Source organism: Sus scrofa, chromosome 1 (genome assembly GCF_054392235.1).
Source record: "Sus scrofa isolate SSC_HxYL_T2T_F1_AM1 chromosome 1, Sscrofa_HxYL_maternal_Yorkshire_Landrace_v2.0, whole genome shotgun sequence".
In the NCBI taxonomy this organism is placed as follows: Eukaryota; Metazoa; Chordata; class Mammalia; order Artiodactyla; family Suidae; genus Sus; species Sus scrofa.
In genome coordinates, this window is record NC_139383.1 from 114,427,101 (window position 1) to 115,003,816 (window position 576,716).

At 39.0% G+C, this 576,716-nt stretch overlaps 1 protein-coding gene, 1 long non-coding RNA gene and 1 pseudogene across 9 annotated transcripts; 2 read left to right on the forward strand and 1 right to left on the reverse strand.

Moving 5' to 3' along the window:
• Positions 1–2,457: 2,457 nt before the first annotated feature.
• On the forward strand, positions 2,458–421,483 carry LOC146406306 (uncharacterized). Of its 5 annotated transcripts, XR_014809194.1 has the most exons (6): positions 2,468–2,648; positions 182,416–182,499; positions 258,702–258,825; positions 306,191–306,461; positions 330,426–330,781; positions 331,173–331,872. It is a non-coding gene; the product is annotated as an uncharacterized LOC146406306 (long non-coding RNA). The 5 variants fall into 5 exon arrangements; XR_014809196.1 differs by lacking the exons at positions 306,191–306,461; positions 330,426–330,781; positions 331,173–331,872 and adding exons at positions 102,609–102,722; positions 132,050–132,228 and having other exon boundaries at positions 2,476–2,648; positions 258,702–262,439; XR_014809195.1 differs by lacking the exons at positions 306,191–306,461; positions 330,426–330,781; positions 331,173–331,872 and adding an exon at positions 418,839–421,483 and having other exon boundaries at positions 2,491–2,648.
• On the reverse strand, positions 122,937–139,572 carry LOC146406307 (uncharacterized). Of its 4 annotated transcripts, XR_014809183.1 has the most exons (5): positions 138,492–139,052; positions 137,667–137,766; positions 127,150–127,724; positions 125,462–125,608; positions 122,937–124,390 (listed from the first exon to the last, which is right to left on the reverse strand). XR_014809183.1 is itself a non-coding variant. In XM_084966929.1 (2 exons), exon 2 carries the CDS (start codon positions 138,962–138,964, stop codon positions 138,596–138,598), a length of 369 nt encoding a protein of 122 aa, XP_084823055.1. In that variant the 5' UTR covers positions 138,965–139,193; positions 139,386–139,572; the 3' UTR covers positions 134,649–138,595. The 4 variants fall into 4 exon arrangements, 1 of the variants encoding a protein (XP_084823055.1); XR_014809185.1 differs by lacking the exons at positions 122,937–124,390; positions 125,462–125,608; positions 127,150–127,724 and adding an exon at positions 133,614–133,844; XR_014809182.1 differs by lacking the exons at positions 122,937–124,390; positions 125,462–125,608; positions 127,150–127,724 and adding an exon at positions 133,614–133,844 and having other exon boundaries at positions 137,667–139,052.
• A 140,769-nt stretch (positions 421,484–562,252) lies between the features above and the next one.
• Positions 562,253–564,837, forward strand: LOC100153564 (large ribosomal subunit protein uL23 pseudogene; annotated as a pseudogene).
• Positions 564,838–576,716: the final 11,879 nt, after the last annotated feature.

The window sequence follows — 576,716 nt, forward strand, 5'->3', positions numbered from 1 at the left end:
GAGAGCACAATTTTCCTGTAAGACTTGGCTCTGCTATGGTGACATTTGTCATGCTTTGCAATTTCGACAGTATTTTTACATGAGCTGGGTTTAATATAAATAATGAGGACTGAGTACTACCTCCCAAGTCTTGGAATGCAGCAATTCTGCCAGTACAAGGGGACTCAAGCACCTACCTGACTTAGGAAGAGTGAGTTGGTTGGCCCGAGAACGGCTTCCAGGATCCACTGACACTTGCACGAATCCATCCACGGCGACAGAGCTCTAGCTGACTGAGAAAAAGAGCTGTAGAGAGAGCAATATGGTGCACAAGAGTCTGGCATAAGGCAAAGTCTACGAGGAGATCAAGATTTTAAGCCACAGAGGCAAAAACTGCAGCTGCCGTCCCAAATCTTGCCTTAGTCATAGAGGCACAGATAAGTCCTTGGTTGGGCCCAGACCACTCTGGGTTGGCTCAACTTTCATGCCTGCCACAAACATCCACTGGAGCTTGAGGCATCAAAACGCTTTGCACCATATTCCAAAGCATTCCAGAATAAGAACTGGCTTATAAAATTTGGATTGACTATTTTCCACTACCTTCTATGAGTTCACAATCAGCTGTACCCCTTTTTCTTCCACTCATCATTTCCTGCCCTGCTTAGGCCCATTTTTCAAGTAAAATTTGGATTGAATATTTTCCACCACTTACTATGAGTTCATGATCAGCTGTACCCTTCTCTTTCCAGTCATCATCTGATACCCTCCCTAGGCTCATTTTTCTTTAAGTACCCCACAGATACTCTCAGGGCCATCCTACCAAGAGCCTTCCACCCTTTTCAAATCTGAAACTAGATCACTCCATGACTAAAATGCAAGTTCATTATTTTCCTGAAATTTTCATACCAAAAGACATATTGCATTTCGCGGTAGGATTTAGATCAGTGCTGTCCAAGAGAAATATAAGGCAAGGCATAGGTGCAATTCAAAATTTTCTAGGAAACAAAAAGTAAAAAGAAATAGATGAAATTAATGGATAATGTATTTTATGTAGCCCAATATATCCAATATATTATAATTTCAACATGTCATGTCATCAATATAAAAAATGTTAATGAGATATTTACATCTTTAAAATCTGGGCTAGGAGGTCCCATTGTGGCTCAGCGGTAAGGTAAGGAACCTGAGTAGGATCCATGAGGACGCAGGTTCGATCCCTGGCCTTGCTCAGTGGTTAAGATCCAACAGTGCTGTGAGCTGTGCCATAGGTTGCAGACACAGCTTGGATCTGGCATTGCTGTGGTGGAGGCCAGCAGCTATAGCTCATTTGACTCCTAGCCTGGGAACTTCCATATGCCCAGCGAGTGAGACCCTAAAAAGACAAAAATAAATAAATAAATAAAATAAAACCTGGGCTGTATCTTACACAACACCACAATTTGGATGAGTGACACTTCTTCAGCTGAGGTGGTGACGGGCTACTGCATCGGATGGTGCAGATTGAGATGCTATTACCTCACATTTCTGGGGAGACTGGGAATTGAGAGTATCATGGACGCTTTTCTTTTTCTTTTTAAGGCCGAACTCACGGCATGTGGACGTTCCCAGGCTAGGGTTCTAATGGGAGCTATAGCCGCCAGCCTACACCAGGCCACAGCAACGCCGGATCTGGGCTGCGTCTGTGACCTACACCACAGCTCACAGGAACCCAGGATCCTAAGCCCACTAAGCGTGGCCAAGGATCAAACCTACATCCTCATGGACACTAGTCAGATTCATTTCTGTTGAGCCATGATGGGAACTCAGATTAGTATGCACTCTTAAATTTAGTGAGGGTCTCTTAGTGTTGAGGGAGTGGATCACAAGGAGACAGTGATGGAGGGCCAGGGCAATAAAGTCAGGTTTGTCCTATGTTTCATTGGCTTCTAAACAATTCTCCACAAGATGTTTGCTGACGAAGTCTTTCTGAAATTGGGCCAGGCATTAGCCTTTGAGCCTCTGATTTCATCATATGTTACTTGGGCACAATCATACAATGACAGCATATAACGATAGTATCATCAAAGTCATCAGAATATCCAACTCCCTGGGTGGTCGTGATTAAAAAATGAGAAAGCACTAAGCAAAACAGTACACAAAGGTAGTTATTACGTGAAAAATTGATCCTTTCATATTAAAAAAATAGCTCTATTGAGGAATATTCAACATTCAAGAAACTGCACATATATAAAGTGCACAATTTGATAATCTGAACATATATATACACTCACCCATGGAATTCATCAAGAAACACACATGTCCGTTATCCCCAAAAGTTTCTCATGTCCCTCTGTTATTCCTCCTTCCGGCTCCTCTTTATTTATTTGGCTTCTCGAGCTGAGCCGAACTCGTGCTTCATCCACATTGTTCCCAGCATCAGCCCTTAGAGGCGGTAGCGCCGACCGCGTGACTGCCGACCCTCGAGCTTGACCTGCGCATGCGGTCTGCTGGCCTTCCGGGCGCTAGAAGCCCGCTCAAGGAACCAGCGGTGAGATAGTAATGTGAGGTTGAGACCGTCTGGACCGTATACACGGCTGAACCCTGCTCAGACCTCTCTAAAACCTTTTAAGATTCCGGCAAGCGGATACGGAGAATTACTCATCTTGCTGCGCGGGTTATAAGCCTCGAGGGTGAGTTCTCTTGCTTATGAAAGCTGTTGCCGGTGGGAAATCCTGAGTTGGCCATTGGCCACCTCTGTGTGCGGAGGGGTGGCCGAGATTGTTAGATGCTTGTAGACCATTGTGTGAGTACAGGGACTCCCCGGACGCCCACGCTGGTCCTGTGCGCTTGTTGGGGAGGCTGCATGGGGCGCTGCGGCAAAGGGGATGCGTGGGCGTGAGGGGGCTGGCCTCGCTGGGGGTAGGTCGCTGGCTACCCAGGCCCAGCACCAAGCAGAAAATGCAGCTAGAAAGTTGGAAGAAGAATTGAGGTTAGAGGTTAGAGCGACTTGGCATTGGCCCCCTATGTTGCTAGCTTTGCGGCTGGACAAGGTGGTGGAGCAGGATGTAAGCTGGAGAAGGGAGAATGCTGCTTTGCAAAGAAATTCCCACTGATGCCTGATATACAGATAGCTGACCTCAGAACGGATCGCAGCCGCCAGTGGGGTTGCTGGGCATCACTTAGAAGCCCTGGTAGATGCCACCACATTTGCTTCGTAGGTGATCAAATGGCAGTTTTACTTCATTTTCAATCTCAGTGCCTTGTATTTCCTTTCTTGCCTTAGTCCCCTGACTATAACCTTAAAAGCAATATTGAATAGAAATGGTGAAATCAGACATTTCCCCCAATTCTTGATTTTAGAAAGTATTCAGTCTTTTGCCATTAAGTATAATGTTAGCTGTAGACTTTTAAAAATGGATACCCTTTATGAGACTGTGGTTTCCCCTTCTATTCCTGGTTTGTGGAGAGTTTACACTGAGAAGGAATGTTGGAACTTGTCAACTATTGATGTTGAAACTGGGCACTATCAAATGGGTTTTAAACAAATTTTTGTGTTAACATGGTTACTTCTATTGATTGAATTTCAAATGTTATACCAGCCTGAATTCCTGGGATAAACCCCAATCTTTCATGATATATTTTGATGTATATTTAATTTTATATATTGTTGGATTTAATATGCCAAAATTTAGTTTGGAATTTTAGAATCTGTGTTCATGAAAAATATTGGTCTTTGGTAAGAATACTTAACATGAGGTCCTCTTAAAATTTTAAGTACACAATACAACATGTTAATTGTAGTCACAATATTGTACAGTGTATCTGTAGAATTTATTCATCTTGCATAACTGAAATTTTATAGCCATTAACAGCAACTCCCCATTTCCCTTTCCCTCTAGCCCCTGGCAACTACTATCCCACTCTTTTTCCATGAGTTTGACTATTTTATTTTATTTATTTTATTTTGTCTTTTTAGGGCCACACCTGCAGCATATGGAGGTTCCCAGGCTAGGGGTCTAATCAGAGCTGCAGCCGCTGGCCTACACCACAGCCACAGCAATGCTAGATCCAAGCTGTGAGCTGCATCTGGGACGTATACCACAGCTCATGCCAATGCCAGATCCTTAACCCACTGAGCAAGGCCAGGGATCGAACCTGAGTCCTTATGGATACTAGTCAGATTCGTTTCCACTGAGCCACAGCAGGAACTCTGAGTTTAACTATTTTAGATACCTCATGTAGTATTTGTCCTCCTGGAATTGGTTTACTTCCCTTAGCCTAATCCTAGAGGTTCATCCATCCTGTCACTTATGGCAGTATTTCTTTTCTTTTTTAAGTATGAATCATACTCCATTTTATGTATATACCATATTTTCTCGATCCATTCATCTGTTGATGGACATGTAGGTTGTTTCCAATGAACATGGGAATGAAGGTATCACTTTGAGACCCTGATTTCAATTCTTTTTTTTTTTTTTTTGTAATGGCTGCATCTGCAGCATATGGAAGTCCCCAGGATAGGGTTTGAATCAAAGCTGCAGCTGCAGACCTATGCCACAGCAACACAGGATCCTTAACCCACTGAGTGATGCCTGGGATCGAACCCACATCCTCACAGAGACATCAGGTCCTTAACCCACTAAGCCACAATGGGAACTCCCAATTCTTTTTGATGTATACCCTGAAGTGGGGTTGTTGGATCACATAATAGTTCTATTTTTAATTTTTTGAGGACCACCACACTTTTTTTTTAATAGTGGCTGCACTATTTTACATACCCACTAACAGTGTATAAGTCTCTTATTTTTCCACCTCCTTGATGAAATTTATCTCTTTTGATTTTTGATAATAGCAGTTTTAACAGATTTGAGGTGTTACCTCATTGTGGTTTTGATTTGTTTCCCCGATGATTAGTGCTATTGAATATCTTTTCATATACCTGTTTGCTGTTTGTATGTCCTCAGAAACATGTCTAATCAAGTTCTCTGTCCATTTTTAAATCAGGTTATTACTTTTTTGCTGTTGAGTTGTAGGAATTCCTTATATGTTGTAAATATTAGCCCCTTGTCAGATAAATGGTTTGCAGATATCTTCCCTCATTTCATAGGTTGTCCTTTCACTCTATTACTTCTTTTGCTTCACAGAACCTTTTTAGTTTGATGTAGTCTCACTTGTCTGTTCTTGCTTTTTTTGCTTGTGCTTTTGTCATGTCCAGTAAATCATTGCCAAGACCTATGTCAAGAAGCTTTTCTCTTATATTTTCTTTCAGGATTTTTACAGTTGCAGGTCTTATGTTTAAATCTTTGATCCATTTCTAGTTGATTTTTGTGTATGGTATAAGAAAGGGGTCCAATTTCATTCTTTGGTATGTGGATATTTAGATTTCCCAACAACATTTGTTGAAGAGACTGTTCTTTTTGTATTGTGTATTCTTGGCATCCTTGTTGAAGATCAGTTGACTATTTATGCATAGGTTTATTTCTGGGCTCTGTATTCTGTTCTGTTGGTCTATGTACCTGTTTTTATGACACTCCCATACTGTCATAAAAACAGTATTACTGCAGCTTTAAAATATATTTTGAAATCAGAAAGTATGATGCTTCCAAGCTTTATTCTTCTTTTTTAAGATTGCTTTGGTTATTTTGGGTCTTTTGTGGTTCCATATGACCATTAACTTTGGATGTCTTTCCATGTATTTGTGTGTTTTAAAATTTATTTCGCCAGTGTTTTGTAGTTTTCAGTGTGTAAATCTTTCACCTCTTTGGTTAAGTGTATTCCTAAGTATTTTATTCTTTTTGATGCTATTGTAAGTGGAATTGTTTTTTCAGTTTCTCTTTAAGATAGTTCATTTTTTTTAGTGTATAGAAACATAGCTGATTTTTGCATGTGGATTATATATCCTGTAATCTCACAGAATTCATTGATTAGTTTTGATAGTTTTTTTTGTGTGTATGTGTGTAGAGTTTTTAGGACTTTCTAACCATAAAATCATGTCATCTGCAAACCAAGATAATTTAACTTATTCCTTTCTGATTTGAATGCCTTTTATTTCTTTTTCTTGCCTAATTTTTCCGGATAGAACGTAATCCCAATACTATGTTGAATAAGTGGCAATAGTAGGCACTCTTGCTTATTTCTGGTCTTAGAGGAAAAGCTTTCAGTTTTTCATCATTGAGTTCGTTAACTGTAGGTTTTCAGCATATGGTCTTTATTATGTTGAGGTAAATTCCTTCTATAGCTAGTTTGTTGAGAGTTTTTATCACAAAAAGAAGTAAACTGCAATTTGGAGATATGACGTGATCTGTCCAGAGGCATAGAGTTTGTTAGTGATGGGATTGGGTCTCCAGATTTTCCATCTAAGTGCTTTTCCCATGAAGTTGTGTTACCCCTCTTTCTCATTCTCTAGGCCTCTTTTAATTCTGGTAAACACTGACATTCATAAATAGGAATTTTACAAAATATTCTAGATGCACTTGCGCCATAGTTCCACATAAGATTTAAAAATTTCTTTCTCCTCTTTATGCTTAAATGTGTATGTGCATGTGCTGGGATGAGGGATGGGGGAAACTGAAAAATCTAACCAGACTCAGTAGAAACCAAATTAGCTGTAACGAAATAAAATTGTGAACTGGCAGACACAGACATCCCAAGTCCATCTTTATCTTATTGCTGATAAAGCTGTGACTTTGAGAATTTAAGTGACTTAGTTTAGTTTGGGATTTGGGGATGCTAGATTTGGGATAAACTAAAATTTAGTCTGAGTACATTCCATTAAATACATAGTTTTTTCATAGTTTGGATCTGGTTCCAAGACAGTTAACATGGATGGTTATTACATATAGCGTGGTACAATTATATAAAAACTCCTATAGTTTCTTAAAGGAAATACTTTTGGAGAAGTTGAGAGCTGCATATAACTTTAAATATTCACAGTATTATTTACCTACACTATCTTTGCTCCTTTTACATTAAATGTATATCAGTAACATCAAAAACACAGTTTTTAAGTTTAAGCATTATGGTGATAGTGTCTATAGAAATAGTGCACATAAAAATATTTAGAATTAGATTTAGGCTTTAGGTGATTTCTTTGAGATCCTTTTTTAAAATAACTTTATAAATATCTTTACAACATCGAAATTATCTTGCAATAGATGTATGGATTTTACTATATCACAAACATATATTATATGAATGTGAAATTGAGTACTGTTAAATCGTATACAACCTGACTTTTAGAATGATTATGTGATTGAAATACCATGACTAATAATAATTTGTTTGCTAGTGGATCGATTTTTTTTTTTTTTTTTTTTGGAAAGTGAATTCATCATTTCCTTGACAATGTCTGATCCTTGGATCCTTGGGGGTAAATTTTCTGTATAGCACATGGGGATTTAGCTATGTGAGTCCCATTAGTGTGAAAAGGAGTTTTGTAGCTAAATCCATGAGCTGAGCAGTTGCTCTTTAATGTTATTTTAATATTTAATGGTTATTGCAGGGCTGTCAAGCTGGGACTGTTTCAATGAGAGATTTCCAGAACTTAGAAGACAGATTTTAAACATCTATTCAGAGCATATTGCAATATCCTTCGTTACAAGAGGAAGATTCTTTAGGGAGAGACAGTCCGATTCAAATGAGAGTTTCTCTTTAATTGTGGCAAATTTGAGACTGAGGTAATCGATTTCTTATTTTTATTAGAATTATCTGAAGGGTTCATTAAGTTGCTTTCATGGGGGTAAGTTAGATATTAATTTGATGCAGTTTTAATAGAGTATCAGATTGAGCCAGGAATAAAGGGGTTTTTTTGTTTTGTTTTTTGTTTATGAATACTCATTATTTTTGCCATCAGTTTATGATTTTTTTTTTTTTTACTTAATTGGCACTCTTGATTTACCTCAAAATTTCATGGGAAAAATTTACAGAGGTTTGTATGTGAAGTAACCTGCATGAAGAATCTGCATCTTTACCACAATTTAGATTATTTCATCATCTCGGGGATGCACTCTTCCCACTGGGCATCTCCCTAAGTGCCTAGTGGCTCCCAAGAGGTCAGCACATGCCTATTATTATTGAAGAATGAGAACATCTGGCCTTCAGTCCTTAAAGTATATACCCCACGTTGTTTTGATCAGTTCTAAGAAACATAAAACCTCTACCTGAGGTGGCTTGAGAAGTCATTCAAGGTCACCTGGTTCATTGGAAAGACTCAAATGAAAAATAAAAGAATAGCTGCATTTATCCATCCCTTATCCCTTCTTTGTCCTAAAAGTTCACGTTTTCCTTCTCTTCTTCCACTCACCTTGTAAATCTGTGCAAGTGTCTGTATTCTGAAAACAAGCGAACCAACCAACCTGTCCACCATGCATCTCTCCCCTCCAGCTTGTCCTTATGTCCCTCCTTCCACTTATCACCAGGCTTCTTGTGAGAGCCACCTACCTCCTCGATCCCCTCCTCTACTTCCTTCCAGCTCATTGTTCCCATCTCATCTGCCCACGTCTCCTCAGTATCTACCTGACTTGTCCACTCTTTGCTTCCTCACACCCTTAAATATCACCTTTTCACTCCTTCCCTCCCTTTTTCCTTTCCTCTTACTTCAAACTTTTACAGCTTAGTTTTTTTTCAGACTCCACTCTAAGTAGCTCACAAAGATCATGAAGTCCCAGTCCTAGTCCTCAAGGCTTAGGTTCTGATGAGAGAGTGACAGAAAAGCATCCTTCTGTCTTCTGCTTTGTGATATTACACCTTGGTCTCTGGAAACCATATTTCTCCCTTGCTGGATGACAGCCTTTTTAGGTTCCTTCATTAGGGGGCATGTGAGAGAGCCAGGAAAGCTAGGGTTGGGCAAGAGGGATTTCCTCTTGGCTCTTTGCTGACTGTTCCATCAGTGCCACAGCCCTTCACTGAGGCAACAGTGGGTCCAGTCTCCAGCTCCTTTTTGGCATTCTCAGAACCAGCTTCATGGGCCCTTTCAGGGGTACCAGCAGCAGCTGGGCAGTGCTCTGCTTGAGAGGTCTGGGTCCCAGCTCTAAGGGGCCTGTCCTTGAACTCCTGGGGTGTCGCCATCTCCAGACAGTGTTCCTTCTCAGGGGTGGGAGTCCCAGCTCCGTGGGGCTGAGCTTGCAGAAGGTCCAGACTGCATGGCAACTGCTCTGCCACTCAGTTCCTTCTGACCCAGGAGTTCCAGGAGACTCAGTGATCTGTGGCAGGTAGGGCCCTGAAAGGAACCTCAGGTAAACTCCAATAGAAGAATTACAGTGTAGATCTGGAAGCCTGATTCTTTTGGGGGAGTGGTTTGAGGGATGGACGGTTTATGGTTTTTCATTTTTGAATACCTTTATTGAAAGATAATTCATATACCACACAATTCACATTTTCAAGTGTTCAGTGATTTTTTTTTTTAGTACACTCACAGAGTTGTTCAACCATCACTACGATCTAATTTTGCAATCCTGAACACTCTTCTGCACATAACTATTTCTCCTGAAAAATAGCTCTTGGCTTGTTACTAAGCCCCTGACCTGCCCTCTACTTGTGTTTCTAGCCTCTACTGTGTTTCTGGTATTCCTTGCACTCAAAATATAGTAAATCTAATGCTCTCTTTTATGTCCTCATTGATTATCTATGGAGTTCCCACTGACTTGGATGCTCTCCTGTCTCTGTTCAATCCTGTGAATGCCTCGTCTTTGCTCATCACTAGGTCAGTTTTACCCTGCTCATTGTAGCCTTCTCCAACTCCCCCAGGCAGATTATTTTCTCCCTCCTCTGTGCTCTCAGAGTACTTCGTTCCTATCTCCTTTAGAGCAGGTACCATATCATAGTGTCATTTATCTGTCTAAGTACCTGTCTACAACATTGGCTAATGAAACTCCCCGGTGTCAAACATCCTGTCTTATTCATCTGAGTACCAGGTTTCACTCAACGATGTCTTGAAGTTACTATGTAGGAAAGCCAACATTTTGTGCAGAGCACTACAGATTATTTCTAGAAATTTTGAACATAAAGATACATGTTTTCATTTAAATGATAGCTTTTTATATCTGAAGTCTGCACTTTTTTTTTCTTTTTTTAATGGCTGTACCTGTTCCATATGGAAGTTCCTGGGCCAGGGATTGAATCTGAGCTGCAGCTGCAACCTACAGGACAGTGTGGCAATGCCAGATCCTTTAACCCACTGCACCAGAGGGGATAAAACCTGTGCCTCTGTGCAGTTGGAGTCTTAACCCACTGCACCGCAGTGGGAACTCTGAAGTCTGCCCTTTTTTGAGAGTAAAGTATTGTCTCCTGAAAGCTAGTTTTCATAATATTTTTTGGGAATGAATATTAAAATTCTTATAAAATATTTTATAATGCATGTATAGACATACAAATGTTCTCCATTAATCTCCTACAGTGACTACTACGATTTCAGTAAACCTGTTTTTAAAATAAATTTGCTTCACTATTACAAGAATTTTAGTCCCAGTAATGTAAGTTTATCTTACCTCTCAAAGAATGTATTTTCTGATTTATTTTTGCGGATATTTTTGTTGATGATATGAACCCTTTCACTTTTGTTATCATTTGTTTTTGCAGCAAAATTAAAGTTTTTCCTTGAACTCATTATTCTTGTGATTTGTTTTTTTAGAAAAGAAGCAAAGGAGTGTTTTTCATTTCTTTCTTGAATATGTCCATCCAAATGTGATTTCTCATTCCACCTTCATAAGATCTTTTTTTTTTCACCAAATGTAATCCCGCATATAATCTCAGATTCAGGCAAGAGGGTGGGCAGCCTTCTACCATGGACTCTGTATGATGGAGAAAAGTCTTTCATTCTCTCCCCTATTAATTTCTAGCAAAAGCCCGCTTTACTCTCTTGTTCCCCCATGGATGTATTTCTGTTTGATTTCAATTAAAAATGAAATGTCAGCACTTTGGGCTTCGTGGTGCTGCTTCATGGTGCACACAATCCCAGCTCATTAGGGAGAAGGCAGCATGTTTGGAGGAAACCCAGTTGGGATGGAAAAGTAGTTTTCTGTTTCACGTTTTTGTTAGAATATGAACTAGAATATATTCTATGAGGCCTTTATTTAAAGGAAGACTCTGTGGCTATGGCTTTCTCAATTCCCATAGCGTTCTCTAGCTTCAATTTATCCAAAGGTTGCCTCTGTTAGATCATGCATTTCTTATTCCCAAACTCAGTTTATCTAGAAGCAGTCTCACTCATTTCTTGTCTGTGAACACTGTACGGACTGTTGGAAAAAAAACACCTAAAGATTGGTGAAGTATTTATGGTTCTTAAAAAAAAAAAGTTGATTACATTAAAGGCAGTATTTTATGTAGGTTTGATGTTCCAAGAGAAAATTTCCATGCTTCCATTTTTGATGATCTGAGACTTGACGTATAAAAATTCCATTGCATGTGAAACACTGGGAGGGTTAGCATCATCCTGCTTCTCCTCTCTCAGGGAAATGGGCATATGCAGGTAGTTATGGACATGCATCCGTAGTGATGACAGCTTGACCAGGAGTGTAAAATGTATGATAATGTGATCACTTCTAAAAATTTCAACAAGAGATTTGTAATGTTTCCTGAAGTGCCAGCATCTGGAAAATGGAATGTTTTTCCACTTAAAAGCAAATAATATATTTTTCCAATTTTCTTTTTGTCAGAGAAAAATGATGAAGGAATGTGCCTTTTGACTGTCACATTTGGCAACACAGGGTATGTTGACTGGGAGAAACACAGGTTGTCTAGCCAAATTTCATTCGGAATCACACCCTCCCAACACTGAAATAACCTGGCAACAATTTCTGAATATTGACAAAAAGTTGGACAACAACAAAAATGACCCTTTCAGTGGTGCCAAAGATTAGCTAATCGATGTGATTACAGTGTGAAGGCTCAGAGAGGAGTGAACTTCCCAAGGTCACTCTTGCTATTAAAAAATCTGTTTTGCAGCTCTCCCTCATGGGGTTATAGACTTTTGCTCAAAATAAATGACTCTAGCTTGTTACATTCCATGGCTTCTGTTTCCCAAGTGTTTGCAGAGTGTACTGGTCTAAAGTCTGTGTTTTCTTTCAATGAACCCATCCAGAAAAATTTGGTCAACAAACATAGTAGGCTTTGAGTGTGGGTTAATGCCATAGTGTTCCTGGGATCACGGGCTTTATGATTCAGTAGAGGAAACAGACAGGTACACAGATACATGAAGGAAGGTGTCATAAATGTCCTGACAGTGGTTTATGTGGGATACAATGATGACATAAGAAGGGAGTGGTCAGATCTATCCAGGAGAGTAAGGAAAGGCTTCATAGAGGACATTGGAGCCACTGTTTTTAGGTGAGAATCACTCCTAAGCCCGGTTTCAGGACTTGGTGGTGATAGGTGACCTTGACTTTTCTTTCTTTTTTTAAAAAAATGAGGTATAATTGACATAGAACATTATGTAAGTTTGAGGTGTAAATGTGTTGATTTGCACCATTTATGTATTGCAGTGTGATTACCAATATATCATTAGCTAATGTTATTACATAATTTTCATCTCTTTTTTGTGTAGAGGACATTCAAGATCTATACTCTTAGCGAATTTGGAGTGTATAATATGGTATTGTTGACTGAAATCACCATGTTGTGCATTAGATCCCCAGAGTTTAATCATCTTCCCATGTATGTTTCTACCCTTTAACATCTCCCCAATTCCGCTTCCTAACCTCACCACTGGTAACCACCATTCTACTTTGTTTCTATGTATTTGCTTTTTTATACTCTACATATAAATGATATCATACAGTAGTTGTTTTTCTAACTTATCTCACTTAGCATAATGTCCTCAGGGACCATTCATGTTGTCTCGAATGGCAGGATTTTCTTCTTCTTCATGGCTGAATAATATTTGTGTGTGTGTGTGTGTGTGTGTGTGTGTGTGTGTGTGTGTGTGTGTATCTTTATCCAGTCATCCACTGATGGACACATAGGTTGATTCTGTGTCTTGGCTATTGTGAATGATACTGCTATGAATGTAGGAGTGCAGATAGTTCTGTTTTCATTTCTGGATATATATCAGAAATAGTATGGTAAATATCCTGGATAGTATGATAGTTCTTTTCATGCCCAGTGGATTCATAGGGAGCAATGGTGAAACTTCCCTTGGAGTTGGATGGCCTAAGAAGGGAGAGGCGCCACTTTCCTGGCACCTGATTTGGCCCCTAGTATCATAGCAACCTTCCAATTAAACTCTTGCTTTTCTTATTTTAACCTCCACATTTCAGACTGAATTTGTAAGACTCCAACTAATTTTTAAAAAGTTTAAAATGTTTTTTTAATTGAAGTAGCACCTGCTATTTTTAATAACCTTTTCCCACTAATATGGAGTTAACTTACTTTTAAATGTGGTGTGTACTGGGACTCCTCTCTTTCATTATTCTTTGAAAAGTCTTGGAAAAATTAAAATATTTGTTATTAGCTAAATGCAAAGTACTGATGGTCATTGAAAAACATGTTTTGGTGGCTTGGTTTTATGGGATAAGTATGATGCCTGAAGTAGATGTGTAAAATACTTATCTGGACCAGAATTAACCACAATTTCCCATCCTGAAACAAGCTAGAAAGCATTTAGGGAGTTCCTGTCGTGGCTCAGTGGTTAACGAATCCGACTAGGAACCATGAGGTTGTGGGTTCGATCCCTGGCCTTGCTCAGTGGGTTAAGGATCCGGCATTGTTGTGAGCTGTGATGTAGGTCGCAGATCTAAAAAAAAGCATTTAGATCAGGAGGTATCAAGAACCTTTTTTTTTTTTTTTTGTATGTATGCAGAATATCTGGTCAGTGACAACAATAATTATGGATGTGATGCTGACAAATGGACAACATCATCTAGTTCTGTGAAAAAATAGTGCATATGTACTAAAATGTCAGGTCGGAAGATAGCATAGGATAAGCCTTTAGAAAAATAGACACAACCCAACATATCTCAAAAAAAAAAAGAGGACAAGATAGTATGCTAAATATTTCTGTGTGTGTGTCTTTTTTTTTTTTTTTTTTTTTTTTTTTGCCTTTTCTTGAGCTGCTCCTGTGGCATATGGAGGTTCCCAGCTAGGGGTCTAATCAAAGCTGTAGCCACCAGCCTACGCCAAAGCCTCAGCAACGCGGGATCCGAGCCGCATCTGCAACCTACACCACAGCTCACAGCAATGCCAGATCCTTAACCCACTGAACAAGGCCAGGGATTGAACCCGCAACCTCATGGTTCCTAGTTGGATTTGTTAGCCACTGTGCCACAACAGGAACTCCTAAATATTTCTTCATAAATTTATAAGTTGGTAGTAAATAATTTTAAAATGCATATGCTTACCATGTAATATTATATGCAGCATAAAATCTGAGACTGTACTCTATTTTACATAATGAGCTTATAGAAAAAAAATTTTATGAGATAACCGTCTCAGTTTGGAAACACTTTTGTGATTTTACAACTATCTGGAAAATTCATGCCCAGGCCTGTTGATATATTTACTTCGTTGACAAGAGGGCTTGTGATCACTACCAGTGGAATCACACTGGACGTCAAGTGGAAACACAAAATTTATGACAATATTTATAGCTCTCTGGCAAAACATTAACAGTTAGCTTCCTGTATATACCAAATTAGAATATTTGGATAGTCATGATGGGTGAACATTAATTTCATCCATTAGGGAGGTCTGAGGGTAATAAGCCGTGTTGTAATAAGCCTGATAGTATAGTGGCGAAAAAATATAAATATAATACTAGAAAATATTTGAAAGCCTCTTTCTCAAATAAGACATAAGATACTACTGTGCTTGGGTGCTAATGTAAAATCAATGTAATTCATAAAAATGGCAAAGATAAGGAGGTTGCTGAATCATGAAACTTGGGTGAGTACACATATGTGTGCAGCTGCTGTGAAACTGGGCTCTTAGAACAATTGGACAAGGCCGTGGAGGTACAGGATTGTGCTTGACACCAGCTTTGAAAATACAAAGCTGTTCCTCATGGAAGTCCAGAGGAGGCCCAAAAAGGCATGAGAGTGAAATCAATCTAAAAACTTTTATGTAAAAGCACTCCCTTAAAGTCATAAACCACACACAATGGAAATATGAGACAGAAGTCACTATTCTGCTTGCCATCGTCTTGAACCACAGGGCTTTTATAAAACAAATGATTTCTAAGTGCTTAAGGTCAGAGTGGAAGAAAAGGCATTTTATCAAACTTGTTCAGGGGGAGAAAGAAAACCTCCAAGATCAATGTCATGTCCTTGGCTCATGTATCATTCTCGGGGAATTCTTTGGGGCCTTTCTAAGATTTCACTGAATGTTCACCACATCTGGGTAATTTAAACCATTTGAAACCCTCTGAAGATATTTGTATTTTCAGCTAAAGTAAAGCATTTTAAAAGTTTTTTTTTTAAATCATTATAATGTGTCATTAATTTAAAATATAAAGAGCTGGAAATAATGGACTAACATCCATGAAACTTTGCTTTGCCTAATAATGTGTTAGATAATTATAACATTTAATTACTTGAGAAGAGCAGCTTTAAAAGTTGTGTACTACTTGGGGGAATAAATGAATTAGCAAAATTTTATTGTGTTAACTATAATGGCACAAAGTTCTTATCACTATCATGAATAATAAGAATTTGTAGGCTGCATACTATCACAGTGGCACTGTGCTAAACACTGGGGATTCAAAAATATAGAGCCCTCCTGACCTTAATAATACTCTGAGAATAGCAGGCCCCTGACAGAAAAGTACTATGCCAAGTAATTATATGAATGTGTCAAAGTTCAGAGGAAGGGATGAGTGTTATAGGCTGATTTGTGCAAAGCATGGTGAAGTTCAGTCAACATACAGTATCATTCATTTACTCATTCTGTAAACAGCCCTTACTTGCCTACTGTGTGCACAAGTTCTGGCCAGGAACTTAGGGTGCTTCCATCTCTTCTCTTTTGGAGTTTATAGCCCCGTAGGAGATGTTATCAAATAATTCATAATAAATTGTGCAAAGGAAAGATGTCCAAGATTGTGAGACCATATAAATACAGAGCCGAACTAGCTGAGGGAGCAAGGAAGGCTTCCTGGAAGAGATGACATTGGATTTGTGATCTGCAGAGCAAGTGATGGTTAACAAGGCAAAGAACTGGGGAGAGGAGTGATCCAGGCAGGGCCATCAGTATATGCAAAGAAGATATATTTGTCCTATTTGTCCTATTTGAGAAGAGAAAAGAAGGCCAGAGTGGCCAGAGAACAGACAGGGAGAAGGCTGCAAGGTGGCACCAGAGTGGTGAGCAAAGTAAGGATATACCAAGCCTTGGTGGATATAGGAACACTGTCTGTCCTTATTTATTTATTTATTTATTTATTTTGGTCTTTTTGCCTTTTCTAGGGCCACTCCCGTGGCATATGGAGGTTCCCAGGCTAGGGGTCTAATCGGAGCTGTAGCTGCTGGCCTATACCAGAAACACAGCAATGTGGGATCTGAGCCATGTCTGTGACCTATATCACAGCTCACGGCAATGCCAGATCCTTAACCCACTGAGTGAGGCCAGGGATTGAACCCGCAACCTCATGGTTCCTAGTCGGATTCGTTAACCACTGTGCCACGACGGGAACTCCCTCTGTCCTTATTTTAAGAGCAATGGGAAGGGAGTTAAGTAAGACATAATCTTCTTAGACTGATATTAAGAACACTTTAGGAATTCCCATTGTGGCTAGCAGTAACGAATCCTACTAGTTTATGAGGACGTGGGTTCAATCCCTGGCCCCACTCAGTTGGTTAAGGATCCGGCGTTGCCATGAGCTATGGTGTAGGTTGCAGATGTGGCTCAGATCTGACATTGCTGCAGCTGTGGTGTAGGTTGGCAGCTACAGCTCTGATTTGACCCCTAACCTGGGAACTTCCATATGCTGCAGGTGCAGCCCTAAAAAAAAAAACAAAAGAAAAAAGAAAGTATTAGCCATGAGGATGAAGGAATGATGGTAGACATGCTAGCATGAATGCAGGTAGATCAGTTAGAAGATGGTACTGATAGTCCAGGGAAGAGATAAAGTACTGGATCAGGGGGAGGATAATGGAGATGAGGAGATGAGAACAGAGGCTCTGGACAAATGACAAAGCAGGTGAGGGAATCAATGCTGCCTGCTCCAAACACACAGCCATGCTTCTAATGTCCAGCTGAGCTCGAGAGCAAGAGGGAGGCTGATACAGCCTTGGCCTTCTGACTTCAGAGCACACGTGAGTGGCTTAGAGAATGATGTTTAGTGCCTGTCCTGGCAGTGGCAGTTCATTCCAGTAGCAGCAGTAGTTCCAATTTGCAGCTTTCCCAAAGCTCGTGTGAGCAGCCTCATTGCATCCTTTTAGAAACCAAGTACCAGCTGGCCAGCACACCTTCCTCAAGGGCATTTGTTTTAGTGCTTCAGCCTCCCTTCTCCGAGCTTCTAAACTTCAATAATCCTTTTATTCAATCTTATCCTTTTATTCCCCTAACCCTAGTGGTGGGTAAAAGTCTCCTGCACTTACTACCTCCATACTTTAGTGTTTTCTTTTTACCTCTTGCCTGGTTAACAGTTCTTTATTTTTTATTTATTTTTTTGTTCTTAGCAAGATATATACTTTATTTTATTTTATTTATTTATTTTATTTTCCCACTGTACAGCAAGGGGATCAAGTTATCCTTACATGTATACATTACAATTACATTTTTTCCCCCACCCTTTCTTCTGTTGCAACATGAGTATCTAGACAAAGTTCTCAATGCTATTCAGCAGGATCTCCTTGTAAATCTATTCTAGGTTGTGTCTGATAAGCCCAAGCTCCCGATCCCTCCCACTCCCTCCCCCTCCCATCAGGCAGCCACAAGTCTTTTCTCCAAGTCCATGATTTTCTTTTCTGAGGAGATGTTCATTTGTGCTGGATATTAGATTCCAGTTATAAGTGATATCATATGGTATTTGTCTTTGTCTTTCTGGCTCATTTCACTCAGTATGAGATTCTCTAGTTCCATCCATGTTGCTGCAAATGGCATTATGTCATTCTTTTTTATGGCTGAGTAGTATTCCATTGTGTATATATACCACCTCTTCCGAATCCAATCATCTGTCGATGGACATTTGGGTTGTTTCCATGTCCTGGCTATTGTGAATAGTGCTGCAATGAACATGCAGGTGCATGTGTCTCTTTTAAGGAGAGTTTTGTCTGGATATATGCCCAAGAGTGGGATTGCGGGGTCATATGGAAGTTCTATGTATAGATTTCTAAGGTATCTCCAAACTGTTCTCCATAGTGGCTGTACCAGTTTACATTCCCACCAACAGTGCAGGAGGGTTCCCTTTTCTCCACAGCCCCTCCAGCACTTGTTATTTGTGAATTTATTAATGATGGCCATTCTGACTGGTGTGAGGTGATATCTCATGGTAGTTTTGATTTGCATTTCTCTTATAATCAGCGATGTTGAGCATTTTTTCATGTGTTTGTTGGCCATCTGTATATCTTCTTTGGAGAAATGTCTATTCAGGTCTTTTGCCCATTTTTCCATTGATTGATTGGCTTTTTTGCTGTTGGGTTGTATAAGTTGTTTATATATTCTAGAGATTAAGCCCTTGTCGGTTGCATCATTTGAAGCAGTTCTTTAGATTCATCATATGCAGTTAAAATGACTGGTGTGGTGCAATTAAAATGACTGGTGTGGATTCTGTTTCCTGAATGGACTCTGACTAATACAGAGGGACTAGAGAGGATGGTTAAAAGGCAATAGCCAAGGAGGCAATGGTTAGGAAATTTCTGAGAACTGAAGAGCTGTGTAAGTCTTCCAACAGAAAATCACACTAAGTCTTAGGTAGGATAAATAAAAACAAATCCACTTTTGGGCTCAAGGATGCAGAGAAAATCTCAAAAGCTATCAGAGGGAAAGACAGCTTAGCTCCAAAGGATGTTGCTCTGATAGGAGACTTCTCATTAAGCAATGGATTCCAGAGACAAAGAAAAATATCTTTAAAGTAATGCTGGAGAGCAGTGCTCTGACTTGAGAGCTCTGTAGAAGGTTCTTTGGCTGGACTTGGATATGGGGTGTGGAGGGAAAAGAAATATCACAGATGCCCAGATTTGCAGCTTATTGATTAAACTCATTGTGCCATTTACTAAGAAGGGGAATATTGGAGAAAGATCATATTTGAATGGGAAGAGACCACAAATTTGCATATGTTAAGTTTTAGATTACCTTTGAGATACCTAAGAAACATGGAAGAGGAAGTTGCATACAAATGTTATTGACCTCATACGAGAAGTCCAGGCTGTGCTTGCACATTTGAAAGTCTTTGGCCTGTGGATGGGAACCAGAAGTTGGCTGGTATATTAATTATCTACTGCTGTATAAAAGAATTAATTCAAAACTTAGTGGCTTAAAACAACAATAAGTATTTATTTTCCTCACAGTGTCTGTGGATCAGAGTGGCTTAGCCAGATGGTTTGACTCGAGGGATCTCTTGTGGGGTTTGTAGTCAAGATGTTGACTGGAACTATAGTCAGCAGGTTCATCTGAAGGCTTGACTGAGCCTGAAGGATCAGCTTCTAAAGTGATTCACACAGGGTGGTGGCTGTTGGCAGGGGGCCTCAGTTCTTTTCCACATGGGACTCCCCTCAGGTTGCTTGGGTGTCTTCATTTGTGGTGCTTGGCTTGGTGGTCCAAAAGAGCAAGATGGAAACCATGAGGCCTTTTCCAGCCTAATCTAAGAGATCACTCACTGTCATTTCTGCCACATCCCACGTCTTATAAGCAAGTCACTAAATCGAATCCATAGTCAAAGGCATTGAGAGAGACTTCACTTTTTTTTTTTTTTTTTTTTACATGACTCCACCTTTTGTTTTTTTTTGTTTTTTGTTTTTTGTTTTTTTGTCTTTTTGCTATTTCTTTGGGCCGCTCCCGCGGCATATGGAGGTTCCCAGGCTAGGGGTCCAATCGGAGCTGTAGCCACCGGCCTACACCAGAGCCACAGCAACGCGGGATCCGAGCCGCGTCTGCAACCTACACCACAGCTCGCGGCAACGCCGGATCGTTAACCCACTGAGCAAGCGCAGGGATCGAACCCGCAACCTCATGGTTCCTAGTCGGATTCGTTAACCACTGCGCCACGACGGGAACTCCGACTCCACCTTTTGAAGTGTGCTTTATTGAAGAATTTGTGGGCATATTTTAAAACCAGCACACCTGGGGAGAGAATATGGTATGAGAAAAGGAAGAGTCTAACTTGTTCTGTAAAAGGAAAGATAGCAAATATTTAAGCCTTTGCAGCCCGTATCATGTTGGTCACAACTACTCAACTCTGCTCTTGTCCTGTGAAAGCAGCAAAAGCTAACATTAAAGTGATTGGGTGAGTCTGTGTTAAGCTCAATTCAGGTTAGGTTTGGCCTGTGGGTCATAGTTTGTCAACCCTTAGCCTAGAACATAGCCAGAAGAAAGAACTTCATGTAATGACTAAATTAAACAAAAGACAACCCCCCAAAAATCTTTCCTATCTCCTGACTCATGAAAGGGTTAAATCAGGTGTAGTAAGGGGGTTTAGGAGCTAATAAAAATATTGTGATACTCTAATTTATATGCAATTGTGTTTAATCTCCTTAATGGTCCTGTTAGTTATTATCTCTATATTTTGTTTTCTGTGTGTTTGTTTGTTGTTTTAGGCATGGACACTGAGAGTGGTATAGGAACTTATCCAAATTTCTAATAGCAGATTGGAATTTGAAACCAAATATGTCTGATTTAAGGTGTATGTTCTTTCCATAAAAAAAAAAAAGTCCCGCATAATGTGAAGAAATACTAGCAAACATGGCCAGAAAGATAGCTTGGGCCATATTTAAGGGAACTGGATGCCAGGAGGCTTGTACATTGGATGTGAGGGGGTGATGAGTTATTAATGGGTTTGAGCAGTGGGTTGTGAATTACATGATTGGAGCTGTATACTATGTTCAATAATCTGACAGTAGAGTATTGATTATTTTGTGTTAGGGAGGATCAAAGGAAGGGAGATTAAACAAAAGGCTTACTCAGTCGTCTAGACAGGAAATTCTTAGGATGTGAACTTGAAAGATGGTAATAAGAATGTAAAAGTGATACTGCACAAAAAAATCCAACTGTGCTTTGGAAATAGACTGTAAAAGGAAGAACCAAAATGACCCTGAAAATAGTGACTCGATTGATGAAAGGAAGTGATAACGGGGAGCTGTTTTATGCAGAAATTATGAGGTCTATTTTACACATTTGTGTTGAATTTGAGCGGCCAACAAGACATCCACGTAGAGGTGTATAAGAGAAAAAACACTTGAGAGGGATTATGGCTGGAGGTGTAGTTTTATAAATGTACTTGCTGGTAAAGTTCTTGAAGAGAAAGAGGCAGCCATAGACTAGAATATTGAAAAGCAACCAACTTTAGGGTTTTGATGGGGAGGAGGGAGAAAGAGCAGCAGTGCGGAAGGTTAGACAAAGACCAAAGCAGAGTACCCTCTAAGTAACCAGAAAGAATTTCAGGAGGGCAGGCCACATGCTGTGGAGGTTGGTGCCAGTGAGGCTAAAGAACTAGAAAGACTTCCTTTTGGCTATGAAGACATCATTTATGATTTCAGTTTTTACCAAGATTCTAAATTCACCCAACTTCTGGTTTCTACCTGTAAGATCAGCCTGTATAGCTGGAGTGGTAGTTCTCAACACTGTCTGCACAATATCCTAGGGTGTTTTTTAAAATGATGCCTTTCTCCCATCCCAAGACCTCTATGTTAATTAGTCTGGGGTGTGGCTTAGGCATGAGGATTTTAAAAAATCTCCCTAGGTGATTCTAACATGCAGCCAAGATTGAGAATCACTGCCTCAGAGAGAAGATACAAAACTATGGAGATAACTGTGAGAAATTCTTGGAGTGACACTAGCTGATTTGAAGTTGTTTGTATTTGGGGAGAGGTAACACTTTGATCTGAGACAGAAGGCAATTGAGCACTTCTGTTGGCAGATACAGTAGGAATGGAGCTTAGGGATTTTGAGTTTTATTCTTACTTCTCCCAACATTGCTCTGGGACAAGTCACGCCCAACCTTTTACCTGCAGTGACTAAGCTCTGATCCAGATGTCCTCAAAAAAACAAACAAACAAACAAAAACCCCAAAAAACAAAAAACCCAGAGCAGCTCAGAAGTCTTGAACTCGTGAGGTGCTGAGAAAGACAGGTAGGGGCCTACTAACCTCTTATTACTTCTCCATCTCTTTTGCTTTCCCTCTAAACCCCAGAGCTGAGGATTTACAGACTCTGGAGTGTCTTTTATTGTAGCTTCTCCCAGGAAGGGCAAACAGCAAAGTCCTCATCTACGCTGTTTTGTTGGGAGGGGAATGATTAAGTGTGGTTTTCTGGTGAATTTGTCTCGCTACCCTCTGTCCCATCCACCCACTCCTGCACTAATTATGCTGATGAGGGCTGAAGTCTGGCCTGATAAAATAACTGATGCCATGGCAGGAATGAGCTCCCAGCCCAAAGTAACACATAGTAGGAGTAGCACAACTATTTCAAAAGAAAAACAAACATTAGATTGCATATTCTGTCACAAACAGAACTGTTAGAAAGACATATAAATAATTTAAAACTAGCCTAATTAAAAAAAATAAAGGAAAACATTAACAATATGAAATAAGAACAAAACATATAATAATAAAGCTGAAATATTAGGTAAAAGAGTATGATGGTTGACATAAAGAACTTTAATGAGATAAATGGCAGAATAAATTCAGCTGAGAAATGAATTAGTAAATTGGAAGATCGAATTGAGGAAATTCCCAGAAGGAAGAAAGGATAAGGAATTACAAATTACGAGTAAGACTATACAAGTAAGAAGTAATAATGATAAGATCTGAACACTTGAGTCCCATAAAACAACTAGTAAAGGAGAGAAATTATTTGAAGAAATATCCTTCCCACAATTTAAAATAAATGATGAAAGGCTTCATGTTAAAAGAGCCCCACAGAGTGGTAAAGAAAACTTACACTTAAACCTATAGTAAAATAGTAAAGTGGTAAAGAAAACCTAACTTAAACATATTATAGCAAAATAGTAAACTGATAAAGAAAATCTACATTTAAACATATTATAGTAAAACATTATCAAAGAAAAAGAGAAAGTTCCAAAAAAGCAGATCATATTTAGAGGAACAAGATTTGACATCATATTAAAAAAAATAACAATGTAAGAAATAGTGTGGTTTTTAAAAAAATATTTAAGAAAAACAATTTAGAACCTGGAATTTTATATAAATTATATGAGGGCTGGATAAAATATTCTCTCAAGCACAAAACCTCAGATTTCCCAGTCAAAAATTCTCATTGAAAAGTTTTAGATGACATACTTAATGAAAAGACAAATTCAGGAGAAGCTGTAACAAATAAATATATGAAGTAGAAGTGATTTTATACTGTGGTAGCTTTTTGTGTTGTTGTCTTTAAAAAGTTACTAACATCAAAGAAAAGGAAATAGTATGTGCATAATAACCTGAACAGTATGGAAGTCTGCATAATATCAACATAATGAGGGTTGAGGGAAACGGAAGTATTTGTGTTCAAGATGTTTTATTAGGGGGTAAATATAGACACCCAATTAAAAAATAACTTATAGAATGAATTTTTTAAAAGACGTAGAAAAATTAGGTAGATAAAAATGTTAAAAACTTTATACTTAAGAGTAAATATAAAAGGATAAAAAGACAGATGTTGACAGATTGGAAAAAACAAACCCAGAATTATGCAGTTTCCAATAGACAAACTTCAGGCATTGTGATATAATAAGATTGAAGATAAAAAAAAAAAATTAAAAAAGGGGACAGGGCAAAGAGTATTACTCTAAGCCCTACTGACAACGAAAGGGTAATAAGGGAGTAATACCACAAACAACTCATACACATACCTTCAACAATTTAGATGAAATGGACAAATTCTTTAAAAAACACAAACTGTTATAACTTACCCAGTATGATTTAGATAATTTGAATAGCCCTATAATTATTAAATAAATTGAATCTATAATTAAAGTACTCCCAAAAAAGAGATCTTCAGAACCATATGGTTTTACTGGCGAGTTCTACCAAACATTAAAGGAAGGAGTAACACAAAACTCACACAATCTATTCAAAAAAAGGGGTGGGGCGGGGGAAAAAGGACACTTCTCAGCTCATTTTAAGAAGCTAATATTACCCTTATACCAAAACCAGAAAAAGACAGTTCAAACAAAGAAAATACAGACTAAATATCTCTCGTGAGTATAGATACCAAAATCCTTAGCGAGATATTAGCAAATGGAATTCAGCAATAAATAAAATAATTGTACACCATGATCAAGTGTTGTTTATTCCAAGGATGTAAGTCAGGTTTGATATTTGAAATGAGACAAGGATGCCCACTATCACATTATTCAACATTTTGTTGAAGATCCTAGCCAGTGAAATAAAATAGAGAGATGCTAAGAATTGGAAAAGAGAAAGTAAATTTTTAATTATTTGCAGTAATATGACTGCTAACATACAAAACAATTTAAAAATTATTAGAACTAATTGGAGAGTTTAGCAAGATGAAAATATAAAGTCAGTTGCATTTCTATAAACATGGCAAACAACTAGCAACTTAATTAAAGATGAGATGACATTTGTAATATGGTCAAAGAATATCTTGTATCTAGAAATGAATCTAACAAAACATGAGCATGACTTCTACAGGAAATTATAAATCCTCATTAAGAGGTATTAAAGCAAACAATCATAAATGAAGAGATATGTCATGCTTATCAGTAGGAAGAGCTATTATTGTAAAGATATATTCTCCAAATTGATCCTGTGAATTCAGTGTAAGTTCAATGAAATCTTAAAATAGACTTTCATGAAAATAAATCTTTCTAAAATTTATTTTCTGAAAGAATAAAAAGCCAAAGGTAGCTTTGCAACTCCTGAAGAAGGGTGGAGAGGAGATATGCTCTATCAGATATCAGGACTTATTGCAAAGTTTTAGTAATTAAGGTAGTGTGGGATCAGCAATGGTGTAAGCAAGTTAACCAACAGAATGGAATAGCTGTGCAGATACATCTAAGAAGGTATACAACTTGGAATTTGATAGAATTGGCAGGTGAGCTAAGTGTAGAAAGACAGTCCCATCCAACAAATGGACATGGAAAAAATAGTTACTTGTTTGCAAAAAGATACCTAATACAAAAATGGTTCCAAACGAGTTAAGAACTTAAACATTTAAAGCCTAAGAAAAAAAAAATTAATTGAGTATCTTTTATACCCAGGGATAAGACAGGATTTCTTCAAGAGTACTGAAAAGTTGACTATAAAAGGAAATACTAATACATTTGCATACATTAGAGTTTAAAACCTTGATTCATTAAATAAATCTTAGACATAATGAACAGTAAACAGTTACAGACTGGGCAAAAGTATTTGCAATACACACAAGTAAGGATTTAATAACAAGCATATGTAATTAAGGCTAAAATCAATACCAAACTTCAAAAAATTGATAGGAAAATGGGCAAAAGATAGGAGCAGTCACTTTACAGATGAAAAAACACTTGTTATCTGTTAAATGTATGAAGAGACACTCAATGTCATTCATCATCAGGGGAATGAAAATATCTAGATCTTAATTAGATAACTCTTTTTTTAATTTTTTATTTTTTGTCTTTTTGCCATTTCTTGGGCCACTCCTGTGGCATATGGAGATTCCCAGGTTAGGGGTTGAATCAGAGCTGTAGCCACCGGCCTACGCCAGAGCCACAGCAATGCAGGATCTGAGCCGTGTCTGCAACCAACACCACAGCTCATGGCAACACCGGATCATTAACCCACTGAGCAAGGCCGGGGATTGAACCCGCAACCTCATGGTTCTTAGTCGGATTCGTTAACCACTGAGCCATGATGGGAACTCCAGATCTTAATTAGATAACTCTTTATATTACTTTTATTGGCAAAAAAAGTAGAAAAATCTAACAGTACCAAGTGTTGGAGAGGATGTAAATCTGGAGGCTCACTTATTTTTCACTGGTGGGAGTGTGAATTGATTCAGCTACCTTAGAAAACAGTTTGGTATTTTTTTTCTTAAATATTTACATTCCTTAGGATCCAGTACTTATCCAAGAACAACTTTTGTACATGTGCAAACAAAAACACATAGTGTATTCTTCCAACGGCAGAAATCTGAAAATAATTCAAATGTCCATTAACAAGAGAGAGTAAAATGTACTGTTATATTCACAGAATGGAATATTTTAGTCAATATGAATAAACTATAGTAATGTACAACAGTATGGATGAATATTAGCAGTATATTAAAATGAAAATCTTGGTCCCCAAATATTTACAAAATAGTTATAAAGTCAAAACAATTAAAATTAAAAAATGTCTTAAGGAATGTGTATTGTTTTGAATTTTGTACCAGGTGCATGTATTATTTGTTCAAAAAAAGGCAAAAGTGAGCTGATATTGCTTTGTCTGGTAGATAATTGGATAGTAATGTAAAACATTTTGTTAGAACAGCATTTTGTCCTTTGAATCTTGGACATTGATGTAGTAGAGCATGTTAGTAGATAAAGGCAGGGGAGCCTGCAGAGAACAAAGGATTGGATAGATGCACACATAGACATATACACACACACACACACACACAATAATTGAAAAATAGGGCAAGTTCAAGGGTGTGAAAGGAAGAGACACAGTCAAGACTGAAGATATGGAAGAGATGGCCAGGTACAGAAATGGCAACAAAGTTTCTTCAAAGTCTTTGGAAAATCTGTAAGCTCAAGTTTAAAGATTTTTGTTCAGTGATTGATTAAGTAATTCTCTTGGGTCCTTGGGGAATTATTAGAATGATGATTTTACTGTAAGACTTTGAAATACTTACCAGTTGGTTAGTTTGGTATTAATTGTGTATATTTGAAGCATTTCAGAACTGAGATGAAATGATTTTAATATTAAATTTAATATTTTTAGTCAATTGAAAAATAATTAAATTTAAGAAAGGTTTTCTGAGTCTGTTTATTAGTTTTCTCTAATAATCTCCTGTAAGAAAATGAGTTTTGTTTTGTTTTGATTTGGGGTTGTCATTTCTTGCTTAGTTTTGATAGGTTCTGTAATGCGACCTCTACCAAAAGCATTTAAAGTGTGGTCTCACTTTTGGTAAGAAGTTATTACCATGCCTATAGGCATAATAATTATGTAGATTGAATAAGTTAATTGCACACTCAAAATAATGTCAACAGTTGTTCATGGGCCATCCACTTAGAGCAAAAATCATGGTCACACTAGAAGTAGAACATAATCTGTCTGTTCTATTCAGTGTTGCTCCATTCAAGAGTATGGAGTTTAGTTGAGCTGAAGCTGTCTTCCAGAAGAGATGAAGTAAAATATGAGGAGCTCAAAGGTGACTTGTGCTTCCTCCAAGTACACTCCAAAGCAGTGTGGATCCCCCTATTATAGCCATCACCTCTCATGTGAACCAGATACCTAGATGAGCCTGGATCTTGCTACCTAGGAAGTTTGGACAAGATGTGAAATAAAATAATTTCATTGTCTTGACTTTCTAGCAGCTCGGATTTGTCTTCTATTGAAACGTGCTCTGAAGAGAGAAAGAAAAAAATTCATGTCTAGAAAAATTTAGATTTAGGTAAGCGTAAATCATTTTTCCTCCTCCATGTGTCTGAACATCCTGCCTCTAACTGTGGAATGCAAACTTACCTCCCAGATAAAGATATTGCAGGCAGCAGACAGCAGGCAGGAGGTGGGGGACATTTGGCAGGAAGACTGGTTGGGGCATAGGAACTTGTATTGTGTCCTATAAAATGATATCATATGTGTTATACCATGGATGTCTGGACCTGTACTTGTTTAGCCTCCAGATGCCTACATCTAAACCAGAACTTTTTTGGGGGGGAATGAAGGGGCAGAAAGTGATCCATGTAGTCCTTTCTCAGCTTTCAGAATTAAATCTAATTAGCCAAAATAAGAATTCTATAAGCAGCTTAAAGCCAAATGGGAAATCCACAAACAGAGGAAAGCTAGATCAGATGAATATGAAAGATTAAAGAGAAACAGTGATGTCCTGTGGGATAAAAATGGCAAAACCAGAAGATTTTACACTTAAGCTGAAGGATGTAATAAGAATAAGAAAAGGATAAAGGCAAATATCCTTTAAGCAGATTCAAGTCAAGTAAAACACTCAATCAGAAGGTTGGCAAGGGAGTGCAAAGGCTGGTAGAAGAATGTTTTCATGCACAAGATGCATGTGAATATACAAACCCTGATCATTTTAGGGTAGAAAAAAATTGACCAAAGGAATCTCATCATCACTATCTTTTTGAGAATGTGTTGCCTACAGAGAATTTTTATCATGAAAATTAATGAAAGACCAATATAATGGCTATGTTTTAAAATGTTAGTTATGCAAATAGAAATTTATATACAAATAAAACATTTGCTTTAAACTGATGTTGACTAATTCTGTCATAGTTCACATTTCTCCTAAAGGCCTTCAGTGGATGGACATGGTGAATAAATAAATATACCTTAATAATGTCCCAGTATAGGAGAATGAGTAGCTTCATGTTCAGTATCATGTTTATAATCATCTCTCTTATCTCCATGTATGTGTGTGTTTTCAAATACATTATTTCATGTATCACACACACACATACACACACACATACACACGGGGGAGAGAAAGAAGATAGTAGGGCAAATCCTTAGTAATAGAAAAAATTGGTAATAAATTTATGCCATTCCGAAAGCTCAGGCTCATGATGTCCTGCAAAAAGTAAATAAGGCCATTAAATGCCTTTAAGAGATGATGGAAATAAAATCTAACTATAGTCTGGTTTGACTATAGATCACCAAATAGATCTGTAGTGATGCCTACACATAGGGTATAAGACCTGTCAGCCTACACCTGCCCTGTTTACCTGGAACTGCCAGCTGAGATGGATGGACACAGAACATCTTTTAAAAAGATACCATTTCCCTTCTCCTTGGGTCCTGTCCTAAATACTGGGATTCCCACTCCCTTTCCTCCTGCCTCAACCTTGCCAGGCCCCCTTCACCACACACATGCCTTCTCCCTATGCCAGGAACTGGTAGAGAGCAAGTCCAGAGTGGTTAAACAGACTGTGGTCAAAGAGAGGCATCAGCCCCCAGCAGGCACCCTTCCCTCCAGCCCATCTCCTCAGCTCTGCTGCCATTTTTTTCTCACCTACACCATTGCTGGGTCCTGTGTCAACCGGTGGATTGTCACTGTGTTTGGCTATTCTTCTGAGATGTGGGAGCATCTCCTTCTAGCGCTCTGTGCTCAGCTTTACTGTGTATATGCACCCACCATCTTTTCTACCCTACAAAGATCTAAGTGCAAAAAGAAAGAGGACGAGGGAGAACATATGCATGGCCATAGTCATCCTTGGAATCCATCAGGGCTCACAGTTGTAGAGCAGGAACTGATCCACCAGAAGAAGAACTACTTCTTAGGCCACAACTAGTGCTAGATTGGAATCAAGAAGCCACCTCTTCAACTGCTTCTCATCCCTAGGAAGCTGGAGACTAGACCTCCAAAGTGGTGGTGTAGAAATTCAGAAGTTCAGTGTTCTGGACTGTTTTTTTGCTCCCAGGTGTTTCCTCTTACAACTTCCCTGTCTGTGGCTGTGTGACCTTGGGCATGTTTCCTGGGATGAGTATATTTCTCCACCACACTGGCATTAGGCTTGGCCATTGATTTCTTTTAGCCAATGGAATATGAGTGGATGTGACACATATGTCCATCCAGGCAGAAGTTTTATGAGACACTGTCTGCTTTACCTCACTCTCTGTATCCTCCACCTTGTGAACAGCAGATCTGACAGTGGCTGTTCTTCACTTAGGTCCAGAAATGTAGGCATGTACAAGAGAGCTGCACATCTGCAGCCAGCCTGCAACAGACATGCAGTAGTCCTCCATTGTTGGCAACCGCTGAACATTTGGTATTATTACTGAGGTCGTTTTTGGTACTTTGAAAGTGGGTCCTGGTTGAAGCAAGACCTTTAAAAAAATTTGGGGGGGAATGGCATAAGTTTAGGAAACTGTTATTTCAAAACATATTGTATCGTAAGCAAGGGAAAAAGAAACACAACTTTGGGGAAGGCCTTTCATTTAATGATAACTTTCAAAATTTTTGGCACCTGAATCTTTTGTTCAAACGGAAACTGGTGAAAATAAGGGACAGATTCTGGCATGAGGAGAACTGACCCTTCTGCTCTCAGTTGTCCTTTAAAGAGTCAGATTCTAGGAGTTCCTGCTGTGGCATGGTGGGTTAATGATTCTGCTTGTTTCTATGTTATTGCCTTTTCAATCCCCGGCATGGCACAGAGGGTTAAGGATCTAGTGTTGCCCCGGCTATGGTGTAGGTGGCTTGCATTCAACCCCTGGTCTGGGAACTTCCATGTGCCACGGATGCATTTGGAAAAGTGGTGATGAGAGAGCTCCCGCTTTTCTCTGGACCTAGATGCTAGGAAATTAGGGTTCTGAAACTGAGGCAGATGACATCAGGGGTCGACAGTGCCGTGGGAGAGGGATCTTGCTTGACCGTTTTCAGTGACTTTGGAAGCACAGGCTGGAGCTTGGTTAAATGAGAGAATGCAAGAGCCACCTCCCCCATTTCAGTGCACTTTCCCTGACATATTGAAAGTGTTAAGGAACCTTGGAAGTGGGCAGAGGGTCTTTCATTAGGCAGATGGGGGTAATGAGTTGTTGAAATGCTGACATACAGGTATTTTGGCTGTTATGTTATCTATACCTACAAGTTGATGAAGTTGAAGGATGTGATAGGTTGAATTATTGGTCCCAACACTTTACCCCTCCCTTTACACTTTGTCAGGGTAACAAAGTGATCCTTCCCACAAAAGTGGTAGTGTATTTCCATGCCCTCTGAATGTGGACTTCATCCTGTGACTTGCTTTGGCCAGCGAGATATTAACATCTCTGGTATTGCAGGGGCTTGAAATGTGCTTGGTGGGGACTTGCCCCTTTGCATTTATGTCATTGCCCAAAGAAGGACACGCTCTAGCTGGCCTAGTGGATTAAGGAGGAGAATAAGAGGGATGTGAAGCCGACCCACCCCAGCTCACTGACTGAACAGGAAATAGATGCCACTGTGTATGCCACTGAAAACTTGAGGTTGTTTGTGGCACTAGTTGCCTGATATTGGGGGATACTTCTGTTATAATGTCAACATTCAGTGGCTGCTTTAGGGACAGGAGGATGGGATAGCAAGAGGAAAGTCTTCTTTTTTCTCAGCAGACCAAGGAGAATAAATCCTCATGGGGAGTAACAGGTGGTTGAGTGAAGCTGGGTGAAGATGGACCTTTCGCCAGGTTACCTGGAAGGAGAGAAGGGCAGGATTTCCCCAAGTGCTATACACCTCAGGGTGTAGAGCCTCCGTGGATGGTGGTTCTTCTCTGTAATTTTAACTTGTGGAACTCAAGTAAAATTGAACAAAAATGCAGACTTGAAGAAAAAATGAAAAAAGACTAATAAAAGGTAGACCAGAGTTTTCACTGTTTTACAGTGATAGCTTTAGGCTGGGGAACAAAAGTTTGCAGGCAGATTGTAACCTGGGAGAGAGGCCTCAAATCCCCCCCAACCCTTAAATCCCCACATTTCCATTGATCTGGTAACTCTTCCAGGTGCAAAAACTACTTGCTCCCTTGCTGGGGTGTTGCTCTTTAATTGTTCTCTTTGAGGCAGACTGGGCAATCATACTAACCACACTGGAAGTAGTTAGACTGTGTCAGCATTTGTGTGTGAATATATATACACACAACACACACACCCATTATATATACATTAGGAGTAGTGTATATATAGTGCATATATTATAATGTGTATCATATAATATACACATTATAAATATTAGGAGTAGTGAGAATAGGGGAGAAACACTTTCTTTATGGTGTAGCACTCTTCCATTTTCTTATTTCTGGAGAGAAAAGTCCCTGTTAGTCCCACAGGCTGATGGGCTTAATGTGAAGAACGCAGCAGGTGGATGGCATAGGAAGAAGACTTTTCTGCTCCCCGACCAAAGCTAGAGCAGCTGAAGCAAACAGAAGGAGAGACATAAAAGACAGTGACACTCCAGTGGGAGATCCAGGAAGCAAAAATAATTTGGACAATTTGTCAGTGGTTTGAAGGCTGATGCCATTGTTGTGGAAAAAGAAATGAGTGTATCCTTTATCTCTCTACATGAATTAGTCCTGATTAGTATTACACACAAAGATCCTGCCTGGTCATATTAGACCATGGCTGTTTAATGTTCGAAGAACATTAATTTTAAAAGTTTTTAATGATATATTTCTTTCAAAGTGAGATTCTTTGATTAAAAAAAATTACCTGATTGAGATTCCAAATTGCTTGAGCCAGAAAAGAGAACAGAAGATTTTGAGAGATAATCTCAAATTATCTGAGAGAGTGAGATATTTTTTTAAAGGTATATACAACAGAATGTGTACATTTAATTGTACCAGCTTAGAACTTTACTTAAAAAAGTATATATAATATATATTATTTGCTTTTTAGGGCCACACCCATGGCATGTGGAAGTTCCCAGGCTAGGAGTGGAATTGGAGCTACACCCACCGGCCTATACCACAGCCACAGCAACGTAGGATCTGAGCTGTGTCTTCGACCTACAGCACAGCTCAAGGCAATGCCAGATCCTTAACCCACTGAGTGAGGCCAGGGATCAACCCGCATCCTCATGGATCCTCGTCGGGTTCGTTAACTGCTGAGCCACAAGGGGAACTCCTACTCAAAATATTAATACACTTGTCTTTTAGAAATGCTTTCAAAGCTTTCAGCTCACCAATGCGAATATCCTCAATGATGGTCCATTTTTATTTTTAAGAGTGACTTTTATTTCTGAAAATAACTTTAAGTTATTTTGAGCCAAACTTTTGAGGAACCCAAAATAAAAGCTTTTAGACTGAATTTCCTCACACGTTTAACATGTTGGCTCAGATGAATCAGTGACCACTGTTAGGGAGATAAACTTCATATCTTGATATATTTGATGAAATTAAGCTCACTTTGTAATTAGAACTTCTGTCTGAATCAAAGGAGGTCAGTGACCACTCGTGCATCTTTTCACTTTTAAATGCAAAAAGTTTTGCCTTTTCTTTTCTGGGTTAAATAAAATACATGGTTACTCACATTATCTCTGAGAAGAAAGCTAGCAATTATAATAGAAGGTAGAAGGAGAGTCCATTGATCACATCTGGATTGGTAGATGAAGAGGCTGGCCCTCTGTGGGCTAGGAGACTTGAAAAGTTGACCTTGCAGTAGGCTTGCTCTAAATGATCAGTCTGAGGATCATTGTCCAAAGGAAACAGTAAATAAACATTTGGGTTGAGCAAGAAATCATATCCAAGGAGAGAATTTCAGTGTATCGGGTGGGATCAGGCAGGGGGAAACAGGCCACAGCAGACAGGCCAGGTGAGAGCGGGAAGAACCTGGGGAAGTAGGATTCTTCCTTTATAAGTGGTGGAGACCTCTAGCCTGGAGTTCAGAACTGGGCTCAGATCCAGAGGAAATCTGGCTTACTGGGTGCAGAAACCAAAATGAAAGGGTTGTGTAGATTGGGACAGAGGAGGGTTTGCCTCAAAGCCCAGGGCTCATCCTGGGTCTTTTTAGCTGAAGTACTTTCAGATTCATTCAGTGGACATTTTGGGTTTTGAGCTCTCGTAATATGTTCAACATTGTGTTAATTACTGGGGGTACAAAATTTAGTAAGAGCCAGCCTCAAAGTTAGTTTTAAGAAGAGACAGTTGAGTAATTACTAACTGGACAATAACAATTTAGCATTTTATTAGAGAGCAAAGTAGAGCAGGGAAATCTAACTCAGGCTGGGTATGGACACTGAGGGTGAGGAAAGAATTTCCTAAAGCGATGGTAGCTAACCTGAGTCCTGAAATACTGAATAGGTGTTATCCAGGAAAAGAAATTGGGAAGAGGCATCCTGGACAGAAGAAGTGGCCTGTGCCAGGAAAGGAAGGTGTGAGAATGTGGTGCACTCTGGGAATTAAATGCAAAGAGCTGAGTATTACTGGAGAGTGAAATGGCATGGGGAGTGATGCTGATGACCATCGTTATCAGGAATGGATGCTACTCCAAGGTGTCTGGAATTTTTCAGCGGTTGCAATGGCCAGATTTCAGATTCCCAGTATGTTTCTGTGATTACTTTTATGTGTCAACTTAACTAGGCCAAGGGGTGACCAGACATTTGGTCAGACATTATTCTGGGTGTGTCTGTGAGGGTGTTTCTGGATGAGCTTAACATTTGAATTAGTAGACTGTGTACAGCAGATCACCCTCCCTAATGTGTGTGTGTTGGGGAGGGGGGGGAAAGGCACATCCAATTGAAAAGTCAAAGAGAACAAAAAAGCTGAGTATAGGGAAACTCCTTCTCCCATCCTGCCCTGAGCTGGAACCTTGGTCTTTTCCTGCCTTTGGGCTGTAACTGGAAAATTGACTCTTCCTTGATCTTGACCCTCTCTGCTGGCTTTTGGGTTGGAACTTACATCATGGGCTCTCTCGGGTCTCCAGCTTGCCAGCCACAGATCTGGAACCTTCCCAGACTCAATAATGGTGTGAGCCAATTCCATATAACAAAGAAATATTTCCCTTTCTCCCTTCTTTCCTTCCTTCCTCTTTCTTTTCTATCAGTTCTGTTTCTCTGAGGTGTTCTAGTACGACCTCTCTGGCCAAGATTGGTGCAGCATGATAAAACTGAACTTTTAGGCATTGGACATAAGTGATTTTGACTGATAGAAGGTGGATAAGTCTGAGAATGATATTTGGTTTTCATTTTAGTAACTACTATATTAAGAATAATATAATCCTAAGCTAAGTCCCTGAAGATTTCCCTTCAAACAAAAGAAGTTAGTTGTGTTGGTTCAGTGTTTTGGTCATCTACCGTATCAATATTAACTTCAACTGAATATTTGCCAAGTTCCTATGCAATGGCTTCATTTACTTGTTGAGAGATTTCCAAAATTAAGAGTATATCCAAAACTTAGATGCTAGTTAGTGAAATATCAAAATTTCTGCGATGGTTTTGCTCTAGCTCCATTGTATTTCAACATTAGGTTTATTAAATAAACTTTAAGGTTACAATTTTGCCATATGGAAAGAGTTTATTTCAGCTTTTTTAGGTTGAGACAATTGGACTAGTGTTAATAAAATATTCCAAGTGCATTTTGTAATTGGTTGCTCTTTTACAAATTTTTTAGCAATACAATCAGGAGAAGCCAGTTTAAGTTTGAAGGAGATTTGCCAAGGTCATTTCCAAGTTTATGTGCTCTGGGGTTGGGAATTGAGACTGGATGCTTTATGGAGGAAATGCTTTGTCTCTATGACAGCATGGCTATTGTTTTGTATATTAAGAAGGCTTATGTGTTCTGATAACATTTTAATAACAAATCATTCTGAATATTTCTAAAAGGTTATTTTTACAAAGAAATTTCTAAATTATGTACTAAACTTGTTACTTTGCCAGCTTTTCAGTTTTATTTCATTAAAGAAATAAATGCAGGCAACAGCAGCAAATTACAGCAGCATAAAATCCCTTTGTAACACCACATTCTACAAAGTTGAATGGAGAATAAAATAGAATGGGATATACTAGATAAGGCATAGTAAATAGCAAGTATATTGAATATGTTGAAACTTGCTTGGAAAATTAAAGTGATTCCCAAATAGGAGTATTTTAATGTGCAGATTTTCTGAATAGTGAAAAAACAAAACAAACAAACAAAAAACAACCATGACAACACTGAAAGCACTCACAGCTAAAATATTTCCTAGAATCAGTTTAACTGATTTTTTAAAAAGCCCTCTCGGTGACACTTTGCCAAAGGAATGGGGTCTCTATTCCTCTTGTTACAGAATTTTTTTTAGTAGAGAGGCAGATCTGTTTGTTTCTTGCTGACCTCCTGTGGCCTCCTAATCACTCATGTCAACAGGAGGTAGGATTCTAGAGGACTCCCTCTGGACAAGCTGATGTAATGAGAGAAGTTTAAGTTATAATCAGGGTAATTACTTGAAAACGTAAATGATGTACAGAAGGCTCTCTACCTCATTTCATATGTTTAGTACGGAGGTCTCCTTTAATTTTATGGAAGACAGTGATGGTTCTAATAGAATTTCTCATCAGTAATTTTATTTGAGCTGACAATATCATATTGTTCTGATCATTAGAAAGAAACAAGGATGGGGTGGAGGGGGGATCAATTTTCAGTAGGTAGTCTTTTACCTGACTCTTTTATTTTCATCAAAGTTTTTTAATCATGCTCTTTGCCATATGTTCCTAAATCCTGAAGCTTTTGGTTATAGTGAAGATTGTGGGCTGTGGCACAGGAAACATTTTCCACACCATTGTGGTTGTGGTGGTGAAGGACTGAAAAGATCCAAGGTCGAAAGTGTTCCTTAGAACAATTTAGAACCCTTTATATTTTCAGCACCTCCAATCTCTCAGTTTTTCTGGAGCTTTTTGGTGCTAATTGGCTTACTTCTTGTTGATTTTCTCTCTAACATGCATCTGGTTTTTAACTTTCTCCTCTCTGCTAAGTCTATTGATAACCTACCTTCTGTTTTCATGATTCTAACATAATATTGACATCTCTTGGGATGCCATCAGAACTCTTCTTAGTTGATGCCTTCACACTGTTTTATTTATATTAAAAAAAAAAAAACCCTTCCCTATTATTTTACTGGAGTTTTTGGTTGAGCAGAAATAAATGTGAATGTTCAGTTCCCCCATGTTTAGAAATCCCTAAGAATTTTTTGTTTCAAGGCAGTCCTACAATTATTCCTTTTTTTTTCTTTTTTCTTTTTCTTTCTTTCTTTCTTTCTTTTGTATATTAGAATGCCTCCATACATCAGGACAGTAAGTACTGAAATGTGTTTTTCATTGAGATATAATGCAATTGCTACCACTCATTCACTAAAACAAACAAACAAACGATAAAAAAAAAAAAAAACTCTCAGTACAATAGGAATAGAGGGGAACTTTCTAAACTTGATGAAGACGGTCTACAAAAAACCAGAGGTCACACCACCCTCAGCAGTAAGAAAAGAAAAAGTATAATAATTGGGAAGGAATACATAAAACTGTCTTTGTTTACAGATGACATGATTGCTTATGTAAATCTACGAGAACCCTGAGAGAATTGACAGACACACACACACAGTATCCTGAAACTAGAAAATGATTATAGAGATTATAGCAAGGTTGCAGGATATAACATTAATTAAAAAAAAAAAAATCAAGGAATTCCTGTCATGGCTCAGTGGTTAATGAATCTGACTAATATCAATGAGGATGTGGTTTAGATCCCTGGCCTTGCTCCGTGGGTTAAGGATCTGGCATTGCTGTGAAGCTGTGGTATAAGTCACAGACTCAGCTCAGATCCCACATTGCTGTGGCTGTGGTGTAGGCTGGCGGCTACAGCTCCGATTCTACACCTAGCCTGGGAACCTCTATATGCCATAAAAAAACAAAAAGACACACACAGAGACAAAAATCAGTCACCAGCAATGAACAAGTAGAATTTGAATTAAAACCCAATGCCATTTACACTAGCAATCCTCCCTCGCCCCCTCCCAGATGAAATGCTTAGGTATGAATCTAACAGAATATGTATTTAAGATCTATATAAGGCAACTACAAAACTCTGATGACTGAAATTAAGAAGAACTAAATAAATGAAGAGATAGTCCATGTTAATGGATAGGAAGACTAAATATTGTCAAGATGTCATTTCTTCCCCAATTGATCTATAGACTCAATGCAGTACCATCCAAAATCCCAGCAAGTTAGTTTAACAAATTAATTCTAAATTTTATATGGAGAGGCAAAGGTCTCAGAATAGCCAACTCAATATTTCAAGGAGAGGGAGTTCCCACTGCAGCTCAGCAGAAACGAATCTGCCTAGTATCCTTGAGGACTCAGGTTCAATCCATGACCTCACTCAGTGGGTTAAGAATCCAACATTGCTGTGAGCTGTGTTATGGGTTACGGACGAGGCTCAGATCTGGTGGTGTTGTGGCTGTGGTGTAGGCCAGTGGCTACAGCTCCTATTCGACTCATAGCCTGGGAACCTTCATATGCCACGGGTGTGGCCCTAAAAAAAAAAGGCAAAAAAATATTTAAAGGAGAACAAAGTTGAAGGACTGATGTTATCTGACTTCAAGAATTATTGTAGAGGAGTTCCCATAGTGACTCAGTGGTTAGCGAATCCAACTAGGAACCATGAGGTTGTGGGTTCGATCCCTGGCCTTGCTCAGTGGTTAAGGATCCAGTGTTGCTGTGAGCTGTGGTGTAGGTTGCAGACGCGGCTTGGATCCTGCACTGCTGTGGTTCTGGTGTAGGCCGGCAGCTACAGCACTGATTAGACCCCTAGCCTGGGAACCTCCATATGCCGCAGGAGCAGCCCTAAAAATGGCAAAAAGCCAAAAAAAAAAAAAAAAAAAGAAGAATTACTGTAAAGCTACAGTAATCAAGACGGTGTAGTATTGATGAAGAATTAGACAAATAGATCAATAGAACAGAGTAGAGAGCCCAGATATAAATGCTCATAAACTTAGTGAACTGATTTTTGACAAAGAAGCAAAGGCAATACATGGAGCAAAGGATAGTCTCTTCAAATGGTGCTGAACAACAGAACATACACATGCAAAAAAACAATCTAGACACAAACCTTTAAAGTTTGTGAAGGGTATATGCCCTTTACAAAAGTTAACTCAAAATGTATCAAAGACCTAAATATAAAATGCAAAACTATGAAATTTTTAGACAGTTACATAGGAAAAAACCTAGACAACTTTGGGCATGATGATTCTTTTTTTAGATACAACAACAGAGGTATAAAAGAAATACTTGATCAACAAGCCATCATAAAAATGAAAAACTTTTGCTCCATGAAAGAATCTGTCAAGAGAATAAAAAGACAGGCCACAGATTGGGAGAAAATATGTGCTAAAGTCACATCTGATAGAGAGCTGTTGTCCAAAAGATATGAAGAACTCATCAAATTCACTAATAAGAAAACAAATGCCTGGTTAAAAAATGAGCTAATGACTTTAACAGCTCACCAAAGGAAGATATACATTTTAGCAAATAAGCAAATGAAAAGATATTCACATCATGTCATCAGGGAAACGCAAATGAAAACAATGAGATACCGCTACACACCTGTTAGAATGGCCAAAATCTGAAACACTGACACCACCAAATTCTGATGAGAATGTGGAACAACAGGAATGCTGGTGGGAATGCGAAAAGTATAGCAACATGGAAGACACTCTGGCAGTTTCTTACAAAGCCAAACATACACCATGTTATCCAACAATCTCACTCCTTGGTATTTACTCAAAGGGAGTTGAAAACTTGTGTCCATGTAATAAAAGGCTGCACATGGATGTTTACACCAACTTTATTCATAATTGCCAAAGCTTGGAAACAACCCAGATGTCCCTCTGTAGGTGAATGGATACATAAACTGTGGTACATCCAGATAATGGAATATTATTCAGCACTAAAAAGAAATGAACTATCAAACCATAATAAGACATGGAGGAACCCTAAATGCATTATTACTAAGTGAAAGAAGCCAGTCTGAAAAGGCTACATGCAGTATGATTCCAATTATAAGACATCCTAGAAAAGGCGAAACTAGAGACCATAAAAAGATCAGTTACTACTAAGGGTGAAGGTAAGAAGGAGGGATGAACGAGCAGAGCACAGAGGATTTTTAGTGCAGTGAAAATACTCTATGATATTATGATGATGGGTATATGTCATTATGAATTTGTCAAAACCCACAGAATGTACAATATCAAGATGGGACATTATGGACTTGGATTATGATGTGTCAATGTAGGTTCATCCTTGGGAACAGATACACTTTTTTTTTTTTTTGGTCATGTCCACAGCATGTGGAAGTTCCCAGACCAGGGATTAAAACCTGTGCCACAGCAGTGACCCAGGCCACTGCAGTGGAAATGCCAAATCCTTAACTGGTAGGGCACCAGAGAACTCCTTATTCTGGTTTTTGATAATGGGGGAGGTTATGTATGTTTGGAGTAGAGGGTGTATGAGAAATCTCTACCTTCTCAATTTTGTTGTGAACCCAAACTACTCTAAAAGAATAGTCTTTAAAAACAAAATGTCATTGCTCAGGAGTTCCTGTTGTGGCTCAGTGGTAATCAACCCGACTAGTATCCATGAGGATGCGGGTTCCATCCCTGGCCTCACCCAGTGGGTTAAGGATTCATCATTGCTCTGAGCTGTGGTGTAGGTCACAGATGCGGCTCGGATCCCATGTTGCTGTGGCTGTGGAAGCTACAGCTCTGATTTGACCCCTAGCCTGGGAACTTCTATATGCTGCAGGTGTGGCCCTGAAAATACAAACAAACAAACAAAAAAACCAAAAACAAATGCTGTTGCTTAGGCATGGTCAGCAGAAAATTGGGATAGACCCTCAGGAGGCTATTTGCATGATGTTTTGAGGACCCCAGTGAGAGAGATGTCATACAAAGCATAGAATGAGCTCAGGAGACAAAATCGGCCAATAACAAAGACTTAGATGTTGGAGTAGGGAGCTGCTGTGTAAGTTGCAGTCTATATTTTGAAAGTGTTTTCCAGCTCAGCCTTCTGTGGACTCTAGTGTGATTCTAACTGGGAGAAGAAGAGCTAGAAGCCAAAGGTGAAAGAGTCAAACTCTGCGAGATATTAGGATACCAGAAGTACTTCTTTGGGACTACCACCAGCCTGGGGCAGTAAGGAACCCGATATGTACCCCTAACGTGGCTACTAGACTAGTAACATAAATATAATGGTCTAGAAGTCTAGTCTTGAAACTTTGGGAGCACAGATCATGTATCCCTTGTTTGCTGCTGGGTCCCCAAGAATCTAGCACAGTACTGAAGCATTAATAAATACTCGTTGAATGACTGCTTGGCTGTTGGAACTAGTGGCCCAAAGGTTCCTACATCCACCCAATTCAAGTCACCCTGAGCAGTAGTAAGAGGGCTGAGAGAATAATAGAAATTCAAGAAGGAGAAGAAAAAAGAGGATTGAAGATATATTTGAAGAAATTATGTCTGAAGAATTTCCAAATCTAAAGAAAGCAGATATCAAGATACAGGAAGGAGAGGGCCCCAAACAAATTGAACGCAAACAGTCCCACACCAAGACATATTATAATAAAAATGGCAGAAGTTAAAGATACAGAGAGGAGTCTAAAGGCAGCAAGAGAAACACAAAGCATTAATTATAAGAGAACCTCCATAAGGCTATCACCTGATTTCTCTACAGAAAAACTACAGGCCAGAAGAGAGTGGCAAGATTTATTCAAAGTTCTAAAATGGAAAAATTTTCAGCCTAGAATACTCTACCAAGAAAGAACATCATTTAAAACAGAAGGAGAAATAAAGAATTACTCCAACGAACAAAAGCTAAAAGAGTACAGCAATACTAAGCCCATTCTAAAAGAAATATTGAAAGGGGTTCTCTAAATAAAAAGAAGTAAGAAATAGGAATCTAATATCCAGCACAAATGAACATCTCCTCAGAAAAGAAAATCATGGACTTGGAGAAGAGACTTGTGGCTGCCTGATGGGAGGGGGAGGGAGTGGGAGGGATCGGGAGCTTGGGCTTATCAGACACAACCTAGAATAGATTTACAAGGAGATCCTGCTGAATAGCATTGAGAACTATGTCTAGATACTCATGTTGCAACAGAAGAAAGGGTGGGGGAAAAACTGTAATTGTAATGTATACATGTAAGGATAACCTGACCCCCTTGCTGTACAGTGGGAAAAAAAAAAAAAAAAGAAATAGGATGGAAGAAATCACAATTGGAAAGCAATAACTTAAATAAGCCAGTATACAGATCTAAAAGGAAAAAAAAAAAATCCCTGCTGTGAAAGTGACAATAAATACAAGAAACAGCAAATGGACAAACATGAAGAGGTTAAAAAAAGGTCTTTAAAATCATGGAATGTGAGGAAGGAAAGTAAGAAAATCTAGACTTTTTTTTAAATAATGTGTTTGAACCTATATGACTATCAGGCTAAAGCAAGCAGATATAGGAAGGGGTTAACATACTTAAAAAACAGGGCAACCGCATGTCAAAACCAAACATTACATTCACAAAAACTAAAAGGTACACAAGCATAAAATAAATGGAAATCATCCAACCAAAAAAAGAAAGGAACAAAGGAGAAACATAGAATCAACTGGAAAACAAGGTTTAAAATGGCAATAAATACATATCTATCAATAATTACCCTAAATGTCAATGGACTGAATACTCCAATCATAGTGGAGATTGGCTAAAAAAAGCAAAAGCCTTCAATATGCTATTTATAAGAGACTCACCTTAGGGCAAAGGACACATATAGATTGAAAATGAGGGGATGGGAAAAGATATTTCATGCCAATGGAAAAGACAGAAAAGCAGGAATTGCAATACTCATATCAGCCAAAATAGACTTTAAAATGAAGGCCATAAAGAAGGACAAAGAAGGACACTATTTACTGATTAAAGGATCCATTCAAGAAGAGGATATTACAGTCCTCTGTAATATATGTCCCTAATATAGGAGCACTCAGATACCTACAACAAATACTAACAGACATAAAAGGAGATATTGATGGGAATACAATCATAGTAGAAGACTTTCACACCCCATTCACATCAATGGACAGATCCCTCTAGACAGAAATCGACAAGGCAAGAGATATCCTAAATGACATAGTAGAAAAGTTAGGCTTTGTTGACATTTTCAGGACATTACATCCAAAAGAATCAGAATATACATTCTTTTCAAGTGCACATGGAACATTCTCAAGGATTGACTACATACTGGGGCACAAAACTAACCTCAATGAATTTAAGAATATAGAAATTATTTCACATATCTTCTCTGACCACAGTGGCATGAAACTAGAAATCAACCACAGGAAAAGAAATGAGAAAAAACTGACTACATGGAGACTAAACAACATGCTACTAAAAAACCAACGGGTCAATGAGGAAATCAAAAAGGAAATTAAAAAATACCTTGAGACAAATGATAATGAAGACACAACCATTCGAAATCTATGGGATCCTGCAAAAGCAGTGCTTAGAAGGAAATTCATATCGATACATGCCTTCCTCAGAAAAGAAGAAAAATCTCAAATTGACAACTTAACCCACCCCTAAATGAATTAGAAAAAGAAGAACAGACAAAACCTAAGATCAGCAGAAGGAAGGAAATAATCAAGATCAGAGAAGAAATCAATTAAATAAGAGATTCAAAAAATAGTAGAAAAAATCAATACAACCAAGAACTAGTCCTTTGAAAAGGTAAACAAAATTGACAAACCTCTATCCAGACTGACCAAGAAGAGGAGGGAAAAAACCAAAATAAACAAAATAAGAAATGAAAAAGGAGAAATCTCAGTGGATACTGCAGAAATACAAAAAACCACTAGAGAATACTATGAACAACTATATGCCAGCAAATTTGACAACCTAGAAAAAATGGACAACTTTCAAGAGACTTACCGCCCACCAAGACTGAATCAAGAAGAAATAGAACAACTGAACAGATGGATGAAATTGAATATATAATTAAAAAAAAAAAAACACTCCCTACAAACAAAAGTCCAGGACCGGATGGCTTCACAGGTGAATTCTACCAAACATACAAAGAGGAACTTATACCCATCCTCCTTAAACTTTTACAAAAGGTTGAAGAAGAAGGAACACTCCCAAAGACATTCTATGAAGCCACCATCTCCCTAATACCAAAACCAAAGATATTACCAAAAAAGAAAATTATAGGCCAATATCTCTGATGAATGTAGATGCAAAAATTCTCAATAAAATTTTAGCCAACCAAATCCAACAACACATAAAAAAGATCATATACCATGACCAGGTGGAATTCATCACAGGTTCACAAGGATGGTTCAACATATGCAAATCAACCAGTGTCATAAACCACTTTAATAAAAGTCAAAAAACCTCCATAGATGCAGAAAAAAGCATTTGACAAAATCCAACATCATTCATGATAAAAACTCTTACCAAAGTGGTTATAGAGGGAACATACCTTAACATAATAAAAGCCATTTATGACAAACCCACAGCAAATATAAGCTGAAAGCCTTACTGCTAAAACCTGGAAGTGAGACAATTTATACCATTCAATAGCAAAAAAAAACCAACAACCCATTTGAAAAATGGGCAAAAGACCTGAATAGACATTTCTTTAAAGAAGATATACAGATGGCAAACAAGCACATGAAAAAATGCTCATCATAAATGATTATTAGAGAAATGCAAATCAAGACTACTATGAGGTACCATCTCACACCTGTCAGAATGGCCATCATTAATAAGTCCACAAATAACAAATGCTGGAGAAGGTTTGGAGAAAAGGGAACCCTTCTACACTGTTGGTAGGAATGTAAATTGGTACAACCACTATGGAAACAGAATGGAGGTACCTCAGAAAACTGTATGTAGAACTACCATATGACCCAGCAATCTCACTTTTGCGCATATATACAGACAAAACTTTCCTTGAAAAAGACACATGCACCCATATGTTCATTGCAGCACTATTAACAATAGCCAAGACATGGGAACAATCTAAATGTCCATCATCAGATGAATGGATTACAAATATGTGCTATATATACACACAATGGAATACTACTCAGCCATAAAAAAGAACAAAATAATGCCATTTGCAGCAACATGGATGGAACTAGAGACTCTCACACTAAGTGAAGTTAAGTCAGAAAGAGAAAGACAAATACCACATGATATCACGTATATCTGGACTCTAAATTCGGCACAAATAAACTCTTCCACAGAAAAGAAAATCATGGACTTGGAGAAGAGACTTGTGGTTGCTAAGGGGGAGGGAGGGAGTGAGATGGACTGGTAATCTGGGGTTAATAGATGCAAACTCTTGCCTTTGGAATGGATAAGCAATGAGATCCTCTGTATAGCACTGGAAACCATATCTAGTCACTTGTGATGGATCATGATGGAGGATAATGTGCGAAAAAGAATGTATGTATGTAAGTGTGGCTGGGTCACTTTGCTGTACAATAGAAAACTGACAGAACACTGTAAACCAAGTATAATGGGAAAACTAAAAATCATTTAAAAAAAAGAGGGATGACAAAAACACAGGATGAGATTCCCATTCTTGGAAAGTCCTATAGGGGGACAAGATGTATAATTATGTATTAAATCCAGGTGTGATAGTAAATGTTATGGTGTGGCCCAGGTAATATGGCGAAGGAAGATTTATGCATTTCTAGATTTTGTTAAGTGAAAATGGTAAGGGTGTATAAGAGGACTCAGAAATCTGCGGTGGTATTGAGATGGATGGAAATGGCAAGGGATAAAGCAAGACCAATTTTAAAGCTTGGATGGCTGGTTGCATAGTCAGTCAAGAACCTCAGGGCCAGATGTGAGTTCAAGGAACACAGTGGGAAAGGCATGGAATTTAGAATTAAAAGGAAGGGCTGGGTTTAATTCTGATCCAGCCGCTAAATGACTGTATGAGTGTTATTTTATTCGTGGGTCATGAAGACAAAATGAGAAGTAGGTGTGTGAATTGCTTGGCACAGAGTAAATACATGCTAATAAAACACAGAAGAAAAGTAGGAAATTGAGTTGGAAAGGTAGGCCAAGGGCATGTTCTTGGCAGCCGTGCATGCCAGGCTGAGGAATCTTAGACAGTGGGGAACTTGTTGGTAAGGTGAGAATTTATGAAGATTTCAGCCACAGTGGCATGTAAAATGGTTTGTGGGAGTAGCACTTAGAGGGAAGACTATTACTTAAGTGACTGTAATAAATTACCTGGGAAATTATGAAGACCTGAACTATTTTGGTGAAATGGAGATTGGAAAGAAGGGACAATTGGCCAGACACTGTAACAGGAATTAAGAAAACTTGACAGGAGTCAGGATTCTTCCTAGATTTGCTTTTGTGTTGGAGGCTGAGGCTGAGAGTTAGAACAGGCCAGGTTGGATTCCTGGGATGACAGCTGAAACCACAACAAGCATCTGTTGTGCAGCTACTATGTACCAGGCACATGCCCAAGCACCATTCATGCATGATCCCACTGCATCCTTACAACAGCCAGGAGGGGGTCACTATGATGGCACCCCTTTGCAGATGAGGACACGGAGTCTTATAGCCACCAAGGATGTCATCCTAAGTCATATCCTTAGTTAATGGCAAAGAAGAATTTAAATCCAGGCAGACTTGATTTGAAATCTATCTTCTTAACCATTATGTTACCTCTAAGAGCAAAACTCAAATAACTGCATTAGTAGTTATACTTGCATTTACTGACTAGTGATGATTGCTTTATCCTTTAAAGTCTGGGGGCTAAGGGTCACACTTCCACTATTTCCAGCATTCAGAATGATAAACGATATAGTTAAAACTACTATTAGGCGGCAGACAAAAACATCAATGTGTTAATGGGATGCAAGTACCATGTAATTCCCACAACATGCAGTGATGGGTAAACAGAGGCCTCCTAGCTTTTGTACCAAATTTCCGCTGTAACACATATATGGAGGTTTGCCATTAGCAAGAAATGACTCGGTTAAGCAGACTTCATCCAGTGACTTGGGTTTGTACTATGTGCCCAGACAGAAGGGTGAGGTCTCTCTGAAGTGGGTTTAGGGCAGCTTTGTTCAGGCCAGGCAGGGCCTGAACAAAGGAGAGAGCCTGTCCTGTTTTAGAAGCACACTTAGGACCTCTGCAAATGAGTTTGGGCCCAACGATGGTATTAGGGCCCACCAGCCAGAGTGATGAGAGGGGTACAGAATAAATGTCTCTATCCAGGATTTGCAGATACAAAACATACTAAGTGCCCTACTCCATCTAGAGCTCAAGCCTGGCTTCCTCTGTTGGAATCAGAGAGCCACTCGTTCTCCCTTGGGAAAGGAGGATCAACACAGTTGGAAGAGTTGATTTCTCCACCACCCCTCAGTAGGGCACAAGAATGTACCTAATGTATATATTGTGTCTATTCTTACAACAACACTGCCAGGAAGACATTTTGATGATTATCTCCAATGACTTCTTGGAAACATTGAAATTCAGAGAATTGAAGTAATTTGCCTAAGATGCAGAGAAAGCAGTTTTAGAGCTGGAATCCCAGCCTGGGTCTGTAGGTTTCCCCCACCCTACTGTGCCTTCCACTAACAGCTGCCCCACTTGGAACCGGGTACTGCTGGCTGCTTGGCCTGTATTAGCTCTAAACTTCGCAGTGATCCTGGAAAGCACTATGCTTCCCATTGTACAGACAAGGAAACATTTTCATTGAGGGATAAGCAATTTATTCAAGGATAAACTAATAAAATATGTGAAAAGAGCTTGAAAGGGAGTGTTTAATCCCAGGCCTTTGGATTTTCCACTTCTCAATGTTTTGGTTGTCCTTCATTGTCATTGTAACAGTGTTTTAGACATATTTACAGGATGCCTGATGGTACTTTACATGGACATGTGTGTGCATTTATTTATGTATACCACATTCAAACTATATTATCTTTTTTCTTTTTTGTCTTTTTAGGGCCACACCTGTGGCATATTGAAATTCCTAGGCTAGGGGTCAAATCAGAGCTGTAGCTGCTGGCCTACACCAAAGCCACAGCAAACTCAGGATTAGAGTTGTGTCTGCAACCTACACCACAGCTCATGGCAACACCGGATCCTTAACCTACTGAGCAAGGCCAGGGATCAAAACCTCATCCTCATGGATACTAGTCGGGTTTGTGACCACTAAGCCACAACAGGAACTCTCATTATGTGATTTTTTTAGTGGTTATTTGAGCAAAATATAGACTACTTATTTTGCACAAACTATTTACAAAGGATTATAGCCTTTCACTTGAATTTTATAAGCTTCATTGCTATAGAATTGTAATATTTGTTGGAGCCTTGGGAACGATATTGCTGTGTCCCCCTGACCCTGAGTGGAATGTGGTCAAACTAGTCCACACAACTGCCCTTTTCTGGGCAGATACAGGTAAAACTGTACTGCGGAGACATTGTTTATAAATTAAAATGCTGAAAGCAGGCTACTTTTATATAAGCTGGTGCTTTAGCAACATATCACCAAGGCAAAAACCAAATAACTAAAATAATCTTTGTAATAACTTAAACCCTCTGTATACCTGGGACTCAGTTTTAACACCCAGTTCATCTACTGTCCAAATTATGAAGTCCTAATAAATGGGCATATTTAGGTAAGTTCTAGCAGAGGTTCCTTATAGTCATTTTCCTTTATACTTCACATTTTTATGGCATCACGACCTTGCTCTAACCATAACTTTTGGATTCTCAGGACATTTCCTTTGAGCAAGTGAGAATTACCATTTATTGAAGCTTAACTGAAAATTAAATTAACTTTATATGAGGCAAAGTAACTCGTGCTAGATAATGTAGAATAAGCATAAGAAATCAGAGGTTTCTTGACATAGAAGGATAAAAATTTCTTCCTGGTATATTTTATTTTATATGGTATGTATGCTAAAACATCTTTATTAACCTCTAGAAAATACGTATTACATCAGGTAAAAAAATTGTCCTTACCAAGTGGTACATTCTAAAGAGAAAATGACAGAAAATATAATTTCTTGTGATAATTATCAGAAATTTTCTAGGAGATAATTCACTGATTGAAGCTATTATCTTTATAAAGTTATGGTTACAGAGAGAAAAACGTGTTGCCTTCCCCCCAAAGAATTCTTAATTGAAATGAAGATTCCTTTGGTTGCTTTCTGACGACTTACCTGTATTCATTTGCTAGTGGCAAAGACCAGGGTAACAAGCAAGGCTGGTGGTGGCCAGGACAGGCTGGAGATAAGCACTTAGATCCCAAAGGCAGGGCCAGCAGGTGGTCTGCAAGCATGCATGGGGTAAAGTATAATGAAAAATGACGGGACGTGAACACCCAGTCAGGCCTCTGCTTTTACGAGTCCCTCCCCACTTTTTTTTTTTGTTTGTTTGTTTTTGTTTTGCTTTGTTTTTCCTCTTTAGGGCTGCACCTGGACCATATGGAAATTCCCAGGCTAAGGGTCGAATTGGAGCTGCAGCTGCCAGCCTACACCACAGCCACAGCAACACCAGATCAAGCTGAATCTGCAACCTACACCACAGCTCACAGCAACACTGGATCCTTAACCCACTGAATAAGGCCAGGGATCGAACCTGCATCCTCATGGATACTAGTTGGGTTTGTTGCCACCAAGCCACAACAGGAACTCCCCAAAAGGTCCTTCTTGAGTCTTCAGCTGAGTACTGATTAATTTGTGCATGTGAGGGAATTAGGTGAGGCTGGGGAACAGAGCTACTGGATAAGAATAAAGAGAGCAATCCCGAGGACTCACACAGGGCTTGGTATAGTTCCTGTTCCTCCAAACTAGAGTGGACAACCTCATAATTCATGAAATATTGGGTCAGTTGCAAGACAGAACCAGCCTGAGACTAAATGCTGCTCTGCCCTCACTGAACAAAGTTTGAAAATAAGACCCCAAAGTATTCAATGTACTTTTCAAGTAACTTAACTATATCTGAAAAGGTTCAAGAATCTTTATAGGAATACGAAAAAGATCCATCACTCAACAAGATAAAAGGCACAGTAAGTGGCAGCTAGTAAAAATTACAAGGCACACAAACAGGCAAAAAACCCAAAAACCTGGAGTTCCTGTTGTGGCTCAGCAGTGAGAGAACCCAACTAGGAACCATGAGGTTGTGGGTTCAATCCCTGGCCTTGCTCAATGGGTTAAGGATCTGACATAGTTGTGAGCTGTGATGTAAGTCACAGACAGCAGCTTGGATTCTGCTTTTCTGTGGTTCTGGTGTAGGCCAATGGCTACAGCTCCAGTTGGACCACGCCTGGGAACCTCCATATGCTGCAGGTGCGGCCCTGAAAAGACAAAAAGACAAAAAGACAAAAACAAACAAAACAAACAAACAAAAAAAAAACGCAAAACCCAGAAACCCTAACAACAACCCATAATGAGGAGAAAAATCAAATGTTTTCAGTAAGAAACCACACAGATGATAGATAGCAGAAAGGAACTTCAAAAACACTTATTACAACTCTATCTCATATGTTTAAAGAGCTATAAGAGAAATTGAATATTAAATAGAAACATGGCAGATATAAAAAGGGTGGGGAAACATTGTGTGTAATATATGTTTAATTGGGGAAAGGAGACAAAATATTTTTGGAAGAAATTATGGCTGAAGAATTCTTAAGTTTGATGGAAACTATAAACTCTCAAATACAAGAAGCTCAACAAATCCCAAGCACAAAGAAATGACACCAAGTACAACATAATCAAATTGCTTAAAACTTGAAATAACAATAAATATTAAAAGCAATCCAAATAAAAACAAGTTATGTACAAAGAAAGATGGGAATTATGGTAGATTTCTCATCAGAAGCAATGCATGACAGTGAAGACAGTGGAACACATCTTTAATGAAGTAAAGGGAAAAAAAAAAAGACATGTCAACCTAGAATGCTAATAAACTGGGCCTTATCAAAATTAAGAACATATGCTGTTCAAAAGATACCATTAGAGAATCAAAAGACAAGCCACAGAATGGGAGAAAACATATATATATATATATATTTATTTTATTTTATTTTTTTTTTTTTTGTCTTTTCTAGGGCCGCTCCCGCCACATATGGAGGCTCCCAGGCTATGGGTCGAATCAGAGCTATAGCTGCCAACCTACGCCAGAGCCACAACAATGCAGGATCTGCGCCGCGTCTGCAACCTACACCACAGCTCACGGCAACGCCAGATCCTCAACCCACTGAGCAAGGCCAGGGATCGAACCTGCAACCTCATGGTTCCTAGTCGGATTCGTTAACCACTGCGCCACGACGGGAACTCCTGAAAATATTTTAAAATTTAGTGTCTGATGAAGGATTTGTATCTAAAATATACAATGTCAGATGTTATTGACAATAAAAAGTTCCCAGAGTGGCTTAGCGGTAAAGAGCCCGACTAGTATCCATGAGGACATGGGTTTGATCCCTAGTCTCGCTCAGTGGGTTAAGGATCCAGCGCTGCTGTGAGCTGTGCCATAGGTCACAGACATGGCTTGGATCTGGTGTTGCTGTGGCTGTGGTATAGGCTGGCAGCTGCAGCTTGGATTCGACCCCTAGCCTGGGAGCTTCCATATGCTGCAGGTGTGGCCCTAAAAAGACAAAAAAAAAAAAAAAAAAGTCTGACCAAACCAAATGTTGATGAAGGTTTGGAGCAACTGGAATTCTCATACACCACTGGGGGCTGTAAAATGGTGCACCCAGTTTGGAAAACCTGTTAGAAACTTCTTAAAAAGTTGGAGTTCCTGTCATGGCTCAGTGGTTAACAAATCCGACTAGGAACCATGAGGTTGCGGGTTCGATCCCTGGCCTAGCTCAGTGGGTTAAGGATCTGGCGTTGCCTTGAGCTGTGGTGTAGGTTGCAGACGCTGCTCGGATCCGCGGGGTGTAGGCTGGTGGCTACAATCCCGACTGGACCTCTAGCCTGGGAACTTCCATATGCCACAGGATCGGCCTCTAGAAGAGGCAAAAAGACAAAACAAAACAAAACCAGAAACTTCTTAAAAAGTTAAACACAAATCTACCACAAGATCCAGGCATTCTGCTCCTAGATATTTACCCAAGAGACGTGACAAAGTCTTGTAAACAAATGTCTATATCAGCTTTATTTGTAATAACCCCAAACCGGAAGCAGCTCACATGATCATCAAAAGATGAACTGTAAACAAATTGTGGTTTATACATATCATAGAAATCTACTTAGCAGTAAAAAGAAATGTGCTGCTGATGTATGCTACAACATGGATGAGTCTCCGAAGGAAACTGTTTCTCTCTTTTTGCATCCTATGTTAGCATCTGGCTTAGCGCTGGTAAATTCTGCTATAAATATTGTACTGGCAGTATGGGGGAGATTCTGTAGGGGAGATATCACTTCTTAGGAGGGACTCAGGGATAAGATAGGCAACTTACTTCTCCTACAGTTTGGATAGAAGGGGGAGGCTGACTAGCTGCAATGTCAGGGCAACAATCAGGGGCAAGACGATGGGATTTGGGATTTGCAGCAACAATGACGCCTCCAACTTGCATCAAGGCCCTTTAAGCCTCTCTCTTCCTACACACCAGAGGCAACCAAATTGCTTCTGGAGTTTTCAGGTCCCAGTGCCAGATACTGGGAGTGAGATTCAATGTTTTCCATTTTTAAGAAATCATAATTTTGAGTTTGCCGTGCTTTCAGAACAACTTAAGGTGAGGTAGAATGAAGAACACTAAGTAGATTTTGAAAAGGGTGCATTGTGAGTGTAGGCACTGGAGCCGAAGTATTCTAACAGATGCCAAGATCAAGAAGGAGAGAGAAAAAGAGGAGAATTTTTTTTTTAGTTAAAAAAAATTTTTTATTGAAGTGTAGTTGATTTACAGTGAGTGTTGTGTCAGTTTTAGGTGTACAGCAAAACAATTTAGCTATATATTTAGTAAGTGTGTATGTACAAAATAAAAAATAAAATATATACGTGTGTGTATATATTTTTGTTCAAATTCTTTTCCATTATAGATTATTACAAGATACTGAGTAGCCTTCCCTGTGCTATATAGTAGGTCCTTGTTGTTTAACTGTTTTATATATAGTAGCGTATATGTATTAATCTCAAACTCCTAATTGATCCCTCCCCACCAGAGGTGAAAATTTTGATTTGCATCTTGTAAAGAAAATAAAATTCTGGGAGGTCTCATTGTGGTTCAGCAGCTTATGAACCCTACTAGTATCCTTGAGGATGTGGGTTCGATCCCTGGGCTCGCTCAGTGGTTTAAGTATCTGGCATTTCCATGAGTTGTGGTGTAGCATGCAGACGTGGCTCGGATCCCACATTGCTGTGGCTGTGGCCGTGGCTGTGGCTGGCAGTTGTAGGTCCTATTTGACCCCTAGCTTGGGAACTTCCATATGCTACAGGTACAGCCCTAAAAACCTAAATAAATACATAAACAAATAAATGAGACAGAGAGACCAAAAAAAAAAAAAAAAAAATTAAAAAAAAAATAAGGAAAAGAAAATTCCAGCCTGAGAAAGTAGGCCAGAGGGCATACAAGCCTGGTGGAAAATCAGGATGGTCAAAGACGAGGAGGTCTGAAGATAAGAGAACTTGTTGGAATAATATAAAGGTTGCGTATGACACAGGCAAGAGACTAAATGCTTTCGTTCAGCCTTTCAGTTAATACAATATTCTGCTTAATGAAATAGAGGATTGGCCATGCTTTTCATTCATAGATTTCAAGTTAGAATATAATAAAACACATCTGTATCCGTCAGAATTCAGTGACCACAAAATGAACTGCTCCAGATATCATAAGTAGAATGGGAATGAGGTGCTTTGGGAAGGCTGGAGAAGAGATTCCAGGTTGACTAGTCTGCTAGTTTGGGAGGTAAATGGGAGGCACCTCAGCTTAAGTGCATTTACAGTTTATGATGCAAAGGGAACTCTAGAATTTTTTGCTGCCTCAGTTTGCCTAGGATTATCACATAGTAGGCAACCTGGGAATATTGAAAAAAAAAATCAATGAACATATGTGAAGGTCAGTATTCCGTAAAAGTACAGATGTGCTCGTTAATAGAAATTTCCTTCTTGAGTCTCCTGCGGGCCTTGCCTGATAACTCACACATTAGTAGGCAGCTCATTAATATTTATTGACTGCATTTATAAGAATGTAAATAAATCAGATATTTGCTGCCATGGTGATTTCAAATAAACTGCATCACTTTTTACCACTCTTTAAAAAAGATAATGGGTATTTCCCTTTGCAAGTTTGTGAAATGTGACCCATGATATGATGCTGTCGATATAATAATACTTCATGATAAAAGTGGAACTCCTTGTTTTGAAAATCCCAAAAGCGATGTCGAAGAAAGTGACTTTTTAAGTCATTGAATGTTGATGTCTGCTGGTTTAAGAAATGTGCCTGAACACATTTGATCTTTTTTAGGTTGGGTGGCTGCCTCAACACATAGCCAGAAATGGAGGCAAACACTTGGCTAATAACATCCTAACTCCCCTTAATGTTTTTGTTTACTCCAGCCTTGCATGACCAGCAGCAGGGTAATTGTGTTAAGTTTGGGTAAAATAGTTCTCATCACACAGACCCCCAGCAGGGCACAGGAAGTTAGTTTAACGAAACTGTATCTAGTTCGGAATAGAAATACATGCACGAAAATAAAAAGAGAGAAACTCTTTTTCACATTAAGGGCATTAAAAAGCCAAAGGGACTTGGCTGGTGGAGCAGTTCATATCAAGTGGATGTTACAACTTAAAATTCCTTATTATTTAGGAATTTTGAGAGGCCTCTACCATTAGATGAAGACTGTTCCCTTAGAAACAGATACATCTGTCTATCTGTCTGTCTATCTATCCGTTATCTATCTGCTTTGAGGATAGATATTTTGGATATATATAGATTATCTATCTATCTATATATATATATATATATATAGAGAGAGAGAGAGAGAGAGAGACATAGAAATAGAGATATATGGATGTATCTTTATACATACCTGAATCTCCAGCATATCTACAAATCAAATTTCAGCTTTTAAATATTTATTTTTGAAGTGATTATTTTGTAGCATCAGGAAATACACTTTAAATTCCATATAGAGGAGCATAATCTCTAAGTATCTAGACTAGTACAGTACAGTAGTACAGTCATTGAACTAGGAGTCAAAGGAAATTGTACCAAATGATGTATTCTGGCTTTTTCTCATTTCCCAGAGTGATTTCATCTCCTATTCTAAAAATAGGATAACATGGAGATGGCTTCACATTTTTCCACCTCCCACATATGTCCCAATCTTCTCCATCACTGAATTAAAAAAATCTACTTGCAAATGAATCATTAATTCTATAAGGAGTTTTCTTCTGTTTTCCTGCACAGGTAACATTTGTTTCACAAGTGTCAGAGTCACTTAGTATTTTGGGCTTGGCTTTTCTTATAATAAACCACATTGCTCATAAAGATGAGCAATACTTTCAGTTGTTTGTTCCAATTTGTCTTCCTTTTTTTAATCAGCACAATTTCATCTTTGCTTAGGTTTTCCACTTGTCAAGCTGGAACAATTAGGTATCCCTACAGGTATAGATTTCCGTACCCTGTTCTGATTATGTGTTTCCATTTAGCTTCTAAAGAAGACTCTAAACCTAACTTCTCTATGACTCTTTTAAAGTTTTTCACAAATTGGGATCAGACATGATGTCTGCTCAACTGACTTTCTAATAAAGGAATTTCTAAACACTATGTCCCCCTTTCACTCTAACCAGGAATCCTGGAGGGAGGCCGACCAATGTGCCAGCTTTCCCAGGCAACTTTGGGGCTTCCGTGTCACTCCTATCTTTCATAAAGGAAAGAGGCTATTTATTATCTGCGTGCTGTTTTCATTAGGAATACAGTGGGAACATCTTCATTAGAAACGGAGCGCGCGCTTGATGTGCTGTGTCGTGATAATGAGGGGAAGGGTGTGAACGGGAAGATAAGAGGAGCAAGTATTTAACTGGAAGCATTCCACCTGGCTTCTGCTTCATTTTATTTAATTGGATGAGGAACATTTTCTGCCTGTGAAAACAGCCAAATGTCCCAGATTGGGTGTCGAGAAGCCAGGCTCTGAGGACATCGTCAAGAGAGGTGTTTCGTGTCCCTCCTCCTCCTCTTCCTCCCTATGAGTGTCTTGGAATCTTCAACTTTGAAAAGAGGAAATGGACGATACATCAGTCATTTGGAAATGCCAGAAGGATGGAGTTGAGGGGGGAATGACCATCTTGAACAAAATCATGATAAATAGATAGACTCTCTTTTCAGGCCTTTTGAGGTTACTTTTTTTGTATTTGTCGTCCACTTTTAGCACCTCTATCTAGGCTTTTTGTCTGTGTTACTTATACATCTCTGTCCTTAATAAAGAGTTGACTCTCCTGTGTCCTGTCCCTCCAGATCTATGTTAATGTTGTGAATTAGCACGGTAGCCAGACTTAGCAACTAAAAATAACTGAATGCCCAGTTAAGTTTTCATATCAGGTATCCAACCAATAAAAATTTAGTTTATGTCCAATGCAGTAATAATTTGTTGTATATCCTTGATTCAGATTTAATAAAGGATGTCCTACATCTTATCTGACCATCTTATAAATTGATGGTTTGCAAATTTTCAAGCGTGCCTGAAGTTCAGCAGAGGTGAATTTGCGGGTGTTTTGGACGTTGGGGATGAGAGTTGCTGTGGAGGTAAGAGGGAGGTGGAGGGCGTGGCACACTGACTTTTCCTCTGCTAAAGAAGTTTTCTTTCTTTCTTTCTTTAGTGAATTTATTTATTTTTGGTCGCCCTGGTATATGGAGTTCTTGGGCAAGGGATGGGATCCAAGCCACAGTTACCACCTAGCTGCAGCTGCAGCAACGCTGGATCCTTAACCCACTGTGCCCCGCTGGAGATCAAACCTTCATCCCAGTGATCCCAAGACGCCGAGGATCCCATTGCGCCACAGTGGGAACTCTGAAGAATCTTTCTGTTCTCATCTGATTTGCATATTGGCATTGGGGATTTGATTTGATTTGATGTAAAGGTTTTGTTGCTAAGAAAAGAAGTGTGAAAACTTCTGGTTGCCCTGTCTGTCTTCAGATTGCTTCTCCAGATCCAATTTCTGTCTCTCTCCTCCCTGCTTTGGGTCCCTGGAAACTGATAGACATCCATGGGCTCTCTTGCCCTCTGGCTTCTGAAGACCTGAGAAGAGACCGAAGGCAGGAGAGTGAGGCTGGGGTATTTAGTCCCCTGGCTCTTTCCTTTCAAAACAGTTTAAGTAATTAAAAATTAAGCAATTAAAAATTTTGTGTCAAAAAGAAAGTCTATTAGCAGTGTATACAAAAACCCCAACTTACTATGGGTTACCCCAACTGTGGCCTATGCAAATAAATATTAATTTTTATCGCATATCAAGACTCTGAAGGCAAGTAGCTGCTGGTGGTATTTTAGTGGCTCAGTGGTGTCAAGCTGCAATCTCTGAGGTCTCCTTGATATTTCCCTCATAGTTACAAGATGGCTTCCAAAGTTCCAGACATCATATATATGTTCAAGACAGAAGAAGTGAGGAAGGGAAGAAAGCTTCAGTGTCTGACATTTTGTTAGGAAAGTGAAAAATTTCCCGAGACTTCTCAGAATCCATAGATTTTACTGTTTCATTGGCTAGTTCTTTGTTTTATGATCCCCTGGTTGCAAGGGATGCTGGGAATATAAATATTTAGCTTTCTCAGCCTTTAAAGAGTTCAGGGGAGAATGAAGTTGAGAATGGTGTTGGCTTAATCAACTAACAGCATCCAGGGGGAATTTACTTTTGATCAAAACTTACAGATTAACTAGCTTATAAAGAAGTGTTTAAAGGGTATTTTTTCATGATCCCTAATTTATACTATGTAGATGATCATGTCTATTAACTTAAGTCAGAATTTTAAAGGCAGGAGTTCCTGTCGTGTCTCAGTGGGTTAAGGACCCGACATTGTCTCTGTGAGGGTTCAGGTTCAGTCCCTGACCTCTTTCAGTTGGTTAAGGACCTGGCATTGCCACAAGCTCTGGCATAGGTTGCAGGTGCAGCTGGGATCTGGTGTTGCTGTGGCAGTGGTGTAGGGCTAAGCTATGGCTCCGATTCGACCCCTAGCCTGAGAATTTCCGTATGGCACTGGGGCAGCCATGAAAAGAGGAAAAAAAAAAAAAAAAGAATTTTAAAGGCAGAATAATCTCAGTGGATTAAGGCCCTGTCAAATTATATTGAAAATCCTTCCATACCCCCTTTATACCTCCATTTTTTCTCAGTTATATCTGTTTCCTGAATATACAGACAAAATCAGGGTAAAATGAACACAAAACTACGGGAGGTAACACTGATCTGGAAAAGAAGTGATTTATCTTTTTCTTTTTCTTTTTTTTCCACCAAACAGCTGTGTGTTGAGATCATTTCACCTTTCTGAACCTATTTTCCTTATCTGTAAAAAGAGGGTTATGCTGGACTAGATGTTCATTTTTTCAACAAATATTCATTGAACATCTACTATGAAACATACCCTGTTCCAGACTCCAGGGATTGGTGGGGTGGTGTTGATTCAGACAGAGTTCTTATCCTCATGGAGCTTATGTCCTATTGGACAGAGACCAACAATAAGAAAATGAAAAATCAATGAAAGATATCAAATTGTCATAGGAGCTCTGCAAAGAAACAAAATTTAGTGATGCATGAGTAAGTTTGCAGGCTCCTCCTTCAGATACTGTGGTCCAAAGGACTTCTCTGAGGAGGCAACCTTTAACTGAGATCTGAACCTCAAGAAACCAGTTCCTCAATATGGGATGCTATAGCTCCAGAAAGAGAGAGCTGTAAGTGCAAAGGCCTTAAGGGCAATCAAACGTTCCATGTTTAAGAAACAAACAAAAAGCAAGAGAGAGATTTAATTTAACCACCATTCTGTTTTTCATGGCTATTGTTCCTATTTTCTGCAAATGCACATTCTTACTAACCCATTCTAGTGTACATTATTACAACATCACTGTCCTGGGTTATTTGAGGATCTACTCTCTCTGCCACATGCTTAATGTTCCTGAGGATAAACTGTGTATGAAGATTGAGGATGTTCCCCTGGATGATCCCTGGTGGTGGGTCCAGTGCCACAGATGGGGTTACATGGAAAGGCCACAGCAGCTATCCCACCATCCACATCCACAGCTCAGTTACTATGTCATGGGTCTCTAATACTCCAGAGAAGATGAATCCTGTGCATTTACTGTCTTTGTAGAACTCGTCGACTTCTCTACACTGTGTAATGCTGCTTCTTTCTCTCCTAAGCTTAATATCTCATCCTTTTAATACCCTTGGATGTAATGATCTAGGGCATTAATTCCCTGACGCCTGTTTGTAAATTAGTACACAGTCCCTAGCAATGTTTGCACCAGTCTGTGGCAAAACAGGAAACTGAGGCCTGTTAAGTGATTTTTCACAAAGCAAAATTTATGCAACTTTAAAAAATTCTTTTTGGAGTTCCCGTCATGGCGCAGTGGTTAACGAATCTGACTAGGAACCATGAGGTTGCGGGTTCAATCCCTGGCCTTGCTCAGTGAGTTAAGGATCTGGCGTTGCCATGAGCTGTGGTGTAGGTTACAAACACGGCTAGAATCCCGCGTTGCTGTGGCTCTGGCATAGGCCGGCAGCTATAGCTCTGATTAGACCCCTAGCCTTGGAACCTCCATATGCCACGAGAGTGGCCCCAGAAAAGGCAAAAAGACAAAAAAAAAAAAAAAGACACAAAAAAAAATTCTTTTTTTTCCTCTGAGATTATGTCCTTCCTGCTTTTTCATATTTATATGAATTTTTTACTGCATTGATAAAATAGAACATTTGAGGGGAAAATAAACTATGTCTAACCTTCTACCAGAAGCCCACTTTTATCCCAATGGAATTTTACTGGGCCCTGAAATCCAAGGCCCTGGGCACCATGGTGTTGGTTAAAGCCCCTGCTTCGTATTTGTAGCACTGTGCACTCTGTCTCCTCTTGGGAACCCCATGACTGGTTCCCTATGATCTGAGTGTTGATGGGATGGAATTCAGGTGTGTGGAGGAAGAGCTGGTTTAGATGCTTCAATTCTGCTACCTGTTTGCAGAAAATGTATCACCATTTTAATACAAATGCTTATGTATTTTTGAGGGTTTGATTTACATGTCTTTGTTTTTGTCATCTTCTGAAATGTGTTTAATACTGAAATACTGTATAGCAGTAGCTCAGATGTATACTTCACTCTAAAAATATAACTTGTGAGACTCTTTTCCTGATTTTCTTGGCAGTATTATTTCATAAGATAGTGCCATGGGTGTTGTCTTAACAATGCTTGCTTGATAAATAAACGAAAAGGCATGTTATTTATTTATTTATTTTTTACCTCTGCCTTTCTTCTTCTGCCTCCTTATTCATCCATTTGGAGCCCTAATGGAATGGGATGAGCTTTGTGAGGGACTCACAAACATAAATTATCTAAGGGCAAGGTCTGAGAGGAGCAATAGGAACAAAGTGCAGGATGGAAGACCTAGGGCAAGTTACAGAGAAGATGGAACCGGAAATCCAATAAACGTCCCATTCCCACTGCCCATTACTGTGAAGGAGCTAGAATTCTGCCATCACCCAGATGGCTGGCAGTAGAGTTTGAAGTGCAGTTCAGAGATGTTGAGATTGTGGCTAGATCTGCTGCTGTACAGTTCTGTGACTACCACAGGCCAATTAAGTTTTCTGTGTTTATTTGTGAGCCAGGTATATCACATCATACCTATTGTTTCCTCTCTTCCTTTATTTCTTCCTCTGATGACCCTCAAAGAACTTTACCTCATACATGGTTTAAGAACTGGAGGTATAAAGATGGATGAAGTGGAGCTCACCATGAAAACAGGAGTAGGATAGTTCTAACAGTAGATAGATCACAGTACACCCTCTGAGCTCCATTAGAATGCTTGTCTCATGAGGTTCCTGAATGACAGCAAGGAAATTCTTGTGAGAGTATTTTTGAAAAGGCATGAAACTAGGGAGGAGGGGTTGGTGGTGGGACTCTAGGAACTGGATCCAGGCAGGAGATGGAGGCCTGAACACCAGCACACTTCCACTGCTGTTCCACTGATGGTGCTCCAGCAAAACCTGGTCCCTGGGAAGTCATTTCAGTATCCACAGTAGGCTTCTGAAATTTTCTGGTTTTGAGTTTCAATTTAAGTTGGCATAGAGAAATCTTAACTTTAGCACTTATGAGGATTTATTTTTTTGGTTAGAATCCAATCCAAAAGGCACAGTCAGATCAGCAGTGAATGTATTTTTGCATTGTCCCCAGGAAACTGTATTCTTCCTTTAATTTTCTAAGATGTGGAATGCAGTCATTTCATTCCCCTGTATTCATCTTCTCCATGTTGACTTTTGTATGAGCACATATTTAAGCAAATATGGTGGTTGGTGGCATAGAATTCTCTCCAAAAACTATTGCCATTCACAATTAAAGATAATACAGTCTGGTGTTGGTGGTACAGGTACACCTCAGAGATCTTGCCAGTTGGATTCCAGGCCACCACAAGAAAGTAGATATCACAATGAAGCAAGTCACACACATTTTTTGGTTTCCCAGTGCATATAAAAGTAATGTTTACACTATACTGGAGTCTGTTATGTGTGCGATAGAATTATGTCTAAAAACCAATGTACATACTTTAATTAAAAAATACTTTATTGCTAAACAATGCTAAGCATCCCCTGAGGTTTCAAATGAGTCATAATCTTTTTGCTGGTGGAGGATCTTGCCCTGATGTTGATGGCTGCTGACTGATTTGATGGTTGCTGAAGGTTGAGATGACTCTGGCACTTTCTTATAGTAAGGTAACAATGAGGGTTCCCAAATCAGTTGATTCTTCCTTTCGTGAATGATTTCTTTGTAGTATGTAATGATGTTTGAGAGCATTTTACCCACAGTAGAACTTCTTTCAAAATTAAAGTCAGTCTTCTCAAACCCCACTGCTGCTTTTCAGCTAAGGTTATATAATAGTCTAAATCCCTGTTGTTGTCTTTTCAACAGTCTTGACAGCATCCTTGCCAGGAGTAGATTCCATCTCCACAAACCACTTTGCTCACCCATAAGAAGCAACTAGTCATTCTTTGAGGTTTTATCATGAGATTACAGAAAATCAGTCACATCTTTAGGCTCCACTTCTAATTTTGGTTCTTTTGCTATTTCTGCCACATCTATAGTTACTTCCTCCATGGAAGTTTTGAACCCCTTAAAGTCATCCATGAGAGTTGGAATCAGGTTCTTCTGTTAGTGTTGATATTTTGACCTCTTCCCATGAATTGTGAATATTTTTAATGACATCTAGAATGGTGAATCCTTTGCAGAAGGTTTTCAATTCACTTCGCCCAGATCCATCATAGAAATATTATCTATGGCCACTATAGCCTTACAAAAGTTTTTTCTTAAATAATAAGACTTAAATTTGAAATTACTGCTTGAGCCATGGGCTGCAGAATGAATGTTGTGTTAGTCTCCTTGTCCGTCTCCATCAGAGTTCTTGGATGATCAGGTGCATTGTCAGCAGTAATGTTTTGAAAGGAATCTCTTTTTTTCTGAGCAGTAGGTCTCAGCGGTGGGCTTACAATATTCAGTAAACCATGTTGTAAAGCAATGTTCTGTCATCTAAGCTTTGTTGTTCCATCTGGAGAGCACAGGCGGAGGAGATTTAGCACAATTCTCGAAGGCCCTAGGGTTTTCAGAAGGGTAAATGATTATTGGCTTCAACTTAAAGTCAGCAGCTACCCTAACAAGAGGGTCAGCCTGTCCTTTCCAGCTTTGAAGTCAGATATATTGACTTCTCCTCCCCAGCTATGAAAATTCTAAATGGCATCTTCTTCCAACAGAAGGCTGTTTTGCCTACATTGAAAAATCTGTTGTTTAGTGTAGCCACCTTTATTATCCTAGCTTGATCTTCTGGATAACTTGCTGCAACTTTTTAATGAGCATTTGCTACTTCACTCTGCACCATAAAGTTATGAAGATGGCTTCTTTTCTCAAACCTCATGAACTAACCTCTGCTGGCTTCAGACTTTTCTTCTATAGCTTCCTCATGTCTTTCAGCCTTCATAGAACTGAAGAGAATTAGAGCCCTGCTCTGGATTAGGCTTTGGCTTAAGGGAAGGTTGTGGCTGGTTTGATCTTCTATTCAGACCATGAGAACTTTCTCCATACCAGCAATAAGATTATTTCGCTGTCTTATCCTTTGTGCATTCACGAGAGTAGAAATGTAATTTCCTTTGAGAACTTTTCCTGGAGTTCCCTCTGTGGCTTAGTGGAAAGGAACCCAACTAGTATCCATGAGGATGTGAGTTCAATCCCTGGCCTCACTCAGTGGGTAAGGTCCCGGCATTGCCGTGAGCTGTGATGTTGGTCACAGAGTCAGCTTGGATCTGGCATTGCTGTGGCTGTGGTGTAGGCTGGCAGCTGTAGCTCTGATTTGACCTCTAAACTGGGAACTTCCGTATGCCACATCTGCGGCCCTAAAAAGAGAGAGAAAAAGAACTTTTCCTTTGCATTCACAACTGGGGTAGTTGTTTGGTGCAGGAGACCAACCTTTCAGTTTGTCTTGGCTTTTGTCACTAAGCTCCATCGTTTCGAGCTTTTGATTTATTGTGAGAGATCTGTGACTCTTCCTTTCACTTGAATACTTGGAGGCCATTGTAGGGTTATTAATTCACCTTATTTCAATATTGTTGATTCTCAGGGAATAGGGAGACCCAATAAGAGGGAGAGAGATGGAAGAAGAGTTGGTTGGTGGAGCAGTCAGAACACACATTTATGAGTTAAGTTTGCTGTCTTATACAATTACCAAAACAATTACAACAGTAACATCAGAGATCACTGATCACAGATCACCATAACAGACATAATAATAATGAAAAAGTTGGAAATATTTAAATTACCAAAACGTGACACAGAGACATGAAATGAGCAAATGCTGTTGGAAAATGGTGCTGATAGACTTGCTCAATGCAAAATTGCCAAAACCCTTCAATATGTAAAAAATGAAGTATCTGCAAAGTGCAATCAAAAGAGATATTCCTGTTTTTCCTCCTGGACGCACACGTGGGCCTGAATCTTAGGCACTAGAAACGCTGGGTCGGGGGTCTTCAGGCAGAACTGACTTCCTGTTTCCACCAAGATAGGAAAGGAGTTTGAAAGTAGACAAGACATGGTTCTGATCCTATCTGTAGGCTACCTTTGAGGATTTTCTAACTCTGTTCAGTCATTGACACACCCAAGAACTTGCTGGGACACATCATGGACTAAGGGGGGAGGGATGCTACTCTGCCTTTCTCAGGGATCTTACCTGTTTTGGGTCCACCAGTGATCTTATCCATCACCCAACTTTTCAGACTTGCTCAGCCTCATTAGGGGGTCTGAGGTTATGTCTGGATAGGGAAGGAGCCAAGAAGCCTTGTGTAGAGTCTGGCTCTTTATCACATTTTCTATTTTAACCCAGGTGGGTCTTTGAACTCTCCAAGTTTCATATTCTCTAGTCATCAGCAGACATGTCTTGCATACTCCCGGGCATGTTGTAAAGATTGAAATGAGATAATCCTTGGGGCAACATGTCTGAAAAGTATATAAAACATTATACAAACCCTTCTATATAAATAGGGTGTTTAGTCACACAAGTTCATGGTTATATCTCATGATGCAGGTGTACACACAGGCACGAAGGTACTCACCACACGTATCCTGCCCTGTCTTGGTGCGCAGTGGTGACAAGCATGGAGAACATGTGTGCCAACGCTGTGCTCATAATGCAACAAGATGTTCCAAAGTCCTGGGCAGGAAGCTGAGTTCTTTGAATGCCTCATATCCCTTTCAGGATAGAAAATGGGGGAGATGCTTGGTCAACTACTGCACTGTTATCCTAGAGTGTTGCTTTGTGTTAACCCCAGAAGTTCTAGTCTGGTCTAGCTAAGGAAGGCATGGAGGTCAGAGCAGAGAGCAGAGGAGTTAACCTCTGTCTCCTGAACTTCTGCCCCTCTTTCCTGGGGCTTCCATCATCCCCAGCCTTCATGGGACCAGATAACCATGCTTTGAATACCCAGGCACCATACAGCGAAAGTGTTGGCTGCTACATCCCATACTGGCCCATGTGCTACCTATTACGTCGGTCCTCCAGAATGTCCTTATAATCCTCATAGGTCCCCAAAGTCTTTGCAGTCCAAACACCTGACCTTGAAGCATGAAGGACTCCATTTTGTTTTTCTTTCCTCCATCTACACCCCAGGCCTCAACCAGCAGAGCCACTTGTTAAAGTTAAAACTTCCAGTTTTGCACAGCAACCCCTCAGGAACTCATCCTTCTCCTTGCACACCCCTCTGCTAATTAATCACTATTTATCTTGCAGGTCTCAGCACAAGGCACAAGTACTTTGAGGAGCCTCCCCTGACTTATTTAAGCTGACACCAGTGTTCTTTTACACGTCCCTAACAACCTGGGCATAACTTGTATTTAATATGTATTGCTATATAAGTTCAAAGTATCTGATCAGGCCATTAGGGTCATCTTCTTGAAGGCAATGTCTGATTTGCATTTATGTCCCCCATGGTGTGACTGGCACCTGGGAGGCTTCTAATTGTTGAATGAATGCTGAATGAATGCATGTAAATTTTTGAGTGGCATGTTCATATCTGACTCATCTTCCATGTTTTCCCCTTTCCTTCCATTGCCCCTTCTAGAAGCCCTGTTATAATAAATGTTTCAGTAACAAATGAGGAGTGCCTTTGGCTGCTTTGGGTAACAGTGAGTAGCATCTTACTCTCATCTGCTTCCACATCTGCCGACCTTGGTAATCAGCTCTCTTTACTGGTAGCTACCCGCAAAGAGACACACTTAATTCCAGAAGTGGTGGCTGGTGCCGTGATCTGAGAGTTTGGGGCATATGGCTTTGTTTTCAGCCACATCAGGTACTGGCCTTAAGCAGTTGCTACCCCATCCATTACATGAGGGCGGAGGCCACTCCCTCCTTCCTCAAATGTGCTGTAATGATCAGTGAGGCAGCGTCTACAAAGCTAGCTCATAGGCCAGAAGAAGAGTCCTATTTGAAATATCAAGTGTTGTGGTAACATGGCTTTCATCTGTGTTATCCATTGGTCTGCACTCATCCAGGTAAGATGGGCACTTGGAAGAGTTGCAGGAGCAGTTAGATTTGAGAGAAGAGTCCAAGGCTGATTACTGATGCCATGCCATGGGTGTTCCCTCTGCTTCCATCTCTTCTGTCTTCAAAACCTTGGGATAACATAGCCTGTACCTACAATCAAAAGAATATGTGGAAAGTTAATGAATTCATTCTTGTAAAGTGGATGGGTCCTGGGATAAAAAGCTTTGGAAAGTCACGAGATACTATTTAAATCCTGGGTTTCTGTTTCCCTTCCTTTCTTTTGAGAGGATATTCACTGAGCTTATCACTTTCTCAGAATTTTTTTTTTTAATTACCCTTAACTCAAGTCTTTTGTGTATAGCTATATATGTCTATTGAACTGCTTTGTTTCCCTCCAGAGGGGTTACTGTTTGAAATTTCTCACTGTTATTTTTCTATTTGTTTGCTTATCAACCAATAGTCTAACAAACGGCTTTTGAACAATAGCCTCTTTTTTCTTTCTTTCTTTTTTTTTTAAGCGAGTCATTATTTTTATGTCACAGTCCTTTTGAAGTGTGTTTAATGTTTATTTATTAATTTATAAATGGCTCCCATCACACGTTGCACATGTGTGACTTATATTAATTAGAATAACAATAAAATGCAAAATGAATAGGCTGTTTTGATTTATGTGGTTATCCAAGTAAACTAGTATATAGTATTCAAGAATTGGGCTGTTTACAGCAGCTCAGAAAGGTAGACTGCAATGAGAACAGTCTACATTATCCTGTGTCTAGGAAGATTTTTAAAATTTTATTGGATAAATGTCATTCAGAGCTTATATTAATAAATATAATATAGAAATATAGAAATAGTATATAATTCTTCCTATGCAGTTTTTCCCCTTATAACTGAAGCATTCAAAGGCAAGGGCTGTCTATATGGCATCAAATGTACTCAGAAATTCAGAATTTTGAGAAATTTAAGCAATCAGAAATAGTTGAGTGCTTATCTTGTGCCTAGCATTGTGGATTAGCTTATATACTATAAATCCCTCCGATAACTGTTCCATCTAGACTCCAGTGTTTCAGTGGAAAGATGAGGATAATGGAACGGTGGTTCCTACCTATAAGCTTATAAGACAAGGAAAGGATTATTTTGCTTAAAATTGCCATGTGAAGGTCTTTGTTGATGAAAGCTAAATTTTACTTTATCCCTGTAGACACAGACTTGTTCTGCACTCATAAGGACAAGATTGCTATTTTTAAGGATAAAATTGTATCTCTAACCCTAAAAATGTATCAATGTAGTATTGATTATCTAAAGCAAATCTATCACTTGATAGAAAGGGAAACTGGAATCCTGAAATACCATGAAGGTAAGTGAGTACCCGAGGTCGCACAACTAGTTAGTAATACAACTAGGTCCTAAGTATCCTGGTTTCTGGTTATTAGTAATCAATCATAATAGGTTTCAGGTGGAAATGCCTGGCCAATAACTCATGCTTATGAGATGACTGAGTTAAACGGTAGAGAACAGAGACCAGGCACTGGATTAAGAGCCAAAACCTGATTCCATCATGCAATGTTGGAATCATGAAATGTAACTACCTCTTGGGTTTTCTCATCTTTCAAATTCAGGAATTTTACTAGTTCATCTCTGTCTTGCCTTATAGCTCTGGGATTCTCTGATTTTATGAATGAAATTGCACTAGCAAATTGACATCACAGGCATGTTTGTGAAAGAGCTTATCCATTAGCTTATCTGCTAATATATTTTTTTAAAATTCAGCAGTCATAAAACTTGATACAAGTCAAGCATTTAACGTCCCTCGAGCTGAGTTCTCCTTCCCAGAAGCGCACAGTATTTTGTTGTGGGATTTGGTTAGAGGTGCACATTAGAAGACGTATTCACTACTCTTAGGTGTTTCCATAAAACTAACCCAGTAATTGTTATGTGCAGGATAGTCTGCTAGGTGCTGACTGGGCTCCAAAGGTAGATCTAGTGCATCCACCCACCTTAATCAGATGCAATAACATTGACACTATTTTTATGGTTATTCCATCTTGAATCCTCTCACATCATCAAGCCAGGCTATTTTAGAAGGGGAAGGGACCTTCGTGCTTCGCCATTCCACACCATACATTTTACAGTTGAAGAAACTGAAGCCTTTTATCTGACAACTCAGCTTTACTCCTAGCAGAATGTATATCATAGTTATGATATACAAAGATATACACTTCACAGCAACAGTGTTAAAAAGAGAGATCGTCTTTTCCCTCCGTGGTCCACACAACTGTACTTCATCCTAGATGTGTGTCTTTGTATTCAGTGTCTTCTTTCGGAAAGCTTCTTATCTCCTCTAGCTGTCATTTTGATGAAAATTGTGGTTGATAGAGGAAAATATATAGAGGTCGCTAATCTGTTTTGTTAAAAGAAATCAAAGAAAATTGTTTTCTGAAGGTTTCATCAAATAATCTTCCATAAAAGCCATACCGTTTTAAAAAATTGGTGATCTCACATGCATTTTGGTTAGAAAGAGTTCCCTGTTTGGAATATTTAGTAAGGCGTGAATTATTTGGGGTATCCTTTTCCAGTGTGGTAGAGTCCCCAGTGTGCTCCTGCTACGTTCACATGTGTGAAGAAAATAGAGCCTCTGTACTTTCTCCAAAGAAAGCTGTTTTTTCTTAAGGACCCACACCTTTGTGGGGTCTCAGGAAATTTAGACTTGTTGGTTAAGTAGCTCAGTGTCTTCTGATTTTAACAGCCTCCTTTCAGTTCAGAGTTCAATGCCCCTTGTTTAAATAGTCTTGTGGTTGATCTCTCAGGAAAGAGAGCAGGACCTTCAGAGATCTGCCCCATTCGCTGTCTTTTCTGCAAGATGGCACCAGTACGAAGGTGTCTACTTGGGGGTAATGGAGGAGCTGACCCTTGCATCTCCTTGTTTTGGAGAGGCTGGACTTTGAGCACTTTGCTGGTTTGAGCAGGCGACCTTAGGCACTGAGTGGGCCCCTGATGCTGGATAGTGGTGGCCTCTGTCACTTGCCTCTGGTCTCTGCACACACTGCAGCCTCCGTGCTTTCATTCCAAGCATCTAGGCGGGCCCTCTAGCCCTCTCTGCACTGCCTCAGGACCTCTTCTTCATTCCTCTTCCCTCCACCACCACCATGTTGAACAAAGTGTCCAGCCAACGGTAATAATATTTCCAGGAGCCTGTAGTATCCACCAACCCCGTTGTTTTCAGGATTCTTTTTACCCACCTTCGTGTCTCTACAGCCCTCTCCCTAGTTCAGGGCTTGGCTTTGAGGCATGTAGGACATTTCTTTTACCTCTTCTTCTTGGCATTTGACTTTTGTTTGACTGTCCCTGAGTCATAGCCTTCTGCTTCTAATTTTATTCTCATGGCTCCATCCTTAAGTCCAGATCATATGTGGAGAAAGAAACCAGCACATTTACCAAGAAATACAATTTGCAAGGCATTTCCAAACCAATGCATCTGCTATTCTATTTTGTAGGCTGGCATAACGCCTCTTCTTCCTTCTCCTCCCTGTTGCATTTTTCCTCCCCCTCCATCTCCAGCATCTCTCCACTTCCTCCCTCCCCTTATCTTCCCCTTTCTGCCTCTCACTCTTTCTCCACTGCCCTGCCTTCCAGAGCCATTTACAAATCAGTTTATAATCTTTTATCTCAATTTCTCTGTCTTTTAAGTTGGGATCATAAAACTTAAATCCAGTTTTAATTTCTCTACAATCATAGAAGAAATAATTAGTTAGCAGTCATAGATTGCCATGAACATCATGGATAAAATTAACATACCAGCTTACCAATATTGCTTGAAGTATCAGACTTTGAAGAAGTTGGAGGGGCACCAGATGACCCTATTATGAAGAATGCACTTAGGGAGTTTCCATCGTGGCTCAGCGGTAACATATCTGACTAGTATCTATAAGAACTAAAGGGTTTAATCCCTGGGATCTCTCAATGGGTTAAGGATCCAGCGTTGCTGTGAGCTGTGGTGTAGGTCACAGACGTGGCTTGGATCTGGCATTGCTGTGACTATGGTATAGGCTGGCAGCTATAGTTCTGATTTGATCCCTAGCCTGGAAACTTCCATATGCTGCAGATGTAGCCCTAACAAAAAAAAAAAAAAAAAAGGGAATGTACCTAAAAGATGGAAAAGGTATCTGCTACTGACCTGTATTTCTAAGACCAAAAAAGGTGGAGACCAAAGGACCAGAGAGGATGCAAAATTCTCCTTATTCAGGGAATATAAACAAAATTATGTTCTTTATCTGAATGTAAGTTTTCCAGTTTGTGAGATCTTCTCTCAAATATATTTCAAAATGTTTTATAAATCTAAAACATGCACATAGAAATACACACACAGACTCTATAGCATCTGTATTATCTCACACTGAACACATCCATGTAATCAGCACTCCTATCGAGACATCGAAAGGCCACCTTCTGTCCCCTTCTAAGCATAACCACCCAAAGGTAACTAGTACCCTGATTGCTAAGATCAAATATTAGTTTTGCCTTTTTAAAAACTTGATATGGATAGAAACATTCAATATATATCCTTGTGTCTCTCTTCTTCCTTTAAAATCTCTCTCTCGACTATCAGTTACCTCTTAATTTTGTTTACTAATATAGTCTATGCTGGTTATAAAACTTCAAACATTAGTGAAATATATAATGTGAAAATGAAGTTTCCATATAATTGCCTTTATACTCACATAACTACTCATAAGCATTATTTCCAGACTCTTTTCTGTATGAATTTCAATTTTTTATTTTTACTGTTTCATCAAAAATGGTTAATCATACTGTGTTCCTACTATTCTCTAACTTGTTTTATTCACTTGCAGTATTTGGGATATCTTCACTATGTCTGTCTTCAGTGATAAATAACAACCTTGTTTTGTTTTACTGAATTTTATCATCTCATCCTAAATAGCCCATTCCAATGGTGGAAATTTTGTAATGAGTAGCAAGAGAGGCTAACAGCACAGTGGGCCATGGAACGAAAATTCTAGGGGCTACTAGGCTATCTGTCCATTTTCCCTTTGCTGACCTCTACATAGTAGTGTCTCTTCTTATGTGGAAAATTCCAATGTCTTTTTCTCTACTACATAGTATTTATGCACAGCAAATCTAGGGACGCATTTTAATCTTCACTGAGTGATTATCTTACATGTTATCATTTGTTTCATTTCTTAAATTAATTGATCTGGCTCACTTTCTTTGTCTCACTCTATTGGCTTTAGAAATTATCATTTCTAGCTACTGTGGAATGTCTCTGTCTCTTTTGGTAGTCAGACCTGTCAATAGAACCAAACTCGTGGTGAGTGCTTAGGGTCTGGGGTCAGAAAACCTAGGATTGAATCACAGCTCCCATACATCCTGGCTCTGTGACCTTGGGCAAGTGACTTAATATCTTTGTGCCTCAGTTTCCAGATTTGTAAAACAGGAATAGCACATAAGAGTAGTTGCCCTATAAGATGGTTGTCATGGAAAGGGCTTAAATAAAAGCTATTGTTATAGTCTATTGTTAACTTTTCATGGCTGTCTTTATAATTTGTGTGTGTGTGTGTCTTTTTAGGGCTGCACCTGCAGCATATGGAAGTTCCCAGGTCAGTGGTGGAATCAGAGCTGCAGCTGCCAGCCTATGCCACAGCCTCAGCCATGCGGGATCCAAGCTGCATCTATGACCTACACCACAGCTTATGGCAACGCTGGATCCTTAACCCAAGGCCAGGGATCCAACCTGCGTCTATGGATACTAGTCAGGTTCGTCGCTGCTGAACCACAGTGGGAACTCCTGTCTTTATAATTTCCAAATTCTCTTGCTGGTCAGGAAAAATAGTCTGTTAGTACACTGAGTAGAACTTGAGGCGACAGCGCAGTGCTAAATACAGGCTCTGAAATCAGGCTGCCCAGATTCTTCCTGAGTCTGCCCCTGTAGCCCAAGTTACTTAGTCTCCTGTAAAAACAGGTGATAGTTACTACATCTGTAAAAATGGCTAATAGTTATTCATCTGTAAACATTGGTAATAGTTACTCCATCAGAAGACTGTTGAGAAAATGGAAGGTTGTAATCCATATAAATCGTTTAGAACTGTGGCATTCAATATGGAAGCCACTTGCTGTATGCTGCCCCTGGGCACTTGAAATGTGACTAGTCCAAACTTTAAATTACACACTAGGTTTAGAAGGTTAGTAGGAAAAAATATGTAATGTATCTCATTTATAGGTTTTTGTTATTGATTTCATGTTGAAAAGAGAATGGTTTAGATAGACTATGTTAAGTAAAATGTGGTATTAAAATTAATTTTACTTTTTGCTGTGGACTGAACATTTGCATGTCCCCCCAAATTCACATGCTGAAGCCCTAACCTGTGGTGTGATGATATTTGAAAGTGGACCTTTAGGAGGTAATTAGGTGTAGGTGAGGTCTTGAGTGTGGAACCCTCATGATGGGATTAGCATCTTTAGAGGAGGGAGAAACCAAGCCTTCTCTCTCACCATCGTGTAAGGACGCAGTAAAAATGTCACCATCTGCAAACCAGGAAGAGGGTTCTCAGCAGACACCCAAACTGCTGGCACCTTGATCTTGGACTTCTAGACTCCAGAATTGTGAGAAATTAATGTCTGTTATTTAAACCACCCCATCTATGGTGTTTTGTTATGGCAGCCTAAGTAAAGATACTGGGTTGTTTTTGTTTTTGTTTTTTAAATATGTGGCTGCTAGTAAATTTTACTTTACTTGTGTGGCTCACATTGTGGCTTGCGTTATATTTCTTTTGGACAGCACCAAGCTAGCACACAGTAAACACTCAGAAATGTTCAGCTATTATTCTTAGGCACTTCTCACTTTCACGTAAGCAAAAGAATACTTGTTTTACACGCCTCTTTATGGTCCACTCATCACTTTGACCACATTAAAAAAAAAAAAAAAGTCATGTTATTATCAGTAAAAGCGAGGATTTTGTTTGGTTTGTGGGGAATTGTCCTGAATTTTGTTCAGTGATAGGAATGCTTTTGGTGTGATCAAATCAAGGTTTTTCTCCAACAGTGGACTGAGTAATGATTGCAGACTAATTACAGCATGCATATTGCACTTTGCTTTGCAGTAACAGCTTTCTACCAGCTGTTTCCTTTAGCAGTTGTTCATTTCAAGTAGGTACCAATGCTGCTGGAAGTGTGGGATGCAGAAAGCAATTTCAATCCTTTGCTTCAGATTGAAATCCGTATATTTTCTTGCATTTTTTTTCCCTTAAGGGCCTTTCAAAATCTACATAGCTCTGAGGCTAATTTCTTAGCACCCTTTCTGGTTCCTTTTTCAGAAAAAAAATCGTTTGAAGATTATACACAGAATGATACAAAATCTCAAGTTTAATTAAGCTTTAGCAAAAATATCCTTTAACCATTACATTTGTTTCTTGCTTTATTCCCTCATAGCCTGCAACTCTTCTGAAGTACACTTTCAAAGTAGAGATTCAATAGAGCCATTTGGAGTCGTCATTACTGTGGATTAAATAACTATTCCCATCTGGCTCATGAAATATATAATCTGTATTCTTCTCTGGATAATAAATACAGTAAGTAACTACTTACCAGCCCCTAGACCATCACTTTTGTCTGTCCTGGTGGGTTTTTCTTTATGCTCTATCAATAAGAACTTTTAATTAACTCTTTCCTTGCATAGACGCATGTCCTTGTGGACATGTGTGCCTGTTTTTAATAAAGACTTTATCCTGGTTCCGCTAACCCTGGTTTTAAATGCGTAATGGTGACTAGTAACAATGGCTGGGATTCACTGAGCACTTACTATGTGGTAGGCACAAAAGCTCAGGGACAATGCTGAATGATTTGTAAATGTCGTCTTATGCAGATCATTTCAAAAACCCCTTGAGGGGCATTCTTACCCCCTTCAAGTCCAGGAGATGGACTCGGAATCTCACAGCCTATAACTGGCTAAACAGGGATTCTCATCTAGATTATCAATCCCGTCGTCTTCATTTCTAAGTCAGGGGCTCTAGATGGGGCATACACCTTGGAGGCTGTTCTAAATAATACAATGGGGTGTGGGAATAACGTGGTAGAACTTTTACTTGGATATCTATTGTCTTATCTTTTTGAAATTTCAGTCTGTGGTACAATGCTCAAGACAAGAAAAAACATCAACACGTGTAGAAAATATCTGCAAAATTTTACGGGTATTGGAAATGCATGCTTAGAAATTTTCTTCTGATAGGTTTTTGCCACCCCAAAAAGTCCAAATTTTACCACTCAAATTAGTTGTAGGAACTAATGCTTATCATACTATCCTCACAAAAATCGTACATGAGATATATGGTAACAATGCATATGACCCAATATTCAAAACTTTTGTAGCTGATAGAAGAGTCTTTCATTAAAGGAAGCATCATTTGCCTTTGTCTTTATTATAACTCAAGCTCCACATTCAGGAATTGTTTTTCCCTTGGGGTTAAGATAATTTTCCTTCCCCTCTTTCCTAAGTGAATAGATGCCTCAGCCGCTTGACCACTGCAGCCTGTTCCTACTACCTATTCTCAGCTCACCTTGGGTCTCTGCTTGTTTTACTGCTGACATCTACTTCTTGGAACTCGGAGATAAATAATTACCCATAATACAATATTGCCGTAGGTTCCAACTAAGTAATGCCTTTCATTGCCTTGGGTTCTAATTATCCCCATGCAACTAACACAAAGTTGTTTTCTATACACCAACCTTTATTAAAGGTTGTTGGGTGAGTAGAAGAGTAATTAGGGGGAATTATAGTATAGAAAAAACTGAATTCTTTCTTCCTCTCTTTTTTTTTAGGGCCCTACCTGTGACATATGGAAGTTCCCAGGCTAGATGTTGAATCTGTGGCCTACACCCCAGCCACAGCCACAGCCACACTAGGTCTAAGCCCGGGATCAAACCCGCATCCTCATGGATGCTAGTCAGGTTTGTTTCTGCTGAGCCATAATGGGAACTCTAGAAAAAACTAAATTCTAAATTTAGATTCTAAGTATGACTATTTCTAGAAGCCAAGAGAAGAGGAAAAGCTTTGCCTCCTTGTCTTAAGAATCTCACTATTTTCACTTCATCCTCCTTGTTTTCCCCCTTCTCCTCCTCTGAGAGAGAGAGAAATTGATCTTTCTTAAATTCTTCATGACACAGCTTTCCATTCCTCTTTTTGAAAACCTTATCTTCAACACCCTGGCATGGTCTCACATCTTCCTGTAATCTGAGTAATGTATATATACAATAATTCACAGTAGCAAAAGTCCACATATTTGAGTCACTTGGTTAAGAACAGGGACTTGAACAGAACAGTGCAGAGTGGGACTTACATTCTAACTGTGATTCTTTAAGCATCTTCCCATTAGCAGGAGGCAAAAATCTGTGCCTACCCTTCTTCCTGTGTCATTTTGGTCTCCTATGGGGACCGCTTGGATCACACACACACACACACACACACACACTTCTTCAAAGGACAAGTGGTAATTCTCCAAGACGGTAGAACTCAAATCCATAGTAAGAGAAACCTTGTTTGAATACTGTGTTCTTCAAAGATTGTCCTTGCCACAATGTAGTTAGTATTTTGTATTACTTTGCAAAGCCACTGAAGTCTCATTTTCTCATCCTTCAGCTCTAAACCACAACCATTCTGTCAATTTCAATTTGATCAAATTAAATAATCACTTTTTAGATACCTAGTTTGATTCAGATACTGAGATACTGAGTACATAGGTCAGTAAAACAGTACTTATCCTCTAGAACCCAATGAACTAGAACAGGAAGATAGACACACACAGTTACTAAAACATACTGTGACAAATTGTGTGCTTATGTGCAAAAGGCTTTGAGAATATTGAAACGGAGCAAGGGATTTTTCTTAGGGGAAGAAGATATGATTTGTGGAGGAGAATAGTGGTGCTAGGCTTTAAAGAACAGGAAAGATGTCAGTGGGCAGGGGAGACAGCACAGAAAATGAAAATCAAAGGAAACTTGGTTCTTTCTCACACATCCTACACTTAAAATATATCCTAGTTTCTTTACCTTACAAGGCGCAATGATACTGTCATGTGACTATATGAATGGTACAATGGGGGGACAACATGCACTCTCCCTAATCTTTTCTTTAACATGTTTAACATAGTATAGAAAAGAAATACCCCTAAATTAAAAAAAAAAACCTCATTTTCTATCCACTTGTCCAAAATTGACCCGTTTCAAATATCACTCTTATTTATTTATTCATTCATTCACTTTTCAGACTGCACCTGCAGCATATGGAAGTTTCCGGGCTAGGAACTGAATAGGAGCTACAGCTGCCAGCCTACGCCACAGCCACAGCAATGTGGGATCTAAGCCATATCTGTGACCTACATCACAGCTCATGGCAACTTAACCCATGGAGTGAGGCCAGAGGTCAAACCCGCATCCTCATGGATGCTAGTCAGGTTCATTTCCACTGAGCTACAATGAGAACTCCCCAAATATCACTTTTAAATTGGATCTTCTTTCTTACAATCCTGTTTGATTACTATAACTATTTAGAAGTTTTCCCATTCCAGCTAGCCTAATAGTTATTTTTCTAGGTATATATCCAGTATCTCCCCACGAGAGGAAATTATATATAGATGTGCACACTCACATTCATATAGGCAAACAGTTCTCCCTAACGACAGGGTCTAGCATAGGGATTTGCATATGGTATATGTTCAGACAGGGTTTGTTGGCTACAGTAGAGCTCAATTCCCAGTTTGTGCAGACAGCCACATAGCATTGGAGGACTTGAGGCTGGTGTTGTGTTTAGCAGAAAATGCAAAGCAGAGAAGAGAGTGGCATAAAACAAGCAGAAATATTCCCAATATATGCTTATCATAAGCCTTCCCCTCTCAGGAGTTTTGTAGGAGTCATTTACTCACAAGTCTTTCATTTCATGCCAGTAAAGATGGAAACTGCTGCTTCCTCCTCCTCCCTAAGGATTTTGTCGTGGGTTTTAAGGGACTACCGGGAATAGGGCCAGGAGCTGGATCATAGGCCAGGAAACTAGCATTAGGCACTAATACATATTAGTTTTCTACGGCTGGCATAGCAAAGTACCACAGACCTGGTGGCTGAAGCAACAGAAACTTGCTTTCTCATGGTTCTGGAAGCTGTAGGTCTGAGATCAAGATGTCAGCAGGCTTGGTTTCTCCTGAGGCCTCTTTCCTTGGCTTTTAGATGGCCATCTTCTGCCTATGTCTTCACGTGGTGTTTCCTCTGTGTGCATCTGTGCCCTAATCTCTTCTTACAAGGACCCTATTCATACTGGATCAGGGCCCATTCCAATGGCCCCATTTAAGTTAATTATCTTTTTAAAGACTTTATGCCTAAATATAGGCACATTCTGGGGTCCTGGGGGTTAGGACCTCAACTTATGAATGTGTTGGGAGAGAGTGCTATGTTGAGGGACATAACTCAGCCCACAACGGAGAGGACCGGAGGCTGAAAGTGGAGCAGTGATTGGAGCAGAGGGTAGATTATTGCTACAGACACTCGATCAGGGCCAGTGCTGGGAACTCCTGAGGTTTGCTACAACAACTGGGTGCCAGCAGAAGAGGTCCAAGCAGATTTTCAGTGGTGAAACCCAGAGAAAGAAGGTTCCTAAACTCTTTTCAAGATTCTTTTTTGGAATAAATGCAAGTCAATCAAGGTATCACCAAAACTCACCTGCTGGAAAAACAGATGTGTGAGCCTGGTTGGAGTGGGTCCTTGCGACCTTGATAATTCATGCAGTAGAACATAGGGACTATGAAGATACACAAGGAGTTAAAGGCTTGGTAACCTAAGAAATGAACAAAAGCATCAATATCATAGGTGCTGAGAGAGGCAAAGATACTCACATAAAGAGAGAGCACCAGGGCTGGGGGGCTGGTCAGGCAGTTGGGAGGCAGAGTTGGGAGAGGGTCCCCAGCAGCAACAAGGTAGAGACTGCTTTTTATAGACCACACGTGACTGGTCTTGTGGGTGCCAGGTTGTTCCAAGGAGCTGGCAGGACTCAGACACTGATACCAAGGAATCCCATGGTCACATCATTCATTGTTTTCATGGACTTACATCTCCTTTTAAGGCCATGATATCTGCTTAATGAAACAATATTGAGTCCACAACAGTTTTGAGTTGGTAGAGATTATCAGGCAGGGTAGAATCATAACATTTTAGAAGTAGAAAGACTTACCTGTAGAATAGTGTTCCTCAAACTCAGACGTGTAGCAGAACCACCTGGAAAACTGGTAAAACACAGAATACTGATATTCAGCTCCAGAGTTTCTAATTCAGTAGGTCTGGGACAAAGCCTAAGAATTTGCATTTCTAACATGTTCCCAGGTAATGCTGCTGCTGCTGCTCCAGGGAGCACACTTTGAGAACCACTACTTAAACGCACGATTCTTAACTAGATGCATGTTAGAATCACCTGGGAAGCTTAAAAAGCAGCCCCATGCCCAGGCTTCATTCCAGACTAATTAAGCCTAAATGACTAGAGGCTGGGACTATGGTTTGAGAAGTCTTTAAAGCTCTCTAGATGACTCCCATACAGCCATGTTCAAGAAAAAGTTCTTAGAAAGCTTTCTTGGTCCATGTCTTGAGTTAGTGGGAAATGATTACATGCCACTTGTTGCCATCCCTTAGCTACATCACATTTTATAGATGAGGAAACTGATATGATTTTCCAATCATAACTTCTCTACCACGGGGGATAAGGATACCTTAACAGTCTGAAGTAACTGGACACATTGGAGCTAGAAGTTGTCCTAAGTTTGGTTGGGCTGGGATATTGATAATAGTGGAGTGGCCTCCCGCTTTTTTCAAGGGCAAAAATGAAATGGAATGAACTGACTTACACATTAGCTCAAACCACAATCAGACACCAGCATTGATTAATAGCATGTGACACAACCTCGAGTGTGGGAATTTTGCAAATATTTACTTCCTGTGTGAGCAGAGGTGGTGCCATAATGGCAGAAGGCATGTTGGCTCATGGAAAAATAGTAAGTGAAACTGCAAGATAAACATTCTGCTAGACAAAGACTATTTGGACATTGGCTAGTAGCATCTATTATGTAGAGAAACTACTACAAATTTTCCATGTAAAGTTGTTAACTGTCTGTGAGATGGAACCAGCTACCCATCACCCACATCATGGCAATGAGAAGTGGAGGAAAAGCCCATGACCATTTACCAGCATTAAACGGTCATGTAATATGCTCCACTGAGAGCAAAATCATGACCAATTTCAGGGACGAGGAAGTTATTTGCTGCCTGGCACTTAACTCTACAATCACAGTGCTACAAACCAAGAAATAAATATGGTTTAGTGATGTAGAGAGCAGTAAATAGCACATAAGGAGTGAGAATTGCTTTAATTTCCTCTGTGCTAAAAAGTCAGCAAATGTTCTTGAGCCCCTCGAAAGGGGCAGAGGATTTCGGAGACTGGCTTTGGCTGCTGGAGTTTTTCAGTCTGATTTTCCTTTACTGGTAGAAAAAGCCCCCAGAGGGAGGCCTTCATGGGAAGGTAACACAAACACTTAATAGAACTTGAGAACAGAATTTCTTTTTTGCCCAGTGTTGCACTCACTTTTAAAACTGTCAATTGATCTTCCCTTCCCTCCTGGCCCTTCCTCTGCAATTTTTTCAGGGCCACCCCTCACAAGAGCTGGTTTAGGTCCACCATGTTGGTCTCATTTCTCTTGCAGATGAATTGTATAGGTGTGGGAAAGTGGTGAAATGTCAGCTGGAGAAATGTGGAAGTGGGTTAGGAAAGAATACTTGATACAAAGGAGGCAAGCAGAAAGATGGGGTATTTTCTTCTCTGGATGTGGTAGTAGTCTCACAGTCATCATCTGGGACCTGTGAGGTGTGCTGCTCTGAGGAAAAAGGCACAGTGAAAGGAAGATGTTGAGCTAAGTTGTTGCCCGGGGAACTTCTTGTTATGTGAAATAATAAATGCCTTCTTGTTTAAGTCAGTAGAATCAGGGTTTCCTGTTCTTTGCAGTTGAAGGCACAGCAATGGATGCATTTGGTTCTTTGAGTATGTTTGTGGGAGTTAAGTTCTCCCTAATATTTGCCAAGATGGAAAGATATGGAAAAATCAATATATCATATAGTCATACTGCTTTATAATTCCTTATAGAAACTGCTCTTAATTTAAGAATAACTTCTCACATTTTACCTTTGTTTTCCTTTCCATTTAGCTTAATTTTAGCAATTATCTTGACAGATTTAAGGTAAAGAACTTCATTCATGTAGTAAAAGTTGATTGACAGTTTTAACGTGTCAGAGAGGTTAAGATGTGACTTGAGCATTAATAAGCTTTTAAGCTTTACATAGTACAGTAAAATACACATTTAGAAAAATGGATGCAAAACCATTAAATTCTCTCAAAATATTACCAAGAAAAATGGCCTCCAAAATCAATCTTAGTTGTCGTTAGCAAATTTATTTTTTAAATTTTTTTTTTTTTTTTTTTTTTTTGGCTTTTTTGTCTTTTCAGGACTGCACTCGTGGCACATGGAGGTTCCCAGGCTAGGGGTCTAATTGGAGCTGTTTCTGCCTGCCTACGCCAGAGCCACAGCAACGCCAGATCCGAGCTGGGTCTGCGGCCTACACCACAGCTCATGTTGACACCAGATCCTTAACCCACTGAGCAAGGCCAGGGATTGAACCTGAGACCTCATGGTTCCTTATCAGATTTGTTTCCTCTGCACCACAATAGGAACTCCTGAATTTTCTTTTTTATTCATCAACAAATAATTTTTAATAGTTTTTCTTCAATAAAATAATCTTTTAAACATTTGAGACGCTATTTATATATGATAAGATGCAAACATTGCAAGTGCACAGTTTGATAAGTTTTGAAGAATATACGTATTCATGTAACCACCAATCCAATCAGATCATCCTAGAGGGAGTTCCTGTTGTGGCTCAGTGGAAATGAATCCCACTAGTAGCCATGAGAATGCAGGTTCAATCCCTGGCCTCACTCAGTGGATTAAGGATCCGGTGTTGCCCTGAGCTGTGGTGTAGGTCACAGATGCAGCTCCGATCTGGCATTGCTGCAGCTCCAATTTGACCCCTAGCCAAAGCAAAAAAAAAAAAAAAAAAAAAATCGTCCCAGAAATTTCCCCTTTGCTCCTTTGAGGACAACACCTCTGCCCCCAACTACACAGTGAACAACTAGTATAATCTATGACTACAAATCAATTTTGCTAGTTCCATGACTTTATATAATTAGAGAGCACTATTTTATGTCTGATTTACTTCTCGCACCATAACATTACTGAGATTCTTCCATGGTGCTGAGTGTATCATTAGGTTGTTCCTTTTAATTGCTGACTAGTATTCCATTGTATGAATATGCCAGAGTTTACTTATCCATTTACCTTTGAAGGACAGTGTGGGCTGTTTCTAGTATTTGGTTATTGCAGAAGAACTGCTGTGGCATATAAAAGTTTTTATGGGCATATTTTTTCTAGGTCATGTGGTAAATCTATGTCTAACTTTGTAAGAAACTACTGTGCTGTTTTCTTTTTTTTTTTTTTTTTTTTGTCTTTTTGCTATTTCTTGGGCTGCTCCCGTGGCATATGGAGGTTCCCAGGCTAGGGGTCTAATCGGAGCTGTAGCCACCGGCCTACACCAGAGCCACAGCAATGCGGGATCCGAGCCGTGCCTGCAACCTACACCACAGCTCACGGCAACGCCGGATCGTTAACCCACTGAGCAAGGGCAGGGACCGAACCCGCAACCTCATGGTTCCTAGTCGGATTCGTTAACCACTGCACCACGACGGGAACTCCTGTGCTGTTTTCTAAAGAGATTGATGCTTGCCTTTAATTATCTTCAGCGGTGTGTGAGTTCTGACCAGCATGGTCAGCTTTTAACTTTCAGCTGTTCTTAAGAGTGTTATATGATACCTCATTGTGGTGTTAATTTGTATTTCATGGAATGATGCCCATCTTTTCATGTTTTTATTGGCCATGCATATATCATTTTTTGAAATCTTTGTTAAACTCGTTGCCTTTTTAAAATTAAATTGTTTTTCTTCTAATATTGAGTTGTAGCAATGCTTTATATATATATTGGATACAAGTTCTTTTTCAAATATATGCATTTTCTCCCAGTATGCTACTTACTTCTTAATCCATTCTCTTACTGACAGCTTTTGAAGAGCAAAAGGTATAAATTTTGATGAAGTCCAACTTAGAAATTAAAAAAATAATAATTGCTGCCTTTTTGCTTCTGCTACAAAGTCAGGAAGATTTTTTTTCCTAAAAGTTTTCTTTTAGAAATTTTCTCAGCTTGTATGTTTAGGTCTAAAATTAAATTAAAATTTGTGTGTGTGATGATGTAAGGGTCAGGGTTTATTTTTTTAAATATAAATATCCAATTGTTTCATCACCATTTATTGATGAGGTCATCATTTACCCATTGAATTATGTTGGTACCTTTGTCAAAAATCACCTGATCTATGCGGATCTATTTTTGGGCTTTCTATTCTGTTCCATTAATCTATGTGTCTGTGTTTGCTTTTACCCCCTGCCTTGATTAGAATATTTATAATAAATCTTGAAATCAGGTGGCTCAATTTTTCTAGTTTTGTTTTGGCTATTTTAGTTTCTATGAAATTCCATTTAAGTCTTAGGATCATCTTGTTAATTTAAAAAAAAAAATCCTTGCTGGACTTTTGATTGGGAATTCATTGAACCTATAAATCAGTATGAGAGAATCCATATTAATCTTCTAATTCATGATTATGGTATATTTCTCCATTTGTTCAAACTTTTACAAAGTTCTCTTATTAATATTTTTGTATTTCGCAGTGTATAGATTTACATACCTTTCATTAAATTTATTTGCAAGTGTTTTATGAGGTTTTGTTTGCCTGTTTGTTTTTACGGCTGTACCTGTGGCACATGGAGGCTCCCAGGCTAGGGGTTGAATCAGAGCCGCAGCTGCTGGCCTATGCCATAGCCATAGCAACTCGGGATCTGAGCTGTATCTGTGACCTACACCACAGTTCACAGCAATGCTGGATCCTTAACCCACCGAGTGAGGCCAGGGATTGAATCTGCCTCCTCAATGGATACTAGTTGGGCTCATAACCCACTGAGCCATGGCTAGAACTCCTGTTTTATGAGTTTTGATGCTATTATAAAAATACAGTTGTATTTTGCAATTGTATTTTTGCTTATATACAGAGATACAGTTGATTTTTATATTGACTTCGTGTTCTACAACTTTGCTACATTAACATTTTAATATAAAAATTTTTTAAAGGACAGAAAAATTGAAATAAAACTACATTACTCCCAAGTACTCACCGCATAGGTAATATAATTAACATTTTGCTGTATTTACTTTATCACATTTATATCCATCCATTTTTCATTCTTATTTTTTGATGTATTTCTAAATAAGTTGTACATTTAATATACTTCACTCTAAGCACTTCAGAATGTGTATCATTAACTGGAATTCAATTACTGTTTATATTTTCTTTGTTTTAAGTAAAATTTGCCTATAGTGAAATGTACAAATCTTAAGTGTACCATTTGATACCTTTTGACAAATGTGTAACACTGACGGTGTTGTATGTTCCTTCCAAGTCAATCCTGGCTCCTACAACCCTAAAGGCAACTGCTGTTTTGATTTTTCTTTTTTTTTTTAAGTGACAGATTAGTTTATTTTAGAACTTTATATAAATACAACCATGCAGCATGTACTCTTTGGGAGGAAGACTTCTTTCAATCAGCATGATGTTTTTGAGTGCTGTCCGTGTTGTTACATGCATATATATTTCTAAATTGCTGGTAGTATTTCATTATATGAACATAGCAGTTTGCTTATCCAGTCTCCTATTGATGGACACCATGCTATTTGTAGTTCTTGGTATTATGAGTAAAACCATAAGTATTTCTGTACATATCCTTTTATGAAATATACTTCAGTATCTCTTGAGTAAATACCTATGAGTAGAATTGCTGGAATAGGTATATTTTTTGTTATATGAGAAATAGGCCTGTTTCACAAAACAGTTTGAACACTCTCCTCTCCTACCAACAATGTGTGGAATTTGAGATTGTGCTGCATCCTTGTCAGCATTTGGTGTTGTCAGTCTCTAATTTTAGCCCTTCCAGTGGTGGTGAAGTCGTATCTCATTGAGGTTTTAATTTACATTTTCCTGGTGATTAATGCTGTTGATCTCCTTTTCATATGCTTCTTTTCTCTGTGAAGCATCTATTCAAGTTTTTGCTACTTGAGAAGAAAATTTGGGTTGTCATTTTGTTATTAATTGTATGAATTCTTTATAGACCCTGGGTACCAGTACATTGCCTGAGATATATTTTGCAAATACTTTATCCTAGTTTTTGGCTTGCCTATTATTTCCATAGTTATTTATTTGATAAGCTGATTTAAAATTTTTTGATATCTGATTTTTCAGGTTTTTTTCCTCTTATATATTTATTGTTGTGTTCAATCTAAAGAACCTTTGCCAGATCCCAAGTCACAAAAATATTCTCCTGTGTTTTCTTCCGGAGGCTTATAAGTTTAGATTTTAATATTTAGGTCTGTGTTGTATCTCTAAGTAATTTTTGCGTACAATTTGAGGTAGGGTTAGAGTTTCATTATTTTTTCTTATATAGATATACATTTATTTTCACATTATTTGTTGATAAATCTTCCATTTTCTCACTGGACTGCTTTGATGGTTTTGTCAAAAGTCATTTGTGTAATTGTGGTTCCATTCAGGACTCTATATTCTGTTTCATCTATTTATCTACTTTTATGCCCGTACTACACTTTTTTGATCACTGTTAATTTATAAGTCCTAAAGTTGAGTAGTTTAAGTACTCCAACTATATTTTAAAGAATGTTTTGTATTTCTAGGCCCTTAGCATTTCTGTATGAATTTTAGAGTCAGTTCATCAGTTTCTACAAAAAGGACTCATAAGACTATGCCTGAGATTGCTGTGACTGTTAGATCACTGTGGGGAGAATTGGCATCTGAAAACTAAATCTTCCTGTCCATGAATAGGGCATATCTCTCCATTTATTTAGGTTGCCTTAACTTTATCTCACTAATATTTCCCATTTTTCAGTGGAGAAATCTTGTTCATTTTTTGTGGAAACACTGATTTCTAAGTGGTTTTTGTTTGTTTGTTTTGTTTCTTCTTTCTTTTCTTTTTTTTTTTTTTTTCCTTTGGTCTTTTGTCTTTTTACAGCTGTACCCACATTACATGGAGGTTCCCAGCCTAGAAGTATAATGTGAGATGTAGCTGCCAGCCACAGCCACAGCCACAGCAATGCCAGATCTGAGCCACATCTGCAACCCACACCACAGCTCACAGCAATGCTGAGTAAGGCCAGGGATTGAACCTGCAACCTCATGGTTCCTAGTCGGATTCGTTTCCTCTGTGCCATGATGGGAACTCCTGTTTTGTTTGTTTTTGTTTTGCTTTTTAGGGCTGCACCCATGGCATATGGAAGTTTCCAGGCCAGGGGTCCAATTGGAGCTGCAGCTGCCGGCCTACACCAGAGCCACAGCAATGAGGGATCTGAGCCACATCTGGGACCTACACCACAGCTCATGGCAATGCTGGATCCTTAACCCACTGAATGAGGCCAGGGATCGAACCCACATCCTCATGGATACTTGCTGCGATTTTACCACTGAGCCACAACAGGAGCTCCCTATTTCTAAGTGTTTTATGTTTTTGATGCCATTGTAATGGGAAGATCTAAAGAGGGACTTATTTCAGGACATGGTCCTTACTCCTTGCTAATATTTCAACTGAATACCAAAGGGTATTACATGATGTTAAACATATTTTTCCACTCTGACTGGCAGGAAATGCAACTTCCCCATCATTACTCAACTGCTAGTGTGTCTGTTTCTCTCTTAGCCTCACTGCAGCTGCTCTCTGGTTGGCCTCAAGTAGTTTCATCCTGTGTCCTTAACCAAGGGCTTTTAGGGCAACATAGACTTCTGGACCTCTCACTGGGATCCATTATCGCCTGCCTTGTACATTCTGGTCACTCCAGCTGCTCCAAGCTCTGATCTCTGCCTCCTTACTTCAGTGGGACCACCAAACTTATTTATATCAAACATGTACCACAGATAGGAAGCTGCCCCTCAGTAGAGGGCTCAGTTATTGCAGAACTCCCCTTGTGAGTTGCTCTACTCTCAAGGATCACAGTCCTTTATTGCTTGTTTTCCAACATCTCAGGTATTTGTCTAGTTTTGTGGTGGTGGGAGAGCCAGACTAGTACCAGCTATTCAGGCACATCTTGAAATGAAAACTCGGAGTTCATATTTTTAACCTTTTGTTTCACATTTTAGGCAGTCTGATTTTTTTTTTTTAAAAAATATGCACCATTTTATTTTATTTTTCAATTTATTTTTATTTTTATTTTTTGTCTTTTGAGGGCTGCACCCACAGCATATTGGATTTCCCAGGCTAGGGGTCAAATCGGAGCTGTAGCAGCTGGCCTGCGACAGAGCCACAGCAATGCTGTGATCCTTAACCCACTGAGTGAGGCCAGTGATCATACCTGCGTCCTCATGGATGCTAGATTCGTTTCCTCTGAGTGACCATGAAAACTCCCACAGGGTGTTTGATTTTATGAACTCTTACCTGTTTATTTTTGGCAGAGTACAAATTGCATGCTAAAAGATAGCCCTTAGCATGCAATATTGTTATAGACTTTTAGAATTTTAAACTTAAAAGGAATTGTAGCAATCATTGATTCTAACTTTCTCCTGTAATGAAGGAAGAGACAGGTCCAGAGAGATTAGGTGATTTACTCAAGGTTGCACAGGTTGTTAGTGATTTAAAGCACCTGCTCATGGAGGCAGTAAGTACCATACAACTGGATCATGCTAATGAGTGGGAGCTGCTTTATCTTTGCACCATATATGAAAAATAAAAGGATTCCAACAGTAGGCATTTCCAAAGTATCAAGACTACAAAAGGAACACTTTGCCTGGCTAACCTGCTTCCAAGTTTTTAAAATCCCTTTAGTCACACCCTTTTATATAAAGCATCAAATTTGCTAATTAGAAGAGATTTAGATTTACTAATCAAAAGGTTTCTACTTGGAAAATTATAAGCAATAAAAATAAAGTTCCTGAAGAACTTTTGCTTTTGTCTACTCTCTTTCCTCCAAAAAGGATAAAGTACCATTATTTTGACGATTTCTGAATTTGACATAAACAGTCTATATTGGTATATAAAATTAGTATTTCCATTTTTATCCATCAGTGTTTAAATAAGCATAACAAGGAGGTAATACAAAATTTACTTTCTAAACCAATATATAGGTCCTCAAACAAAAACGAAGCAATAACAAAGAAATGGAGTTCCCATTGTGACTCAGCAGAAACGAATCAGACTAGTATCCATGAGGACTCAGGTTCAGTCCCTGGCCTCGCTCAGTGGGTTAAGGATCTGGCACTGCTGTGAGCTGTGGTGTAGGTTGCAGACGTGGCTTGGATCATGTGTTGCTGTGGCTGTGGCATAGGTCAGTGGCTACAACTCCAATTTGACCCCTAGCCTGGGAACCTCCTTATGCCACAGGTGTGGCCCTAAAAAGCAAGCAACAACAACAACAAACTATTATATAAATCTGTAACTTATTTATTTTCCAAGTCCTGTTTTGTTTGCTTTTTAAAAAATCAAACTGTGTTGTAGAAGATTTCTTTTTTCTTTTCTTTTTCTTTAAGACTGCGCCTGTGACATATGGAAGTTCCCAGGCTAGGGGTAGAATCAGAGCTGCAGCTGCTGGCCTACACCACAGGCATAGCAATGTAGGATCTGAGCCACATCTTTGACCTAACCACAGCTCACAGCAAACCGGATTCTTAACCCACTAAGGGAGGCCAGGAATCAAACCTGTGTCCTCATGGATACTAGTCAAATTTGTTACCACTGAGCCACAACAGGAATTCCTATAGAAGATTTCTTAATGTGTTATTGCTAAATATACCTTTATTGGAGTGATATGTACTATGTCATATAAGTGCCTTATAGCATAAGGCAAGAAAGAATGTGAATTTGAACAGTTTCTTAAAAGGCCACCTACATACCAACTGCCAATGTAATTTTAAAAGCTTTGAGATGTTAAGAACAACTGCAAGTCAGTGTCATTTAAAAAATACCCACTGTGTGCAGAGGACTAGATGTTCTTTTATTATTAAAGAATTTGATAAAGGAGAAAGAACATAGCAAAAATAACCAGTTACCAAGATCAATGAAAAATAAATTTTAGTCATTAGGATATATGTAGTCCTTTATGAAGAAGACAGCTTTACTGAAGGACATTTTCAAAAAAGAAGGAAAAGAACAAATATTTATAGATGGGGAAGCTCAGTCTTATACCAATTCCAGTTCCCTCACAATCAATTTTCAGGTATAATTCAAAATGGAATTTCAAAAAAATTTACGTCCCAAATTAAAATCAAATGACATTTCCAATAGTTGAAAGAAATAAAATTTGAAGAAAAAAATTACATTATCTTTGATAAACAGCTGCAGTTTTTTAATTCTGAAGAGTTTTTGCAAATCTTGAAGGAAAAAGATGAATAATTCATTAGAAAAAAATGACAAAGAACAAGTACTACAGGCAATTTTCAAAATGACTAATAAATGTATTATAAAAAATCTTCTATCTCATAATCCAAAATAGGCAAATTAAATAATAACACAATTAAAAATTTCAAATGCTAACATTGGTGAAAGTAAGAACAAACAACTGAATTTTGGCAGAGGTTTGGGGAAAGGAGTATTTTATTCTCTCTGTTTGGAGTGTAATTTGATTTGACAATATGACAATAAACTGGCTTATTCCCTTTAACTTGGCAACTCAACTTTGGGGATTTATGTTAAGGAAATAATCAGAGATCTCCTTAAAGATTTCAGTGCAAACATATTCACAACAAACTTATTTATACTAATGGGACTTCGAGAATTTTGAAGTAAGGTGTGATATATTTATATATGCAGTACAGTTAATATAATGGAATGCTAGATATCCTTTAAAATTATTTGGAAATATCTAATGAGATTAGAAAATGCTAGTTATAAAATGTTTTATTATTAATATTATCAAAAACTATAAATGCTAATGTGTACAAGGGCCAAAGAAATGCATCAGACTGATAATTGTGGCTATCTCGAAGGGGGTGTTTATGAATTTCTTCTTCCAAATCTTCTTCAGATATATATTAATTTTGTAATCATAATGTGGAATGAAAAGTGGAATGATAAAAATATGCATCTATAGTACAAATAAGGAGACCATGAAAAAATACTTTTCTAACTGTAACAATAGAAATAGATATTCTTAGAGGGATTCTGTGCAGGCAGAATCATTGAGTGTAGTGATTCTCCACTAAGGTATGATTTTTGTTCTCCAGGGGACATTTGTCAATGTCCAAAGACATTTTTGCTTAGGGATTGGGGATTGCTACTGGTGTCTAGTGGGTAGATGCCAGGGATGCTGCTGAATATTCCATAGTACCCAGGACAAAGGTTCCAGCCCAAGATTTCAATTATGCTGAGACTGAGAAACCCCGGCAGAAAGATCACAAGGCTATGCTTCTGATATCTGCCTCTCTCTTAAATCCATCATAGCTTCCTGATCTTGGGAAGATCCTGTGTAGTCTTGTGTCTCTGTTTTCTCATCCATAGAATGGGACTAACAGTATCCTTAAAGGATAAAAATGACTGAAAAGGAGGTTGTGAGACTGGTGGTGATAACAACTGTGTGAAAGTGTTTTGGAAGTAAATCCTTTTGAGAGTAAGGAGCAATTCCTAGCATTATTTATTTCTTTTTGCTTTGAAGCAGCCTTCCAGGGGTTGAGAGGATGGGTTGGGGCTAGGTGTTAACATAAGGTTTTGAGGACTGTGCTTATGACTGATTCAACTGTATTTCCTGTTGTATGCATTAAACACGAAAAAAAGAATTTCCAGCAGTCCATCACAATGATCATTAAATACAAAAAATTTCAAGCATAAATTGCCCTAGTCTTTTCATTGTCAACTTGTAGTGTTTTGAAATTACAGAAAGAATTTTTTCTACTTGGGTATAAGGATCTCAATTTTCTTAATCCTTTTTATTAAAAAAATTTTAAGTTCTCTTTGAAATGAAGTGGGAATTTGCTAGATTTTTTTAAAAGGATTTTTGCAATTAAGTTGTTTAGAAAATATGGAGCCAGAATTTTAGCTTATGATGCTTTGTGCATTCACTAATTCCACCTAATAAAATCTTTATTCTCCATTAAGAAAATTGTGGTAATAATATTTACCCTGTGGTCATCAGGATTAAACCTAATGATTTAAATTCTACTTGATTCAACACAAGTAGAATGTGTAGGACAGTACCCAACTTAGCCCGCTCTCAATGGCTTTTCCTTGCTTCTAGCATCGGTCTCTTATTTAACATAGCCCTTAGTGATCTTTTTTTACTCTTCTTTGCTTTGGGAGCCACTCTTTCCTTTCTATCAGTCCAATTCCTACTTATTCTGCAGTTATCACCTGGAGAGCACTCCTACAAGGAGATCTTCCCCATTCTCAAGATTAAGTTAGTCTCCTCCTATGAGTGACCATAGTATCCTATACCTCTCAAGACACATTATCTTTATAATTGATTATTTTTTCAATGCTTATCCTCCTTTCCTGACTATAAGCTATGATGAATAAAAAGGGAGAGTGAGGTCAAATATAATTTATTTGCTGCTGTACACTCAGTCTTTTGATCCATGGCTGGTGCATAATAAGTGCTTGTAAATTTTGAGTTGAATGGCGCCAAGAATGACTATAATCCTGAAAAAGTAATCACTGAAAGCTTGTTTCCTCTAATAAAATAGGATGTTCATTAGAACACAGCTTTGTGGCACCTGTAACAGTAGCAGCCTATGAATTGATATTAGAGAACATGTTGAAAATCGCTCAGACTGCCAGAGCAGGGTCTGTGGTCAGAGGGGAGTCAAAGCTGAGGATGGAGGAAGCAGGATGAACTACAGTGGGCCTCTGAGGGTCTCCCTTGGGGCTTACAGTCCCTAAGGCACTAACTTACCCACAGGCTTCCTGGCCACCTGATTTTATATCCCAGAATAATTCTGGGGCTGAGGCAGCACCCATTGTCAGGATATCTCATGAATCCATTTTCTATCATTTTGGGGACATAAGTAAATCTTTTGATACCATTAGAAAAATAGACATTGGAGGTGTATTTGTGTGGTTTCTTGAAACACAGGTTTGTTGGAGCAAAGTCACCTAAATGATTTTGATTAGGAATTAGTATTGAGTATCCAATTTATCAGGAAAGTTGGCTAAGTATCTTTTCCCCTTTCCAAATATTTACTCATATGATTTAAGGTTCTTCCTACCAGCTGTCATCAAAACTAAAAAATGAATTTTATTGTTGATATAGAGCACATCCTGATCTTGAACCACATGACACAGAGTTAACAAACCCTATACTACTGATGCTACATCCTTTCAGGTCTTCTCATTGAGAAACTTAATTTATAGTGTAGATGCACATTTTCGAAATTGACTACCTTTTCTTTAAACTTTTATTCCATTATTTATTTTTAGTTTTATTAAAAACTTGATGATATTATTAACTTAAATTACATTTTTATGTCTGAAAATAACTACAAGTTACACTACTACTTAAAGTATGTAATACTGGATTTCAATTTATAAAAGTGTTAAAAGTTACCTTTTTAAAATAAAGTAATTAATAAAATAAGTGAATAAGAAAAATATCAGAATAGGTGGTAGGCTGATAAAACAAGATTTTGAAGTTTAAACATAAATGATTCATATTTTAGAAATCTTGGACTACTCTGAAGTACTATATAATAGTTTGGGAAAATAATCATAAAATTTTTTAACGGAGTTTTTTTCTCTTGACTTATAAAAAAATGTAGATGGGCATTTGAAAGCTCAAGAGTATGTGTGCACCATTCAAAGAATCTGGAAGTCTTCAAATTCTTTTGTTTCAGTTTCTTTTATAGGCATGAGAGCTGTTCCAACTGTAAGATCTAAACCCCCAGAGCCCAGGGACTAAAGGGTATTGACTCTTCCCCAACAAAGCAGACACATTTAGAGACTACCCTAGGCTCCCATCTCATTTATTATTGTTACGGGTCAACTTGTTATATTAACAGTGTTAGAGACCTTTAAGACTTAATAAAACACTTAAACCCAGCCAGTACTGAGGGTTGTTCATGATAAAACCACAACCTTTGATAAAATGTGTTAAAGATTCAAGCTCCAGTGTCTTTACTCAAATCTTGACTCCACCCTTTATCAGCTCTGTAACCTGGGGCAAGGGACCTAACCTGTTATATTGGAAGATTCTCAGTCTCTAAGATAAGAGATAATACCTGTTATTATTAGCTTAAGTGAGATAAATATGTAGAGCATATGCAATCTTGGTTATTATCACTATTAATAACTGTTATGGGTTGAATTGTGTCCCTGCCTTCCCAAAAGGTATGTTGAAATCATAACCTCCAGTACCTCAGATATGACTCTTTTTTTGTCTTTTCATGTTTTACAGAAAGTATGCATAAAAATGTGCAAACTCAAAACATAAAATGAACTTCCTCTTGTGTTACTTTTTTAGTGACATTGATGGAAACATTCATAAGATATGACTTACTTGGAAATAGTGTCACTGTGGAGATAACCAAGATGAGGTCATGCTAGAATAGGGTGGGCCCTTACTCTAATATGACTCATGTCCTTATAAGAAGGAAGGTGTGGAGGCAAACACGGAGGGAAAAGGCCATCTGGCAGGAGAGGCAGGGATGGGAGTCATGGAGCTGCAAGCCAAGGGATGCCAAGGATTTCTGGGCACTACCAGAAGCAGTAAGAGGCAAGGAAGGATGCTGCCCAAAGGTTTAGCGGGTGAATGGCCCCAGTGACACCTTGATTTTGGATCTCAAGTTTCTAAAACTGTGGGAGAATACATTTATGTTATTTTAAGCCACTTGTTTTGTAGAACTTTATTGCAACAGTCCTAGGAAACTAATACAGTAATGCAAAACCTATAGATTTGATAGAATAGAAATTATACCCATAGAGATTCTTCCTCGTTTTCCTAAATCTCTATTTTTCTGTCAAAGCCCAACTTTCCTGAAACTTCCTTGGTTTACCACACATCTTTTTGTACTAATTCATTTTTCTCCTATATCCTTTCATGGTTTAAGGTAGTATGTTAAAGATGAAACATTGGCTTGGAAATAGGGTTTTAAAAAAAGCAATTAAATAAACAAACAATGAACAGGATAAAAATGAGAAATGATTATGTGAAAGGTAACAAAAATGAATTTCTTAAGCCTTAAGGGATAAGAAAAGTCTAGATGAGTGAATAAGATGAAGATAAATAGAAGTTGGACAGGAAAACCATGATTTAGATGAGTACACAAATGAAAGCTTCCTTGTCCAATTTCAGCAACCCTATGTTTAGAAAGGGAATTTTTATATCATAATTTCTACATGCTGAGTATAGTATAGAAACTCAGTTTCTTACTTGTTTTTCATGACAAGTTCCTAAATTTTGCTCACTTGTTCACTTAGGTCAGTTTTTGCAGGATAAATCTTAACCCTTTCACAAGTGAACACATAAGGGTAGAAAGGTTTTTGGTTTTGTTTTTGTTTTTTGTCTTTCTCCCTCAGAAAAGTAAATCTGGACAAGACTTCAAAGTCTTCTTATAAGGAGAAAAGACAAGTTGAATCTCTCAAGCAGATGATGATTTACGCTTGAACTTCCTGCTCCCTCTGAGTGCTGAAGTGTTCCTTATTCTTCCAAGTTCCCATGTGAGACTGAGGATTGGATTCCTTTGGTGTGTCCTTGGACCACTGAAGGATGTAGTTTTAAAAATATATGAGTTCTCGGAGTTCCTGTTGTGGCGCAGTGGAAATGAATCTGACTAGTAACTATGATGTTGCCTGTTCGGTAACTGGCCTCGCTCTGTGAGTTGAGGATATGGCTTTGCTGTGAGCTATGGTGTAGGTCGTAGATGCAACTCGGATCCAGTGTTGCTGTGGCTGTGGTGTGGGCCAGCAGCTGTGGCTCCAATTCAACCCCTGGCCTGGGAACTTCCATATGCCAAAGGTGCGGCCCTAAAAAACAAAAAAAAAGTGTGTGTGTGTGTGTGTGTGTGTGTGTGTGTGTGTGTGTGTGTGTATTCCAGAAATATGCTATCTAGCTAAACAAAATATGTAAGCTTAAATTTTATTTTTCTAGTCATATTGATAGTTAATGCAATGCTAGTACCCATTTACTGAAAACTATTTCTTTGCTTTCCTCCTTTGCTTTGTACCACTTTTTTTCTTCCTCTGCCCCTCCCTCCCCTCTTTATTTTTCAGATAACAATAGGAAAGGTAGGGGGAGTGGTTGGAGAGGCAAAGAGGCAGAGCTTACAAACAAAATAAATGAATGCAACTCTATTATTATCATTAAAGCAAGCACCACTGTGTTTAGGGTCATAGGAAAACATGCTCTAATCCCCTGAAATGTAAATATTTGGAAGAGTGTTACCTTTCATTGCTTATGATTGTAGTAAAAAAAGTCATCTCAGTAGCACAATAAGAAAACTTCCCCAAGACTTATTACTGTCTGAGAGATATCTTTTGAAAAAATCAAATACAGGGGTAGATTTAGGAATTTAAAAAATATGAGATATCCTTATATTGACATCTTAACACACAATTAGGTATAACATATAAGTTTTCCCTAATTTCTGAAATAGATGTGTTATTGAAAACTTTCTTATTTATTTAGCAGACATTTATATGGCACTTCCTATGTATCAGGAAATATTTTAAGGGTTTTACAACTATTTACTTATTTAATCCTTAAAGCAGTTCTAAGGGTTAGGCATTGTTTCCATTAATTCTATTTTAAGATAAGAAAACTGAAGAATAGCCAAAGATGGAACTTGAACCCAGGCAGTTGGATGCCATTCTCTATTCTCTTCTGTCATTTCACAAATCCCATTTTTGTTAACTCTTTTATCTGTGTTTTTTCAGAAGAAATCTCATGGTAAATTCGAAATACAAAAATCTATTTTGCCAAGTGAATTTTTATCTATCAAATCTATCTTATAGATGAAAACATCTTTTCCATAAACTTTTCCCTAAAATAAGATCTACATATAATTTCAAATCTTACCTTTGTAATAAACATAAAATATAAACATGCGGAAATTTCCCTTTTGAAGAAAAAAAGATTTTGGTAAAAGTGCATATTAGACTCCTTTCTACCATAAAAATTTATAGCCTTCTTTTGGAGTTCCCTTCGTGGCTCAGTGATTAACGAATCTGACTAGGAACCATGAGGTTGCGGGTTCGATCCCTGACCTTGCTCAGTGGGTTAAGGATCCAGCATTGCTGTGAGCTGTGGTGTAGGTTGCAGACGTGGCTTGGATCCCGCCTTGCTGTGGCTCTGGTGTAGTCCGGCGGCGGCTGCAGCTCCAATTAGACCCCTAGCCTGGGAACCTCTGTATGCTGCAGAAGCGACCCTAGAAATGGCAAAAAATAAAATTAAATAAACAAATAAATAAATAAATAAATAAATAAATAATCTATAGCCTTCTATCTGCCATGTGTGTTAGAATATTCTAAAATTTCTTTTACATTTCTATACTTCATTTGAATCAAGCAATATGTTAATAAGGAGTGCTGGCTCTTGATCCTGACTTTCTTTAAGAAAGGCAACCTTATCCACAGTTTTTTTTCCCCTGACCCTCCCTGATTACTTTCCAGTGGAGTAAGCGAGGTGTCATGGAAGATTTCCATTATGGTAACAGTGAGTGATGTCAAACACACCCACCAATGGTAGGCAAGCCACCAATGACTAGGTGAGTTTCCATTTATGACCTGATAAGGACAAGTACTATCCTGGGTACAGATGGAGCATGTTGCAACATATAAATGGAGACCTCAGTTGTGAATCCAAGACAATTTTGACAGGTTTGCAAGTATAAAATCTGAGTAGGTACACTTGCAGCCAGAGAACAGAGATGATGCACATGCAATCATAGCTGTGTCTGAAAAACCTTGTCTGGGGAATTTTAAGAAACCACCAGACTTTCCCTACTGTTTCCAGGTATTTTCTTTTCTGTGGAAAACACACAGATGTGTTTGTTGCTCTTAGGCAAAAAAAATGTGCACGTAATGAGGACGTGTGTGTTCCTTTTGTTTGATTCACACGCTATTGTAATGATTGGAAATCTAGTCAGAATTGCTAAGGATTTGTTTGTTGCTGAAAATCTTCTGTAATAAAAGGGAGAGCTGTCTCACGCAGAGCTGGAGGAATTGGTATTGTTCAGCCCAGCCCCAAGTCTTGAAAAGGTATTACCTGCCCTGTGTTTCCTACCCCCCACCTCAAACAGCACCCAACAACCAAGGACTCTTATCTCCACTCCACTCGAACTGTGGAGGTTGGATGACTCCAGTCACCTCAAAGACAATACAACATCTCAGAGAACAAGCTGTTTCTTTTAGTTGGAACATCAGCACAGCAGCAAACAATAAAATATAATAATAGCGAAGGCAATGCCATGAATGGATGACCTCACTCCCATTGTGATTTTTTTCCTTCAGGGCTTGTTGGGAGGATCCAAGAGCGGAGTTCCTGAGTGTCTGTGCAGTATTCCCTAGAAAGGTCCATGTCCTTTACCCTCTCCTCTTAACATGAGTGGATCAACATTGGGAGGAGAACAATGGAGTGACTGTATTGTCACCAACAATCACAAAGCTTCCCCTATAGATTTCAGAGGCATGAATTCCAACCACAGGAAGCCCTTAAATGTGAGGACTGAGGAACATTCATTGGATTTTTGAAAGAGCAGTTGCAGTTATGTATAAAGCAGTGACCAGCAGCACATCAAGCAAGCCAGTTCTTCAGAGATTTTAGCTGATGGCATGATACTTTTCCTCACTTCAGCAGTTCCCTACTAAGAAACTGGTTTCAGGAGTAGGTTTGGGTTGAGTAGTTGATTGAGTTGGGTGGTTAAGTTGATTGGGGAATGGGAGAGGATAGTTAGCTGCTGGAAAGATGGAACCAGACCAAGAATCAGGTAAACGTCTTCCCTTTCCCAAGGAGACTGGTTATTGGGGCAGTTGTGGCTGAGAAGTGGGAGATGATCATTCCTGATGAGCCCTGGGAACTCCAGCAACATGGACCTCTTGGATCATCCAGACTTTCCCACTCCAGCGCTTCCAATACAATGCTCAAGCTGATAATGACTTATACCTGAGGTGGCCCACAGCCAGGGTTTTATAGCTGGTCTCAGTATGCTCATTTAGGGGATTCCTGTGAATCCTCATCCAAGAAGCAGATACAGATATTTTTCAGGTCAGCGTTATCCTTTCTATCTGGGAAATCAGGCACCATCATCATGAGATGATGACGAGATGAGGTCTTAGCTATGAGATCCTGTTTCACAATGAATGACTGTGTGAATTGGTCTGAGTGTTGCAGATTGGTTTTCCCAGGAAGCAAGCATTGAGATGGAGATTAGCATGTAGGAATTTAAGAGTCTGCTTTTGTTATTAACACCTAGGAAAAGAAAGGTGACAAAGCAGGATGTGAAAGAGGTTGGATTGTGGTACAGTGTTAGTATAGGCTCCAGCTGATCCTATGGGGAGTTTAGAGGGTGGGAGGACTTTTCAGAGTTTCCCACATTGGAATAAGGGGCCAGACCTTCATACATACCTCCTCCCCCTGCATGTGTTCTGATCTGGGATGAGGTGAAAGCTTGGGCTAAGTGATTCTCTTCAGCAAACACTATATATATTGAGACATATATACATATGGATTGAGAGTTGAGAGTGTCTACTAGAAACACTCCCAGCACATGGGGAGTAAGTCCTTCATTTCTAAAAGGGTATCGGGGTGGAATATTACAGTGCCTACCATGCCCTGGTGTTTCTTGAAGTCCATTTCCATATGCAGTCCTTCCAGCAGCATATTCTGTAGAAATTTCTCAGATGGTATACATGCTTTATATCTGCACTAGTACAGTAGCCATTAGTTACATATGGTTATTAAGCACTTAAAATGTGTCTAGTGCTATTGAGAAATTAAAACTTTTAATTTTATTTCAAGTCATTTAATTTTTAAAATTTGCGTATAATCCACGTATCATAAAACTCACCCTTTCAAAGTGTATAATTCAAAGTCTTTTACTACATTCACAGAACTGTGCAGACATAACTGATACTGTCACAGCTTCCTAGGTTCCTGTCCCACTGTAACAAAGCATTGGAATGGCAGACTTTTACAAATTTATTAAAGTGGAAGTACATTTTCAGAGAGGGATTGAGAGAATTCACATGCACACAGGTTAAAAAAGAGAGCCTGATTGGTCTGCAATAGTCTTTATACTCTATGATGCCACCTGAGTGGAGACCCAATTTGATCTTTTCATTGGACTTGGGCAGGATACCGTATTTGCCTGGGGAACCAGTTCTAGGTGGTTGGGTGAGGAATGGGTGACATTCCTTCTCTAGCAGGGAGTGAGCAGCCTAGGCTGGTCAGGGTCGGGGAAGGCATTACAGTGAGACATGGCCAGAGGCTTTTGGGTTTAATCTCCCTGAAGGGGACTTGAAGCCTATAGCATAACCACCCTCTAACTCCAGAATATTTTTAGCACTTCAAAAGAACCCCACACTCATTGGCAGTCAATCCCCATTGCCCCTTCTCCTCAGCTCCTGGCAATTACTAATTTATTTTCTGTCTTATCCATTTAACTGACCTCATAGAATGAATTAGAAAGTTTTCTCTCCTTTAGTGTTTTTTTGAAGAGTCTGTGAAGGTTTGGTTTTAATTTTTTCTTTAACTATTTGATAGTATTCACCAGTGAAGACATTTGGGTCTGGGCTTTTCTTTGGGGAAAGGTTTCAGATTACTAATTCAAGCTCTTTACTTGTTTATATTTTCCTCTTCAGTCAGTTTCATCAGTGTGTGTCTTTCTAGGAATTTGTCTGTTTTCTAGATTACTACATTTTGTGACACACATTGTTCATATTATCCCCCTATAATTTCTTTCTTATTTTTGCAAAGTTGGTAGTAATGTCCTCTCTTTTCATCCTGAGTTTAGTAATTTGGACAGTCTCTCTTTTTTTCATGGCCAGTCTAGCAAACAACTAGTCAATTTTGGTGATCTTTTCAAAAAACCAAGAAATGGTTTATAAATTTTCTCTGTTGTTTTTTGATTCACTGTTTTATTTATTTCCTTTCCTTCTTCCTACTTGTTTTGACTTTAGGGTTTGCTCTCTTTTTTCCTTGTCTCTTAAGGAGGAATGCTAGGTAGTTAACTTGAGATCGTTCATCTTTTTTATATAGGCATTTCAGTGATAAGTTTATAGTGTTTTCTAAGTATTCTATTTCCTTGATGATCTTCTATATAGTTTTGCTTTTTCTGGTCTTTTTGTCTTTTAGGGCCACACCCACAGCATATGGAGGTTCCCAGGCTAGAGGTCCAATCAGAACTGTAGCTGCTGGCCTACACCAGAGCCACAGCAACACGGGATCCGAGCCGCATCTGCAACCTACACCACAGCTCATGGCAACACCGGATCCTTAACCCACTGAGCGAGGCCAGGGATCAAACATACATCCTCATCGATGTTAGTTGGGTTCACTAACCACTGAGCCATGACAGGAATTCTTATATAGTTTTTCTATCCATTATTGAAAGTGGGCTGTTGAAGCCTTAAACTATTGCTGAATTGTCTGTTTCTTCCTTCAGTTATGTCAGTTTTTACTTCATATATTTCAACCTTTCGTGTCCTTAAATCTAAATTGTGTGTCTTATAAATAGTGTATAGCTTGATAATTAAAAAAAAAAAAATCAGGAGTTCCTGTCGTGGTGCAGTGGTTAACGAATCTGACTAGGAACCATGAGGTTTCGGGTTCGATCCCTGCCCTTGCTCAGTGGGTTAAGGATCTGGCGTTGCCGTGAGCTGTAGTGTAGGTCAGGTCGCAGATGCAGCTGGGATCCTGCATTGCTATGGCTCTGGCGTAGGCTGGCGGCTACAGCTCCTATTAGACCCCTAGCCTGGAAACCTCCATATGCCGTGGGAGTGGCCCAAGAAATTGCAAAAAGACAAAAAAAACCAAAAACAAACAAACAAACAAACAAAAAAACAAATTGCCAATCTCTGCTTTTTGACTGGAGAGTTTAATCCATATATACTTAATATAAATATTCATAAGGTAGTCTTTGTGTCTGCCATTTGGCCTATCTTTCTATGTATTTTTTAAATTAATTTATTCCTTTATTACTGGCTTCTTTTATGCTAAATACATATTTTCTAGTGTACCATTTTAATTTCCTGTTTCTTTTACTATAATGAAAAAATTTGTTTTGGTTGCCTTTGGAGATTAAAATTAACATAACAATCTAGGTTGGATAAATAAATACCAATTTAATTTTAATTTAAATAATATACAAGACTATTAAATAGTAGTTAATTTCAATAGTATACAAAAACCTTAGTTAACTTCAATAGTATCCAAAAACTGCCTCTATAGAGCTTGTTCCCTTTATCATCCTTTGTGCTAATATCGTCGTAAATTTGCATTTTTATATATTACATGCCTATAAATGTAAGATTTAAAATTATTGCTATATACAGTTGTATTTTAAATCAGATAGGAGAAAAATAGAGTTACAAGCAAAAATATCTCAATACTGTTTTTTATATTTACATATTTAGTTACCTTTACTAATGGTCTTTATTTTTACATGTGGATATAAATTCCTGTGTATGGGTCATACTTTCTTCTTTCTTTAGCGGTCTCATAATTTTTTATTGAAAAGCAGACATTTAAAATAATGTGGCAACTCTGGAAATCATATTTACACCTACTCCAGGGTTTGCTATTTATTATTGTTGCCTTTTTTAAAGTGGTTTTCCTAAAATATTCTATAAGTCTGTATTTTCTTTCACTGTGGCCACCAGAAGTCTCTGCTTGATTAGATTAGTGGTCAGCTGATGGTACAAAGATTCCTTAAATGCCTGGAACCAATAATTTTCCCAGGCTTTATTGAGAGGCTCTATGTGAGTGTTGGTGTGTGCCTTCTAACGTTCTGGCAGGCAGTTTACACCTCTGCCTTAGCCTGTATGTCCTGCTTTGCACAGAGCCTAAAGATTAGCAAGAGGTGAGAGTTTAGGCTTTTTTAGGTCTTTCCTTGTTACTGCACAGCCCTGAACATGTGCACAACTTTGGACATTCATATAGCCTATAGATTCTCAAGAATATGTTAGAGCTTTGAAATTCATTCTTGTCATTTTATTTCCAGATTGTTACTATTTTGTGGGGGGGATCAACTTTTTGTTTGCCTCAGTTGTTAATGCAGCCTTAGGAAGGTGTACTATTAAACAGTTGCCACTAATTGTTTTCAACAAATATGCCTTGTTTCCACTGCTAAAGCTGTGAATCCCTGCATCTGGAACTTTTTATAGACAGAGACACTGAGGCAAGGCTAGTAAATGGTAAAACCAGGATATTAATTCTGTAAGACAGGGTCCATGGCTTAAGTTTGTGGCCAGTGTATTATATTCCTTCTCTTGATGCATCTTTCCCCTGGCTTTCATCCATGCTCTTCAGAGTTATAAGTGAGTAGGCTGAGTCAGGCCTGGAGAGGGCTAGCAACTCCTTTGAACAACAGTTTGCAGAAATAGAACATCTGGAGTGAGATTAGGGCAGAGTGGGGATGACCTCGTATTGAAAGAGAAAGGATCTCCTGGCCCTAAAAAGGGTGAGATCCAAGGTACTGGTGAAGGGATTAAATGTAGCAAGAAGGGACGAGACATTTGTTGAGTGCAAATGAAAATGTGTCTTATTCTTAAGGACCCAAGTTATATTCATTTTTTCAACTTACATACCCATCACCTCCATTCATAAAAAGAAGATTATCTGCTGAACAAAAATCTCCTGGATAAATTCACACAAGTGAGATTTCTGGGTCAATGTGCTTTTTTTTTTTTTTTTTTATGTCTTTTGGGGGCCACACCCATGGTTCATGGAGGTTCCCAGGCTATGCGTCAAATCAGAGCTGTAGTTGCCGGCCTACAACACAGCCACAGCAACACAGGATCAGAACTGCATCTGTGACCTACACCACAGCTCACAGCAACACTGGATCCTTAACCCACTGAGCGAGGCCAGGGATTGAACCCACAACCTCATGGTTACTAGTCAGGTTCGTTAACCACTACACCATGACAGGAACTCCTCAATGTGCATTTTTAATGTTGATCCATATTGCTAAATTGCCTTTTAGAAGTTTTTTTTTTTTTGATCAGTTTAAAATCCACCCCTAGCTGTGATGGAGACTACACTTTCCCTCATTCACACCTTGATCCTCCGTACTGAGTATCCTGAGTTTATCTTTGCCAATTTGAAAGCATATATTTGATTATTATGAGGTTGAATATCTTGCGCAGATCTTTTAACATTTGGTTATTTCTTCTTTTGTATATTACTTACGTATGTACCTGTTCATTTTTCTGTTGGAATATTTGTTATCTTTTTATAATTTTCAAGTTCTTCTTGTAGGGACATTAATCCTTTATCAGATATATTGAAAATAGTTTTTCCTACCAAAAATGGCTTTAAATCTTAGTTTAAGTAGGTGTTCCTTATTAGCCTAAAAGAGTTAATATTAATGTCATCTTTGTCTACAGACTCTAATGAGATGGGAAGAATGGAATTGGCTACCTTAGGAGCTAGTGAACTTCTTGTCATTGGGAATATTCAAATATAGGCTATTTTGCCACTTGGTCAGGATATTGTAAGAGGTGAGTCAAACATCATAAGGGTGGTTGGACTGGGTGACTTTTATGATCCCTTCCAACCCTAAGAGTATAGAAGTTTGTGAGACAAATATTAAACTTCATGATAGGTAAGCCACTGCACCAGTGATAATAAGTGAGTTGATTCCTATCATGAACACACACACCACACACCCGCACACACGCACACACCCACCCACCCTTGTGGAAGTGGGATAACTGGAGCTCAGTTGAGTGGCATAACCTGAGCTAAGACAGGGTATGCCTTCATGTGTGTCTTTATATATTTTATGTGTCTATATATATGTGAGGGAAGGAGATACCAAGGAGAAAAGTACATGAATGTGTAAATAATTACATTTCAGGGTGTTGCAACTTTTTTCAATGTATAGAGCATTCTAAGGTCAAAAGAAGGACAGACTTTTATTATCAAAGCAAAAAGGAAGCTAGATATATTTGGAAAAGGAAGAACAAAAGAAAGACAAACAAGACAATGAAACAAGCAAACAGTATTCTTTTGTCTTATATCTTTCTCCTGTCTTCCTTATATTTAATGTTCAAATCAGTGAGATAATTGTTCATTTATCCTTTGCCTAGTTTCAGAGAGGCAGCAGTTATAATCGAAATAGAATTATTAATAGGTATCATTTACAGAGTAGAAATTGATTGGCCCAAGTGTACACACACATACACACACATGCAAATGTTTTATTTTCATAACTCTATGAAATAGAGGCTTTAGTGAATCCCATTTTACAAATAAATAACTGATGCACAGAGATGTTAAGGTACTTGCCCAAAGTCACACAGCTGATAAGTAGCAGAGTCAAGATTCAAACTCAGGCAGCCAGGTTCTGGAATCCAGTATTCAGCCACCACTTGGTATTGCTTCTTGCAAAGCACAGTATGTATGTTAGGCTTTGAAGACCTGGCTTCAAATTCATGCTTCAGCATTTAAAAGCTCTATGACTTTGGAGGAATCATTTCTCCATCCTGAGCCTCAGATTCCTGATTTATAAAATGGCAGTGGTATCTTTCTCACAGGAAGGATGAAATGAGATCTTGTGGAGTCGGAAACATAGAAAACTTGCTCAATCACAGCTATTATTATTTACTTGCTTCAGACATAAACGCCATAGAAATATGAGTTGAGAAGTTTCCTAAAGACAGTTAAACCATGTCACAAAGCCAGGCCTTTTAGAAAAGTCAGGAAAAATACCAGGGTGGAAATGAAACCTCCCCCAACCCTTCAAGTGCTGTGAGGGTGATAAGACCACTTGCTACCAGAAGGTCCTGTTATCCTCCACACAGATCCTGAAAGCTCTGGTAGGATTGGGTAATCTTAGGTGATAAGAGAGATGTAAGGAATTACAACTCCTGATAAAGCACTGGGGCTTTGTTTGCCTTACTTTGAGGAGATATGGGTGACAAAGATAAGGGGCTGGCAAAAGCCCCAGGTGGGTTTACAATGACTCCTCTTGCCTGGGACAAGTGTGTGTGGGGGGGGGGGAGGTGACATTGGGGCTGGCCTGCTACTGTATTTGTTTTGCTTATCTCAGAGCTTGGTAGAGCCATCCAGGGCCAGGTTAGGTGGCTGGTGCTCTAGGAAGAGTGGAGTGAGAGCCTGGGGGCTTGTCTGTTAGCAGGACTCTCAGCCCAGAAGAAGTGCTCCTTGGTCTCAAAATGTCACGTCATGTCATCACGTGAAGACACATTCACAGAAGGAGGAATTATAGATAGGATCTTCTCCTAACACACAAGGACCAGATAGTCATGTGGAAGGTCAGGTGTGCCCTCAACTGACTGGACCTTAATGCAAGGTACATCAGACCAGCTAGGGTGCCCAGTGATATGCTGGGGAAACACTGAGGAGGGGTGGTTCCTTCTGACTGGGTGAGATTAGAGAAGGGGGACAGAGAAAGTCTTCTTGAAGAAAATGGCCTCTGAGCTGGTCCTGAATGAAGAATGCATGGGATGTTGATAGGAGAGGAGGGGTGATGAAATCTCCAGGTTAAAGGCGCAGTCGTCACACAAGTGTGGTGGCACTGAACTGTCAGATCCAGCCAGTAGCTCATGGAGAACTCTGGAGCAAGGAAACTTGTAATGTGACCTCACTTTCTGACTCCCTTTCTCCCCCTCTTCCCAAACTTCATACAACAGAAAACTAGCCCTGCATAGTAATATATGTCATACTTAAAAATGCAAATAAAACAGCTGAAGACTGAAAAAGTATTTTCTAAACATGAAGTTGATAAGAGGGAGAGGAAACAGGAATGTTAGCAGATACATACATTGGTACAACCTTCCTAAAGCAATTTGCCACTACCTAACAAAACATTTAATGCACATAGCCTTTGCCTTTGTATTGCCACATTTAAAACTCTGTCCTACAGAGAAGACATGTGTGTGAGAGTCTTACTCATTTATTAAACAAATATTTCCTGAGTCCCTGTATATGACAAAGTATGGGTGGCCTTACCAGGGATAGAGTGGTGAGAACAGCAGATGAAACCTTGCCCTCAGGCTGCTTACATGAACACGTAAGGAAATATAATTTCAGATGGTGAAAAGTGCTATAGGAAATAAATTAGGAAAAAGAATGACAGAGGGAGGTTCCCTCTGAGACGCTGACATTTGAACAAAAATCTAAATTTTGGAACATAGGACCATGAGCAGATCTAGGGAGACGGCATCTTAAGCAAAGAACATACTTAGTTTAACAGTGAGTATGTATACTAGCAAAGGAAACCAGTGAACAAAAGCAATGGAAACAATGTGATGTTCATTTTTTCAGATCTGGTTAGGAAATGGAATTGTGTGCAGTGGTTTAAGAGAGTAAGCGAATTCTCAGGTACTGATAGTAGAATGTTCTCTAAGATACAATAAAAACTTCTTAAAGTTCAGGCATTAAATACAGTAGAATCCCACTTGTGATAAATGAATGCATGTAGGAAATTTCTAGAAAGATATGTAAAAAGTGGGCTATAACAAGGATTTATAAGAAGCCACATGGATGTGAGTGTGAAGCTCTGAGAGAGAATGAAGAGAGACTTTAGGTTTTCATTTTATATGTTTTATATGAGTGAATGTTTACTATATAGGTGTACTACTTTGTAATTTTAAAATGTTTATTTTTAATAAAATTAAGTTTCAAAACTATCTACAAACAAGGAAAAAGTCAAGATAGTTCTGCTTTCTTACTTCAGTGCTGTGAGAATGTATTCATTACAATCCCTTCTGTGCTATTAGTCCTTTAAGAATTCACTTTCTTTCAGAAATTTTGTATCTTTCAGGAAAATCACTCAACACAGTTCTTGAGTTGTCAGAGTGAAGCCAAACGTGCCCCTTAGCTCCAAAACTGTTCTTCAGTCCTGGACCGGCTTCACTCAGTCACGCAGGGTCCGGGGTTATAAGGGACCCACATTTGGTCTAATGCTCTGTTGTCATCATCTTGAAATTTTTAATAATTTTTGAATGAGAGTCATTTTTTATTTTGCAGTGGGCCCTGCAGTTATGTAGTTGGGCTTGCTTACGGCACTGGGCCGTGATTAGAGACCTGAGGTTGGAACAAACCTGGCTTACTGTCCCTGAGCCAGTAGCACACATGAATAGCTGGAATCAGCAGGCCTGGGGAGTCAGCTGGAAAGATGAGCGGAGGGCCTCTTCCTCTACCCCCACTTGATAAAGTTGCATTGATGAGTTGTGGGCTTAAGGACATATCTTCTAATTTTTCAAGAAAAGCTGGAAATCCAGTTTTTAGTGTGAAAGTCCTAAGTTTTAAATGTTGCCAACTAATTCACAGGTAATTACTAAATAGAATACATCTGTCTACCAAATTTGTTTTCTAACTTTATAGATTTCAGCCTCTGTTCTCTTTCCTCAAAACACTGTCAGCAACAACTGTGAAGGGGGGATCTGTTGTCCAGGGCTTGCATTTTAACACATGAGCCAAACACAACATTTTTCCACTACAAAGGTATGGGACTGACCTAGGAAAAACTAGGGCAGTTGCTACAATTGCACATGGGTACCATGTTGACTTGTTCCGAAGGCCCAGATTCCACATGGGCCTTACAGGAAATTCAGCATCTTTCACTTTCTTATTATGTTATTTGTCTTTGTTTTGAATGTTTCAGCACTATTGTTACAGGGGAACCTGGAGAATTGTGTAATTGCTTCATATTTTCAGAATGCTTTTCATTCATGATGTGAAAAGCAAACAAACAACAACAAAAAATTCCGGCGTTTGTTTGGAAGGTTGTGTTTTTTGAGCAGTGCCATTAGAGAATTTCAGAAAATGAGAACCAGCCCTTGGACATTCTCCCATCACATCATGTACTTTGCAACTCCAAACACTCAGTCTTTTAGAATCAGAGGATTTGAAAAAGGGAACAAAATAATGCTAAAATGAAGAACTGTGTAGCACAAATAATTTGATATGTTTTCAATTCCTGAGATTTTAAAAAGAGCCCCTCTTTAAAACCATACCTTTAAATTGTCTCTGAATGGATTTCCCCTCCCAAATCCTCCCCGATTTGTTTCACATCAAATCTTTCCTGGATTTGTGATCATTTTAATTTTTTTCAGAATTAAAAAAAAAAAATGAGCTTTAGTATCTTAAGAATGAAGGTAATACTTTAAAGGGGCCAGCAAGATGCTCTTGGTCTGTGAACACCTCACAACTCAGTGGCAGATTATATGCATGTAGCTTGTATGTTTTCCATGTCCCTTTCCAGCTCCAGTGTACCCTGACTGCCTTTAGAGGGGGTCTCATAAAAATGGCCCCAGGCCCCAGTGGTTGGCAGTGTTGTTAAGGCATCCTTAGTCATCACGACCCACTCATTAAGTCCTCAGTGGTCACTATAAACTTTAACTCTTTATGATCAGCAGTTCAAGTCAGTTAGTTTCCAGTGATTACAGCGGGTACCAGGATGCTAAGTACTAGTGGTGAAAGGATTAAGAAAACCATCTAAGGAAATTAGCTGGAGGGTTGTTGAGTTTCCTTTGCATTTAAAGAGGAAATGTTAGAGGTGTGGGGACATTCTTTTCATTTGCTCCCACATTACTGTCTCATGGCTGGGAACAAGTTCAGTGGACAGGCTTACTGCATTTGTGCCAGACACTGAGATTTTCCCAGATGCTGTAAGTATATGAAAGAAGAATCTTGCTTTCCTCCCGTTTTCTAGGGTTACGTTTTACTGTTCGCAGTAAAAACGAGTGGTTAGCAGATCTATTTCTTTGCCTCCAGATCTGTTGATATCTCTCATTTTGTGCAAGCCAGATTGCTTATGAGTTACCATACCTGAAATATTTGTAGTCACCATCAACATAAGACTGCGATGACTTGATTGCAATAAACAACTTCTTTAGCTTCTTATCAGCATTGTATTAAGGCTCAGAGCTGCTAGACAAGAATGTGTACTATGATATTTTTCTTCTGTGCATATACATACACAAGTAATCATTTTAGAGGCAACACCATTATCTTGATTTTCCAGAACAAAATAACCTTGCATGCAAAAAGCCAAACAACTGAATACAACGTAAACCTAACTTTCCTGAAGCAATCTCAGCTCTTTACACATTTGTTATTCTGTTTGACATACACAATAAATCGTAATAGTTACCAAATTACTGTTCGGTTTCAAATGATGTGCACACATCTCAAATCTTAGTTAGCTGCTTGCTGGCCTGCTAAGGAATGTCATTGCATCCTCCAGGGTAATTCTATATCAATGACTTTTCTAAATAAATCTAGTTGCTGGTTTATATTAATGAACTGTCACAGTTCCTATTGTTTTCCCATGGCCTTGCAGCTGTATTCCTTCACAGGTGCTTGGCAAATTAAAATGATGCTGGTTTGGGGTTTCAGCTTGATACAAAATCACTCTTTCAGCAGATTGTTCGGAAGTTATTCATGCAAGAAACACATCTTTACTCTAGACACTCGGCTTTTCTGCTTATCCAATACCCATGCTTTTACTGACACTTTGCATTTCTGTTTTCCTCACCAAAGAAGTACAAAGAGATTGTCTTTCTTACTTAGAACGTTTCTATTAAAGAACTGCAAGCATTGGAAGCATTTTCTTTTAAAAGACATGTGTTCTTTTCAGTCCTAACACTGTGTTCACAGATCACAAACATCAATTACTGATGTTTGCAGATTATATATCTTTTTGGGTTGTTTTTGTTAACATCCATTACCCAAGGGATTAACAGGCAGGAAGAAAATTATTACATGCTAACTATCCAAAACCACATTAAATATTCCCTTTTGGATCTATAATAGCCTCTATTTAAAAATACTTTGCTCATGACTAACTCCTACCAGTGCAAAAGAGAATGTTGAACACGTAAATAGCTACTCAATTAAATTGTCCAGGCTTCTTTTATAGATGGGGCTTTCTCCTGCTGTACACCTCCCTAATCCTAGATTTTCTTTCATCATCCTGAATTCCTTTCTTGACCTCTTGGGGGCTACCACCAGTGCATCTGAGCCCTGACCACTGGAGTGCTCTGGGCTTTTCCTCCAGAAGCATGTGAGCTCTGACCATTGGAGTGCCCTGGGCTGTCCCTCCAGGGGCCCCAATGTTGCCAGTCTCTCAGGTGCTCAGCTCTGGATTTCCACACACCCACACATCCTCCAGGGGGATATATACCTAACCTTTCCTTATCCTTAATATAAAGCCTGCTGTTAAATTACTATATACTAAAAATTATCTACACATCTTGATCTTTTAACTCTCAGTGTCCATATTTGCTGCTTATTATGGTACAGATACAAATGTTAATACTTTGGGGATTAGGCAAAAACGCCTTTCCTTCCAGCCACCCTTGTGAACCAGCAGAGCCTGCTGATTGACTACCCAATATCCAGTATTCATCCTGTCCATCCTTCAGCTTAGAGGGGGAGAGGGACAGAGAAAATTATATTTCCCAACCTCCCCTGCAGATGTGATGATCAGGAGGCTGTAAATGGAAATGACTACACACAAGCCTGCCCCTAACATCACAAGGGATGGGCACAAGAGTACACATAGAGGTCTACCTACTAGGTCTCTAAATAGTTTAAAATGATAAACTGAGTTACTGAACTATTAAATAAAATAGCTCCCTTCCTGTTCCCTTGACCAGTGTACCTTAACATCTGGAAGACTTGGAATAGTTATATCACTCTTTCAGTATTTTGCTACCATTTCTATGTGGATAGCTCTGCAGTCTAGGATGGTTGCCTTCATCCTTCCTTGGCCCCATTTCAAATGAACACCCCTGCAGAAAGCACATGAGGAGATTCAGACTGTTAAAACCTCAGTCAGAAAGTTCCCATTGTGGCTCATTGGTAATGAGCCCAACTGGTATCCACGAGGATGTGGGTTTGATCCCCAGCCTAGCTCAGTGGGTTAAGGATCCGGTATTGCTGTGAGCTGTGGTATAGGTCACAGACGTGTTTAGGATCTGGCATTGCTGTGGCTGTGGTATAGGCTGGCAGCTGCAGTTCCAATTTGACCCCTAGCCTGGGAACTTCCATATGCCGTGGGTGTGGCCCTAAAAAAAGCTCAGTCATAACTAGAGCCCTGAGTGATACCAGGGACACGAAGTGATGCCCATAAGAGCTGGCCAGGCAGTTAGAAGCTAGGGAGGGTCAGCTGTGAGGAGGAGGAGGAGAAGGTTGAATACAACAGATAGCAGAGTAAGGAAAAATGAGAAAGGACAAAAGAAGGAAAGGAAAGAGAGAGGGAAGAAGAGAGGGAAGTGGAGGGGAGGAGGGGGACATAGGAGGGAGAGAGGAAGTCGGGCAGGGGAAGGGAAAGGAGAATCAGGATAGAGTTACAAAAAATCATCCCCATGGCCTCAGGTGCCATTTAACTTTCTCTCTTGCCTAACCCTTCTCCAGACATCAAACAGATCATATCAACATAACTGATCCCTGTTCTTCTCTGAAAGGTTATGATCAACAACAGCTTTATGAATGGTAATGATACACAGTTAAGTGAGAGCAATCCCTGATTGACCAGAATTCAGATAATAGTCACCTATTCATCCAATTATTTGGGCAAATGCAAAGGTCAACTTTTAATTCTAATAATAATATAATAGCTCATGGACTTGTTAGGAAGACTTTGAGGTTACCAGCACAAGTATGGTCTGCCTTTTTTAATTGGTCAAATGGAAATGTATCTCCCATCTACAATGTCTTTTATGACTTGGAGTAAACCTTTCCCATGGACTTAATTGCTGGGGCTCTTTCATCAAGCCTCTTGTTAATATTCCTTGTAATATTCCCACCTGTTCTGATGTCAGTCTGGCTCATCCATCACCCCTGCAGGGATATTGTCGCAAACAAGGCCACAGACTCATTCTGCATCGTGGCAAACACTCTAACGCAGCTGGAGATTTATGACCTACCTCTGATTCTATCATCTCAGGCCAGGCTGGTTGAGGCCTTTGACTCATTCACTGTACATCCTGATAGTGTAATTGTGTTTAAAAGTTCTGCTCTATCACTGGCAGAGTCTTAACTCCAAACAATGGAGGAGGGAACTGTTTTCCATGAGATCTGAAACAGGCTCATCTACTATGGAATGATTCTCCCAAGCAATTGGCACTCCAAGCAAACATGGAACAAATTTCAGGCACAGATGGAGTATTCACACACACACACACACACACACACACACACACACACACACACACACACCCCTCCATCCCTTTCTCTCTCTTTGTATCTCTTTCTTTCTGACTTTCTCTCAATGTGTGTGTCTCTCTTTTGTCTCTTCTCTCACTTTGCCCAGATTTTGAAATAAAGTGTATTTTTCCTTGCTTCTTTTGCACCACTTGAATTCTCAGATGGTATGAATTCATATTTCTAATTAAAATTCTATTATCTACCAAGTCATTGATGTCACTAAAAATGTTGGTGTTTCATTTAAGATTAATTCCTTAAAAATGAGCCCAGATAATTAATGTAATCTTCCTGCGAGTTAGACTTGGCTTCTCCCCAAAGTGCTGCAAATTCTTATGTTCTCAATGGAAAGAGATGGGCTGATCTTTCAGCAAGGGTGTGATATGGCTTTTTAGTGGCTTCTGTTTGATCTGTGGTTAGAAGAGGTCTAAGAATCAATTATACCTTGGAAAAATAGGTACTGAACTTGCTTACATTCTTTTTTTTTAATTGAAGTATAGTTGATTTACAGTGTTGTGTTAATTTCAGATAAACAGAAAAGTGATTCAATCATGTGTGTGTGTGTATGTATTCTTTTTCAGATTCTTTTCAATTATAGGTTATTATAAGATACTGACTATACTTCCCTGTGCTACATAGTAGGTCTTTGTTTATCTGTTTTATGTACAGTAGTGTGTATCTGTTAATCCCAAACTCCTAATTTATCCCTGCGCCTCTTTTCCCCTTTGGTAACCATAAGTGTATTTTCTATGTCTGTGAATTATACTCACACTCTTGAGTTTAAACAATTCAGTAGTCATTTCTTCACCAGTGTAGCCATGCAATACTTTACCTGCTTTGTATAGGACTGACATCCTTTGTGTGTGAGCAGGTAAGGTGGAGAATTGCCCACATATTAGGCTTTCCATATGCTTTGTTTTGATGTAGCACCTCAAGGAACAGGTTCCATCAGGGTGGATGTTCTGTTGGTTGTTGATTCGGTCTCAGCTTCCTTCAGTGACAGCCTGTCTCAACACTGTCAATACCTCTTCAGTGTTGACAATAAGCAGACATGATGGCAGGCTGTTCTTGTCTGCTCACTTAATGACTTCACTGATGACATGCAGGTGTGCACTGGTGTTGTACCTAGTCTTGAAGCTTTCGTGTTCTGGGTAGTAGGAAGGCTGGCTCCATTAGCTTCTAGTCTTATGAGAATATATAAAACTGATCTGGGCACTTGCCAGCTTGAGATGAGCAATGTATGGCTATAATGAATCCCTGACTCATAATTTTCAAGATAGCATTAAGGAAACATTAGGTCACTTCATCGAACAGACTGAAATGCATCAAGAACATGCTTTTGGTTAAAAGCATTTGAGGAAGTTATTCTACACCTGACACATTATAATTGTAACATTGTTCAGCCTTTAAAAGCAAGAAATCTGAAGATGATTCCAAACATTCAAGAATAAATTTGCTTCGCTCATCTTGTGATGAGTTTTACTCATCCTTCTAGAGCATGAGAGACAATAAAGTTGAGTGTTTATGCACATGAACTCTGCAGATATGCTGTGCTGATTTCAATCTAAGCTTTGAACAAGGTCCTTAAGGTCCCTGTGACTTAATTTCCTCATATGTACCACTGGAACAAATAATAGTACCTACCTTTTAGGGTTATAATTAAAATCAAACCATACCTGGCACATAGTAAATGCTCAATAGTGGTGAGCTGTTATTAATGGGGCTGAAAGCAAAGAGGTGAAATGATTTTTCTTTAGACTAGAGAAAGGGTCTGAGACAGACCTAGGAATTCAAAGCAGGTCTTGAGATCACCTTTCCACAGCTGCATCCAACAGATAATATTCCCCTGGACAGTGCCGGCTATCAGTGGTGATTGAGTGATTGATTTCTTTATATCCACTGCTTGTTTACGCCACTGCTCAACACTTTTAAAGACACCTTTTTCCTGAAGTTGTTTGTTCTTTTTCCTAATTGTCATCTTGGGTGTCTAGTGCTGACACTGCTGCTAAAGTCTTTCCCTGCTTGTGCAGACTATGCATCTGTCAACACGGAGCTTGATGTTGCTTCTGATGTATCAGTTATCAGTTGCTCCAGAATGGAAGTTGATGAAGGGCCACTCGTGAATACTTTAATCACTCAGTTTCCTTAATTGAGCCTACAGGACTATGCACATTTATATATAACTAGACTACTTAACTTAGCCAATCATCAAATATTTATCAGATATTTATTATATGCAGGCCAAAATAATGAGGGGAGGGCAGAGGGATGGCTAAAGAGAGAAACAGACATTTTTCAGGCCTTGAGTATGCTGGGCACAGTACTAGGCACTTGAAATGAATTATTTCATTCAGTTCTCATCCCATTTTACAAATGAAGAAATGGGGTCTGAGAGAGGTTGTGTTAGAAACAAACATAGGATGGCTGACTACAGAATTGACCAAGAACAACTTTAAGAATGGAAGATTAGGAGTTCCCGTCGTGGCTCAGTGGTTAACAAATCCGACTAGGAACCGTGAGGTTCCGGGTTCGATCCCTGCCCTTGCTCAGTGGGTTAACGATCCGGCGTTGCCGTGAGCTGTGGTGTAGGTTGCAGGCACGGCTCGGATCCCGCGTTGCTGTGGCTCTGGCGTAGGCCGGTGGCTACAGCTCTGATTAGACCCCTAGCCTGGGAACCTCCATATGCCGTGGGAGCGGCCCAAGAAATAGCAACAACAACAACAACAACAACAAAAGACAAAAGACTAAAAAAAAAAAAAAAAAATGATAAAAAGAATGGAAGATTAGTGGATAATCGTTTAGTTAGAAGATCAATAAGAAAACATTGGCTTTAAGTGACACATTTGATCAAATGGTCTGAACAGATAAATCCAGAATATTACATCCAAAAGGAACAGAATACACATTCTTCTCCAGTGCACATGGGACATTTTCCATGATAAATCATATTGTAGGTCACAAAACAATTCTTAATAAATTTAAGAGGATTGAAATCATATCAAACTTCTTTTTTGACCACAGTGGTATGAAACTAGTAATCTGAAATGAACAAAATTGGAAAATTCACAAACATGTGGAGATTAAATAACACGCTACTGCATAGGTCAAAGAAGAAATTAAAAGAGAAATGAAACATTACTTTGAGACATGGAATGGAAATATTACATACTAAAATTTATGGAGGTACAGCAAAGGTAGTTCTAAGAGGGAAGTTCATAGCAATGAATGCCTACCTCTAGAAATAAGAAAAGTCTCAAATTAACAATCTAACTTTATATACCTCAAGAAACTAGAAAGAAAAGAATGAACAAAGCCCAAAGTTAGTAGAAGAAAAGAAATAAGAATGATTTGAGCAAAAATAAATGAAATAGAGACTAAAAATCCAATAGAGAATATTAATAAAACTAAAGACTGATTCTTTGAAAAGATAAAGATAAATGAAATTGACAAACCTTTAGCAACACTCACCAAGAAAAAAAGAGAATACCCAAATAGATAAAATTTACAGTGGAAGAGGAGACACTACAATCAACACCACAGAAATGCAAAGGATCATAAGAGATTACTACAAACAATTATATATCAGCATAATGGACAAACTAGAGGAAATGGATGAATTTCTAGAAACATACAGTATACCAAGACTGTATCACGTTGAAATAGAAAATTTGAACAGAATGATTACTAGCAAGAAGATTGAATGAGTAATTTTTAAAAAACCTCACAATAAACAAAAGTTCAGCTCTATTGTGGCATAAAAATCCTAGAAGAAAACATAGTTGGTAAGCTACTTGAAGTACATCCTTGTGATGACATTTTAAAACCCAACAACAAAAGCAAAAGGCACAAAAGCAAAAATAAATGAGTGTGATTACAACAAACTAAAAATCTTCTGCACAGCAAAGGAAACCATCAACAAAATGAAAAGGAAACCTACTAAATAGGATAAAATATTTTCAAATCATGTATCTGATAAGGGACTAAGATTCAAAATATACAAAGAACTCATGTAACTCAATAGCAAAAAATTAATAATAATAAATTGGATTTAAAAAATGGGCAAAAGATCTAAACAGGCATATTTCCAAAGAAGACATAAAGATGGCCAACAGGCACAAAAAAAAAGATGCTCAACATCTCTAATCATCAGAGAAATGCAAATCAAAACCACCGTAAGATATAACCTCACATCTCTTAAATGGCTATTATCAAAAGGACAAGAAATAACAAGTGTTGACAAGGATGTGTATAAAAGGGAATCCTGGGCACTGCAGGTGATGGTGTAAAATGGTGCAGCCACCATGGAAAACAGTATGAAGGTTCATCAAAAAATTAAAAATAGAGCTGTAGAGCTACCATATGATCTAACAATTCCACTATTGGATATTTATCCAAAGAAAAAATACCAACTTGATATATGCACCCATATGTTCACTGCAGCATTATTTACAGTAGCCAAGATATGGAAGCAACCTAATTGCCCAATGATGGATGAATGGATAAAGAAATTATGGTATATAAATAATACAAAGGAATATTATTCAGCCATAAAAAGATTAAAATTTTGACATTTACTACAACATGGATGGACCTCAAGGGCATTGTGCTAGTAAGTAAAATAAGTCAGACAGAGAAAGACAAAAACCATGTGATCTCTGTAACATGTGAAATCTAAAAAAGAAGAAATGCTCCTAGATATAGAGAATAGATTGGTAATTCCCACAGGCAATGGGTAGGGAGTGAAAGAAATGGGTGAAGAGGGTCAAAAGTGAAAAGAAAAATGAAACCAACAAATACAGTGTATTACTGAACAGTAACAACAATGGCAAATCTCACTTATGGAAATTTATCTAGGATATTTTTCTTCAACAGATAATCAGAGAAGTGCACAAATACATATGTGTGCATGTGTGTGTGTGTATATTCACACGTGTGTACCCTTTACTGTGTAGTTGCAATACTGAAACATGAATGATTTAAATGTTTAAGTAATCATGGTAGGATTACACAGTGGTATACTGTAGAGGTATTTAAAAAGATATTTTATATATATAAATACATATATATAAACATATATACATGTAAATTCGCCAACTAGGAAAAATACGGAAGATATCTTTTTGAGTGGAATGAAAAGTCATGTTACAGAATAGGATGAATAGTATATTCTCATTTCCATCAAATTATAAATGTAAATACATCTTAATTCCTAAACTTGAATATGAATGAAATAGTCATATATGTATATATATGTCAGAATTATTGAAATATAGTTTACATATAAAATTAATCACTTTAAAGTTTCCAATTCAATGGTATCTAATATATTCAGAGTTTTGCAACCATTACCACTATTTAATTTTACAACACTTTCTGAATGACCCCAAAAGAAACCCTGTGCCCATTAACAGTTACTCCTCATTCCCTCTGCCCTTAGTCTCTGGCAAAGATTAATCTACTCCCTATCTTTTAGGCTTTGCCTATTCTGGACATTCCTTATAAATGGAATCATACACTGTAACCAACTTCTTTCACAGAGTGTATTGTTTTCAGGTTTTCTCTATACTGTATCATGGATCAGTATATCATTCCTTTTTATAGCTGAGTAAAATTCCATCATAGGGATTTACCGCATTTTGTTTACCCATTCATTAGTTGGACATTTGGGTTGTTTCCACTTGAGGCTATAGTGAATAATGCTGCTATAAAAATTCATGTACAACTTTTTGTGTGGACATATGTTTTCAGTTCCTTTGGGTATATATTTAGGAGTGTAATGGTTGAATGAAATGATAATTCCATGTTTAAGATTTTGAGAAATTTTCAAACTCTTTTATGAACTGGCTGCACCATTTTACATTTCCTACCAACATTGAATAAGAGTTCCAGTTTCTCCACATCCTTATACTTGTTATGTGTCTTTTTGATTATGGCTATCCTAGTGAGTGTCAAGTGGTTATATAAAAATATTTTATAATCAACACAAATCCAAGTCCAAGCCACTGGACTTCTGTTTTGGAATAAAATTCAGACTCTGTGATTCTTGGGGCCACAAGAGTGTCAAGAGGGAAAGGATCAGAGAATTAGGCTTAGGGTTGAGATGACCAGAAGAGAATGCTGAAGAAATGTTAGTGTGAACTGGACAGGAAAGGTCTCTCTCTTTTCTTTTCATCTTAGATCAAAATGCCCCAAATGGATTTTCTCTGTGATCAAACTGCTGAACTTAGATATTTAGTAAAAATACTTTCTTTTAACTGTTTTTATAGCAATTCATATTGAATGGAATGGTTTAAACAGATTCTGTAAAGTTTTAGTTGATTGGTTTTCATTTCATTCTGTTTTCATAGTAGTATTTCAAGGAATAGTCTGTGTAGAGTGCTAATAAACATAGGGTGGTTTAATTTTCTTATAAAATATCTAATATTGATAAAATATATTTCATTATTAGGAGTCAAATTTCTGTATTTCAGACATGTATTCATTCAGTTAGTACTGATTTTTTTTTTTTTTTTTTTGTCTTTTTGCCATTTCTAGGGCCGCTCCCGCGGCATATGGAGGTTCCCAGGCTAGAGGTCTAATCAGAACTGTAGCTGCTGGCCTTTGCCAGAGCCACAGCAACGCGGGATCCAAGCCGCGTCTGCAACCTAGGCCACAGCTCACAGCAATGCCGGATCCTTAACCCGCTGAGCAAGACCAGTGATGGAACCCGCAACCTCATGGTTCCTAGTCGAATTCATTAACCACTGAGCCACGACGGGAACTCCCTGACTTTTTTTTTTTTTTTTTTTTTTTTTTTCACCTTTTAAAAATGACTTGACTTTGCCAATTGTTTTGCCTTTTTTTTTTTTTTTAAGGTTTCTTTGCCAACTTTTCATATAGTGTGCTTCATTGCCTTTGTAGAATACTTACTTTTTTAAGTGTTTTTTCTGTTTGCTTTACATATTTTTTAGCAGTTTTTGGATTTTAAGTCAATTTATTTTTAATCCTTTTTATAATTTCACAGTTATTAACATATCAAAATTTTATGTATTACTATATGAATCATTATAGTAATCCAATCAAGGGGGCTTCAGTTCCTTTGAATAGATTTACCTTTTCAAGTCATATCTTCTTTCACGCTTTTAGTAAGTCAGTGCATCCCAACTGCTCCTTATTAAAGACCAGTTATTTTTTGTATTTTATAAAATTCAAGAATATGTAATGTTTATTGCAAATCACAAGATTTGGTAGGGTTTTTGTTTGTTTCTTTCTTTTGCTTTTTTTTTTTTTAGGGCCATACCTGTGGCATATGGAGGTTCCCAGGGTAGGGGTTGAATTGAAGTTACAGCTGCTGGCCCACACCACAGTCATAGCAATGCAGGATCAGAGCCATGTCTACAACCCACACCACAGCTCAGGGCAACACCAGATCTTTAACCCACTGAGTGAGGCCAGAGATTGAACCCAATTCCTCATGATACCAGTCAGGTTCTTATATCACTGAGCCACAACAGGATCTCCTTCCCCAGCTTACTTTTTAGTAAACATTTTTGGGGGAAACTGTTACTCGTGTATTCTTTAAGTTAGAATTGTCTGAACACTTGAGTGTCCTCTGTTAGTGCTGCTGTAATTTGAAAAGCACCATGTTATTCTTAGATTGTATCCCCTGCAAAAATGTCTCAGTTAGTGACTAGCCAAAGACAGTGTAAAAATAATAAAGGAGTAAATCAAAATTATTTTAATTTCTGATAAAGGAGTGTCCTCCAACATATGACTTTCTCATAGTGATAGACCTTAGGATCTGGTTAGAGCTTATAGTTAACATTAAACCGAAAGACTCTTAAGTGAGTATCCTTGGGAGTTTCCATTGTGGCATAGAGGAAACAACTCCAGCTAGTATCCATGAGGATGTGGGTTCAATCCCTTGCCTCACTCAGTGGGTTGGGGATGCAGCATTGTCATGAGCTCTGGTGTAGGTCAAAGATGTGGCTCTGATCCCGCCTTGCTGTGGCTGTGGTGTAGGGCAGCTATAGATCTGATTTGATCTCTACCCCTGATTTGATCTCTAGCCTGGGATCTTCCATATGCCATGACTGCAGCTCTCAAAAGCAAAAATAAAAAATAAAAATAAAATAAAGTGAGTCTCCTTATACTAGTAGACATTTACCATACAATGATGTAATGGGCGTATGATCTACTTTGGGAACTATGGTGGGCTCCTTACCAAACACCAGGTGTGAAACAAGGGCAGTGACTGCTCACCAAAGGTAATAAAAATAACAGTGGCATGAAGGGCTATGATTCTAGCACATGTTCTCTCCAAGGTGCAGATAAAGTGTCTAAATTCTGATGCAAGGAAGAGAAAATGAATCCATTTACCCCAGACACCTTTGTATGGATTGAATTTTGCTCCTCATCTCCCTCCCAATTCATATGTTGAAGTCCTACCCATTAGCATCTCAGAATGTGACCATATTTGGAGGTTGGGTCTTTAAAGAGGTGGTTAAATTTAAATGAGATCATCATGATGGTATCCTTGGAGAAAAGATTAGGCTTCAGACACATATGGAGAAAAGACTAAGTTAAGAGACAGGGAGAAGACAGCCATCTGCAAGCCAAGGAGAGAGGCCTTAGAAGAAGCCAACCCTGCATTACCCTCTGATCTCAGACTTCCCACCTCCAAATAAGTTTCTGTGCTTAAAGCTATACAGTCTTCATTTTGGGAGTCTTAGCAAATTGGTACAATCTTAATCTCAAATACTCAGTTTTATGATATTGAGTCTATATGTAATAGTTTTCAATTAATAATCATTTTAAGACACAAAGCAGTGTTGTGGAGATCTTTTCTTGACCAGTAGTTGTCAAAAGAGGCAAGTTTGTTCTTCATTGGCTAGGTGGAAGTTATGTCCTGTGCATCTGTGCAAGGTTCAAGGACAAGCAGCACTGTTTCTCCCATGCAGCATAGCAGGGTGTAGGCAGTGCAGTGCTGGGGTTACACGCACAGTTTCTGGATTTCAAGAGCATTGAGCTGACCAGGTGATTGTGAGGCTTGACTTCATTGGTATATGTCAAGTAGTGCCTGACATGTAATAAATGCTGTCTAAGCAGTAGCTCTTGTTCTTACTATTATGGAGTCAAAGAAATTGGAGATGAAAGTGACCTTCTCCTAGTTACTATTCGTGAGTCAGAGTAATAATAATAAACTGGGAAAAGAATACAAAGTAATAAAGTAAGTTCCATTGGGGATGTAAGAGCAATCACTAGCTCTCATGTGGTACCCACAACCATTTGCTACAACCTTGTCTCCTAATTTAGCACAACTTCCTTCAAATATCTGTTCTCCCCAAATTCTTTTAAACTTTTCCTAATTTCTCACCTTTGGTTTCCTCATGCATCTTTTTGGCTGTTTTTGTGCATTGTTTTGTTTCTTCTGAGCCTTGGATTCTTGAAAAATCATTCCCTGCGCAACAGGGAGTCTAGTGTGATTCTGTAGGTTATTAGGTTGCATGAGGATGGAGGGGGTAGCGTACCGAGAATAGAGAACTAAAACAAAGGGATGTTATATGCACACAGCTTGGAAAATGTACAAATTGAAGGTAAAAATTAAGCAGAAGAAAACGAACAAAAAAATCAGAGAGCCAAGAAAAGCTAAGACTTCCTCTTCTTCCTTTCTTTCCTCCTCTCCCTCTCTTTTAACCTGTTTCCTCTCCTTCTTCCCTCTCTCTGTTATACCTCCTCCATCCTTCTTTCATTTCTTTTTCTTTTTTTAGAGCAGTTTTAGGTTCAAGTAAAACTGAGAAGAAGGTACAGAGAGTTAGGGGAACATGCACAGCCTCTCCCATTATCAACATCCCCCACTAGAGTGGTAACATTTGTGACTGTCAGTGAGCACACATTGACACATCATAACCACTCCAGGTCTGTGTTTACATTAGAGTCCACTCTTGGTGTGCATCCTGTGAGTCTGGAAAAATCTATAATGACATGTATCCCCATTATGGTATTATACAGAGTAATTCCATTGCCCCCCAAACCATCTGTGTTCTATTCCTCCATCCCTGAAAACCACTCATCTTTTTCTTGTCTTCATAGTTTTGCCTTTTCCAGGATGTCATAGAGTTGGAATCATACAATAGTAGTCTTTTCAGATTGGCATCTTTCACATAATCATATGCACTTAAGTTTCCTCTATGTCCTTTCAAGGCCATGTCCTTTCATAGCTCATTTCTTATTAATGCTGAATAAAACTTCATTGTCTGGATGTACCAGAGATTACTTATCCATTCACCTACTCTTGGGCATCTTGGTTGCTTCCAAAGTTTGGCACTTATGAATAAAGCTTCTGTAAACATCCAGATACAGGTTTTTGTGTGGACGTAAGTTTTCAATTCCTGTGGATAAATACCAAGGAGCATAATTGCTAGATTATATGGTAAGAATATATATGATTTTGTTAGGATCCACCAGACTGTTTTCCAAATTGGCGGCACCATTTTGCATTCCCACTAACATTGTATGAGAATTGCTGTCTATGTCTTTGCCAGCATTTGCTATTGTTAATGTTTTCATATTTTGGCCATTCTAATAGATATGAAGTGGCATCTCATTCTTGGATTTACTTGTTCTTAGTGAACCTATGTAATATATATAGCTCCCAGTGATCACTTTTCCTCAAAATTATTCTTCTCTTCAAATCAACTATTAATACTTAATTAGAAAGTATTAATGAAGATTAGCATTAAACTCACCAATCTAATAGTTCCTGAAATTTGTCTTTTTTCTCCCCCTGCCTCCTTTTTTTGAAAGACAGGACAGTATTTCCTTGTATTGCCTAGGTATCTCTCTTCTTCTCCATTATTTTCCACAGCCATTTGCTATTGGCTTTGCAATCACATTTGCAAGTACTTTGGGCCTGGAGATCTGGGTACAGTCCACATGGCTAGTTGCAGTCATTGCTCAAAGCTCAGGTCCCCTTCTCTATTAATGATATTAATTTTGTCTTTTTCATGATGATTATGGTCCCATAATGAGCACATAAATAAAGCAAGAGTTAAATAGTGTTGCTTTCATTAAACTCTTTTACCCAGGAATACTGCTTAACCTATTTGCAACCACATGGCAGGAGAAAGAACGATAGACAGAATGGGTGCTGGAGGCCTATTTTGGTACTCCTGGTTCAATAATTTTAGTCCAAAGCAGATACTCAGAGGCCACAGCTCTTTCTAGTTCACCCAGCTATGTACATAAGCCTTAGAGCATGCCCTGTAATTAGTTCCACAACACTGATAGGGACCTGTTTGAGCTTTGGCTTCCTTTTTTTTTTTTTTTTTTTTTTTTTTTTTTTAACAGCCACACTTGCTGTCTATGGAAGTTCCCTGGCCCAGGGGTTGAATCAGAGCAGCAGGTATAGCCTGAGCCACAGGCACAGCAGCACTGTACCTGAGCTGAATCTTTGACCTATGCTGCAGCTTGCAGCAACACTGGATCCTTAACTTGCTGGGCAAGGCCAGGGATAGAACCTGCATCTTCATAGAGACAATATCCACAGAGACAAAATCAGGTCCTTAGCTAGTTTACTCACTGAAAATATATTCTTTCTTGTATTGCTTTCTGTCATGTGTCATCCCAGTTCACAGCAACCTGTGTGTTATTCTCTAGAGAAAATAAAACTAAATTTTTAAAAATTGGGCTCTGGCATTTAGGGCCTAAACATCTATTTATATAGATGTTATCTGTTACCATTTTTCTCCATTTCTCCAACACTCACAACCCCCACCCCCCACCAACATCCTGCGGTTTCTTCCTGGCCAGATACTTTTTTAAGAGTTTAAGTGGAAATCCAGTATCTTATCTGTATTACTTCTCTGGAAACTTATGCAAAGGAAATGCCTACATTTGGAGGTCACAGTTAATCTCTGATGGACACAATTCTCAGGAAGATTTACTAAATACTTCAGATGCACTTATAAAACTGGAGCTCAAAGAAAGATGGGAATGGGAGAATCAAAGTGGAAAGAAAAAAACCCCAAACCTCCAGATGAGAGGCTCCACCTGGTGTAGCATCACATTCATCTTGCAGAAATGAACGGTTTAATGGGTCCTGCATCTCAGGTCAGCAGGCTCTCGGGCTGATGGGGCTCTCGCTGTTTTAGGGTGGGCCAGCGCTCTAGAAACCTGCTAGGTTGAGTTCTAAAGGTCTCCTGAGTCATATTACAAATACATTCCTGGGGAATTTCATTGAGCTGCTTTTAAAGCAGTCGATGTGCACTGCAATAATGGTAAACTAGCTATTTTGACACATTGCAGAAGAATGTTTTTGAAACGAGAAACACTTCTAGTAAAAACAGACAAATGATTAAGGGACATTTCATTGTAGCTGAACTCCATGTTGATGTAGGTGTTTAAACAGTCAGTTCCCAGCTTGCTATTTAAATACCTATATACTGAATTAGTTATTCACCAGGGGGAGATGTTGAAGAGAAGCAAAAATGATACAATTAAGTTACAAAGATAGGAGATACAGTCCCAAATATCCCAACTGTCCTCTTTTTCTTCTTTAACGAGTGTCATTATATTTTGATGTGTTTAATAATACAGCAGAGGTTAAATGAAACATGAAAAAGGGATGTACATTAAAATTGAGATAACTCTTCCTTCAGTGAAGTGGAACCCAGCAGATGTAGCAGCACACTGTAATTGCTGCCTGTTTCCTGTCAGTCTGATTAAGTTGCATTGTCCCAGCTCCAAGTGTAAGAATCAGTGGCTTCCCATAGGGCACAGCATGGGATGACGGGCGGCAGCGGTGCCATAACCACACGCACCTCCTGCTTCTCCCGGTAATAGTGTAGACATACAATATACATTGATGACATATAAAATCAATAGGCTGTGGAGTGTATTAAGAGCACGCTCTAATCCGTCTTCCCAAAGTTACATCCCAGGAAAGCCAAATAAACAATAATACCCGGAAATCTGAGGCTCAGTGGACCAAGGTGCCAAAGACTGGGGTGCTCTGTCTTAAAGAAGCACAAAGATGCAGATTTAGTTGAAATTTGACCATTCCTGAGATCTGCCCACTGCTTTTCATTCTTCCTCCATCCCAACTTTGTACTATGGTTTCTGAATGAACCGGTCAATTGACAAATATTTGTTGGGCACTAAAGGAAGTCCCACATTGTGCTGGGACGGGAAGCGGAGGTACCAGAAAGTTTATGATCCATCTGGGGAGACAACACCAACATGACAGAACAATTAGAGAACTATTAGGAGATACACTGTGTGAGCCTGAGTTCAGGGAGGGGGCAGCCTAGTGTAACCTGGAGGAGTGGGAAGGGGGGTTTCATGTGAGTGGAGGCAGAAATAGGCCTTGGAGGATAAGTAGGGTCTAGATAAGGGGAGGGGAAGACAGGAGGCATGCTGGGCTGTGAAATCCTGGTGACCAGAATGCCCAGCTCTAGAGGAGCTCTGGAGACCTTGAACCGTTAAGTCTAACTGGCTGAATGATACAGAAATAAAGTCAAATAGAAATTTATTGTGTAGGTATCCCAATAAAGGCACCACCCTGCAGTGATCTCTCACCCTCTATAAAAGTAAATGTAATAACGATCGCTATTGGCAGAAGCTCTCACATTCATTTACTATCACCAAGGAAGTCTCTGATGTGCATTTTTCAATTTAATTTAACAAAAGCCACAGCCACAAAGGAAATAGTTGAAAAGTGAAAAGAACACTATGATTTGATTTGGATATTTGGTCCATATAAAGTGATTTGACTGATACTTTTTTCTGGCTGTGTCAGAGAGATGTGTGATGATCTCCGGTAAATATAGCCAAGCTCTGATATATGGCAAGCAAACCAAAGTATGCTATAGTATGTTGGCTGTAAACAGTTTGGGCTCTTCACCTGAAAGGGGATATAAAGACATTCCATTCTGGAACCTGCCCTCAATGTAAGGCCTGAGAGAGGAGATGAGAATTATAAAGAATTCTAATACCATGTAGATGGGGCTAAGAGGCCAGGGTCTAAGGAAATTCTCAAAGGTGAGAGAGAATTTATAGCTGCCATTAGTCAGTCAGTGCTTACCATTTCTTGTCTGCTGGTTAGACTTCAGTTTGCCTTCAAGTTCATGTCCTTGGGTAGTATGTTTCACTGGGGGGCCCTGCAGTCAATTCCTGGATGTCAACAGAGCTTTGACTTAATCATTTGCAATCTTGTATGAAAAGTTTAGACCTTGCAAACGAGAAAAAAAAAAAAAAAAAAAAAGGGAGATCAGTCAGTCAGTTGATGATTGGCATGTGTGTTTCCTTGAATTGACTTTGGAATAATGATGGTCCTTTACATGTTCAGAAAAGGAGTATGTCCTTTGAGTAGTTGTAGGCACCCTTGACTGATTGAGATTGAAGTAGCTGGATTCATTTGTACAGTAGCTTGGCTAGAAAGAAGCCAAACTGTTTTAGAATCTCTTAATGACTACAACCTGTTTCCCTGGTTCTCATTGTTTCCCCAGCTCATCCTCTTCCTGTGGGACTGGAAGAATTGCAGGGACCCTTCAAAATGTCATATTCCTCACTTTCAGGAGAATTCACCTGTGTTACAGATGCTATCCCACCAGCTTCCATGTGGCATTTGCTTTTTATTTTTCTATGACTCTGGGGGCTGGCCCAGCAGTTCTCTGTCTTCAGTATACTGCTCAGAAGTGGACTGATCTGATGGACATGGTCGGGGACATGGGTCAGCATCTCCTGTTATAAAGTCTTAACCCCTGGGATGTTCTCTGCTCCTTCCTATGTTATTCTCAGTGCATCCATTGAGGACCAATAGTTACCTCTTCCGCAAACACCACCATTCTGTAAAGCTTATTTAGATTTTTGGTTACCATCTTTATTCCTTGGCAACTTGACAGAAATCTTTGGTTGGGAATGGTGAATGAAAGGACAATACCATCAACTCTTTTTGAAATAGCTCTTTCCCTCACACAACAGCCATTAGTCCTTGGACCAAGATGGTATGACTCCACCCTTTTCTCTTGTAGGCTGTACTTTTCTAAGTGATACCTTGGTCCTTCTTAAAAATAGATGTAGGACATAACAACATACTCCACTGACCATACAAATCATACCTACTCTTTTTCATATAATGCTATCTTCTTAAATTAAATAAGGATAACATGTGTTAGAAGAGTCTCCTTATTTGGAAAGCAATTTACTTACTAAAGAGGAAAACCCAAAAGCACAAAAAAGGCCAATCATGTGGTTAGTCCTTTTGGTGTCCAGCCCTTGTCCCCAAAGCTATCTGGAAACCTACTGGGTTCACCTCATTAGCATAACAAGGATGCTTTTATTGTTCAGGAAATTCCAAAGGCTTTTGGAGCTCCCTGCAGGGAACCTGGGACAAAGATCAGATTAATTCCTTATTATACCACAGTTGATGTGGAGGATTTAACAAATTTAAGCCCTTTACTTAAGCAAGACAGTTTAGAGTATCTTTCCATCTTGGTGGAAAATACACAGAAATATTGGATAAGTATATAGCTAGTGAAATTCATAGTTAGTTAAATGATTATATCAAAAGGGTGTAATATAATGGATTAACCTGGAGGAATAAAAATTAAATTGGGCCACAGAAGACATGCCTGTCAAGTTTCCAGATGACAGAGAACTGTGAGAGATAGTTAATGCTTTAGAAAGCCAAACAAAAATGCAACACTTCACACATTAAAAACTATAAAGACATACATCTCTATTAGGGGACCATTGACAGAAACTGCCCACCTTGGCCAGGCATAATAATAGCTGCTTTCATGAGCTGTCTTCCACCAGGAGGCCCTGCTAAGGAACATGGTGCTGCCCTGAAGATTAACCAGGAGAATTGGGAGGGGCCAAAAAGAGGGAGGAGATGACCAACCTCCCAGAATCCTTATTGGAATCCATTTGGCTGAGAAATGCTCAAGCCATCAGGAAGGACTCTGAGTCAGACCAAATATGGCCCAAACAAGATGACTGGCCAGAGACAACCTGGAAACTAATCCCATTACCATAAAACCTGGGACTGCAAGCCCAACCACATGGTAAAGCAGATCTCCTGGGTTCCCTTATCCTACTGCTCTCCACCCAGGGCCTCCTCCCAATAAAATATTTTGCTTTGTCAGCACATGTGTCTCCTGGGACAATTCATTTCTGAGTGTTAGACAAGAGCCCATTCTCAGGCCCTGGAAGAGGTCCCCTTTCCTGCAACATCTCTGCAGTCACCAAAGACTTGGGCTCCTTCTATTTTTTTGTTCCACCATTTTTGCTATCCATTCTCAAGATTACTTCATGGTCCAAGATGACAGCTGGACATTCACATTCTAGACAAGAGGAAGAAGAAAAAAGGAAAAATGAGTATGCCTCCCACTACTTTAGTTTCCATTAAAAAGCCTTCCCGGAAGTTCCCACAAACTTTCACTTTTAATTCATATGCTTGAATTTAGTCACTTAGGTAAAAGAGAAGCTGGAAAACATAATTTTTTTTTTTTTATTTGCTAAGCACAGTGCTGTTTTACCTCTAAATCTAACCAACCAACCAAACAATAAACTTTGCCTTCTTAAAAGGCTGAACTAGAAGAAAAACTAACAAAGTAAAATTACCAGAATGAACGTCATCTTTATTTTCTATTAAAATGAGTTTTAAAATAATAACAAAGCTCAGTTTTAGGTATAGGTGAAAAAGTTTACTAATTAAAATAGCAGCATATTTAATCCAGTAATATAGTGAATGAATAATATTTGCCAGATGGGGATTCTTTGAAAAAGCAAAGATGGTTTAATATTGAAGTCCAGTTTGTCACTCCTCTGTTGAGAATTCACCTGAATTGACTTCTCTTTTGACTGAGGTCATCTTTGCTATTATTCTCATTCTTCAAAATGAAAAGCAGCGCTGCAAGTGAGTACACAGACAGTGCTGTGATAAACATCTTTGTACGTATTTGGGAACAGTTCCTAATTACAATTCTTGAAAATGGACTTGGTAGATCAACATGTGGTCACACGTTACATTTTGTTAAATATCACCATTTGTCCTCAAAAAGGCAGCGTCAATTCATAATTATTGGCAGTGCCTGGAAATGCCTATTTTTTCGTAAATTTGCCTACCACTGCCTCTTATCATGATTTAAAAAAACTTAATAATGAGATAATAAAAGAAAAATAGTACTTCATTGTAGTTTTAATGGTATTTCTTTATAAGTAAAATCATCATCTTTCAAATGCCTATCAATTATTTTTTTTCTTTTTTCATTATTGCATTTTTTTGTCCTGTTTCGTCTTTATCTTTCTGATTTGTGGGATTACTTTCAATATTAAAGATAATGGTTCCAGTTTGTTATTTACTATTGTTTTTAGTGTATTTTACTATAGTTTTAAAATTAAAAAAATTTGAAACATTATAGTTTTAAATTTTATTCCATTTTTTTCCTAATTTTTGGCTTCTGATGTTAGTGTTAGTGTTGTGTTATAAAAAAATCTTCCCTATAATCAGGTTAGGATATTTCTTCATATATTTTCCTTCTAGTATCCTTTCCTTCTCCTTTTTAAGATTAAAAAAATAGTTTGGAGTTCCCTGGTAGCCTGGTGGTTAAAGGATCTGGCATTGTCACTGCTACAGTGTGGGTTTAATCTCTGGCCCAGGAACTTCTGCATGTTCTGAGAGAGGCCAAAAAAAAATTAATTAATATTTAATCCATTTGAGTTTTGCCTTTGTGAATGGTATGAGATGGATACATGCTTTTCCCTTACCTTGATGCTTAGGTATTTTTCTAATATTTATAGAAATGCCATTTTTATAACATACTAAAGTTTCCTTTATACCCAGGAATAAATTTTATAATAAACTTGTAGGACACATAAGAAGGAAATTATAAAGCTTAGCTGAAAAGCAGTTTGTGAAAATGGAATAAATAGAGTTATAGCATATTTCTAAACTGGAAGGATAAGTATTGTAAAGATTCCTATTACTCCCAAAGTCACATATACATTTAATGCTACTCCAAACAGAAAGCTCAATAGAAAATTTTAGAACTTGACAAAATGATTTGAAATTTTGTCTGAAATATCTGAAATTGAAATTTAACCCAGGAGACTTGGAAAAGAAGCATTGTGAAGGGGAATTGATCTGTAGGATACTGAAATACATTATAAAGGTGGAATAAATAAAGTAGCAGGATATGAGCTCTCTAAAAGGAGACAGGTGTGTGTACAGAACACAAAGCCAAGAGATAGACTCTAGTAGGTAGTGATTGATAAAAGCATTTCACACCAGTGAGGAAAATACGTATTATTTTTAAAAAGGGGAGGGTAACTAAAATATTATAATCCAGTTATTTTGCCAAAAACATAGTTAGGTCTTTATACCATACTCATGGATAGCATAGAGTTAAGTGTAAAACATAAAACAACTAGAAATCATTGTAGGTAAATGTATATTTGGCTTTATAGAAGATATAGCCATTCTAAACATTCAGGTAAAGGAAAAAAAAATCACGCAAGAAAATTTTACATAATTTGCTTTGTGTAAAAAGTGAAAACTTCCAAACATCAAAACACTGTAAGCACAAACGCAAAGCAGATTACCAGCTGTGAGAAATATTCTTAATATATAAAGAGTAGTAATAAATAGATGCTTAACCAAACGAAAAATGGACAAAGCAATATAGGGAAAAGAAGACAGGTGACCAGTGAAGATGAAAATGTTTTCTTCACTTTTAATCAAAGGAATTCAGATTAATACAATAGGAAGATAACATGTTTTGCCTCGTTTTGAAAAGATTAAAAAAAAATAATGGCATTGTTGGCAAGGTGAAACAAGCACATGCATGCTTATGGTGAAAGTATAAATTATTTTAGGCTTCCTGGATGACAATACAGCAATATTTATCAAAAGCTTTAAATATATTCTCCCATTTATACCTAGTGGTTCTGTTTTTAGCAAATCATTTCAAAGAAATAATCAAATATATATGTGTATATATATGTATGTATAAATATAGAGAGAGTACCATATGAATTTTTATTGTATTATTTTAAAAATTTATTATGAAGTATTTAAAAAGATACAAAAAGCATTAGATTAATGCAGTGAACATCCATGTTCCCAACATCCATTCTTCTTCTGATGATAAATAAATAAATCATGTTCAACAGAGTTGAACCCCTTTATTTATATATTTGGCTATACCGCTGGCATGTGGAAGTTCCTGTGCCAGGGAATGAATCTGCACCATAGCACTGACAAAGCTGGATCCTTAACCTGCTAGGCCACCAGGGAACTCTGAGTGGAAATCCTTTATGGATCCTTCTCCCCATGCCTTCACCCTCCTTCACCTCCAGAGGTGGAGGTGATATCTATAACTTTGATGTGGCATTATTCAATTACCAACTTCCTATATGGCCAAGCTTGAGGGAATTAACTAAATTATAATATCTTGAAATGGTAAAATATTATGTATTAAAATAATGAATACAGATTTATTTTTATTATTATATGTATAATATATACACATTATTGGATATTGTAAAAAATAGTCTCATAATTAAACAAAACTATAAAATCACCCAGAATTCCATCAACCAGTGTAGCCATTATAACTTTTTGTTGTAATATATGTCATGCCATCTAATTTTTTAAAATATAGTTACATATTATTTAAAAATTAAATCATGCTATACACACAGCCTTATAATTTCCTTTTCCTCTTAGGAATCCTCCATGAAAGTTTTCCATTTTACAGGATATTCTTTTAAAAATAATTAAAAGCTGTGTGGCATTTCATTGTATAGATGAATATTTATTCTATGTTTTTGGATATTTTTGCATTTTTCCAATTTTTCCTTCTTAAAATAAAACTGCAGTAAGTTTCTTTGTTGCTAAGTGTTTGCTATACAATAGTTATTTATTAGGTAAATTCCTAGAAGTGGAATTTTTTGGTCTAAAATTCTAAACAAATACAGTCATTTTTTAGGTGAATATTTAGTAACATGATATATTATTAAGTAAAAAAGTAAGCTACAAAATAATATATCCAGTATGTTTACAAATGTTAAAAGATGTTATGCAAAGTAAAGATGCTAAAAGGAAATACAGTATATCAGAATGTTAACAAGGTAGCTCTGGGCAGATGGATAATGACTTATTTTTATTTGCTTCTTTATGCTTTTCTATGTTGTCTAGTTTTTCTACAGTAAGCATATATTATCTTATTGATCAGAAACAAAGTCATAGTTTTTAAAAATAATTGAATAAGTATTGAAAAATCACACAAGTACAAGATCTGAGGAATGAAACTTCACAGCTGTCCTTGTGAGAAAGACCCAGGGTTCATGGTGAACCACAAGCTCAAAGTCAACAAGATGTTAAAGCAGCTTAAGAGTAAAATGCCATATTACATTGTTTAGAACAGAGCAAAATAATAGTCCTTCCACAGTCTAAGTCTGTGGGACTACAAATGCCACACCGTATTCTGTAGAGATGATATGGTGTGTTCACATAAGTGGCACTAGGTTGTTAAAAGGGGTCGGAAACTGGTACAAATTAGTGGGCCCAGCCATCCAGAAAGGCACTAGGGGCTGATTATACTGTATATCAACACAAATCCACCATTGCTGGGAATGCTTGAAAACATTTTTTTTCCCCCATTAGGGTTCTAACCCCCTTCTTGGCAGCTTTCTCTTTTGAGAATGGAAGTAAGTAGAAGTCTGAACCACGGTGTTGATGGAAGAATGGTAAACTCGGGTTGAATCAAGGCCAGCATTTAACTCCAAAGGAACATCGTCTGAGGAAGAGGACATTTTGATGTTCAAGGGGATGATTAGAAAGAGGCAAGTGGCTGTGTCTTGACTGTAGCTGACATGCTATTTTTGGAATAGGCGTTGGGAAAGGGCTCAGTCTCTGACAAGAGCAGGTTAAGTTTTCAGAGAATGGCAGGAGTCCAGTCCTACAGACACTTCGGGACACAGGAAAGTCTACACTCCATAAAAACGCCATATCAGGGACCCATCCTGGTGTTATTGTCACAACTAGGATGGTAAGAAGTGTAAAATGCCTGACTTTCTTCTAAAGTAAAATTTTATCTTGTATCACCATGCTACCTAGTGTCAGAAAACTTAATTTGGTTTACTTTGTTTACTTGATCCCATCAGTATTTTTTTTTTTTTTTAACTTATTTTGGGTCTGTACTCAGACACTCTGGGATTCTGTTTCTCACCCATGTCCCATGTGAGGGCTGCCTGATTCTGTCCAGTCCTTTCTGGGAGATTCTTGCCCTATTAGCAGCCTCATGGTTGGCATTCACGTGTCAGACTCTGTGGTCCTTAATGCCCCCTGAATTCCTCACCCCTGGTTCTGTCTAGTGATGGATTACTCTGCTCTGACCGCCTACACAAAGTCAGACCTTTGGCCAAACCCTCCAGGAAGCACCTCATCCTAGCTGTCAGATCCTAGCTGGATCCTGATCTCCTCACCTCCTTGTCTACTCTGGGTGGACTTGTAAATCAGCAAGTCTTCTTTCACAGCAATAATAGTCCTATTGCTCTCTAATACATGTACAGTAAAATAGTATAGACATTGTGTGTTATACCTGGCAAAATCACAAAATCTGATTCTCTCCCTTGATTTAAGAAAATTCAGTAACATAATTGCACAGAAAGCTTGATTAAAATAAAATTTATTCATCAGTTTCTCTAGAAGTGATTTAAATTGTTTTAAAGCAAGAGGAAAGGTATATTGTAAAATTGGGATGTTCTTCTGGTATGGTTATCATGAAAAAGAAAATCCAGAAATGAAAAATGAAGCCACTTCAAAAGTGGCATGCAATAATTTTTTAAGGAGCAAATTATGGAACAGCTGGGCAAAGGAAAGTCCAAGTTTATGAACTTTTCAAATAAGCTAACTGAATTACTGGCAGAGGTGATTTGTGTCATATTAGAAGAGAGAGCTGACCAGGAGTGTATCTCAGAGAACAGTGACAGTTATTTTAATGGAGGGAGAAAGATCTGGCATTTAAAAAAAACAAAATTGATACTACAACTTATGAATTTCCCTGTGTTAAGTGGCATTTTTTGGCAATATTGGTGGGGGAGGGGAGGGGGGATTCTAAAATAGCACCTGCCCATAGTAGAGGCTTAACTAATAATATTTGTTGAATGAACACAGTGGGGTTGGTTAAAACTGCAAGTATCCCAAATGAAACTCACTCACAGAAAAGTCTTCACTTAAACATGTTAAACAAGATCAGTTAAACAAGATCTTTCTTTGAAAGGAAACTTTCAGTTGTTTTTGTTCACATAGGAGTTTCTCAGGTCATATTTGCAGGGCTGGTCTTCAGCTGGGATACACTCACTGGCCAAACCTGATGCTTATGATGCCTGGTATCTGTTCTGATTGGTTGATGTCTGGGCAGTACAGGCAGTTTATTCCTCCATTATGACTAGCATCTCTGTAATTGTATCAATCAAAAGAGGTCTTTGACTCAGAGGCACAGTGAATCAATGGGGGAAGGAATGGATGTTGAATTGATGGTATTGGAAACATTGCCTGATATTTAGGGGAAAACATCATATTCTCACCTCACAGCACAATAAATTACAGAAGCAATAAAGAATTAAATGTTAAAAAAACCCTCTATAAAACTTCTATAAAAATAGAAGTAGAAAAAAATTGGTGATCTGATTTTCTGCATAGGTACAGAAAACAAAGGAAACAATCAAGAAATGCTTGATACATTTATCTAAATAAAAATGTTAAATTTTGTACATCAAAAATTTGAACAAAATTAAAAGGCAAAGAGTAAAATGGAGGAAGAAACTATTTGCTACAATTACAAAAAAACTGATATAAAGGGTTTATATAAATAGATTATAAAAACATTAAGTACTCAATAGAATAATGGGCAAAGGACATTAGTAGGTAACTCACAAAAGAGAAAATGGCTAATGAACATCTGAAAAAAACTGTTTAATGACAGTAGTCCTAAATAAATAGAACTAAAACAACAAGACCTTTTTTTTAACCTATCAAATTAGAAAAGATTTTTTTGGCAATGATATGAATCATTACTAGGGACACTAGGAGAAAGCAGCATTCCTCAGATATTGCTGCTAAGACTGAAAATTGCTGCAACTCCTCCTAAAAATCAATTTGATCATATATTTTAAGAGCCTTAAAAAAGATTTATGTATATCTGGATCTAGTAGTTCTAATTATAGAAGTCTATCCTACAAAATAATCTTCAACTCAAAGATTTATGCACACAGATTTTCATTTTAGCATAATTTACAATAGCAAAAAGCAGAATCTACAAACATTCCACAAGAGAAGTATGTTATTCTGGTAAGATGCAAAATTAGCAGTCATTGAAAATGAAGTAAATTAGGAGTTTGGGATTAACATATACACACTAAAAATAGATAAACAACAAGGACCCACTGTATAATACAGGGAACTATACTCAATATCTGGTAATAACCTAAAAGGGAAAAGAATCCGAAAAAGAACATATATAACTGAACCACTTTGCTATACACCTGAAGCTAATACAGCATTGTAAATCAACTAAACTTCAGTAAAAATAATAAGAAGAACGAAAGAAAATCAGCCAAAAAAAGAAGTAACGAATGAATTTTAGTGGCATGAAGGAAAAATAAGTATAAAAAGTAGAATGCGAAATTTTAGACACATAGGTTCAAGCCTAGCTTAAAAAAATAAATAAAAAGGAAAGGTAAAAAGCCTGGAAGGAGAACACCAAAATATCAACAGTGGTTAACTCCTATTGGTGGGAATAAATTGCTTGCTTTCTCCTTTATAGCTGATTCTCTCATTTCATACATAAACTAAGTTGTCTCCAAAGAGCAGGTGTTACTTTCATAATTAGAAAAGAAACCATTATTTTAAAAGAAAAATCTCTAGAATTAATCTAGATTTTTACCTGGCAGAAAACATCAGAGGAAACCATATTGATGAATTGTTTTATACTATTTTTTTAAAGCAGAATTTCACAATCATATTCAAATACAAGCCCCAAAGTAATAACTTTTCTCTCCCTTTGGCAGAGCAGTAGTAAATAATAACTAGGCAAAAATTGGGTATAATTTAAAAAAAATGGTTGAAATATCTCTATTAAAAAATTGAAGAATAAATTCCCTTAGCAGTTCAAGGTTTAAGTAAGAATACAAACATTTTTGTCCTATGCCATCATTACTAACTGGCTTAAAAATTACATGGTGGCATTTTGTCTCAGCCTTCATTTCTTGCAGTTTCTGAAAGTACTGTTTGATCTCAAGATCAAGAAGATTTATGATGTGGAGGTACCTTGCTCTAAGCTTTTCATAATCATTCTCCTCCACCTTCTCAGACCTTCACAGCTTGCTTTTGTAGTCATCTGCCCTCTTCCCAGAGTCTTGGTACATTCAAACACCAGAACCCTTGCCTTTCCCCCAGAGGCAGCTCCAGGCAAAATTGAGCTCAAGTTGGTGGCACTTCCTTTTTCCAGTCCCACGTCTGGTGCGCTTTCCCACCCTCTCAAAATCTGCTCTCACATGCTTTAATCACATTAAGCTACACTAACACTTTTGAGCATCTACTATATACCAGGCATCGTGTTAAAAGCTTTCCCCCATAATATTTTATTTTATCTGCACAATAACCTTGCAAAGGTTAATTTGCCTCATTTTAGAGATGAGGATGCTGAAGCCCAGAGAGGTTAAGAAAGTTGCCTGTGGTCACACAGCTAGCCATAACTAGCACAGCTCAAACTCACAGCTAGAGTTGTCCGATTCAAGAGCCATGCTTATTCTCAGTTTTTATTCTCTTTGGACCCTTAGGACCCTTTCCAAGCCTTTTAAATTCAATCATACAGATAAATTGTCTATTTGCCAACTAAAATCCAATTGTTCTTAAATTGGAAGGAGTCTAAAGCTTTTCTCCTCAAATAACAGAAATTTCCTGAAGAATAAGGACACGACATGTGCCTAATTATTGCTAGTAAATCTATCAGTTGAAAAGAACATTAGCAAATGAATTTGGGCACCATTTGGTTGTTGGTTGTCCCAAATTGTCACACTATTTTTGTTTTGTTTTATTTAGGGCTGTACCCATGGCATATGGAGGTTATGATGTGGAGGTACCTTGCTCTAAGCTTTTCATAATCATTCTCCTCCACCTGCTCAGACCTTCACAGCTTGCTTTTATAGTTATCTGCCCTCTTCCCAGAGTCTTGGTACATTCAAACACTAGAACCCTTGCCTTTCCCAGGATAGGGGTCGAATCAGAGCTGTTGCTGCCTGTCTAGGCCAGAGCCACAGCAACGCTAAATCCAAGCCGAGTCTGTAACCTATACCACAGCTCATGGCAACGCCAGATCCTTAACCCAGCGAGCGAGGCCAGGGATCGAACCCGCAACCTCATGGTTCCCAGTCGGATTCGTTTCTGCTGTGCCACGATAGGAACTCCCTGTCACACCTTTCTTGAAGCCACTAATAGGAAATAAGAAAAATTCACTTGGACTTGTCTTTCTTAATATCATTTCCCCCCACTAATCTAAAGATCCTCCCAGAAAGTAATTAATTTCCCATTTTTCCTCTGTAACTAATCAAGATTAAAAACACTAATTCTCAAGTTCTTCTTTACCCCTTCCTTAGTCAATTCTAATTCTGCTCCTATCTAGTTATAAAAGCCCTCAGGCAATTTGCTTTGGGCTCTCTACAGGTTTCTGCTCTGTAAAAGGATTGGATTAAAACTCATACCCTTTTTCTCAAGTTGTGGAAACAATTCAATGAGATAATGCAAGTAAAGTTTTGGATAGATAGGTGCCTGGGGAAATATATTCCACCCCTATCTCTTCTTCGTAGGTTGGTATTTTATCTATCTAAAAGGCACAGAAACTAAAGGTTTTCTTGACCTTTTTTTTCTCCAGGGCACTAAATTCCTATTTCCTAACATTTTTCTAACAGACCTTATTTTCCCATCATGTACTTATTGCAACTTCTCCATTCCACATCATGTTAGAAACGGAACCTAACAGGGTTCGATAAAGCCAGTAACAAATTTCTTTTCCTTCTCCCTTTCCACTTAGCCCTCTCCCCCCAAAAAACCCTCCCCCCAAACAGCCCCCCCCCACCAAAAAAACTTCAAGAGTGACAGAGGAACAAGGCCCTCAAAGTTATCAATTAAATAATCTTCATCTTATGGTCAAAGAAAGAATGTTTCTTTGGGTTAAGAGAGTAGCTTAAAAATAAGGGGGAAAAAGGGTGTCTTTCCTTACTTCGTATTCATCAGCAGCATCCTTGGATTCCCTTTGTTTGCACAAGCGCAAGGTGCTGTGGGGCCCTTTAACACCTGCTTGGGTTCTTGTGAAAGCCTGTCTGATATCAAACATTCTGGATCACAGAGATGTTCATAGTGAATATGATACAATGAGCATGGGAAACGAAATATTTCCCATCCAGTAATATTTAATGTAAATGCTTTTAATAACTTGCTTATAAGGAATTCTTCTTGGTGGTTAAAACCAAGGAATTAGGGATCTAAGATACAACAACCAGAAAGAGAGTTGAAGCACTCCCTTCACGAGCTTCAGAAATATGAATTCTGTGTTCAGAAAACTTCCCACACTCTGGTTAATACATCCTCTGATTTAGAAAATGCCAGCAGCCCTGGCAGTTTCTGATGATGGATAATTTTTCCCCCCTTCAGGGCTCCAGACAGTTGGTGCTTAAGTGTCTACAATTTAAAGTTTTACATGTCTTCCTTGGGCTGTCATATGTTTACCTATCCCGTCCAGGACATCTCTCTAAATAATCTCTGAGTGGAGAATAACGATCCTTTCCTAGGAGATTTATCCGAGAAGGAACGTGCGCGGGGCCCTTCAAATTCCGAGGCTCAGATTTCGTTCCTGGCAGGTCAGATGGTGCGGTCTGTGGGCCCGAGGGATGCGCACAGCTGTCCCTACAAGAGGCACGGAGCACAGGTGCTCGGCCTCCCGCCGCTGAAGTCTCAGGGAAACTGCTGCACTGACATGTGAGTCGCAGGCAGTTTAACCTCGGATGCTCGACCCCTGAGGGCAAAAGAAAAAGTCTGAACCACCTACAGGGCTTCTGTCGCGATTAAAGCCCCTGTCCCTCTGCCGCCAGCCCTCCATCCACGCCGACATAGAGTCTTGGATTTGGATCTCGCTATACGAGCCTCCGCTGGCTACATCTCCATTATTTTCGCTGCGCGCGGTCCGGACCGGCTCGGCGGCGGAGGCCGAGCCTGTTTCGCTGGCCGGGGGGGCGTCCCTGTCCCCTGGCGGGCCACTGTAACTGCAGCCCTTTGGCCTGCGGTGGGCGTGCCCTCGTGCGCTCTTGCGGCGCCGCTATCTCTGTCGCCGACCGAGCGCCACGAGATCTTCCAACAAGTCGGGCTTGGAGCGCGCTCCTCGCGGTAGCCGCGCCGCCTCGGCGCGCCCGGCCGACCCTCCCGGAGCCAACCGCCCTGCGTTGTCGCCGCCGGCCTTGCCACGCGGTGCCTCCGCTCGGGCGCCAAGCGGCAGCTGCCTCGCCCGGCCTTATAGCTGATCATACTGCAGCGCGACACAGGGCCCCAAAAGGCGTCGTCTCCTCGGCTGCCCCGTGGTTTCTTTGCGGTTCAGCCTCCTTAACCTGGGGAGAAAGCCACATTTGATGGGATCTTTGATCAATCCTAGCGTTTCCTCCAGGTGTTTAGCTACCTCAGTTTTTCATTATTCTGCATTCCCTTTTGATTCAGTCATCTTTCCTCTTTTGGGTTGTGGGTTCTTCAAAGTTTAGACCTGGAATATTAAAACAACGTTATTTACAGTTTTATAATGGGGGCAAGGGCAAGCATGGGGAATTGGATGCTGAGTGGGTTTTTAATTTACAGACAAAAATCGTTTCACTGCCTGACTCAGGCTCTTAATTGTCCTCTCTGAACCTCAACTACTTCATCTATTAAAGTAAAATTTAAAACAGTTTTATCTCACCTGCCTTAAAGTAGAGGTTTGGTTAGATGACCTCATGAAGGGATCTTCCAGAGCTAGGATCTCTAAAAGATTTTGTGATCTGTAGTTTCAAAAGTTAAGATTAGAACTGTATCATTTCTTGAAAGTAGTGAGTGAAGAGCATTTTCTGTGCATCAAGTGTCAGAAGCAGGGGCTCTTTTTTCTCCCCCTCTCACCAGTTGGGGCAGGCTAGGGCTCTCTACACTCTGAATGTCACTGTCACAAACACACACTCCTGGAGTAGAGCTGGGGATTATTTAGTCCTTTAGGATTCTTTATACCATTGATTCTCTCCACTCATACTGATAATACAACAGTTAACTATATATTTAGAGTTTCTCCTCCTTGTCTCATGTTTTCAGAGAGAGAAGGGGGTGGGGAGAGAGGCTATTTCTCTTCTTTAAAATTAAAAAAAAAAAAATCAATCCCATTGATTAATGTAGAAAGTCAAAGACCCAAATCCCTTCCATTACTCTCCACTGTGATTAAAACTGAAGTGTTCTGAAAAATGTCATTTCAAATTGCAAGGAAGCAGAATCTCTCTTTCTCTCTGTCTCCCCTTCCCGATTTCTCTCTCTCTCTCTCTCTCTCTCTCTCTCTCTCTTTTTAAGGGAGACATAGAGATGTGCCCTTATGCTTTTTGATTCAGGAGTTTAAGAGGCCACAACTCAGAGCCAGCTGAGTTGACTGACCGCTGATTTTAGGTGTGCCCAAAGTGAGACAGTGCAGAGCCTTCCAGAAAAATCTAGAATATTACCTGTGTGTTTACATCGCTAAATTATTTCAGATATGTTGTTTTGACCCACCCTTTCCCTGGGATACAAGAGCCAACCTTCTCTGAGAGGGGGAGAAAAAGAAGGAAGATGTGTGAGCTCCCCCTGGTGCTCTTCTGTATTCAGGCGGATTGAAAAGAATTTCAGGGAAACAGGTCTACACGAGCAGAAGGGAAAATAAATTATCTGGATTATTTCTTTGTAAAAGGCCACTTCTGTGCTGCCAGGCAGGTTTCTGTTCAAGGTCTCTATGCTTGGATTCTTTATTTCACCTTGTCCATATAGACCTGGCTTTATTAGCTAATGTCACTTCTGTCAAGAGGTGGAGGAGAAATCTATGCCTTGTCAGAGAACATGCTGACAAAGCAAAATCTGAAGTGGGGATTTGCAGCTGCCCTGTGGCTGGGATTACTCCTGGAATCAAATTGGATTACTTTTTGTCTAGCATTGTTCTCATTGTTAGTCTACAGTTATTCATTTCACTGAATCATTTTCACACACTTCTCTTTGTGCAAGTAGGTATCACAAAGATACCCATGGGACTGGTACAAACCACATCGACCAGTAGGACCTTTAATTCTCAATCATATCTCCTATCCAGTAATATCCTATACTTTTAATGGCCTTTTTAAACACTCAGGGTCAGAGGTCTTGGTGGGGTCTGGTCCCCAGTCAAAGCTTTGGGGGAAGTTCCACACAGTCTAGTGGATGACTTCATCACAGTGGCTTTCAATAGTTTGTCAATATGTATTTAGTTAGTCCTGCATTTGGTCCACATTGTGGGGGGTATAAAAGATAGAGGAACATGGTCTGCTGAGACCTGGTCATATCAGCTAAGGGACAAACTCCAGGGTTTTTTTTTTTTTTATAATAGATGAGTCAGTATTGTCATGATTCTTTCAGCTCCTAGGAAAAGGCAGACAGAGCTTTGGGTGCATTTAGTTTTCTGTGTGTGATTCTGGCAGTGTGGGGATCTTGTAAAGCCAAAAATGGGTCTACAGATCCCAGCTTTTCTGATTGTCCTGGGGTTCTCTTTCACTTCGAGCTTAGTGAGCGAGCTCGGAAGCCACTCAGAGGTCCACAGCAAGCTTTAATTGGTCTAGTTCATGATCTCAAGTTCATTCTGCCTTCTGGTTTTATTTCTCCCAGCATACTATGTGCATTCCCCTTTAGCTCTTTCCTTGGGCAGTTCCTCCGACCTGGCTTACTTTCCTCTTCCACCTCAGGCATCCCGTGTCTGCCTTAAATTACATCTAGAATGAGGCTCCCCTCTTTCCTGACAGTTCTTACCTGCTCAGAGTGTTCCCTTTTCTTACTCCTTTAGCCGTTACTGTTTGCATCCCACAATGAGCTCTTCTTATACAGAGCCCCATACCCTGAATTACAAAATCTAGGTGTGTATGTTACCTCTGGCCCTGAATTGGCAGCTCCCTGGAGAAAGGGTAATAATGGCTTTTGTTTTTTCTGAACCTTTGCACAAGCAAAGTGTGCTTTCTATCTTTAAGGAGTGCTCTGGCAAATGAGAAAATTGAAATAATAATCCTGAGGGATTTTTTTTTAATCTCAAAAATTTTTTTAAATCCCGTGTCTCTTAAATGAAAAATTGTCAAATTAAGGAGCCATTTCCAGGATTTTAATTTATGTATTAGTTGTGCTTTGCTTTCACCCCAAAAGGATTTAGGGTGAGCTTAAAATATTAGGAAAACTAGACACGATTATTAATTCTGTCCCTGCAAGCTCTAAAATCACATAGTTCTAGATCCCAATTTAAACAACGGAGAGATTTTTTTTTTTAAAGGTAAAAGGCATGCTTTATAATATCTCTCATTATCATGTTAAGAAAAAAAATCACAGATAAAAAAAATTCCGGAAATATTTTTGCGTCTTCTTTGCATAGCGCGCGCGCACACACACACACACACACACACTCACACTAGAACTGTACTGGCAGTGAACATGGGTTGTTTAAAGTATAGCTATTCAACTGTCATATAAAGTGAAATCTATATTTTCTCTCCCTATATGACTATATATTTAACATCTCTATGCATATGTGTGTGCATACATATGTATATGTTATATACACACACTCCACATTATTATTTCGAAGGGGATTTTGCTCCTTCTGGCTACCAGCAATAACTAGTCAATATTTACACTCTTGAATATCGATGATGTCGTGCACACACAGGAAAGCTGTGGAAAACATCTCCATTTTCAAACAGAGTTTTAATTATTTGTAAAGACTTCAATTGTTCACTATCTAATGGCATGGATTGGTCCTCACAGTGTGAAGTACACTGTCCAGAACCCCCACCGTATTATAAATAGGCTTCTAAAGCCGGGTTGATTGATGTTTGGCATAAAACGCTATTCCTCTGAGCACATATATTCCTTCTGTTCACCATTTTCATAGAAAAATACCAGGACTGATTTTTTATTCAAATCTCCAATTTATGCAGGGTTTAAACTACTAAATACTTAAAGCCTTTTTCAGATCTTTTTTTCCCTTTTCTGTTAGGTAGGTAACTAAATCTTTTACTTCCACACAAATAAAAATTGGAGATTTAACAGATTCCTGTGGGGGAGAGGAAGAGTTTATTAATTATTTTGAGAATCAAATAATATGCTTCTTTGACACTAATGTTCCATCTTTCTCCACCCCAGGTATCCTAGGGGACAACTTTAAAGCCTTTATCAGGGTCTAGATTACTGCATTTATGGTTCCTTAGAAGAAGGAATTTAATGAATGGCATTCTGAGTTGAAGAGAGAATTTGAGATGTTTTAAGATTTAAGCAGTAACAGTAAAATGATTTTTTTTAAAGTATGTCCCAGGAATTGTAATATAAAATATTACCCCTCCCCCCAAAAAAGGGGGCACACAATAATGTACATTTTCATGAGTTTTAATAAATTGTTAATATCGATGAAATGTAAAATTTGCTTTCATGACCCTTACTTGCATTTGACAGAGTCCTACAGAAAATCTTAAGTACTCATTTAAAGCAGTTTACAAGATATTGTAGAGATTCCCAGCCATAAAGAATGATTAGTGATCTTCTTAAACATTTTTATATTGACAGTATTAAACCAAGTGCCTTATCCAGACTGAGCTGGTTTTGGCTAGTGTCTATTGGTGCCTTTATCAAGAGTGCCCTTTTACCTTGTAGGCTTTATATTAGAAACTCTTACCTAATGGATAGCAAAATAGTTAATATTTACCCAGTGCTTACTGCATACCAGACACTGTGCTAGACACAGTCTGTGCATTATTGCACTGGATTTTTATAGCTACTGTATAAAGGAAAATATGTTATTATCACCCTTTTGAGGATGAAAAAGTTGAGGCCTACAGAGTTTAATATGATTTTCCCAAAGTTTCCTGCTGTCTTAATTACTTTGGGCTGCTATAACAAAATACCATAGACTGGATGGCTTATAAACAACAGAAGTTTATTTCTCATAGTTCTGGACCCTGGGAAGTCCCAGATCAAGGCATCAGCAGATTCACTGTCTGATGAGAGCCTACATTCTGGTTCACAGACAGAACTTGCTGGCTGTAACCTCAGCTGGTGGAGGGGGCAAGGGAACTGTCTCAGCTGCTTTTATAAGGGCACTAATCCTATTCCTGAGGGCTCCACCCTCATGACCTAATCACCTTCCAAAGGCCCTTACCTCTCAATACCATCACTTTGGGGTTACTTTCAACATATGAACTTTGGGACATTCAGACCATAGCATCTGCCTAGTAAATCGTGAAGGTAAACATTTAACTGTAGCAGTCCAACCCTACTATTCCACTGTCTGTAGAGGACCAGTTAGTAAATCTCTTAGGCTTGGCAGGCCATACAGTCTTTGTCACTACGACCCAACTCTGCTCTTGTAGCACAAAAGCAGTCATAGATTATATGTAAATGAGTTACATGGCTCTGTTTCAATAAAGCTTTATTTGATAAAAACATTCATAGGCCAGATTGTCCTGTGGCTGTAATTTGCTGACTCCTGCCCTAAGCTGTTCTGCCTGCCTCCTCCGTGCAAAGAAAAACCACTAAGTGCAGCTCATTTTGGAACAGGCATACCTCCAAGCTAGGTGAATTTCCTAAGAAGGAAAGAACAGTGTAAACCAAAGGTGTTAGAAACTAACTTCCAACCCTGACACTTGACCTTAAACATTATTGTCGGAGATTTTGGAAGGCTCCACTTAAAGTATAATACATCTGTATCAGTGGGATCTTGAATTAACTCATGAGTCCTTATTATTATTACACAATGAATTAGAAATACTTAGAGCGAAGCTGGAGTCCATGTCTGCCCATATTTCTAGTGTTCTAAAAAAGCCCCTTCACTCCACCTACAAGACAATCCTGCTGTCTCCTCCAGGGATTGTTGGAGTCCAAAGTTACTCTTACTTCAGACCCTGTTTCTTGGTTCAGGCTGGGCTGGTCTGGTGGCTGGGTTGGTGACTCACTGGGTTTCTAGACCACTCAGGCCTGAAAATATGCACTGTACTTCCACGTCTTTAAACCAAATAGCCCAAGGACCAGGTCCCACCCACCTACTGGCCAGATACCTCTTTGGAATTCTGCGTGCACCTCTTCCTAGACCCTCCATTACTATCCTTGCCCATAACTGTGTGTTCAGAGTAGATACTATCTCTCCCGGCCAGTGCTGGAGCCATTGTTCCCCCATCAGATGCTGTATTCTGCAGGACAAATCGAGCTTCTTAGATACTGAACTCATCAGTTTTGGCCTCCCCACCCCAGTGGCCAGATGAAAGTCTAGTCCTGGATCCTTTCAGCTGGCCCCATCTAATGGCAATTTATTGATTCATATTTGCCCACAGGGCTGGGAAAACTACTCTATAGCTTTGCCTAAAATGAGACATTTTCTTTCTTTCATACCCAAAAGCTAAGTAATATAACCATAGAGTGTAGTTATTATAAGAAAGCTGCACAAGGATTTGGCCTCCCATTTCTCTGAAATAGCAAGATAATGGGAACACAGTCTTGGCCAGATTGTGCCAAATTAAAATGGTGGTGAATGATTAAGAAGAACTGAGATTAAACTTCAAATGTTATATGAATAACAGTGTTTTCTCTCTTCTTTCCATTCAAACATCTTTTTAAAAACAATTTCATCATAAATCTCAGTGATGATTTTTGTATTAAAGAACTAAGTGGAATTTTTAACTAGGAGGAAAATTCTCTGGTGTGGGACTTAATCCTTGAAATCAATCAGCAAGTCATTTAAAGTCCTTTAAATCATCACGAGATGAAAGGCCTCTTTGGATTTAAAGCCAAAGAAGTAATCCCTTGTCTTGTGTGTGACCTGAAAAGAATGATTGTAAGCAGTGATCCCTGCTCTTAAGTAGATTATAGTGTCATTGCCAAGATAAAATTAAGACATAAGAGACAATTAGAACGACTAAACAATATGGCACTCCTAGCCCATAAGTTTAGAGTAGAGGAAAATGACCGAGAACTGGAGTAAGTGCTTTGCAGAGAAGGTTGGCTTTAAGGTAGTTGATGTCAGGAAGTCACTGAGGGTTCTATGCAACAACTTGAATGTGAGTTCCTTGAGGTTAGAGGTGTCTTAATCTCTTTGGTAGCTGAAGTATTGATCACATATCATGGCACCCAACAGGTGCCTAAGAAAAGTTTATTTGGTATAAAAATGGAATTTAAGTGGTGCAAACTATGTGTTGGAGAGATTGGAATCAGGAAAAAGATGATAATCTCTTTGATAACTAGAGGTGTGCTACATTGTTTTTGCTAACCAGGACCTGTAATAGCTATCAGTACTGGGTATGCTGTCAAAACATTTTTAGTAAATTCAAAAAATTAGTCTTGGACATCAATTGCAAGCTTGTAAACCCTTTTAATCATTAAAAAAATGGAGCTTGAATTTCGTGCAAAGAAATGGATATATATATATATATATTTATATATATCAAACATATATAATATACATATATACATATATATATATTGTTTGTTTGTTTGTTTGCCAAAAAGAAGCATTTTCTTTTGGCTGCACCTGCAGCATGAGGAAGTTCCCAGGTCAGAGGTCAAACCTGTACCATAGCAGTGCCAATGCTGGATCCTTAAGCCACCAGGGAACTCCTAGATCCCCTTTCTTGAATGAAACCAAGAAATGATATTAAAGTTCAACTTTCAAGGGAAGTAGCATGGTAGAAAACTTATGGGCAAGGGAATTCAGACATGTCACAGCAATTTGGCCGCACCAGTTGTGGGTACATTATTAACTGGGGGACCTTTGGTAAGGTCATTGTTTTGTGCCTTAGTTCTATTACTTGAAAAATAGGGGGGATGATGTCTATCCAGATGGATTGCAGTAAGGATTAGCATTTATGAAACATGAGCACAGATTCTGGTCCAGGGGAGACCATTCATTGATGCTCCTTTCATTTTCCTTTCTTCTTCACAGAATTGAATTAAATGAAAGCCTCGTCAGGTGAAGCCAGGATGTTCTGTGGGTCCTGGGCTACAAAGACTGGAGCATCATTGGGTGATAAGCACCAGCTCCATAGATGCCCTCCATTGAGCATGTGCAGGTCAGAGCAGTAGTCCTGAGCACAAGGGGACAAGCTGTTGAGTGCCGACAAAAAAAGCTCTTGACACTGAGTTACCCTTGTGAAATATTCACTGTTACGGCTCACGAGGCAAAGGGAAAAGAGACAGTAGTCAAGAAAAAAAGTTGTCAATTTACATGCAATGGAAGGCAAAAGCACAGAAGAGATGTCTATTCTGGTCAATAACGTATCTAAGTGCTTCAGAGTTTTGTGAAATGGTTTCGTCGTATGTTCATTGATGGGTTAACTAGAAAAAAATGGGCCTTAATGAAAGCTTAAAATGAGCCAGGTGTGTTAGCTGTGTTCGTTTTCTTCTTCGCATAAGGAAGAGGAGTAGGTCTATTTAACTGAGGAGAAAAGTGTTGGGAAAAACTGGGGCGTGCTTTTATTTCTGCCATGGTGGAAGCAAGTTTACTCACGAATTGAAAGTGGAAGCATCTGTACTGTAAGTGGGGGTTTCTAGAGCCTAGGTATTACCACAAGAGCTTCCATTCTCTGGCTATCAGACTGTTCTTTTGGGCAACAGTAGATGTAACAGTAGGTAGAGGTGGCTACCCTACAGAGCCCCGCCTTTTCACTTCTGCTTCTCCCTTTCTTCTCTCTTCCCATCTCATCCCTGAGTGCATAGTGATCCTGAGTGAAAGGTTGTAACAGCTCCTAAGGTTCATGGGCATCTTATATGCTGGTTCGTCCTTGGCTGATGTGGCCTCATCCTGGAAACGGCCTCATGGGCTCCTCCTAGCCCACATGCCCTGATGCAGTGCACTGGGGCATCAGCTCTGTTGCACACTGGCCACGTGGGATCCATCTATCCATCTCCATGAATGCCTGTCTTCTAAAAACAAAGCCACTGAGTGATTTGCCCAGGCTTCATGGACTCGCAGATAATAGAGCTAGGATCAGAATATGGGTCTTTGGGCTCCAGGAGTTTTTTTCTCTAGACCTTTGATCATAGGTAGGGGAAGCAATTTCTCCATCCCTCTGTGCCCATCAGAATGGCACATGCTAACTAGGAGAAGACCGCATAGCTTGAAAAACCATATTTAAATCATTTTAAGTATCTACTGTTTTCATGATCAGACCACCAAAGGTAATGCTGTTCAGAATCTTCTCGGTTAGTGAGTAAGCGAAGGTGGGAATGTGGTGGGTGGTACTAGGGCCATATGGCACAGTGACTAGAGCTTTAGAGACACAAAGGAGAGTGAAGACTAGGAAATGTCCCTTGGGTTTGCCAGCTGGAAAGGCATGGTGATCTTCAAGGGCCTAGTTTTAATTCCGCAGTAAACATGGAAGCGGGGATTCAGGGATTAAGAAAAGAATGGATAAGGAGAGGGTGTTGGCAATGCATGAAACAAAGAAGTGAAAGTATGGAAAGAAACTGAAGTAGAACTTTTGGCAGGATCAGGGCTCTGTCTCCTGGCAGATGGGCCCAGCCTCTGTGTCCTCCAGCCCCAATTCCTCTGTCTCTCTTATTTAATGCAATATGTTACTTAGCCACTTATATTTAAAAGGTAGAGGCATTATACTTTCATGTATTAATACATTTAACGAATGAAAGATGCTTTTGCTGTCCCTGAGTTAATGGCATTTCTTGGCTTCTATTCTGAGGATACCCTCCTCCATCTCCCTTACTCTCTGCAACCCTTCCTCCTCCCCAGCCCCACCCTCCCACAGAACTAGACAGCTAGACAGTGAATCACCCAAAACAAAGGCTGAACATATTTGAAAATCCTCCGGTCTTAGTGTAAGTCAAAAAGATTTGGCTGCATACTTGCGGAGCAAGTTTTTCTGCCTTCAGAGACTAATCTAGTTCAGAGATTAGATTATGGATTGCCAAGGGCAGGGAAAAGCAGGGGGAGAAGGTGCCAGAGAAAGGGAGAGGAGGAGATGAAGAAACCACAGGCTCCACAGGGAAGGTAGGCTCTGTACCCCTCTCCAGTGAGGGAGATGAAGTCCTCTTAGCACCCTGTTGTCCTCATTGGCAACGGGTGAGGGCCATCTTGGACAGCCTTCAGCATGATGCTGCAGAGCCAGGATTGTTTATCCCCCTAAACTCTTCCTAGGCCTAGTCTAATTTATAATAACCCCAGATGGGGGGAGCTCAAGGTGGCGATAACAAGAAAAGGGACCCCCTCCTCCTCTGCAAGGTGCTGTTAGTTGGAGCTAGATTGAAATTTTCCACGAGACAAGTTAAACATGGAGGACGCTCTCCTGCTATGTATGTGCTGATGCATTTGTCTTCCCCACTCTACTGGCCTGGTCCTTGAGGGCAAAGGTCATCTCTTTTTTACCTTTGCATACTTGGCATCGGGGATAAAACTTGGCACAGAGCTTAATTCATGTTGATTGAGTGAATAAAGGAATGAATGTCTGATGGATAAATAAATAAAAATATCCAGAAGTAGAAATCAGAAGTTGCCAGAGAAGCAGAGGAGAGACTGAAGGCGTTTGAAGAGGAAAGGATGGTTGTTTGAATAGAGCTGAGAGGCAACTGGGAGAGGAAAGGTTGAAGGGTAAATCCAAGTTCTTTCAGAGCCTGCTTAAGAGGGCTGAGGCGATAAATGACAAATCTCTGAAATGTTGGAATTAAAAAATATTTTTCTTTAATGGCCATAGTTAACACTAAACTTATCTTCTTCGTGTTCCATTTCTGATCATAATGCATGTCCAGTAGAGTTAACCTGTAAGAAATCATTAAGATGGTGTGAGAATCAGTGAAAACATCAAGTAATATTAATATTTTCTCTTTCTGTATTTATATTTAGAAAAGCATGTTGCTGTTATTCTATTATGTTTTTTATGATTTGAAAACAGAATTCTGCTATAAGAGCATGTTCAAAGTGCTAGGCATAATTGTGTGCTTTTTTATTTTTATTGAATGAAAAATTCTTTAAATTCTATAGTACTTGACAATTTTTGAAGGTTTCACAAGGGTGATTTCATATAATCCTATAGAATCCCATTTTTCTCCCTATACCAATATTAATATTGCCCATCCTCCTTTCCCTGTCATCACTACTAACCACTAGTTTGTTTTCTATATCTGCGAGCATACTTTTTTTTTTTTTTTTTTGGCTTTTTAGGGCTGCACCTGTGGCGTATGGAGATTCCCAGGGTAGGGGTCAAATTGGAGCTACAGCTGCTGGCCAATGCCACAGGCACAGCAATGCCAGATCTGTGACCTATGCCAATGCCAGATCCTTAAGTCACTGAGCAAGGCCAGGGATCGAACCCACATCCTCATGGATACTAGTCAGGTTCATTACCACTGAGCCACAGTGGGAACTCCGAGTCCGCTTTTTTGTTTGTTTTATTCACTAGTTAGTTGCACCTTTTGTTTTTTTTTAAGAGCCTCACACTTAGCATATGGAAGTTCCCAGGCTAGGGGTCGAATCCAAGATGCAGCTGCTGGCCCATGCCACAGCCACAGCAATGTGAGATCTGAGCCACATCTGAAAACTGAACCAGAGCTCACAGCTATGCTGGGTCCTTAACCCACTGAGCCAGGCCAGGGATTGAACATACATCCTCAATTAAACTCATGCATACTAGTTGGGTTCATTTCTGCTGAGCCACAATGGGTACTCCTGGTTGCACATCTTTAGATTCCACATATACAATATTTGTCTTTCTGTCTGACTCATTTCACTTAGCATAATGCCCTCCAAGTCCATCCATGTTACTGCAAATGACAAAATTTCATTCCTTTTTATGGCCTAGTAGTATTCGTGTGTGTGTGTGTGTGTGTGTGTGTGTGTGTGTGTGTGTGCCACATCTTTTTTATCCATTCATCTGTTAATGGACATTTAGGTTGCTTCCATACTTTGGAAATTGTAAACAATGCTGCTGTCAACATTGGGGTGCATGTATCTTTTTGAATTAGTGTTTTGGGGTTTTGTTTTTTTTTTGGATATATATCCAGGAGTAGAATTGCTAGATCATATGGTAGTTCCATTTTTAGTTTTTTTGGAAGCCTCCATATGCTTTTCCACGGTGAATATACCAAATTTGCATTCCCATCAACAGTGTACCCTTTTCTCCACATCTTTGCCAACATTTGTTATTTGTGGTCTTTTGTATGATAGCCATTCTAACTGGTGTGAAGTAGTATCTCATTGTGGTTTTGGTCTGCATTTCCTTGATGATGTGATGTTGAGCATCTTCTCATGTGCCTGTTGGCCATCTGCATTCCTTCTTTGGAAAAATGTCTGTCCATTTCTTCAGCCCATCATTTAAATTGAGTTGTTTGGTTTCTTTCTTTTTTTTTTTTAATATTGATTTGTATGAGCTGTTTATGGGTGTTGGATATTAACTCCTTTTCAGTCATACCATTTGCAAATATCTTCTCCCATTCAGTAAGTTGTCTTTTTGTTTTGTTGATGGTTTCCTTTGCTGTGCAAACCTCTTCATTTTGTTTAGGTTCCCATTTGTTTATTTTTGCTTTTGTTTCCTTTGCTTTAGGAGTGGATCCAAAAAAATATTGATGTAATATATGTCAAAGAGTTTTCTTGCCTATGTTTTCCTCTAGGAGTTTTCTAGTATCCAGTCTTACATTTAAGTCTTTAATCCATTTTGGGGTTATTTTTGTAGGATGACGTTAGATAATGATCTATTTATATTCTTTTACATGTAGTTGTCCTGTTTTCTCAGCACCACTTACTGAAGAGACTATCTTTTCTCCATTGTATGTTCTTGTCTCTTTTGTCTTAGATAATTGACTTTAAATGTATGGATTTATTTCTGGGGTCTCTATTCTGTTCAACTGATCTATGTGTCTGTTTTAGTGCCAGTAACCATACTCTTTTGATGACTATGGCTTTGTAGTATAGTTCAAAGTCAGGGAGCCTGATTCCTCCAGCTCTGTTCCTTCTCAAGATTGTTTTGGCTATTTGGGATGTTTTATGTTTCCATCAAATTTTGAAATTATTTGTCCTAGTTCTGCAAAAAATGCCATTGATATTTTGAGAGAGATTATACTGAATCTGTAGATTGCCTTGGTAATATGGTCATTTTAACAATATTATTTTTTCCAATCCAAGAACATAGCATATCTTTCCATTTGTTTGTGTCATCTTAATTTCTCTCATTGATGTATTATAGTTGGCTTACCTCATGTCTTTTACCTCCTTAAGTTTGTTTATTCCTAGGTGTTTTATTCTTTGTAATGCAATGGTAAATGGGAATGTTTCCTTAATTTCTTTTTCTGATAGTTTGCTGTTAGTGTACAGATGTCATGATTCTATACATAGAAAATCCTAAAGACACCACCAGAAAACTACTAGATCTCATTAATTAATTTGGTAAATTTACAGCATACAAAATTAATATGCAGAAATCTGTTGTATTTCTATACACTAATAACTAATTGTGTTTTCTTAAACCATCAAGTGGTTTCACACTTACTCATTCACTAATTTTTTCACTCTGGTTCATTTATTCACTCATTTAGAGGCATGAATTAAGCCTCCATGGGGATGCTGTGTGGGTGCTGAAGAGCCAAAAAAAGGAGTTTGCAGCCTAGCAAGAGAGACAAAAACCTACATGCATATTTATGAGTTGATGTGCTATGTCAACGCTAAAGCCTGAGCAGAGGAGTTTTGACCCCTCCCTACCCTTTCCAGACACCTCTCAACCCAAGACGTTGGATAGACTGCCTCCTTTTTCATCTAAGCTGCTCTCTCCTGGACCCTTAATTAGAACTCCTTACTCTAGCAAGGAGTGGAGCACTGGAGCTCTGCTTGGCTTTTCCCAGTCTCACAGGAGCTTAGATATTGCCTCCTCCCCTGTCAAATGTAGCTAGACCTTGTGTTCTCCATTGGATTCTACCACAATACCACTGGGTTCCAAATGTTACCCAATCCATGTACAATTTTGCCATGGCTTTTGCCACTGACTTTGGACCAGCTGACTACTTCCCTTACTGAGGGCTGTTCTTGGCATTTGGGTCAGTTCTTCCTCTTCATCCTCATTGTAGCTCTCCCCTCCTTCATGCAACTTCTTGTTTGGAGGTCTGCTGGCAAGTTTCAGGTCAAAGTCTGCTTAAGACACTGCCTCCTACCTAGCTCTACCACAGCCCCTGCCCTGCCATGATGTTTGTGAATACCTCTTTTGATATGAGACTTCCTTTGGATGCCCTTCAGAAGGGAGGAAGAGTTCTTGCTTCTGCTAGGGCTGGTCCAGATCTTGGGCAGCCTTGACCTACTTGAGGCCATTAGCAGATTTCACCATGAAAACTAGAGGAAATCTAGTGGGATAAGATGTGACATTGACTGGTTCATTAAAGAAGCCAAAAGCTCTGTGCCCGCTTCAGGGAAATGTAAAACTGTGGAATAAATGACTTGATAGAATGAATATATATATATATATATATAGTGTTAGGGGACAAGATAGAAATGGAAATCAATGTTTCTCAATCTTTTATTTTAATCCCCAGATCATGTTAATAAATTTTTGACATATACTTTTTGGTGTGAGAAGATATTTCATTTGAAATATGACAAGGTTTAAAAAAATGTTCTTTACATAATATCACTCCTTAATTTAACCAAGCTTTTTGGATGACTTTGTTGTTAAACTGATTTGTCAATTTGCCTCACTCACCATGTTGTATTTCTCTGTGCAAGAATAACTGTTTAAAGTATATAAAGACACCACAAAAAAAGGGGGGGGGAACCCTTCAAACTTAAATTTCAGAGACAAGTGAGCTTTTTTGAAATCAGGATACTGCAATCTTAATTTCCAGTCTTCAAGTCTGTTAAAAAAAATAAGAATATAGATACTTTTTGGAGGAGGCAAAAATAACTTATTTATTGTAAACAGAATATCATCGAAAATTCAAATTTTTGTGCTGATGGAAAAAAGAATTGCACATCATCAGTTTGTCAAACGTCAACATCAGCTCAAACAAATCTGGGTTGACTTTTGAATAGGTTTCTGAAAGCTAGAAGAGCGGAAATTGCTAAATCCAAAGAGTGAAAGTGGAGGGGCCGGCAGAGATATATTCCCGGTTTGGGATAAATGGCATCTTGCTGCTACAACAGGCTTCACGCATTAGCCATTGGTCATTAGGTTGGTGACTTTCCTGATCCCCAGGATATGCTTGTGCTAGGAATAAATTTCTACGTTGAAGCATTTGACAAGCCTTAGTTCCTGATGTCTCACACTCAAGCCTTACTTTATAGTCACATCTGTTAGTTTAAAGCATTTTTAGTTTATTGAAGAAGGCTTCACAAAGAAAAAACAGATGATGAAAATCTCATCTGTCAAAACTGTTATTAAAACCAGTAACAGTGTGAAATTTTGTTTAAATTGAAAGCATCATTTATTTTTATCAAACATTTTATAAACAATCACATTTGAGAAAGATTTGGGGGACCTGGAGAGCCCTCAACAAAATGCAGCTCATTCTGTCTCTTTGTTGCTTGTGCAGCTCAGAGAGAGGGTGGGCCCGCTTCCCTTTAACTTGGGGAGGGACCAGAAGGGTGGAGATGTTACCAGGAGCCGGGCTCACCTGCCTCAGGGAAGGAGATTGGGTGGGAGAGAGGATGGGCTAAAGGAAGGCTGGAGATTGATGTTGGCGGTGGCTGACATGGAAGCCACCTTATTTGCCCTTTTCTGGTGGATTAAGGGGAGCGACATGGCCTGTGATTCAAAGTCCCCAAGAGGGCTTAAGAAAAGAAAGAAAAGGGGAAAAAACAAGGATATTCTTGGAAAGAAGGGGCAAGTCTTCCCTTCTTTTCTTCTGTGCAGACAGTTGATTTCATGCTCAAATCTGCTACTGATACCAAAGGAGGTTTCACAGCCAGAAGGAGTCAAGTCAGCCTTAAGAGGGGAACGAGATGCACATCAGGTCCATTTAGTTGAATCTTCATTCAATCCAGATGTCTGGCAATGTGGAGACAAAACATCCGACACTTCGCTATCGCCTAGACTCAACCTTGGAATATACAAAAGATCCAGTTTCACATTCTCAACTGTGTCCCCAGCTTCTTTGGCTGTTTGGTATTAGCAGCTTTGAAAAAGAAATCAAGTCTGAGGCAAAGAAGAACCATGTCAGTCTGAATGATTTGTTCAAGGGGTGACCTTTCTCTCTGCTTTCCAACGATACTAGACTTAATTTTCTCACACTTTGAGATCTCTTCCTGGGGGCCAGCAGAGTTTTCTGGGTGTGTGTGGGGGAGGCGGGGGGTGTGCAGGAATGGGGGCACACAGAGTGATGAGGGGCATTCCAGATCAGAGCTTCCCACACTCACTCTTTCCTAAAGCTGGCTATGCTAAGAATACATCTGTCCCCCCCCCCCCCGGGGGGTCTCCCCTTTCTCAAGCCCCTCTTCTTCCATTTGTGAAAGAAATCCTTGCCTCTTACTCATCAGTTATCTCACTAGAGAGTGCTGCTCCAGGGGGTAAAGACCCCCCAGCACTCCAAAGAAAGGCATGGCTGGGATCTTGGAAGCCATGAAAACCAAGAGCTCACTCTCTGTCCCAGCTGCCTGCTTTCCACAATTTCAAAGAGAAGAAGGCGAAAAATCCATGTTTACTTCCCCAAATAGCAATATTATGTTTTCTGGAAATGGACCTGATATTAAGTCTGTGTCATGTTTATGTTAGTGGGGTTTTTTTGTTGTTGTTTTTGTTGTTTTTGTTTTTTTGCTTTTTAGGGCTACACCCACGGCATAAGGAAGTTCCCAGGCTAGGGGTCGAAAAGGAGCTACAGCTTCTGGCCACAGCCACAGCCACAGCCACAGCAACGTGGAATCCGAGCCGCATCTGCAACCTACACTACAGCTCATGGCAGCAATGCCAGATGCTTGACCCACTGAGTGAGGCCAGGGATCAAACCTTCATCCCCATGGATACTAGTTGGATTTGTTTCCACTGCGCCTTAGTGGGAATTCCCGGTGTTTGTATTCCTTCAGAGTTGCAGGAAAAAAACATTTTCATGAACTTTTGTCTGATGATTCTATATTGTAAACCTCTGTTTTATTTTTAACATAAGCACAAATGTCTTGGTCATTAGTAACCTCTTTTCTGCTCATTTATTTATTTTCGTCATGTGCTTATCACAGGAATAGTTTGTAAGTTCCACTCTTAAGAAAATTACAACAGGATTAATGTGCCTTTTGTAAGCTCTGAACTTCCTGTGGCCCAATCCCCCCCCCCCTTTTTTTTTGTAAATTTAGTCTGAACCCTGTGTCATTCTAGCTGGAAATTATATTCATCCATCGAAATATAAACTAATGGGGAGAAAAACCCTATTCTTCTTAAAAGATGCATTTCCAATAAGAAGTTTATTTGTTGCATTCATAATTTTAAAATCAAAATGTTTGAGATTATATATATATATATATATATATATATATATATATAATTTGATCAATTTTGGATTGTTAACTGTCATGATAATTTGTTCAATCCAGCAAAAAATTTTAGTAATAATCTGTCATTTAAAAAAATTATTTTTTTTCTTTTTAGGGCCTTAGGGTGGCACCTGCAGCATATGGAGGTTCCCAGGCTAGGGGTCAAATCAGAGCTGTAGCTGTTGGCCCAGGCCACAGCCACAGCAACACCAGCTCTGAGCCTCATCTGCAACCTATTCCACAGCTCACGGCAACACCAGATCCTTAACCCCCTGAGCGAGGCCATGGATTGAACCTGTGTCCTCATGGATACCAGTGAGATTCATTTCCACTGAGCCATGAAGGGAACTCCATATCATTTATTTTTATTTCATGGAACAGAAACAAGTTAAACTTTTCAATGTATATACGTATTATTCTTGTTTCAGACAAGTATCATTCAATGATCAGTAAAAGACTTTCAAGCATAAAGTATACCTCATTAAAATAAAATTCCATGAAAAAACTGGAATGGAAATGTAAGATCAAGGTGAAAATGATATAAACTTCCTGTTAAAGAAGAGTTTGTTCATATGTTTTGTAAGTGCATGGTGGTGAATATCAAAGTAGGACATGTCTCATTTAGGGGCCTGATGGGGAGCGGATGGCAAGTGTCATCCAGGGAAGATGAGCTGAGTTTATTAAAACAGGTTACAGAGGTGAGGGCAGGGTTATGTGAAACCTAATTAGGGGGGGAAAGGAGAAGGAGCAGCAGAATTCTGAGGGTGTAAACTGAGGGAATGTCACCAGTTCCTGGAGAAAGTGACTTCATCTCAGAGAGAGCTACCCTACAGTAGCTGTGGTCCTGGGAAGGTGGAGCAGACCTGTGTTCTAGAAGGAAGGAAACCAGGAGAATAAATGCCTTGACCTGACTCTCTTCCTGTTGTCCACTCTTCTGCCAGTGCCTCCCATTGCTCAAATTCGATTTGTTAGAAGTGGTGACAGGCCTTAATCATTCATTGTTTATGATCTTAGGATGGTAACTCTAGGTGTTTTGTGCTAGTCCTTTATCAGATCAAGGAACTTCTTTTATATTGATAACTTTTGAGAGCCTTTGTCATGAATTTTGTGAAATACTTAACTGTATTTATTGAGATAATTGTGTTTTCACTTCTGTACTGTTAGTAATAATGTTGCTGGATTATTAACATTATTCTTGCATTCTTAAAATAAACTACACTTGGTCTTGAAGTATTAACCTTTTTGTGTATTGCTGATTCTGTTTGCTAATATTTTGTTAAGAATATTTGTGTCTACATTCATGAGGGAATTTTTTTTTTCCTTTAGCTTTCTTTCTTGTTCTAAATCTTGATTTGTTATCTAGATGATACTGGTCTCATAAATTGATTTGGGAAATATTCCTCCTCCTCTGTTTTCTAGAAGAGTTTGTGTAGGATTGTTGTAGGGGTTTTTTTTTTTTTTGTATTTTGGAGGGGGCAGATTTTAAATTTTAAATTATGAATTTAATTTCTTAATTGATATAGAAATTTTCAGTTTTTTTTTTTCTTGAGGGGTTACTAGCAACTTGTGTCTTTTAAGAATTTGTCTATTTCATCTAGGTTGTCAGATTTATTGGCATAAAGTAGTTAATATATTCCTTTATTATCCTTTTATTGTTCATCATATCTGTAGTAATGCTCCCTTTTTCATTTCTGGTATTGTTGATTTGTGTCTTGTCTTCCCCCCCCCCATATAAATCTGACTAGTAATTTCTCATTTTTGCTGATCTTTTTATGTTATAAATTTTTAGATTCATTGATTTTTTTCTCCTATTTATAAATTTTCTGTTTTATTAATTTCTACTCTTAGCTTTGTTATTGTCCTTCTAGTTTAATCTTACCTTCATCTAATGGAAGCTTAGATCACTGATTTGAAACTTTTTAAAATTTTAATATTAGCATTTAAATCTATGAATTTCCTCATTCACTATTTTAGTTGCCTCCCATCAACTTGAACATATTGTATTTTCATTTTCTTTCAGTTAAAAATAATTTTCAATATCTTTGTTGAAACTTTTTTTGAACTCTGGGTTATTTGGAAGTATGTTATTTGTCAAATTTTCAAAGATATAGTCAGATATCTTTCTGTTCCTGAGTTTAATTACATTATGTTAGCATACTCTGTATGGTTTCAATCCTTTTATTCTATTGAGACTTCTTTGTTCCCTAGAATATGATCCATCTTTGTGAATACTCCATGTGCACTTTAAAAGACTCTATTCTGCTGCTGTTGGGTGAGTGTTCTGTAACGTCACCTAAATCCCATCAGAAGATGGTCTTGCCCAAATCTTATGTCTTTATTGATGTCCTGTCAAGTTGTTCTATCAATGACAGAGAGAGAGAGAGATGGATTTATTTCTATAATTGTGGATTTGTTTCTCATTTCAGTTCTTTCAGTTTATGGTTCATGTGTTTCAAAAATTTATAATTAGGATCTGTATTAGTCAGGATTCTCCAAAGAATCAAAACCAAGAGGAGATGCCAGTAGGAGATTTATTACAAGAAATCAGTTCATGCAGTTATGGAGACTGAGAATCTCCTGTTCTGCTGTCTGCAAGCTGAAGACTCCAGAAAGTCAGTGGTATAGTTCAGTCCAAGACCAAACGCCTGAGAACCAGGGGAGCTTACAGTGTAAATCCTAGTTTGAGGATAGAAGATAAGATGTTCCAGCTCAACAGTGGAAAGGGGGAGAATTCCCCCTTTCTCCACCTTTTGTTTTATTCAGGCCTTCATAGATTACATGATGCCCAACCACATGGGTTAGGGTAATCTACTTTACTGAGATCCCCAACTCATGCTGATCTCATCCAGAGACACCCTTATACACTAGCCAAGTTGACATAAAATTAACCATCACAGAAGCATACACACTAGGACTATATCTTTTTGGTGAATTGTCCTCCTTGTTATTATTTATTATCCCTTTTTATCCATGGTTATATTACTGCTCTGAAGTCTGCTTTACCTGATGTAATATAGATATTCTGGCTTTCCTATGATTAGTATTTGCATGGTATATTTTTCCATCTTGTTACTTCTTTTAAAATTCACTAGATTTTTAAAAATTATAGTTGATTTACAATGTTCTATGACCCAGTTATACATATAGATATATACACACACACACATATATATATATATACATTCTTTTTCTCATATTATCTTCCATCATATTCCATCACAAGTGTTTGGATATAGTTCCCTGTGCCATATATACAGCAGGACCTCATTGCTTATCCACTCAAATGTGATTGTTTTACATCTACTAAACTCCCAGTCCATCCACTCCCCCGCACCCCTTGGCAACTACGAGTCTGTTTTCCATGTCCATGAGTTTGTTTCTTTTCTGTAGATAGGTTCATTTGTGCCATATGTTAGATTCCACATATAAGGGATATCATATGGTATTTGTTTTTCTCTTTCTGACTTACTTCACTTGGTATGAAAATCTCTGTTCCATCCATGTTGCTGCAAATGGTGTTATTTTGTTCTTTTTTATGGCTGAGGAGTATTCCATTGGGTATATGTACCACATCTTCTTAATCCATTTATCTATTGATGGACATTTAGGTTGTTTCCATGTCTTGGGTATTGTGAATAGTGCCGCAGCAAACACAGGGGTGCATCTGTGATTTTACACTTTGAGTTTCTTATAGATAGCATATCATTGTCTTGATTTTTCATTCATTTTAGCAATCTATGCATTTTAATTGGAGAGGTTAGGCCATTTGTTTTTAATGTGATTGTTGATATGATCAATCTAAAATCTACCATCTTGCTGTTGTTTCTGTTTTTTAATCTGCTTTTTTTTTTTCAAAATCATTTTTTTTTTCTGTATCTTTTGGGAGGGCATATTTTTTTAATGTTCTATTTTATTTCCACTTTTTTTTTTTTTGTCTTTTTGCCATTTCTTGGGCCACTCCCGCGGCATATGGAGGTTCCCAGGCTAGGGGTCAAATCGGAGCTGTAGCCACCAGCCTACACCAGAGCCACAGCAACGCGGGATCCGAGCCGGGTCCGCAACCTACACCACAGCTCACGGCAACGCCGGATCGTCAACCCACTGAGCAAGGGCAGGGACCGAACCCACAACCTCATGGTTCCTAGTCGGATTCGTTAACCACTGCGCCACGACGGGAACTCCTTTATTTCCACTTCTGGCTTATTAGCTATACCTAGTGGTTGCTCTAGGGTTTACAATATACATCTTTCACTCCAAATCCTATTACACTGCTTCACATATAATGGAACAGTCTTACAGCAGTATACTTCTGGCCCCCACCCTTTATCCTTTGTACAGTTGTTATCATGCATAATATTTCTTTGCATGCTATAATCCCCATACTGAGTTTTTTGTTTCTGATTTAAATAGTTATCTTAAAAAATATTTTTAAAATACAGAAAAAAATAGTTCTTTATATTTCCCTCCAAATTTATCATTTTAATTGTACGTCCTTCCTTTTAGTAAAGTCAGTTTCCTTTTGGTATCATTTACCTTCTGTCTGAAGAACTTCTTTTAATATTTTTGTAGTGATGGTCTTCTGGTAAAATATTCCCTCAGTTGTTGTTTTTCTTAAAAATCTTTATTTTTAAAAAAATTTTTTATTATAGTTAATTTACAATGTTCTGTTAAAGTCTTTATTTTAATATTATTTCTAAAATATATTCTCTGTGATAACCTTCTAAGTTGACAGTTTTTCCTTTCAGTGTATTAAACTGATTCTGATTTACATATTTTTGATACGAAATCTGCAAACAGTTCTTTTGTTCCTTTTTTCATTATGTGAATTTTTTTTCTGTCATTGCTGTTCAGAAGCTTCTCTTTTCCCAGTTTTTCAGTAATTTTATTGTGATATGTCTTGCCCCCCTTCCACTCCCTGCCCATCCTACTTGGACTTTTTGAACTTCTTAGAGCTGTGAGTGTATAGTTTTTACCAAATTTGGAAATATTTTTGCCACTTTAAATCTTTTTTTTTTTTTTTTTCTTTTTAGGGCCACACCTGTGGCATAATGGAGGTTCTCAGGCTAGGGGTTGAATTGCAGCTACAGCTGCTGTCCTACACCACAGCCACAGCAATGCAGGATCTGAGCTGTGTCTGTGACCTACACCACAGCTCACTGCAACACCGGATCCTTAACCCACTGAGTGAGGCCAGGGATCAAACCCGCATCCTCATGGATACTAGTCAGGTTTGTTTCCACTGAGCCACAATGTGAACTCCCTATTTTTGCCACTTAAAAAAAAAAAAATTCTCTGACATTTCATTGCACTTGCCTTTTGAAACTCCGATTACACTTATGTGAGAGATGAATATTTTCTCTCAGGTCAATAAGGTTCTTTTACTTTTTTCTTCCTCTGTACTTCCTGTAGAATAGTTTATATCATTAAGCTCAATGATTTTTTTTGTTTTAATGTCCCTTTCTGATAATTCCGTCATCTCTGTCATGTCTTTTTCTGGGTCTGTTTCTCTTAGGTAGTTTTTCTTCTGGTATGGACTTGTTTTCCATATAGTAATATTTGATTTGATTTATTTAAACTTCTGGGTACTGGATTTTGTTGTATTCATTTAAAGAAAGTTAGACTTGTTCTGACAGGTAGCTAAGCTTCTGGTAGATCAGTTGAACCCTTTCAAGCCTTTAAGTTTTTTGTTGTTGTTGTTTGTTTGTTTGCTTTATTTTAGAGCAAGTCTAGCTTAGCCTGTACTCTAAGACAAATTTAGGCTCATTTCTAAAGCCTGATCTTTTCTTGAGTCTCTACTGAAGTATATATTCAATCATATATTTCCACTTTAACGAATGAAAAGTATAATTAGTCCTGCCTCTGTGTGAACACTGAGAATTATTTTATCTTACAACTCTCTAGTAGTTGTTTATATCCCCAGAAGTTGTTCTTGCCCCAAATTGTGGAGTTTTATCATACAGATATTCAGCCAAAGACTCAAGAAGAAGATCTCAATTCAAATTTCTAGAACTCTCTCTTTATGTAGCTTTCAATTCTCTGATATCCTAACCTTGAAAATTTTAGCTACATCTGCAATTCTGAATTGTAATCTCTATCTCTTCAGCTCAGCAATGCTATGAAGTTCTTCTTGATTTTCCTTCCCTGGGCTTGAAGTTTGCAAATTACTTCCAGGCAGAATGCCAGTGCAAATTGAAGGACTCACCTTATTTTTTTTTCTCTCTTTCTATTTTTCAGAGATTACAGTCCTGTGTTGCCAATTATCTGATATCTAAGGACCATTATTTCATATTTTGTTCAGTTTTCTGGTTGTTTATGACAGGATGATAAATCTGGGCCCTGTTACTTTCTTATGGCTGGAAGTTAAAATCCCCATATCACCCTTGATTTCTTGTTTTTCTTACTTCCACATCCATGCTGCTTCTATTCCCTCCCAGGTCCTATTGCTGCAGCCTCTCTCACCAGTCACCTCCTTCTCATTGTCATGATCTTACTTCAGTCCACAGTTACCTGCCTCCTCAATAATCACAGAAGTCTTTTCCTTGTCTTCTTACTTCTGGACTCCATTCCCCAATCCAGCCATCAGTCGAGTTGCCATGATCTTCTTAAAACTCTTCTAATTGTGATTTTGAAATCTCCATTTGGCAGCAGAGTAATTAAACACTTTTTTTATTTTTATTTTTTTGTCTTTTTGCTTTTTCTAGGGCCGCTCCTGTGGCATATGGAGACCCCTAGGCTCTAGGGGTCTAATTGGAGCCGTAGCCACCGGCCTAAGCCAGAGCCACAGCAACACAGGATTGATCAAAGCCATATCTGCAACCTACACCACAGCTCATGACAACATCGAATCCTCAACCCACTGAACAAGGGCAGGGATCGAACCCTCAACCTCATGGTTCCTAGTCAGATTCGTTAACCACTGAGCCACGATGGGAACTCCCCAAACACTTTTTTATTTTTTATTTTTATTTTTTATTTTTTTCACCATTTGGAAGGTACCATCTACACACGGGCCCTTTTATTTTTTTTTTTTTGTTTTGTTTTTTTGTTTTGTTTTGTTTTTTTTTTTTTTATTTTCCCACTGTACAGCAAGGGGGTCAGGTCATCCTTAGATGTATACATTGCAGTTACAGTTTTTTCCCCCACCCTTTCTTCTGTTGCAACATGAGTATCTAGACATAGTTCTCAATGCTATTCAGCAGGATCTCCTTATAAAACTATTCTAGGTTGTGTCTGATAAGCCCAAGCTCCCGATCCCTCCCACTCCCTCCCCCTCCCATCAGGCAACCACAAGTCTCTTCTCCAAGTCCATGATTTTCTTTTCTGAGGAGATGTTCATTTGTGCTGGATATTAGATTCCAGTTATAAGTGATATCATATGGTATTTGTCTTTGTCTTTCTGGCTCATTTCACTCAGTATGAGAGTCTCTAGTTCCATCCATGTTGCTGCAAATGGCATTATGTCATCCATTTTTATGGCTGAGTAGTATTCCATTGTGTATATATACCAAATCTTCCGAATCCAATCATCTGTCGATGGACATTTGGCTTGTTTCCATGTCCTGGCTATTGTGAATAGGGCTGCAATGAACATGTGGGTGCATGTGTCTCTTTTAAGTAGAGCTTTGTCCGGATAGATGCCCAAGAGTGGGATTGCGGGGTCATATGGAAGTTCTATGTATAGATTTCTAAGGTATCTCCAGACTGTTCTCCATAGTGGCTGTACCAGTTTACATTCCCACCAGCAGTGCAGGAGGGTTCCCTTTTCTCCACAGCCCCTCCAGCACTTGTTATTTGTGGATTTATTAATGATGGCCATTCTGACTGGTGTGAGGTGGTATCTCATGGTAGTTTTGATTTGCATTTCTCTTATAATCAGCGATGTTGAGCATTTTTTCATGTGTTTGTTGGCCATCTGTATATCTTCCTTGGAGAAATGTCTATTCAGGTCTTTTGCCCATTTTTCCATTGGTTGATTGGTTTTTTTGCTGTTGAGTTGTATAAGTTGCTTGTATATTCTAGAGATTAAGCCCTTGTCAGTTGCATCATTTGAAACTATTTTCTCCCATTCTGTAAGTTGTCTTTTTGTTTTCTTTTGGGTTTCCTTTGCTGTGCAAAAGCTTTTCAGTTTGATGAGGTCCCATGGGTTTATTTTTGCTCTAATTTCTATTGCTTTGGGAGACTGACCTGAGAAAATATTCATGAGGTTGATGTCAGAGAGTGTTTTGCCTATGTTTTCTTCTAGGAGCCAAACTCTTTTTTAAAATGTTGGTATTAAAGAGCTTTATGCTCTTCTCTTCTGCTTTCATTGGCCGTTTCATCTATCATTACTTCCTTTCATTTTCTTTGTGTAACTTTCACTACTATGTTTTCTCTTCCCTACATACTAAAATTCATCCTGTCTTTGTGATCAAGACAAAATTGAATGTCTTTTGTGATGCCTCTTTGATCTCATTTTTTAAAGCATCCCCATCCTTCTCTGAATTCTGAGAGTAATTTGTCCATACTTCTCATGGCACTTTTTGACTTTGTGCACCTTTATCATAGTTCTTTACAAACAAATATTATGGACATCAAGTATTATGTACTGTGATTTTTTTCCTGTTTTATCTCTTTTAAGAAATAATGACAGTGAATTTCTTTGATTTGGTGCCTAATAAAGTGTTGATGAAGAAATTATTGCCTAGATTAACATCCTGAACTTTAAAAGTCCTCTTTCCTTCAGGTCAGCTGCCTTGACTCCAAAATCGGAGTCTGATGTTGACTAGTCAACAGAGATGAGATGGAAAACAATGCTTCTGTATCATGGGTTGATATCATGTCATTATTACCATTTGCTATCACATATCATGTATCATATCACTAATTTGCTGTATTAAAGACAGACACTTCTATTTTAAATTCATAGTTAGTGCTTCTCTTTTCCCTGCTTTTATTTATGTCCATATTTATGTTTGGAGATGTATGTGTTTCTCACTAGATTGTCAGTTCTACACAAATAAGACGTTTTATTTATAAGCCTACCTATACAAAGTGCAGTGCTTTATATATATAATTAGTGGCAATATAATATAATTATAAGAACTTCATTTTATGAGACATACACACTTTCTTACTTTGGTTTACTGAATGAGCATGGCCATCACATATGAACAATGTAATCTATATATGATTTTTAGATAGTGCTTGATATCCATGCATTATATACAAAAGCTGAATATAAAAATACTGAGATCTTATTGACCATTACCTGCTTCATGTTAGAAAATAATACCAGAATATTAGCTCTTATATGTGTAGCCTACATCTGATAGAGATGCTTTAATTTTTATGTCTCAAATTGAGGATTCAGTTCTCTAGAAAAATGCTATTTCTCTAAACCTCATTATCAAAACACTTTCTGCATACTTTGCCTAAAATTACCTTTTCTTCATTTTAATTATACAATTCCAAATCACTTTTCCTCATTAGTATTTGATAATTACAAGCAAAGAAGCAAATATAAGAACAAAAAATACGTGAGCAATGCAGTCATGCATTTTCTCCTTCTTTCTGTTGATAGCACTGACTTCATTGAGATGAAGTATATGTAATTTCAGTTCTCTGAATGACCACATTCATAATTCGAGTTCATTTCCATTTCAGGATGATTTCTTTCAAATTTGATTCACTATTCATAATTTTTCTTTAAGAATACATGTCTCTATTCCTTTAAACTGTTTTTTATCTTGGGAAGGGGGAGGAAATTAACATTCATTTCTGTATCTCCTTTTGACACAGCTTGTTTTTGGCACTTGACACATATTATCTCATTTGATTTTCTCCACAATCCTGAGAAGCTGGCTCATTTTATAGATGAAAAACTGATGGCTAGAAATGAACATGACCAAGATTGTTTAATTAGAAAATAGCAGAGCCAGAATTCAAATAAAACCATCCTTTTAAAATTATCATTTTTTTTAATTAAAAAAAAATTTTGGCCGCCCCACAGCATATGGAGTTCCCAGGCCACGAATCAGATCTGAGCCGAAGTTGCGACCTATGCCATAGCTGCAGCAATGTTCCTTTAACCCACTGTGCTGGGCTGCGGACCGAATCTGTGTCCCAGCACTGCAAAGATTCTGCTGATCCCATTACACCACAGCAGGAACTTCCATTATTTTTTAAAAAATGATACTGCATTATTTTCAAGAAGAGATTTTGCAAAAAAACAAACAAAAACAAACAAAAAAACACTCACAGGAAGCTGGAAAGTTGATAACTTAAAAAAAATTGATTTATCTGTAGTGTTTGTGAATATCGTGTGTTAAAATACTTATCAGAATATGACACTTGAACAGGCTAGAATTTTGTGATGTCTTCAGATTTGTTGGGGTATAAAGGTAGGCATCAAAGGGAAACATTCCAAAACCATATTGTGAAATTGCTTCGATGTGGGCTCTCATTTCTTTTTAAAGACAGTGATAAATTGATCTTAAAAGCCTACTGAGATTAAACCAGGTAGAAACCATCTGTGCATTTACTGTCACCCACAAGCGTCTTAGGTTCTGGGTGACAATAGTGCAGAACGTGATCACATTCATTTCCACTCCCAGCAATTTGGTTTCATCGAACATGCCACAGGTTTGCCCAGGAGTCTCACATAATTGGGTTGTAACTTGCCCCTTTTGGAATTATTAAAACTGCAAGCATCCCAATGAGAGACTATAAATTGTGTGTTATGACGATACTTATGGTTGTTGTTGTCTTAGTGACAATACTGTTACAAGAGTGAGACACTATATAGGAAGCACTGTAATCAGCTCCAGAAAATATACATTATGATTTTTTTTTTTTTTTTTTGCTTTTCAGGGCTGCTCTTAGAGCAAATGGAAGTTCCCACACTAGGGGTTGAGTCAGACCTGAAGCTACTGACCTACGCCACAGCCACAGCAACACCAGATCCAAGCCATGTCTGCGACCTATGCCACAGATCACAGCAATGCCAGCCAGATTCTTAACCCACTGAGTGGGGCCAGGGATCAAACCCGCATTTCATGGATACTAGTTGGGTTTGTTTCTGCTGAGCCACAACGGGAACTCCTAAATTATAATTTCAAATTAGTTATGTGAACTTGATCAAGTTACTTACCTGTTGATCCCTAGACCTGGCTTTTTCCTACATAAAATAATGAGGTTGAACAACAAAATCACCAAAGAAAGCTTTTTTTAAAAAAAGTAATAAATGAATGTAATGAAAAAATATATAAATGATACAAAAGGAAACACACAAAGAATAATTCTACCCTTCCAGTCTTCTAGCTCTTCTTTTATGCAGCTGCTATTAAGAGATTTTGAGCATATTGACATATTTTCTCTGCCTATACATCCAGGTGTATAGGCATATATGTGTGATATGCAACTTTTATTTTCTTTTTAACTCAAATGGGAATATACTGTCAAATTTTCTGAAATGGCATACATCTTAGAGATTTTTCTCTGTCACCATATGGCATATTTTTGTATGGATATGCCATAATTAATTAATCAGTTTTCTATTGATAAGACTTTTTTGTCACAATGAACATACTTGTGTATAAGATATTACAAGTATATATAGGCAAAGAGATACATAGCATGGACTTTTAGAAATAAAACCACTGGTCTAAATTAATTTAAAAATTATTTTAGGATAATGCACAACTGATTTTTTTAAAACATGGTAACCTCTTTTGAAAAAATGTATACAAATTTATAAAACTTCAAGCAATTAACAACAGTAAAAAGAAGAAAGCAAAAGTTACTGTAATTCACAAGCATTTAGAAATTACCATTTTTCACAAAAGTTACTGTAATTCACAAGCATTTAGAAATTACAGTAACAGACGTCTATTAATGCTGATGTAAAAAGAGAGCTGGATAAATAAAATTTCATTAAAAAGGACCATGACATATCTGCTAATTTTAAAAACATATTAGGTTTAATTTTTATTTGTATCTTAACTGAATAAAAATAAACTGAAGTAAAACTAAAGGGATCTCAAAATATGTTTCATTACAAGAGACATTAGTATATAAAAGTTCTCTCTAAAATTTCAAAGGAATATTCAAAAAATATTGAGGATGGAATCTACTCTTACACAGTATTCCACTTTGCCTCCTAAGAGGCACCCACCTCCAGAATTTATTAATTAAAAAAAATTTTGTTAAGGTCTATAAATTTTATAGTCTAGTTTTATAATAATCATTACCTCAATTTCTGTCATATTTTTGTATTTAATGGGTTTGGGACTCACTGTATATATTTTAGAATCATAGCTTTTCTATTTTTGACTTTTCTATTTTGATTTATTTCTTGATTACCTGGATTTAATTGACATTATTTTTTTTTTCAAGGAAGAGTCAAATGACTACTTCTTTTAGGTGCTTGAATGCTTGAGAACATGAGTGAGTTTTTATTGACAAGAGACAAAGTGGCCAAGTAGACTATTGTCGGGTCCCATTTTCACTCAGAATTTTCTGGTCATTACAGTCTTTTACAGTTAGAGAGATATAGTGGAAGTTGTCTGATTTCCCTTAACTTTTCACCTTGAAAATAGCTTGCTTTTGGCTTTTGCTATGTAGATGCCTAAAGATTTTTTTTTTCATATTAAAACTTAAAAGTTTAATCTGAGTAGGTCTTTTTTTTTTTTTTTTTTTTTTTTTTGGTCTTTTTTGGGCTATACCTGTAGCATATGGAGTTTTCCAGGCTAGGGGTCCAATCAGAGCTATAGCTGCTGGCGATAGCCACAGCAACACCAAATCTGAGCTGGGTCTGCGATCTTCACCACAGCTCACGGCAGCACCAGATCCTTAACCTACTGAGCGAGGCCAGGAATCGAACCTGCATCCTCATGAATACTAGTCAGATTCATTTCTGCTGAGCCACGACAGGAACTCCTGAGTAAATGTTGATGTAATTTTTCTTCCTTCACATTTTCTTGGAATATGACAGTATATTCAGAATCTTCAGGGTTACTTCTTCCTTCATGCCAAGGAAATTTTTCTTACGTTTTAATTTATAGTACTTTTCTCTTTCGTTTGTAAATACTTTGTAGTTCAACATTAATTATCTTATGTTGACTCATTTTTTTTTCTATTCTTCATATCTACTATCTTCTCTCTAATCCCTGTTTCATCTGCAGTTTGTTTTCAGTGTTTTCCTGCCAGCAATTTTATTTTCAGGCATGTAGATTTTTCTCTTGCTATTTCTAACATTTCCATTAAATCAGTAATGCTATCTTTTGGGTCTCGATTTATTTCCCCAACTCTGTACACTCCCTTTACTTTTCATTTTGTATGTTTTTCTATCTTTTCCCCCAGCTCTTGTTGCAATTAATTCATGTTATTATTAAATTTTCTTCCTTTGACTTTGTATTTTTCCACATGGAGTTTTAAATGTCTTTTACTATATTCAAACACCCCACTTCACTCTACTTACTAGAGATGGTGCCTGTCTTTCCATTACTGAAATTCTGCAGGGAGCCCTTGTTACCATGGGTTTTTGTTTCCACCATTTCCCCATCCTGCTTACCCAGCTTTTCAGTATGCTCCTCTCTAAACTAGGGAATATTCATGAGATTTTAAAAAAATTTTGTCTTTTGACCTTTTTCCACAGTTTGAGTTCTGAGCATTAGAAGAATGGTGATGAGTGATTATGGTACAAAGTTGTTACTCCTTTCCTCAGCTCTTTGTTGTGATACATTTTTTTTTAACTTGAAGGGTTCGTATTGCTCACTTGTTAGATAGGAATGGGAGGGATGCTTTAGTCTGGCCATGCTTTTTTATAAATGTTGGGAATTATCCTCCAAAGTGGTAGCACCAACACACATTGCAATGAAAGAGACTACGTAAAGGGGAACTACCAATCTTCCTAGTCTGTGCCAATTAGATATGTAACAACATTATTTTATTGTTTTAATGTAGAGTTTCTATGAGTAAGTTCGGGTGGAAATTCACTTTCTTATTGATTCCTAAGATGTCTTTATCTATTATGTGATATATCTTTGGCAAGCATTTCCCCAGTTTATCTTTTTTTTTTTTTCTTTTGGCTTTGATTATGATGTCTTTCGTTTGTATTAATTGCTAATTTTTGAAACTCTGGTGGCACAATCGATTAGCGCCTGGTACTTAGAATTGCTAATTTTTATGAGGGCCAATGATATATTTCCCCCATGTTCCTGAGTTTTGTGACTTGCTCAGAAAGGCATTCCTAAGGACTAGATTTTAAAAAATATTTTCTGGAACTGAAAAAATAGATATCTGGTCTCCTCTCCACACTTACCTCATAGGTGCGCGCACACACACATACACACACTACTAACCTTGGGTTCAAGGGCAAGAAACTTAGTATGTGTGTTTTAAAGAGCTTTCTCTGGCCAAGACACACTGGACCCTGACAGTCTCTACTGTGCCCTCCAAAAATGACATGCTGTGATTAGTGATGCTCCATAAATAGAAAAGTAATAGACATTTCGTGAGGGCAAAAACGTACTATAGTGGAGTTCCTACTGTGACACAGTGGGTTAAGCATCTGACTGCAGCTGCTTGGGTCACTTTGGAGGTGTGGGTTTGATCCCCTGCCCAGCGTGGTGGGATAAAGATCTGGTGTTGCTGCAGCTGTGACACAGGTCATAGCTGTGGCCCAAATTTGATCCCTGGAACATCCATATGCCAAGGGTGTGGCCAAAAAAATGTGCTATAGGCATTCATTTTGAAAAAAGTTATCCTTCCAGTTTAGGACTCCATACATATAGAGATTTATAAAGTCCAATTTCTTTCCACCGTTTAAAGAAGAATTGTTAAATCTAATGCTCTCCCTTGTCAGAGGACTTTGTTGAGACCAGACTATCAAAAAAAGATAATCACTCTTTTAACCAGAAGAACAAATACTCCATAATATTAATAAATATTTGAAGAAAAGCATGAAACAAGGATGGGTTATTGCTGGATTGGAAGCCAAGCAGATCAAAGGGACTGGAAAGGGAAGAAGGGGGAAATGAATATTTACTAGAGCCTTATTGTCACTGTTATCTCAGAAACACATTTTATCAAAGGAAGACGAAAAGCTTGGTAAAATTACTGCAGACATGTGCCATCCCATCTTCTGAAGTGGTTCTATTAGAATATCCTATCGTTCTCGAGGATGTTTCATAGACAGGATATTGTCTCTGTTCAAAATGATAAGATGAGGAACATGTAGCCAAGTGAAATTAGCCAAGTGGCAGAACATTCGCATATAAAATAATTTATAGTTCACCATAAATGTTGTGAAATCTGGGACATGTACAATGCTGAGTTATGAATTCAGCCCTTGTTAATGTTTCCTTTGCAATATGTGGTGGGAAACAGCTATTAAAAATACTAGCGTCACTATTTATTCAGAGATTCCACATCACCAGAATAAATTGCCTAAGAGGAAACATCTTGTTCATAATGATTTGGAATACAGAGCTTAAAGTCTCATGCCTTGAATGTTTAGCTTTATTATAAGGAAGCATTCATAATATATGTGTGATATTTGTTAGTGCTAAAGATATAGCTTAATGTTTCATGAAAGAGCTATTGTGCCCTTGATTTTACAATAAACAGTTAAAACTCCTGGAGTAGATTTGATACAAGTGGAATGTTTGCTTAGATTTAGCAAAGAGAAATACTGTAAATAATTCATGGGGTGTAATTTACTTGGTATTTCTGTGGCCTAGGAAGGCTATGGACCTCCTTTTTTTTTTTTTTCCCCCTGTAGCTTTGTCCTCTCCTTCAGGTAGCAATTCCTTATGGTTTGCAGTTTAACCTGGGGGTCTGTCAGAAAGAGAATTCAGAGCAACTGATGGAAATGGTTGGAAGTGAATACAGATCAGCTGATGGAAGTATATGTGATGGATCAGAGAGATCCATCAGTGCCTTCTTCTCTCCATGGTCTCAAAGGCCTTCTGAGGTACACCTGCCACCTCCTTTGAGAAGGACATGAAAAAGAAGAGAGATGGAAGGGCTGAACACAAATGGCACCCATTGGTTCTTGCTCTTCAGTGGCAAAGGGCTCTGCCTCTGACTTCCCCTCCAGCAAACCTGATGGAATTAGGTGAGAAGTTTAAAGCAAGACCCAAAAAAGGAAGTGAGCAATCTGGTTACTGAGGGCCATTATACCATGGTAGAGGATTAGTTGTATGTTACTAATTTGAACTGGGAGGATCAGGACCGTCTGGGGAGAGGGGCGCAGGGTGGTGTATCTACATTCCTTCCCTGGGCAATTACATATATGGCAAAATCAGGTTCCAAAGACTACCAGGGGCAGCTTTGAAGAGAAAATGGGGGAAAATGTGAGGGGAAAGTCCAACCATTTTCTTAGTGAGATTGAGGACTTGTAGAGCTTTATCTTTGCTTTGCTAAGGGCACCTTTTTCTCACCTACCAGCTGCCTTTTGAAAACAATTCTTGGCTGGTTTTCTTGCCTACTTCAAGCTATTAGGGATCCAAATATGCATTTTCCTTTTTAGTGATTATCAAACTCTAGTGAGGGTCTTAGTTATTTCCTTTCTTTGATTTTGTTATTGATACTTCTTTAGAACGAAGCAAGACAAATATTTTTAAATTAGCTAGAGATAACTGTCCACTACATACAATTTGAATCTACAGATGTTCTTCTTTCAAGTGTGAGTCGTGGTAAAGTAGACTTTTGAGAGGGCGATCACCAGGCTGAGTCCTCCCTCTTCACCTTCCACCACAAACAAACAGAGGGAATAATAGTCCCCAAGGCTGCAAGAAGGAAATAATCCTAAGTGATAAATCTTAAATTAGAGGAGAAACAATTGTTTAGAAAGATGTTCATAGCAAGTGCACTAAAACTTTAAAATAATGAGAATAGTGCATAAACCATTCCTTATCTGCCTTCACATGTCTGAAGTTGGAAAAGTTGTATTGAAAATTGTGTTTTCTCAATGAGCATCCTCTAGATAAGGTGCAGTTATTAAAAGTTCTGGAGCCAGGTGATGTGAATGCTAGTCTTGGCTCCAACACCAATTAGCTTGTGAAGTTGGCCCTTTCTCCTCTAGCTGCCTTATGTATAAGCTGATTCTAAAATCCTTTCCATGTTAATCTCTTGTTGAAGCTGAGGGTTCCCTGAGTCGCAATCTGAGATGTATCCAAGATGGGCTGGAGTTAAACTACCAGTTTGCAGTGCAAGAAAATTTGCTTCTTATAATGTGAACAAAGGAAATGTTCCCTTTCTCCAGATGTGAGCCCGTTGAGAATGAAGGATTCTGAGGAGGGAAGTCTAGGGAGCGGGATTTGATTTCAGAATAGAGCCTGGAAGAGGACTGTGGGTCCTTCATCTTCAACTAATATGCCATCTTTGACGCCACCAGGATTCCCTGGTAAGCTGAGGGAGCATAAAGACTCTGTAGGTTGCTTTGATGCACCTTGAAGGGCGTGTGGCTATTTCTTACCACCGAAGATTCCATTATAACATCAATATATGCATCATGATATTATCAGGTTGATATTATGTTGTGTATGTCATGTCATGTTATATCACACCAGAAGGGTTTCCTGGACCACATAATGACCCCTTGGTACTTTCACCCTGTGAGTTCCATTGCCTAGGAGAAATGGCCTTCCAATGTATTGACCACTTCAGCTTGGCCAAGCCACCCTACTCAGCCCCCCTCCTCCTGCAGACCGTAAGGGACAAACCCATGGAACTCCTCCTCCCAGACTTGACTTCCATTCACCAGAGCAAAATCAGCTAAAGGAACTGATAAGACCAAGACCATCTTCATTTAAGGGAATGAAAAGAAGAGGATATCTAAAATGAGAGAGCAAAGAATTCAACAAGTGAATCATTGTTTTATGCCAGGAACCAAAATACAGGCACTGACAGATTACAAACATCAAGAGTTCAAGAGTCCACCAGTTATCGTGAAACTCCTTAAGAATATACTTACAGAACGTTCCCTTGAAGCAAGTTATTTGCCCAGACAGGATCACCTGCAGCTCTGCTTTTGAAAATTTTCTTCCAGAAGCCAGAAATTTGGGTTCTGAACAGTTCAAAGGTTCACACACCTCTTTCTGAGTCAGTGCTTTATAAGACAACACTGTGATTTTCTTTGGAGTTTGTCCACTGGAGCACTGACCAGGATGGAACCAATTTAAGTTCATAAGACCTGACAGTTTCATAGCCAAAAGGTGGGCTAAAAGCAGTTCATCAAAGTTCAAATCATGATAAGAGATCCAGCACGAAATGGGAGGCTGGATTTGCCATAAAGTGAGGTATTATTTGGGGAAGGGTTGGCATGTTTATGATTCTTGAGGCTATGTGAGCTCAGTTTTTCCCCTTCAACATCTGCCACAGGTGCTGGGGAAACACTGCTTGTATTTTTGTATGAACATGGTGTAAATAATGTCCACTTTCAATAAACCTTTAAAACCAAAACAGCTGCCATTTGGGGCTTAAAAACAACTTGTGACTTCCCGTAAGTCTGAGCGACCTTATCACTCTCCACTTCAAAATGTTACCCTTCCACTACCCCCTCACTTTTGGTCCATAGTCCCGTAAAGTTCATAGCTCCTGACTCTGTTTTTCACAAATACATGGCAGTGGCTTTAAGAAATAAATAAACCCCTTGTCTTCACTTTTTGGAGGAGGTGCTGAACCTGGAACATGTACCACTGTCTAGAAAAGACACACTCTGCTTTGTGATTTAAAAAAAAAATCTTTTTAAAATTCTGAAACTCAAAGGGCCTTTTAAAAATGTGTGTGACTCTCTCTCTCTCTGTTCTCTGTGTTGTTATATGTTGTAAGTCACAACTGCTAGGACTTTATCTTCCAAATTCTTCTATGATTCCTGAAGATTTGACCGAGGACAGGAAGCTCTTCTTGTGTGCTCATAGCAGATTGGTGGCATCTAAGAGAATGATGGGTTTCTTCTTTCGCTTTTAATACAAATAATGTGGTTTACCTCTATTTAAAGATTTTATTTTTAAAGATAAGATGTGAAATGATGGAATAAAAAGAATACAGAACGCTTTTACATGTTACGTGACTTTTTGTGTGTATAGGGACTCAATAGCCTAATTCTCTTTTTTTAATAATTTTTTTTTCCATTGTATAGCATGGGGACCAAGTTACACTTACATGTATACATTTTTTTTCTCACCCTTTGTTCTGTTGCAGTATAAGTGTCTAGGCATAGTTCTCAATGCTGCTCAGCAGGATCTCCTTGTAAATCCATTCCAAGTTGTATCTGATTACCCCAAGCTCCTGAACCCCCACGCTTAATTCTTAATAGATGAAATAGTTGAATGCAAGTCTGTTTACTAGAACCCCTGGTTTACCTGGTCGACATCTCTGGTCCTGCTGATTGGGCTCTGTAGCTCTCACCTGGGGCAATTTTGCTCCCTCTTCCTCCCAGGGGACACTTGGCAATGTGGTTTGGTTGTTGCAGATTGGAGAGAGGGTGCGACTGGCATCTCAGGGAGAGTCAAGGGGAACTGCTAAATATCCTGCAGTGCACAGGACAGCGCTTCACAACAAAGAACTCGCTTGTTAAAATGTCAATGGTCAGGAGTTCTCCTTGTGGCTCAGCAGAAACAAATGCAACTAGTATCCATGAAGATGCAGGTTCAATCCCTGGCCCCGCTCAGTGGGTTAAAGAATCCAGTGTTGCCGAGAACTGTGATATAGGTAGCAGATGCAGCTCGGATGCAATTTTGTTATGACTGTGGTGTAGGCCAGCAGCTGCAGCTCCAGTTTGACCCCTGGCCTGGGAGCTTCCATATGTCAGGTCTGAAAAGTCCGCTTTTCCGTATAAGACTGAAAAAAAAAAAAAGTAGTTGGAAGTTCCCTGGTGTCTCAGCAGGTTGTCACTGCTGTGGCAAAAGTTCGATCCCTGACCTGGGAACATGCTGCAGGCACAGCCTCCCCCCAAAAAAAAATGTCAGTAGTGCTGAGGTTGAGAAAATCTGGGGAAAAAAAGTGTCAGGGCAATAAACACAGTATTAAGGGCCAAGAGTTAAAGAGGGTTTAAGAAATTCATTTGAAGGGGATGATCTTCAAATGCCAGGTGCTGGCCCATCACCATGCAAGAAAAAGAATGCTTCTTCAAGGCACCAGACTAGAGGCTGACGAAGTAGTAGACTAGGGTACTTGAGCCCAGTGAGTCTCCCAGAGATCCATGTTGTTTCTCCCACTCTCCCAGCAATCTCCAACAGGCAGAACCCAACACCTATGAAGATATTTATGTAATTTGCTGGGCATTTCCACTGCCCACTCCCTTGTGTTTTTGGTACTTGTAAGATTAGTTGTTCAGTGTATAAAAACACAGCTGACAGTAGCCATTTAAATAGTATGGAAGTATCTACAGTAAAACAATCTTTCCCCCCCTCTAAAATCAAGCCTGCACTTTGCTGATGTAACATCAGCTATAGATTCTGTAGAAACTGTAGATTCATGAGTGGAGTTTTACTTTCCACTCTTCCCCCAAATAATGTGTCACTCTGAAATTTTTTTTCTCTTGTGGTGAATGCTCTTGGAGTTTAACTCATTTGGATTGACCTTGTAATTTTCAAAATTGGCCATGTGATATTCTGCAGGATGAATGTACTGTTATTTAGCCAAACCATTCCTCTCATCTTTTGATCAACATTCCTATTGTTTTTAGCTTTTTGCTGCTGCAAACAGTGCTACGGTGAACACTTGTGTACATATAGCTTCAAGTACTAATAGAGTCGCCTCTGGGTATCTGTGGGGGATTGGCTGTAGGATCTTCTCAGGCACCAAAGTCTATGGGTGTTCAAGTCCCTTGTGTAAAATGGGGCATATAATTTGCATATAACTTACACCCTTCATATTATCTTAAGTAATCTCTAGGTTACTTATAATACCTAATGTAATGTAAATGCTATGTAAATAGTTGCCATCAACAAGAAATTCAAGTTTGGCTTTTTGGAACATTATGAAATTAAAAAAAAAAATTTCGTTTTCTGGTTGGTTGAATCCCTGAATACAGAACCCAACCACACAGAGGGTCGACAGTACCCTTTTTTACTTATTCATATTCCTATTTCTGTTGGATCCTAAATGAGATGGCTGCACAGAGGTATTACATTTTTAACTCTAAAAATTGGGAGTTCCTTTGTGGCTCAGCTATGTAAACGAATCGGACTAGTATCCATGAGGATGTGGGTTCAATCCCTGGCCTTGTTTGATGGGTTAAGGATCCGAGCTGCCATGTGTTGTGGTGTAGGTTGCAGACTTGGCTCAGATCTCAAGTTACTGTGGCTATGGTGTAGGCCAGCAGCTATAGCTCTGATTCAACCCCTAGCCTGGGAACTTCCATATGCCATGAATACAGCCCTAAAAAAGTAAAAAAAAAAAAAAAAATTACTGCTGTATTTCTTTCGATGTCGTGATAATGTGGCATCAATAGGATATGAGTGCCTATTTCCCCACAATTTTGCCAAAAAAGTTGTTAATAATATTTTAAATTATTTAATAACGTCTGATAATCTAACATATATATGCTAATGTATCTTGATATCATAAGATAATCACTATAGTTTCTAGTGTATATAGGCATCTATATGTGTATGTGTATATATTCATACATATACAATATCTTTAATTTGGACTTCATTTTTATGTATTATGTGACATAAAGGCCTAATTCTGGTTTTTTACATGGAAAACCACAAACTATTCTAATTTTTAAGTTGCCACAAACTACTGTATAGCCTATCATGTTCCTATCGATTTAAAAATGATCTCAATCACACACACTTCCATAATACCAGTGTTAAAACTGAACATTCAGTTTTATTATGTTGATTATTTTTACCTCTCCCAATACCACCACACTGTTTGACTCTTGTAGCTTTTTTTTTGTTTTGTTTTTTTTTTTTTTTTTGCTTTTTAGGGCTACGTTCATGGAATATGGAAGTTCCCAGGGTAGGGGTCCAGTTGGAGCTGCAGCTGCCAGCCTACACCACAGCCACAGCAACTCAGAATTCGAGCTGTGTCTTTGACCTCCACCACAGCTCACAGCAACGCCGGATCCTTAACCCACTGAGCCAGGGATGGAACCCTGAATCTTCATGGATCGTAGTCGGGTTTCTTAACCGATGAGCCATGAAGAGAACTCCATCTTGTAGCTTTTTTTTTTGCCCCCACTTTTTTAGGGCCGAACATGCAGCATATGGAGGTTCCCATGCCAGGGGTCAAATGAAAGCTGCAGCTGCAGCCCTACACCACAGCCACAGCAATGTGGGGATCCAAGACACAGCTGCGACCTCCACCACAGCTCATGGCAACACCAGATCCTTAACTCACTGAGCGAGGCCAGGGATTGAACCCACATCTTCATGGATATTAGTCAGGTTCCTTACTGATGAACCATGACAGGAACTCCAGCTAATCCCCTTTTTAGTCACATTTTTTATGGCCCTGAATAAAATCTTATAATTTTTTTCAATGTCTTACATATTTCATATTAGTTTTATTTTGTTTTATCAGTTCTTATTAGTTTTTTTTTTTTAATTTTATTGGTCTTTCAATGGAGTTTTTTGCAATTACATTTTCTTATTGGTTATTGTTGCTGTTGAAAACAGATTATTTTTGAATTTTGATGTTTTATCTAAAAATCTAATGAACTTTCTTGTTTTAATATTATTCCACTGGGTTTTTTAGATATGTTAGATTATCATATTGTCCAGAAATAATGAAATTTTATCTTTTCATTTCCATTATTTATATTGTTTATTGCTCTATTGTTTTCCTGGTGCCAAGTGCATAGTATTCTGTGATAGTAGTCATGGAAGGCATTTTTGTTTTATACTTTTTTCTGGTGTTCTTTTTGCAGCCGTACCTGCAACATATGGAAGTTCCAGGGACAGCAGTCGAATCAGAGCTGCAGCTGTGGCCTAAGGCACAGCCATAGCAACACTAGATCCAAGTCTAATCTGCAACCTACACCACAGCTTATGGCAATGCTGGATCATTAGCCCACTGAGCCAGGCCAGGGATCAAACTTGTATCCTCGCAGACAACATTTTTTCCTTAACTCGCTGAGCCACAATGGGAATTCTGTTTTATTCTTGAACAGCAGTGTGTGTCATGTTTACCATCAAGTATAATGATAACTATAGGTTTCTGATTGATGGCCTTCATCAAATTAAGGAGGTGTTTTTCTACATTTGGAAAAAAATATTGAACTTTAGTGTATAATTTATCAGCATAGATTAAGATACTAATTATTTACCTTTAATTTATTAATGTGCTATATTTCATTCTTATTTTCTTAATTTTGAATTACCCTCATGATCCTAGGATAAATCTTCCATGGTATACTTTGTTTTATATTTTAATACCTCACTAGATTCAATTTAGTAATATGCTATTTAGAATTTTTGCATTTATATTCATGAGTTAGACTGATGCAGTTTTCTTCCCTGATTTTGATATGGGAGTTTTGCTCACCTTGTGATATGCTTTGATTTTTTTTTTTTTTTTTGCTGTGAAATATATTAAATGATAGAAAATATTTATTTTTTGAAGTATCAGTAATATAGAACCAGAAAGGGATTGATCTTTGACTACATTTTTTATTTATTTTGTGATTATTAGTTTAGTTAGGTTTTTTTTAAACCTCTCTCGACTCAATTTTTTTTTTTGGCTGCACCTGCAGCATGCAGAAGTCCCCAGGCCGGGGATCAAACTTGCACCACAGCAGAAATCAGAGCCATAGCAGTGACAACACTGGATTCCCAAACCACTGAGCCACCAGGGAACTCCTTGACTCAATTTTGAGCATTCATACTGTTTTAGAAAATCATCTGTTTCATCTACGTTTTCAGGTATAATTGCATGAATCTTGTGCAGTGTTATCTTAAGGTTTTAAAATTTATTACACTTATAGCTAGGTCCCTCTTTATTTCTGCTGTTCTTTTTGTTTTCCTTTCATCCTGGTCATATTATTTGTTACTCACTCTTCAAGTAACAATTCCGTGCTTTTATTGACCAAGTAAACTAATTATTTTCTTTTCTATTTTATATTTCTATCTCTATTTATATACCCACATCTGGTTTTTATCCCCCCCTTTTTTTTGTGGGAAGGCTCAATTTGTTCTTTATTTAGCTTCTAAAATGAGTGCTTTAGTTCACTTAGTTTCAGTCCTTTCTTGCTTTCGTGAGATTTCAAAGGCCCCTAAATTTTGATGTGTGGCGCTTTCAGTATTATTACTTTATAAATAGTCTGTAATAAATCATGAATTTCTTTTTAATCTAAGACTAATTAGAAAACATTTAAAAATTTCCAGTGGATAGACTTTAATTTTTTGTTTTTTTGTTGTTAATGTTTAGTTTTATTGCATCATAGCTGTGGGATATGGTTTGTGTGATTTCTTTTACTGTTAAAAAATCTTCTGAGAGATTTTTTGTGGTTGAATATATCATCAGTGCATCAGTGTTAGAAATGTTCCATGGATATTTGAAAAGGATGTTTATTCTCCTTTGTTACAAAGTTTTCCATATATTTACTAAATTGAGCATGTTAATTGTGCTATTCAAATTCTCTTTTTGGTGTGATTTTTTTTTCTATCAGTTTTGAGACAGAAGTATCAAGTTTTCTATTACAGTATTAAATTTGTCAATTGCTTTTTGTGTTTCAAACAGATTTTTAAAAAATACAGTTTGATAGCTGAATGTCAGATGAACTCAATTTTTATTTTCTTTATGGATTTAGCTGTCTTTGTCTCATTTACTGCTTCTTGCCTTGACTAAAATGTTGCTACTCCTGCTTTGTAGTATTAGTATTTGCCTACTGTATCTTTGTCCATCCCTTTGTATTTGATCTCTTTGAATCATTTTGTTCTAGGCATATCTGAATTTCGCTTAAAGAAAAACCTAATCTGAAATTCTCTGTCTTTGAATTGGGAAATTTATCTGTTGCCATTTACTAGGAAAATGGAAACAGTTGGTCTCACTCTGACATCCTGGTTGGTGTCCTATTTTTATGTAAATTAGGTTTTACCCTTTCCTGGAGTGATTGAGCTTTCTTTACCATTATTTTGCTTGTTTGTTTGTTTGTTTGTTTACTGGTTTGAAGATTATTTATACGAACACCATCATCTAGAGGTTATGTTTACTTTTAATAATACACTTGAACGAGTTTCCTTTTATCGATTTCTGACATTAGTTAGTGCCTCTCACCTCCTCCTTAAACTAGATAGGACTGTGATCCTTGGCTTCTCGCTTCTTTTCTACTCAAGTGCCTCCTCTGTGTTGAGAGAAATATTGTTCCAGCCTTGTGTTTGGCTTTTTAAAAAATCTTGCCTCTGTTTTATAAGAATTATTTCTTGATAAATGGATGAAGCTTAAAAGCACCATGATAAATAATTCTTTTGATCTGGTTGAAAGTTTTGTGCTATCCTTAACTTAGTCATAAGTCTCTTGAGTCTCATGTCTTTTTCCTCCTTGGATTTGTTTTTAATTTTTCTGGAACGTACCCTTGAGTAAATTTTAAAAAGGCTTTTTGGGTGGTACATTTTCTGAGTCCTGGATTATCTATAACTGGCTTTACTGAGTATTAGGCTTAGGAATTGAAGCTCTCAATTTTTTTCATTCTAAACTTTCAAGATATTTCTCCACTGTGTTTTAGGATTTCAATTTTGATTATTTTTCGAGTGAAAGTATGAAAAGCAGTGCAAACATTTATTTAGTTGTCTAGCTACTGTATTTTAGGCACAATATTAGGCTACAGGAATTAGAGAAGGTAAAACTGATCTATAAATGAATGTCTGTGGAAGGAAGAGAGCTCATCAAGTAACTGAATTTGCTGAAAGTAGTTTCCTTTGCAGAGGAAACATTTAAACTGGATAGTGACATGAAAGCATACATTTACTAGAGAACTTATAATCTTTATTCTGTATTCTGGGTCCTATATTAAAATGTTAAATAGAGTTTGATTAGATAAATCTAGACTAGATTAGAATTGCATAGAATTAGAAGAAATAAATATATATTTCCCCCAATTATACATACAGTTATTCTTGTGTTAGTATCTAAATCGAATCCATTTCCCATTTCAGATTTCTTGGGACAGAGGTTGGCAAACTAAGGCTGGCCACATATTTTGTTGTAAATAAAGTTTTATTGCAGTGGCTGTGTTCATTCATCTCTGTGCTGTCCATGGTTACTTTCATAACACATATGTAGAGTTGAGTATTTACAAGAAAGATTGCATGGCTCCCAAAGTCTAAAATATTTACTCTCTGGCTTTTTACAGAAAATGTTTGCTGACTCTGCTCTAAGACGTTCATCAGCATGGATGACCTGGGCTCATGTTAAGTGTTCCTATAAGACAATGAAGGTAGGTCACAGAGCAGATCTTGACTTCCTTTGGGTGGTTAATGATATTGATAACAAGTTCAGAAACTCAATTCACCTGTGTTTTATATTGCAAAAATGGAAGCTCATCTTTCAAGCATGTACCATTGTTAATAATCACTTGCCCTTTAAATTATTTCCTTTTTTCAGTTTTGTTTTTTTCTCATGTTCTAGGAGTTGTGCAATTCAGCATTGCGATTTTCATTTCTTTGACTGTGTGATGTGAGGGAAGCTGGCATATTTGCTAATGTGCTGTTGTGTGGGCTCAGGCTGCTGATTGCTTTTGGCCTAGGTGCTGTGCAGAGCTCCAAGGTTTGGCTTTGTGAACGCTGCCTGGCAAAGCGGAAACATTTTGTGAAATTTCACAAATGTCACACACACCCTCACACACACACATTTTCAATTGCAAAATTCTCCCCCTTGGCACACAATTTTCCCCAGGTTTTTGATCTTCATAATAAATCTTTAACCATCTTTCGTCCTACAGGAGCACTTTAGTGGGTAGACTTGCTTTTGCTTTGATAAAACTTACCCTTAAAAGTCCTTGGCTTCCATGGTGTTCTTATTGTTTTCCCTTTCTCAAAAATTGAGTATGAACTTTTATTCCAAAGAGAAAGCAGCTTTATATCAAGCCCAACTGTTCCCTCAGACAAAGATCCCTGATTGAGTTCCCAGCAAAAACCATTTTCAAGATGGAACCCAGAGAAACTGACCTCTCAGCCTTGCCATCCTGAGCCCAGAGTGAGACACAAGGAGTTGAATTCAGAGAAAAACTGGACAAATTCTATTCTCTTTGTGCACGAATTAAAGCATCTGAGAAACTATAACGAGAGTGCCTAATTCCAATAAGAATACTTCCTGGTACGTTCTGGTACTTCCTTCACAGGTAGCTGAGAGCACTTTACAAACAAGTCACTGACTTTAGAAGGAGGGGAAGGCTTTTATTGTCGCTGGGTTACAGATGACATCCAACCATGGAGAGGTGACCTTTTCTTAAAGTCATTCAAGATGTCAGTGGGATGGAAATGATGTAAAATTGGGTTGCGATGATTGTTGTACAACTATAAATGTAATAAAATTCATTGAGTTAAAACAAAATAAAAAAATAAATAAAATTTAATTTACCCCCCCCCCCAAAAAAAAAGATGTCAGTGGGGGCCAAACAGGCTTTAATGTTGTGGTCTGCTGTATCTATTCTGAGCATTTTGCCGATTTTAGGATATGCCTCTGGTTTAAGAAAATTCTTCCAATTTGATGCTCCAAATTTGTATCTGTCTCTGGGCTTCAAGCTCTGCTTTATAGTTTCCTGGCACTCTATTATACTGTTATTACTCACAGTGACCCCTCACCCTCATCCCTCTTCTCAATCCCAGGGTCCTTGCACCTGTGAGCTGCCATCCTGGCAGCCTTGATTATGGCCTTCTTGGTTTAGACTTTTGGGGTAACAATAATCAGGGAACCCTCTGGATCCAGGGCATACAAGTGCAACCAGGGAAGATGGGACAGCCTTGGCCACACTGTTTAAAACACATAATATTTACTGGAAAGTATACAGTGCAGTTGAGAAACTAAAAAGAAAATGAGTGTCTTTATTTTGATAGTTTTCAATTTGGGCCCAGCTGTTTAGGGACAAGAAAAATAAAATATTCCATCCCATCTTTTAAACAGTACCTTTAGATAATGCTCAGTGTTCTGAGATAATTGCTCAGAATTTGTCATAGAAATGTTAGAGTTAAAAAGTACATGCTCCAGAGTCAGATCGTCTGGGTTTAAATGGAATTGAATACTACTCAGCCATAAAAAAGAACAAAATAATGCTATTTGCAGCAACGTGGATGGAATTAGAGACTCTCATACTAAATGAAGTAAGTCATAAAGAGAAAGCCAAATACACTATGATATCACTTTTATCTGGAATCTAATATATGGCACAAATGAACCTTTCCACAGAAAAGAAACTCATGGACTTGGAGAACAGACTTGTGGTTGCCAAGGGAGTGGGGAGAGAGTGGGATGGATTGGGAGTTTGGGGTTAATAGATGAAAACTATTGCATTCGGAGTGGATAAGCAATGAGATCCTGCTGTATAGCACAGGGAACTGTGTCTAGTCACTTATGATGGAACATGATGGAGGATAATGTGAGGAAAACAATGTATATATATATATATATATATATGTGTGTGTGTACTTTTCTGTACAGTAGAAATTGTCAGAACACTGTAAACCAACTATAATGGAAAAAAATAAAAATCATAAAACAAAATATAAACAAAATAAAAATAAATAGTGATTTTACCACTGAGTAGCTCTGTGACTTTGGACAAATTACGTAGCTGTTCTGCCTGAGTTTCCTCACGTGTAAACTAGAAAAAAGTATCTACTGCTCTGCTGTCCAATTCAGTAGCCACTAGCCGCACATGACTATTCAGGATAAAGTGTAATTAGGAGTTCCCATTGTGCCTCAGTGGTAACGATCCCAACTAGTATCCATGAGGACACGGGTTCAATTCCTGGCCTCACTCAGCATTGGATTAAGCACTGCCATGAGCCATGGTCTAGGATGTAGCATTGACATGAGCTGTAGTGTAGGACACAGATGAGGCTTGGATCCCGCATTGCTGTGGCTGTTGAATAGACCTTGGGAATTTCCATAGGGTCATGGGTGTGGTGCTAAAAAGACAAAAAAAAGTAATTAAAATTAAATGAGGGTAACAATTTATTTCTTCAGTTGCACTAGCCACATTTCAAGGGCTCAACAGAAGATATAGGGCTAGCGACTGCTGTGTTGGAGAAGAAAGATTAGAACATTTCTAACATAAGTTCTGTTAGACAGTGCTGGTCTATATCAAAGGGTTATGTAGAGGAGTTAAAGAGTTGATACATCTACAGTGTTTAGAACAATGTCTGGCATGGAGAAAAGTTTCAATATATTTATCATTATCATTATTTCTGTACTTCTTTCCTAACTCTTCTTCAAAATGGCAGCTCAGTTGGTCTACTGGGAAGAGTCAGGTTACACCACTTCCTGGTTACTCATTTTTGTACAAATGCTTTACTTCCTATAGCATCTTGTAAATTTTCATGGGGCAAGGATTTCTTCTTTTTTAAAGAGAGACACCATCATAGAATGGCTATGAGTGAGCACCATAGAGCCAGATAGCCTCTTTTGAATCACAGTTTCTGCCACAACTGTGTGACCTCAGGCAAATTATTTGCTCTTTCTCTGTCTCAATTTCTATGTATGTCAAATAAGAATAATATGTAATATAATGAAATCCCTCAAAGAGGAGTTCCTGTCATGGCTCAAAGGAAATAAATCTGACTAGCATCCATGAGGAAACAGGTTCAATCCCTGGCCTCCCTCAGTAGGATTAAGGATCTGGTGATTCCAAGAGCTGTGGTGTAAGTTGTAGATGCAGCTGAGATCTGGCATTGCTGTGGCTGTGGCTTAGGCCGACAACTACAGCTCCTATTCAGCCCCTAGCCTGGGAACCTCCATGTGCCGTGAGTGTCACCCTAAGAAGACAAAAAAAAAAATCCCTCAAAGGTTTTTGGGAGAATTAAATGAATTAACATAAGTACTTAAGAGTGGTACCTGGTGTTGTTAAGTTCTCATTAATATTATTATTTCTGCTCTAGCATCAACTCCTCTTCAAAAATGTCATTGGAGTCGACTGGGGAAGTGTTTGGCTCACTCATCCTAATGATGGGGAGAGGTTTTGGGGTCTCACAAGCTTTCCTGGTCTTTGGAGTGATGTCCCTTTGTCCCTCTACTGGCTTCTGGGAATGGAATTGGTGTTTGAGTTCAACTTTGGTTTGGTGTGTTTCAACCTAGTGAGGGATCCACAACTGTGCCTGGCTGAAATGATCTTTCCTTCGCTCTCAGTGATGCCATAGACCATTGTGTCTCTTCCATATCTTCCTTTTGGTTTCGCTTGGGTAGTCACTCTCAGCCTCCATTGCAAAATCTTCCTCCACTCTATCACAGATGGTCCCTAGGCATTCCACTCTCTCCACTAAGCTTTTAGACCTATTTGGAAGAGCTTCTGGGTATCATCCATGTTGGATCCACAGAGTCGATTTCACTATAGGTAGATCTGTAACAGGAAGCAGGGCAAAACCTCCTGCCCTTGGTACTCTCCTCAATTTACCTCAAATACTAGTCCCTTCCCCCAATGATTTCAGATGGAAATTATCCACGTTCCACCCTAGCAATTGGTCGCAGCTCATGTAGATCCTCTTAGGGGATGAGGTCATCCAGAGCAGGTCTCAGGAGAAATGAAATTTCTCATACAGACATTCTTTAAGACTGACAGCCATTCCAAAGTGTCTTGAGGAGTTTTACAATCCTTATCCCAACTCTGGGCCTGGATGTGCCTCGATGATGACTCCACTACCCATCACTTAGTCATGACTTGAGGTTGGAACCTGGCTTTGGGCATGTTTCTAGACATAGCAAATGACCTTATGCCCATGGATTCCATCCTTAACTGGTAACTGGGATCTTGAATTAGTGTGATGAAATGTCAGTGATAGAGGGCAGGAGATAAATGCATCAAATACTGTGAAAATAGAGTGAGTAGTTTTGGCCATTGAGTAGATGTGGGAAGCAAGGAAGAGAAGATGAAGATCTTCTACTTCAAGGTGTTAAACTTGGTGATTGGGAAAACTAGAAGTTTATCTGCTGTCTTCCCAGTTGCATCTGCTCAAGAAGCATGGAGCCCAGATATTAGCTCTGCATGAACCTTTGCTGATGGGGTACCAGTGGAATTAACTTGTTTTTGTAGGTTCTGAGAAGAAAAGTCCAAGGGCAGTCATACTTTAAAAGTGATGTTGATATTCATGAGGCTACATAGGATATATATACATGTAACTGGGTTGAAAAAATATAATACGCAGGTAATCATTTAGACATTCTATTTATAATATCAATAAATGAGGTTTTCAGATAAAGCCACAAGTAACTGAAATAAAGAATAGAAGCTATTCTCCTCAGGAATACTTATTTTTTCCCTCATGGCTTGATGACATGAGTGAGATACTGTGTCATCAGTTTAAGAGTCCAGTGTACATCTCAGAAAGGGGAAGTTGCCTTTCCCTTTCTTACATGAGAATCTGCATGGTTTCTAAGATTTGGGGCACTTCTGTGGGAGAGTAATATATCCCCAGGTGGATATGAATATTATTTGATGACACTTGAGGAATGATTTTCGGAGTGTTGTTTATCACTGCTCCGGTAATAGTAAATAACAATCCAAAAGCAAAAAAGCCTAACTATTAGATTTAAGAATAAGAAGTTAAGCCTCATAGAAAAGTGATCATTTTTAGTGGTTGTGGAGGAAATGTTGAAGTGACTAAAAGAACATATGGGGAACTACCAGCAGACCAATTCATGTGTTGCAGCTATTTAACTGAATTACAAATGCAAAATACATTCTTTTCCCAGTTTCATTCCATTTAAACCCAAATGGCTCTGTGAAATGGTGTCATACACCTGGTGAAAAGCTTTGCTTTTTAAAAATCTTATCACTTCACCAAAGCGCCTGGTGTTGAACCAACAACAACATTCTTTCTGTATTTTTAAAACAAGTTTAACCATTTTTCAGAATATTCATTTCTCTTTCCGTGAAAAAGCTAAGCATCAAAAGAAACTTATCCTCCCTTTTTTTCCCCTCATGGTTCTTTTGACATCAATCATGATGCTGGTCATTGTCAGGAAAGGAAATGAGGAGGGATTTTTTTTTTTTTTGCCTAAATCCAGGAAAAACAAGGAGTAAAACAACATTTTTGTTGTTTTTAAAAGTGGAAGACTGTGTTGTAAAACAGTAAGAAGCACTCTTCCGAACTGCTAAGAGGATGTAACCAAGAACGGAGGATCAAATCCCACAAATTAAAAACTTGGAATTATACTTGGGAGTGCACCACAAAGAAAAACAGAAATAACATTTAGATGAGGCAGAAAAAATTTGAGCCCTCTTATAAAAACATTAAAAATAATATTTGCTGTATTGGGGAACATAGGCTATATTTAGCTACAAAGAATTATATAAATTGGACATTGCAAACTGTTGGCCCTTGAGCCACATCTGGTATCCAGTTGTGCTTTGTTTGATTTACCCACCACTCCAAAAAATTCCTATTGGCTACCAACATGTAAACACTGGATCATTCACATAAAAAGTTAAAATTTTTTTTAGTTCTTTAGCAACAGAAGACTCTGGCAGCCTCAGGCCTGAGTTTCTGTAAGGTGTCAACTGGCAGGAACTGAGACCACCTGCCTCCTTTAAGTGGGGTGCATGTCCTCCAGCTGATCCAGTCTCCACTACCCCCTATTGCCTGCCTTATGATGGGTCTATTTCTCTAGTTTTGTTATCTGTCCAGTCTCAGTGGTCTTCTGAGCCTGCACCTCTGCTGGGAGTCGTACATTGATCTGCCATAACACAATTATGCATTACTGTGAAATGTAGGGCCAGGACTGTGAGATTTATATAAGCACTGGGGCTGGCATGCAGCCATATGCAGGGAGTTTGGGGTATGTTTCTCTGTGCCCTGCTCTGCTTTGCTGTACTTGATAGCTCTTGTCTGCTCTGACTTAAACATCAGTGGGATTGACTTTGGCTTCTTGTGACTGGTCAGTCCATTTAGGACAGAGGTAGTAATTTCAGAAATACTCTGGTTAATTGGTTGGCCTGATTTGTGGGACTGGGTCTGGAAAATACTAATCCACTCACCACTTTCCTTTGGGATGGCAAGGACCTTAATTTGCTCCTTGTTGAAAATGAGGATTCAGTGGGGAGGATAGAGCTAGTCATCACTGGTTTGTATTTAGATTTTCTTTGTTTTAGGCTGCAGTATGACAAGGTTTTCAATGGCTCAGTGGTTAACGAATCTGACTAGGAACCATGAGGTTGCAGGTTCAATCCCTGCCCTTGCTCAGTGGGTTAAGGATCCGGCGTTGCCATGAGCTGTGGTGTAGGTTGCAGACGCGACTCGGATCCCACGTTGCTATGGCTCTGGCGTAGGCCGGTGGCTACAGCTCCGATTTGACCCCTAGCCTGGGAACCTCCACATGCCGCAGGAGTGACCCTAGAAAAGGCAAAAAAACAAAAATAATTCAATCAATCAATCAATCAATATGGAAAAGCTAACAAATGCCAGAATGGGTTAATAAACTGTCACCTATGTTACAAACATCAGTGAAGACATTGTGGGACATAGAAAAGTTAATCTTCCCTATATGACTGTTAAAGTGTTTTCCAAATAAGAACCTTCCTCATAATGGTTCTGGCCTTCAGAATGATTGTGATTTAGTTGAGGAGCTGGGACGTAGGGGTTAATGAGCAGTTATAATACAGGGCATATAATATATGACAAACAGATATGATAGACAATAAGTGGAGTTCAGAGGAAAGAGTTTGTGTAGGGGAGAACTTATTAAAAAACTAGGTTGGCCTTAGTGTATATTCAAGAGCAATTCTGACTACAGATTTTGTCAGAAAAATCATCCAGAATGATCATTCAAGGGATTGGTTGTGGAGCAAAAAGACCCTCAGAGTGGAAAAACAATCAAGCTTCTTCAGTAAAGTTCAGAATGATTTAAACTCACTGATTCCTCCATCAAATGGAATTAATGTTTTGTTTTTTAAAAGAAGAGTTTCAGTTGTGGCTTAGTGGGTTAAGAACCTAACTGAGTGTCCATGTGGATATAGGCTCAGTCCCTGGCCTTGCTAAATATGTTAAGGATCTGGTGTTGCCACAAGCTGTAGAGTAGGTTGCAGATGCAGCTCAGAGCCTGCGTTGCTGTGGCTGTGGCTGTGGTGTAGGCCCCAGCTGCACTTCTGATTCAACCCCCTGACCTGGGAACTTCCATATGCTGCAGGTGTGGCAGTAAGAAAGAAAAACAAACAAACAAAAGAAAAGAAAAGCAGAAACAAACCAGCCAGTCATCAAACCGTCATTCAATTCCATTCCCTGCTTTGAAAATGAGAGGTTTTCAATTAGAGATGTAGGGGCTGCAGCCATCTTTCAACAGCCTCACTTTATAGCCAAGGACACTGGATCCCTTAGGTGTGTTGTCTGAGGTCACAGAGCTGGGAAGCTCTAGAAGGAAGTGCATAGGGGTCAGAGAATCTATCTCCCTGCTGGAGGTTCTTCCTCCTCCATAGCCCGGGAGTTGTCCTTTTTCAGTTTGGAACTAGAAGGGGGAGCAGTCTTGATCCTGAGGCTCTCCACCTGGGCTGCTTCTCCCCCAGGTGCCTGAGACAGCTCTCACAGCCTTGCTCGAGTGACTCAGGCATCAAGATTTGTGTAGATACAGAGCTACTCAAACCTATTGTTGATTTGCTATAAGTAGATTTTCCTCATGGTGAGTTACCTTCAGCAATTCATATTTTAAGTTCTTTTTGATAGAATTAAACAATCTAATCATTTGATGTCTCTATCCACAGTTTACTTCTGGACCCCATGCAGCCCTCAGGTGGCCTTTTAAGTGAAAGCACTTAATTACTTCTTACACCTAAGGGAATGTGAAATTACAAATACTGCTAGGTTACTAAAGCACGTGTTTGGTTCATAATTTGTCTCCTCTGCTCATTTCCATCATGCAACGGAATAGTTTAGAGGATGGAAACACGAAAGCAAGGGGATGCTGTTTATAACATCACTTGAGTCAACTTTTAAGTAAGATTTATTAATTTACTCTTAACATAGGAAATTTGGGGAGTTCCCACGTGGCACTGTGATTAAGGATTCGGTAATGCCACTGTAGCAGCTCAGGTCACTGCATGGTACGGATTCAGTACTTGGCTGGGGAACTTCCATATGCTTTTGGTGTGGCCAAAAAAGATAAAAAAAGGAAAATTGGAAAGTGATGAAATGCATTGTGGAGCTCACTTTTATAATGTGCTTGCTTGCTTTCTCTCTTTCTTTCTTCTGGTGTGGTTACATTACTTCTTTGAAGAATTATAAATTTCCAGGATGTAAAACACTCTAATACTAGATAAATATTACTGTGGAACTGCCCGTTGTTTATACTCTCATCCCTAGTCAATAATCTACATAACTAAGAGATGGCCAGTTAGTATTATGAATTCACTGGTACACAAGCAGAGAGTTTATTCATGTACTTTAACATCTTAAATATCACTCTTTCACATACAGCTTATTATACTTGGGACGAGTTTGTTATGAGTATTTGAGGGCACGTAAAGTTCAAGTTTATTTAAAAAAATGATTTTTGAATGGAGGGAATTCCAAAAGCTAGGAACTTAAAAAAAAAAACACAAAACCCAAAGTCAGAACTATTGCATTTTCATGACCTTTTCCTTCATGAGTAACTCAGAAAAATTGATTCAGACTTTCCAAAATAAATTTTTCTTTGGCTTGAGACTAAAGTATAATAATTTTTGGTTCAAAAAGAGCTGTTGGTGGACTTTTTGTTTGTTTGTTTGTTTTTTGACAATGTGAGAAAGGAAAGAAATCAGGGCCCCAAATAGACTATTAGTTTTTGACTTAATTAGGGAGCAGAGACTGTGGTGCCGTAATTACTGGAAATGATGTGTCCACATCATCCGTATTATTTAGCTCATGAATTTTTGACTTTCTCTTCCAAGAAAAGCAGTGATGTGTTTTCTGAACTGAAAAATCCCTATTGATGTCAGTAAGCCTACCATAGATCTATGATTTGTCTATAGGGAGGAAAGTGACATGGGTGAGTGAAATAGAATATACATATTTTTTTTCTTTTTATGGCGACACCTGCAGCATATGAAATTTCCTGGGCTAGGTGTCTAATTGGAGCTGCAGCTGCAGCCTACACTGAAGCTTGCAGCAGTGCTGGATTCTTAACCCCTTGAGCCAGGCCAGTGATGAAACCTGTATCCTTACAAAGACCATATCAGATTCTTAACCCACTGAGCCACAACAGGAACTCCTAGGATATATGTTTTAAATCATGAGCTGAAAGTCCATACAGAAGGTTTGGAAGGAAGCAGAAGGTCTGTGGAAGGTGGGGGGAGGTAGATGAAGAAAGGTGAGAACTTAGGAGGTCATGGCCACTCTGTCGAATCTCATATACACCACAATTCCAAAAGCAGGATGCAACTCCTGAGATTTCATGAACGAATGAGGGGGAAATGCAAGAGGAAACAGTTTTCTGGAAGCTCTGTGAAGAAGGGGGGAAAAGATTGGAAATGTTGCCAGCATTCTGTTCATGTTGTGTCACTTAGTGCAGTCTTGTCCCGCCAGCACACCAGTCTGGAGCAAAAGTCGGTGTCCCACAGAACAACAGACACTGGGGAGCTCTCTAACAAAAGCTCACCCCCCAAAGAAAAGGATGTCAGGGTGACTGAACACCAGCCCCAGGAAACAGGGATGCAGGGCCCACAGTGGCACCTCGCTGCCTCTGGATGAACTGCTGAAAGATGAACAACACTGCTGGGAGATGAGATCTGGGTTGCAGGCGGTGTCGGGAAGCCTCAGACAGGTCTCTGGCCCCCGGGGGCTGCCGCCCACAGAGGGATCAGTCCGCTCTTGCTACAGTCCTGGGGGGAGCAGGGTTGTGACTCAGACCCACAAGCAGATGGTGGGCCTCTGGTGTTCTGCTGGAGGCTGAGAAAAGCTAAAGCAATTCTTTAATTCTTCAACTTGGCACTATTTCATCAAAACTGCCCCCACCCCAATAATGGGCAACTGGAAAGGTGGTTTAGTCTCCACCAATTGTACAGTATGAGTTGTAAAAGGTTTGTCATTGTCCATTGCCTGGCTCCCTTCCTGCTCTTCCCTTGCATCAGTTTACATCCACATAGCCTGTTGAGAGCTTCCCATTGCTGAGGATCCTGCCAGACATTGAGAGGAGACAAGTAACACTGGGTCCTTGACCTTGAGAAACTCACCGCATAGTGTGGGGAACAAATAATTTTCCTATGAGTTATTAACTAGAGGGATGAGGAGCCCTCGACTCAGAAGAAGGGCCCTTAGCGCGTCCAGGCTGGTGGGAAGACGGTGACTCATGAAATTGGCATGTGATGAGGAGAGAGTGGTAGGTCTAGCTGTGGCTTAAAAAAAAAAAAAAATTACTTAACTCTTCATTTAACCAACATTTTAGACTCCTTCACATGCCCCTATTTTGACTTGATCAAAACTTTGGAGTTGGCACCAACAGTATGATTAATTCCTGTACCGAATTCACTGGAAATGACCCATTCCCATCAGATTTCTTATTGCCACCCAAGCCAGAAATCCAGAGACAACCTGACTCCTCCCTCTTTGTCTTTCACCCCACACCAGCTGGTGAGTGAGTTAGTCACCAAGCCCTGACTCTACTTTCAAATATCTTTGAATTTGACCCCTCACTTTGCTCTGTCTCTGTTTGCTCCACATTTTCTCTTGCTCTTATCTTTCCCCACTGACACTATTGTACCAGCCCCCCTGACACCCTCATCCCACTCTCACTTCTGTTAACTGCAGCCATGAAGATGATCTAGACATAAAAGTTTAGATCAGAAATCTTATGTTACTCCACTGCTCAGAATCTATCAATGGTTTCCTTTTGCAAATAGAATAAAATTCTGGCTCCTTAGCATGATCTAAAACATCCTATGTAAAATACTTGAACAGATTCAACCAAAGAAGACATACAGATAGCAAATAAGCACATACAAAGGAGCTCAACGATTTTAGTCATTGTGAAATGCCAACTAAAACCACAAGATACCACTACACAGCTATTAGAATAGTTAAAAGGATTCACTGTATCAGCATTGGTAAGGATGTGGCAGAAATGGAGCCCTCAAACACTGCTGATGGGAGTGTAAAATGGTACAACCCCTTTGAAAAAGGGTTTGGTAGTCTCTTAGGAAGTTGAACATACGTATACCCTATGCTCCAGCCATACCGTTTCTAGATATTACCTAAAAGAAATTAAAGTGTGTGTTCAGAAAAAGACATGAGTGTGTGTGTGTGTGTGTGTGTGTGTGTGTGTCCCCTAGCAACTCTATGCATAATAATCAGAAATTGAAAGCAACCCAAATGTTCATCAACAGTAACCAAATGGTGTATTTATCTGATGGAATACAGCAATAAAAAAGAATATGGATACCCACCATGATAATAGTTATGCCAAATGAAAAAAAAAACAGACCAAAAAGTGTATTAGTTTGCTGGAGTGTCCGTAGCAATGTACCAGACTGGGTGACTTAAACCACAGAAATCTCTTTTCTGACAGAGCTGGAGTTGAGAAAGCTGATATCAGGTTGTCAGCAGGGTTGGTTTCCTCTGAGCCTCTCTTCTCAGCTTGTTGTAGATGGCCATCTTCTCCCCCACTGCATCCTCCCTCAGTGTGTCTGTGCCCAGATGTCCTCTTCTTTAAAGGACACCAGTCATATTGGGTTGGGGTCCACCCAATGACCTCATTTTAATTTAATTCTCTTTAAAGACTCAATCTTTTTTTTTTTTTTTTTTGGTCTTTTGTCTTTTGTAGGGCCGCACCTGTGGCATATGGAGGTTCCCAGGCTGTAGCCACCAGCCACAGCCACAGCCACGCCAGATCCAAGCCATGTCTGCGACCTACACCACAGCTCATGGCAACGCCAGATTCTTAACCCACTGAGCAAGGCCAGGGATCAAACCCACAACCTCATGGTTCCTAGACGGATTCGTTTCCACTGCGCCATGACAGGAACTCCTAAAGACTCAATCTTTGAGACAGTTACATTCTGAGGTACTAGGGGTTAGAGCATTTGTAGAAACAAGATTCATCCAAGAAATCAAAGATGACACAAACAGATGGAAAGACATCTTGGATTGGAAGAGTTAATATTATCAAAATGACTATACTACCCAAGGCAATCAGCAGATTCAATGCAATTCCTATCAAATTACCAAGGACATTTTTCACAGAACTCAAGCAAAATATTTTGAAATTTGTTTGGAAGCACAAAAGACCCAGAATAGCCAAAGACATCCTGAAAAAGAAAAATGGAGCTGGAGGAATCAGATCCCTGACTTCATACTATATTACAAAGCAGCAGTCATCAAAACCATTATGGTACGGGCACAAAGACAGAAATATGGATTAGTGGAACAGGATAGAAAGCCCAGAATTAAACCCACGCACCTACAGCCAACTAATCTATGACAAAGGAGGCAAGAATATACAATGGAGAAAAGACAGCCTGTTCAATAAGTGGTGCTGGGAAAACTGGACAGCCACATGGAAAAGAATGAAATTAGAACACTCCCCAACACCATACACAAAAATAAACTCCAAATGGATTAAAGACCTAGATATAAGACCAGACACTATAAAACTCTTAGAGGAAAACAGAGGCCAGACACTCTGACATAAACGACAGCAACATCTTCTCAGATCCACCTCTTAGAGTAATGACAGTAAAAACAAAAACAAACAAATGGAACTTAATTAAACCTAAGTTTAGGAAACCCTAAACAAAATTAAAAGACAACCCACAGAATGGGAGAAAATCTTTGCAACTGACAAGGGATTAACTGACAAGGTATCAACTGACAAGGGATTAATCTCCAAAATTTATAAACACCTCCTACCGCTCAATACCAAACAAACAACCCCATCAAAAAAGAGCAGAAGATCTAAACAGACAGTCCTCCAAAGAAGACATACAGATGGCAAAAAAACACATGAAAAGATGTTCAACATCACTCATGATTAGAGAAATGCAAATCAAACCACTATGAGGTACCACCTTACACCAGCCAGAATGGCTGTCATCAAAAAGTCTACAAACACTAAGTGCTGGAGACGGTATGGAGAAAAAGGAACCCTATTACACTATTGGTGGGATTGTAAATTGGTGCAACCACTGTGGAAAACAGTGTATAGATTCCTCAGAGAACTAAAAATAGAACTACCATTTGACCCAGCAATCCTACTCCTGGGCATCTATCCAGGGAAAACCATGACTCATAAAGACACATGTGCTCCAGTATTCATTGCAGCACTATTTGCAACAGCCAAGACATGGAAACAACCTAAATGTCCATTGACAGAGGAATGGATCAAGAAGATGTAGTACATATACTCAATGGAATATTACTCAGCCATTAAAAGAAATGAAATACCGGCATTTTTAGCAACATGGATGGACCTAGAAATTATCATGCTAAGTGAAGTCAGTCAGACAATGAGACACCAACATCCAATGCTATCACTGACATGTGGAATCTGAAAAAAGGACACGATGAACTTCTTTGCAGAACAGATACTGACTCACAGACTTTGAAAAACTTACAGTTTCCAAAGGAAACAGTTTGGGGGTAGGGAGGATGCGCTGGGGGTGTGGGATGGAAATCCTATAAAATTGGATTGTGATGACCATTGTACAAGTATAAATGTAATAAACTCATTGAGTAATAAAAAAGATAAAAAAAATTTTTAAAACTTATTAAAAAAAAAAAAAAGAAAAAAGATTCATCCCACAACATGGTATGAATCAATTTATATAAAATTCTAGAAAATTCAAACCAATCTATAGCCATAGGAGGAGAGGGAGGCAGGAGGGAGGGATTCTTAGGAGGTACAGAAAAATTAGGGGCGGGGTGATCGATATTTTCCTTATCTGGTTTTAGTGGTGGCTTCATGGGTATATGCTTAGGTCAAGACTTCTTACATTATACACTTTAAATATGCAGAGTCTGCTGTTAAGTCACTGATACCTCAATAAAGCTCTTCTATTAAAAATGCTTTTTCTGATCTTGCCTTCCCATTTCTCTCCAGGCCTACGCTTAGCCATTCATTTTTAGGCACTCTGTGCCCTGGCTATACCCAATTCTTACAGGTGTTTGAATATTGCAAGCTTTCTTGTGGCACTAAGTCCTTGCAAATGCTGTTTTTTTCTGCTGGAATGCCCTCCTTCCTTCTCTGCTTAGTGATTAAACCTTGGCCATCCCTTTATGGATAGCGGTCATCTGTAGGTCGAGCTGACTGTCCATCTTTCCTAATTCTCTAGCTTTGTTATAGCACGTATTATACTGGATTGCAGCTGTTTATTTTTTTATTTGTATCCTATTAGGTTAAATTTTTTGAGGTTAAAGATCTTTGTCTTGATATAATTTCTAAATAAACATTTTATTTTGAAATAATTTAGATTTCTAGAAAAATTGCAAATGTGTAATACAAAGATTTCTCATATACCCTTCAATTTCCCTTTTTAAAGTTAACATTTTACATAAAGTTGTCAAAACTAAGTAGCCAGCATTGGTACATTAATGTTATCTTGTTGCTATCTTTTTATTCCCTGAACCTAGTTCCTAAAAATAAAAACAAGAAACCACAGCAAACATTTATAGTGCCTACTATGCGCCATGCATCTTGTTAATGTCTTTTTATATCCATATCATTTAATTTACGATAATCCAGAGGTAGTTGCTATTACTGTGGCTGGTTTAGCAGATAAAGAGTTTGATACTCAAACAGCGTACACCATTGGCTAGCTTAGCTCTTAACACTATTCTGTAGGTAACTAATAAGTGTTAGTTCATCACTGCCATTCTCCATTGGTTGAATTATTAGGAGTGATGTAAATGCAGAATTTACACAACCCCAAGTCTTAAGTCAATAGGACATTAGGTTATGGGAGGGCACTGGAGGAGAAGGATGAGGCCGTGGTCCTGCCTTGAGAGAATCAATGTCTCTGTCTGGCTTACTCATCCTGATATAGCAGCCAGAGCTACTGCAGTGAGGCACTTGCCCCATCCACCAAGGAGGCAGTTCTATTAGAGAAGACGGTGAGTTTGCCAAACCGTAAATGCCATCTCCAAGATGAAAATTTTTTAAAATTGAAGTATAGTTGATTTACAATATTGAAAAGTTTCAAGTGTACAGCATAGTGATTCAATTTTTTACCTCATTATATTCCATTGTAGGTTATTACAAATATTGAATATAATTTCCTGTGCTGTACAGTAAATCCTTGTTGCTTCTCTGTTTTATGTATAATAGTTTGTATCTTTTAATCCCATACTCCTCACCTACCCCTTTGGTAACCATATGTTTATTTTCTGTGTCTGTGAGTCTCTTTCTTTTTTGTAGATAGATTCATTTGTATTATTTTTTAGATACCACATGTGTTATCATTATAGTATTTGTCTTTATCTGACTTACTTCAGGAAGTATAATATTCTCTAGGTCTATCCATGTTGCTGCAGATGGCAATATTTCATCCTTTTTTTTTTTTGGAGTTCCCTGGCCAGGGATCAGATATGAGCTGCAGTTGTGACCTAAACTGCAGCTGTGGCAACACCAGATCCTTAACCCACTGTGCTGGGCCAGAGATTGAACCTGTGTCCCAGCACCCCCAACACACCACCAATCCCATTTTGCCACAGTGAGAACTCCTATTTGATTCGTTTTTATGGCTGATACTTACTTGAAAAAGCCCAGTGAAAGCTAATACAAAAGTCTTCTTGGGTAGTTTTAAATGTAATTATTTAGGATCTTTCACATGTATTATGTTTTACCTTATCTATTGTCCCAGGGTTCAGCCAACTAATGATAATATCCTTCCTTTAGATAAATGATGATAATAATAATATTACCTAATAGTTACCCCTTTGATTCTCACTCCCCCATCCCTGGTTATCTCTCTGGAATAATCTTTAAAACAATTTCTTCCGGATCATCAGGTGTAGCACAGATCTTTTTTTGATCATTCAAAGGAAGGTTTATAAAAGTCTAAATGCCACAGTCTACCAGATTATCGAGATGAATGGTAACCAGAAAGAAAAAAAAAATCCTTTGTAAAACACCTAAAAGAGTCTCCCTTTGGTCAACTCTGACAATGACCTAGATTCTTATATCTCCAGTGCAGACTCTTTCCTGAGCTCATGTACCTGACTGATAGTGGATGCCTCCACTTGGGTGTCTGATATCACCCCAGCAGTAATAGTAATCCTCTCATCTTCAAATCCATCTCCCAAATGGCACCATCATTCTACTTGGATGTTCAGGCTTCAACCTTAGGAATTATCCTTGGTTAATCTCTTCTTACGCCCTACATCAAACATGCATCAGTCCTGTGATCTGTATAGTCAGAATATACTCCAAACTTGCTTCCATCTCTGCTGCCACTCCAACAGTCAAAGCCCTGTAGCCTCTGTCTAGATTATTTTACCACCTTCTGTCTCCCTGCTCCCGCTAAGAGACTTGCCTACAGTTCATCCCTTGGAGTGGGTTCTAAAGTGTGTAAGTCTGACCATGTTATTCTGCCTGCATAAACCCTCCCAACTTCCTATCCATCAGCAATTTTCTCCACTTTCCCTCCAAATCATGGAGTAAAACCCATCTACTTCTATCCATCTAATAACAATCCTTATATGGACCACCATCCACTTGGGCTTGAGCCCAAATCACTTCATCCCAATATAAATTTCAGATGATCTAAGTTTGTATCTGTCCCAGGGCCTTTGCATGTGCTGGTCCTTCCCCCTCCAGATACTTGAGTAGCTGCCTCTTTTTCAATATGCTGGTCTCTGACAAATGTCTCCTCTTCTGAGAGGCCTTCTCATATGGTCTTAGCCAAAGCTGTGTCTCTGACCCTAGTCATTCTTTTGTCACGCTGTTCATCTTTGTAAAACTTATCACTTCCTGTACTTATTCACTTACTTGCCTACATGTTTATCATATATCTCATTCTCAATGCATAGAAACATCCCCAGGGCAGAGATATTATCTGTTTTGTTGTTGTTGTTGTTGTTGTTTGTTTGTTTGTTTGTTTTTGTCACTTTATCCCCAGCACTTCCAAAAGTTCCTAGCATATAGTGGGTGCTCAAAAAGTATTTATTGACTGCTATCAGACTTGGCACTTTACATGTATCTTCACTAATCCTATTATCGTCTTATAAGGGGGAAAACCAAAGTTTCAAGAAGTAATTGGCTCAAGGTGACAAGGCCGTTAAGTGAAAAAGAGAACTTAACACCCTACTACGTCAGCCTGAAACATGTGCTCTTAAATAACCGCACCATGCTTCCCACACCATGCTTCCCACCGACATACCTCGTGCATTCACACTTTTGCTCAGGCTGCTTTATTGCCTTAGAGTGCCTTTCCCTAGACCTTTCCCACCATCTCTGTTCTCCATGGAGTAGCTCAATGGAGAACTTTCTCCTTATCTCTTTCCTGATCCCGCCCACTTGAAGCATGATGTCTGAGTTTCTTATGACATCAGCCCCCTTTGACTTTGTCATATGGTTATTTGGTGCCCATCTTGCCTCCTCTTCCAGACTGAACAGCACTCAATTCTGGAGGCCATCTGTACTCAAAGCGCCCCTTAGTAAATGCTCACTAAATACTGACTGACATCCATTAAATCCACAAAACTTATTGACCATCTACTCTATTCCCACTTTTGTGAGCACTAGAGGTAGATGAAAAGAGGAGAATGGAATGTGTAAGTGATTAGCATCTCTCCTACTTTAAGCGTAAAGTAGCAGTTATTATTTTATTACCATTATTACATATTTTTAATTTTTTTTGACTTTTTAGGGCTACACCCACAGCATATGGAGGTTCCCAGGCTGATCAGAGCTACAGTTGCCAGCCTACGCCACAGCCACAGCAACACCAGATCCGAGCAGTGTCGGTGATCTACACCACTGTTCATAGCAACGCTGGATCCTTAACCTACTGAGTGAGGCCAGGGATCAAACCCACATCCTCATGGATACTAGTCTAATTTTCAGCCCACTGAGCCACAATGGGAACTCCCTCATGTATTTTTTATTTTTTTAATTTTTAATATAATGATTTTTATTTTTTTCCATTATAGCTGGTTTATGGTGTTCTGTCAATTTTCTACTCTACAGCATGGTGACCCAGTGACACTTACATGTATACATCTTTTTTCTCACATTATCATGTATTTTTTAAAGTACTGGTGGACCCAAGAGAAACTTCATTTACTATTGTGTGAGTTAATGGAAATTAACCATGTGGGCAGGTTAGACTGTGGTACTAAAAGCTGTTACATACAGAGGACTATTGAGCACAGAGGTCAGGGGGCACTGAGTAGGTGCTGGTGCCCAGAGCTTTGGAATCACAAAGCTCAGGTGGCTGGTTGTGCCAGATCCCCACCTTATTTTGCTGTTAATCAGCTTCTGGCATTCTTCCACTAATGATTTTCTTTAGAAAATGGGAAATGAATTGGACTCAAAAGCATAAATGACAGCCCAGATTGTCATTGCTTTTCGCAGCTCACGTAACATTCTACAATTCTATGTATTCTGAGTACAGTGAATTATTAGGCATCGGGTTCTTTCATCTCTTTTCCCAAAACCTGAATTTGTCTGGGTTCATTATTAAAATGTTCATTATGTCTAATTATGCCCTCACATTCTTCTAAATGCCACAGCTATAATGATAAAATGAAATAATAGATGTGGAAACAAACTCATGCCATCCCTCTGTTATGATGCCTCCTCTCTACCTCAGCAAATATTCCTTGCAGGACATTTGGAAATCCAAAATACTATATAGAAGGAAATAAAAATTAACCACTGTCCTAATAAAAAGCACTGGTGACATTTTGGTGTGTGTAGGATACAGCTTTGTACCTTTTGGATAGTTTGTACTTTATCTAGATGATAAATTGGTTTCTATTTTTTCTAAGTTGAATGTATATCTTATCTCTGCTATTAGACTGGAGCTCTTTGAAAGAAAGATCAATTTGCTACAGCAACTGGCATTGTATTTTAAGTTAATTTATACAGGTGGTTGAGATTGCTAATTACTACTGATTATCCATTCTCCCCTTCCTCCTTTGTTAAAGAATGCTCTTTGACAGTAGTAAGCCCAGTTTAAAAAAAAAAAAAAAGTAAAAATACTCTATTTCCCAGACTTCCTTGCAGATGGGGAGGCTATTAAAAAGTAAGTGGAAGTCATTGGAGAGAGCTTCTGGGAAAGTTCCTTAAAAAAAGGCATAACTCGGATGGCAGGCATCTATTTTTCATTTCCTCTTTTTATCTCATCTTGCCTGAGGTTTGAGTGTATTGGCTGGAGCTACAGCAGCTATTTTGGGACCATGAGAGAAGAGGCCAGAGGCCACGAAAATTGGAGGCCTTTCACCCTGATGTTCTGAACCATTTGCTGAACATCAAAAGTGTTGACCCAGACTTTTAGTTACATAACAGAAACATACCCTTGTGTGTTTAATGCAGCTGAACGTAATTGCAAACACACCATCATGCCATTTTATTTCAGAAAAGAATTTGAGGGGACCACCAATGTCTCTTTGTACATCATTGTATTTTCAAAAGCAGCAAGCACTGTGTGTCTTCCCAGTGGTAAGTGCTCTATAAATGTGTGTTGAATGAACTCTAAAGAGTTTATATTCAACCTCATCAATAGTCTCATCTTCCTCCAGGGCCTTACTCATGCCGTTTTCTTGAACCCAAGTGGTTACTTTTATTTTTTTTCTGAGAAGAAAAATGCAGTGGTTCAAATCTACAAAAGGCACTCATTCTGAGAAATGTCCAGCTAAGTTTTTATTTAGCTCAGGATAGTCTTGCTTTTCTAGTTTCTGCTGTTTTATTTCTCATAGTTTTATGTTTATAAAGTGCCCCACTGTAAAAATAATACTTGACAATTTTCAACATATTTAACTTATCATCATCTCATTAACTCCTTTGTTCTTATTTTACCCATACTCTGACAAGGGGTAAAAATAGTGTAAATGACTTAGGTTCTGAAAATAAGATCGAGATGAGAAAGAAGTCTTTGGCTTTCTGTTGCTAACTAGTTTCTGTTCTCAGGACATATCAAAGGTTTTATTTAGTGTGCCAACTCTGCTCAGATGGTGTCGAGTTGGCTGTCCAGAGCACCGTGTTAAGAAGGATTCTGCAGCCTTGTTAAGGCTCAGCCAGCAAAAGGGCAGTAATTGAATTAGCAGTGCCTATCACAAACATGAGGATAAACAGGGAGTTCCTTGTGGCAACCCATGTACCCAGCGTTTGCCACCTCACATCTATGGTCTGTAGCAAGATAGATATACTTACAAACTTAAACACACACATACACAGTTGAAAGGCATTCCATCCTTTAAGAGGATTTCTTCAATCCAGTCTTTTTCTATCAGTCTTCTTCTGCTCATTTAGATTTATTCAGTCTAATTTTTATATTCATGTAATGTGTTTGTACTGTATATATGGTATGTGTATGTGTGTGCATATGTATATGTGACACACATATATATAATATATATATTTATATATGTGTATATATTATATATGTGACATATATATGTATTATAATATATGTGTGTGTGTCTATTTTTCTGTGTCCCAATTTAGATGAGATTCCTTAGTGTAAATCATGCATCTATTCTGAATCTGTCTTTTATAGGATTACTATAATCATAACATGGACACAGTGTATGCTAAAGTAAAGTTTTGATGACAGTATACTTCTGAATTCACTGAATAATGATCAGTGTTGTATCATTTATATTTTATCCTGCCTAGGAGGGAGGAGATGGTAGATGGCATCTTAAGGCCCCTTTCACATATTCAGGTGTACAAATGCATAGGTGCAGGGTTGGCAAACTTTTCCTATAAAGAATACATGCTGTACAGTGGGAAAAAAAAAGTGTGTTGGGGGAAATAACAATAAAAAATAAATTCAAAAAAAAAAAGAGCCAGCTAGTAAATATTTTAGGCTTAGCAGGCTATGTAGTCTATCACACAATTACAAACTTCTATAGTTGTAGCTCAAAACTAGCAGGAGCAGCAGTAGACAATATGTAAATGAATGGGTGTGGCCATGTCCAATCACAAAGGGGAGTGGGGAAAGCAGATTTAACCCTTAAGTCTAGTTTGCTGACCCCCTGCCTTGGAAACAGTTCACTGCTGAGGGAATTAGAAAACTGGGGTGGTTCCCTACAGGTGGCTTGTGTGCACTTCAGTTATCTCTGCATATCATATAATTATCTGTGACATGATGGTGATGGTGCTGATGATAAGGGTGTCTATCTTCCAGGGATGTTGGGAAGATTAAATGACCTGATAGTGGTTGCATCTAGATAGTACCAAAGCTGGCTAAGAAATGGACATCTCAAATGATCATTTGAATGTTTTATCCCCGCCCACACTCCTACTGTATCCACCTGCAGGGGCAGGTGAGTGGACCATGTGAGGGGACCATGTGAGGCAGCAGACCTCACAGAGTTGGGAACTAATTAGAGCAAATGTCCCCATTAAGGAGCAAGCTCCTGCTCAGCCCCAGGGCATGGTTGTCAAATGAGACTAGGATCTTCTTATTGCCAGGTCCTCTGAGTTTCGAAGAGAAGATAGAAATCTACATTGTAAGTAAAATTCTCCACTTTGAAAACTTTTGCAAGCTCTTTAAAATTTTTAAAAATTATGGAAGTTTAAAAATGATGCAAGTGTAAGGACTGGGTCAAGAGGTGTCATTGTACAATCTTTGGTGCACTATTCCCAGGGTCTAGATACTAAGTAAACAGGACAGTTTAAGGATGTGGAAATGAGGTAGTTGATATCCAGCCAGGCCTCACTTATCCCATGTTAAAGCACTCAGCACTTCAATTAACCATCATAACAACTCTTTTCACTTACTCACTGGGTACTAAAGACTGTGACTCTGTTCCAGGCACTGTTGTACATACAGGGCATGTAGCAGGTAACAAGACAGAAAAAAATTTCCTGCCTTCGTGATGCTTTGATCCCATGAGATCAGTAGGTTCACAAGAATATAGGTGGAAGAAATAGTATTGAAGAATGGCATTTAGAGGAAGTGATTCCAGGACCAGAATCATTTATTCCCAAGGTTGCAAAGGGTGACAGAATTATCAGCGAACAGGAAGGGTTATAAACAAGGACTGCGTATTAACATCATAGAAGAGTCATTCATGGGTTCCCTGAAATTAAGTAGCAAGAAACTTGATGCATTTCCAGGACAGGAGTTTCAGTAAGACACCAGGAAGAACTTCCCAACAGCAGGGTTGTTACACAGATACAGCTGGCCAAAGTCGATCGAGAACTCTCTTTCCTGGAGAGTGTTAGGAACAGGATAGTTGAAATTCCTCCAAAGCATAGTGTCTCTCTTTGAGGCTGGGAGTTGGATTGGAGTCAGGGCCTCAGATCCTTGGTGCAAGATTTTTAAATTTCTCAATTTCTTGCTTAGGTCTAGAGAGTCATCGTGTTTAAAATTAAAAACAGTTTGTGCTTAGAAAGGTCTCTTCTTCCATAGATCAAGCTCCATGGATGAGCTCATGTAAGGAATGCATTTTTTAATTTTAGCACTTTCTATAAATGGGTTTTCTAAACCTTAAACTGAAGTTGTTACCGCAACGGGGAACATGGAGATAATTTTTCATTCTTTCATGCTATGCTGAATGTCAGCAGTAGAAGCTCCTAAAAATAATCATACCTTGTATTTATATAGCACCTTTCCTGGAGGTTCTCAAACTGCTTTGCAGACATCGTGTAATTAATCCCTGTAAAGCATCCTGGAGACAGTAGTGTAATATTAACTTAATATTTGTCTTGTATATAAAGGTGATGCATTCTACACTTACATATTATATTTATTTTGTGTTCTGTGAGCTCTATATCAGGCATAGAGTCTGCTGCCTGAAACTGCTTTCTGGTCATTGTGTTGCACGGGTTGACAAGAGGGAAATAAATGCAGTGTTTGGGACAGTAGGAGCACGTGAGAAAAGGGGAAGTCACACCAGTGTTGCTTGCAGTTAGTGAAAGTGCCATTTATTTCTAGAAAGCCATTACAGGAGTATGAGAAGGGGACGAGGGAAGGGAACATCCCAAAAAACAATCTGTATTGCTTACTCGAATGAGTACGTAAAGGAGAGAAGGTCTGGAACGAGATAGGCGATGCCATCAAGTGACTGTTGCCTCTGTGCCAAATCTCCCATTTCTCAGCCCTCTTCTCCCTGCCCACTGTACACACAACTTCCCCTTGACGCACTTTTATCTTCATCTTTCTCAGCTCGCCTCTTCTGCACATTCAGAAAAGGGTCTAACAGGGACCCATTTGCCATCAGCCATATACACCTTAGTATGAACTTAAGTCAGGAAAACCTCTGCCAAACTTTTTTTTTTTTTTTTTTTTTTAGGGTCACAGTTGCAGCATATGAAAGTTCCCAGGCTAGGGGTCCATTTGGAACTGCAGCTGCCGGCCTACACCACAGCCACAGCAATGCAGGATCTGAGCTTTGTCTGTGACCTACACCGAAGCTCATAGCAACGTTGGATCCTTAACCCACTGAGGGAGGCCAGGGACAAGGGATAGTCGGGTTTGTTAGCACTGCGCTACAATGGGAACTCCCTCTGTCAAACATTTTGACCCTTTACACGGCATCCCTAATTTTGCCATGTAAGGATTCAATGCGTTAATATGTGCCCCAGCTCTTAGAATAGTGCCAGGCCCATAGTCAGTGTTTTTGCAAGTAGTAGTATTAGTAGTAGTATTTGCAAAAATGTCAGGCCTGGCTGAGCAGCACTGACAGTAGACTGGGTCCCTGCAAACATGTGTACATCCTTCAAATCAGACTTCATGGGTAGCCTTCAGTTCCATCTCTGCATAAAACTGGTCCTGGCAGCAAATACAGCAAAGAAGCTGTCACCTCAGCCCCAGCAGGTGGCTGGAAAATTGACAGAGGAAAGAGGGAGGGAGGTCAAATCCCAGGAGCATCGCTGAGGTTGGGGGGGGGGTGCTGCATATGATGATAAATTGGACCGAGAGGAAAAAGGGGGAGGGAAACTCTGGAGAAGACCCCCAGGTCCCAGCTTGGAGGGGTGGGCAGTCAACTGCTGTGAAGCAGAGTGTGAAGGTTTGGAAGGGGAAAGTGTTTATGTAGGCTCCAGCTCGAGGCCGGCCCAGCAGGCTGCCTGCAGGGTTATAGCTGAACATTACCGCCATCATGGCACACTCTGCTCTGGAGGAGCCAACGGGAGGGGACAGCCAGGGACATTGCCGCCAGCCCAGAGGTTCTGGTGCCGCCCAGGAGTGTTTTCAAATTGGCAAGAGTGGTCTGGTGATTTTCCACCGGCCAGCTCAATCTTCCATGCTCATGGACCCAAAATTTAGCATCTGTGCTCGTTTCAAATTCCTCTTATTGGCTCTGATAAGCCCTTTCAGACCAACTGAAGACTTAGCACCAAATCCACTTTCAAGTGTGAACTAGGCCTTGAGTCATCCCAGCCTCAAAGCCTGAAGTGCACTGTCTGTTTTTAGCTGACTCTTCTTCAAGCACCTAACCTAGTCTTGGCTCACCCTCAAAAGAAGACATTCTTGAGCAAAGGGCCAAGGCTGTGGAATTCTGCCCTTGGCACTAAAGCCAAAGCTTTAAACGAGGCATTCTGCACAACCTTAGCTACATGAATTCTGCCACGCTGGAGCCACCTATACTTCAAGGCCACCCAAGAATACAATGGGTGAGGTCCTTTCACTGGATTAATTGAAAGAAACATGTTTTCTTTTAAAAATTTAATCAATTTTCCTAAAAGGAAAGCCACCTTGAACATTTTATTTAAAAATGGATATTTCAAAGACTTTTTGAAAATGGTAAGATTAGCCTATGACGTGATGGATACCAATGTTAGTGTCTATTATACTAATATGAGCGTCTATCCAAATTGCATGAAGCAAAGTTGAATGTTTAGTTTTCCTAAAAGAACAGAAAGTCTATCATTTTTCCTGGAAATGTTTGTTTCTTAGCTCAGTAATGGAAAAGAGAGGTCTGGCTCTATGTGGGATCGGTTGAAGTTTAATCATTTCAACCGTTTTCTGCCACCGTTAGAGTGAGAATTGCCTGAAGGTTCTATTAGTGTTGTGTTCTCTGGGTGCAAGTGACAGAAAGACAATTTAAATGAGCTTGAGAAAAAAAGGAAATTTGTTGGTTCTACTGGGAAGTTTAAGGACTGGGTATCCCTGAGCTTTTCTGGATTGGAGGATACAAACAGTGCATTTAAGGCTTAAGCTTTCTGGCTCCCTCTCTGAAATCTGTTTTTTTTCTGAGTTGGATTTTTCTTGGGCGATGTCTCTCCACATTTTGGCAGGATAGTTTCCAGCTACTGCAGGCCTCCATCGCTCTTAATGCTTAGTTATTAGGCTCAATCTAGTGTAGTAGCAGAGGAAATGAGGAATGGTCAGATGGAGACTGCAGTTTGATGTCCAAGGGCAAAGGCAAGGGATGGTAGGAGGAGATTTGACCAATCTGAGCCCTTTCCAGTGACTGATACCAAACTTTGATTCCATGATCCATCATTAAAACCATACCCTTATTGGAATCCTCCTACACTGTTGGAGGGAATGTGAATTGGTATAGCCATCATGGAAAACAGTATGGAGATACCTTAAAAAAACTAAAAACAGAACTACCATATGAGCCAGCAATTCCACTCCTGGGCATATACCCAGAGAAGATGAAAAATCTAATTCAAAAAGAAACATGCACTACAGTGTTCATAGCAGCACTATTTACAATAGCCAAGACCTGGATGCAACCCAAGTGCCCATCAACAGGTGATTGGTCTAAAATGTTTTATATATATGCACATATACCATCACACACACCACACACACACACACAATGGAATATGAATCATCCATAAAAATCAAACAACATTGAAGGACCTGGAGAATATCATCCTATGTGAAGTCAGAGATAAAAAAACAAATATTATATGATACCACTTATAGGTGGAATCAAAAAAAAAATACAAATGAATCTATCTACAAAACAGAAAAAGACTCACAGATACCGAAAACAAGTTACAGTTGCCAAAGGGGAAAGGGGGAGATGGATAAATTAGGACAATGGGATTAACAGATACAAACTACTGTACTTGAAATAGATAACCTATAATGGAAAATAATCTTTAAATATACACATATATATCTGAATCACTTTGCTGTACACCTGAAACAACACAGTATTATAAATCAACTGTATTTCAATTGAAAAAAAATCCCTATCAACACTCTTAACCCCTTTGCCCCTCTCCGTCTCTCTCTTATATCCATTTTAAACACAGATATCCTCATACTCTTGGATTATTGTCCATACCTGTGTTGTGAGGAGCACACACTTGTGCTTAAGGCATAAGAAACCACGGAGAGCAACAAAGTGGCGTATCCCAGGAGGAAACAAAGGTTCTGTTTCCATAAGGAGGGGTGGGCTGCTGGAATCCTAGAGCAGAAGAGGTCCACCTCAAAGGGAGAAGCTGAGCAGCGCATTAATACATTCCCCCCAGCACCTGCCCATTCAGAGGGCAGCCTGACCTTTGCATGTTAAACATGAGTCCCGGATGATCTTATCTTCTTCAAATGCTTTGGTTCTCCAGCAGGCTTAGGTTTAGCCCACGTTAATTGGGAAAATTGGTGGCTTTTTCTGGAGTCGCCATTCCAATAGTTCATTCCATTCTTGTATACATTTTCGTGTGAACTGGGAATATGATAGTAGATGCCTCTTCTAGACCATGGTCTCAATGTGAGAGAAACGACATCCTCTGTTACCTGCTAAGAGTTTGCTTTTGTTTTTGTTTTTTTTGCTGGGTGCATGGTCATACAAAATAAAGACTATTTTCAAGTCTTTTTGAGAGCTAGGTGTGACCATGTAAGTTTTGGTCTCTGGGCTATGAGCGGAACTTGGGTGGGCACCTCTGGATTATACTCTTAGGAAGAAGCATACGCTCTCTCTCTTCTTCCCCTATTCTGCCAGCTGGAATGTAGATACATTGATGCCCTATCTTGAGTGATTCAGATGAAGGCAAAGTCTTAATGGTGACCAGATAGCGGGAAAGAAGGAGCCTGGGGCCCCAATTCCATGTAGCCCCAGAGCAGCTATTGGTCCTGATGACCTTCCAGTGCAGAGCCATCTTTAACAGGAATAGGAGAGAGAAATAAAAGTGAAAGAAAAATAATCCTTTATCTTGCTCAAGCCACTGTTATTTTAGGTACCTGTTATATGTGCTAAGCCTGTATCCCAACTAAAACACTGAACCGAAGCTTTTATAGGAACACTTGGATCAAGCCATCCAGAAGGTACAATGGTGAGAACTGGGCTAACTAAGAGAAATAAGGTTATCTTAAATAATTACTGTCTTGACATTTGGAAGGGGAAACAGCTTAAAAATTTCAAAGTGAGAAAAATAATTAATTGAACAGCCTGAGAGCATGGCATTTATGATGCATTATGGAAATCAGAGACTTATGAAATTTTTGAGCTGGATGCAGTAGAAAAGTTCACCTGGTCCCATCACCTGGCCCAGTCACTTCATTTTAGAGCTGGGTTTCTCGATCTTCGCACTTTTTTTTTTTTTTTTTTTTTTTTTTTTGCTTTTTAGGGCCACGCCCATGGCATATGGAGGTTCCCAGGCTAGGGGTTGAATTGGCGCTGCAGCTGCCAGCCTACACCTCAGCCACAGCAACACAGAATCTGAGCCACGTCTGTGACATATACCACAGCTCACGGCAACAGCAACAGAAACAGCAACGCCAGATTCTTAACCCACTGAGCGAGGCCAGGGATCAAACTCATAGCCTCATGGTTCCTAGTCAGATTCATTTCCACTGTGCCACAATGGGAACTCCAATCTTGGCACTATTGATATTTTGGGCTGGATAATTCTTTGTTGTTGGGGGCTGTCCTCTGTATTATAAGGTGATTGGCAGCAAGATTAGCCTTATCCTCTGAAGGCCTGTAGTAAATATTCCCCTCACCCCCTACAATTAAGTCAAGCAAAAGCCAAATGTCCCCTGAGGGGTGGGGGTTGTCAAATTTGCTTCTGATTGAAAGCACGGTTTTAGAGATCAAGTTGTGACCCAGCCAGCTGGAGTTAGATTCCTTCCGTATTCTGCTCTGTTAGCAAGTTCGAAGTAGGCAGGTTGTTTATAATAATACTGACATAGAACTTGGGAAAACAGTAAAAGTACTTTAAAATAAGTAAAAATGAAATGATAGCAATAGCTGATATTTATGAAAGTGAAACTTCTTAGGCATCATCTTACTTAATCTTCACGAAAACTCTGGGATGCCCCCATTTTAGAATTGAGGAAACTGACCCTCATAGAGGCCAAGTAAACTTACACAAAGTCTCAGAAGCAGAGCTAGCGTTTGGACCTGGCTTCAGACTCACACACTTAGCACTTTCGTATAAAGGGAATAAATATTAAGCCAAGCATCTTGTCATTTCGAATCAGATTATCAAGTCACCAGAAATAAGCTGATATGTATATCTGGATAAATTCACGTTTTCCTTTATAAACGTATACATTTCTTTCATTTAATACAAAGGTATTCACTGCCAGCTTATCTATAATATATGGAAGGATAAAAAATAAAAAGGTAAAAAAATAGTTTACACTTATTACCAGTCCCTGATGTAAAGTTTACATGTATTAATTCTTTGAATTAATTCCTTGATTCCTGGCAATATTGGTTAGGTCTTTTATTATCATCACATCATAGATGAGGAAAATGGAGGCATCAGATGTTTAAGTAAATTGCTAAAAATCACAAAAACCAGTAAGCAGCAGAACAAGATTTCAAATCAAGGCATTTTTGACTCTTTAATTGTTTCCAAAGTCTGCCATAGCAAAGAACCTCAACTAGTCAGCTTAAGACAGAAAGAAATTTATTGTCTCCTTGTTCTGGAGGCCAGAAGTCAGAAATCAGGGTGTCAGCAGAGACACGTTCCCTCTGAAAACATATAGCCGTGTCCCCCTCCTTACCTCTTCCTAGCTCCTGGTGGCTTTTGGGCAATCCTTGGCACTCCTTGGCTTGCACCTGCTTGACTCTAGTCTCTGCCTTCATCACATGGCATTCTCCCAATGTGTTTTTATCCTACAAGACTGCCTTTTCATAAGAACACCAGTTATATTGGATTACAGGACCACCTAATTCCTCATCTTAACTGATTGCATCTGCAGTGACCCTATTGACAAATAAGGTCATATTGCAAGGTACTGGGGGTCAGGACTTATCTCTTTCAGGAGACACAATTCAATCCATAACAACTCTTACCCACCCTGCAATGGTGCCTTCATCTATGTGAGATGCCATCCTTGTCACTGGAAGCTCACAGGAACACAGGAAATAAGGCCTGTGCACACATAAGAGAACCATACAAACTGGAATCATCTGATCAGAGTCACAAAAGAGCCATGGAAATTCAGAGAAGACAAACATATTTAACTGAAGCTCTGGAAGGGGGCACAATGGGTATGCCTTTGCCAGAAGGGACTCCTAGACAGATGAGGGAGGTATAAGGCCAGACAGAACTGCATACAAAAAAAAAATGCACTTGGCTGGGAAATCTCTAGGGCTTTTTTCTAGAATAGGGAGATACCTAACAGTCCATTGAGTCAACAAGCCAAGATAGAAGGCGTCATAAAATCACAGCTTCAAAATCAGAATTGATGAGATCAGCTAGACTACCTTTCTCCTTTAAGAATGGCAATATTGCATAATTGGAGTCACTGAAGTCAAGAGAGATTAAGTGGCTTGCCCTTATTGGCATATCTGGTGAGTGATGGAGACTGGTGAGTTGGGATAGAATTTCTCTCTCTTCTTGAAGCTTTCTGGTTTTTGTTTGTTTCTATATTACAGAGCTAGAAAAACAGATTGGGGAGGTAACATGGGGTGTTAAATGCCAGGCTAAGAGTCACTAAACTGAGCCACAGAGTGATGAGTTTTCAACGTTGTGATGTCATCTCAAGAGGTTTGTGGGTAGACCCAGTGCTGGATGAGAATTGGGGCCAATGAGAAGAGAGAAGGGCTTGTGGTGATTTAGGATGTAGATCATGGGGACTTGAGCTATCATTGGCAGTGAAAAGAAGAAGGCAGAAGAAAGAGCATCTTCAGACCTAAAAGACAGAAACTCTTGAGTGTTTGGATGTAGGAGACAGAAGGCCAAGATGATTTCGAGATTAGGGGCCTCAGAGATAATGCAGTGCCATGAATAGAAATGGAAAACTCAGGGGACAGTAAGGCGTGATCAGCCCCCCTGTTTGCCTGGGATGGAGGGGTTCCTAGAAGCCAAGACTTTCATTCTGAAAGCAAGAAGTTCCCAGTCAAAAGTTCTGAGATGAGTTGGTCACTAGAGAGGAGAAAAGTGTTTTGCTTTTATTTTACTTTTATAAAAATAAAATAGTTCATATTTTATCTAAATACCATAGCAAATTAATTATTAAATTTAAATGACTAGTACATCTAGCATAAAGGCTAGTTAATACTAAGTTTAGACTCATAAAACCTAAAAGTAGGACAATAAGCTCAAAGATGTCTTTCAGTATTAAAATTCTATAACTCTATGAATATAGCCAAAATTACCTTACCCAGTCATATTTACTCTGTGGGAGAATGGTGAAAGTCACAAGGAAAGAATTCACTTTGGAGACCAGCATATTGGAAAGCTCTTGCCTTGTGTATCTCATGATCAGAAGTTGCTGTAAAACCACAGTGTTCCCCCCGCCACCTTTTCTTAGGCATAAAAAATTCTTGCAAGGCTTTTTTTTTTCCTTAAAAAACAAACCTGAAGTATAGTTGATTTACAATGTTTTGTTAGTTTCAGGTGTACAACAAAGTAATTCAGAATATATATTCTTTTTCAGAGTCTTTTCCATTTTAGGTTATTACGTGATATTGATTATAGTTTCCTGTGCTATACAATAGGTCCTTGTTGTTTTCCTATTTTCTATTTAGTAGCGTGTTATCTGCTAATCCCCAACTCCTAATTTATCCCTCCCCTTTCCCTTTTGGTAACTATAAATTTGTTTTCTGTGTCTGTGAGTCTATTTCGATTTGGTAAATAAGTTCATTCGGATCATTTTTCGACAACGCTTTTCCCTTCCTTGAGAGAAGATCCTTGATCTCTGTGAAGTTCACAAAGGTTTTGCCCGAGGGTATACTGATGGTGCTCTCAGGGTTTTTCTGCTAAATGGCTTGAGTCACCAGCTCCCTGTTCACATAGGGACCGCAAAGGTATGTTGGAAAAGCTCTTGATTTCCCAGGCTCTTCCTGAATCTTATTTTAGATAGTAAGAAGTAATTTTTCAGTGCAGTGCACATGAAATTAAGCATGCATCTGCTATTATTAATGGGACTTGTGCATCTCATTTCCCCCCCTACACAGTAACATATACACATGTGGGAGGCTGAAGCCGTGCTACAGTTGTTCTGTCAGAATTATGAAATCTGTAATCTGTCCCTTGAGATAAATGCACAATTCATTTTCTCATGGAAGGAAAACTGAGCCTTGGTCTCTGACATCTCAAAGGGCTTGCTCCAGAGAATCTCATTCTGGCGGTAAGTATTTGAGTAGTATGTTTTATTTCTTAAAAAATATATTTCCTTTTCATTGGAACATGCTGAAAAATACACACAGCCATTTCTTTTGCGATGTTGTGAATTCAGTGTTGACCAGATTCTGCACATCATTTCAGCACATGAGGAATGAGTATCCTCTATTTATAAATCGCCATGTTTTCGATGACAAGAAAAGCTCTGCCATGTTTCTTTAGTTAAGTGCTTTGGTGGTGGGGGGATGAATACCTATTCTCCTAGGGGTGTGACAGTTTTGGTCTTTGATCCCTGAATTTTTACTAGAAAAAAATTTTTTTGACTAAAAAAAAAAAATCTTAGGACTGGAAACTATTAGTGCCCAGTAAATATTTCTGCTGACCTCATCTGTTCTCACCCTATCTTGGTTGGTCTAGTTTGGGGCAGTTTACAGTTTTAGTGGAAAATCTGGATCAGTTATAGTAGACAAATGACATGGGATAAAGAAGAGAAGAGTTAAGAGATGGCAGCTCTTAAGAGCAAGAAGCCAGTGAAATTATCTGGCATGAAAGAACATCAGTGACTAGGCATGATGGTACCACCTGTGATTTAGAAAGGAGACTTGCTTATGTCCCATTGAGCACTTTGTGGGTTTCTCTTGGCAAAATTATTGATTGTGGCTGGAAGCCTACAGGTGAAAGCCATTACTTAAGCCATGAACTTCAGTAACCCTTCCAGTTTAATCATCTGGGCCGGCTTAGCTACCAGATCTTTCTGCTGGGAGCAGTTCCACCATCCAGAAGGCCAATGCTGTTATTAACGTTGCTCAGAGCAAAGTTCTTTTGTTTTGTCTTTTCCATGTTCCAAACTGACAATAAGTGTAACTGACATCGGCTTAGGAAATAGAAAAAAGATGTAGGACTGTAGAACCGAAAGATATTTCTTTCCAACCCAAACGAGCTCTAAAAGCTCTTAAGGTGTTCAGTTGTCACTATTTTTTGCTATAAAAGGAATTTTTTCCCCTATCTTTTCAGTTTCCTTATTTTTCCAAGAAGTTAAACTTGGAAACACACTCGAGCATGGAGTAAAAGCCGCCGAACAAGTCTCTCCAGCTGCTAGGGCTGCTTTTGCAGCCATTCAATTAAGTCTCTTCCAGCCTTGAAAAGCTGCCTAATTTGGGCTTGGGTGTATGTGCCCTCCCCCTATCTGGTATTTTCTCTGCCACTGTTAGCAGGCATGGGGATCATGGCACAGAGCTGTACCCTGGGTGTTCCACATAATATCTGGACTCTGCATGCGCAGAACCTTTATCTTCTGTGGCATAAACTACATCAGCACCTCTGCCAGGGATGAGTGAGCAAGAGCCAAGGCTAAGAGGGATCTAATCCACCTGTCACACTGTCCCTGCAACTCCTCCAGCTTGTTGACAACACCACAGTCATTTTGAAAAGCCCTTAATACAGAAAGCCATTTGTTTCTTCTAAATGTACATTTAGACATAGGAGAAAGTAACATCTATCTTCAAAAATCACCAAGCAGACTATCCTGTGTCTTCCTACCATGCAGGCAACAGCTGCAGGGAAAATAGAATATTTTAAATAAGTTAGCAAAACAACCATCCCCTGGGGAGTCATGCTCTGCCTTAAGTATGTGAAACAAAGCACCTTAAAGGCTTAGTTTTATATCCATCTAAGTTATTTAGTTCCCAAGGACACTGTTCTCCACATCGAGGATGTGTGCCTGTGTGTATTTTTTTTTCCCTCTGAGAACTTTCTTTATTGAAGGTTTGCACGATGGTTCAGCGGAAATTGTGCAGCATCTTTCCTCAAACGGAGCTGCATTAATGTGCCAATGCCCTTTATTTAATGCACTTTAAAATTCTGACGCGCCTTTTAAAAAGTATGAGTTGTGTTGGGAGAGTCTAATCAGCGTTCCGCATGAACGGAAACGTGCTATTTTTGTAAGGGGAGTGCTGGAGTCGGGTTTTAGCATAAGGGTGTCTCTCTAGTACAGATGTCCGAAGACATCGGTGCGTTTTGATGCCCAAATCAACCAGCTAGAAATGTGACTTCTGCCAAAATTAGTCAGAGGAACTTCAGCCAATCATCCTTTAAGCAGTTTGGGACTGAAGGCTCTTAAGATGGTGGGGGAATCTTTAGAATTCTGCAGAGACTCAGGTTGGAGGGGCAAACTTTCTTTGCACTCTGGAGCATGCATCTACCCCGCAAGATGGATGCGGTGTGCCTGTAATGACTTCATACAGTTTTTTTGTTTGTTTGTTTTTAGAAATCTCTTGGGATCCTGTCGTTTGGGTTTGCTGATCTAATCCATTTCCTTCCTCTCAATCATGCACTCACCCTTCTCTCTCCGGACGTCTCTCTTTGGCTCTTGCCCCAGTTCCAATCAGCGTATCCTTTTGAAAAATGTTTCATTAAGGTTGGAGTTCCAAGGACATCACTCTCCCTCTTTGAATAAAACGTGCCCTCTTGTTTGAATGCAAACTGCCTGTGCCCTGACTGTACAATCAAAACAACGGGAAATACACCCAGTGCACTCAGGCAAAATTGGTGTGTGAGTCTCTTGGAAATATCTAGTAACAGGTGCAGTTGGATAGGCTGGCAAAGCATTCTGGTTTCATAACAATTACTAATAAGAAAATAAACGTTAGGTATGCATTATTAAAACATTTTTGTGATTTTTTTTCTACTAAAAAAACTCCCAAGCCTATCCAGTAACCAATTCTGTAGCATTCAAAAGCATAATAAGGAAAAAACATCTGACTCCGGCTCTCTCAGTTTAAGCACTCTTTTTTTCTATTTTAGCGAAATTCACATGTAGATATTTATTCTTGTAGAAAGAAAATATATGCAATTTTTACCCAAATCTTAGAAAATCTGTGTTATCCATCAAGTCGATAGGAAATTCTTCTAAGTCCTTCTTTTGATGATTGTACAATCATATGTATTACTGCGCTCTGAATCCTTAGGAATGTCAATTGTAATAAACCAGTGGGCATGCATCAGTATTTCCCTTCTTCATAAAAGTAAATGTTTATACATTATTTGGAGGGTTTTTGTTTTCTGTGAATAAGGGTTCTAGACAATCTTAGGACTGGTTTGAATGCACTTTGATAAGAAAAGCTGCTTTGCAATTCTTGGAGATTTTGAAAGCATCTATTAGGAAATTCTCATTTTACATTTGCTTTCATGCAGTCAGAAACCTACCTATAAACATGGAAACTTGATCATTTAATGTTGTTTGCTGTCTTTGTGCTATTTTGTAAACAACTTGCAGAAAAAAGGAAATAGTTTCCTTTTAAAACCAAAAGAAGAGCATACTAGTAACTACCCCAGCCCCTGTGACTTTGGATTTCTGCATATGAATTTGGTGCTCAAGTTTTGCTGCATCCCAAACCAAAACATCAGGTTGTGTATAAAAGAGGGGATGGCTATATTATAGAGATCTTTTGTAAGTTGAAACCCATAGAATTGGGGGGATGAAGTGTAAACATTTGAAATATGGCAGGAGAGTGAGGTAGTAAGGAAGAAGCAGGAAAAGCATGAAAGCAGGGGGGCAAGGAAGAAATCGATACACTTGAGCAAAAATGTTTAAGAGCCTTAAATTCTAATGAACATATTGAGTGGACTGCACAGCAATGTGAAGATGTATTTGCCAGAATGGAGTTCTAATTTGACACACTCTACGGGATTTCTAGGGATTAAGGTTGAGAAAACTTGAAAACAACATGGGTCTAGATATTATCAATGCACTAAAATAGGAAAATGACTACAGGTGAGAGGAAACAATCAATTTGGATCGTACTTAGAAAGAGAGAGAGAGAGAGAAAGGGAGACGGAAGGAAGACCAAACAATGACTCCAGTTCTTTCTGTTCCTAAAAGCTCTCTCTCTCCCAAATGTTCACATGTGATTTAAATTCTGAGAAGCTAGGGCTGTGGTGAGCCAGCCATATTCAGCAGGGGTTGGGGAACAAACTCCCTTTAGGCCAGTCACCTGTTAGGTTTGGGATAAAACAGAAGTTGAAAAATTGCTTTCCTCTCAAAACATGTTAGCAGCTTTCAAAGCATCCAAGGACTGAAACTGTTGCAAAGTTGGATTGTATGTGTGTGTACATGTGTGAGAGTCTTTGTGTGTCTGTGTGTGTTTGTGTGTGTGTGAGAGAGAGAGAGACCAATGAAACAGGACTGGGAGAGAGAAGAGAGAGAAGAAAATTGTTAACATGAATGAAATTGAAAAAAGATTTCCCTTAGGAGCATCTATATTCACATATTAAAGAACATATGTGAAACTATATAAATGGAACACAAGTATTTCCAGCAATGTAATTAAGAACACACACATATTGCATATCCATGTGTATGTGCGTGTGTGTTTTTATTTTTTGTGTAAGAGTTTTTTGGAAAGAAAAAGGAAACAAGTGCTGTTTTACCAGTTACCTCATCATATTCACAACCACTGGCCCTCCAGTCTCCTGATTACACCAATTGGCCTTGTTTATTAGCTTTTCATTACCCCCACCACTTGACCTGCTTCTGTGCATAATAGGGTTAATCATAATGGAATGAAATCTTTTGATTTTATTAATTTCTTATATAGTATGTCTTCCAGATTTCTTACTCATGCTAGGACATCAGGGAATACTGTTGTTCTGATAAATTTTGCTCCCTCTGCTGGCTGTGTCTGAGGGAATGGTAAAACCACTGGCTCACTCATAAACAAGGACTGTTATTGTTTGGGGAAATACACCACACACACGCATCCTTAGAGAAACAGTGCTATTGAACTGAGAGTTAGTCCTGTACTCTTCTGGCTTTGACAACAGAAGCACCATCAATATGACATTTTCTACCCAGAATGCCATGGTCACTGAAGGAGTGAAAGGCTGGAGTAGGAGATTGGAGTTGTGGTGCAGCCAGGCTTAGATAAGTGTTTATTACTTCTTCTTTGCTTGCTGATATCTGTTAGTTCCTAAAGGGAGTGGGAAAGCTTCATCCTGTGAGTGTTCCCCAGCGTGAAAGCAATTTAGTACAAATAAATTTATCACATTTGGTTCCACAGAACTCATTGGGCATGAGACGGGGTCATGGAATTAGTTAAAAAGGTGTGTCCCCTTATTAGAATCCCTACATTCACACAAATACAAGGTCATTTATACAAAATATGTAAAGTTAAAACAATTTGAGTTAATTTTTCAAAAGGAGTTAGAAAATTTGAAAAAAAAATTTAGGGAGAATTTTGGAAATATTTAATATATAACTTTTTATTTCAAAAGACATTCTGTTGAGTAAGAAAACTGGTTCAATAGATACTTAAAGGTCTAAGGATATTTTATCTACAAATCTCAGACATTAGGAAAAATCAAGCAACTGTGGAGAGGTTTCAGTAAATGCTGAAGCTAACATAAAATGATAAAAGGTTAACCTAACATAAAATGTGTTTTTGTCTTGAAATTTAGGAAGAACTGCTTTTCTCTCTGAGGTACACAAAATGATTTCTTGCCCTTTGTGAAAAGATTAACAGAGTTAAATCTTAGCTTCAGACCTGGAACCAAAAATATCCTTATTTTTTTGTTGTTGTTAAGAAGAAGAAAGGGAGGAAAGAAGAGCATGGAAGAGAAACATACTGTCTAATGTATAAATCAATCTAAATCTTTAATCAAGTTTCTTAAGATACTTGATCATATGATATAAAATTTCACACACACACCCTCACTCAATGACTTTCTTAGGGAAAAAAAAAAGCCACAACCAAAAAAGATATAGAGAATAAAAGAAATTAACCTGTAAACAACTGAATAAATAGGAATTTATACATTATTTAATGTCAATCTGCTCCAAATTTTATGTTTGTTCTGTGTACCAGCATCCATGCCTGGCATTGGCATTTAATGAATTGTTTTGATATTGAAATACACTCTCTTGCCTTTCAAACTCATGCAGACTCTACTAGTCCTTCTAAAAGAAAACATCCTGTTTTGGTTGATGGGCTAACAACAACAACAACAACAACAAAAGTAAATTGTGGTAGCAATTAGGCTCCTCAGTGAGCATGCTCAGTGGGTCTCTCTTGGTTGCTAGGCAACCAGCTGAAGGTGTGTGGTAGGAGAGGGCCCCAAATGTAAAATCTTAAGCACCTTTGGCATGGGCTTCACCTAGTCTGGAAGCCCACGCTCATTTATTTAATTAATGGAGAGATATTTTTGGGTGACTGTGGTGGATTCTCTTTTCACATTGTTGGAGAGAAAGTTAGGGGTAAGGGAGGGGTACAGAGTGGGGGATCCAGCAGGATGGGCTCAAGAACCCTAGCGAATACTTCTCTCGAAAAAGCCCCGTGTTTGACTTGGGTTGCCGTTTTCGAGTGTGTGCGTGTGACAATTTCTTTTCCATTGCGGGAGTCACAGTTAGCTGACACCACTGCATTTGGGCTGCCTGGTACGGCCCAGGCATAATTCGAATCCCACATCACAAGAGCGTAACAGCCTACGTTGGACCTTTAAGTCTTTCCAATAAATCCGTTTTCACATCCTGGAGTTAGAGAACAGAAAATTCCCAGTTAAACCACATTGTTCAATGCAAAGTTGCAGCCCGTCTTCCAAAGCCTATTCGTACACCCCAGGGTTCTGCTGAAGAAGCACTTACAGGAGTTCAGAGACTGTTGCCGGGAAGTAAAAATGAATCAACTTTTAGAAACCACACAAAATGCTCCGTCTTTGGTGAGTAAGGTGCCATCTCCATCAGCACCTCTAAGTAAGCAACCCGACCAAACACCTGGTTCGGTCCACAGTGACAGCTCACTGTCTCTCCAGTGGTAACGATTTAGAGGCTTGATGCTAAACAAGATATATACATGATGTCAAATATTGGCTGCACACATCTAAGCCAATCACTTCTAACTAAATTAACCATGGCACTGCCTAATACGATCCACCTGCTTTCTTCCCTCCGTTGTTCCAGACCCTACCTGAACCCCCCTTTGATTAAATGTCAAAAGCTTGCCTTGTGCCTACAGATTTCACTGAAGGCGGATAACAGAAAGGTTCCTCCTGTGACTCCATAAAACTGAAATAAATTCCACTGGCATCTTGTAAATTTTTATTTTCTACAATGACTGCAGGCCCCATCTGCGGCCCAGCTGTTATTAGAACGGAAAGCGTTGGCCCTTCTGCATTACAAAACAGCATAGAACAGTAATTGCCAGTGGAAGAGATTAAGTGTAGACACTAAAAATGTTTACTCGCAATGAATATGCATAACGATGGGTAGGAAACAGCACTGGAAGATTAAAAAGAGAGAAGGGTTTGTTTACAAGGCTGGGAAAAAAAAAAGAGAGTGGAATGTCATTTGGCCCCGAGCCTGAAATAGGAACGAAAAACCTTTGGGCAAGGCATTAGGGAGAAAAACAGATGGTTTGTGAACCTTTTATTAGATAGAAAAATCATTAATCAAGCCCAGGCTGGAAATGGCAGGGTTTTTGGTAGTTCATATTTTAGTTTATTTTTTCTTAAAGTGACAGTATACTTTTTTTTTTTTTTTTGTCTTTTTGGGACAGTCATCTACAGATCTTATGTCAATAGGCACAGCTTTTGTACAGTATTCCACGTTAAAGCCAGCTTCACGTTAGGTTAGTGTGAGCCCTTATTTGTTATATGGAGAAAATTCCTCCAAAGGGTTTCACATTTCAGCACCTGTTTTGCCTGTATAGCAATTAGAAAAAATTGCAGCATGGAATATTTTTTTTTTCAGTCATGTTCCATTTCTTTGGTTTTGAAACTTGGGAAGAAAAACAGAGAAGAGGATAACTTTTGCAAATATGGCCTTGCTGACTAGGTTGATTTATAGCAGTTTAAACAAAATATATAGTAACAATAATTATAAATTGATTCATCTCCTGAGAGGGAATTCACACCATTTTATTGGAAAAAGCCATCAAGAGAGTTGGAAGGGTCTCATTTGAAACTGTACTTGCCATAAAACTAATCTGTGCCCTTTGGGCTTGAAGAGGTTGCATTTTACTTTTCTTTTTTCTTTTTTTTTTTTAATAATGGTAGTGAAAATCTCAGGGAAGGACATGTCATAGAGATTAACAAAATCCTGGAATTAATGGTGCAAAGCCCATCATCTGCTACTAGCCAGTCAACAAACCCTAGGAAGTACCTTGTGCCAGGGCATTATTGTTTAAAAGAAATGCATATAATATTCAAATGCTCTCATAAACATACATTGTGTGTTTACAAACCTATGCATATCTATGTACATGAACCTATATACACAAACACACACATGGATGTGTCTTTGTGTTCTAGGCTTGAAATATGATTGCTGTGTCAACTTCAGGAATGGGTTGGCCAGGTAGGGCGATATCAGAATAAAGGTGCTTATAGCCAGACCCATTATTAATCTTGATACCACAGTCCCAGGATTTTGCCATAGTCTGCTGTGTACTCAGAGCTGATAGATCATTTCTACTTTGGGAAGCTACTCTTCAGCTTAACTATAGAATGTACTTGTTCCTACTTCATGTATTTCGTACTTGATGGGGCTTCATCCAGATTGTCACGCAGAGCTAAGCATCATTGATGCAGGATTCCATGGATGTGCAGTGGGGCAGTTTCTTTTTAAGAAATTAGAAGGTACTTGAGAAGTATCTCATTCGTGGTTTTATTCTTCTAGTGGGAAATATTTTCTTGATAGCTTTATTCGCTAGTAAGTGTCAGCAGCTCATAGGGCAAATATTCTTTGGCAAAAAGTGCCCATTGATAAGCCATTGGTTTCCTTTCCTTATTTCCCATGAGAGGAATTGTGGAAGTCAGGGCCAGGAAACAACTTCTGCATCATCTAATTTTTCTTCTGATCATTACCTATCTTCTGTATTAAGGAAGTGAGACATGTTGAAATGGTCGCATGAAAAGAAGAATGAGGAGGAGTTCCCGTCGTGGCGCAGTGGTTAACGAATCCAACTAGGAACCACAAGGTTGCGGGTTCGGTCCCTGCCATTGCTCAGGGGGTTAAGGATCTGGCGTTGCTGTGAGCTGTGGTGTTGGTTGCAGACGCGGCTCGGATCCCGCGTTGCTGTGGCTCTGGCGTAGGCTGCTCCGATTAGACCCCTAGCCTGGGAACCTCCATATGCCGTGGGAGCGGCCCAAGAAATAGCAAAAAGACAAAAAAAAAAAAAAAAAAAAAAAAAAAAAAAAAAAAAAAAAAGAAAGAAAGAAAGAAAAGAAGAATGAGGAGGTTTTTATTCTACAGGTACCTGTTCTGATGTCATTACTGTCTGCCCGTGATGACCATTCTCCTGACAATCTGAGCTTCATTTCTTGCCTTTCCTTTTCCTCTAGTTTTCTTCATGAACCTATTTATCTTCATGCAGTTTGTTTGGCGTTAATGTCATTGTCAATAAAGAATGCCAATGAGGAGTGAGATCAGCAGTGACCTTCTGCACAGATTCTAAATCATCACCAGCTACCTCCGTGGCCTGGGCTGACTTACGATAGAAACAGAAGTTCAAAGGCATGGCTGACAGCCTCCTTTAAAAACACTTTTACAACACAGCCAACATCTTCTGTTTTCTGACATTCTTTTTCAAAAGAGATGCTTAAAGCAAAAAAAGGTTTCCTGCCATGAAAATGACATTAATATTTCGTAAATCAAGAATGAAGATAATGTTTTGGCTGCTGGAGAGACGTTTACCTTATGTCGTTTATCTAAATGCTTTTCGATTAAAACATGACACAATTTTTGGACTGGCTTTAACCGGAAAAAACAATTCCAAGAACTTTCATATTTCAGAGCCTAAAATTCTTTAGTATATTCCTCACCAGAATTCACTGTGGAGGATACAGCCTTTCAGCTCATTGAAAAAGACTTCCCAAATAATAAATCTTTTCCAACTATCATTTGTATGCACTAAATCAAGTAATTTACTAACAGTCAAAAGAGACCTTCAAATGAAAACCATATAAACATGTTTAACTTTTGAGGTAACTGCAGTATTTGCAAAGCTAAAATATCTTTTATATTGACCTATTAAAGAACTGATCTGTTCAAAGAACAAATATTTTGTATCAAAAGAGCCAAAAAAAAAAAAAAACCCAGCAAAAACCTTTATAGGTAATAAATCCTCTCAAATGAGCATCTCCTGGAGAAAGAATTAAAGTCACAAAAATGATCATGAATTTCAAAGCTTTTTACCTATTTGAAAAATATAGGAAGGAATGAGGTGTTGGAGGCTGTGCCATAGGGTAAATATATAATTTTATAGTATTATACACAAACACTGTTGATTTTTTTTTCTTACAAAGTTGCTTAAAACAAGCAGTTTATCTCTGACTCTTTGTCATATTTTATCTATAGTTAATGAAAACTCTTTTTCCTTTTAAAACCTTAAGAGTGTTACCAATTGATTTTGACACATTTAGATTTGGGAAAGGAAAACACACTTATAGAGCAGCTATTTCAAAGCATCGAGGAGAAAAACAGTTGCAAAAAAGAAAAAAAAAAGGCATAAAGATTCTGCCATAAACCATTCAACAGCCAACGGAAGACTACAATTAAGGCCAAGCTGATTCTCCAGGGAATGCTGAAGAACAATTTCTTTTCCGACTGTGTATACCACAGAAGAACTTCCCCCATAGTTCCTAAGGCCTGGACTAATAATTTCCTGCAGGAGATGAGTCCTGTCCAACTTGTGAGGGGCTGAAGCTGGCTGTGGCCAGCAGGATGAGAGAGAGGGCAGGATCTGGAAAAAGAATGCACAATGGCTGTCTCCAGAAGAGTAGCTAAGATCACCAGCCTTGCAGATGCTGTAGCACATCATTAATAACAATGATCAAAAGAAAGAGACTATCTTAACAGCTGTATTAAATTATTATGGAAATTGGCATTTTAAAATGAATTCGGGGTGAGACAATAACAAAAGAGCAGCTACTTCTGGGACGGGTCAGGTTGGAAGGCCAGATGATAATTCTTGAAGATAGAGCAGGTGTGATCAAGTAGATTTCTTCTTTCTTTCATTTTCTCTTCCATTTGTAGAATTTTCAGAAAGGTGGTCTTCCCCCATAGCACCTGAATGCAGTGAGCTGCTTTAACAAGATTGTGTCCTCTGAAAGGTAGTGGAACTATCTAGTACTATAAAAATAGGTAAATATCCTTATAAGATCTGGATGAAAGATTGCAACAGTTTATAACTTCCAATTTAACAGTAATTAACTATTACTAAACTCCAGTTTCAAAAGGAAAGGTTTTTTTGTTTGTTTTGTCTTTTCCCATGGAAGCAAAAGATTTTGAGACAATCTTACTTTGATGTAAATATGTTGTTTTAATTTAAAAAAAAAGTGAATTACATGTGAGGAGCTGCTCTAACCTTTAGTGGAAAAAAAGGTTAAGAAAAGTAATTCGGAGTTTTCAAGGTGTTTTCTATATCCTGGGTTCTTTTTCTAAATAATGATTAATGTATTAGTCCTTTTTTTTTTCAGGGCCGCACCCACAGCATATAGAGGTTCCCATATGGGTCCTAGGGGTCGAATCAGAGCTGCAGCTGCAGCCTACACCACAGCCACAGCAATGCCATATCTGCAGCCTACACCAATGCTCATGGCAAGGCCAGATCCTTAACCCACTGAGTGAGGCCAGGGATTGAACTGGTAACCTCATGGTTCCTAGTCAGATTCATTTCTATTGCAACGCAATGGGAACTCCCCATGAATCCTTTTTATATAGGTTGAAAAGGTCATGATAAAGCGATTTTACTGAAGTTATAAAGTTGTCAGAGTATCTGATGAAAAGATGAAAAAAAAGGTCAGACAATGAGGTAGATGTTTGTCCCTGCAAACCTGATATCCAGTTATGGCTGAATGTTTTTCTTGCTCTGTGCAAGTTTTTGTCCCTGGTATAGCTCTAAGCCGGATTTAATGACTACAAAGGTACTGTGAAAGGTCTTTTCCTCACAACTCTAGAATGGGGGACAAATGCTTCATAAGTGGTTACCATGTACCACAAGCAAAACAAAATCCTCCATGAAACACTTGAAACTTACCCCTCAAGCAAGGAGAACATAATGAGACATTAAACTTTTCTCTTGAAGTTAGTAGGACACCTGGGGTTTCTTATTCTTGATAGAGACTTGAAATGGACATCAGCTGACAGAAGGTAACGAATATTTCAAATCTGGGTGGCTTTGATTGTGTGATTATTTGGAGAGAAGAAGCCTTATCCAGTTCTATTTGGGCAATAGTTTTATCCATTTTGGTGACACCCATGTTCCATGACTCTCTTGAGCGCAATCTGCCAGTCATTGCTAGAGGTATTAGAAATATACTTTCTGGACTATTTAAGAGAAAACCTTCCTAGAAACTTCCTGAGAACCAGTTGCCATCATGGTGACTTCTGGCTATCACAGTATCATCTGCGGGACAGGAAGAGAGCCACCAGCACAGTGAATTTTAGAAGCCATCCTTAAATTGCCTACTGTTTTCTCTGCTCTTGATTGTCCCCCAATTCCTGCATATTTTAAACATACAAGCCAGTAAGGACCTACATAGCAGCAATGAGCTCAATAACCCTCCATTTTCATGGGTCTTTAAATTTTATTTTGCAAGTGTGCATGTGCAGAGTTTTGATATTAGCTCCTCATCAGGATTTTTTGGTTCTGGTTACATATTGCAAATTATCAGTAGATATACCTTTTGGGAAGTGTTTCAGATGTTGAGTCCTCTCACCAGCTAAATGCAAATCTGGGGTTGAGGCCCATTCCATTAAAATGCAGAAACATTTTAATAAAGTTTAATTGTCATCCTAATGTACAACCAAGTTTGAGAACTGTTGCCCTACATGGTCTCATGAAATAGAATGCATACACAACCTTAAAACATGGGAAGGTGACATTTTTTTTTAGTTCTGTCACTCACCAATAGACTATAGAACAATCATGTAGTAAATGGTATACCATTAGTCTGAAGGAATTCCTACACTTCTAGGAGTGCTCAGTTTATGCTTTGGGAATAATTTAAAGACCCAGTAATTTCAAGTTCCTGGAACAAGAGTATAGTTGTCAGGGTATAGATGAATATTTAACAGATATAGTGGAAATATCCAAAATGGCTTTGTATTATCCAAAGAGTTTTGCCCTGTTGAATCTGTTGGCTGTTTCTGCTCCAGTCTGAAGACTTAGCAGGTTCTTTCTGCACCTCAACATCATCGTCATCAACGGCACTTAGTCTCAGAGGAATGATTTGAGTCCAGAGAACCGATGGGGCTCCAAAATGAATAGCCACGTAGCCCTTTAAAAATACCATGTGCACCTTCAGGTCAACATGTCATTCATTCACATTCTGCAAGAGGCTGAATTTCCATTCCAAGAAAGACTTTTGAGTTTTTTAAAAATATGTTTTCAGAATGGAAAAAATGTGGAAAGATAAGGTCTTCTGGGGGAGGAGATCATCCCTGGGAATGACTTGGAATGAGTTTTCCTGATGAGTTATGGGAGCATGAACACATATCCTGTTTTCCTTCTCAATTCAGAGAGGTTTTCACAGAGACGCCTGTGTGCTCCAACTCATTCATTCTGTTTGCACGCCTTTTTCTAAGACATCTGAAAGGAAACATTGGCTCAAAGGTTCCATCCCAGGTGTGATGAGGATTTCTGGAAGGACAGCTCTTGTTGAATGTCATTATTGTCTGCATTTCATTTTTCCTTTCTAAGGAATTCCAAAATGAGCGATCCACTCTCCACCACCCCAGATGTTGTTGTAAACCAGAATTTTGGAACATTTGGACTAAAATTCAATCCCCTAAAGTTCAGCTGAGTCCCAGCTCTCCAACCAAACGCTGACAAAAATGTATTTGTGCAATGGTTCACATGACTTCCTCTGCGCTCTGTGTCCCTGGCTGCGTGACTCAGTCCCAGATGAGCTGACACACCGTACTGTAAATTTCATAACAACCAAACTCCAGGAGGCAAGAATCAAGGCCCTAGTTCGTGTTTTTTGAGAGACTGAATTTCTGGAAATATCCTTTAATGTTGATTTTTTTTATATATATATATAAGACCTTCAAGCAATGTTGTTTAAAGAAACACCTGGAAAGAAAGAAAAAAAAAAAAAAAACCCTAAAAAATTCAAGTCTGTTGAAAAGTTTCCTATATAGCATTGGCAGTCATTTCAGTAAGACTAGTATTTTGAAGAGCATGTCTTAGGGGATAAATGTTCATCATTATTATCTTGTCCATACTTAAGCAGACCATTTGGGGAAATGTCAATATTCATGATTTAAAAGCAGTCAAGAGACAGGCCAATATATAGTTAATAAAAAGTGTTTTCAAAGTTTACATGCAATCTCAAATGTTAGATTTTAACTTTACAAATCTCAGTTTTCCATTCCTCCTTCTGCTCACCATTCACCTGTGTTTGTCTAATAGAAACCAGTTACTACAGCTCTGGTTACACATCTGCTTCATGCATGTGCAATTACAAGCCGTTTTAGCAACTAGTAAAACTACAGGTGTCTGGGTTTTAATGTAACCATTTTAAAAGAGCAGTTCATGGGCCTCTGATTATTATTTTTTATAGCTGGCAGTGTTCCTACCATAGACTGCCAGCTTAAGGGTTAAACGTAGTTCTGTTGTTTTCTCATTCTGGTAGAATCTCTGAAATCATTTGTAAGTTAATTTCTTAAGCTTGGAATTAAACCTGGAATCCATTCTGCCAAATACAGTAATCATTGTATTATCGACAGGCTGCACTTCTGTTTCTATATATGTCTTAAGCAACAAATTATTAACTGGATTTTGAATGCTGGATGCTAAAGTCATTAAGTAGGTGTATCTGTTTGGGTTGCTTACTTCTCTACCATAAGAAAGACCACAATTACCATCCCATTATTACTTTGATAAATAATGTTAACACATGGTTTCATAACAACTGTAGAATGTCCATCAGTGCCCTATCAATCAGTAGTTCAGCTCTGTATAAATAAAAAATTGGAGATTTCATTTTTACCTTTCATCATCTGTGTACAACTGGAAGATGTAAGAGTTCCAAGAACTGTTGCAACAACTATTGAAATCCATTACTTCTGTTAAAATACTCCAAGAACACACTCAGCTACTCTTAGAAGAAAAAGATGGGTATGGAAAAATTTTAAGTGGAGAACACTGATTTACAGATTAATCTAATTAGACTAAAATTAGGATTTAAAATGAAAACAAAAATCCTGTCCAGGGCCACCAAACTCAGCACACATTGAAGGAGGGACAGTCAAAATCAATTACAAACATGACTTTGCCGCACAGTAATAGAGTCAGGTTGCACAGCTATATTTAAGGCTCTGGTGACATTTCTATTTCAAATATAAGCATCATTTTCTAGGGATTTATTGCTCACCCATAACAATTTTTAGACGGGATCATTTATGAAATTCTAGCACGTGGCTCCCAAACCAGATATTTTTATTTATGACTTTTAAATTAATAAACAGAGTTTAAAAGTTTTGGATGAATGAAGACAAATTAATAGTTTAATTGTGAAAGTTTTCTTTGTTAAATAAAGTTTGGCCACTTCACAGAAGCATTAGAGACTGTAGTTAATTTTTCAGTAATATATTTTCATTTGCCCTTTAACTATAACAGCATGGTGATGTTTCTGTGGCAGAGATGGAACCTAGGATTGATGACATCCCAAGTATTTTAATCCTCTATATGCTAATTAGTTACTCAAATTAGAGAAAGAAAAAATTTCTTATATTTTATGATAGCTTTAAAACACAATAAAAGAAGACAAACTTTCTAGAATATGTGAGAATTTGACTCTCGGATTATTTTGAATAATATTTTAAATGTGTTAAAGTACTTTAACATGTTTAAGTATTTTTTTTTAAATGAAATTCTTATTTAAATCCTCAGTAATGATTGTTGTCTTCTAGAAAAAGTCATCATTTTAAGGTACCTGAAAATCAGTTTCTAGCTTACCTTTCCCACATCAGCTTTCACTGCTTCTGTTTACAAATCCTGCTCCTTAGCTAATCTTGACTCTCAGCCATTTTCCAGACGCATCTGACCTACGTGCACTTTTACCTTTTCTCACAACCCATCTTTATTCAAATCCTTGTCATTCTCCCAGGCCCAGTTCAAATACCACCATCTCCAAAAATGTTTTACTCATCCTCTATACAAAAATAATTTCTTCTCCATGAACACTGAAAATATTTGCTTTGTCCATCAACATATGCATGGATGAAGAAGACACACACGTGTATATCTATCTACACACACACGTTGGAATATTACTTAGCCAAAAAAAGAATGAAATTTTGCCATTTACAACAATATGCATGGACCTGGAGGGTGTTATGCTTAGTGAACTAAATCAGACAGAGAAAGACAAATACTGTATGTTTTCACTTATATGTGGAATCTAAAAATAAAACAAATGAATGTAACAAATAGAAACTAACTCTTAGATACAGAGAACAAACTAGTGATTACCTATGAGGAGAAGGGGGTGGGGAGGGCAGCTAGGGGAAGGAGATTAAGAGGTACGAACTACTAGATATAAAATAAATAAGATACAAGGATGTTAAGTACAGCACAGGGAATATAACCAATATTTTATAATAATTTTAAATGGAGTATAAGCCATAAAAATATTGAATCACTATGTTGTACACCTGAAACTAATATACTATTGTAAATCAACTATACTTCAATTTAAAAATATTTGGTTTTTGCAGTCATTATATTTGTATATATTATTCCATGTCCTACATACTAAAGAGGGGCCCAGTGAAGGTTTGTAGATTATATAAATAGATGAATAAATAATTACTATGTTTGAACTTATGTTTTCTCTTAGGGTCAGGCAATAGATAACAGAGTATGATATAGAAATATATTGGAGTTCCCGTTGTAACTCGGTGGTTAACAAATCCAACTAGGAACCATGAGGTTGTGGGTTCAATCCCCGGCCTTGTTCACTGGGTTAAGGATCCAGCATTGCCGTGAGCTGTGGTGTAGGTTGCAGACGCGGCTCAGATCCTGTGTTGCTGTGGCTCTGGAGTAGGCCAGTGGCCACAGCTCAGATTAGACCCCTAGCCTGGGAGCCTCCATATGCTGTGGGTGCAGCCCCAGAAAAAAAAAAAAAGAAAAAAAAAGACATAGAAATATATTAATGTAGATACATATGTTAATACCATATTTTTAGGAAAACTTAGCTCATTCAAAAGTAAATAACACTTTGAAAAACTTAAAAAAGAAAAAGTAAAATGGAAGCAGATTTGATGTGTTGTAGTAGGTCAGTTTCTTCTTACTCATCAAGGCCAAATATACTAACCTTGTCTTTTTCATTGTGACATATCTGAAATGTCACACTTCTCTGCCCCCTGTCCTTCCTGCCCCATGTCAAGCCTGCACTGTCTCTTGACAGCAAAACATTTTCCTAACAGGTTTCTTTGATTTCAGCTTTATCTATCCTTCATGGGCTGTCAGAATGAACTTCCTGATATAATAACAAGAGTATGCCAATCCCCTGCTTAGAAATCTTTGATGACTCACAAAACAAATCTCTGATGGTGTACCCATGAAGTTCAAGTCCCTTAAGCTGTCATCCAGTGTTCTCAATCATCTGCTCTGTGTGCTTCCCAGCTCCACTTCCTCTCACCTCCCACCATGTGCCCTATGCTCAGCCTCATGATGAACTTCACCTCATCTTGAAAATCCCATTATGCATCCTTCCTATGGACTGGAACATCCTTCCGCCCATTTTGCCTATCAAATGCTTTCTATTGTTCTGGGCCCAGCTCCAGTGCTCCATTCTCTGCTAAGCCTTCTCAGGTCCTTCCAGTCAGAATACATTGCATTTCATTTTTTATTCACCTCTATTTCACTGTGCCAAAACCTATGATGAGTAGCTTACATTTTCATCCTCACCAGATTACACATATGCTTCTTGAAAACAGGAACCATGTTGCCATCATGTTTGTACCTCTTTCATCAACAGTGCTTTCTCTGCTTTTCACACAGTACTTGATTATCTTGTGATCAGCTCAATCACACCTTTTAGATGTATAATATACTTTAATGAGAATTGTATTCCTAGGATAAATAAATAACTTCAGAAAAGTCTGATTAACTGTCATAAGTTAATAATGCGTTTAGTTGCTGCAGCATTGAGCAGTTGGCAGATTTGAGTGTATTATGTCTGTGTCAGTTATTTTCCTGCATAAAATATATTGATTAATAAGAAAAAAAGAAAGTTTGATCTTTAACCTCTAAATTCTTTTTTTGGAATCTAGGGCAGTTTGCAACTGAATGATCTCCGTGTGGATAAGTATAGTAATAATGCCTTTAGTGTTGGTACTTTTATTTAAGTTTGGAAAGTCAGCTGGAGTATACACCTATGGAGTAAGTGATGACCTCATTCTCCATGGCAATAATCTACCTTTCAGAAAAGGTCAAACGAACCACTTTATTTATTTTTTATTAACCTTTTTATTTTGAAACAAGCTCCTTTTGTAAAGAACAAAAGTAGACTTGAGTTTAATGTTGCTGGTTGTCTGGACTATAAAAATGAAAGTGTAAGCCAAGCCACCAAATGAAAAGAAACAGGGGGTCTCTTTCATTTGGAAAATAAATTGTAAAACACTGCTCACACCAGGCATTTATTCATTTTTACATTTCATGCAATTTAAGATTTGCCATTGCAACTATAGTATTTAAAATACTTAATTTTTTTGTGTGTGCAAGTGAGGCTAAAGCTAAGATTCTGAACTATAGGATGAGTGGCTCTTTCTCAAGATGCAAGAGTCTCAAGCACTTTTACATGTAGAGAAACATGTGTTCTATAATTCCTTAAGAAGATATTCTAGCATATCTCATATATTTCTGCAAAGGGCAAATGAACAGTCTCTTGGCTGTAGATGGATTAGAACTCTCTGATAACCTTTGTGGTGAAGGTGGAAGATTATTTTAACCTGATAATCCTGAAAATTCTGCATTACTTGGCAATATGAAATCATGCTCAACTTACCTTATAGGTAAGAATACAAAATCCAGAGAATGAAAATAACTTCTATAGACAGGGGCCAATCTGGACAAAGAGGTGTCATTTTCTCAATGCCCAGTTTTTATCACTAGCTTGCTCTTCTCACCATTATAGCTTTGGGGGTTTTCCTCCTTGATAAACACTGTGTGATCTATCCCTTTAATTTATTTTGTTCCCTTCTGAGCTTGGCAGCAAGTTGGAGGTAAGCACAGCTGCATGACTGCTGAGCATGCTTCCAGATGCTTTCAGATGGAGACAGAAGCTCTTTTATCCTGTAAGCTCCAGCTGAATCAGGAGGCCAGAGGCCAGGACTACCTGTACACATTTTCTTTAACATCTCCAGCCAGCTTTGCTGCCAGAATCGTATGGTTCCACATGTCTTAATTCAAGAGAGACTTATTTAGCCAGGGATTCCTGGTGAAGTGCAGCATGTTGAAAGCATTCACAAAGCTCTATAAATGAGTCAACTAGACGTAATTGAAAAGAAGATGTTGCTTTGCATATTCCCTATACCAGTGCTGTCCAATAGAATTTACTGTAATGAAGGAAACATTCTATACTGGGGGTGTTCAATATGGTAGCTGTTAGCAACTTGTGGCTACTGAGCACTTGAAGTGTGGCTAGTGTGACTGAAGAACTTAATTTTAAATTAGATTTAATTTATTTTAAATACTCACGTGTGATTAGCAGCTGCCATATTGGACAGTGAAACTCTATAATTATATGTGGTTAAAATGTAGGAAGAAAATTCTATAAGTGGTTGATAGTTACTGCCAATTTTTTCTTATATTCAATAATTGACATATCTTCTTAGTGATAAATCAGTGTAATGGAGTGATTAATAAGATCCATGTGATAATGTGGCTAAATTACTCATTGAAACTACAGTGCTCCAGTGAGAAAATGAATCTGCTTGCAACATTTCTGTTATTATAGAGTCAAGGCATGGCTTAGAGAACTAAAGGATCTGGAGGCAGAGGACTTACATTTGAATTTGGTGTTACCATTTTCTGAGTGACCTTGGGCAATGAAAAATATTTAAATTATTTTTTTCTTTTTTATTGCCAGCTTGCTTCCATTTTCTTTTCCTTTCCTATCAGTTAGCTAATACCTCACCAATGCTGCATAAAAACACCCCACATTCAGTGGCTTAATATAACAATTCTTCTTCTCCATATACCTGGGTTTAGTACTACCGATAACTAGTAGATCAAAGCTAAATTCACTTGGTGTTGGCACCAAGCTGCGAGTTACTCCAGGTATGCTCCATGTATATTTCATACTCCTGGTCCCTGTGGACTTGCTTGGGTGTGTTGTTTTCATGGCTGTGGTAGAAGAGCAAGCAAATCACAGGAGTACACTTCAAAACTCTGTTCATTTCATGCCTGCTAATATCTCATTGCATAAATCAAGTCACATGACCAAGCCCAGCATCAGTGGAGCAGGAGATTTTACTCCTCTCATGGAAGTACAAAGAGAGTGTGAATAACTGGTAAACAATCACCTGATTGGTTGGCCACACTCTATAACCCTGTCTTCCCCAAATAGTGGACATCTACTACTTGATTAGCTCAGTATTCATTTGCAAAATGAGAACAGTAATAATAATTCCTGCCTCACAGAATTTTTTTAAGATTGCTTGAGATCTTAGAAAAAGAGCTGTTTAATAAGTAAAATATATCAAGTGAATAAAACTTTTTTTAAGGAATATCTCCCCACCCTAGTTACCACTTTACAAACAGAACTATTAAAAATACATTTCTCTATCCTATTCTGGACAAAGAAATCTAACTTAAATATAATCTTCCATATTCAATAAAATAACTTACCCACTGGCATTGAAGAAGACAATCAGTTAGTTTTGTGCTAGAGTAGATATTGTTGTTGACTCTTCTGTATCTCTTCTATACCTTCTCAGTATGAGGCATTACTATGGTTAGAGGAATTGACTCCTGTTGAAAGGATGGGCCAGACTGGTGTAAGGATAATACCACTCTTTTTGTTAGCCCTCTGTTTGGGAGTGTATGCGTAATATGGTTTTATCTAATGAGACCCAGCTAGAGGTTATCGAAGGTTTCTAAGGATGTTTTCCTACTTTTGAGGGAGTTATGGGAAATCATTCTCTTTCTCTCACTAAATGTGAATGAAGAAGCAAGTTGTTTTAGTTGTTGCTCAGAGGTATTCTTCAACTCTGGTCATAAAAGGCTGAGTTAAGAGAATGATAGAGAAAGAAAACTAGAGTCCTGATGGGACCTTGCCCCAAACATTCTCTACCTTTGAACTTTCATTTATTCATTCATTCATTTGTTCCTAACATGATCACATGAAGGTCAATGAAGTGCATAGTTCTCACTAGGCTTTAGGAAAGATCCAAAATGAATTTAATAACCAAACTTTAAGTAATTTTTGGTAAATTTGCTAATTAAAATTATGCTTTAACAAAATCCTATATTCTAAACACTTGGCTGCTACAGATAGAATTTTTTAAAAAGAGATAATCAGCACAATATAGCTAGGTACAAAAATGAGTACACATATCTATGAATCATAAAACAGAAATGCAAAGTATGAGCAGGGATGAAAATGCACCTCTGACATATTCCAACTCTAGAAGCAGGCAGTGGCAGCTTGGAGTGGGCTGCACCAAGGCAAATGGCAGACCTAGCCAACTTATAGCTGGAAGCCAGGAACTGAGGTAGACCCACCACCTCCTGAAATAAGGTTGAAAAAAGTTATTGTTGACTCGCTGCCTGAAGTCATAACTTTATAGGACTCTGTGGGCCCAATCAGACAAGCGGATGAAAAGATTGTCTCAAAAGAAGGAAATGAGCCAACCGTCTGATGATTGGATTTGTGATATCTCTCAAATCAAGATGGAACAGGAGAAAGGATACATTCTTATGTAAACTGAATGTTGACTGGGTGTTAATCTCAACAACTGCAGACTGGAAGGGAGAACCCAGGAAGATAGATAAAAAGAGGAAGGGAAATGAAAACAGAGAGAAAATAGAAAAATCCTGCAGAAAAAAATCCAAAAGAAGAGAAGTCTACTGCTAAACAAAATAATCAGTAAAATCAACAAATGGAATAGGAATTAATTTAATTGTATAGTCAGAAAAAGACTAAAATTAGAATATGTAGAATGTTTAAAGAGATAAATGAGTAGAGCTTCCATGCCTGCCCACTTGCATCTCTCACAAGCGTCCTATCTTAATAAATCTATTTCTTGCCTAGCCAAAAAAAAAGAGATAAATGAAAAGGTTATATTAATTAAAAAGAAAAAGATTATGAAACAAAGGCAGCCAGATTTAAAACAGGGACAGGTAAACGTGAAAAAAAAAATTGACATCAGAGAAATAGAAAATATAGCTATTGAAATAAAAGTGCAGCAAATTTGATAATATCTAGAAATGGACAGTTAGTCTCTTAGATGATAATGTTAAGTAATAACCCATGCCCCAACACCAAAACTTTAAGAAATAAATGTATCATGCCTTTCTTTATTTTGGAGTATAGGGAAGTGGAAAAAAACTGGTAAAAACTTTAAAAGGGAAGTAAAAGAAAGAAATATAGATTAGTAACACCTAGTTGCATGCATTCTAAATTAAGAGATGAATTATCTCTACTGGTATATTCTAGAAGACACAAACAAGTAGAGTTTACTTCAAGACTGTAAGAATAAATTAATTTCAGAAACTATATTAACGTAATTCAAATTAGCTGATGAACAAAGAAAAATGTGTGATTATACATTTATCCGTCAATGGACACTTAGGTTATTTCCATGTTTTGGTATTGTAAATAATACTGCAATGAACATGAGAGTGTAAAAGGTATCTTTTCCTTCAAATAAATATGCAGAAGTAAAATTGTTGGATTATATGGTGGTTCTATTTAAGTTTTTGAGGAACTTCCATGTTATTTTCCATTGCAGTTATACCAATTTATCTTCCCACCAAGAATTCCATTTTTTTCCACAACCTCACTAACACTTGTTATTTCTTGACTTTTTGATAATAGCCATTCTAACAGGTGTGAAGTGATATCTTATTGTGATTTTGATTTGCATTTCCCCAATGATTAGTTACATTGAGCACTTTTTTCATTTACCTGTTATCTGTGTGTGTTTTCTTTGGAAAGATGTCTAATCAAGTCCTATGCCCATTTTTTTATTGAATTAATTTTTTTCTATTGAGTTATATGAGCTCTGTAGATTTTTGATATTAAATCCATTGTTGTATACCCAACTCCGGTACAATATTTTATGCAACTATATCTCAATTTAAAAGAGTATAATTATCTTAATAGACACAAAACTCTATGCTCATTTATAATTAAAAAAATAAGAACAAAACACAAAACTCGGAGCAAATTAAAAATAGGAGGAAAACATTCAGACTTGAAAAATGAACTGTGAAAAACTTTGAGGAAACATCATACCTCTGTGAACTGTTAATTTGGAGCATGCCATCTTGGTCAGAAAAAAAGGCAAGAATGGATCCCCACTATCAATACTCTTCAGTATTTTACTTGCAGCCTTACCAATGCAATAAGACAAGAAAAAAAATATTTACACACTAGAAACAGACAGACCTATTCTTATTTTGGGTAATATAATGGTTCTACATAGAAAAATCAAGACACATTATTAGAACTTATAGGAGAATTCAGAAATGGTTATCGGATAAAAATCAGTAAGCAAAAAATTGAAAAGTATTTCTCTCCACATGAAATAACCAATTGAAAATGAGATGTTTCAAGTAGTAAAAAAAAAAAAAAAATTCTATAAGATACTTAGAAATTTAACAAAAAATGAGCAATAGCTTTGTGGAGAATTTTAAAAACATTATTGAAAGACAAGATATTCCTCTTTGGCTCAGTGGGTTAAGCACCAGACATAGTGTCTGTGAGGATGTGGATTCAGTCCCTGGCCTTGCTCAGTGGGTACTGTTGCAAGCTGTGCTGTAGTTTACAGATGTGGCTTAGATCTGGTGTTGATGTGGCTATGGTGTAGACAACAGCTGCAGCTCCAATTTGACCCCTAGCCCAGGAACTTTCATACGCCACAGGTGCGGCCTTAAAAAGAAAAAAAAAAAGGGAGGGAGAGAGATTAGGAAGGAAGGGAGGGAAGGAGGGAGGGAGGAAGGAAGGAAAGAGGAAGGAAGAGAGGAATTAAGACAAAAATGCCAGAAGAAAAAGATAAACCAAGATCCTGGAAAAGTTAAAATTGTAAAGACGTAAATTCCTATCTCCACAACTAAGGTATAAGTTAATGTCATTTCAGTAAAACAACCTTATCCTGTGACTCTAAAGCTATTTCTAAAACACAAATAACCAAGAAAAGTTAGTGTAATTGTGAAGAATAATAAAATTGTCAAATGAGCTGTTCTAACTCAACAAATAAGACTAAAATAATTAGCTTCCCATGAAATCGAATGCCTCCTCATACCATTGCTTCAAAACACAAATTCCAGGGGCATTAAACTTCCCAATATTAAGGAAAACCAATACTTTCAGGAAAAAAAGTAATATCTTTGCAATGAAGATATCTTCTTTAAATAAGATGTAAAAATACCAATCACAAAGGAAAAGATTTATGACTTTCACTATACTAAAATTTCAAATTATCATAAACAAATGAACAACAATAACAACAAAAGAGATTTAAAAACAAAACAACAACCAAAACACCCAAACAACCAAATACTGAAAGAATATATTTACAGCTCAGCACCTAACAAGGGACTACTAGCAAGGAAATACAAGGTCCCGACAAATCATTAAAAAGACAATCTAATATAAAACAGGCAAAAGATATAAATAATTAATTCGCAGAATAAGTACCCAAATGCCAGTATGTATATGTAAACATACTAATCTCACTAGGAATTACTGATGTAAAATTTAAACCAATTGGATCAGTAAAAAGATTTTGGTAAGTAAGTGCAGTAACATAAATGTTCAGAATGTGTTAAAACCACTTTTGAGAGAAATTTGTCAATATCTAGTAAAGTTGAAGAGAATGTCTGACCCATTTCTACATATGTATATCACAGAAACCCATACTTTTACAAAAGAAAACATACAAGAATATTAATGCAACATCACAATCTGCCACAGGAGATGAGTTTTAAAATTTGGTGTATTTCTACAAAAGAAGACTTTACCGCTCTTGCAATGAATGTACTTTTAATAATTAAATTTCAAAAATATTTTAAACAACAAAAGAAACAAGTGTAGTATAATATATACAATATGATACTATTTACATAAAGTTTGACATCATGTATAAAAAGGCTATGTACTATGAACAGTTATGCATGAAAATGATAAATACTAGATTGGGGATATTCGGGTTATTCAGATTCATATCAGTGATTCCCTCTGGGGAAGGAAATAGGAAAGTAGAATAGAGAAAGAGTACCTAGGCTTCAATATTTTAAAGATCATTTATAGTATCTTAAAAAATCAGAAATAAATGTACAAAAATGTTAAGATTTGACAAAGCCAGTAGGGGGAATGGATTCCTTTGGTTAATTCTCTGGATTTTTTCCTCTGATGTATTTCATGGAGAAGATGAAGAGAGGGTGAGAGGCAGACTTTCAAGATGGAGTAATGATTATGGCTCTATGAATGATGAAGAAAACACTGGAGTTCAAATACTAGTACAGACAACGAGGCTTCTGATAGAGTTGTTGCTCCACTTCCTGAAGTGAGCTTTTCAATATCCTCTCCCTGTCTGTTACCGCCGGCCACTTTCAGTTCAATATGCACTTATGGATTCAGACAAGTGGAGAGGAAGAAAACCAGTATTTCCGGCACATGCTCTTTATAGCAGAGTGTGTATGACTGGAATTCACTTGTCAAGATTACAAAAACAAAAGGATTTTCAGATATTTTGGGACTTTGGGACGTCATGGAGATCCGTGGTTCCCAACTGGTTCACAGAGGTAGTTAACAGGGTGGGCTTTTTTTTTTTTTTTTTTTTTTTTTTTTCCCAATATTTCCAATAGCCTAACAGAAATTGCCCAGTTATCCAAGCTGGGACTGCCAAGGCTATTAATGTTTCCTTTTCTTTAAATCATTGCATGAAATATATCAATGACTGTGGTTTTACTAGCTACCTCATACTGTTAGGGGGCTCTCATAGTCTCTTTTTAAAAAAATTATATTGGCTTATAGTTGACTTACAATGTTGTGTTAGTTTCAGGTGTACAGCAAAAGGAATGAGTTGTACATATACACATATCCATTCTTTTTCAGATTCTTTTCCCATGTAGGTTATTACAGAGTATTAAGTAGATTTCCTAGTGCTATATAGTAGGTCCTTGATTCTTATCTATTTTGTATGTAGTAGTGTGTATAGACTCATAGCATTATAGGAATGTTGGAGCATTTTAGAGAAAAATAATAGAAGAGTCTAGAAGCTTAAAGTAGGAAAGATTGGGAAATATATGTTTCATCAATGTCTCTGATAAAATAAAAAGAGATGTAGAGAGATTTCATGATTTATTCAGGCCCATTCATTCAGATATGGCAGAGGCACATGGCTGAAGCCTGGATCTTCTCAAAGTCAGTTCCGGCATTCTTTCCATTGATGACCATCTCCTCCCCAGTACTTCCCATTTTTAGGTTCAAGCTCTAACTCATTCAAACGCTGTGAAGCAGGCTGAGCCAATTTTGGAAGCAGAGGTAACATGTTGTAGCAAAAACACTGGATGTAAAGTCAGATATCTACTTTGAGTCCTGGAAATTCTAACTGGCTTGTAGCATTGTCCTCCTCTACCGTAGAATAGATTTGCACTAAAAAGCATCTGCCTGGGCAGGGATTAATTCTCAGCACCATCCTCCAGTGTCCAGATGGGATCCATATACCTTTTCTACCCATGAAATATCAGCAGAGCTGTATATGTCTCTTCTGAACCCGGGAGCTTTATGCATGAATGCTTACTCAACTTCCCGTCTCCCCATGTGCTTACTGGTTGCAGAAGCTTTAAAGACCACAGGCAGATGAAATCATAGATACAAGGAGGCTGGGTCTCTGAATCACTTCATCAATGACTCTCCACCTTTATGGGCAGCAAGATAATAAAGAATTAAAAAGTAAGATTTACTGTGTCAAGTTGTTAAAATTTTGTTGTTCGTTAGAACTGGTAGCATTTCTGTAACTAGTATACACGTTCTAAGCCTTTTAGTGTGTCATTTACTCTTCTGTGCTTCAGTTTCCTTAACCTGAAAAGAGGATGATAGTCTCTAGATTCATACAGGATTATTGTAGGTCTCCAATGAAAAATAAGAAGGCGGTGCTGTATAAATGGAGGTACATTGACGGCAGCTACTTAGATCTTCACAATTTAAATATCCTCCAGGCAATTAAGGGAAGCAAATAAGAATGACTTTGCAGCTGCCACCAAAATCAAGTCAACTTTAGCACTGAGCCACACCACTCTGCCTCTGTAATTCCTTAAGCTTTATGCCTGCTTCCCACTAGTGAAACCTCTTCGGTCAATCAATTAATCAGTCCGTCAACCAAATAATCCAAAGTTACTTGATAACTGCCATGCTTAGAGCATGCAGTTAAGCTGTTCCTGAGTTGTATGCATTTAATTCCAATGATTAATATTGACCTTGATGTCTATTTCCTGTTTATGAAGCAAAGGAGAGGCACACAAAAAATAAAATTAGCTGTAATTTTACTTCAGTGATGATCACACACAGGTGAATATTTTTCAAGCCTTTTGTTTTCTACATATATGGAAGATTTTAATAGAAAAATATGGAAACCGTAGTCTACATACAGCTTTGTAAATATGTTTTTTTTTTTCATTCAAAATATCATGGAAAAATTTTCCAAGTCAGTAAAGAACTAATCATTTTTAGCAGTTATGAGGATTTTGCTGTTTAGATATTTGATTATTTATTCAACCAATTCTTTATTGGCAAACATTTAGGTCACTTAATATTTTTCAATAGTATAGTAACATTACAGCATTATTTTTTTGTGCATATACAGATCTTTGGCATATTTTTTTGGTTATTTTCCCAGGAGAAAATCTTAACATTTGCAATTCTGAAACAAAATACAGGCACCTTTTTAACGTTTTTCATTCAGAGTGCCCAATTACTCCAGAAACATTTTTATCCTTCTGTTTTTCAGTAAGGCTAAGTCTTGACATTTCTGTTTAAAAATCCTTTGTATATTAAAAAATGAAAAGACAGTTAGTGTCCTGGGCAGTGGTATTTTCCTGTTAGGATTCTTCACTTTCCTGCCAGTGTCTGCTCCTCCTTTAAGAACTGAGGCCTCGTGCTGCTTTCTTGTTGCTGATAGATGCCCAGAAGCCTGTGCACACAGACCCTTCTCCATACTCCATCAGAACTACTCTTTGGCTCCTATTTATTTCTCTCTCTCTCTTTTTGCCATCAAAGCTGTGATGCCTATGGTGAAGGTTTATCTCATCTAATATTTAGAGGGACATCCTTTAGTTTAGGTAATTCACACAAAATGAATGTCAGATAGCTGACTTAAAGGATGAACTTTCCCAACGCACTATAACCCTGGTAAAGGATCATTTCATAAGAGATTCTTCTTGGTGAAAGACTTCTCTTAGCTTTGAATTCCAAGTGCTAGCTATTCTTACTTTTAAGCATTTTGAAACTTATATTCATGCCATTGATTGTCTTCCAAGCTACAAAAAAAAAAAAAAAAGAGAGAGAGAGAAAAGAAAAGGAGGAAAATAAGGAAAGAAGGAAGGAAGGAAGGAAAATCCTACCAGTTTCCTCTCTGAGTGGCTACTTATTCTGTCTTATAGGTTAGGACAGCCCTAATCAATAAATACTGCATTGATCACTTGAAGCAATTTTTGTGGTGTAGAGCTTATGATCAAGATTATCATTAATATTGAGCTCCCATTCCATATGTGACAGTTATTTCTGTTCCATCAAAACAAAGAAAATACGATCTAGCACTCATGAATTTTATAATTCAAATGGAACAATACAGATAATAAATGCAGAAAGTGGTATAGGAAATAGGTTAAGTATATTCAAAATTAACATACATAAAACATCTCAACTGCCATATTTTACTGAACTGCATATCAGCTGTTTCTTGTTGTGAAAATGCACTCTAGTGCAATTTACTGAGTTGTGTCATGCTTGCTACCTGTAAAGTAAGAATGAATTAAAGATTTCTTGGTATTTATTTTCATCAGTCTCTAGGTAAATATAATTAAATAAGAATATAGAACAGGACAGTCATCTTATTTACATTCTGAATATAAATGTGATCCTAAGTAGAATGTCAGACAAACTGATATGACTCGGCAGAAAAATTTAAACAGCTCTGTTCTTTCCCCAGCTTTATTGATATATAATTAACATATAACATTGTGTAGGTTTAAGGTGTATAAAGGGATGATTTGATACATACATATATTGCAAAGTGATTATCACAATAAGGTTTATTAACACATCCATCACCTCACATAATTACCTTCTTCTGTGATGAGAACATTTATGATTTTCTCTTTTAGCAGCTTTCAATTATACAAAAATATTGTTAACTATAGTAACAATTCTGTGCATTAGATCCCCAGAGCTTATTTATCTTATAACCGGAAATTTGTACCCTTTGACTAACATCTCCTCATTTTCCTGCACCCACCAGCCCCTGACAACCAGGAGTCTACTCTCTTTTCCTATGAGTTTAGCTTTTTTAGATTCCACAAATACATGAGATAGTACAGTATTTGTCTTTCTCTGTCATTGTTCACTTAGCATAATGCCGTCAAGTTTCATCCATGTCACAAATAGTAGAATTTTTTTTTATTTGTCTTTTTTTGTATTTTCTAGGGCCACATTCACAGCATATGGAGGTTCCCAGGCTAGGGATCAAATCAGAGCTGTAGCCGCTGGCCTACACCACAGCCACAGCAACGTGGGATCCGAGCTGCATCTGTGACCTACACCACAGCTCACAGCAACGCCAGATCCTTAACCCACTGAGCAAGGCCAGGGATTGAACCCGAAACCTCATGTTTCCTAGTCGGATTTGTTAACCACTGAGCCACGACGGGAACTCCCAGATTTTCTTCTTTTTAATGGATGAGTAATATTCCACTTTGTATGTACATGTATGTATGCATGTATTTTTCTGTCTTGCATTTTCTTTATCCATTCATCTGTCAGTGGTTGCTTATGTCTTTTTTTCTATCTCTTTGCTGTTGTGAGAGCTTAGAAAAAAGTGAGGAGTGTAGTAGAGAAAACATCTGTCACCTTAGAGAATACCTAAATTGTCATGAACAGACTGTTGATAGAATTATGGACATCAGGGCCCTGTTGGTGAGGGCTTAGAAGGAAATGAGGAACATGTTACTGGAAATTGGAGGAAAGGGAATTCTTGTTACACAGTGGCAGAAAGCTTAGGAGAATTGTGTGCTACAGTTATGTGGAAAGTGGAACCTGTAAATGATTAATCTAGATATTTAGCTGAAATTTTCAAGCAAAGTGTTAAAGTTTAAGTCTGGTTTCTTCTTGATACTGATAGCAAAATATGAGAAGAAAGAGATAAATTGAGGGAAGACTGATAAACAAAAAAGCAACCATGACTTGATGAATTGAGAAATGTTCAGCCTACCCAGTTTGCAAAAGATGCTAAAATTATTGGATGCACTAGAGAAAAAAAATTGAGGTGTGACTGGAAAACCTTCTGCTAAAATTAGAAAAGGTCAGAGTATTCATTCACACAAGAGGTTCTTCAGAAAGATTAAGTATCAGTCATCTCAGCAGAAACCAAAATAGAGATGAAATTATATAGGACAGGCCTGTGGGAAAGCTTCTTGTCTAACTGAATGACATACACATGAGACCCACAAAGTTCTTGATGATTTTATATCAATAGAAACAATGTTGGCTTGAACTGAAAAGAGAAGATAGAATGCAAAGTGAAAAAAGGCCATTGAATCCCCAGACTTCTGTAGGCAGGAAATGGGTTGATAGAACCACTCAGATACAAAATGTGCTATTTTTCATGTAAACTCAAGGCTTCTCTATGATTTTCCTACTTCAGTCAGATTAATTTTGATCACTCAAGGTGTGCTACTCCTGAACTTAAAAAGTGATTACTTATCATAACTTCTCACACATGTTCCTATGTCATTTACCACACCGGAAATAAACTTCCCTCTCTTCTCTTTCTTATTCTCTAAGTCACACCCAGTAAATCCTTTCTTGAGGTAGTAATAGTGCTCTTTAAATTTTTAAAATTCTTGTCACTCTAAGGAAATATAACCCTGAGGCCAGGAATAATACCTTACTTATTTTTTTAACAGAACTTGATTGAAGTGCAATTTATGTACCATAAAATGTCAAATGTACCTCAATAAATTTTTACTTATAACTATGTCCTAGATAAAGATAAAGAACATTTCTCTCAGCTCCAGAGTTTTCTTGTGCCCTGAAAGGCAACCATTATTTTGATTCCTATCCCATATAATTGATTTGTTCTTAAATTTCATGAAAACGAGTACAATAGGTACTCTTTTGTGTCTGCCTTCTTTTGCTGAATCAGCCATAGTTGAGCCTCTCATCTGACCTCCCATACAAGTATTACATTGCTGTCTCATTACTGTTGTGTGTTCCTTCTTTGTCTCCTGAGGACTTTCTAAACTTGTTATTCCTGTAATTCCTATAAAACCAGGAAAAAAAAGCTTTGAAATTTAGAGAGTAAATTGAATCAATAGCCTAGAGCTCTGGTGATAGACTCCAGGGAATACTTTTTTTTTTTTTTTTTAATTGGAAGGCATGAATTTTCTAAAAACAGTTTCTCTGTCTGAAGACATATCTATATGTGTAATATGTGGCACCTTGAATATATAGGAGTTAACTTATTGCCTTTGATTACCAGCGTGCAACATGGGCTCTGGGCTGAATTTTTCTTGGATTTTAATATTCTGTCTGTAAGTCATATCCTGGGAGATCACAAGAGAGTAAAAAGGGACTGGTCTGGCACAGATTATATGATGTTTTTAATAGCCCCCCCACACACACACAAAACCAGTGGGAGAAAATAGCATAAGGACAAGAAAGCACCGTATATCTCAATTTAAAAAGAAAAATAAATTATGGGCTCATCTTCTACCTGTGACCTACTTTCCATGTGGTATGTCTTTGGGTTTTCTTTGTGATAGTACATTGGACAAAGTTCTTCCAGGATTCTGCAGTTAGGAACGTAGCAGATGGCAAAGAATAAAGGCTCAGGGTAGACAATGGTCTCCTCTATGTAATAAGAATTTTAACTTAGAAATAAGTATGCTATTCAGCTTGATTGTTCCACTTATTAAAGAGAATTTAGACATTTAAAAAAATCCTCATGAGTATTCTTATGGAATCCAAATACCCTCTTCTTGGCCTGAGAAATAGAATCTTGTAAAGTAGAGAGGACTAAGAACAATATCCTAGAAAAGTAGAAATTATTTCTTCTGGCAATTTGTATGCATGTAGCTCTCCATTATTCATGAGCTGCTTCTTTAGTTTTGAATGATCAGTATCTTCACTGTTCTTTCTTCTCCCTTATGTTTCCACCATGTTGGCATTTCACTGCTCATTAATAATTGTGGGCAGAAAAAAGGGAATACATTAATTGATGATTGCATCAATCAGTACGTAATTTTCCACTGCTATAAATGTCCTGGTGGCATTTTTAAAAAGGTATATACTAACGGCTAAACTATCAATGGGAGGTGGGATGGGTTTGTGATTATTCTTCCCCATCAGCAGAACGTGTGATGGTCCTCTGGCTTTCATGAGGCGAAATAAATACTCTGAATGAATAGGATGGAGATCATACATCTTTGAAATTTCTATTTTGAAAAGAGACAAGAGAAACAATTTTAGTAGAGCAAAGACAGATTTGAGAGTAGCTCCAGCACTAACACTGTGCACACACAGAGGTGGATAATGGGGTGTAATGGCAGGATTGAATTAGACAAGGCACCACCTCACCAAAATATTTGTCATGAAATATTCTATTCTATTCTATCATAACCCAAGATGCCTTCTCATGCGATTATTCTATTAGCCTAGCATGTGGACCAATAGAACAGTCAGTAGGTTCAGACTCCCCAGTTCACCTTGTCCATTTAAACGGATGATTTGGGATGAACTGGCTAGCTTGATTTAAGAACATTCCCACACATTCCTTGAGCAGTATGTGCCTATTATGTGTAGGTTACAGTTTATGCTAGAAACATAAAAATGTATAAAATACCTGGAAGGGCAGATTAGAGTAAAATACATATAATAAAGACTAAGAGAGTGAAAAAACAAACCAAGTGCCAAGAGAAAGGCACAGCCATCACGCACTGGTGGCACTCTAAAGGAAGGGAGAGGTCCTTGGGTACTGGAGCGTTCAACAAAGACCATTGGAGGAAGGGAGAGAACTTGAGTTAGACTTGAAAGGAAGACTAATGGGAAAGAGGAGGGAGCATTGGCAGGCACATAGTCCAGATGTGGGAAGGGGCATGGCACTTGGGGGAGGGAAAGGGAGTAGAGTAGAGCAGAGAGTTCACAGGGGTGACAAGTTGGGTGTAGTAAGAGGCCAGCGGGTCTTGAACACCTACATACTGGGTTTAGCTCAACAGACAGTGAATATCTTTTAAGAGCGTTTACAGTTGATTCTAGTTTGGGAGTCTTTTTTTCTTTCTGCTTCAAAATCAGCCAAAAATATCCTTTAGGTCAAAGAATGAGGCTAGTGGTTATGAAAAACGAGTCGAACGACTTGCTGCGACTGTTTCCTATACTAGAGCTTAAAACAGATTCTCCAGCATTATCTGTCAATCTATCAAGCCCTAAGGTAGAGCCAGGAGTCACAACTTTGGTCTTTCACTTCCAGAGCTCAAGCTTAACCACTGCCTTGTACCAAAAAGCTATGCCAGCTATAGCAGTTTGAGTAGAAGGAACTATCCAGAGGGGATTACATTATGGGACAAATTGCATTTCATCTTCTTCATTATTACTAATAACCATGGCGATTGTCTTGCTACCTTCCTTGTGGGCTTTATAGTCTTCAACACACTTTCAAGTACGTGATATCTCTTGATTCCCACAACAGCTCTGTTAAATAGGCAAGAATTTTAAATTATAAAGTTATTTCTGGGCTCCCAATTATCTGTGCAATTAATCCTGGTTGCATATGCAGTACTCTCATTTGTATTGTCGTAAAAATTATAATGAACAGTTTGCCCTTCTTTTTTTCCAAAATAGTTTAAAATTCAGGACAGGTTGTTGAAACTCTTTCCAAAAGAGTAGGCTTATTTTAGCATTGCATTTTTCTCAGATTCAGAACCTCCATTCTGCATCAAAATAAAAGCTTGGATGCCACAAAAAATCATTTAGAACAAGGCAATACATCTTTAACACTCCTTAATTACAACTGGATAAGGTGACGCACTTGGAAATCCTTGGAGAGTAGGCAGGTGATCTGCTACATGTGTTTATTTATCTAAAACAATTTAGCAATTTACAACCATATCAACTCTGGTTTGCCTGTCATGGGGCATTTTCCAGAACTCTTTGATTTGGTTGGTCTACATCATATTTTCTTTCCCATCAACTTATCCTCCAACCCGTACACTTTTGTTGTTCTTGCTACTGAGCCAGAAGTTGCCCTTACCCCTTGAGTAAATTAAAGATACTGCTGTAAAATACACCTTTAAAATCCCAGTCTGCCACAGACTAACTTGATTGGTGTGAAACTTGGACCTGCTCTTATTAAACACTGTTAAATATGCTCTTCATTTTCAAGACAAATATGAACAGAAACACAACCAAACATGTACTGTATTAAAATCATTGATTCACAATATTTAAATTTTCAGCTAGCCTCCAATTAGCAGGCTTTCCAATATTTGAACAGAAGACCATTTTAATGTAATTACAAACACATTTTAGGCATCTAAATTTTTTGCATAATTAGTTCCCTATTAAACTATTTATGTAGCCCTTTTTCCATCAGAAACAGAGAAAGCAGAACAATTTTATTCCTTACTGTTACAATAATTAACTATGCAAGTAGAACAGCATATTAATAGAGTATAATTTGTTTACATTTAAAAGAAAATTGTGTTAGATTAGCATAGCAAAAGACTATTTCCATATCCAGGCAGTAATATGCAGGCCTAATAGCAATTTACAGTGTAGTTAAAGAATATTATTAATAAAGTAATACAGTGTAATTCTGTTTGCCCCACCATATTTCACAATGTCCTTAATTACAGCTAATTCCATCGAGACTAATTTGGGTGTTTATTAAGCAGTAGACACAGGAATCTTAAATACAACCTTTGCTAGTAATGAATTTGGAAGTTACCATAGAACTTGTTCTTATAAACCATAGGTACAAGATGAGTATTTATATTTTCTCCCTGGGGTGAATCTATAAACATACATGTATATAATTGATATCTGAAAACAAGCTTTTCTGGAGCCAATGTTTTGTTAACTACTCAATGAAAGGTTTATTATAAATAAATATAGTTAAGGTGAGATGGGATAGAGAATAGCAATTAGGTAACAATTTAGATTGGTGATTCTTTTAGGTGAAAATTTTCACTTATTAATGGCTTGATTTTTTTTCAACTGAACCAATGATGGAAGTGAGTATACTATGCAGTATATTAGTGTTTTTCCCTTATGGGAAGTTAATAATGACTACATTTCACCAGTCACTGTGCTTAATGCTATCTGTCTGTCTGTCTGTCTGTCTATCTATCTATCTATCTATCTATCTATCTATCTATCCATCTTTCTATCTACACACATTACCTTCAGTCCTTAAGGTAACCCTGTAAGGTTGTTAATATTTTATCCATTTTCCAGATGAGGAAACTGAGTCTCAGAGAGCCTAAGGGGTTTACTAGAAATTATGAAACAGTCAACAAAGAGTCTACCCAAGACTTAATATAACTTCAAAGTTCACACTTCGCAGATGTCATGCTCTTTCCTTTTTAGGACATATATCTTTGATCTTTCAAGAGTGGGTTGAAAAAAATTCCCTAAGCTTTGTTGCTCTTTTGGTAGCACTTTAATATATATCCCCAGTTTTGAATTAGATTGTATAGATATCAGAGTGGATAACAACAAGACTAACAACTGTATAAAATTCAATACAGGCCAAAGTATGATAAAGCTCAGATTTCTCCTTTAACATCTATTTATTGATACTTTTTTCTTTATTTTTTTCTCCCTTTATTTCTTTTTTGCTTTCTTTTTAAAGAAAACACGGGTGATGAATGTGGATAAAATTGCTCTGGCAATAATTTCAAGGGCTGTAGTTCCAGGCTTGCTTTTGCCTCTTTTTGACTGACTTGAGATTCAGACTTGGTCTTTGAAAAGTAGAGGCCTAGCACTGATAAGAGTTGAAAATTCTTTGGTATTTAAAAGGCACAGAACAGTAAATACTCAATTTTCAGGTTTCTAGTGGATGTGCTTGTGATTTACTTCTTTGCTCAGATTTTGCTTGTCTGATGATTGAGTACATTCTGTAAACTAGAACCGTGCTCCCTCCTTATGCATCCCTTAAAGTGATATTAAACGGTGGTTTGCATTTCTTTAGTGGGTGCACTAATTAAAGGGCCAAAGAACAGGACATAGACCAGGTGGTGAGAAGAAGCTTCCTTGGGATGATGTCACTAACTTGAGGTCAGAAGACCTAGGCCCTGGCTCTGCCAGTTACTAGCTAGGTGAAATGCACAAGTCACAGTCTCTAAGGGCTGTGGCTGTGCTGTCTGATGGAACTTTCTGCAGTGTTGAAAATGCTCCTTATCTGTGCTATTCAATATGATAGTCACTACCCACACATGGCTGTTGAGCACTTGAAATGGGGAAAGTGAGACCAAGAAACAAAATTTAAATTTTGTTTTATTTTCATTTGTTTAAACTTCATAGCACGTGTGGTTAATAGTTAACTTTTGGAGAGTGCAGTCTTAGCGCATCAATCACCATGCTCATAAAGTAATGGTAAAAACAACCTCTCTGATGTTTCAGAGTATAGCTGTGGACCTAATAAAATAAATAAATAAATATATATATATATGGTTATCTATAAACTTTAAAGCATCTTGCAAAAATAGGCATTTAGTAATAATCATAACAACAACAACAATAATAGTATTAATAGTGGTCACTGCTTGGACATAACTCACCAAGTAGAAAATGTCAAGTTCCCAAGCATGAACTTTATCATTATCTCCTGCTTTTCTCTTTTCCATATTTGTGTTGATCTGTGATTCCTCATTTCCTAGGGGTATATGACAGTCATTGTAAGCTTAATTATGTCTACTGTGGGGAGACCAAAGTAGATAAAAAGACAGGGAGTCCAGAGAATTAGATTCTAATGTAACTCTACCATTGAGCGACTGTGTAATTCTGGCTTCTACTAAAACCCCAAGAGACACTCTTCTATAGGCTTTGACCAAAGAAGTTCTCATGATAGTTTATAGGCTCATAAAATATTAGTGAGAAAAGAGACCTCAGAGATCATCTTGACCAGTCTCTTTCTTCTTCTGGGTGAACACACTGAAGCCTAGAGCTGGTAATGGACTTGGCCAAGCCTGCTCGACTAGTTGGTTTAAGAACCAGGCTTAGGGTACAGGTCTTTGTCCCCTCATGCTGGGACTCCATGGTGCCACTGTATGATAACTCAAGGGTAGGGTGCGGGGGAGTCACTCTTTAATGCCATTGAAGATAGATAGCAAGTTGGTGATCATGTATCCCCACAGGACTTAATCACAATTCTATAAGAGGTGTATAAACCCCACTGTAATTAGCTTAGCACCCCATGGTAGATCATTGACAGAGAATGCATTCCATTAACCAGCTGTGCAACCCAACTTCCACATTTATAAAAGAGTGGGGTTGGCTGAGTGGACCTCCAAGGTCCCATCCTGCTCTCAAAGTCTGTAATCCTAAGTTTCATGCACTGAATTTTTAAAAATTGTAAATAAATTTGTGTTTTGTTTATGACAGTAGTTCCTACAGGTATTTGAAGTGCAAAATGGTACATATATTTGTGCGTCATATTATTTTGTCTACAGATATTATTAGGTGTATGTATAGATCTTCAGGATCCTCGTGGTTACTCCTCAGCTCTAGAAGGGGCTGAAATCCTCTGGTCAGTTAGTATTGCTGGCCTGGGGAGGCCTCTTCTGGAACTAAGATGTGCTCAGTCAATACTTTATGTTTTTGGGTGACCTAGCACAGTTTTGTCTTTTTCTGCCAAGTAGGTTGTTAGGGCTCCCTGTCATCATTTTATATTTTTAATTAAAATGTTTTGAATAAGCACATCATGTTCAGTACAGTATTCAATTACAAAAGGGTATGCAATGAAAAGATACTGTCCCAGATACTGCTGTTAACAATAGGATCACCAACCCTCACATTTGTCCAGGACTGAGGGGTTTTCTGAAATATAGGACTTTCGGAAAAGTCCCAAGAAAGTCCCACTAAAACTGGGAAAGTCCCAAGAAAACCGAAACAAGCTCTTCACCCCAGTAGGTTTCTTGGTATGTCAAATTTCTGATGCCCTCACACTCACCTTTGAAGTTCCCACTGACATGGAATTCCAGTGGGCATGAAGCAATACATTTTTAACATTTTTCTGCAGGGGACATCTTGAAGTCAATAAAATTCACCACTCAAAAGATGAACATCTAAAAGTTTTCACCTATTTCTTATTCTATAAGTTTTAGAGGAAAAAGGATGGGGTAGAAAACCAGACCAACTTATTCAAGGGAAACAATGAAAGTGACAACCTCCACTGTGCAGCTAGTGACCTTTGAAACACTGGGAAGATTTGGTTCACAACAGAATACATTATTACTTTTTGGTGACACTGGCCATCTAAAGCAAAGTCATTTGAGTTTTCTCATTTGTGAAAAGTCTTGATAAGAGACCAAAATTGACTTCTGCTTCCAGTCATGGTGAGGAAAGGAATAAAGTCAAGACCTTGAGTAGACAGGTTTTATGTTTGGAAATAATGGTAATGTTTTCCACTTCTGAAGGGTGAATAATGTACATTCATTAAGATTTCCCCCCAAATGATTTTTCTCTCTACTTTTTTCTGAATGCATAGTTTATGAATGTATAAACCATTATGAAATATAATGCCTTTCAAAATCTACCTCTTTTTATGGAAACTCCATAAAATTTTATTTTTCCTTCTTATTGAATTTTATATTTCCATCTTGTTCAATTCGGGATACGTTTATAGAGTAGTTATTATGTCTAAGGCACAATTCAGAGTGCTGCAGAGAATACCAAAGGTAAGTAAGAGATTCACTGCCCCTCAAGGAGCTTAAACTTGGTGGAATGAGATAAATACCCAAGTAGCTATAGGAATAGGCAACATAAAATAATTGTCACAAAGAAAGTTTACTAGAGAAGGGCTATAACATCTAATTGATGAATAAGAATGGTTTTATCAGATGCAAATGTGTGAAATGGGTCTTGATCAGTAAAATTCGACAGTTGTAATCATTAAACTTCAAGTGTAGGAAACTCTGATGAGTAGCACTGAACTGGAGTATTTGGTGTATAGGCAGGCTCCAAAATACATTGGAGCTGCAGTGTACAGACACATGAAAGCTGTGATGGAGAGTCAGCAATCCAATTCCGTAGGCAGCGGGAAGTTACTGCAGATTTCAGAGTAGGGCCATGATACTGTCAGATGTGCATTTTTAGGTCACTCTGGCACTGGTTTAGGACATGAATTGAAAAGAAAACAGAAGAGAGATGTGAGACAAGGAGACTGGATGAGAAGTGACAAGAGCCTTAACAAAGGACTAAACACAATTAAGGGAACGGTGGTTAAAAATCTTCATGACTTGGAGGGAATGAGCGACAAGAAGTCAGAGGTGACTGGGAGGTTGAGTCTTGATAAGAGGAAGTCGGTTGGTATCAGAAAGCTTATGTGGGTGGCCAAAGAGTTGAATCCCCTTAAGAATTATTTCCATTTTTATTGCTTAATGTTGATATTTTCTTTCACACTTTTTCTATATAATATTATTTCATTTTCATTTTTAAAGAGTTTTCTTGTCCTTTAATTTAAAAAACTTAACGATTTTATCGCAACTCCTTCTCTTGGTACTTTGCTGTACCAACACTGGTTATATAGAAAGCTAGGCAGAGTCAACATTTGCACTGTACTAGGTTGTACTGATTTGTGGGCTGGCGCTCATTCAGTATTTTTTTTACTCTCTGTAAAATGTTAAATAGCTTATCAGAATGTCAGTAAGGGAGCTGGGGGGGGTGCAGTGGGGACAGCAGTCATGCACTGTAATATTACAAAAGTGACATTGTACTTCTTACTTCATTTCAACAGAAAGAACAGTTATCTAATGGTGCTTTGGACTGGGTTAGCATCAGTCTTGGCACTGGGTTATTTACTGGGCTGTTGGTGCTGTGGACCTGGGGGAATCAGACCCTTTAGTTCAAGTCAAAATGTGGAGGCTTTCCAAGACACTTGGGAGGAGAAATAGATGCATTTCTCTCCCTCTCTTAGACTGAAATATTCATTCAGTTTGGTAGTGAAAGTGTAGTCCCAAATAAAGGCAGGGGCTCTTCCCCAACTGTAGCTATTAAGCTACAATCTTATCAGTCACAGTGGTGAGTGGGAGACCCACCAGCTCTCATCCTGAGTTAATCAAATTAGAAGGCATTTGCCATTCTTTCCCCAGCTAGCAGGAAATTAAGTTTCACTGAACCATTTGGGTCACACCCTTTGTATCTAAGAATGACCTCCCTGTAAGATAAATTTACAGTATTCACCTGCTCTGGGGCTTTACCTTTTGATTACTTTTTTCATAGAGTGAACATGTTTAAAGCAACAGTGTTAATATTGTGCATGGCTATTCCACTTTCAGGATAAGCATCCGTGCGGTCACGTGGTAACCCTGGCAGTCGCCCCTAACATCAGAGGAGAATCAATAATAATAATAATATGAATGTCCAAGAACAATCAGTTTGATTTTTTTCAAGTGGGTATGGCTTTAACTATAAAATAATATCCAGCTCTTACAGCCATTAAGTAGTAATGGCAGCCTGATCCTAAATGGAAACAACAAGATTAATCGGCCTCCAGAATGATTGGTTTCTACAAATGTGTTTTTCTCATTCACTTTTTCTTTTCTTTTCACCAGTGACTTTCCAGCTGTTTCTCAGGTCTGGCAAAGTTCTTGCCTGTTTTTTCTTTTTACATAGTTGAGTATCTGGGACTCACATCTCCCGGTAGCATACTCCTAAAACAAGTCAGACACTCTTGGTATGTGCTCTGACACTCAACACATGAAGAAAAGCATCTTACAGTTTCCATGTGCTACAAACTTGGAGCAATTTATTCTCAAGTTCTGCTATCGCTACCTTGATACAGGATTTGAATCGGGGGAAATCAAATATTGATTGAAGAACCAGCAAAATCATATGACGGGCTCTTTCCAAGTTGATATTTTCCATCTCACACCTGGGCTCCACATGATTTTCATGGCCATTTGATAGCATTTGGAAAATTGCTCCCTTCCCTTCCAAAAAAAAAAAAAAAACTTACTAGAAGAGAAACTCAGTGGCTTTTTCTACCGTTCATCCCTTTGTTTCTTCTTTTGTTGATTCTGTAAGAAGCTATGAATGCTTTGTTTTCATTGTAGAAATAAAATTCGGAATATGATGATGGAGTTCCCTTTGTAGCACAGCGGGTTTAGAATCCGACTGTAGCAGGTCACTGCAGAGGTGCAGGTTCGATTCCCAGCCCAGCACAGTGGGTTAAAGGATCTGGCGTTGCTGCAGCTGGGGCTCGGTTTCAATCCCTGGCCTGGGAATTTCTGTATGCCACGGGTGTAACCATAAAAAGAAAAAAAAAAATCAGAATATGATGAAATGATCTCTGCATTATATTACTGTACCTGTCTGAGGCTTTTCGGGTTATGAATCGCCCAAATTTGACTATTACAATCAATTCTAAAAATATTCACATTGACCATTTCCCTGTTTGTTTCCCATACTCCTGATTTCTTGAAAAAGAAGCAATCATTATAATGCAGGACCCAGACAAACATGAGAAGTTCCTAAGCTTACGGGACCCTACTACCCTGAGGGTTGTTGGGAAGTCTGTACTTTCATTATTTATTTATTTATTTAATACATTTTTTCACTCTTCCGTCCAAAGTTGCCTAGTCAAATATAATCTTTGTGCTTACAAATAAATTCAAACAGCTTGCTACTGTTTGTCACAATTTTCATTTGGGCCCTTAGAATCTTGCTTTCTTTTTGTAAAAGCCACATTTTACATTCATAACCCATTGCATGTTGCTCATTTAACCCTGTTCCCACGCTCCACTCCAAATGCATTACGGACTGACCCCGCATGTCAGCACTATAGCATTGTACAGTAAATAGAGTGTTTTGCTTCATAAATCAAGCATAGAACTTATAGCCAACTTCAGCATAAAAAAGTCACTGAAATAATATGGCCCAGCTGCTGGAGATAGACATTGTATTCATAAAGCTAGCCTTAAATTACTGACATTTAAATCCCAATTTGACAAAGCTAAGACTATTTTGGGGGATTCTGAGTAAGCCTCATGAAATTCCAAATTTCTCTTTTGTTGTTTTGAAGATTTGTTTTTAAAAGGAAAGAAGGTTAGATCTCTCTTCAGTATCTTTGATGGTATCAGAAAGGTGCACTTAACGTGATCAGTTCACCTAATTATGTAAGTCACTTTGCAAATCATCTATTTTTTCTTCAGGAACTTGCTCACTAGGGCTTAGCACTCATGTTGATTGTGTCCATCAGCAGTAACATGCAAAGGTGATTTGGAAAACTCAGGTTTGGATTCCTCTCCCATTTAAATCAGATCGAATTGCTAACGTCTCATTGAAGGCGTCCAAAGGTAGAAACTAATTTTATTTCAATCAGCAACTTGAATTTCTCTGTTGGGGGGGGGTCTAAAAGCCCCACAATTGGCAGGACTTCCTGCTTTCCCTGTTCTCTGTTCATCTCTCTCTCTCTATAGGTAGCAATTTTAGCATTCAAAATTTAAAAATATGCCAAAACCCAAAAAATCACATATTGACATCACTTTCTCCAACAACATGCTTTGAAGATCACCTATAATGGGTACTGCCTTGTCCATGATGAATTGTCAGCATAGTGAATTGTTAGTTTAGGCCATAATCTTTCTAGCCAACACCGTTTACTGAAATAAATTAAAATCATTTTATTTTCCCATTATATTTCACTCTCCCCACCTCACCAAAATCTTTTTTTTAAAGAACAAAAGTAAATGCTTCTGACAAATGTAATTACAATAGCACAAGAATTAACGAGAGATTGGAAAAGCTAATGTCTGTATTATATCTTTCATGCAAGCAGCTTAAAACCTGTTACCACTTCATTAAAAGCATTTATCTGCTAACTCTAAAATGAGTGAGACTAGGTTTTTTTGGTTTTTTTTTTTTAATTTTAATGTCCTTACTACAGGTACTTTCTTTGTTCACCCAAGATAGAAAAGTCCGACTGAATTGTGTTCTGGCATAAATTGCCTTCTGGAATTCAACTCCTTCTTTTTGGAAAGTAACAGTATCTTCAAATTAACCTCAGTTAACACGAATGGACTAAAAAAATTGTTCAAAAATTTATGTAGTTCAAAAATTGTCAGATTTGTTGAAATGAATAATGTGTTTGGATTTTTGGAAGACCTTTACAAATTTTGAACCTCCTGCAGTTCCATTTGGTGTAAAGAATTATACTATAAACAAGGGGCTCCATCTGTACTTTTGAAATAACTATTCAGTTTTCCATTTCAGACAAATTGACACGACAAACTGAAAAGCAGAAGTTCATGTTCAAAGAAGTTCAAGAGTAAACATTTAGTCAATTCATCTGCTTGGACTGAGAGAGCTTCAGTGCACGGGGTTCAGGATCCGGAAGGTAGGTTCTAGATTGGTGGGGACGATTCTCTGTACTCTTTTTCCAGCTGCCCCAGGTCACATGCAAAATGTGAGTGTATTCATAGGGCCCTCACTATTTCTGGGCCCTACGTTTATGAATGAGGGAAATAATTATTTTAAAATTTCATTTACTACCTTTAGTTTTTTCAGGTCCTTTCCATCACTTGGTCTCTGTATTTGGCAAAGCAGATAAGAAATTGCATTTCTAGGAAAAGGAAGACGATGATAATGGCTGTTGGAAACTTCTCTGATAGGGCTCAGCAAGGCAAATTCTAAAAGGCTGTTCTAGGTGTATTACTGTTCAATTCAGCTCGACAGGAAATTACAGATCACCAAGACACGGGTTTTGAGATAGTTGCTGTGTGATCTGCTTATAGCAGGAGCTGTCATTTTTAAACCAAAATTTCAGATATATATATAAATTGGGGTGCAAGGGGCAATAAATCCAGCTTCACCCAGAACAGTTGGTACATGTCATCCTCTGGATCTCAAATTCAGGTTTCCCCAGCACTTTCTATCTGGGAACTCTTGTTCAAGGATTCAGGGATTCCCGGCCTGGTCTCTGTCTTCCTCACTGTGCCTGAGGGTAACATGTGCCCCAGGAAGATGTGCAGGTCTCCCTGTATCTGCGTGAAAACTTGTGCAGCACCACGCAAGCCCACTGGCACTTGCCTTTTCAATAACTTATTATTGAAATTATTATTTCTTCTCTGCTTTTCTTTCCATACTGTCTCCTGCGTTTGGCTTCATGTAAACCTCCCATTCTCAGTGCAACCTGGGCCTGCAGTGCTGCCCAGTGGGCAGTGGTCTCCTTTGACATCCTGTAGCACACAGGATCTTTATCATTCATTTGCAACACATCATGCATAGCCTGGCATTGTTAGCTATCTTGTCATCTTTATATTTTTCCCTCCCACGAGATCATACATTCGCTGAGAAATTGTGATGCCTCTTTGTACCCTCTGGCCTTAGTATCTGGTAGACTTTCAATGACAGCTGGCTGATAAGTGATGCAGCATTATATGGATGTATGTGACAGTAGAGGGGTTTGACACGATGCACTCCCATGGCAGTTAATCTATGCAGACTTGTGCTGGATCAAAATCATCAGGTTTAGATAAGACCATTTCAGCTACTGACTGATGCAGCGTTACTTTTTCAGGTGAAAAGACAACTAAATTTAAACATCTCTGTAGTGTGGAATGCACAGAAAGCAACTTGAATTCTGATAAAGGTTGTGTATTACAGACATTAAATTCCTCAGGTCTTTTTTCACAGGGAACATTACAGTGTGACCACAGAATATGCTTTTTAGGTCATCGTTTTAATAATCTCTTTAACAGTTGGCTTATCTCCACTCAATATCCCAAAACTTACAGCAAGGAAACTCAGGATGAGGTCAAGGGAAGGGAATTGGCATTCATTGAATCCATAGGTTTGGGCATTTAATTCTCCATGATAACCTTACAAAGCAGATGGAATTATCTTTATTGTTTTCATGGGAAACCAGAAATTCAGATTTTAATTAATTGTTCAAGATCACACAGAGACAACTCAAGCCTCTCTGTTTTAGGTCTCTTGACCCATTCCAGCACTGCCTCAATAAGAAAGCATCAGCTCTTCTGATTATGGGTCACCTCATTAAAACTCCTCATTATTTCCAATTGGAACATTGCAGCACCTTTTTTTTCCATGTGTGGTTCTGTGCCACTTCTACAGATTTGGGACGGTGGAGGGATTCTGCTTCAAGCAAATCTGGTTTGTTTCATCTTGTAGGATGAGTCCTTAAAGCAAGAGCCCTTACAGTTTTCTCCAGTTATGGTTTTCAGCTATATGGTTGTTCACATTTAAATTAATTAAATAAAAGTGAAAAATGTAGCCTCCTCCTGAAGAAGCTAAGAGGTTTCCTGGTTCTGTTAGAGGGACCCTGAGGTCTGAAGAAGTGGAACAGTTATACAAGCATCTTGGGAAGGTCAGGATGATCCCCAATAAAGAGCTGGCATGAAGAACTTCGGCAGGCACAGCTGGGTTGAAGATCCAGTTTTGTGGATAATTTATATTGGACCTATCAGTGTCTGTTCATCAGACCTCTTATCCATCTATAGCTCTGGACCTTCAGTTTGACTGGTGATCAAGCTCATGGTTTCTGGTTGGTTTGACAATGTTTTGCTTTCTTAGGTCCCCTGATAGTTGACTCTTCTTCACTTCCCTCTTTTCTCCTTTTTAGGAAACTTGCATAGCCATTTTGTTTATGTTCTAAGTTGCCTTTCATTTTTTTAATTGTCCACACTCTCAATGTCTACTCAACTCTACTAGACTTGCTGTGGTTGTTTCTAAACATGGCTGCCATAACCCCTCCCCTCCCTATAGGCACATGCCACACCTCTCCCTACAAGGTAAGGGAGAGTTCCCCCCATCTTGTATCTGGGCTGGCCTTGTGACTTGCTTTGACTGGTAGAATGTGGAAGAAGTGATACTGTATTAGATCCAAGTTCAGGCTTAAGATCTTTCTTTTTCTTTCTCGGAGGCCAATCCATGTAAAAAGTCACACTACCCTGAAATTACCATGTTGTTAAGAAAGCCTAGACCTTGTGGGAAGGGGAGGGAGATACTCAACCAGCCCCTTGCTGTTTCAGCCACCCTAGCTGAGGCAGGAGATGGATGGGTAAAGGAGTCATCTTGAATCTTCTAGTCCCAGCAAATACCATGTGAAGGAGAACAACTACACAGCTTAGTCCAGCCTAGACTACAAAATTAGGAGACATGATTTTGTGATGTTGTTTTAAGCCACTGAATGTTGGAGTGTTGTATTAGACAGCAATGAATAATTAGAACACTTGCTTAAAACTTGTATCCATAATCCACTGTGATATTTTAGAGCCGTGTGATCTAATATGGTATCAGCCAAATATGGTTGCTATATTTAAATTAATTAAAACTGAAGAAAGGAAAAACGCAGTGTCTCAGCTTCACTAGCCACGCGTATGAGGTGCCCCAGAGCCACTGTTTTGGATAGCACATATAGGTCATTTCCATCATTACAGAAAGTTCTGTTGGATCCTAATCATCCTCACATTTTCTGGAGCCTTATGTTACTTATTTGTCAAGAAATGTCAATCCCAGAAAATTGGCTCACTGGAACACAAGGGTTTTGCAGATGCATAGAAGTACAGTAGAAAGAGCTGAATTGGCTCAGGTACAGAGGGTTGGGACTATGTGGGGCCAAGCAGATGGCAAGTCAGGATGGCCTCCCCTCATCCCCTAGGCAATGGGGAGCCATTAAACGTTTTGAGAAGAGAAGGGAAATGACCAAAAAATTCTTTGGAAGGTGAATATCATGCAAAATGAGTTCAACTAGGGTTTGCACTGAATGGGCCTCTCTCAATCTTGTTAGTCATTTGTTTCCCCAGAAACCACTGATTTTCAACTCTTGTCTATTTCTTCAATTATAATTTTTACTTATCTTCCTGGGCTTAGGGCAGGAATAGAATCAAGCCCATTTTCTGCTAATGGAGTAAAATTTAGCTTTGATTTTGTAATTTATTGTACCTTGACCTAAAAGAATTGTCAAAAAAAAAAAAAAACCAAAAAAAACCTACAACAGTAATCTTAATAGAGTTGAAAACATAAACTTCTAAAATATCACTGATAAAGGTACATTATTTACATCCATCTTTTCCAATTATGCCAGTAAAAATGCAAATGTATTTTCTTCTCAGATCTTCTTAAAAATTTTTGCTCTGTGCTTCAGGTATTGTTTTTAACATGAAGTAGAAATTCCTATCTGGTCGAAACAGAATCACCAACCCTGTGTTCCAAAACATATCAAAGTATATCATAAAATACTTATATTGATATATATTAGTTATAACTGTAGGCAAAATTGCATTTGATAAATTCTCTTTTTGTAGAATGATGACAAATATGGGTAACAAAACAAATAGAGTATCTCAATGAAAACGTAATAAAATTCTAACAACTTAAACAGTAAACTTAGTTCAATATAAGTTTATAAGTTAAAAAAAAAAGAGAGTGAGGCAAGAGAGCTGTGAAGCTGTAAGAGTCTGTACTTGGAAATGTTCAGATCTAGATCGTGGTTTTGGACTGGCCATCGATGAGTTTTGTGGCCTTGGACAGGTAGATCACCTATAACATCGGTCTTTAGAGGGGTCCTCGGGTCCCTTCAGTTTTAATGCTTCTTGATCTCGCTCTTCTTTATGAGCTCTTCTGGCTTGAGCTATTGAACAAAGGCTTATTTTGACTCAAGATGTTATGGAAGTACAACCCCCCCCCACACACACACCATAACTCTATTCCTCCTGTTAGGTCCTGATTCCTTACTCCGAAAATAAAACAAAAAGATGAAGACTTAGTAGTGTGAAGAACCATCCTATGCTGAAATTTGCCTCATTGTGGTTGTTTCAGGGTGGTTAAAAGGAAAGAAAAGTAGGAAATGTCTTAAGAGAAGTTTTCCTGTCTCTGCCCACCCACTACTCCCCAATCCTTGTCATGATTTTAAAGTGCTAGAGGCTAAATTGTGTTTTTTTTTTTCAGATCCTCATGAGTACTCATGATTGCATGCACCGTATTTTGTGTAGAGCATCTGCAGAGAATTCGTTCTCACACAGCTAAGTTTTTGTTCTCAGACACCTTTGTAGAAATAGTCATATGGATGATTCTCTCTTCTATCAAGCTGCCTTTGGAACTTAACATACATTTATTCCTCTCCCCTCTTTCCTTCCATCCATCAGTTCGTTGGACATACATGAATTATGTACCTATTCTGTTCATGGCACGGCGAGATGGCTACTGATGAGAAGAGGACCAGAAAGTGTCCTTTCTCCAAGGGTCTTGGCTCAAGAGTGGAGAGTACCTTGTCCAGGACTGAAAGGAGCGCAGGAACAGCCCTTTAGAGGCCATCTCTCAGCTCAATGAAGTAATGCCGAGTGAACAGGGCAGTGACGAGAGGCAATTAGTTCTCTGCTTGACCCCTTTTGCCTCATTGTACTTTGTCCTTATTTTCATGAGCATTAGCATCCCTTTTTTTCTGCTTTTGCCTCTTTTCTCTTTATCCTGCTTCATTTATGGTTCTTAGAGAAACAGCCACCCTTTGATATTCTCAGATGAAGGTCTATATTCATTAGTATGTACAGTGCATGGTGTAAGAAATCTTTATTGAAAATAGTATGCACATAGATCTACAGAAGTGAGTAAATATGATGTATTAGAAAATCTTTTGAAGTACTTTTTAAGTCACAGTGATCTCAAATAACCAGGGCAGATATTTGAATGTAGGAATCTCTTTTCTAGGAAATTAAGTTAAACATTGTAACTATTAATAGATAAAATTTACTGAGCACTTACTACATGGCAACTATTGTTAAAAGCCTCACAGTCACTATCTTACTCAACCTTCTCTGGGAGGTAGGTGTGATTACCATTCACAAGTTTTAATGGGGGAAATTGGTACTTAGTATTATCCCCAAGTTCATACAGCTAAAAGGAGGCTGAACCAGGACTCAAAGGTAGGCAATGTGGTCCCAGCATTCTCTCTTAGCCATCCTGTTTCCTTGGTCTATGATTTAAAACAAAAAACAAAAAACAAAGTCTAAAAACCAAAAAAACTTCTCTGTCTTCTCTCTATACTCACAGGAGGTGGTGTTAATGCTCAAATTCTTCAAGGGACAAGCCCAGTAACTATGTCTATGACCAAGAGAATGGTCATGTCTGGAAGCACAGGATATTTTCCTTCTGACTAAATGATGATGGGACACATCTTCATGGGTGATGAGACCCTGCCTCCAGTGGAGGCTCCACCACCCATAAGCTCTGTGACTCTCTCTGAGCTAATGGACCAGAAGGCTTCTTTCATTTCTCCTCTTTCCATCAGTCCATGCAGCTCATTCCTCTATCTTCAGCTTCCTCTTTGAAAAAGTTGTGACTTTAATATCTACAGACTCTTCATTCTCTCAGACTCTTCCACTCTACAGTGACTCTTAAGCTCCTTTTGGCAGGAGCAGCCTCTCCTGAGATCTGCCACAGCACTTAGTGTTGGATAATTGGATTGAACAAAATGATCTCAAGGCGGCTGTTATCTTTCTTTTTATCCCTCAATAACCCCTTGGAAGCATATCTCTCCCTCAAATGAAGAAATCATTTCAGTGCTAAACAACAATAGTTAATTGATCTCCATTGAGAGGTAGAGAACAAATCAAGAAAGTAAGAAAAAGAAAGCGTGGTCAGGAAAGTGCCAGGAAGGGAGCCAGGTCCAAGCAACCAGGTAGCCCTTGAGGCTGGTTAGAAGTTGGCATGGCGTGGGCAGCTGGGGGCAAGAAGAGTGTCATCCTAGAAATGGACACATTGGGGACAGAGGTCTATTTTTTATTTAAAAACATTTACTTACCATGGCTTATATGTCAGTCACTGAGCTACAAGGATAAACAAGACATGTCCACTTTGCTGAGGACTTATATCTGGTAGGACAGAGAGCAGCCTAACAAATAAGTTCAGTAGTGCTAAAGAGTGTACAAATTACCATTAGGACTCAAAATGAGTGATTGCTTTTATGGAGTAGGTCAGGAAATCCTTCAGCGAGGAGGTGTCACCTAGATATGGGCCAGGAGGACATTCTGAGTAGAAATGAAAGCAGGAAGCAGCCAAGGCACAGATATTCTAAAGCAGGGACTGCAGCATTGGTTTTGGCTAGGGAATAGTGTGCCATTGCAGTTCAGGTCACAAAGATTGGGCCGGAGGGATTGATGGACAGAGCTTTTTGTGAAGGGCCTCCTTTAGTTTCAACCAGAGCTGAGGCAGAGCCCTGGAGCTTCACCTGGCAATCCAGAGGCTAGCAGGGTGGGAAGAAAAGGAAAACTCTGCCCAAGTGACCGAGATGCTCTCTAGTCACGTCAAAGTGTGTTGCTTTTTTTTTTTCAGTAATTTCAATTTTTAATTTTAGTAGCAACAAATATCTATGGAGCATTTACTGTGTGTCTAACACTGGGCTTAGCTCTGCACATACTGGAAGGGTTGTGTTTAAACCAACTGTATGATCAGAAGCTGAGGAGGATTCAAAGGAGACATTACTTTTTAAACTCAAGAACCTGAAAATCAATATGAGAAGATAAGAAAACATGTAAGAAATAACTAGAGTTAAGGACCCGAAGTTGTCTCTGTGAGGATGTGAGTTCTATCCCTGGCCTTGCTCAATGGGTTAAGTTTCTGGCATTGCAGCAAGCTGTGGTATAGGTTGCAGATGCAGTTTGGATCTGGTTTTGCCATGGCTGTGTAATCCCTAGCCTGGAAACTTCCATAAGGTGCAGGTGCAGACGTATAAAGAAAGAAAGAAAAAAAGAACTTGTTTCCTCTGCAAGAAAAAGTCTTTGCAACTTAACATCCTCTTACTCTTTAAAATACTCGGCAGCTCCTTGCTCTAGGGGGCCTGAGGCAACATGGAGATTTGCTTATGAACACATTGCAGAGACTGGAGCTAAATACTCTTTGGTTTCATGCTATTAGGTTTACTCATCTCTGTAAGCCAGAGGGTTCAAAGATGACTGAAGTCTAGAAACTGACAGGACGTAAATAGTTAACAGTCAAACCTTGGGCCCACTTTGAACCTGCTAGGCAGCCAGTAAATTAAACGCAGCAGCAAGAAAACAGAGCCACTTCTGCTCACCCATGGAAACCGTCAAGCTGCCACAATTTGCACAAGGTGCAAGTAACAGATCAGCCTTTCCGAGGACGCTGCGCACACTGCACATTGCCGCTGTCTCACCTCGGTCACAGAGCCTCTGCCTCACAGCTGGGCTGAAGGAATTAGCTTGCACACCAGAATATTAATGTCAGCATCTTTTATCACATGGGCTGGGGATTTGCAACCATTTGAAAAAAAAAAAAAAAAACCCACCAACTCTGCTTGTGATTATCTGTGATTTAGAGAAAGGGGCAAAGTTATTAAAAAAAAAAAACCACCACCGTCTGTCATCAAATGCGTTGATGACAGTCTCTGTGTAAGAAAATGTTAAGTCGAAATATTTGGAAGACTTTCTCATTTCTAAGCAGTCGTGACAATGGAAAAGCAAAACATAAAAGCAAAAAACTCCAAAAGGTGCTGTAGAATAAGAATGAAAGGAATGCTTCCCCACTTCTTCCCATCCCTCCAAACCCACCTTGCTATGAATTGCATAATCTAGGCACAGAAATAGCATAAAATGCTTTTGGATTGTGTGCTGCTATTTCATATCTCTTGCCCAGCTTGTTAGGATCAGATAATAGTTTAAACAGGAAGACTGAGGGAAAGGTGGGGGGCTCAGGGATAGGAGTAAAGTGGAGGTGTTAGAACCCCTTCCTTATCAAGGAGATGGAGCCATGCCAGTAGCTAGGCAAGGACTCAGGGCAGCAGAAACCAATGAAATACAATAGAGAGAAGCTGACTTTGGCATTTTGTTTGTTTTATTTATTTTTTTAATTTTATCAAGGTATAGTTAATTTACAAAGCTGTAATAATTTCTGCTGTCCAACAGAGTGACCCAGTCCTATATATACACATACCCATTCTCTCTGATTCTTTGCGCACATAGATTATCACAGAACACCAGGTCGAGTTCTCTGTGCTGTCCCTGACTTTGGCATTGAGACAAGACCATCAAGCTCAAAACATCTCAGGCTTTTAGAACAGGGACTCGCAAGAACCCAGCCTCAGGTCTGGCAAGTTCATTCCTTTTTTCGTCACCAAACCCCAAAGTCAAAGCCATTTCAATTCTCCAAGCTTGGCAGGTCCTATCAGGGGCTGCCTCAAAATCGAGATTGCCTTATCAACCTGTTAATCGCTCTATCAAAAACCTATCAAGGGTTCTCTCTGTCCTTTAGCAGTAATCATTCTAAGACAGCATGATATTCGCATCAAACACTCAGTGGCAGTAAAATTCCATCCCAATAAAACCCACTCTGACACAACTTTTATACAATTATATATTTTTTAAAAAGGTCACGAAATTCCAATACATCTCATATGAATAATTTTCTTATCAAGATCTTAATCTAGAGAAATCATTTTCTTAAATGTTTCAAAGATGCAATATTTGGTGCTTATCATGGTATGTTTTAATTGCATCCTGTCACAACACCTGCTTTGTCTTTTTAGGAATCTTTTTAGGCTCCTTCCTAATTCATTCTCTTTTTTTTTTTTTTTTGTCTTTTTGCCATTTCTAGGGCTGCTCCTGAGGCATATGGAGGTTCCCAGGCTAGGGGTCAAATAGGAGCTATAGCTGTCGGCCTACGGCAGAGCCGAAGTAATGGGGGATCCGAGCCGTGTCTGCAACCTACACTACAGCTCACGGCAACGCCGGATCCTTAACCCACTGAACAAGGCCAGGGATTGAACCCGAAACCTCATGGTTCCTAGTCAGATTCGTTAACCACTGAGCCACTGTGGGAACTCTGATTATCCTTGTTTTTATCTCTTGAATACTCCCAGGCTTGTGCTCATAGAGACATAATTTTTTTTAAAGGAGAGGTGAATTAATGAATTCTCTTAGAAAACAGCTGTTCCATTAATGGTTATGTAGCAGTGTATAGAATAGTATAAAATTTGAACATTTATAATAAATTTAAAATAAATCTGTTTATAAAATAAAGAGCTTAAAAGTTGAAGTTCAATTCTGGATTTTCCATTTATCAGCTGAATTACCTTGAGAAGATCACTTACATCTTCTCTGCCTTGGTTTCCTCATCTGTACAATAGGGATAATGACAATTACCTCCAAAGTAGGTCATGAGGATCAACTGAGACAATAGACATAAGATACTTGATATGGTCTGTTCCACAGAGGGAGTCCCCAGTAAGTGCCAGTCCCTGCCACTTGGACTTCAAGAAATAATGGTTGATAAGGATTAAATTAAGGATCTCTTCTGACCAGAGTTTCATATTTATTTATGATATCTTCTGGATGAAGACAAGATTGGTAGAAAAATAGTGCCTCACTAACATGTAGATGTAGATATGTTTAGTCAATTAATACCATTTGTAGTAATTTTTCTTGTCAGAAGAGGATTCTTTTACAGAAGAAGCCAGAGGGAATGATTGGAGCTTATTATGGTTTGGTTGAAAATGTTCCTTTCATCCTACTCAAAACTGCAGGCAAGTACGAACTCTGGCACAAACTCTGGAAGTTCCAGACCGGTGGAGTCATCTGGGGACAGTAGATGTTCTGAAAGTCTAGATGATAGGAGATGTCTGCTCCTATTTCCAGGGACGATAACAATATTTCTGAAAGACTGCCATGAGCTCTCATTTGCAAAATCTCATCAATTTGGGACTTTATCGTTGGCATGAAAGTAGACTCCTCACCCCTCTGCTGACATACCAAGCAGAGGAACAGCAGGCACCCAAGAAAGGTGGCATATTTACCATCATAACAAAACACAGGATTTTTAAGGAAGGGGAGTGGCATATATTTTTCATAAAACAACATACTTGCAGTGCTAGCACAGGCAAGGGTTCTTCAGGCTGAACCTCAATTTCCTTTCATTATTGCCTTAATCCCCTCTGGGGAGCACACGGTTAAGCCCATTCCAATTACCGTAGGATTTTGAAACCTAAGAGCAAGAAAGCAAATGAGTAGAAAGGCATATAAAGAAAGCGTCTATAGGCTGGTCTTTCTTCTTTTATCTTTATACAGTATCTCTCCCACCCAAACATCTAAATTATTTGGAATTCAGTGAAGGATGGGCAACAAAGTTTAATGAGTCCTCTTGTGAATTTCAGAAGTGCATAGTGCTTTACTGTATTGAATCTCAGGGTTTCTGTTATCCCCTGCTTTGGTCCATAATCAGCCAAAGAGAAATTATTGATACTAGCGCTAAGGAAGTTCCTGTAAAATACAGCTTCTTAAATACATGTTGAATCCTAGCAATGTGATTGACAAAACACCGTGAAAGATGTAAAACTAACAAGCCTTGATGTTTGTAAGAATGTACTTTTAAAAATAGAGTGCCTTAAATTTGGCATGTATTTCTTTCTTTTCTTTTTTTTCTTTTTTTTTTGTCTTTTTGCCTTTTTCTAGGGCTGCTCCCACGGCATATGGAGGGTCCCAGGCTAGGGATTCAATCGGAGCTGCAGCCGCTGGCCTACACCAGAGCCCCAGAGACCCGGGATCCAAGCTGTGTCTGCGACCTACACCACAGCTCATAGGCAACGCCAGATCCTTAACTCACTTAGCAAGGCCAGGAATCGAACCTGCAACCTCATGGTTCCTAGTCGGATGCGTTAATCACTGAGCTACTATGGGAACTCCAAATTTGGTATATATTTCATGAACAAACACCTACAACCGGAAAGACAAATGGCCTTTCCACTCTCACATCTTGTTGTTCCCAGTAAAGTTTCTATAATGTGTTCCTTGTGCAAAGATCTTAGACTATTTTCAGGAGCAAATTTTACACCAACCAAGGGCTTTATTATATCATGTTTCTTACCTCTTTTGTTCCTTTTCATTTTTTAATAGACATTAACCCTGTCTCCCTTCATGCATGTATGCTTATCCTCTCAACTAGATGATTAACTCTTCAGAGGGTCACAGAGAATGTCTGAACTCCTACTGACCTTCGTCTAGGGCCATGGATTGCTCTGCCAGCACTTCATCAAATAGATTTTGTTTCCTGTCTTCTCCACATACATTGCAAACACCTATGTTTTCACTCCTCATTTCTGGAGCCAGATGGAATATCGTCTCTGATGTGGGAAGAAGGGATTTCTGAGAGCAGTAGAGGGAGCTGTCCTCTCCTGTCCCCACCTGGCCTCCAGTACCACCCACCCAATATGACACAATGCAACATCACAATAACCTTAAGGAAAAGTGAAAGCTATGATAAAGACAAGATATGTGAACACAAAACATGGTGATAGACAAAATGAGCAACACAAACTGAATTTTTCAACAAATTTCTGTTGTTTCATGAAAGTGCAAAAATTGCTAACTTTTTATCAGAAGATAGAAACTACAAATAAAGAAAAATTCTTTATACCATCTTGTGGTGAATCCACCACTAGCAACATTGGACTGTGTTTCCTGGCCCACTCCCAGCAATTTTCACCATGCATGGCTCTGTTGGGGTATATTATTATAGTTAACAGTAAGAATTTTTTCAAAAAAATTTGCTGGTAAAAAGGGCCTCTCCTTCTCATTTCTTGATTGAACAGGCAGTGAATAATCTGTGGGAGTATTATTTCAATGTGAGGTGACCATACTGTAGCAAGAAGAATTTTATTTAAAAAATTTTTTTTCTTTTGTCTTTTTAGGGCTGCACCCGCAGCATATGGAAGTTCTCAGGCTAAGGATCAAATCGGAGCTGCAGCTGCCTGTGTATGCCACATCACAGCAATGTGGGATCTGAGCTGCTTCTGTGACCTACACCACAGCTCATGGAATGCCAGATCCTTAACCCACTGAGCAAGGCCAGGGATTGAACCTGCATCCTCATGGATACTAGTTAGCTTCTTTACCACTGAGCCACGATGGGAGCTCCCAGAATTTTAAAAGTTTTTTTCTCTTAATGAATGATTGGGTCTCACTGAATTCGCCAGCTAGAGCCGAGTGTGAGGTTTGCTTGCTCCTTAAACTTTCTTGTTTATTATTTAATACAGTTCATAGAATTATAGAGTCAGAAGTGAATTCAAAAAGTCTAGTAGAGGCTTCCAGTCTCAGGGAAATAACTCTGAAACAGTGTCAAGCAAGGTTGCTGATTGAGTCCATGTGGACTAAAATGGGCAAGAACAGAATATCCAGTCCAGGCCATCTCATAGATCATCTGTTCTTCCTTTATCTCTGCGCATTTCCACCTATTTTAGAAGGAAATTCATTCATTTAACTTGGCATGCATTCCTCTTTACCAAGCTTTTACGAATGTTTCAATTCATTTGTCTTCCAGATAAAAGAGGTTTATCCCCTTTATAAACCATAGGACCTATTAGATGCCTTCCTGCTACCTATCCCTTAAATATAAATGCTGTGTTTATCTTGTCAGTGTATAGTTTTTGTGTTTTTTTCCTGATCCTTCAATGACTTAGTTAAGAAGATACTGATCTTAAAATCTTTCCTAAAAATCTGTATTAGGGAGTTCCTGTTGTGGCTAAGCAGGTTAGGAACCTGATTAGTGTCCATGAGGATTCAGATTTGATCCCTGGCCTTGCTTAGTGGGTCAAGGATCTGATGTTGCGGTGACCTGTGGCATAGGCCAGCAGCTGAGCACCATTCGACCCCTAGACTGGAAACTTCTATATGCTGCAGGTGCAGCAAAAAAAAGAAAAAAATTTAATAAAAGTGATGCCATCAAATTGAGGAAAGCATGGCAGATGAAAAAAATATATATATAATCAGCAAGTGTCCCACCATGTTAGTACAATCCCTCAATCTCTGCCGTTATTTTAGGGTATTTCTCTTCGGTCTTTTTACCAATAAAAATGTTGTTGTCCAGAGGTTTTTTGTTTGTTTGTTTGTTTGTTTTGTTTTTTTGCTCTTTCTCAGTCAATAGGATAGCCAAAGCATTTCTCAAGTATTTAGAGAGACTTCATAATAATTACTTTTGCAGTCATATTTCACTGAATGTATCTGCCATTCTTCTGTTTCAGGAAATTTTGGGGGTTGTTTCTGTATTTTGATTGCAAGTAATGCTGCAATGCATACATTTGTTTGTGTACTTAAGATTATTTCCTTAGAGTCAATTTAGCTTCCTTAGGCTAAAATTTATAAATACTTGAGGATTTTAACATGCATTGCCAAATTCTTTGTAAAAGATTTTCACTAATTCAGAGTACCATCAGCAATGTTTGAAAGTGTTTATTTCCTTTGATCTTCACCTTCAGTGGGAATTATATACTTTAAAAAATACGAATTTAATAGAAGAATGCATCATTTAAAAATAGATTATTTCTAGTGTAAAGGAATATTTTTCTTTATGTTTTTTCTTCTTTATAAATAATCTATTCTCTTTGTCTGTCCATTTATCTATTGACTACTCATAGTGGGCTTTTAAAAAAAATTGTTTCCAATTTCTAAAAGGTACCTAAATGCACACATTCAGTATTTTATAACAAAGTATCTGTTTTTTCCATCTTCTCTTCTACCATTTCCTCCAATCTTAGTTTAACTTACTTCAAATGACTCACTCTAATGGTCGAGACAGCACATTACATTTTTCTCGTCTTTTTTTTTTTTTTTTGGTTGCCCCACGGCCTATGGAGTTTCCAGGCCAGGGATCAGATCCAAGCTACAGTTATGACCTAAGCCACAGCTTCAGCAATGCTGGATCCTTAACCCACTGTGCCTGGCTGGGGATCAAACCTCGTCCCAGCAATGCCAAGATGCCATCAATCCACTTGCACCACAGCAGGAACTCCTCTTGTCTCTTTTTTGAGGAGCTGTACCTCTTGCATGATTTCACCTTGCTGATTTGTTCTCATGTAGAGATTTGGGGGATGGCATCATTCTTCACAGGCTGGGACTGCTGTGGACTATCTGTGGTTCTCCTTTTCAGGACAGCACCTGCTCAAGTCTAGGATAACCTCTAATTATTTTACCATGCGCTGCCAATCTCATGTGACCCACCAGATTTGTTACTGATCCCATTTATTAATGGAAAGACCTTAAAGGCTGCAGTGAATTTAAAAAAAAAAAACAAAAAAAAACCTTTGTAATTTAGCAGGTTTTCTCTTCAATCCATGACACATCACACTGACCAGGGAGACAAGACTATAATAGGAAGGGCCTGATGACGGTGGATGTGACTTTATTTTTCTGGCCACAGACTTTTCATTCCCAAGGTAGAACACTCATGTCTGTTTGCTAAACTCAGGAAAGAAATAATGAGAAACAGGTGACGGCCTTGAAAGCATCATGGACTCAGTTCCCTGAGCAATTGACTGCTCTCCAAGATGATGCCCTGAGCATGTGCAAAGGAAATTTAAAAGAGTATAAATGCGGCAAACTGATCCAAGTCATGTCTAGAGTGAAAGATGTATCACGTTGGGACACAGCAGAGCCATTAGGGTGGGCAGCAGAACAGGATCTGTGATTTCAAGAACTACAAACCGTATCGATGTGAGAGGCTGCCAACCTCTTAAGACAGGATTATATTACTCTTCTCTCTCCTGTGGTCCCTCTTTTTGGTCTCCTAAGAGACAGTCACTAATTTCTTTTATTTGCTTTAAAAATATTAGAGGCAGTAGAGCTGAGGGCAGGGTGTGGGCTTTGTGATAAACAGGTCTGTCTTTGTATTCGTGGGCAAGCCATTTAGTTTCTTTGAGATTCAATATCCTCAGTGGTAAAGTGGAAACACTGGGAATCTACCTGTCCAGGTTGTTGTGAGCTTTAAAGGTAATGTCTTAAAATGTCTGACTCCAGTCTCAGCAAATGGAGGGCTCCAATCGATGGTATTCTGGTTGCTGATGCTGTTTTTATTAACGTACAGGGTTAGCTCTTGCGATGTGACCTTGCTGTGCATCGTAAATTACCATGTGGAGAACAGAACTTGAATTCGAGTGTGTTGAAACTGTTAATTCATATTGCAGTGTTTGAGATGGAGAGTGGAAAAATATGTACATCATTCCCATACCAGTGCTGCTTTCATTTGGAAAAAATATTTTCTATTTATTTATATTTTCATGATGCTTTTGCACGATATTTTGTGTTGTCTATATTGGAAAGGAGAGAGAGGAATTTACAGTATTGCTGATTAGCTATTTTGGGGGGAGATTCATGAAGGCACAGTGATGGCTTCATTAACTTTTGGACCCTCTTGGAAATCATGACAGCACTCTCAAGAATTATTTTTATCACCCCAAACATAATACACAGGATTGCTTAGCTACAGGAGACATCTATTTATACATCGATAAACTAGATCTTACCAAAAGATTAAAATCTTACTTATTAAATTAGAAAGTAGATTTGGAAAAGTACTTAAATCCATGATCAAATCTCCCTCCCTGTTACTTGGGGTAATTAAAAAAAAAATATGCAGCAGGAAAATGATAGGAAGGAAAAGACATGGATCAACTATTTCTGCTCCCATAGAAAGAGAATCTTCAGAAGTCTCCTGCCATCACCTCCAAAGATATAAAGCACTGACAAGCAGTTCTAGTCAACAATGACTGAAAATAGGTTGGCAATCATAAATTAAAATTAAGGACTTTAAATATGATATAAAAGCATTTAATCTTGATGATTTATGCTGGTTCTCAGAGGCAATTATTTACTAACGCTTATGTTTATTGCTCTTTTGACTTTTTTAATTACAGTAAACCCCAAATTCAATTATACACTCTAGTATATATTTCAAGCAATGGTACTGTAAATAAAAGGAGAACCAATTAATAATGTGCTTAGTCTAGCAAAGCTAAATCAAAGATAATACAAAACATGGGGCAACTTGATTAAGGTTTGAAAGCTGTGGAAAAGATCCCATCTGGTTAAGTTGGAAAATCTGAAGATTGGAATGATGATTCCTTTTTTCTTTAAAAAAAAAAAAATATATATATATATATATATATACATATATATATATATATGAGCACTTTAATAAGTGACTTCTAACAGGTTATATAAATTTAATTTTCCAAGTTTAGAGGCAATTAAAATATATATGTATTTGAAAGACACAACTCTCTTATTGATAATCAGGGATGTGGTTTTAGGCCAAAACTACAGTTTTGTGGGTTTATCTTTTTTATCATCTCCCACTGGTGTATGCTTTTGAATGATATAGGCTGAACCAGCTGTGTTTTGGGTTCCTTAAACATCTCACACTATTCCTCAAATGTTTGGGGTTTGACAAAACCCCAAACGCATTTGGCCAAGCACGTTTTCCCTTGATTTTTAAACACATGTGGGTTTTATGGGAAATTTAATCCATGTGTTTTTGATTCCTTTACACTTAACTCATCAAAACGTTGTTGTGTAAGGTCTCTTTGATGTCCAAGAAGCTTTTGGAGGTTTTTTTTTTTTGTTGTTTCTTTTTTTTAATGGGACACTTTAATGCTTTTTTCTTAGAAACAGGAAGTTACATGATGCCAAGAAAAAATAAATGCCCACACCAGGATGGTGATATTTGATTGAACATTTTAAAACCCTGGGGTTCAACTTGATTCAGAATTTTACTGAAATAAGTCTCCTGGTCATTAATTTCTCATTAAATTTGTTGCTTCTTTGTGGTTTTGAAACAATAAAACGTTATCTTTTTCTTCAGGAGCAAATACAAAGGTGGTAGAAAATCACAAAGAGTTTTAAAATTAATGGTTATATCTTATAAATGAGGTTGGCATTTTAACACAGACATATAGAGACCAAAAGAAGCACTTTCAATTGAAGATAAATTATGTCCTTTTCCATATGCCACAAAGGAGTCTGGAGAAAGGGTACTTGATGGGAAGTTATAATGAAAGGGGAAACTCACTCAAAACATTTCGAGAAACACGTGCATGGGTTTTTATTTTTTTTAAATGTGCATTTTGTGTTTAAATGTGTCACAAAGAAATTAGGAAAATGTCATACATGCACATATGAATGAGAGGTTACATGATGAGAAATATATCAACAGATTGGATTTTAGAGTCTGCAAAGTAAGGATAAGTGATAGCACTTACCTCCTATAATGGCTGCAAAGTTTAAATCAGGCTGTCCAGGCTCCTTGCAGGAGCTCAGCAGGAGCTAATTTTATTGTTTAGCGTCAGACAAGATCTGGGTTTGACCTCCAGCTCTAGCAGTTTACTGGGACCTTGATCCAGGCCCTCTTTCCCTCAACTTCCATGTCACTATCTTTCAGGAATCATCTCAGAACTTCTGGGGAGGAGTATGTAAACGTCACATTACATGATTGTCCCAGCTAGGCATAGACACATGAAATGTCATCTGTTTGGCAGATGAAGGAGTCATGTAGCCAAAGTCACAAAAGTGTGTGTAACAGACCAAGGATTTGAACTCACTTCCTTCGACTAAATAGTTCACGTTCTTTCTACTGCTTTTTAAGAAGACAGTTAATGAAGGTCGAAAATAGAAACAGGGAACGAGGAGGAAATGTTGATGGTTTTGTCAAGATTGTCAGGGGCTAATACTTTAACAGAACAACTGGTTTTACACTTGATCCTTCAGCCTCATGGGCACTGAACCTCTATACAATCAAAAATGCACATCTAACTTAGAATCAGCCCTCTGTATCCACAGGCCCTCCACATCCTGGGGTCTTCTATATCCTTGAATTCAGCCATCTGGGAGGTGATCATTAGCACTGTAGTACTGAAAAAGAAAAACAAACAAACAAAAAAAAAAAACCATGTAATTAGACCCCTGGAGTTCAAACAGGTTGTTCAAGGGTCAACTGTACTTCTTTCTTTGAGAATTTTCCATCTACAATGTAGAAGTCTTTCCAGAATCATGAAGTTAGTCGTACTAGGCAAAGAAAAGGGTTGTGTCTAGGAGATGATGTTCTGATGACATGATCTCTTTTTTCCCAGTTCTGAGGTGAGGCAAGCCCATGAAACTTTCCTCTCTGCTCTCTTTGTTCTTTCCTTAAAGCCCGCCTTTGAGATTAGACAGCAGAATGTAACACTGGGGGCAGAACAGATAGACAGACCTTACTACTGGGGCGATCTTATACTCTCTCTAACAGCACTGTGATTTTGAGGGATTCTGTCTCATATGAAATCATTAGCTCACTCCATTCATGTCATCAGTATCATCAGAATTAACCTACCAGTTAAAATGGCCAAAGTTTTATCTTATGATACCTCAAGGTTAGTACCAATCATCAGTGCCATTTCATTAATCCAGAAGATTGAAATGGTGGTGGTCGCAGACAAATGCCTTGTGAAACTATGTATATCATTAGCTACCCGATAGGAAAACTAAACAAAGCCGGAAATACCACAATTTCACATCTCAAGAATGAGGACCAATTTAAAATCAGTCAGATCTGAAACTAATAATGGAAGTTATTTTGCACTCTACTTTGAGAAGTATCTGTTGGGCAAAGTGTAAGGGCCTGTATTGTATTTTACTTTGTTGCTTATACTTTGCACAAATTAGCAACTAAAATATTATCCTTATTTTAATTGTAGGTTCCATGAACTATAATGTGGAAAAATGACTTATAATAAATTACTGATGGGCAGTAATAGATGGCAGTTTTTCAGCCCAGTTCTTACTCTGTTAGCATTATTTTCCATCTACATATTTATTTAAATAATAATGATAATAACTAACATTTATTGAGTCCATTCCATATACCACACACTATTCTTGGTACTTTGTAGAAATGAACACATTAAACTTACACATGTAGACATCATTATTATTCCCATTTTACAGATGAACAAACTGGAGTACACAGATTAAGAAACTTGCCCAACGTTATTCAGCTAGTAAGTGACAAAGTCTGGGCTGCCAGACTTTTATTTAAAATATACGTTATCTGAAAAGACCACTCATTCTATGACTTTAGTGTCATAACCATAGCTTTTCTCTTTCAAAAGTGTTGGCCCTTTGAGGACAAATGCTGCTCTCTGATGGGATGTCTGGGGTAGTGTCTGATTCATTCTGTGTCCTCAAAGGGCTAAGCCAATACCTTCCCCATTGTTGTTACTTGCCATCACCAAATCTTACTTTAATATCTACATTCAGAACATCTGGCCATACAGAGTGTTTTGTCTCCCACCACAGGAATGTGACACCCACAGTTTTTTTTTAATAGGTCTCTGAGTGTGTCAAAACACCTGGCCAATATAGGCCATCTGAGAAAGGGAACAAGGAAGTCTGGTGTCTGGGGAACTGTGGAACATACATCCCAGAAATGAAGGGAAGAACTGAGTCCAGTGTCCTAGATTTTCTGGAGCTGTACCTTCTCATGATAATTCCCTTCACGCCTCCACCCAAAGGAACCCAGGATGTAAGCCCTCTCCCAAAAATCTTACCACGGAAAACCAAGCTTTAAATGTGCTGAAAGCAGGGGAAGAGACAGAAAACGAAGGCAACAGGAAGATTAGATGACTGACATGCTTCATGACACAGAAAGTTGTTAGAATTTATAGACATTAAACGGAAGTTGATTTTCACTATACTTTGTATTTCGAAATAATTAGATTTACAGAGATGATGGAAAGATAGTATAGAGAATTCCTATGTTCCACCCAGTTTCCCTTAATGCTAAAATGGTAACATAACTATTGGTACCTTTGTCAAAACTAAGATATGAACATTGCTACAGTATTCTGAACGAAACTCGAGACTTTAATTGGATTTCACCAGATTTTTCACTAACACTCTTTTCTTTTCCCTGGTCTGATATGGGAGACCACACTGCAGATAGTCATGTTGTCTTCTAAAACCCGCTCCAATCTTTGACAGTTTCTCTATCTTTCCTTATTTTTCATTAACAGCTAACTTTTAAAAGGAAAGACAGTTCACTCTAAGCATCAAACCATTGTGTGTGTCTGTGTGTCTGTGTGTCTGTGTACAGAATGGTCAGGGGACACCTGAACATAGAGACCTAAATTTTAAAAATGAGAAGAATCAAGGGACAAAAAGAACTTAGAAATGAGGATTCCAGGTAGCAGGAGGCCCTGAGGAAGGAAGCAGGGAGAAGTTTGCTGCATCGGAGGAAGCTAGCCTGGTTGGAGCGGAGGGCCCTGATCCTACATGGCTTGGAGGCCATGCTCGAAGATGCAGTGTCTTTCCTGGAAGAATTCCCTTGTGCCTTTCACAACGTAAAACATAATTCTCCAAAACCCAGCTCTAAGTGGAATTAAGCTATGACTACTCATATCCAGACATTTCTCTGACTTTCAGAACCAATCTATGCTCATCCTTGAGAGAGCAGTCAGGTACCTTACTGTCACCTGAGATAGTTCAGCAACACCTACTTTTTCACAGGAAGCTCGGGCAGAACAAGCAAAAAGAGTTATCAATATTTCTAACTACCTAGATGCTTAATGATCCATTGGTTCTTGGATCTTTTTCCTCCCTCTGGAAACTATTACCTGAGCTTAATCTACCCTCACCCCCACTGCTCTGTCAGTCAAATCTGTGCAAGTTGCCAAATATGACAACATTGAAATGAATGATACAATTATTTTAATGGTCTGAGGGAAAGATTGTATCTCTTATGAGAAGATAGGCAAAAAAGCATACATCTCAGACTGTTTATTTTCTTTCCAGCTTCCCTTCCTTGAAGTGGTTTTTGCCATCTCTTGATTTTCTGCTCTTGAGCTATATTGTTCATGATCTAAACACCTCTCTAGTCACTGAATATCAGCCTTATGGCTGATATACAGGAAGAGTGGCTTGTGAACCCTTTGTGTTTCTTCTTCTGCAAAAAGCTGTCATATATATAAAATTGAGAGTTTCAAAAGCAATAAGTAAAACTTCAGCCACCTCTCTCAATAGAGCTCTTCAAATCTCTGTCATCCACAAAAATAAAGGGTATAAATTGAAATTGATTTTTATAAAACCTTCATAAAAATAAATCTAAACATTTGGAAACATCTGTTGGATGGCTCAGGAATTTTATTTTTATTATTTCTGAATGAGCCCAGCTTTTGAAGAGCTGGGACCGATTAAATTTGGTAATGTACAAAATCAATCAGATGTATGGATATACACAGCAGGAAGAGACCATCATAACCTTGGTCCTCTGTTGGGTTGTATTTAACATCAAGCTCTAACGGTGGAGCACAGTAGGTGCAAGCATGGGCTTTGGATCTATGTAATTATGGTTTTAAATTCTGGGTCTTTCCCTCATTGGCTTTGTGACTTTGGACAAGTTACCGAAACGTCTCCAAATTTCAGTTTATGGATTTTTAAAAATAGAGATAATAGAGAGTTCCCTTCTGGCTCAGCAAGTTAAGGATCTGGCATTGTCACTGCATCAGCTTGGGTTGCTGCTGTGGTGTGGGTTTGATCCTCAGCTGGGGAAATTCCCCATGCTGTAGACATGGCCAAAAATAATAAATAAATAAAATTAAATTGAAATGGAGATACTATTTCTGCTATCTAGAATGACTGGAAGATTAAAGGAGGTCATTTATATGAAGGGCTTAACAATACTTTACTCATTTTAAATAATTGATAATAAAAGTTAACTCAATATAATTATTATTGTTAAGAAGATCAAACATGTAATACCCTTCTTATGTGCAATGCCATATCCCCACTGTAGGGACTCAGAAAATAATTCAGCATGGTTTCTTTTTGGAGAACTAGGACCTATTCACATTGAAGGCTAACTATCAATAGCAAGTCTAGGAAGAAAAATAAAAGGAACTTAGAAAGTAAAGTATATGATTAACTGTCAAAGACTGACACAGCCAACAAGGAAAGCTCTGAAAGTGAAGATGGGCAGGATTCAAACAGGCTAAGTGGAGTATTCTGTTATTGTGTGTAGAGATTACACAGTAGCGAATCAAATATTAAAGATCGCATCAATAGAAAATTTAGTCATTGTTGAATAAATAGTGCTATAGTTAGTAAACCTAAGATACTGATGCAAAAATAATACAGTGACGGTTAACAACAGTTAACCTGATTAATTAATGTCAACTAAATGTAATGGATTCATTAAAGCCCTTACATAAATCAGAACTTTTCTTTTCACGAGAAATTCTTGTAATGTTTTTGTTCGACTCTGATTGCAGCTTTCACTCCGCAGCCACTCTGATCTTGTTGAGCCTTCGAGATAAGGCCAGCTGCATCCGAAATGAGCATGTATCAGTATTCTAACACCTTTAGGTCTATCACCCCTACAAAACCCTTGTCACTTTAGTTTAATTGCAAATTCCCCGGAGAGCCTCCTCTAATGACCCATTTACATTAAAGCTTTTAAATTAGATTTCAATCTTAATTTCACTTGAAATGTTACCCTGGAGTAATCATTCCATTATAAATCATTTTATTTGATTTTATGGAATTGCTCAATTACAAGAGAAGTATTGAAATAAAGTGCTGCTATCCTGAGCAAAGCAGAGAGACAAAAGCAGAGCCTGTTTGACTTTGGGAAAATGTTATCAGTCAGGGCAAAACTTAGTCATTTATAAGCCACACAATGTCTTAACAGTACTGAACTGTAGTATATTTTGAACCAAAGATAATGGGAGCACTGTGACAGTTTGAATGGTTATTAAGGCTGTAAACTTGGGAAGGAAGCATGGGAGAATGCCAAGACCAAGACCAAGTCTGTTCCAGATCTAGGCAGGATGCTTCTTTCCCTTCTGGAGAAATTGTGGACCCTAAGCGGCCACCTGTAATGGCTGAGTGGCATTTCAGAAATTACCTTCTTTAACTCTGTATTCCATATATACATGTGTGTGCTATTGGGTCTCCCTCAGTTGACAACTCTTCTCACCCTGTGTTATGTCTTATTTAGGCTTCACTCTGTACCTGGCAGTGTTGCTATATGCTCAAGGTGGAAATTTTCAAACAATGACTTTTTCACTAACTAAAGGGTGGGTCAAGATGCTTTTTGTTGTTGTTGTTATTGAAAAATAAACTACATTACATTCTTTGGTTAACAAATTTGCGGAGGAAAGAAAGATAGACAGGACTAAGTCTTAGAAGGGGTTGAACATATAAGTAGTCCAACCTACAAAGTTTACAAAAGGGAGCCCTGAAGCTTACTTAAAATTAAGCAACCTGCTTCCTTTGGGCCCAGTTACCAGTCTAGTTACTCTGGCAGAGCAGAAACTACTAAGAACTTCAACTGTTTCCTCGCTATAATGTCAATATTTTACTCTCTGAACGTACAACCTTCTTTTTAAAAAATCAGAAAGGATCAATTTACTTTCTTTCTTGAAAAGTGCGATGATGATTATGAACACCACCTGACTATGTGTTAGTCAGTGTCATAGGATGTGGATTCCATCACTTGTAATTGTTTTGATTTTTCTGTGTCATTTTTTATAAATGTGTTGCATGTACTCAAAATATATACCTTTATTTGTTGGGGGCAGGCCTCTCTACTTTCATTTATTTATTCATTCGGAATCTATTTAGCGCCTCTTCTAGGCTGTGGGGATGGAAGCCTGGACAAGAAAATGTCCACGACATCTGTCTATTCGCTTGTTAATTGTTATTAAAATTCCTACAGTCTTACTCATTTCTGCTCTGGTTGTGAACTCAGTTTCTGAGAGACTGGTGTTGAAATATCCACTATAATTGTGGACAGAACATATTCTGCTTAGAATTCTGTCAATTTTTGCTTTAATTCTCTAGGCTACTGTTTTTAAGTGATGATATGCATATGCTGTAGCTCCTGGGTAAACTGTCGCTTTTATTTTTAGGAGTGCCCCTCTCTTGGTGCCGTTTGACCACACCTATTTTGTCTAATATGAATATTTTTAGAGTAGTTTTCTTTTGACTTTTGTTAAATATATTGTGAAAAAATACCTTGTGGTGCTATTTTCTTGCAAAAATATTTCTTTTAAACCACATACAACCAACTCTAATTTGTGTGTTTTCGTATTTTAATTCAAACTTGTAAACACAGCAGTTCATCAACCTTGTGTTTTTCCCTGGTAACTGCCCTCCTTACACACTCATTTTTTGTTTTCTAATCTGTGTTTAGTTTTCTTTAGGCCTTGTGCACAACCGTTGTCATGAGGGTTCCCTTTTTTTTTTTTTTTGCTATTTAATGTTAGATGTCATTTTTACTACTTCTAAATGTGTTCGTTTGTTTTGTGGGCCCATACTTTCTGGTAGCTTCTTAATAGCAGTCATATAAGGAATAAGCTAAGCTATTGGATACTTTATATATTTGAAAACATCTTTATTTGACTTCATGTAGGATTGATTGGTTGGGTATAGAAATCCTTTACCCTCTGAATTTTGAGTGCTTCACTGTTGTCTAGCTTCTTGTGTTGTTCCTAAAACTCTAAGGCCATCTGATTCATTCTTTGGATTCAACTATGTCTTTTTACCTTTTTAAGAAGTTATTAGGATTGTGAAATGTCTTTGCTTTCATGTCATTGTCTTTTTATTCTACCTCTAGGACTTTATATTTTATTCATTTTACTGCTAGTTTATGGTTTTGCCACACTGTTTTTAATTTTCATAGCTCTCTCATACTCTCTGTTCCTTTTTTCCCCAGAGTACTTTTTTTTTTAATTGAATGAAAGATTCTCTGATTCTATAGTGCTTTACAACTTTCAAAAGTTTCATACAATGATTTCATATAATCCTATAACCATCCTTTTTTTCCCTCCCACCCCATGTTCCCCTTCCCCCTCCTCCCCCCCATTCCTTTTTGGAAATGTAGCATCCTATTCTTGTTTCTTGTGTGTACTGTCTTCCTTTATCATGTCAAATATATTAATAATAGATTTTTGGTGTTTTCTTCTGCTTCCTCCATTGTGTTTCTCCAAGTTCTTCTTTCCTGTTTGTTTCTCATGCTGTAGACTGTCTTCACATTTCTGATGACCTTTGACTCTCATTTCATATTTAATTGCTGGTCTTCATTATAGTGTGTGATTGGAGGGTAGAAGAGCTTTTTGATTGGGAGATAACCAAATGGCAGTATGTATGTATTTTTTCCACTCTGAAAGCTTCTCAGAAAAGGAATCCTCCAGCCTCCCTCCTGGTAAGCAAAGCTCTGGGAGAATGTAGGAGGGATGGTCTGGGGAGGCCCTTACCTTTCAGTTTAGTGAATGACTCACTGCCCTCTGCCAAGCCTTGGGTTTCCAAGTCTCAAGTTTTCCAATTTAGTTCCCCTGCCCCCAGAGAAATGAATATATCCCTAATGTGACAAAGGATCACTGTCCAGGTGAGGGGGAAGGTGAAAGAGGTGGTTGACTATACAAATTTTTAACCAATTCCTCTATTTTTAGCCCTGATCTTATTCCCCTTCTACCATATTCCACCAGGTCAGGTGTTTATATTCCCAAGTTTGTACCTGACAAATGAGCTTGCTTTGGATGACATAACACTCCTGAATTTATGTTGTCATTTTCTTCCTCTCTGCTGAGTCAGTTATCCCTGTCCTATCTTCTAACATTTGTTGACACATTCTGTTCTGTTGAATCTTCTGTTCAGTTTGTCTTTAAGGCTTATAGCATTTTATCCCTTTATTTTGATGGAATTTGGGGAAGGAATGACACTACATGCACATGTTCATAATACCATATTCATGCTATGTTTAACCAGAAGTCCCTTGGCTAATGTTTTAACAATTTATTTTTATTGTTGCCAGAGTCTTAGCCAGAATTTCTATGTCTCTGAGTTGAGGAGGATGTGTGATGTATATGTGTGTTGGAGCAGGAGGAAGTGAAGGTTAGGATCAATCCAGTTTGTTGTATTTACTCCCTTATCTTTCTCATTAAACCCTTCACAGTAGATATTATAATCTGTGTTTTACAGATAGGGAAACTGAGACTCGGGGTTAATAAGTTCGTAACTCAAGACAAAACCATGCTAAGTTGCAGAGCCAATATCTTAACTTCAAGGCAAATGCACAATATAAGCTCTATTTATGGTCAGTGATTAATGATTTAAGAAGACAATAAGTGTGCTAATAACAATAAATCAGTTTCACCCACCAGTGGTCTGATTTGTGAAATGTCACTGTTTATATAGTTTACTTATATCACCTTTCTACCATTCATTATTTGGGGTCCCAGCCTGATTATACTGAGATTGTCATAACAATAGATTTTGTCTTTTTAAATATCGACACCCTCATACATTCTAGAGGGCAGTTTTTAATGAGGAGACAATTAAATAGGATCTAATTGGTTTACTGTGGTTTGGTTCCATAATCAATCTATGTAATTAACAATAGGATGTATCTGATGGAGTAATATGACAGTTTGATAAAAAAGCATGGGTCAGACTAGTTCAGGGAATCACTTTTAGCCCATACTTCTTTGTGTAGACATCCAGGAACCTTCAGATACTCACATTTACAGAAAGTCTTACATACTCTCCACTTTCCTCATCTCTCTCACCCTACCCTCTTCCTCCCGTCCCCTTACCTTTTCTTTATTGTTCTTCTTTCTTCTTTCTTTCCTTTTTTTCTTGCCTAGTCCTCAAAAATTGTGTCCAGATTAGGCAAGGAGAGGCAAATCATTCAGAAACATTTAGGTCATTATAACAACTTTACCATAAGCACTGTACCCAGACAGCAAACACATTTTTTCTGAGTAAATCAATCAGTGAATAAGTAATTGTATGTTCATCAGTGTCTTCTGTGATACGTGAAGGAAGCTTTATAGGTTCTGGGGAAACGTGAACAATCTACAAGGCAGCTTATTTTGTTTCATTCTTTCCTTGTTTCTCAAACAAGTCACAATTCTTAAAGATTATTTAAAGACCCAGGCTATAAATATATACATTAATTAAAAATAAATGAGTAAAAATGCTGTGTTTTGAATTGGTCAGGGCATCAGGTACTATGAATATGTGATCTGAGAAGGTGCTTAGAGAGGATGGTTGGGCTATGGGAAACTGACACAGGAATTAAACACTGAAATACTTAGACAAAGGAGGTATATTTAACGTGCATAGAGTGTACCTGTAAGGCTTCTGCTCCCAATTCACTCTGTGTGTGTGTGTGTGTGTGTGTGTGTGTGTGGTCGTCATTGTGTTGGGGGTCGCTTCACACCACCAAGTGATTCTCCAAGGCTGGGTGAGTGTCCTCCAGTTCAACTCAGTTCTGAAGCTATCTCCTTGGAGAAAGCATCAGATCCCACAAGTTTAGGGCTCAGTTGCATAAGACCACCTTCCACTTCAGATACCAATCTCAAGTCCATGTTGTTACCTGTGCTTCTGCTACAATGGCTAAATCAGAGATTCTCATGACTGCCTCCTTGTGTTCCATTAGTTTTCTAGAGCTGTTTACAGGACTCAGTAAGCCAGTTTACTTACTAGTTTACCAGTTTATTACAAAGAGTACTAAAGAACACCATGCATCGATAGTTAGATGAAGAGACATACAGGACAAGGTTCTAAACAAAGAAGCTTCTGTCCCTCTGGAGTTTGGGGCCTGGCATGGTGGCATGTGGAAATTCTGGATCCCCAACCTGGAAACTATTTGAACCTCCTCCTTTGTAGTTTCTTTATGGAGCTTTGTTGCATAGATGCGATTGACCAATTCACTGGCCATTGACTATTGATTCACTCTCCAGCCCCTCTCACCTCTCTAGAAACTAGGAGAGGGACGGAAAGTTTCCACTCTCTCTTCAAGGCTGGTTCCCCCTGGCAACCAGTGCCTACCCTTAGGTGCTTTCCAAAAGCCACCTCATTAACATAAACCCAGTTGTGGTGGAAGGGGCTTGCTTGAATAAAAAGACAGCATTTCACTTTTATGGCTCTATAGCTTCAGGAACTGAGGACAAGGGACCAAATATGACAAAAGATGTTCCCATTGTTCCTATCGCTTAGGAAGTTCCAAGGCTTTTTAAAGCTCTGTGACTGAAATGGGATAAATCATGATATCATAGCCTGGTCCTGCTGAATGTTGGCCCATAGGAATATAACCTAAGTGTTGCCAGATCTGCTTTTCCAAAATAAACCAGAAATTCAGATTTTAAAAATAAATTCTGAATTTTTTAAGGTTGGAAAACTTATCATTTGGACTGTTGAGTTGCAAATAACAGACACTTCTTAGCTAGTTCAAAAAACAAAAGGAGTTTATTAAATAGTATTTATTCACACAGGCTCCAGGAGACCAGAGAATCATTGTTCTGGTGTGAATGTTTGTGTCCCTCCAAAATTCAGATGTTGCAATCTTAACCCCTGAGGTGATGCTATTAGAAGGTAGGAACTTTGGGAGGTAATTAGGTCCCAAGGGCAGAACCCTCATGATGAGATTACTGCCTTCATAAAAGAGGTCCTGGAGAGCTTCCACTGTATGAGGGCACAGGGGGAAGTTGGTGGCCTGCAGCCGGAAGAGCATCTTCACCAGAACCTGATCATTCTAGTACTCTGTTCTGGAACTTCTGGTCTCCAGAACTGTGAAAAATAAATTTGTGTTGCTCATAAGCCACTTAGTCTGGGATATGTTGTTATAGCAGCTAAAACAAACTAAGACAATCAGTCTTAGAGATTATATAGCACCCAAATGTGCTGCAGGGCTAGCCGCAGGGCTAGCCTAATAAAGACACTGCCACAGTTCATCAATGGGCATTGACACCAAAACCCATGCCTCAATGCTGATTACTCTGCAGGAACTTCTGCCACTCCCGTCATCACCCTAATCAGACAGGACTGCTCACAGTGCTTATTTCTTTGCTTTTTTATTTTACATTTTTTTAAAGTTAATTTTTATTTCATATTTGAGTATAGTTGATCTACAATGTCATGTTAGCTTTAGCACATAGTTTTGTGTATAGCAAAGTGATTCAGATTTATCTGTATACACACACACACACACACATGTGTACATACATATATATCTGTATATATATGTATATCTGATTTTTCAGATTCTTTTCCATATAGATGATTACAGAATATTGAGTAGAGTTCACTGTGCTACACGGTAGGTCCTTGTTGGTTATCTCTTTTATACATGGTAGCATGTATATGTTAATCCCAGACTCCTCATTTATCCATCCCCTCCATCTTTTCATTTTGGTAACCATAAGTTTGTTTTCTAAATCTTTGAGTCTGCTTCCATTTTGAAAGTTAGTTAATTTGTCACTTTTTTAAAGACTCTATATATAAGTGATATCATATGATATTTATCTTTCTTTGTCTGACTTCACATAGTATAATAATCTCTAGGTCTATCTATCTATGTTGCTGCAAATGGCATTATTTCATTCTTTTCTGTGGCCGAGTAATAATCCATTGATATGTACCACATCTTTATCCATTCTTCCTTCAGTTCACTTAGGTTGCTTACATGTCTTGGCTATTATAAAAAATGCTATAATGAACATTGGGGTGCATATATCTTTTCAAATTATGGTTTTCTCTGGATATATGACTGGAAGTGGGATTGCTGGATCATATGGTAGTTCTGTTTTTAGTTGTTTACTGTTCACCATAGTAGTTGTACCAGTTTACCCACCAACAGTGTAGGAGGGTTCTCTTTTCTCCATACCCTCTCTAGAATTTTATTTATTTATTTATTTATTTAATATTTTTTTTTAATTTGTCTTTTTAGGGCCACACCCACGGCATATGGAAATTCCCAGGCTAGGGGGCGAATTGGAGGTGTAGCCACCAGCCTCGCCACAGCCACAGCAACGCCAGGCCCAAGCTGTATCTGCAACCTATACCACAGCTCATGGCAATGCCAGATCCTTAACCCACTGAGTGAGGCCGGGGATCAAACCTGCGTCTTCATGGATACTAGTCAGTTTTGTTTCCACTGAGCTATGACGGGGAACTCCTCTAGCATTTATTATTTGTAGACTTTTCGAAGATGGCCATTCTAACTGGTGTGAGATGATACCTCATTGTAGTTTTGATTTGTATTTCTCCCCTAGAGTAATGAAAATTTTAAAAAGTAAACAAATGGGCCCTAATTAAACTTAAAAGGTTTTGCACAGCAAAGGAAATCATAAGCAAATGAAAGACAACCCACAAAATGGGAGGAAATATTTGCAAATGAAGTGACCAACAAAGGATTAATCTCTAAAATATGCAAATAGCTCATGCAGTTCAGATGGGATTAAGATGGCTGAATAGAAGGACTGGAGCTCAACTTCTCTCCTAAAAACAACAAAATTCACAACTAAAGGCTGAGCAATCTTCAATAAAAAGACAAAACCAAAAGCAAAACACAACCCAATAAAAAAACAGACAGATCTAAATAGACATTTCTCCAAAGAAGATATACCAATGGCAGGGTTCTCACTGGGGGACAGTGGATTAAGAATCTGACTACCAGGCCACTGCGAAAGTTTGGGTTCAATCCCCAGCCTAATGCAATGAATTAAAGGATCTGGCATTATGGCAGCTGCAGCTCAGATTCAGTCCATATGCCATGGATGTGGCCGTAAAAATTTTTTTAAAAAATGACATGCTCATGGCTAAAAAGCACATGAGAAGATGCTCAATATTGCAGTGCTTGTTTCTCAAGTCAAATCTTACTCTAGTGTATCTGATTGGGAGAAACCATATTCTTGCTTCATGGTGGCCTGGGCAAAGAATTATAGCCTGGAGAAGTAAGGACTTATAAGGCAGAAAATAAAACAAAAGAAGAGGAATAGCCAAAGGAAATAGGCGACCAAAAAGCATGATAAATTTCTACTAAAATAACCAATTTAGATTTTGAAAGATTAATGCCATGCTGGCCATCAAAACATGACTGTGTGTGAATCTGCCTGTCAGTCTCTGGTTTGTAGCCTCTGGTCCAGCAGGACATTTCACTTTTTATATAAAAATAGAGCACTACTGATACCACATGGAAAAATAATTGAGACAGCCAGCCTATCCTTCAGAACCATGACAGAAAATAAGCTCCCACAGCTCTGTGCTTACTCTGTGCTTACCCTGTTAGCTAGAGTCATTTCTAATCTACTCAGATCTGCCAGCAGCATCACATACAACATCATGCCTTTTCATGTATGTGTTACATAGTCGTATAACAAAACTTCCTGGAAGATGAATGAGATAATAACTTTCTGCCTAACTAAAATTTCTAAAAAATGTTGCCTATGGCTTAGAAAAGTTTTACTTGAGCAGAAAGCAAAGATGGAATTAATAAACTCTGAGAATATATTCAAAACATCCCTCTTATACTTAATGGCATATCCTGTCCCTTTTTTTCCATCTTCCCTGGACTCTTAACAGTAGAGTTTTGAGCCATAACCTTGTTCCATAGAAATCTCGAATACTCTTCTAGAAAGCAAGTCCTTTTTAGAGATCCTCTTTGAAGTTATTGCCCAGTAAATATACGTCATCTCCATAATTATATCTTCCACACTATAAAATTAGTACCATTAACATGTAGCCATCTTGTACTTATTTGCATTATATTACTGAAACATCTTTGAGACTATAATTTAACTGTTTTAGTATGGTATGTTGGGCATTCCATCTTGTGCTTGAATTAGTCTTATGTCTACTCAGGAGGAAATTTCGGGTTTTCTCTCTTTTAGAATTGAGGCCTTCCTCTGTGTTTCAGACATTACTGTCATGTTTAGCAAGTAAATGGGTGTTGAAAGGAGAACATCATGTCATCATAAAGGTGAAGTTCCTTGGCCTTAAGACAAGAAAACTGTTCATAACCTCTGAATAGTTCGAACAGTATATTGCTTTTGAGGGTCCTTTGAGTTTGATTTTTCTCTAGCTCTGGTCTTTTATTCTATCCAAAATTCAAAATTCTGGAGTTCCCATCATGGCTCAGTGGAAATGAATCAGACTAGTACCATGAGGACACAGGTTCGATCCCTGGCCTCACTCTGTGGGTTAAGGATCCCGCATTGCCGTGAGCTGTGGTATAGGTTGCAAATGAGGCTCAGATCCCAAGTTGCTGTGGCTGTGATGTAGGCAGGCAGCTGCAGGTCCAATTTGACCCCTAGCCTGGGAACTTCCATAAGCCAAGGGTGGGGCACTAAAAATTAAAAAAAAAAAAAAAAAAATCAAAATTCCATTGGGAAAAAGGATAATCACTAAATAATTGTGAATTATTGTGGCTACAGCCATCATTATTAGATTAGAGCAAGACATTTCTTCAACTTTCATGGCATAACTCTTCTGGTCTGATTTTTTATTTTTTTACCCATTAATTCATTATTAGTTAAAAGTTCTAAAGTATGACTCTTAATTGTGATGTCTTCTTCTTGATGAGAAACTAAGTTCATCCTGTCACACTCCTTTCCCCAAATTGGATGTCTGGTTATATACAACACAGGCTTATACAAAAAATTGTAGCTATTACTTGAGAGATCCAAGCTTGCAGTGTCAATGTTTTCTGACCGTGGGCTAGGAGAAAAACGGATCACAAGAAATAAGAATATGCTTGAGTTGCCATCGTGGCTCAGCGGAAATGAACCTGACTAGTATCCATGAGGACGTGGGTTTGATCCATGGCCTCACTCAGTGGGTTAAGGATCTGGCATTGCCATGAACTGTGGTGTAGGTCACAGACACGACTTGGATCTGGCATTACTGTGGCTATGGCGTAGGCCGGCAGCTGTAGCTCCAATTTGACCCCTAGACTGGAACTTCTGTGTGCCCAGGGTGTGGCCCTAAAAAAATTTTTTTTTTATTTAAAAATAAGAAATAAGGGTATAGAAGCTATGGAGCTACATGTGGGTTGGCCAGTTTTCACAAGGTCATTGAGTTGACAACCACAAGTCTCCCAATGTCATGACATAGTAGAAGTCATATCTATTGTGTCAAGAACACATGACTAGAGAAAGAACAGTTAGCTGATATTTAATTTTCCCCCCATATCCACCTTTTCTTCCTTTATGAAGTAGAATTCTTTGGGCATCTCAGCCTCTTTGCAGTTAGGTACTGCAAAAGATTGAAATCATTGGATGTGGAGTTCCCATTGTGGCTCAGTGGAAACAAATCCATGAGGATTCAGGTTCAATTCCTGGCCTTGCTCTGTGGGTTAAGGATCCAGCATTGCTGTGAGCTGTGGGGTAGGTCACAGACACGGCTCGGATCCCACGTTGCTGTGGCTATGGCATAGGCCAGCATCTATAGCTCCAATTAGATCCCTAGCTTGGGAATCTCCATATGCCATGGGCGTGGCCCTAAAAAGACAAAAAAAAAAAAAAAAGAAAGAAAGAAAGAAAAAAAGAAAAGAAAAAGCATTGGATGTGAGTACTAGAGAGCTGTATAACTTCTGGTCAAGTTGACTTAAGGGATCAACTTGCTTTCTTTTTCCTCTTGCTATGGACAAGAGGAGTCATAACCAGCTAGCTTTACCTGTACAGATATGGAGATAAAGAGAGTAAAGCAATAAGATAGATGTAGTTTAGTTGCTTGGGTGACTTTGTGGAGCAGATCTGCCCATCCTGGTCCTGGACCACCTATTTCTTTACTCCTCGATGACACAGAAATCAATGTCTACCTTTTTTATACTTCCAAAGTTTTCTGTCATGTTTGAATTAGTTACAGGAACATAATCTATACCCTAGTTAATACAATATGGAATTTAACAAAAATTCTTTGTTTACTTTCCACTATTTCTTCAATTACTAAAAGACTAAATACTGCAGTGGAGAGATTATGACATGCTAAAAGTTAGACCTGGGTTAAATCCAAGTCCTGCAGTTTCTTGAGCTACATGCTTTTATTCAGTGTCTTTAAGTCTCAATTCCCTTATCTTTGAGTCAGGCATTTTAATATCTATCTTAAAGGGCTGCTAGGAGTTCAACAATGTCTTTAAAATTTCTGCCACATAGTGGATATATAATATATTGCAACCATTATGCTTGTATTGTCAAATGGAATTGCTACTAAAATGTGATAATATATTGGTTATATTTTATTAAAAGAGTCCTTATTATTTAAAGACATATATCAGAATATTTACAGATGAAATAAAAAAAAGTACCTAAGGAATCATCATAACTGATTTCTCAGCCTTCATTCTGTATCTCAGCCAGGCTTACCAATTCTTTTAGTCTCTAGATTTAGCTTCCTAAAGTTTTGGCTTTAAACCTTATTTTTGTCTTTTTAGGGACATACCCGCGGCATATGGAGGTTCCCAGGCTAAGGGTCGAATTGGAGCTGTAGATGCTGGCCTACACCATAGCCACAGCAACGTGGGATCTGAGCCATGTCTGCAACCTACACCACAGCTCACTACAACACTGGATCCTTAAGCTATTGGGTTTGTTACCGCTGAGCCACAGTGAGAACTCCTTGGTTTTTAACTTTTTAATTGCTTTGTTTATTTTCTTATTACTGAGTATTGAGTGTTCTTATAGATTCCAGAAAAATAGCTATTATCTGAAATGAGATTTGCAAATATTTTCTCTTGATATGTGGCTTGTCTTTTTATTCTCTTAATGTTATGATTAAAAGACAAGTGTTCTTAATTTCTATGAGGTTCAATTTTTCATTTTTTTTGCTTTTATTTTTGTATTTTTGACATGTTTGTCTAAGAAAGTTATACTTAACCTAGGTCACAAATATTTCTTCTATATTTTCTTCTAGCAGTTTTGCATTTTCAGGTTTTATATTTATTTCTATGATCCATTTTGAATTCAATTTTACATACATGTACATATTCAATCATTATAACATCATTTTTTGAAAAACTGTTCTTTCCTTATTGAATTGTCTTTGCACCTTTGTCAAAAATTAATTGACAGCAAACATGTGGGTTTATTTCTGGACTCTTTATTCTATTCCATTGATTCACTTGTGTATAGTTGTGCCAGTTTCACCCTTTTTTGAAAATAGTAGCTTTATAAAAAGCGTTGAGATAAGGTGGTGTAAATCCTTGCACTTTGTTCTTCTGTAAAGTTGTTTTGGCTATTCTCTTTTGCTTGACATTTGGATTATAGAATTGGCTTTAAAGTTTCTACAAAGAAGTCTGCTGTGAATTTGATTTGGATTACATTAAATTTATATATCGATTTGGGAAGAAATGAAATTGTAACACTATTGAGTTTTCAGATCTATAGCAATGATATCTCTATCTATTTAAATTTCCCTAATTTCTTTCTAATTGTTTGATGGTTTTGTTGTGACTCTTACCCAATATTTGTCAGGTTTACCCCTAAGTATTTCAAGGTTTTTGACCCCTAAGTATTTTAAGGTTTTTGATGCTATTGTAAATTTTATTTTTAAAATTTTAATTTCTGATTTTTCATTGCTCTTATATAGAAACTCAGTTTATTTTGTATGTGTATCTTGTAGTCTGTAACCTTGCTAGACTCATGTATTGCTTCTAGTAGCCTTCTTACATGTTTCATAGAAATTTCTGTAGGAATTATCACATCAGCTGTGAATAAAGAGAGTTTGGGGGAGTTCCCATTGTGGTGCCATGGAAACGAATCTGACTAGTATCCATGAGAAAGCAGGTTCTATCCCTGGCCTCACTCAGTGTGTGGGGATCCGGCATTGTGGTGAGCTGTGGTGTGTACGTCACAGATTCAGCTCAGATCTGGTGTTGCTGTGACTGTGATGTAGGCCAGCATCTAACAGCTCCAATTCAACCCCTTGCCTAGGAAACTCCATAAGCTGCAGGTGTGACCCTATAAAGCAAAAAAAAAAAAAAAAGCTATAAAAAAAGAGAGAAAGAGATTCTGAGTTTTACTTCTTCCTTTGCAATCTGGCTTCCTCTTATTATCTTTTTCTTTTTTCTTTATTTGTTTGGCTGGACTCACGGCATGCAGAAGATGTCAGTCTAGGGATTGAACTCACACCACTGCAGTGGCAATGGTGGATCCTTATCTCACTAGTTCACCAGAAAACTCCTTCTTCTTTCTTTCTTTCTTTTTTTTTTAGGGCCAAGAAAATTCACTACTATTGCTAGTTTGCTAAGAGTTTTGATGAGGAATGGCTATTGGATTTTGTTAAATGCTACCAAGAAACATTAAAGAAGTACTGAAAAAAAGAAGAAGCATTTTTTTTTTCTTGTAGGAAAACTCAGTCTCAAAAATATGCTAATTTTCATGAATTAATCTGTATATTCACCTCAGTCTCAATTATTACGAGTAGGATTTATTTTAGAACAAAATATGATAAACTGAAATTTACATGAAAAAAATGAATTGGCAAGAATAAGCAGGAAAATTTTGAGGAAAAAAATAGTAATTAAGAAGACTAAGAAAAAAAAAGGAAGACTAAATTTACCAGTTATCAGTGCAATGATACAGTGATCAAGTACAATGATTACAACAGTATGGTACTGGCACTCGAATAGCAGCTAGGCTCCCTTGTGGAGAAAGACACATATAAACTGCTAATGGGAGTTTAAATGTCTACAACTTTCATGGAGAGCAATACAGCAATTTCAATCAAAATTTTAAAAGCAATGCCCTCTGATCCAGCAACTCTACTTCTAGATATTTATTCTATAGACATACCTGCACAGGTATCAAATAATTAATAATCAGTAATATTCACTATAGGACTTCTCTTGTGGCATAGGGTTAAAGATCTGCCGTTGTCACTGCAACAGCTTGGGTCACTGCTGTGGTGCGGGTTTGATCCCTGGCCCAGGAACTTCCACATGCCATGGGTATGGCCCCCCCGAGAAAGAATATTTGCTATAGTATTTTATAATAGGAATTGACTAGAAGCATTGTGAACTTCAGTGATAGGGAGACATATTAAAAGATACACTGAGGCACGTTAAAATTTTTAAGAGTTTATTTGAGCCAGAGTCACTTTGCATGGGACAGTGCCAAACCAGAAGTGGTTAGGAGTACTCTACCCACAGCAACTCTGGGGGGTGATTTTTGTAGAAAAAAGAGGAAAGTGAAGTAAGGAAATTATTTATTGGCTATACTTTAAGACCTAGTTGGCCATTTGTGACTGGTCATCTGTAAGTTTCAATTTCAATACCTTGAGGCATTTACCGGCTTTGACTTTTGTTTACTTTTGTAGGCCTCAACTGGCATTAGAAGTACCTCAGTCTGATGACCTTCTTGTTTAACTTAACACAGGTTGATTAAATTTTGGTAAATCCAGGCAGTGGAATCCTAGGCACCTTAAAAACAATGAGTCTATTTCATATGTATAAGCCAAGAAACATAGCTATTCCATAAAGCTAAGAAACATTGTCAAGAGGCATAAGACACTATGTATAGTATGCTAGCATTTGCAAAAAAGAAAAAAGAAAAAAGCATATGCATGCATATATACCTATACATTGAAGATAATCCCCCAAAAGAGTCCAGAAGAAAATAGGGAATAGCTAGCTGTTAGCTCTGGTGAGGGGATCTGGGTGTCTGAAGGGTTTCAGCCAGAGATTAATATATCACAGAACATCTGTTGGCTTCTCTTGAATTTTGTGTCATGTGCATGCATTATCTAAGTAAAAAAAGAAAAAGAAAAGAATTTCAATTAAAATAAGCTCACAAGTAATGTTCACATTAGGCTAAAATTATACTGTTCCTCCTGTATTGCATATTCCAGAATATCAGTATGAACTGCCTTGATATTTTATTGATTTGTTTTTAGTATAAATAATCATCTCGAGCTCTATCTGGAATGTAAAATTTAACTTTCTCTTTCCAAAGGGCATTCAAGCCCCTTATGCTTTTCCATTAACTCCATGAACCTCATCAAAAAGGTTCTTAGCAGTGGGTTGTGAAAACCAGCACTTTGCCTAGTTTTCCTGAGGACAGGCCTCTACGACCTGAGCCCTTATAATCCCATCATCATTCAATGGAAAGATTCTTTTTAAAATATATATATATTAAATGTGTATATACTGCAATGTAAGTATAAATGCAATTAAAATCTCAAAGTATTCTTAGAGTCTTTTCAGGCTTCATCCGCAGAGTAATCCAGTGGGATGCTGTTCTCTGTTTGGAGTGGGGATAAGTGTGGCTCTCAGAGGAAAATGTCCCTGGAGCTGAAACACAAAACCAAAGCAGAGCCCTGTTTGGGGGGACATGGTGAAGCCGCCCCTCTCAGAACTGGAGGGAGATTGGTTTCCACAGCGGCCAAGTGTAAACAGAATTCTTTGCTCCCCTGAGAGCAGCCCCCAAAAGGAAGTAATTCATGGAAAAGGTAATTACCAATTAAATAGTAAACGTGCTACTTGGCCTGTAAGAAGAATTAAAACATATTTACACTTCAAAAAGAAGCAATTAGTGATAGTTGATTCACTAAGGAAAGTGCCAGACCAGGACAGAGGAAAGTGTGTAAATAGATAAAGACAGAGAGATTTATTATTAAATTAAAGTCCCTTAATTACCACAAATGTTAAATATGCAGTTTTCTGACATTTAAATGATGCTTTTCACCAAAATGAAAATGAATTGTCCACCTCAGAGTCCTACTTCCTAGGCAGGATGTAAATGTCAGTCCTAAATTAAAGTTAACTGGTTTCTGCTATACATTAAAAAAAATTAATTAGAATCAATAAATCATTTCTTAAAAATCTGAAGTTACAGTGTTTTAGTTCAAACACTCAGCCAATTCTCTAGTAGGAAGGAAATGGTCAAAGAGCCTCTCAGGTTTGGGTATGAGGGAGACCTCTGCCTCCAAGGCCCGTCCATGAACCAAGGGCAGGTGGGGTGACAGGAGCAGATTTGAAGCCAAAGGCAGTCCCTTTTTAACCTCCCCCCTCTTCCTTGGCCCTTCGGTGCCCCCAAGTGATTAAAGGGTTATTCTCTGAATTAGAAGCACATTTCCATTTAGAATATAACATGGTTACATTTGTGAATCTCTACTGTGTACCAAGAACTTAACCTATATTTCCTTATTTCAACCTCCTAAGAGACCTCCATAGTTTTCTGATCATTATTGTGTCCAGCCCAGATAGAATGGCTGAGTTTTCCAAGTCAAGAGGCTTAGAAAGAGCTGGGATTCAAACCAGCTACTTTAATCTACTCAATCACAGCTTTGGAGAATATTCTTATCGATTTTAGCATGTTCCTGTCTGTGTTGTCTCTAGACTTTTATCCCAGAATTGCTGGAAGCAAGTCACTATTCTTAAAAATATTTCTCTTCTGCTTAAAATCAACAAAATTTGTTTCTCTTATTTGTTATTTAGCATCCTGAAAGCATTGTTCAGGTCCTCCATTTCCTACTTCAGTTGTACCACGTCTTCACTGAACTACGGAAAAACTTAAAACAACTTCATCATGTTTATTGAGTGCCAGGCACTGTCCTAAGCATTACAAGATCATAAACTTATTAACATTAACATGAGTCTTTCCAACTGTTCTCCTCCTGAAAGTGTACAGGGATCAAATCCTTTGAAAACACTAAACTAGGAGTTCCCTTTGTGGCTCAGCCGTTAACCAACCATACTAGGCTCCATGAGGATGTGGGTTCAATCCCTGGCCTCAATCAGTGGGTTAAGGATCCGGCATTGGCATGAGCTGTGGGGTAGGTTGCAGATGCAGCTCAGATCCCAAGTTGCTTGTGGCTGTGGTGTAAGCCGGCAACTTCAGCTCAAATTCAACCCCTAGCCCAGGAACTTCCATGTGCCACTGGTGTGGTACTAAAAAACAAACAAACAAAAAAAAAAACAAAAAGAAAAGAAAAGAAAATACTAGACTAATCCTTGTTTACTAGGTTTCTTTTTCTGCAGGACTTCTCAGAGCCTTTATTTGCCAGTGTGCCCTGGAAGCTTAAAAAAAAGAGATAATATGTATATTAATTTAAAAATGTATATGATGTAGAAGCACTTTTTCCTTTCATTGAGGATTCTCTTGTGTGAATAATGTCTAATTAAACATAATAGGGAATACTGCAAAAACAACAGAAGCTATGAAGAGAGAAATAATTTGAGAAAGTTTGAGAAAGGCAGTGGAATTTTAAATAGGCTTGGGGAAAGGGCAAAAGGCAGAAGGCAGTGGGGAAGGAGCTGGATTCTGAGAAGGCAGATCAGTAAAGTTGAAATTTTTAAAAAATGTTTGCTTCAAATTACTGTCACATGCAATATGTAGCAAAAATTCCCCCAAAAGAAATGTTACAGAGTATTCTTAAATCCTAGCATATTGCTATCTCAATATGCTTCATTTTTAATACAATATTTCAATAAACAGAAATACGGGGTGACTCTAAGTTACAGATTAGAGTCCAGTGTAGAAATGTTCTTGCCTCCTGGATTTACACCAAGGAGATCTACCAGGTGCTGGTCAACTACAGATGCAAACTAGCAAATCTTATCTTACTCGTCGTGCATCCACAATGGAAATACTTCAGGAGCTATTCTGATCTGTCTACCTCAAGAAAGAGATAAAAAGCTGGAGAAGACTGAAAAGATGGTAATTAGAATTGTCAAAAGCATAGAGCAATATTAGGCATGAATTTTTAAAAAAAAACAGAGGGGAAAGAAAGTTAAAAGAAGGCCAAAATTTATGTAACAATATCATAAAGTATTGGTTATATGCAGGGCTTGTACTAAAATAAAATCTTCAAGATATAGGTTGTGGAACGTCAGTTTTCACATTAAATCCTGGAATAGGAAATTTCTTCTCTTGGGTCATTTCTTGAAGCTTTAAGAAATTATTTTGGGGAAAATAAAAAGAAATTCTTACTTAGCAAGCCAATCTATACGTTAAAAACCCATTTTTGTAAAGGATTTGTCAGACTGGTTCCATGGTATTAATAGGGCTCAAATTAAAAAAAGATTCCATGACTCATCCATTTGGCATTCTTTTTCAGTGACTTTGATATGCTGCAGAGCAGCATGGTTGTACAAGAATATACAGTATTTTGCAAACTTCTCTGGTCATGCAGTGTTGTTCTGAGGCAACATCATTTTGTATAAATGTTAATTCAAGGAATACATTTTTGGTAAATCTTCTTAGAAATGAAAAATACAGAATAGCTCAAAGGGGAATATAGTGAAGTTTTAATAGATCATTAACCTCTGAGTCTGATCACCTAAAGGAAAACTATCTTTTGATTTTCAGTTAGCTTCTAATTGTTCCCAATGGAGTAAAAATTAGGTAGATATATAGATCTTTCTCTATATTACTGAAATCTAAGTGGAAAATATCTTTTAAATTCAGAGGTTGCCCGTTATTTTTCCTAAGATCACACAGCTTGAAAATGGAAAAGCCAGAACCTAATTCCAGATCTTCTGATTGCACATTTTGTTTTCTTTCCACTACAATCATTCTTCCTAAGACTGTATAGCATGGATAGCTAGCTATACAGTAATATATAGCATTTAGGCTAATTTGGAACTTGTCCTGAAATTGTGTTTATTGCAATCCATTGGTGGATGTAAGAGAAACTCAAATCTTCCTGTGGTCAGTTTAGTTACCCCTTAAGTCTTGCCTTATACATAATACAGAATTTCACTGTAGAATTTGAACAAAGATTATTACTGGAGTGTTTGTTAGTACACTGATACATTCATGGCAGGAAACAAAGATCTGCCTCCTTTTACTGGGTTAAAAAAAAAAGCAAATGACTTTCATAAAGCAAATTTTTTTCCTTTTAACTTTTAAAAACCCATGTGCACTTTAAAGGAAATTTAATCCACATGTTTTTAAATCATTTGCACTTAATTCATCAAATGTTTGCTAAGAGCTATTTGATTTCCTAGAAGCCTTGGGACACTTGTTTATAGGATTGTAAAGCCCTTCTTTCTTTATGAAGTCTCATAAGATTCTTCACAGAATTAAGCCATAAATGACTCAAATTCAAGATCCCTAATCTTGGGTTTCCCAGGTAGCATCCCCCAGATGGTCCTTTAAAGGGTGATCTTTCCTTGGCTTCTATACCATCAGGCAATATCATAAAAGTTTAATTCTATCTCTACTGTTAGACTTGTTGTCTGCTGTGGACCCAGACAATCTCTGTTAAAGCTAGGCTTCCTTGCCTTTGCACAATTAACCTAAAATATCTTGTTCTTGGAATGGATTCCCCGTTTCTTCAACGTTTTTTCTAGTTTTATTTCCAAAGTCTCTGAAAAAAGCTACCCATGTCCTTAGCCCATGTTATTGGCCTCTTCTGCATTAATTCCTTCTAAAACTTTCATTCTTGCTTCCAAGCCTACAATAACACAGCATAAAAGGAGGGAAGAAAAAGAAAATCATGAGATTTTGCTGCTTGAGACAAAAATGACAAGTGGATTTTTTTGTTAGAGAATTGAAAGTTCAAGTCTTTCATAATGGAAGGTCGAGATCGATAGATATCTGGGATATAGCAGTATTAATAATTGTATTAAAAATGGCTCAGACTTTGAGTTGCTGGCATCGTACGCTAAGGACTAGTAAGTGTCCTTTCTGTACCATTCTTATAATGCCTTTTGCCAAAATTCTTTAGACAACTCATCAAGGTTACAATAATCACTAGTCAGTGTTAGCATTAATTAATATCATCGTTAATTAAAACTAATATTTATTTGCTATGTGCCAGAAACTGTAGAATCTCATAGTTACCCTATGCTATAGATGGTGTTATCATGTCTGTGTATTTACTGGTGCCAGAAATTTCTCCAGAATGCCCAGAGTTGGTCTCTTGCATAAAAATATCTTATATTCATTAAGGAACAAAAGATTTTTGGTAAGATAGTGGTTGCAAACCTAGAAGCTATTTCTCCAGGGTAATAACTTCAAATAATTTTAAAGAAACTCTTTCTTTAAAATTATTAGAAGGGTCCAACTTGGAGCAATATTGACAGATTTCTCAAGATATTTGTTGGGGATCAAGAAAATTTACAATAAGAAGGCAGAAAACAGGCTGGAAGTAGAACTTTTGTTCTAAGAAAAACAAAGATAAAGTAGCTTGAATAAACAACATGTTCTCCAATTAGCTTTCGGCATACTATTGGTCATCCATTCATCCATTATTTGTGGTCAGTTCAACCCCTCCCAATTCCTCCTCCTTTCCCCCAATTCATTCTAGTACATGGAGGAAAATGAGGTCATCCTTCTTCAGCTAATTTCCCAGTTTGTTGTGAGTGAGGGTATGCAAACAGAAGGGAGGAGATGAATGGTAGAGGCAATATAGGAGGATCTTTTGAAGTTTGGGGAAGGCAAGTTATTAAGAGATGAAAAATAGGTTGAGAAAACTAAATTTGGTGGGAAGATCAGAGATGTCTAATCAGAAGTAAGAATTTGATGGAGTTCCCTGTGATGCAATGGGTTAAGGACCCATTGTTGTCACTGATGTGTCTTGGCTTACTGTTGTGGTGTGGGTTTGATCCCCGGCCTGGCATGCTGTGGGCATGGCCAAAAAAATGAATAAGAATTTGATGTTCAGGTAGCATTTAGTGTGAATCGTCTCCCTACCTCTACATGAGATACTGATTAAAAACATTTTATCCAATACATTATGGAATTGGCACTCCAAAGCACACTCCTGAGCTGAGTTCTGATTCAAGTCAGGTGCAGGGTAAGACAGAGCTTGCTCAGACTGGGCCTTATACACAAGAATTACAAATTTATTCAATGTACTTACACTGTACATGGCCTGAGCTGGTTACTAGGGATACGTGTGAGTAAGATATTGTTTCTGTCCCCGAGAAATTGACAGTCATAAATAGATAAATTGAAACAGCATGTGAAGAGTCTTAAAGTAAGTAAATGTGGACTGCCTGAGAATATCAGTGGAGGATGCCATTTCCTCAGAAACAGATAGAGGCAGGAAATGTGAGCTTTGATGGCAGGAAGTTGAGAGAGACCCTGGATTTCCATATTGGAAGACTCTCTGGAAACTAAGAGGTTAGTGATGCATTTGGAGGCCTGGGAGAGTGATGCTCTAAAAGCTTCCTCTTAGACAACACACTAGGGAGAGATATGAAAATTGCCATCAGCCCAAAAAGAAGGCCAGCCGATGTGCAGCACAAACCTGCACTCTTTTCTGATGTTTTTTAGCAGCCTTTAGAAACCACAGAGTAGATTTTCAAAATGATGGCCCTCCCCTTGTTGGTTAAAAAGTGAACTTCATAGGAGTTCTCATCGTGGCGCAGTGGTTAACAAATCCGACTAGGAACCATGAGGTTGAGGGTTCGATCCCTGGTCTTGCTCAGTGGGTTAACGATCCGGCATTGCCGTGAACTGTGGTGTAGGTTGAAGACATGGCTCGGATCCTGCGTTGCTGTGGCTTTGGTGTAGGCCGGCAGCTACAGCTCTGATTAGACCCCCTAGCCTGGTAACCTCCATATGCCTGGGGAAGCGGCCCTAGAGAACACAGAAAAAAAAAAAAGCTGTCTTCATAGAGGGGCATTTTTCATATGCCAAGAAAAAAATGTGTAGATGGATTAGGCCATGGATTTCAGGTAGGAAAGGTTGGTTTATTTTCCTTGTGTTTTCTCATGGAAGTGACCACAGGAATTTTAAGTGAAAGTTAGCTCCCTTAAGGAAGAGTTCTGAAAGCTCACTTGTCTCATCCTTGGTCTATAACCCAACAAATAAAGTCACATGATTCAACATTGACCAGAAACAAAATATCTCCTTTTTGTTTTTTCTTTTTTTTTTTTTTTTTTTTTGCTTTTAGGGCCACACCTGTGGCATATGGAAGATCACAGGCTAGGGGTCGAATTGGAGCTGCAGCTGCCAACCTAAGCCACAGCCACAGCAACAGAGGATCTGAGTTGCATCTGCTGCCTACTCCACAGCTCATGACAGCGCTGGATCCTTAACCCACTGGGCGAGGCCAGGGATCGAACCCACATCCTCATGGATACTAGTGGGGTTTGCAACCTCTGAGCCACAATGGGAACTCCAAAGTATCTACTCTTAGGGTTCACAGTCTGGGTGCTGCAAAATACAGATCAGACATCCAGGGAGGATCCACTTCCTGGATTGTAGAGGTCTGTCTTCTCATTGTGTCCTCACATGGCAGAGAGAAGCAAGCTGTCTTGGGACTCTTATAAGATCACTAATCCCATTCATGAGGGCTCTAGCATCATGACTTCATCTACTTCTAGTCACCTTTGCAAGGTGACTTGCAAAGGCTCCACCTTAGAGTCCTTGTCTAAGGTTGTTCCTTTTGTCTTTTGCCAATGACCCCGTCCAGCAATTTTAATGAGTATTTATTTTTAATATATATCAAGCATTGATTATTAGATGGAGAGAAAGTGTTGAGCCTAAATCGCAGACATTTTGGCTGTGAAACAAACTTCCTCTCTCTCATCACTGTCAATCCCTTTGCTATCCGCATTATCTATGAACAGTGGCCTTTAAAAAAATTAGGCATTCTCTTCTAACATGTATAGTCAAATATAAACTACTGCCCAGAATATTTTACTTTGTAGTACACACAAAATGTATACAAAATTCTTATAATTATAGGCTTTGCCTTCTAGAATTAAGATTTTGCAAATTATCAAAAGGTTGTAGGGAATATTCCTCCAAAGATCAGCTCATACTAAGGCTGTGTTAAAACATCTACTATTAATCAGAGCTTAGAAAGCATCTCTGTCAGTCTGTCATATGGATCTTCACCCAGCAGAGTAACCCCCTTAAGTGAGCAACCAGATTTTTTTTTTTTTTTTTTTTTGGCTGATATATGATGGTCACAAGTTTAAATCTCAATGAAATTCAAATTTAGAGCTTTCTCATAATGGGGAAAAAAATAAAGAGGATATGTAGTCTCCTCAAGGCCATGAGAGTAAATCTGTAATAAGAATTTAGTAAGTCAGGAGGTCCCTGTGGTGCAACAGGATCGTCAGTGTCTTGGGAGTGCTGGGACACAGGTTCGATCCCTGGCTGGGTGGATCCAGCATTGCTATGGCGTAGTTTGTGGCTGCAGCTTGGACTTGATGGCCTGGGAGTTCCATATGCTTCAGGGCGGCCAAAAAACAAAAACAAAATCAAGAAGCTGGTAAGTCATTGATAAATTCAGCAAAAGCTTATCTGCGCTGTCTGGGTTCAAGGTCTCATGCTGAACACAATGGAATATAGAAAACAGTACACAATGTAAAGGGCAGGGAAACTAAGACAAAGAAAATCACAACATAATGTAAGGGGCCCAGGGAAGAAATGCCTATGGAAATTCAGAGGTCTATTTTCTCGTATGAACATAGCCAGCTTCTTGGAGAAGGGTAGCATAATGACCTGAGCCTTGAAGGCCTGGGAGGGTTTCATAGAGAAATAGGAGAGACACGGTTTTTGGCCTGGATGGAGATGCAAGGCCCTGAATATGCGTTTCTGAAAATTCCTCTAGCAGATATGTTTTCTTGGTTTATTACTTCAAAAAAAAAAAAAGAGAGAGAGAGAAAGGATAAAGGGTAGTTTTGAAGTCAGGATTTCTCCACATTGCTATTTCTCACTTCATATCTTTAAAGTTCAAGTACCCTTTGAAGACATTGCTCTAAAGCTTTTATAAACTAATCTGAGGACATTTGTACCTAATTTATCCAAAGATGATAGGTCCTTGTACTGCACACATGGTCTGCATATTCTCGATTGCTCAAGCCATTCGGATGATTATTTTTATTGGTTTTATGATGGTGATAAAAAGAAAGTGTGTTGCATTTGTGAAGACTTTTTATACATTATTTATACCTAGGATATCTGGCTGCCTGCTCCTAAATAATAAAAATGAATGGGGTTTATCTAAATTTGTGGCATAACCTTGTCTGTCATCATGAGTGCTAGGGCAAAAGGATTAGGGAAAAAGATTTTGAAAATCAGAGTTTCTGTTAGTGTCTCTTAATGGACTGACAATGTAAACCTAACTGATCACAGCTTTAACTGTTCATAATTTCTATATACTAGGTTAGCCTTGTGGGATGCTACTAATCAAATTAAAACTAATTCAAAACAATCTTCAATGTGATTGAATATTTTGTCTCTCTTTCAGGCTTGGGGAGTCAGGCAATGTTGTGTTGAGGACAGGCTAGCTACGTGCCTGTACATTTTAAACAGTTTTCAAAGATTCTTTTTCATGGAGTTGTCCTGCCTAGTGGCTTTCTGAGATTGAATTGAACAACAACAACAAAAAAGACTTTAAAATTGTTTAAATTAGGGGAAAATGATGATGCAATTATGTTTCCAGTTCAAATGTATGAATCTGCCAAACTCTTCACATCATTTCTGTGTGGTGGCCTCATTCATTACCAACACAGAGTCGGGTAAGTGTTACAGATCTAATGTCAGCTCTACCCCAAGGTCATCTGTTGCTACATTACCCCCACGTAATGGTATTAGGAGGTGGAGCCTTTGCAAGGTGACTAGAAGTAGATGAAGTCATGATGCTAGAGCCCTCATGAATGGGATTAGTGATTTTATAAGAGTCCCAATGTTAGGATTTTAATTCCACTACCATTCCTTGGACATTTCTTGTTTATTATAGGCATACCTTGTTTTATTGGCCCCATTTCATTGTGCTTCAAAGATACTGTGTTTTTTTGTTTGTTTGTTTGTTTATAAATTGAAGGTTTGTGGCAACGTTGCATGAGCAAATCTGTTGGTGACATTTTTCCAAGAGCAATTGCTCACTTCATGTCCCTGTGTCACATTTTGGTAATTCTCACAATGTTTCAAACTTTTTCATTATTATATTTTTTGTGGTGATCTTTGATCAGTGATCTTTGATGTTCCTACTAAGGATTGGATGATGATTAGCATTTTTTAGCAATAAAGTATTTTTTAAATAAACATTGTGCTTTTAGAGGCAATACTATTGCACAGTTAGTAGACTATAGTATAGTGTAAATGTAACTTTTATATGCATGGGGAAGCAAAAAATTTGTGTGATTTGCTTTATTGCAGTGGTCTGGAAACAAACCTGCAATATCTCTAAGGTCTGCCTCTATCTTTGTTAAAGAAAGTAATATACCTCTTGTTTGACATGTTTAAAGAAATCTAAGAGTCAATTATCAGTGGAGTACAGTGGAGGAGCTTATAGGGAGTGACCTTGGTGCACCCAAGTGAGAAGGTCAAAGCGGAGGAGCAGAGGTTCAGATGGAAAGATGTCCCAGTAGAGGTACAAACAGAAAGCTGTGTCAAGCATTAAGCAAGGCCTGCAGTCCATCCCTGGCTTTGCCATATCACTTTGTTGATATTTCTTCACGGAAAGATTCTCTTTCCATACGTAATTCTTGACATCTAAAGATCAAGGAAAGAAAAGGAGTTAAGATAAAGTTAGTGGGAAGAAATTATGAACGATTTGAGTTGGCAAGCGCCTTAGTAGTTGTATGGGGTCAGCAAACTTTTTTTGCAAAGGGACAGATGGTAAGAACTTCTGGCTTTTCAGGCCCTATGATGCCTATTATAATTACTCAACTCATTTTAGTGCAAAAGCAGCCGTAGACAATACGTAAATGAATGGGTGTAGCTGTGTTCCAATGAAACTTTATTTATGGCACAGAAATTTGAATTTCTTATAATTTTCACATGTCACAACATATTCTTCTTTTGATCTTTTGTCAATGACTTAGAAATGTAGAAGCCATTTTTTTTCAGCTCATGTAGAAGCAAGCAGGAGGCTGGATTTGCCCACAGACTGTAGTTTGTCAATGCCTGGTCTCATCCAGCCTCCTTGTGTTAACAAATACAGAATGGAGGCCGAGGGGGGAATGACCTGCTTGGGGTCACACAGCAAATGTCACAGCCCCTTTCTTCTCCTGACCAGACTTGTTCTCATTTCAATTTGAGAAAGAGTGAAAGAAAAGTATCATTCATAGAGCATAGCGCTAGATGTTGGATTGTTGAAAATATAAAATGTTGGGTTGGAGAACATAATTGTATATTCTGGGATGTATTTGTGATTGTGGACATTCCAGAGACCAGTTGGGCATTGATCTGATGGGGTAAATATTCACATCGGTGAAAATACCCACCACTCACTAGAAACCGAAGACAGCAACTTTGAGACCACACAAACCTTTTAGCAGAAAAAGAAAGATTGTTTAAAAAATGATGCCAAGAACATACAAAATACAATTCTACTCCTAAGAAAATGCCTAGATTTTTTCCACCTGAAAAAAAGAGTTTTATGTAATTTCCTCTAACTTTATGTAAATCTCTTTAAATATTAACTTCTACCTAAGTGTGTGTTGTTAAACATCTTCTCTTGAACACTTTAGAGAACACTGTTGTCATTCATTGCTTTAAATGGGATAGTTCTCTATTTTTTATTTATTTATTTATTTATTTTGCTTTTTAGGGCCGTACCTGAGGCACATGGAAGTTTCCCAGGCTAGGAGTCGAATCGAAGCTGAAGCTGCCAGCCTACACCACAGCCATAGCAATGCCAGATCTGAGCTGCATCTTCAACCTATACCACAGCTCATGGCAACACTGGATCCTTAACCCAGTGAGCGAGGCCAGGGATTGAACCCACATCCTCATGGATACTGGTCAGGTTTGTTACCACTGAGCCACAATGGGAACTTCCTAATCTTTTCATTTTTTTTTTTTTTTTAAGGCTGCACCTGCAGCATATGAAAGTTCCAGGTTCCACAGCTGTCAGCAATGCTGGATCCTAACCTACTGAGTGAGGCCAGGGATCAAACCTACATCCTCATCAGACACTATGTCAGGTTCTTAACCTACTGAGCCACAAGGGGAACTCTTTAGAGAAATTAGAGATAAAAGACTGCCCCCAAAGTATGTGGTTAGATAGTACTTTGGCAACTGACATTGGATTAAAGATTCTATTAAAGAGTCCTTCCATATTCAAATATTTCTGAACAGAACAGAGGCTGCTCTCCAAAGCACCAGAAGTTACACATCTTACTGTGGTAGTGTGTTTGAATGCAGTCCTTCCGGCCAAGGGCATTTAGTGCTCGTACCATTCTACAGATGAAGAAACTGAAGTTCAAGCAGGTGAAGGAGACCCACAGCTAATTAGTGCAAGGCTTGGAAAGGGATTCAAGCAAAGAAGACTTTTAACTCCTACACAGGGCACAAGAAGTTAATGTTGTAGCTCCCTGATGGCACTGAATTTCATTAATTTGGTGTTAATATTTCCAGTGAGAAACATCGTAATGAAGTGTTTATTCAATGAGAGGAGGAGGAGGGTGGGGCTTCCATGTTTTATCCACCACACCAAAAGAATCAAATTTATTCTCCTTAATGACTTGCGGGTCATCCTGCACTTCTGGGGTATACAGATGTCTCTGTGTAAGAAAATCCAATTCAACATGTAAACTATTACGTTTAGAATGGATAAATTGTACAGCACAGGGGACTATATCCAATCTCTTGTGATAGAACAGGATGGAAGGCGATATGAGAAAAAAATGTATGTATATGTATGACCAGGTCACCTTGCTGTAACAGCAGACATTGACACCTCATTGTAAATCAACTGAACTTTAATAAAAGGTAAAACTTCAATTTAAAAAATCCAATTCGGGAGTTCCCATCATGGTGCAGTGGAAACGAATCTGACCAGGAACCATGAGGTTGTAGGTTTAATCCCTGGCCTTGCTCAATGGGTTACAGCCGTGAGCTGTAGTGTAGGTTGAAGACGAGGCTCAGATCTGGTGCTGCTGTGGCTGTGGCGTAGGCCAGTGGATACATCTCCAATTAAACCCCTAGCCTGGGAACCTCCATATGCCACAGTGCAGCCCTAAAAAGACAAAAAAAAAAAAAAAAAAAAAAATCCAAAGAAATCAAAATGTTTCATTTCAGAAGTAATGATTGACACCGCAAGGGGATTCTTAACAAAAGACTTACGTTCTGTTTCCTCTGAATAGTGAGTTCCTTAAGTGAATTTGAAATACGATTTCATCCATGAAAAGATTTGATGGACACAAATTCCAAATAGATCCATTCATTGATTGTTAGGAGATAAACTACATACATATTTCTGAGGGCTGAATGAAACCAAACTGACAGACCAAAGAGTGATAAGGAAGAAATGAGAGAATTTGAGACTTCTTTGAAGGTAATACTTTCTTCCTCTGGGCAGGGATACACTCTTTATGTAGCTAAAGTACGGAAACCAACCTTAGCTGGAACAAATGGGAAATCCAAGTCTCTGATTTTTGGAAACAGCCACTTCATATATTGGTGAAATTTGCTTTTTTGACATCTCTACCCAGTTCTTTGTACTGCTCTAGGGAACAACCAAAAGCAGACTGCCCCTCTTTCTTAAATTGCTCTGATAATTACATGAAGATAACTTAGACTCTTCAAAAAAGGTCATTTTTACTTCCTTTGTTTCTCATAAAACACACATTCCAAACTCCCCTCTTTCTTACATTGGTCCTCTTCTGGATAATTCTATTCTGTCACTGTCTGTCTCATATCTAGGGAACCAGCACTGAAAAAATATAGATTAAGTGTGTTCCGCAGAGCACAGAGCATGATATGGACACTAGTTGCATTAATATAGCCCAAGGAAAGAATTTTTTGAGTATTTTTTAATTTTTAATTTTTAAATTTTTTCTTTTTTATGGCCACCCCTGCAGCATATGGGAGTTCCTGGGCCAGAGGTCCAATCGGAGCTATAGCTGTGACCTATGCCACAGCCACTGCAATACCAAATCCAAGCCACATCTGTGACCTATGCTACACTTGTAGCAAGGCGGGATGCTTAACCCACTGAGCAAGGCCAGGGATAGAACCCGCATCCTTACAGAGACAACATCAGATTCTTAGCCCACTAAGCCGCAATAGGAACTCCAGTTTTTCAAGTCTTTTTTTTTTTTTTTTTTCCCCTAGGGCTGCTCCCGCAGCATATGGAGGTTCCCAGGCTAGGGGTCGAATCGGAGCTGTAGCCACCGGCCTATGCCACAGCCACAGCAATGCCAGATCTAAGCCGTGTCTTTGACCTACACCACAGCTCACGGCAACGCCAGATCCCCAACCCACTGAGCAAGGCCAGGGATCGAACCCTCAACCTCATGGTTCCTAGTCAGATTCGTTAACCACTGCACCACATCAGGAACTCCCCAGTTTTTCAAGTCTTAAACCTCCGCTTTCTTCAAAGATGTCACTGACTTATACTTTGACAGTATTCAACCAACGTTTTAATCCTCTGTTCACATCTGCCAGTACTGTTTTCAATGAGTGACTGTTATGAAACATTTAATTTTAAACCATTTTCTTTTACATTTGGTATTAATTCAAAAGAAAACAGGGGTCACAATAAATCAACTCTGTGAATGTTTACATGTACATTACAACAGAGCTATTCGTGTTTCCCATACATGGACCCTTAATTCATTGAAGGAAACTAACTCGGGGGCACTTACCCGTGGAAAAACCTTGGACTAAAGCAGATACCAGTGGATTGTTTCATTGTTGTTAACTGAAGTGGAAACTCTGGTGACGAGAGACTTCTGTTGACATGAAACGGGTCTGTACAAAATGTGATTTCAAGATGGGTTTTTGGTGGAAACCTGCTGTTTCCATGCCACTGGCTTATTACTCACATTTAAAAACACGCTCCATGCAAGTCAAGACATCCGCATGCTCAATCACTTAAAAATTATTATGGCTGTGTTTTCATTAAAATGTTTCAGTAACCATGGGAAGCTCATGAAATTCAAAACATAAAAAATATCTGGGTGATAAACATGTATCCAAAATTTTGATTAGTCAAGATGACCTGGTCTTCCATGACAAAAGACTTAAAGAAAAAAAAAGTGAAATGATTTTGACTTCGATTCAGTAAAAAGAGGGTATGTGTATGCAGGGGGGGGTGGGAATCAGAGTTCAATCCATTTCTGTTTAAATCACCCCAGTCTCGTTGTTCAACTCTATCTTCTGCAGACAGAAGATGTGATACCAGCTGATACCTGTAGGTCATCACAGGCATGAGCTGTCCATGAAAACTAGAATTCTATGACCCTGCTTTCCTTACCTCCTCTGGTACCACTGCCCCTGTACCTGGCCTACCTTTATAATCCAACATGAGCCCCTAACTTTCGGATCAAGGAAGGATGACATAAACGCATGGCTCTGATATGGGCCCATGGCGGATGTGGGTCTCTAGGCTGCTAATATACAGAATCAATCTAAGGATTTCCCATTCTCATTAAGTCTCACTCAGAGAACCCATCCTTCTTCCACCTTTGTTCTCCTTGAGCAGAGACTTCCAAGGAGTCTTGACGCCTCCTGGACAAATGCATTCCTGTCAGCTCTGATCCAGGGGCTGAAAGTCTAGATACACCTGGAGTAAGAGGTGAAATATAGAGAAACCATGGACAACCAGGGAATGCAAGCAACATAAAGGAGTCTTAATGAATCCTCAATATCCTTCATTATATCATTTAATTTTTCAACAGCTGGGTATTTTATTGTTCCTGAGTTTGCTAAGGAAAGCAAGTAGTTGGAAAGGGGAGTTCTAATTCTATTCAAGAAGTCTTTTCTATGCTTTATGTGGAGTAAAAAAACATTAAAACATGGCTCGTTCTTGCAGAACAGTAGCCTGTCAAATGCAAACATGCTGGATGTCAGTGTACCTTATTGAGCAGGAGATGATGTCGGTTAATCTTTTTTTTTTTTTTTTTTTTTCCCAAAGAATTAAAGTCAGTCATCTTTTGCAATTGTCTTTCTCAGCCTCTCTCTCTCCCTCCCCCTCCTCCCTCCCTCCTTCCTTTCTTCTTTTCTTTCTTTTCCTATTTACAGGAGAATTTTCTCCCACTCAGGAACATTTGGGAGAAGTTAAGCCAATTCAGGGATGACATTTCATGAAAATTACACCTAGTAAGACAAAACATATTTTGTCCCTCTTTTGGATGCTGGAATTAGAACCAAGGAAATAAACACAGGTGGGAGGTGTCACTCATGCAGCAGAAATCACTGTGCTCCAACAACTACCTCCATATACTACAGTTCTGATTTTCTGCCTGGAGGAAGCCTTGGTCACTCATCTCTTTTGTTTTGCTGTGGGCGGCATCGTCATCCTTGTAACAATAGCTGACAGCTACCGAGTGCTCACATTATTATACTAAATACATGATACACATTATCTTTTTTAATTTCTAGCAACCCTAGGAAGTAAAAACGTTCCAAATGTACATTGTAGTGATGGGGACATTGTGGCTTAGAATGGTTAAAGGGCCTGTCCCAGAGTCACCATTGCAAACTAGTCAATAAGGATTTTAAACCAGGTCTGCCGGCCCTAGATCCAGAGTTTGTAATCACTGCGCTTTAGTGCCTCAGTAAATAGTAGGAGGAAGGTTTTCTCTTCCACGTCTGTTATAAATAAGCTTTTGTCTACAAGTTCATTATTGCTACCTGTAAGAAAGTGAGATGCATAATAACATGAATAAATTAGCTCAAGCGCATTTGACTCCAAATGAGAAGATACAAAGCATTGTTGATAAACCTCAGCTAACTACCTTACTGCCACATTTCCTGAGTAGTAAGAAGGAAGTTACAGCCTCTCTTAAATCTCTGGATGTGCAGGATGATAATTTCTCAATAAACTAAATCCTGCTACTATCGGAAGATTTGAAAATTTCTAACGATTATTACCAATGCCTCTAAACAACATGGATTGGGGAGAGCCAATCAGAAGCTTCGTCTGGGTTATGCTTGAATTTTATTTCCAAAAGGTAACTTAGCAGAAATGGAGTAACTGTTTATTATTTTCTGTCATTTTTATATCATTTTTTTGCCATGCATATTGTGCAGTAATTGCAGGAAATTAAATTTGAATCTTGTGACACAAGCATGTTGTGAATATCATAAAAAACACATATGTTCATAAATGGTAAAAAAAAAAAGAAAGGTGATAAACATTACACTTAGAAAACTTTCATAATCTTTCAGAACAATGGTAAAGGGAATATTTTAGGGTTCTTTGTTCAGACGGAATTCTTTTGCTTCTTTTGGGAGGTAAAGTTTTGTTTGGTGGACATATTTGTATTTTTGCTGTTTTCTCCAGGACCTTTCAAACGGTATCCTGCGAGCAGGAGGACATTTGAAATCTTACACAAGGAATTGACTTGGAAAGAATTACCAGGCACATCCATACAGAACCTGCAGATGAAGCCATTTTCCATTTGCCATGTAGAAATAAAAATAGGCAGGAAATCATGACTTTTTGAGCTTCTGCTTTTGTTATTTATCCTCTCTTTTGTGGCACCTGCTCCTGCTTTCCTTATTGCCTCTTCCTGGATAAGGTTAATTCCTATCTGATCCTTTTAGTGAAGCCCAGTGTTTACACCCTACTGTCTGGTTTGACCGAGAGTCAGCATCATCAGTTGATATGATGGAAGAGACAGTGTTCAGCTTCTCAGTGCTGGTCTGGCCACTGTCATCAATACCATCTCACATCCAGCTTTCATTATTTGATTTCTCTAGGTCCGCAAGTGGTTTCTTGGATTTGGAACATTGCTCTATCCATTTTCTCATGCTAATGGCAGACAATGAAGTCATCCTAACACATTTGCAAACTTATAAATTATTACCTTTTACCCAATTAATGCCACCCTGAGTTGGCAAGTTTTGTAAGTTCCCAACTCTCTACTGGCCAAAATCCTTTATCAACCCTCCAAACAATTTGTATGGCCTAGCTCATTTCCAAACTTTCCAGATTACTTCAGTTTATAATAGTTCCTCTCTTTGAAGTATTTACTGACTGAGTTATTCATTTCATTTTAACTGTTAAGCATCAGTTACTAGAATCTTTTACTAAAATGTCAAATATTTGTGACTAGAAATTAGGTCTTAATTATCCTCCAGATCCTGCAGGATGCTTCAATAATATCTTTATCTTCATCCCAAACCAAACACTATATTTGCCTCCCCAAACCAGTCCTTTTCTTTCCTTATTACTGTGGCCAGTGCTACTGTTGTTCCAAGTACCCAGACTCAAATCTTACAAAGTAAGTCTTGATTTCTCTCTCTCTCCATCACACCTCATAGCAAATCAATTGCAAAGTACTGTGCATTTGGCAATTTTAAGTTGTTTTTTATTTGATTTATTTGCTGGCCTCTAGAATCCCTTTGTTAAGGAATATCTTACAGGAAAGTCCAGTATATAATAAAAATAACTACGATTAGAAGAAACTGAATTGCCTTGAGCCTACAACTGCAGCCCTTGAAAGAACTCCCAGAATCTCTGAGGCTGGGCACTATTGAAGGGCTCTCTGTCAGAGTTGATCTCTAAATTGTCAAAAAACAGCATGGTATGGTAGGGGGAAAAAAACCTGGCATACATCAGAAGATCGGAACTGAGCCTTGACTTTCTTATCTCTAAAATAAGGTATCTTCCCTGTTTTACACACAGTTATCATAAGGATCAAATAAGATTCCACACATGGAAGCACATGGTAAATGGTCAGAGGGCAGGCAGATGTAGGGAATCATCACTTCTTTCCTTATCTTCAGGACCCTGTCCGCCTTCTCATTCTACCCACCATCTGGTCAACCACTGCTTCCGCATTTATCTTCCTAAAGCACATCCCTTCCACATCATTTCTTTCCTTTTAGGAGTAATTATAGCATTATTTATTATAGTGAAAACATCTAAACTTTTTTATATTAAAAAATATAGTTGATTTACAATGTTGTGCCAACTTCTGCACAGCAAAGTGACCCAGTCATATATGTGTGTGTGTGTGTGTGTGTGTGTGTGTGTGTGTGTGTGTGTGAACATTCCCTTTCTTATATTATCTTCAGTCATGGTCTAGCCCAAGAGACTGGATATATAGTTCTCTGTGCTATATATAGTAGGACCTCATTGCTTATCCATTCTAAATGTAATAGTTTGCACCTACTAACCCCAAACTCCCAGTCCATCCTACTCCCTCTCTCCTCCCCCTTGGCAACCACAAGTTTATTCTCTATGTCTGTGAGTCTGTTTCTGTTTTGGTGATAGGTTCATTTGTACCATATTTTAGATTCTATAGTGGTACATTTTAACATACACGAAACTGGAATAGGTAAATGAACCCATGTGTTTATGATCCAGCTTCAACAATGATCAATATTTTGCCTATCTTGTTTCTATGAAAAAATTTTAAAACTATCAAGTGTCTGAAAAAAAGGGGAGCAATTGAATAAACTTGGGTACGTTTATTTAGAGTGCTGTGAAGCTTTTAAAACAATACAGAATCATGTTATAAAATAATTCAGGATATATGGTTTTATCACAACTATGAAAGTTCAAAAACTAATGTCCAATCTGTTGTAGAAGAAAAAGACAGGCAGGAAGTACAGTAAAATGTTAACTAGTTTCCCTTTAGTGTTTCGTATCATTTCTTGACTCTGAAATGTCTGATAATCACCAGTGGCTGCTAAACGAAGAACAAGTGTCTCAGTTCAGCACTGAAGCCCTTTTACAATGAAGTCAAACCTTCTAGTGTTAGTGGCCGTTGTTCATCCACATAAACCTGATGCTTTAGCAAAATCCCCCACTCACTCCTTTCTAAATGCACCCCTTCTTTCCTGTCTCTCAACTTGTGTTGTAACTGTTCCCTTTGGCACCACCCCTGAAATGCAATCTATGATTCAAGTCCCACGCTCAGAACCTCATACCTAATGAAGCCATTTCTGATCCCAGTCCCTGCTTCTCTCTCTTCGAGACTCCCATCAGGAAACAAGAAAAATCCTTATGAATTCCTAAAAGGCAGAGAAATGCATTTTTAAGTCACTGTAGAGAGTAATAAGAATTTATGGGAGTTTCCCCAGCATTGTGTCTGTGAGGATGTGGGTTCAATCCCTGGCCTTGCTCCGTGGGTTAAGGATCTGGCGTTGCTGTAGGTTGCTGTGTAGGTTGCAGATGTGGTTTGAATCCCATGTTGCCATGACTGTGGCGCAGGCCTCAGTTGCAGCTCCAGTTTGATCCCTAGACCAGGAACTTCCATACTGACTTTTTACAGGTGTGGCTGTAAAAAGACAAAAATAAGAATTTATGAAATTTTCTCACAAGACTTTAATAAATTAAAGCAAACTGAAATATGTTTGTGAAATCCCTTTCTCTCGTTCTCTTTTTAAATATAGGCAGAACCTTTTACTTAAAGATAATTTTTCTCAGTTTATAATCCTCTCCTTTCTGCTGAAAGACTAAAATGCAAGTCAGGATGCTGTTTTGGCAAATGAGGACTGCCATGCTGAGCTCAGTAAGATCCTCTTTTCTGAAAACGTTGACTTCCTAAACATGAGAGTATTGGTATCTTCACACCAAAATATTTCATTTATTTAAAAGCACTGTTTACTTATCAATAGAGAATTTAGAATTTAAAACAAAAAGCCTGATGAATTGGAGAATATATTGGATAGAAAAGAAAATTTGTCACTTTAAGGTATAAAAGAGAAAGGGAATAGCTACCACGTAGGGGTTTTTATCTTTGTTTGATGTGGTAACTAAAAGAATTTGCAGAAAACTAGTGATGAGACAGCAGAGCTCAAGTAGGCTTTAAAAAAAATCTCATTCATTTAACTACTTGATAGAGATCTTAAGTGATTTATTTAATAAATAGACAATGCTTATTTTAAATGATCAAAGCTTTTTGTAGATAATTATCTGCTTATGTTAAAAGTAGTTTTCCTTTTAAACACTTTAAACCTTTTCTTGTTACCATCCTGTAGACTGCATACTTTTTTTTTTAATGAAGACAGAATTAACTGAGTGAAAATAAACTTAAGTCTGCTATCATTTGTGTGATTTCTTTTATCAATTAGAGGGTTTTGAACCAATAATGTTTTACTCCAGTATACATGGAAACATGATATTACTTGGAAACTCATCCACAACTTTATCTTTTCCTCTGTCAATTAAACAAAGAAAATGCTGATATTGTTACACCACTGCCATTCACTTGGGTAACCCTGGAGAGGCAGTGGTGGATTGGAATGTCCAAGCCATTAATTTGGAGATGCACTAAGAACCAGAATGCTCTGTTATCTCATAGGAAGCCAATTATGGGTGATGCTGGCGAAAAAAGAAAATTGAAATATAATTATAGGACTTCTGCTTCTGGCCAAGGTGAAGAGATGGAGTAACAGGGACCAGATTTGCCTTCATGCCTAAAACTAAAAAAAAAAAAAAAAAAAAAAGAAAAGAAAAAGAAAAAAAAATATTGACAAGATAGACAAAACAATGGTTTTCAAGACATTGGCCAAAAAGCTATCAAAGAATGTTTAAAACAAATTAAGCCAGCTATAAAATTGCCCAACCTTGAGAGAATTCCTAGGTTTCAAGGGCACTCAGGGGAACCCAAGCAGAACCTAGCAGAATCCCTGAGTTAAGAGGCAGAGCTGGGAGACAGACAAGATCAGGAGAGCGGGATTTACTTCACTGTGTGCCTGAAATTAATGCAATTGTGTAAGTCAACTATATTCCAAAAACATTTTTTAAAAAGAGAGATGAAGAATAGATGTTCAAATCCAAAAAAAATGGTTAAATAACAGCATCAGACAAAAAGTACTAGGATGCCAAGTGCATGGTGTACACTGTGTCTCTCAAACTGAAACCTTGAGCATCCACAATTTCTTTTAGAATTTTATTTAATTATTCCAGTACTTGAATTTACATTTATGTTTACCAATGCATTTCTTCTAGATGAAGGTCAACGGATAGCATGGCTCACCTTGTAATGCAGGTTTCATAAAAACCCAGAGAGAGAAACCATTGGAAGAATTGAGTCATGAAAATGAACCCTAGTATGGCCACAAAAACTCAAAAAGATTGAACCAACCATAGCAGGATTCCATCTTTCACTGAGCCGTAAGCATATGAGGGGGAATTTTTCCATTTCTGACTCCGTAGATTGGGTTAGGTACCCATTTAATGCAGATTTTCCTAACACCATCATCTTTAACCTTATTTCTAAGTGAACAAGTCAGCCTTACAGGGAGATCAAGTGACACTCCATTAAAGTGGATGGCTGAGGATTGCTCATCATCAGAGTTTTGTTTAAATATGAGACTTGATTATCCTCAATTATCAAATAAAGCCATGACATGACAAGTTCCAGTTTAGTTGTACATAGTTAAATAGGCATTCTCTGTATTAATATTACCAAAGTTAAAACACAAAAGCTGGTTTAAATTAAAACTGTCTTCATTTTCCCCCCATGATTAAAACCCACATCAGAGGTTTAGTTTCAGCAAAACAACATAATACATCACATTTAAATTCATGTTGTCAAATTGAACTTTATTGACTATGTGGTTTTGGTGATATAGTTTCATTAATGCTAAAAACACAGGGATAAATGTGCTAATGCACATAGAGGGCTTGGTACAGTCCCTGGCACATTAAAAGCATTCAATAAAGATTAACAATTATTATTTTGTGGAAATTTATAGCAAGTTTTATTTTAGTACATGTTTATGTTACATTATTGTTATATCTCATTTAGGATAGCACTGAGGTCCACAATTTTTCTTTAAAAGGTCTGTAAACAGTACTCAAGTGTAATAAACACTAGGTTAGAAAGTAACTGCCAGAAGTTCATTAGTGACCAGGGGGCCTTCCTGGAAGACATCAAAAAGCTGCCTCATTATTATGACAAAAACTTAAAATAGAGGCACAGAAAAACAAAGTGCCTCATTTCAGCCCATTCATCAGAGCAATAGAAGAGCCACTTACGTTTTTTAGTTCCCGTCTCTAGAACTATGTGTTCTTTCTTCCTCTCTTGTCACTAAACCCTAAAAAGAAATAGTACTTATGATTCTTTTGTCTTTACATACTGTTTTTGAAAGCAAATAACAGTTGATTTTTAATTAGCAAACAGTACTTACTGTATTTTTATATAACAATTTTTTCAGTTTGCTTTGAAAATTGGCAATTACAATGACATTGAATAGAGGTTAGAAGACACATTAATTACTGGAGTAACCTACATATTTACACAATTGCCAGTCTTGATGAAGCATCAAACTCTTATTTGACATATGTATTAATCTCAACTGTGAACATGAAGACCACATTTCTATGGAAATATTGACAATAACTTGCAATCTCCTTGCCAAAAAAACCACATTTTAAAAAAATAAGATGTGTATCATACCTGTTTAAAAGCTACATAGACTCCACAGTATAAAGGAAATCTATATATGTGCATAAAATAAAATCTGTGAAGTACAATCATAGTGACTGGAGCTTTCCATTTAAAAATCATAACACAGTAAAGACTGGCTACAAAACCTGGAAAGATTTGCCTCCCAACAACAAGGAAGTAATTTGAAACAAAATAGGTACAAAAGCAGTGGTTCCTGAATCTTTCCTTTCTGAGCTATATGGCAATATATCGGAGAGTGCCTTCCATGTACAGGTGAATTAATTGAGAGTGAGACTTTTAAAAGACATAGATATGAGTGTGTGTTTACATACATATGTCTATATGTACATATATACACAAATATATGTGTATATGTATCTAACGTGTGCACATATATGTGTATGTATATCTTTATGTGTATGTATATGGTATATATATAGTATTGATATAGGTAGATAGATAAATAGATGATAGATAGACAATGGCAAATCTGGTCTTCCTTTAGGAGCTAAAAAATCTACTCGGAGCAATGAGATTGATACATGAAGCAAAAGTGAAAAAATTCAAAAGGAGATACAAATTATACAAATTATAGCTCCATTGCCTCTAAGCCCCCCAGCCTTCTGGGTCATGCCACCCTTTCATATCCCAACACCACTGAGAGTTCTAAAGAATAGAAGGGAGGTACTCCACGTTCCTGAATTCCTTATCCCTGGTCTTGATCCTTCCTTCATCTGCTGTCTTCTCTGTACCAACCACCACCCGACCCCAACCCAACGAGTCATTCCCAGGGTATCAAATGCTACTTGTCCTCAGGTCTCTCCCACTCTCTTACTCTGTCTGTCTTTCCCACTCTCCCCTTCTTTCACTGTGCTAATACCATTCTCTGCACAGCCTCTCTGCAGCCAAGGAAACACACATCTTCTCCCTTAACTACATAAGAACTCCCTTCCCTGTTACCTAGGTATCCATCCCAGAGGAGCTTACCACTCAGTCCTGACCGTGGCTATGATTTTGTGGATTATCCTCCTGAAATCAGCTCCCCTCCCACCACTTTTGAAGTTCTCTTTCAGAACTTCCCAAACTTCCATCTCTTGGAACATGACTGGGGAATAGGGGGAGGCAGACAATCCTTATTATTTCATTATGAAGAACAACTGTCTGAATAATGAAACCTGTCTCAACTGCTCTCAGTCCATGTAAAACCCTGTGTCCCAACTTTGTCTAACCGTTCATTAAAGTGTTTTCCCAGAAGCATCTAGCTCAGAGAGTCCTGCTACTCTCTAACAGCACAGAGATAGCATCTTTTTCTAATAGTATATAAGTAAAGGTTAGTATTGTAATAGACTATAGGAGCTGTATACAGCATTTTGTATATTTTGTTGCTAGTGTACAAAAGTCTGAACATAGAGTTGGAGTGAGGCGGGAAAAATGATTGGATGGTTAGGGAGGATTCAGATGGTAGGGAACCTTGAAGACTAGAGAGAAATGTTTTGTTTGGGTGTGAATTCTTTGACTCATGGAATATTCATCATTGTATTGATTAATCTCTGAAATTTGGGGATTTTTCGAGTTATCTTTTTATGTTTGATTCCTAGCTTAATTCCACTGTGGTCAGAGAACATACTTTGTTGTCAGCATTATGAAATTTATTGAAATTTGTTTTTATTGCCCAGCATTTGGTAAATTTTAGTGAATACTACATGTATACTGAAAAAAACATATATTCTGCAATCATTTATTTTATTGTTCTACATATGCCTAATAGGCCGAATTTGTTAATTTTATGGTTTACATCTTCTGTTTGCTTACCCATTATCTAATCTGCTTGTTTTGTGTTATCTAAAAAGATAAGTTAAAACCTCTCACTATATTTATAGATTAGTTTATTTCTATTTTAAGATTCATTACAATTGCAGGGATATAAAAAAATGTGAAAAAAACCCATGTGACTTGGAATCAGTGAAATATGGGAAAATGCTACACATCTGGACACACATATGAATAGTGTGTAAATTTTGAACCCCATAGGATAATAAAAGAATTTGAGCATATTCTGGGCAAAGGCTGGAGTAGAAGGATGGCAGAATGTCTAGGGTTGAGTTTAGATTATTTTAAAGGGGTAGGTAAGTATGTAAGCATACCACAGAAAGGAACCTCGGGTTTCTTTTAACTCCCTTTTGAGACATGAGCAAATCCCAACCAGCTTATTCACTGCTCCCTCCACAGAAGGTCTCACTTTTAACCCCTTCTCTAGGGAAAGGAATCTTGACCTGGGGTTCCATGGACACCCTAAAATTGGTGAGTTTTAGGGGGCCCTCTCAATTACCTCAAAAGCATGTACAAAATTGTGTGTTCATATAAATATGGCATTTATTAGGAGAAGTCCCATCCTTTCACCAGATTATCAGAATTCTCTGTCATCCAAAAGTAAGTAAGGACCACTGCTCTGGAGCCAATGAAACTTTTCACACGGAATACACTCAAACTAGACAGGAGGACAGGGGAGGGCACAAAAAGGCCCAAAGCCCCAAGAACCAATCCATCTTCCCTGGACCAGCCCCACCTTACCTCCTCAGTAGCCAGTCTAACTCTTCTAGAAGTCTTTATATAACTGTTTATATAATGGTTGAGGAATATCAACAACCCCATCTGTCCTACAGTGAAGCATTAACTTCCTACCGTTAAAAAAATGAATAATGCCATTTGCAGCAATATGGATGGAACCAGAGACTCTCATACTAAGTGAAGTCAGTCAGAAAGAGAAAGACAAATACCATATGATATCACATACCTGGAACCTAATACACGGCACAAATGAACCTTTCCACAGAAAAGAAAATCATGGACATGAAAACAGACAGTCGTTGCCAAGGGGGAAGGGGGAGGGAATGGGATGAATTGGGAATTTGGAGTTAACAGATGCGAGCTATTGCCTTTGGAATGGATAAGCAATGAAATCCTGCTGTATTGCACTGGGAACTATATCTAGTCACTTATGATGGAGCATGATAATGTGAGAAAAAAGAATGTATATGTGTATGTGTAATTGGGTCACCTCGCTGTGCAGTAGAAAATTAACAGAACACTGTAAACCAGCTATAATGGAAAAAATAAGAATCATAAAATTTTAAGAAGAATATTATGAGTAATATATATTTACATGTCTGCTGTCTCATTGGCTCTTTACCAAATCTATCTCCCCTCGACTCCCCTGATTCTTTCCTGAGGACAAGGTGAGTTACATAGGATATAGAGTCATAACTCAAAAAAGAAGCTTCCCCTCTTTGCAGGGGCTTCCGACTGAGCACGGTCCCCATGCACTGTGATGTAGCATTCCCCACACCAGGTGCTCTGCAGCTTCTGGACCGAATAAGAGTCCTATGAGTCAAGAGTGTTTTTCAATCCTGGATACATTTCTGCTATGGCAACAGTCCTAAAGACATGGCTTAAGGCTTATCCCAGGCTGTGACCTCATACTTTTTTTCACGTTTTATTTATAAACATTTCAGGATGACAGTTGACAACAGGGTTGTGCACAGAAGGAAGACTGATGTACAAGGAAACTGAGAAACAGGAAAGTTTAATTCAAGTTCAGTGGCCTTTTCCAGGTGTATGTCTGCTGGACTTCGGGCATTAAAAAGCTGGATTAGTTGACTCTTTTCCCCAAAGAAATTGAGGAAAACAAATGTACTGAAATATCTACAAGATTTAGTAGAAGTCGGGGGAAAAAAACCACTTTCCTTGGTAGGGTCATATAGAAATCCTATCTAAAATATCCCCAGTTTAAAGGTACTTTTTAACCCAACAAATGTGGAAATATTATACAGCTTTTTCAATATAGGTAAGAGGAAGTCCGCAGTAGTGATTTCAGGGAATGATTTCTTAGGTTTTAAAAACAGATACAAGGAAGAAACAGTCTCCCCTACCCTACCATCCATTTCTTGGTGGTGGTGGGTAAAGATGAGATGCAAGGAGCTGTAGCATTCATCATGTGATGATGAGGAGAACTAACTAACATACAGCTGGCAGAGCAGAAGGAAGAAAGGACCTTGATCCTTATGACACACTGAATGATTAAATAAACTCACCCTTAAACTTCTCTCCTTCTGATATTATCATCATGGGAAATTACAGGGTTTTTAAAAAGTTGTTTGGGATAAGATCAAATGTATGCATGCTTGAAAAAAAAGTTTCCAATTTTTAAAAATTGAAGTATTGTTAACTTACAGCATATTAGTTTCAAGTGTACAACATAGTAATTCAATATTTTTGTAGACTACACTCCATACAAAGTTACTGATAAAATATTGACTATGTTCCCTGTGCTGTGTATTATATCCTTATAACTTATTTATCTTATGCCTAGTAGGTTGTACCTTCTTAATCTTCTTCACCTATTTTTCCCCTCTCCCTACCACTTCCCCTCAGGAAACCAATAATTAGTCCTCTGTATCTATGTCTATTTCTGTTTCATTATATTTATACTCTTGTTTTTTTTTTTTAGATTCTACACATAAGTGAAAACATAAGTATCTGTCTTTCTACATCTGACTTACTTCATTAAACAGAATACTCTCCAGATCCATTTATGTTGTCTCGAATGGTAAAATTTCATTCTTTTTTATGGCTGAGTAATATCACACCTTCCTTATACATATCTGTTGATGGAGTCTTAGATTGCTTCCATATCTTGGCTACTGTGAATAATGCTGCTATGAACATTGGGGTACATGTATCTTTTAGAATTAGCTTCTTGTTTTCTTCAGCTGTATACCCAGGAGCTGTACTGCTAGATCATATGGTAGTTACATTTTTAGTTTTTTGAGGAAGGACCCGCCATACTGTTTTGCATAGTTGCTGCACCAATTTACATTCCCACCAACAGTGCACAAAAGTTCTCTTTTCTTCACAGCCTTGCCAACACTTGTTATTTCTTGTCTTTTTGATGATAGCCATTTTGCCAGGTGTGAGGTGATACCTTATTGTGGTTTTGATTTGATCAGGGCATTTCCCTGATGATTAGCAATGTTGAGGTAATGTCTTTTCCTGTGTCTGTTGGCCATCAGCATGTCTTCCTTTGAAAAATGTCTTTTTGGATCCTGTCCCATTTTTTAAAATGGTTGTTTGATTTTTTGACATTGAGTTGGATGAGTTCTTTATTTATCTTGATTATTAACTTCTAATCAGATAAATCTTTTGCAAATACCTTCTCCCATTCAGTAGGTTGCCTTTTTGTTTTGTGGTGGTTCCATTAGGTGTGCAAACTTCTTATCCCGTCTCTGTGAATGCACCACTACCCACTTAGGTGCCTGAACCTGAAAGTGGGGCATCTTGCCTAACTACTCTTTTCCCTTTATATCCTCCATTTAATCAGTTTCCAATACATCATACTTCTATCTCATTTGATATTTTTTTTACTCCATTCCTAACACATCATTTTATTCATTCATTCTTTCTTCTGAATTCCTAAAAGTCTCCTAACAGGTTTCCCCGGCTGATCATCTCAGCCCCCTTACAACCAACCTTCCACATTTCTTTTGGCCGACTTGTATGGATACAGGTCTTATCATGTCACTTTCTTCTTGAAATCCAAAACTGAGCATGTGATCTGGATTCTCACTCGGCATCTAAGGCACCATATACCCATCCAGTTAATTTCTCCTTTCTCTTCTTGTGCCATCTTTAATTACTAACAGCTGCCAAAGTACCATGTCATGTCACATCTCCTTCCTTTATTTATTTATTTTTATTAAAGTATAGTTGAGAAGTTCCCATAGCGGCACAGCAGAAACAAATCTGACTAGGAGCCATGAGGTTGTGGGTTCAAACCCTGGCCTCACTCAGTGGGTTAAGGATCCAGCGTTGCCATGAGCTGTGGTGGAGGTCACCAATGAGGCTCAGATCTGGCATTGCTGTGGCTCTGGTGTAGGCCGGTGGCTACAGCTCCAATTCAACCCCTAGCCTGGGAACTTCCATATGCCGTGGGTACAGCCCTAAAAAAAAAAAAAAAAAAAAAAAAGACAAAAATAAATAAAGTATAGTCGATTTACAGTGTTTCTTCAGTCTCTGTTGTATAGCAAGGTGACCCAATTACACACAGGTCCCTGTGCTGTACAGTAGAACCCCATTGCCCATCTGTTCCAAATGTAACAGTTTGTATCCACCAACCCCAAACTCCCCATCCATCCCACTCCTTCTCCCCTCCCCCTGGCAACCATAAGTCTGCTCTCCGTATCCATGATCTGTTTGTTTTGTAGATAGGATCATTCGTGACATATTTTAGATTCCACATATAAGTGATATCGTATGGCATTTGTCTTTCTCTTTCTGACTTATTTTACTTAGTATGAAAATCTCTAGTTCCACCCATGTTGCTGCAAATGGCATTATTTGTCCTTTTTAATGGCTGAGTAGTATTCCATCGAATATATGTACCACATCCTCTTAATCCATTCATCTATTGATGGACATTTAGGTTGTTTCCCCATCTTGGCTATTGTGAATTGTGCTGCAATGAACATAGGAGTGCATATATCTTTTTGCATGAATGTTTTGAATGAATTACGAAAGACATTCTTCACAGAGCTAGAACAGAATATTTTAAAATTTATGTAAAAGCACAGAAGACCTCAAATAGCCAAAGCAATATTAAAAAAGAAAAATAGGAGTTCCCATCATGGCTCAGCAGTTAATGGACCTGACTAGCATCCATGAGGATGCAGGTTTGATCCCTGGTCTCACTCAGTGGGTTAAGGATTTGGCATTGCAATGAGTTGTGGTGTAGGTCACAGACACAGCTTGGATCCTGAGTTGCTGTGGCTCTGGCATAGGTTGGCAGCTACAGCTGCTATTGGACCCCTAGCCTGGGAACCTCCATATGCCATGGGCACAGCCCTAAAAAGACAAAAAGACAAAGAAAAAGGGGAAAAAAAAAGTAAAACAGAGATGGAGGAATCAGGCTCCCTGACTTCAGACACTACTACAAAGCTACACTTATCAAAACAATATAGTACTGGCACAAAAACAGAAATATAGATTAATGGAACAGGATAGAAAGCCCAGAAATAAACATGACTAATCTATGACAAAGGAGGCAAGAACGTACAGTGGAAGAAAGATAGTCTCAATAAGTAGTTCTGGGAAACTGGAAAGCTACATGTAGAAGAATGAAAGTGGAACACTATCTAACACCATACACAAAAATAAACTCAAAAAGGATTAAAGACCTAAATATAAGGCCAGATACTATAAAACTCAGAGGAAAACATAGCAGAATGCTCTTCAACATAAATCACAGAAACATCTTGTTAGATCCACCTCCTAGAATAAGATCAATAAAAACAGAAATAAACCAATGGGACCTAATCAAACTCAAAAGCTCTTTCACAGCAAAGGAAACCATTAAAAAAATGAAAATACAACCCATAGAATGGGAGAAAATCTTTGCAAGCAATGCAGCAGACAAGGGCCTAGTCACCAAAATATATAAACAACTCATACAACTCAACAACAACAACAAAAACGACCTAATTGAAAAATGGGCAGAAGACCTAAATAGACATTTCTCCAAAAATAGATATGGATGGCCAATAGGCACATGAAAAAAGTGGTCAACATCAGTAATTATTAGAGAAATGCAAATCAAAACTACAATGAGGTACTGCCTCACTCTAGTCAGAGTGGCCATCATTAACAAGTCAACAAGTAACAAATGCTGGAGGATGTGGAGAAAAGGGTACCCTCCTTAACTGTTGGTAAGAATGTGAATTGATACAACCACTATGGAAAACAATATGGAGATACCTCAGAAAACAAAATCTAGAACTACCCGGTGATCCAGCAATCCCACTCCTGGGCTTGTGTCTGAACAAAGCATTCATTCAAAAAGATACATGCACCCATATGTTCATCACATATCTCCTTCTTTTGAACAATCTTCTCTCTAGAATGCCCCCACCCTCGCTCCTTTTTCTAATTGTTTGGAAAGTCAATTTGGATATTACCTCTTCCAGAATGCATTTTGCCCCTGACCTTCATCTGTGCCACCACTGCACTTATCTCCATCACTGTCTTTTCCCCTACTAGATTGTGAGCAGAGATTATGTGTTATTGTCTGGCATATACTAATAAGAACACTTTCACAAGGACAGCACTTAAAACATGAAAATAATTGCTGCATAGCTGCTTATTATATATTTGATTTAACTTACTGAGTTATTTAATTCTTGTATCTACCTTATCAGGTAAGCTCCTATATGATTATTACATTCATTGTATATATGGGAAAATGGAGGTACAGAATGATGAGGAAATTTCCCCAAGTAACACAGTCGCTAAGGGACAGAGCAAGGATCTCAACTTAGGCTGTCTGACTTCAAAGACCATGTTGATGGGTGGCTTCTCTGTTCGCTTGATAAATGTCTGCTTCATGAAAGTCAGGATGGGATGGGGAGTTTGGGAAGATGCTCCTGACACTTCCAGCCCATGTGCACCTGAAGGAGGCAGGATGGTTGGGCTGGTGTAGGGGTTCCCTTCTCACTTATAGCTTTCTTCTCATGAACCCTTTGATTACAGAGTGTGGGGGGTGTCTTCCTCTATTCCCTAATCCTTTGAATGCTGAGTATTTCCTTTTTTAGGAAATAATGTAGTCTCTTTAAAAGCATAATAATAATAATGGTGGTGATTATAGATAATATTTATTGAGTATTTTTTAAAAGTTTTACCACTTCTGGGAGTTCCTGTTGTGGCGCAGTGGAAACGAATCTGACTAGTATCCATGAGGATGCAAGTTCGATCCCTGGCCTTCCTCAGTGGGTTGGGGATCTGGCATTGCTGTGAGCTATGGTGTTAAGTCACAGGCATGGCTCGGATCCTGTGTGGCTGTGGCTGTGGCATAGGCCAGTAGCTGTAGCCCTGATTTGATCCCTAGCCTGGCAACTTCTATATGCCATGGATGCAGCCCTAAAAAAGAAAAAAAAAATAGTTTTGCCACTTTTAGTAGAATAAAGACTATATCTCCTTGCACAGACATTTTAAACAAGAAAACATGGTGCACGCATTCATATCAAATAGGTGACTACCCCCACTCCTTGCATGCAAGCTGCCCTGTTTAGGATTTTAAGCATTCTTCTGCTACAATCCAGACAGAGAGGTTGATTTGGTCTTTCTCTGAATAGCCCAAGTCTACCATCCATGAAAACCTCTACCTAACCCTCCCTCCTACCAATACCCCCATCCCACACCCACCACAGCTATGATGCAATGGAAAGGGAACCAGCCTAGGAGTTGGAAGACCTTGGTCATCATTTTATAGCTGTGTTACCTTATAGAAATCATTTAATCTTGCTGAGCCACAGGTTCCACATCTTTTAAATGAGAGTGACAATTACTTCTGCTTCACAAGGTCACCTCCTCTAGGGTATCTGACCCCATCATCTTGGGAAAGAACTAATCTTCCCTTCATTTCAGTACTTATCTACCTTATTCAAACTGTGTGTAATAGTTGATTTTTCTACACCATCTACTAGATTGTTAATGTCTCAAGAGCAGGGACTGGGTCATAGCTGTCTTTTGGTCCCCATCCCTAGGGCACCTCTTGGGCTGAATTTCCACAACTACCCCCACCTTTCTCTTCAGTTTTCATTTGTAGTTTCCTTTCATCCTCAAAGCTATCCATGACATCCTTTAGGATCTAAAATCACTTGAGGAAAACTGACAGGGTAACACAATAAGGATCTCATCAAACTTAGATGGAAGACCAACAAAATATTTCCAGTCATGATATTCAATCTTTACGCTATCCAAAAATAATAAAAAGGCCAAACCTCATCTAATGCTAATGAATATAGAAGGACTTCTGCTGATGATCTGGCCAGTATATCTATGATATCATAAATGATGTTTTAATTTCTAAAGCAGAACTTGGACAGGGGAAAACTGTGATTGATTTTCAGTGGAATGGCTCTGGATGGGAGACTCAATGGAGATATGTTATTGAGAAGTGTCCAAGCCTTTAGAATTTGTGGGTGATAGCTGATTCCTTAGATACTACTCTTTCCCTCCCCTTCCTAATCTCATGGTCTGTTATGGCTTAGGTATCCTAGTTTGGGCTGAATATTGTTTGGAATGTCAAAACAAGCATGCATATTTTAATGATTAAGGTTATCCCTCTCTAAGGATATTGCTCATCTGGATATTGTCACCTCAGAGTGTGAGGAAATGGAGTTTGGAGTGTGTGCACTTCCTGTCATCAGAGAAGAGGAGAGAGAGAAGACAGTCTAAGTGTGAGGAAGAGGAATCACTCCTGCAGATGCGCCCTTTGACTCCCATTTCTTGTTCCCTGCCAACCCTTTGGAGATTATTTTCAGGGAGCTCTCCCCCTTCCTGTGAGGCCAGAGACTTTTCTGGTTATAAGACTGTTGTGTGTGACATGTTTAGGCAAGCATGCAGCAAAACCACAGAGAAACAAGGGATTAAAGAAATAAAGCTGGACAAACTCAAAAAACGCCTTCTGAAGATCTCCCCAGCTTGAGGTAAACATCCCCACCTCCCCTCCTCCCACTTCAGTTTCATGGTTTACTCTGTGTTCTACTTGTGGCTGTTCCTTCTACTCCAGAGAAGGGAAAGTAAGTTGTCTTATCTTTAAGAGCGGCTTCTCCAAATAGCAAGACTCTCTGAGTTCAGGACTGAAGGAGAGAAAGTGCCCTTTCCTGGGGGAGATGACCTCAAAAGGCAAGAAAGCAGTGGCCTCAGTCATTTGAGGGTGGGTGACCTTTCCCATTGGTCATGTTGAGAATAACCGTTCTTCAAAGCTGTACCCTGTGATCTTTTGATCTGGACACCAGCTCAGCCTAAGTCAGAGCATGGATAGTTCTGTTCCTTTTACCAGACATATCTGATTTAGAGGAAGATTTTTTTCCCCAGGATTATCGTCTTCCTCTTACCTACAATGAACAATATCGGAATCAGACTTCCATCGGCCAAGTTCCAAGCGCCATCTTGACAAGGAAGAGGCCCATAAGTCCTCACAAATGATTCTCAGCCTTGGCATATGCAGCAGCCTCATCCAGATTCCAGCAAAGAGGAATTGGCAGGGCATGAATAAGGGCAGAAGGTAATTGAGGAGCTGGGGCTGGTTTTAAGGCAGGACAGAGCCCAGCACCACGAGCTGAGCTGGAAGGAATTTGCTGTCTGTGCCAGATGTCATAAAGAGCTGCTGAGCTGGTTGAGCTCTCTAGTGCTCAGGAGCAAATCAATCAGATGAACTGCAACTGCAGCTCTGCTACAGACCATGAGCTAATGTGGGCTCCACCCCAGCAAGCCAGCGCTGCGGGCACTGGAGCCGGCACTGGGAGATGGGGAGAGCCGACGCAGCTACTGCCTAGTGCCAGAAGGGAGAGACAAAAAGGGCTCCAGAGTGAATGCAGCCTTCAACAGCTGTGTTTCCATTCTCATCACTGCTGGGCGAGTTGGGGGTGCTAATTGTGGAGCTGGAGAGCTGTTAAAATCAGACCCGATATGTTAAAGGAGAGTCGTGATGATACTTAGACCAGTGTCTGCAGTTGAACAGGCACAAAAGCATTATGTCGGGAGACGAAATAAAGCAAAAGAGACCATGGGAAAATGAAGGAAGCTGGTTGGTTGATCCCTCTTCTGTTACCTCAGCAACTTGTCCACACTCTTGTTAATAGCCTTTATCGCATGGTGATAAGGTAATTTAAAAAAAGAATCTCTCCTGTTTATTGAGCTATTACTATGTGCACGCACTGTTATAGGAATTTGAAATATTTCATTTCATTTAATCCAGACTCAAAGGGATTAAGTGTCTTTCCCGAAGATGTGTGTGTGTGTATGCACATTGATGGCTATCAGGTTTCAAATCCCAGTCTCCCTGACTTTATGTCATATATGTCTCCCTGACTTTAAGCCATTATGCCATATAACCTCACATTTCCAAGGCAGATACTTTATAAGAATTTGTAAATTAATAAATTGTGGCACTTATGGTCAAGAAAATAAAATGAACCAAAGTCACCCAGTTTGGAAATTAAAAACAAGAATATTCCCCAGGAACCAAAGAAAGGGACATACATTGACCATATGGTCACAGATTGAAGTTTTCCGTTTTCTCTCCCTATAATAGCCCTGCCAGACAGCTAATAAGAAAAACATATTGCAGAAAGAATCTACTCTTATCACATGATACAGATTTCTAGTAGCAGTAGAGTTTGCTGAAAACAAATAATAATCTGGCAATAGGTAAGTTCAGCTCCTCTTATCCTGGGGTTGGGGAGAAATATACCAAGGGATTCATGAGTTTGCCCTTTAAGGACTATTTAAAGATGCTATTTGAAAAGGAGGGGGGCATGAGACAGCGACTGTCTTCTTAGACAGCCCTTGAGTTCATCAGAAGCCACATGCCTCCATGTCAGGCTGTTCACTTGATGGAGTCATTTGAGATCATTCTGGAAAGATTTATGATCATTCCTACCATCTATAAAAGGGTAGACAGGTGCCACTACTACATTTTATATGACAAAACTTCCAACAAGGGGGAGTTCCTATTGTGGCTTATCAGGCTAAGAACTCAACTAGTATCCATGAGGAAGTGGCTTCAATCCCTGGCCTAACTCAGTGGGTTGGGGATCCGGCATTGCTGCAAGCTGTGGTGTAAGTCAAAGATGCAGCTCAGATCCAGTGTTGCTGTGGCTGTGGTGTAGGCCTGCAGCTGCAGCTCCAATTCGACCCCTAGCCTGAGAACTTCCATATGCCATAGGTTTGGCCCTAAAAAGCAAAAACAAACAAGCAAGCAATCTTCCAACAAGGAAATATTCAAGCTAGCCTAGGGAAAGGATGTCAATTTTGAACACAAACAATGAGAAGAATCTTTCATGACAACAGAAAAACTCCAGGCCTCATACAATGCTTTTGCCCCTCTGCTTTCTTTAATTTAAATCAAGGTAAAAAGATGGAAAACATAGCTCCTGAGAATGGGGTAGAATCCACAGTGCCTTTTAACAGAGCTGTCTAACAAGAAGTCAGTTCAGATCTTTCAGCCTCTTTGGCATTCCTCACCAAAGGAAGAACAGAACAGGCAGCTGGTTTTGTTCAATTCTGTTGGCTCTATGTGCTAACTCTTCTGCTGAGAAATTAGCAGGCATCGTACAAATTTCCTTCCTCTACTGCTCTTTCTCCCATGGGTGTTTTCTTCTTTGAAAGAGTGCATTCTAAGTACTTGTGTAGCATTTAGCAAGTCATTTAAAAAATATTTCTCAGGTATCCAAGTTTGTGTATAATTTACTTGCAAAAAGTAAATCTGAACCTATTGAAAGTTACCTTTTAAAATAGCACTCTCTTGCAAAAATTTAGTTAACATATGACCCAGCAATTCCACTCCTAAGTTCATACCCAAGAGAAGTGGAAACATATGTTCACACAAAAATTTGTATGCTGAATAGATGGAACAGTCATAGTAGCATTATTCATAATAGCTCCAAAGTGGAAACAACCTGAATATCCATTAACAGATGAATGGATAAACACAATAGATATGTCCACACAATATACTTTTATTTAGTACTGATACATATGCTACAACATGAATGAACTTTGAAAACATTATGCCAAGCCGAACACAGAAGGCCATATATTATATGATTTCACTTATATGAAATATTCAGAATTGGCAAATCTGTAGAGATAGAAAATAGATTAGTGGTTGCCTAGGACTGGAAGAGATGGGGAGTGATTGATAAAGGGCCCAGGGTTTCTTTTTGGGGTGATAAATACAATATGTTCTGGAATTGGATAGCAGTGTGGTGATGTTTGCACAACCTGTGAATATGTTAAAAAACCACTGAATTGTTCACTTCAAAAGAGTAAATTTTATGGTATGTGAGTAATAATCTCAAGTTTTAAATAGTTCAGAAAAAAAGAAAAAAATGTCACTTACATCATAGAGAAATGTGTATACCTTACTGCCTGCAAACCACAGTGAGGCACAGCCCCTAACCATGGGACTTGTGTCCTCCAACCTCGTTGCTCAATGAGACAGCAGAGCACTGAGGTTCAGAACATAATCTCTGAAGCCAGTATGCCTGGGTTCAAACTCTGTAACTGTCCCCTGCTGGCTGTGTGAGCAAGGTACTTAATTTCCTTGCAGGTCAGCTTTCTTGCATGCAAAATGGAGATTCTAATAATAGCAGCCTCTTAGAATTACAATAATTAAGTTAGCTAATATGTGAATAGTGCAGTTTTATCTGTCCTCATCCTCCTCCTCTGAATCATCTCAAGTATCACAGTGGAAACAATGTAGTGATCTTTTTTTATGGGTTACTTGCAACCTAAATTATACAATTAGCATTTATTTCTTAATCACACACCATTAACAATATATATTCAATTTTATTTGTGAACTACATAATAAATTGAATAATTAAACTATAAATAGATGATCAAGTTAATTTTATTTATGAAGCACGTAACCTGGATACGAATTATGTGAATGCAAGCTGAGTACATCCACCCTCCCTCCTTTCCACCTGTTTTATATGCCCCAGCATCCAGCCCAGCAGCGGTGGACGTCAGCACCTCATATGCACTGGCTTACTGTTTCCCCAGGGTCTGGGTTATTTGTTAGTCTGTCCTAAGGCTACCATTACGGTGTGATATGTACTCCCACCAGAGACAGGAAAGGCTGCCATTCTTTTTAATTTTTTTTTTTCTATTTTTATGACCACACCTGCAACTTATGAAAGTGCCCAGGCGAGGGGTTGAATTGGAGCTACAGCTGCCAGGCATAGTCACAGCCACCAGCCACAGCCACAGCCACTCCAGATCCAAGCCCCATCTGTGACCTACACCACAGCTTACCGCAACACCTGATCCTTAACCCACTGAGCGAGGCCAGGGATCGAACCTGTCCTCATGGACACTAGTTGGGTTTGTTACTACTGAGCCACAAGGGGAACTCTCAAGATTGCCATTCTGACTGTGGAACAATTATAGGAATTTATACTATCCTTGGAGCCACATTTTGTAAATTCCGTTTCAATTCTGACCTCAAGGTGCTAAAGCTCATGTTTAAATATTGTTCTGGGTTCAAAAACTACTTAATTGTGCCTAAGGCTGTGGTTCATGAAGCTGGCTAAAATACTTATGATTTGGGGTTTTAGGGTTCGTTTCTGTCACCAAGGCCAAGAGCTGGGACAACCATGTGATATGGAGAATCACAACCCCTCTATCAGGGAAAAGTCAGAAGCTCCCCCGAGAGACCAAGAAATGCCTCACGTGCGCGTGCGCACACAGAAGTGCCTAATTGGTTGCAATCCCAGAAGCTAAACTACGGTACAACTGCTGCTACTTGAGTCTCCTGATGGGCTTTAAAGCCCAAGACAGCAGCTAAAGGAATGGTGCGTACTCCCTCAGAGACAAACTCCCGAGTTTAAATTGCATTACGCTGAAACTTCGGTGGTGTCAACTCTTTTTTTTTTATCTTGGGGCGTTGTACTTGTTGGGTCTGCCTCTTCTTGTGCTTTGTATTATCAAAGTCATGTCCCGCCACTCTTTCCTGTTTATTATAATACATGGGGTCTGATGTGCTTGGGAAATACAGTGACTGGGTATCTTCAACACCGTGATGAGTCCTAAAGACTGATAGTTATTGGGGTCTTCCCCTGGCACCTCTCTGCCTGACGTGTCCCAATCTAAGAGCAGAAATCTGTTGATAAAGGACTTAAACCCAAGACTGCAAGGTGTACTCAGTGAGAATTCTTTTCCCCAATTATTTTGGGATGCCTTGGAGGTACTCTTGCTTCATGTCCAAGTCTCCTTGGATTCTCTATAGAGGAAAATAGCCACAGTGCAGAGGGAATGGCTGAGGTGTGTGTGATTGTGGGTGTGTGGGAAGTACTGGGTTTAAGAAGGCTGTGCCAATGCGGAGGTAGTCCTAGGATGTGTTCTGTGATGTGTATGGAAAACTCATTAAGAGAAGATGAAGGAGGAGTTCCTGTTGTGGCTCGGTGGAAACTAATCCAACTAGTATCCATGAGGATGTGGGTTTGATCCCTGGCCTTGCTCAGTGGATTAAGGATCTGGCATTGCCGTAAGCTGTGATGTAGGTCCCAGACAGGTCTCAGATCCTGCGTCGCTGTGGCTGTGTTGTAGGCCAGCAGCTGTAGTTCCAATTTGACCCTTAGCCTGGGAACTTCCATGCCACTGGTGCAGCCCTAAAAAGCAAAAAAAAAAAAAAAAAGTGGAGAGAGATGATGAAGGGATTTCTCTCTCCACTACTGTGCTTTTTCAGCTTTGTGGTCCTAACGAAGGGTCAGACACCTTGTAGGGAGAGAGGAAGTTGAACTAGAGAACACATTGTTTTTCTAAAGCCCTTGACCTGGATGAGTTGGGATGGGATTACGTCCCAGGTTTTCCCCAGCTTCCTGTTACTCCTTAGGAAAGTGTCCCTACTTCCGGTGTGTGATGGCTTTGGTAAAAGTCCTACTGTCTCATTCAAGTCTGTAATAAAGTTCTGGAGGGGAAAAACATGGCGTTTATGTTTCTCTCTTTGCTCTCATGTCAGGCCAGGAGGACTGGAGCACCAGTACTGCTCAGGAAAACATCCTTTTGCCTCATTACCGAGAGGATATTAGTAGGCCAGCCTTCTTCTCTTTGTTTATTTTCAGGGTAGTGATAAAAGCACAGGAAAAACATAAGGGAAAATAAGTAAATTTTACTAATATTTCAATACATCTGCAAAGGGCAAACAGTTTAGAGTTTCTCCTGCCGCATCTGAAGTTGAAAACTCTCACCACAGCGGGAAGCACAGCTATTTTGACTTGGCAAAGCAAACCAAACAGCATGCACCTGCAACTGTACGTCTCTGACGTGAATAGCTGTGGCCAGAGGGTCAGTCTGTTCTCAGTTTTTCATCCAGAAACCACATTCTGCAAGTGGAGAGAAAACCACTATTGGATTAAAGGAAATCCTTGCCATAGAGACTAAGCACACAACTTTAATTAACTCATCATTTTCTAATTAGCATCCCCAGAGCCCTCTGTCTGGGCAGCTTATGAGGCAGAATGTGCCATCAAATTGTTCCAAACAGTTTCATGAAATAAAGTTTTGTTTTTATAATCATTTGTTTTAGAAAGTTTGGAAAAACATGGAAAACATTTTGAAAGGAGTGAATTATCCAAAACTTATTCATAAAAATCCCTTAATCTTTAGTGTATTTCTTTTCAGTCTTTGTATATGCTTTAAATTTTGCATTTTTAAAGAGTGGAGACTATCATCTATAGAAGTGTCTTTCTGGCTTTTACATAAAAGATATCCCTCTTGCTCAACATTTAACTTCAAATAATTTTTCTACTTTATTGCTGTCTGTCCATTTTAATTATGTTTTGAAATATAGAAATATGATTTTTATTTGATCTTTTCCTTGGTAATTACTTCTGCTGATTATAGGTACTTTTTTTTTTATTTTCCCACTGTACAGCAAGGGGGTCAGGTTATCCTTACATGTATACATTACAATTACATTTTTTCCCCCACCCTTTCTTCTGTTGCAACATGAGTATCTAGACATAGTTCTCAATGCTATTCAGCAGGATCTCCTTGTAAATCTATTCTAAGTTGTGTCTGATAAGCCCAAGCTCCCGATCCCTCCCACTCCCTCCCCCTCCCATCAGGCAGACACAAGTCTCTTCTCCAAGTCCATGATTTTCTTTTCTGAGGAGATGTTCATTTGTGCTGGATATTAGATTCCAGTTATAAGTGATATCATATGGTATTTGCCTTTGTCTTTCTGGCTCATTTCACTCAGTATGAGATTCTCTAGTTCCATCCATGTTGCTGCAAATGGCATGATGTCATCCTTTTTTATGGCTGAGTAGTATTCCATTGTGTATATATACCACCTCTTCCGAATCCAATCATCTGTCGATGGACATTTGGATTGTTTCCATGTCCTGGCTATTGTGAATAGTGCTGCAATGAACATGCGGGTGCATGTGTCTCTTTTAAGTAGAGCTTTGTCCGGATAGATGCCCAAGAGTGGGATTGCGGGGTCATATGGAAGTTCTATGTATAGATTTCTAAGGTATCTCCAAACTGTTCTCCATAGTGGCTGTACCCGTTTACATTCCCACCAACAGTGCAGGAGGGTTCCCTTTTCTCCACAGCCCCTCCAGCACTTGTTATTTGTGGATTTATTAATGATGGCCATTCTGACTGGTGTGAGGTGGTATCTCATGGTAGGTTTGATTTGCATTTCTCTTATAATCAGTGATGTTGAGCATTTTTTTCATGTGTTTGTTGGCCATCTGTATATCTTCTTTGGAGAAATGTCTATTCAGGTCTTTTGCCCATTTTTCCATTGATTGATTGTTTTTTTTGCTGTTGGGTTGTATAAGTTGCTTATATATTCTAGAGATTAAGCTCTTGTCAGTTGCATCATTTGAAACTATTTTCTCCCATTCTGTAAGTTGTCTTTTTGTTTTCTTTTTGGTTTCCTTTGCTGTGCAAAAGCTTTTCAGTTTGATGAGGTCCCATGGGTTTATTTTTGCTCTAATATCTATTGCTTTGGGAGACTGACCTGAGAAAATATTCATGATGTTGATGTCAGAGAGTGTTTTGCCTATGTTTTCTTCTAGGAGTTTGATGGTGTCCTGTCTTATATTTAAGTCTTTCAGCCATTTTGAGTTTATTTTTGTGCATGGTGTGAGGGTGTGTTCTAGTTTCATTGCTTTGCATGCAGCTGTCCAGGTTTCCCAGCAATGCTTGCTGAATAGACTTTCTTTTTCCCATTTGATGTTCTTGCCTCCCTTGTCAAAGATTAATTGACCATAGGTGTCAGGGTTTATTTCCGGGTTCTCTATTCTGTTCCATTGGTCTGTCTGTCTGTTTTGATACCAGTACCACACACTGTTTTGATGACTGTGGCTTTGTAGTATTTCTTGAAGTCTGGGAGAGTTATGCCTCCTGCTTGGTTTTTGTTTCTCAGGATTGCTTTGGCGATTCTGGGTCTTTTGTGGTTCCATATAAATGTTTGGATTGTTTGTTCTAGTTCTGTGAAAAATGTCCTGGGTAATTTGATAGGGATTGCATTGAATGTGTAGATTGCTTTGGGTAGTATGGCCATTTTTACAATATTGATTTTCCCAATCCAGGAACATGGAATATCTTTCCATTTCTTTACATCTTCTTTGATTTCTTTGATTAAAGTTTTATAGTTCTCGGCATATAGGTCCTTTACCTCCTTGGTCAGGTGTATTCCGAGGTATTTGATTTTGTGAGGTGCAATTTTAAAAGGTATTGTGTTTTTGTATTCCTTTTCTAATATTTCATTGCTGGTATACAGAAATGCAACTGACTTCTGAATGTTAATCTTATATCCTGCTAATTTATTAATCAGTTCAAGTGGTTTTGGGGTTGAGTCCTTAGGGTTTTCTATGTATAGTATCATGTCATCTGCATACAGTGACAGTTTTATCTCTTCTCTTCCTATATGGATGCCTTTTATTTCTTTGGTTTGTCTAATTGCTGTGGCTAGGCCTTCCAAAACGATGTTGAAGAGCAGTGGTGAGAGTGGGCATCCCTGTCTTGTTCCAGATTTGAGTGAGAAGGCTTTCAGTTTTTCCCCATTGAGGATTATATTTGCTGTGGGTTTATCATAAATGGCTTTGATTATATTCAGGAATGTTCCCTCTATACCCACTTTGGCGAGGGTCTTGATCATGAATGGATGTTGGACTTTGTCAGATGCTTTTTCTGCGTCTATTGAGATGATCATATGATTTTTGACTTTTATTAATGTGGTGTATGATGCTGATTGATTTGCATATGTTGAACTATCCTTGTGAACCTGGGATGAACCCAACCTGGTCATGGTGTATAGTTTTTTTGGTATGTTGTTGGATTTGGTTGGCTAAGATTTTGTTGAGAATTTTTGCATCTATATTCATCAATGATATTGGGCGATAGTTTTCTTTTTTGGTGGTATCTCTGTCTGGTTTTGGAATGATGGTGATGGTGGCATCATAGAATGTCTTTGGGAGTATTCCTTCTTCTTCGACCTTTTGAAAGAGTTTAAGGAGGATGGGCACCAATTCCTCTTTATATGTTTGATAGAATTCACCTGTGAAGCCATCTGGTCCTGGACTTTTATTTGTAGGGAGTGATTTTATGACCTCTTCAATGATTATAGGTACTTCTTACCCTCTAGAGATTTTATAAATATCCATCTCTATTTCATTTCATATTTTCTATGGTTTGACATTTTTCTTATCTCTATTCTTTTTGGAATTTATTTTAATGAATGCTAGGCAATGTAAATAAAGCAGATCTCACATAACCAACCCTATAAATATCTAACCAGATTCCACATTACTTGCCAGGTTAATATATCCTTTCTCCCCTGGATGCTCCCATGGTCCTTTATGAATCTGGTGCTCTATCAAGGTTTTATTACTCAATTTCTACTTTGTTTCATTAGTGTACTTGGAAATTTTTCTCTTAAATATATCATAATTTTTCTCTTAAATATATCATAATTTTATGATATATTTCAGCCTCTATTAGAATAAGTTTTCGTCTTTGTCAAAAGATTCTTGACTGCTACTGCTGTTCATGTTCCAGATGAACTTTAGATTTTTTAAAATTCCCCACATTCCTGATGCCATTTTAATTATGACTGCATTCCCCTTAAGAATTTCATATGACTAAATTCATAGTCAAAGAACATGGTGGGCCACAGCACATATTCATTTTTTCATTAACATTGTCACCTTGCGTTGCTTACTGTTTTTAAATGCATATATACGTGACTACATTCTCATCTTAAAAAAATGAGATGAAAGGGGAAAACTTTTCCTGCCAGTAAATTCCTCTCTGGAAGGTTATTTGGGTCAATTTAAAAATTTTACTATGATTAAAAAATGATGCCAAAATAAATCTGTGAAGATATCTTTGTGCTTATTTGCAAGTATTTCTCTGGGATAAACTCCTAGAATATGGGTGAAAGGGTAGTCATAATTTTAATTTTGATAGTTCCTGCCAAATTGTCCTTGAATAAGGCTGCACCAATTTACACTCTTATTAACAGTGAATAAAAAATTCTGTTTTCTCACACTGGATGTTATGGAAATTTAAAATATTTGCCAATCTGGTGAAAAATACAATCTCAATGTTTTAATTTGTATTTTCTTAATTACTAGTGAAGCGGAACATATTTTCTGATGTATGTGACCATTTGCACTTATTTTTATTTGAATTGCCTCTTCAAATTCATTTCTTAATTTTAAATTGGGCTTATTTATCTCTTCATACATTGCATATATTAAGTCTTCATCTGTCACATATTTTGCAGATATTTTCTCTTAATCTGTCCCTTGTCTTTTAATATTGTTTTTCTATCTTTCCTTGTAAAAAAGTTATTCATTTTCATGTGGTAAGATCTGTCATAATTTTTATTTTCGTCTTTTGATTTTTCTCCAATTTTCTATTTCATAATTTTATGGATTAAAAATGCTTAAACTTTCAAATTATGTAGAATCTGACTTTTATATGTGGTGTGAGAGAAAAATCTAAGTTTGTTTTTTCTTTCTAAGTATCAAGTTGTCCCAGTTCCAGTAAATGAATAGTCTATCTCCTTCAGGAAGTATTTCCATTACCATATGCTATAAATCTTGAGTGTGTGTGTAACACACACATATTCTTGGACTTTTTTTGTCCAGGATTTGTTGGTCCGTTCCTATGTTAATGTGCCATTGTACTAATTAGTCTATTAATAATTAAAAGAATTGGAGTTCCTGTCATGGTACAACAGAAACGAATCCGACTAGGAACCATTAGGTTGGGGGCTTGATCCCTGGCCTTGCTCAGTGGGTTGAGGATCCAGTGTTGCGGTGAGCTGTGGTGTAGGTCGCAGATGTGGCTCGGATCCCATGTTGCTGTGGCCCTGGTGTAGGTTGGCAGCTATAGCTCTGATTAGACCCCTAGCCTGGGAACCTCCATATGCCACAGGTGTGGCCCTAAAAAGACAAAAATAATAATAACAGTAAAAGAATTACTTATCTATAATAAAATTTAAAGCTTTAAAGTAACATGTTGTATAATATTTTAATAAGTTTTAGGGAATGTCTCAACTTATTTTTAAAATGTTTCACAGCCAATATTTTGTGTTTTCTTTCCCAAATCAGATTGTGGAGCTCCTTTAAAACTGTTTTTGGGGAATTTTGATTGGGATTGTTTCGTACTTTTACGTTGATTTGGGGAAAATTGTAATACCCTGTTTTCCAGTAAAGGAACATACTATGTCTGTTTATTCACTTAGGTCATCTTGAAGTTCCCTTAGTAAAATTTTATATTTCTCTTTATATACCTCTTGCATACTTTTTGTTACAACTTATTTCTAGATACTAAGTTCTTTTGAGGTAATGAATTGTATTTTGTTTTCCCATTGTGTTTTAAAATTGCTTGTTGCTCATGCATAGATACTTAAAATGAACCTTTCATTGAATTCGGGGTGGGTTTTCTTATGGGGTGGGTTTTCTTATGGGGTGGGATTTGAATAGTTTTACAGTTGATTCTTTCTGAATTTTTGATAGACCATCATATACTTGAATATAATGACAATTTAATTTCTTTCATTCCTTATTTTTATTTTCTTATTGCATTGGCTAATTTGCTAGTATAGTATTAATTTATAGCAGTAATAGTAAGCATCTGGCTTTAATGTAGATGCTTTAATGAGGATTCTTGAAAAAAAGATGATGTTTTCTTTAGATTTCTGATAATTGTATTATTTTGGGAGTAGGTTTAGCTCTTACAATAGAAAGACCCAAAATAATAATGGTTCATATTAAGTTGGATGTAAGCAGTGCAGAGTGGTAGAGTGACTTATTTCTGCCATCATCAAGGTCTCAGTATCATTCTAGATTGCTGCCCTGTCCTTCAAAATGCACAGTTGTATCTCTTGCCCTAACATGTTCCAGCTACTACTATCACATCTGTATTCCAGCTACCATGAAGGAAGAAAAGCAGAAGTAGGGAAGAACTCTCTTTTTGGAGGGTCACAGGCCAGAGGTGGCACTCATTACTTAAATTCACATCTTATTGACCAAATCCTGATTTCATTGGTAACACCTTTGGGCAAGAGAGGCTAAGAACTGTGATTTTCTGCTGGACAACAAATAAGACTTTTACCCCATGCCAGCTAAAAGTTCTCCCCCCATGGGAGAAGGGGAGGATAGAGTTTGGGGAAACTAACAGCTGCTATCACACTGTATTTATTCATTTAAAGGAATTTTTTTCTTCTATTCTTATTCCACTGTGACTTATTACTGGAAATGAGTGTTTAATATTTATGAAATACATTTTTTAGCATCTCCTAAGATTAACCTAACTTTCTCCCTCAAACCTTGTCAATATTGAGTTATAGGAAGAGAAACCATGTCTTGAATATTCTTTGTATTTTTGGATATGACACTTTGGGTGGGAGATTATTATATCATATATTCTTTGGAAGATATGTTGAATTTGAGATTCTTCTTTCCTTTTTAGTATCATTTTTCTATGGTAGGCATCTATTTAAATAAAAATTATTAGCCATTTATTATCAGTGATTTAAAATTTGGTAGAAAAACCTAAAACTGCTTATTTTCAAGGCAAGAATTTTGTCAAACATTTGCATTTTTTCTCTCTCCATTTATTGGATTATTTAGCATTTCCACATCATTTTATAAAGTTAAATATACCATTATTTTCCATAATTACCTTATTTTATTATCTTATTTAAAGATAGCAATCTTTGCTTAGATTGAGTAGTCACCACACATTGTATGTGTTTGAACATTTTACATTTAATCTTTTATCCACCGGGGATATGTTTTGTTACGCGGGCAACCTGAATTCTAGTTTTAACTTTCTTCTAAATGACTACCTATCTGTTCTAATAATATTTATTGATTAATCCATCTGTCTCAACCGAATTGAAATTCCTCTTTTAATTTATACTGATTTCTTGTATTTACACATTAATTTATTTACCATCTATCTAATCCGTTCCATTGCTCAATCTATTCTAGGACTAAGGATATACTATTAAACACTATTAAATTTTATAGTTTTATAATTTGCTTTGTATTCTGAAAGGGCAGATGTTTTACTCTTTAAAAATTTCCTGGCTATAATAACAGATTTATTTTCTCAGATGAACTTTAGGTTGTTTAGTTAAAACATTTCAAGAGATCTTGATTAGAACTGCATGAAATTAATCATTCATTTGTAGAAAAACTATATAATGTTTATAATAGTGGCTTCTCCAATCCAAGAATATAGTATATCTCTCCATCTCTTTAGGCCTATGTTAGGTAGCTCAATAAAGTTTTGTATTTTTCCTAATACAAGACCTGCATTTTTTTTTTTTTTTTTTTTTTTTGTCTTTTTGTCTTTTGTTGTTGTTGTTGTTGCTATTTCTTGGGCCGCTCCTGCGGCATATGGAGGTTCCCAGGCTAGGGGTTGAATCGGAGCTGTAGCCACTGGCCTACACCAGAGCCACAGCAACGCGGGATCCGAGCCGCGTCTGCAACCTACACCACAGCTCACAGCAACGCCGGATCATTAACCCACTGAGCAAGGGCAGGGACCGAACCTGCAACCTCATGGTTCCTAGTCGGATTCATTAACCACTGCGCCACGACAGGAACTCCTGCATTTTTTAAAATTTAATTTTAGGATATATGTATATTTAAAGTAAATAGACTACTGTCTTCACTATATTTATTCTGGATATTTAGCATTTCTTATATTAAAACTATTGATTTTTATATATTTTATGACCAGCTACCATACTAAGAGATCTTACTAGTTTTTATAGTTTTCCTCTGGAAATGGCCAGGCATGCAGCAGCAATTTTTTTAACGTCTCATATTAGTTTTTTATCCTTCTATTTCCTGTAATAAGCCAGAGTTCTTTGGTTTCCAGATTCTGTTATTTTAAGCAGAAAAAGTTACTCGTAGGATCAAAGAGAAGGCTGGAGATGAGGCCAGGACTACAGTGAGGTGAGTAAGGTAGTCTTCTCAGATGACAAGTTTAAGAAGATATCAAGAATCTCAGTAATCAAGAAATAATATTTTAATGCAGTTAAATTTAAATATTTATGATGAACAGAATACCAAAAATTTAAATAAAGATAAACTCAGTTTGGAGAACCAGGCTCTGAAAAAGCCAGGAATCAGACAGATGTGGAGGTCACAGTGGCAGCTCCCAGTGACACTTTATATGTGCCGCCAGTAAGATGGGTACACTTTGAAAAAGAAAGTGATTATCACCTTTGACTAAGGGGAACTTGTATTGACTGTCCAAGATGCCACACGATGGAAAGGTAATTCTCTAAAATGAAGTAGGGTACGGTTGCCAAAAACAGCAATTGTCTACTGCATTATAGTCTCAGGGTGCTCTTATCTTACCTTGACCCCTATCTTCAGCTCAAACTGCAGTTCTTCACATGATAGGGTCAGACCTCCCGGGAGGTCACATGCCAATGTCCTCATCCTCCTTTACTTCCTGTTATACTGTTTACTCAAAGCTGTGACCTTTTGGAGTTCCCTGGTGGCCTAGTGGTTAAGGATCTGGTGTTGTCACTGTTGTGACTCAGGTACTGCTGTGGTGTGGGTTCAGTCTCTGGCCTCTGACCTTCTGTATGCTGAGTGTGGCCAAAAATAAAAGGTACAGCCTTTACATGGATATAGTAGCAAAGATGTTGAAGAAATTGTGGTAACTTCAAAGAGTAATGTCCATTGAAAAGTGAATGGCGGCCTAGGTTCTGTTTTGAATCAACCCTGGATGTCTGTCCTCGGAACAGGACCGCACTGTCAGGCCAGAATCTCTTCTTTCCTGAGTAGGTTATTCTGATTCAGGAGGAAAAGTATGTTTGCCCATCTGTTGTTTCCCAGGCCAATTGATAGACCTTATTAGGTTGATTAGAATTTTTCCTAAAAGAATTGACAGCTTTTTTTTTTTTTTGCCTGCTTTCCAGGCCTGCACCTGTGGCACATGAAAGTTCCCAGGCTAGGGGTTGAATCAGAGTTACAGCCACTGGCCTACATCACAACCACAGCAATTTGGGATCCGAGCCGTGTCTGCGACCCACACCATAGCTCACAGCAACGCTGAATCCCAGAGCCACTGAGCAAGGCCAGGGATTGAGCCCATATCCTCATGGATACTAATCAGATTCATTTCCACTGTTCTACAAAGGGAGCTCCCAGACAGCTTAACCTTAACTTTTATTCATGTAATTATCTTCCTAGGCATTTTAATGAGAATTTAAATTAACTACAGGTAGTACAATTATTAATAAGGTAGATTTTACACCTAACATTTTTCTATTTGTTTTCTCTGTGTTTTATGTCTTTTTTCTTGATCTATTCCTGCATTACTGCTTTCTTCTGGGTTGAATAAACATTTTTTGCTGTACCAGGCTAATCACCTTATTTTTTTCTATATGTTTTTAACTTACTTTCTTAGTAGGGATTACAATTAATAGCTTAACAACAACATAGTTTGGATTAATATATTATTTCAGTACTATATAAAACTTTGCTCAGGACTCAACTGTGAATCCCATTAGGGATCCCTGGTTTCTGATGCTTTGCTTTTTGTCTTGCTTCTTTCAAGATAATTCTCTCTTTGTCTTTTGATTGTGAGTTGTCTAGATGTGAATCTCTTTGGCTGTACCCTGCTTCAAGTTTGTTCAGTTTCTTGAACATGTGGATTAATGTGTTTCTTCAAACTAGAAATTTTAGACCACTAATTCTTCAAATACTATTTTTCTCCTTTTTTCTTTTCTTTCTTGTCCTTCTAGGACTCCCACTATGTGTGTATTGATATGCTTAATGATGTCTCATAGGTCTCTGACACTTGTTCATTTTTATTTTTTTCTTTCTGTTCCTTAGGCTAAGTAATCTCAAATGATTTATCTTTAAAATTTCCAATTCTTTCTTCTACCACATTAGTTCAAGCTCATGTAGTGAATTTTTTGCTTCAGTTATTTTGCTTTTCAACTCCACAATTTCTATTTGGTTCTTTTAAACAGTTTCTATCTCATTGTTCATTTTCTCTATTTGGTGAAACATCATCCTTATATTTTCTTTCTTTTCTTTAGATATGATCTCCTTTAGTTCTTTGAACATATTTATAATACCTGATTTAAATTCTTTGTCTAATATTTTCTACATCTGAGCTTCCTTAGGGACAGTTTCTATTGACTATAATTTCTCCTGAGTTAGGGCCACACTTTCCTATTTCTTTGTGTGTCTTGAAAATTTTTTTTTGTTGGAAAATGGACACTTTAAATAATTTAAAGTGGACATTCTGAAAATTACACATACACACACACACTCACACATACAATTCTTCCTCACCCCAGGGTCTTTTGTTGCAACTCTTCTGTTTTTTATTGACTTACCTGGATTAGTTCTGTAAAGTTTATATTCTTTGTTTATGGCATGGAATTCTCTGCTTGATTAATTTAATGGTCATCTAATTATTGAACAGAAATTTCCTTAAGTATCTTCAACCAGGAATTCTCCCAACCTTATCCTTGGTTTGTTTGTTGGGATATACCTTCAATGCTCTGGCAGTTTAAAACTCTGCCTTAGCCTTCACTTGCTGCTTGCACAGAGCCTCAAGGTTAGCTCAGCAGAGGTTAGAATCCTCTCAGGTCTTTCCTGGGCATACACATAGATAGCCCTGCACATGTGTGTAGCCTTTCTAGAGTCTCAAGAATATCTTGGAACTTTTCAGAGTCCTATAGAAACATCTTCCCCATATTTCTTTTCTGCCTCTTATTTGTCCCAGCTGTTATGCTGTCTGAGGCAGTGGCTTATTTTTGATGACCTGGAGATAGATGTTCTTAACTGAGGGAGATTGGAATTAGGTTCAATAAAGACAAGCCCTGAGAGTGGGTTTCTTCCAGGGAGTTTCTAGACAGGCCAAGAAGTGACATTTATCTGGGGATGAGCTTTGGGGAAGCTCCAAATCTGTTCTGCCCCACTTCAGTGACTGTTAAGCTGATGGCTTTTACAGCTGTAACAGTGAGGCTGGTCATTTTCAAGGCTACCATGGGTCTGGGGAGGAGATGGGAGTAGGGCAAGTTAAAACATCACAAAATTAATTTTGTGCTAAGCAGAGTAAGGTCCCTCCTCTATATGTCCATGCTGTAATCCCTAGATCCTCTGAACATGTTGTCTTACATGGTAGAAGGGATTTGCAGATGTGATTAAGATTATGGACCTAAGTTAGATAACCTAGAATAATTTAGGAAATTATTAATTAGATAAGTCCTTAAAAGTGGAGGACTTGTCCCACCTGTGTCAGAGGGCGATATGACTTTGGAATAAAGGTCAGAGATATGCAGTGTGGCAGGTTTTAAAGATGTAATAGGGGCCAAGAGCTGAGGAAAGGTGGGCTGGAAAAAGGCAAAGAAACATATTCTCCATAGAGCCTTCGAAAGGAATGCAGCCTTGTCAGCACATGGATTTTAGACCAGCAAGACCTATGTCAGACTTGTAACCTGCAAAAATAAAATGGTAAATTTTTGTAGCTTTAAGCCACTGAGTTTACGGTAATTTTTTTTACTGTTAATACAGTAACACTACAGTAAAAGTAATACACTGTTGTTGCTGAGATTCAACCATTTAGAAAATTAATGCTCCTCAATATCACAAGCATTTGGTTAATAACCAGATTGCTAAAGAAGTTGATTTTGACATATTTTCCCAGTGTTCTCATTGCCTTTATGGTAGAGTGGATTTTCAGATGTCCTTACTCTGTCATTCTGGAAGAGCTTTCCCCCACTTCCTTTTGGCATCTGGTATTGCAAATGAAAATCAGATTTTTGTTGTGCTGTGGATAATCTGCTTTTTTTTTTCTCTTGGGAAGATTTTTAAATTTTTCTCTTCATTTTTCTGAATTCACTACATTGTGACTAGGTTTGGAAGTTTTGTTTGCTTTTAAATCATTCTGCTAAACATTTGGTAGGGACTTTCAATGTAGGAACTCATATATTTCTTAAATTTGGAGAAATTATCTGTTTATATTTGCTTAATAAATCAGTTCCTTTTCATTCTTGCTATCTCTCTTTCTAGATTTACTAGATAAATGTTAAAAGTTTCTGGCTATATTATGCAGGTTTTTAAATGGTATTTAAAAATTTTTTTCTCTGGCATTGTTGTGGCTGTGGCGTGGGCCAGCAGCTACAGGTCCGGTTTGACCCCTAGCCTGGGAACCTCCATATGCCTCAGGTGTGGCCCTAAAAAATAAATAAATAAATAATTTTTTTCTCTAGTACTATGTTTAGAGAAGTCTTTATTTCAGTTTTCTAACTCTCGAATTCTTTAGCAGCACACCTTATCTTATTTTGTTGATAAATTGAGTTTACATTTTAACAATCAACTTTTTACTTCTCGTAGTACCTAGACGATTCTTGTAGATACAATACTTTTTAATGTCCTTCTGAGGAAAATATATATATATTTATTTTTATTAAATTCCTGCACTGATTATTTTATTAACTCTGTTTCCTCCAGTGTAAGTTCTTGTATGTGTTGTGTTTAGTGCATCTTTCTTTGTGTTACCTTTCTGAAGTGTTTGGTGATTCTTAGATGTATGCTTATCTTTGCAGTTTGATTTTCAGAAGACTGAAAATGCAGTCTATTTGGGAATAGGCTAGGACTCTGTACTACTACCTGTTTAAAAGTGAGATCAGGATAGTCAGGAAGCCTGACTTAGGGGAAGATGGATGTTGTAAGTCTTCCTGGGTTTAGCCAATCACATTGGGGCACAGGCCACATTCACTGATCTTGCCTTGGACAGACTTTCCTCTTGCTGCTGCATCTAAACGGTGCTAAGGGGTAAGGCGGCAGAAGACAGTTGTATTTCACTTATGCTTCCTGATACACTATTATTTGCTAGATAATGGTTTAAAGCTCTTAAATCTTCTATACAAATTATAATTGCTACCAATATAAAGTTACCCTGTTATTCCTATTTTGTGACTTTTCTACTTTGCCTTATATTGCCATTTCTTCACCATTGCTTGAAATATCTCAACCTTCCTTTAACTTTCAAAGTTTCACTCTCCTTTCAGTATAAATGTTTTAAACTGTGCTCTTATCTTCTGTAGACATCTTGTGTATAATTTTACTAGTAGTTAATTGTAGAGTTTTAAAAAGTATTTATTTATATATGCTCCCAAGCTTTATTAGGCATCTGTCTATACTGTAATCACAACTCTGAAATGTTTGATTTTCAAGTCCATAGCAGACTATGAATAATAACTAGCAATCAACATATGAGAAGTATAAAGAGAAGAATATGCAGGATATAGCAGCAAAAAGCCATGGCTAGATATCCTTAAGGGCCTCATGTTTTTAAAATACTGCTGTATAGTACAGGGAACTATACATAGTCACTTGTGATGGAACATGATGAAGGGTAATGTGAGAAAAAGAATGTGTGTGTGTGTGTGTGTGTGTGTGTGTGAGAGAGAGAGAGAGAAGAGAGAGAGACTGGATCATTTTGCTGTGCAGCAGAAATTGACAGAACAATGTAAATCAGCTATAATAGAAAAAATGAAAATCTAAAAAAAAAGAAGAAAAAGAGGATGAAAGAAACAAGTAGAGTTAATGAAGCTTTAGGAACCCACAAGTAAAATAAAATAAAATAAAATAAAATAAAATAAAATAAAATAAAATAAAATAAAATAAAATAAAATAAAATAAAATAAAATAAAATAAAAAAAAATAAAATAAAAATACAACTAAAGTTTATATAACTATCTTATATATCAAGAGTAATCTATACAGTACGTTAACTGTCAAGGAATTACGTATACTTCACAGAAAGTTTGCTTCCAAAATAAATTAAATTTCAAAGAAATGGTTGAGAAATTAACTGTAAGATTTAGTTATCTAAGGCTTTCGTTATGTGGCAATGCCTTCGATGTCCTAATTATACCATATAAATTACCTGTTTATGTATCAGTATTAGGTTCATGTGTACAGATATTATTTTGAACTGACTTGATTCTGCCTCTGTTATATATTTCTAAACTCCATATTTTGCATCTAAAAAAGTGGGAGAGGATGTTAATATCTAATAGGGTACTAATATGGATTATGGTGAAAATTAAATGAAATAATCCATGTAAAGACATTTGGCACAGGGCCTGGCATCCACTACCCCCACCACTTACTAGGTATGTGACCTTGGGAAAGTTCCTTAACCTCTCAATGCCTCAGATTTGTCATCCCTAATATGGGGATTATAGTAGTTCTTACCACATAGATTTAATATAAAGAGCTTAGAGCAGATCCTGGTACATCTGAAGTTCTCAAAGTGGGCTATTATTAGTATTTGAATACAGTAAGGGCTGCAACATGCACAATGAGGCAGCAGCCATCAGAGAACAGCATCTTCTTTGCATATAGATCAAGGAAGCAACAGCTATGATGTGGTCCAAAGAGTAGAGATGGGCTTGGTCTGAAGAACGGGGTCCAAGTCCAGGTCCACTGCTTGGCTATGAGACCTTGGCTATGGAACCTGTATTTTCAGTTCCTATTTTTTGTACCATAGGGAAAAAATACCTAATTTTTATTTTTGATAGGATAATTCTAAGAGTTGTGATGTATAAAAATGTTCTGTAATATCCAAAATTTAATATAATATCAATTACTATTGATAATAGTAGTATCAATACCATTTGGTGGGAATTGTTTTTGACCACATCGCACCTCCTATTCTATTAACTTACCTAGTTCCATCAACATTCAGAAAAAGATTATGTATCCTTGCTAACCCAACTCCCTCTTCCTTCCTCACTTCTTAAATATATGTGTCATTAGCAAATCTTAGTTCGGTTAGCACAAGGAGTAGAAATGAAACAATATTTATGAGTAACAAACAAATTTCTAACTCTCCGATTTTTTGGCAGAACAACTCCAGACCAGCCACAATAGCTGTCATGGTGATTTATGATGTTCTTCAACAAGCTGACAACCACTGGAGAAAAAATTCTATGCAGGAAAAATTCCTTATATTTATTCAACCTAGTTTAATACCTGATGAACCATGTTATAAGAACAGTTATTAAAATAGCCTTAAGGAGCACATCTCTACATTTTCCCAGCACATACGATCCATCATAGAAACACTCATGGAGAATGTAATGTAACTGGTGGTCTTGCTGTGAACTTGACTGGTTTACAAAAGAAACCTTCATTGGAGGCCTGGCAATAAAAACAAGGGGCTTTTGATACTAGCTGTTAGTTGCCTTCCATCATTTCTTCCTCACCGTAAACCTTCATCACAGGTAACATTACTGTCATGTTAGATGTGATTATAAATAAGAAGGGAAGATCAATCCAGAACAAAAAAGCATGATTACCTGCAAAGCCACTTAACTTGGAAATAGAGGTGAAGAAGGAACACAGTCCATCCTAAGTAGGTTGCCTCTGCTTCTTGTCTTCCTGAAACCATGTCTGACCACTACAGGCCATCATAGTCTCCTACTTCTTCTGTACAATTCATATGCTGCCCATTATATTGATTTATTTGATATGGCTCTTTAAGGCCATACGATTTTCGAATCTTTTCAACTGCATAGTGTCCTCAATCTTTCCCCCTTCCATTGACTTTTCCACTCGGCTTATAAACATATGACCATCTCTTCAAATCACAAACCAACCAAGCCAGACAAGAGCATTCTCTTACTTTTCCAGCTACTTTTATTGATTCCTTATCTGGCTGAGTTTCCCACTTCTTAAAAGAGTAGATAACCCTCATTGGCAGTACTTGGCACTCTCTATTTCCTTCCCCTTTCTCTTGCTTCTGTTCAGTGTTGTCTCTTTCCTCTGTTCAGACTCTCTAACTATACCTTTTCAGGCTCCTCTACTGGCTTCTCCCTGTCTTCTTACACATTGATATTCCATAGGCTTGGCTATTCTTTAACATTTCCTGGATTTCTTCATTTATTCAGATATCTGGAATATGCCAATAGGTCGCCAATGCACATTTTGTTTTTTAAAAATATTTAAATATCATTGATTTACAATGTTCTGTCAATTTCTGCTGTACAGCAAAGTGACCCAGTCATACATATATATATGTTCTTCCAATGCACATTTCTTTTTTTTTCTTTTTTGTCTTTTTGCTATTTCTTGGGCCACTCCTGCGGCATATGGAGGTTCCCAGGCTAGGGGTCGAATCGGAGCTGTAGCCACTGGCCTACACCAGAGCCACAGCAACGCGGGATCCGAGCCGCGTCTACGACCTACACCACAGCTCACGGCAACGCCGGATTGTTAACCCACTGAGCAAGGGCAGGGATCGAACCCGCAACCTCATGGTTCCTAGTCGGATTCGTTAACCACTGCGCCACAACTGGAACTCCCCAGTGCACATTTCTAATGACACATCTTCCTGAAGTCCAGAATCCTGTTTCTGATTGCTTTTGTAAACCTCAAATGCAAACATATCAACAACAGAATTTATTTTCTCCCCAAAACATTTCCTTTATTCACTCTCTTCCTTAGGGAAACTCTTGGAATTATATTTAATCCCTTCCTTTCTCTCTCCCCTTCACTTCTGTAGCCCTGTTGATTCTACTTCTATTTCTTGACCATATCCAGTTATTTCCATTCCATTTCCTATGACCTCATTACTGTTCTCACTGCCTTTCCCCTGAATTACCAGAACCTTCTTCATAAAGTCTCTTGCTTTCATCTTCACTTCCCTCTGATGTAATCCTCACCCAGCCTGCATATATATCATCAGGGTAAACTTTAAAGACAAAGTTACCCTGAAGGGGAAAAAAAAATCCCTTATTATATCATTCTCCTGTTAAAAATTCTTGATTTCAAGGCAAAGTCTCAACTCTTTGGGCAAAGTAAAGGCAGTTTTCAATCTGACTCTCATTTGCCTTCCCAACCTAATCTGTGTTATTACGCCCATATGACCTTTGGTTCCTGTTTGTGCCTTTTCTTGCCTATATGCTTCTGCACGTTTTCTCTCCCTGGGGTGTACTCCTCTCATTGTTCTACCCGGAAATCTCCAGATTCTCCTTCCAAACTGCATTAGAGCATTATTCCCTCTGGGAAAACGTCCCTCACCCACAGTGATGTGAGGCACTGTTCTCCTAACCACTTACACATGTCTTCATTAAAGCCTTTATGACAATGCACTATAACTAATTATTATTCCTGTGTCTGTTTTCCTTGCTCAGCTGTGAACCTCCTGAGGCTAGGATTTTCTTATTCATCTTTACATCCCACTGCCTAGCATGGATTCTGACACACAGAAGGAACTCGATAAATGTTTATGGAATAAACAAAAGACAAAATAAATGAAACCCCTTCCTTTCTGAAAGTATGGTACATGAAGCAATCATCTGCTCTTATGGTATCCATAAAGCACAAGATACTAATGAGTAGACTGACTCTCTGGTTCATTTTATTATAATCCTTTTGCCACTTCTGCTAGGGAAGCCTTGCTCCAGGGCAAGTGTGAGGGTTCTGTATTTTTAGCTTCTAATGACCTCAGATCTGTTCCGTATGCTCCCCAGTTCCAAGCTTGGGTGTGTTAGCTATGGAGACTGGCCATGCATACACACTTTCAAGGAATTACCTCAGAAGGAAGCATTTGAACAGCAATTATCAGTAGGGAGTGGGAACATTAAACATGTTACTTTTGGGAAAATGTAGGATTTGTCATTATGGCATGCCTCTTTGAACTGTGCTGCCATTTGGGTGGTGTAACTGTGTCTTGGAAAACTTTGGTTCTTTTGGGACTTGTTCTGTAGATGATCATTGGATCAAACAACAGGTTCTTAAGCTGAAGGACAGGTCCATTGTGTTAAGCCCAACCAATTTTACTATCCATCTGCATTCCTGACTCATACAGATGACCTCACAGTGCCTATGGCTTTCTTTAACACTCATATCTTTGCTCTGATGAGTCAAAGCTCACACACACGAATTCCACATTTTGGGGACTTAGCCAAAGGATGATATCTTTGTAGATAATGAAGAACTTGATTTATGCCATTACCTCTTAGTGGCTAACATTTGCAACGAAACTTGGATTAAATTGGCCATTTCAGCATCTAGATAAATATAGTGTGCTGTGGTTTCATATATGGTGCTATAGTCTTGCTTCTAGAACTATGCATTAAGTTCCTTGATTAAAGAAGCCATGTAGTCAGATACTTCTGTGTCTTCCATATGGTTGAGTATATAGTAACTTCTTGACACTATATATATACACATACATAATTTTAATTTATGTTTTATATATATATATATATAATTATAGAATCTTAAAATGATGAAGCTAATGAAAATGCAGTTTGCTTCTCTCAAAATTTCACACAAGTAGTTTACCAAATGTCTGAAATAATAGCTAAAATAAAGAGACCATTTTCAGAGAGAGGATTAAGATGGCGGAATAGAAGGACTGGAGCTCAACTTCTCTCCTAAAAACAACAAAATTCACAACTAAAGGCTGAGCAATCTCCACTCAAATGGACCAGAAACCTTAAAAAAAGATACCCTACTTGGGGAGTTCCCGTCATGGCACAGTGGTTAATGAATCTGACTAGGAACCATGAGGTTGTGGGTGTGATCCCTGGCCTTGCTCAGAGGGTTAATGATCTGGCATTGCCGTGAGCTGTGGTGTAGGTCACAGACACAGCTCAGATCCCGCGTTGCTGTGGCTGTGGCATAGGCTGGCAGCTAAAGCTCCGATTTGACCCCTAGCCTGGGAACCTCTTTATATACCGCAGGAGCAGCCCAAGAAATGGCAAAAAAAAAAAAAAAAAAAAAAAAAAAATACCCTACTCCAGAAGAAAAAGAGGAGGCCAATCAAGAGGTAGGAGGGGTGATTTTGTGATATAAACAACCCCATACCTCTGGGGTGGGAAGCTCCACAGACTGAAAACTAACTGGTTCACAGAGACTCACCTATAGGAGTGAGAGTTCTGAGCCCCACATAAAACCCTCACATGCAGGGATCTGGCACTGGGAGAAAGAGACCCTGGAGCACCTGGCATTGAAGGCCAATGGGGCTTGTGCGCAGGAGCTCCACAGGACTGGGGGAAACGGAGACCACATTCTTAAAAGGTGCACATGGACTTTCATGTGCACTGGGTCCCAGGGCAGAGCAAGATCTCCATAGGAATCCAGGTCAAACCTGACTGCAGTTCTTGGAGGACATCCTGGGAAAACAGGGGTGAATGTGGCTTGTTGTGAGGGACGGACATTGAAAGCAAAACTCTTGGGAATATTCAGTGGCATGCCGTGCTCTGGAGGTGACCATTTTGGGAAAATCTGGCCCCACCCATCAGTCAGTGCTGAGAAGCCCCAGGGAAAACAACAATCCAGCCCCACCCCTCAGTAAACAGGCTACCTAAAGACCCCTCAGGCACACAGCTGCCTCTAATCCCATCCAGAGACTAAGCCCCACCCACCAGAGGGATTAGAATTGGCTCCACCTACCAGTGGGCAGGCATCAGCCCCTCCCATCAGGAAGCCTACAGCAAGCCCCCATACAAACTTCAGCCACAAGGGGGGCAGACACTAGAAGTAAGAGAGTCTACAAATCTGTAAAAGGGTCACCACACCAAAACCTATAAAAATGAAAAGACAGAGAACTATAACTCAGATGAGGGAGAAAGGAAAAACCCCAGAAAATTATCTAAGTGATGAGGAGATTCTCAGCATCCAGGAAAAAGATTTTAGATTGTTGATGCTAAATATATGCAAGACATTGGAAATAAACTGGAGGCAAAGATGGATAACTTACAGGAAACGCTGAGCAAAGAGATACAAGATATAAAACTTAAACAAGAAGAGATGCAACATACAATAACTGAAATAAAAAATTCACTAGAAGTAGCTAACAGCAGAATACAAGAGGCAGAAGAACAAATAAGTGAGGTGGAGGACAGATTAATGGAAATTACGGATGCAGAACAGACAAGAGAAAAAAGATTGAAAACAAATGAAGTGAGTCTCAGAGAACTCTGGGACAATGTTAAACGCACCAACATCTGTATTATAGGGGTGCCAGAAGGAGAAGAGAGAAGGGGACAGAAAAAATATTCCAAGAGATAATAGCCAAAAACTTCCCTAACACAGGAAAGGAACCACTCACTCAAATCCAGGAAGCACAACGAGTACCATATAAAATAAATCCAAGGAGGAATACCCCGAGACACATAATAATCAAACTGACCAAAATTAAAGACAAAGAGAAAATCTTGAAAGCAGTTATGGAAAATAAACAAGTAACATACAAGGGAACCCCAATAAGGTTATCAGCAGATTTTTTTAGCAGAAACTCTGCAGGCCAGAAGGGAGTGGCATGATGTACTTAACGTGATAAAAGGAAAAAAACCTCCAACCAAGATTACTCTACCCAGCAAGGGTCTCATTCAGATTTGAAGGAGAAATCAAAACCTTCACAGATAAGCAAAAGTTAAGAGAATTCAGCAACACTAAACCAGCCTTACAACAAATACTAAAGGAACTTCTCTAGGCAGAAAAGAAAAGGCCGCAATCAGAAACAAAATTCCACAAATGACAAGGCTCACCAGTAAAGGTATATATACAGTAAAGATATGAAATTATCCATGCACAGTTTTACCACCAAAATCAGAAATCATGAGAAGGGGTGGGTACAAATGCAGGACACTGGAGATGAACTTGCAATTAAGAGACCAACAACTGAAAACAATCTCATATACATATAGACTTATATCAAAACTTCAGAATAACTGCAAACCAAAAATCTACAATTGATACACAAACAAGGAATCTCTGGAGAAGAAATATATCTCATAGTAAATAAGTGCATAATCCACCATGAAGGGGGTCATGTGACATCATTCTTGGGATGCTGAAGTCTTCTTAGATCTGATTGTGATTTCCTCTCCATCAAAGAATTTATGATAATTATAATTAAATAATGCAACTGTACAATTAAATAATACAGTTCTACAATTGTATTATTAATAACCATTTCTCTCCATGGAAAAATGTAAGGTCTATAATGTCTTGTTTCTCACATCACCTAGAATGGTGTAATGCCTATATTGAAGAATCAATAAGATGTAACAAATGGTGAGGACATATTTATATAGTTACACTGTTTTTTAACCAATTTATGCATTTTATATTTTACTTATTTTCAGAGGGTGTATTATTTTTGTTATTCTTACCAGTTAAGTTATTCTTTTTGTTATGCTATATAAAATATTTAATGGTATATAAGGCTTTCTTCTTTATAAATTTTAGTTGCATAATATACACAATTTTAATACAATGCTAATTTTTAGAGAAAAATTGAAATGTAATAGATAATACCAAATAGTAAAGATGAAAGCCATACAAAATAAAGTATAGAATAAATTTCCTATTTGTCTCAGCATATTTTCCATTCCACTTCTCCAGAGGGAGTCACTTAATCTGTTTCTTAAGATCCATGATATAATAATCTGTGTGAATGTAATTGTGTTTAAATATGTGTATTTTATTCTGTAAAAAAAATAAAAATAAAATTTCAAAAAAATAAAAGCATATTACTAAGGAGAACAAAAACATAAAAAAGAGACCATTTTCATTAAAAAATTATTATAATTACTAAAAGTCTTCCTCCAAAGTATTTAAATTGTTGTTCTGATTTAATGGGTGTCTCACTTTTAAATTCAGTGATTGCATGTGTAATTCTGCATAGTGCAATGATGCAAAGAAATCTAAAGATGAGATGAGGTGAACTCTATCCAGTGTAGTCTAATTGAAGTTGATCTTTATCTGATTTGGCTTCTCTTGGGGCTACTTGGAAATGGCAGTACCAGAGGCATTCACCAGTGTCCCAGCAGATGTTAAGAAGAGAGACTTTCTGTTGAGTTTAAAATAAAGATTGTGCCTCTGGAGTGCAATGGCAACCAATTATAAGATGAACATTTGGTCTGTGAGTTGATGGTATTAATGCCACATATCACGCTTGACTGATTAAACACCTTCCCTCTGCCCTGAATTAACCAATTTATTGTTCTAAGAGGCAATGTTGTAAAAAGCTGCTGTCTGTATAAACCTGTGGACCCACCACCCTCATTGATGTATAATATAGAATTTGTTACAGGAGGGTTTTGTAAAAATAGCTTATAGAAATATCCACATACCATAAAATTAACCCTTTTAAAGTATATAAATTACTGGTTTTTAGTATATTTACTTTGTCATGCAATTATCATCACCATCTAATTTCAAAACATCTTTGGCACCCCATGCCCATTAGCAGTCCTGGAAACCTTTTACTGTACTTTCCATTCCCATGATTTGTCTAGTCTGAGTATTTCATATGAATGTAATTGAATCATTCAATGTGTAGCCTTTTGTGATAGACTTCTTTCACTCAGCATAATGTTTCCATGGTTTATTCATGTTGCAGCATGTTTTGGTACTTTCTTCCTTTTCATTTCTAAGTAGTATTACATTATAAGGATACACAGTATTTTGTTGATCCACTCATCAATTAATGAGCATTAGGGTGGTTCCAATTTGGGGCTATTATACATAATGCTACTGTGAACATATAAGTACATTGTTTGTGTGGACATAGGTTTTCAGTTCTCTTGGGTATATACCTAGGAATGGAATTGCTGGGTCGTGTGGTAACTCTATGTTTAATGTTTTAAGAAACTGTCAAGTTATTTTCCAGAGTAGCTATACCATTTTACATTTCCACTAGCAGTATATGAAGGTGCCAATTCTCTACATCCTCACAAACATTTATTATCTGTATTTTTACCTTTTTTATTTTTTTTTTTTTTTGGTCTTTTTGTCTTTGTTGTTGTTGTTGCTATTTCTTGGGCCGCTCCCGCGGCATATGGAGGTTCCCAGGCTAGGGGTCGAATCGGAGCTGCAGCCACTGGCCTACGCCAGAGCCACAGCAACGCGGGATCCGAGCCGCGTCTGCAACCTACACCACAGCTCACGGCAATGCCGGATCGTCAACCCACTGAGCAAGGGCAGGGACCGAACCCGCAACCTCATGGTTCCTAGTCGGATTCGTTAACCACTGCGCCTCAACAGGAACTCCCTATTATCTGTATTTTTAATTTTAGATATTCTACTAGGTTTGAAGTGGTATCTCTTGTGGTTTTTTGATGTACACTCCCATAATCACATGCCTAATGATGTTGAGCACTTTTTCATGTGCTTACTGGCCATTGCATATCTTCTTCAACTCCTTGGCCCCTTATTTATTTATTTATTTATTTTGGTCTCTTTGTCTTTTTAGGGCCACACCCACGGCACATGGAGGTTCCCAGGCTAGGGGTCTATCTCATAGGAGCTGTAGCTGCCGGCCTATGCCACAGCCACAGCAACACCATATCCAAGCTGTGTCTGCAGTCTACATCACAGCTCACAGCAATGCCAGATCCCTTAACCCACTGGGCGAGGCCAGGGATCGAACCCGCAACCCCATGGTTCCTAGTCAGATTCATTTCTACTGTGCCACAACGGGAACTCCCCTTGCCCCCCACCCCTTTTTTTCTTTTTCTGCATTACAGTTCACTCTTTTTTTTTTTTAATAATTATTTCCCCAATACAATTTTTTTTTCCTACTGTACAGCATGGTGACCTAGTTACACATACATGTACACATTCTATTTTTGCACATTGTCATGCTCCATCATAAGTGACTAGACATAGTTCCCAGTGCTACAGAGCATGATCTCATTGCTAATCCATTCCAAAGGCAATAGTTTGTATCTATTAACCCCAAGCTCCCCAACCACCCCACTCCCTCCCCCTCCCTTTTTAAAATTAGGTTTCCTTTTTATTGTTGAATGGTGAGATTTGTTTATATATTCTGGACACAAATCCTTCATAAGTCACATGATCTGCAAGTGTTTTCCCCCATTCTGTGGGCTATCTTTTTACTTTCATGATGGTGCCTTTTTTTTTTTTTTTTTTTTGTCTTTTGTCTTTGTTGTTGTTGTTGTTATTGTTGCTATTTCTTGGGCCGCTCCCGCGGCATATGGAGGTTCCCAGGCTAGGGGTCCAATCGGAGCTGTAGCCACCGGCCTACGCCAGAGCCACAGCAACGCGGGATCCGAGCCGCGTCTGCAACCTACACCACAGCTCACGGCAACGCCGGATCGTTAACCCACTGAGCAAGGGCAGGGACCGAACCCGCAACCTCATGGTTCCTAGTCGGATTCGTTAACCACTGCGCCATGACGGGAACTCCATGATGGTGCCTTTTAAAGCACAATTTAAAAAAATTTTTTTGACAAAGTTCAATTTGCCTATTTTGTTCTTTTTTTCAACCTACATTTTTGGTGTCATATCTAAGAAATGATTACTAATGCAAAGTCAGAAAGGATTGCTTCTGTATTTTCTTCTGAGAGTTTTATAGTTGTCACACTTACATTTAGGTAGAAGGTTTATTTGTAGTTAATTTTTGTAGATAGTGTGCAATAGGGTTAAGAGGATCTTGTTAAGCACTCTCCTCTGATGTTTATCAGTTTAAAATGTGAACTCAGAAACCTGTACGTTTCCTTGAAGCTCACATTATAAAAAAGCAACTTCTGTGGCAAACTTGATGATTATTTATTGAGTGGAATTCTGTTCAAGATGATGGAGGGCCAAAATTGTGCTAAAGGAAGCATATAAGATTCTTGGCAGGACTATAGATCAATTTTAAGAACTTTTATAAAAGTTCAAATATGATTTTAAATTCTCAAAGCTGGACGGAGAACTTGGAGACAATTGCCACCAATGTTTTCCCATTTTTAATTTGGTTCAAACCAATTATTTAATCTTGTGTATATTTTTTGAAGATTTATTCCATATGGGTTTGATTAATTTACACAGAAGCCTTCAAAAATTCCGTCTAAACAGAGTGAGTTTCTTCTAAAGCTCTCTTAAAAACAGCAAAATCAAGTTAATAACTCCAGGTTCGAAGCTGAAATCTTTCCACTTCAGTATAAGAGCCATCAGCTCTGAATGTGTCTGGATACAAAAACCTATTTTCCCACTTTGAGGAAATCCTTTTTTAGAGATTCTTTCTTGAAGGAATATTTGTTATAACATATTTGGGCTTAGGACTAAAACCTTTGGTTTGTGAGTTGAAGCTTTCCTTTGCACTTAACCACCAACAGAATGTAAGATGAAAAGAATCTCACATCTAGTTGTTATCCTGAGGTGCTGCAAAAGAGAAACCACTGAGAATAAGAGCATTTCTATCATGGCACATCACATTTGCTGTTTGCTGCCATTATTTTCTCATTCACAGAGGACAACTAATTGAGATTCTACTTGTAGATCACAATGCCTGGCACCTCATAGATCCTCAATAAATGTTGACTCTTCTTTAAAGACTCTTAAAGCCTGGAAAGAAGGTCTCAAAATGACTTTCATTTGTAGTCCTTTGGAAAACCAGGTATGGAGAAGAAAACCTGTGAATAAAGGAGAATTTGCCAATGTTATTTCACGAGCTAGGAGTGAATATTCTCTCAGCATTAATAAGCACTTTTAAACCAATAAGAACACAAGTGAGGACTTTCTTCCTAACCAGAATAGAGGGCTAGGGATTATAGGGTAATAGATTAGACAGTTTATATCCCAGGCAATATTGTTGTCACCACCGATTCTAATGAGCATTTTCTAATTTATGTCTTTAATGTATTTATTATGAGAAAGCTTCCAAATATATTACGTAAGTAGTTTGCCCCAGGACTGGAAATTCATGAAACCTAGTTTTCAGACTTAGCCCATTCACTAAATATTTGGTTGGCTGGTTATTACCTTATTATTTTTAAAAGATTTGACAGAGTGGAGCTTGCTAATAAAATATAGTGCAGTGTCAAAAATTATGCCATATCTTCTCTATAAGTATTTTGAAAATCAGACCAGCAATAAATTATGAGACAATTATGCAAAAAAACATGGTGTTTTTACTGTATGTTTACCTCAGAACCACAGAAATTGCTCACCATCATTGCTGTCGGTAACTAGGCAAGGCAATTTAACAGCAGATAGACAAGACTCATGACAGATATTTTCTGGAGCTGATAAATAGAAGCAAACAACAAATAGAATGGGATTTAAGGGAGTTGAGAAATTTTTTCTAGTTCTTATACTGATGTATTTGGAATATGAAAAGGGACTCAAAACCTTAGCAACTCAATCTTAATCTGATGAGACTTCTTTCAATTATGAGTTCAAAAGATAGTCATTAACTACTCACTGTCTGAGGGACACCAAGGAGAAAGAAGATAACATCTCTAAACTGAGGAGACAACTGTTTTGGAGCGAAAAATATATAGGAATAGTTTAAATACAAGTCTCCAAAAAATACCTACTAATATATTTCCTTACATGAAATTGTTAGAAAATGATTCCAAGTATTACTTATTTATCTCAGATGTCTTGTGAGGTCAAATTATATTAGACTGAACTTCCAATGTACTTCATAAAGGATGTCCTTGACCCCTGATCCTTGTGTTTCCAAGGATCCTCAGGAAATGCATTCAGTGTTCTGGTTTTGGTTTGTTTGTTTTATTGAAGTACAGTTGATTTACAATGGTATTAGTTTCTGGTATGCAGCAAAGTGATTCTAATATATATATATATATAAAGAATATATATTCTTTCACATTCTTCTTTATTACAGTATATTGAATATAGTTCCCTGTGGTCAGTGTTCTCTTTATTGCTGTTTTGATTTTTAAAAGTTCATTCATTCATTCATGAACAAAGTAATTAATTAATTTTGGCCTGGTACATTTCCCTTTAAACCAAACCATTGGAATGCAATAATATATGCATCAATACATAACCCCAAACATAGGTTATTCACAGTTTCCAAACACTATGCAAGGACTTCGGCAGTACAGTAAGACTGGTGTCGACATTGTGGTATGGACCCTCCCTCCACTGTAACGTAAAGTGGAGAAGAGATGCTTCTGTGTCCAGCCTGAGGCCTTTCTGTGCCTATTGGACACCGAATGTTTAGAAAAGAAATACAAGGTTCCCAAGACTAACAACTGACTTTTAAAAAAGAAACTTTTCACAAAGGATTATGATTTATATAGATGCAGTTCCGCCCACAGAACAATCCAACCAACCAAACCCAACTCTTACTGAGCGAATTCAAAATGGCACTGTTTAACTCATGGCATTCCTCTCTTTCAACCAAGGAGCCAGCTTTCAGGGCTATAGAAGAAAGATGAAGCCTTTCAAGTTTATGCCTGCCTTTCTGGACAGTCATGTGATGACTTTCATTGCTTTATTGTAGCCTTTGATTCCATTATCCAGGAGAAATGAACTTAGAGGAGGTAGAGGGGGAAAGTGTGACATGCCAGAAGTTACCCCAGAAATATCCTCAGCAGGCTTCCTGGGTCTTGCTTCACTGCTCAAGTCCATTACCATCACGATCATCAGTGTCATGACCATCATGATCTTTATCATCTCTGTGTTCAGTAGCCGCAGCAGCAGCTCTCACTGACCATTGATGGAGTGCCTGCTGTGTGCTGGGCCCTGTGAAAGGCTGTTGAGGCCGTGATGATCAGCTGCTGGCAGATGGGCAGTGAAGAGAATCCTTTCCATCCCTTTGTATTTGTCTTTGATGGTTACGAATTAGGCACATTATTGCTGTACAGTTAGAAAAACAAGCATGTGATCTACCTCACCATCATTCTTAGCTACTGCAGATCATACAGTCTGAGGGCTGGAAGGGATCTTAGAGATGGTGGGATCCACTTCACAAATAAGGGCATGAAGGTCCATACAAATTGTGACTTGACTGAAGTCAGAAAAATTCATTCATGGGAGAGTAGGGACTAGATCCTAGAACTTCTGCTTTCAAGTCCAGTAGACTTCCCAGTAGACCACCCTGCCTCTCCTCTTGAGTGATTTCCCAGGGTACTAAGAAATATCATTAGAATATATCAGGTAGTAAAATAATGGTACTCCTGCTGAAGTAGTAAATACAGAATATTTCTGAAGTTTTGCTGGTTGATGTAATTTTCTGGGATTCCAATTTGTGTTCATGATTTACATTTTGAAGTCTCAAATTTTATTAGTAAAATATCATATACTTAATCATTAACTAGTATCTAGTCTCATGATTGAAAACAGTAATGGCGTTAGATACTAAAACGGCAGGATGGTCTTTCCAGTAGCTTCATGATAGGGCCCCGTTGAATGCAGAGTATTCTAACATAATTTGTAATATATTATGGCAGTACCTGTACCTCCTTCATAATTTTCTTGTCAATCATAGAACATTGAATTTGAGGATTTTTTTGCAGGCACTCCCAGTTTTGGTATAGGTTCTTAGGACTTGAGCAAACAGACTAGCTTTAAATCTTTATGAGCATGCATGATCTATAACCCAGTAGAAAGAATATGGGTTTTAGAGTCCAAAGATTTGAGCTCATTTGCAAATTATTCAACCTCTTTGAACTGTGGTATCCCCAGACCAAGTGGTGATAATGATAGTTTCTGTACATTATATCTAGAATGAGTACATGTAAAGTGCCTGAGGCATAAAGCCTCTCATTAGGTGATAGCTAATTCTAGAGAACACTTTCTATAGACCAAAAGCTCTTGTGTATGATTTCACTTATTCCATAGATCCATTGCAAGGAAACTCAGATGAAGAGAATTTGGGTCACTTGCCCAGTACCTCCCATAGGGCAAGATCATAAAAGAGGTAGGACTGAATTAAAATTGGCCTCTCAAATCTTAGGTAAATGTACTAATTTTGAAAAACCATAATGGCCAAGGGGAAGGGTTGGGAAGGGCAGGTAGTGAAAGCCTGTGGGCCTTCAACTTTGCAAAGATTCAGTACCCATTCTCTCCTTTTCTTTTGTGATTCTAAGACAGAATACTTTGGAAATCTCAGTGTTCATCCAGCATGCATCAGCCTTTCCATATGACTCTGTATTTCTGAGCAGACTGTAAACGATTCATTCCAAACTCAAACCATGCACTCTGAGAGGAATTCAATTGATTATCAGGGGACAGGGGTGGTATTCCTGCTAACATCCCCTATCCTCCATCTCCCTGCCCGCTTTCTGGCTGTCAGCATGTTTGTCTTTTTGCATAAGGCATCTAAGAGCTGACGAGTTGGCAAGATAATCAATAGAAAAGCGAGCAGATGATTATCACGGGCACAGAGGCAAAGGTTATCACTATGTGTTTTAACTTCTGCTTAAATTTCATGGGACCTGCTCAAGGAATGGTGAGTATGAAATAACTTGCTAGAAAATTCAAAACTAATTAATCCATTGCCATATTCCATTAAAATACATTTAAACAAGGCACCTACTCCCTTTTGTAAAAATCATGCATCCAATTCTAACAAGCTGTTTTTCCCCTTTTGCTATGTGAAAAAAATTATTTTCTACAATGCTGGAAATTAAATTTGCTATGTGTACAAAGAAAAAAAAAAAGGCAACAAAGGCCCATGGCACTAAAAACTCATTAAGATTTTTTTTTTTTTTTTTGGTGGCAGTGCACAAAATCATATAAAATAATGTGGGAAATCTAAATATTCTTAAATAACCAAAAACTCAGTGAGTTGGGATAAACTCTTTCAGTACCAGAGTGATGTTTCTTTCAGAAATCCTCTGTAGAATTCCCATCCTGGCTTATCAGTAATGAACATGACTAGTATCCATGAGGACATGGGTTAAGAAAGAAATAATCTCTAAAGGTTATATTTAGAACCAGGTTGGCTGGCTTGTATGTAGCATATATCAGATAAGCTGTTGAGTTGTTCAGTCATAAATAAAAAGCTGTGTTAGCTCTCCTGTAAGACTTCAGAACATTCACAATATTGTCCTAAACAGTTAAATATCACGAAAAAGTTTTCAAGAGGAGTGGTGCATATCCCATCTTTCTCTGACTGCAAAAAAAAAAAAAAAAAAGACCTCTTTCTTCCTTTGGTGGCTCCAACTCAAGTGACAGAAAGTGACCATCTTGCTAAGGATCAGTTTGATTTGGGGGACAGGGGGTGGTGTTGGAGGTCTAAGTCCGGAATCCAGAGCAGAAAGGTTGCTTTGGAGACTAAAGTGGGCATTCGTTTTTCCACCCCTGCAGAATCTATCCTTTGCCTTCTGGTCACAGTGCCCCCCACACCCCAGCTTCCTCTTTGGGGACTTCCCCTCTCTTATTGCCTGTGGTCCTGATGAAGCCATCCAATAAGATGTCCTGCCCTCCTCAGGACATGATACCAGCCAGGATAGTAGGCCCTCTTTGAATTTTTTTTTTTTTTTAAATGACTAAAATTGATTCATCCCAGTGCTGGCATGCTGAAAAAAAACTGTCATTTAGTTCCTATCACTTAGGTCCCTAGAACAACTCTTACCTTTCCAAGGTCTATTTTCTCCAGATAGCTTTCTGATTTTAGGAATTATCCTAAAGGTAGTTACTGGAAGGATATCTTATCCTTCTGAATTCCTTTCATTGAAGGTAGTAATGGTTGTCTTTTGCTCTTAGTGAAGAATGCCCCAAATTATGCTGCTTTGGTGTGTGGATTATTTTGACCTGTAGGCACTTAAAAAACAGTAAAGGTGGGGCAGGCTTTCTCTGAACGCCCTCTGTCTTCTTGGCAGTCAGATCCTCCAGAACGAACTCCATTGTCATAATCCTCCCTGGGAATGGATTCAATGAAGGAAGCGTGATTCTTATCCTCCAGAGGAGACAAGAAGTAGACAGCACACCCAGACAAACTGTTGCAAACCATCACACTTCCCATCTCTCCTTCTGAGGGCCCTTTCATTTTTTCTAAAAAATCATTTAGGAATTTCCATTGTGGCTCAATGGGTTAAGAACCCAGCATAGTGTCCATGAAGGTACAGGTTCAATCTCTGGCCTCACTCAGTGGGTTAAGGATCTGATGTTGCCACTAGCTGTGGTGTAGGTCATAGATGTAGCTTGGATCCAGTGTTGCTGTGGCTGTGACATGGCCTACAGCTGCAGCTCTGATTTGACCTCTAGCCTGGGAACTTCCATATGCTGCAGCTGTGCCCTTATTAAAAAAAATCATTTACTCTCCATTAAGAGGCCCACATCCTCCCTTCCTTTTCCTAATTGAGATAATAGTTAAATCTGAATTCTAAGCCACCTCTAAAAGTCATCTCATTTTCTCCTGTGTCTCCCATGTTATTAACACATGTTAATAAACTTTTGTTTGTTTTTCTCTTATTGATCTGTCTTTGATCACCAGGGTCTCAGCTAAGATTTCAGAAGGGTAGAGGGAAAATTATTTTTCTTCCTTTACACTAGCAACAAAGAATCCCAACCAGGGCAGATATTCTTAAGGAGATGTAGACATTGTGGGCCATTGGGAACCTAGGAATAAACTCTACCCAGAAAGGGGTGTCAAGTTAAAGAAAACATACCGCTTAAGAGTTATGAGTTTAAGTTTTATTCAGAATCTTACTAAGGACTATAGCCTGGGAGACAGTTCTAAGAAACTGCTCCAAAGAGGTAGAGGAGGAACCAGTATACATATGAATTTTGGGGTTTGACATACAGACAAGTATACATATTGGTGAAAGATTTCTACTATTTACAAAGGACAGACATCTCAAATTAATGCTTTTGGTGCTGTTCTATGTATAGGAAAATTGAAAAACCTGAATTATTGAAATTCTTCCTGAGATATGCATCTAACTTTCTAGGGACCCATTCATCCAAAGCACAGAGTCCCTTATCCTGGTTTACATCCTGAATTCCCCTCAGCAGGCCCTGTTGGGGGCGACTGCAGTGGGTTGCAACTTAACTCTCATATAATGAGATGATGAGTGGTCCTCTTTGTTTTGTCATTGTTATTGCTCACGGGGGCATGAGGTACACAGTGGTGAGGCTGAAGACAGCCAAATACAACTTTCAGTCTGGCACAGACTGGTCTACTTTTGATAAAGGTAAAGTGACCCTAAAAACCTAGGCTTCTGCATTCATAGACTTCAGTGCCCTCTGTAAATCTGTCTTCTCATTGGAAAAACTGTGAGACCATTTACAAAGTCTGCAGGGGGAAATCTATGTACATACGCTCTCTCAGAGTCCTTAAGAGCCCCAGATAAAATGAGGTTCTGTCCTTCTTCAGAATCTTCCCAAGTGTGAGAGTCGAGAAGCAGGAGAGGAAAAAAGGCTGCATCTCCCCATCTCCTAGGTCCTCCCAATGTCATCTGATCTGTATCTGCAGTAAATCTCAGAAACCCTCTTAGCTCTCCTGTAACCAGGGAAGTGATCCATCTAAAACCTTATGGTAGTGTGGATCAGTGGTTCCCAGACTTAAGATTTCACATGCCATTAAAAAAACCTGACTTGGGGTTGCTACTTTTTTGTTATACCAAATAAAGATATAAAGTAGAAAAATGACCAAATATTATCATCATTGTTACACAAAAGAAAAGTAAACTTAAAGACCAAAAGCAGTCAGTGCATATATTTATACACACACACAAAATCACTTAAGTGACCTTTAGGAAAAACCTGGTTTAATTGTCCTTATTTTCCTCAGTTTGTTGTGTGTGAAAGACAGGCCTTGGTTAAAGAAATGCTACTAGTTCTACCTCCGAAAAGCACCCTAGAAGAAGAAGTCAGACACCTTACCAGGAGTCAAGAGTATGCACAGGTCTGGATTTCTGCTTTCCAGGCTCACCTTTTTGGAGGCTGACCACAGCTATGCTCCCTTGTGCAAGGGCTGAGAACAGTTTTGTTTATGTCAGCATGTAAACATGCTGGGCTGATTAGGGGCTTAACTGACTTTCCATACCCAAGGGCAAACTAGGAGCACATGACATGATGCGTGGGGCCTGGCTGGAGAGCCTTGGGACCTCACTCAGGGTTCCCTCCCATTCCTAGCCTCCTTCTGAACCCTGGTCTCCAGTTTCTCCTTTATGTCTGAATTCCACCTTTTTGCTTAGTGTGTTCAGTTAGGTGCCAGTTCATTGGCTCCATCCCCAGAGACCATGGCCCTCCCTACTGTATACTTCTAGCTAAGTTGGCCCCATCCTTGACCTCAAGCTAAGCTCCAGGAACCTCTTCCTAAGTACAGTATCCCCAGGTACGCATTTTCCAGGAGGAATTTGGGACAACTAACTTGATCCCTTCACAGCATGACAGACCACAAGTTCAGTGTGACCATGTTACCACCAACAACAGGCACTAATGCATACCCCAGTGTAAATCAGCAGACCTTGAAATAATCCATAAAGCCTCTGAATTCTTTCCTTAGAGGGATCAGGAGAGTGAGAGACTGCTATCCAAGTACTGGAGACATAAATAGGAGATCATGCAAGGGAGAAAAGGACACACCAGCACCCTTACCTGCAAGAGTAATGGTGGACACATGCTAGTTGCAAACTGCTTGTAGGTCAATTCAGAGAATCATGTGCAAGTAGAAGAGAAGGGTCAGTGATAGCAGAAACTAGTCTGTGTATCTCATGGAAAACCAATCCTTTTATCATCATTTGTTCAGGTTCATGGGTTGCCAGTGTTAAATGTTAAAGTAATTAGAATTAAATAGTCCATATTATCTTAAACATGTGCTATGATCTCTATCAGCCATCTTAGGGTAAATTATTCTGTAGTAATAAATTATCCCCAAATCTTTGTGGCTGACAACAGCAGCCATTTAATTCTGCTCACATTACAGGTTTATGTAGGTTGACTGGGGCTCTGCTCCACATGTGTTCACTCTGAGACCCAAGCTGATGGAGCAGCCCCTCTCTGGGATGTTGCTGGGCCAGTATACATCCCAGGGGCTTTAAGAGCACATGATGGCTCTTAAAGCCCATGGTGAGAATTGACATGTGACACATTGAGTCACATTTTACCGGCCAAGTCAAGTGGCCAAGCTTAATGTCAATGGGGTGTGAAAGCAGGATACTTCCATAGGGAAGGTCAATGAATGTTTTAAGTAATAATATAGTATACCCCATGAATACTTCATTTTATCTTTCTCATTGAATATCTCCTAAGAAGTACAAGTACCAACAGCCTTAAGAGTCCTGTGACTCTGGAATTCCAAATATCACATTATCTAGACCTTAGTTTTCACAACTCCTTAAGCTTTCTGTTTAAGTAAAGTGCCAGTCCTTCCGTGCTCCTGCCTTCTGCAGGGGAGCCTGCTGACAAAATGGCAGACAAGCTCCCGTGTCTGTCAGAGTTTAGAGTTGATAATGCAAGCACAGCATTTCACCACAACCCTGGTGGCTGAGTTGCAAAATTATTTATGGCTTTCCCATTTATGGCATACTGCTCAGTTTCCCATGAGTTGCTCGGAAAGATTCCTGATAGCTACTATGAGCCATTGAAACCTATGAGACTTCATTTATTATGGCATAATATACACATTACCTCACTTGTGTTAGACCATATGGAGAGCTCTCTGTTGAATTTGGCATAGTTACTGGGGTGAAACGGGAACGGATTCTGTTCCTCGTCCTCTTCAATTATGCTGTATGTTGGATCAGGCAGCCAACTTCAACAGATCATCTGGGCATAGCAGTCAGTCCTCAGGACAGCCTCGCTCCCGTCACCTGTGCCAGTGAGGAATCGTACGCATGATACTCAAGAGTATCTCAGTGGCATGAAGAGCATAATCTCAAGAGTGGATCCATAGGGCTCCCTGCTAATGTAAAGCTTGTGTTTGAAAGTTGAGGGAGAAGCAGGGCACCCATTTGTCACTCGTTGTGGGATAGCATTTGGAAGGAGAGGCAAGAAGCTCAAGAGAACCTGAAAAGCATGGCTGGTCCCAAGCTCCACTGAGCAACCAGCCACAACTCCTTAACCAAAGAAAGGTCCACCCAGGGGGAAAGCCAGAGCCCACAGTATGCTCTGCAAGTTTGCCCTTTGTTTAAAAAAGGGAGCAAATGAACACTTGGATGTGGGTGTAAGGAGAGGGAATGTTAATCCCATAATGCAGCTATGGGGGGAGGGGAGGAGAGGGGCCAGTATACAGGCATTTCCACGGACCTTTGGTAATTCTGGGGCTGATTTAAATGACACAGCAGAGACTTGGTGTGTTCTCTGGTACATGTGTTGGGGGAAGGTGTTTTTCCTCCTTCATGGTAGTGGGAAACACTCTTTAGGAATGCAGGCATTTTTATTAACGATTACAATGAATTCTACTAAAAAACAAGCAAGCACATTAAAATTAATCTGAAAATTTACATGATCACCTGAGAAAATAAACCTAATAATTTTCTCCTTTTACAATTACAAGTATAAGAATTGTTCTACAATTTCCGTCTTTCTATTGCCATTACATCTAAGGTGTGAATCTCTTGGTCTGTCTTTCTCACACACATGTACAAACACAGACCTAAAAACTGAAGTAAGAGACTTGATTATGCTCAAATCCATCCTCATATTTCTTTTTTCCACTTGGCTTCTTCTGTTTCTCATCTTTATCAAAATGGAACATTAATAATCGAAGAGTTCCTGTTGCAAGAAATTATCACTAATCATGAGCTGTGGGTGAAACCGACTCTTCCCGTCCAAAGGACAAGCTCTAACTTTGCTTATCGTTAACTGTTTAAAATAAAATCAAAAGGCTAGCTCCCACCTTCCTACCTAGCCCCCCCCCCAAAAGTCTAATTAGTGTTCGTCTATTGGAGAGGAAGCTGAGCACGCTGCTCCACCACTGCCAAATGAAATTAAGGCCCAATTATTGATAAATGAAGAGTGGTTTGTGCTGGAGCCTGGCCTGGAGTTGCGGAAATACATCTGTCATTTGGCCTGTACAGGAGTCATTCATGTGTGACATAGCATCCTGTGCGTTTATCATGCATCTGTAGATTTTTGTTTTAATTCAGTTAGCTGTCTAACTAGATTCGGTGCTAGATGCCCCGAATGGAGTCAGGATTTGGACTGACAGATGCAATCCTAGTCTGAAATGGTGTGTGACAGGACTAGCTATCCTGCATATTAATTATTATTGAAACCATTATAGGCAGCACTTTTACACTAATGGTCGATTCCGTTATCTGTTTTGTGGCTTCTCTGGTTAACAATTGCCCAGTTGCTCCAGGGCAGGTAGGAGACACGCTGGATCAATGGACCATTGTTGTTAAGTGCACTTACTATTACCATGAAAATTAGAATGGAAGTGCTTGAAAGGCGAGAATGAAAATGCCCCTGTCTTACCATTATGCAAATTACACATTCTATAAATGAGATAAGTGGGGGAGAAACACTTTTCATAAATCTTAACTAGGTAAAAGAGTTTATTAAATCCATTGTCAAAAACAAATTGAAAACAAACATTTGTTAAATTGATAAAAAAAAAAAAAAGAGGAAGAAAAAGAATGTCTGCAGGGCTATTCCCAGCCTAGCTCTGCACACAAAGCTTAGTCTGGTAGCATGCTAAGGTTTAATTTAAAGTTCCTATAGTTTTATCATTTGGTTGTATAAAACATTGAAAACAACCGTCACCTTCAAAAAGAAGCCACTAATGCATTTTTTTCCCCAAATTTCTGAGTACATATTGTATTAGGAGGATTTTATGGGACCAATTCCAAGGGCCACCAACTAGCCTCAACTACCATTGTTTTCCTTCATTTATTTATGTGTTTTACTTTTATCCTGGTCACTCGCCCACCTCTCTAGCCCTTCTTATTTAAATCATCAAATGAACACCAGGAAGCCCTGCAAAAAACATTCCAGTCACAGAGGGCTGACCGAAGTAAATGTGGCTGAAATGTACAGTTTTCTTGTCATTTGCTTATCAACCTCACGTGATAGGAATTGTGTGGTTGCAGACTTGGGTGAGTTCTGTTTCAGGCACAGCTCAAATTGCATATTTCCATTCCTTAAAGAATTTATAAAGTTGCTGAGGACTTTGATAAAGCAAAATACAAAATGGAAATACAATGAAATGTAATGTTTTGTATTAAATAGAAAATTAATGGTAGAGTTAAAAGTCATAATGATGAATTTGCATCTTTTCAAAAGATTTGTAAGACATTTCATATTGGTTTTTCGGGTCCAAAGAAGCTTCTACTTTCCTAAACAATTAAAAATTTGCATCTTAGAATAAGTGCTTTTTCATCACCTGATGTTTGAAAATGAGGTGCTTAAAAAGAACCTGGCTTCAATTTTAAAGTTCAATAGCTTGATTATGATATTGGGTTACAAGATTTTTGGTGTTAAAGAACATTTTGAATAAAAGAGCAAATTAGAAAGCAAAAATATATCTTAGTATAAATAGATCTTAAAATATTAATAGTCATAATATTTGAGAAATATAAGTAAACTTTGATTTTACAGTTTGGAAGCTATTATCATTTTTTGTGTGATTAGCTACTCCAATTTACAATGTTTGCCTCACTGCTTTATTTCTTTCAATAGGTTTTTTTTTTAATAAGACTCCAAAAACTTAATTATGGCTTATGCAAATATCATTTGAGGGAAAAGAGGGTAATATTAAATCTTTAAAAGCATTGTTAGGTTAAATGCTAGGAAAGTCATCGTAGGTATTAACTGGCATTCAGTGGAAAAAATGAAATGACAGTAGGGAGACCTCTTGGAGAGTTTCCCATTCCTTTCTTTTTTTTATTTTTTATTTTATTTTACTTTATTATTTATTTATTTATTTTATTTTTTTTTGTCTTTTTTAGGGCTGCACCTGCAGCATGTGAAAGTTCCCAGGCTAGAGGTCAAATCCGTGCTGTAGCCACCGGCCTATGCCACAGCCACAGCAGTTCCTTAACCCACTGAATAAGGCCAGGGATTGAACCTGCATCCTCATGAATACTAGTCAGGTTCATTACCACTGAGCCATGGCGGTAATGCCTCCTTCCTTTCTTAAAGCCATCTACTTGGATCGATTTTTCCCAACTCCTTATCAAAGGTGAAGGTTTTAGAAAGCTAAAGGGACAAAAAAAAAAAAAGAATTTTTGTTTCTGAATTATGTAGAGATTGACAGCCAAACCATAAGATGCCAAACCTGCTAAAGTTGAATATGTGAAGTGTGGTAGCTACTTTCTTTAAAGGCATGAGGCAAAGCCTCTTTTTAATTTCTTTATTGAATCACCTGATGTTTTCCTATATTGATTGGGATCTCCAATAATGTCTAAAACCTACAAAGAAAATTCACAGGTGAATTGGAGGAACAATCACATTTAACTGAGCTGGTCAAATTAAAATTTTTACCTAAGAGGACATGGAGTTGGAAATCAGCCACATATTTTTCAAGCACCCCTAGCCTGCTGAGCACTGGGCTTAAACAGTGAAGAATGCTTAATATCAGGAAGCTGCCAAATAATGAAAATAATGTTTGGGAAGTATGGGAGTGAGATGACAGGAAGGAAAAGAGGACAGTGGTCAGGATGGGAACAGACAGAAGGGGACAGATTGAGTTACTTGGCTCTGGGCCAGTGTTTCCCCAGCTCTCTGACTTTGGACCATTCTGTCTATGAACATTCACAGGGCTGCTGCCTAAAGAGATGAGAAAGTGTGAGGGAGGAAAAATTTGTCCTCTACCTTGTTAGATTTAGTAAGTGAGGACCTGTGAATTAAACTAACAAAACACTGATTAACAGGAGGAAAAGCACACAAATTTTTAATTAATATTTATGTGCATGAGAGTTCCCCAAAAAGAAATGAAACTAAAGAAGCAATTAGACTCAAGGGCTTATATAGCTTCTTAGTAACAAAAAGAATTTGGGCTTCTAAGGACAGTAAGCTGTGGAGAAGTGACTAGGAAATATCTGGGGGAACTAATGAAAGGTAAAATGTATTTTAGTAGGGTCTGTTTATGCGAACCCATCTTACTGTTGACTCCCTGTCTTCAATGAGAAATCTTCCTTCTATCTTTGGTTGGAGTAGGGGCACCTTCCTCACAAGAAAGTTTATTCTTTCTTTTTAGGCAGATAAGGGAAAGGCAGAGAATTCTTCCTGGATCCATTGATTCTTAGTTGCCTCCAGCTCAAAATAATCCTTGTGCCAAAGTGGCTTATTTTGAGGTGGTGTATTCTGGTCCCTTCAAAAGTACTAGAGCGTTTTAAAACATAATTATAAATATCTAAATTTAATGGGCTTTTACACCAAGATTGTCTTCCCTCCTTTTCTGGCTTTTAAAACAACCTGTCTCTCATGAAAGGGTGTTTGTAATCGGTGGCATATATTTTCCTTTAATGTCTTTACTTGGCAAAATGAAACCTGGGTGACTCAACATCATTCCTTCAAATTTTTTTTATTTGCTTTTTTTTTTTTAATTTCAGTGGTCCATGATTCCTCAGACACTTGGAAACACTGCCTACAACTCTTTCTGCAGAGGAAGTAGTAGCAATAGCCATCCTTTATTGAGTCCCAGCTATGCCTTGGTGCTGATCAGGAGATACACATATATTCTCGCAAACACTGACATGGATGCTGGGAATTAGACAGTATTGTTTTGATTTAATAAATGAGGAGAGTAAGGCTAACAGAAGTTAAGTTGCTTGCCCCAAGTGACATAACTATAGAGTGACCTTATCACCTTTCATTTAAACAGGACACTGTCAGAGTGAAAGGAGGGAATAGTCACAGCTACACCAGGACATCAAGTATAAATATATAATCAGGGTATTTCCAGAAAAACCTCGCACCCTTCAGCTACTCTATAGATCAGGATTTCAGTCAACTAGCATCTAAAACCTAGGCATGCTCTTGTCACTGTAGGCTGCTCTTGTCACTTTAGGCTGCTTCTGAAAGTTTTACAAAAATAAAGATATCAATGGGGGTGGGGGGGCGGTGGGGGCAGGAACACTGAATTCACCAAACTGTATGACAACCAGGGTAGACAAAATAATCCTTTTTTTTTTTTTTTCCAGCACTCTATTTAGGATTACTTGTATCACAGGATATCTGTTTGCAGTGGTGGTTTGACAAATAGTTCAAGAATGAGAAGGCAATTCCATAGAGGACATCAGCCTATAGAGAACGATGTTAGTGCCTAATCTTAAGAGAGACATCAGTTTTCCACATGTAGAAGTTAGATTAATGTAGTGGTTTGTGGGACTCTAATTTCCTCTAATGATGCTCATGGGACAACAACAGGAATAGATCCCTCGGTTGTCATTACTGCAGCCCAGCAAGGCAACCCCAGAAATGGTTCTGGGTCTGATTGAGCCTAACCCTGGAAGGGAAGTAGAAGTTTGGTGATTATTTACCTTGAAATGAGAGCCGGCTCATGTGCAGTAGTTAATGCCGGGTACTTAACAACTTTCCCTCTGTAATCAGGAAAAATGCAGGTGAAACCTTCGTGTCTCGAATAGATGAAGTTGATTGTGGGAAGACAGCTCGACTACACTCCATCCAAATGAGGCACCATCTCTCTCTCTCCCTCCCGTTGTAATGAATGAACACAGTTCAACTTCGAGATCCACTCCTGGTTCTCTCACCTGCACTGTGACCTGTAACTTTTTAATGTTTGGAGACAGGCTCTTCCCTTGCCAGAAAGTACTTTCTGTTTTGAAAGAATATGTAAAATAAGAATATGTAAAATAGCACCAGGTGAAGAACGACTTTTTCACCCAGTCTTGAAACCATCACAAAGAGACAAATTTTGCTGCTTTCACTTAGTGTGTGAATTTTTTTTTTTTTCCACACAGCTCTATTCATTGCCAGAAACAATGGGGCCAGTGTTGGCCAGCAAAGAATGGTGCTATTCATGCTCCCCCGTACCCTGCACAGTGCCTACACTTGTTAGTCTTGGCTGCCCTGTGCTGCTGGCTGCTGGCAAGAAAGTGGGTCTATGTTGTTGGATGGAGCAGGGCAGATCAGAGGACGAACGCTGGCAGCCAGATTCCCAGATAACCCCAGCTCCTCCAGCAAACTTTTGTTGACATAAGCCATTGCTTGAAGGGGTGTCTGGAATTCTAAGAATTCAGGCCAGGTGTGCAGGCAGGTGCACGTGCCCTCATTGGAGTCATCCCTATCCTCCTGCGACAATCAGACTCAACTTCATTAGAGGTTAAATGCCTGGTTGAGGAATAAGACACTTGATTTGAATTCTGGATCCAGAGCCGGCTGTCGGTAGGAACTTGGGCGAGTCTCAACCTCTCCAAAGCTCCATGTCCTCATGTGCAGAAAGAGTACATCAATGCCACCTACCTCATGAGGTGCCATGCCATTCAGTGATGTAACATGATGCCCCAATTAGCATGGAATGCATGGAGCTCCTATGATCCTTAACCAAAGACTGACATAGTGATGATCATCATGAATGACAGCCTGGTTTAGGGCAAGCTTTCTCGGAGTGGAGGGTTAACTGCTATGAAATTGTGAGCAACATCATTGTGGGGTTGGGTCAGTTGAAGGAGGGAGAGAGAGGACGGGCTTCAGAACTCTGTTCATAGTACCGGAGTGTAGAATGTTTGGCACAGGGAAGAAAATGTGCTCTGGCCGAGGCCACTCCATTTCTGTCAAGGACAGATGAGAAGACACGTTTGCTTTCCCATGGTGTTATCCTGGAAGAAGGGGTCCGTTAATGTATGCCAGAGATGGTCTCGCCATCCTTGCTCGGTATCGTTCCAGCCCAAAGTGAATGCAGCACACAACCTGCACTCTATGCTTGACTTTCTTAAGTGAGATAAGGTTTTAGAGTGCTAGTTCAGCTTCGGTGGGGGAGCAAACTGCCAAATGCAGGCAACCTGGGGAAAACTTAAGAAACTGGTAGATTCTGCTTAACCATCTCTAGCATCAGCCCAGTGCAGAGCCCAGCAGACTGCTGGAATCAAAAATGTGTTATTAAGATGAGCGTAGCAAAGGGGCGGCCATTCCAAATCAAGGAGATGGATGTAGGGCTGGAAACAGACAGTCTTTCAAGTTCCTTCCAACCCAAGATGTTGTGATTTTTAAAGTTTTCCTCTCCATAAACATTTTTTAGCTACTTTGTACCTTCTGTGAAGTTGCCACCATGAAAGCTGGGCACATTTGGCACTGATTTGCTTGGCATGGCTTATACAGCTGTACACTTGTTACAGTATTAGCGCTTTGGATTCTGTTAATGTACTACATGAAGCATAAAGAGTACTAATCACAAGGGCAATTTTCTATGTTACGTGCATTACAGAGAAAAGATAATGTATCCTCCGTGATTTTAGACACCTCAACCGGTCGTTCTGTGAAGCAGACCTCACTTGGTGTAATCCCATAATTAGAAGACATTATTGTGGTTCATAAATGGAATTAATTAAAGTTTTAATTAAATTTTCCAAAGATAATTTAATAAAAGTAGGATTGATTAGAAAATTATCAATGAATTTACAGATTCATTTAAGACATTTATCTCTGTCACTTTTAAATTTCATTGAGATCTGTTCAAAGTTACAGTAGGTCTGTCCACAGTAACATTTAAATAGTCACTGCATTGTTTTGAGAGGCCAGTCATTTCAAAGATGTGTCTTGATGTCTTTCATTGAGTAGTGAACTTTATCAATCAACACTTATTGAATGATCCTGGAACAAATGCACAAGAAAAAGAGATCTATCCAATGTTCATTCTGACACCAGAATGTTTGTTTCAAGTACATATTTCTTGAAAACATAAACAAGGATTTTGGAGCAAATGTGTGACTGAGGCAAATTTACTGATGGCCTATCTGAGTGTCAGTCATAGAACTAACACAGAGCAGTTCTAAGTTCTAGCAGAAGATAGACAATGTAGGTCTAAAATCTGTAATAGTAATAGTAGTAGTAGTAGTAGTAATAATAATAATTAGTAAAAGCACTGGGCCAGAAAGCAGATCTAGTCTACATGCTGGATCTGATACTTATAAAACATGGTTAACAGTATTTAATTTAGAACCACTTTAACTGCAACAGCAAAACATGCAGCTTTCAGAGTTTTCTTGTGCAACTGGTTAAGGATCTAGCATTGTCACTGCAGTGGCTTCAGTTACTGCTATGGCATGGGTTCAGTCCCTGGCCCTGGGAAGTTCCACATGCCACTGGCTTAGCCAAAACAAACAAACAAACAAGAAACATGCAGTTTCATAGTGTTTGAAGATTTCCACTTCAACAATGTATATGGTGTCAAAGAGGGCCTGGAAGTAACGCATTCATTCACTTATTCATTCATTCATTCACTCACTCAACAAATACAGTGATACAGTCAGCAAATCCACCACCTCTACCCTAAAGTCAATCTGGAATCCAGACACCTCTCACCACCTCTGAAGTTACTGTTCACCATCCCTTATGAACTTACTTAAGCCACCATCCTTTATTTGCCTAAAAAATTTCATCAATTTCCTAATTCAGGCACCCTTTTTCCACTCCTGTTATAACAGAGTAATCAGTAGTGGTCTTCTGAAGCCAGATCATTCAAAACCTTCTGGGGCATCAAACCTCACTCCTAACAAAACTCTAAGTCCTTCCCATGTTGTCCTACCTGGCTTATCCCCTCCCCCATTGCCCACCCCTCCCCTCTCACCGACTTCTGACACACAGTGTCTGCATCACTGGAGGGGGCTGTGCTCTGCTCCTGACTTGCTCCCTCATCTTGCTCAGGCCTCTGATTAAGGCCTCCAAGCTGAGGGACCTTCCCTGCCCTGCTTCTCTCATTCCATCACTCTCCATCTCTTCACTGGGCTTAATTTTGCTCCAGAGTGTTTACTGTCACTGGTATGTATTCATCACAAAAACGTTTTCCTGGTTGTTCATTTTCAGTCTCCCTCCTTGGAAAGATGGACAGGAGACAGACAATTTTGGTAGAGAACCATGAGGGTTACAATAGGAGAGGTTGATGGGGTGGTGGGACTAGAAATGAGAATTGACTGTTTTTCTTACTGTTCAGGTGGAGGCCTAAAGAATGGGTAAAAATAAGCCAGACAAAGAGTTCTAGGAAGGGGCAACAGTGTGGGTGTTCCATTTAGTTAGTGAATTTAGGTCTAGTCATGTCTTTTTGTCCTTGTATTTTTAATTCTTGGGAATGTGACATCTGCCAACAGTTTGGATTAGATAGTCTGAAGAAGTTCTTGCTAAAAACTACCCTAAAAAGGTGAACAAAATATTTATAGATGTGTTTCTAAATACACAGCTGAGTCCTTCAAGAAGTAAGAAGAGTGAGAGAATCCTCAGCCCAAACAAGATGTTCTAAAGAAGTGAGCATGACATCACTGTCACCCCAGAGTGGGACAGGTCTCAGGGAAGCCCGAGATGAGACCCCAGCCCACAGTTAGGAAACATAGAAGGAGATAATCCATAATGATTGGTAGCACACACATAAAATAAAAGGATTGGAACCCAGAGAACTTCAAGTAATAGATTATTAGAAAAGAAGACTCTGAAAAATGTTTAAAATGATTAAGGAAAGAAATAAATCAGAATAGCATAAAACAGTATGAGAAGAAGTGGGAAGCTTTGAAAATAAATTGAGTTTCTAATACTGAAACAGACGTATTGAAGTGAAAAACATACCAGAGAGTTTAGCCAAGGGATTCTAACAGTTCAATAAAGATTTTTCCCGAAGTGTATCTCAGAGAGATTAGGACAAGTAAAATATTTCAAAAAGGAGGGAAAGAGTGCTCTAAAGAGAGTGACAGAAGAAGAGAATAAAATTGGACAGAGGAAACATGTAAGCGATGAGGCCAGGAATCCTCCAGATTTGATGAAAGACATGAAACTTCAGGTTTAGGAGGCCCAAGCAGGATTAAGCAATACCTGGACACATCTTATAAAAATGCCAAAGACCAACAGAAACTCTTAAGACTAACAAAGAGAGAAAAGATAGATCACCTCCAACAGGACAACTACACTAGCTATTAACCTTCTCAGTAACAACAGGAGAATAAGGAGACAGTTGAATACCGTCTTCAAAGCACCGAGGGGAATCACCATCAACCTGTAGATTTTTGTATCCAACTATACTATCACTTATGAATAAGAGTGAAGCAGGTTATCAGGTAAAAACTGAGTGCTTGCCACTATTAGACCCATGCTAGAAGCACAGAATAAAGATATGGCTCAGGAAAAAGGGATTTAAACTCCACAGGAAGGAGATGCAAGATCATGAGCAAAGACATATGTGAGTTTATATAAGCAACAAATGATTATATAAAACATCCATGATAATAAAGATGAATGATTTGGTGGGATATGAAAATAAGGCCAAACAAAATATTGGTTAAAATAGCATGTGCAGTGGGAGGAGTGATCAGAGTTAATGTATTCTAAGGCTCTTGCCACATGAGAGCAGAATAAAAACATCCATTAACCTTAGGCCCTATTAGGTCAGGACTCATGTTAAAAATTTGAGAAAAATAACTGAAATAATTGAAACAGGCATCTTCCAAACCAGTAGAGGAAAACATGAGAATAAAGGAAACTTCATCACTCTGAAAGAGGTTGGAAAAGGAGTAAAAGAGAATCCTAGAAAAAGTTTGTAAGAAAGCAGGAAATAAGATGAAAAAAATGATAATCTATGACAAAGGAGGCAAGAATATACAATGGAGAAAAGACAGCCTGTTCAATAAGTGGTGCTGGGAAAACTGGACAGCCACATGTAAAAGAATGAAATTGGAATACTCCCTAACACCACACACAAAAATAAACTCAAAATGGATTAAAGACCTAGATATAAGACCAGACACTATAAAACTCTTAGAGAAAAATAGAGGCCAGACACTCCCCAACATAAACAATAGCAACATCTTCTCAGATCCACCTCTTAGAGTAATGACGGTAAAAACAAAAATAAACAAGTGGAACTTAATTAAACTTAAAAGTTTCTGCACAGCAAAGGAACCCCTAAACAAAACAAAAAGACAACCCACAGAATGGGGGAAAGTCTTTGCAAATGAATCGACTGACAAGGGATTAATCTCCAAAATTTATAAACACCTCCTACCGCTCAATACCAAAAAAATGACCAACCCCATTAAAAAATGGGCAGCAGATCTAAACAGACAATTCTCCAATGAAGACATACAGATGGCCAAAAAACACATGAAAAGATATTCAACATCACTCATTATTAGAGAAATGCAAATCAAAACCACTCTGAGGTACAACCTTACACCAGCCAGAATGGCCGTCATCAAAAAGTCTACAAACACTAAGTGCTGGAGACGGTATGGAGAAAAAGGAACCCTCTTACACTGTTGGTAGGATTGTAAATTGGTGCAACCGCTGTGGAAAACAGTATGGAGATTCCTTAGAAAACTAAAAATAGAATTACCATTTGATCCAGCAATCCCACTCCTAGGCATCTATCCAGAGAAAACCATGACTGGCAAAGACACATGTACTCTGATGTTCATTGTGCAATAGCAAGACATGGAAACAACCTAAATGTCCATCGAGAGAGGAGTGGATCAAGAAGATGTGGTACATATACACAATGGAATGTTACTCAGCCATTAAAAAGAATGAAATACTGGCATTTTTAGCAACATGGATGGACCTAGAAATTATCATGATAAGTGAAGTCAGTCAGACAGTGAGACACCAACATCCAATGCTATCACTTACATGTGGAATCTGAAAAAAGGACAGACTGAACTTCTTTGCAAAACAGATACTGACTCACAGACTTTGAAAAACTTATGGTTTCCAAAGGAGAGAGGTTGGGGGGCGAGGGGATGTGCTGGGGATATGGGATGGAAATCCTATAAAACTGGATTGTGATGATCATTGTACAAGTATAAATGCAATAAATTCATTGAGTAATAAAAAATAAAAAAGATGGAAAAAGTTGAAATATACGTGTAATTACAATAAACCTAAATTCACTAAAATGATACCAGTCATGGCAGCAAAAAATATACTTCATCTGGAAATCAGAGGGATAGCTGGATTTGACAGTCCTCTAATGTGTGGATTACATGGTCCTGAGAGCTGCAACATTCTGATTATATATAATAAAGATATAGATAAAACATATACACATATATCTAAACAGATATAGATAGTATATATATTATATTTCATGAATATATCACATATTCATATCTACCTATATCTATGTCTGTCTATGGAACCATTTTCCACTGTGGGAAATCATTATGGCCTAAGGATCTGGATCTCCAGAAGGGCAAATTAGCTCAGTGTTAATCTGATTCAGCAATAGGAAGAGGGTGCTCAGTGCAGAAATATGAGGTTCGAGGCGATGGCCAGCATTTTAGGGTTGCCAGGTTTTTTTTTTTAAATAATGATTTTTATTTTTTCCATTATAGCTTGTTTACAGTGTTCTGTCAATTTTCTACTGCCCAGCAAGGTGATCCAGTTACACATACATGTATACATTCTTTTTTCTCACATTATCATGCTCCATCATAAGCTGCTAGATATAGTTCCCAATGCTATACAGCAGGACCTCATTGCTTACCCATTCCAAAAAAACAGGGGGGGCTGCCAGTTTTAAGAGCCATAAGGATAGGGAGATGCAGCAATATCAAAGCAGCAAAAATCAATGAATAAACAATCAGACAAAGCAGTAAATAAGTGCCTGTAGAAGAGGCAGGAGTTTCAACTTCAGAAGATCCCTGGGTAAGAAAAAGCCTACATCGTGCCCTATATCTCTCCAATCTGGAGATGTCTTGGAAATGCTTTAAAATCTGTTCCCCCAGGTTTGTTTTTCTTCTCCATCACACCTCACTCGGAACACAGACAGTGATGTCCTGTCACTTTGATGCCTCTCTCCACTCAAATGGCAGAAACCAACCAGGTGAGTTGTCATAACTTAGATGAGGCTGGGATAAAAATACACCTTGGAGAGCCTGCTTCCTGATGACAGACTGAGAGGAGCTCTTTTTGATTTGAGTGATTTGGAGCTTAAATTCAGTGCCAATCCGTATGAATGTCTCAGGACTCTGGGTTAGGAAAGAGATGATACCTGGAGTATAAGGTCCTTTGTTTTCTCTTAGTATTGTCTTTGACTGAGGGATGGATGACCCTGTCCAGTATCCTGATTTAAAATTGTAAATGAAAGCCAACAGCTGGGGTTTTTTTTAAACTCAGTTTTCATTTCTGGGTTTACCTTTGAAAAGCAGCTCAACTGTTGCAGAGTTAAGCGTCTTAATTATACTGTCCGAGAAAGCTATTCCATGCATTCAATTTAAATCATTTTGTTTTAGGAGAAGCTGAAAGTCCTTCCCTGCAGTTTAACAATACCTAAGTCTTAGATCTTGGTCTTCATTTGGAGTAAATTGTATGAACTGGTTTGTAGAGTGGGTCTCCCAAAGAGGAGTTACAGCCAGCGATGGAGCCTTGCCATGGCACCAACCAGCAGAACCTCAAGCTGCCTCTGGGGCTACAGAGGAATCATGCCGAAGTGAGCACGTGCTGTGCTCAGGGTCCCTGTGATCCTCAGCAAAGTGGAGGGGAGGGCTTTTCTTCACCTCTTGTGGTATCTTTTGGTTTCAATGACCTTGAGTTCCTCATAGTTTTTGGCTATTCCTGGCTGACATTTGTTCTCTTCTGATTGGGTGATACCCTTGCCTGATCTTGTAAATGTCTTGAAAATCACCTCCTGGTTTTCAGGATATCATGCTTGTCTTTGATTTTTGGCAAAGCAGTTATTTCAGTATTACGTATGACCTCCCTTCACCCAAGACCAGGGAGTGAATCTATGAGACTGATTTTAAAATAGATTTAAGTGATTTGAAATCATTTCTTCCTGCAATTATAAAACTTTTACTTTTGTTTTAACTGAAGCTCAATGCATTGTTCTGACCTCATCTTTACCTTAGAACAAATAATTTTCCTGGAGAACCTCAGTCTCTCCTGAGGATAATCTTGCTCAACATTTCACCAGATATGTACAGACATGTCTGAATTCCAGTATAGGTTCAAGTGAAGATGTCAGAACACTAATAAAAAATATTGACATGTTCCCACCCCCGCTGTATTCCAGGCACTTGTCATTTCATGTATAACCACCACACAACATGACACAATGCTCAGACTCAAATTCAGAGCCAAGAACCCAGAAGCCCAAGCACTAACTTGTAGACAATCTCTCCTTCCTGGACAAGGTTCTCAAAGGATAGGGAGGCAGGAGGATATTAGGATCATATCTTTCATGTTTGCTGAAAATATGCTGTGAGATATGAACACATCTACTCATGGAACTCTTCCAGAAGCTTGGGAGACTGTGTGACTCTTGGGGACACTGGACTATCAAGAAGGGACAAGATGGAGTTCAGAGTTGGGACACTAAAGTGTGGTGGCTTTGGGCTTGCTTAGGGTGTAGGATTTAAGGGAGAAAAGAAGTTGAATCCATTTCACCCAGCACTCATGTTTTTCTGTATTCCCTCTGCTTTAATCTTGTCCATCTTTATTCTTACGTAGCTCCTAGGGTTACTCTATTGAAGAACAAAGCTTATCATGTTATTTTCCTGCTTAAATTTTTAAAAAAATAACTTCTTATTGGACTAACATAAAATAAACCATTGTGTTTATTTATGTATTTATTTATTTGCTTTTTAGGGCTGCACCTGTGGCACATGGAGGTTCCCAGGCTAGAGGTCGATTTGGAGCTACAGCTGCTGGCCTACACCACAGCCACAGCAACACCAGATTCAAGCTGCATCTGCGACCCATACCATAGCCACAGCAACCCCAGATCTGAGCCATGTCTGCGACCCACACCACAGCTCATGGCAATGCCAGATCATTAACCCACTGAATGAGGCCAGGGATCGAACCCGCCACCTCATGGCTGCTAGTCGAATATGTTTCCGCTGAGCCAGGACAGGAACTCCAAAATAAACCATTTTAAAGTGAACAGTTCAGTGACATTCAGCACATTCACATTGTTGTGTGACCATCACCTCCTCCTAGCTCCAAACGTTTTCATTATCCTAAAAGGAAACCCCATACAGACTAAACAGTCACTCTACTCTGCCCCTAAAATCCACTCATTGGCTCTCTGCCACCATAGATTTACATATTCTGGTTATTTTATATAAGTGGAACCATGTAGTGTGGGCCCTTTTGTGTCTGGCTTCTTTCACTCAGCGTCCTGTTGAAGAGTTTGTCCACGTCAGAGCATGTGTGAGCTCTCCATTCCTTGTTACGGTAGAATAACATGCCAGTGTATGAATACGACACATTTTGTTTAGCCAACTCATATGTTTTATAAAAACTAAACCTCTTTACATTTTCCAAATCCTTGATCTTAACTTTTTTTGTCGTGGTGGTTAATGCTTGTTTTTGAGCCTTTCATCTCTTGATGGACGTTTGGGTTGCTTCCCCCCTTTTGGCTATCATGTGCCCTCTGCCTTTAGACACTCTGCTCTTGCCCATTCTAATTTGGAGTTAACTCAATGAGAAAAACCGTAGAGGATCCTGGAAGGTGATGATGCTGTCTGTGAACAGAGCTCAAGTTCTAACAGAAGTTTTAGTGCTTTTCAATTAGTTCCCAGGCTGATACCTTTCTATAAAAGCCAAGCTAAAGACAGAAAGTTCAGGAATGACTTCTGTGTGCTCTGTTCTTCTGTATTTCTGTGCTACCCCACAACAGTTCTGAGAGGTGGAGTGGATGTTACCACTCTTTACATCTTTCCTCCAGAGGGAGGCATGAGGATGGTCAGTTAAACTGGGTCTGATTGGGGACATGCTACACTGTCATATTATTTACGTGTGTGTGTGTGTGTATGTATGTATCATACATATATATTCCTTCTTCCATACATATACATATATGTATCATGTATATGTCATTCACATATATATATACATACATGCTTATATGTATTTTAAAACTGACTATATATATCTATACACACTTTTTATTCTGCAGACTTTCAAGCACATGTAAAAATAGAAAGGCTACTTTAATTGGCTCCCACACATCCATCACCTAGCTTCAACAGTTAACATCTGCTGTTCTTATTTTATCTATTCTATCATCCCTTTTTAAATTGTTTATTTGTTTTTAATTTGTTCTTATTTATTTGTTGCCGCAATATTTTAAAGCTAATTCTAGACATAATATCATTTCACTCAGACTTATTTTAGTAGGCATATCTACCTTTTTTAATACAACTGCAGATATATACAACTACAATATTATGAGATTTACCCCCCCAAAAAAAACCCAACAATTCCTCAATATCATCAATTTGTGTTCAGTTTTTCCTGATTGTCTCAAATATGCCTTTCTTATGGTTGTTTTGTTCAATTCGGAATCCAAACAAGATTCTTTGAAGATTGCATGTGGTTAATATGCCCTTGCATCTCTTTTGATATGTAATTATTCCCCCCCCCTGGTGTGTTTATTATAGAAATTGAGAGTTGAGTCTTTTGTCTTGAAGAATTACTGGAGTTGACTGATTCTGTCTTTGTGGTGTCATTTAATATGTTCCTCCATCCCCCATAAATCAATAGTTAGAGCTGGATTCTTGATTAGATTGTGTCAGTTTGGAGGCAGGAGTGGAAAAGAGTGGGAATAATGTATTTATCCCATTTTCCTTAATATTAAGATTGATCAATGGTTCAGTGGTAGGCCAAGAAACAGTCCCCTAAAAGATGTCTATGTCTTAATCCCTAGAACCTATGAATGTTATCAAATGTGGTACCCAAAAAGAGGAGTGTTCTTTGTCGACGTGTCTGAGTTAAGGATCTTGAGACAAGGAGATTATTCTGGATTTTCTTGCTGAGATACCAGTGCATTCACATGTGCTTTCTTAAGAGAGAAGCCGAGGTTATGTTTTACATGCATATAGAAGAGGAGGAGGCAGCATGACTAAGGAGGCAGAAGTTAGAGTGATATGGCTACAAGCCAAGGGATTCTGGCAGCCATCAGAAAATAGAAGAGGCAAGGAACAAATTCTTCCCCTAAAGCCTCAGAGGGAACACAGCCCTGCCACACCTGGATTTCCACCCAGTGAAACTGATTTTGGACTTCTGACCACCATAGCAATGAGAGAATATGTTCCTCTTGTCTTAAGCCACTGAGTTTGTGGTAATTTATTACAACAGCCGTAGGAAACTAATACAGATGTGATCTGCCTGATCCATCCATTATAAAGCTCTCCTTCAACTTTCCAATAATAACCGTAGCTGCCAGTGATTACCGTTGCCTAGATCTATATTTTATTAGGGAGGAAAAATAGTGATTTTCTAATTCTGTCATTTTTTTTCTCCATTTAGTACACATTTTTTTAATATATATATATAAAGAACTGTTTTCTGGAGCTCCTGTTGCAGCTAAGTGAGTTAAGAACCCAGTATGGTGTCCGTGAGGATGCGGGTTCATTCCCTGGCCTCACTCAGTGGGTTGGGGATCCAGGATTGCCGTGAGCTGTGACTGCAGGTTGCAGATGCAGCTTGGACCCCACGTTGTCGTGGCTGTGGCATAGGCCAGCAGCTGCAGCTCCAATTCGACCCCTAGCCTGGGAACTTTCACATGCCACAGTTGTGGCTCTTAAAAATAAGCAAACAAACAAACAAACAAACAAACTGTTTTCCTCAACTATTTGATTGGCCTAAGTTCTACATCAAATAGGAAAAGACAGAGATGCTTGAGATGTTTGCTTAATTTATATACTTTTAGAAAAATGAATTGGAACCCCAGCAACCTCCAAGGTAATTAATGAATTTTTTATTTTTGAACTATCATTATGAACTCATAGGTTTTCATATATCTGATAAGTTTCAACTCACTGTAGTCATTATGATTTATGACCTTCAAATTGTACCATCTTTAAATCCCGGGGAGTTCCTCCAAGCTTGATCTGCTTTTTAAAAGCCAAATAACCCCAACAATGGAGTAAAGACAGGGCACTCCAGTGATGAAACACTGACCTCCATCCTGATCTCCTTTGTGTGAGTCATACAAACACACACAAAATTTTTTTTCAAAGCACTGGTAACAGTAAAGAATTAATAAGTCTCACACCTTCCCATTTCTTGACACAGTAACTCTTAATGCTCATTTCCCAGTGGAATCACCTGGGCAGCTTTTTAAACATGCTCTTGCCTGGTCTTGGCCCCCAGAGGCGAGGATTCCCTCCCCTGGGGTGGGGCACTGATATGCCTTAAAACTTCCCCAGGTAATTCTAATGTAGAATCAGGAATGAGAACCACTGTCTAACCTTACTTCTTAGGTGGGGTTTATTAAAAAACAAGCCCTGGTCTCCTGCCTTGGAGAACTGCTAATGTTGATGACACATGGAGTGAGATTGTAAGACTACCATCATGGCTTTTTCATGCCTCCTGATCCCAGGAAGAGTCTGTCATTAACATTACTAGAGCTGAATTAAAAAGCAAAACTATCTTCCTATCCTAATGAATGCCACTGTTGGATATTTTAAGTCCACATTCAGCCTTTCCTTCTTGATTTCACCTTCCTTCTCCAAGGACTTGACCACCTTATGACATCTGTGTCCAGTGAAATCTCCTTCAGTAAATGGTACACCAGGCTTGTGCCTTATTCATCATTGTAGTCTTACTTTGCCAATCAGAGAGCAGAGGTTGAAACACAATCGACATTTAGTAAAGTTTGGTTTATTACATGATAATTACCAGGATAATTTTGATTTCTCTTCTGCATATCCCTCCTGCCCTGAAATCTTGTTGGATTTTATTGGATAAAAGAAAAATTCTTGACATTTCTAGGCTCTTTGTCTGTGGAAGGTGTAATTACTCATTTTGCTTCCATTTGGGCACTAAAGCACTCTGGGTAAAAGATTCCAAATTTTACAAAGACATAAAATTTAATATGCATCTCAACTTTTTCAAGTTTCTCTTTTTGAATATATCTAGTGATAATAAAGGTAAACAGGTGTTTGAAAACATACTGTCATGAAGTACCAACCTGGCAGAAAACCTGTAGCATTTATAATGAGAACACAATCCAGTTGAATTTGTAATTAGCACTTTTGAAATGTGCTCATTATTATTGTTATTATTAGCCACAAAACTATGCAGCTTTGGCTCGCACCCATTGGAATTTTAGGGTGTGAATCTAGCCAAAAGCAGCCAGTATAGAACCCAATAAAAGAAATATGTTGCAGATTTTTATGGAAGTAATTTTAAATTAAATATCCAAGCAGGACTGTCAATTATGTAGACATTGTCTGGGTCAAAGACAATGTTCACTTTTGAAAAGACAGATCTTTATGAGAAATATCCTAATGATTTGAGAAAAATGAACACACTCATAAATAGGATGCATTTGAGAAATAATCCTGAAAAAAAGGAATAGTCATGGTTGAATAGACATATCCCAGTGGAGCAAAAAGAGTTTCCAAATTCAAAGACCTGACTTCATTGAGCTTCCAGAGAAAGCTACTCCTAACACTTTCCAGAGCTTGAAGGAGTTCCTGAATGAGCCATTCCTGATGACTCAAGTAGGAAAAGTGACTGGAAACAAGCTTGCAGTTCACGCCATTAGCAAACATTTATTGGGCCACCACAATGTACTGCATTAGGTACTATTGGAGAACTAAGAAAGTGTAGTAAATTGGACACACATAAATAGGAGGGGATCTTGGGCCAATCATCAGTGAGTCAAAGCAATAATCATGGGCCTGATACCAACTGCTAAGGGAGATGTTGAGAAAAAGCAATCGGGTAAGGGCAGATTAATCAGGAAGAAAAGATTTCTGGAGAAGATTCATTTTGATAGAGTCTTTAAATGATGCCTTGGCCTGATTGATGGAAATGTTAGGGAAAACCCTTTCAATAAGAGAATTGACATGAGTTAAGGTTTGGATTTCGTGTCATGTGAGCCTTATGGAGGGATGCCCCCAACCAAATTGATTTGTATAGAACAGAAGAACTTAGCTTGATGCATAGCTGGGTGCTATGCTTGGTGCATATGTTTATATGTGCTCAGTAAGAATAGATATTCAAAAAAGTTCTTAAAGGGGCTCAATGAATATTTGAGAAATCAGTGACTTTGACTTTCCTATTTTTCCAGAAAAGTATATAAATAATATAGTAAAGGGAGTTCCCGTGGTGGTTCAGCTGTAGTATGACTAGCATCCATGAGGCCTCCCTCATTGGGTTAAGGGTCTGGCATTGCTGCGGCTGTGGTGCAGGCAGGTGGCTACAGCTCCGATTTGACCCCTAGCCTGGGAACTTCCATATGCCATGGGTGCGGCCCTAAAAAACCTAAATAAATAAATAAATAAATAAATATGCTGAGATACTCAACACTTAACAATAATTTAGTCTAACTCTAGACAATTTGCTCTTCCATGAACCTTGTATCAGCCCAACTCTGCCCATTTTTATTACTTGTATGACTGTCTTTGATTGTATGATTCTTGGTTTGGACAGAGAAGCATGAATGGAATGTGTATTAAGATTACATGTATGATCACAATCCAAGCTATTGAGAGCACAATGATATTTTCAAAAAAAAAAAACAAAATGTACATTTCTGAAGGCTGCCTTGCCTTTCAGGTCATCTCTTGCCTCAATCTCAGGGATGGGCTGGTTGCTGTATTTCTGCAGAGTGATCCTGCCCCTCATCCCAACCCAACCCACTATATTTTTTTTTTCAATTAACAGTTATTGATCTTCTCTTTACCAAATGCATTCCTAGAAAAAGAAAAAGACCATGGACGTCTCAAGGATCTCAGTTTTAAGAGATGAGCCGCTAGAGCAGAGGCAATTACAGAATGGTGTGATGATTTTTGTGAATGGATGTCTAGAGCAGCTTGCTCCCCAAAGGTTCTGATTTCATAGGTCTGGTTTGGCAGGCCACTGATGTTTAAGTCCCACACCAGGGAATTCTAATGTGCACTCAGGGTGGAGAATCACTGGTTCTTAGCATCTCTTGGCAACTTGTTAAAATGCAAACTCTTAGACCTACTGAATGAGAAACACTGGTGGAGAGGGGAAAAGGGCAGTGGTATATTTTAAGAAGCTTTGCAGATGACTCTGATGCATACTTAGGTAGAGATCTATTGAGCCAGAGAAATAGAGATTGCTTCTGTGTCTAGATATTGGGGGAGTCTCCCAGACACCCTCTCTGACCCCCTTTCTTCCACCAAACCTCTCTCTTCTTCTTTACAACTCCAACAGTCTCTTTTGCATTTACTCTGTTAACTAGCTTCTTGTTTTTCTTCTCATTTTTTTCCCATACCTTATTCATGTTCAGGGTCCTGAGGAGGCCAACCTAACTCAATGTGTGAACTCAGTCGTATCACAGGAATTATGTAGAATTTTTTATTATTTATTTATTTGTTCATTTATTTTGCTTTTTAGGGCCGCACCCATGGCATATGGAGGCTCCCATGCTAGGGGTCATGTTGGAGCTGTAGCTGCCAGCCTACGCCACAGCCATAGCAACGTGGGGTCTGAGCCATGTCTTTGAACCTACACCACAGCTCACGGTAATGCCAGATCCTTAACCCAATGAGCAAGGCCAGAGATCAAACCTGTGTCCTCATGGATGCTAGTCAGATTCCTTAACCACTGAGCCATGATGGGAACTCCTAGAATTTTTTTTAAAAGGCATATGGTATAGTTCTTGAAGCCTTTGAGGAATCAGAAGTCATAAACCTAAACATTGTAACAGACAATATGTTCCTCATATAGGTACTTCATGCTTCAAGAGATCAAGGGAGTAATGGGATTTATGTGGGAAACATAGGCAGAGCAATCCCAGAAAGCTTCATGGAGCAAGGCAAACTTGAACTGAGCCTTGACACATGAATAGAATTTGGACCACTGGAAGGACAGAGCAGATATTAAGAGCAAAGCAGCTCTTTATGAGTACTAATGAGAACATTAGCCTAACAGAAGGGGCAGATGCAGAGCTGAGAGGCACATCAGCCTTCTCTGGCCCCTAAGCACCCCAAAATGTCTGGATCTCATTGACATTCCCAAATACAAGTTAAAAAGGCAGACTTTTATTCCTTATTGCACATCTGAATTCAGGCAAATTGGTTAGCTGGACTGGCTACTTTAGCTTGTATGAGGTAGCCTGTCATAGCAGAAATAAGAGGGGTTGAGAGTTCCCTGGTGGCTAGTGATTAAGGATTTGGCATTGTCACTACTGTGGCTACTGTGGGGCAGGTTCAATCCCTGGCCATGGGTGTAGCCAAAAAAAAAAAAAAAAAAAAAAATAGGAGAGGTTTGGAATCAAGCTGAGCTGGCTTAGAACCATCTTCTAGATGTGGGACTTAACCTCTCTGAGCTTTAGTTTCCTCTTCTATACAGTAGGGATAATGCATTTTCAAGCTTTCAAACATTTAAGTGAACTCACAAATGTAAGATAATCAGCCCTGTAGCTGGGTAGTCCTGGGGGATGCGTGTATGTAGATCCTCCCTGGATCTAAATAGAATCAGTCATTGGAATGGATAAGAAGGGAAGCAGTAGTGGTTAAGAATGAAAGCTGTGAATTGAGAGGGAGGGGCCCCACCACTAAAACATTGTGCCACCTTGACCATGTAATGTAACTTCATGAAACATTAATACCGTCTTTGTCATAATCTGGAATGATGATGTGACATACTTCCTAGAATTATGGAGAAGATTTAACAAATGCAATGGCTAGCACAGTGCCTAGGAGGTAGGAAAGCCTCAATGACCGTTAGCACTTATCAAGGAGGGAAAGACCATCGGCTCATGGGTCAGGGTGTCGGTGCCTCCTGATGGTCTTGAACTGGGTGTGTGCCCCTCTTCGAAGACATGACACAGGTCAGGGAGCAGGTCCTCTCCTTCCCCTCTGCTTTCTTAGCCTCCTTAAGCCCCCCACCATCAGAGCTCCCAGTGGTAGCTCTGCAGTCATTTTTTCAGAAGAGCAATCCATTTGTGAATCAATTTGAGATCTGCTGCTCAGGGTACACAGTGGCTAGCCTAGAAATATCTTTTTCAGGAAAATTAATACTCGTAAAGTGTCCATACCTACCTCCTATGATACTCAGACACATGGAAAACGAGCAGAAATAAAAAGACAAATGTTCTCATCTCCAGGGTGTCCACTCCCTCCATCCACACCCCAAACTCCTAATAGCTCAGATCCCTGTTTCCATCAGATCAGAATAGGGAAAAAATCAGGGGAGTTTCCATCGTGGCTCAATGGAAACGAATCTAATTAGTATCAATGTGGACGCAGGGTCCATCCCTGGCTTTGCTCATGGGGTTAAGGATCTGGCGTTGCTGTGAGCTGTGGTGTAGGTCACAGATGTGGCTCAGATCTGGTGTCGCTGAGGCCAGTGGCTACAGTTCTGATTCTACCCCTAGCCTGGGAACCATTGTATGCCATGGGCGTGGGTTCGGCCCTAAAGAAAAAAAATCTAATCCCGGGTAACATTTTCCAGCTGATTTACAAATCCCTTAAAAGTGCCAGATTTAGCCCTGCCATTGTTTCTTGTACACCATAAAAATAAATGCCTTGAGAAGCCTTTGGGGTCCTGGCTCTGCTGAAGCACTTCATTTCCGTATTTTTTTTTTTTTTTTTTTTTTTTTTTTGCTTCTCATTTTACCTCTTATTACTTCACATGAAGCTGCAGCTCTTGGGACAACCGTAAACCCCTGTTATTGATCTTGTACTTACATGGTTGGCAGCGTTTTATGCAAGAGGAATAAATGATATAGTTGTTTCTATCCATTAAACTATACTGTTATCCAGGGATTGAAAAACTGCCCTGAACATGACCATTATTTTTGGAGGTTCTGTAATGTTTAAATCTAATTGCCTAGTAATGCTTGTATTTACTGTGCGGTGGCAAAGTATAGCTAGCGTCATGTTTGCACCTTATAAAACATAAGGATATTTAGCAAGTTTAATTCTCTGTTGTCTTCTTTCTCCCAGCTTTTCCCTTTTCCCCATGCTCTACCCCACCGCATTTAGATACATGGCTTCTAGAGACTGCCCAAGTGCTATCATTTTTTTTCTAAATGAATGCATCCCTGGCGATCAGTAACTTCCTACCTAGTAAGATGTGGGGCGTCCCAGGCTTCGGCCAAGTGGGACGGAGAGCTGGGGTCTCGGAGGCACACAGGACTTTGCATGATTAGTAGAGCTCTGAGAGCCGGCGAAACGTGCCTTGTGAGCTAACGCTCCAGCCTTGGAGGATGCTTAATTATAGTCAAGGGACGCTGTTTCTTTCTCAGCAGCAGCTGCCACCATCCACATGCGTGCACACACGTGTTCACCCACGTGCAGGCACGCAAGCACAAGCACACCCTCACGCGTCACCATACCTGAATTCTTTCCGGAAGTCCATTTGTTTCTCCCATCCACGTCCCTTAGAGGCCCCTAAGAGTGGTAACTGCCAACCCTGGCCTTTCCATCTTCAGCTCCCAAACAAGCCTATTTTGGCCTCGCTGTCATTTTTAAAGTCATTGGGCAAGAAAGCCTTGAAACTTTTAAGTTAAGACCAAATATAACCAAATGATTCAAATAAAATAACAGAACTTGTGAAACATGAGGCCAGGAGTTGTCTCAACATTTTACTGAAGTATAATAGAGGCTGAGATTGTTAAGTGTTTTTCTGTTTCTCTTTGAAAGTGTCAGGAATTTGCACTTAAGACTTTCAATGTGCTTCTATTACTGACCACAAAGGCAAGGGATTTCTAGCCTTTGTGCTAGTTCTGATGGTGACAATTTAAAATCCAAAGGCTTGATTCCTCCCTTCTATAGATCTTGACATTTTTAAGTCTATAAAGGAGGAAGGAAACAGAATAATGTCTCCTTGTGTTCCTACAAACAAGGTTTACCAGAGGATTTAGCTTGGTGTTAGGAGGAAGGAGGTTTAGACCTCATTGCATTTTAGAGCTTCCTAAGAGTGCTGTCTTGTGCCTGACTTTCCTTATCTGAGGTTCAGGGTGTTCTGCTCAGCTGGCTCTCTAGGCCCTGGGAGGCTCTTTGCTTCTGCCCATCTACACAGTCACTCTCTGTGACTCGATTCTCCTTCTTGCTGCTCTACCTCCAAGTTAGTAGAAAGCAGATTGGGAGTTTGCCTCCTCATGTTTCTCATGAGCTGGTTTGGAAGAACAGTACATGGTCATGGATCAGAACTCAGAACCTGGAATCAGCTGCTTAGGTTCAAAACATGATTGTTTACAGAATGTTTTCTTGTAGACAAGTCACTTAACTATCTCTTAGTTTTCCCCCCTAAAAGTTAAGGATATTGATAAGAACTACCTCAAGGGCTGGTGTGTGAATTAGCTGAATTAACACATTAACATGGGTGAAAGATATGGGCAGCACTGCTTTTGTTTTCTGAAATCCTTTTAGACCAACTTGGGCTCACCAGTTTGGTCTTGATGTGTGTTATCTCCACTTGGCCATCCATATTTATTTTGGTGACTGCCTTTATTCCTAAGCCTTGACTTCATTGCACTGAAACAATCAACTGGTTGATTGAATGATGATGCTGGCAAGCATGAAAACAGTGGAACCTTCCCCTTAGAGTTAGGGAATGTGGGGTCCAGCTAAGCCGACACTTGCTTGAATTCTTTCTCATTCATTTTCTCATTTGAATGCAGGCTTGTTTTTCTAAGTTTCCTCTCTTCACTCTTCTGTTTTCTTTTTCTCTCCTTCATACAACCTCACCAGCAAGTTGTTCTTTGTTTTTGTTCTTTTTTAAGTTTTATTGACGTCTAGTTGATTTACAAAGTTGTGATAATTTCTGCTGTACAACAAAGTGATTCAGTCATGCATATGCACATATCCATTCTCTTTGTCTCTCTACATGGGAAAAGAGTCCTCAAGGTGTTTTTACTACAATGTTCCATCACAGGAGGACAGACCCCAGAACACATTTTTTCTCTGGATTCCCCCTTTTGGCTTTCAAGAGAGTCTCTGCACGTTTTCCAGGATAATTTACCCACCCCGGTAGAGATCCCCATGGGACCAAGAAGAAAGGATCCAAGGAGAGGAGAGAGGGCAGAAAATTCTACCTCAGGATCATTCCCAAAGCTTCCTCCTCCTCCCCCTACTTCTAACTGGCTTATTGTTCCCAGTGAAGACTGTGGAATGGGATGGTGTGGGATGCCCCATTTAAAATCTGTAAGCCCTTCAAGATGAGAGCTGTTTTTCTGGAAAGAAAGAAAGAAAAGAAAAGAAAAGAAAAGAAAAGAGCAAGTTGTTTTCTGACAGTGAAAGTAACAGAGAGAGAGGGTAAGTTTCGGGGTGTGGGGGTAGAGCCATTGTCGTCTCCTAAGGTTGCATTTCAGGACTGGTAAATTCTCAAATTCAGCACTGCGTTATGACGTAGATCAACTGTTATTTTTTCTCATCTCAGAGGAAACCTGAAGGAATCTCATTCCTTTACTTGTATTAAATTATCTGCCAATGTTGTTCTTTCCTTTCATTGAAGCATTTGGCCTGAGCTGCAGAAACAGCAAAATCTCTTTAAAACTATTGTTTCTTTGGATGTTCGGTTTACCTTTTGATTCCACAACAAACTAACTTAATAAATGAAGGGTGAGTAGAATTGTTACTATAGCAACCCCCATAGTAACATCCAAATGCCAGGCACACTCATCCTTCCAGCCCTCTGGAGGCATTCTCCTAGCCCGACCCATGTTTCAGGTGCCACTTCCCAGGCTACAGCTCCAATGGCTTGAAATTTCAGGATGTTAAATTGAGTCCATTTTATTTCCATCCAAAAGAGTGCATCGACTCACACAATACCAAGAATTCTCATCCACTTAGATCCTTTGGATAAAAGTCAGAAGAGAATTTTCTCTGAGTGTGACAGTATGTCTGAACTGCTTGTGTTTGAGTTGCTCTTCCCATTTTAGGTGGGTCCTTAAAAACAGCAACAACAATAATCCCAGTCAAGGCATGAAGTGTTCTTTGTTGATTTCACTGGTCTTACATAACTTACACGGGGGCAGGACTAGGAGAGGAAACATCTTCAGAATGCAGCATTGTGGGAACACACATGTTTTTAATCTCCTCTTTTCCAGAAGATAGCCAGAAGGGATCCCCAAGAGGTCACTTGGAGAAGCCTTTTGCCACCTGGTAGGGTTATAAATTGATTCTCTGATTAAGATTGCCATCATTAGGTTGAATGAATGAGAAGCTATAGAAAAATTCAATGGGAGGCAAAAACGGATTTTGCATATCATGTCATATCTTTATATAATAGGTATTCATGCATACATGTAAATATGTATATCGCTTGTTTGTGCATATTTAGCATAAATTTATAAACCAGCTGCTGAATATCAAATAGCGGATCTGTTTTATCCTGTTTCTTAGTTCATTGTATCTTGAATATTAATACTGACACCCTAAAGGCAGAAACTACAACTGGAAAGCAGTTGTGTTAAATTCAGAACCAGTGGGGCCATAATGGGATGCAGCCTAGAGAACTCAGGTCAGAGAACGTCCCAAGGAGAAAGCTCCCATAGATAAAGAGAAGAAGCAGAGAAATAAACAAGCAATTCATTAAAAAAAGAAGAAGAAGAAGAAGAAGATGATTACCAAACATGGGGGAAAATGTTCAATCGCACTGTTAAGCAGAGAAGTACAAATATAAATTAGCATACCAGGATGTGGACTGGGGGCTTCGACTTATGCTCTGGAATCATCACCAGGCCCCCAGCCAAAAACAGCAGCTGTAAAGTACTTGACCACAGAAAGAGCACCCGGACCCCAGCCCCACATTGCTGCTGTATAAGCAGAAGACAGGAAGGGGGCAGGAGAGAAGAGGAGTTGAAGCTGGGAGTGGTCAGTCAGCAGGCCAGAGTTATACATCAGAGATTTCTCCCTCTCTTCCCTGGGCCAGGGAGGGGGTGCCTTGCCTCCCACAGTTCTACTCAACCTGAATAGCAGCAACGCTTTCCAGAGACCTGTTGAGGTCATCGGTGCTAACAAATAGCAGACTGGTATTTTCTTCCCTGGCTGAAACTCTGCTTTGGGAGCAGGCAGTCACAAGATAAGGTGACAGAAGCAGCCTGTACTTCCACCAACTGGTATCCCCAAGGGAGCACAAATTTCCTGTGGGTTACCCAGGCACCAGAGACTATAGCAAGCATTGAAGTACTTATTGGCTCAGGATGCTTGTCTAGTGGGTAAGGCCATCCAGTGGTGGGAACTAAGAAGAGAGAGAGATAGAGCCAGATCTCCCTTGGAAAGAAGTGTGCAGAGGGAGATCCTAAAAGGCCTTTCAGAGAATCCCACAAATCCAAAGAGACTTTGCAACCACCCCTTGGAAGAGCCAACCCCTGGATGCCTACCACATAGAGGTATCAATATCTGGTTAGTCTAAGTCAGAAAAGTAGTCATGCCCCAAAAGAGAATATTACCATTGTGTGCATATGAGTAAGAAGATAATGATCCTTTTCTCTCACACTCCTCTTCTCTAATAAGGTCGTTTCATAGATGTACCTACCCTGAATGGAGATTGCTCAATAAACCAGTCATCTAATGATGTGATATTGTTTACCTGATGAGTTAACTTTAAATACGTAGGTTGTTGAGGGTGCAACGAAGGAAGACAAATGTGCTAATGTGAGTGTACACTGGTTTATCTCTAAAGGGCATTTTGTCAGTTACGCATTGAAAAAGCTTTAAAACCGGGCAGGCTGTTTGACCTAATGATTCTACTCCTAGGAATTTACATTAATCCATAATCAGAAATGTGTGCAAATATATACAAACAAAACATGTTTATTGTGACATTATTTACAAAAGTAAATGAAAGAAAACTTCACTTGTGAGTTGGAATGGCTAACCAAGTTATGGCATATCCATATAATAAAACATATGCAACTATTAAAATTGAGCCTTTAAGATCACTTAATGATATCACACAATGTGCATAATAAAATGTTTAGTAAAAAACAAATAGCAAAACATCATCCATTACATAAGACATAGGAGGGAAGAGCAAAAATATCTCTAATAGCAGAAGACATGAATATATAGCTGGAAAGTCCAAAAGACCCAGTGGAAAACGCACCACAAGTAATAAGGGAATTTAGTAAAAGTAGCAGATAGGAAAGAAATGAATATAAACAGCCTTGATACTTATGAACCAGTAGTAAGAAGATACATGCTGGATATGTTTAAAATAATAGTAATGATAAACTTTAGTATATTTTGAAAACAAATTGGGCAAAAACTGTACATAGAAAATGAAAAACACTCCTAAAGGGTGCAAAAGATGATTCGAAGACATGGAAAAACATATCAGTTTCTTGGATAGACAGGGGTCAGTTCTTTCTTAGTAAATTTGTAAATTTAATTTAAAATTAATTTGATTTAAAAATGAATCTAATTTTAAAAATACCATTTGGGAAGAAAAATAAGCCAAAGTGGTCAGGAAATCCTTGCGAAAGAAGAGCAATGAGAATGGCGATACTAAAATATATTCTGAAGCCTGTAATTAATAAACAATTATATAGGCACACAGATAGCTAGATCAATGACTAGAAAAATCCAGAAATAAACCTAATTGCATATGGAAATTTGATACACAATAAAGATGGCATTTCAAATTGGTGGCAAAAGATGGACTTTTAAATAAGTGGTGTTGGGATAAGTGGATAGCCATATGGAAAAAGATAAAATTGGATCCATTTCTCACATTGTACACCAGGATAAATTCCAAAGGCTCAGAGATCTAAATGTGAAATGAATGAAGCTATACATATTTGAAGAGAAGATGGGTATTTTCCTCCAATAACTAGGATGAAGAAAAGTGTCTGAACCATTTAACAACGTCCAGAAACATTAAGGAAAAATCTAACTAAATTTTATGGTATTTTGAAAAAGATGTTTTCATGTAAAAAAATGCTTGAAGCAACATAAAAATAATGACAAATGGGGGAAAAAATGGCAACTTTTATCGCAAAGGGTTAACGACAAATATATAAAGAGCGTCTAAAAATAGAGAAGAAAAAGCCTATAACTTGGTAGCTAAATGGACGAGGGAAATGAACAGACTGTTCCCTAAAAAAAGAAAGGCAAATGGCTCTTAACCATATGAAAATATGTGCAGCCTTGCTCCTAATAAGAGAAATGCAAATTATAATGCCCTGAGATACCATTTCTCACATATCAGGTTGGCGACAATCCAAAAGTTGCGGAAGCTCCTCCGGAAATGGTCAAGACCAAGACCACCGGAAATGGAGGCCTGGAGAATTGGTCTGGCTGGGCACTTGAGGCCCTTCTGCACAGTAAAAGGACTCCTGCTGCATCTACTTCTCCCCCTGGTTTCCTCTGGGGTGAAGTCACTCGCTGCTCAAGTGGAGACTGGGGCAGACTGGACTGGGGAATGAAAGCACACAGGTAGAGGAAGCAGGACACAGAGACAGAGTATTGTATTTCTGTACTTAGAAATATAAGCACTGGCTGTATCATAACGTATTAAAATGTTAAATAGACCTAATTCAACCGATACTTATGGAATGCCATTCCCTATGCCAAGCTTTGTTCTAGGCACTGAGGATTCATCAGTGAGCAAAACAGCCCCAAATCCTCATCCTCCTGGTGCTTACCTTCTAGGCTTCTTTATCACCTTTTAGTCATCATTTTGCTCCCAAGCCTGGGATACACTTGAGAATTCAATCCTAATTACCCACAGTGCTGCCTTGAGAATTACAGTCACCTCTTTGACAGTATAATTTCATATCTGTGACAAAATGCCAAACTTGAGTTTCAATGCTCTCGTACGTACAGATGGCACAGGAGTTCCCGCTGTGGTGCAGTGGAATTGCCCCGTCTCTGCAGCACTGGGATGCAGGTTCAATCCTTGGGCCCAGCACAGTGGGTTAAGGATCTGGTGTTACCACTGCAACATTGGTCATAACTGCAGCTTGGAGGATCTGATCCCTGGCCTGGGAACTCCATATGCCATGGGGCAGCCAAAAAGAAAGATGGCACAATAGCGAATGATTTTTTTTGGCTCCTCCCTTGTAATTCTATTATCACACCAATCATTTGCCACATTCATTTTGTAAACTTGTCAGTTTTCATTTATACAGGTGCAAAAAACAACATTCTCATAGGCATAGGGTTGTGTGCAGTTTTTGGTATTTGCTTGTTTTTTGTTTTGTTTTGTTCTGTTTTAACATTGCCTGCATTTGCAAAGGGTCAAGCTGATTGTTTCACAACCTGTTTACACAAACTCCCATACTGGGATGCAGCATGCCAAGTCATATTCAAGTTCAGATGCTCACAAAGCCTCCTGGAAACTTAGCATAGTGTTTATAAGAGGAAATAGTGACCCAAAGTCTATGGAACCACACTATAAGTGTCCTCAGCACTGTCCTCTGGTTCCTCATTAGGGGCCTTTTTTGTAAACGAGATTGCCTTGTAACTGTCTTCTTTACTTCCAGAAGTAATCCCCTTCTGATGAGGAAAATTCCTTTCTTCACATCTAGTGATAAGACAAAAGCTTTTATTGCTTTTGTCCCTTAGTCACTTGTTGTTGGTGCAAAGTGCTGCTATTCTAGCATCACTCAGGCCTCAACTCTGAGAGGACACCGAGGGGGCCTTCTCAGTAGTCAACAGAACTGACCATGGTTATACCCACTGCCGGGGGGAGGGTCATTGATGCCTTCTATGCCAGTGTGCTACCAAGTGTGCAGTCTCTCTCACAAACAGCATCCCATGTAATTCCTCCCTGGAGCAGAGCCTCCATGAGGCCCATGACTGGAAAACCCAGTGCTCTTTGGTGTCTCCATCTGAGGCATCCCTTGCATTTCCTATGGACCCGGTTGTTCTTGCCTCTGTTTCAAATCCTCAAAACTCTGTCTTCCCTTCCCTAACATTGTGCTACTCAAGGCCTAAGGGGGGTGGAATGAGAGGATGAAGTAGTGAGAGGGACGTTTTCACTTCCTCTACGGGAGTGGGAGTAAGAACAACTCAAACATTTGGAAATACAACACTGGCTTCTTAGACTCAAAATGAGAGTAAGGGAAGGAAATGCTTGTGCTAGTTGCTGTTTCTTCTTAATACATCATTCTATCTATTACAAGTAATGCTAATGTTAGGAATTGCTTATTTTAACTTGGTATAATATTTCCATGCTTGAGCTTTTAGATGGAAGTCCAATTTATTATAATTCTTTCATGAAGGGGAAAAGGTCTACAGAGCAGATTTGAAGCAGATTAGGGGCAGAGGCTACAGTGTATATTTCTTTGGTCCTATTCATGACATTAGAATAGTAATAAGTAGAGCTAACGTGTGACAGATGCATTTAGAAAGGCCCCAATCCTCTATATCATAGATATGAGCTATTGGACAGAGGGGTCTACAAAGCACCCTCCCATTGTAAATTTCTGTGATGCAGTCCAGAAAAGTGACACATTCATGGCATTTTTGAAAAATCATTTCACATAAAATAGAGAATTGGGTATTCAGATGAATAATAAATAATTTCATAAGTGATCTTTCCTCATTTATATCTTCTGTGAGCTTAAATTTCACTATCTATCCTGTCCTTTTAATATGGGACTCATCACAAACTGTTAAAATGATAGGCTAGGCAAAGAATGTCTCTGAATCTGAGTGGAAATTAATCACAATTACTCTGATTATTGAATCACCCAGATGGCCTAATTTTATGTTTCTAAATATTTCACCTGAACTCTGAGCCTCAGCATCTTCATCTGAGAGATGGGATTAATATCTACTTTCCAGGGTAGTGGTGATGATGAATCAGGTATTATACATGAAATTGCATGTTGCCTTACAAAGTGAGATATAAATATAAAGCATGACTATGAATGTTATTCTCCCTTCTTTAATTTTTATCCAAATTCAAGTCACTGCCTCCAAGGCCCACATAAAGTTCAGGCTTCTACTGGAAGCTTTCCACCACCACTCCAGCCAACAGCTGTCTCCTCCTCTGCATCTATCCACATGGGTTGCATACAAATATCTGGTTCTCAGATGTTTGGTTATTTCTTTATTGTGCTTTGTGCATACATTTATTCTTAAAATTAAGTCTGGAAGAAGGAAACTGTCTTCTGTAGTGTAATACTCCACACACAATAGGTCATTAGTGCTTATTGAATGGATGGATGAGGAGATGGATGGATTAATATGTCATCCTTGTTCTGTTCACCCAGGTGACTTTCAATGACTAGAAACAACCCAGATGTTAGAGCCTGATAGCTCCTTTTTCTTTTCTATTCAGGTCAGGTCTCCAGCCTATGTCACGGGAACTCCTCCACACTGTCTCTTGATAACTTCTAAGGATTCCCAAGGAGAGGCTTATGTTCTCATGGGTCCATCTTTGCACAGCCTGCCTCCAAACTAGCTCCCTCAACCCCAGTGGTCAGCATCCTCTTTCTTCACTGCTTTTTTCCAGGCTGAGCACTGCCGCAGTTCTGCCATTCTGTCCCAACACACCTAACATGCCCTAGGCAGATCTTTATAATGTTAGATCTTTACCAAAGCTTTCAAGATAGGAATGGGTCGTATTGCCACAGCACAGGATAGGAAACAATTGACAGTTGACTATTAATCATCACTACTCTTGAAGGTCCCTCAGCCATCGTTTCACCTTGACTTTGATTCTGGCTGTCTTTCCTTCTCTGGCTCCTCACCAGCTTCTTACCAAGTTGCTCAGCCCTCTCTAACCAGTGAGACACTAGTGACCAATTCCCAAATGCCAGTTAATTTTTTTAGGTGGTGCAGTTTAACTCTTTTCTATCTTATCCATCATTTACATAAAAAGGGGTCCATCAGAATATCTTCCTCAAAGCGCTATCTCCTCTCAGATTAATAATTCCACTTCTCCTCTAGGCAAAAATAATGGCAAGTCAGTGTTTCATTTTAAACAGTAAATATTTCCTGGAGTTCCCATCATGGCACAGTGGAAACAAATCCAACTAGGAACCATGAGGTTGTGGGTTCAATCCCTGGCCTTGCTCAGTGGGTTAAGGATCCAGTGTTGCCATGAGCTGTGGTGTAGATTGCAGATGTGGCTCGGACCTGGTGTTGCTATGGCTGTGGCATAGACTGGCAGCTACAGCTCCAGTTAGACTCATAGCCTGGAAACCTCCATATGCCACAGGTGTGTAGTCCTAAAAAGACAAAAAGACACACACACAAAAAAAATAGTAAATATTTCCTGAATTTGTCATGTTAAAATTTCTTTCACTTGAGATTTCTAGAATGATGCAAGATACTTCGTTCCCTCAGTAGCCTTCTCTCTGGTTACCAGACTCCCAAAGAACCATTTATTCCATCCATCTCCAGAAGACATTACTAAAAATTAACTTCACCTCTTCTCAGAATGCCGAGTCTTAAAGGATGTTAGTGACATCATGAGTTTTCGTCTGTCTGAAACATATTCTGTAACTTATTAATACATGCCAGATACTTGAGTGCAGTTTTTTCTTCACATCATAAACATTGGTTATAAGAAAAGCTTGTCTGATCACCAAACTTTGAGCTCACCAGCCAGCCTCCATCTGGTTAAAAAAAAGGGGGGGGGGGGTTTATTTAGCTTTAGGGCTTTAGGGCAAGCTCAAGTTTTTTAAGTCTTAAACTACGCATTTCTTTCCATTTGCTGCTTTCTTAATGGCCCATTTCCTGCTTTGTCTTCTGAATAAAGTTTTGTCTTGTAACTAATCCCTTAACACCCTTCCCTAACACTGAATATCCTATCTGCCTATGTCTAGTTACACTGTTCCACCCAGCTTATACAATGCCTCCCACCTGGGCTATCCTGGCTCCACAAACAAATTGTATGATTATTTACTGGAAGAATCATATCTTATGTTTACTGCAAATTCACTTTTGTGCCTAGCACAGTGCTAGGCACAGAGAAGTTACCCAATAAATTGTTTAACATCTAAACAAAAGAATTGCTGAAAGAATTTTTTAGCTTTAGAGAATGAAATGTAGAAACTGAAAGAAGAATATCAAGCAGAGAAGTTATAAACCTGGTTGTTAGTCAATGAATATTGAGCCCCACTGATGTACAGTTGCCTATTAGGAGTTGGGGAAAGTACACATGCAAGAGAAAATATGGTGCTGCTCTCATGAAGGTTGAGATGGCTATTTTCCTTTTGCTTCATTGGAAAGGCATTGGATTTATTGTACATTTATAAGACATGGTCCATGAAACAGCCATACATTTAAACTCAGGTAACATTATGGTAAACAATGGAGAAAAGGAATTAGCATCCATTAAAACATCTAGCAATTACTAATCCTTTCCAAGCTAAAAACAGCTTGTCTTCACAAAGTCATTTGAATCGAGTCCAATTGTGAGACAAAAACATTTTACAATGCAGACATTTTGGGGAGACAATTGTCCATGCCTTTTAAAAAGGTGTATTTTTAAAGCAAAGACAGTTGAGTGCTGAACTTTCTCTGGAGGTCAGCTCTCCAGTAGCGTATGTGATGATTTCATTACTATCCTGCCACAGCTTCTTTTAAGAGATGGAAATGAGAAGTTTTGGGTTTCTTTTCTTAAATTTTCATCACCTCTGTTAGGGACGAAAATATGGTTTCCCCTTTCAAATGATTATTTAAAAATGTAAAAGTCAAGCAAACCATGAGCTTTCTACCAGATTGTCGATACTAATGGTCATGAGAATTGGAGGCAGGATGGTGACCCTAGCACATGCTGTCTTTTTGGAAACATTTGTAAGGGTGGCCTGGAACCTGTGAGGTGAGAGATAATTTAAGAAGTAATCTTATATGGCAAGAAAGCCAGCTTGAAAACTCTCTGGAAAAATAAGCAAAATCAAAGGCCATTGCTATAAAATTTCCAAAGTGGAATGTTGTGAAATCATAGAGAAAATCTCTAATAGAAGGGTAACATGAAGCATCAAATCTTATCCAACTATTTCACAATTAATCACAGCTATGTTAGGTGTCACTGGGGCTATATGCTCTAAATATGTCATTAAGTCTTTGCTCTGTGAAATGATGGCAGATAATTTATTTATTTCATATGTCATGGAGCAAACCATCATACCAGTCTTTCTTTTTAAATCTTTTTTTAAAATTCTCCATTTTACTTTATTTTATTTTTAGGCCACACCTGTGGTATATGGAAGTTTCCAGGCTAGAGGTCGAATCAGAGCTGCAGCCCAAGCCACAGCCACGCCAGATCAGAGCCGCATCTGCGATCTACGCAGCTTGTGGCAATGCCAGATCCTTAACCCAATGAGCGAGGCCAGGGATTGAACCTGCATCCTTATGGATACTAGTCAGGTTCTTAACCTGCTGAGCCACAACAGGAACTCCCATACCAGTCTTTCTAAGAGTCTTTTCCTGTTGTCTTCCCATCAGCTAAAATCTAGATGACACAGACATTGCCAGGGTTTTCTGGACAACAACAGAATCAAGTTTTTTTCTACATAGTTTTTCCTCCCAGAAAACACCTCACTTAGGTTTAACCCATCAGGGCTAATCTAACTATACTAAGAAGGGAACAATAACAGAAGTATCTCATTTGCTAACTTCTGCCCTCATTTGGTTCATTTTGAATACTTTATTAAAAATAAAATGTATTATCACCTCTTCATTTATCTTCCATATCCAGAAGGTTTGTCTGAAAGATTGATCTAATTCCGGACACTAAGGGAATATCACTTTGTTGGCCGATCCAGAGGGTCTTTCTGATGTCCTAACCCTGTGGTTTTAACTAGAGGTACATTTTCCAATACAGACTTTCCAAATGCAATTTCCTATCAGTGTGCGCAGAGAAACAATGCTGACAGTATTTCTACTCATCTTTTACTTTACGGAAAGGTGATTATGTAGCACATGACTAAGTTTAACCAAAGGGATGGGGAATCCAGTGGGGTAGAGGCCTTGGCCATGAGCATTCAGGAAGCTGGAGCAGCGCCACCTGAAGGAGTCAGGAGGCCAGTGGCCGGATGTGCACGGATCCCTGGGGGGGTGGGGGTGGGAGAAGCCAGAGCAGCTTAAATGGTCAAAGAATTAAATGTAAAGTGAGCTGCAAGGGTCAGATCTGGATTGAAGCCCAAATTCTGAGTCTCCGCATCCGTCCGGGGATAAACTTGGCTCCTAATCAGGGCTGACAATTAGGCCGTACAGTTAATATTTTTACAGCTGTTTTATTAATAACACATACAGTGCATCCAGCCAGGATTTGTTGGAGACACCTCAGGAAAACGAATGATGTAAATAACAGATGGATGTAGAATATTCCTACAAACAGGCATAAAGATATTCCCTTCTTGTTTAAAAAGAATTTAAATAGACAGATTGTAGATAAACAGGCAGACAGAAAGGGGGAGAGAGAGAGGATTTATGGTATTTGAGGTAGTGGCTGTATGCATTCTCATAGTAGAGACCATGGACATAAACACAGAAGCTTTCTATAGGGAAGGAGAGACTCGAAGGCTTGGCTTCCAGAAAAAATAAATTCCACAGTACAGGAGGCTGAGCATGGCAGCATGGGGGCTATTGGAAGCAGGTGTGCTATGTGGTTCCTCTAATACCTCCTCTGATATGCGTCTCAGGTCCAGAGACCACTCATGTGGCTTGCCTGGCCATACCCCAGCCTAGCCTCAATACACAGGGTGGCCCAGGGCCTCTGTCCTCCCCTCTTTCTACATCTGTCAATCTCCTATCTGAAGACCCCATGCCTGCTCACCCATTTTGCCTCTGAACTGGGAGCCGTGATATTTCCATCTGAAAAGAGAAATAAAAAATTCAGGATCTTCATGTCTTTTGTTTTCACTCCTACTATTTTTTTTTGTACTGCTTTTTCATGTGCCTGCTGCACTGTGCTCCTACCATACTTTGCAACCAGATGGCTCAGGAATGAAGAACAAAGGCCACTAAAAAGTGGGCGGGGAGAAAAGGAGAAAGAAGCAGAGAGCTGAAAGTCAAGGCGAAACCAGAGATCGGAGCAAAGCTCAAATGCTTTAATCACTGATGACTTTTTGTTGAATTATGAGCCTAGAACAGATATTCTTCTTGGTGATCCTGTGCATGGGGGAGTGTATGTCTGTGTGTGTGTGTCAGTGTCTGTGTCACACACTTATACATCCCTGGTCCTTTATTTCACTGATAGGGAATCAAAGCCAGAATCCTATTTTCTTTGGTCCATCTCCATGTTTCCTGACTCAAATCAAATGAGGTGTGAGACACCTTTACCCAGAGGGAGATTGCTGAGCATTGATGTGGGCACAGGGAGTGAATCCTGGCACCTGGAGGGAGAGTTGTGGTGAGTTCAAAGGGCTCAGGAGCTGTGAGACCTGCCATTTCACAGCCTGGTGACTTTAGGCAAGTCACTTCCCTTCTCTCACTCTTAGTTTCCTTCTCAGGAAATACCGTCCTTGAAGGGATGTTGTGAGTGTTAAATGTGCTAATATAGGTGAAACACCTTGAAAATTAGAATTCTAAGCACCCAATGAAAAGATTGTGGTTATCCTGGAGTATTGCAACTTCTCCCAAAGCTAAAAGTGGTAAGAGTGTCTTCAGTGCTTTTCTGTGACCTTCTGCACTCTTGAGTTTTACACTGCACTTAGATCCCTACCTAAGCTGCCTACCTCTCCAGATTATGCCCTACACTATCAAGCTTTCCCTTGACCCCCTCAGTGGAACTTAATGTTTGTGTACATTGGAATGTTGTTAGATTATAGGGTGACCCAATTGTGACTTAGGCTATTAATTACTTTGTATGTGAGCCACAGAAATATTTCATTTTTAATCAGGAATTTCTGTAGATACAGTGCTTCAAAGCAAAAGGAATGACTATCTAATGGTAAAATTTAATGCAGGTTGAGGAAACTCAATAGCTTTAGGAGGGAAACATTTGTTATTCTCCTAGTATGAGCTACACACAAAATCCTATTCTGCATCCTTGTAAGGCCAGGCCAGCATCTATGATTTGTGGGAATATCAATTAGGAAAGAAGGAAGACTTCATGTGGGATTTATAAGTACTTCTGCTAAAGCCTTACATATCCCTTTCTACCCTCCAGATAAGCTAAAGTTTTCTTCTCACTATAGTATGTATAGTTATACTCCTCTTTCCAGACCCAGACAGGGTGAGGATGCTTGTGAAAACGTGTGACTTCATATTTTTTCATTTCATATGAAATTGTATCTACGGCTTTTGCTTCTCTGATATCATGGGAGACAGTGAGGGGAATTCAGGTTCCAGATGAGCAAAATGAAATATAAAGCGAATGACTGACTCCCTCATCTTCCAAGGCCAAGGAGGTATTGGGAGTGCACAACGCACCTTTCCTAGTCAAGAAGATGGGGGTTTCATCCTTCACATGGGAATCCAGGCAGAGTCCTGTATCATGGGCCACCCATCTGTATCATGGGTTGAGTGGCTAACTCATGGCTCAGAATCTCACATGTTTGGCAAAAAATTGTAAGAAAAATTAGGGAGGGCTTGCAAGTCAGCGACCTTCCTGCCAACGTATGTTTTGAACCTCTCCAGGATTGCTTAATTTCCTTAGTCCTTATAAAACAGCATCATGATTAGCTAACACATAGGGTTGTGGGGAGGGTTCAATATAATGACACATGGAAAGCAATGAACATGGTGCCTGGAAGCTTAGTTAAGTGTTAAAAAAAAATGCTATATTTTGTATTATCATGATGGGCTATGTGAGCATGCCCCTTCCATCTTCTAGAATCATAAAATATTAGAGCCAATGGAAACTTAAAGGAGTGGTTTTTAAACCTTTTGACCAGAATCTCTAAAGAGGAATTCATTTTTCTGTAGAACCCAAGACCAAAAATAAGTATTCCTTGCCATGGAATTATTTGAACATTTTTCAAAAATTGCTAAAAACAGGGGTTTGTTTGTGATTGCTTCTATTGTTTACATCTTTATATTGTTTCATTTTTAAATTTAATAAGTATATTGTAGGGGAGCAAAACAATTTCAATATGCATATATATTGAAACAGACATTTCATGAAATAAGATGTACTTTTACTGCTTTGCCATGCATTCTGATATTTTCCTTTTGGTTTGATTCCATTTTTTTATTTTTTAAATGTTGGTTGTGAAGTTCTCCTGTGGCACAGTGGGTTAAGGATCCAGCATTGTCACTGCAGCAGCTTGGGTCACTGTTGTGACGTGTGTTCAATCCCTGGCCCAGGAACTTCTATATCCCACAGGCACAGCCAAAAATAAAAATAAAAATAATTAAAAAATAAATGTTGGTCATGACCCAGTAAATTGTTTTAATATCCCACTAATGGGTCATTAGTAATGGTTTGAAAACACTAATATAGACACAGCACTTCTTTTTACATGTAATGAAGTAAGGCTTGCTGTGGCTTGATGTTCAGTAGCTGTTGTATGACAAAGGCAGTACTGAGCCCTGAACTCGGGCTCTGAGTTCTCAACCCCAAGAGACTTACAGTCACTGAGAGGTGCTAGGCTGCAGACCCTTGCCTTGCTGTTTTATGTCCTAAAATATCTAGACCAAAGGTTCTCCATGATTCGTTGCCACTCAGAACAGCCAAACAGACGTGTGCGGGTCATTCTGAACATACTTGAAAATTTCCCAAATCTTAAGAAAGATCTGTTTTCCGCACTGCACTGGCAACACAGTTGGAAAGTTACTTGAATGTTTTTCAAAAATTGTTTATAGATTTGAAAACTGTTTGGGGTTTGTGATTGCTTCTGTTGTTTGCCTCTTTGTATCATCTCGTTTCTCAAAATTTAATAAACACTTTGCAGAGGAGCAAAATAATTGGTCACACACTTGTGGGTTCCCAGATTTGTTTTACATGTGTATGCAATACAGTGTAACTCAAAACATGTTCAAGCCCAGTGCATCAAATTATCTCTGATGCTGTGGTTGAGACCAAAGCAGAAACATGGCCCCAGACCACATCACTCACGCACGGGGCCTTTTGACCAGAATTGCTTGAGGGCCACATTCTGGCCCTAGTGACGTATGTGGCACATCACGGCCCACAGCTGGAAGCAGCTGTGACAGGCTTGCACAGAGGGCTGAGGACTCAATCTAGGTCCGTCAGTGCTGGGGGCTTCGCCTGGTTTGGAAGCAGCAGCCACTGAAGGATGCCAGTGGTGGCAGTGGCATCTTCTGCCCAGTTCCCGTCACCTGGCCAAACCCCTGCCCCACAAGGGGCTGGTAAGCAGGCTCTGTCTTGGGTCCATTGTAAAGCAGGTAAAGACTGCATTGTCTCTTTTCCTGCTCTATCTCTTAGCTCCAGGACCTTCTCCCCCCCCCCCACCCCCCGTGAAACATACAAGCCCATGATTCACTGAAAGGGTGCTAAAGGCCTTGTGGCTTTTCTTTTGTCCCCAGTCCTTTGCTAGTCTTTCTCCCTATAGAGATCATTGATCTCTTTTTTAACCTTAGATCATCCACTTGTTGGTTGTCTAGAATGTTGAAGTTCATGGGCCAATTTCAAGACCACCTTCGACTTGCATTCCATCCCATTTCATCACCTAAAAAGGCCTGGTTAACTTGCAGCGTTTACTTTTCTGTAACCTTCCCATGAAGAAGAAATAGGTTGAGAAGTTTTGGTGAAAATGCCAACAGATCTTTAAGTTGCAACAATCTGGTTCTTCAAGAAATGAAGGAAAATAAGCAGCCAAACCATAGGATCAGTGTCGGCAACCCATCTGGGTCCTTTTAGCCCCAAATTTGGATGCCTCTGAAATCTGCCACAAGAACTAATCACATATTCATTCATTAAATCATTCGTTTACCTATGCATTTATTTATCCAACATCTCATTTAATAATGAAGTTTAGGTCTTCACTGCAGTGAAGTACACTTCACAGTGCATTAAGATCCAGGTTTATACTGATGGAGTGGATTGGAATACGAAAGTTCCACCCCACATGGGGACATGTATATAGCTTTGCCACAGAGTGAAGGTCCAGAAGTCCTTGTCCTGTGGCTCACAGTGTCATATTAGTTGTTCCTAGTGAACCATAGCAGCAGATAGTTTCTCCATCTCATATTATAGTGGAAGGTTTGGTACCAGTGGCTATAAGCCCAGTGTTGCTGTTCCCCTAAACGTCTCTAGAACAGCTTTAAAATGAAGAAAGCAGTCATTATTATAATCATAGTACCTAGAATGTTCCACTTCAGCCCAGATTAGACATTCAGACCTGAGACTTTTAGCCGTGGAAATATTGCCAAATTGGTTTAAGTTTATTTGCTTAGAATCTCTACCTGTTGATTATCTTAATTCATAGCCAAAGCTGTGTATGATGAGACACCCTGCAAAAGGTCTGGCCAACACATGTCCCTTGCATATAACTCTCAACTCCTCTCTCACTCCTCACCTGCTGCATGGTGATTATGTCCTGGTCTCTGGCTCCAGACCCAGGCTTCTATAGTCTGTCCTCTGATACTGGGATAACACTCTGCAAAGTGTTTTTTCTCTTTGTTTCCAATTAGATTCAGCCAATAAGAGACAGTAGAGGAATAGAGGAGAAGGGACTTCTGATATATGTTCTTTGAACAGCTTTGTCCCAGTAATGGCACCCGACACCAGTTCCTTTCAGCACTCTCAGGACCAGCTCCATCACCCCCCTCATGGTTTTCCTCATGGACCCCAACTGTACAGTACTGTACCAGGAGAGTCTTCAAGATGGGGTTGTGGGATGGAGGGGACTGTTCTGGTTCTATGCCTGGATTTGAATGCAGTGCTGGCATCTACTAAAAGGAATAAAATGTGTCTATTTCATGGCAAGCAGCCGCCTCTCAATTGATTGTGTCTAGTTGTGATGAAGTTCCTATTAAGCCAGTGTCTTAGGGGACCCAATGATTGCTGAACCTGGCCTGCATGGTAGCAAAGTGAGAGGCAGTGATAACAACTGACAACAGTTTTAAGGACTATGAGGTGAATGAATTGAATGAATTGGGGGAGTAATAGGAGGACAATAACAAGTTCAGGCCTTTAAACTCTCAGTTCAAATGATAGTGAGAAAGCTCAAGGACTTTTCCTATGGTAGCTCCCCCACACCAAAAAAAAAAAACCATAGGGCTGACCTCATTGAAAATCAGACTCAGAATTTAGTTGAGATGATTGCAAAATTACCCAGACTCACCAAATATCATATGTGAAAGTCAGGGCATTGATTGGGGAAAACGGGGACCCTAACACTTGACAGGTGACTTCTGAGTCAACTGAATCAAAGGTGAGAATCTTGAACCCCCAAAAATCTTAAATCTTGAATCATCTGAGCCTCCCTTACCAGTGAGAGTAGCTCATCCTCCTGGGTTTGAGAAAAACAGCTTCCCTTTGCTTGAAGACGCTGGAATAATCTTACTTGAGGCAGCTGTCTTGCAAGAGATTGTCTTTTCTCCTCAAGACTTACCCTAACTACCATTCACTGTCCCCAGATCTGTAACTAAGATCATATCTCAGCAAGTTCCACAGGGACAAATACAATGTCTGATCAGGGAGGAGATGGCTTATACTAAAAAAAAAAAAAAAAAAAAAAAAAAAAGTACGCTCTTATTCATTTATAATGACAGAAAGCTAGCATATGTGTGGGAATGATGTCTAAGAGTGTTAGATCAAAGATGATAAATATGACATTGGATTGAGCTGAATTTATTGATATGAATGCACTTAACAGAGACTCTGAATTTATCGTAATTGCCCACTTTCTTCTTAGCTCTCATCCACCCTCCAACCTCCTCAACTACCACTTCCATCTAGTCCTGTCCCTCAGCTCACCAACAGCAATTCCTCTTCTTCTTGCTTCACCTCCTGAATTTCACCATTTCTTTTTTTTTTTTTTTCTCATTTCTCTTTTCCTCTTTCCTTTCCCTCTCCTTCTGTTCTCAAGACAAGAAATGGTAAAAATAGTGTTACTGGAGTTCCTGTTGTGGCTCAGCGGGTTAACAACCTGACATAGTTAAGAACTCACATCGGGAAGATGCAGGATCTATCCCTGGCCTTGCTTAGTGGGTTAAGTATCCACCGGTGTTGCCCTGAGCTGTGGTGTAGGCCTCAGCTTCAGCTCCGATTCAACCCCTAGCCTGGGAACTTCCATGTGCTGTAGGTGTGGCCATAAAAAGAAACAGAAAGTATAGTGATGATAGTGATAGGCCTATATCAAGGGAAAGGAAATTCACATATTTAGAAGGACATTTAGAAATGAGAGTCCGTTTCAGCAAGTTCCAAGTGTATAAGTGTATTCATGTAGCTGAAACACCCCCTTCAGATTTTTCACCACAGTTTCTATTCACTTTCTTTTTTTCTTTTTTCTTTTTTTTGCGTTTTCTATTTTTTTTTAATTTTTATTTTCCCACTGTACAGCAAGGGGATCAAGTTATCCTTACATGTATACATTACATTTTTTCCCCACCCTTTGTTCTGTTGCAACATAAGTATCTAGACATAGTTCTCAATGCTACTCAGCAGGATCTCCTTGTAAATCTATTCTAAGTTGTGTCTGATAAGCCCAAGCTCCGGATCCCTCCCACTCCCTTCCCCTCCCATCAGGCAGCCACAAGTCTCTTCTCCAAGTTCATGATTTTCTTTTCTGAGGAGATGTTCATTTGTGCTGGATATTAGATTCCAGTTATAAGTGATATCATATGGTATTTGCCTTTGTCTTTCTGGCTCATGTCACTCAGGATGAGATTCTCTAGTTCCATCCATGTTGCTGCAAATGGCATTATGTCATTCTTTTTTATGGCTGAGTAGTATTCCATTGTGTATATATACCACCTCTTCCGAATCCAATCATCTGTTGATGGACATTTGGGTTGTTTCCATGTCCTGGCTATTGTGTCTATTCACTTTCTTATTCTCATCCCCAGTTAGGGTCTTAAGTATCAGGTCTTTTACAGATGGGTCAGCTAAAGCCTAGAAATGTTCAGTCATCCTCCCTCTGCTTTTTCTGTTGTCCTCTGTGGTTTTTCTCTTCTATTTACCATTAAAAATTATAATGTTTTATTTCCATTAAGGATTTGATTTTTGTTTGCTTTTCTTTAATGATCTAGAACAGAGTCACAATTTTATAGCAGAATTTTAGGGGCAAATGCATTCCAAGTAGCAAGTATCCAACTTCCAAGAGAATTTGAAATAGATCCCCTTTTTTCAGTGGAGCATTTGCATGGATCATCCTTCAAATAATAGTAATAAAGGAAATCAGTACTTAGATTAAATGGTTAAGATCACAGATTTGGGGGCCAGAACACCTGGGTTCAGATCTCAGCTCTGACATTTCCTAGCTGTGAGACTTTAGGCAAAATGTAAAGAATCTCTCTAGGCCTTGGTTTCTTCATTGGTAAAATAATACCTATTACAGGGTGATGTGATAAGAATTAATTGAACTAATGGATATAAAGGAAGGACAGGACTTGGCACATAGTAAGCTATAAAGGGGTAAGTTTTATTATTAACAGCATTTTGAGAGCATTGTTTTTAATCCTGACTTTGTTGGTAGGAAGTTAAAACTTACAGCCATCAACTGACATGCTTTAGCAGCATGGCTGGTAAATGAAAAAGCTGAGATTTGAAACCACATCCATTAGATTCTAAAGTTCATGTCCTGTCTATTAAGCCTTGTGGCTTTCCTTTTAATAATCAAACATACAGAAGTAGGTGTACCACATAATGGAACCCACAGATTAAATAACTTCCCATATATAAGAGTTTTCATTCACATAGTGGCTTTTTTTTTTTTAATTTGCAAGGTATTTTAAATTGCTAAATAGTATAAATTAAGTTAATCAGTTTGGGACAAAATAATTGTTTTATTGATTATTTGGAGCAAAAGGAAGAGAAAATGGGGGGGCAAATCCCCTTTATTTTAGGATAATCCTTAAAAATGGGCCACAAAACTTCCTCAAGGAATCACATGATTTTTTACTTCTAGGCTCAGAACTAGTCTCTTGTTGATGCTCTAGTCTCTACCTCATCTCATGTTACTCTATGGAAAGAGGAAAAAAAAATCATCCCTCCTAATTTATAACTTATTATACAAAAAAGAAACCTCTGAATGTTATAAATTTTTAATTTTTTTTCATTTAGCTGATTCTCTTGCTGAGAAAAGTGACTGCCAAAGAACTGTGCCTAGTATGAGCAATAAACATCAACAGTATCTGCTGCATTAATAATTTAAACATAAATAGTCAAACAAAATGATCTGGCAGGTCCCACAGGTGAATCACGCCGAGTTTTAAAGATGCTGGTATGTTTAAACCAGGCAGCTTTTAAATGAAAATTTTATCCCAACTGTGGTCAGAAAATGTGTTCAGAAGATCCTTGATTCAACATCCATTATACTCCTGCCCTGATCTTACTCTCTGCACCAGGATACATCCCTACCCAAGACCTTGTGGTATGTCTTATCCATAAGATCAAGTTCAAGGCTCTCACCTAAGTGGCTATATCCTATCTATCCTGAACCAGTGTTCAGAATGGACTTCTGACTGGTTGGACATCCACCATTCTGACTTGTTGGTGTCTGTACCTTTTTTATTAGTTATTTAAAATGCCATTGCATTAGTTTTCTATTGCTGTGGCTAAAAGTTGCCACAGGTTGAGTGATTTGACACAACGTAATTTATGATCTTACAGTTCCATAGGTTAGAAATCCAACACAGGTCTCCTTGGACTAAAATCAAGGTTTTGACAGAGGTATACTATGTTTTAGCGTAATCAGGAGTAGGATTAGAGTAATCAGTAATCAGGAGTAATCTATTTCTTTGCCTTTTTCCTTTTCTAGAAGTGCCCACAATCCTTGGCTTGTGACATCATTCCTTCCTCTTCAAAGCCAACAATAATGGATTGAGTCCTTATATCACTTTACAATTCCGATTATGCCTCCCTCTTCTACTTGTAAGTACCTTTGTGAATACAATGGGTCCACCCAGATAATCCAGGAATACCTCCCCTATTTTAAGGGCTAGCAACATTAATTCCATCTACGATCTTACTTCCCTTTTGCCATATATCCTAACACATTCACAGATAGGAAAGATTGGGATACAGACATCATTAGGGACCATTATTCTGCCTGCCACAACTGTTCATGCAGTTATCCCTGCATATTCTCTACTGCTCATCCAAACATGCCCTTTGCTGAAATCAAGCTAAGCTCCCCATTGATTCACAAGGTCAATGCATTCTGCCATCTCCATGCCTTTCCCTAACTGCTTCTTCCTTCTAGCTCCACCCTTTCCTTTTCTCTTAAATTCGGCCTATCTTTGCAGCTCCAGCTTAAGTTTTGCCCCCCACACAGCACTTTTCCCATTTCAGACTCATCTTGTATTTATTTTATCCCCTCTTTTCTGATCTGCCATTAGAATTTGATTATGTGGACATATACAGAATTGTCAATGGTTTTCTTATGTACAAAAAGAGAAATTGTATACCATTTGTCTTAATACTCACTCACAATTTGTCATTTAATTGTTCCTGCATTATTTTATTTATATTTGTTTTCTCTTCACATTTGAACTATAATCTCTTTGAAATTAGAACTATGTCTCATACTTCTTTGGAATAATTCCCTCTCAGTTTTCACTTGCTCAAAAGATAGTGGGTCATTCAGTGTTCATGTAACTGGGCAGTGCTATACCTGATATGGTTGGTTATTTCATTGCAAGCAACAGAATTACAATCTGGCCAGTTTAAGGAAAAACATTAATTTATTAGAAAGATAGTGAATTCAAAAATCACACAATGTAAAAAGCAGACAAGCATCGGGAAGTAGAGAGTGAAAATGACTTTAGAAATGCCTGCAGTATTGGCTATAAGTCAGTGCCTGGAAGTTTGGTTTGGTGACAAAATCCCAGGAGAAGTATTATCCTGGCTTAGGCCATGTCTTTACTTTGTGAATGGGAAATGGAGCTAACAAAGATACTTTGATTGGTAGCCCCCAGGACCACATAAAATGTGGGGAGAGCAGTTTCTCAAAAGACAGGATGCTCATACCAAAGAGATACTGTCTGGGCAAAGTGACCAAGGCACACGAAACTTTGTTATTAGCTGGCATTGTCAATAAAAACAAGTAGAAACAATATAAAATGTATGCAATAAAACACAAGTATCAGTGACTTTTAATGGGTTATAGTCTGTATTAAAAACTTCACCTCTATTCTCTAAGTAAGCAACTAACTACCCTTAATATTGTAAAAAAGTAAATCTTTTTATAGAAGTAACATCAACAGCTACTATTTATTGAGCGTATGTTATAAACCAGGTACTGTACCTAAATGTACATGCATTTTCTCATTGAATCTTTATGACAACTCCTGGAGTTGAGTACAGTTATTGTTTTCTTTTGATGATGAAGGAAGTGAGGCACAGAGAAGTTATGCAAGCACTCCATGTCTTGTATATGTTAACTGTAAAGGAAGAGCAGTAATGGGGTGAGGCAGAAGAGATGCAAGGGGAGAGGTACACCTATGTCATTTGAACATCAGTGACATTTGAGAAAACCAGGTTTAAGGAAGACAACTTTAAGTGGTTATTCATTTAACTATGCACTGTGCTGGAGGCCAATAGGGAACAGAGGGAAGAGCACCAAATGTCTAGTGGGTATAGACTGATACTTGAGGAAATGATTGCAGTGCAATGTGAGAAGCCCTACGCTAGAGCTCCCTGTATTATGTAGAAAGAACTCAGAGAGACCCGTGACCTAAGGAATGAGAGAAAAAGGGAGATTAAGGGACTTTTTCCAAGAGGAGGTGAGTCTTGAAGAAGACATGGTCATAGTCAAGAAATGCATGTAGCTGAGAGGGAGTCTAGTGTATCTAGTATAATGAGGTATGATGGAAGCATATGAGTCATGGAGGGAATTAGAATGAGAATGACAGATTAGACTGAAAACCTGTCAAAGTCAGTCTTTAAAGGTTTTGAATGCCATACCAGGACATCTGTTTCTTAAACTAGAAGCAATGGAGAGATTCTGAATATGTTTAAAGCCTGTGTGTTAATGACAAGATCAGAGGACACTCTGAATACTGGACTAGAGTTGAGGTGACCTCCATCTTTCTGATTTAGGTAGCGGGGCAGATGTGGTACCATTTACCCCAGGATTGTATTTTAGGAGGAAGAATGGGTTTGAAAGGAAATGAAATGAGTTGGGTTTGAGGACCTCTTCATGTCAACATCCAACAAAAACTTGAAAAGGTAGGGCAGAGCTCAGGAGGCATCAGTATATGGGGAGCAAGAACACACAATGATGGAGAAGGTTGGAGATGGAATAGTGGACGAGACTACACAAAGCAAATATGCAAAGTGAGAAGAGAGAAAAACCATAAACTCAGGAGGAGGCACCAAGACTGAAAGATAGGAAGAGGAAGATAAGCTGGGCAAGACAACTCAGAAGGAACTAAAGGGTTAAGACAAATGTTAAAAAAAAAATTGTGATAAATCAAGAAAAGTAGGAAGTGTTAAGAACACAAGTTGCTGCATACCCTTCAACCCAGAGGAGAACTGAATCTTTTCCATAGGATCTGGCTGTTAGGAAGTTACTGGTGATCCTACTGGTTTAGTTGGTGTTGCATGGTAGAGTCAAAGTCCAGTAGTTGAGTGTAAAGGGCAGTTGAAGAATTAGAGGCAATGGGAGAATATTGTTGAGAATGAAGGAGAGAGATAAGTAGTGGTGGATTGAAGGTTAGGAATTGTGTTTCTAGGGACAAAGAAAGAAATGGGGATGAGGGGTTGGAATGAGGTTGAAAAAGGGGAATTGGCATCCCAGTTGGAACTTGTGGTCCAGAAGAGGTGGCACAGCTCTTTCCCAGAGACAGAGATACTCTAATTCTCTTAAGGCTCTTTTTCTTCCCTCGTCTCCTTAACTTCTCTGACCTTTTCAAATTCAGTCCTATTATGGGGATCATTACTAATATGCACACAAAGCACCTGGCCCTGTGCTGGTTACATAACAGAAGCTCAGATAACCTACTGTCCCTCTCTCCTCATGCCTCTTGGGACTGGACCACTCTTCCTTCCTATTTTCCCTTTGCTTGTGAAGGAGATGAAATGCCCCAGGACCAAAGTGCCAAGATTGACAGCTCAAGTAGCTGTGGCACATTCATTGTAGGAAGGCTGTAAGAAATAGTTGACTTAAGCTCCTAAATTCCATTTTAATGACAATGGACTTCCTATCGGAAACATCCTCTCCCTAGACTTCACAGAGTTGGCCTGTGAGGATATTCAGATTCTTTCTTCCACCCTCCTACTTTTTCGGGTCAGAAGTGAACAGAGTTTGGGTAGGTCATATAGTCCCAGACAGAAAATGCTAATGTGAGTAGCAGGTCAGCCTCTAATGAAATAAACAAGGAACATAATTCTGATTGTGTCTGTTGCATTTGCCTTGCTCCAATCCCAAGTGATGGTCACAGTGGCAGAATATAGGACGCTAATAAGAAACCAGAAAACAAAGATGTGTAGAAGTAACATAAGTCATCAAAACCACAGTTTCCCAAGGAATACTGGTCCAGTGAGATACCCTGTGAAAAGAGGATCCCTCAGTCCAATAAATTTAGGAAACACTATGTATAATACTAACAACACATTTGGGCAATAAAGAAAGTAATTTGTAAAAGCCATGCATTTTGACAAGTTATTTGATCATGGACTCTGTTTTTAAAGCCACAGTTTTAAAGCCAGATTTTTAGAGCCACATTGGATAGAACAGCTATAGAAAAAGATTTGATCATGTTAATGGTAGTCATTCAAAAAATTCTTTAAAATTAATTTTAGAGTTGATATTCCAACCTAGTTTGGTACATACCATCTCAAACAATCCAGAATCAAGAATGTCTATAAATGGGCTTGTTTTTGGTGGCTCTGAATGGATCACATTTTTATAGCATTGCAAATGTATCTTTTTAAACCTATTTCTGGGAGATAGTCTTTGGTGGGTATTCCATTTGGTTCGCTATCCAATATTCACAAATTGCCATCTTTTTCTGTTTTACTTTATCCTAAATATATTCCATAGTATGTTTTCATAATTAATATGCAAATAGATGTATAGTTTGTAATTAATTTCTACTGGGCACAGTGAAAAACTTGAAAACCTCAGCGTGGAGGCATCTTTTTTGGTAGAAGTTCAATGAAATCCCCAAATGTCTTTGTTTTTGCAATCCATAATTTGCAGATTATTAATACAATAAATCCTTGTTGTCTGCAAGAGTTGGCATCATACCCACAAACTCCTGTGCAGAAAGCCCACAAACTGAAAATCTAAATGGAAAGAAAAAAAAACCATGTGGTTTCTGTGTATGCTCATTACCTGCTTCTGAAACCATAATATCTCGGCCTTTTATAGATCTTATAACAGGCTCTGCAGGAAGCAGCTGCAGTCATTAGCCATAGGACAGACTAAACACACAATCTGTGTGGAAGGAGGCCTGAATCCGCTTGGTCTTTTGGACCCCCAATTTTAGGCACAGGGAAGAGCACCATCAACAGTCCATTTTGTACATGTATTTAAAATCAAACAGAGGGTAACATATTTTATAACTTAAAGGGGTTTGAGAAATCAGAGTCCAAACCCTCCTTCTGCCTTCTGTGGTGCAACGTTTGGATGGATTAAGGGGGTTGCCCATGATCCCATGTCTAGTAGGTAGGAGACACAGCTAGGAGGATTCAGAACCAGTTCTGGCTTCTGTGCCTGTGTTCTTTCTATTCCCCTCCAGTGGCTCTTTCAGAGACCCTGGGAGAGGGACACAGCAGAATTTGGTGGCATCTACCCACACATTTGGTACCACTGAGCTTCCTCAAATTAGACATGGAACTATAACCCCCAAGACTCCCAACCCAGCACGCCTCTCATTACACCCTGCTGAGGAAGACACTAGAATGGAGACACCCCTTCCCAAATCCCAAGTTCAAATTCCCCACAGTAGGGCCTTCATTTTGAAATCACCCAGCTTGTCACAAATTCAGCTAGACTAGTGGGGGTTAAAGCACTGACAAAACCAGCCACTCCGCAACAGAAGTCATAGTTGCTTCAGGAGCTAGGGTTCACCTTTCTGAGAGCTCTTTGGTGCCAACCCAGAACCAATATCCCAGCGTTGCTGGAGGGGATGATGGCGCCCTGCATTTCTGAGAAGATTTAAAACCGAGATCCTAACTGCTCATCATCATTAAAAATCTCCAGGCAGTTTTCATAAGAGCAAGGGGGTGGTTGCCTGAGGTTTTGGCTGACAGTCAACCCAACTAATTACATTCTGTCTACTGTGTCCTCCCGCAGTTTCAATTGGATGTGTTATTATTATTTTTTTTAACTTCCTGTCCTAATCTGAATGTAGGGTTGCTATGTGTTCTTAAGCAGATGCTGCTGTTCTTCCTGGTAAGAGAGGCTTTTCAGATTTGGTTTTTTTTTTTTTTTTTTTTGGTATAGAAACTTTTTGAGACTTTAAGTAAAAGACATCTTCTAAATGATCCTAAGATCCTGGTACTGAATAAATTTTCAAGGCAGTGTCGGCAGGTAATGAGCTATTTATATTGTTATTTTCTCTCACCAAGCATTGACATGAGCAGACATGCTTAACCCCAAAGTGATAATGTCCTACTTATAGACAGGCAGCATCACAGCCCTTAGCTTTCCTGTCTCTTCCCCTTCCTTACAAACTCTCCTGTGGCTCTTCCTTATTGATGAATTTCATGGACAATCACACATTTTGTGGCACAGTTGTAATGAGAAAATGTTAAGCTAGTCTTATCTACCTGTCTGTCTCTCTGCCCAGCTATCTAGGTATCTGTCCATTTTGCCTGAAGTCAGATAAAGAAGAGAGGGAAAAAAATTGTTGAAATCTTGACCTTTTTTTCGCAGACTCTTCTGTGAACTCTAGCAGGTGTAGTCATTTCATCAGTGGAGTAGGAGTTGTTTGGTGGGAGGTCAGAAACCAGGAGACAGGACTTTTATTCCTTCTCTCCCACCCACATTGGCTTCCAGTTCCATGACCTCAACCACAGCTCTCTCTTCTCTGAACCATACGCCTGCCAGCACTAAAGAGTTGAAGAGGGTGCCAATGGTGGGTCTTCCAGGACTCTGAGAACATATAATTTTATATACCTTCCTCCACGTTGGAGAGGTAGGAAATATGGGCTTGTACATAAAACATTTATAACTAACTTTACTGATGGCATTTCTGTATTGATTAAAAAAAAACAAAAAAACAAAATAAAAACAAAACAAACAAACAAAAAACAGGAGTTCCTGTTGTGGCTCAGCGGGTTATGAAACTGACTAGTATCCATGAGGATGTGGGTTCGATCCCTGGCCTCACTCAGTGGGTTAAGGATCTGGTGTTGCCATGAGCTGTGGTGTGGGTCACAGATGCAGCTTGGATTCTGTGTTGTAGTGGCTGTGGTGTAGGCTGGCAGCTGCAGCTCTGATTCGACCCTGAGCCTGGGAACTTCCATATGCCATGGGTGCAGCCCTAAAAAGAAAAACTCAAATATTTTAGTTAAGCAGATTAAAAATTACTGGCTACTGTGATAATCTATGTGGGAAAAGAATTCAAGAGAATGGATATGTGTATATGTATAACTGGGTCACTTTGTTGTACAGCAGAAATCATCACAGCCTTGTAAATTAACGATACTTCAATAAAACTTAAAAAAATATATAATGGCTAACATTTTGAGAGCCTTACTCTATGCCAGGCACAGATCTAGGCTCTTTACTTGTATTAACTCATTTGATCCTTACTTGTTAGTCCCACTTTAGAGAAGAAATAGAGACACAAAAGGGTGGTTTACCCAAATGAGGAAGAGAGAGAGCCAGGATTCATAACCAGGCAGTCCAATTTGAAGTCCATGATCTTCCCAACTCTGCATTGCTGCCTCCCTTGGGGACAGGCACTTTATAAACTCCGAGTCACCTCAAACATTTATTCATGTCCATTGGAGTAAAAAATGTTGTCCCTTAACACCTTCATCCTCAAATAAGGATTTAAAAGAAGAAAATAAGATTGTCCTATGCAGTTCAACTATAATCTACATATGAAGAATCAAAGCAAAAGTATTCAAGCTCATTTTTAAAAAATAGAAGACTTCTGAACTTGTTCTCTCTGGCTCTGCATGAATATGCTTTTTTAAAAATCCTTTTCTTTTTTCTTTCTTTTTTTTCTTTTTTGATTTTTAGGACCACATGAGCAGCATATGGAAGTTCCAAGGCTAGGGGTAGAATTGGACCTGCAGCTGCCAGCCTATGCCACAGTCACGGCAATACTAGATCCAAGCCTCGTCTGCAACCTTTACCACACCTCGTGGCAACGCCGGATCCTTAACCCACTGTGCGAGGCCGGGGATCCAACCCACATCCTCATGGATACTAGTCAGGCTCGTTTCCACTGAGCCACAATGGGAACTCCCTAAAAATCCTTTTTTTACTTCTCAGCATGGACTTGGTTAAGACTCGAGTCTCCTTTGTTTCACAGCTCCCCCACATTGTCTCTATTTTCCGGAAGGGATGCCAAAAAATAATAAACAATATAAAGGATAACTTAACTTTAAAAAAAAATGAGTCATTTGAAAGGGGTTTGGTTGTCCTTGAGTCAAATGTTGCCAGTGCCTATGGGTACTCAAACCAGAAAGGAGGATCTTCTGGACAAAACTCTACTCAAAAAAAAAAAAAAAAAAAGAAAGAAAAAGTTGTATTGAAGTATAGTTGATTTACAATGTTGTGATAATTTCTGAGGTACAACATAGAGCTTCAGCTACACATATACACGCATCCATTCTTTTTCAGATGCTTTTCTCATAAAGACCATCATAGACTATTGGGTAGAGTTCCCTGAGCTGTAAAACAGGTCCATATTGGCCAGTCATTGCACATACCAGAGTGGGCATATGCCAATCCCAAATCCCCAATCCATCCCTTCCTTCACCTGTCCCCTTAGGTAAGCAAAACTCAACTTTGTTGCTATGGTGGCATGTGTGTCCCTCTGAAGAGAATGGATGTCTTGAGTAGCTTGGCTTGAGCAACCTATCTTTAAACCATTGAGTTACATCCCTTTGTACTGACTTCAAGCCCATTAAGCTTCTCTCTGTTGACTATTTGGCCTGTCATGGCAGTGCCTACAGGGGGATAAGATGCAGCCAGCTAACATGAGTATCCCTTTACAGCTTGAGGTCAACCAATTATTGGCTTTTTTTTTTTTTTTTTTTTTTTTTGCTTTTTAGGGTAGCATATGGAAGTTCCCAAGATAGGGGTCAAATCAGAGCTGCAGCTGCTGGCCTACAACACAGCCATAACAATGCTAGATCCAAGCCGCATCTGCAATCTACCCCACAGCTCATGGTAATGCTGGATCCTTAACCCACTGTGCAAGGCCAGGGATCAAACTCACATCCTCATGGATATTGGTTTCTGCTGAGCCACAGCAGGAACTCCCCAGTTATTGGCCTTCTGATTAAATGTAGCCTCAGGAGCTGTGCTCAGGTGAGCCTATCCTTGGAACCACCCCTTCACTGTGACTGAAAAGCTCATCTCCTAATTCTGAAAGCAAAGGACCACACCCAATCCCACAGCGAGTCCATGATGGAAAAGGTACCTCTGGTCTCTCCCCATCACATGTCTCTGTATCTTGGACCCTGCACATATATTCCTTTAAACTTCCTCATCTGTAGTATGAGGTACTGTATGATCCCAGTAGAAAGTCTCAACAGATGTGTCTCTCAATCCCGGTTTGACACCTTTGGTACAATAAGCTGCCGTTGTTTTCGACAAGGGATGAACATAGCAAGACATATTTACTCCCACAGGTACTTGTTGATGTTGACATTCACATGTGTGCTTCCATTTGCAAGACAAAAAGAAGTATCAAATATGAAATAGTAAAACTAGAAGTGTGGAGTTCGTATTTATCAGAATATGATAAATGTCAGGATAACAAGCCTCTCAAGGGAACAAACAGTTTCCTGGAGCATTCCTGCCTGCCAGGCCGTGTGTGAGGCACAGAGCAAAAGCTCTCATGCCTCCTCTTTGGCTGAACATCGCTAGTGATTTAAAATTCAGACGTCGTGACACCCGTGACAAAGGGATCTTGAGAAAGACGTCCTCAGTGCCTCTGAGATATTTCCAGCTCGTTGTAAAGAAGAAAATGAAGAGGAACCAATTAAGATCAAACTTTCTACATCTCAGCAACTGTGGGAAGTATGTACAGAATTGTGATTGGAGAAAAAACAAAAAACCCCAGCTTGAGTTGGGTTACGTATTATATGAGAAGGGTGTTTTGAAGTCATTGACATTTCAAGAGTTAGCAGAAATAATTAGTCTGGATGTTAGCTCTATTTAATTCAGTCTCAGCACAGATCAGAAATTAAAATGTTAACCAACTAGCTTGATGGCCTGTTTTGAGTTAGGCAGTAAGTGTTTAAGTGAAGTCTTAGTATCCAGTGTGGTGCTGATGGGTTGGTGGGATACAACAGTGGTCCCCGCCTGTAGATTCTTACAGTCTAGTAAGACTGATTGATAGAAAGAAACAGCTCAAAAATTCCATCTCCACATCCAGTGTGAGGTCACATCAGTGATTCTCAATCAGGGGCAATATTGCCTCCCAGGGGACATTTGGCAATTTCTGGAGACAGTTCTGGTTGTTTCAGCCAAGGGTGTGCTACTGGCATCTAGTGGGTAGAGGCCAGGGTTGCTGCTAAACATCCTACAAGACAGCCCCCACAACAAAAAATTGTCCGGCCTCAAATAACAGTAGAGGCCACACATGCGTACTCTACACTGTTGCAGCATGGTTTCGTACTAGAGAGAGTAGGGAAAGTTCCCAGGAAGGGAGACCTGAGATGGGGCTACAACTCCGGGAGGACAAAAACTCTCAGAGGACTTGCATGGGCCAGGAAGCCCTCCCCGCACCCCATTTCACCCCTAGAATTCTTAGCCGCTGCCTAACTCACTACGCTCAGCAGTGAGCTCAACTTCCTCTTCACTCTATGCTATGAGCACATGTCCAGGTTTAACTAACATTTAATTAAGCACATGTGATGTACCAGGACCTTCCAAATACTTTACAGGTTTTGAATCATCCAGTCTTTGTAACAGTTTTGTAAAATAGGTCCTACTGTCATCCCCATTGTAAAGATGAGAAAACTGAGGCACAGAAGGCTGAGTCATTTTTTTCCTATGTTACACAACTGGTAGATGGTCAAGCTGGATTTAAGCCCACGTGGTGTAATTTCAAATCACTATGCCATACTGTATCTCTGTTGGCTGACTTCTAATTTTTTTTTTTTTTTTTGGTCTTTTTGCTATTTCTTTGGGCCGCTCCCGCGGCATATGGAGGTTCCCAGGCTAGGGGTCGAATCAGAGCTGTAGCCATTGGCTTACGCCAAAGCCACAGCAACGCGGGATCCGAGCCACGTCTGCAACCTACACCACAGCTCACGGCAACACCGGATCGTTAACCCACTGAGCAAGGGCAGGGACTGAACCCGCAACCTCATGGTTCCTAGTCGGATTCGTTAACCACTGCGCCACGATGGGAACTCCTCTGTTGGCTGACTTCTATAAGGTAGTAGTGATCAGGGTTTTTTGCAGTTTTCTTTCACAATAAAGTGTGTGCTCACAGAAACCACCTAGAGAGATACCCCCAAAGGCAGAAAGTGCATCTAGAAAATCCTGAGAGTGGATTTTCCTCCCCAAGGTATCTCCTCATCGTCCATGTAATTCCAAGGGAAAATAGCATGTGTGTGTGTGTGTGGGGGGGGTTCTTTCCCCTTTATTCCTTTGTGTGTGTGTGTGTGTGTGTGTGTGTGTGTGTGTGTTTGCCTTTTCTAGGGCCACTTCCCGCAGCATATGGAGGTTCCCAGGCTAGGGGTCGAATTGGAGCTATAGTCACCGGCCTATGCCAGAGCCACAGCAATGTGGGATCCAAGCCGTGTCTGCAACCTACACCACAGCTCACGGCAACGCCGGATCCTTAACCCACTGAACAAGGCCAGGGATTGAACCTGCAACCTCATGGTTCCTAGTCGGATTCGTTAACCACTGCACCACGACAGGAACTCCTCCCCTTTATTCTTGAGAAAAACCCTTGATCAGAAAAAACAGACCATTAACTTTCAAGCTCAAGATCATAGAGCTTGAAATACTGTTGATAGAATGAAGTTCCGATTGTTAAAATAAATTACATATCACCTTACAATGAATTGTATTTAAATAGTTACATTCATGTGTACTGATAGGGAATGATATCCATGTTCTCTTGTTCATTAAAAGCAAAAGAACATTGTATACCAGTGCATATAACATAATCCTGGTTTTGTTGAAGTAAAATTAGGCTGTCATATGTGTAGAAATAAGTCCAAAAGAATCCATACCTGTCCATTACCAGTGATGGTAGAATTTTAGCCTTAGAATGTGGAATTAAAAGAAGTGTAACAAATAAAAAGTAAAAAATTTCTCTGCCAGACCCCCATGGAAAATGTACGGAGATGTCATCATCCAGGGGCAGAGGTCATGTCCTCAGAGATCCCACTCAAGGTCAGTCCATGGCAGAACTGGGGATGCAGAAAAGTGTGTCTTGTGGAAGCTCAGCTTTCTTTTTTATGCCCTCTTTTACTACTGAAGATGCTTCTTCCACTCAACACGAACTGCTCCACATCAAATTGCATCAAAAAGGAAGAGGGAATACATCAATTCCATCCTGCTTCCATCTTCTCAAAGGAAAATCACCCTTTTTTACGTTTTGGTTTATTTAAATTAATGGATATCCCCCTTCCAGGAATGTTTTCAGTTTTAAACTTTATCTCTCGTTGTAGCATGGGGGGATTTCAAACACAGCTACTAGATAAAAGAGGTACTTCAAAAGAACATCCAAATCTTTGCTATATTATCCCTTTTTACCCAGATAGATTCAATAAAAAAGAAAACATTTTCTTTGAACACCTAACATCAAACAGTACTCAGGGTACTATAGGGAACATAGAAGTATAATACTCTAGTACCTGCTATCAAGCAATTTTAAAAATTAGTTGGAGCACAAATACATAAATAAGCTACTTTAAGTGCTACAGTAAAGTTGAGAAGTACTGGAAGAGGTCAGAGGAGGGAGGATTTACACCTACTTCAAGTCAGTGTCAGCTTCATGAAAAAGGAGACATTTTTGAAATGGACTTTGAGGGAGCGTATAATTGTAGCCAGTGAGAATAAGCAGGTGACACCAGATGAACAGGGGGAGCAGCATGAATAAAGCCTCTGAAGCAGGGTAGCATGGGGCATATTCAGGGAAAAATCCAGAGAAAAGGATGGCTGGGACATAGGGATTGTATGAGGAGTAGGAGATCAGTTGGAGAAGGACCGAAAGTATGTTTTTTTATTTGGTTTTAACCAGGGAGATGAAGAAATACCTACATAAAATATTACTGGGTACACATATAAGACATTTGCTTCAAAAAAAAGAGAAGAGTATATTATCTGCAAAACCTCCCTCTATAAAGGAAGGAAGGAGGAAGGAAGGGAGGGAGGGAGGAAGGAAAAAGATAGTTGAAGGGAGAGAGGAAGGAAGGGAGAGAAGGGAGTGGAGGGGAATCCCTAGCTGCTGAAACACAAAGGGAATTGAAAAGGAGAGTGTTGAATTTAGCAACCTTAAAGTTTGATGTAAACTTAGGAATTAACATAAAATATAGACACAGACTGGTAATACTTCTGAGGCATCAAGCAGAAGAAAATTCAAAACCTCTCTGGAAAGACACACCATTTAACCAAGCCACAGATAAATCCCTGCTGAAGAATAGCTCACAATTTGAAACTATAAAAATAAATAATTCTATATAAGGGTAAGTCAAAAGGCTGAAGAAACAGTGGAACTAGAACCCAAAGAACATCAGGTAACAAAAATTTTAGAGAGAGTATAAAATAATTAAATAATTGAAGATTAAAAAATAAGAAGAAGAAAAAAAAAAAAAAAAGCCTGTACCGGCCCCCACTCCTCCTTATGTGAGGTAAATAGGAAATGCTGATAAAGAGTCAAATGAAAGTTCTAGCAATAAATATTTTAATCATTGAAATTATAAACCAAATGACTCAAACATCAGATTAGATACTGCTAAAGAGAGAGTTAATGAACTGAAGATAAAGCAGGGACCATTTTCTGGAATATAATCACAGAGAGATAAATAAAAAATATGATAGAGGAACTATAAGACTTGGAGGAAGCATACATTTATGATGAGTTCTAGAAGAAGAGACTGAGTAAATGGCAGAATGCAATATTTGAGGAGAAAATGGATGAGAATTCTCTTGTGTAAATGGTAGATACAAATTCTAAGGTTCAAGATGCATGGAGATGTCATGTCCTAGTTGCCTCTCTCCTGACTCTGGCATGAACCAGAATGAAGCATGAAGGTGTATTCTGTAAATTTGACCATCGTGTAAAGAAAAGATCAGAATAGGAAATAATGGTTTCTGAGGATGAACTGGCTTCTGCAGGATACTCACTTTGTGAGCCAGATCCAGTCCCTTCTCTCCTCCACCCTCCTGCATTTGGGCTTTTGTCTGTGTTATGCCACTAGACCTTGCCTTTAGAAATGTGTTAATTCAAGCCCTCTCTACATTCTGACCTAAGTAACAAATAATCCGAAACTTTAATATCAACTGAGACCACATGAGACTTTTACAAATGGGAAGAAAATTTAACACACCTGTGTTTCCCCCATTTTGCCAGATCACACAATGCAAGAAACTTTTTTTTTAAGTTCAGATTAAGTAAAGGACACCTTCCGATTGACCTGTCTGAGATGGTTTCTGGGTATCCCCTGTTCACCTTCTCTTCTTCCCTTTGCCACTTCTAAAGTACGTTCTAAATATCTTCATGTCACAAATTATGGTTTGAGTGCAGGTCTTGGCTCTGAACTCTTAGTTAGCACTGAATTCTTAGTTCAGTGTCCTTCCTGAGCCTAGGAAATTTCCTGACCTAATAACAATAGTGACTGGTGTTGAATGCCTGCTGTAAACCAGACGCTGAGCTGGGTGTCTTGAACATACACTCTGACTTAATATTTAAATCTTCACTTTTGGAGTTCCCGTCGTGGCGCAGTGGTTAACGAATCTGACTAGGAACCATGAGGTTGCGGGTTTGATCCCTGGCCTTGCTCAGTGGGTTAACGATCCGGCGTTGCCGTGAGCTGTGGTGTAGGTTGCAGACACGGCTCGGATCCTGCGTTGCTGTGGCTCTGGTGTAGGCTGGTGGCTACAGCTCCGATTGGACCCCTAGCCTGGGAACCTCCATATGCCGCGGGAGCGGCCCAAGAAATAGCAAAAAGACAAAAAAAAAAAAAAAAAAAATCTTCACTTTTATGGCAGCTGTCATTTACAATTGTTATTTCCATTTATGGTTGAGGCCATCAAGATTCCCTGCCCAGAGTCACATGATTAGAAGGAGGAAGGAGTCCTTGTGACTGTGAAACCCAGAATCTTAACAGCTAGTAATCTCCAGCCTCACTGGTCTTTTGCTATCTCCTGTCTCAAATGGGGCCTCTTCATTTCTCTAAAATTCAATGATGTGGTTGTGAGCATGTGTCTGCCTGCGTGTGACATTGAAATTCCAATGAAGACAATAAGGAATGTGCATCTATCTCTATGGAAAAGAAACCAAGGGTATGCCCCATCTTACTTGGAGATAATGTCTGATCACTTATAACCAAACATGGTTTTTAAAATTAAAACATTGACTATTGTATTTTGTAGGTTTTATAATCATATTTTGACAAATGATCAAAATATTTGTATCTAGAAAGAAAAGTCAATCATACTGATTAATAACATTTACCAATTCAATCAGTTTGAAATCTTGCTCTAGGAAATTAAGATTTTAGCCCCTAAAGAGCTTTCAACTCAGAGATATTGGACCTTCCTGGAAGGAAAGGACTTTGAAAGCATGTACTCAGCAATTTGCAGTCTGAATCCTGTACAAAGCAAGGTTGTTTAATCACCTGTCAATCCCCAAATCACCTTCATTGTTTTCTTCCTCTCTTGTTTTCCTTCCTTCTTTCTCTCTCTTGTCTTTGATACCTGTATAAATCCTACCTATTAGATTGTTGCAATGTGAAGTCTAATTTTTATCCTCTTTCTCATGAATTCATCCCTCAGTTAATTCAGTCTGTGGGGTAAGTTAACTCCTTCTTCCGAATCTTTGCAGCCTTTGCCACGGTGTCCTTTCTTTTACTGCCTGTTTTGTTAATGTGAGTCATACCAAAGTAGAGGCCAAGTCTTAGTCTCTATCACCGTTATAAACCTACTCTCTTTAAACATAGTCTGTTTCATATATAAATATAAATGATATCTACATGTGTATGTATATGATCAGTATAGATATATGATCCATGCGGATGTAAATGCATTATCTTAGTATCCATTTGGGTACAAGAAACAGAAATCCACTGTACCTAATTTGGAGTTCCCGTCATGGCGCAGCGGAAATGAATCCAACTGGGAACCATGAGGTTGTGGGTTTGATCCCTGGCCTTGCTCAGTGGGTTAAGGATCCGGCATTGCCATGAGCTGTGGTATAGGTGGCAGATGCGGCTCAGATCTGGTGTTGCTGTAGCTCTGGCATAGGCCAGTAGCTACAGCTCCAATTCGACCCCTAGCCTGGGAATCTCCATATGCCACGGGTGCGGCCCTAAAAAGATAAAAAGACCAAAAAAAAAAAGGAAAAAAGAAAAAGAAAAAAGAAATCCATCGTACCTAATTTGAAACCAGAGGGATTTATTATAACAATATAGAAATAGCGCATAGAACCTCACTGCAGGAAGTACAGCCAGTCTTCAGAAGACTGAACTGAGACCTGGAAAAGCATCAGGAGCCAAAGCAACTACTTTCTCAGTCTCTCATTTTTCTCTGGGGCCACATGATCTACCATCTGCTCCCCTCTCCTGCTTTTCTCAGCAGACGGCCTCTTTGCACACCAAGTTTTCATGGGCCAGGGAGCACCATGACCTCTAGTCTCTTGTCTCTTAGTTTAAATTCTTAAGAGAGTGAATATGAATAGCCCAGGTCATGGGTCAGGTGTCAAGCTCTGGTCCCATCCACTGCAGCCAAAGAGAAGTAAAAATCCTATGACAAAACAAGGAGGGGCCCTGTCCTTCAGCTGTTCAGGAGGCTGGCACAGGAGCATGGCTAATAAAAGGAATATATATACACATGTTTTTTCTTTGATTATATACTGAGTGTGTGTGTGTGTGTGTGTGTGTGTAATGAGCAAGTGAGCAAGTTAATACTTCGAAGATTTGCTTATTAACTTCATGCAGAAAAAAAAATGAAAAATGAGTTTTTTCCGAGGGAAAAATAAAAGCAAGGAAAAGTTGTTGGAGGCTTGTAAGGACAGAGAGATGAAAATAGGATATAAAATTCAATAGAAAAGTGCTCTTTTTGAGCATGTTATTTAAGAAAGACTATTCTGACATCTCTACGCAGGGTGGGCAGAATCTGGAAACAACAGTGGGCAAAAAGCCCATTAAGAGTTGGGATTTTTATAATCTTCTTCTCATAATAGAGAACCAGACCCCAAAGGTTGAAAGAGTGTGGGCTAAGTGTCCCTCGCTCAGCCGACAGCATTTTGTTGATATTTAAAGATTAAAGGCAGAAGCAGTTAGTCTGCTGTGTAATATTTACTGATTTGAGCAGCTCTACTATACAGACATCTTACACATAAATTTAACTATTATTATTGTGTTGCCCTTTTCCAAGAAAGGGTAAAGTAGATTTGTAGGAGCACTTAACACATGTAAATCCCCCACCTCTTTAAACCAAAGCACATTTTATTAAAGAGCTACATAAATTTTACAAGGATTCTGTCCTTTCGAGATCATAGGACTATTTTTTTCTTGCAACACAATTAAAGTGATGCTTCTTTGTAAGTCGGTCCTGTGAACTCTCATCGAAATTACTGCACCAAGTGCATTGTTGCACTGAGGCTATGACTGTGAGTGAAAGTTTCAGACTTGGGTGTTGTAAGAGCTCTATTAGCAAAAAGCTGTTTCTTTGGCTACCGCAACCTTCTTTGAACTTTATTTACTCATTTACTATGCTTTACCCACTTTTCCTAAGACTGGCCTTAAAAATGATTTAAAGCATGACTTCTGTCCAATAGGTAATAGTCTCTAAAATAGCTTAGTGCATGCAAGAGGATGCTCAAATTGATAGTGGTAGAATCTCAAATGCTCTATTTTACCAGTGATAAGGGACAATGCAGGCAATTAGCCTGATTTTTATCTATCTTCTGACCAACAGATTTCCCCAACTCAGTTCTAAAAGAAGCAAAGGTTGGATTTCATTTTGAAAGTGGCTTGTGCCAAATGAATTTTAAGTTTTTGATCAGTTTGAATTATTAAAAATGTAGTTCATCCAAAAGGTTAATGGACTATTATTTTGAGCAAATACATATATGTGTGTGTGTATGTGTATATATATGTGTGTATATATATATATATAGTCAGATCATATAATGTGCCCATAAATGCTACTGGAAAAGGAACAAGAGATTTAATAGTCTCATCTAATCAGGCATTATGCAAAAAGTTGATTTTCGTTTAGCAAAGTCAAGTTTGGAATTCAACTATTTCTAGACTCAATGATTTCAACATATGCTATGCATATCTAGATGTCTCCCAGGAGACTAGAAAATATGAGGTCATGAGCTTCGAAATACACTTCCTAAATGATATTTCATAACAGAATTTTTGTCGGGTGGACAGTATTCCATCATACAGCTCTGCTGTAATTTATCACTATGATTTATCTAGCTAATCCCTGATTGTTAGACAATTTATATTTCTAATCTTTCCTCATGATAAATCACTCTGTAGTGAACATCCTTGTAGATAAATAATATCCTTTAAATTTGTCTCCCTGGCTCAGGCTTCCCTCTGCTTGAATCAGTCTAATCTACTCCTGACTTAGGCACGCTATTCTGGAAACATTTTATTGAAAACAGGATAGTCAGATATTCTGGCTGTCCCCAGAGCTGCCACAATCTAGTTTTTATCTTCTGTTTCTTTGTGATCCCCTAGGCTCTGCTACTTGAAGTTTGGTGACAACTACTAGTTGATTTCCAAGTTAGCATCAAACCATTTCCCCATAGGGAGAGAGAATAAGAGTCCACCAAAATTCTTCCTGGGAAATTCTGGAACTAGGACCAAGGAACTGTTGTTTCTCCAGATGACTGAGGTAGTAACAAGTAAACCTTGGAAGCTTATGCTGCCATGTGAACCTGGAAAAGGAGAAGATTGGCAGAGGGAGAAGAGTAAGCAGAGGTAGAGACAGTCAGAAAGAGAGATAGACACTGATAGGTATTCTGAGTTGAGAAGAAAGGGAAAGAGGAATCGGAGCATCATTCCCCTGGAGGGGAACAATGGAGGGGAGGTGTAAGAGGGAGATATAAACCTTGGAGAGTGGTTCAACTAGTTAATCAGTTCTGCTCATCTCTTGGTTGCCCAGACAGATCAAGCTCAAAGAGCTGGAGAGGGGAGTGGATCACCCAAGTAACTACATGGTACACCACTGTTTAACTCTATTAGAATATTCTTAGGGAAATTTTGCCATTACTAGAATATCTCCAGCAGTATTCCAACAACACTAGAAATGTAGCAAGTTGGAACCATTTGCATTTCTAAAAATCTTCTCAGGGACCCTCCTACAAGGGGAGGGAAGGCATTCTTTGACAAGCTGCTTAGAGTGACAGAAGACACACCCTTTCCCCAAAGGATATGCTTGAGGCTCAACAGATGGTCCTAAAATACCCTTGAAACAATATTGGATCATCTCAAAATCAGGGTTCTTGTGTTGAGTGAAGTATAGGTGTTTGCAGCCAAAGCTGAATTTGAGAATGAAGATCTTCGATGCTACCGCTTACCTCTTTATTCTCTGCCCTTCTCTTCATAAAGCTTCTTAAGCTTTTTCTTTTCTGAACAAATTCAGAGAATGCCAATTTGAACGAGTGCAAAGTTAAAAGCCTGCCCAGAGCATCCTTATTCTAGAAGGGCACCACTGCACATCTGGTCCTGCATGACCATGACCTTCTCTGTATATTTTCTTAGGCTCTTCCTTCCCTTCTCTGTGTGATGCCTTTTTTTTTTTTATTATTCAAAAACTATCTGAAATTCTGTCTAGTTTAGCCAACAGTAGTTCCATCTAAGCTACCACCTTACTGACCTTGAATCCTCTGCCAAAGGGTTAGTGAGAGTTAGAAGCTCAACAAATCTGTACCATAATGTTTCCCCTGCAAATGCTAGTTGGCACACAGGCATCCATGCTGCTAGCTGCTAGCTGTCAGCAGAAAGCAAGTCTATCTCCTAAGGGCTCCCAAGAAGCCGCATGCCCACAGGACACCTTATTTTTTCTGAAAGACCCTGGCCAGAAAGTTTAAACAAGAAGTCTACATTGTCATAATTAGGTGCTATTCTTCTTATTTAAATCAACTTCTGACTGGCCCTTCAGTTTTGACAAAAATCTGTTCTACATTTTAGCAAATGCAGAACAGGAAAAAGAAATATAATCCCCAAGCCCAGTCTCTAACAGGCAGCAGGTGGAGGCCAGTTGAATGGCAGGCGTCCCTCCTAACTTGGGGCTGGGACAGCACTGCCAACTTCTCAACATTTTCGTGAAGGAAGTGAAAAGAAGAAAATGTATTTGGCAGTTTTAATCAGATAATTACTTTTTTTTTTTCAAAAAAAAAAAAAGGTATGTTGAATATAATTTCCAGGTTTTTTCCATCTGTTTAAACTTAAGTAGAAACACGTCAATCCTGCACTGACCATGCTACGTGATGAATATGCTCTTGAAATGAATGCTTTCAGATGGTTTCTTTTTATGAAACGTGCACAAAGATGTGTACTGTGGTGGTGGAGTCGGCCTTGGAAGACATCTGGCCACAACATGTGCCTCATTAAGTTACACCTGTAAGTGCGGGGTCATTTTTTATACCAGTAATATTAATAATAAAGGGTTCATTGAATAGGATTATTAATGGTGCCAGGTGGAGGATGTGGTATTACTTACGGCCTGGTAGGGGATTGGTTAATGTCTTCTCCCGCCAACGTTTCTGGTTTCATGTTTATAGACAGAATGCTCCAGATGATGGCTGGCAACGTAGCCATTGAGAAAATGAATTCCCCTTCTTTCCCATCAGCAAGAAAATTTACAACAGTTGGTGGAGAATTTGAATGAATCCATTTGCTAATTTTGAACTCATAATCTTGCTGAAGAGCAAGTAAGGTATTTACCAATTAATTCAAGAAATTAAAAAGTCAATCTCCAAGTTTTACTTTCTCTAACTTGACGCAAGATTAAAACTTTTCAGTTCTAGCCACCTCCTATCCCTTCTTATTTCAACAGACGTTCATCTCTGTGTTTTCCCTTTGTGGTCACAAACTGGAAATTGGGGGGAAAAAAAAAAACAAGAAGAAATCTAAACCCTTTCCTTCCTTCTGTGGAATGTTTGCTTTTGCTGTTTTACAATGCAAGACTTGTAACAGAGGGAAATAGATGCTTGAGGTAGGGTACTTTTTAATGTGCATTATTACAGGTGTTAGCAAGTCTGGTAAATTCAGAGTATTGTTTGATTTGGCAGCCAGATCTCAAGACTTAGAGCACGAACTCATGTTTTAGCTTCAGATTACATGCAACTAGGATAAGATTTTAAATTTAACAAGGCAATTGTTGAATGTTAATTGAATTGCATTTGAGTAATAAAACTCAGTTGATGACTAAGAGCCTACTCACAAAAGCCATAATGGAAAAATTGTCTTTTGAATATCTTTAGCCATTCATAAACTCGTATATACATCAGTTTGTCCACCAACAATAAACTAATGAAAATAGCTAAAAATCTATTTGTGTCACACTTGAGAATTTAGAAGTGATTTTTCACATACATTATATGAACAGCCCCGAAAATAAGTGGTGGTGTTATCTTCATTTTGCAGAGAAGAGAACTGAAGTTTAGAGGGTGATATTCTCTTGATACACAGCTAGCAAGTAGCCTCTTCAAAACTGAAGCCCACCCCCACCGAATCTAAACTTTTATGTTTTTTCCACTCCACCATCTGTTTCCCCTTTCCCAGCCAATTAATTCCCTGTCAGAAAACCCTACAATCCAGGAATGATTTCCCTACTTCCTCATTTTAGTATAGACTTTTGCATAATCTGGATGACTCTCATTGAGTTGATGGGGAAGGAAGACACACAGAAAGAATACATACTGTAGGATTCCACTTCTGTGACGTTCACGTCAGTCAAAACTAATCTCAGGTGACAGAGGTCAGAGCAGTGGTTACCTCTGGGAGGAGGGTATTGACTGAGAGCACCAAGAAGCTCTCAGGGGTGAGGAAATATTCCCTGTCTTGATCTAAGTGGTGATGGCCCCGGTATAAACACCTGAGAGTTTAGCTGAACACTTACAGTTTGTGAAATTTACTCTAACTACATCATACATCAATTAAGCATTAATTGTAAAATAAGAAGTTATTGCTTTGCCCAGCAAATATTTACTTAATGTCCCTGAAAGATCTCCTTATTTTCCCTTTTGGGTGAAAGAATCACATCCCTTTCCAAATCCTCCAGGCTTTTTCATACCCCTATTATCTATTCTAATGCTCCATCCTTTATGACAATATTTTATAATTGTCTAAATCCATGGTTGTCTCTCTCTCAAAGGGCTCATGTGTTCCCACTATCCAGCATGGTACCTAGCAGGAGAAACTTATTCAAAACAATTGCTTGTCTAAAGAAAAAAACAATGAATAAATGAATGAATGAGCCAAATGGCTTTTCACATTATTGTTTTATAATTCAGGCTTAAGATACGTGTTTCAGTACGGGATCCTGTCAGACCAGGAAACCATCCCATAGATAGGGCTTTCCAAGAAGTCCTAGATTGCCTTTTCTAGAAAACAGTGTAATTTTCTAGAAAGCACCATCACCACCAACAATAATCTGGAAACACAACATAGGCGCCAGTGAGGCCACTCACTTCTGTTGTGGGATCTGATCATCTCCTTTCTAAAGCCCTGCTATTGCCATGGCTCCCAGGCTAATACCAAAGAGAAGCCGTCAGCCCAAATCCTCTCTGCCTTCCTGCCTCAGTTTTGGCCCTTTGACCAATTCTTCCCCAGATTCCTTTGCTGTGGAAATTTTACTCACACCCTGGCCACAATTAAACAAAATCAAATGCTGGCACATGTCACTCCAGCTTTATTTTCGTCAGTCTCACCTGTCAGCCTTTCCTGTTCATCTGATTTCCAAGCTCAGGATGAACAAATGTCACCATTTCACCAATTCTGAGTGATGGACTCCCCTTCAGAAGGTTTGTGATGCCTGTTCTGGTTTTTGTTTGTTAGGTTTGTGACTCTCCTTATAGAAGGACTGGCCTTTAACTTAACTCTGAAGAATGCAGCTTGTTCTGGGTACCTGGTTCCTTCTCCTTTCCCCATCTGTTTCACTCTTTCTTTTCTAGACTGGGTCAAAAGGACTCCAAATGTGCCAAAGCCCACATCCTTGGGTGGGTAAGGCTTTGATAACAGAATAGACTGTGATTTTTTTTTTTTTTTTTTTATCCTCTTACCCTAAGCCTACTCTGTTGTCTTATGTACTGTTGTCATCTCTACAGCCTACTCTCCATTTGGGGTGAAAATTCTCTAGATTATACTTCTTTTGAAGGTCTGGCATGAGGGTTCTGTTGCTGTTTTTGAAGCCTCTAAGCAACCTTAAACAAGTACTGGCATTCACCTGTTTAACAAATGTGTAAGTCATTATTAGCCAAGGCCATGTTGTCTGTGAAGCCACATTTTGGTTTTATTTTGATTCTTCTCTGTGAAGTTTCTTAGATTGTACAGTTATTCAGAATTTAAGGGAGGGGAGTTGTGCTCTTTATTCTCAGAACAGGAATATCAAGCAGAGTGCTTGAAAATACCCTAGATGATCTTAGAAGTGATGGGATTTGCTTTGGTTCCCTCATTCATGCTCCTTATCTGGGTACTTGCAATGAAAATAAAGAAGGAGAAAAAAAAAGTAAGAGGTGAATTAGGCAGAAAAAGGAAAATATATTCCAAATATAAATGTCACAATTTTGTATGGTGCTAGTTGCTGAATCTGTAGAAAGCAAATTTTTAGTTGCTTCCTTCTCACTGTAAGCAAAATCCTCAGTATCTGCCCCATGCTCCTGGGCTATGTCATCTTTTGATAACTGAGGACACATGTTTCATGCCATGATCAAACGCAGGATTTGAGTCTGAGGAGACTGCATTCAAGTTCTGACAGCTTCCTACTGACGAACACTGGGTCTCGTCTCTAAATCTCAGTTTCCTTATCAGTGAAATTGGGGTAATAATACAGGCCACCACAAAGTGTTTAAAGTGTTAATTGAGATGTTATATAAGAAAAAAATAAAAGTCCCTCCAAATGGAAAAACGTTGCACATATGCTCAAATATCAACTGTGATTTTCCTACCTCTTGCTGGTTACTTAGCGTGCACTGAGAATTTTCCCTGGACTGGTCAGTCTCATGAGATGATGATTTCAAACCAGGACATAACTCTTATCTGGTCAGTGTGTTTGAATATGTATGTTGGTGGTGGGGATATGGGGAATGTAAGCAGCGGAACTCAATGGGTTATCCTGCTCTAGGACCAAGGGGTTTTCTCGCCAATAATTAGGCGTAGGTTCATTTTCCAGACACGGAGACAATTGAAATATTAAGTCACTTTATGTGATTTTTTAAAAATTAATGGCAGGCAATTCTTAAAATAATACTTTGATGGATTAACAGCCAATGAATGAGATCTGGTTGATTAAATTTCCCATATAATTCGCATTTGATAATTATGAGAATAAGGACGTAGGTACATCACCTTTAGCGTATTATTAAATCTAAAACATGTGAAACATTGTGTGAGAGAAGAGGCCATTCCTTCTCTGTACCCTGCTCTGTACCCCTCTGTTCCTGGCTTGAAATGAGATGTGGCTGGATCATTAGGGTGACTGCAAACTGTCTTTCAGCACACCTCCTACCTTAAAGATAGAGATTCAAGAGCCTGCAAAATGTCAAACCAGGAAATTGAATCCAGCTAGAAGCCATCCTATTGTCAAAGCAACACTTTCCTATCGCATGTGAAAGCCTCCAGGAGCCCAAGCCAGTGACACAGATACCCCATCCTACCAGTGTCTGCTCTTCCATTCCTTTTGAATCCACCAGAAGCAGCAAGGAGGTCATTGGACTTGCCGGTGGCTAGTGCCCAAGCCCAGCAGGGTGAGTATGAGAGGACGAGATGGTGCCAGAAGAAAGTAGGGTCTTTTAGACACTTGAGGGCAAGCGTTGGTGGAGACTCCACCATCAGAGGGGACCTCTGGGGCCTGACTTGCTTCTTCCCTTTGGAAAGCATAGAGTGAAGAGGAACGGGGAGGAGAAAGGAGAAAATCAAGTGGTGTTTGGAATAAAGGAATATTGGGGGCTAATGCAAAGATAATTTGTAGGAACAGAGAATACTTCCTTCTTTTGGCTCCATGTTCCAAAAGTCAGGGGGTGGAAGAAAAGGGAAGGAACATTTATCATGTGCCAATTCTACACCAGACATTCTGCTCACACTTTTAACTTTACCTCATTTAAACTTCCTAGGAATCGCAATAGGTTTTTTAAATCCCCCTCATTCGGTGTGAAGCCAGGGTCCATAGTGATTACTTTACCTAAGGTCACTCATGAGGTGGCTAGGTTAGACCAGGTGTGTCTTCCTACAGAACACTCTCCCACGTTGCCTCTCAGTGTCTAGGACTTTGTGCTATTTCTGCAGGTCTAGAAATAGGGCTAATGACATATGCTATGACATGTTCTTCCGTAGGATTTTCAGGGACTGAAAAAGGGCAAACAAAACATTCATAAATGCAAATTATGTCAATAAACCAAATATATTTTTGTGAAAATGCATTAAAATTCTAAATGACAATAATTTTCTGAACAATGATTTGAAACTAACAACTGAGGCTTCAGTTACCTAAAACACAGCTAGTATAAATTAAAGCCCCAAGTCTGGCTGAATTCTAACAGCTTCATGATAGCCCTGAGATTTATAAATCAAGTGACCAAGTTCCAGAGACTTCTTCAGGATCAAAATAGACTTATCCCCAGTGCTTAACACGTAACACATGTCTTGAGATAGGATCTGGCTTGGGGTTTACCAGATTATAATCACCCTGGGTTCACCCTAGAGGTGGTTTTTGGATTAAACTACCTTAACATAGAAGAAATTCACCTCTCCTCCTTGACAGGTCTCAACTTCACCTAATATCACCTCCAGGTTTAAACTGGGCCTCCCAAAGGGAGTAGATATCCATATAATGAGAAGGTTGGATTCAAAGGGTATTTGGGAAGAAAAGCAGGGAATGGCTGCTGAGGTGGCAAAGAGTGAAAATCCTGGAAAGATATTTCATGTTCCCATGGAACAAGGAATTCTGCCCACTGACTTCCCCCTACTGGGTGTGCAATACCTTATATGAGCATGTTGTGTGGAGGAAAGCTCCTAAGAAGCTGTAGGGGCTGAAACCTGTAAACCAGGCCCTGAGATTCTCTTTCCTGAGATTGTTCACCCTGGAGAGATAGGACAGACTCCTACAAAGTTACAAAAAATAGAATCTGCCTCTGCAGAAGTGTGAAGGGTGATTAAGTGAGATGATACAGGTAAAGGTACTTGTCTTTTTTTTTTTTTTTTGGCTATGCCTGTGGCATATGGAAGTTCATGTTCTGGGAATGGAACCTGCCCTACAGCAGTAACCTGAACTGCTGCAGTGACAATGCTGGATCCTTAACCTGCTGAGCCACATGGGAACTCCTAAAGATACTTGTCTTTAACAGTCAATACATAGTGGCCATTGTAGTGGTGATAACGTTGATAATAACAGTGATGATGGTGATGATGATGATAATGGTAGCTTGCAAAGCAATCCCGCATAGTATGTTATCTTATTGCATTGGGGTAGCATCCTATGAAGTAGAGGGCAGGAGCCCACACCAGAACCCTAGGTCCTCTGACTCCTGGGCCATCATTTTTCCACTCCTCTTGGCTGCCTCCCAAGGAGCTTTTAAGGAGGTGGGAAAAAGAGAAGGAGTGGAATGAGAAATCAGAGCACAAATAGTGATTCTGCGGAGGATATACTGTGGTTCCATTCACCACATTCCTCAAATGGGGTGAAAAGTCCCCTTTGTTGGAGAAAACAGAACCCAGAGATTAACCAGTACCACCTCCTTCCCCCTCCAGGGAAAATGGAGAAGAGTCTCTTGGAGATTTATGTCTTTTCTAGATCTGCAAGTCAGCAGGGGTACTCCATCCCCCTACTAATTTTCAGGAGCAAAATAATACTTTTGTCCCTTAAAAAGAGAAAGAAACAAACAACAAATAGATTTTTTTTTTTTAATCCTCAATTTCTGCTTTTAGGTTAGTCCTGGAATGCATTCATCTCTTTCACCTGATGTGGCTCACTTTCATTCTTCCATTTTAACATCTTAGGGGAAAAAAACACCCCAAATAACCAATAACAGTTTACAGCTTTGACACAGAGCACTAAAGTTGTTTTTCTATGAATATAGATTATTACATTTTTTTACAAAGCAAGTAAACAGATGCATAAAAATGCATTATTTCAGGAGCACAAGAAAACCTGCAATAAGTATAGTGGTTTTAATTTGTTTTTATGATTACTTGTAATTAATTAGCATCAAAAGTAAATTATCAACATCCGAAATTGTATCATCAGATGTGAGCAGGGTATTCCATGAATGATTGACTGGTTCATCTTTATACCAAGGTAGGAAAAAGAATGATCTTTTATTTTCCTTTTTTTTTTTTTTTTTCCAGCTATTCTTAAAGGAAAGTGCCAAAAACCAGTGGCAAGGCAGAGGAAGACATTCACAAACGACTGATAGGAAGGCCCAGTTTGTTGCATGACAAATGGTGTCAAAGGGTGAAAATGATGTGCATTAGCAGTCATGGCATTCTATCAGGTTAAACCAAGGATGAAAGTTTCCTTTAAAAAAAATGAAATGAAATAACAATGGACCAGCTCTGCTAAACTGGAGAAGGTCTGCTTGCATCCTTGGAACCATCACTCTTCAACCATAAAAAGAGAGAGATTATTGACAGGTGTTGATATTTTTGAAACCAACTCCTGCTGCTTGTCACCATCTTTTTTTCCCTCTGAAGATTGGTGATGGAATTGTTTGCTGTAGTTTGGTCCATTTAAAACTAACCAGTAGGTTCAAGGGAGCTGTCCCCCTGACCTCTCCCCACTTCCTTTGGCATTTACTACACAGCTTGCCCTGCCATGAACTGTCCTTTGCTGAAGAAGTGCCAGCAAGAAAGAAAAAAAAATGAGTATTTAATAAGCAGACTCATTTTTTTATCTGCAAGGAATATGTGCAAGGATTTAGAAGACTCACACACATCTATTTTATTAACAAGAACGTACTTGAACTGAGACCTCAATCTGCACAATACAAATACAATTCAGCCACAGAAGGAAAGGGAGGGGAGTAAATAAGATTAAAAACCCACGGTCTCCTTTCTTGCTCAGCGTCTCTTCTGAGTTAGGCCCCCTCACAATGGGATTATGGAGCTTCCAACAAAGTAAAATAAAATAAATAGATTCACTTCTAAACAGGTTTCATTCCGGAGCAGGACCTCCAAAGAGACCCAATTTTTTGTGTTTTTGGTAAGCTATCTGAAATGAAACCCTATGTCTCTAGGTTTTCAAATCATCCATTGGGAGGAATAGAAAGTGTTATGTGTCAACAGGGATTTGGGAATAGATTGCATTTCTGTTGACTTCAATATTGATGAAGGAATGTAAAGTAAATTGCCTCCCAATCAAGACATAGTCAAGGAAGAATTGACCTCAGCCACCCTTGTGATTATTCCGTCCTCTTCCTTTAGGGAATCAACTCCAGGTAACCATGGGGCTACCAGTGAACCTGGCTGGTTACTAAGGAACCATGTCAGAGTTAACTGTCCCCAAAGTGAAAGTGTCAAATCAAAGCAAGGGTGTCTGCCTTGCAGTTATTGTGCTGGAAAAATCTCTGCTAAATCACACCAAAGTAATAAATAATGGCCAAAGTGCAGGCAACATCAACTGCATTTTTGCTTAAATGTTTAAATTAAAGGTTTGTCACAAGCCTTGAATTGCTGTTGACCCTCCCATCCACCATTGCTAGAAGTGAAAGTCAGGGAAAACTGGGGAACCCGTAGGATTCCTAGCTAGAATATTCCCACACTGAGATTTTTCAGCCTGTGTTACCAACAGTGAATACCCAGTCCCAGTCCCCAGGTATGCTGTCTGGAATATTTGTCTTTGGAAGGTCACCCTTCCCCAGATATAGTGCTCAGGGGCAGACAATGAGATGATGTTATTTTTTTCACTGATAAGAAGAAAATAAGACTCTTCATGGCAGAACCAAGGAGGAAAAACAGTTCCTTGATTTCTCCAGCAAGTGGATCCCCATGTTCCTGGCAGCACTCGCTGAAGTCCCCAACCTGGGAAAAGCCCCTGGTTTTGTTGTTGCTGCTGTTTTGTTTTTTGTTTTTTCCGAAGTTCCCAGGCTAGGGGTCAAATCAGAGCTGCAACTGCCAGCCTATAGCACAGCCGCAGCAATGTGAGATCCGATCCACATCTGTGACCTACACCACAGCGCACGGCAATGCCGGATCCTTAACCCACTGAGTTAAGGCCAGGGATCAAACCTGCATCCTCATGCATACCAGTCAGGTTCTTAACCTGCTGAGCAAAAATGGGAACTCCCCTCATTTTTTTTTTTGTTGTTGTTGTTTTTATCATTTCTAATTTGTAATTTGGGTTCCTAATTAGAGCATACCTTGGCATTCTAGTAGAAAATGTTCTCCTGTAGATCCAGTGGGGCCATTTAGCTCATTGGCTACTGGATGACCACCTCTGTTTAGTTTTGGTGTTTTATTATTCCTTTTTGTGTGAATATGTGTATAGGAGAAGGAGGGTGAGGCTGGATGTGAAGCACTCAAGTCTTGAATTCCTAGACCCACTTGAATATCAGATCCCAAAGATGGGTCACATTTACTCGCTACAAGGCAATGTCTAATTACTACTTCAAGGTCTTTGTGATACTTCAGTAGTGGATACATTTGGATGAGGACTAAGACAAATTATTCCAAAGTTGTTTTATAGTGAACAGAATTAGAATAAGTTTCCAGAAAGCTTGCAGGGACTTCCCTGGAGAAGATTATTAAAAAGACAAAATTTGTATTTATTACATGCACTGCTTTACTGTGCTTTTCTCCCTAGATGCCCTGTTCCCTAGTGAAACCCCATCTGAGGTAGAGGATCCAAGCTTTTTCCTGAGCAAACCCCTCAGAACTGTAACTTTTTAAATACCCTTCCTCTGTAAATTGGCTCTGTCCCGGCACTAGACTCTCTGGATTCTGCACCCAGATTTCCAGGTTACCTAATGTTTTTATTAGAGGAAGTTAATGCAATAACAGGTAATTTTGTATCATGGAATTTCCCTTCTGGTTTGATAGATATATATTCTAGCAGGATCTCTCTAAGTATATTTTAATTAAAAAGAGTGATCCTCAAGGATTTTGATTGCAAAGTAATGGAGATATTTGGGGGTAGATGAAATCTTTTGGTTCCTTCTAAACCACCCTGGGACAAGGTAATGACTACATACTCTGACTCTACAAAGTCTTGCCCTAAAGGTTTATGTTCTATTAATATAAGACGCACGATTTCCCCAATAATTGCTTTTATCTGCCACTTGATATTTGCCATAGAGGCACAGTCTCAAGAATAGCCTAGAGCAACTATCTTGTTTAAAACCAACATTGCTTTAAATCTACACATTTAAGAGCACAAAAGTACACAAGTCCTATTTCACCCATTTCCGATTTATGAAGTTCCCTGGGGACACTTTCACCATAAAGATCTTTGCAAAACAAGTATACAAGCTTCCTTTTCTTATTTTGAAAGAAATGATTGGTACCCAAGGTTTTTCTCCAAATTCCTTTTAATTAACATTTTACAATCCTTTTTAAAAGCTCCCTTTTATGAAATGCCTTTCAAAGTCATACTTTTCCCTCTTAATATTCTGAAACAATGAATCTCAAAACAAGTATCTGAATACTTCCCCCCCACCTCCGCTCTTCAAGATTCATGCTTCAGTTGGCAATTTCTTTACCTTGATGCTTTGTCCTTTCTTTACCCTTTTGTTCCTCTGATGACTTTTTCTGAAACACATCGTTGAAAACCTTTCCCATTTCTCTAAACAATGTTTTTTCCTTAATGTAAAGCTGTAGCTGGTAGAGGTTCTCAACTGGCTTATCAATTCCATTCTTTGGAGAATTCTGGAGACAGAGAGGGGATAGTGATAGAGCTTAGGGTTTCACGGGAGAAATCCACCAAAGAACATTTTTAAAAGAGAAAGGGCCTATATTAATATTTGTGGCACTGAAAATAACTACTTTGAAATTAATGTCCCTCAGTACTAGACACACAGAAGTTCAAAGAATATTTATGGTTTTTTCCAATGCCAATACTTATGGACTTTGGCTTTGATTAAGGTCATAGATGCTTTCCTTGACAAAATCCTAATGTAGTATCTAGCAAACAAACAATTTTACAAACTATTGTCAAAGGATGTAAATGGATTCCAAAAGGCTCAAGCTCTGAATTGCAACCTGAGGTGATGGTAGGAGAACTGAGAGTCACAAGTGTGGTTTCCTAGAAGCAGTATCAGCCAATTGCTAGAGGCAAGCTGACTGGTCTGCCTAGCATGAGAGATTTTAAATATTGCACATAGAGCAGCATGGTATCTGCGAAGAATAAGAACCTTCTTCATGAGCCTAAAGAAATACCACTGGTATTAACATTCAGATTAATTATTTACTCATGGTACAGTTCCTTTAGTTATTTCAGATTTAGGTCGAGACTTTATTGATATATTTCCATGCTTTTTATTGTATGTGCCTCATTTTGTTTTTCTATGTTTTACAGAGTAAACTTTTAGTTTCTTTTGCTTTATTCACTTCACCATTAATGATCACTCTGTCTCATCTAGAATTAATGGCACTATCCATCCATATGTCCGTGGTAGGAAAACTGGACTCATTCTGGCTTAAAATTAATTGACTATATCTTGTAGTGTTTTTTCATCAAACTTCCTATTTGCTCTTCATTTAGCAACAGTGAATATGAGTAATCTACTAGGTACCACATACCATCTATAAATTCTGCCAGTTGACACCTTCCTGATTTGATTATTCTGTCTTCAGGGCCTACAGTGTGATACCATCAAAATTCTTCTTTGCCAGTTTAGCCACATTAAATTCCACCCTCATTAGTGGTAGAAGCCAATCTGCTCCACAGTCAGCAGATTCTTTATCAACTCTCACCTTCATGAGAAAACTGGTGAATCATGATCGTCTAGACCTGTCCTACACAAGTGGTATTAGGTAATTGGCATCCTATAGATCCATTCAGTTTTAAATCTCAAAGATAGGTAATTGCATTTTTTTTTCAATTCTCAGGATTCTATGGAACTTAAGACTCCATAAAAAAGTTTTTTTCTTGGGTGAGGAGAGATAAAGAACTAAAGGCAAATATTCTAATTTGATAATTTTCCTTGTGAGCTTTCACACTATTTGTTCATAAGAGATCTGTGTTTTGGGAGACTTTGCTCTCACTGAGGTTTTTAGGTGCCAGATTTGTTGTAGTTGTGATGGTGGTCATGTTATTGTTCACTGACTGGACGATGTAACTTGCAGGTGTGAGGGTGAGCTGGTCTCGGTGATTTTACTTAATGTCAGTAGAATGGTGATTAAGTCACCTGAATCACAGACTCTGGGTTTATTATTCCCTATCCTAACTGACCCCTTCAAAGGAGACATTTCTATGGTTGGTGAAAATACAGAGGAAAGAACACAGGTTTTATGTTTAAGGTATATAGAGATTCAAATTAAGATTCAGTTCCAACTACCTCATATATAAAAGCAGATCCTCGAACTTGTATTTTTGGGTTAAACAGGGTTAGTTGCATACTTGAAATTCCAGGGTAGGTTTCATTGTCACTATTGTGATTTCTCCTTCTTTATAATTCCATGAATAAGAAGTCTGAGAATTCATCAGAAAGCTAATCTGGACTTGGAATTGCTTGAGCCCAGGAATTTCGACTCAGCAGTGTTAGAGGGACAGAGGGATTTTCTGACACATATTCATCCTGAGATCTAAAAAGGAGAGTTTAATTTTCATAGGCTTCATTTCTAAGGCAGCCCAGTGGGTCACATTATGTGATAATCACAGTTCAATACAGTTCAATTATAGCCCATCAAATTCATTGTTTCATATATGTGTCTCCTACTATGTGCCGGATACCGTTTTGGCCATTGACAGCCATGTCTAGGACCAACTTCACTTTCACTTGAAATGAAAATTTTTTCTGTAAGGTGTTACTGTTTAGTCTTATTTATCATCTTTTCTCTATTTACTACTCCCAAGGGTGAAGATGTGAAGATTACAAATAATAATTTCCCCACTGATTTTGCATTCTTTTAGTCTGTTTAAAAGACTGGGATGGAGAAACAGATTTAGAGGACTGAAGCAGAGGAAAGAGCTCTCTGGACAAGTAATGGCATGAATGGACATGAATGATTCAAAACACTCAAGTCTGGCTACCTTCTGGGAGAAGTTTTTAGATAAGATAGTAGATTGAAATGTACCTTATCTAGGCAATCTGCAAGACTCAGGTTACTTTTCTCTTGGTTAGTAAAGCCAAGAAAACTGATCAAGAGAACTTCTCAAAGGAAGTAATACTTTTTAACAGATACACGTTTCACCAAAAGGGTCTGGGACTATCTATTGAGTTATCCTGTAGTTGCAGAATTGGGTATCACTTTTGCTCAAAACATGGCCCAGAGTGAGCAAATTTTCTAGCCTTATAGGCCTGCAGTTTTAGAAAGCATTAGGGACATGACATGAGTTACAGAAAGAGGAGGAAAATTTAACCCAGAACTTTAAAAAATCCTTCCTTAAGTGGTATATCCCAACCTTGCACAATGATTCATTTCAAATTAACTTGCTAATAAAGAAACATTCTCTATTTTGGCCAAATTTTGACCCAACAATTAGCTGGATATCCTGTCTAGACTTGACTCTAGCTTCCACCCAAAAAAAGTCTGCCTAGAGCCTCCTGATCTAATATTTTGCCTGTTGAACAGAAAAACTTTAAACATAACTGCAGTTCTGTTGACTATTACTCGTGAAATAGAGTTAATCAAGAAAATGACAGGGATCCATTAAAACATCCTGCTGTCTAGTCATTCTTTGATTCAGTTAAAAGCAATTTTTGGACAATGATGTATATGAAAGGGTCTAGAAATATACAGGTGACCCATAATTTTGGAAATTAGACATGCAGGCAAAGATTCACATTATGAATTTGTAGGTTTTAAAGTACATTAGCTGAAGTCAAAGAGAAGCAATTTCTTCTGGAAGAACTAGAGATGGCTTTGTAAAGATCACTTCCCATTGTGAGCATAGGCTGAGGAGTTACCCCAGGAAGCTGGGACATGGGGATGTGGCATTCTTGCCGTGCACACAGGACTCTGCCTGTGGCCTGGCAGAGAGCACTGCCTACTTGAAGGAAAGAACAAGGAAACCATGCAACCCCAAGGTTTTTACATTGGCTGTTCTCTCTGGGTGACTCTCTCTGATGCACACAGAGGTAAGCTGATTCCCTCCTGGAGCTGTAGACTATGTGACAAAGAGGAGAGATGCAAAAGTCTACCTTTTCCTTTGGGAGCAACAAAGTCAAAAGCCAACAGACTCTTTATGGGAATTTTCCATCTAAAAATCAGAGAGCAAGAATCCAGGTACCTGAACCTGAAATCAGATAAAAGCATAAAGGCTTGAAATTGTGGTATAAGGCAGAAGGGATAAATTCCCTGAATTACTACCGTGGAGACAGGTGGCATAGTTTGTGAGTGGCATGGGAGGTGTCACAGAGCCAGCCTGATGGGGACAGGTGCCAAAGAGGGGGTCAACTTGATGAAGGGAAAAAATGAAGGAAGAGAATGCTAGGCAGAGAGACCACTTCTGCAAAGACTCCAGAGGATGGGAGGCCATGGAGTGATGAGACAACAGCAAGACTTCTAGAGTAGCGGGGATGCAGAGTACATGGGTGATGAGGGTTCTGTGCTCTGGAACAAAGATGCAAAGGGAGAGGAAGACCAGCTCTTGAGGACAGTGCTCATAACACTGCTTAGTAGCTCTCCTCTAATTACCAGGATAACAATTTCATCTTCAAGGGGTATATTGGTGTGCTTATGTGCTTCCTTTGATTAAATGATTGAATCTGTTCAACAAATCATTTTCTCTTTTTGTGTTGGTTGTCACAAAGCTCTGGGCTCTGTTGTAGGCTGACCACAACTTGGTTCACCACGTTTTATTCCTAGGATCTTGTGTTATTGCCCTTGACCTGATGTGATTCCAAAGCATCCTTTGTCCTGTTGTTCCTGATCCTTTTATTTTTAGTCACTCCCTAACCTAATCATAAATAAGCATTCTGGAAGTTACTATCTACTTTTATTTATTTATTTTTTTTAGGTCACTACTATACCTCAGAGAAGTTCAACTACCGCAGAGTAAATTGGGCCTTCGTGGCCTCACAAGGCACCATCTGGCTTATAAAATAGCACTATGTGCCCTCTGGATTATTTTCCTTTAGGACATTCCTCCTTATCGGCTGCCTGGCTGTTAACCTAAGGATAATTTTCATACTTTCCATTCTAATCATTTTATGCTGGGGTTGTTTGGTTTAGTTTGTTTATGAAGAAAAAAAAATACCTCTTCTGAAATATACACAGGTTTAGTCTAGCAATAAAAAAAACAAAAACAAAAAAACTTTCTCTGACGTCAAGGGCAGGAACAAGTGGACACTTCACAGCTAAGGGAAGATGGGAGCAATTCTGAGAACAATTTAGCACCTTTTAATTGGAGACCCATTGTGGCAGCAAAGAGAAGACTTGAAACAGAAGCAAAAATCAAAGACAAAAGAGCTGCTCTTTTTGGTGGTTGTTTCCTATTCTTGTTTTTAATTCTCTCCTCTCCTGAAAGAAGTGATGAGCATGAAGCTAAAGATTTAGGCATAATGAATGGTAAGGCTGAGAAAAGGGGGAGCTGAGGTTGTGGACTCTACTGTATCAAAATAAGAATTCATCCCTGGAAAGTCACCTTTAAAATTATATTAAGAGTTTTTAAAAACAAAACAAAACAAAACAAAAAGAATTCTTCAAGTTAAGGACAGAGATTGAAAAGGTCTTCACAGAGTTCCCACTGAGGTTCAGCAGTAATGAACATGACTGGTATCCATGAGGATGCGGGTTCAATCCCTGGCCTTGCTCAGTGGGTTAAGGATCTGGGGTTGCCATGAGCTGTGGTGTAGGTCACAGACAAGGCTCAGATCCTGCATTGCTGTGGCTGTGGTGTAGCCCAGCAGCTGCAGCTCTGATTCAACCCCTGGCCTGGGAGCTTTCATGTGCCACAAATGCAACCCTTAAAAAGCAAAAAATAAATAAAATAAAATAAAGTAAAAGGTCTTCACTAGTGATATTCAACCCTGTGTTTTCATAAGGCTCTCTCATAATTCTGAACATACTCCCCCACCCCAACACCCAGTCAATGGTCCGTCTGATGAAAATGTTATTGCCCTCGATTCACTCACCGCCTTTGGTGGCCTCGGTTAGTTCTCTTTCTCACTCTGATGGGAAGAATCCCAAGCACTCCATCCTCTGTCTCATCACCACCCACCAGGCCTTAAGACAGTCCAGAGTCCCAAACATCGTGACAGGGGAGGGAAAAAAAAATATCCTGTCCAGATTGGCTGGCTCCCTGGCCTGGGCTCATTCTGGCAGCTCTTGGCTTAGATACCCTGTCTTCCAAACACAATCTGTTTTCTAGATTCCTGGGAAATTTCAAGTCCAAGAGAGGGTTTGGTCTTAACTTCACCAAACTCAGTTGCCTCTGCATTCCACTCCATTGAGGTGCAGTCAGACCCGTTTACTGGGACTCATCTTTTGGCCCATATGACTAAGCTGTGTTCTTGGCTCCAGAAGAATTCCTGCTCTTTCCTGGGTTGGTGATTTTTTTCTTTCTTTCCTGACTTTGCTCTGCCTATGGGTTAAGCATGACTCCATTTCTATTCTACTGTAGAGGATTTTGGAAATGGAAAACTACAGAGGATTGGCCGTATTTAAAGAAGACAAGGCTTAGAGTTCCAATTGTGGCTCAGCAGGTTAAGAACCCAACATAGTCTCCATAAGAATGTGGGTTTGATTCCTGGCCTTGCTCGGTGTGTTAAGGATCCAATGTTGCAGATGTGGTGCAAGCTACGGTATAAGCTGCAGATGTGGCTATAATGCAGTTTGCTGTGGCTGTGGTTTAGGATGGCAGCTGCAGCTCCAATTCAACCCATAGCCCAGGCACTTCCATATGCTGCAGGTGCAGCTGTAAAAAAATAACATAATAAAATAAAGAAGATAGGGCTTTTAATAAGACAAAGTCAGAAGCTCCAGAATATGGGCCAAAACCTTACCTTTTCAGACCCCACGAGAACACCAGATTCCGTCCAGCAGGGATCCTGCAACTGGCCTCGTGCCAGAGAGTGCTTTAAAAAATGCAAAATGGTTTTCAAAGCACTTTGAAAATGTTTTATCTAAATGAGTAGTGTTGCCCCTTTCTGTGTATGTTTTCATCCTGTGTGAAGTCCCTGACATCTTAATTCTGTAGTTCTAAAAAGTAACACACAATTCTTTTCTTTCTCAGTGTATTTAAGTACATGTTTAATATCTCCTTGGATCATCCTAGGAACATAATTTTCTGGTTCTTCTGTAAAACAAGGATGCCCTCAAAGGATGTTAGAGCCCATCTGTCCCCCACTCCAAATAGCCCGGGATGCTGGTCTTTCTTAATGCTTCTGTTGCCTCTCTCACTAGCAGCTCTGGCCATTCTCAAGGTAAGGGCAGCTCCATTTTTAGTCTTTAAAACTGGTTTTCCCTACAAGTCAAGCTCTTTCCTCTTCCCCCAACCTCCATCATTTTCAGAATGTTGAGAAAGACTGAGGTTTCCAGAAATAAGACCTTCAAACAAGTGGAGACTTCTAGTATTATTGTTCTGAATTCCAAAAATGACATTAGAGCAATGTTCTAAAGTAACATAGTAAAAAAGTGATGACAGTTTGATTCAAACCCAGGTCAGTTGGACCCCAACTGCCCTGGTCTTAGCCACTTGCTTAGAAGCCTAGATCAAAATTATAAATTTTGGGGAGTTCCTGTTGTGGCTCAGTGGTAAGGGACCCAGCTAGCATCCATGAGGATGCAGGTTCAATCGCTGGCCCTGAAATGTGGATTAAGGATCTGGCATTGTTTTTAGCTTCAGTGTAGGTCATAGACATGGCTCAGATCTGGTGTTGCTGTGGCTGTAGCGTAGGACAGCAGCTGTAGTGCCAGCTCAACCCCTCGTCTGGGAACTTCCATATGCTGCAGGTCTGCCCTTAAAAAAAAAAAAAAAAAGAATTTCATTTTAAAAAAAAATGCATTTTTTAAATAAAATATATTTTAAAATCTTTAAGTATACTTTATATTTCCATGAATTTTTTAAAAATTTTTGGAGAAATTATTAATGATTAATCTTGAAGAAAGAAACCACCAGCTTTTAATCAGTTTCATTAATGACTTAATAAAAAACCACTGATCTAAGTGGACTTTTTGGAACTCTAGTCCAGGGAGAGAAAATTGGATTCATTTCCCCTATGTGGCCAGTCTGATCTGTGGAGTGAGAGTGGTTGGGAATTCTGTGTTAAGAAAGATTCTGAAGTATTGCTGTATCAGAGGGAAAAAACCATGCACTCGAAATATCTGCTGTGATGTGATTTCATTTGTGTAATGATCTGAACAATGTATTTTTAAAAATCATGAGAGGGAAATTTGAACACTGAACTTTTGATGATATTAAGGAATTATTAATGCCTTAGATGAGATAATGGTGTCATGATTATGTTTCTGTGATTGTTTCAGAAATACATTCTAAAATATTTACTGTTGAAATGCTATCGTGTAGGTGATTTGTTTCCAAAAGGGGGGGCTGGAATATGGTGCCGCAAAAGGAAGTAGGTGGAGGAATAGAGAAAACCAGGTTAGCCCTGAGATGACCATTGTTGAGGAATATACAAAATTAATTTTTAAAAGGTAAATCAGAAGAGGTTTTTTTTTCTCATTTTTAAAGTTTTATTGAAGAATAGTTGATTTACAATGTTGTGATAATTTCTGCCATACAACAAAGTGATTCAGTTATACAGGGGCACACATCCATCTCTTTCAGATTCTTTTGCTACATAGATTTTCATAGAATATTAGGCAGAGTTCTCTGTGCTATATAGCAAGTCCCCACTGGCCAATCTTTCCGTATATCTCAGTGTGCATGTGCCAATCCCAAACCCCCCATCCATCCTTCTCTCCTCCCATCTGTCCCCTTTGGTAACCATAAGTTTGTTTTCAAAGTCTGTGAGTCTGCTTCTGTTCTGCAAATAAAAGAAATACGCACCATGGATATAGTAAGTAGGGTAGAGTTGGAGGCCAGGCAGAGTTTGGGAGGTGAGTGCTGAGAGCCAGCTCTGTGCTAATCTCATCATAGTGCAGACGAGGAATCAGGTTCAAAGGGGACAGTGATTTGCTAAAATCACATTGCTAGATACCTAAGGAGTTTAGTTAGTGTCCAGGTCCTTAAGTCTAACAGCCTCTTCACTACACCCACCCACACTCCATGAGTGTAATGGCTCAGTGCCAGAGCATAAAACATATTAAAATAGTCTTCATGCCCCCTCTGGGCCCAAGGCGTCCTAAAGCATTGTGTGAATAATTCAGTGTCAACTAATCAGAAAGGGCTTTTAAGAGCTCTTTAGTTTAATTGTATTTTAATGGTAGTTTTATGAATTGTAGTTTATGAGATGGCTACAGATTCATATACAATTGTTAAAAACAAGACAGAGAGATCCTACGTACTTTTGCTCAGTTTCTTTCAGTGGTAACCCCTTACACAGCTAGAGTAGAAAGCCACACCCAGAAAATCAGCATTGATTCAATCCACCCATCTTATTTGAATTTCTCTAGTTTTATATGCACTACTGTGTGTGTGTTTAGCCCTGTGCCATTTTATTACGTGTAGATTCCTGTAATCACCACCTTAGTCAAGACACACAAGAGTTTCATTACCACAAAGATCTTTACAGAGGAGTGTTTTAATACTTCACTTCCAATGAACATGAGATACATAATCAAATAAATTATTACGAATGCAACAATATTTTACTTTCTACTTGGATAGGGACTGAAGAGTCAGGAGAATAAGGCTAACCAAATATGGAATCTGAGCAGAAGAAGATAAAAGAAAAGTGGTCCAGGTACATAAATGGATCCCGTTTTAAAAAGAAGGAATATTTTTGAAACTGTTTTATAAAGCTGCATATAATAATCCCCAATTTTCACACACTCAAATAACCAGATTTGGGATTTTTTTTTCTTCTTTAGTAAATGATGTAACTTCTCTCAGATGGAGTTTTTCATCCGTAAAATGTGGATAATTATACCTATTTATGGGGCAGCTTGTGAAGATGCAATAACATATAAGAAAGTACTTTGAATATGGTAAAATACCACTACTACTAAAAGTATTGCAATGGTGTCACTATGAGAACACAAATGATAAATAATTAGGCTGACATCAAGAACTTATTGTTGTTGGCCATGGCGTGTAGAAGATCGATGTGGAATCTCTTTTCCCAAAACAGGGATTGAACCCAGGCCACAGCAGTGAAAGTGTTGAGTCCTAACCACTAGGCCCCTGGGAAACACCCAGGAACTTATTTTTGAAGAGAATCTTCCTAAATATACCATATGGTTAATATTAGTTTATCCATTCTACCATATATCCTACTCCTGTAGACCTCTAACACAATCAGTGATACTCTTTGTGATAATTCAGGGAAGCTAAAATATTCTCAAGCATCTGTATCCCACCCATGGAAGAGCTCACTGAATGTGTGCACAGTTTGGGAGACAGAAAGGGATTTAATCCAATTAATACCTCAACATACCAAGTGACTTTCGAATCCGCATTGACATTTTATTCTATTCTAAGTCTTTGACAAAATCTCTTGGATATTATAGTAATTGTTAGTTTTCACTTTAATATTTGATTAACGAGGACACCAGAGTCCTTGAGAAATTAGTACCCCAGAGAGGTAACCACATGGCAATGTAGGGAAGGATTGAGATCATGAGCCAAAAGCTATGAGCCCAGAACAAGTTCTGCTACTAAAGGTAACGCTTTACTTCTTAGGGTCTTATGAGGAATCGAAGGGGTTAACCCATCAAATCCCTTTGATGTTTATTTTACATTTCTATGTTTCTAGGCTCTTCTTGGTTGATATTGCATGCATTCATCAGCTCTCAGGAAAGTGGAAACACTAAACCAAGCCCACTCCTTGTGCATGAAGGTCCACATTTAAGGCAATTCATTATTTATAAGAATTATTTTTATTTCTACCAGATAATGAAGTCTCAGTTTTTAAAAACAACTATTATGGGATCTTCTTTTCAAATACTCCCCCTTCATCCCTACCACCTCCCCAAACAGAAGCCACCCTGGAAGGAGCAGATCTTAGTGAAATTTTTGGAAACACTGGCCTTGCCTGATAGGCTCTATTTAAACACCACTTCTAGCATTAAATGCCAAATCCTCAGTTCTATGCACTGCTTCATTAGTTATTAATGAGGCAACATATTTGTTCAAAATTTATGACTGTTGATTTGCTCCCATCACTGTATGAAATATTAACATTAGCATTTGTACTTGCAACCATTTGCAGACATTAGATTGTGTATTTGCATATTCATGAACACTCATAAATGTTTAAGGAGACAGCACAGAAAGCATGGGAGCTGTCAGACAGCCAGTAAAAAGGCATATTTACAGCGTTAATAAGTATTTGAGTTTATAGGCCAAAACGATGAGTAACAAATTAAGTGAATTTCTGGTTTGCCTATTGCAGAGAAGTAGGGATTTGGGCATTTTTTTGAAAGCTTTGTAAACTTAAAATTCATTTCATAGATGCAGAATAAATGCTTATTGTTTCAACACAGAATGTATGGCCTCGCTGCTGAGAAATTCCGAAGAGTGTTAGGCTTTTAGAGATTTCATTTCACCTTTGCTGATTCATAGTTTCTCTGCCTTGGGCTTCCCTTCTATTGAAATAATGTGGAAGGCAAATGTGTCGTATACTGAGCTGTAATTATTTCTTAGTTCCTTTAAGGAACTTGAACAAACAGAATATGTACATTGACATCAGCCAGCGTACTTGACTTGTGAATAAAACATGACAATGTTTATCAACCTATAAAAACTTTGACTGGAAGTTCCTGTCATGGCTCAGCAGTTTAAGAACCCAACTAGTATCTATGAGAATGCAGGTTCAATCCCTGGCCTCATTCAATGGATTAAGGATCCAGCATTGCTATGAGCTGTGGTGTAGTTCACAGACACAGCTTGGATCCCTCATCGCTGAGGCTGTGGTGTAGGCCAGCAACTGGAGTTCTGATTCAACCCCTAGCCCATGAACTTCCATATGCTGCAGGGGCAGCACTGAAAAAAAAATTGGCGCCTGAAATTGAATGGGTGTCTGGAGCATTAATGAACAAGAAGGAGAGGCATAAAGCATCCAACTAACAAACAACTGACTTAAAATAATGCACATATACAAACCCATTCTTTTGCAGGAAACTTCACATCTTGCATAATGAAAAACCTACGACTTACTGAAGTTGTGTGGGTCAATGATGGGGAAAATATTAAATTGGATCCCTACCTCACACCATCCAAAAAAATCAATTCCAGACATATTAAAATAGCTGCAACAATTATAGTCTATTCTGCACGATTTCCACCAAGAAAGAAAAAATGATGGTGCGTTTACAATGGTAGAGACTGAAAAATTGAATATACTCCTGACAGATCACTTATCAGTCATTTGTGAGAACTGAATCCTTCAATTATGAACACTGATCTTGGGAGACTTTACACTGACTAGCTTCTGGCTTCATACTCTTTGCTATTTCTCCTTTATCACCCACATCCTTACAGTGTCAGGTGCCACAGGATAAATGTGGGCAGTAGGAAGACCTTGGGAACCAGTCCACCCCCAGGACCTCCAGTGATTATGAAACTAAACCCAGAAGTTCCCGTGAACCACAGACACTAAACCCCTCTAAATACAACTAAGCTCTCTACCTTAGCTGAATCTGAAAATGCTCACAGACACGTCAGTACCTCCTGATTCAGGGGAAGTGTGCTTAAGGGGAAACAGTCATGGTCTTAATCAATTGCTATTGAGAGCTTATATTTTAATATTTTAAATAATTCAGACTTGTTAATTTAGTTTAAAAGTGTGACCACATGAGCACATTGCTGGTGTCTAAAAGAGGGCTATGCAAGTGAGGGTCCCTTTGCTTCCTTACCTTGGCTTTATGGTAAATCCCCTCTGGTTCTCTCCACCCCTACAACAAAGAGTACTCAGCACACAGCTTTGTGTTAGCACTTCATTCTTGTGTTTCCTAGAGCTGCTGTAACAAATTATCCTAAACCAGGTGGCTTGAAATGACAGAAGTTTATCCTCTCATAGTTTGGAGACTAGAAGTTTTTAACCAAGGCATCAATGGGGCCTCACTCTCTTTGATCCCTCCCCATGGGAAGCACTGCTGGGAAATTATAAAGTGAGGGAAAGAGAGAAGTCATGGTAGCCCCTCTCCTTCCCAACTTCAGTACAAGTTCCCAACAGCAGCTTCATCTCCTTCTAGAATCTAGCTCCACAGCTCAGCCTCCTGGGTCAAGGTTGGGTTAGATGATCCCAGTCCCTGGGCTCTGGTAATATGACCTCACCCTTTGTCCTCCAATCTAGGGATAGTAGGGGTTTCTCATTGCAACTCATCTCTGCCTTCCTCCCCAGCGCTTTGGCTCCTTCATCACTCCTGTAACCAGATAACTAACTAGCCATTTATCTGTGTTAAAAATCTATTAGTTCTATATACTGAGATTAGTGTTTGCTGTCCTGGTTGAAGCATGACTGATACAACCATCTAAGAATGCTAAGAGAGGAAATAAATTTTCCACCAGTGTAAATTAGTTACCTTAAAAAAAATGTCAGTCAGTATATTAGCTTAAACTAATACATGCATAATATCTATCTTTATATCTATATTTATAAAAAGGGGGGGAGGTCCAATGAAGAAATAATGGCTTATTTAACTTTTGAGAACTCAATAGTTCCGAATAGTGATTTCATAAATTTAACAATTACAATTTATGAAGAAAGGACTTAGTTGATGCTCTCATCACATGGGAGTCTTTCTTGGTGGCTGATGGGGACTTCGTGGGTCAATCCAGCATCAACGCCACCCTTCCTTGCAACAAATGACCATGAGGCTGGATGCTGCAGCTGAAGTTGGTCAGAATTATTCTGAGATCAAAGCTCAGGGCTTAAAGTCTCAAATTCTTCTCTTCATGTATCAGCAAAATATGCCAATATTTGAGGAATATCACTTCCCATGGACTGTTTAGTGTCATATCCCTCTGTCTGGCTTTCACCCCTCAATAAAGTAGTATTCTAGTAATCTCAGGTTTGCAGGGTCAACCTGGGCAGAACCATGTGGAAGGCTTGTCATTAAAACAGTTGGCTTCTCTACTGTGACCTCATTAGGATTTTTCTAGAACCTTCCTTTCTTTCCTTTTTTTCATACTGCCATGGCCTTGAGATTTTCCATGTGGGAGGAAGGATCTCATTATGCTTTATTGTTAATTTGATTTGATGCCTCCTTTCCCTATTTTCATGCTTTCTTTGTTTCTAGGAGGAAAAAAGAAAAAGACAAAAAAGAAAAAAAAAAAAAAGGAAAGGGGGTGAAAAAGGAAAATTCCAAATACCTGTGTAGGGGAGATGTTTTGCAACAAGGGTTTCCCACCATCCCTGGAGTCACCTTTCATCGGAAACAGCCCAGCCCCTTCCATAAAAGAATCCAGCCCTCCCAACCTGAAATGCTAATAACTTTGGCATTTAGAAGACACAGTATAGTGTAGACATTCATCTCTCAGACCAGGATTCATCATTCCTGACACCAGATGGTATTCAAGACGTGGGGTTTCCCTCCTTGCTCCTTTAGTACTATTCCCTCTTGCGAACAAAAGCTTTTTACATGGTGAGTAATTTGTAAAGCATAATTCGGACTCATAAATGGATATTTATTTTTACGTAAATCTTGGCAAACTGAGGCAGTTACTTTACAGAGGTGATTAAAATTTAAAAGGCAGCATTGTGAGTAGAAGATAATAAAAGGTTGTTATTTACAATGGCCCTATTTACAATAAAATGCTAAATTTATTTTAATAAAAAACAATTTTTTATTTATGGACAGTCATTTATAGACAAGCAATAAAAACTTCCATTTCTGCTTACTGGATTTTTCTGTATGGCATATAAATCAAATCCTTCACTCAACACTGCATTCATATTTGGAGCTTGCTGTGTTTTATCTGAGTAGTCAAGTCTGTTGTTTCTTAAATCTGTTTTCTTTATAATAAATGACTTTATTGATTTGGTCTGAGCTCAGGTCCAAATATAGGAGAATAACACTAATGGTCCAAGAAAGAGAGGGAAATGAGAGAGCATTTTATCAGCATGTTTCAGAGTCACAGGTAAAAACCATGGTGGTTAGCAATTTCTTTGTACAGTAACCACTTACAAAGACTTTATAAATAGAAGGCTGTTAATAGCACAGTCCAAATCACCATGTTTTCTTCAGGCTCTGACTTTGGGTGACTTTTTAATTTTTTAGCAAATTTTTTTACTTGATTATTTTTAATAACTTTAACTGATGACAAAGGGAAAATTTTCCTGTGGGAAAAAATATTGGTTGATTTTAAGTTTTCCAAAGTTCTGCCTTATTCTATCATAGAAAAAGACCTATCCTAGTTTTAGTCCCAAACACGGTATTGTTAAAATATGTTTAATAGGTTAGAAAAAAAAAAAAACCTATTGTACCAGTGAGAAAGCTAACTTATGCTGAGATAGTATGCCTGTTGTTTTATTTATTCAATGAAGAATTATTGAGCACATACTATGTGCTAGGCTCTACATTAAGTACTAGAGTTAGAGTAAGTTGTCAGGAAGTTGGCCAGTCCCTGGGAAAGAGCCAAGAGCAAATGCCAAGTCCAAAGGCATCCACTGCAACAATGACTAGGTAATGTCCAAGATGGTTTGTGTCTGCAGATAAAAGGAATGAGTGGGAATAATCAAGACACTAAGAAGCAACATCTCTCTCAGAGGAAAAGGGTAGAAGCCAAGGAACTTAGATGCACTTGACCAGTACTCTTAACAACTCCTGATTATCATCACCTGGTTGGACCTTAAAGGTAATTATGACAACTGAATGAGAATCTTGTGGACACTTAGAGATGAACTTGGGATGCCTGACTCTTGTCTCATGCTCTCTTCAGCATTAAAATGTCACAGTCTAGAGTTCCCTTGTGGTGCAGTAAGTTAAGAATCTGTCATTATCACTGCAGCAGCCTGGGTTTCTACTGTGGTGCAGATTTTGTCCCTGGCCCAGGAATTTCCATAAGCTGCAGGGATAGCCAAAAAAAAAAAAAGTTATAAGCTATGAAATGTTGAAATCAAATGGGAAATGTTACAACTAAATAATGAATCCATTATTTACCTAAATTTATCTGTTTTCCTGGCTGAACAATGACGCTAGAATTTAGATCTATTCTTATTTTCAATACTGTAAATTCCAGTATTATAAATACATGCTTGATATGGGAGCAAAAACGGGGTTTTCTTCTGATAGTATTCCATGAGTCCAAACTGTATTAGACTGTGGCCCCAATGACTCACACCTCCCAGTCGTCAGCCTGTATGATCCCCTCCCACAAGAGACTCTTGGCTTGGCCAACGGGATATTAGCAAACACATTGTCTCTAAGAGATGAAGAAGTGCTTGCTCATTAGGGCTTCTCCTCTTGGAATGTTCACTATTATAATCCAGCTGCCACGTAAAGAAGTCTGAAGTAGCTATGGAGAGAGAGAGAGAGAGAGGAAGAAGTTCCAATCTTCAAGCTACCCTCACCAACATCCCAGGCGTATAAATGGAGCTTTCTAGGTTATCCCAACCCCAGATGCCATGGATTGCAATCATATAAGAGATCCTGTGTGAGACCAACCGAAGAACCACCCTGCTGAGCCCCAGCCACTCCACAAAGTCCTAAGGAAAGTTGTTATTTGAAGCCACCATGTTTTGGAATCATCCATTACACAGTAGGGGTTGCCTGAAACATCAAGGGACTGTGAATAAATGTTAAAAAAAATAAAAAGAAAGAAAAGAAGAAAGGAAGAAAGGAAGGGAGGGAGGAAGTAAGAGGAAGAGTAAGAGGAGGAAAAAACAAAATTTAGTTCTATACACCTAAAAGTTTATACTGAATAAACAAGTTAGCAAGACCTGCTGAGAACTTTTTCTAATCTTACCCATTTCCTTGATTTATATATAACTTTTAAAATTAATTATATTGTCACTGTCTAGTATATATCTTCACAAATAGCAAATTTCAAAGTCAGCCTCCCAGTGGAAAATTCACCCATGCAGATGATCAGTTGTGAAAATCTGTGTGCAACTTTGTGAACGAGCATCATATTTAGAATCAACAGCAAGGCTTTTGGAAGCAACTGTTCCATCTCAAGGCCCATATTAGCTGAAAATTGCTCTGGAGGAGCTATAAGCTGACATCTGCAAAGAATTTGCAGCCACCACTGTTATCTAACACCTGCCTCTCCAATTAAGAACACTGACCTTTTCAAAGTTTTAAGGAAGGGTGGTTTTTAAGTTTGTTTCTCTTCCGTTATTTTAAAATCAATCTTTTTATCATCCTTGGACATTCAACCCTAAATCACACAGTACACCCTCCATTTAATCACATTGAGATAAATCCAGCAGTCAACGAAGGGTTGTCAGAAACAGCTTACAACGAAAGTCCTGGGGGTAACGTGATGGAGGCCGGAAAAGCAGGTATTGGAGAGTTGTGGTCCTCTGTTTGTCAGTAATTCCTCCACAGTTTCTCTGCTTAACAGAGAACTGGGAACGCTTCATCCCTGAATTTCTCAGGGGATTCTGGGAGCTTGAAGAAGCTAAATTTTCCTACCTGCAGCTTGAAGATTAAGGACTTAGAGGCTTCTTGAGAGGCTGCTCCTCCCAGGTTATTAACAGACTGAGGACAGAAGCCCCTGTTGCCCTGAATGGGAGAAAACAGGGCCATTTTGAGGTCATGCTGATCCATGGACGGCAGCTGCCCATCATGACATAGTGGAATATTAACAGGAAATAAACCCGGGGGCTTGGGAAGAATTTGAAAGGAAAGAAGAGTGAATTGTGAATTCTTCAGTCTGGTTAGGGAAAAACCTCTTTAGAAAAATATTAGCTCATTAGAAGAACTACTTTCAAATAAAATCTGAGTGAACCAAGCTCTCCAGAGAATGTCCATTTTGAAAACTTGACCTTCCCATTAACTATTCTTTTTATAAGCTGTATGAGTTTCCCATTGCTGCTGTAACAAATGACTTCAAAGTTCATGGCCTAAAACAACATGAGTTTACTATCTTGCAGCCCCAAAGTCAGAGTGAGAAATGAGTTTTATAGGCTAAAGTCAAACAGGCAGGACTGGTTTATTCCAGAGACTACAGGAGAGAATCTGTTCCTTGATTCTTTTCACAGGCTGTTGATATGCTGCAGTTTGTGGCCACATCACTCCCTCTCTGCTTCTGTCATTACCTTATTTTGTTGCCTGACTCTGGCTCCTCCCATGTCCCTTTTATAAGAATCCCTATACATATATGTGTATGTATATGACTAGGTCACTTTGTTGTACAGCAGAAACTATCACAACCTTGTAAATTAAATGCACGTCAATAAAACTTAAAAACTATATATATATTTTTAACAGAATCCCTATGATTACCTTGAGACCACCCAAATAATACAGAAACATCTTCCCATCTCAAGACCCTTAATCACATCTGCCAAATCCCTTAGCTCTGTTAGATAACATTCACAAATGTCTGGAAGGAGGATGTGGCCATTTTTGGAGGACTATTTTATGACATATGTCAACTCCTCCTTTTCAGCCTTTGCTGTTTCTAAATCTGTCTGATGAAATAATTCTCCTCTCCTGCCTCATAAATTAAAAAACTATACTAAAAAAACATGGAGTCTTTTTTGCTGTCCCAGCATTGAATCTGGGATGTTAAGTGTCCTGGGTCATTACTGTGAACTGAAAACTGAATTTTCACTGTGGAGGATTAAAGATGCAGTCGGGGCAAGGCTGAGCCCAGCCCAGGACAGGAAAACTTCTAATGCTTGGTTCCAATTCCAGGACTCATGCAGAAGAGGGTGGCCTAAGGTGGGTAGCTGCTTAGTGCTGGCCTCCAGTGAGAAGGAAGACTTGAGCCCCAGAAAGCAGGAGCCAGTTTGCCAGGGAGGCAAAGATGCAGACCCCTCTCTTATATCTTCCCAGCTCCACCAGACTTCCTGGGAAAGACTGCACCAATGCGAATCACAGGACATTAAGCAGGGCTTTAAAAGTCATGGGCTCGGGAGTTCCTGTTGTGGCTCAGTGGTTAAAGAACCCGAATAGTATTCATGAGGATGCAGGTTCAACCCCTGGCCTTGCTCACTGGGTTAGGGATCCAGTGTTGCCTCAAGCTGTGGTGTAGGTCGCAGATGTGGATTGGATCCCGCATTGCTGTGGCTGTGGGTAGGCTGGCAGCTAAATCTCCAGTTTGACCCCTGGTCCCTCTAGCCTGGGGAAATTCCATATACCTCATGTGCTGCTGTGAAAAGGGAAAAAAAAAAAAAAAGAGCTTTAAAAAAGTCATGCACTTGGGTCCCTCCCTCTGCTGATGAAACCCAGTCCTGGAGAACCGAACCGAAGAGACTTACTCAGGGGCTCTTAACAAGACAGGGGCAGAGCCAGTATTCGAATCCAGTTTTCCGCCTTGCCTTCTACTCTCCATCTCGGTACCTCATATAGGAAAAATGCCCGAGTCCCTCAGCCCAGACCCACAGACTCAGAGTTCTCATATTTTGCCATCCATTATGAAAGGGGAAACTTTCAGATTTCTCACTCCCCCTTTCTTTGACGTATAAGCCATGGTCCTCCTAAAACTCTGCCCTTCTCAGAGCATGTGTGCAAGAATCAGGTTTGACTAGTGTCCCCTGACTTTAGACTTGTGAGGCTGGGCACTCCACTGTCCCCTGTTTCTCCCCCATTGTAGCTGCCGCTCAAGGAAACAGGGAGAACCTCACCTCTGATCATCAAACATGTGGGTTTCAGCAGACAAGCCTGCCTTGGTCAGTGTGATACACTCTTCCTAGACCAAGTTTCATGCAGTAACAGTATGATCAGGAATCCAGGCTTTTCCTACTAAATCTTGGCCGACTTTTGGTGGCTGAAGCCCTGGAGTGGCCAACATTCAGCTCTCCCACCAAGAGTGATGATGATCCATCCCATGGAGGGAGGAGAGGACGTGGGGTTCATGTTCAAATTGATAAGGAACTCATCTCCTCAGCCTGGTGCACCCCAGCATACCTGTATTCTGAAACTTTGTCATTCTTTTATATAATCCAAATATCGATTTATTGGGCACCTTTTGTACTGCATGCTTTAATCCCAGGAGCTTTTGTGACTTGAATGTTTTTGAAGGACTCTGTGGAGAATGGGAGAGGGTCTGCATGCCTCTCAGGAAAGCAGCCTGCCTCACCCTCCTGAACCCCATATGGATTCTGAGAGTGGTTTTGTTTAGGCCTGGCTCTGAGGGCAGAGACACCAGTCTTCCACACCCCTGGCAGTGACAGTGGAGAGGGATGTTAACTTTGAACTTCACTATCCCAACTCAGAGACAGAGCTGCCCAGAAGGCTATACTTGGAGGCAGCTGGGCAAAGCAGCAGGTGTTTAAGGAAGCAAAGAGGCAAAAGCATATTGTTAGGAAAAAATTGTCCCCAAGCCCTGAATTGGCCTTTTATCACTGTCACTCTGGCTTATAAACCCCTGTAACGTGTGGCTTTCAGGAAGGGGGAGCTAAGTTTGGTGCCTGATGCCCTGCCAAGAGCTTTATAATGCATAGAATAAAAAAGACGAAATATTTCTCCAGCCACACGGCTTTCCCTCCCTACTCCACTCCCTTCCCTGGGGGAGAAGCATAAACACAGACAGCAGAATGATGCGCCTTTATTATTTCTTGAGTTCTTTCTCTGCAGATGACCTATAGAAGTGATTTAACATAGATCTGCTGGAGTTCTCGCACTTTCTGTGTGCTCCTCCGGCCAAGGCTAGTTGATTTCTTTGGGGTGTTATAACTATGACCTGCTCCATTAAGTAGCAAACAAAGTCCAGCTGGATATATCAAGCTCAGCTGGACTCTTTGCTTTCACACAACCTACTTGATTAGGAGAATCGCTGTGCCCTTGTCACAGGCGCCTGGTGCAGTCTTGCAAAGATTGGGCTGCCATTGATTTCTGCATAATATGGATTCACACTGCCTTTCCACAACAGCGTGGCTCTCACACCCTACAATAACCTAGCAAGGATTGTCTTTTTTTTTTTCCGTCTTCTTCCGTAGCTATAGACATATGCTGGGGTTTAGTTCTAAAAACGTGTCACTCCTGGAGGTAATGTGTGGCTTATTACCCAGCACTTTACGATGCATTAATTGCAGCTTGATTTAGACATTTCCCATTTGGTGACTTAGTTGCAATCGTACAAACATGTCATGCTCTAAATCAATAACATGGGAGTGCTAAGAGAGCCAAACAATTGTAAGTGCCTCGTTCTTCTCAGGGGAAGGTCCAGGGCAGTTGTTACTGGAACATGATGCTATTTGTTTATTGGGAAGTGGTGTTTATCTGGCTCCTTTTCTGAGAGTGGTTATTCACCCCGGACCTGCCCTCACCCTTCATGTTTGTGCCTCTTTCTCTATTAAAAAAAAAAAAAATCACGAAATTTAAAAGTGAGTAAGCTACAGAGATTTTAGTAACCATTCTAATACATTTTGCAGAGTATGCAAATCACAAGGACAAAATATGGGATTTGCTGGCCAGATCTTACTTTATTAACTGATTATTTAAATTTATGGTGGTTTTTTTTTTTCAAATCACTAAGGAAGAACAATTCGGAGCCATGTCATCATGTTTATTTCAGCATTATGCCTACAGCGATTACAGTATATATAATGAAAATGGGAAAATAGCATAAACATCCAACAATGGGGATGTAATAAATAGATTACAGTTCATGCATCCTGTGCAATAATATTCAGTCACTAAAAATTATGTAGACCTATATTTGATTAGGTGTTTATAATACTTTTTGGTGAAAGAAAAATTACAGAACAGATTTTGAGTGTAATACATGTTTTGCCTTAAAACAAAAAACAAAAACCAGGAGTTCCCATTGTGGCTCAGCAGAAACAAAATCCAACTAGTATCTATGAGGACGCGGGTCCAATCCCTGGCCTGGCTCAGTGGGTTAAGGATCTGGCATTGCTGTGAGCTGTGGTGTAGGTCACAGACGCAGCTCAGATCCTGATGTACTGTAGTTGTAGTGTAGTCTGGCAGCTGTAGCGCTGATTCGACCCCTAGCCCAGGAACCTCCATGTGCCATGGGTTCAGCCCTAAGAAGCAAAAAAATAAAAAAAGAACACTTCAAATAAGAATATATGTGCATATTTGCTGGGACTATATAATAATGACAGAAAGCATTTGAGAAATCAATATTCCCATATATTATTAGATGTTATCCTGGAGTTGAATCTGACCCTATCAGATTTCAACAAAGTTTTGTTTAATGAATGAAAAATGCCTTATGATTGAGAAACTAAGAATTTGCCTTGAATTGGTGGGAGAGTATCAAGGCACACACCCCGAGCATGATGATGACACTGAGCAGGAGGACTCCCTGGTGGCTCAGCGGGTTTCGATTCTGGGATTGTCACTACTATGGGGCAGGTTTGATCCCTGGTCTGGGAACTTCCGCATGCAGCATGTGTGGCCACAAAAGAAAAAAGAAAAAAAAAGACTGAGAAGTTCGTTTGGGATTGTTTATCCAAAGTGTAGGTAGTATTGCTCTGATCAAGTTGTATTCACTGCCCTTCTTCTCTTGAGGAAGAGAAGACTAGACATAGAACTTTGTTGTTATTGTTAGTTATTTTCTCGCGTCCTTTTTGCATTTGAAGACACCATATAATTAGCAGTTTAATAATTCTATAACACCATTTAATAACAGTCTTTGTTCTACGTGGAGAGGTACTGAAATATATGATCAAAGCTTCATAGTCTACAACAAATTCAGGTATTCTGAAAAGTACAGCTCATTTTAGACACTTAAAAACAATCCTAACAATGTTTAGGCCATAGCACTAATAAAGTCATCAAAACAATAGATGGATGCAGAGTTCCCTTTGTGGTGCAGTGGAAACGAATCCAACTAGTATCCATGAGGATGCAAGTTCGATCCCTGGCCTCACTCAGTGGGTTAAAGATCCGGCATTATTGTCTGTGATGTAGGTCTCAGATGTGGCTCAGATCCCGCGTTGCTGTGGCTGTGGTATAGACTGGCAGCTGCAGCTCCAATTCAACCCCTAGCCTGGAAACTTCCATATGCCACAGGTTTGGCCCTAAAAAAGCAGAAACAAAACAAACAAACAATAGAAGGGTGACTCTTGCTTCCTCTTCCCTTCCTTCATCCCCATTTTGGGAGGTCTAAGTAAAAGACACATTGGTATCAGAGAGAGACAGATAGGCAGAGACAGGGAAACAGAAACAGAGAGGAAGGGAAAGAAGGAAGGAAAGAAGATTGAAAAGAAGGAAGGGAGGGAGGATAGGAGGCAGAGATGGAGGGAGAGGAAAGAAGAAGGGAGGGAAGGAATTGAAACAAAAATACAGTAAGAAATCAGGTGATTCTATGCAACTGGATAATCAAATGCTACTCACCAGTATTATCCTGCACTGATGTGTTGCTCATTATCTACAGAACACTGTCTAAATATCTATCTCCCTCCTAAACTTCTTCTAGAAGAAGCGGTTGACATGCTGGATTTAAAAAGCCGAAAGTGATTAACTGATTGGCAATGGGTAGCCTGAATAAGATGGAAATGAGCCAGTTGAGAGCAATTCTAGGAAGCAAACTAGGTAAATCAAAGAAGAGGTACTGAGTGTGGACCAGTGGGAAAATAAGGCAAAGTTATGTGGGACAATGAACAAGCCCAGAGTGAGGATTGTGAGCTTGATGGAGTGTTTTAAGAAGTAAAATAATGGCATCAAAGGTGATCTCTTTAGAGGTATTGAGAATTGACTGTCCTTAGGGAAAGCATCCACAAATTCAGGAAAACGCTGGTATAGGACTTCGGCTGGACATGTGATGAGTAGTGGGCACAAAGGAGAAAGGACTAGATCATTTCAAATAGAAAAGAATAGATATTTAACTACTTACATTGAATCTCAAGGAAAATTTACATTACAAAAATATATATATATAGAAACATTAACTGAACCATTTCAAAACCTGAAGCACCCTGAACACGTAGTTCAACCAATTTTCTCTCTTCAATGTTAAGTTCTTGTTTGGTGTTTCATAGAAAGACACTGGGCATCTTGTGGAAAACGTTGGTTGAGGGATGCCATGTTTTACATCATCCCCTCTCTGAAACCCAATGAAATGAAGTCCTGTCTGAAGATGTAGTAATCCACAGGTGCCACTTCTCCTTGCCAAGTGTCTGTTCTCCCTTAGAGCCTCACATTTTTGCTGTGAGTTCTGCACTTCAGGTCCTGACTGATGGCTACAGGGTTCATGGGTCTTGATATAAACCCTTGTGCCTTCCCACATTTGAGCGAAGAAGTCCTGAAATAAACACAAAATTCTGAGGTGAAAGAATAACTGGGAAATTTAATAAAGAAGAAATGGCATGTTCCATTTGAGAATGAAATTGCTTTACCAGAATAAAATTCAATAAGATCTGAAGCCCAGTGCCTTCAATGCTACCAGGGTCCCCAGCTTCCTTCGAGATGAAGAAATCTGCCTTGCTTTCTGTGCTGGAGTTTAAATAGAGTGCTGTTCATTAAAAAGCAAAACAAAACAACCCCAAAAGACCAACTACCTGTTACAAGACTCAAAATCATTGATATTTAAAAAAAAAAACACTTTAAAAGAAATGTTTCTTCAGTGCTTTTTTCTATGTTAAACTTTGTTAAATTTATTTTTCACATCACACACCTGAATGCTTTTCGTTGAGCAAATATTCCAACCATTCTTTAGATTCTCTGGTTTGCCGCTGAATCAATATTTTCTTGAAATGAAAATATAATTTGAATTCTCCAGAGGTCAAAAGTATTTTGAAGAAAAATACCTGTTGTAATTGCAGCCCACCAGTTCGATGCCAAAATCAATGGTAGCAACTTTTCACCAGGGCGGATTCCATTTAGCACGAAGTTGCCCTCTGTCTTCCTTCTTTCCATGAATAGATTAGGCTCATTCAATCCAAGTTCAGAGCCAGCTGCTGGGCAAAGAGCAGTAATACTTTACACTAGGCTTTTATAGTTTCCCGTGCTCTCATTTATTTATTAAAATAATTCTATGGCTACCTCAAAGGTAAGAAACATGCCTTAGCTCTTTAAGATCATCGTAGCATAGCACATAGGAAACATTCAATATTTACTGACTTAGTGGAATAAATATTACTGTCCTCACTTCATAGGTGAGGATACTTAGATCTAGAGAAAATAAGGAATGTGTCCAAGAATCATCTAGTTCTTCTGATTCCAAATCTCAGTCTTTTTTTCTAGAACATGTTGGTCCAAGATTTGCCATCCTAACGATTTTGCTGGCTAAGATGAGATGCTAAGATTCACATTCGATTTTATAGAAGTGAGTAATATGATAAACTCTAATCAGTCTTTTTGACGGAGGTGAGGCAATATTCATGAAAAATGCAAGAATAGGCCATCTCCACAGATCCAGTCTCCACTTGTCCAGCCCACACATCATGCATGATTTAAGAGTTCACTTGAATTGATTAGTGAGGTAAGATGGCTCCACAAATTCTGACAAGTATTTTCCTTTAAAAGATGATGGCCATACTAGCATTGGGCTTCTGACCTCTAGGGTACCACTTCTCAGCTCCACTGGAATAATAAACCCATTTATTGGTTGGATTTCATGAAGCTCCAAGTCTATCACTAAATATGCCGCATAGTCATTTTAGAGATTGTTTCAAAACGTTCTGCAATATCTATAAAGTCTTCCCAACTTGGTTAACAAAAAGAAAAAAATATTAGACTCTAGGGCAGGGTTTCTTTCCTTTTGGGGGGGGGGGGCCTTTTAGCGCCACATGTGGAGATTCCCAGGCTAGGGGTCGAATCGGAGCTACAGCTGCCGGCCTACACCACAGCCACAACAATATGGGCTCTGAGCCATGTCTTCGACCTACACCACAGCTCATGGCAACACTGGATCCTGAACCCACTGGGCAAGGCCAGGGATCGAACTCGCCACCTCATGGTTCCTAGTCAGATTTGTTTCTGCTGCGCCACGACGGGAACTCCTAGGGCAGGGTTTCTTAAAGAGTGGTGCCTAGACCAACATTATTACCTGAGAACTTGTTCAAAACACGGATTCTGTGGCCACACTCAGTCCTACCAAATCAGAGACTAGGAAGTGGAACTCAAAAATCTGTATTTTCTCTGACAAGCCCTCTGGGGATCTAATGGTGATACTGATCTCCACTCAAATTTGAGAGCAACTGTACTGAAATATGGACTACAACTTTTTTGGATCCTAAGCTAGGAAAAAATTAATAATGAAAATAATTAAATTTACAAAGCTCTCCCTTAATTAATGAAGACAACCCAAATGGAGAAAGAGTTGGAGAAAAAAATGAGTAATTTTGTTCTGAGAGGATATTTCCAGGTCCCCCCGTTCCCCCCCACCACCAAGAGGCTGAATTTCAGGGCTTACTTTGTAGTTAAAGATTTCTTTGGGGTCCTGATAAAATGTCTCCTTAAAGAATTCCTTTGAGATTCATCATCTTGTAGGTAGTGTGGTGCTGATAGTATCTTAAGCAACAATCTGTATTACTAATGTCAGGTGAATTTTGTTTTACAAAGGTCGTCCCTGTTAAAATGTGAAACACCATTTTTCAACATCTAGCACTTGATTTTGAGTCATTTTTTGGCAAAAAAAAATGACTCTTTTGGAAATGGCTGTAATTTGATGGAGCTTTTGTTACTGGATTAATTTCTAACGGGCAAATTATAAATGTAAATAAATTAGAATAGATCACTTTACTATTCAGGAAAAATTCCTTACATTCAAACAGTAACTTTATAATGTCAAAATAACCAGTAGGTATTAATCAGTATCTGGGCTATGTAAATATTTGCTTGTTTCCATAGTGATTGGCAAGCCCAGATACAGAAAAAAAATCCACACATGTTATCACTTCCTAATAATATGATCATAAAAACACAACTCAGACCAGACTGAGAAGAGAATAAACACCATTAATTAAAAGATTTATAAAATAGAAGAGGAGGTGACAAACAAAGTATTGAGTGCAAAAATGCACAAAGGAGGTAAAATATACCTTTTTAAAAAAATTTTCCAAAAGAAACTTGAGCAACCCTTAATTATCTTCCAAAATGCTATTTAGAATTTTCCAAAAATAAAACATCTGACAACTGCTCAAAGCACACCGCACCCCCACCCACAAAACATACACTTTTAAAGTGGATATACAGCCATGGCTGTGAAGTGTGTTTGAAAAAAAAGTGAGACTGTTGGCATTTCACTTGAAATCAACTGAGAAGTTCTTTACTAAAGAAGTGAGAAGCTTAAAGCTGTTTTCCCAGGCTTTAGGGGAGTACGGCATATTACGGAGGAGGCGCATTCGGTCAAAGAGTAAATGAGTAGTGTGGTTCACACATTGCACGAGAAATCCACACAGCAACCACAGTTGTCTTAAATAATCAGTCCCATTAACGGGTCTTTGGTTATGAAATTTCTTCACAAAGCAGCCACCAGAACAAAGGCTGTTTTTAGAAACACTTTGTTCTTCTGATATCTGCTAGGATAATGCAGCACCTTTTTTTTTTTTTTTTTTTTTTTTTACCCCCTGAGTGATTTCTAAAAATAAAAACAAACACAAAAAGCACAAACACACCCTCAAGTAGCAAGAGACGAAATGAACATACCACAGAAGGTTATTTCAATAGGTGCTTAGTTAAATAGACACTCAAGGGGGAAATGCAGGCACAAGATCCTAAGTGGAGAAAAATCCAAAACTGAAGACTATGCTGCATGATCTTTTTCCAAGCACATGGTAAGACCAAATTTAAAGCATCATAATAAAGAGAGAAACTAAAAAAGTTACATAATTATGGGATGCTAACCCATGCTATATATAATATATATGCAAATATACAAATTAAAATTTTAAATATCATTAAAACAAATTATATAAATTATAAAAGAAAATTTCCACTCTGAGTGGCAGTTAAGAATCCCTAAAAAAACCCCACAATACCTGGATCTCTGACAGATTTGACTCTGTAAAGCAATATACACTCTTTTAAAAATTGAAGAATAGTTGATTTGCAATGTTGCATTCACAATATGAATTTTTGTACAGAAAATTTGATATGCAAAGTTAATATAACCAGCAAACTGGAAGAAAACATACACAAATACTACAGTAGACAAATTTTTGACATCCCTAATATATAAAGAATTCCTGTACAAAATTACAATAATTTAGTTGCTGCTGTGCATAAATAATTGATAAGACCCTTTGGAAAAAAATTCTATTTTTAGAGGATGAATATGGAAAAATTTGACAGCTTTTTCTTAAAAACAAAAGAAATCCATTTTGGCATCTCTCTTCTGACAGATCATGTGATGGTTTGGTGGGGTAAAATCGTCTGTGTGAATCCTCACATTTTGAATAACACCAGTAATAAATATTGCAACTAGTTAAAAAAAAATCCTGTAAATCAATAAGGTAAAGGTAAATAACAGGACAAAAACAGATAAAAGAATGTGCAGGAATGAGATAAAGCCAATAAACATAGGAAAATATGATCATTTCACTAGTATTTAGTGACTTTATCATTAGAGGAATACTATTTCACCCATTGGATTGAAAAAAATTTTAAAGATTAAAAATATCTAGTGTTGTCAACTATGGGCAACTCATTTATTATTGATACAAATGGACAACATTTTTAGCAAATTTTTGCATCATCTTCACAGTTTGAAATGCCTTTGGCTTTTGATGCAGCCATTCAACTTCTGGGAATCTATGTTTCAAAAATATGACATACTTGCTCAAAGGTCCATGTACAAAGATGTACACTGTGGAATTTTGTAGTGATAGATAACTGAAAACAATCTACCTGCCCATTAAGGAAGGAATAGCTGGAGTTCCCATCGTGGCACAGTGGAAATAAATCCGACCAGGAACCATGAGGTTGTGGGTTCAATCCCTGGCCTTGCTCAGTGGGTTAAGGATCGATCCAGCATTGCCCTGAGCTCTGGTGTAGGTTGCAGACACGGCTCAGATCTGGTGTTGTTCTAGCTGTGGTGTAGGCCGGCAGCTATAGCTCCAATTAGACCCTTAGCCTGAGAACATCCACATGCCACCCTAAAAAAAAAAAAAAGAAAAGAAAAAGAATGGAATAGCTTAAGAAATGGCTTATGTAGAATATAGACGATAAACAACCATTTTTAAAAGCACTGAGATAATATTAACTATGAAGTAAAGCAAACTATTACAGGAATTACTCCTTAAGAGGACAATGAGAGAAAGGAATGGGGGGAGCAGAGGAAGAAAGACTTTTGAGTTTTACTTTAATTTGTGATCAGTTTTTGAAAAGAACTAAACTATGATAGAATATACATAACATACAATTTCCCATTTTATCCATTTTAAGTGTACGGTTCAGTGGCATTAAATACATTCACATGGCACAAGAACCTTCATCATCATCATCTGCATCACTTTTTTCACCTTCCCAGACTGAAACTTTGCACCCATTACATGGTAATTCCGAATTTCCCTCTCCCCCCGGCCCCTGGAAACCACCATTCTACTCGCAATGGAGTTGACTACTCCTGGTACCTTGACAGAGTTCTGGATATGCCGTCCCCTAATAGGGCACCTGTTTCAAGCTGAAGGATCGTGAGTTGCAGAAGGGTTTCCTGACTGTCCCGTGAAGCACATCAGAAGACCGTCGTGTGAGAGGTGCCTTCCCCATAACCCAGAGGAAAAGAACTTCATCATCTCAAAAGACACAGGCACAGCAAGAGGAATCTGAACAAACAGGCCTTGCTGTTTCTCCACTTTACTACATTTAATTCATACCTGTCACCATATCCTCTCACATTTTCCCTGACTCCCCACTCTTCATCAAATTCAGCATAAAAACACTCAGGGTTAACTACTTGTTTGGGTCTTCATTTCCTTATGAAGGCTCCTATGTCACACAAAACTTACTTTCAGTAAGTATGTATGCTTTTCTTTTGTCCATCTGTCTTTTGTGTAAGGCCTCCATCTGAGAAAGCAAAAGATAGAAGAAAAAGATAATTTCCCTCTCCAACATTCCTTTTTCAATGGAATTGTGAAATATTTGTCCTGTTGTAACTGACTTATTTCACCTAGCATAAGATCTGCAAGGTTCATCTATGTTGAGTATGTGTCAAATTTTTCTTCCTTTTTAAGGCTGGATAATATTCCATTGTATATATTTTGCAATCATTTTAAACCATAAACATGAATCGCCTCCATAATATATAACAGTGGATGGTCAAATAACACTTAAAACTGTGCCTCCAAGGGTACACTTGTACCAATCCTTGTGTCAAAAATAGTTCTAAGCCCCACGCACCTACAGCCAACTAATCTGTGACAAAGGAGGCAAGAATATACAATGGAGAAAAGACAGCCTGTTCAATAAGTGGTGCTGGGAAAACTGGACAGCCACATGGAAAAGGATGAAATTAGAACACTCCCTAACACCGTACACAAAAATAAACTCAAAATGGATTAAAGACCTAGGTATAAGACCAGACACTATAAAAATCTTAGAGGAAAACATAGGCCAAACACTCTCTGACATAAACGACAGCAACATCTTCTCAGATCCACCTCTTAGAGTATTGACAATAAAAACAAAAATAAACAAATGGGACCTAATCAAAGTTAAGACTTTCTGCACAGCAAAGGAAACCCTAAACAAAACGAAAAGACAACCCACAATATGGGAGAAAATCTTTGCAAGTGAATCAACTGACAAGGGATTAATCTCCAAAATTTATAAACACCTTCTGTAGCTCCATACCAAAAAAACAAACAACCCCATCAAAAAAATGGGCAGAAGATCTAAACAGACAGTTTTCCAAAGAAGACATGCAGATGGCCAAAAAGCACATGAAAAGATGTTCAACATCACTCATTATTAGAGAAATGCAAATCAAAACCACTCTGAGGTACCACCTTACACCAACCAGAATGGCCATCATCCAATAGTCTACAAACAAGAAGTGCTGGAGAGGGTGTGGAGAAAAAGGAACCCTGTTAAAAACTGTTGGTGGGATTGTAAATTGGTACAACCCCTGTGGAAAACAGGATGGAGATTCCTCAGAAAACTAAAAATAGAACTACCATTTGATCCAGCAATCCCACTCCTGGGCATCTACCCAGAGAAAACCACGACTCTCAAAGACACATGTACTCCGATGTTCATTGCAGCACTATTTGCAATAGCCAAGACATGGAAACAACCTAAATGTCCATCGAGAGAGGAGTGGATCAAGAAGATGTGGTACATATACACAATGGAATATTACTCAGTCATTAAAATGAACGAAATACCAGCATTTTTAGCAACATGGATGGACCTAGAAATTATCGTACTAAGTGAAGTCAGCCATACAATGAGACAACAACATCCAATGCTTTCACTGTCATGTGGAATTTGAACAAAGGACAGACTGACCTTCTTTGTAGAACAGATGCTGACTCACAGACATTGAAAAACTTATGGTCTCCCGAGGAGACAGTTTGGGGGGTGGGGGGATATGCTTGTGTTATGGGATGGAAATTCTGTGAAATTGGATTGTTATGATCATTATGTAACTACAGATGTGATAAATTCATTTGAGTAATAAAAAAAAGTTCTAAGCAACAACAATAACACATTAAGGAAATTAAATATTGATTGAATATGTACTTCTTAAATATTGATTGAGTGTATACTTCTACAGTCTGAAAACATTTTCTTGCTTGTTTTCACTTACCTGAGCTTAGAGATAACTATAGAACCAGGTGAAACTTGAGAGAAAAGAAAGAAGACAGAGAGAGAGAGGGAGGGAGGGAGAGAGAGAGAAGAGAGAAAGAGAATGAAAGGCAGAAATACAGAAAGAGACAAAGAAAAAGAGGGAAGGAGTGGGAGGGGGGATGGAAGGAAAGAAGAAACAAAGAAAAAAGAAAGAAAGTGGAATTCCCTTATGGCTTAGCAGGTTAAGGATCTACTGTTATCACTGCTGTGGTGTGGGTTTGATCCCTGGCCTGGGAGCTTTTATGTGCTGTGGGCATAGCAAAAAATTTAAAAAGAGAAACAGAATCTCTTTTTTTTTGTATTTTCTAGGGTTGCACCAGCGGCGTATGGAGGTTCCCAGGCGAGGGGTCCAATGAGAGCTATAGCCACCAGCCTACACCAGGGCCACAGCAACGTGGGATCCGAGCCACATCTGCGACCTACACTACAGCTCATGGCAACGCCGGATCCATAACCCACTGAGCAAGGCCAGGGATTGAACCCGCAACCTCGTGGTTCCTAGTCAGACTCGTTAACCACTGAGCCACACGGGAACTCCAAAGAGAAACAATATCTTTTTATTGAATGTTTAGCAGGTATTGTTCTAAGGATGTGAGAAATGTACCTTGCATTTTTAAATTCATTTAATTTTCCCAGAAAACCTGCGTGGTGGATCTTATTATTGTCCCCTATTTACCAAGGTTCTATAACTTTCCCCAGGTAATGCAGTTCTAACACTTAAACATCTGCCCTCCAGCTACAGAGCCCACACAGTTAGTCCCCAGCACCCCTGAGTATCCTGTTTAGGAAAATACCACATCTGTTTACCAAGAGGCTTGGGAGGTGGAGTTTCCAGAAGGTTTTTATTAATTTTATGCTTCCTGTCAATTCAATTGCAGATCCTAATTCATGAAATGACCATCAGGGGAGATACCCAGAGAAAGAACTCTGTCAAACAAGCCTGGAGGAAAAATGCAGTGTAGAAGTGAACATGGTCAAAGTCAAAATCTTGATGATCACGAGATGGTGAGATTTGTTTCTCTTTTTGCTTTTAAAATGCTTGTGGATTGACAAGTGAAGGGACACTGAGGTTCAAAACTGCCTTTGCTTCCCAGAGATACACATTCCAGAAACATCTAGAGGAGGAGATTGAATTAACCAAGTAACTGACCTGCTTGCCTCAAATTAATTTTTCTGTCGTGTAATTATAGATATGGACCATATGGCAGGCCCCACAAATATACTTTTAATGCATACATTTAAACAAACAATGAGGTGTCCCTGATCTGATCTTCTCCACATAAAAGTTGAACACCACAGAACATTTGGCAAACCCTGTGGAGACGAAAAAACAAAATACCTGGATAAATGGGCTGAGAAATACTGATAAAAGAAAAACCTCCCTTACAACTCATTCTATGCCATCAATTTCTTTTTTTTTCTCTCTTTCTTTTTTTTTTGTTGTTGTGTGAAGCTATATTTTATTCATTTTCATTGCTGTGCATTTAAGAATATAACAGAGATAGGAGTTCCCGTGGTGATGCAGTGGTTAATGAATCCGACTAGGAACCATGAGGTTGTGGGTTCGATCCCTGGCTTCGCTCAGTGGGTTAAGGATCCGGCGTTGCCATGAGCTGTGGTGTAGGTCGCAGACACAGCTCAGATCCCGTGTTGCTGTGGCTCTGATGTAGGCTGGCGGCTACAGCTCTGATTGGACCCCTAGCCTGGGAACCTCCATATGCTGCAGAAGCAGCCCTAGAAAAAGCAAAAAGCAAAAAAAGAAAAAAAAAAAAAGAATACAACAGAGATATTTATTATATTCAAAAAATATGTGGACATTTGCATTGTTTTCAATTTTTGACTTTATAGGGAATGTTCATAAGCTTTCTCATAGCTATATCCTGATGCCCAGAAGTACATAGTTCTGTTGAGTGTATGTACCTAACAGTATAATTAGAGGATCACAGTATTTGCATGTTTTCATTTTTACTTGATAATATCCACTGAAAGATAATATCCTTTCTAAAGAGGTTATATAGATTTATATTCCCACCAGCCATATATTTCTCTTACTCCATATCTTTCTTGATACTTGGTATTGTCGCAATTTGGAGTTTTCCTCACCTGATGAGCATATGGCCATAGTTTCCCATGAACACCCTCATGGAGCTCATCATCAGGCAAGAAAGATGGACATGATGCTGACTAACACATGAATATATATGGTCGCAAGTTGTGATCAGTTCTAGGAAAGCGAAGTGTGCTATGAGAGATAATGAGAGGAGGGATTCGATTTAAACTGAAGGCTCCAGGGATGCTCCCTGAAAAAGTGACATTTATATCCAGACTTGTAGGATGGGTAGATGAGCTGGGTGAACAGTGGAGAGAAGAAGGGAAGAGCATTTGGGGGAAAGGAGACAGCTTTGACAAAGGCCTTGAGATCAGAAAGGGGTTGAAGACTTAGAGACCTGGGGAGGGGCTTTGCCCAGTACAAAGTGGGCAGGAAAGTGGTGCAAGGCATCAAGAGTCATGGTTCTATAGTCCAGGCAAGGAATTGTCTGTGTTCTTTGTGCAAAGGGAGGTCAGCCCAGAGATTTGAGAGATCTAATTTGCAATTTTAAGAGAACTGTCACAGGCTGCTGTCTGGAGCAGCGATGAGAATGGGACAAGAATAAAAGAAGGAAAAGAAGGCCTTTGCAGGGGGCCCGTGAAAGAGACAATAACTTGGACTAAGGTACTAGCCATGAAGGTGAAGGTCAAGGCAGATCTGAGAGATATTTCTGAGGTGGAAATGCTCATGTGCTTCCTATCACGTCCTTATGATACGTGTCTACTTCATCCAGATGCTTTAGTGGAGTTCTGTTTGTTTACTACCAAAAGAATCTGGACTAATGATCAGTTCATGCCTTTTCAGTCAACCGCACCTGGAACTGTGCTGTCCCTACCTCTGGGAATGCCAGTATTCCTTTCAAGGTGGAAAATTTCCCTGTAAGAGAGAATTAACTTACTCGGAATGGGTCACCCCTCTATTAAATCCCGATCGCACTGTCTACACACCTCTGTTTATCACATATTTTTGATTCTGTCTACCTGGCCCCTTGCACAATACCTGGCACATAACTTTCCTCAATAAAATTTGAACCAAGCAAAAAGACAGGGAGATAGGAAGAGAAGGAAGGGGAAAGAAGAAAAGAATGGAGGAAGGCAGAAGAAAATTGGCTTCTCTCGGTCACTCCCGTTTTGGTTGGCGCCAAAGGGGTTAGCAGAAAGAAGCAGGAAATCTGTCTTAACCTGGCTGGCTTCTCCTTGAGGTTCCTCTCCCCTGTCGGAAGCCCAGCTGCTTCTCAGATGTGGACGTGGGTGGAGCAGTGTCTTCACATATCAGTGAGATCCCTCTCACTCCCACTGCACAATGCCATGCCCTCCCTGGTCTGCCCAGAAGTCATTGGCTCCAAAGGAAGCAGGCATGTCCGGTTGACCCTGCTACTTTGCAAGGACAGTCTGCCCTCAGCACGAGAGGGTTTAGCAAGGCATCCATTTGCCACCCCACCCCCCACCCCAGGGCCACTCATCAGAGGCACTGAGTGGCATGGGGTTCTCAACACCAAGTGTCATTTACCAAGCAAGCCCCACTCTGGGGGAACCTGGAGCCTCAGCAGCGGGTAGCATGTACACTCCCTCCCTCCAGAGACCGCGTCCATGCATTTAGGACAAAGATAGGCTGGAAATGATTCTAACTCACCTGGTTGCATTGACATAAATGGACCCTTCAAATACAACCACAGGTAGGCTCCAACATAAACCAGCCAAGCCATTTTCATTATGTGTCGATAATAACGCATAATAGCATTCAGCTATTTGGCACCACAAAGATCAAATATTTGGACCACTGACTGGATTTTTCTTCTTTTTGATTGGATTGATGTTCTATAGTCAGAGTTATTATATATTTTCTCTTCCAAAAGCCAGAGGAAACAAAGGTAGATGGTTGCTCCTGGAAGGGTTGGGAGTGAAGGGCCACTCCATCCCACTGGAAAAAATTTTCAAACTTACTATAATATATTTTATATTGTAAGTTTATCATTTATTTGAGCTTTCGGGGAATTCTGGAAGGAGTGTATCCTCCCTGCTCTGTCTCCCTTCATAATTAAAGGTCACACGAATCCATGTTGCATATACTACAGGAAAGCTCGTGCTTTAAGCCAAAGCTAACTCCTTAGCTTCAGCTTTCAAGGTTATAGCTCTCCATTTCTCCTGATCTGGGGAACAGAACCAAATGATGATGCTCTAATACAGAACAAGAACATAGCTGATAGTTTTCAAAGAAAAAAAATTATTTAGGGGGTTCCCATCATGGCTCAAAGGAAACGAACCTGAGTAGTATCCATGAGGATGTGGGTTCTATCCCTGGCCTCACTCAGTGGGTTAAGGATCCAGCGTTGCTATGAGCTGTGGTGTAGGCTGGCTGCTCTGATTCAACCCCTAGCCTGGGAACTTCCATATGCCACCAGTGTGACCCTAAAAATAAAAATTAAAAATTAAAAAGTTATTCAAACAAATGAATTCTAGAGTCAAAGAATTCACTTTTTCCCCCTAAGAGTTAGAACAAAATTAAAGGAGAAATGGTCAGGAAGATAAAATTCGACATCAAAAACATTCTTAATGGAACCGTATAGTTTGGGTATTTTGTAGAAAGCTGAGAGAGAAAGCCACAGATCTCTCTCTCTCTCTATCTCCCAATCTCTCTCTTTCTCTCTCTCTCATCTTGCCCTCTAAAATGGAAAATAATGATTTGGGCTCATGACAAAAATACACAGAGGCAACTCCATAAACATTTAAAAAAATAATTGAACAAGAGACAAAAAATATTGATGTTTCTTGGGACTTGTACAACTTGTTTTTGCCGAAAATTTATTTTTCTCACTTTTCTATTACATCAGAGGCGTGGGGCCTAGGAAGGGCAGAGGATGACAGATCAAAAAGTTACTGGAGGGAGCAGCGGCCCAAGTCATGGAAGGGGCAGTGCAGGTCCTGCTTGGAGGAGTCACTGTAGAATGGGCTGTGAAGGAATGAGTTCTAATCCCAGCTCCACCACTGATTTTTAAAACTTGGGGTTTCCATCCTTTAATCTGCACAGTAGAAGTGAAAATCACCCACTCCAGTTATTTCACACAGATGTTAGAGGATAAAAGGCAGCAATAGGTGAGAACATACTTTAAACAACCAGGTAAAGACACCTGTGTGAGATATACCTTTAGAGCCTTCTGGAAGGTTCTTTCTTGAAGCACTAGCTCTTTTATCCAGACAAAACTTTAAAAATCTAGCACCACTTAATGCTACATTCACAATAAATCTAAATTCATCCAGAGAGGGAAGTATATGGATAGGGTAGTAAAAATTGCTGATACCTTGCTCAGCAAAGAAGTTATTTATTCAAAGTAAATGACTCACTGAAGAGGAAAGGAAGGAGCCAGGAGGAGAGAGGAGATATCAGGCAGTGAATACAACCCTCCTGGGCTCTCTTCCCACCTTTCTCCCTAACAGGTAATCTAATAGGAAGATGGCATCACCAAGAAGAATGTAAAAAGGGGGAAGGGATGGTTCAGGGACCAGAAAAGCTTGAGAAATCCAAAGGGAGATATTACCGCAGGGATCATGGTAATGGGCAAGGAATCACCAAGAAAAGTGAAGCAGAAACCTGGGTTTTGGAGGGTAAAGTTGGACTGTAGGCAAGAGAACACAGTGGCCATAACAAGGTTTTGGAGTCCAGGAGCTGCTGCTTACATCTTCCCTCAACTTCATCTTGACTGTGTAACTCTAGCTCAGCCTTGGCCTCTTGGAACTTCGGGAGTGGTAATGTCACATCTGTCATGGGGCTGCAGTGAGGGGTGCATTGGGAGATCCTCTCATGTTCCTGGCCCTCAAGTGGTAGTTGTTTTCAGGAGAGGCCCACAGGATCGGAAATTGTTAAGTATCCATGAATTTTTCACTGATAGGTGGAAGAGAGCCTCTTGCTTAAAATGTGTGTTTCAAAAATAGCTGGATCAATTTCATACAAAAGTGTAATAATAAAAGTATAACTGTTAGGCAAGGGTCAGTTTGGGGAGCAAGTCCAAGTAAAATTGGTATTTGGTAAAATCAGTATTTGGCAAACTGAATTATATTCTACCATCAAAAAAAATCCTGGCAAACTGAATTATATTCTACCATCAAAAAAATCCTGGGGGAAATAGTTTGACTTTTTCTAGTCATTGAAATAAACTTTACCCCAAAACGTATAGGGCTGCCAGCAAGAAATTCGAAAAGTTTATACTCAACATAGAAACACTGAAATTCATGTGCATAGATGAAGCACCTGTGAAAAAGGAAAAGAAAAAAAAAAGACGGGGTTTGGAGGGAATGTTACAACAATTCAAATCAAAAGAGAAGGCTCAGAGGTCCTGCTCCCAACTTATCATATGCTGTGACAGTTCGGGCTTTGATCTTTGCACATTTTGCTTCTGACTCCAGGTTTGAATCACTCAGGGAAGCACCTGGCTTTGATTTTAGCTGCTTCATTAAAAAGATTATCATCCAAATGTTGGCCTGAGTTTGCCCACAGAGCCAGAAATGTCAAAAGTGGCTCTGGGATCCATGCAATATCTCCTTGATGAACCTTGATAGACCATGAACCATGCCAATAGGACAGCTTCCCGAAACATCACTCAACAACATTAGATGGGCATTTACTATATAGCACGGACAGCTCCAAACCTGGAAGTTGGTGCTCCAAAGGCAGCTGGAAATGCTTAAAACAAGATTCATGTGTAGGACCATTTATGAATCTCTCTGAAATAAATCTACTTCAAACAAATAGTTGCACACACGGACACACACACACACACCATGCAAACATAATTGGAGATTCATCTTTCTAAGATCACCAATGAGAAATGAATATAAAGTCTTTTTTTTTAAAACAACTTTTTATTTTTAAAACAACTTTTTATTTATTTATTTATTTATTTATTTATTTATTTATTTATTTTTGCCATTTCTTGTGCCGCTCCTGTGGCATATGGAGGTTCCCAGGTTAGGGGTCCAACCGGAGCTGTAGCTGCCAGCCTGTGCCAAAGCCACAGCAACGCTGGATCCAAGCCGCATCTGTGACCTACACCACAGCTCACAGCAACACTGAGCAAGGCCAGGGACCGAACCTGCAACCTCATGTTTCCTAGGATTGGTTAACCACTGCACCACGATGGGAACTCCAGAGAAATGAGTATAAAGTCTTAAAATTCAGCTGCCACACTATCCAATCCAATGGAATCCTGACTCCCTACCCTTTCTTAAAATAGTGAGGTCTATCTGTTTTCCATTCTAATTTCAGCTTCGGTATATATACAGATGCTTTTCCACATCAGTAAGAAATTGTATTCTTATGCACCACAGAGAGCATGAAAATTTCATGTTTTAGAGCCCTTGATTTTGAACAATGTCCTTGATCTGATGAAGCAATGAAGTAAATCGCTTCAGTAAGATGCTTGATCAAATTGTCAGGCTACATTTAATTAAATAAAAACTCTTAAGTCTCTGATCCTTCACGAATAGAGACTAGATACCAAATGCAAATAATGACGGTTGAGTCGGCCTCCATGGCATCTCGCTACCTGACCCACCTGGGAGCTCGCCCCTTCCATCACTCAAAGCTGGTCTTATGGGCAACTGACAGAACTCAGAAGGGCTCCATTCTTGAGACTTAATACTCTGCAGTTGCTGCCCTGAATTTCTTAATTTTATCTTTGAATAGGTGTTTTGTAGGTGAAGTCCCAAAGGGCAAGATGGGGAGGGGAACAAGGGGGGGAGTGGAAAAGCCAAGCAGAGTTCCATCTTTTGTAGCCCCTGCATTGGCCCCACCTCCTGAGGTACCCAGCCCCACTGGTCCCACTCTCCCCATCCCCTGTGAGGTAGGACTATGGCTGACTCTGTTCACTTCTGTACACATCATGTCCAGGGGGGTAGGGAGGTCAGGGTTGGGCAAGACAGGCTTGTAGCACAATCTCTGGGCAACTCAGCAGAGATGCTGTTTCCCACCCAGATACTTGGTGGTCCCCTGTAACTGGAGATCATCATCTGCCATGGGTTGGGACAGTGAGCCTGTGGGAAAGGGCATTGCTTAGCTTATCTTCCCAACCTGGCTGGGAGCCAGCAGTTGTCAGGCTGGAGTGGGCTCAGTTTCCCTGAGTTGCAGGGAATCTTCCAGGTGCCTTGGAGAAAAAGTTATAATAAATCAAATTCCTTACTTGTGTTTTTCCTATTCAGCGATGACACTGGTGGATATTCTTGAAATTCCATGCCTTCCTCTCAGCCACTTCCCTCTTCCACTAAGTTCACCCAACTAATAAAGGAAGGAGCCAGGATCTAAACCTAGGCACTTGATTCAAAAGTCATAATCTCTGCCATTATACTATGTCAATGGTTTTTAAACATTTAAGAAGCATAATCCAGAATAAATGTGGATGTCTTATAAAAATGGATGGTTGGATCCCACCCTAGAGTTTCAGATCCATTAGGTATGGGATTCTGCATTTCTTTTTGTTTGTTTTCTGTTTTTAGGGCCACAGCTTCAGCATATGGAAGTTCCCAGGCTAAGGGTTGATTCAGAGCTTCAGCCTACACAGCTGCCTACACCACAGCCACAGCGACACCAGATCCAAGACGAGTCTGCGACCTGTACCACAACTTGAGGCAAAGCTGGATCCTTAACCCACTTAACGAGGCCAGGGGTTGAACCCTTGTCCTCAAGGATACTAGGCAGGTTCTTAACCCGCTGAGTCACAACAGGAACATCAAGATTCTGCATTTCTTACAAGTCCCCAGGTTATGCTGATGCTGCTGGTCCAGGTCCACACACTTTGAGGGCCTCTGACTATGAAGTAGTTTAAAGTTTGATGTTAAGTGAACTCCAGAAAGAAACTTCATCTTCCCAGTGCTCTTTCTCACACAAAGGAAGGATACTTCTCCTCCTAACCTTCCTTGAGTGAAAGAAAGATACCTACCTGCAAATAATTTTCTTGAGATCTGCAAGCATGTTTCCGAGCTAGTTTTAAATCTCACCTAAGGCTGCCTTTCCCAGGTGATGAGGAGCAAAAGTGTCCTATAGGCAGTGACTTTGGGACAATTGCTCCTTTCATGGGCAGCCAGATTTGCTCCATGCTGCCAAGGCTAGGTGTTTTTGTTTTTACTTTATTTTTTATTTTTCTTATTAAATCATAGTTGATTTACAATGCTGTGTCAATTTCAGCATAGTGACCCAGTCATACATAATCATTCTTTTTCTCATATTATCTTCCATCATGTTCTATCCCAAGAGATTGGCTATAACTCCCTGTGCTGGACCTCATTGCTTAACCATTCTAAATGTAATAGTTTATATTTACTAACCCAAGATTCCCAGTCCATCCCACTCCCTCCTCCTCCCCCTTGGCAACCACAAATCTGTTCTCCATGTCTGTGAGTCAATTATTTCTTTTTTGTAGATAGATTTATTTGTGCCCTATTTTAGATTCCACATATAAGTGGTATCAATTTGTATTTGTCTTTCTCCTTCTGAACTAATTCACTTACTATGAGAATCTCTAGTTGCATCCATGTTGCTGCAGATGTCATTGTTTCATTATTTTTATGGCTGAGTAGTATTCCCTTGTATATATGGACCACATCTTAATCCATTCATCTGATGATGGACATTTAGGTTGTTTCCATGTCCTGGCTATTGTGAATACTGTTGCAATGAATATAGGGGTGCATTGTATCTTTTTGACATCTTATAAAAGTATCACTTGCCTTTTCAGCTCACGGGATGTATGTGAAGGTGTAGAAACCAACCTGCGTACTTATTATCCAAGAACTCCAGTGAAAACATCACCTGCTCTCACAAGGTAAGATCACTATTGACTTTGAAATCCTTTGAGACCAGAGAAGTTGTTGAACAATATTAGTCAGCTTAGAGTTTCCAGTTACACAGAATAATGGGAATTGCCATTTGCTCTTCTAGAAGCTTTCTCACTTTTGCTCTGGTTAGTGCAATAAATTCTTTGTTTTGTGTGTTCATTGTAAAAATAATTTTTAAAATTTACAGGTGGTTTGGAAAAGAAGGGGTAGGTGATCCATAATGTCAACGCTCTAACAAAACTGACATTGGTATTGTGGTTTATTTCCTTCTAATTTTATTTCTATTCATGTTATGTAACATGGCCATAATTTGTAATTATGTTATCAATAACTCTCCTTTCGCTTACTGTTATAAAGTATAATAATCCATGTAATTACTTAGACTTCAAACACAGAAGAATCTATAACCATCCACAGCATTTCCTCCAGAAACTGTTATGATATAATCAACACTTATATTTAAGATAGACTCAACCTTTCTCTTAGATTCCAGGGACTCTTCTGTTTATTAATTTTTGCTCTGCAGTATTTATTTGGGTGGTTTCAGTGCTTAACCCAAGAGGAGGGGGACTTCTCAAGCCCTACTTAGATATCTCCAAGTTCACAGATCAAAACCTTTGGTTGGACACCTGCTTATTCCCTGGGTTTCACATTTCACTCCTTCATTTCTATTACTGTCTCAATAGAACTGGATGGCAAAGTAATTGTTTGTTATTATCTTCATTATGAATGCTTCTTTCATTAATTTAAGGAAAGAAGCACATTTTCCCACCAGAATTCTTTCACATTCATATTCATCTATCCAAGCCCTACCTATTCTGCTGTCCACACAGATGTGGTCTACGTCCCACCCCATTCAGACCAGATTGCAACCTTTCATGGGGCACAAACATGTCTTGTTCATTCTATATACTCTGTTGTCCCCATGGAGCCTGGACAACCCCTGGGCTCAGTGCCTTTAGTCCTCTAATATCTGCCTTGTGCTCCAGAAATTGTGCAGTAAACCCCCAAACAGGACTGAACTGAGGCATGATCAGGGCACAGAGTGCTGGCAATAATCACTGCTCCATTTTTTTAGGTCTTCAGTTAGAAATTTAATTTTTTAGGTTTTAAAAATGAAATATTGAGTAGAAAAAAATAGATTTTAATGATCCAGTTAATCAAGGATAACTTTAACATAGAATAATCACCAGGAGAGTGCCTTTCAACCTATTCTTTTAGAAAAAGACAGTGTAAATAAACACTCAGGTACACACACACACACACACACACACACACACACACACATTTACAGTACAGTTCCAGGTAAAGGGAATTGTGTAATGACTAGGGTCAACAGTAAAATTTCATGAAGAAATTGAGAAACTAGTTAGTAATCTGGAATGCCTCCCGCCTCCGACTCTGATCTCTCTCTCACTCTATACACACATCCCCTACACGCACACAAATATACACAATCTGCACATAAATACACACAACACATACCTACGTTTTTTGATCTGGCAAAAATTAGGAAGTCTTTAGTATGTTTATATCATCATTTAATAGGAAAACATCAAGTTTCGGTACTTAAGAATTTGTGGAGAATAGTTGGGGCAAATGAACTTTGTAAAAGGCAGTCCTTGTCCTTCAAACTGAGTTTACATACTGCAATAGTAAGTTGAGCTATTAAGCCATTATTCAATATTTTAACCTCTGACCAAACTCAGATTTTCCTTACTATGATTTTAAATTATCACCACACTTGATTCAATGCTACATTTTTTACTATGAAGACATAACCCTTTAGCTTTACCTCCTGCCATTTCTGGTGGGGGGCGGGGAGCAAAACAGCCTTATAGAAAACAAAGACAGACAAATTCCTCCTTCAGATATTCACCCATAAGTCCCTCTAATTTCATGTAGACATGCACACATTTTTCTGAGCAAAGAATTTGGCCGAGACCAACCAAATGCTAATTTAACGATCTTGTCAGATTTAACAAATTATGTGTAACTCGGTGCATATGCTCATCAAGTTTTTACATATGAAGAGCATATTTACCCTAGTCAATATTCATATCTTTGAAAAAAAAGTCATTTTTTTCTTTTTTTCCCCTTTTTTTATGTTTTGGTGCTTTGCCACAAGCCCAAGTGAATCTGCTTATTTATTCTAAGAGGACAGTCCTCATTTGGCCATTGGAAAACAATAAAGATTCGCCATCTCCTTACGATGTTTCCTCAATCATACCTGAACTTGGAGCAACGACCTTGATTGGGTAGCTCTGCATTACAATCTATAACACCCAGAAAATACATATGGGTTGCATGAATTTGAAATCTCATCTGACATCTGAGTAATGTTAATCTTGTTTATATGACAACCTCATTATGGTGCATAATTGCTCAGCAATCTCCTAGCAAATACTGGGTTAAAAACGCCTGGAAGATGCTTGTTCTTCTCGTTATTAATTAGCACGTGTCCACTTCGCCAGATCCAGTGCCCAAACTTCATTTGTTATGTTCAGCCAAATGCATGAATAGCTTTGGAGTAATTATTTTCCAACATCATCTAATACCTCTCTGCACATCAATTAAAAATCCTCTTAACAAGGAGCTGCATTTTGTTTGAGATCAAATGCCTGGTCCAAAGCTATATCAATCATGTAGAGCTAATTAGTGGGTCCGCTTTATATCATTTGTTTTACTTTATTATTTCATTGTACACTTCCTAATGAAACCAATTGAACAATTTTAAAATCTTTGTTCAATTAATTGAAGGCTTAAAGGCCAGCTATCTAGTCAGGCTTTCTTCACTTTAAAAAGAAATACATGCAAGGGTGAAGGGGGGAACCCCAAGACGTATTATTATAACTATTTACTTTCTGAAGTGCCTGCTCCATAGATACTAGTTTTAAAAGGCTGATCACCACTTTTATACTGCTGGCAAATCATTCCTTGTTGACCATACCTTTACAGCTTTTCTCTACGTGGCCAACCATTGCAGAAGGATGAGTTGAAACAATAATAGGAGATGTAGGGCAGTTAATCTTGAAGACTTCACAAGGAGGCTCTCTAAATTACTGTGTATTTCTGTCAGCATTTTATAAACTGGGTGACCAGCTTTCTTCCTTGTGCAAAAAAAGAAAAAAAAAAAATGCTGAGCTGTGAAGACTGTTTCGTAGCCCTCCTTTGAGGTCTGGATAGAGCTGTGGACTCCAAACAAATATGAATGGATTAAATGCATACTAACTACCCAAAGTGGGAAACTATAATGAGAGGAAGGACAAATTCCACCTCTTTAGAATTTCCGCTTGCTCAGCAGTAGCAGGTCTCTGGCCAGGCAGCACCCAGGGTCAGGGGAGAAGGCTGCCTCATTTGCCCCAAATGTACGGCGTCCAGCCTGTGCCCACAGCCTCACCCACCATCCCTTCTGCAATTCATTTTGATTTGTGAAGATGTCCGCAGTTCACCAAATCCTGGTGCAAAGTTGTTTCCCCAGTTACAAAACATATCACCGATGAATGCGAAATTAAGAGAGTTAATGTTGGTAAAAGTAAAACTAATTTTCTCCAGGGCTAGCTCCTCTTAAAGGACCCCTTCCTCACAAACCTGAATCCATTTTAACTAAATAAAACTGACAAATCAGCAGATGTCAGGGCCTTCAACAAATGGGCTGTGGTTCTCTCTTTGGTCTGTGCCATAAGGGGAAAAATCAAGACCAAATTTTCTGAGTAGTTAGGCTGGATTTAAAAAAAATGCTGTAGAGCTGTGCCAGTTTATAAACTTATGGCATGTATTTACACATTTATTACTTTGAAAATAAACTGATGGGAGGAATTCTACCCAAGGATGAGAATTTTTTTAAAGCTCTTACAAGGTTTGAAAATCCTCTGGAATCACTGGGGGGTGGAGATTAAAGGACTTGGGAATCCCCTAATTTACTTGTTCCTCACCCAGACGTCTGTTCTTTATAATGATTAAGTTACTAACCTTTATTTGTCAGTAATAATTGAATTTTACACCAAAGTGAATTATCGTAACGAATGAACTGCTCGGCCGCAATCTTAAATAGCCTTCTTTGCAAATTATCTCCCATGATTTATATTAATCCTATAGGGAAAGCAGAGAAAAAAATTGTATGAGGATGCATGGTTTGGATTTAGTGTAAATGGATAAAGGTATATGATAGCTTCTCATGGTTCTGCCAATGAATTTAATACAGTGTCCTCCTGGCTCCAGTATTCATTTCAAAATCTGGGCAGAAGGTTTGAAAGTGGGGGTGGGGGGTAGAGAGAGAGAAAGAGAGGGAGGGAGGGATTGAGAGAAAGAGATTTTACTTAGGTCACATTACTTTCATTACCCAGAAAAAATCTGACCTAGAGGGTTAAGCGCCTGTATAAAACACCCTTTTTCAACTTACCCAGGGACTTATTTAGTTGTATGAATTTCCTTTTTCCTGCTGATATGAACTCAAACTCAGTTTATGTTTCTTTCCTCCAAGAAGCCTTCCCTGAACGCTTGTCCTAGTGACTTTTCTGCCTAATTTCTGCCCATCCCATTTAATGCTTTTCTCACATTCCAGCAACTCCCAGTATCTCCCCTGATCATTCTAGCCCAGGGTGCCCCAAACTTCTGTGATAACAGAAATCATCTGGGGAAGAGAGGTTTCCAGCCTCTTCTCTAGAGATCCTGAATTAATAAATTTGGAGTGGGGCCCAGGAATCTGTATGTTTAACAAGCAACCTAGGCAATTTACAACATCAAGAAAAGCTCTAAAAGCACCTGGGAAAGGGCATGGATCATGTCTTCTGAAAGTCTAAGCAATTATAGCATTTACCACACATTTTTGCCCACAATTTTTATTGCTGTGTAATCATCTATAATTATTTCATGTATGTCTTCTCTGGGGGGTTATAAATATCTTGAATGTAGAACATACTTTATTTTGAATACTTCTATTGCATCAGATCCTCCTAGAAAACCAAGAATAACATGTAGGTTCTCGATAAGAAATAATTGGGTATAATTTAAGTGAACATATCGTCACTTAGAAATACTGCAAGAGACCCAGCAGAGAAGGTGAGTGGCCAGGGAGAACTTGATGAAAAAGGTAAGGAAGTTTGTCATATTGTCCTCATAAATACCAGTATAAGATTTACTCACTTTTTTTTTTCAGAAAAGATATGTTTTCTGCCTTCTGAAGGTAAGAAAGTTTGTCTTATTGTCCTCATAAATACCAGTATAACATTTACTTCATTTTTTTCTGATGAAGTAGTGTCTATAGAAATGTTAGAAAACATGGAAAACACATTCTTGTTTTTAAAGGCGGGGGAGGTGGGAGAAAAGAGTGAAGGTGATCAAAAGGTACACACTTCCAACTACAAAATAAAAGTCCTGGGATGAAATATTTTTTAAAAAAACTTTCATGGCAACCACCAAGAAATTAATGTTGTTCTAATTAATATTTAATTAGTATTTATTAACTAATATTTCTGTGTTTATTTCTACAAATTGTCATTTGCTTCATAAGAAAGTCCCATGTAGAGCTGGTGAATCTGACCTTTGCCCATGATGGGGACAGTCAGGGAAGTTCATCTCATTTGTGTCTTTGGAGCTTACATAGTTAGATCCCATAAGCCTGGTCCTAGAGACAAGTACTTGAAAGCAAGCAAGCAAACAAACACACAAAAAACAAACCCAGAAAAATAGATTGTGGCTAAAACCAAAATGAGTGAGAGTATCAAATCCCAAACAACTGAATCCCGCTGCTTGAGAAGACAGCAATGGCCAACCAATAAAATGGTATAAAATGCAGAAACATGGGAATTGAGGTGTTAGTTTATACATTAATCTAAGGATAGGGAAGAGGATTTAAAACCTAAGAGGAAAAAATCAGAATAGAAACTTGAAACTACCGGAAATTAGAAGGCTTTCAAAAGTGTCTATAGTCTTGAGTATCTTAATATAAATAAGTAAAAGTAAAAATTCTAGTCACAGAAATATGGATAATAAATTGAACTTTGGGGCACTTATTTAGATGTTTGATATTGAATAAATCCAGCCACATATGAAAGTGAGATTCTATCCTTAGGCCTGCCTTCTTAATATTACAGTTTAACAAATTTTCCAAGAGGAATGTTATTTCTTCAATATTATGATCACTTTCTACTCAAAGCTCATAGTGTCTTCATGGTTAGTACACACAGAGACAATGTCAAGGTATTTGATTTGTGTCCGTGTTTATTTTTAAAATACATTTAGGCCTAGCTCAGATATGAGAACTCTCTCCAAACTTGAGAGTCATGGAAAAAAAGCATAGATTCATCTACACTGTCTTCCTGAATATTAGAGAGTATTTTGAAAGCTAAATATGCATATAAAAAAAGTTCCATCTATGAGGAAAAAAAGTGGAGATCAACAAAAGAAAGAAAAACATAGCTAAATATTCTGTCAAGTATTTGTATTGTTGAAAGATAATTGTTTTCTTCTCTTCATCTTCAACATTCATTGACAAATTTAAATGTTGAAGGAAGTGTTTCCCAGAGTTATTCTTTTTCAGAATATCAATGACTGTTTTTGCTTCTTTGTCTGTCTTTCAAATCAACTTCCTGTTTTGCTGAAGAAGAGTGTATCCGTTTAATCTATTGACATTAGATTAAATTTATCTGTGAAATTCTCAATTTTCCTATTAAAGAAAAAGTGAGTCTAAAATGAAGTCTTCCTTTATATCTTCGTTTGGAGTATTTGTAAAAGCTATTTTTTTTGAGGTTTGCTTTATAGCATGATTATAACATTTTTGCAGTTTTTCTATTGACTCTTGGTTTCTCCAGGTTTATAATCATATCATTTACAAAAAGAGGTAGTGTTTATCTCTTGTAACACTAGTTCTTTTGTGTTTGGAGCTTTTTTGTATAATTACATATCAACTAATACCTCTGATATATTATTAGATAATAATGATTATAATGGGCATCCTTTACTTGTTCCAAGATTTAGCAGAAAATCTTTTGGTGTTTCTCTAGTAATTAAGAAGCTAGCTCTATCATCTCTCTTTAACAAGTAACCACCCTTTCCTCTATTTTGAGTATGTTTTATTGTGAATGGGTGCTAAATTATTAAAATATTTTTCCTATATCTATGAAGATAGCTATGAATTTTCTTCCTAGCACTATAAATATGATGGATTATAATAATCGATATTTAAAATATGTTGAACCTTTTTGCAAACAAAGTCATTTAGTCATGGCATATTATTGTTTTAATGTGCTCCTGGATTCAGATTACTATTATTTCATATACTTTTTCCATTGGTATTCATAAAAGAGATTGTTGTATGGTTTACATTTTGGGTTATAATCTCAGGGTGATCCTGGGTATTCCTCCTTGAATCTCCTAAAGTTTTGATGTATTAAAGTTGTTAATGAGTCATTGCACACATGTTAATAACTTCTATCTTCATTGCAACTTTAGCTTTATCTTGAAACTTATTGGTCACTTTAACTGCATTTTAACCTAATTTCTACCTTGTCAGGGAACAAGACTGCAATCCCTGCTTCAATATATCTTTGCCTATCTTTTTTTATTTTACCCTTTCTGAATCTCTTGACTTTAGGTATGTTTTTGTATACAGCATATGGTCAATTTTTTTTTTCTTGGTCAGTGTCTTTTAGCTTATTTTGTTCATCTAAATCATGTTTACAAATAAAATCTTTGAGAACTGTTCATGGAACTAATATTCCTTGAAATCTTTCTTCCATATTTATAACAATTTATCTGTAGCCTTTATGTTAGGAAGTTGTTTTAGCAGGTATAAAGTCATTGACTCCTTTTTTCCCTTTAGTCTCTAAATGAAAATATGTTACTTCATTTCATCTACTGTAAACCATCATAATCAAAAAGCCTAATGAATATGTGATTTTTTTTCCCTTACTAAGTTACATTTTATTTATATTTGTCTTGTTGTGGTTACTGGAATGGTGGTTCCTAGATATCCAAATGATTTTTTTTAAGGTCCACCAACTGATTTTACCAGCATATATCTTGGTGTTAACTGTACCAAGTTGATGCCCTCTGAAGTATACTGTTCCCTTTTAATAAACAATTTTGAGACTTCTTTTTTTTCAGGAATATTTTCTCAAATTATAATTTTTAGGATTTCTTCTGTCCCATTTTTTTCCTGCTATCCTCTCTCTCTCTCTCTCTCTCTCTCTCTCTCTCTCTCTCTCAAAATAACTTTGTATAGAATTGTGGTGGTATTTAATTTTAAAGAAAATGTCAAAACCTTATTTTTTCAAGTGGTAGTCATTGTGACATAGGGTGAGTGAATCACAGGGTGAGAAATTTATGTGGTGAAAGGAGAGGAAGGGAACATAGTACTAATCTTGGTTTAGAGAAAAAATACTTCATCCAAAGTTGTGAAAGGATTTGAGTTCTAGCTCTGCCTTATCTTCGCTGGGCCTGGGTTATCTCATCAGTAAAGGGTGGTTGTGAGAACCAGATAGATATTGAATTTGAAAGAGTTTTAAGAGTATTAAAAACTGTAGAGGACCACACAACTCTAAATACAAATAAGAAAGTGAAAAGCATCCCCCACCACAGGAGTTGGCCTGAGAGGAAAAGTGTTTCCTGCAGAGGAGCAGAGGCTAGCACACAATTTGACTTCTGCTTCTGCTTTTCCTTTCACCCATTCACAATCCTACCTTCTGCCTCTCCTGAGCTCAGAGAGTTCATGCAGAAAACCACAGGCTTGAATCTTTCCTAGCCTCAACAGACTGAGAACATCTGTTCAAAAATGGCAATTATGAATGCAACCTTTGCATCCAGTTTACTTACCAACCGTTTATCTCAGAAATTTAACATGAGAAGGTGCCCTGGAAAATCATCAAAAATCCCAGTTTTTTCCTTTGGATAGAATTACAAAAAGATCTTTCTTCAACAGTACTGAGCAAAACAAGGAGTGAACAAAAATATTCTAGGATCCCATTGAGGCTTTATACAAACATATATTGATACTGTGAGTACCAAACAAAGTGATTTTGAAACACAAATATTATGCTCTCAACAAAGGATGACTGTTTATATCATGACACATGAAGGAGTAACCATTGTATTTTTCTAAAAATCATCTGAGAAGGTAATTCCACCCCTTCTTCATGAGTTTCATTCATTATTTACACTTTCATATTAGACTGCTCTGATATTCTTCTATCATTGGAATATTCATATTCAGAGTTGCTTCTTGTCCATTTCCCTTAGAGACATATCCTCAGTGAAAAGTGGAGACTAGTTGATTGGCGGTATTTTAGCATCTAAGCCCCAAAACTCTGATCTCTGGTCCCTGTCAAATGCAATAGTGTGAAGTACTTGGTGTTTCTATTTTATGTCCTATGATATGCGTAATACAACATGGGGACCGGGTCTCAATGAAAGTTCTTCTCTTTATCATTATCAGTAATAATTGTTATTAGAAATAAGTTATTACATGGGGATAAAAAAGGGAAAGAAACTTTCACTCTGGGCCACTAGAGAAAGCTTTATAGGAAAGATGGTGATTGAAGGCAGACTTTACAACAAAATGATTAGAATGCAAAGTATGTGTTGATTGAGAGTACAGTATTCACAGAAAAGTGAATTTGCAAAACATTTGCAAACTATTAAAAACATTTTAAAGTTAGTTCTGTTTGACAATAGAAGAATAATCATCTACTAAAATTCTGAGTAATGTAAAGAAACTTAGAAATTTTCCTGGACATTTTTAAAATATTTCATTGTATTGTACTGTATTTATACTCAGTTAAGTCTTTGTTTCAGAGAGTTCAGTTCATTATACTTCTCACTTCATGGCATTGCAATTATTATGCAAGTCATTTCTTTTGTTTTATTTATTTATTTACTTATTTTTTAAATCTTTTTTTGTTGTCTTTTTACTTTTATTTTATTTTATTTTTTGGTTTTTTTAGGGCCGCTCCTGCCACATATGGAGGTTCCCAGGCTAGGGGTCTAATCAGAGTTGTGGCTGCCGGCCTACGCCAGAGCCACATCAACACCAGATCCAAGCCTCTTCGACCTACACCACAGCTCACAGCAACACCAGATCCTTAACCCACTGAGCGAGGCCAGGGATCGAACCTACAACCTCATGGTTCCTAGTTGGATTCGTTTCCACTGTGCCACGATGGGAACTCCTTTACTTCTTTTTATTCCCCTTTTATATTCCCATTCTCCAAACTGCTCTGTGATGGTCACCAGAAAATCTCTCTGTCTTGACATGACAAAATGTTTCAGTGAATATCTTCATACATGGGCCCTTATTTGAGAATTTCTTTGGGATTAAGAGCCAGGAGTGGAGGTGATATGTCTTCATCATTTGACTAAATACTAGAAACTTGCTCTTCAAAGTGGCCGGATCAGTCTGTATCCCATCAGCACTGCATAAAGGGTCCCTGTATCCCACGTCTCTATTTAGTGTCCATTTTATGTTTCAGGGGCTTTGTTTGTTTGTTTGTTTTCTTTTTAAGGCTAAATCTGCAGCATATGGAAGCTCCCCAGCTAGGGGTTGAATCTGAGCTGCAGCTGCCAGCCTACACCACGGCCACAGCAATACTAGATCTGAGTCTCATCTGCAACCTGTGTCACAGGTCACAGCAATGCCAGATCCTTAACCCACTGAGCAAGGCCAGGGATCAAACCCACATCCTCATGGATACTAGTCAGGTTCTTAACCTGCTGTGTCACAGTGGGTACTCCCCATTGTATGTTTTTGTGTTAGTTCCATTTTCCAAACTACTATTACTCTGTTTGGTTTCCTTGCCTATTCTTATTGCTTTTCAGCAACTCTCTGTAGAATCTAAATATTTGTTTCTTATCTGGTTTAGATATTACAACTATCTTCTCCCAGCCTATCATCAGTCTGTTAACTTTTCATGGTGTTAAAAGGAAATCCTTAATATTGAATGTATTTATTTATGGGGGAGGGGTTGGTTTATGTTTTGTTTTCAAAAACCTTTCCTTATTCATCTATTCATTCAACAAATTTATTGAGTGCTCTCTATTTGTCAGGTACTGTTTTAGTAGCTGGCAATACATCAATGAATAAACAAACAAAAAGTACTGCCTTTCTGCAACTTACATTCTAACTGGGAAGACATATCCTAATCAATAAACGTAATAAACAGGTATATTGTATAGTTTGTTGGGAGGCAGTAGACCTATGGAGAAAAACATGGGGCAGGGTAATGGAGATCAGGACGTCAGTGTGCAGAACTAAATTTTTAAATGGAATAGTCTGGGCAAGTGTTATTGATTTAAAGATATAAATTTCCTTCTAAATGTTGTTTTAAACTTAGACTTCCTTACCAGCTGCACTGGTGGGCGAGATTCCTCTTGGGTCCCTTGGAGTAAGGTCCTAAGATCCAAAAGGCACACCAAAGAGCTTTTGTTCATGCTTGGATGTCTAATTTGTTGACTAAAAAGGGGGATTAAAAGGAGGAACATCTTACGCCACCATGTTGCTGATGTCACTGAGCCTAAATTTAGACTTCCTTTAAGGCCTACATCATGGTCTGTTTTTGTAAATGTTCCATGTGTACTCAGGAAAAAATGTGTTTGTTCAATTTCTTACAGATATATTTATACATATACACATAGAGTACATATATACACACACATACATATACATAGTACATACAAATACATACACACACACACACACACACACACACACACACATATACATAGACATGTTTCTAGATCCCCACAGATACCAAAATCCATGGATGCTCAAGTTCCTCATATAAAATGGCGTAGTATTTGCATATGACCTATGCACATCTTCCCACACACTTTAAATCATCTTCAAATAAATACTGTAAATACAAGGTAAATGCTATATAAATATACAAATTCAGATTTTGCTTTTTGGAACTTTTTGGAAAATTTTTCCCAAAATATCTTTGATCCATGTTTGGTTGAATCCACAGAATCTGTGGATATGGAGGGCTGGCTGTACATATACATATTTATATCTCTATCTAATGAAAACTTTATTCATTTTTTTATTGTTTATTTCCCTCTTGCCTGCTTGATCTTAGTTTCTAAGAAACATCTGAAAGAGCCTCCAACTATAATGTTTGCCTTACCTCTTTTCCCTTTCATTTTATAAATTAAAAGCCCAGATAGGATTCACTGAGTTAAAACGTTGATTCAATTTCATCTTCAAGTACTAGCTCAAATTGCAGAAGACTTTTTATTACATAAGTTTATAGAAATGGACTAGCTACTGTTAACAATGAAAAGCAGAATAAGTTTAAAATATCATTCTAATATTGAATATGTCCTCAACAAATGACCTCAGTAGATTTAAAAACTACAACTATATTTGAAGTCATGGGACTATACAGTCTTAAATTACCTTGAACAGATTAAAGTGGAAATGGGATGCAGTACATTTTGTAACATAAATCTGTTGTATAAATAGGATGAAGAGAAAAGTCTCAATATCTGCCACTGCTAATTCAAATTATAACAGGAAAAATTATTAAAAGTTAAATAACAATGTACTAAAGCTTCTTAATTGGTATATCACTAAAGAATATACAGATTGAATTTATTGTTTCCTTGCAATGTGTTTCAAAACTGTATCACTTTCTTTTCCTCCTTGGAACATTTCCTGACTGAACAATCATATTGCTCTTTCCCTTTTCTGAGCTTCTATTGCCCTTACCTAAAATCAACATCACCTAAAATAATGCTTAACTCTTTCCTCTTTGACTGCATTTAACAGAATTTTTTTTAAGATTGGTGGCCATCTTTTATTAAAATGAAATCCTGAGAGTTCACATTGTGGTGCAGCAGAAACGAATCCATGAGGATGCGGGTTCAATCGCCATCCTCGCTCAGTGGGTTAAGGATCTGGTGTTGCCATAAGCTGTGGTGTAAGTCACAGACATGGCTCAGATCCCACGTTGCTGTAGCTGTGGTGTAGACCAGCAGCTGTAACTCCAATTTGACCCCTAGCCTGGGAACCTCCATATGCCACACTTGCAGCCCTTAAAAAAAATTATATTATGTATGACATAACATGTAAAATAGATGAAAGTAATAAATATGGTCCTCAAAACATTTAAATCTACATTGGTTTGGGGAGATACATTCTTGTTTGTGACCTTAAAGTGCCTTGGTCCAACTATTTAAATTTGCAAATGAGAAAAAAAAGATCATTTCACTTGTATATATTTCGAACAGCACTATCTCTCATTAACAGAATTATTTTGAATTCTCACTCTACACAGAACACTATGCTAGACACGAATGACACAGACCTTAGACAGAGATGGGAGGGGATCATGGAGGACTGATGCAAAGATGACTGGAGTTCCCGTCATGTTTCAGTGGTTAACGAATCCAACTAGAAACCATGAGATTGTGGGTTCGATCCCTGGCCTTGCTCAGTGGGTTAAGGATCTCGTGTTGCTGTGAGCTGTGGTGTAGGTTGCAGACGCGGCTTGGATCCCGTGTTGCTGTGGCTCTGGCGTAGGCCGGTGGCTACAGCTCTGATTCGACCCCTAGCCTGGGAACCTCCACGTGCTGCAGGAGCAGCCTAAGAAATGGCAAAAAGACAAAAAAAAAAAAAAAAAAAAAAAAAAAAAGATGGCTGAGCCATGGTCCCTATCCTCACTAGGAACTCAGAAACTAGTGATGGCACAGAAAGATAATGTCACCTATTTGGGTGTAAAGAACAAGGGGGAGGAGGTAGCCTAGGGCTACTTAGAGAATCCTGGAGTGTGACCTGAGAATCCAAGCAGTTACTTAAGTGATAGTGAATGGAGGGTAGCATTTCAGTCTCATCCCAGTTGCTCAGGTAGTAATAGACAGTGCCACCTGGATCTGGGCATTTGCAGGTGGCATGAATCATAAGAAAAAACACAAGAAGAGACTAAATGCACTGTCTTCCTGGAGAGGGAGGGGCATGCCTTATAGGCTGCCCTACACTATCTATACTAAGTACTTAATAGACTCTCTTAGAAATTTGAAAACACATAAGCAGGTCTGTAGGTCTGGGATAAAGCCCAGGCATCTGCTGGTTAAAAAGCCCTGAAATTCTGAATAGAAACCAGTTGCATGTTGTGTGTTTCAGAACCACAGGTGCCAGGAGCTTTGGAGTTAGACATACATGAGTTGAGTTGGGATCTGCCACTTATTAGCTGTGTGACCTTTGGCAAGTTACTAACTTTTCTAAGCTTCTGTTTCATCATCTATACAATGAGACTAATTATACTCATCTCAATATTTGTTATGAAGATTAAATGAGAAAATACACATAAAACATATAACACAGTGCCTGGCACATAGTAAGAGGGCAGTAAATAATCGCTATTGATGATATGTCCCACAGGACAGACCTGCATGGTGCCACAATTATGAAACTGAATGAGATAAAGTTTCTCCAAGACATCTTTCTCCGTTCCTGTTGCCCTCTGGCAAGGATCAGGTCAGGGCAAGCTGCTATGGTTATATCAGGGAAGGGACCAGACTCATGGTCTAGTCTGGCTGGCAAAGTTAGATTTGATGGAAAAGATAAAAAGAATAATGCAAGAAGTAGCTTTTAGACTAGGGCAGTCCAACAGAACTTTCTGCAATGATGCAAGTGATCTGTACTGCCATGTCTACTGAACACTTGTCAAGAGGCGAGTGCAACCAGAGAATTGACTCTTAATATGGTTTAAGCTTCATTAATTTTACTCAAAATTAAATAGTCACATGTATCCAGTGGCTACCATATTGGACACCATATTCCAGAGGAAGCTGTGTTTATCAAAGAACTTCTATGAGGGCCTGGCTCTAGAGAATGTGATTGAATGAAGAGTCATGACTGGAATGTTTTAATGAGGCCTCCACAGCACAAATGAAGGATGTAAGTTTACATTACCAAAGGAAATAATCCAGAATACCAAAATTAATCTGGGGACTTAAACTTGAAGTATAGTTAGCCCACCTGTATAGATCAATGCCCTAAAGTCTCAGAAGACGAATTGGGCCTAGGTCAAAACCATCTTCTCTCTGGAGTCTTATACAGTTCTCCCAGGTAGAGCTGGCTTTTCCCACCTGTTGGTTGCCACGATCACTGTTCAGAAACTACAGCTGTCCTATTGCACAGCACCTGAGTAAACAATTTCCTTGTCTGCATCCAGTAAGTTCCTTGAGGATTGGACCTATGTCCTATTTGTACTTGTGTCTGCAGAGACACAAATGGTATAGATAACTAATCAATATTTGTGAAAGAAAAAGAAAATAAAGGAAAGAGGGAAGTGTTGATAGAAAGAAGAAGGAAGGAGGGAGGGAAGGCAAGAGGAAAGGAAGGTATCAGAAGGATTAATAATGTTACTCTGGTATTATAGACAGAATCTCCAGATTGTGTTTATTCCTCTCCACCACATTGGAACTTCCTGTTAAAGATTCTAAAAGGAAACACTCTTTGGACATGACCACAGTGTTCCTGTTTCAAGTGATGAAGTGTCATTTGACCACAGCATTTTCTTTTCCCCAGGAGCTCAGAAATTCACCTCTAAGGACAGAGGAAACATATGGTTAGATGATCAGGAAAGCTGTTATTTTACAGGCTAAATACACCTGAAGACAAAGGAGATAAGGGTGAACTGGCCAGTGAACAATTGAAGTGATGTGTCTCTGAGATCAAAGCTAGATACACACATGAAAATTACAGGGTCCAAAGCCTGGAGGACAAAGTGAGGCTAGTGAACATGCCTAATGGTGGTAAGACTGAATTGGGGGGGATAGAGAGGTATAATGAGAGGTTCCAGCTATGGAACCATTCTGAGTGTGCCTAAAAAATATGCTACTGCAACGGAAATGGTATAAAAGATCTTTGGAGCTAACAATTTCACGGGAAAAAAAAATGAGATTTTAGAGGACTTTAGATGGATTACTTAAACATACATTGAGGATGCCTGTTATGATGATTTGCAGAAATTTTAAAATCACAAGTCAGAAAAATCATGATTTGGGGCATAGAGTGTCATGGACACCACTGATGAGAGAGACAAGTTGTAGAGTAGCAGGTAGCCTGGAAGGATGCCATAAGTATCCAAATAGATGGAGATTTTCTACAAGGGTGGGGAGAGTGGCCAAGAGGTTCAAGGAGCATGCAGCTGTCCCCCCTCCCTTCTCCTGCCTGGGTCAATTGGGCTGTGGGGAATGGACCCAACTTTGTTCTATTGAGCCCCATGAGACTCTGTGGCCCCAGAGAAAGCCAAACTCAGTTAAGACAAGAAGTCTAGTGAGTATTCTTGGAAGACATCTACTCAGAGGAGGAAAGCCCCAGTTAAGGCTAAAATTAAGAATGGGAAAGTTTGGAGTTCCCGTAATGGCTCAGCAGAAATGAATCCAACTAGTACCCATGAGGATGCGGGTTCAATCCCTGGCCTGGCTCAGTGGGTTAAGGATCCAGCATTGCCATGAGCTGTGGTGTAGGTCACAGATGCAGCTCAGATCCTTTGTGGCTGTGGCTGTGGTGTAGACTGGAAGCTGCCACTCCAATTCGACCCTTAGCCTGGGAATTTCCATAAGCTGAGGATACAGCCCTAAAAAAAAAAACAAAAATGGGAGAGAAGGGTTCAGGGGACCAGTAGGAGAGGATGTGGTAAAGTGGAGTCAGAAGCGGGAGGAGATGTGGCAGGACTGATGCGTTGGTTATGGTCCTTGGGCAGCCTTGAATCCGAGTTCAGTTTGAACTTCTGTCATCAGCAATCGGCCATCTTCCACTCAAATGTCACTTCCTCTGAAGCTTTCCTTGCTGTGTCATAGAGGAGGTTTCCTCTCCTGGCTTTTCTCTGGCATCTTGTCTTACCTTGATTATAGTAGTCATTCCACTGTTTTTACATAAACCACTTGAGGACAGATACTGTCTTTTGTTCGCTTTTATTTCCCCAGTGCACTTTTTCCAGAGCATTTCTAGTTTCCTATCCCAGTGCCAAAAGCAATGCAGGCCTCATGACATTTGAATACAAATGGTACTCTCAGCATACATGTTGTGATGAGCCTGTGTTAGCTTCTTCTCACAATCCTTTCCAGGCTGGAGCCTCTAGAGTGGGGTCATCATTACTTTTCCTTTTTAAATATAACATTTCTTAGATGTTAATATGTGGTGCAGTGGGTTCCACAGCTGTGGCGTAGGTGACTCAGATTGATCCCTGGCCCCAGAACTTCTATATGCTGTGGGTTTGGCTGAAAAAAGAAAAAAATATATAAAATAAAATAAAAATAAGAGTCCATTGAGCTATTACTTATAACATCTCCCATCTTGGTCTGAAAAGATGCCTACATTGTAAATACACTGGGTGTGGCTTCATTGCTCACTGATTCAACTCTTCTGAGTAGACTCCATTGTTTTCAGCCATTTGAGTGGCTCAGTACAAAGCAATGGATCAGTCAGTGGCATGGCCCGTCCAACCCAGACAGCTCAACATCTGAGTCATGATGAATAGCCTGACAGGTCATTATGGTCATTGCCCAGCACATGACCTTCTAATGGACAAGTCATTGCACCACATGGCCGAGACATCTGCCTTCAAAACCTGGGATAGAGAAGAAGAACACTGGCACAGGTCACTGTCGAGATGAAACCTTTTCTCTTCAGCCTGTCACATTATTTGTCATTTCCATATGGGCCACTGACAGCTGTCAGTCAAGCAAGACTTACCCTGCCACTGGCAAATCTCAAGGCATACAAAAAAAGAGACTAACGCAAGTCTGTCTTAATTAGGTGATAATTAAACATTCCAGCCAGAAACTTCCAATCAATCTGACAGAACACACCCGTTCAAAACAAGGTTTTTATTGCAATATTCCAACTGACTGATAAGGTGTTACCTATCTGGGAATTAAAAAAAAAAAAAAAAAAAAAAAACTTTCAAGTCCTCATCAAGTCTTTGGCAGATTTGAGATGAGGTCAAAGCAGGAAGATACCCACAGGGAATTGGGAAACTGAGGCATCCCTGAGGAGTTGAGTTCCTCTTTCCCCGAGAGGGAAATCAGGCTACAGTGAGCTTTGTGAGCAGAGTTCAAGGTGAGAAAAGAAGCCAGAAAGTCTCCTTGTAGAGAGAGTGGTGTGCCGACTCAGAGAGGAAGATTACAATAGGACCATTGCTTCCACTTGGCTTCCTTAAAGGTGAGGAGAGGTACACAGGCTAATTGCTCCTGTACCCATGAGCCTCACCTTCACAAGCACTCACTGGTGAAGTTACCATTCTCATGCTCACAGAGCATCACCTGTGTAATTGTCCAGAACCCTCCCCGCCCCACCCCCACCATGGCAGCTCAGAGCTTCTCCCACTAAGGCTTCCAAAGAGCTCACTTCTGTTTCTTCAAACGCAAGTCAAGGTAAAGGTGGTGCTTCTATTAAGGAACTTTAAAATATTATTAAACTCAGAATTTCCTATCTGGCACATTAAAAAGAGAAATAATGCTTATAAAACCAGTATTAGATTAGTTCCCTGCTTAACTGATATAATTAAATATTGAATTGACTCAGAGTCTGAATATTACTTTCTGGTGGGACCGGTGCCACCAAATATCTGAAAGTCTTTTGTTGGTTCCCTGCTGCAATGGATAAAATTAAGGTGCCACTCCCCAGGCTTCATTTGACCTCAAATTATTCTGATGCTGAAACTGTCTTTTTTTCAGGTTATGTGTGATGTGAGACTTGATCAGACCATCACTTAACATTCATGGCAGCCTGGATGGGGCTGAATGGGGACAGTGTGGCACTTCTGAAAGAAATTCCTAAGTTCTATTTCTGTCTTGTGGCAGTCGCTAATCCACACACACACATACCCAGGGCAGAGTGGGGACATTATCAGAAATGTTGATGTCAGGAGTTCCCGTCATGGCACAGTGGAAACAAATCCGACTAGGAACCATGAGGTGCAGGTTCGATCCCTGGCCTCGCTCAGTAAGTTAAGGACCCGGTGTTGCCGTGAACTGTAGGTCACAGATGCGGCTCAGATCTGGTGTTGCTTTGGCTCTGTTGTAGGCCAGCAGCAACAGCTCAGGTTAGACTCCTAGCCTGGGAACCTCCATATGCCGCGGGTGCGGCCCTATAAAGAAAAAAAGAAAAAAGTATTGATGTCATTACTTAGAAGTCTTATCACAAGAGGAACTTAGACATTTTCTCTTTTCCACTGAACTCTAAAATTAACAAGACAAAATTATAAAGAGGAAAACTAGAGTTTCTGATGGGCTGGGGGCTGAAGATATCCAGAGAAGAGACCCATTAGACTAAAAGTTGCCCACATTAAGAATGTCTATATATGAGGAGTTCCTGTTGTGGCTCATCAGTGATAAACTCAACTAGATCAGCTCCGGTTGGAACCCTAGCCTCTCTCTGTAGGTTAAAGGATTTGGTGTTGCGGTGATCTGTGTGTAGGTCCCGAAGCAGCTCTGATTCTGTGTTGCTGTGGCGTAGGCTGGCAGCTGCAGCTCTGATTCAACCCCTAGCCTGGAAACTTGCTGCTAGGTGCAGCCCAAAATAAATAAATAAATAAAAATAAATGTGAATATGTGAATGACTGGGTCACTTTGCTGTACAGCAGAAATTGTACAACATTATAAATCAACTATACTTTAGTTTTTAAAAAAAAATACAAAAAAAGAAAAGAAAAAATAAGAAAAGTTGCCCACATGATTCAAATGGGGCAGTTTCCATAGAAATTTAACAGTCTCTGCCAGTATTATGAAATGTTGCCTACTTCTCCTCCTCCCTCTTAATATTCAGTTTTCCACTTTCTTCTCCTTTGTTTCCTCTGAGATAAAAGCCTAATGTCCAATTCTTTTATTTTTTCCATTCTCAGACAAAAGCAACCACAACATTTTCAACCAACTTCAAAAGCTTTTATGTCACCGTTAGGAGCTGGTGTGTTTTTTTCTGTTCATGTGATTGAAATTACATCGTGAAAGCTGAGAAAACTTGCTCTGAATTTTTTAAGAGGTTCAGCATGTCCACCCAGAAAACTCATCCATGCAGAACAGAAATGTGTGCCTTACAGCTTCTGTCTTCTAAGAAGAGAGTTTATTGCTGACTGAAGGAAAGGCTGTGATTGCCAGGGTATTTTCCTTCTCCAAGGACACCAAGAGGTTTCTACTTTTGAATATAGCATCTTGTGCCCCAAATAAAATTTTTCTACCCCAAAGACCTTTTCCTTTGGGGGCTTTCCTGATGTCCCCTCCTCCCACACCAATTAATGTGTGATTCTGAAGTTCTCGGTGTTCCTGTATTTCAAAGACCTCACCAAAGAACAATTGATCTGACTGTGTGAAGAGGTTCGGGGGTCCGAGTACACACAGCTTAAGTATTTGCCAAAGAGACCCACAAATGGCCTCCGCTTTCTGTTTCAAATAATTGCTCATCCATAGGGGAAGTGACATACATCACCATAGCCCTGAAACATGTTTTTGAGGTTCTGTGTTTGTACTGGTCATTTGCCTCTTGGATCTTAGGTCCATTTTCCATCCTTCCCCTGTTTTCCTCTATGGAGAGCTGATGTCTAATTTACATTTCCCAGGCTCCTTTGCTCATTGGTTTCCATTAAGTTTAGGTCAGTGGGCAGCACTGATGGGAACTGAAGAATGGGAGAAGTCCATGTCATCAGGAGATACCTCCAGGAGCTCCCCTCTAGTTCCAGCTCCTGGCGTGGTCCTAGATCTCACGAGACATTCTGCATGGTTCCAGCTCCCACGTGTTGGCCTTCTGGGCCCCCATCTCTTCCCTTTACCCTATCATCCTAGGAGTAGCTGCGACTCAACTATTTTCAGTTCTTCCAATTACTCTGTAGTGAATCCCCTGATTAAATTACCTTCACTGGTGTACCTGGCTTGGTTGAGCTCTCTTTGGAGTCTCACTGGATCCTTGCAGATTAAGTTTTATTGATTCCAAGATTTAAAAGTTTTGTTGTTGGGTTTTTTTGTTTTGTTTTGTTTTTTGGGTTTTTTTGTTGGTTTTTTGCTGTTGTTGTTTTTGGTTGTTTTGTTTTGTTTTGTTTTGTTTTGTTTTTGCTTTTTAGGGCTGGACCAGCATCACCTGGAAGTTTCCAGGCTAGCGGTCAAATTGGAGCTCTAGCTGCCACCCTACAATGCAGGATCTGAGCCTGTCTGCAACCTATACCACAGCTCACAGCAATGCTGGATCCTTAACCCACTGAGCAAGGCCAGGGATGGAACTCACATTCTCATGGATACTAGTTGGATTCATTTCTGCTGAACTGCCAATGGGAATTCCCACCAAAATTTAAAAATATTTCAATGTTGACAATTTAGAAAACAGGTAATGATGATACTATAATAATAAAATGGAAATCAGGAGTTCTCATTGTGGCTCAGTGGTAACGAACCCAACTAGTATCCATGAGGATGCAGGTTCCATCCCTGGCCTTGCTCAGTGAATTGAGGATCCTGCCTTGTGTGAACTGTGGTGTATATCACAGGAGCAGCTCAGATCCCTCGTTTCTGTAGCTGTGGCATATGTCGGCAGCTGCAGCTCCAATTTAGCCCCTAGCCATATGCTGTGGGTGTGGCTCTAAAAGGAAGAAAGAAAAGGAAAGAAAGAAAGAAAGAAAGAAAGAAAGAAAGAAAGAAAGAAAGAAAGAAAGAAAGGAAGAAAGAAAAGAAAAGGAAAGAAAGAAAGAAAGAAAGAAAGAAAGAAAGAAAGAAAGAAAGAAAGAAAGAAAGAAAAAGACACCCCCCCACACACACACATACATATGTATATGTATATATCTTTGCCTCAGGTATGAGCGAGTTATACTGTGAAGGAACACAGCAATGAGAATGAGCTCCGTACCTTTACTTAGAAGTGAGAAACCTGAGGACAGGAATGCCCAGGCACGCTTGGCCTTATGAGTGGTACCTTTGTGAATGCTCATATCTTTTCTGGTTCTAGTTGATGAGACTTAATCAAAAGTGTAAGCATATAGCACAATGGAGAATTCAGATAATTTTCTTGGTAACGTGAGCCTTTAAAGCCTTTCTTTGTCATTGTTTCAACAGTAAGTAAAGGTTACTAACAAAGTATAACATTACAGGCTAGAGTTAATTCACATTCAGCAATAGGCGTTCCCGTCGTCATGGCTCAGTGGAAACAAATCTGACTAGTAACCGTGAGGTTGCAGGTTCAATCCCTGGCCTTGCTCAGTGGGTTAAGGATCCAGTGTTGCTGTGAGCTGTGGTGTAGGTCACAGGCATAGCTCGGATCTGACGTTGCTGTGGCTATGGTGTAGGCTGGCTGCTACAGCTCCAGTTAGACCCCTAGCCTGGAAACCTTCGTATGCCGTGGGTGTGGCCCTAAAAAGCAAGCAAGCCAGCAAGAAAAAATATATACAAAAAAAAAAATTAGAATAAAGTGTGACTAGTATTATCTTAGAGCCTTTTTTCCTAGGAATAGAAATGTTTCTTTTTCTCTATCTGCTAAAATTAATACTGTATCTAAAACAGAGGAAGAGATAAAACTCATTGCCTTAAATTTTTTCTTAAGATTTTATTGCTTTAGAGCAGTGTCAGATTCACAGCAGAATTGAGAGGATGATATAGGGAGTTTCCATACATCCCCTGGCCCCAGTCTACAAAGCCCCTCCTATTATCACTCACTAGAGGGTACATTTGTTACAAGTGATGAACTGTGTTGTCAAACCATACTCACCCAAAATCCATTATTTACCTTAGGGTTCACTTTTGGTGTTGTACTTTCTATGGCTTTGGTCAAGTGTATAATGACATATATTCATCATTATAGTAATGGACAGAGTATTTTCATGGCCCTAAAAAATCCTCTGAGCTCTGCCTATTCATTTGTCCCCCACCCCAATCCTTGATAACCACTGATCATCTTAAAGGCTCCATTAGTTTTACCTTTTCCAGAATGTCATATAGCAGGAATCACATTGTATATAGCCTTCTCAGATTCACTTCTCTCACTTAGAAATATGCATTTAAGTTTCCTCCAAGCTTAATGGCTCATTTCTTTTTAGCACTGAATAATATCCCATTATCTGAATATATTACAGTTTATTTATCCATTTCACCTACTGAAGTACATCGTGGTTGCTTCCAAGTTTAGGTAATTATGAATAAACTGGTGTACACATCCGTGTGCAAAGGTTTGTGTGGATATAAGTTTCAGTTCCTTAGGGTAAACACCAAAGAGTGAGATTGTTAGATCGTATGGTAAAAGTATGTTTAGTTCTGTCACTGTGTTCCAAAAGTGTCTGTACAAATTTGCCTTCCCACCAGCAATGAGTGAGAGTTCCTGTTGCTCCACATCTTTGTCAACATTTGGTATTATCAGTGTTCCAGATTTGGGCCATTCTAATAGGAGTGTAGTAGTAGCACACTATTGTTTCAACTTGCACTTCCCTGATGACATAATGTGGAGCATCTTTTCTTATGCTTATTTGCCATCTCTATTATCGCCTTAATTTTTTTTAAATTTTAATTGTGGTCAGATACACAGAAAATTTACCATTAATCATTTTAAGTGTACAATTCAACAGTGACAAGTACATTCACATTATTGTACAGCACATCTAGGGATCTCTTTTCATCTTGCAAAACTGAAACTCTATGCCCATGGAACTACTACTCCACGTTTCCTTCTATCCCAGATGCTTGCAGTCATTCTTTCTGTCTCTGAATATGACTTTACTAGATACCTCACACAAATGGAATCATAGAGTATTTGACTTTTTGTGACTGGCTTATTTCACTTAGCAAGAGTTCCTCAAGTTTCATGCATGTTATAGCATATGTCAGAATTTCCCAACTTTTGAAGACTGACTAGTACTCCATTGTGTATATATAACACATTGTGTTTATCCTTCTATCTGTCAGTGTACATTTGTTTGGCTTCCAGCTGTTGGCTATTATGAACAATGCTGCTATGAACATGGGTATACAAATATCTCTTTGAGTCCCTGCTTTCAGTTCTTTGGGGTATATAATCAGAAGTTGAATTGTTGGAGCATGTATTTTAAATTTTTTGGTGAATCTCTATACTGTTTCCCATAGCAGCTCCACCATTTTTCATTCCCATAAACAGTGGAGAGAAATAAAATTTCTCCACTTTCTTATCAACATTGTTTTTTTTCTAGTTTTTGTCCTTGGGGGGATAGTAGCCATCCTAACAGGTATGAGGATATCTCATTTGTAATTTTGATTCACACTTCCCTAATTACTAGTGATGTCAAGCATCTTTTCATGTATTTATTGGCCATTTGTACATCCTCTTTGGAGAAATGTCTATTCACATCCTTTGCCCATTTTTGAATGTGTTGTTGTTGTTATACGTGTATTATGTGGTTTTGTTGTTGATTCATAGTTTTTATATTAATGCCTGATAAAATGTATGATTTGCAAATTTTCTCTCCCATTCTGGAAGTTGTCTTTTCACTATGTTAATAGTTTCCTTTGATACATGGAAGTTTTAAAATTTTTATACTATCCAATTTATCTATTATTTTCCTTGTTACCTGTGCTTTTGGTGTCATATCTAAGAAATTATTGGCAAATCCAATGTCATAACACTTTTCCCATATTTTTCATTCTAAGATTTTTATAGCTTCAGCTCTTAACATTTAGTTCTTCGATCCATTGTATATCATTTTTTGTATGTGATGCAAGGAAAAGGTCTGATTTCATTCTTTTGCCTGTGGATTATCTACTTTCCCCAGAACCATTTGTTGAAAAGACAGTTCTTTCCCCACTGAATCATCCTGAAACTCTTGTCAAAAATCATTTGAGCACATATGTGAGAGTTTATTTGTGGGCTCTCTGTTTTATGCCATTGATCTCTATGTCCGCCTTTATGCCACTACCATGTTGTTTTAATTACTCTAGCTTTGTAATAAGTTTTGAAATCAGGAAGTGTGAGAAACCCAACTTTATTCTTCTTTTTAGATTGTTTTACCTATTCAAGGTCCCTTGAGATTCTGTATCAATTTTAGGATGGATTTTTCTATTTATGCAAAAAAGTGCCCTTGGACCCTGCATTGATTTTAATAATTTTAAAACACTGCCTAAAGTCCAGCCTTAATCCACCACTTTCAGAAGCCTTCCATGACCTTCCAACCTCTTGAAAGTGATAACATTTTATTAGGGTACTTCACTCCTGCTGTCACAGAAACAAATCAGTGACTTGATGTAAAGGTTTATCTCTGGTTCACCTCATGAAATGAGGTGGATTGAGTGACTTTACCAGGCATACCTCCTCCAAGTGGTGACTCAGGGATCCAGGCTGCTTTCATCTCATAGCTATGCCATAACATAATCTCTTCCCTGCAGATGAAGAGAAAGATGGAAGATGCATACTGGCCTCTACTCTAAGATACACACAATTCCATTCATATTCCATGGAATGGAGCTAGCACTAGTGGCTTGGCCCTGTTAACTGCAAGGGAGGCTGAGAAATGTGTTTCAGGAGTGTTTCGTTTGTTAAACACAGTCTCTGACACAAGCACAGACTGTGGTACCTTTAATTGGATAATTTGTATGCTTTTGAAAGACATCTCTTGTATTATTGGCTTGTCTTCCTATTTAATTTTGTGTCTGTCATGGCTCCCAGTTCTACTGTAAGTACTTTGAGAATAGAAACAATATGTCACGCATCTTTGTGTCTCCCTTCATATCCAGCAAAATGTCTTTCCTGTAATTGGTTCATTCAACATTCAGTCAATAAATACTTATTGAGTTCCCACTATGTTCATGGTTTTCAGCACTGGCATACACTAAATTCTCAATCCTGAATTAAACAATCAATTAAATATTCATACAAAGAAACATAAAATTGCAACTATGCTGAATATTAGAAAGTACAAATACATTGTGTTTTTAAAAAACTGTTATAACTAAATTTAAAATCAGCAATGTTGTTGAGCAAACTGAAAAAAAAAATCATCATGTGGATTGTGGGAACTCTTGCCCCATGGAGATTCATAGACGAAGGGGGTGAAGGCAAAAGCAGTGGTGCCAGGCAATTTGCAGGTGCTTCTGAACACCCTGGAGAAATGAAATTTTCAGATAACATTCCCCAGTCTCCTGTACTGTGCCTGATATGATAGGCAACATGTCAAGAGTAATAAAGAAAAATGGCAGTGTAACCACAAACAGAAGAAACACATCTTCGGTACATTTCCATCCTGTCAGCAGATTTCTGTCGTGCTCTAATGGAATCATATGAATAATTTTGTTTTCTCTAATAGGAATGAAAAAACATACATACTCTCATCAGGTTTTTATATCACTCTCTGAAAAGATGACTACTAACATGATGAAAAGAAAAGATAAGCAATAGAAATACAAGTAAAATGGAATATTTGTGGATACTATTTTAGATATTCATATGGCATCTGTGATAAGACTGTTTCTGCCTGCCCCTCTGTACTTGATGAACTATGAGGGGTTATCCCAGAATAGCAGGCATCTTTGTCTTCCTATGTTTTTATACTGGGAAGGGACTATGTCTCCTTGACTTACATATGATGTTTTATTTATTTATTTTGCTCAATCGCATGCTCGTGAGCTTTCGGCATGCTCCTGTGGCATAATCCAAATGACTTGGACAATTTGTCATTGTCAGCTTTTGAGAGGAGAACACGAAGACACCTTGCAGCCCTAAAAGCGTATCAGCTCAAACCCTGAAGATTGTCATTTAAAATTATCTCGGCAGAGGCTCCTCCTTTTCTTCCAGAATTGTCTGGGGAATTTTACTTGGCTTTTGCCTGAGTTATTAGACAAGTTACTTGGAGGTGGGGTTGAAATCCAAAACTGGCTCAACCATAATTCACATACTACAGTGAATGCATATAATAAGCATTTAATAAACACTGGTTGAAATTAAGTCAGTTGAATTGAACTGAACTGAACTGAAAAATTAAAGACTCGTGTGGTTCAGCAAATTAGAACATTCTGTTAAGAACGGACAATCCAATCGCTTGCCCTACAGCGACATGGTCTGCTTCTACACAGAGTGTAGGTGTATAAGCAACCACGTGCTTAGCTAGTCATGTATTCAAGCGCTGAAGGCAGGTTATTTCTGTTGCATAATGTCATTGTGAGTTTCCTGTCTTTGTAACTCAAAAAATATGGGCCTTCACAAGCCAAGGAGGAAGGAATGAATTATTCAACAATGGTGTTGGGAAAATTGGCTCATTATCTGGAAGAAAAAAAAAAATCTTCAAGTTAGATTTTCACCTCAGACCACACAACAAAATAAATTCCAGCTGATGTTAAGTAGTGCAATGCAAAAAATAAAATCATCAAAAATTGGAGGAGCGTCTGTGGATGGAGATTGGCAGATGGAAGTGAGGGAGTAGGAAACAAAAGCACCTCTACTTTTATTTTATATTTCTCCATTGTCTTTTTAAAACCAGTAAGCAACAAGTTCATGTATAATTTTCAAAATAAGGAGAAAATGTAGGTGGATATTTTCTTGATCCTACAGTGCTAAGTTTCAAAACTTAAAAGCAATGGGGAAAAAACACCAATAATTGGCACAACTTCTGTTGTCAATAGTATAAAAATGTAAAAGATGCATGACGAATTGAGGAAACATTTGAAATAAATATTAACAAAATGTTAATAGCATCAATGTATAAAGAATAATTAAAAATAAAGAAAAGAGCATGTACCCTAAATCAGAAAAATATATAACATAGATGTTGCATAGAATAGACTTTAAAAAAGCTCCATAAAGTAATAAATAAGCAAACAATAGGAGTTCTTGCTGTGGCACAGCAGGTTAAGGATCCAGCATTGCCGAAGCTGTGACATAGGTCGCAGCTGTAGCCCGGGTTCGATCCCTGGCCCAGGAACTTCCATATGCCACGAGTGCCACTAAAAAAAAAAATAATAACAATTGTTGCACTGGAATGCTCATTATAACTTTATTTATAATTTAAAAAAATAAGGATTGATCTCAATGTGTAATAAAAGAAGGTTAGCTGGACTATTGTTTAAAGAATATGTATAATGGTTGGAGTTCCCATTGTGGCTCAGTGGGTCGAGGATCTGGTTTTGATCCCTGGCCTGCCTCCATGCATTAAGGATCTGGTGTTGCCACAAACTGCAGTGTAGGTCATAGATGTGGCTCTGATCAGTGTTGTGATGGCTGTGGCATAGGCTGGCAGCTGCAGCTCCAATTTGACCCCTAGCCCAGGAATTTCCATATGCTGCAGGTGTGCCTATAAAAAGGAAAAAAAAAAGAACTTGGAGTTCCCATCATGGCGCAGTGGAAACGAAACTGACTAGGAACCATGAGGTTGCGAGTTTGATCCCTGGCCTTGCTCAGTGGATTAAGGATCCAGCGTTGCTGTGAGCTGTGGTGTAGGTTGCAGATGCGGCTCGGATCCTGCACTGCTGTGGCTCTGACGTAGGCCGGCAGTTGTAGCTCCGATTAGACCCCTTGCATGGGAACCTCCATATGCCGTGGGTGCAGCCCTTTAAAAAAAAAAAAAAAGAATGTATATGATGGTATGGGGATATTCTAATTATGTAAGTGCAAAAAGAACTTCAAAACCAAATACAAAATATTTAATTTTGTGAACTCTATGCGTGTGTGTTTTTTTGTGCACATGCATGCAATAAAACGTTTAAAAGGAAATGTATCAAAAATATTAGCCTTCTTTTCTTCTGGTGGTGAGATTATTGTCATTTTAATTGTTTTTCTATATTGTGCTGACTGTTTTTTTATAAAAAATTATGTATTATTTTATAATCAGAAAAACAAAACAAGCATTATTGTAAGCTCAGTCTTCTTTCCTTTCAAAAAATTCCACATATTAAGTTTAACATTTTTAACCAGAAAAAATACTGTGGAGACTTTGAATGAAAGCTATGGAACATTATTTCTCTGCGTCTAACTTTCACGGATTTCTGGTTTAACACAGAGCATAAAGACAGTGAATTAATTTAATTTTAACCTGACCCATTTAATATCTGTGCTCACACTCTCTCTTTTCTCACTGTCATCTCCTCTCCTACCGGTCTGCTTATTTTTTAACCAAAGTGCTAGCTAATATGGGACACTTTGAGAGTGTAAATTGTACTTTTTGAAATAGATCACATTCTTCCTTCATATCCCTTTGGAAATTTTTAAATGAAATAGGCAGAACAAATAGCTGAAAGGTAGGCCCTTAGGGATAAATTCTGTTAAATTTTCCCTCATCAGTGATATGGAGTTAGACCCACATTATAAAATTTTTTTCATCATTTCCACAAGTCCTTCACCATTAATTGAATTCTTTCTGCTCCAGGTGTGAAGCATCCAGATTGTTCCTAAATAAACACAAGTTACTCTCATGCTTGAACCACTTAATATCTTTCTCCGATAGTTTCACTTCTTGTCTTCCTGGTCCCCCTGTACCATCATTGGCATCCAGTGTGTTTTGTTTTTTATTTTTTGATAGGAATTTGGGGGGATTTTGTTGTTGTTGTTAAGTAGAGCAGAAATATGGCTGTGAAGGGTAGATAAAGAAGCAGACTTGAAACCCAAATTGGCAGAAGATGCTTTACACTCTTATGTGCCATATTGTTTTTTTGTGTTTTGTTTTGAAAAGACAATCATCCATCTAATATAGTGGAGTCCACTTCCCAATAAATGTGTTTCTCTTGGTAATGTCCAAAGTTTGATTATTACTGAACGATCATTTTCAGTAATCACTGCCCTTTACAGATAGCTTCCTTAATACTGTAAATACTCCTTAAAATGGACTAAAATTTGGACGACGTTTGCCTGAAAATGGACCAAATCATCCTGAAAATGGGCTAAAATCTGGGCTAAATACACCTGAAAATGGACTCAATACCCCTGACGATTAACTATACATTTAAAAATAAATTCCCTTCCTGCTCACACAAGAGGTGAATTTTCTTTAAGATTTCATTGGCGATTAGCAGGGCCCTGTGGGCACAGAAGCTGAAGGGTCTAACAAAAGGAGAATGGGAGAAACAAAAAAAATCAAACTTTGTATACTTTGTAATATGTACTTGAGTCAGCCCCACACGCTTCCTGGCAATGTGCCCACCATACTCACTCCCACCTAAGTGTGTGCTGTCAGGAGATAGAAAAGGAAGAGTCAATTCAGGGAGACAGCTGCAAGAGGCCAGTGGTAAGTGCTCTATCTTGGATGTCCCATGTATATACGGGAGCTGGACATCTATAGAGCAGCCAGCTATTAGCTTCTGGATCAGCTTCTTTATCAGAACAGGAAGAGAAGGAACATGGGAGCACTAAGGAATAACTCATGTTTTGAGAACCCTGGCCTTGCCTCAACTAAAGCAATAAAATGTGAGCTGCTGGGGGTTTGGGATGGAAATGCTATAAAATTGGGTTGAGGTGATAGTTCTACAACTATAAATGTAATAAAATGCATTGAATAATAAAAAAATTAAATAAAAATTAAAAAAAAATGTGACCTGCAGAACATGACCCAACAACAGGAAACAAGACCAGCAGTGAAGGTATTTGGGGTCAACAGTGGCAGTTTTCCCCGCTGTGGTCTTGATGCATGCCCTCAGCAAATCTAGAGAAAGGATTAAGGCTTCCCTGTGGGGAAGGCTGACCGTACACTCATCCATCTCTGACATCCCTACCCAAGCCACGCGCTTGTGGCAAAACCATATATACCTTGTCTTAGGACAGGTCCTGAAACATAATGACAGTCTTTCCTTGCTCCACTTCCAGCTGCATCACCATGGCTCCTAATAAAGATGCATCGCTTTTATGTTGTCCATCTGTGTCCCCAAAGCAAACATGGAATTGTGTTTTCTGCTCTGTGCTGCTCCCAGCCTAGAAAAATGTGTCCTAGGAAAGACAAGCCAACCTTCAGCTGACCTCTAACTGCTTTCATTAGGCTAGACTTCAACACTTCTGACAGTGCTTCCAAATCTCTTGCTTCCATGAGACATATTTGTTTATTTTAAAAGTACAAAAGAACTATAGTGGTCTTGCTAGCAATCCAATAGAATCAAGACGGGTGCACAGAAAGCACTTGGATTCCATTGTGTGTGATTTTTCTCTGGGTTGTTCATTTTCTATTTAATCTAAGAGACTCCAGAGGGTGGGTCAAAGATTTGAAAGCAGGCTTTGAAAAAGACTTGGAAAAGTTTTGCTTTGAAAACCCACACAAAAGTTTGAGATTATTAATCTACTTAACGATGTTATTATTTTGCACATTTATGAGGATTTATTGGTGTTTGAATGTAATCATTCTCTAAGGCCTTCATGCCCTAACAATTTGGCATTAATGTTGTAGGGGACTTTTAAATTAAACAACAGCACTAACACCTAACATTGCCAAAGTAAATAGCACAGATATATAGGCCTTCTGTTCCTTCTGCTTAGAGGCAATTGAGTCAAGTCAACTGAATTTTGACCCAGAACCTTGAAGAGGAGAGTGTAGAAGATACAGTTAACTCAAAGTAATTTCTCCCCTCCCTCCATCCATGGAAGCGACATTTATGGGAATAATTTTTTAAGCCAAAATGATCCACTCATATGAGACACTGGAAGGGGATTCAGACCCAGGGCTTGCTAGGCTGTGACAACGGGGTCACTGTGCAAACACTGACAGTAAGGAGTGACTAAATCTGGGGGGCAGGCAGCTCTGGGATCTGCAGTGTGCAAGCATCAGGGACTGCAAAGGATGCTGGTTGGAGCACAGACCATACTCAGACTAAAGTTGCCACCATAAATAAATACACTGGCAGGAGTTCCATATTTGAAACAGAGGACAGTCAAGAGGTATAATTTTTTTGGCTTTTCCCATGGTGGAAGAAATATTTAGAACTCTCCAAAGCCACCAAAGTCACAGTATCTGCTTTAGATAAACAGAGTAAACATCTTCTGCAGGCAAAGATGGCATTCTGTTCTTCTCACTTTTCCTCATACTTATAAATTCACAAAAATGTCAAGAGTTAAAGAAACCGCAGATATGCCCAGCCAGCTTAACAGAAGCACAAAAACAAGATCTGATGGTTTCTCAAGGACCTTTAAATGAGTCTCACTAGATTTGAACCCAAGCCCTTATAATTCTCCATTTGCTTTATTGGTGCAAGCCTCCTTGATTGTTAAACAATCTTTAAAGCCTTTTTTTTTTTTTTGGCAAAACTTTTTGGCCCTTTCATAATACTTATACACACTTGTAATTAGTGTAATTTTATAGATATAAATATAAAATATTTAAATATATATAAATACATAAAATATATAAATATTAATATATATAGTTTTATAGGTATAAAATAACAGTCCTGCTTCTTCAAACCCACCTCTCTGTATCTACTAGAAAAGAATAATATAGTTGCTTATGATAAGATGCCTATTAGGTTTAAGTTGAGTTTTGTTGTTTTTGTCAAATTACATCTGGTAAGACAGAGATATTGTCAATGCCACATGATACAGTTACTTAATCCCCTGTGCTGTCTTGTCTATAAAGGAAAGATAATAATGCTATGTAACCTACCTTGTAGGTTTGTTGTGAGGAGTAAATGCTATAATACACATGAAAGACTTGGGATAGTGCCTGACACACACTTCACATTTGAAATATTGTCCTATTATCAGTGTACAATGCCATCAATTATACAAGATGAATTACCATTGAACTGTGTTAGAATTCCAATCAAATCAAATGAATAAATTTGCATTATCTACTCTTTGGAATCACTGTTGTAGAAAATACATGTTCATCAATGGACACTCAGTTCATACTCCATTAAATGTTTATTGGCTTTCTGAGTGGACTGTGGGGTGTCAAGTTTAGCCTATTACCCTGCTTTCACTAGTCTGGTACTAGGAAAATTCAGGCAGGAAAAATGCACTCTTTCAAATTGGTCCCTATCCAAAACATGAGGTTAAAGAAAACTATTAATAAATGTGACTTCAACAATTAAAGGTACACACATAGGCATCCCGCCTGCTAAAATGACATTTTCTTAATAGACTGTCCTGGCAATTTGGGGTGTTCTTTTAAGCGTTTTAGCAGCAACAAGCTGCTTCCTCGTCAGGCATCTTAAAATAACGATGTCATTACATAAACATTCTACATCCACCTTATGCCAACTCATGTTCTGTTTCTTTTGGAAGAGTATGAAATAAGATGAATAGACATGACCCAGAAGCCTGTGTTATAGAAGGTTAACATTTTGAAGATGGTGGATGTTCTAAGACTGATGAAAAAGGACCAGTGTTAAAGGTATGGCTGACCTTTGCAAGATTATTTTACTGCAAAGATTCTTTGGTTTTACAAGCTGACATGCCAGAGTCAACATAAATAAGGTGCTAGGGGAATATTGCCACAGAGGTAAGAGCATAAACATATGTAGCTATCTCAGCATGACCACTGGGCTCTGGGAAGGGGACTTGGGAACTCTGAGATAGTCCACACAGCTAAATAAATAGCAAGTGTGGCCTGGCCCACAATTAAAAGGGCATTTGGTTTATTGTCTTCAGAATTAAGCTCCATTAGAAACAAATCATATATAGTGACCACCCCTACAGAGGCAGACACAGGCTCTAGGCAACTAACATCACCTTCCAAGCAAAGCTCTTACATTAGTGGAACTCAGGTAGCAGTGAGCCAATTCATACTGATGTGTGGGTCCAAGTTAAATAGATCCCAGAGGGAGAAATCAGGCTTTTCAGTGAATAAGAGGAGACCCAGCAGGTGAGGACTCAGCAATGAAAAAGACAGGAAAATATCTAAGAATGGTTTAGGCAGTTAGCATGAAAGAAGCTGGGCAGCATCTAGTTTGTAGTCAACTAGAGGCACTAGGGAAGTGCACTAAGGGGCAGAGGGCTGTGACTGAATTTGATATCTAGGTAGTATTCAGTCACAAAAAGCAAGACCAGAGCTTAGAACTGGAACCAACAGACAACTAATCAGATGCTGAACCACTGGGGTTTTATTGGTAGAAGAAAACTTACTGAATATTTTTTAAAACTAGCCCTCAAAGATAGCATCCAGCAATCCATAGCCTTACCAAATTGAATTTGTGTTGGCCTTGTGTCTCACTTTTAACAAAAGGACTTGGTGGACATGACACTGTGTATCTTTGGAGCAAGGGCCTTACTTGATTTGCAGCTTTCACTTTTATCTTTGAGGATGTTCTCTTGGAACTCAGGAGCATGCTATGAGAAGTTCAAATCACCTGGAGTGGCCACTGGAGAACAGAGTCCCTCTGATCAACATCCCCAGCTGAATTCCCAGCAAAGCCAGAACCAACAGCCAACCATAGAAAGAAGTTATTTTGAATGTGCAGCCAGGTCAAGCCCCCAGGATGTAGCCCCCACCCACATCACATGGAGCAAAAGAACCACACAGCTGAGCCCAGTCGGCTCACAAAATCTGGAGGAATAATGAAATGATTATTGTTGTAAGCCACTCAGTTTGGGGATATTTGTTATAAAGCAACAGAAAAGTATGTCTGTGAAGGTTTTAGGGAACATAAAGCAATAATAAACCAAGCAATGATTATATCAGTAGGTATTTGAAATGATGAAATTGAATCTTTTGAAATTTTTAAATTTCATTTAACATACCTTCTTTAAGAAGACAGAGCTTTGCATAATTTATGAAAGAAATGTTTCCATTAAGATATTTAAAATAATGTTTATGACTGAAGGGCAAATTTAATTTATCTAAAGCATTTACTTCTTCTTGTGTTGCTATGATTCAATTACAAGTAGGATGGAATGAAATAGAAATGAAAAAAAAAAAGAACATATCCGATTTCCCAGACACTTTCACACACAGTATCACCATCAACAACCTTGACTGTCAGTATCATGTTTTCTCAAGCCATTACTGTTCCTTAGTTTTGCTGCTATAACTCGATATATGATTCCCCGCATTGAACTTCTTGACCTTAAATAAGGCCGTTGTTCATCATAGCTATGGATTATGTGCCGTTACCTTTGTGTCTGTTCCAGAAGCCAACTTGCAAAAAACATCACATTAAGCTTAAGCACCAGAGGGTAGGAGATCAGAAGAATGGGTCTGATTGGAAACAAGTTAGAAAGGGAGTCCGGATGCCAAATCAGCACCCTGAGAGTCAATGTCACAGCCTTTGCCAAAACATCAAAGTGAGTGAAAGCAGACCAAGGTGAGGCAAGGTTTCAAGAAATCAGGAAGTCAAGACAGAGGTCAGCATTTCCCTGATTACCTAAAGTCAATCAATAGCTATCCAAGGGTCTGGAAACAAATGAGGAAAGACTTAACTATCAGGTCTCAGACCTGACATCAAATGACATCAAATGAGGAAAGACTTAACTATCAGGTCTCAGAATCCAAACTTGCCAAAGTCTAAAATCTAGAAATCATGGAGATCAATTCAATTACCTCAGCATTGAGAACTCAAAAATGACCTCAAGCTTCTTTCATACTCTTTCTGAGAATAGCAAGTGGTGACCAGAAGAGAACAGACCATGGCCCAATAGGTACTTGTAGAACTGGATGCTTTTCTTTTATAATTAAAATAATCAGGCTGGTTCTTAAAAGGGAGGTTGAAGTCCTGTTTCTTTTTATCCTCTATGACTTTTAAAGTATGGGAAGAATCCTGCTGGAATAATTCCATTACATCTGTTCCCATCACTTGGCATTCGTTGCCCATGCAGAGCCCGCCTTCGTTGGCACAGGGCCCATAACTTTGGAGAAGGAGGATTCCTCCCTTTGCAGAATGATCATGGCTGACATAGACTTACACGACTACACTCTTGTCTTTGATTGTCTTCACTGTAGTGTGACTTCAGGAAGTAGGACAATCGCCCTAAGTCACGAGTTAAAACACTCTCATTCTTCATCATCTGTTTCTCAAAGGAATGACTAGATGAAAATAAACAGCCACTTGAAAGGCAACATTTCTCAAGAATCCTGACCAAAAAGATACTTCGGTTGAACCAAATACTGAGTGTGTTTAGATTGGAAGATTTCCCACCACAGATCCAAATATCAAGTGACAGCTTCAAAATCCTTTCAGATGGTATTGGCTTGAAGTCTTCTAGGATAGGCGGGGCACCCAAGTGGACACACTGGTAATCCATGTCTTAAGAGGATTATGACTTAGCCAAACGATGAACCATGAACATTTTTGCAGAGTGATGGCATAAATCTGCTCTTCTCCTTAAGAAAGCTTAGCCAGAAAAACTCAGTTCAGTGGCTAGACCCAGAGCTATTGGGTTTTCATGAGATCTTCATAACTGATTACAGGTCTGGAAATGGCATATCTTCAGGTGGGATTACTCTTAAAGTCTCCTAAATGTGTATTAATGGGAAGAGTAACGAATTTGTAAATGATGGGGTTTTTGAAGAAATTAAGCTTACAAATTTCAAATGCATACAGTAACTCTAAGTTAACAAAATACTGACAAGTGAAATTCATTGGGGACCTGCTTTAATGAATAGAGGGATTAATTTTAATTAGTATACTAGTTGTTTGCTTATAAACGGAAACGACACTCTAACTTATAAATTCCAAATTTGCATAATCCAAATACATTTGTATTGTAAAGAATTCCCTAGTTACCTAATTCAGCAAACTTTTATTGAGAAACAACTCTATACTAGTCTCCATGGTAGGTACTGCTGTTGCAAAGGTTAAGCAGATGTAGTCTCTGCCTTAAGGAGTTTATAGTATAGTGAGGAAGGGTATAGTTAATTATCCTACAATGTCATAAATACTATGCTTCTGTGATAAACAGTATGCTTTCAGAAGACAAGGGGGATGAGATTAAGTCTACATAGAGAATGCATGAATGTTTCATAGGAGAAAAAACATTGGACTTGGGCCTTAAAGACTATTAAGAGCCCACCAAATGGAGAAGAGCCAGAAATATATGCAGAAGAGAATAAGCGATAACAAAGGTGTGATGTTAGAAAGAAGTGAGGCATCTTTGGGAAATAGTACAACTATAGCAAAGGGAGCCTGGGAGGGAGGCAGAAGATGAGGCTGGAAAGAAGTGTGATGCGGGCTACTAATGCCTTTGAATCTCTTTGGAGTTGAAACTTTATCTTATAGACAATGAGGAGCTAGAAAGAGTTGGAAGAGAGGGAGCAATTGGAAAAGATTCCTGTGCGTGGAAATAATAACTCAATCAGTGGTCCCCGTTGCTTCAGAGAGAATTAGGATTTTTGTAGTAAGAAAGCAACATGAAAGAATCAATTTCAGCTTTCAACTTCTAAAATAATAGTGAAAGTCACCACTTTTAATTTTCAAGAACCAAGATTTTGAGAGAGAAAAAAAGTTTTTGCATATCAAAAGGCAAAGCCCAGATAGAGCTGGCAGAATGTGTGAGAACACAGTAAAGAATTACTAATTACCGCCTAGTCTCTGAATCAGTATCCCCACCACCACATGGCTTAAGACCAATAACTCACTAGTCCCACATGACATTCTTTCATCAATCCAGAGTCTCTCTGAGATGAGGCTAAAATAACAAGGAAGAGATAATTGGATTCAATCTAGAAGTGTTAATATCTCCATAGAGCAATCGAAAAGTTTATCCATGAACAAATTGAGAAGAGAATAAAAAAGAAGTAGAAGAAAGAACATTGTGTTGTCCAGATAGGTCAGAGAGGTATTCGACAAAATATGCAGGGTGTGAGGGGACTGATGGGGCTTCCTGGACCTAAAGGACCACTTGGAGAACTGGGACTCAACCTGGAGAGAGAACCCAGTCTCTGAGTGAACACCTCCAGTGGCCAAATCCAGAGAATTTGATGAAGCTAATCCTGCCTCCTCTGATTGTCTCCACATGAGTGAACATCACCAGGGTTGCTTGCCCTGAGGAACTACTCAAGCTGTCCCTCAAGGATGTCTCGCCAATAACTGTGCTTAGACAGCAATGAAACATGCCCAGGCCTCCAGATTGCTTGATTCAGCCAAATACTGCCTTTTCAAGAGTCTAAGACTCTTGTAAACCTCAGAAAAGAAGTGAGATGGAGTTCCCTGGTGGTTCAGCAGGTTAAGGATCCAGCAATGGCTCCTGTCACTGATGTGGCACAGGTTTGATCCCTGACCCTGAAACTTCTGCATGCCACGGGTGTAACCAAAATAAAAAATTTTTTAATTTAAAAAAGGAAGTGAGGCCTTGACTTCATAGAGGAGAGCATACCTTCACAACTCAACTTAGAGAGGAGAGAGTGAGCTAGAGATTGAAGGAGGCCAGCTTGAGATTTCATCTCAGCTGAAACACTGAAGAAAACCATTTCTGCACAAAAGCACATGAATCCATTTTAAGATATAACCACCTATATCCTTGTCCTCAGAACATTTTGGTAATCCCACTGAGAATTTTATTTGCCTCCACCACAGGAGAACTGGACTTCTGACCTTAAACTATTTGTCCAGAAGGCACCTGTGAATGCTGCTACTTCTCAGGTGTCCCTGGAAAAGGCAGTCAAGACTTGGGGGAAGTGTTATATCATGCAGGTGGTCACATATCTCTAAGCAACTGATAAAAACACGGTACCTATAAAGACAGTTCTTTGTACTCATCAGCCATGCATATTTGAAAACACCCATTCTTTGTGTCCAGTCCTAAAGGCCACCAACTCCCTAGCAAAGGCCCAAGGCACTCATGGTCCAAAGCCCCAATCTATTTTAACGGATAGATCAGGGTACAAACACATACATTTGCCCTTTATCAGATTTCTCTATTTCCGCCAAGATGAAGGAGTGCATTCAAGGATGATAGTAGAAATGTTCCGTTTTATAAAATGCCTGCTGTTCTGTTCTCAGCAGATAGGCATTGAATACCTAGATCTTCTTCCTCATTGTTTTCCACATACAAATGCCAACAGAAAGGCAGAGGGAAAACAAAGACACGAGCCAGGACTTCATCTCTGCCCTCCAAGACTGTAGAATCCTACAGCATCCCCCAAATTAAAACCTAAGGGTATTGATTTCATGGACTCCCTGATAGCTAAGGCATCAGAGAACTTTAGGAGGAAACCTCAATCTAAGAGGAAAACCTTTTTGCTTCCATGAGTGGGAAATAGTTTGTGTTTAAGAGAGCAATTTAAGAGAGAACTGAATAACTCTTGATATTTCTGGACAATGGCTGGGAAGAATAAAGCATCTAAAATAAAGAATAAAGCGTCACTAATTCTTTACTGTATGATCACGCCATAAAAAAAAATGGCATGATCATACAGTAAAGAATTACCAATCACTCCATAATCCTTAAATCTGTCTCTCCATGTGATCTAAAAGCAATAACCCTTTAGTTCTATATACACACCATGATTTTTATCAATCTGGAGCCTGAGATGATGCTTAAACAAAAAAGAAGAAAAAAAAGAGATGATTGAATTAAATCTACCACACTGGAGTCCAGAGGAAGAAGGTGAGGCTCTTCTAAGATCCCAGAGGAAAATAAAGTCCTTTGTATGCAGGGCAGCAAAAATGAACTTAGGAATTCAAATATATTAACTACAGGATAGTCTTATACCATGAATGGATTTCACCGCATACCCAGTGAGGAGAAAACCTCAGACTGTCTCTGTTCATGCCCCCACTCAAGTAGAGGCATTGGGGATTTTCCGGCCACAGCACCTGCATCTCCTCCAGATGTCCCAGGTCTTCAGTTTCGCTTTGTGGGGTTTGCACATGTCCTGACCATTAACAAGGGGTTTTTCCACATGGGAAATTTGTCTCAGCTGAGTCTGTGATATGGGGTCATGACTGTGGCAAGACCAACAAGGAAAGGGCAGACAGGTGTTGATGGAATTAGAAAGCACATAGATATTTCAAGAAAGTTCTTCCTACATGTGCTTGAGGAAAATGAGTCATGCACAGAGAAAGCAGGGGGCAGGTGGGAGGTAGGAGAGGCTAGATGCAGGACAGTGAGAGGGAGAGGCTCTACTTCGAACCGTCAATGGCTGTGGGAATGGAGCACACCTTTTAGATGCAGCAGGTGGAGGGTGGGAGACACTGGAGAAGGTAAAGACGAGGAAGGGGTAGATTCGAAAAGCTTTCAGGCTTTAGCTTGGGGGCAATAGATTGCAATGCTGTGTCCCAAAATAAGAAACAACCGTGTAAGGAAGAAAATAATTTGAAATTCTAGAAACAAAGCCAGATTACACTGGAAAGGAGAATAAATGTAATTTAAGGAAATGGAGGTTTGAATTACTGGTTTGAAAGTGAGGCACATGAAGAGTTCCCTCTGTGGCACAGAGGGTTAAGAACTTGCCTGTAGTGGCTTGGGTTGCTGCAGAGGTGTGGGTTCAACCCCCAGCCCATTGCAGTGGGTTAAAGGATCCCATGCTGCTGCAGTGTAGAATGCAGCTGTGGCTCAGGTTCTGTCCCTAGCCCTAGGAGCTTCCGTATACCCTGGGTGTAGCCATAAAAAAATTTTTTTTGAAGTGAGGACATGGAGGGAAGGTGTGAGAGGTATTACATACTACCTACTTCACACCAAGAAATCTGCTCTGGGGCTCTTCAACTGATTCCCCTTTCCAGGCCCTGACAGTTGGAGAGGCACGCTACGATCCAGGAGATCCTTCATTAACCAAATTATAGTTCAACCCTCTCTTGTTATTAATGGAAGTAGGTTACCCCTCCCCCTACCACATACACATACACTTCATACTCAATAGATACTTTCTTCTGCTACAATTTTTCTTTTTCTGCCTTCAGCAGAAGAAGGAACTGATCACCATTCTCTGTAGAATTTCCCTCCTTGGAAATCAAAGTTAATTAACATTTATTGAACCTTTCCTGGACTCACAACACAATGCCAAATTCCTAAAGGAAAATGAGGATAGATGTGTAGGTGTGGTACTAAAAACACATCAGAGGAGAAGGAGTGAGCTGGTTGAATAGGTTAAAGCCAAGCTAAGCACTTTTTCTTCATGTGGTTGCAAAACTCTGCCCCATCAATCAACAAACACGCTTGTAATAGAAAACATTTGTTGGCATAAAGGCACAGTCTTTAAGTTTCTTAAAATCAATTCATAAGCTCAAATACTGAGCTATCTTTAATCATCTCCATGCAAGGAATAAAAGAACATGAGTGCAACATTTAAAGAATTTTTCCACACTGACATCTACAAGCCACATCAGTCCCTACAGGCCATAGCACTTGGAGGTGGTAAATGAACAGGTTCACCCTAAGCCTCCATAAACCCATATCCCGTATTCATTGACTTTTCTATGCTTATGACACTGGTGCTCCACGTAGGCCACCATTAGCCTGATGGGGTGCTTAAAAAACTGCAGGTGCTAGGTTGCCCACTCCGCAGACTTTATGAAAGTTGGACACAAAAAATGATGTTGTTAATCTCCCAAGAGGATTCTAATGTGCAATCCCATAGGATATCCTGTCTCGCTAATCCTGTCAATCTGGACTCCCATTGAGTTTTCCACATCTACTTCCAACCACTTCCTATAAACACTAGTCACTGAGGCAATGGCCTGAGGGTTCCTGCTTACCCCATTGCTCACTCATCCACCCACGACATACCCCCTACTTCCCCCTCTTTCCACGGACTTCTCTTCAATGTCCAGTTCAAGCCAAGCAGAAAGTAAATGTATTTCTAAGCACATATATCCTAGGGCTAGTATATTTCAGTTTACTGACAGTCACTGTTCAAAAAGAACATTATGACAGCAAAAGACCCACAGCTATTCAATCCATCCTTGTCTAGGTTTGGGTGTGGAGTGATGGTCACTCTGCACATGGCATACAACTCCAAGTCATCCATGTGTGGTTATTCCCCAAAACTTAAGCTTCTCTCTCATAGCTTTAAGATTTACATTGACTTAGTATCTTGCATTTGCACTCATCGCCATTGAAAGCATGTTTAAGGCACTTCGAACTGCACGCTTCCCCAGGGCAGCAAGCATCAGTGTACAGCCCAAAGGACATGTCAATCACCAGCCTTTGGACCCAAAGATGTGCCAGTGGAGAAGATGGCATAGAGGAATTACGGAAAGCCTCCTGAGCGTCTCACCAAATATTAGGTCTAAGAATATTTTTTTTTAGTGTTTTGACTTAAAAAAAAATGAAGGGAATTTAATTGTACTTTGTTCTTAATTGCACTTTTTTCAGACTTTTTTGTTCCTTTTTTAAAGTTCTATTGAGGTTTAGTTAATTTACAATGTTGTGATAATTTCTGCCATGCAGCAAAGTGATTCAGTTATACATGTACACACATCCATTCACTTTCAGATTCTTTTCTCACTTCGATTGTCACAGAATATTGGGTAGAGTTCTCTGCGCTGTATAGCAGGTCCCTGTCACATCTGTTCCCTTATCTGAGGAATACCCACACTAGGCAGAAATGCCCATTTTCCAGTGAAACCTCCTTCTGAATGCATTAGGACCTGAACAGTCCTCTCTCAGGTGGATACTCTGGGGAAGAGTACAGTCAGGGTTTTCTATTAGATATCCATCCAGAACAGTGAGTGGCATCTAAACCAGGCTTCTGTCCTAGATTTCGAGGCTCTGGATGAACAAGGCTTATCTGGCTGAGAAACAAACTCAGCCCCTAAGGCAGTCACTTTCACCTCTCTGGCACTCGGTCTCCATAGTTCATCCTCAACGAGGCAGAGGAAGTGCCTGTTGGAGCCAGAATTCTTGGCAGGAGGACCCTGGGGTGGGAGGTGGGTATGGGGCTTACAAACCTGGGGAAGTAAAGGGTCCCCCACCTGACTCTGTCTCAGGTTCAACTACCAGACTCAGAAAAGGCAAAGCCACCTCAGAAATGGGCCTTAGAAACAGAAATAATAGAAGGGAGTTTCTGAGGTAAATTGCTCCCTGGAGGTTTTTTTTTTTTTTTTTTTTTTTTTTTTTTTTTTTTTTTAACGGAAACAGCCAAGTATCTGAGCACCTGTAGACTGACTTTGTCTTTACCTCATGGTGGAAAATAAAGAGTCATTTTGCTAAGTTCCTTTTCTGTAAGACCTAGACTACTCCTCATGTCATCATTATTCCTGAGGACTTCAGTGATGCGAGGTGATAGCACACTTTTTCAGAGAGCAGACTTGATGGGGGTCTCCCAGTGATTTAAGGAACTTGCTTTGGGGAAGGTGAGTAAAAAATGAAGAGAGATGTACAAGTATCAAGAGCTATAATCTGAAAGTCTAAAAGGCCAATTAAAATGCCCTGCACGAAATCTGAAAGGAATAAAACTTTAGTATCAGACCTTCTGCTTTCTCTGTGTGTGTCTGTCTGTCTGTCTGTTTGTCTGTCTGTGTCTCTTTTCCATGAGTGCATGCATGTGCATAATTGGCACACAAACACACACACACACACACACACACACACGGATTTTATTCACTCTCATTTTCCAAATGATAAAACTAAAGCCGGACAGGTAATGTCAAGTTCATAGTAATAACTAGCAGAGATAAGTTTCTAGCCTAATGCACATCTGTGTTATCCTTACTTGCAGAATGATTCTTACTTTCTTGGTGAATTTGTTTCTTTCACTGCATCAAGCAGCTCACTGGCTCCCATGCCTAAGCCAGGGGAAAAGTCGGGTGCAGCGGTTAAGAGAGAAGTAGCCACTGGGGTCAGAGTGCAGAGGTCAATACCCAGCTCCTCCAGGGTCTAGCTGTGCGATCTTGGGCAAGTGACTTAATCCCTCTATCCTTCAGTTTCCTTATCTATAAAATAGGGGTGATGATGACATGGTCTACTTCAGAAACCATTAAAAAGATTAAGGAAGGCAATACGGGTAAAACACTGGGAACAGTACCTGGCACTGTAGGCAAGACATAAACTTTTATTCGGTTAAGCCACTGTGATTTTGGAGTTGTCTGTCTCTGCAGCCATTGCCTAGCCTGTCATAATCAATACAATTCAATAAATGTCAAATTAATTTTGATTGAGTCCTTATGCGTAAAAATTATGCAGCAAGAACTATTGCTGAAGGAGAGTGTGGTTTTTGGCTTCTATTGTTTCCCTAAAGAAAACCAACTCTCCTGTAAAGAATGATTTTCAGTTGTGTTCTTAAGATCAGATTTCTTCTGATGAATAACATTGTCTATCAATACATTCATTATTTTATCACCAAAGTATCAGCGCACTGTGGAGCATACAATCAGCTCGAGAGATAATATTTTCTCTTATTTCACTTGAGGATTTTAGCAGCTGATGCTAATTGATCCCATTTTTTAAAAAAAAATTAGCCTGTAGTACTCACAGATATTCTATTTTGAAGCTTCTAAAAAAGACTGTGCCTCAAGATGAAAGACAATAGAGAGATCTGAAACTAAGTAAATAATAAATTCCCAAGAAGTCCATTTTCAATAAATGATGAGAATCCAAAAAGTGAGGAAATCTGTCTTGGGTATTCCCATCTGAACTGACAGCCTCTTTTTAATCTCCATGAATGTGACTGACTTACAAATTCTAACATCCTCAACTAGAAGAGAGACTGCCAGCCTTGACTCTGGGTTTCTATTGTTTCCTGGTTGAATTCAGGGAGTTGAAGGCATAACACTTCCTTTAGCAGGTGGTTGGCTTCTGTAGGTTTATTTCCCCCAGCTCTTTGAAGGAATGAAAGCCCAAATAAGAATGCCTGTCAGAATTAAAAGAGGGACCCATTGCTCTGTCTGCAAAGGGGATGTGACACAGGTCTACCACCGTGGCTCATAAAAAACCATAGTAATCCTCTGCAAAGATATAAAACCATGAACTTTACAAAAATACCCATGAGTTGCCCACCCGTTGCCCACCCATCCATGTCACATAAATACATAATTAACCTTCTAAACATGGAAACTTGGGACACTTAAAAATGTATGTTAATTACTTGATATTCTGCCCATTCCAGGCCATTATATAAATATTGAGTTAAGAGACTTCTTAAAATGCACAGAATTTACTTGGTTATCTTCAATAGTAACTGACTAAATATATAATTAGAGTATTTTTAAACTAGGTATTGTAGACTTAGTAATCTTTAATGAACTTTCACATAATTTTAACCTAAGGTGTCAAGACTTCATTAGAATTTGAAATTCACAGATCATTGACCAAAGCACATAATTGGCTTGGGCAGATGCACTACTGCAGATCACCAGTGAGCCAGCTCCTTAAAACAGCCACTCCAAATAATATGTTAAAGGTGTGTTGATTCATCCATTTGGAATATTTCTCATAAAGAATTAATCATTTTAACCTCTTTATTTCTTTCCCAGTTGATGTGAGAAAGATCCTTTTTACAAAAGAATATTAACTAATTAAAGTAGAAGGAATGATAGAAGTTTTTAAAATCATCAGTTTGCAACCTGACCTCTATCCTTGAAAGCATTGATTCAGACAAGGAACATCAATGGAGGCCACAACCATTGAATAAAATTTGTGAGGAGGAAACTCTAGTCCTAATGTGTCATGTGATAGCCCACTGATCCCTTACTAATTGAAAAAGAAAAAAATTCTTTACAGTGGAAAGTTCTGAACATCTTATTTGTGGAGCCTGCTCAATGATGTTCTGAGGTCTTTTTGTCAACAATATTAGGTAGTTCCTCCTGTGGCCCAGTGATTTAAGAATCTGCAGCAGCTCAGGTCACTGAGGTGGTGTGTGTTCAATCCCCAGCCTGGCACAGTGGGTTAAAGGATCCAGGATGTTGCAGCTAAGGCTTGGATTCAGTCCCTGGCTTGGGAACTTACATATGCTGCAGGTGCAGCTTTAAAAATAAGTAAATATATATATAACTTTGTGCTAATCAAGTCCTTAGACTTAACCTTCTGTTTTCAGGAGGTAGAAGAACATAAATCACTCCAACATTAAACAATCAAGCTAATCCAGGATGGGGGATAGTCCAAGACAGTGATCTAGTCTCTTCAAAAACTCAATGTAGTGAACTTTAAAAAATGAAGAAATATTATAGATTAAAGTATATAACACACATATATACACAATAACTATAAGCAAGGTGTGAACTTTGGATCCTCATTTGATACAACAGCTATAGAAAATTTTTTTAGCGACAACTGGGGAAATTTTAACTTGGATTGGCTGTTAGTTTACCTTAGGTAATTATGGCTTATTTTTTTAGGTTATAACAATATTGTAGTTATGTGGGAAAAATGTCGTGTACTAAAGAAATATTTGCTGAAATATCTCTTCATGATGAATATAACAAATCATTTAGCACACACACAGAAAGATATAAAGCAAATATAAAAAATGTTAATATAGGAGTTCCCATTGTGGCTCAGTGGAAACAAATCTGACTAGTATCCATAAGGATGTGGGTTCGATTCCTGGCCTTGCTCAGTGGGTTAAGGATCCAGCATTGCTGTTAGCTGGGGTGTAGGTCACAGATGTGGCTCAGTGTAGCATAGGCCAGCAGCGGCAGGTCCGATTCAACCCCTAGCCTGGGAACTTCCATATGCCATGGCTGTGGCCCTAAAAACAAAAAACAAAACAAACAAACAAAAAGTTAATCTAATATAATAAAATTATTGAATGTAAGTGGTGAGTTTATACAAGTTCATTAAATAATATTTGTATATGTTTGTGTATATATATATATATATATACACACACATATATATATACACACACACACACTTAGTATATACATATATATAATAACAGCTAGGGAGAAAAAGAATTCCTGCCTTCATTTCATATATTATATTTCATGCCTTGCCAGAACTTTTTGTAAGAGTGTGGTTATATGTATTGTCAGGATACTTCCTTGGAAACGTGTGTGTTTAATAGTGTGAGTGTGACACATAGCCCTTGATTTTATTCATGTTTATTTTGGTCTTATTCAGAACTTATTTCTACCATGTGATGCTTCTTTAGAGATGCATTTCTTTCAGATTCAATTCATTCATTCTAGCTGTACATATTTACTAAGCACCTACTAGGTGCCAGCACAATGCTAGTCTCCAGGAAATCATGGTTAAGTGATGCAAATGTGGACCCAGATGTCATAAATCATATAGTCTAGTAGAGAAGACAGACTCATCAGATTATGACATGGATAAACAGTAACAAACTGTAGTAAGTGTCATGAAAGTAAAGTTTAGGGAACTAGGAGACTAAAAAAGAAGAGTCTGGTTTGGTGTGAGGAACTCAGTACTGAGAGGTGAAGCCTGTGTAGTTATTTAACTAGAGGAAGGAAGTGAGGAGGGAAAGTCTCGAGGGTGGAAGGGAGTATGGCCAGTTCCAGGAACAGAAAGACCAGTGTGGTTGCAACAGAAAGAACGGAGGTTATGGGGGTGCTGCTTTGGCTGAGGGGTAAAGAAAGTCCCAACAGCTCAATGACATTAGGCTATACCGAGGGTGCTGATCTTTACGAAAGAATATTGGGTAGTTTTAAATGTGAAACTGTAATCTTATTGGCATTTAAAAAGATGTCTTGGGCTATAATATGATGAATGGATTGGAGGAGACTGAGAAGAGAAATTTGGAGGCAATTAAGAGAATCCAGAGAATAGATAACAGTGGCTTCAGTGGTGGAAATGGAGAAAAGAAAAGTTGAAAGAAACTTAAAGTAAAACTGACAGCCTCTGTGATTTATCAGAAAAGAGTAAAGGATGAACCAGGCACCAAAGATTGCTCTTGGAATTGTGCTTTGAGCTACTGTGCACTGAAGAAGAAACACATTTATTTAGAGTGATTCCAAGTTGGGTTGTGTTTTATTTTATTTTGCTTTATTTTATTTTTTTGCCATACTGGCATGCAGAAATGGGGCCGGGGATCAAACCCACAGCACAGCAGTGACTCAAGCCACAGCAGTGATAATGTTAGATCCTTAACCCACTGAGCTACCAAGACACTCCTCAAGTTGGGCTTTAGGTATGGTGTGTTAAGGGTATCTACAAGCTCTCCATGTAGCACAAACTTGGATGGCCCATTATGTAACTTGAGACATTCAAAATATGGTTCTGGAACAAAAAGAGTTATTTATTTATTTTTAGTTATAGTTGATTTAAAATGTTGTGAAGAGAGTTATTTTTTAATGAAACAAGCTTTTATATTTCCAAATGAGGTTTCTACCTTGAGGAAAGATGCATTATGCCAACAATCCTGTCATTGCTCAAAATGCTGCTGAGGTTCCTCCTTGAAAATTGCCTCGAGAGCCCTTGTGTAGCTTCTCTGCTGTCAGTCATGGATTCAAAAGTGCTTTCCAGGTACTCCCCAGTCTCCTTCATATATGAGCTCATTCTATGCACTGCATTTTCTTTTTTACTTTGTTGTTTCTCAGGACTCTGAGCTGTTTGAGTTTTCTGACCCCTGCACTAGGGTGGTATATAGAGCAAGCCCCTGATATTTACTAATTAAGTATAGAAAATCAGAAAATCAATCTCATTATTTTACCATCACACCACCGTTTTATCCAATGTGGTCCATCATACGCATCCAACGTGTTTCCTAAAGGAGTCTCTAAACAACTTGCATCGGTTTTTTAAAGTTAAAAAAATCAACTCACAAAAGACCAGAAGAAGACAAAGAGAGGAGTGGGGACAGAAGGAAAGAAGAAAAGAAGGAGGGAGGGAAAGAAGGAAGAAAGGAAGGAAGAAGGAAGGAAGGATTTCTATTTTATAGATAGGTTCATTTGTGCCATATTTTAGATTGCACATGTAAGTGGTATCATACGGTTTTGTCTTTCTCTTTCTGATTTCCTTCACTTAGTATGAGAATCTATAGTTGCATCCATGTTGCTGCAATGGTGTTATTTCATTCATTTTAATGGCTGAGTAGTATTCCATTGTATATATTTACCATATCTTCTTAATTCATTCATTTGGACATTTAGGTTGTTTCCAAGTCTTGGCTATTTGTAAACAGTGCTGCAATGAACATTTGGGTGCAAAAAGTGCTGATTCTTAACCCTATTCAGTCAGTAACTCTGTAAATATCCTGATGCTTTGTAGCTGAATGAAACATAGATGAATATTTCTGGAAGCCCATAGTACATGCACTCTGGTCCTGGCTCTGTCTTCCGTTGTCTGGTGATCTTCAGAAGACCATCTGACTTCTCTGGCCTCAGGATCCTCTGTAAAGGATGGAAACTGATATCTAAGTACCTTCCTACTCTAGAGTTCTTTGCCAATGTCAAACTCTGCTGCTTTTGCTCTCTGAGTGGCCCAGAATACTAAACAGTATTTTTAGTTCACAAACATAGACATGGAACTCCATAGCTGTCCTCCTATTGACTGGACATCCTGAGCTCTGACCTCATATTAATTCTCGTGACTACGGTGCCCATTACATGACTGGCCTGGCCCAACTGACAGTCTCTCACTATGTTTCCCAAGCCCCCAAAATTGATAACGATCCCACAAAGGGAAGAGATCCCACAAAGGTAGAGAGCTGGGCTCCTGTATTTCAGGGAGGCCTCTGAGGGTGGGAAGGGGATTGATTAGTCGAGTGGAGGAAGGGAACCCCAGGCGAGGAGAGCAGCACCCGGACAAGCACGGGGATAGGAATAGGCAAAGAACACTCAGGGGCCACTCTACTACAATCAAGTTTTGATGTCAAAAAGCAGTCAGATTCAAGAGCAGTATTCTAGAATTCTAACTAAACTTCCCCTTTGCTCATATTCCAACATCAGAGCCAGAGATGAAGAGAAGGCTCACTAAAGAATTTTCCGAGTGTGAAATAGTGCTACAATCTGCACTAGAATAAGATTCTCTCATCAAAGATGACAGGGATGGTTAAGCTCACACTTTGCATTTGCTGCTTAAAATGCATTGCATACACTGGCAAACATACACATCTGCAGGCGAACAGAGGTAACTAAACGGGCAAGAGCTGGCCTGTGCTTCCAGGGACCACGCTCTTTCAGAAGTGGGTAGAGAATTTGATTGCGCAGGCAGGAGACATTTGGTCGGGACAGGGTTTCACTGCCAACTCAGCCTCTGCCATGTCATGAGTCACAGAACTGGCAGGCTCTGAGTACACAGGCAGTCTTAAGACCCTCTGCGCTTGCCAGTTCTACTGAGTATATGGTACCCAACCAATGCCCACTTCTTTAGGGAGGATTATTTTGAATGAAATTCTTCCTTTGAGGGGAAAAAGACAGACTTGATTTCCTTTATAGTAAGCTGATAAAATGTTCCCAAAATACAAAAGGGGAACAAGGTCTACTTCACCCATGGCTGGGATTTTACTTTATCCAAGATAATTTAGACCAAAGAGGAGTTCGCTGGCTGCCAAGGCTCCCAGGACAGGCTGCTGGCAGCAAGTTCTCTGAGAAAAGCAGCAGATGGCCTCTGGGGAGCAGGGGGAGTCAGCCAAGATTTCCCTGGAGAATCACCGATGGATGTCCCAATTACTTTGGGCTCAAAAGCCCTAGGCCCTAACCAGGCCAAACCTTCATTTAGAGTTTCAAAGCCTATGAGTTCCTGTCATGGCTCAGTGGTAACAAACCTGACTAGTATCCATGAGGATGTGGATTTGATCTCTGTCCTCATTCAGTGGGTTAAGTATTCAGTGTTGCTGTGAGCTGCAGTGTAGGTCAAAGACCCGGCTCAGATCCAGAGTTGCTGTGGCTATGGTATAGGCTGGTGGCCATAGCTCCAATTTGACCCCTAGCCTGGGAACTTCCATATGCCACAGGAGTGGCCCTAAAAAGACCAAAAAGACAAAAAAAAAAAAACAAAAAACAAAAAAAAAAAGAGTTTCAAAAGCCTAGGGTACATTCAAATTGTATGTCACCAGTGACAATAGTCCCAACCACGTAAGAGGAAACAGTCCTCCCCAAAGCCAGCCTGGCTCACTCAAGGCATCACACTGCCTAACTTCTCCCAGATCAAGCCTTGAATCAAGTATTAATATTGTTCCAGTCAACCTCATGGGTAGTTTAGAGGGCTCACCTGCCCTAGTCAATCAAGTTGGCTAATTTGCTTATGCACAACACTTGCTAACTTAAAGTGACATGAATTTGATTACATTGGATCATCTTTTCTGGTGGTGGCTTTGTATTTCTGGAACAGGTTCACAAACAAAGAGAATTGGGTTTTTACCCAGAGAAGCTAGAATTAAGGTTAACATAGGATGCAGCCTGAGTCAACTCACAAATATTCATGGGATACTCATTCCTCAAGGCACCTACCTACCATCCTAGGTGAAACAAAAGCAAACAGACACTGAATATCACAAAAAAGGAAACATGTTCATAGCTCTCTTTTAAAAAGTTATCAATAAATAGGATTGATTCTGATTAACATCATCCTTCAAGACGTTGAGTGAGGGGGAAGCATGTGTTCTCAAGGATGCTTTAATCTAGCAGGGAAATAGGACTCACACAGGAAATACTGTGCTAGAAAATTACACTAAGCACAGTTGTATAAATTGGTTCTAGTGCCTTGGAATAGGCAAGGTACCATTTTGCAAATCGCCTATTATGGTATGTGTTTCATTTCGGAATTTTGAGGTTTGGTGAAGTTGGTTACCTCTTCAAGGAAAGTCTCTTACATCCATTCAACTAAAGAATTTGGATACCTGGGAGTGCCCATCATGGCTCAGCAGTAAGGAACCTGACTAGTATCCATGAGGGCTTGGGTTCGATCCCTGGCCTTGCCCAGTGGGTCAAGGATCTGGCCTTTCCGTGAACTATGGTGTAGGTTGCAGACTTGGCTTAGGTCCCGAGCTGCTGTGGCTGTGGCATAGGCCGGTGGCTTACAAGTCTGATTCAACACCTAGCCTAGGAAGGTCTATATGCTGTGGGTGCAGCCCTAAAAAGACAAAAAAAAAAAGAAGAAGAATTTGGATACCTGCTAGAGATGCTGGATGCCACAGAGGGAGTCATTCACCCCTCCTTCAAGACAGGAACTGTTAATCATCTTAGCTGAGTATTTTGAGCTCAGTGCAATACACAGTTGTTCCAGTCTAGGCTGTCAGACCATTCATTTTGGAAAGTTTCAGATGTACTCTTCTTTGCTTGATAAATATGGATACATTTTGCATGTCAAGTATTCATTTTCTCCATTGCTCTTCTACTTCTAAAAACATCTTCATACGGAAGGCAAAGAGATCAGGTAACAAAAACAGGAAGTAAATCAGGGCAAGAACCTGGAGTCTCCAGCATAACCTTGCATGTGCCTGGCTCTATTACTTCGTCATAGTTCTCTGTCTGCCTCCATGGCCCAAGAACTTGACTCTGGATGCCCAGATTCTCTTCATCACTCAAAGCCTCCATCTAGGAAGCGCTTTCAATTCTCCATCGCGAACTAGTATGATCTTTCCCTAGGACATTCACTGATTCTCTCGCAGCATATAGCACCTCTTCCCAGATATCAATTTATATATATATTAACTTCTACAATACATAAACCATGCATCTTGTAAACATTATAACATCCTCTGCTGCATCTAAAATATCACAGTGTCTTACAAGCAGTCAACATTCAGTAAATGCTTATTGGAAATATTTACTAGATTAATAAATGAATTATTTAATCAACATAGAGAGAAGCCTTCGAAGAATCTAACAGGTATGTCCAATTGCGATACAAAAATAGGGACAAAATCATGTGTAAAATTTAAGCAGATATACACCCTAGACAAAGCGGTCAATACTTCAAATCATTGCTAAGTTTATTTGACTTAGTCTACTTCTTTTCAAGGGTAGATTTGGCTAACATCAAAGAATTAGCATACAAACAGAGGGACGCTATTTAGACCATCCATCTTAAGGTTCTGCTGCTTCTTTTTTTTTCTTTTTAGGGCCACATCTTCCGCACATGGAGGTTCCCAGGCTAAGGGTCGAATTGGAGCTGTAGCTGCCGGCCTACGCCACAGCCACAGCAACACCATATCTGAGCCACCTCTGCAACCTACGCTACAGCTCATGGAAACGCCAGATCCCAACCCACTGAGCAAGGCCAGGGATCGAACCTGCATCCTCATGGATACTAGTTAAATTTGTTTCCAATGAGCCATGATGAGAACTCCAGATTCTGCTTCTTTAATAAGCACTTCTTCCTTTCTTTCCCTTAGAGTTGGAGGAATAATTGGGGAACAACCTTATCACAATGTAAGAATTTATTAGGAATAAGTTGTGGACAAGGCTTTCTTTCTTCTATGATTTGAAACCCAGTCCTATTGATCAAAAATTTAAATGAGAAAATAAGAAAAAGGAACTATCAATAAAGTAGTGCTTCTTCCCCACTCAACTATTAAAATTAATCAAAGCAGATATTAATAAGACGTTGGAGAAAAGACATAAAGGAAAGTAATCCACTAGCTGAGTGACATGAATATTGGTAAAATGGTGTGAGTATTAACTGGAATGACTTTTCCCTAATGACCAAATTTAGGGTAAATATAATAGCTATAAATTCTTGAGTACCTACTATATGTCAGGCGAGGGGAAAGCCCTTTCTGTATATCATCACATTTATTCATCACAACACCCCTAACTCAGTATTTTTGTTCTATTTTACGGGGAAGCAAAAGCTCACAAAGATTAAGAAGTTTGCCCAGGCGTTCGCACTGTGGCACAGTGGGTTAAGACCCTGACTGCAGTGGCTTGGTTCACTGTGGAGGTGTGGGTTCGATCCCCCTACTGGTATATCAGGTTAAAGGATCTGGTGTTGCTGCAGTTGCAGCTCGGACTCAATCCCTGGCCCAGGAATTTCCATATGCCATGGGTGCAGCCATAAAAATTAAAAAATAAATTTAAAAAAATCTTGCCCAGCTAACATAACAAGAAGGTACCACAGCCACTGCAGTAAAAGCAAATAATAGGATTCTCCATTTCAATACTCACGGACTTAGATACACACATACCTCAGCTAAGTCCTACCCCAACTCTTTTCTTAATCAGGCCCAGCTTCAAAGGACTGACTTGTGGGGCTGCAGCTAAGTGGAAAACAGCCCAAGAGCCACTGTCACTAATACACGAAGTGAATACCTCACTTCAAGGCATCCCATTGTTGACTAGAGTGCTTATTAATAGTCCTTGTTCCCATAATCTCTCCCATGACACTAAAGCTGCTTTTACAGATTGTGAAAGGAAAAGTGGAATCAAGATGAGCAGTCACCACCTATGGTTTAAGATCCTCCTGCTACTCAAGAATGCTGTAAAAAATATGAGCAAGCCTTTTTTCTTTCACCTCCCTACCTCCTCCAAATTGCCCTTCTCTAGGCTTCGTTCCACAGGAAACAGCCCACATCATTTGGCCCTCGGTGACCCTGGAAACTGGAAGACTTAGGTTTGTCTAGAAGAAATTCAGCTGAGTTTGTAACCTGAAGAGAGGAATCTCAAAAAGCTTCAGCTAAGCGTTCAAAGTTCCCTCTCTTTTATCAACCATAAGTTTTGATCTCTCACCTTCTGCTCCAGCTGCCTTGAAAAGAGCCTGTAAATACAACCCAGACCTGTTGGGTGAAAGCTCTAATTAAGTACACAAAAGGCTGGTAGGAATAGCAGCCTCTCCACACCCAGGAGTGCCATGCTGCCTGCTGGGGAAGGAAGGAAGACTCTTCATGCACAGGGACCAAAGTCTCAGCTTGGTACACTAGAGGCACCCCAAAAGGACACTGAGGTAGTTAGAATAGATGTGAGCCCGGCCACCGCAGTGTTTAAATCCTTGCATTTTGAAGCACTTACTGCTTTGCAATAATATGTTTTGCTCAACAGTACATCAAGAGCATATTTTCTTGTTTTGCTAGGCATATGGTCATGGCAGCTTTTTCTGTGGCCCAAATAAAGTTCTAAATATGATATCACAACAGCAAAGCCAGCAAAGCAAGAGGTGGTTCATCTCTGGGTGTTTGAGTTTGCATCTCAACATCAGAGGCAGGATTTACCAGGACTTCGGAAGGCCAAGGATTAATAGAAGGAATCACTTTATTTCCCCAAATGGTTTGACTCAGAGTGTGATTTGTGCCCACTAAGCTGAAACAATGATCAACAGTCCCTTTTATTAATGTAGCTAAAAGTGGAACCTGTGATAAGACCTTACAGAACCTGAAATGACAAGCGACAACTAAAGGCTACTTCTCCCCAGAGCTCTTGAGCCAAAGTTAACTTGGCAGCCGATTCTAAGTGTAAATTTGGGAGCATTTATCCTACTATCTGCCCTGCACCTTTGTCTAACTTGGATCTTTCAGCTTTAAGAGCAAGAGAAAAACATGAACACACAAGTTGAAGCCAGGTTATATTATATAAACTTTTTTCAAAATTTTTTAATGTTTTTAAGCCTTGTTTTTTTTTAATCTTTATTTCTTCTTCTTTTTTCTCCACAGTAGTGCCACAGTAGTGACCCAAGCCACTAGAGTGACATCAGATTCTTAGCCCACCGTGCTGCACCACAAGAGAATTCCTAGATAAAAATTTTTAACATAGGTCTTTCCAACTTAGTCTTTGGTGCCAAGGGCTATGTTACTATTATTAGAAATCATTATATTATTATTAGAAATAATAATAGCAGTTGATTTGTCAGATGTCCATCATGCTGAAGGCCCACATTTTATGTATTAAATAACACTCCTTACAGAAAACTCTTATTAAACAACTGTTATGTTGCAGGGTATACTATTGTTTTCCCCCTCTCAAACCAGAAGGTTACAGAAAGCAAAGTGAGGAGAAATGATTCATATATCATACAAAGTTAAAGGCTTTTATATAAGTCTGGGGGAAAACTACATGTATGTGTGTGTGTGTGTGTGTGTGTGTGTGTGTGTGTACCTATACATATGTGTACCTAAACACACACACACACACACACACACATGAATCCCATTTCAGTTATACCTTTGCTCACTGGGAAGCTAAGATGTTTTGGAGTTTTGAAATCACTGGATCTGTTTTTTTTTTTTTTTTTTTTTTTTACTTATTGATCTTCCCATGACATTTTAGAGAAGATATTTTTATGGACTGGAAGTTTGGGTTTAGTAGATGCAAACTATTATATTTAGAAAGGATAAGCAACATGGTCCTACTGTATAGCCCAGGGAACTAAATCCAATCTCCTGAGACAGACCATGATAGAAAAGAATATAAAATAAAGTGCATATGTATGTAAAACTGAGTCATTTTACAATACAGCAGAAATTGGCACAACATTGTAAATTACCTATACGCTTATTAAAAATTAAAATAAAAAAGGAAAGATATTTTTAAAGCCTAAGACTAGTCAGAGTTTCTTTTGAATTACATAGATCTTGGTTATCATGTAGTTACTTGATTGAATCTGATGATTTCCGAAAGAACCACTTGGTAAATAAAAACTGCAAATTTTACCAAGAAATCAGTCTATCTAGGCCAAAGGGTGTACATCAAATCTACGGTCAAACTTTGCCTGTTCAGTAGTGAGTTTTTAAATTTTTTTGTTGCTAACTTTTAAAAATCAAGTGATTTTCATTTTAAAAATTCTAATTGCTTGATTTCTTTGAAAAAAAAAAATGTATCTTCTGACAACCCTGGATCTCCATTTCTGCAACAGGCAGAAACTGAGTGGCAGGTGCCTGCTTCAGGTGGAAATTTTTAGAACCTATAGGCACTTCAGTTTGCAGGTTCTGTTGTAGACACAGCATGAATGTCTTCCCAGACTCAAGGGTCCTGCAGTAAGTGGCTCCATCAGACCTATGAGGCAGGCATGTGTCCTGCATGAAGACATCCAGTCCCTGTCCAGATTCCTGCTCTCTCCCTCTCCGTGTGTGTGTGTGTGTGTGTGTGTGTGTGTGTGTGTGTCTGTCTGTTTGTCTATCTGTCTTTCTCTGCTCTGTCACTCTCCCATTATTAGAATGAGACCTACCCCTGATCAAGATCTTCACAGTACAAGTCACATGACTTGTTAACATATGTGAAAATCTTTAAGATGAGAAAATGTATTTGCTCCACAATTCTTTACTGAATGTTCACTTTGCACCCAAATGATAATGCAGATCCGTGCCCCCAAACAAAACAAATCTTTGCCCCATGGGACTCATATTCTAGCATCATTCACGCTTTACTTCTAATCAGTTTGCCCTCCCCTCCTGCCCTCAGGACAGTAGACAGTGGGACCTCTAGTGCAATTTCCTCAAATCACTGAAGGTTAAAATTGTATCTGCAAGATGGTAAATAGATTCCATCTCCTTTGCTGGCTCTAAGTAATTGACATGAGCTTCTTGGAGCCAATGTTTAGGACAGTTCCCAGTCCTTTTCTGGGCTCACGGAGAGAGAATGCCATGGTAGCACTGGCATGGAAGGGAACGTGGAAGCTGGTTGGTGGTAAGTTTTTTGACCCTCAGTCCCATTTTCCTCATTACAGATGGTGGAGCTTCCCTACACAAGGAGAAATTAACCATAAAAAGAAAAAAAAAAAGAATCAACATTTGATGTCCCATTGCATCTCAGGATTCAAAAGGGCAATGGTGTCAGATTTTCAAAGTGACTTTCATCACTAGTGTATTTTTTAAAAATGTAACTTGATTAATGCCCTCCTAGAGCAACAGTAAATCAAGGGTTCTACTCAATATGCTGGGAGTTCATGCAGAATCCCCTTCCTCCCCCTAAACAGAGAGAAATAAAGTAGTGAAATATTTATTTAAAAACCATAGCAACAAACCGATACCATGCACCCCTTGATGTCATGTAATAAGAGTTAGAGAACATCACCCACAGGGTACTCTGACCAAAAATGCTTAACCTGAACCAAATCATAATAAAACCATCAAAACAAATCTAAATTGAGGACATTCTGCAAATAAACTGTCCTGGATTCTTCAAAATCTGTCAATGCCACAAGTTTCTTCAGTTGCCCCTCCTGCTCCACAAAACACTTCTGGAGAAAAGAGACTACAGAGATATTCTCAAAAACATATTTTATAATGAGTATTAGAGGGAAACTGTACTTGGTATGGATGCCAGAAAATAAAAATTATAAATGTGATAATTTTATTGAAGATACATAGTACAGGTTATGTTCTGTTGCTTACAAGACACATGACTGAAGTATTTATGGGTGGAATTCCAAATAATGATTTATAATTAACTCTCAAATGGTTCCTCTCTCAAAAGAGAAGTGGGGGTGGGGAAAGAGAGAGAAAATAAATCAGGCAACGTGTTAACAATTGATGAAACTAGGTGAATCTCAGATGTTAATCGTACTACTCTATTTTTTAGTAGATTTTAAATTCCACCTGCCCCCCGGGGTTGGGGGAAATAGTAATAAAAGACATAGCCACACTCATTTCCATATATCAAAAATGGAAGCACAAAACTGAACACAGAAATAAGCAGAAAACCTGCTGGATTCTGGGTCTAGCAATAGGTTGTAGAAGGGAAGGAATCTGCTTACCAGAGAGACAGGGAACAGAGCTCTGTAAGTGGCATGAAACCCCAGGCTATGGAAGAGGTCCAGGTATAATGAACACATGTTTTAAAGCAGCAGCTCTTCCCAGGACGGGGACCTCTATTGCACTGCTGTCTGAGGAGAAGGATTTGTGTGACCCACTTGTGCAAAGACAGAGCCACAGAATGCTGTCAGAGAATAATTTTGCATCTGAACCATCCTGAGGACAGGAGTTTCAGATTCAGTGACTATTACTGAGCAATTACTATATGCTAGCAACCTGAGAGAAGCTTTCACAGGTTATCCCCTCCCATCTTTACAGCAGCTCCCATTGCCTAGGGAGGGAACCAGAGGCTCAGAGAGGTCAAGTGACTTGCTCTAGTTATACAGATACTTATACAGATAATAAATGGGAAAATGGGGCATTTTGAAAGCCAGGTTTTCATTATGATCATAGCGAAGGTGATACATGATCGTTCCACTCACAAAATAGGGTAAAGAAGAGGATAAAGGTCAATAAAAGTGACGGCGCTTGTGGAGGGGGGCGGAGTTCCCACTGCGGCTTAGTGGGAACAAACTGGACTACTCTCCATGAGGATTCTGGTTGGATCCCTGGTCTTGCTCAATGGGTTAAGGATCCAGCGTTGCTGTGAGCTGCATTGTAGGTCGTAGACCCAACTCATACCCAGCATTGCTGTGGCTGTGGTGTACGCCGACAGCTGTAGCTCTGATTCAACCCCTAGCCTGGGAACTTCCATATGCTACATGTTCGGCCCTAAATACTAATAATGCTAATAATAGTAATAATATAAGAAAGAAAGAAAGAAAGAAAGAAGGAAGGAAGGAAGGAAGGAAGGAAGAGAAAGAAGGAAGGAAGGAAAGAAAGAAAGAAGGAAGGAAGGAAGAAAGGAAGAGAAAGAAAGAAAGAAAGAAAGAAAGAAAGAAAGAAAGAAGGAAAGAAAGAAGGAAAGAAAGAAGGAAAGAAAGAAAGAAAGAGAAAGAAAGAAAGAGAAAGAAAGAAAGAAAGAAAGAAAGAAAGAAAGAAAGAAAGAAAGAAAGGAAGAAAGAAAGAAAGAAAGAAAGAAAGAAAGAAAGAAAGAAAGAAAGAAAGAAAGAAAGAAAGAAAAAGACAAGGAAAAAAGGGATGGGGGAGGAGCTGGAACTTAGCAGGACAAGGGAGGATGAGTGGAATTTACCAGGGAAGAGAGGGGAGGGGCTGCTTTCCAAACGGGGTTCAAGAAGTGAGAGACCAGAGATGGGAAGGCACAAAATGTATTCAGAAGACTTAGCAGAGGCTCGTCCAGCTTCTTCTACAATAAGCAGTAGCAAATAAATGACTCCAAGCAGCAAATGAATTCTCATTTGTAGAATCGTTGCGTTTAGCGGCTGCGGCACCACCCTAAGGGAATGAATGGGAGTTCCCCCCACCCCCACCCCCGCTGCTGTCAAGGGCGTTCTCCGGGTGATTAATTGACAGCTCCGCAGCCAAGCCCCAGTTCCTTCTGGAGGCGGTGACCCCTGATGTGCACCTGCCACCGCAGACCAGGCAACAAAACGTATTGTCTCCTTCCTTTTCTTCTGGGTTCTGCAGCTGCTTGGACAGCCGTAAAGAAATCGACTTTCCCTTGAGCGTCAATCTGAACTTCTCCGATTTGTAGGCTCAGAGCGTCACATTTAGGACAGATTCGGGGAAGTGGTCCTTCAGAGGCTGATCAGCAGAAGCCAGTTACTCACATGGCTCTTTCTCATTTTTTTCACTTAGTGGTTTTCTGACCACACTTCTCCTTGCCACACCAGGAGCTGGAGAGGTTGCCTAGAACCCAGAAGAGGCCACAGGGCCTCTGGCATTCAGGAGCACAGAGCCATTACCCTAAAGGGAAAGCAAACTGAACTGTTGCTGCGTAAATTCACAATTTGTCCCTCCATGCCAGACAAGTTCCAGAAAGACCAGCCATTATGGTAACTCTGCCTTGTTTAAAAGCTGTTTGTGGCTTTCAAAGAATGGAAGTTTTATACTCTAGTCAAAGAAACACTAAACAGTTAAGTTTCTTGGGGCTTGTTAGCAACATTTGTGATGGCCTCAAATTGGGGCTGAAGAACATACCATGAAGAATTCTAGAAGCCAAAGACTTTGGGGAATTAAAAATGAGAGCCACCATCCCATGAGCACTCACTGGATGCCTCCGTCTTGCACATAAATCATCTTAGTTCATTTTATTTAATGCTAACAACAACCCTTTCATTCATTCATTAAGTATTTATTTGTTGAGTATTTGTTATGACCCAGACAGTCTGTTTTACTGGATGGAGACACAAAATAAATATATGAATAAATAAATCATATAGTGAGGAGGGAAGTGGTAAGAGCTATGGATATTGATTAGGAGAAAAGGGTTCCAGAATCCTGGAGTGTGGCAAGAATGCGGTCCCCTGATCTCACTGAGAAGTTACCTTGTAAATAACACGGGGAGAGTAAGCAGGTAGGTGAGCCGGGCTATATCTTGGGGGAAGATGTTATAGGCAAAGGCGACCACTGATTCGGGTTAACATAAGCAGGGAACATAAGAATAATTTATTGGAAGAATGTTAGAGAGTTGACTGAATCTAAGATAAAGTAGAAATTGGTTATTATTTATGTTGTAGGCCGAATAATGCCCCCACCCTACACCAGAGCTGTCCTTGTTCAAATTCGAGGAATCTATGAAGAGGTTAGTTGACATGGCAAGGAGGAATTAAAATTGCAGATGGAATTAAAGGTGCTAATCAGCTGACCTTAAAATAGGGTAAGTACCTTGGATTATCCAGGTGGTTATTAAGGGTCTTTAAGATTACAAGAGGGAGGTAGAAGACAGAGAGACCCCAAGAGATGGCAGTGTGAGAAGGACTGGGTCCAAAAGTGCTGGAATTGACATGGAGGAAGGGGCCATCAGCCAATGAGTCCAATGAGTCTAGAAACAGAAAAAGGCCAGGAAACAGGTTCTCCCCTAGAACGTCTGGAAAGGAACATAGCCTGATTTTTCACCCAGGGAGACTTCCAACCTACAGAACTGCAAGGAAATACATTTGTATGGTTTTATTCCATGAAGTGTGTGGCAATTTGTTCTACCCAAGCATACCTACAGAAAACTTCCCCAAAACTCATCCCCCTCAGGCTTCAGGGGAGAAGGTTCATCTCTTGGACTCATCCAGGATGAACCAGCTTCAGCCGTTTTCCTGACTTGGGTCACCTCTCCCTCTCCATTCAGATAATGTCTAGTCTGTTTGAAGAACATCATTATCAGTGTGGATGGAGCTGAGGAAGAAAGAGAAGATTGGATGAAGATGGGGGTCTGAGTGGTGATGGGGCCAGAGTTTGTCTCCTGGTCAATTGAGACACATACGTGCTCTACTGGGGAGAAATGAAAACCCCCAACTTACAGAGGAGGACACTGAGAGATTAAATAACTTTCCTAAATGTAAGCCATTGAGGATTTGATTCCTGGCCTCTTTGCTTCTAAAGCCCTTGCTGTTATGAGCTCAGCCAAATGGCTCAGAATAATGGAAGGATGAAGACTGATGCTGAGTGATGCCATTGTAACATCAATGGGTCACCACCCCGCCATGATGATAGGTTATGATGGCCCCATTTGTTGATTCCAACATGTTAGTCAAGAACGTCGGGCCATCTATTTAAAAAAAAAAAAAAAAAAAAAAAGAGGTCTGCTCCTTATTTCAGGACTTTAGGGAGAGCCAGGCTATGCCATGACATAGACCTTCACTCACTCTCATTCTCTTCCTCTCTCCCTTTCTTTTTCCCTCACTCTCTGCCTTTCTTCCATTACTGAAGGACCAAAGGGATCCTTATGACCTTACAGGTACAGGTTTGGTTTCATTAAATAAGGAACTTTTACACAATTTATCTGTACTTGCTCTCATCTTTATTGCTTTTTAACCACCCTGAACCCAAGTCTCTGTGCTTTTTCCCATCTGTTGAGGTTCAAGTTGAGCTCTTCTCTCTGTGTATGTATGTAGCAGGCCATCTGTTCAGTGTTCCTTTACTCTTGTCTTGCTTGGAGTCTCCTAATTTTCTATGAGAATCACCTCACCCCCAGTGTGTCTAGTCTTGATCTGTTGATCAAGGTGTCACATCCTCTCCAGGCTCTAGATTCAAGTTTAGCCAGTCATACTTCCTGCACTTGAATGTAAGAGCAGTAAACTAAGTATGGAAAATGGTTGAAGCTGGTTCGTCCCAGGAGATCTAAAGAGACCAACATACAATACAGTGAGTGTTTTTCTTTGAGGCCATAACTTTTTGGGGAGTTTTCTGCTGATGTGATGAGGCAACATCTTTCTGAAAGCAGAGATACTAGGGCTTGAAGATGGCTTAATTCATTTCCTTTGCCTCCATTCCATCTGGGCTGCTTCTGCTCCCTGCATTCACCAGCCTTTATCAAGTCCTCACGCTCAATTGAATGTATGGAAAAGAGGTCCAAAAGCTCTCACTCAACTGGCTAGGAGAAAGGCTCTCTTCTTAGCCTCCAAGGACACCCCAGTCTTCCTGAGATGCAGATGGGTAACATCTTAAAAAAATAACTTAAAAAAATTTTTTAACCACTTTATAGAGTAATCTTCAGGGATTTCCCTTATTACAGATTTTTTTTGGCCATGCCTGCAGCATGTGGAAGTTCCTGGGCCAGTGATTGAACCCATGCCACAGCAGTTACAGCACTGAATCCTTAACCACTAAGCCACCAGGGAACTCCCTTCTTACAGATTTTTTTAAGGGTCTCTCTCTCTCTCTCTTTTTTTTTTTTTTTTTGTTCTTTAGGGCCGCACCCAAGGCATATGGAGGTTCCCAGGCTAGGGGTTAAATCAGAGCTACAGCTGCAAGCCTGCACCACAGCCACAGCAAGATGGGATCTGAGCCACATCTGCAACCTACACCACAGCTACCAGCAACACCAGATTCCTGACCCACTGAGCAAGGCTAAGGATTGAACCCACATCTTCATGGATACTAGTTGGATTAGTTTCCACTGTGCCACAGTGGGAACTCCCTAAGTATCCTTTTTAATAATCATCCATAAGACATGGCATATAATTTTCAGTGGAATTTTCTCCCTGATTAATAAAAAATTGTCATGGTAGCGAATTTAAGAGAGGGTTTGAGACATTTGAGCCCCATGACATTTTTTTTTTCTTGAGGAAAAAAAATTCAGCACTAATTTAACAATGTCTCTTCATAGCGTTGAAACAGTTCCTTCTCCGTGTTATCTGATTTTGGCAAATCTACAGGAAAGACAAGATTACAGTGCCCAAACTCTTCTTTTCAATCTTTCTGGAACCTTATTTGTATGTCTATGTCAACAGAGTGAAGAAAAGATAGTGTTTCATTTGGAGCAGCCCAGAGCTACTGGCAGGCTCCTTAATTAGTGTCTGTGACCAGTTAGCCTTGTTTAGATTTCATTCAACACACTTACCCAGAAACACACTCCTGCTCTGCTGCTGTGGTGGGCGCCAGCTGTCTTTAATCTCGTAGGACCCAATTCACAGACCAAAAATTCTGTTATGTGCACAAATGTCTGAGAGTGGATATTTGTGTATTTTCTGCTTAGGAGACAACTTTCATACATCTCTGCCATTAAAAACAAATAAGTCAATAAATAAACACCCAAACCCACACAACAGACAAAACCCAGAACATCTCACTTCCGATTAAACTAAACTAAAAGTTTGGCTTGTGTGGAAGTGGCACCTCTTTTTGATGAAGAAAATCCTGCTCTTTGAAATAATCAACTCATCCCTAAATGCCATTTTGAAGACTAAACAGATCCATGACCAAGAAGAAAGATAATGAAGCTTAGGATTTCAGGCAAAAAGATCGTAGTTTCTGTTGGCCAAGCCATGCATGTTCCATTTCTAATAAAAGTAGGCTACTGATTGGTACCTTCATCCATCTCCTCTTGTTCTAAATGTGTGAACAGAAATGTCTGCAGACAGTGCTTGCCTGAGCACCAGGATACATTCCCTTCATTCCGTACTTGGGGCAACAGGGCCCACAGCTATCCTTGTCAAGGTTATGTGAAGTTGGATGCTGGCAGTGAGAAGATCCCAGCCCCTCTGAGTGCCTTGACCGTGCATTAAACACATTGTATCATGACCCCTGTTTCTATGACTTCATCAAGTTTATAACCCCAGCGCTCAGTATAGCTGCAGGCATACAGTGGGTAGAAGGCTTCCATAAAAATACAATTACTAGAGCAAACGAGAAAATCACACATGATCCCAATTCTTCCAATATCATTTCATTATAAAATTAGGTCACTGATATCACAGAGATTCCCAGATATATTCAACGGCTGCACAGCACCAAAGATGAACCAGCACAGATATCTGGGGACCTATGACAGCACAAAGGGCCTTAATGATACTTAAGGGACCAGAAAGTGCAAGTTCAGTCCTGAGCCAGCCATCCAGGAAGCCTTCTGGAGCCACAAGAGGAGAAAGAGGTGGACTCTGTAAATGTGTGTTTGTGTGTTTTTCTTCTGAGCAGCTAGACTCAGAAAAGGGAAGGAGAAAAGGTCAGTGGCAACAAGTAGAATGCAGAGAGGAAGAAATATTTTTTTAAGATTGACAAATATGTCCGCAGTTTTCAGAGAAGTAATCTGTTGATAGTGAGAAGTGGAAAATCTCAGACTGTGGGATGGGTAATGTGTAAAATGTGAGTCTGGTCCTGGTTAGACAGGAGGATGTGGGATGGAGAAAATCATCTTCAAGAGAAGGATGGGCACTTTTTCCTTTTACAAACATGAAGTGAGAAATGGTCCCAGGTGGCCTCAGCTGACTCACTTCTCACACTGGAATCTTGGGGGAGGGGTTTAGAAAACTGAAACTCATCTTTACGGGTGTCCACTGGCCCCACAAGTAGCTCCTCCAGGAGAAAAATAGGAAAAGCTAGTTGTAAAATGTTAGTGGCTAGAGTTGGATATATTCAAATAGGGTGCCTCGTTTTACTGCTGTTACCCAATCTTCATGGGTAGAAACATGGAAGTCTGGGGAAAGGGGTACTATCCTCAGCCAACCATCTGGGTCCTTAAAGAAAATACATGTGCAGAAAAGAAAGCAAGGCAGATTTTTATTCCATGAAGTTTATTAAGTGCCCTCTATGTGTTATTCACAGGTGCTAGGGATGTAGCAAGGCACAAAATTAAGTCCCACTCTCGTGGGATTCATATTCTATCTCCAAATTCACCGAGAAAAGTGTGACCTCAGATTATCAGCCCAGACTGCCCACTCTGCCTGCCTCCATGCCAGAGACCACCCTGAGATGTGAGAATGGCTACACCTGCTATTCTCTATGGCAGACAAGAGAAAGTGAAAGACACTGAACGTTTGCCCTCACAATGAAAGCAGAACTGGGGAAGGCCACCTGTCCCAGCAAGAGAGGAGGGGAGACAGCCACCCACGGCCTGGCCATGACCTAGAGATGCAGAGGAGGCGGCACTGCTGCGTCTCATCCCCTGGCAGTCACCCTAGATCTAGTGTCCTCCTGGCCTCAGGAACCCCAGACGGATCATAAAAGCCCATATCCAGGCCTGCTAAGACCCAAACTCAGCACAGCAAGGAGTGAAGCCTCCAGGTAGGGGCAACTTCAATGTCCTAAAACCGGACCAATCCATATGAACTCCTTTTTCAGTAGTAGAGAGATGTTGGAAAGAAAGAAGAGAAGGGCCATGAATTTCCTAGCTCCCCAAACCAAAACTCACTATCTTCCCCCACCCCCTTTTTTGGCCACCCTGCAACATATGGGGTTCCTGGGCCAGGAATCAGATCTGAGCCGCAGTTGCAACCCATACAGCAAGGCCAGAGCCTTTAACCCACCATGCCGGACCAGGGATTGAACCTGTGTCCTTGTGCTGCAGAGACACCGCTGATCCTGTTGTGCCACAGTGGGAGCTCCTCACTTTCATTTTGTTCTTTCTCCTATTAACCCGTGTGTTTTACAGTCACACCAGTGGTCCACAAAGCTTGTTGTCCAAGGACTTCTGGCAGGACCAGCACATCATTCTTACCACTATTCTTACATTTTCTTTTCTTTTTTGTTTCTTTTTTTTTGATTTTTGCTTTTTAGGGCCACACCCGAGGCATATAGAGGTTCCCAATCCAGGGGTCTAATTGGAACTATTGCTGCTGGCCTACATCACAGCTCACAGCAATGCCAGATCCTTAACCCCACTGAGCAAGGCCAGGGATCGATCCCACGACCTCATGATTCCTAGTTGGATTCATTTCCACTGTGCCATGATGGGAACTCCTATTCTTACATTTTCTTCTGCAACCAACAAGATGGGCAGTCTGAGCCCATGATGCCTTTTAAATACATTTAAATACCTCTCAATCCTCTTACCCAAACTCCAAGGTCAGTATTTACCCAGATAACAGAATCAATAACATAAAATGCTTCAAACTGAAATGGAAAAATAGAATATTCTCCATTATTTACCTTACTCTTGGGTTCCCAGGTCATTACGTAAAAGAAAAATTATGTAAATGTTCATGATGCAAAACTGGTCTCCAACTCTATTCACTGTCGTGATCCGTGCACGCAAGTGGAAAAAGAATTTTCCAGCATAACCAAGTGAAGAGAAAGAAGAGTTTATTGAGATGAGCGATGCTGTGGAATGACTTCCTGATAATCAAGGAGAGCTGACCCAGAGCACGTCGTAATTTTGTCTGTTTTTATAGCCCAGGGACAAAGAGTGGAAAAGTCTTAGGATACACTCGCTGTTGCTCCCATAGTGATGGAATAAGGAATGGACCAAATACCTTTCCTAGTAGGGGGTGGGAAGGTGTAGTCCGGGTTGCTCAGGGAGGGCTTGAAAACTCTGTAACAATTGCACTGGGACAGAAGGGACAATAACTGTCTGGTAATTTTTATCTCCACCAGAGGTTTTTTGAGTTTTATCTTCTTAGAGAGGCCTTGAAGTCCCACATTCATCGTCTTGACTCAATCTACCTTTTTGATCAGGAGCTACAGTTTGTCCAATGTACATTTTTACTCCTGCCATTTTCTTGTTGGCTATGGATCCTGGCTTGACCTGTGTATTCCTACTCCTTGGCTTCAAAAGCATGATCTCCCACCTGGTCTGGCATCTCTTTTTTCCCAGTCTGTCTACATAGTTTCTTCTCCCATCTTACTTCTTCCGTATGGCTCTCTCTAGCTGATCCCATCCCGCGATTTTCTCCTTTCCCTGAACTCATTGAATGCCCCCTATTTGTAACCAAAAGGGTTCTGGACCCAATTCCAATGGGAGAGTATGTGAGTTTTTCTGCCACACATCCAAAAATCAAGTCTCTGATACACATGGGTGTCCTCTAAGTCGACTTAATTCTGACACTATCTACCTGGAGACAGCATCCGATCCCACAGGTTAAGGTCTCAGCCCCACAAAACTACCCCCCCCCCACTTCAGCCACCAGTTCTATGTCCAGGTTATTACCCGTGCTTCTGACCTACTGGCTATTGATATGCGCTTCCTCGACCTCTTCCTCAGATTTGATTCATTTGCCAGGGCAGCTCACAAAACTGAGAAGCATTTTACTTATTAGATAACCAGTTTATTATGAAAGAATACAGCTCAGAGACAGCCAAAAGGAAGAGATGCACAGAGCAAGGTATGGGCAAGGGCCAGAGCATCCATGCCCTCTCCAGGCAGTCCATCCTTCCAAAATCTGCATGTGGTCACCACCTGGAAGCTCTCTGAATCCCATCCTTTGGGGGTTTTGTGGAGACCTCTTTGCATAGGCATGCTTTGATTGATTAAACCATTGGCCATGGGTGATTGATTTTGCCCCCAGACTTTTTCCCCTTCCCCAGAGGTGTGGAGGGAAGAGGGCTAGTGGGGAGGGGGAACTCAAAGTTCCAACTCTCTAATCACATGGTTGAGGAGTTCTGGTTGTGGCTCAGCAAATTAAAGACCTGTCATTTTCTCTGTGAGGATACAGGTTCGATCCCTGGCCTCTTGCAGTGGTTTAAGGATCCGATGTTAACCCACTGGGTTAAGGACCTAAGCTACAGTGTAGGTCGCAGAAAGGACTTGGATCAGGTGCTGCTGTGGCTATGGCTATGGCCTCAGCTGCAGTTCCGATTTGACCCCTGGCCTGGGAACTTCTGTATGCCACAGGTATGGCTGTAAAAAGAAAAAAAGAAAAAAGAAATAAATTTTTAAAATAATTGCATGGTTGAGTCCTCTGCTCCCATCCTTAGGTTGCCTAAGCCTTTTCCAAAAGTCATCTCATAACATAACAAAGCATACCTTTATAACTCTCATCACTTAGGCAATCTCAAGTGTTTTAGAAGTTCTGTGTCAGACATGGGAACAAAGACCAAATATATATTTCTTATAAATCATAGTATCAAAGTAGCTCTCCCTGAGATTTAGCATTTATGATCATTGTACAGATGACCCCTGCTTCCCCTGATAAATTATAACTCCATAAAGAAATTCTCAATAAGCCCCGAACTCCTAATACATCAGCTTACATATATTTAGTATGCAATAACCACTTTCATTTTAAAAACCACATATACCTTGTTTATCTTATTGAAGATTTAAACAGGTGGCTTCTGCCTATCGATTGATTGATTGGCTGATTCATTAAAGGTATTACTCATCTTTTATTTAAAAACAAACCTCAGGGTTCATTCGGTATGAAAGGCCCTCAGTAAATGAGACACTATTGCCAACCTGCTCAATCATGGGATACAAGTTTTTAGGTAAATTACAGTATAGAGTATACCCTTTTCCTGCACAGGTGTGAAATATGAGGTTAAATTTCCTCCTCCACCTATAACGTACATAATGAAACAAATATAGAAACAAATAATAGGGAAGTAAGTTATAGATGGTCCTTTAGAAGTCAATTTCATCTGCGCATCTAACCATAAAAGCAGCATCTGCTCTGCTAAATACAGGTGTTTTATATCCTTGTCATTAATTGGAGGGGACATTATGTCATCATACATCAACAGTTAAGGTTGGTTAAAGTGCCACTTATCTCAGGTGCTGTCATTAATCAGGTTCTTTTCAGCTTGGTGACTCCAGAGGCTTGGCTCAAAGCTGCTCTGTGTGAATGGGTTTCCTTGTGGGTTTAAGGTGTCTTTTTATTATTAGTTTGAATGAAAAACTTGGGACCCCAACATAAGAGGCTATTAAAGTAACTATTCTGATGCTTCAGAGAAGAGAAGCACTCCCCCTCCATCAGAGTCATCCCCCCCCCACTCCCCCATGCCTCCCCTGCATAGCCAAGGGTTGGACAGAGAGACACATCAATACAAGCTGTTGCCTCATCTCAGTTTAACCCATTAATGGATTTCAAAATACCAACTACAGTAACCCTGACACTTAAACAGAGTTGGAGGGCAGCAGAGTCCCGTGGATGGCAGCACCTTCTCTTTCTGCCTGATACCCATATCACCCAAATGCCTTCCTGGCCACTCCAGATCCATAATATGATGTCCACTCCAGACAGGCTTCTAGGAGGCATTCTTCCTTAGTCTCTGCTTTCACTGAACATGCCTGTTCTTTATCCCATTCCTTCAAGGCCGTTGGAAGTGGCATAAGTTGCTCTAGTTTAGGTTATTTAGGGACCATATTGGTAGCTTTTATAACTCTGGCCTTTATACCTTCATCACCTTAATTCTAAATGTTAAGGGGGGGTTCCCATTGTAGCTCAGTGGGTTATGAATGCAACTTGTATCCATGAGGATGTGGATTCAATCCCTGGCTTCACTCAGTGGGTTAAGGATCTGGTGCTGCTGTGAGTTGTGGTGTAGGATGGTGGCTGCAGCTCAAATTCAATCCCTAGCCTGGGAATTTCCCTAAGCTGTGGGTGTGGCCCTAAAAAATAATAATAAAAAAAAAGTTAAAGTGAAATGCTCAGGCATTGGGTTGAGAATTCAGAGAGGAGGCTTTTTAGTCCATATCAAATTTTCAATCAAGGATCCCCTAATGTGCCTTGAAGATAAAATTCCCTATTTATCTCAAATTGGGTCTCTGATTGTCTCAATCTGTGCAAGAGATTGTAAGAATAAAGGGAAGGTATTTTTTAAATCATTCATTTACTCATTCATTCAGTGAATATTTTATTGCTTGAGGAACTGAGCTAGAAAGTGAAGGATGCAATACTCAGAAACCCACACAGCCCTTGCTTGAAAGTTTTTACAATGTGGATGGGGTACGAATGAAACAAATAGTAATAATAATTTTAAAAAAGCAAAATTGTAACTGTGATTAGTTCCACAGACAACAAAAAGCTATGTTTCTATAAGGCAAACATAGACATATAGATGATCTGAAGTATGAACAGAGGTTGGTCAAGGGAGGATGAACAGTGTTCCTGCAGAGGGAACAGCAAGCATAAGTTGCTATGAGAGGAGGAAGGATAACAAATTCCAGAAATGAGCCTCCATTGTAGACAGAATTCTAAGGTGGCACCCAAATCAACCCTGGGCGCCCAGGACCTGCATAATTTTTGAGACTATGAATATGATGGCTTTTGCTCCCGTGATTAGGTTACCTAATATGGTATAGCTAACTTTTAGAAAGGAAGACTTAGTGGACCTGATCTAATCACAAGAGCCTTTTCAAATCTATGTCTAGACGACAGAGGAAATAGGAGATTCTAAACCTCATGTTTAGAACTCAATGAACCTTTTTTATTTTTTATTTTTTTACTTTTTACTTTTATTTTTTCTTTTTAGGGCCACACCTGTGGCATATGGGAGTTCCTAGGTGAGGGGTCGAATGGGAGCTGGAGCTGCAGCAGCTGGCCTACACCATAGCCACAGCAACGCAGGATCCAAGCCTCATCTGTGACCTACACCACAGCTCATGGCAACACCAGATCCTTAACCCACTGAGCAAGGCCAGAGATTGAACCTGAGTCCTCATGCATACTGGTTGGGTTCATTACTACTGAGACACAATGGGAACTCCCAATGAACCCTTTTTGGCTTGAAGATGGAGGTAGCCCTAAAACAGGTATATTGGTGACCTAGTGTAGCTGAGAGCAACCCTGGTTGGCAGCTGGCAAGGGAATGTGGCCTCAGTCCTATACGTGCAAGAAACTGAATTCTGCCAACAGTAAGAATGATCTTGTGTGTTAGTTTGCTAGAGCTACTGTAAAGAAGTACCACAGGCGGGATGGCTTCCTTGGAAATTCATTGTCTCACAATTCTACAGGCTGGAAGTCCAAAGGCACAGTGTTGGAAGGATGTGTTTTTTTACCTAAGGTCTGTGAGGGAAGGATCTGTTCCCATCACCTCTTCTTGGCTTGAAGATAGCCTATGCCTTCTTCCTATGTCTTTCCATTTGTCCTCCCTCTAAGTGTGTAAGTCTCTGTGTTTTAATTTTCCACTTTTATAAGGATGTCAGTCATATCGGATTAGGGCTGAAGTTATGACCTCATTTTAACTTGATCACCTCTGTAAAGACTCTGTCTCCAAGATGGAGCCAAAGGCAAAGAAGGAAGTCCCCGTCCCTCCTAAAGTCAAAGCCAATTCAAAGGCTTTGAAGAAGAAAGCAGTGTTGCAAAGTGTCCACAGCCACAAATATCATAAGATCTAGATGTCACCCACCTTCTGATGGCCCAAAACACTGGGGCTTGGGAAGCAGCCAAAATATTCTCAGAAGAGGACCGCTAGGAGAAATGAGCCTGACCACTGTGCTGTCAAGTTCACCCTTGCCACCAAGTCAACTATGAAGAAGACAGAAGACAACCACACACTTGTGTTCATTGTAGATGTCAAGGCCAGGAAGCACCAGATGAAACAGGCTGTGAAGAAGCTCTGTGTGGCAAGGTCACCACTCTGATCAGGACTGATGTAGAGAAGAAGGCCTATGTTCGACTAGCTCCTGACTATGATGCTTTGGATGTTGCCAACAAAACTGGGATCATCTCAACTGAGTCTAGCTGGCTAATTCTCAATATAAAAGTTTTTGCCATTAAAAAAAAAAAAAAAAAAAAAAAAAGACTGGGAGTTCCTGCTGTGGCACAGTGGATTAAGAATACGACTACAGCAGCTTGGGTCACTGCAGAGGCACTAGTTCCATCTCTAGTCCAGTACAGTAGGTTAAGTATCCAACATCGCCGCAGCTGTGGCATCATTGGTTGCAGTTGTATCTCAGATCCAATCCCTGGCCCAGGAACTTCCACATGCTGAGGGTGCATCCATTTAAAAAAAAAAGACTCTGTCTCCAGATAAGGTCACATTTTGAGGTACTGGGTTTGGGTTTGGATCACCTTCGAGGTATAGAATTACATTCTGAGTTTCTGAATTCAGGAGTGGGAGAGAGGAGACACAATTCAGTCGATAGAGCTTGGAAGTGGATTTTTCATGGAGCCTCCAGACTAATTCAATCTAGCCACCATGTCAATTCTGAAAAAAAGAAGCCAGACACACACAGCTGGACTCTGATCTATCGAACCGTGAGCCAATACATAGATATTGGTTTAAGTTGCAAAGTTGATGGCAATTTGTTGTTTAGCAATGGATGTGCCAGACCTTGTTGACAGAAGAGATTGCGTTGTGGCAGGAGCTGGAGCACACAGAGCCATGAAGGTGGGGGCAAAAAATATGACCTTTGTCCCAAGAACAATGAAAAGGCATTGAAGGACTGAGGAAGATAATGACATGATCTGACTTTGTTTCTCTTTGGGGACTTTCTTTTTGCTCTTTCCTCTTTTCCTTTCCTTCCAAATGAAAATTCCAAAGGACTGGGTGGCTGCAGAGAAAGGTGGGCATTTCCTTGTCCATCACACTTTTAGCCTATTGAAAAGGAAGAAGGAGAAAGACACGGGGAGAAAAAGAAGAATGTAAATATTTTTTTTCGAAGGTTCACTCTCAGCCCAGTTACTATTCTGAGGCTTTAAGGGCATTTTCAGATTTTATTACAACAAATTTCTCAGTAACCTTATTGCATCAATGAATCGAGACATCTGGATGTTTAGTAACATATTCATGATCATCAGCTCAGAGGGAATGAAACTGAGATTTGAATCCAGACCCGTCAGTCTCTAAAGTTTTTTTTTTAAACTCAAAGCACTAAAACCATGTCCCCATCCTGATGTTTATTAGTTCATGTATCTTATCCCACCTTGGAAGAGGTCTATGGATTAGGCAGGACAGGCACAAGTGCAGAGGATGAGAATGCCTAGGCAGTAAGGGTCAGACAGATTGGCCCAACTGAAGATGAGCAACGGAAATTGTACAAGCGCCCAGTCACCCGACCTAGAGGGTCCCCTTCTTTCCCCATCGCTTTTCTTGCCTGAATAAATTGTCAGTGCCTGGGGACTGGAGCAGTGGAAGTGATGACAAATCGTCTTGGGTTTTAAGGTGAGGGAAAAGGTTGGACTTTTTTTTTTTTTTTTTGTCTTTTTTTTTTTTTTTTTTGGTCTTTTTATCTTTTAGGGCCACACCAACAGCATATGGAAGTTCCTAGGCTAGGGGTTGAAATGGAGCTGTGGCTACTGGCCTACCCCACAGCCACAGCAAGGTGGGATCTGAGCGGACCAACACCACAGTTTACAGCACTCTAGGGAAAAGGTTTTTTTTTTTTTTTTTTTTCTTTTTGCCTTTTCTAGGGCCACTTCTGCGGCATATGGAGATTCCCAGGCTGGGGTCTAATCAGAGCCGTAGCCACCGGCCTACTGGGCTAGGTCAAAGCCACAGCAACTCGGGATCCAAGCCGCATCTGCAACCTACACCACAGCTCACAGCAACACCGGATTGTTAACCCACTGAGCAATAAGGCCAGGGATCAAACCCACAACCTCATGGTTCCTGGTCGGTTTCATTAACCACTGCGCCACAAAGGGAACTCGGGAAAAGGTTTTTAAAACCCTTCTCAAAGACAATCAAGCTCTGAATTGTCCTCCACACCACCTGGGAGCCCTGCATTTTCAGCTGGTCTCTGCTGAGGACCTGTTGGATGCAGTGCTGGGAATGAATCCTGCTGATTCACCCCAGGGCATTTTCGAAGATTTGAGTAAAACATTGAAGTTCACCCATCAGCTTATCCATAATCACTAACTTTGAGAAGTCTAACTTAACCTGATAGAGTACCCTTAAAACAATGATAAACACTTAATGTGTTTCCTTCAGTGAATTACAAGAAGTCCAGTATCTTATTATGTTCCCTAGAGAATTATTACATTTTGGAGTTCCCTGGTGGCCTAGCAGGTTAAGTGTTGTCACTGCTGTGGCTGGGGTTTGATAGCTGGCCCAGGAACTTCAGCATGCCATGGGCTCAGGCCAAAAAAAAAAGTCCCTGGAGAATGATTACATTTTATGTTCTTTACCTTCTTATAAAAAGAATGGTCCACTTCTTTTCTAGCATTCATTTACATGCCTTTGATAAATTACTGTAACCAGATTAAGGAGATAAAATAACCAGTCTATTAATTACAATGATTATTATTTAATGGAAAATGGGATTCTAGGCAAAGTGGGTAGTAAGAAGAAGCTTAGCAATGCATTATATAGATGTGGTATTTTATCTTAAAGAGTAAGATAAGTGCCCAGCCTGTTCCACAATCTAGAGAATATGTTCATTAACTCTGTAAGATTTATATGTATAATTGACCATAATATTTTAACACTATTTGCTTGATTTGGCGGTACATGATGAACAAGGAAAAACCGTAACTTCAATTAAATTGAGAAAATCTCGCATTGAACATATTAAAGCCCAGCTCTACTCATCAATGTGGGAAGCAGAGGGTTGAATAATGGTTTAAAAATTTTTCTTAATTAAGCAAGGTATTGTTTTAATTTTAATTTTTTAGCAATTTTTTTTAAATAATAAGGGTCAGAAGGAGCATCACTCATCCTCACAATTAACCTCAAAAAACAGCCAAAAATATGATTTTTTTAGATAAATGTTGATACTTTCCAAAAGAGTAGCTTAGCATCATGGTCACATTTTGATTCAATCACCAGCCAACCTCAGATCTTGTCTCATTTTCTCAGCTATAAAAAAGCAAATAATTAATCACTGCATCTGCCTTTATGGAATCATAATGGATTAAAGCAGGAGCCTGCAAACTATGGTCAAATCCATTATTTTGTATGGCCTCAACCTATGTTTGTAAATGGTTGAGAAAAAAAGTCAAAACGACCAGACTCTTTTGTAACATGTGAAAATTTTATACTACTCAAATTTCAGTGTCCATGAATAAAGTTTTATTGGACCATAGCTATACTTATTCACTTACATATTATCTATGGCTGTGTTCCTGCTACAGCAGCTGGATGAGTAGCTGTGACAGTGACCCTATGGCTGACAAAGACTGACACATTTACAACTCGGCCTTTTACAGAGAATGTCTGACAACCCCTGGACAAAAGAAGAAACCCGGAGATTCTCAAAGTTTGCTACGCATTGGATAGACCTGGGGAACTTTAAAGAACACTTTGGAAAACAAACAAACAAACAAACAAAAATGCTTTGTCCACCATGTCACACCCCAGACCAATTAAATAAGAATCCCTGAGGGTGGACTTTAGACATCAATAAATACAAAATTTCCCAGAGGATTCCAAAGTGCAGGCAGATTTGAGAACTAGTGGCTTAATGTGCTATGTCAGGTATAAATATTCAACACATTTTAAGACCTTGAGCACTGTGAGCTAAACTGATTAAAATAAATCCTCCTTTTTTAGTCTTCAATGCATTCCAGTAGGAAGTTATTAAACAGGCATCAGGTGCAAATACTGTATTTCCCTTCCGTCTCTCTTTCTTTTCTATCTCTGTTTTCACTTGTGTTAAGAAAAATCAAGACTGGAAGAAAAACAATGTTTCCTTCTATGTTGTGAGTTGCTAGACATTCACACATTCAGTATTTTATATTTTTTTATTCATTCCACAAATTTTTGGTGTACAATATCAAGTTCTATACAATAGCCATGGCAGGGCTCCAGAGATGTGCTTTCAAAATTCTCAGAGTATACCAGTGTTCTAATAAATAGCCTTTTATTCAGGGGCAGAAACTCTTTGAATCTTCTGGGGTTCTTATTAGCAGTCTTGTAAATATAATCTAACTTGGTCATGAGTAACTTTGGGACTAATAAATGCATGGCATCTTCAATAGGCTACAACAAAAACGAATGCCTGAATGTATGTATAATCCAGTCACCAAATCATTGATTCAGTGGATCCATATATTCTACATTAAAATATATCAGAGTATGGCAGATGGAAAAAAGCCCAAGACAAGGATTCCAAGAGGCCTGAGATCTTGTAGGCAAGACATGATCAATGCATATTAAACAAGAAGATTCCAGTTCTCTCCTGAGTAGAGTTCACCTCTTTGTCACAAGCAATGAACACCCACTAAATCTCCCCAACAGGAAGATGGATATGAACAGGGATGGAGGTGAGATGAGGACAGAGATTAAGTACACAGGTTTTGAATTCACATCACTAGGGTTCTAGTTTCAGCTCCATTGATCACTAGCTATGTGACCTTGGACAAACTGTTTATTTCTCAGTGCCTCGACTTCCTCACCTGTAAAATAGGGATAATAATTTCGATGTGATAAAGCTGAATTATTTTTAAAAAGCATATAAAACCTGGGCTGTTTTTTTTCCCCTAATACTTTGGTCAAAGGGCTGGAATATGGTCTTCACATCCTGGTTCATGGTGATGGACCCGTCCATGCTATGAACTTGGTTCTCATTGTTCACAATCCTCACTTGAGTACTGTCCTTCCTGGCCAAATATGAATTCCTTAAAAGAAAGGATTATAATTATACAGCTACTCCCCAAAGTACATCACTGTTCTTTCCAAGAAATCCTTGCAAAGTGTGAAGTTTGTATACATTGAAAATATATAGGAGTTCCCATTGTGGCTCAGCAGAAATGAACCCAACTAGTATCCACAAGGATACTGGTTCGACCCCAGGCCTCCCTCAGTGGGTTAAGGATCCAGTGCTGCTGCGAGCTGCTGTGTAGGGTCACAGATGCAGCTTGGACCTGGCGTTGCTGTGGCTGTGGTGTAGGCCAGCAGCTGCAGCTCTGATTCGACCCTTAGCCTGGGAACTTCCACATGCCTCACCTTCCGACCCTCCCCCAACCCAAAAAAGAAATAAAAAAATATATATATACTTAAGGTCTTAGAATACCAGTGGATCTTCTCCATGATAAGCAGACAAGTTTCTATTTGCAATCTCCCACTACATTAGCCCCTACTCCAAGTGTAGATTTTGCAGCCTTCAGCCCTGGAGTTGGTTTTAATTCCTAAAAATGTGTACTCTTATTAACATGTTCTCCCCCAAATCAATCTGGTTTCATTCATATAAATATTTCTATGGTGTGTAATCTCGTTCTGTACTTCTTAATATTTTCACATGTATTTCTGTTGCTTTTGTGTCTATTCTAGCAGTTGTACCACCTATTTTTTGTGGTTTAAATTCCAGCAAGGCCAATCTATGAATAGTCCTACTCTCTAAGAGATCACTGTGCTTTTTCTTTCCTTCTTCTAACTAAATAAAACATGAGTAAATGAAATTCAGATGTATAACACAAATGCTATGCCTCATGATCAAGTAAGGTTGATGAATATGATGGTTCAACCTGGAAATAGATTTATCATATTAATAGGACAAAGGAGACATAGTTCCCATTGTGGTGCAGCGGAAAAAAATTGTATCCACGAGGATGGGGGGGTTTGATCCCTGGCCTCACACAGTGGGTCGGGGATCCGGCATTGCCTAAGCTGTGGTGTAGCTTGCAGACGTGGCTTGGATCCTGCATTGCTGTGGCTGTGGTGTAGGCCAGCAGCTGTAGCTCTGATTTGACCCCCAGCCTGGGAACTTCCATGCTCTGCGGGTGCGGCCCTAAAAAAAAGAAATAATAGGACAGAGGAGACAATTCATATGTCCATCTTAACAGAGGGCAGAGCATGTGGTGAAATTCATCATCAATTCCTATTTTTAAAAAATTATTAATAAAATAGAATAGAATGGATTTTCATTAATATGATTTACAAAGTATCTACTCCTGACAAACTTTTCTAATAAAATCAGGAATAATACAAAGATTTCCATTATCACCACTTCTTTTTAAGATTATCCTGCAATTGTAGTTAATGCAATTAAACACAAAAACAAAATATTATAAAGGAGGAAGAAAAATGGCCAAGAATTATGGATGTTATGGCTGCTTACATATGAAATATATTGGAAAAAAGGAGATTTATCTGAGAAAGAATTAGAACTGACATCCAGGTTAGTATTCAGCTGCTATGCCATCGAATGGTTTATAAACCGTTCGCACCCAGGATCTGTGCTGACTGGTTGGGTCTCAGGTTGCATCAGTCATTAAGTATTTTTAACTGTGGCTGCTAGTAAGATAAATTATTAAGAAGCCTAGCAATGAATCAGTAGATAAATCAGAGTTTTCCTACCTACAAATTATGATCAGTTAAAAAAATAGTGGTAAAGTGATCCTATTCACAGTAGTAACCAAAAATATTAAATATCTAGGAATATGAACTGGACCAAAAATAGGCAGAAATTTTTCATTTAAAAAAGTCTCAAACTTTTCTGAGGATCATATAAGCAGAAGTGAATACTGAGAAATTGTATTCCTGTAGAAAGAAATACCTAATACTGTACAGATTTCCCTGCAAACTAATCTTTAAATGTAACTCAGACCTTCCAAAAATCCAGTGGGGAATTTTTTTTGGAGCTTGATAAAATTCTGGTAGAATAAACATGCAAAAATATTTTGAAAATGAAGAGTGATAAGCTGGGATTTTCCTTAGCAGATATTCAAATGTGTTATAAAGCCACAATACTTAGAATAATTTGACATTGGTGCCAACATAGACACATCAGTGAAATCAAGTAGAAAATCCCAAAGCAGCCCTATGTACATTTTAGAATTTAGTATATGATAAAAATGGCGTTTCAAATCTGTGGGGAAAAGATAAATTATTCAATTAATACCTGACCAGTTTTCATAATCTTGAAGTTGGGAAGGGCTTTCTAAACATGACACTACAAAATGAAACCTTTTTTTTTTGGCTTTTCAGGGCCGCACTTGCGGCATATGGTGATTCCCAGGCTAGGAGTCAAATCAGACGTGCAGCTGCTGGTCTACACCACAGCCACAGCAACGCAGGATCTGAGCTGTGTCTGTGACCTATGCCACAGTTCATGGTAATGCCAGATGCTTAATACACAGCGAGGCCAGGGATTGAACCTGCATCCTTGTGGATACTACTCATGTTCATTACCACTGAGCTGCAATGGGAATTCCAGAAAATAAGGATACTTTTAACCTCCAAAAAACTCTGCTGACAAAAATTAGAGAACAAAGATTAAACTAGGAAAGATTTCTTTTTAAAGAGACAATTTTTTTCTTGTTCATCAATCTATTCCTGGATCTTGCAAACATGCCTGGTTCATAGTAGGCATTTGAAAAAAATGACTCCATAAAGAGGTCTTGTAAGTCAGTAAGGAAAAAAATGGACACTTAAATTCTAACAATTAGCAAAAGGCATGACTCAGAAGGAAGAAATATGAAAGGTCAGTAAAAAAGTTTAAATAATTATAAATCTCACCAGCAATAAGATAAATACAAGTTAACAGTTTACCTCTTTTTGCCTATAACTGTATTTTGCTTTCTTATTCTAAATTGACCAATATGTGGGTTAAAGAGTATTCATCAACTGCTGGTATAAAGCCATAAGGCCTCTCTCATAGAAATTTGTGCACTCTAATTCAAAATCTATATATAAAACTGCAGACTTTCTGATCTAGCAATTCCTGAAGTTTTCCCAAAGGAAATTATTAAACAAATGTGCACAGATATAGATACAAAGATATTCATCAAGCATTTTTTATGAGTAAACAGCTAGAAAAAAGTGCTAAAAAACAGGGACTTGGTTTTATAAATTAGGATGCACTTCTTCAACGAAATACCTCCCAGCCAGGATAAGCAATGATGCAGTTATGCATTAATTAACATCAAAAGATGTTCATGATATGCGGCTAGTTCATAAAAGCTGATTTCAAATCAGCATATTTAAAAATCATATCTTTATATGCTTAATGGAAAAATGGAAGGTAAATATTAAAATTTTAGGGATGGTTTAATGGTAATTTTATTTTCTTTTTCATGATCTACTGTATGGTCTAATTATTTCAATAAATGTGCTACTTTTATAATAAAAGTAGTAATTTTTGAGAACAATAGAAAGCTAGTACTTAATATTCTGGAAGGAAATCTTTAGATTTCTTCATTGATGCTTTTCATCTCCTGAGCTTACTGTTTTACATTGAATGGCTTCTTTTCACGAGAGCTTTATAAACCTACAGAGATTTTCTAGAAGGTAACGTCAGGTTAAGTAGGAACCTCTAAATTATTCTCCACCTTCTCCCACTACGTTCATCTGCTATCTCCACCCCTTCACTCTGTTACACTGTTTTATTTTTATTTTCTTCATAACCTTCTATGTGAAATCATTGAATGAACATATTTGCCTCTTTCTTTTATTATTCATGTTTCTCCACCAGAATGTAACCTCCACAAGGGCAAGAACTTGCATCATTTAGGTTCAAAGCCATTTCCAAATATCTAGAGCAGTAACTGGTATGTTGTTGGGCTGCACAAGGCCCTGTGCTTGAAGCTGACCAGCTTCAAGATTGAAGAAAGAGCTGAGAGTCAGCAATAGAGAAATGATTTAATAGATGAGGGAGCTCACATGCCTGAAGCTAGGTCCTGGAGCAACACTCCATTGTGTGTGGTGGGGTGGACGAGGGCAGGATATGCTGGCAGTCTTTGCTCTGAGGGGAAGGGGAGAATGCCAGTTACGGGGAAATTATAAGAGGTTGGTTCATTAGTTACCAGGGAAACCAGCAGAGGGGCAGGCCCCTCACCGCCCCATTGATAAGCCATCCCCAGCTGGGGCCTGGGGCAAGTACTTAGGAAGATCAGTCAAATGCATAGAGTAGAGGTAAAGCAGGCACTGGTTTGAGCAGGGGTTGTACAGAGAGCAAAAGAACAGCCATCTTGAGTGGCCGGTCAGTACACATATGATAGATGCTCAATAAATAGATTTTGAATGAGTGAATGAATGAACAAATGAGTTTGTTTTAAAATAGGTGATTTACTTGGGATGATTAGACCAAGATTCATTGCCTCTGGAGAACCTCTTGGAATTAGATCTGCTGATTTCCTCTATTATGGAGGCTCACCTCCCAGGCAGTGGTGTCTGGGGAGCATCACTCAAGTCTAGAAATCAGTAGAGTTGGGCTTTCATCCTGATCACACTACAAATAAGCTTCCTAATCATGTCAGCTCTGCTGTCCTTGTTACCCAAGACTGGCCCTAACAGAAGCTGAAAAGGGCAAGGTACTAAGCTGCTGTCATTGTTCCCTCTCTGTGCTGTTTCACCTCTCCAGCGGTGTCTACCTTCCTTCCTGTGTGCCCACATTCTCTCCTGCTTCTCCTGCCCAGATGAGGGATGTGAAGGCTGCTTAAGCCTCCCTTGGGTGCCCTCTGACCACCTCCAAGTTAGAGACTCACATCCTTACACTTAGGACCTTCCCGCACTTGCCTCTCAGGGAAACCCATTTTCAGTGCAATATCCAAAATACTCATACAGATTGCCCTACTCTACTACTAACTCATCAAATCAAAACAGGAACCCTTGGGCAGAATCATGGGCATCTTGTGACTTAGAACACTCAGAGGACAAAAACATGCTAGATAATTACAGGCACATATTTACCAGGCGCCTATATGTGATCTAAGACTAAAGCCATTTTAAAAACCACAATACTTTCAAACCAAAAGTAATTGAATTAATAATAGGTATTATCACCAATGAGCATCCAAGTCCATAAATGCCATCAGCCCTCTGGAAGGTATGAAAAGTTGGATCCACTCCTAGCTCAGTGGGCTTGAGATCTCAATTGTAAATGTGAGATATTATTATCTGAACCTCCAGGACTGCCTTGGCACTGGGAGGAATAGTATTGCAATCTTCAATTTAATCCTCCCCTAATTTTTCCCAGATATTTATAACACAGCTGTAGAAAGGTGTTCCTGGCAGCAAGCTGGTATGCAATTTCTCAGGCTGGGAGCAAATATCTGAATCAAATAGGGAAAAAGATCTAAATGGATGAATTTGCTCAAGTTTTAGAGCTGGAACAAAAAAAGGATCACAAAAGAGTTGAAACTCAGAAATAGCATTAAGTGATGTCAGGGACTACATAATTATCTGAATAACCCAAGTTCCAAACCCCCCTTTCTTCCATTTTCTAAGTAACATGGGCCAAACCTGATTTCCTCTCCTATATGGAGTTGGTGACCCCTCCATTTGGAGACGCTGCGTACAAGACCCCCAAACACAGACTTGACTTTCCAGAATCAGACTCTAGAAGCACTTGGTATTTAAACAGAAAAGCTTTATATATAATAGACCTGCTCTTTTCTTATTTTGAGGGGGAGATGGAACTACGTACTGCGTGTTTTTCATTATTTAAAAATGTATTGTAAGGATGTAGCTAACGGACGTTAAGAAAGATACTGAAGGTACTTTCGGGTCATGGAAGATTGCATGAGCTGGAGGGAAAACAGATGGCTTAAGATTGGAAGATGTATCCATTTATTGGGCTCAGAGGACACCAATCATCTTTTCAAAATGAAATATTCAGGAAATTCCAATTAATGGAATAGCTTAAAAGGGAAGGCAGTCTTTGAGATATGCATTCTGGGCAGCCGGAGAGCTCCTAGCAATGACAGTATCTTCCACTCATCCACGTAACTGGATAGTGCCCACATCCGCCCAGCAGTACTGGGCAGCACCCACAGTTACCAAGGCACTTTGGTAGACCCCATCTCATCTGATCTTCACATTTTTCTTGTGAGAGGGACAGGCAGAAGTTACTTCTCTGGAGCATAGAAGCAGCTCCACAGCTGATTTATGGATATCTTGAAATAAACCAAATCAGTCATAAATATGGGTCAGGGTAAGGGTCAAAGCCAGAAAGACCCTTATGGGCTTATGACTATGTGTACACACTTCTACTATATAGCCTCTCCTGCACGTAGGGTAGTTTTACACAATAAACGGATCAGTTGCTACTTTACTACTAACTGATAATATTGAGTAGGTCCGTGTAATTTTCTAAACATATCACACATATTACCATATTTTATTCTCCTCATAATTCTAAAAGACACTCAGTAAATAAATCTGAAATCTCAGAATTGAGATCTGAGATGGAAATCATCAGTGTCCATCAGTCTGACTTGGGAGTCATTGGCTGAGATGGAAGTCTTGTGGGAGCCGTGGAAATGCACATGACCATGCAGACGACACTGTTTGGACTTTATGTTATAGTTAAGGAGCCCTTCCCATTGGAACTCCAGGTTTCTCCCACCTGGAAGACCTCACCGCTGTTTGTGATGTCACTGTGGCATCCAGTCTTCCTCAGCTCTCCCCTTCCTCAGCCACCATCTGGGTCACTGCCATCACACCTTAAACTCTGTTCTTACTCAGAGTTTTGTTCCACCTTGTCTTCTCTTTTTATTGTTTGAAGCATAAGCATAAGCTCTCCACTGCCTTTACAGATTGTTGATGGGGGGGCGGTGTTTTTCCACTACAGACATTTTCCCCCACTCCACCCAAGTTCCCACCTTCATGCTGGGCTGGACAGCGACATTTCTGAACAGCTACTAGTCCTGCCACTTTGCCCCAGGTTCAGAAAGAACAGTGACTCCTCGACCAAGCAGAAATGAATAGTGCTGTTTCCCTGGCCCTGTGTGCTCTGTCTCACACACCCGCATTTGCATCAGTTCTCAGCTTGTTTCCACTCTGCCAGTTTTGTTTGCATGTCTGACACTAGGGGTGGCTCCCAGGACGTTGTACAGCCCTCTTCTTCACCCAGAAGGAAAGTGGACCGCTCTGACCCCAAATCACTGTTGAATGCCAACTGGCAGGTGGCTGGGGTGAAGGAAGGGTGATGACACTGCAGGGCACTCCCAGCAGGCAGGGAATCAGGGTGCCAGATTGGCACCCACAGTTGCAGCTTAAAACTGTCAACAACAGCCAGAATCTTGGGTGCTGAACCCTCCTGTCATTCCCCACAATCTTGGAATCTATTTAGAGTGGTTTGAATACTAATGTAAAGGAAATCTTTCAGAAGCCACATTCAGTCTCAGCATCAGAGAGATGAAATAGTGTCTCATCCTCTTCTAAATTCTAATGTACAGATTCACTCCCCAAACCAATCTTAATTGGTTGTTAGACATGTACCATAAACAATGTTCTTCCTCTGGGTACCTCCCAGCTTCTGCATTGCTGTTTCTAATATATTGGGATGGGGCATCCTATTGTTCGTGCAACTTCCTAAAGACTCCTCCTGCAAGGGTAGAATGCTCTCTACAACATCACAGATGCTGAAGGAACTTTCACAGTAGAATGCGTGAAAACCATCAGCATCTCAGCTTGATGCTGAGTTTTACTCATGAATGAACCACTCTCCCACTCTAGCTTCCACTCTCAGAAACTCACCTTCCCCTTTCAAGAAAGGGGAAGATTTATCCCCTCTCAGCACCCACATGACCTCTCCATAACCTTTTCCTCTCCCAGTCACACCACAACAGCTTCCCTTTATACTCCATTTAACCAGATCTTCCTATGTTCTCTGGGCAACTTTGGGACCAAACAGAGACAGCTTATTTGCTAGAAAACCCATTCCGGATATTTCCTTTTAGTCCCTCCAGGTCCACTCTCACCTTTTCCCATCCTGCTCTCTGCCTTTGGGAGGCTGAGTCTTGAGGACTGTGTTATTGGGCTCAATTCCCAGTGGGAATTAGGCCAATGGCAGCTCCCAGCAGGAAGCAGAGGCTGGAAGAGATGGAGGACAGAGTATGCATTGCCCAGCCCCTTCCCGACTGAGCACTGCAAGTTGGATAACTCTCTCTACTAGGTTATAGCTCCGGCCAGAGGGTCCTCTCCTTAGAGCTCCCTTCTCTCCATAGCTGTTACTCTGCTTGTCCCTTCTGGCCTAGGGGAGGCAATGGATTCTTGCTACTGCTGAATACTGCAATATCCCTTCTTGGTTTCCCCAAATTTTGCCTTTGTAAATAATTCCTTGATTAAACTCTCTATAAATACCAAGTTTGAATATGCTGTTTATTTCCTGCCAGAAGATTCAGGAGACTTTTACTACATTGAGATGAAAGACTTTTGCTAACTTATGTATATTTAATTTCTTTTTCTCTTTTTTTAGGGCTGCAGCTGTGGCATATGAAAGTTCCCAGGCTAGGGGTCGAACTGGATCTGCAGCTGCAGGCCTACACCACAGCCACAGCAACAACAGATCTGAGCCACATCTGTGACTTATGCTGCAGCTTGCAGCAATGCTGGATCCTTAACCCACTGAGCAAGGCGAGGGATCAAACTCCTAACCTCCCAACAGACATTATGTCAGGTTCTTTGCCCACTGAGCCACAATGGGAACTCCTATGTATATTTAATTAAAAAAATATTGCCTTAATGCCTACTGTATGTCTGGGTATGTTCTTTTCCCTGGGGTTACAACAATGAACAAAACAGAAAAAATTCCCACCTTCATAGAGATTATATTCTAATGAGGGAAAAATAAACAATGTAAAAAAAATAAATAAGCAAACTATGTGATGTAGTAGCAAGTGATAAGTGCTATGACGAAAATATAAAACAGGCAAAGGGAAGAGGCTTGGTAGAGATTGGGAGGCATGCGATAGATACCATTTTGTTTTGGTACCCAAGGATGGTCTCAATGAAAAGAGACTTGGATGTGGGTGCAGTGAAGAGACAAAGAAGAATGGTACATGGAAGGGTGCCTTGGAAGAGTTTACACCCAGGTTAAGAAGACAAGATGGACACTCAGGAAATTACATGTACCC

Coding starts and splice junctions, on each gene's coding strand:
- LOC146406307 (XM_084966929.1), bottom strand. CDS start 138,964: ATGATCAGCTATAAGGCCGGGCGAGGCAGCTGCCGCTTGGCGCCCGAG.